The sequence below is a fragment of the Phalacrocorax carbo genome, chromosome Z, assembly GCF_963921805.1.
Source record: "Phalacrocorax carbo chromosome Z, bPhaCar2.1, whole genome shotgun sequence".
Taxonomy (NCBI): domain Eukaryota; kingdom Metazoa; phylum Chordata; class Aves; order Suliformes; family Phalacrocoracidae; genus Phalacrocorax; species Phalacrocorax carbo.
Genome location: NC_087548.1, coordinates 46,885,107 through 47,461,822, shown reverse-complemented (window position 1 = coordinate 47,461,822; position 576,716 = coordinate 46,885,107). Strand labels below are relative to the sequence as shown.

Below are 576,716 nucleotides of genomic sequence, written 5' to 3'. Positions count from 1 at the left end.
TCGGGCTGAAGGCCTCCCACGGGAGCCCTGGGCACCCCTTCTGCAGCCCATGGTTGGGGTGCTCCAGAGTGGTGGAGGTCGTGGGCGGCTGCGGCTGGGTGGCTGGGATCTCCTCCCGCCTGGGGGACGACGGCTGTGGCTGTCACGGGCAGCGTGATGGTATGCTCCTGGTAGTCATCGTCCGCCCGCACCGAGTGCAAGATGGAGAGGATCCCCCTCTTGCAGAGGGGGCACTCGGGCTTTCTATCAGCCCACCGCAGGATGCACGGATAGCAAAACCGGTGGAGGCATGGCATGACAAAGCTGGCTTCCTCCCAGCTGTCCAGGCAGATGGGACAGCGGTCCTCCAGCTCTGTGGCCATGCCCTCTACGTGCTGCGATGGGCTGACGGGAGCTGGGGATGTTGAGCCGCTCCCTCCCACCAGTGCTGCAGCAGCAGGTGTTGTGCTAGCAAAGGAAGAGAAGGCACGGTCACTGACTGGCCTGGGGAGGGGTGGAAGGAATGGCCAGGTCCCTCAGGCAGGAAGCCCTCCCAGCTCCCCAGGGCAAGGGGTCCCCTCCCAGCTCACCTCTGCTGCTGCGAGCGTGCCTCCCGGCTGCCCTGGCTGCCTGAACCTAGCAGGGCTGGGGCAAATCCTTCAGTGGCTCCGGGGTTGGGCACCGAGAGCTGAAATGAACAACTCCCTGAGCACAACCACAGCACCAAGGTCTTGCTCTAGGCTCCAACCTCGCAAACTGCTCAGCCAGAGTCTGGGCGCGACCCCTCTGGGTGAGCCTTGGTGCCCGAATATAAGCAGTGAGGGACAACTCGTCACAACCCGTCGCTTGGTGATGTCACTGTCCGTTGCTGGGGGACATCGGAACAGGCCACCCTTGCCTGCGTCGCTCACCCCGGCAGTGCTGTGGCCCCAGCACACGTGTCCGGGTTTACCACAGAGCCACAGCCCACGCCATCCCCCCATCTCTTGGCTTGTGCTCAGCATCGGTGTTTCATGCTAGCCACCGAGGCCTCGGCTGTGCCTTCCCAGGGCCCCGTCGGGTCACTCTGGCTGTGGCAGACACCTCTAGGTACATACAGCAAGAGGGTACGTTTGGGAACACCTCATGCCTCCATGGGAGGTTGCAGGACAAAGTGCCACAGGCCCTCCCCACACTCCAGCTCCGCTGGCCAGCCCTCTGGGCTCCCCTGCTTCCTCCCACGGCAGGGTCATAGCTCTCTCCCTCCCCTAGCCGGATCCCCTATCAAGGGGGATCCCCTCTGCTCAGCACCTGTCAGGCCCCGCCCGGGGAATACATCCTCTTTGGGGTCCCCAACAGGAGAGAGGTCAATGAAGCAGAGGGGGTCAGCGGAGGCAAGGAGGATCTGGGGGGCTGGAGCTGCTTCAGCGTGGAGCAGAGGAAGGCGTCGGGGCACCTCACAGCACACCCCAGTGCCTACGGGGAAGGCATCAAGGGGGTGGGGACAGGCTCTTCCCAGCACTGCCTGGTGGGAGGGTGAGAGGCAGTGGCTCCTCCTGAAACTACAGAGGTTCGGGCTGGAGAGAAGCAAGGAAAACCAAAATCCTTGTGAGGAACGTTGGGCGCTGGAGTGGGTTGCCCAGGGAGGCTGTGAGATCCCTGAGCATGGAAGTTTTCAGGAACTGAGTGGCCACGACCCAGAGCACAACTGTCACAAGCCAGTGAAGGGATGTCCTCTGGAGTGCCGGAAGAGCAAGCATCACCAGTGGGAAACGTAGCAAAGGTTTCCAAACCTTCCAGAAGCTGCAGCGTCAGGAAACCACTGTCGGGTTGCATTCGGTTCAGCAGCTTTCACAAACATACGTTTAGGATGGAATAAAATAGACTTACAATGATCATCTAGTCCAACTGCCTGACCACTCCAGGGGTGGCCAGAAGGTAAAGCATGGCATTAAGGGCATTGTCTAAATGCCTCTTTTTAAGGCACTGACAGGCGTGGGGCATCAATCACCTCTCTAGGAAGCCTGTTCCGGTGTTTGACCACCCTCTTGGTAAAGAAACGCCTCTGAACCTCCCCTCGTGCAGCTTTGAACCATTGCCACGCTGTTTTCCTGGGAAGACCCAGGAAACTACAGACCTGGTGGTTCTTCAGAACTGACCAGCCCTCATGGAACGCCTAAACCCCTAAAAGCGGATTCCAAGGGAGCATTGCTAAAGATTCTTGGACAGCCCTGCCCTGCTGCATGGGAGTGGGAGGCTGGGAGAGCATGAGGGACATGTTGCCCATTGCGGCACTCAGGTAAAATGAAACCATCCTGCCCAGCAAGAAATTCTTCTCCCCTTTGGTTTTCCTGAAATGCCGAGACAGCATTGGAAAGCATGCCCTGCAGTGGCTTGCTCTCTGGCCATGAAAGACACGTGCCCTGGAAAGCACCAGGGTGTTTACTGGAGGCAGCAGAGGTGGATGCTGAGGGGTCGCAGCTCCACCATTTCATTGCTCAGGTCCAGAGCTGCAGCTGGGCCGGCCAGGTGCTTCCTGCGCTCGGTGGTGTTGGCTCCTGAGAAGCCCTGGGAGCAGGAGCGTGCAGGGAGGTGTTGTTGGAGGGCCCCGGAGCTGCGCCCTGCCTCTGTGTGTGGGGTCAGTGCCAGCTGGCCCCCTTATTGCAGCTGAGAGGTGGTTGTTGGCGGGCCTCCTGCACGGGCTGTAGTACCTCTGAGAGGCCCTCTCCATCACCGTCCTCCTGTCAGGTGGGCGGGCAAGCCGACCACATCCTCCTCGTAGTCGTGCCTTTGCACGGAGTGCAGTAGTGGCTCCAGAGTGCTCCTGCAGACGGGGCAGGCATCTCTCCCCCTGGCCCACTGCCAGATGCAGGCAAAGGAGAACTGGTGCTGGCGGAAGGCCTATAGGCTGCCTTTTGACGTCTCCCAGGCAGATGGGGCACTGGGAGTCTGCTGCTGCCTCCAGTGGTACTGCCTGTGGCGGCTAGCCTGTGGTGCCAGCCCTTGCAGCAGAGCCGCTCTCCCCCATGGCTTCCTCAGTGCCCAACACCACATCCTGGCAAGAGAGACAAGCAAAGTGCTGGTGCTTGTGTGGCACTAGGAGTGGAAAAGCCAAGCATGCCCCAGAAGGGGCTGTGAAAGAAATCTATGAAGAGGGCAGGCAAGGGCCTCCTGAAGGCTCTCCTGGTGGGCTAGAAAGCAGCAGCAGCAGCAGCCACCCTGTGGGCCAGCCAGCCCCAAGGGCTGCCCTGCAGGCCTGCCTTCCCCGGGCAGGCTGCCCGCGCTGGACGGGGAGGTGCCGGGGACACCTCCTGCCCAGGTGCCAGGGGCAAGGCAGGCTTGGGCAAGGGGCCCTGGGCAGGGGGAGCGCGTGTGTCTGTGGGTAGGAGAGGCTCCAGCTGGGGCTTAGCGGGAGCTGGGGCAGGGCAGAGAGATGTGGGTCTGGGCCGGGATGCACCCCTGTCTCAGGGCACAGTTGTGTGAGGAGGAGGTCCTTGACCATCCATGCTGGTCTTCTGACATTTTTGCCCAATTTCCTACTCACGGGGGTGGCCTACTCTTGGTCTTAGAGGGGGCGATTCCTGAATATCAACCAACTTCCTTTGCGCCCACTTTCTTTGAGGGCTTTAGCCCATGGGATGCTTTCAAGCATATAACTTCTCAGTCCAAGCTGTAATCTAGCTTTTTGCCCTTCTCCCTTCCCTCAGGATCCTGAACTCCACCACGTCGTGGTCACCTCGGCCCAAGGCTGCCTTCGATCTTAACGTCCCCAACAAGCCCCTCCATGTTGGTGAACATGAGGTCCCTTAGAGCACCTCTCCTCTTTGTCTCCTCTGCCTCTTTTGTCACCAACATGCTCTCAATGCTCTTCAGAAACCTTCTTGCTTGCTTGTGCCCTGTTCTGGTGCTTCTTCAGCACTTACTGGATTACCCCAACAGCACGGGGACCTGCAAACACGAGCTTACTTCAGGCTGTATGTAGAAGGCCTCATCCACCTGTTCTTCCTGTCTGCGTGGCCTACAGTAGACACCCACTACAATGTCACCCATACTAGCCTGCTCTGTCAGGACTCCCAGCTGCCAGGCCTGCCTGCGTGTAAAGTAATCCTACTTAGTCAGCATGGCTGTCAGCATGGACTGCGCCTGTGGCAAGTGGACACCGCACAAGTCTTCAGGAGCTGCAGCCTGGCAGGTGGTCAAAGGGCTTGGGAAGACCTGCTCTGGTGCTCAGAAGTGGGAGTGTGGGAGAGCACGAGGAACGTGTTGCCTGTGGCAGCACTTCTGGTGATCCAAAATCATCGTACTTTGCCCTTCCCCTTGTTGAACATGCTGGGGGTCCTGCCTTGGCAGGGTATGAGCCTAGGGCGAAACAGAGCGCGGCACCACGTCGTGACTCAGTGGAGGAGGAGGGATTTGGGCGCTGCCGTAGCAAGGCTGCAGCCATCAGTGCAGGCTGGTAGGAGAGCAGAGCCCCGGGAGGTGGGGGCAGAGGGTGCGGTGAGGAGGAGGCCAGGCCTGGGGTGATGGGCTGGCCCTGGAGACCCCACGGCTGGAAACAGCTGCCGCAGGACCAGCTGCAGAGATGCAGGCCTGGAGCTGGGCAGCACTTGCCTTTAGGGGAAACAATGTGGAAAATATGTGGAGGACCCGTCAGCATTAATATTCCACCTCTCCTGGCAAAAAACGGGCAGGGACAGCAACACCACCTGCACTGTTAGTAACACTGAGATGTTTCCTGTAGTTTTCATGTTTTTATTATTTTTTTATTCTTTGATTTTCATTGTTTGGTCATGGGATTTGGTGGTTCTGGGAGCCCTTGAGGGCTGGTGTCTGCCGCAGCTGATGACCCAGTCCTGATCTGGCCATCCCCCAAGGCACCCTTGAGGATCACCAACGGGGTGCTGGCCTCTTGTTGGCCGGAGAGGCCTCGGGGCTGCCGCTCGTCCTCTTTGGGGGCCACCGCGGCCCCCCAGGGGGGCGTTCACTGCCCCGGCTGGAAGTGGAGGGCCCGGGCACAGCCTCCCCCAGCTCCTCCTGGGGCTCTTCTTGCTCCACAGGGATGGCAACGGGAGCAGAGAGGTGGCTGCTGGGACCCCCACCAACAGCAGCGGATGAGGTGCTGAGGAGATCATCCGCGCTGGATCTCGCAGGGCTGCTGGAGGGGGCTGGGCTCTCCTGCTGGTCCAGCAGATGGCGGGCCTCCCTGCCGCACCGTCGCACGGCGGCACGGAGAAGCTCTTGCACGAATGCCACCGTGCGGTTTTGGAGGCGGCCTTCCAGCGCCCGGGCCAGCAGCTCTTCATCCATCCCGTGGTTGGTCAGGATGGCCGTGATGGTGCCCTCTACTGCGGCTGCCTCCAGCTGCCTGTTCCTGAAGATGTGCCTCAACCTTTGTTGGAGCCAGGGCAGCAGGGCCTCGAGGAGGGTTGGGTGTTCCCGGAAAAGGAGCACCCATTCCTCGGGCTGAAGGCCTCCCACGGGAGCCCTGGGCACCCCTTCTGCAGCCCATGGTTGGGGTGCTCCAGAGTGGTGGAGGTCGTGGGCGGCTGCGGCTGGGTGGCTGGGATCTCCTCCCGCCTGGGGGACGACGGCTGTGGCTGTCACGGGCAGCGTGATGGTATGCTCCTGGTAGTCATCGTCCGCCCGCACCGAGTGCAAGATGGAGAGGATCCCCCTCTTGCAGAGGGGGCACTCGGGCTTTCTATCAGCCCACCGCAGGATGCACGGATAGCAAAACCGGTGGAGGCATGGCATGACAAAGCTGGCTTCCTCCCAGCTGTCCAGGCAGATGGGACAGCGGTCCTCCAGCTCTGTGGCCATGCCCTCTACGTGCTGCGATGGGCTGACGGGAGCTGGGGATGTTGAGCCGCTCCCTCCCACCAGTGCTGCAGCAGCAGGTGTTGTGCTAGCAAAGGAAGAGAAGGCACGGTCACTGACTGGCCTGGGGAGGGGTGGAAGGAATGGCCAGGTCCCTCAGGCAGGAAGCCCTCCCAGCTCCCCAGGGCAAGGGGTCCCCTCCCAGCTCACCTCTGCTGCTGCGAGCGTGCCTCCCGGCTGCCCTGGCTGCCTGAACCTAGCAGGGCTGGGGCAAATCCTTCAGTGGCTCCGGGGTTGGGCACCGAGAGCTGAAATGAACAACTCCCTGAGCACAACCACAGCACCAAGGTCTTGCTCTAGGCTCCAACCTCGCAAACTGCTCAGCCAGAGTCTGGGCGCGACCCCTCTGGGTGAGCCTTGGTGCCCAAATATAAGCAGTGAGGGACAACTCGTCACAACCCGTCGCTTGGTGATGTCACTGTCCGTTGCTGGGGGACATCGGAACAGGCCACCCTTGCCTGCGTCGCTCACCCCGGCAGTGCTGTGGCCCCAGCACACGTGTCCGGGTTTACCACAGAGCCACAGCCCACGCCATCCCCCCATCTCTTGGCTTGTGCTCAGCATCGGTGTTTCATGCTAGCCACCGAGGCCTCGGCTGTGCCTTCCCAGGGCCCCGTCGGGTCACTCTGGCTGTGGCAGACACCTCTAGGTACATACAGCAAGAGGGTACGTTTGGGAACACCTCATGCCTCCATGGGAGGTTGCAGGACAAAGTGCCACAGGCCCTCCCCACACTCCAGCTCCGCTGGCCAGCCCTCTGGGCTCCCCTGCTTCCTCCCACGGCAGGGTCATAGCTCTCTCCCTCCCCTAGCCGGATCCCCTATCAAGGGGGATCCCCTCTGCTCAGCACCTGTCAGGCCCCGCCCGGGGAATACATCCTCTTTGGGGTCCCCAACAGGAGAGAGGTCAATGAAGCAGAGGGGGTCAGCGGAGGCAAGGAGGATCTGGGGGGCTGGAGCTGCTTCAGCGTGGAGCAGAGGAAGGCGTCGGGGCACCTCACAGCACACCCCAGTGCCTACGGGGAAGGCATCAAGGGGGTGGGGACAGGCTCTTCCCAGCACTGCCTGGTGGGAGGGTGAGAGGCAGTGGCTCCTCCTGAAACTACAGAGGTTCGGGCTGGAGAGAAGCAAGGAAAACCAAAATCCTTGTGAGGAACGTTGGGCGCTGGAGTGGGTTGCCCAGGGAGGCTGTGAGATCCCTGAGCATGGAAGTTTTCAGGAACTGAGTGGCCACGACCCAGAGCACAACTGTCACAAGCCAGTGAAGGGATGTCCTCTGGAGTGCCGGAAGAGCAAGCATCACCAGTGGGAAACGTAGCAAAGGTTTCCAAACCTTCCAGAAGCTGCAGCGTCAGGAAACCACTGTCGGGTTGCATTCGGTTCAGCAGCTTTCACAAACATACGTTTAGGATGGAATAAAATAGACTTACAATGATCATCTAGTCCAACTGCCTGACCACTCCAGGGGTGGCCAGAAGGTAAAGCATGGCATTAAGGGCATTGTCTAAATGCCTCTTTTTAAGGCACTGACAGGCGTGGGGCATCAATCACCTCTCTAGGAAGCCTGTTCCGGTGTTTGACCACCCTCTTGGTAAAGAAACGCCTCTGAACCTCCCCTCGTGCAGCTTTGAACCATTGCCACGCTGTTTTCCTGGGAAGACCCAGGAAACTACAGACCTGGTGGTTCTTCAGAACTGACCAGCCCTCATGGAACGCCTAAACCCCTAAAAGCGGATTCCAAGGGAGCATTGCTAAAGATTCTTGGACAGCCCTGCCCTGCTGCATGGGAGTGGGAGGCTGGGAGAGCATGAGGGACATGTTGCCCATTGCGGCACTCAGGTAAAATGAAACCATCCTGCCCAGCAAGAAATTCTTCTCCCCTTTGGTTTTCCTGAAATGCCGAGACAGCATTGGAAAGCATGCCCTGCAGTGGCTTGCTCTCTGGCCATGAAAGACACATGCCCTGGAAAGCACCAGGGTGTTTACTGGAGGCAGCAGAGGTGGATGCTGAGGGGTCGCAGCTCCACCATTTCATTGCTCAGGTCCAGAGCTGCAGCTGGGCCGGCCAGGTGCTTCCTGCGCTCGGTGGTGTTGGCTCCTGAGAAGCCCTGGGAGCAGGAGCGTGCAGGGAGGTGTTGTTGGAGGGCCCCGGAGCTGCGCCCTGCCTCTGTGTGTGGGGTCAGTGCCAGCTGGCCCCCTTATTGCAGCTGAGAGGTGGTTGTTGGCGGGCCTCCTGCACGGGCTGTAGTACCTCTGAGAGGCCCTCTCCATCACCGTCCTCCTGTCAGGTGGGCGGGCAAGCCGACCACATCCTCCTCGTAGTCGTGCCCTTGCACGGAGTGCAGTAGTGGCTCCAGAGTGCTCCTGCAGACGGGGCAGGCATCTCTCCCCCTGGCCCACTGCCAGATGCAGGCAAAGGAGAACTGGTGCTGGCGGAAGGCCTATAGGCTGCCTTTTGACGTCTCCCAGGCAGATGGGGCACTGGGAGTCTGCTGCTGCCTCCAGTGGTACTGCCTGTGGCGGCTAGCCTGTGGTGCCAGCCCTTGCAGCAGAGCCGCTCTCCCCCATGGCTTCCTCAGTGCCCAACACCACATCCTGGCAAGAGAGACAAGCAAAGTGCTGGTGCTTGTGTGGCACTAGGAGTGGAAAAGCCAAGCATGCCCCAGAAGGGGCTGTGAAAGAAATCTATGAAGAGGGCAGGCAAGGGCCTCCTGAAGGCTCTCCTGGTGGGCTAGAAAGCAGCAGCAGCAGCAGCCACCCTGTGGGCCAGCCAGCCCCAAGGGCTGCCCTGCAGGCCTGCCTTCCCCGGGCAGGCTGCCCGCGCTGGACGGGGAGGTGCCGGGGACACCTCCTGCCCAGGTGCCAGGGGCAAGGCAGGCTTGGGCAAGGGGCCCTGGGCAGGGGGAGCGCGTGTGTCTGTGGGTAGGAGAGGCTCCAGCTGGGGCTTAGCGGGAGCTGGGGCAGGGCAGAGAGATGTGGGTCTGGGCCGGGATGCACCCCTGTCTCAGGGCACAGTTGTGTGAGGAGGAGGTCCTTGACCATCCATGCTGGTCTTCTGACATTTTTGCCCAATTTCCTACTCACGGGGGTGGCCTACTCTTGGTCTTAGAGGGGGCGATTCCTGAATATCAACCAACTTCCTTTGCGCCCACTTTCTTTGAGGGCTTTAGCCCATGGGATGCTTTCAAGCATATAACTTCTCAGTCCAAGCTGTAATCTAGCTTTTTGCCCTTCTCCCTTCCCTCAGGATCCTGAACTCCACCACGTCGTGGTCACCTCGGCCCAAGGCTGCCTTCGATCTTAACGTCCCCAACAAGCCCCTCCATGTTGGTGAACATGAGGTCCCTTAGAGCACCTCTCCTCTTTGTCTCCTCTGCCTCTTTTGTCACCAACATGCTCTCAATGCTCTTCAGAAACCTTCTTGCTTGCTTGTGCCCTGTTCTGGTGCTTCTTCAGCACTTACTGGGTTACCCCAACAGCACGAGGACCTGCAAACACGAGCTTACTTCAGGCTGTATGTAGAAGGCCTCATCCACCTGTTCTTCCTGTCTGCGTGGCCTACAGTAGACACCCACTACAATGTCACCCATACTAGCCTGCTCTGTCAGGACTCCCAGCTGCCAGGCCTGCCTGCGTGTAAAGTAATCCTACTTAGTCAGCATGGCTGTCAGCATGGACTGCGCCTGTGGCAAGTGGACACCGCACAAGTCTTCAGGAGCTGCAGCCTGGCAGGTGGTCAAAGGGCTTGGGAAGACCTGCTCTGGTGCTCAGAAGTGGGAGTGTGGGAGAGCACGAGGAACGTGTTGCCTGTGGCAGCACTTCTGGTGATCCAAAATCATCGTACTTTGCCCTTCCCCTTGTTGAACATGCTGGGGGTCCTGCCTTGGCAGGGTATGAGCCTAGGGCGAAACAGAGCGCGGCACCACGTCGTGACTCAGTGGAGGAGGAGGGATTTGGGCGCTGCCGTAGCAAGGCTGCAGCCATCAGTGCAGGCTGGTAGGAGAGCAGAGCCCCGGGAGGTGGGGGCAGAGGGTGCGGTGAGGAGGAGGCCAGGCCTGGGGTGATGGGCTGGCCCTGGAGACCCCACGGCTGGAAACAGCTGCCGCAGGACCAGCTGCAGAGATGCAGGCCTGGAGCTGGGCAGCACTTGCCTTTAGGGGAAACAATGTGGAAAATATGTGGAGGACCCGTCAGCATTAATATTCCACCTCTCCTGGCAAAAAACGGGCAGGGACAGCAACACCACCTGCACTGTTAGTAACACTGAGATGTTTCCTGTAGTTTTCATGTTTTTATTATTTTTTTATTCTTTGATTTTCATTGTTTGGTCATGGGATTTGGTGGTTCTGGGAGCCCTTGAGGGCTGGTGTCTGCCGCAGCTGATGACCCAGTCCTGATCTGGCCATCCCCCAAGGCACCCTTGAGGATCACCAACGGGGTGCTGGCCTCTTGTTGGCCGGAGAGGCCTCGGGGCTGCCGCTCGTCCTCTTTGGGGGCCGCCGCGGCCCCCCAGGGGGGCGTTCACTGCCCCGGCTGGAAGTGGAGGGCCCGGGCACAGCCTCCCCCAGCTCCTCCTGGGGCTCTTCTTGCTCCACAGGGATGGCAACGGGAGCAGAGAGGTGGCTGCTGGGACCCCCACCAACAGCAGCGGATGAGGTGCTGAGGAGATCATCCGCGCTGGATCTCGCAGGGCTGCTGGAGGGGGCTGGGCTCTCCTGCTGGTCCAGCAGATGGCGGGCCTCCCTGCCGCACCGTCGCACGGCGGCACGGAGAAGCTCTTGCACGAATGCCGCCGTGCGGTTTTGGAGGCGGCCTTCCAGCGCCCGGGCCAGCAGCTCTTCATCCATCCCGTGGTTGGTCAGGATGGCCGTGATGGTGCCCTCTACTGCGGCTGCCTCCAGCTGCCTGTTCCTGAAGATGTGCCTCAACCTTTGTTGGAGCCAGGGCAGCAGGGCCTCGAGGAGGGTTGGGTGTTCCCGGAAAAGGAGCACCCATTCCTCGGGCTGAAGGCCTCCCACGGGAGCCCTGGGCACCCCTTCTGCAGCCCATGGTTGGGGTGCTCCAGAGTGGTGGAGGTCGTGGGTGGCTGCGGCTGGGTGGCTGGGATCTCCTCCCGCCTGGGGGACGACGGCTGTGGCTGTCACGGGCAGCGTGATGGTATGCTCCTGGTAGTCATCGTCCGCCCGCACCGAGTGCAAGATGGAGAGGATCCCCCTCTTGCAGAGGGGGCACTCGGGCTTTCTATCAGCCCACCGCAGGATGCACGGATAGCAAAACCGGTGGAGGCATGGCATGACAAAGCTGGCTTCCTCCCAGCTGTCCAGGCAGATGGGACAGCGGTCCTCCAGCTCTGTGGCCATGCCCTCTACGTGCTGCGATGGGCTGACGGGAGCTGGGGATGTTGAGCCGCTCCCTCCCACCAGTGCTGCAGCAGCAGGTGTTGTGCTAGCAAAGGAAGAGAAGGCACGGTCACTGACTGGCCTGGGGAGGGGTGGAAGGAATGGCCAGGTCCCTCAGGCAGGAAGCCCTCCCAGCTCCCCAGGGCAAGGGGTCCCCTCCCAGCTCACCTCTGCTGCTGCGAGCGTGCCTCCCGGCTGCCCTGGCTGCCTGAACCTAGCAGGGCTGGGGCAAATCCTTCAGTGGCTCCGGGGTTGGGCACCGAGAGCTGAAATGAACAACTCCCTGAGCACAACCACAGCACCAAGGTCTTGCTCTAGGCTCCAACCTCGCAAACTGCTCAGCCAGAGTCTGGGCGCGACCCCTCTGGGTGAGCCTTGGTGCCCGAATATAAGCAGTGAGGGACAACTCGTCACAACCCGTCGCTTGGTGATGTCACTGTCCGTTGCTGGGGGACATCGGAACAGGCCACCCTTGCCTGCGTCGCTCACCCCGGCAGTGCTGTGGCCCCAGCACACGTGTCCGGGTTTACCACAGAGCCACAGCCCACGCCATCCCCCCATCTCTTGGCTTGTGCTCAGCATCGGTGTTTCATGCTAGCCACCGAGGCCTCGGCTGTGCCTTCCCAGGGCCCCGTCGGGTCACTCTGGCTGTGGCAGACACCTCTAGGTACATACAGCAAGAGGGTACGTTTGGGAACACCTCATGCCTCCATGGGAGGTTGCAGGACAAAGTGCCACAGGCCCTCCCCACACTCCAGCTCCGCTGGCCAGCCCTCTGGGCTCCCCTGCTTCCTCCCACGGCAGGGTCATAGCTCTCTCCCTCCCCTAGCCGGATCCCCTATCAAGGGGGATCCCCTCTGCTCAGCACCTGTCAGGCCCCGCCCGGGGAATACATCCTCTTTGGGGTCCCCAACAGGAGAGAGGTCAATGAAGCAGAGGGGGTCAGCGGAGGCAAGGAGGATCTGGGGGGCTGGAGCTGCTTCAGCGTGGAGCAGAGGAAGGCGTCGGGGCACCTCACAGCACACCCCAGTGCCTACGGGGAAGGCATCAAGGGGGTGGGGACAGGCTCTTCCCAGCACTGCCTGGTGGGAGGGTGAGAGGCAGTGGCTCCTCCTGAAACTACAGAGGTTCGGGCTGGAGAGAAGCAAGGAAAACCAAAATCCTTGTGAGGAACGTTGGGCGCTGGAGTGGGTTGCCCAGGGAGGCTGTGAGATCCCTGAGCATGGAAGTTTTCAGGAACTGAGTGGCCACGACCCAGAGCACAACTGTCACAAGCCAGTGAAGGGATGTCCTCTGGAGTGCCGGAAGAGCAAGCATCACCAGTGGGAAACGTAGCAAAGGTTTCCAAACCTTCCAGAAGCTGCAGCGTCAGGAAACCACTGTCGGGTTGCATTCGGTTCAGCAGCTTTCACAAACATACGTTTAGGATGGAATAAAATAGACTTACAATGATCATCTAGTCCAACTGCCTGACCACTCCAGGGGTGGCCAGAAGGTAAAGCATGGCATTAAGGGCATTGTCTAAATGCCTCTTTTTAAGGCACTGACAGGCGTGGGGCATCAATCACCTCTCTAGGAAGCCTGTTCCGGTGTTTGACCACCCTCTTGGTAAAGAAACGCCTCTGAACCTCCCCTCGTGCAGCTTTGAACCATTGCCACGCTGTTTTCCTGGGAAGACCCAGGAAACTACAGACCTGGTGGTTCTTCAGAACTGACCAGCCCTCATGGAACGCCTAAACCCCTAAAAGCGGATTCCAAGGGAGCATTGCTAAAGATTCTTGGACAGCCCTGCCCTGCTGCATGGGAGTGGGAGGCTGGGAGAGCATGAGGGACATGTTGCCCATTGCGGCACTCAGGTAAAATGAAACCATCCTGCCCAGCAAGAAATTCTTCTCCCCTTTGGTTTTCCTGAAATGCCGAGACAGCATTGGAAAGCATGCCCTGCAGTGGCTTGCTCTCTGGCCATGAAAGACACATGCCCTGGAAAGCACCAGGGTGTTTACTGGAGGCAGCAGAGGTGGATGCTGAGGGGTCGCAGCTCCACCATTTCATTGCTCAGGTCCAGAGCTGCAGCTGGGCCGGCCAGGTGCTTCCTGCGCTCGGTGGTGTTGGCTCCTGAGAAGCCCTGGGAGCAGGAGCGTGCAGGGAGGTGTTGTTGGAGGGCCCCGGAGCTGCGCCCTGCCTCTGTGTGTGGGGTCAGTGCCAGCTGGCCCCCTTATTGCAGCTGAGAGGTGGTTGTTGGCGGGCCTCCTGCACGGGCTGTAGTACCTCTGAGAGGCCCTCTCCATCACCGTCCTCCTGTCAGGTGGGCGGGCAAGCCGACCACATCCTCCTCGTAGTCGTGCCCTTGCACGGAGTGCAGTAGTGGCTCCAGAGTGCTCCTGCAGACGGGGCAGGCATCTCTCCCCCTGGCCCACTGCCAGATGCAGGCAAAGGAGAACTGGTGCTGGCGGAAGGCCTATAGGCTGCCTTTTGACGTCTCCCAGGCAGATGGGGCACTGGGAGTCTGCTGCTGCCTCCAGTGGTACTGCCTGTGGCGGCTAGCCTGTGGTGCCAGCCCTTGCAGCAGAGCCGCTCTCCCCCATGGCTTCCTCAGTGCCCAACACCACATCCTGGCAAGAGAGACAAGCAAAGTGCTGGTGCTTGTGTGGCACTAGGAGTGGAAAAGCCAAGCATGCCCCAGAAGGGGCTGTGAAAGAAATCTATGAAGAGGGCAGGCAAGGGCCTCCTGAAGGCTCTCCTGGTGGGCTAGAAAGCAGCAGCAGCAGCAGCCACCCTGTGGGCCAGCCAGCCCCAAGGGCTGCCCTGCAGGCCTGCCTTCCCCGGGCAGGCTGCCCGCGCTGGACGGGGAGGTGCCGGGGACACCTCCTGCCCAGGTGCCAGGGGCAAGGCAGGCTTGGGCAAGGGGCCCTGGGCAGGGGGAGCGCGTGTGTCTGTGGGTAGGAGAGGCTCCAGCTGGGGCTTAGCGGGAGCTGGGGCAGGGCAGAGAGATGTGGGTCTGGGCCGGGATGCACCCCTGTCTCAGGGCACAGTTGTGTGAGGAGGAGGTCCTTGACCATCCATGCTGGTCTTCTGACATTTTTGCCCAATTTCCTACTCACGGGGGTGGCCTACTCTTGGTCTTAGAGGGGGCGATTCCTGAATATCAACCAACTTCCTTTGCGCCCACTTTCTTTGAGGGCTTTAGCCCATGGGATGCTTTCAAGCATATAACTTCTCAGTCCAAGCTGTAATCTAGCTTTTTGCCCTTCTCCCTTCCCTCAGGATCCTGAACTCCACCACGTCGTGGTCACCTCGGCCCAAGGCTGCCTTCGATCTTAACGTCCCCAACAAGCCCCTCCATGTTGGTGAACATGAGGTCCCTTAGAGCACCTCTCCTCTTTGTCTCCTCTGCCTCTTTTGTCACCAACATGCTCTCAATGCTCTTCAGAAACCTTCTTGCTTGCTTGTGCCCTGTTCTGGTGCTTCTTCAGCACTTACTGGATTACCCCAACAGCACGGGGACCTGCAAACACGAGCTTACTTCAGGCTGTATGTAGAAGGCCTCATCCACCTGTTCTTCCTGTCTGCGTGGCCTACAGTAGACACCCACTACAATGTCACCCATACTAGCCTGCTCTGTCAGGACTCCCAGCTGCCAGGCCTGCCTGCGTGTAAAGTAATCCTACTTAGTCAGCATGGCTGTCAGCATGGACTGCGCCTGTGGCAAGTGGACACCGCACAAGTCTTCAGGAGCTGCAGCCTGGCAGGTGGTCAAAGGGCTTGGGAAGACCTGCTCTGGTGCTCAGAAGTGGGAGTGTGGGAGAGCACGAGGAACGTGTTGCCTGTGGCAGCACTTCTGGTGATCCAAAATCATCGTACTTTGCCCTTCCCCTTGTTGAACATGCTGGGGGTCCTGCCTTGGCAGGGTATGAGCCTAGGGCGAAACAGAGCGCGGCACCACGTCGTGACTCAGTGGAGGAGGAGGGATTTGGGCGCTGCCGTAGCAAGGCTGCAGCCATCAGTGCAGGCTGGTAGGAGAGCAGAGCCCCGGGAGGTGGGGGCAGAGGGTGCGGTGAGGAGGAGGCCAGGCCTGGGGTGATGGGCTGGCCCTGGAGACCCCACGGCTGGAAACAGCTGCCGCAGGACCAGCTGCAGAGATGCAGGCCTGGAGCTGGGCAGCACTTGCCTTTAGGGGAAACAATGTGGAAAATATGTGGAGGACCCGTCAGCATTAATATTCCACCTCTCCTGGCAAAAAACGGGCAGGGACAGCAACACCACCTGCACTGTTAGTAACACTGAGATGTTTCCTGTAGTTTTCATGTTTTTATTATTTTTTTATTCTTTGATTTTCATTGTTTGGTCATGGGATTTGGTGGTTCTGGGAGCCCTTGAGGGCTGGTGTCTGCCGCAGCTGATGACCCAGTCCTGATCTGGCCATCCCCCAAGGCACCCTTGAGGATCACCAACGGGGTGCTGGCCTCTTGTTGGCCGGAGAGGCCTCGGGGCTGCCGCTCGTCCTCTTTGGGGGCCGCCGCGGCCCCCCAGGGGGGCGTTCACTGCCCCGGCTGGAAGTGGAGGGCCCGGGCACAGCCTCCCCCAGCTCCTCCTGGGGCTCTTCTTGCTCCACAGGGATGGCAACGGGAGCAGAGAGGTGGCTGCTGGGACCCCCACCAACAGCAGCGGATGAGGTGCTGAGGAGATCATCCGCGCTGGATCTCGCAGGGCTGCTGGAGGGGGCTGGGCTCTCCTGCTGGTCCAGCAGATGGCGGGCCTCCCTGCCGCACCGTCGCACGGCGGCACGGAGAAGCTCTTGCACGAATGCCGCCGTGCGGTTTTGGAGGCGGCCTTCCAGCGCCCGGGCCAGCAGCTCTTCATCCATCCCGTGGTTGGTCAGGATGGCCGTGATGGTGCCCTCTACTGCGGCTGCCTCCAGCTGCCTGTTCCTGAAGATGTGCCTCAACCTTTGTTGGAGCCAGGGCAGCAGGGCCTCGAGGAGGGTTGGGTGTTCCCGGAAAAGGAGCACCCATTCCTCGGGCTGAAGGCCTCCCACGGGAGCCCTGGGCACCCCTTCTGCAGCCCATGGTTGGGGTGCTCCAGAGTGGTGGAGGTCGTGGGCGGCTGCGGCTGGGTGGCTGGGATCTCCTCCCGCCTGGGGGACGACGGCTGTGGCTGTCACGGGCAGCGTGATGGTATGCTCCTGGTAGTCATCGTCCGCCCGCACCGAGTGCAAGATGGAGAGGATCCCCCTCTTGCAGAGGGGGCACTCGGGCTTTCTATCAGCCCACCGCAGGATGCACGGATAGCAAAACCGGTGGAGGCATGGCATGACAAAGCTGGCTTCCTCCCAGCTGTCCAGGCAGATGGGACAGCGGTCCTCCAGCTCTGTGGCCATGCCCTCTGCGTGCTGCGATGGGCTGACGGGAGCTGGGGATGTTGAGCCGCTCCCTCCCACCAGTGCTGCAGCAGCAGGTGTTGTGCTAGCAAAGGAAGAGAAGGCACGGTCACTGACTGGCCTGGGGAGGGGTGGAAGGAATGGCCAGGTCCCTCAGGCAGGAAGCCCTCCCAGCTCCCCAGGGCAAGGGGTCCCCTCCCAGCTCACCTCTGCTGCTGCGAGCGTGCCTCCCGGCTGCCCTGGCTGCCTGAACCTAGCAGGGCTGGGGCAAATCCTTCAGTGGCTCCGGGGTTGGGCACCGAGAGCTGAAATGAACAACTCCCTGAGCACAACCACAGCACCAAGGTCTTGCTCTAGGCTCCAACCTCGCAAACTGCTCAGCCAGAGTCTGGGCGCGACCTCTCTGGGTGAGCCTTGGTGCCCGAATATAAGCAGTGAGGGACAACTCGTCACAACCCGTCGCTTGGTGATGTCACTGTCCGTTGCTGGGGGACATCGGAACAGGCCACCCTTGCCTGCGTCGCTCACCCCGGCAGTGCTGTGGCCCCAGCACACGTGTCCGGGTTTACCACAGAGCCACAGCCCACGCCATCCCCCCATCTCTTGGCTTGTGCTCAGCATCGGTGTTTCATGCTAGCCACCGAGGCCTCGGCTGTGCCTTCCCAGGGCCCCGTCGGGTCACTCTGGCTGTGGCAGACACCTCTAGGTACATACAGCAAGAGGGTACGTTTGGGAACACCTCATGCCTCCATGGGAGGTTGCAGGACAAAGTGCCACAGGCCCTCCCCACACTCCAGCTCCGCTGGCCAGCCCTCTGGGCTCCCCTGCTTCCTCCCACGGCAGGGTCATAGCTCTCTCCCTCCCCTAGCCGGATCCCCTATCAAGGGGGATCCCCTCTGCTCAGCACCTGTCAGGCCCCGCCCGGGGAATACATCCTCTTTGGGGTCCCCAACAGGAGAGAGGTCAATGAAGCAGAGGGGGTCAGCGGAGGCAAGGAGGATCTGGGGGGCTGGAGCTGCTTCAGCGTGGAGCAGAGGAAGGCGTCGGGGCACCTCACAGCACACCCCAGTGCCTACGGGGAAGGCATCAAGGGGGTGGGGACAGGCTCTTCCCAGCACTGCCTGGTGGGAGGGTGAGAGGCAGTGGTTCCTCCTGAAACTACAGAGGTTCGGGCTGGAGAGAAGCAAGGAAAACCAAAATCCTTGTGAGGAACGTTGGGCGCTGGAGTGGTTTGCCCAGGGAGGCTGTGAGATCCCTGAGCATGGAAGTTTTCAGGAACTGAGTGGCCACGACCCAGAGCACAACTGTCACAAGCCAGTGAAGGGATGTCCTCTGGAGTGCCGGAAGAGCAAGCATCACCAGTGGGAAACGTAGCAAAGGTTTCCAAACCTTCCAGAAGCTGCAGCGTCAGGAAACCACTGTCGGGTTGCATTCGGTTCAGCAGCTTTCACAAACATACGTTTAGGATGGAATAAAATAGACTTACAATGATCATCTAGTCCAACTGCCTGACCACTCCAGGGGTGGCCAGAAGGTAAAGCATGGCATTAAGGGCATTGTCTAAATGCCTCTTTTTAAGGCACTGACAGGCGTGGGGCATCAATCACCTCTCTAGGAAGCCTGTTCCGGTGTTTGACCACCCTCTTGGTAAAGAAACGCCTCTGAACCTCCCCTCGTGCAGCTTTGAACCATTGCCACGCTGTTTTCCTGGGAAGACCCAGGAAACTACAGACCTGGTGGTTCTTCAGAACTGACCAGCCCTCATGGAACGCCTAAACCCCTAAAAGCGGATTCCAAGGGAGCATTGCTAAAGATTCTTGGACAGCCCTGCCCTGCTGCATGGGAGTGGGAGGCTGGGAGAGCATGAGGGACATGTTGCCCATTGCGGCACTCAGGTAAAATGAAACCATCCTGCCCAGCAAGAAATTCTTCTCCCCTTTGGTTTTCCTGAAATGCCAAGACAGCATTGGAAAGCATGCCCTGCAGTGGCTTGCTCTCTGGCCATGAAAGACACGTGCCCTGGAAAGCACCAGGGTGTTTACTGGAGGCAGCAGAGGTGGATGCTGAGGGGTCGCAGCTCCACCATTTCATTGCTCAGGTCCAGAGCTGCAGCTGGGCCGGCCAGGTGCTTCCTGCGCTCGGTGGTGTTGGCTCCTGAGAAGCCCTGGGAGCAGGAGCGTGCAGGGAGGTGTTGTTGGAGGGCCCCGGAGCTGCGCCCTGCCTCTGTGTGTGGGGTCAGTGCCAGCTGGCCCCCTTATTGCAGCTGAGAGGTGGTTGTTGGCGGGCCTCCTGCACGGGCTGTAGTACCTCTGAGAGGCCCTCTCCATCACCGTCCTCCTGTCAGGTGGGCGGGCAAGCCGACCACATCCTCCTCGTAGTCGTGCCCTTGCACGGAGTGCAGTAGTGGCTCCAGAGTGCTCCTGCAGACGGGGCAGGCATCTCTCCCCCTGGCCCACTGCCAGATGCAGGCAAAGGAGAACTGGTGCTGGCGGAAGGCCTATAGGCTGCCTTTTGACGTCTCCCAGGCAGATGGGGCACTGGGAGTCTGCTGCTGCCTCCAGTGGTACTGCCTGTGGCGGCTAGCCTGTGGTGCCAGCCCTTGCAGCAGAGCCGCTCTCCCCCATGGCTTCCTCAGTGCCCAACACCACATCCTGGCAAGAGAGACAAGCAAAGTGCTGGTGCTTGTGTGGCACTAGGAGTGGAAAAGCCAAGCATGCCCCAGAAGGGGCTGTGAAAGAAATCTATGAAGAGGGCAGGCAAGGGCCTCCTGAAGGCTCTCCTGGTGGGCTAGAAAGCAGCAGCAGCAGCAGCCACCCTGTGGGCCAGCCAGCCCCAAGGGCTGCCCTGCAGGCCTGCCTTCCCCGGGCAGGCTGCCCGCGCTGGACGGGGAGGTGCCGGGGACACCTCCTGCCCAGGTGCCAGGGGCAAGGCAGGCTTGGGCAAGGGGCCCTGGGCAGGGGGAGCGCGTGTGTCTGTGGGTAGGAGAGGCTCCAGCTGGGGCTTAGCGGGAGCTGGGGCAGGGCAGAGAGATGTGGGTCTGGGCCGGGATGCACCCCTGTCTCAGGGCACAGTTGTGTGAGGAGGAGGTCCTTGACCATCCATGCTGGTCTTCTGACATTTTTGCCCAATTTCCTACTCACGGGGGTGGCCTACTCTTGGTCTTAGAGGGGGCGATTCCTGAATATCAACCAACTTCCTTTGCGCCCACTTTCTTTGAGGGCTTTAGCCCATGGGATGCTTTCAAGCATATAACTTCTCAGTCCAAGCTGTAATCTAGCTTTTTGCCCTTCTCCCTTCCCTCAGGATCCTGAACTCCACCACGTCGTGGTCACCTCGGCCCAAGGCTGCCTTCGATCTTAACGTCCCCAACAAGCCCCTCCATGTTGGTGAACATGAGGTCCCTTAGAGCACCTCTCCTCTTTGTCTCCTCTGCCTCTTTTGTCACCAACATGCTCTCAATGCTCTTCAGAAACCTTCTTGCTTGCTTGTGCCCTGTTCTGGTGCTTCTTCAGCACTTACTGGATTACCCCAACAGCACGAGGACCTGCAAACACGAGCTTACTTCAGGCTGTATGTAGAAGGCCTCATCCACCTGTTCTTCCTGTCTGCGTGGCCTACAGTAGACACCCACTGCAATGTCACCCATACTAGCCTGCTCTGTCAGGACTCCCAGCTGCCAGGCCTGCCTGCGTGTAAAGTAATCCTACTTAGTCAGCATGGCTGTCAGCATGGACTGCGCCTGTGGCAAGTGGACACCGCACAAGTCTTCAGGAGCTGCAGCCTGGCAGGTGGTCAAAGGGCTTGGGAAGACCTGCTCTGGTGCTCAGAAGTGGGAGTGTGGGAGAGCACGAGGAACGTGTTGCCTGTGGCAGCACTTCTGGTGATCCAAAATCATCGTACTTTGCCCTTCCCCTTGTTGAACTTGCTGGGGGTCCTGCCTTGGCAGGGTATGAGCCTAGGGCGAAACAGAGCGCGGCACCACGTCGTGACTCAGTGGAGGAGGAGGGATTTGGGCGCTGCCGTAGCAAGGCTGCAGCCATCAGTGCAGGCTGGTAGGAGAGCAGAGCCCCGGGAGGTGGGGGCAGAGGGTGCGGTGAGGAGGAGGCCAGGCCTGGGGTGATGGGCTGGCCCTGGAGACCCCACGGCTGGAAACAGCTGCCGCAGGACCAGCTGCAGAGATGCAGGCCTGGAGCTGGGCAGCACTTGCCTTTAGGGGAAACAATGTGGAAAATATGTGGAGGACCCGTCAGCATTAATATTCCACCTCTCCTGGCAAAAAACGGGCAGGGACAGCAACACCACCTGCACTGTTAGTAACACTGAGATGTTTCCTGTAGTTTTCATGTTTTTATTATTTTTTTATTCTTTGATTTTCATTGTTTGGTCATGGGATTTGGTGGTTCTGGGAGCCCTTGAGGGCTGGTGTCTGCCGCAGCTGATGACCCAGTCCTGATCTGGCCATCCCCCAAGGCACCCTTGAGGATCACCAACGGGGTGCTGGCCTCTTGTTGGCCGGAGAGGCCTCGGGGCTGCCGCTCGTCCTCTTTGGGGGCCGCCGCGGCCCCCCAGGGGGGCGTTCACTGCCCCGGCTGGAAGTGGAGGGCCCGGGCACAGCCTCCCCCAGCTCCTCCTGGGGCTCTTCTTGCTCCACAGGGATGGCAACGGGAGCAGAGAGGTGGCTGCTGGGACCCCCACCAACAGCAGCGGATGAGGTGCTGAGGAGATCATCCGCGCTGGATCTCGCAGGGCTGCTGGAGGGGGCTGGGCTCTCCTGCTGGTCCAGCAGATGGCGGGCCTCCCTGCCGCACCGTCGCACGGCGGCACGGAGAAGCTCTTGCACGAATGCCGCCGTGCGGTTTTGGAGGCGGCCTTCCAGCGCCCGGGCCAGCAGCTCTTCATCCATCCCGTGGTTGGTCAGGATGGCCGTGATGGTGCCCTCTACTGCGGCTGCCTCCAGCTGCCTGTTCCTGAAGATGTGCCTCAACCTTTGTTGGAGCCAGGGCAGCAGGGCCTCGAGGAGGGTTGGGTGTTCCCGGAAAAGGAGCACCCATTCCTCGGGCTGAAGGCCTCCCACGGGAGCCCTGGGCACCCCTTCTGCAGCCCATGGTTGGGGTGCTCCAGAGTGGTGGAGGTCGTGGGTGGCTGCGGCTGGGTGGCTGGGATCTCCTCCCGCCTGGGGGACGACGGCTGTGGCTGTCACGGGCAGCGTGATGGTATGCTCCTGGTAGTCATCGTCCGCCCGCACCGAGTGCAAGATGGAGAGGATCCCCCTCTTGCAGAGGGGGCACTCGGGCTTTCTATCAGCCCACCGCAGGATGCACGGATAGCAAAACCGGTGGAGGCATGGCATGACAAAGCTGGCTTCCTCCCAGCTGTCCAGGCAGATGGGACAGCGGTCCTCCAGCTCTGTGGCCATGCCCTCTACGTGCTGCGATGGGCTGACGGGAGCTGGGGATGTTGAGCCGCTCCCTCCCACCAGTGCTGCAGCAGCAGGTGTTGTGCTAGCAAAGGAAGAGAAGGCACGGTCACTGACTGGCCTGGGGAGGGGTGGAAGGAATGGCCAGGTCCCTCAGGCAGGAAGCCCTCCCAGCTCCCCAGGGCAAGGGGTCCCCTCCCAGCTCACCTCTGCTGCTGCGAGCGTGCCTCCCGGCTGCCCTGGCTGCCTGAACCTAGCAGGGCTGGGGCAAATCCTTCAGTGGCTCCGGGGTTGGGCACCGAGAGCTGAAATGAACAACTCCCTGAGCACAACCACAGCACCAAGGTCTTGCTCTAGGCTCCAACCTCGCAAACTGCTCAGCCAGAGTCTGGGCGCGACCCCTCTGGGTGAGCCTTGGTGCCCGAATATAAGCAGTGAGGGACAACTCGTCACAACCCGTCGCTTGGTGATGTCACTGTCCGTTGCTGGGGGACATCGGAACAGGCCACCCTTGCCTGCGTCGCTCACCCCGGCAGTGCTGTGGCCCCAGCACACGTGTCCGGGTTTACCACAGAGCCACAGCCCACGCCATCCCCCCATCTCTTGGCTTGTGCTCAGCATCGGTGTTTCATGCTAGCCACCGAGGCCTCGGCTGTGCCTTCCCAGGGCCCCGTCGGGTCACTCTGGCTGTGGCAGACACCTCTAGGTACATACAGCAAGAGGGTACGTTTGGGAACACCTCATGCCTCCATGGGAGGTTGCAGGACAAAGTGCCACAGGCCCTCCCCACACTCCAGCTCCGCTGGCCAGCCCTCTGGGCTCCCCTGCTTCCTCCCACGGCAGGGTCATAGCTCTCTCCCTCCCCTAGCCGGATCCCCTATCAAGGGGGATCCCCTCTGCTCAGCACCTGTCAGGCCCCGCCCGGGGAATACATCCTCTTTGGGGTCCCCAACAGGAGAGAGGTCAATGAAGCAGAGGGGGTCAGCAGAGGCAAGGAGGATCTGGGGGGCTGGAGCTGCTTCAGCGTGGAGCAGAGGAAGGCGTCGGGGCACCTCACAGCACACCCCAGTGCCTACGGGGAAGGCATCAAGGGGGTGGGGACAGGCTCTTCCCAGCACTGCCTGGTGGGAGGGTGAGAGGCAGTGGTTCCTCCTGAAACTACAGAGGTTCGGGCTGGAGAGAAGCAAGGAAAACCAAAATCCTTGTGAGGAACGTTGGGCGCTGGAGTGGTTTGCCCAGGGAGGCTGTGAGATCCCTGAGCATGGAAGTTTTCAGGAACTGAGTGGCCACGACCCAGAGCACAACTGTCACAAGCCAGTGAAGGGATGTCCTCTGGAGTGCCGGAAGAGCAAGCATCACCAGTGGGAAACGTAGCAAAGGTTTCCAAACCTTCCAGAAGCTGCAGCGTCAGGAAACCACTGTCGGGTTGCATTCGGTTCAGCAGCTTTCACAAACATACGTTTAGGATGGAATAAAATAGACTTACAATGATCATCTAGTCCAACTGCCTGACCACTCCAGGGGTGGCCAGAAGGTAAAGCATGGCATTAAGGGCATTGTCTAAATGCCTCTTTTTAAGGCACTGACAGGCGTGGGGCATCAATCACCTCTCTAGGAAGCCTGTTCCGGTGTTTGACCACCCTCTTGGTAAAGAAACGCCTCTGAACCTCCCCTCGTGCAGCTTTGAACCATTGCCACGCTGTTTTCCTGGGAAGACCCAGGAAACTACAGACCTGGTGGTTCTTCAGAACTGACCAGCCCTCATGGAACGCCTAAACCCCTAAAAGCGGATTCCAAGGGAGCATTGCTAAAGATTCTTGGACAGCCCTGCCCTGCTGCATGGGAGTGGGAGGCTGGGAGAGCATGAGGGACATGTTGCCCATTGCGGCACTCAGGTAAAATGAAACCATCCTGCCCAGCAAGAAATTCTTCTCCCCTTTGGTTTTCCTGAAATGCCGAGACAGCATTGGAAAGCATGCCCTGCAGTGGCTTGCTCTCTGGCCATGAAAGACACATGCCCTGGAAAGCACCAGGGTGTTTACTGGAGGCAGCAGAGGTGGATGCTGAGGGGTCGCAGCTCCACCATTTCATTGCTCAGGTCCAGAGCTGCAGCTGGGCCGGCCAGGTGCTTCCTGCGCTCGGTGGTGTTGGCTCCTGAGAAGCCCTGGGAGCAGGAGCGTGCAGGGAGGTGTTGTTGGAGGGCCCCGGAGCTGCGCCCTGCCTCTGTGTGTGGGGTCAGTGCCAGCTGGCCCCCTTATTGCAGCTGAGAGGTGGTTGTTGGCGGGCCTCCTGCACGGGCTGTAGTACCTCTGAGAGGCCCTCTCCATCACCGTCCTCCTGTCAGGTGGGCGGGCAAGCCGACCACATCCTCCTCGTAGTCGTGCCCTTGCACGGAGTGCAGTAGTGGCTCCAGAGTGCTCCTGCAGACGGGGCAGGCATCTCTCCCCCTGGCCCACTGCCAGATGCAGGCAAAGGAGAACTGGTGCTGGCGGAAGGCCTATAGGCTGCCTTTTGACGTCTCCCAGGCAGATGGGGCACTGGGAGTCTGCTGCTGCCTCCAGTGGTACTGCCTGTGGCGGCTAGCCTGTGGTGCCAGCCCTTGCAGCAGAGCCGCTCTCCCCCATGGCTTCCTCAGTGCCCAACACCACATCCTGGCAAGAGAGACAAGCAAAGTGCTGGTGCTTGTGTGGCACTAGGAGTGGAAAAGCCAAGCATGCCCCAGAAGGGGCTGTGAAAGAAATCTATGAAGAGGGCAGGCAAGGGCCTCCTGAAGGCTCTCCTGGTGGGCTAGAAAGCAGCAGCAGCAGCAGCCACCCTGTGGGCCAGCCAGCCCCAAGGGCTGCCCTGCAGGCCTGCCTTCCCCGGGCAGGCTGCCCGCGCTGGACGGGGAGGTGCCGGGGACACCTCCTGCCCAGGTGCCAGGGGCAAGGCAGGCTTGGGCAAGGGGCCCTGGGCAGGGGGAGCGCGTGTGTCTGTGGGTAGGAGAGGCTCCAGCTGGGGCTTAGCGGGAGCTGGGGCAGGGCAGAGAGATGTGGGTCTGGGCCGGGATGCACCCCTGTCTCAGGGCACAGTTGTGTGAGGAGGAGGTCCTTGACCATCCATGCTGGTCTTCTGACATTTTTGCCCAATTTCCTACTCACGGGGGTGGCCTACTCTTGGTCTTAGAGGGGGCGATTCCTGAATATCAACCAACTTCCTTTGCGCCCACTTTCTTTGAGGGCTTTAGCCCATGGGATGCTTTCAAGCATATAACTTCTCAGTCCAAGCTGTAATCTAGCTTTTTGCCCTTCTCCCTTCCCTCAGGATCCTGAACTCCACCACGTCGTGGTCACCTCGGCCCAAGGCTGCCTTCGATCTTAACGTCCCCAACAAGCCCCTCCATGTTGGTGAACATGAGGTCCCTTAGAGCACCTCTCCTCTTTGTCTCCTCTGCCTCTTTTGTCACCAACATGCTCTCAATGCTCTTCAGAAACCTTCTTGCTTGCTTGTGCCCTGTTCTGGTGCTTCTTCAGCACTTACTGGATTACCCCAACAGCACGGGGACCTGCAAACACGAGCTTACTTCAGGCTGTATGTAGAAGGCCTCATCCACCTGTTCTTCCTGTCTGCGTGGCCTACAGTAGACACCCACTACAATGTCACCCATACTAGCCTGCTCTGTCAGGACTCCCAGCTGCCAGGCCTGCCTGCGTGTAAAGTAATCCTACTTAGTCAGCATGGCTGTCAGCATGGACTGCGCCTGTGGCAAGTGGACACCGCACAAGTCTTCAGGAGCTGCAGCCTGGCAGGTGGTCAAAGGGCTTGGGAAGACCTGCTCTGGTGCTCAGAAGTGGGAGTGTGGGAGAGCACGAGGAACGTGTTGCCTGTGGCAGCACTTCTGGTGATCCAAAATCATCGTACTTTGCCCTTCCCCTTGTTGAACATGCTGGGGGTCCTGCCTTGGCAGGGTATGAGCCTAGGGCGAAACAGAGCGCGGCACCACGTCGTGACTCAGTGGAGGAGGAGGGATTTGGGCGCTGCCGTAGCAAGGCTGCAGCCATCAGTGCAGGCTGGTAGGAGAGCAGAGCCCCGGGAGGTGGGGGCAGAGGGTGCGGTGAGGAGGAGGCCAGGCCTGGGGTGATGGGCTGGCCCTGGAGACCCCACGGCTGGAAACAGCTGCCGCAGGACCAGCTGCAGAGATGCAGGCCTGGAGCTGGGCAGCACTTGCCTTTAGGGGAAACAATGTGGAAAATATGTGGAGGACCCGTCAGCATTAATATTCCACCTCTCCTGGCAAAAAACGGGCAGGGACAGCAACACCACCTGCACTGTTAGTAACACTGAGATGTTTCCTGTAGTTTTCATGTTTTTATTATTTTTTTATTCTTTGATTTTCATTGTTTGGTCATGGGATTTGGTGGTTCTGGGAGCCCTTGAGGGCTGGTGTCTGCCGCAGCTGATGACCCAGTCCTGATCTGGCCATCCCCCAAGGCACCCTTGAGGATCACCAACGGGGTGCTGGCCTCTTGTTGGCCGGAGAGGCCTCGGGGCTGCCGCTCGTCCTCTTTGGGGGCCGCCGCGGCCCCCCAGGGGGGCGTTCACTGCCCCGGCTGGAAGTGGAGGGCCCGGGCACAGCCTCCCCCAGCTCCTCCTGGGGCTCTTCTTGCTCCACAGGGATGGCAACGGGAGCAGAGAGGTGGCTGCTGGGACCCCCACCAACAGCAGCGGATGAGGTGCTGAGGAGATCATCCGCGCTGGATCTCGCAGGGCTGCTGGAGGGGGCTGGGCTCTCCTGCTGGTCCAGCAGATGGCGGGCCTCCCTGCCGCACCGTCGCACGGCGGCACGGAGAAGCTCTTGCACGAATGCCGCCGTGCGGTTTTGGAGGCGGCCTTCCAGCGCCCGGGCCAGCAGCTCTTCATCCATCCCGTGGTTGGTCAGGATGGCCGTGATGGTGCCCTCTACTGCGGCTGCCTCCAGCTGCCTGTTCCTGAAGATGTGCCTCAACCTTTGTTGGAGCCAGGGCAGCAGGGCCTCGAGGAGGGTTGGGTGTTCCCGGAAAAGGAGCACCCATTCCTCGGGCTGAAGGCCTCCCACGGGAGCCCTGGGCACCCCTTCTGCAGCCCATGGTTGGGGTGCTCCAGAGTGGTGGAGGTCGTGGGCGGCTGCGGCTGGGTGGCTGGGATCTCCTCCCGCCTGGGGGACGACGGCTGTGGCTGTCACGGGCAGCGTGATGGTATGCTCCTGGTAGTCATCGTCCGCCCGCACCGAGTGCAAGATGGAGAGGATCCCCCTCTTGCAGAGGGGGCACTCGGGCTTTCTATCAGCCCACCGCAGGATGCACGGATAGCAAAACCGGTGGAGGCATGGCATGACAAAGCTGGCTTCCTCCCAGCTGTCCAGGCAGATGGGACAGCGGTCCTCCAGCTCTGTGGCCATGCCCTCTACGTGCTGCGATGGGCTGACGGGAGCTGGGGATGTTGAGCCGCTCCCTCCCACCAGTGCTGCAGCAGCAGGTGTTGTGCTAGCAAAGGAAGAGAAGGCACGGTCACTGACTGGCCTGGGGAGGGGTGGAAGGAATGGCCAGGTCCCTCAGGCAGGAAGCCCTCCCAGCTCCCCAGGGCAAGGGGTCCCCTCCCAGCTCACCTCTGCTGCTGCGAGCGTGCCTCCCGGCTGCCCTGGCTGCCTGAACCTAGCAGGGCTGGGGCAAATCCTTCAGTGGCTCCGGGGTTGGGCACCGAGAGCTGAAATGAACAACTCCCTGAGCACAACCACAGCACCAAGGTCTTGCTCTAGGCTCCAACCTCGCAAACTGCTCAGCCAGAGTCTGGGCGCGACCCCTCTGGGTGAGCCTTGGTGCCCGAATATAAGCAGTGAGGGACAACTCGTCACAACCCGTCGCTTGGTGATGTCACTGTCCGTTGCTGGGGGACATCGGAACAGGCCACCCTTGCCTGCGTCGCTCACCCCGGCAGTGCTGTGGCCCCAGCACACGTGTCCGGGTTTACCACAGAGCCACAGCCCACGCCATCCCCCCATCTCTTGGCTTGTGCTCAGCATCGGTGTTTCATGCTAGCCACCGAGGCCTCGGCTGTGCCTTCCCAGGGCCCCGTCGGGTCACTCTGGCTGTGGCAGACACCTCTAGGTACATACAGCAAGAGGGTACGTTTGGGAACACCTCATGCCTCCATGGGAGGTTGCAGGACAAAGTGCCACAGGCCCTCCCCACACTCCAGCTCCGCTGGCCAGCCCTCTGGGCTCCCCTGCTTCCTCCCACGGCAGGGTCATAGCTCTCTCCCTCCCCTAGCCGGATCCCCTATCAAGGGGGATCCCCTCTGCTCAGCACCTGTCAGGCCCCGCCCGGGGAATACATCCTCTTTGGGGTCCCCAACAGGAGAGAGGTCAATGAAGCAGAGGGGGTCAGCAGAGGCAAGGAGGATCTGGGGGGCTGGAGCTGCTTCAGCGTGGAGCAGAGGAAGGCGTCGGGGCACCTCACAGCACACCCCAGTGCCTACGGGGAAGGCATCAAGGGGGTGGGGACAGGCTCTTCCCAGCACTGCCTGGTGGGAGGGTGAGAGGCAGTGGTTCCTCCTGAAACTACAGAGGTTCGGGCTGGAGAGAAGCAAGGAAAACCAAAATCCTTGTGAGGAACGTTGGGCGCTGGAGTGGTTTGCCCAGGGAGGCTGTGAGATCCCTGAGCATGGAAGTTTTCAGGAACTGAGTGGCCACGACCCAGAGCACAACTGTCACAAGCCAGTGAAGGGATGTCCTCTGGAGTGCCGGAAGAGCAAGCATCACCAGTGGGAAACGTAGCAAAGGTTTCCAAACCTTCCAGAAGCTGCAGCGTCAGGAAACCACTGTCGGGTTGCATTCGGTTCAGCAGCTTTCACAAACATACGTTTAGGATGGAATAAAATAGACTTACAATGATCATCTAGTCCAACTGCCTGACCACTCCAGGGGTGGCCAGAAGGTAAAGCATGGCATTAAGGGCATTGTCTAAATGCCTCTTTTTAAGGCACTGACAGGCGTGGGGCATCAATCACCTCTCTAGGAAGCCTGTTCCGGTGTTTGACCACCCTCTTGGTAAAGAAACGCCTCTGAACCTCCCCTCGTGCAGCTTTGAACCATTGCCACGCTGTTTTCCTGGGAAGACCCAGGAAACTACAGACCTGGTGGTTCTTCAGAACTGACCAGCCCTCATGGAACGCCTAAACCCCTAAAAGCGGATTCCAAGGGAGCATTGCTAAAGATTCTTGGACAGCCCTGCCCTGCTGCATGGGAGTGGGAGGCTGGGAGAGCATGAGGGACATGTTGCCCATTGCGGCACTCAGGTAAAATGAAACCATCCTGCCCAGCAAGAAATTCTTCTCCCCTTTGGTTTTCCTGAAATGCCGAGACAGCATTGGAAAGCATGCCCTGCAGTGGCTTGCTCTCTGGCCATGAAAGACACATGCCCTGGAAAGCACCAGGGTGTTTACTGGAGGCAGCAGAGGTGGATGCTGAGGGGTCGCAGCTCCACCATTTCATTGCTCAGGTCCAGAGCTGCAGCTGGGCCGGCCAGGTGCTTCCTGCGCTCGGTGGTGTTGGCTCCTGAGAAGCCCTGGGAGCAGGAGCGTGCAGGGAGGTGTTGTTGGAGGGCCCCGGAGCTGCGCCCTGCCTCTGTGTGTGGGGTCAGTGCCAGCTGGCCCCCTTATTGCAGCTGAGAGGTGGTTGTTGGCGGGCCTCCTGCACGGGCTGTAGTACCTCTGAGAGGCCCTCTCCATCACCGTCCTCCTGTCAGGTGGGCGGGCAAGCCGACCACATCCTCCTCGTAGTCGTGCCCTTGCACGGAGTGCAGTAGTGGCTCCAGAGTGCTCCTGCAGACGGGGCAGGCATCTCTCCCCCTGGCCCACTGCCAGATGCAGGCAAAGGAGAACTGGTGCTGGCGGAAGGCCTATAGGCTGCCTTTTGACGTCTCCCAGGCAGATGGGGCACTGGGAGTCTGCTGCTGCCTCCAGTGGTACTGCCTGTGGCGGCTAGCCTGTGGTGCCAGCCCTTGCAGCAGAGCCGCTCTCCCCCATGGCTTCCTCAGTGCCCAACACCACATCCTGGCAAGAGAGACAAGCAAAGTGCTGGTGCTTGTGTGGCACTAGGAGTGGAAAAGCCAAGCATGCCCCAGAAGGGGCTGTGAAAGAAATCTATGAAGAGGGCAGGCAAGGGCCTCCTGAAGGCTCTCCTGGTGGGCTAGAAAGCAGCAGCAGCAGCAGCCACCCTGTGGGCCAGCCAGCCCCAAGGGCTGCCCTGCAGGCCTGCCTTCCCCGGGCAGGCTGCCCGCGCTGGACGGGGAGGTGCCGGGGACACCTCCTGCCCAGGTGCCAGGGGCAAGGCAGGCTTGGGCAAGGGGCCCTGGGCAGGGGGAGCGCGTGTGTCTGTGGGTAGGAGAGGCTCCAGCTGGGGCTTAGCGGGAGCTGGGGCAGGGCAGAGAGATGTGGGTCTGGGCCGGGATGCACCCCTGTCTCAGGGCACAGTTGTGTGAGGAGGAGGTCCTTGACCATCCATGCTGGTCTTCTGACATTTTTGCCCAATTTCCTACTCACGGGGGTGGCCTACTCTTGGTCTTAGAGGGGGCGATTCCTGAATATCAACCAACTTCCTTTGCGCCCACTTTCTTTGAGGGCTTTAGCCCATGGGATGCTTTCAAGCATATAACTTCTCAGTCCAAGCTGTAATCTAGCTTTTTGCCCTTCTCCCTTCCCTCAGGATCCTGAACTCCACCACGTCGTGGTCACCTCGGCCCAAGGCTGCCTTCGATCTTAACGTCCCCAACAAGCCCCTCCATGTTGGTGAACATGAGGTCCCTTAGAGCACCTCTCCTCTTTGTCTCCTCTGCCTCTTTTGTCACCAACATGCTCTCAATGCTCTTCAGAAACCTTCTTGCTTGCTTGTGCCCTGTTCTGGTGCTTCTTCAGCACTTACTGGATTACCCCAACAGCACGGGGACCTGCAAACACGAGCTTACTTCAGGCTGTATGTAGAAGGCCTCATCCACCTGTTCTTCCTGTCTGCGTGGCCTACAGTAGACACCCACTACAATGTCACCCATACTAGCCTGCTCTGTCAGGACTCCCAGCTGCCAGGCCTGCCTGCGTGTAAAGTAATCCTACTTAGTCAGCATGGCTGTCAGCATGGACTGCGCCTGTGGCAAGTGGACACCGCACAAGTCTTCAGGAGCTGCAGCCTGGCAGGTGGTCAAAGGGCTTGGGAAGACCTGCTCTGGTGCTCAGAAGTGGGAGTGTGGGAGAGCACGAGGAACGTGTTGCCTGTGGCAGCACTTCTGGTGATCCAAAATCATCGTACTTTGCCCTTCCCCTTGTTGAACATGCTGGGGGTCCTGCCTTGGCAGGGTATGAGCCTAGGGCGAAACAGAGCGCGGCACCACGTCGTGACTCAGTGGAGGAGGAGGGATTTGGGCGCTGCCGTAGCAAGGCTGCAGCCATCAGTGCAGGCTGGTAGGAGAGCAGAGCCCCGGGAGGTGGGGGCAGAGGGTGCGGTGAGGAGGAGGCCAGGCCTGGGGTGATGGGCTGGCCCTGGAGACCCCACGGCTGGAAACAGCTGCCGCAGGACCAGCTGCAGAGATGCAGGCCTGGAGCTGGGCAGCACTTGCCTTTAGGGGAAACAATGTGGAAAATATGTGGAGGACCCGTCAGCATTAATATTCCACCTCTCCTGGCAAAAAACGGGCAGGGACAGCAACACCACCTGCACTGTTAGTAACACTGAGATGTTTCCTGTAGTTTTCATGTTTTTATTATTTTTTTATTCTTTGATTTTCATTGTTTGGTCATGGGATTTGGTGGTTCTGGGAGCCCTTGAGGGCTGGTGTCTGCCGCAGCTGATGACCCAGTCCTGATCTGGCCATCCCCCAAGGCACCCTTGAGGATCACCAACGGGGTGCTGGCCTCTTGTTGGCCGGAGAGGCCTCGGGGCTGCCGCTCGTCCTCTTTGGGGGCCGCCGCGGCCCCCCAGGGGGGCGTTCACTGCCCCGGCTGGAAGTGGAGGGCCCGGGCACAGCCTCCCCCAGCTCCTCCTGGGGCTCTTCTTGCTCCACAGGGATGGCAACGGGAGCAGAGAGGTGGCTGCTGGGACCCCCACCAACAGCAGCGGATGAGGTGCTGAGGAGATCATCCGCGCTGGATCTCGCAGGGCTGCTGGAGGGGGCTGGGCTCTCCTGCTGGTCCAGCAGATGGCGGGCCTCCCTGCCGCACCGTCGCACGGCGGCACGGAGAAGCTCTTGCACGAATGCCGCCGTGCGGTTTTGGAGGCGGCCTTCCAGCGCCCGGGCCAGCAGCTCTTCATCCATCCCGTGGTTGGTCAGGATGGCCGTGATGGTGCCCTCTACTGCGGCTGCCTCCAGCTGCCTGTTCCTGAAGATGTGCCTCAACCTTTGTTGGAGCCAGGGCAGCAGGGCCTCGAGGAGGGTTGGGTGTTCCCGGAAAAGGAGCACCCATTCCTCGGGCTGAAGGCCTCCCACGGGAGCCCTGGGCACCCCTTCTGCAGCCCATGGTTGGGGTGCTCCAGAGTGGTGGAGGTCGTGGGCGGCTGCGGCTGGGTGGCTGGGATCTCCTCCCGCCTGGGGGACGACGGCTGTGGCTGTCACGGGCAGCGTGATGGTATGCTCCTGGTAGTCATCGTCCGCCCGCACCGAGTGCAAGATGGAGAGGATCCCCCTCTTGCAGAGGGGGCACTCGGGCTTTCTATCAGCCCACCGCAGGATGCACGGATAGCAAAACCGGTGGAGGCATGGCATGACAAAGCTGGCTTCCTCCCAGCTGTCCAGGCAGATGGGACAGCGGTCCTCCAGCTCTGTGGCCATGCCCTCTGCGTGCTGCGATGGGCTGACGGGAGCTGGGGATGTTGAGCCGCTCCCTCCCACCAGTGCTGCAGCAGCAGGTGTTGTGCTAGCAAAGGAAGAGAAGGCACGGTCACTGACTGGCCTGGGGAGGGGTGGAAGGAATGGCCAGGTCCCTCAGGCAGGAAGCCCTCCCAGCTCCCCAGGGCAAGGGGTCCCCTCCCAGCTCACCTCTGCTGCTGCGAGCGTGCCTCCCGGCTGCCCTGGCTGCCTGAACCTAGCAGGGCTGGGGCAAATCCTTCAGTGGCTCCGGGGTTGGGCACCGAGAGCTGAAATGAACAACTCCCTGAGCACAACCACAGCACCAAGGTCTTGCTCTAGGCTCCAACCTCGCAAACTGCTCAGCCAGAGTCTGGGCGCGACCTCTCTGGGTGAGCCTTGGTGCCCGAATATAAGCAGTGAGGGACAACTCGTCACAACCCGTCGCTTGGTGATGTCACTGTCCGTTGCTGGGGGACATCGGAACAGGCCACCCTTGCCTGCGTCGCTCACCCCGGCAGTGCTGTGGCCCCAGCACACGTGTCCGGGTTTACCACAGAGCCACAGCCCACGCCATCCCCCCATCTCTTGGCTTGTGCTCAGCATCGGTGTTTCATGCTAGCCACCGAGGCCTCGGCTGTGCCTTCCCAGGGCCCCGTCGGGTCACTCTGGCTGTGGCAGACACCTCTAGGTACATACAGCAAGAGGGTACGTTTGGGAACACCTCATGCCTCCATGGGAGGTTGCAGGACAAAGTGCCACAGGCCCTCCCCACACTCCAGCTCCGCTGGCCAGCCCTCTGGGCTCCCCTGCTTCCTCCCACGGCAGGGTCATAGCTCTCTCCCTCCCCTAGCCGGATCCCCTATCAAGGGGGATCCCCTCTGCTCAGCACCTGTCAGGCCCCGCCCGGGGAATACATCCTCTTTGGGGTCCCCAACAGGAGAGAGGTCAATGAAGCAGAGGGGGTCAGCGGAGGCAAGGAGGATCTGGGGGGCTGGAGCTGCTTCAGCGTGGAGCAGAGGAAGGCGTCGGGGCACCTCACAGCACACCCCAGTGCCTACGGGGAAGGCATCAAGGGGGTGGGGACAGGCTCTTCCCAGCACTGCCTGGTGGGAGGGTGAGAGGCAGTGGTTCCTCCTGAAACTACAGAGGTTCGGGCTGGAGAGAAGCAAGGAAAACCAAAATCCTTGTGAGGAACGTTGGGCGCTGGAGTGGTTTGCCCAGGGAGGCTGTGAGATCCCTGAGCATGGAAGTTTTCAGGAACTGAGTGGCCACGACCCAGAGCACAACTGTCACAAGCCAGTGAAGGGATGTCCTCTGGAGTGCCGGAAGAGCAAGCATCACCAGTGGGAAACGTAGCAAAGGTTTCCAAACCTTCCAGAAGCTGCAGCGTCAGGAAACCACTGTCGGGTTGCATTCGGTTCAGCAGCTTTCACAAACATACGTTTAGGATGGAATAAAATAGACTTACAATGATCATCTAGTCCAACTGCCTGACCACTCCAGGGGTGGCCAGAAGGTAAAGCATGGCATTAAGGGCATTGTCTAAATGCCTCTTTTTAAGGCACTGACAGGCGTGGGGCATCAATCACCTCTCTAGGAAGCCTGTTCCGGTGTTTGACCACCCTCTTGGTAAAGAAACGCCTCTGAACCTCCCCTCGTGCAGCTTTGAACCATTGCCACGCTGTTTTCCTGGGAAGACCCAGGAAACTACAGACCTGGTGGTTCTTCAGAACTGACCAGCCCTCATGGAACGCCTAAACCCCTAAAAGCGGATTCCAAGGGAGCATTGCTAAAGATTCTTGGACAGCCCTGCCCTGCTGCATGGGAGTGGGAGGCTGGGAGAGCATGAGGGACATGTTGCCCATTGCGGCACTCAGGTAAAATGAAACCATCCTGCCCAGCAAGAAATTCTTCTCCCCTTTGGTTTTCCTGAAATGCCGAGACAGCATTGGAAAGCATGCCCTGCAGTGGCTTGCTCTCTGGCCATGAAAGACACATGCCCTGGAAAGCACCAGGGTGTTTACTGGAGGCAGCAGAGGTGGATGCTGAGGGGTCGCAGCTCCACCATTTCATTGCTCAGGTCCAGAGCTGCAGCTGGGCCGGCCAGGTGCTTCCTGCGCTCGGTGGTGTTGGCTCCTGAGAAGCCCTGGGAGCAGGAGCGTGCAGGGAGGTGTTGTTGGAGGGCCCCGGAGCTGCGCCCTGCCTCTGTGTGTGGGGTCAGTGCCAGCTGGCCCCCTTATTGCAGCTGAGAGGTGGTTGTTGGCGGGCCTCCTGCACGGGCTGTAGTACCTCTGAGAGGCCCTCTCCATCACCGTCCTCCTGTCAGGTGGGCGGGCAAGCCGACCACATCCTCCTCGTAGTCGTGCCCTTGCACGGAGTGCAGTAGTGGCTCCAGAGTGCTCCTGCAGACGGGGCAGGCATCTCTCCCCCTGGCCCACTGCCAGATGCAGGCAAAGGAGAACTGGTGCTGGCGGAAGGCCTATAGGCTGCCTTTTGACGTCTCCCAGGCAGATGGGGCACTGGGAGTCTGCTGCTGCCTCCAGTGGTACTGCCTGTGGCGGCTAGCCTGTGGTGCCAGCCCTTGCAGCAGAGCCGCTCTCCCCCATGGCTTCCTCAGTGCCCAACACCACATCCTGGCAAGAGAGACAAGCAAAGTGCTGGTGCTTGTGTGGCACTAGGAGTGGAAAAGCCAAGCATGCCCCAGAAGGGGCTGTGAAAGAAATCTATGAAGAGGGCAGGCAAGGGCCTCCTGAAGGCTCTCCTGGTGGGCTAGAAAGCAGCAGCAGCAGCAGCCACCCTGTGGGCCAGCCAGCCCCAAGGGCTGCCCTGCAGGCCTGCCTTCCCCGGGCAGGCTGCCCGCGCTGGACGGGGAGGTGCCGGGGACACCTCCTGCCCAGGTGCCAGGGGCAAGGCAGGCTTGGGCAAGGGGCCCTGGGCAGGGGGAGCGCGTGTGTCTGTGGGTAGGAGAGGCTCCAGCTGGGGCTTAGCGGGAGCTGGGGCAGGGCAGAGAGATGTGGGTCTGGGCCGGGATGCACCCCTGTCTCAGGGCACAGTTGTGTGAGGAGGAGGTCCTTGACCATCCATGCTGGTCTTCTGACATTTTTGCCCAATTTCCTACTCACGGGGGTGGCCTACTCTTGGTCTTAGAGGGGGCGATTCCTGAATATCAACCAACTTCCTTTGCGCCCACTTTCTTTGAGGGCTTTAGCCCATGGGATGCTTTCAAGCATATAACTTCTCAGTCCAAGCTGTAATCTAGCTTTTTGCCCTTCTCCCTTCCCTCAGGATCCTGAACTCCACCACGTCGTGGTCACCTCGGCCCAAGGCTGCCTTCGATCTTAACGTCCCCAACAAGCCCCTCCATGTTGGTGAACATGAGGTCCCTTAGAGCACCTCTCCTCTTTGTCTCCTCTGCCTCTTTTGTCACCAACATGCTCTCAATGCTCTTCAGAAACCTTCTTGCTTGCTTGTGCCCTGTTCTGGTGCTTCTTCAGCACTTACTGGATTACCCCAACAGCACGGGGACCTGCAAACACGAGCTTACTTCAGGCTGTATGTAGAAGGCCTCATCCACCTGTTCTTCCTGTCTGCGTGGCCTACAGTAGACACCCACTACAATGTCACCCATACTAGCCTGCTCTGTCAGGACTCCCAGCTGCCAGGCCTGCCTGCGTGTAAAGTAATCCTACTTAGTCAGCATGGCTGTCAGCATGGACTGCGCCTGTGGCAAGTGGACACCGCACAAGTCTTCAGGAGCTGCAGCCTGGCAGGTGGTCAAAGGGCTTGGGAAGACCTGCTCTGGTGCTCAGAAGTGGGAGTGTGGGAGAGCACGAGGAACGTGTTGCCTGTGGCAGCACTTCTGGTGATCCAAAATCATCGTACTTTGCCCTTCCCCTTGTTGAACATGCTGGGGGTCCTGCCTTGGCAGGGTATGAGCCTAGGGCGAAACAGAGCGCGGCACCACGTCGTGACTCAGTGGAGGAGGAGGGATTTGGGCGCTGCCGTAGCAAGGCTGCAGCCATCAGTGCAGGCTGGTAGGAGAGCAGAGCCCCGGGAGGTGGGGGCAGAGGGTGCGGTGAGGAGGAGGCCAGGCCTGGGGTGATGGGCTGGCCCTGGAGACCCCACGGCTGGAAAGAGCTGCCGCAGGACCAGCTGCAGAGATGCAGGCCTGGAGCTGGGCAGCACTTGCCTTTAGGGGAAACAATGTGGAAAATATGTGGAGGACCCGTCAGCATTAATATTCCACCTCTCCTGGCAAAAAACGGGCAGGGACAGCAACACCACCTGCACTGTTAGTAACACTGAGATGTTTCCTGTAGTTTTCATGTTTTTATTATTTTTTTATTCTTTGATTTTCATTGTTTGGTCATGGGATTTGGTGGTTCTGGGAGCCCTTGAGGGCTGGTGTCTGCCGCAGCTGATGACCCAGTCCTGATCTGGCCATCCCCCAAGGCACCCTTGAGGATCACCAACGGGGTGCTGGCCTCTTGTTGGCCGGAGAGGCCTCGGGGCTGCCGCTCGTCCTCTTTGGGGGCCGCCGCGGCCCCCCAGGGGGGCGTTCACTGCCCCGGCTGGAAGTGGAGGGCCCGGGCACAGCCTCCCCCAGCTCCTCCTGGGGCTCTTCTTGCTCCACAGGGATGGCAACGGGAGCAGAGAGGTGGCTGCTGGGACCCCCACCAACAGCAGCGGATGAGGTGCTGAGGAGATCATCCGCGCTGGATCTCGCAGGGCTGCTGGAGGGGGCTGGGCTCTCCTGCTGGTCCAGCAGATGGCGGGCCTCCCTGCCGCACCGTCGCACGGCGGCACGGAGAAGCTCTTGCACGAATGCCGCCGTGCGGTTTTGGAGGCGGCCTTCCAGCGCCCGGGCCAGCAGCTCTTCATCCATCCCGTGGTTGGTCAGGATGGCCGTGATGGTGCCCTCTACTGCGGCTGCCTCCAGCTGCCTGTTCCTGAAGATGTGCCTCAACCTTTGTTGGAGCCAGGGCAGCAGGGCCTCGAGGAGGGTTGGGTGTTCCCGGAAAAGGAGCACCCATTCCTCGGGCTGAAGGCCTCCCACGGGAGCCCTGGGCACCCCTTCTGCAGCCCATGGTTGGGGTGCTCCAGAGTGGTGGAGGTCGTGGGCGGCTGCGGCTGGGTGGCTGGGATCTCCTCCCGCCTGGGGGACGACGGCTGTGGCTGTCACGGGCAGCGTGATGGTATGCTCCTGGTAGTCATCGTCCGCCCGCACCGAGTGCAAGATGGAGAGGATCCCCCTCTTGCAGAGGGGGCACTCGGGCTTTCTATCAGCCCACCGCAGGATGCACGGATAGCAAAACCGGTGGAGGCATGGCATGACAAAGCTGGCTTCCTCCCAGCTGTCCAGGCAGATGGGACAGCGGTCCTCCAGCTCTGTGGCCATGCCCTCTACGTGCTGCGATGGGCTGACGGGAGCTGGGGATGTTGAGCCGCTCCCTCCCACCAGTGCTGCAGCAGCAGGTGTTGTGCTAGCAAAGGAAGAGAAGGCACGGTCACTGACTGGCCTGGGGAGGGGTGGAAGGAATGGCCAGGTCCCTCAGGCAGGAAGCCCTCCCAGCTCCCCAGGGCAAGGGGTCCCCTCCCAGCTCACCTCTGCTGCTGCGAGCGTGCCTCCCGGCTGCCCTGGCTGCCTGAACCTAGCAGGGCTGGGGCAAATCCTTCAGTGGCTCCGGGGTTGGGCACCGAGAGCTGAAATGAACAACTCCCTGAGCACAACCACAGCACCAAGGTCTTGCTCTAGGCTCCAACCTCGCAAACTGCTCAGCCAGAGTCTGGGCGCGACCCCTCTGGGTGAGCCTTGGTGCCCAAATATAAGCAGTGAGGGACAACTCGTCACAACCCGTCGCTTGGTGATGTCACTGTCCGTTGCTGGGGGACATCGGAACAGGCCACCCTTGCCTGCGTCGCTCACCCCGGCAGTGCTGTGGCCCCAGCACACGTGTCCGGGTTTACCACAGAGCCACAGCCCACGCCATCCCCCCATCTCTTGGCTTGTGCTCAGCATCGGTGTTTCATGCTAGCCACCGAGGCCTCGGCTGTGCCTTCCCAGGGCCCCGTCGGGTCACTCTGGCTGTGGCAGACACCTCTAGGTACATACAGCAAGAGGGTACGTTTGGGAACACCTCATGCCTCCATGGGAGGTTGCAGGACAAAGTGCCACAGGCCCTCCCCACACTCCAGCTCCGCTGGCCAGCCCTCTGGGCTCCCCTGCTTCCTCCCACGGCAGGGTCATAGCTCTCTCCCTCCCCTAGCCGGATCCCCTATCAAGGGGGATCCCCTCTGCTCAGCACCTGTCAGGCCCCGCCCGGGGAATACATCCTCTTTGGGGTCCCCAACAGGAGAGAGGTCAATGAAGCAGAGGGGGTCAGCGGAGGCAAGGAGGATCTGGGGGGCTGGAGCTGCTTCAGCGTGGAGCAGAGGAAGGCGTCGGGGCACCTCACAGCACACCCCAGTGCCTACGGGGAAGGCATCAAGGGGGTGGGGACAGGCTCTTCCCAGCACTGCCTGGTGGGAGGGTGAGAGGCAGTGGTTCCTCCTGAAACTACAGAGGTTCGGGCTGGAGAGAAGCAAGGAAAACCAAAATCCTTGTGAGGAACGTTGGGCGCTGGAGTGGGTTGCCCAGGGAGGCTGTGAGATCCCTGAGCATGGAAGTTTTCAGGAACTGAGTGGCCACGACCCAGAGCACAACTGTCACAAGCCAGTGAAGGGATGTCCTCTGGAGTGCCGGAAGAGCAAGCATCACCAGTGGGAAACGTAGCAAAGGTTTCCAAACCTTCCAGAAGCTGCAGCGTCAGGAAACCACTGTCGGGTTGCATTCGGTTCAGCAGCTTTCACAAACATACGTTTAGGATGGAATAAAATAGACTTACAATGATCATCTAGTCCAACTGCCTGACCACTCCAGGGGTGGCCAGAAGGTAAAGCATGGCATTAAGGGCATTGTCTAAATGCCTCTTTTTAAGGCACTGACAGGCGTGGGGCATCAATCACCTCTCTAGGAAGCCTGTTCCGGTGTTTGACCACCCTCTTGGTAAAGAAACGCCTCTGAACCTCCCCTCGTGCAGCTTTGAACCATTGCCACGCTGTTTTCCTGGGAAGACCCAGGAAACTACAGACCTGGTGGTTCTTCAGAACTGACCAGCCCTCATGGAACGCCTAAACCCCTAAAAGCGGATTCCAAGGGAGCATTGCTAAAGATTCTTGGACAGCCCTGCCCTGCTGCATGGGAGTGGGAGGCTGGGAGAGCATGAGGGACATGTTGCCCATTGCGGCACTCAGGTAAAATGAAACCATCCTGCCCAGCAAGAAATTCTTCTCCCCTTTGGTTTTCCTGAAATGCCGAGACAGCATTGGAAAGCATGCCCTGCAGTGGCTTGCTCTCTGGCCATGAAAGACACATGCCCTGGAAAGCACCAGGGTGTTTACTGGAGGCAGCAGAGGTGGATGCTGAGGGGTCGCAGCTCCACCATTTCATTGCTCAGGTCCAGAGCTGCAGCTGGGCCGGCCAGGTGCTTCCTGCGCTCGGTGGTGTTGGCTCCTGAGAAGCCCTGGGAGCAGGAGCGTGCAGGGAGGTGTTGTTGGAGGGCCCCGGAGCTGCGCCCTGCCTCTGTGTGTGGGGTCAGTGCCAGCTGGCCCCCTTATTGCAGCTGAGAGGTGGTTGTTGGCGGGCCTCCTGCACGGGCTGTAGTACCTCTGAGAGGCCCTCTCCATCACCGTCCTCCTGTCAGGTGGGCGGGCAAGCCGACCACATCCTCCTCGTAGTCGTGCCCTTGCACGGAGTGCAGTAGTGGCTCCAGAGTGCTCCTGCAGACGGGGCAGGCATCTCTCCCCCTGGCCCACTGCCAGATGCAGGCAAAGGAGAACTGGTGCTGGCGGAAGGCCTATAGGCTGCCTTTTGACGTCTCCCAGGCAGATGGGGCACTGGGAGTCTGCTGCTGCCTCCAGTGGTACTGCCTGTGGCGGCTAGCCTGTGGTGCCAGCCCTTGCAGCAGAGCCGCTCTCCCCCATGGCTTCCTCAGTGCCCAACACCACATCCTGGCAAGAGAGACAAGCAAAGTGCTGGTGCTTGTGTGGCACTAGGAGTGGAAAAGCCAAGCATGCCCCAGAAGGGGCTGTGAAAGAAATCTATGAAGAGGGCAGGCAAGGGCCTCCTGAAGGCTCTCCTGGTGGGCTAGAAAGCAGCAGCAGCAGCAGCCACCCTGTGGGCCAGCCAGCCCCAAGGGCTGCCCTGCAGGCCTGCCTTCCCCGGGCAGGCTGCCCGCGCTGGACGGGGAGGTGCCGGGGACACCTCCTGCCCAGGTGCCAGGGGCAAGGCAGGCTTGGGCAAGGGGCCCTGGGCAGGGGGAGCGCGTGTGTCTGTGGGTAGGAGAGGCTCCAGCTGGGGCTTAGCGGGAGCTGGGGCAGGGCAGAGAGATGTGGGTCTGGGCCGGGATGCACCCCTGTCTCAGGGCACAGTTGTGTGAGGAGGAGGTCCTTGACCATCCATGCTGGTCTTCTGACATTTTTGCCCAATTTCCTACTCACGGGGGTGGCCTACTCTTGGTCTTAGAGGGGGCGATTCCTGAATATCAACCAACTTCCTTTGCGCCCACTTTCTTTGAGGGCTTTAGCCCATGGGATGCTTTCAAGCATATAACTTCTCAGTCCAAGCTGTAATCTAGCTTTTTGCCCTTCTCCCTTCCCTCAGGATCCTGAACTCCACCACGTCGTGGTCACCTCGGCCCAAGGCTGCCTTCGATCTTAACGTCCCCAACAAGCCCCTCCATGTTGGTGAACATGAGGTCCCTTAGAGCACCTCTCCTCTTTGTCTCCTCTGCCTCTTTTGTCACCAACATGCTCTCAATGCTCTTCAGAAACCTTCTTGCTTGCTTGTGCCCTGTTCTGGTGCTTCTTCAGCACTTACTGGATTACCCCAACAGCACGGGGACCTGCAAACACGAGCTTACTTCAGGCTGTATGTAGAAGGCCTCATCCACCTGTTCTTCCTGTCTGCGTGGCCTACAGTAGACACCCACTGCAATGTCACCCATACTAGCCTGCTCTGTCAGGACTCCCAGCTGCCAGGCCTGCCTGCGTGTAAAGTAATCCTACTTAGTCAGCATGGCTGTCAGCATGGACTGCGCCTGTGGCAAGTGGACACCGCACAAGTCTTCAGGAGCTGCAGCCTGGCAGGTGGTCAAAGGGCTTGGGAAGACCTGCTCTGGTGCTCAGAAGTGGGAGTGTGGGAGAGCACGAGGAACGTGTTGCCTGTGGCAGCACTTCTGGTGATCCAAAATCATCGTACTTTGCCCTTCCCCTTGTTGAACATGCTGGGGGTCCTGCCTTGGCAGGGTATGAGCCTAGGGCGAAACAGAGCGCGGCACCACGTCGTGACTCAGTGGAGGAGGAGGGATTTGGGCGCTGCCGTAGCAAGGCTGCAGCCATCAGTGCAGGCTGGTAGGAGAGCAGAGCCCCGGGAGGTGGGGGCAGAGGGTGCGGTGAGGAGGAGGCCAGGCCTGGGGTGATGGGCTGGCCCTGGAGACCCCACGGCTGGAAACAGCTGCCGCAGGACCAGCTGCAGAGATGCAGGCCTGGAGCTGGGCAGCACTTGCCTTTAGGGGAAACAATGTGGAAAATATGTGGAGGACCCGTCAGCATTAATATTCCACCTCTCCTGGCAAAAAACGGGCAGGGACAGCAACACCACCTGCACTGTTAGTAACACTGAGATGTTTCCTGTAGTTTTCATGTTTTTATTATTTTTTTATTCTTTGATTTTCATTGTTTGGTCATGGGATTTGGTGGTTCTGGGAGCCCTTGAGGGCTGGTGTCTGCCGCAGCTGATGACCCAGTCCTGATCTGGCCATCCCCCAAGGCACCCTTGAGGATCACCAACGGGGTGCTGGCCTCTTGTTGGCCGGAGAGGCCTCGGGGCTGCCGCTCGTCCTCTTTGGGGGCCGCCGCGGCCCCCCAGGGGGGCGTTCACTGCCCCGGCTGGAAGTGGAGGGCCCGGGCACAGCCTCCCCCAGCTCCTCCTGGGGCTCTTCTTGCTCCACAGGGATGGCAACGGGAGCAGAGAGGTGGCTGCTGGGACCCCCACCAACAGCAGCGGATGAGGTGCTGAGGAGATCATCCGCGCTGGATCTCGCAGGGCTGCTGGAGGGGGCTGGGCTCTCCTGCTGGTCCAGCAGATGGCGGGCCTCCCTGCCGCACCGTCGCACGGCGGCACGGAGAAGCTCTTGCACGAATGCCGCCGTGCGGTTTTGGAGGCGGCCTTCCAGCGCCCGGGCCAGCAGCTCTTCATCCATCCCGTGGTTGGTCAGGATGGCCGTGATGGTGCCCTCTACTGCGGCTGCCTCCAGCTGCCTGTTCCTGAAGATGTGCCTCAACCTTTGTTGGAGCCAGGGCAGCAGGGCCTCGAGGAGGGTTGGGTGTTCCCGGAAAAGGAGCACCCATTCCTCGGGCTGAAGGCCTCCCACGGGAGCCCTGGGCACCCCTTCTGCAGCCCATGGTTGGGGTGCTCCAGAGTGGTGGAGGTCGTGGGCGGCTGCGGCTGGGTGGCTGGGATCTCCTCCCGCCTGGGGGACGACGGCTGTGGCTGTCACGGGCAGCGTGATGGTATGCTCCTGGTAGTCATCGTCCGCCCGCACCGAGTGCAAGATGGAGAGGATCCCCCTCTTGCAGAGGGGGCACTCGGGCTTTCTATCAGCCCACCGCAGGATGCACGGATAGCAAAACCGGTGGAGGCATGGCATGACAAAGCTGGCTTCCTCCCAGCTGTCCAGGCAGATGGGACAGCGGTCCTCCAGCTCTGTGGCCATGCCCTCTACGTGCTGCGATGGGCTGACGGGAGCTGGGGATGTTGAGCCGCTCCCTCCCACCAGTGCTGCAGCAGCAGGTGTTGTGCTAGCAAAGGAAGAGAAGGCACGGTCACTGACTGGCCTGGGGAGGGGTGGAAGGAATGGCCAGGTCCCTCAGGCAGGAAGCCCTCCCAGCTCCCCAGGGCAAGGGGTCCCCTCCCAGCTCACCTCTGCTGCTGCGAGCGTGCCTCCCGGCTGCCCTGGCTGCCTGAACCTAGCAGGGCTGGGGCAAATCCTTCAGTGGCTCCGGGGTTGGGCACCGAGAGCTGAAATGAACAACTCCCTGAGCACAACCACAGCACCAAGGTCTTGCTCTAGGCTCCAACCTCGCAAACTGCTCAGCCAGAGTCTGGGCGCGACCCCTCTGGGTGAGCCTTGGTGCCCGAATATAAGCAGTGAGGGACAACTCGTCACAACCCGTCGCTTGGTGATGTCACTGTCCGTTGCTGGGGGACATCGGAACAGGCCACCCTTGCCTGCGTCGCTCACCCCGGCAGTGCTGTGGCCCCAGCACACGTGTCCGGGTTTACCACAGAGCCACAGCCCACGCCATCCCCCCATCTCTTGGCTTGTGCTCAGCATCGGTGTTTCATGCTAGCCACCGAGGCCTCGGCTGTGCCTTCCCAGGGCCCCGTCGGGTCACTCTGGCTGTGGCAGACACCTCTAGGTACATACAGCAAGAGGGTACGTTTGGGAACACCTCATGCCTCCATGGGAGGTTGCAGGACAAAGTGCCACAGGCCCTCCCCACACTCCAGCTCCGCTGGCCAGCCCTCTGGGCTCCCCTGCTTCCTCCCACGGCAGGGTCATAGCTCTCTCCCTCCCCTAGCCGGATCCCCTATCAAGGGGGATCCCCTCTGCTCAGCACCTGTCAGGCCCCGCCCGGGGAATACATCCTCTTTGGGGTCCCCAACAGGAGAGAGGTCAATGAAGCAGAGGGGGTCAGCGGAGGCAAGGAGGATCTGGGGGGCTGGAGCTGCTTCAGCGTGGAGCAGAGGAAGGCGTCGGGGCACCTCACAGCACACCCCAGTGCCTACGGGGAAGGCATCAAGGGGGTGGGGACAGGCTCTTCCCAGCACTGCCTGGTGGGAGGGTGAGAGGCAGTGGCTCCTCCTGAAACTACAGAGGTTCGGGCTGGAGAGAAGCAAGGAAAACCAAAATCCTTGTGAGGAACGTTGGGCGCTGGAGTGGTTTGCCCAGGGAGGCTGTGAGATCCCTGAGCATGGAAGTTTTCAGGAACTGAGTGGCCACGACCCAGAGCACAACTGTCACAAGCCAGTGAAGGGATGTCCTCTGGAGTGCCGGAAGAGCAAGCATCACCAGTGGGAAACGTAGCAAAGGTTTCCAAACCTTCCAGAAGCTGCAGCGTCAGGAAACCACTGTCGGGTTGCATTCGGTTCAGCAGCTTTCACAAACATACGTTTAGGATGGAATAAAATAGACTTACAATGATCATCTAGTCCAACTGCCTGACCACTCCAGGGGTGGCCAGAAGGTAAAGCATGGCATTAAGGGCATTGTCTAAATGCCTCTTTTTAAGGCACTGACAGGCGTGGGGCATCAATCACCTCTCTAGGAAGCCTGTTCCGGTGTTTGACCACCCTCTCGGTAAAGAAACGCCTCTGAACCTCCCCTCGTGCAGCTTTGAACCATTGCCACGCTGTTTTCCTGGGAAGACCCAGGAAACTACAGACCTGGTGGTTCTTCAGAACTGACCAGCCCTCATGGAACGCCTAAACCCCTAAAAGCGGATTCCAAGGGAGCATTGCTAAAGATTCTTGGACAGCCCTGCCCTGCTGCATGGGAGTGGGAGGCTGGGAGAGCATGAGGGACATGTTGCCCATTGCGGCACTCAGGTAAAATGAAACCATCCTGCCCAGCAAGAAATTCTTCTCCCCTTTGGTTTTCCTGAAATGCCGAGACAGCATTGGAAAGCATGCCCTGCAGTGGCTTGCTCTCTGGCCATGAAAGACACATGCCCTGGAAAGCACCAGGGTGTTTACTGGAGGCAGCAGAGGTGGATGCTGAGGGGTCGCAGCTCCACCATTTCATTGCTCAGGTCCAGAGCTGCAGCTGGGCCGGCCAGGTGCTTCCTGCGCTCGGTGGTGTTGGCTCCTGAGAAGCCCTGGGAGCAGGAGCGTGCAGGGAGGTGTTGTTGGAGGGCCCCGGAGCTGCGCCCTGCCTCTGTGTGTGGGGTCAGTGCCAGCTGGCCCCCTTATTGCAGCTGAGAGGTGGTTGTTGGCGGGCCTCCTGCACGGGCTGTAGTACCTCTGAGAGGCCCTCTCCATCACCGTCCTCCTGTCAGGTGGGCGGGCAAGCCGACCACATCCTCCTCGTAGTCGTGCCCTTGCACGGAGTGCAGTAGTGGCTCCAGAGTGCTCCTGCAGACGGGGCAGGCATCTCTCCCCCTGGCCCACTGCCAGATGCAGGCAAAGGAGAACTGGTGCTGGCGGAAGGCCTATAGGCTGCCTTTTGACGTCTCCCAGGCAGATGGGGCACTGGGAGTCTGCTGCTGCCTCCAGTGGTACTGCCTGTGGCGGCTAGCCTGTGGTGCCAGCCCTTGCAGCAGAGCCGCTCTCCCCCATGGCTTCCTCAGTGCCCAACACCACATCCTGGCAAGAGAGACAAGCAAAGTGCTGGTGCTTGTGTGGCACTAGGAGTGGAAAAGCCAAGCATGCCCCAGAAGGGGCTGTGAAAGAAATCTATGAAGAGGGCAGGCAAGGGCCTCCTGAAGGCTCTCCTGGTGGGCTAGAAAGCAGCAGCAGCAGCAGCCACCCTGTGGGCCAGCCAGCCCCAAGGGCTGCCCTGCAGGCCTGCCTTCCCCGGGCAGGCTGCCCGCGCTGGACGGGGAGGTGCCGGGGACACCTCCTGCCCAGGTGCCAGGGGCAAGGCAGGCTTGGGCAAGGGGCCCTGGGCAGGGGGAGCGCGTGTGTCTGTGGGTAGGAGAGGCTCCAGCTGGGGCTTAGCGGGAGCTGGGGCAGGGCAGAGAGATGTGGGTCTGGGCCGGGATGCACCCCTGTCTCAGGGCACAGTTGTGTGAGGAGGAGGTCCTTGACCATCCATGCTGGTCTTCTGACATTTTTGCCCAATTTCCTACTCACGGGGGTGGCCTACTCTTGGTCTTAGAGGGGGCGATTCCTGAATATCAACCAACTTCCTTTGCGCCCACTTTCTTTGAGGGCTTTAGCCCATGGGATGCTTTCAAGCATATAACTTCTCAGTCCAAGCTGTAATCTAGCTTTTTGCCCTTCTCCCTTCCCTCAGGATCCTGAACTCCACCACGTCGTGGTCACCTCGGCCCAAGGCTGCCTTCGATCTTAACGTCCCCAACAAGCCCCTCCATGTTGGTGAACATGAGGTCCCTTAGAGCACCTCTCCTCTTTGTCTCCTCTGCCTCTTTTGTCACCAACATGCTCTCAATGCTCTTCAGAAACCTTCTTGCTTGCTTGTGCCCTGTTCTGGTGCTTCTTCAGCACTTACTGGATTACCCCAACAGCACGAGGACCTGCAAACACGAGCTTACTTCAGGCTGTATGTAGAAGGCCTCATCCACCTGTTCTTCCTGTCTGCGTGGCCTACAGTAGACACCCACTACAATGTCACCCATACTAGCCTGCTCTGTCAGGACTCCCAGCTGCCAGGCCTGCCTGCGTGTAAAGTAATCCTACTTAGTCAGCATGGCTGTCAGCATGGACTGCGCCTGTGGCAAGTGGACACCGCACAAGTCTTCAGGAGCTGCAGCCTGGCAGGTGGTCAAAGGGCTTGGGAAGACCTGCTCTGGTGCTCAGAAGTGGGAGTGTGGGAGAGCACGAGGAACGTGTTGCCTGTGGCAGCACTTCTGGTGATCCAAAATCATCGTACTTTGCCCTTCCCCTTGTTGAACATGCTGGGGGTCCTGCCTTGGCAGGGTATGAGCCTAGGGCGAAACAGAGCGCGGCACCACGTCGTGACTCAGTGGAGGAGGAGGGATTTGGGCGCTGCCGTAGCAAGGCTGCAGCCATCAGTGCAGGCTGGTAGGAGAGCAGAGCCCCGGGAGGTGGGGGCAGAGGGTGCGGTGAGGAGGAGGCCAGGCCTGGGGTGATGGGCTGGCCCTGGAGACCCCACGGCTGGAAACAGCTGCCGCAGGACCAGCTGCAGAGATGCAGGCCTGGAGCTGGGCAGCACTTGCCTTTAGGGGAAACAATGTGGAAAATATGTGGAGGACCCGTCAGCATTAATATTCCACCTCTCCTGGCAAAAAACGGGCAGGGACAGCAACACCACCTGCACTGTTAGTAACACTGAGATGTTTCCTGTAGTTTTCATGTTTTTATTATTTTTTTATTCTTTGATTTTCATTGTTTGGTCATGGGATTTGGTGGTTCTGGGAGCCCTTGAGGGCTGGTGTCTGCCGCAGCTGATGACCCAGTCCTGATCTGGCCATCCCCCAAGGCACCCTTGAGGATCACCAACGGGGTGCTGGCCTCTTGTTGGCCGGAGAGGCCTCGGGGCTGCCGCTCGTCCTCTTTGGGGGCCGCCGCGGCCCCCCAGGGGGGCGTTCACTGCCCCGGCTGGAAGTGGAGGGCCCGGGCACAGCCTCCCCCAGCTCCTCCTGGGGCTCTTCTTGCTCCACAGGGATGGCAACGGGAGCAGAGAGGTGGCTGCTGGGACCCCCACCAACAGCAGCGGATGAGGTGCTGAGGAGATCATCCGCGCTGGATCTCGCAGGGCTGCTGGAGGGGGCTGGGCTCTCCTGCTGGTCCAGCAGATGGCGGGCCTCCCTGCCGCACCGTCGCACGGCGGCACGGAGAAGCTCTTGCACGAATGCCGCCGTGCGGTTTTGGAGGCGGCCTTCCAGCGCCCGGGCCAGCAGCTCTTCATCCATCCCGTGGTTGGTCAGGATGGCCGTGATGGTGCCCTCTACTGCGGCTGCCTCCAGCTGCCTGTTCCTGAAGATGTGCCTCAACCTTTGTTGGAGCCAGGGCAGCAGGGCCTCGAGGAGGGTTGGGTGTTCCCGGAAAAGGAGCACCCATTCCTCGGGCTGAAGGCCTCCCACGGGAGCCCTGGGCACCCCTTCTGCAGCCCATGGTTGGGGTGCTCCAGAGTGGTGGAGGTCGTGGGCGGCTGCGGCTGGGTGGCTGGGATCTCCTCCCGCCTGGGGGACGACGGCTGTGGCTGTCACGGGCAGCGTGATGGTATGCTCCTGGTAGTCATCGTCCGCCCGCACCGAGTGCAAGATGGAGAGGATCCCCCTCTTGCAGAGGGGGCACTCGGGCTTTCTATCAGCCCACCGCAGGATGCACGGATAGCAAAACCGGTGGAGGCATGGCATGACAAAGCTGGCTTCCTCCCAGCTGTCCAGGCAGATGGGACAGCGGTCCTCCAGCTCTGTGGCCATGCCCTCTGCGTGCTGCGATGGGCTGACGGGAGCTGGGGATGTTGAGCCGCTCCCTCCCACCAGTGCTGCAGCAGCAGGTGTTGTGCTAGCAAAGGAAGAGAAGGCACGGTCACTGACTGGCCTGGGGAGGGGTGGAAGGAATGGCCAGGTCCCTCAGGCAGGAAGCCCTCCCAGCTCCCCAGGGCAAGGGGTCCCCTCCCAGCTCACCTCTGCTGCTGCGAGCGTGCCTCCCGGCTGCCCTGGCTGCCTGAACCTAGCAGGGCTGGGGCAAATCCTTCAGTGGCTCCGGGGTTGGGCACCGAGAGCTGAAATGAACAACTCCCTGAGCACAACCACAGCACCAAGGTCTTGCTCTAGGCTCCAACCTCGCAAACTGCTCAGCCAGAGTCTGGGCGCGACCTCTCTGGGTGAGCCTTGGTGCCCGAATATAAGCAGTGAGGGACAACTCGTCACAACCCGTCGCTTGGTGATGTCACTGTCCGTTGCTGGGGGACATCGGAACAGGCCACCCTTGCCTGCGTCGCTCACCCCGGCAGTGCTGTGGCCCCAGCACACGTGTCCGGGTTTACCACAGAGCCACAGCCCACGCCATCCCCCCATCTCTTGGCTTGTGCTCAGCATCGGTGTTTCATGCTAGCCACCGAGGCCTCGGCTGTGCCTTCCCAGGGCCCCGTCGGGTCACTCTGGCTGTGGCAGACACCTCTAGGTACATACAGCAAGAGGGTACGTTTGGGAACACCTCATGCCTCCATGGGAGGTTGCAGGACAAAGTGCCACAGGCCCTCCCCACACTCCAGCTCCGCTGGCCAGCCCTCTGGGCTCCCCTGCTTCCTCCCACGGCAGGGTCATAGCTCTCTCCCTCCCCTAGCCGGATCCCCTATCAAGGGGGATCCCCTCTGCTCAGCACCTGTCAGGCCCCGCCCGGGGAATACATCCTCTTTGGGGTCCCCAACAGGAGAGAGGTCAATGAAGCAGAGGGGGTCAGCGGAGGCAAGGAGGATCTGGGGGGCTGGAGCTGCTTCAGCGTGGAGCAGAGGAAGGCGTCGGGGCACCTCACAGCACACCCCAGTGCCTACGGGGAAGGCATCAAGGGGGTGGGGACAGGCTCTTCCCAGCACTGCCTGGTGGGAGGGTGAGAGGCAGTGGCTCCTCCTGAAACTACAGAGGTTCGGGCTGGAGAGAAGCAAGGAAAACCAAAATCCTTGTGAGGAACGTTGGGCGCTGGAGTGGTTTGCCCAGGGAGGCTGTGAGATCCCTGAGCATGGAAGTTTTCAGGAACTGAGTGGCCACGACCCAGAGCACAACTGTCACAAGCCAGTGAAGGGATGTCCTCTGGAGTGCCGGAAGAGCAAGCATCACCAGTGGGAAACGTAGCAAAGGTTTCCAAACCTTCCAGAAGCTGCAGCGTCAGGAAACCACTGTCGGGTTGCATTCGGTTCAGCAGCTTTCACAAACATACGTTTAGGATGGAATAAAATAGACTTACAATGATCATCTAGTCCAACTGCCTGACCACTCCAGGGGTGGCCAGAAGGTAAAGCATGGCATTAAGGGCATTGTCTAAATGCCTCTTTTTAAGGCACTGACAGGCGTGGGGCATCAATCACCTCTCTAGGAAGCCTGTTCCGGTGTTTGACCACCCTCTTGGTAAAGAAACGCCTCTGAACCTCCCCTCGTGCAGCTTTGAACCATTGCCACGCTGTTTTCCTGGGAAGACCCAGGAAACTACAGACCTGGTGGTTCTTCAGAACTGACCAGCCCTCATGGAACGCCTAAACCCCTAAACTGGTGCCCAAATATAAGCCGTTATGTTCTGTTGCTTTTTTTATGCCACTAGTCCCTTGCTGGGGGATATCCTCTAGTTTCAGCTTTTACAGAATGTAGCTTTTGGGCACACTTTTTTCTTTTAATTAAATAATATCTGTCACTGGGATGTGTAATGTATTAATGGATGAGTAACTAAATAATATAGGATGCATAAAATACAGCCTGCTACTCAGGAACTGTTGACGCAGCCTCCTCCACTTGCCAGTTAAAAAGTAAAGTTGCAGAAGAGGTGAAAGTGCTCTAACGCTAACCTAAATTGCATTTTCTAGTCTTGGCTTGGCCTGGAAGGATAAAAGCAGGAAGTTTCATTTCTTTTGGTTGGCAGATTTATTCCTACTCCCATTGACTTTCTGGAAACAGCAGTGATATCTTCTCTGAGTTCACTCTAAGGAATCTGTGCTGTACAGACATTAAAATTGTTACTTTCTTCTGTGCATGAATAGAAAAGAATCTCCAACTGTTTGTGAGCGCTGGTGAAAATACACTACAGTTTATAGCTAATAACTGGAAATTTATTCCCTCACTGCTGGTTACAGCACCCATCTGAATACCCTGGACAAAGATACTTAGTGCCAGCGATCTTACATAATGAAAACTACAAGATCTTTATCTCCTCTGGCATATGATGTCCATACATGGATAACATTGCATGGTAATGTTATTGCTGTGCTAGGTACATCATAGTTTAGGGCTCTGGTCAGTGTTTATGGTTCTCTGGTCACCGTGAGCTATAGATGTTAGCCTCCTAATGCCTAGGGTGAGAAGGGCTTCAGCTGCTGATCTTCTTGTGTATGGCTTTGCCATCAGCAGTGGCCAAGTGGCTCTGAAAGAACAACTGTAGCTGTGCATGACAGAGGAAAAATGATATTGCATCCCTCCACAAGTGGCCAAGGCAATATGATCCCAAATTCCTGCTTTTCAAAAAAGATTTGAAAATTCAAGTGGCTTTCTCTAATGAAAAGCAGTAAGTTTTTCCTAATCTTTCAATTTAATGTGCCTCATTATATCATTATTACATTCTGGTGCATTGTGTTTTTCTGCTTCTTGTGTATTACTCAAGGTCAATGTTTAAACTATAGATGTTTTGTACTCTGTGTCCTTAAAGGTGCTGAACTGCTGCATCAAATTAGTCATGTTAATTAATTTGTAATGGTAGGGATAGAAAATAAACCAGTAGCCTATTTAACTTTATAATTTGGAGATTAAGGGCATAATCTGATATTCTTCCCAAACCGAAAAGAATATTTTATTACTATGTCAAAGAAAGATGGAAACTTTTGCCTTCAGTGAGAAATATAAGCCTTAATAAAAGACAAAAGCCTTCTACATTGTAACAGTTTTCAAAGAGTGAATAATGCCAGATCTACTTTTGATGTAAGATTCTTCTTCACTGCAAAACATTAAGCTCGATCCCCTATCAAGGGTGATCCCCTCTGCTGAGAACCTGGCAGGCCCTGCTGGGTCTTGGCAGGAACTGGGGCAGGGCAGAGAGATGTGGGTCCAGGCCGGGATGTGCCCATGTGTCTGCGGTCCCTTAGAAGTGGGCTGCATGGAGCGATGGATGTAGGGATTGAGAGCAGTAGGGGAAGTGTGATTTCCTCCACCTCTCTAATTGCAAAACTGTGTCAGGCATGGTGCCTGAGGTGGGCTCTGGCAAGCTGTCACTGCACCCTGGGGAAAGCATTGGCACACCCAAGTCACCTGAGTCCCTGTTTGACCCCAGACACCATGAGCTTACCTCATGGTACCTGCAGGAAATGATCTGGGAAAGCAGAGGAACTTGCCAGGAATTTTACCACTCCCAACTCCAGCATCCTCCTTGAACCCATTGGCCTTGGACAGATGCTGACAGGAGCCACAGCACCACACAGCCGGGCAGAGGAGAACTTGAGGATGCGGTCTGTGGACTTCACCCAGACCTCTGCTCTCCTTCACACCAAAGCTGGTACAGCAAGCTGAATATCCTGCTGTAGCCTCCTGACCTCATGGGTACACCTGCAGGAGCCCTGGACAAAATGTGGGTTAACAGAGGCTGCAGTTGCTGAAAAGCAGTGAGGTCAGTGGCTGTCACAGCCTCTCCCCACTGCCATCATGGGGGTGTTGAGGGCTGCTCCCTGATGGACTACCCAGGAAAGCAGATGCCCCCACTGCCTTCATCATCTATGCGGCCTTTGCTAGAGTCAGCAGGCTGGAAATGTACCTAGCATTAGTATCCATGATTAGAGATTTGAGCACCCTCTCAGGGATCCAGGAGATGCTGACCAGCCTGCATTTCCCCAGATGCTCCTTCTTTCCATTTTGGGAAAGGTGGGTGGGTAGTTAGCTTTCCTCAAGTCTTTGGGCACCTTGCCCGCCTGCCATGACTGTTTAAAGATGATCTGGATGGCCTTGCAATGACATTAACCAGCTCCCTCAGCACTTGCGGGTGCATTCCCTTTGGGCCTGTGGGTTTATGTATGCCTGGTTTGCTCAAGTATTCTCTGAGGTAATCCTCTTCCACCAAGGTTGAAGACAGCTGTCGGTTGTAAGCATAAGAGATGTGGTGAGTGAGCAGTCAGGAGGAGAAGGGTATGTCCAACCTGCTCTTTGGGAAAGGTCAGCAGCTTTCATGTCAAATCCATTATGCTTCACCAGACATTGAGGTTTAAGCAGCCATGATAGCATAATTGTACAGAGGGTGGAAAATGTGCTGAAATGGTGTCATGATCCACCACTCCTATGTTTTAAATAATAAATGGCTAATTACTGTGTGCTACCAAGTTTGTCATCTTTGCTACCACTAAGCTTTCTAATGACTTTGACTTCCTGAACTGCTGTTCTTCCTATCTGTCTTTAGAGAATTTCTCACATGCCTTGGCCTATGTATCCTCAGTATTAATAATCTAATAAAAGTTTATGCTTGCTTCCAATTACATTTTTTTTATTCAACAAAAAGAGAAGAAATATATAGCTTAAGAAAACATTCTGTTGTAATTTTACTCAAATAAGGAATTTACAGAAGCATTTATTTGGGTAGAAGTTGATAGCCACGACTTTATTTAACTTGTTGAGGAAAAGGATTTTCACGAAAGTTTTCTTTTTATTAAAGCTGATATATTTGGTTGAGATGCCTCAATAGTATAGAAACTTTCACTGAGATTTATGACAAAGAGACTGAAAATACTGCCTTCTCAAATTATTAGCTAGTAGATAAGTCCATATCCTGAATTACTTGATTGACCAGGCAGTCTGAATACTGGACTGGAATTTGGTATTGTGCTCAATAAATGTAAAAAATTCTTCCTTGTCTTAATATCCTTAAGCTGTCTGCAGCTCTTGAAATATCCTAACAGGAATGAAAAATCTGAGAAGACAGTTTTTTCCTGATATTTCATAGAATCTTGTTACTGTACTTCATGTTAACCCAGGCTACAAATGGAAACAAAACCACTTATCGAGGTACTTCAAGGCCTAATAAGTTTCAGCAGACCCCTTCAGTTGGTCACTGTTTTAAAAGACATGAAAGACTTCCAGAGAGAGGGAAGTAACGTTTTTGTAGAGATTGATACACCACAATTACAAAATGTTAGCTAAATGCAATTGATAATCTCAACATTTCTGATTAGATCATGTATGATACAGAATGATACCTAGGTAACCTGCAGTCTACACCAGTGTGTTAAATGACAAAATTCATGGGTGAATATGTTGTTAATCAATGGCCATTAGTAACAAAACAAACCAATAAACAAACAATCAATGCACCGTCTGCTACTTTAGGAAAATAACTGTTAATATTTTATTTTGCTATAGGGAAACATGAAACTAATTTTTAAAAATTAAATGTTTGCTGTCCAGTGGACAGTTCTGTTCATATGGTTTAGTTAACCATATGTTTAGTTAACCAGTTTTATCTTAAAAGGCCTGATGTTTGCTTCAGGGAAAATATTTCTGTGATTTTTTCCCCCTTCTTATATTGAGCCTTACTTCTGAGGAAAAAAGAAGAAAAGGAACAAAATGGGAGTCTTGTTTTCAAATTTTTAATATATTCAGTTACAGTCATATAAAGTATATTCATTTTGTCATTGAGCTTGAGGAGTTTCATGGAAATCTCTTAAAACGTGGAGCATTGTGCATCTGCTAGAGAAATATGTTGTCTCAGGTTTCCAGTCTGTTGAGTTTCTGCTGTTTAGGTATTCCCTCCTTGTCAATCTGGACTTCCGCTGCTGCTTATTGTATAATCAGGCACAATTTTATTAGTGTGTCTGCAAATTCCAAGGTGACATAATTTCCAATTGGATACACAACAGTCTCTGCTTAGAGTCAAAAAGACATCTGAAAAGCTGTTTAATGGATGCAGTCTGTGACTATTTATACTGGTATGAAATAACCTTAGTTCTGAAATTCTCATTCTCCTTCTTATGGTTCTGAATATTGTACTTTGATTTGAGGAGGCTGGCAGTAGGAAGTAGTGATATCAGAAACAAGAGATCACTTATTTGTTAAATCAAACTACCATCTAATCTAAGCAAGGTGCTCTTGCCCATTTTTGAAGCTACTTTAGTCACCTTCAAACTACATATTGCATGAAGTCCATAAAAGATATCAGTCTCTATCTACTGGCTCAGCTGTTTCTTATTAAATCCATCTAGGAGCATACTAAACAAGGCCTCCATAGAAGTTATTAAAGGATATGCAAAGGTCCTTCGTGTACAAAGAGATGTCCTTCATGCACTGAAAAATACATTGCCAATACTGCAGTCTTCTAAAAAAAAAACACACCCCCAAAAAAAAAAAAAACAACCGAGGATACTTACTGCTTTTCCTTCTTTCTTAACTAGTCATGGAACTGTGTCAAGGCAGGAGAACTGTTGTGGCTAAGTAGCACTCAAAGTAAAGTATCCGTACTTGTCATGTAAGTAAAACAATAACTGCAAAAAGAGAGGGAAGAAAGACTGCTGATGTGCCCTTTTTAAGATAGCTAATACTGTATTACGAAATATCTTGCTGGAGTTAACTCATCTGTTCTTATTATTAAACTGATTTTCCTCAGCAGAAATTATGTTCCTCAGTTCTACCATTACAAAGCCCATGCATTCCTTCCCCCTGCCCCTAGTTCTTGGTTGATGATACGTCATTTTCTAATTCTTAATTTTTTTATTTTTTCTGTTGTACATGGCAAAGCTAAGCACAGTATGCCTATGAGTTGAAAAGCAAGTGTTATTTTGTCACTTTCTTATGTTTGTGCTTTGGAGAAATCCAAGTAATGTGACCGTTAGTTAATACATTTAAAACTCTCAAAATAAAAAAGAAAAACAAATAAAACAAATGAAATCTATCTCAAAAAATTCTTTACAACTCTCAACCTAATTCCTTAGTGATAAACAGACCTTTTTCTTTAGTATCTTGAGATATATTTTTAAAACTGATATGTTTTCCTTCTGTGTATTTTTCTGTGGTGTCTTTTTAACATATACAGATGTAGCAAAACATCAATATACTGTGCATTAGAAAACATAGTTGCATCAGCTCATATAAACTACATAAAAGTAATAACAATTTCTTTTATAGAGGGAATGGTAATCCTGCTTATGCCAAAACCATTTCTGAAATAGAAGAGCAGCGACACCAGTAGCATAAACAGAAGATGCTGTGTAGCTCCCATCCCCTTAGGAATGGCACGTAAAACACTGCAAGTCTAATTGGATCTCAGGAGACTAGGAAACCCAATTTGACTGTCAATTTAAAGACAGCAGTTCCAGAGCACTTTTATTTCCAAAGACTTAGAATTATGAGTTATCTTTGCAGGAGGTGTGTGAATTCAGTATATGATATTTCCTGAAAGTCAGTATCAATACATTTCACAGTGTAATGAAAAACATGCTCTTCTCTTTTTAGTATTCATGTTAGCAGACTGAAAGACAAGAAGACAACATGCAAGTCTAGAAAGGAAATATATGGTTACCCACTATTAAAAGAAATACATTAGCAACCTTAATTGCACAAGCTTGTGTTTAAAGTGTAGCCCATATACATTCTCCACACTAATGTTCAAGAAACCTCTTTACTCTGCAATATATATATATCTATATTTAAAGAATTTTAACACTTAACTAATTTTAAAACCTTTTTATTATTTTTAAAGTTGAGATTTCTGACTAGCATAGAATGAATCCTTTACATTATTATTAAATCAAATATACATTTATCTTAAGTTTCAGGTTTGATTTACCACCAATTAGTAAAATACAGTGCATGGAGTCAGATACTGTTCACAGAGATGTAGATGCTTCATGACACAAAACTAGGAAAATTTTAAATATGTGGCTGTAACGTATACCTTTTGGTATTTCATCTTTTGACTTGATCCAGCTGCAAGGAACAATGAGACTGGAGGAAGGAGAGAAGGACCATAAGATCATAGGATAATTTGCGTTGAGAATGCTCTCAACCTGAGGGGGGAAGGGGCATTTGGTGTCAAGTGCAAACTTTATTAACAGCTACTCCATTACATTCTTCAGATCATTGATAAGGATGTTAAAAACATAGCTGGATCTGATCCAGCTGCTGGGAACAATGAATATGGAGAAGACAAAGGAAATAAACATATACTGCCTAGAAGCTGGAGGAGTCTCCCTTCTCAGTGCTGATGACTAGTAGGAAAGCTTGTTCCCTCCCTTGTATTATTTCCTACGATTGTTTTGTTGATTACAGATCTAAGCAAATTGAAGTTTATGGACTCATTTATGTGTTGTATTAAAACATCTCTAAGGTGAAAGGAACTTTGGATGGAGAAAAATTAAGCTTGCAACTTTTCAGAGATAGTTCAATCCACAGTGGCCTGTTAGGTTTAGCATTTAGATAGCTGAGTGTTCTCCGAGGTGGTGATGCTCTAGGTTTAGGAACTTGTTAAATATATAGTGCTGAACGTTTCATCACTGCAATGGTCCATCTGACTGTTTCTAATAGTGAACAATAACATTGCCTAACAGAGCATAGGGCAACAGGGGGCACATATATGATACTTTTCCTCAGTACTCTCATAGTGTCCAATCATTCTGGTTACATATATAGATCCTACTGGCTTCCTTTTTTTTATCAGATTGCCCAGTCTCCCCCTGTGCTGTTGTAGCTTTTAGCATCTGCATCTTCCTACTGCAAGGATTTCCTTAGCTTTACCAAACATTTTGAGGAGAACCTTCTGCTCTGTTTTGCCCTAGTCTGCCTCCTCCTTTCCTATGCAACTCCCTATTACTTGTATTGGAAGAAATGGAGGATAATCTATCTCTCCTTGTCCTGCTGATTATTTTAAATAACATCAGTCTTGGCCCTCATATCTACACATGATACTGATGCTGTTTTAATCTTTCCTGCCTTTGGATCTGCAAGTGGTTCATGTCAGAGAACATTTGATTTTGAGACATTCTGTAAAACATTTATCTAACTAAAAATGAAGCTTTGCAGACAAGAAAAATTACCATGGAATTTGTGTTAGATTTGGTATATTGCTTAGTCAAGAAAAAGGGAAATAATGAATAGTCTGATTTCTGCTACTTCTAAAATGTACACACATTTGGAAGCTAACTATAGGCTACATTCTCAGACTTGGAGGTGGGGAGGGGAATGTGTTGCATTCTTTTGATATGCCATAGGTCACTGGTTAAGCACCAAAGAGATGGTATGCCTGCTTGCCTTCTATATGGTAGGATAGGTTAATGTGAATGATGATAAAAAACCAGCTTCACTCTGTGACCACATTCCTCTGGCCCTGAGATCATCTTCTTGCAGAACTTCCTGCCTGAAGATCTTGATTTCAGACTCTTCTTCAGGTTGGAACAAAGACCTCCCAACTATTGAGCTCATTTACATATCAATACCAGTAAAACTGTCTTCTTCCTCATACTAGGCTTTGTAAATTATGGTTATATTTTTGTATAAACATATGCTTCTCCTCTTCCTCTATCTAAAGAAATGACTGAAGTTTGAAGACAAAATTACTGCTTTAATTTTAATCTAAAATGGTTTCATTTTGAATTTGAGATTTTTCATTTTTGAGTTGAACTGAAATTTCTCTTCTGGACTTGTAGACCCCAGGCAAGAGCTAGGAATTAAGTGAGTTCAAGGATCCAGATGCAGAGAGAAAAGGTTTTCAAAATATTATTTGAATTATAATTTCATTGCAATTAACCATAATACAGTGAATAAAAAAGAATTTTGAAGTCAATAAAATACAGTAAATGAATAAATGGATGTCAGTAATTGCTACAAATTGGTTGATAAAAATAATAAAGTAAAAGTTTGTCTAACGCTGATAATTCCTGGGAACTTTTTGGTGAAATTCTTAGGAAATCTTCCAGGTGGGAATATGTACATGAAAATAAATTTAGAGCCAGGACTGGAGTTCCTCTTTTGTTCCCCTTTCATGAACAAAAACCTATTATATCTTAAGACAAATAAGCACATATCATTTGGTTTTTGTATTCAGACTGGTTTGATCAGTACTGGGTCATTTCTTGTTTCCGTTATGTCCCATTACAAATGTTTGCTATTTTATTTCTTGTTCACATGACCCAGCCTAATTTGTGTCAAGATGTGACCTATATGATTTGTAGACTATTTTTTAAAAATAAAGGTTTTAGGATGTGTTATATATAGTTTAATACTGTAAAGCCAATAAGTTAAAAGGCACAGGCTTTACAGTTACTGAAAGCCAACTTATGAGAAGCAAAAAAGGTCATTGCACCTGAAGAAGGTGGATGGACTTCTAAAGTTCTGAACTAAACTTGTTAGCAACATATAGCAATGTCTTGAAGCATCTTCAGTCATCAATGTATTTAATTTTAATAACACCAGGCGACGTTATATAAGCCTAAATTCATATGTACCTTTGTGCCTTTGCAGAAACACAGCAGCAGGACAAAAAAAAATCTGTTGTAACATTATTGGCTGTAATAATAATTACACAGTTTCTAGTATAAACTTCCATTTTCTCCAACTTCTTTTAGCAAACACACTCAGAACTTCAAGTTGTAATAACTAAAAATGTAGGTTTATTTCTTCTAGGTTAATGACTAGTGTCTGTGTTATACCATAAACCCCACATTTGGCCTTTTGTCTCTCAGGATTTACATGCTTGTATATGCACATAGAGTTTGCCATTAGATCTATCTGAAGTTATATTCAAGCTTATTCTCATCCCTTAATATCTAAAAGGGACAGAAAAAAGACCATGTTGTGAACAGTACAAAGGATGCGAAGGAAGGGAGGAGCAGGCAGAGAAGGGGGGCGAAGATAAGACCTCAGTGTGGCATTGGATGATTTTAGGTTATTGATTTAATAAAATATTGAAAAAATGTAACAGTTCACAGAGAACTACTCTGAAAATTGACCATTAAGGAGGCAAAATCCCAAACAAGCACACAAACCCCAAAACAGGCCTTTCAGTGTCCATGTTTGCACTTATGAGTTAACTGTCACTAGGGAAGTTCTTCATAAATCTATCATAACTGTAAGAAAAATTAGCTTCTTCAAAAATTGGCACTTCAACTCTACTGATTATCTAAGTAAAACAAAATAGCTCGTAACAACAATAGATGATTTTTTGTTCTGTGATCCATCTTCTGTTCAAAGAAAGCCAAGTCTAATCAAGAAGATTGTCTTTGCAAAGTGAAAAGATGTATTACGTTTTTACTTTTAAGAGACTAAAAGCTAATCTGAAAGGTTATAAAACATTACTTACTTATAATAGTGACAAAACACTCAAAGAGAAGCTATTATGATAACAGGAAAAGCTGAGTTCTAACTTGCTTGGCTCTTTCACCTCCACCCTCCTGAGTATCCGACATTTTAATGAAACCACATTATGTTTCTAACAAAAAAAAAAATTAAGAAAAGCAATTCTTTAAAGCATAGGAACATACATTGTTGAAATTTTAAATTATTTGGCCAGAATCTGGTAATAACTAGAAGCTGAGCTATGGGACTACTTTCTTAACTTAGAGTAATGCAAGTGCAGTTAAGGAATAAATGCTAATTTTTGGTAGCAGGAGAGTAGTTAGTGAACATTGTATTGTTAATTATTTTGTGCAGACTCTCTTCATCCTGGAATTAAGATAAATGAAAGGATGGCATCCTGTGCTACAGTAATTTTCCATTTGATCATACTGAATGAAAACTGAGATTGGGTTTTCTCAGTGTTTTTCTCTGAGATGCACCAGTGTGAAAAAAAAAAAAATTGCTCTTATCACTAACTAAAGGTAACAAACACTTGATATAAAATATGACTGAAATAAAATTGGTTAACATGAAGTAATTCCCACATTTTTTCCTGGTTGTTTTCTTAGCAATGCTATAGGTAATGGCATGTCTACTAATCCAGTTACTGTCCCTGTGCATAAACTCTATTGAAAGGAAAGAGTGTGAGTCTGTTCTGAACTTCTGGGTTGTTGCCTCTGTAGCGTCTTTGCTTGAAGTAAGCGTACCTCCTTGCTTCCTTCCTTGCCCCCCTAACACTACCAGCAAAGGAACCCTTTGCGATATCCTGGATCTGCTGACAAGGTATGAACGAGGAACATACAAATCTTATCTGCCTCCTCCATAAATCGGTCTTGTTTTTACTTACAGTCACAAAGCAACAGTTTGGGACAATATAGGAAAGGAAATAAACATATATGTGTGTATATGCTTATATTTGCTTGTACATACTGATGGATCACGTATTACAGGTTCCTTATCTTCTCTAAGGGAGTCTTACTACATCACTTCAGCTGACTGATAAGAAACATATTAGCAACAATTCCTTCTCTTTTCTCTACTTCTTTTATTTTTCCGGTAAATATTTTAGAAAAAAAATATTAAATATACTGGAATACTAGTTAGGACTTGACACATTGCTATTTTACTCTAGTTTTACACTGACATTTTTTCAAATGACAGTAAAGTTACTGTATCATGAAACCAAAGCAATAAAATAGAGGTTTGACACTGATTCTAGGTAGCCCTTCCCGGTACTGAATTGTCAGTTAATTTGGCAAATAATTTGACAAAATAAAGTGCCAGCTGATTGCTGTGTTGCTAATGTTCATGATAATCTCCCTTGTCTTTCTATGCATAGCTCAGTTCCTCTAAACAATTACTTCAGTGTAACATGAAGAACAGCTCCTTCAGAACATAGGATTTTTGTTTTAATACATATTCAGTACTGTCAATAGATTGTAAATTAAGAGTTGCCCCATAATTGCAAATACAAACAAAATCAACTAGCTCTCAGTGAAACAGTAGTCCTTCCCTTCTATCTGTATCTATCAAGAAGTGCTTTTCAGAGACTTCAGTTTTAATAAACATGCTTTTGAGTTCCCTTTATGCACTTGAATTCTAACATTTCAGATGGAAGTTCATGAACATCTTGGTCATGTGCATTACTTTAATGCGAACTGATAAGACAACTAAGTGAAAATTTAACTAACTTGAAATTTAACTCTGTTGGAATATTTGCTTAACCAGAAGACCACAAAAATTTTGGGAACTTATGTTGTACAAATCGGTTTTGGTGTTTATACACAGAGGGCAGTTCCATAGGTTGTGGTTATCCCCTGAAGTAGTTTGAAAACACTGTAGAAAGGACTACACGGGATAATAAAAGGAGATCAAGGAAGGAAAAAGAACTGAATGCTTCTGAAATCCATTCATTCTTAGTACGAACTTAAAATCACCCAAATGACCTTTTAAGCCAGCATTCAAGTGGCAAGTAGAAGATAAGGTGCAAGACAGATGCTGGAAGGAATTAGCAGTTAATATACAAGCTTCATAACAGTACAGAAATTATAGTTTTCTGCTCAGATAACGACAAAAGACTATATGCAGGAGAAGTTATGGATTTTTCTCCCTTTCTTCAGTGACTCTAAGAAAGAAAGAAAAATAATTTAACCATTTAAAGATGTGTCTCCTATATTAAAAAAAAATTAATAGGGAAAACTTTAGGTATACTTTAGACTTTCAATTAGTCATTCTTATAGTCCAAGAACTGCAGTTTAAAAATATTAGAGCATCTCCAGCTGATACAGGTGTTGTTATATGGTGTCATTGTAACCAGGTAGAAACAGAATGGCTTGCTGCTCACAGACACTCAGTGCAGTGCTGTCAATAAATACCGGTTGATTTGATAAGTAGTATTAATAATAGTGGTACTGACCATTAACTTTCTGTGTATTTATTTAGGGAGATAGCGATATTACAGATTGATAGAGACTGAGAAACAGCCTAATTCCTGGGGTTCTTTAAAGAAATATCTTAGGGAGTGTGCAATAAAAATGTACCACAAAGGATTACAGAGCTCCCTCACAGTGAGGATCCTCTGCATGTAGTGAAATGTGAAATTTTTTGCAAACGTTAAAAAAATGTTGTGATAGAGAGCTTGCATTGTGTCACCCTTCAGTCAGTAGTTTTCTTAAAACAGCATAAACTTGGTAACAGATTTGTTAAATTATGCAGGAAATGTTTTACAATCACTCTGCAAATGACTCTGCTAACTGATGAATAAAATCAATGCAGACAAAAAGTTGGTTTGTATTCTTGCTAGATCACCACTACCTCACAGCAAATATATTCTGTCTTTCATGAGGTGTAATGCATTTGTCCATGCATAATAGTATTTTGCATCACAGTAACAAACTTTTAGATTGTACTACCATTTGTATAGACACTTACCTATAGTTCAACTTAGTTGTTTCCCATTTTGTGTTCTTATCATATAATGAAGAGATTTAGCCCAGTTCACACAAAATTATCATTATTATTAATGTAATTTTAAAATTTTAATTAAGTAGTTTATTCATTACCCCTGTTGTTACTATCTAATATAAATTAAATTTTCATATTTCTCCCATAATACTTTCATAATACTTTCAAAAAATTAGCTAAGAAGCAGGTGCAATTTTCTACTGAAAGGGCAGAATATTAAACGTTATAATGAGACCTTTCCTTTAGAGGGCTGCAAATGTCTTATACAGAAATTGTTTCTGAGTTTCACTTATGTTTTACAAAGAAAATGTGATTCTTTTATTAATTCTTCATATTGCTCATATTATTTAAAAACATCTATTTTGTTCCTTGGTATTAACCAAGCTTATTGCTTTAAATTTATGCATAAATATATATTTATTGATATGTATTTTACTTAAATATAAATTTTTCATATTCTGTTCCAAACCAAGGAAATAAAAACTTTTTATCTGCGATCTGTTCTGGAGACAATGACCTCATCTCTAAAACTGTGATGATACACCACAGACCATATGCTACAAACTTCCCTGTTAGGGATGTGTGTCATTCTGTGTTAATTTATTCAAATCAGAGCAAATGATTTGAATTTTATCTTAGCAATGCACATATATGTGGGAAGAGAAAAATGGAAGAGAGAAAATGGTTTGAAGGCATTATTATGCTTGTTCTGCAGTGACTAATAACATGGCAGTTAGTTAGTTACAGCCTTAGTGTAAGGCATGTTAGCTCAATACCTTTTTTTTTTAATAAATTTCATGGTTTCTGTATTCATGGTTTTTATTAGGAAAGGATGTTGCTTATGTATGTTAATAAACTATCAGGATTATGTTACAATTACATTGTGGATAACGAAGTTAATACTAGGTGTCGTTTTTCAAGAAAAAATAATTCATTTCCAATAACAAATTAGTACAGACACTTACTGATCCTTTCTCGAATACAGTTTATGCAGGTACTATTTACAAATAATTTGTACTTTACTTAGCAGAGCTGTGACTAAAGTATGGTTCTAGATTTGACTGACAAAATGTCACCCTGGTTTAGTGGTATTAGCATACAGCTGAGATTAGCTTTCTGTAGCTAGAGACATTCAGATCTTCAAAAATGGAGTCAACCCTGTGACATCTTTCTCACTGCTGACCTCCTGATGTCAGATCCCAGGATGAAGTGTGATGTTTATGGAAATCACTAGGAAAGCAACTCCAGGTTTAATGCTTATACAGCTAATGTAATCTCGGTACATGAGTTTACCAGGTACAGGAATATCTCTTGATATAACCTTGAACAGATTTTCTTTTGATACTTTACATCATTCTTGCATATTTTTACAGAAGAAGAGACAAAAACAACAAACAACCTCTTCTATAAATCTTCCTAGCAGACCAACATTTCTTTAGAGATTAATAAGGAAAACGATCCAAGAAATCTTCAGAAGTAAATAACTCACCGTTGAGTAACGACACAGGAATCTTAGAGTTCAATCATTGAGAACAGAATATGTCATGAATTCCTGAGTCATTAAGTCTTTGAGAAACAACATTAGAAGTAGTCTCAATCACCACCTGAAATCTTTGGACACCTAAATTGAATCAGTGGTTCCATTCTTTATTCTGGGAATAAATATTTGGTAAGGAAAGTGAGGGGGAAAAAAAGTAACCTTTTTCTCAGTGATGTTTATGCAGTGATACTTATGACACTCTTTCTGCTTTTTCTATTAACATTACTAAAACAAAGATTGCATACTCTTGGGAATTCTTCATCCAAGGCAAGCTCCTTACCACAGAGAATTGTGACATTGTTCATTTTCCATCTGCACCTGTGAGTCTTGTAGTTGTGTCTGCCCAGTGGTTAAAAGTGTCTAGTTTAGCCTAGTGTTTAAGATGCTCTCTTGAGAAGATCAAATCTGTCCAGGGTGAACTGACATCCTTGTCAGTTCTCAAAACCAGTAAGCTATTGTGAAACAAGGTGGGTGGGCAGGGGGAAAGTCTTTTTTTCTCTTCGTCATTCATATCTAGAACAAGATAGCATGTTCTGACTCAGATATGCCTAATGGGAATCTCAGGATCAGGAATTCAACCACACTGTGCTGCTTCTTTTAACATGGGTTTAGCGACATTCTGACCAGCCTTTGAAACACTTAATTGCTTCACAGAAGAACTGTTTGTAGCTGCCATGGAGAAGTGCAGGTGTCTCACTTTGATTCTTTGCAATGTTCTGTTGGGGTAACAAGCTTTTTTGAGTTTTTCACTTGGGGTTTTATGGTGAGGAAGCTGCAAGGACAGAACCATGCTGCTCTGTGACATAAAACATAGAGGTTTTTTTCTAACCTGGATTAGTGCAGAAGGTAGATAATCACCTCTGTTCTGTCACACAGACTCAGGCACTCACTTTAAAGATATGCTGACAGAGGCCAAGGTCCCCAGTCCCCCAGTCCCATTATAACTGGCACCAGAGACTTGGGGCAATGGAGCATTCAGTCAGTCACCACATCCAAGTCCCTGCTAGTGTATAGTTTCCCTCTGTAGGGACTCCACTTCAGGGTCAACCTTCTGCACAGCACTGAATGGCTGTTGGATAGTCATAGATATTGTTCCAGGAAGGGGCTATTGTTTTTTGCTTTCTAATTTAGGGCTGTTGTCCGCCAGTGGCCTTGCAAATTTCTGACTGCCCATATGTAAAACTGAGTAATTGTTTTTACCTGTTATCACCCTCTGGTTTCCCATCCTGAGCATGTTACAAGGCTGTAAAGTGTGTGTTAGTGGTTCTCCTGTGCTTTTTTAAATCTTCCCCACGTGTATTTGAACAATTATAGTAGTCTAGGTGTAGTGCTTTCAGGTGGTTCTCCCCCATGACACCTATTTGTGCTTCCTTGCTTTTCCAGTGCGTACCAGAATCAGCTAATCAGAGTTGGGCAGATACAGTCCAGGCCTCATTTTGTCTCCACAACGCTTCCAACCCATGACACTATTTCACCTCACCCTGGGGAATTTGGGAACAATGTTCTGTTGGCTGCTCTGGCATTTTCTGACCTCACAGAATGACAAAATACATGCATTTACCTCTCCCCTTTTTGCCACCCATAATTATTTCCTTTGGAAGAAACCTCAGAAAAAAAAGACAAAGGGGAGAATGCTAAAGCATTCTCCAGTCAAGTTGCTGGTGTTACCAGTGTGAAGGCAAGGAAATTAAGGTGGTTTTTTGACCCCTACATATAGCATGTTTTCTATATGTTTGCAAAATATATTTTTCTTCCTTTGTAAGGATAAATGGAATAAGCAAGGTGCATTTGCAGACATCTAGGATATATTGCTGTTTTTAGAAAATTTCATCAATATGCAAATTGTGTCTAAGGTAGTTCTGCCAAAAATGAAAAGATTTAAGAAATTATCATATTGTGCATTAAATGGTTTCAGTTTATAAAATAACGTAATAAAATTAATTTGGGTATTATAAAGCATGTAAAATAAATATTATGGTATTATGATTAATAGTAAAGTAAAAAATTATTGCAGTTATGGTCTACTGAATGGTACACCCTATGGTTAAAAATTTGGACTTATGGGGAACATATTTGGTTTTGATTTACAGTATTAACAATCCCCTCCTTACACTGTCAGATTCATGCAGCTGTTCAGCCATATGATAAGGAACTGGTGCATGTGACCATTCAACACCTGCTCGGGTTTTGGCTAACACACAGCCCATGCTAAGGCACAATGTATGCTGGGAACAGCACGATGAAGTCCATAAAACGGCAACATGTAGGCAGGACATAACGGCCAGGAAGGGCTAAAGGTCATTATGCAGCCACTGTCACCTTGCTGTCTCCTCCAGCCATCATCCTGAATAGTGATTGTCTGGCAGTTTCTTTAGAATCTACCAATTTATGGAAATGGTATAGATCCAGCTTCCAAGCTGTGAGGTATGAATGTGTCAGCTTACGGAAAAAGTATTTGAAAAGGATCCAGCAGGACTGCTTAGGCTTTTGTGGTTCCCCATGTGATACAAGGGACACCCGCACCATGATGGAAGAGGAAGGTTGAGCACTCTCACCCTCAGCTAGGTTACGATTTTGATCGTAGGCATGCGGGTTAATTACAAGTTGCAAGTTACAAGCTGCAAGTTAGGAGTTATGAAATAGAGAACCTGTGAGCTAGAAACCTCATTAATGAAGTGATGAATTAGTGAGTTAATGAGTTAGACTAGTGTGTATGAAGGGGATTGAACCCTTTTTAGTCATGTTTGTTTTCTTTCCTAAGGAGCTCATAAAGTTTAATTGACAGAGTATGTTGTCCTGTAAATTTGAGAACTCCAAACAGACCATGACAGTGCAGACAATGAAACAGTGTGGGAAAAAAAAAACATTTAAGTACAGAATATAAATCACTGGCTTGTTTCAACGTTTATTTAAAATAAGAATACGTTTAGTGTTGGCTTTAGCATTGAATTTTAGTTCTAATATCTGATAAGAAATGAAATAGATTATACTCTCATTCATTAAAATAATAATGTTAGAAAAACATTCTCACAGGGAAGTGCCTAGGATCCTTCTTTTCATGTTTTTATCATCTTTGACCCTTATTATGAAATAGGAAATGACTATGGATAGCATCTGAATACTCCAAAGACTTGAATGCATTATCCTTTAAAAGCTGGGTTCTCATAAGATAACAAAGACATTAGTGCTATAACTTGTTTATAGCATTATATTTATTAGAATGTTAATTAAGTATTTGAAAGTTATGTAATCCCCTAGTTTATTATTAACTTCTCAGTCATTCTTATTAACCCTGTTACACAGATGTATGTTCTTCATGTTCTTTTGAGATTCTCAATATTGTTACAGATCTCCCAAGAAGGAATCTTGCTATAGATGTCCTAAAATAGCCTTGTTTCTAGCAATTTTGCCAGTGACAGATGATTTCAACCTTGGGACTGTTAGCCAGTGTACACCTTTAGTTAATCTTTCTCTGCTGCAGCAGTCTCATAATCTCTTTGAACAGTATGCTCATTTACTTGTCTGGGTATGAATGCTTTACGCTGGATAAGGTATTTTATGTTTGGACCCTTATGGTGTTATGAAGACAGTATCCTCAAGGGCAATACAGAATAGGGTCCACTGTTATATATAAATCTGGTTCAGCATTTTATCCTGAAGTGAGTTGTCATGGTTTTAGCTGGGATAGAGCTGAACCACGACAGTTGTCATTTTAAAATGTTGCTTGCCAAAGCCTAGAGATTTCATTAAAAAAAAAAATGTTTTGACTAAAGTTTAATAAAATCCTGATGAAATTTCACAGAGAATCACAGAATCACATGTCAGAAGGGACCTCAGGGATCATCTAGTCCAACCTTTCTAGGAGGAGCACAGTCTAGACAAGATGGTCCAGCACCCTGTCCGGACGAATCTTAAAAGTGTCCAACGTGACCGAGTCAACCACTTCCCTGGGGAGATTATTCCAATGGTTGACTGTCCTCACTGTGAAAAATTTCCCTTTCATGTCCAATTGGAATCTCCCCAAGAGCAACTTGTGTCCATTCCCCCTTGTCCTCTCCATGTGACTCCACATAAAAAGCGAGTCTCCATCTTCTTTGTAGCTACCCCTTAAGTACTGGTACATGGTGATGAGATCCCCTCTAAACCTCCTTTTCTCAAGGCTGAACAAACCCAGTTCTCCCAGCCTACCCTCATATGGCAGGCTTCCCAGTCCTTTGATCATCTTGGTGGCCCTTCTCTGGACCCCTTCCAGCCTGTCCACATCTTTTTTGTATAGCGGGGACCAGAACTGTACACAGTACTCGGAAGAGATCTTGCTTATATTTGATGAACTACTAGGAACCTTCAGTTTTACTTGGTTCAGGCCCTCTTCTCCCTGTGCTGCTCCTGAACTATGCTGGCACACTCAGGGCTTCCACCTTGCAGAGTCGAGACTTCCCAATGGCAGTAGTTGCCACTGAGTGTGAGGTTGTGGAACGACTCCTTTGTAAGACTTGACTGTTAATTTTGAAAGTCAATGAAGCCATGTTAAATTATGATATTTGAAGCTCTGGGTTTAATTATTTATTTTCAGTCTTACATCATATGGGAATAATGGCATGTAAGACACTTGTTTGTAAGAGATGTTGTATAACAGGAAAACTTTATGTGAAAATCCTGCTCTCACAAATTTTTGTCAGCTTTGGTTACTAAAAAAAGGAAGAAAACCTGAAAACCAAAAACCAGAACATGGGTACAGATTTTACAGAACTTTGTGCATAGATTTGAAAAAAAATATTCTCAGGATAAAATACAGGAAAGAAAAAAGTGATATAAATTACATTACACACAGAGTCACAAGTCTTCTGACTGTTCATAATTTAGAAGCTAAATGAACAAAAGTAATGGGAATTCTTCATCCTGATTGTTGATCAAAATCCTATGCTATGAATCTGATGTTACCTTTAACAGTCGATTTTGTGGGGGAGTGAATTTGGCCACATATGTTTTTTTAACAAATCTTTATTAGAAATGCAACAATAAAAGCAGAATATTGAAGGTTTTGTATGTATAGGAGGATGTAGCTTATCATGGCTTGTGTAGTAGAGGGTTTGTGAATCCACATCGAAGTAAATTGCAAGGGTACCTAGTGTATCTCACACGTGAAGGAGGTAGGGGAGGTGCCAAGGTGTTGTGGTTTAGCCAGCGACTCAGCCCCACACAGCCGCTCACTCACTCCCCCACCGGTGGGATGGGGGAGAGAATCAGAAGGGTAACGCTCGTGGATTGAGATAAGAACAGTTTAATAATTAAAATGAAACAACAACAAAACATATGCAGTGGAAACGAAAGTAATGAGAGGTGCGAAACCCAGGCTGGGGGGGAGGGGGAATGAACCACCAAAACAAACTGCACATGACGCAGCCACTCACTACATGCCAACCCGACGCCGCCAGTCCCCGAGCCACAACCGCCCCCCCACGCGCCAACTGCCGCCATTATTGTACTGGTCATGGTGTCACATGGTGTGGGATGAACACGCCATTGGCCAGTCGGGGTCAGCCGCCCCGGCTGTGGCCCTGCCCCTCCCGGCCTCCTGCCCACGTAGCAGAGTGCGGGAAGCTGGAAAGGTCCCCGACCCCCACAGCCACCGCAGTGAAGAGAATTAACCCCTTCTCAGCCAAAACCAGCACACAAGGAAACACATTGAAGTGAGGAGTCTGGTTCAGTGCACTCTTTAATACCTTCTTATCTTGGTTTTCACAATATTTTTTCCATCTTTCAGATTCTGAGCATATGTTTTCTAAATTTTTCTACTTTAGCCTAGTAAAATCTTGGCCTCGAGGGAAAAAATCTCACTGTCACCAAGGGGCAGGAGGATGGGAGGAGAACAGATGGAAAGATGGAGGATTTGAATGTAATTCTGCCAATTCAGTTATTATGTGTAAGTAGGGACATGAAACTTTCATATTAGTTTACTCTGCATCTCAGATGGTAGAAATAAACTGTGGGAAGACTGTGAGGCTAATCCACTTTGTACTTTTCTTGATTTTTTAAAAAAATAATTTCTAAAATAACTTCTCAAAATCCTGATGACTTCCCATTTTTTTCTAACTACTTAGAACAAGGGAGAAAGGGGCATGACTGCCATATGACCAGTGATTTTAAACAAGATTGATTGACAGCTGAGACCTTGGAGGATAGAAGAGACATTGAGGTAGGGGTTGAGGAGTAGATTGTGACGCTTTGGACAGACTCTTTTGGAATATGTACATGACAAATAAATCAAAGATGTGGGAAACTTTAGCAAGAACATGACAGCAGCCTGGATTATTTTCAAGGATCATACCTGAATATTGTTTCTTGTTCTTCACTTGTGTGACAACTGAAATTTAAAAAATTAAGGAATTTGATATAGAAGTTGATTTACTAACTAGCAACTGTTGGGTTTTCTAATGAAAAATACATGAGGGATTTTGCAGGTGATAATTTTTACAAATCCCTTAACACCATGTTAAGGTATTAAGCAAATTTAGAAGTTGTGAGAAAACGTATTCTGTCTGATTTTCTGCTTTCTGCATGCTACATTAAATTACTTTTTTCTGCATGTCTAGTATGTTGAGCAGGATCAAGATATATACTCTTCTGGTGTGACCTTTCTTGAGATATTAGGCACATCAGTTACTAGTGGCAGAATAAAACCAAACCATGACTGGGTAAAAAAGTATTCTCCAAACATCATAAATAAATCTGTGACTTCAAGGACAGTCATGCCATGTTTGATTTATACATTAGCCTGTGAGATAACACTGGCCAAACCAGTGATGGAGGATGTGAGGGAGGAGTTATTTGCTACTGGTTCCTGTTTATCTTGTAATCCCACAAAACTACTAGACATTTTCATTCTCTGCATTCTTAAATTCTATGGTCTTAGAAAGTCTAAAAGAGACTTGCAACTGAACAATAAAATTATAATTAATAAGAAGATAACTGCAAAAATAAAAAGAACATAACACTTGATTTTGAGTTGATTTCCATATCTTGATTACTATAATACTCTACAAAGATGAAATGTTTTAAAGGGCTTCAAAGTGAGAAAAGACAGGTTCTTCTCCTTTTCTTAGCTATCTGGGATCACATTCTTGTCTCTCTAAGCTACAATAAGTATACTATCAAAACGGAATATTCAGGAGAGAAAAAGATAAAGAGGTAGTGAAAGGAAGAGAAGCAATAGAGGCAAAATCAACATCAGTAAGCCATTCTACATTTCTCTGGTACCTTTTATAAAATATATACAAAAACTTATAAAGTTACAGAGTTCCTGTCGCTGCGTGACATAAAATATCATTTGGTTTAGTTTCTCCTTCTAAATTGACCAATCATTTATAAAGGATGTTAGCCTTGCATAATTCAAGACTGGGGTTATCTATTTCTCTGTGAATCAGAAATAACAGTATTTTCTACAGCATGTGTCAAACTTGGAAAGACCATCTCTAACACCAAAACTAAAAAGAATGCAGATACTCAGTCTGGCCTTTCAGGGTACATGGCAAGTCAGTGACATCATGACTGCAGTCTTTGTATTTCAGATATATTTGTACTGGGATCATCCTCAAACCAAACCCACTTATTTTGCACCAGCAAGGTGATAAGTATGAGTAGATGCTATGTCAGTGTTTCCAAACACTGATTTATTAGATCTGAACTGAAAATTAATGTGAAGTAAATTTCTTCCTTCTGTATCTTAGAACCCTATTTTCTGTGAAAAAATCATGTACTCTCAAATCCATAAACAGATATTGTAGACAGACAGTCTCCTGCAGAGTCTTAAATAACTCAGAGAGTTATTTAAGAAGTTTCTGTTTGTTTCTTTTAGGCACTGCTTGTCCAACTGGAGGTACTGCCTGCTCAGTCGTCTAAGGGGAACTAACTGTGTGGGTTTTCTTCAGTCCTGTACAATAAAAAGTAAACAAGTTTAGTTTAAATTGGTAACTGAATTATTTTATTTTGCACAATGGTGAATAATAAACACTTGCCAGTGAATGTGATTGAAACTAATCCAATTTAATTTGACCACATGTGTTACTTTGTCGATGAACATTCCTTCACTTTTAGTCACTAAAGTTAAAGCTAAGCAAGTAAGGTAAATCACATTCTATTGCTATTTTTAATGAAGATATAAAATAGTTGCCTGAGTCATTTCAAGCATAATACCTGTCATTCTCCCCACATGGCTGAAAGGATAGTGTTTTTTCCTACCAGGCGATTGTGGGATTGCAACAAGCACATAGCTTTAAGATTCCCCTTGCATTTTGAAAGAAATGTTGGATAATTTATTATTCTAATTAGACAGCAGCAGCCTCTCTCCTAATAGTTTAATGTGTTCTTTTATCACTTTTGATGAGAAGATATATGGTAATGATACATGTGGAAGAAAAAAAATTGCTGTACCTAAAATATTTGCCTTCATTATTTTCCTCCCCTTAAACATTCCTAAGATGTTGATTCTGCATGGTAATAAACAAGCCCTGTTCATTCCTGTGATGATACTGAATAAGCAATATATTTTTTCTGTTTCAGCAGAAATGCTAGGTTTTTATATAAATAGAAGAATTTCGTGGCTGATACTGTCTTTATTGTGGTGGTAGAACCTTTCCTGAAGAACTCTGGTTTGGCAACACTGACAGTTTCTCACATCTTGTATAACATGGCTACCTTCTCTCAAAGTTTTCCTTTACACTTATCATTTTGGGATTTTCAGGAATCTCGTTATGTTTTACCACACAAAAGGCAGAACACAGTGGTCAAGTACAGAACATAGCTTATTTTACAGGTTGGAAGTCAGGCATAATGAAAGTAAAAGCCTAATACAGTAGTATTCTGTCATTGAGTGTCTTAAAGGAGGACAGAAGCAAGTTTCCTCCAAATAATCAAGCTCTTTCTTACGTGCAGTTTATATTTAATATACTGTACATCACTACTATAAAATGGCCTGATAGAAAGAAATGCAATGAAATATAAAAGATATCATGCAGATACAGAATCTTTTCTAAAGGAAGAGTCACTGAGTCTCTGTAAAACTTCCCATAAAAATGATCTTATTACTCATTTTAGTAACAGTTTCCAAGACCCTTCCCTTGAAAAAAATCACTTGAAGTCTACCAGTAACAAATGTCATATTCAATGTGGAATTTTTAAGAACAGAATTTTATATTAAATAAGTACAAATACTGACAACCTGGAAAAAAAATTAAAATATGCATGCAGTGCCTTTAAAGACAGATTTTCTGAGTTCTCAGTCAGTGTGCCTCACAATATGTAAGCAGATTATTAACTTGCTTTTAAAAAATGTATGTGTTTTGCTGTTTTACCCAGGATTAGGGAAAGGTAGAATTCAAGGGCATTACCAGTATAAGTACAGACATTTGGTATATTTATTCTTTAAAAAATTCTGCCCACCATCTCTCTCAACTGAAGATTGAAATACATGTTAGGTCAAATTTTTTGACTTGCAAGACACATCAGGATTCTCAATGAACATTTGCTTGTTGCCCAGTTTTTTGACAGGTAGCAGGAGATTTTTCTGTCCACTGCTTCATAGCTTGTTCTTTAGAAGCAGTGGGTGGGATATAAGTTACAGTAAGTTAGATTATGTGTTTGCTGGAAAAAAACTGCTGCATTTATAAAGTATGCCTGCATTTATCATCACTGATCTTTTTATGCAACTGTTACTCATAATGGATAATAAATTAGTCATATATAGTCCCACCAATGCAAACTAAGGCAGATCTTCACAAAGACTTTTTTTTACAGTGCTTTGGGGTTTTCTATGTTTAACATTTCTTTTCTGCTGGTACAGTTTTTGCAAAGATGCAACAGTTGAATAGTTCCTCTATATCATTTAGTGATATATTTCAATAATTTTCAATAAGAACAAGTCTAAAAAACAGCACCGAAGAAGTCTGCCAGTTCCGGTGCCTTAAATGTGACTAGTAGGTATGATTCCCTTATTACTAGTAGTGCAAGACACAAGTAATATCATGGGAGACTGCCCTTGTTCTCAGTACAGAAGTGTATTATTAGTTCAGTTCATGCATTCAAGGAAATCTGCAGCAAAATCTCATTGAAGTAAGTCATCCTTAGGACATTCCGTGTTTCTGTCTGTATTCAGATATCATGATGTAAGGTATATATATTCCTAAAAGCCTAGCATTGAAAAGATATTTAAAATGATTGGTGGCTGTTAAGCTTGCTAAGGTAATTAATCCAGTCAGTGTGGAAATCACAATTAAAGGAAAGAGTTGAGTTTAGTGACAGCTCAGGAGCTGAGCCAAACAGGGAGCAAGATGGAGAGGGAAGAAGGGTGCTAGTGAAAAGGCTTCATTTAAACGTGTTGATTCAATGAAGATTGAATGAAGAACTGAGACTACTGCTATAGGTGAGAGTCTGATAACCTTCAGATTTGAGTTACAGATTAATATTCCTACATATTCACATCTCACAGGAGATTTTAGTAACAATAGCGTAAGATCTGACTGTATATGAGATGAGGGTCTATTTAGAGGCAATTGGAAATGGTGTTTGTTCCAGCTAAATGGTGGCAAGGTTACTGCATCCTTCTGTAGCTACTAGAAGTTTGCAAATTTGCCGACAATACTAAATTAAGGGGAGCAGGTACCTGCTTAACAACAAAGTTTCAATTTAAACAGACCTTGAGAAAACTGTATATTGGGTCCAACAGAACTTTTACAATATTGAAGACAGAGATGTGTTAATCTGAGAAGCAGTAACTCCTAATATCAATATAACCTGCGTACTGTCTGCTAGACCTGCTAAACTGGTTCTGGACATTTCGGTACTGAATATGTGCCAGCAGTGTGCTCTCAGCACAAAAAACAAAACCAGATAGCAGGCTATGTTAGAATGAGCATGGCCAGAAGTCTGAGGAAAGTTGTTTCTCTTACTCAGTGCTTGCAAGGCTGCGGGAAAAATACTATGTCCAGTTTAGGACCTTCCAGTTCAAGAGTGATGTTAAAAACAATAAAGCAACCAAAACAGCTGGGCACCTAAAATACTGGTCTCCCAACCTTTTTGATTCTGCACCCGTATCATTAAAAATTTTTGAGCATACATCCCCAATATATGTATATTTTGTATTCATAAGTTCTGTGTATGTACTACTGTACTGATATATTATGTATGTTACAAAACATACACAAAAATGGAAATAAAAAAGGACACAAGGGGGAGTTTGGCTTTACTCCAGTGAAAAGGAGTCCAAGGGAAGCATTCTAACAACAGCCTTTCCACACTTGAAGAAGGATTACACAACTAAGGAAACAAACTCTTCTCCACATGGGCAGATGGTACAATGAATGGCAGTTCCACAGCTTGTAGCCTGGGAGAGCCAGCCCAGATGTTAAAAAGCAATTCTTCACCATGGACTCTGTGCAGGACTGACATGGGTCACCAGAGAGAGAGGTTATTTAAACTCCACACCTCTAACCTGTCAAGATTTAGCCAGGAAAAAGCATAGCTGACCTGACCTAGTATTTGGGATAGCTCTGCCTAAGGTTGGGCTAGATGATCCCAGAAGTCCCTTTAAAATAATAGTTCTATGATTCAATTCTGAAGAAAGAAAAAAGTGAGATAAATCTTAATGAATATGAAGAGCTATGTCCGGTTTGGTTGACCAGTGTGTGTGGGTGTATTATACAAGAATGATTTTGCTGGCTTAGACCAGAAGTCCATGTCTAGGTCTTTCCAGCAATGTCCAGTAGCAGGTATCTCAGATACCTAGAGAAGAATTAGGAACAGGGAAAGAATGTAGTGGTAGTTTTCTTAATGAACTCTTCTTCATAGACCTGCAACTTGGAGACTCTCTGAACTAAAAGGGTTATCTGTGTGCTTTATAATCCCTGTCCAGTAATATGGGCCCATCTCGAAATCTATGGAAATTTGTTATGATTTTTCATAGTTTAGAATTTGTGAGGCCTTTTTTTAGCAACCCCTCCTGAAAAATAAAAGTAAAGATACATTCTTTTACGCAAACAAAATCCCATTAGCTGTTAAGATTCTTTTTTCTTTATTTTTTTCTACTGGAAAAGGAGCCAGAATTGGGTATTAAGATACGGGTTTTTAATCCTATGCAACTTTAATCTTTTTTGAATAATGATATATACTATATTATAAGGATAGAGTATCATCTAGGGCTTACTGTAAATATCTGCTGGAATACCAGTTGCCAAATATGCAAAACTGTTCTTTTATAACCTGGAACAATTTTCTTAGTAAGGGAATAGGAAGGTATAGTAACATACTTTTTGCTTATACAGGTATGGCTGTATTAACATTTCCTGCAAAGAGGAAGAAAGGAATATACACTTTCATTGACAGGATATCAGAAAGTTATGTACTGCTGAGCTTTGGAAAGAAATAATTAAAGAAAAAGAGGATGAAAATGTAATTTCCATTTTTGTGATTCCACTTTGTCTGCTTTAAAACTCATAGAGAGCAATATATATTTATATTTTCCATGAAATAGATTTCTGTTCACAAATTTTGGTTTTAAAGATGTTTTGTTAGCATTTCATTTAGAGTATTATCCTGTCGGTTTATAATCGACATTTTGTACTAGCGGCTTTTTTTGGCAGTAGTTACTATGATATATATCTGATAATATTTCCTTTCTGCTTTTGTTTGTCTGTAGCTAATTGTAGTTATTGCTGTGTTTGATATCTTTCTACATACTGAAGTTCTCAGAGACCTTAAGTCCTCATTCCATAGCCTTTTATAGACTGAAATATAACTACTGATAAGGATTATAAATAGAGATCCTGTTTCCTTCACCCAAAGGACTGTGAAATACTTAGGTTTAAATACATGTGCAGTATACGACTGAACTTCAAAATTAAGTAAAATGCAAAGATCAGTGTAGTATTTCTAAGCTCTGAGTTTGCATTGCTCAGAGGAGGGATTATATTTTCCCTAATACATTTTAAGGAGCCTAAGAATAAAGTTATTTCCCTTTTCTTCATCATAAAAGAAAATTTTTCGTCAGTAGCTTTGCCATACTTTTTTAATACAGCTTTTGTTAACTTACATGATATAGTTGCTGCCCTGCTTTATAAATATTAGTCTAAAAATTAGAAATACTTATATCTGCTATTGTGACTTAACTTTTGAAACTTAATTGTGAAAGTAGAAATGCTGAATTTTGAGAATGAGAAATTTACAAGGATATTGGACACTGGAAAACCTGTCACATGTATCTTTAATAAAAAGTTAGCTCAGTTTGAACATTAACAAAGAGATTAATTTATTTCGTCAGTTATAGATCTGTAGACAGATCTATCAGGCACCTCTGAGAGTTTATTACAAATATGTGTGTATGCTTGTATCTATAACAATTGGCCATAGTACTCTGACAGCATGCAAAGAAATTAATGAAAATACCAGATGAAACAAAGTCAGGATATGCAAGGAGAGTACAAAGCCTAAACGGAATAAACAGACAAACCTTTCCTGCTGAAAAGATTGTTATAAGTATACTCCTACCTTTTATTTTATTTTATTCTTTTTTCCCCCTCTATTTGAAGACAGAAGTCATTTGAGTCAGTTCCCAAGCAGGTGATATCTTTCCATTAAGAAAATGGTGACCTTAAAACAAGGCTTTAGGGAAGAAGTGACCCAGCTAACGATGGAAAATTAGGGGAGAAAGCCCCATACATTTTTACAGAAAAATATGGAACAAGTAATCACTATTTAAATCAGATTTTCTGTGCTCACTCAGTCAGCCCATGGGCCAGTACATTTGAAGTTTATACAAAGAGGCTCCACCTGCGTTGCATTCTTTAAAAAAGTACCAATCAGCTAAGATTGTATGTTTACTATATTAATTGATCTGCATTCTACTTTCCAGCAGTAATTTCTTTTGTCAGTTGTGTAATGTGACATATGCATCGTAAGATGAATGGTATAGGTAGATATTGTTTAGTCTGTCTATTCATGGCAATCTACTGAACATTAGTGTAACTCTATGGGACCTTCAGCTACCAAAAGGTAGCTAGACTGTCCTGTTAGCTATTGGGAGAGAAAGAAAAGAGACAGCAATGCAGCAAACCAGGTGTGTGCTCTTCTGTTTATCATAACAATCCTCCAGACAGGCAACAGAAAGTAAAGCAAGATGTGATTTTATGGACAGGGTCTGTTGAAGTTAAACTCTTCCTTCCTCTTCCCCAGAAAGGGGAAGAGACATCTGGAGACATTTTTATCACCTGCAAAGATTCTTGTTAATTGATTTCCAAACTATTTTTCTGCTGTTGCAAAAGAAGAGGGAAATATGAAGTGAGAAATGTCTCCTTTTCACATGGTAAACACAGATGTGGAAGTGAAAAGCATAGTGATAGACTGATGTTTGTAGTAAATTTATTTAAAGACACAGGAGTATGAAAGTGCTCAGATTGTTAACAAAAACTTTACATGCATGAATCAAGCAGAGAAAATGCTAGGAACTAATATTTGAAGTGCGTTTTTTTTGTCCTCAGTCAGCTTTCCCTGTTGACTGAAAGCTGGCTATAGAAGGGAAATAGGAAAACACTGATCCAGGAAATATAAGTAGATAAGGGAATGTGGTTGTTGAAACCTTATTTTTCCAGGATATATGGAGATTTTTTCTTTTTCCAGAATATTTTCACAGCAGTTTAATGGACAAAGCAGTATTAACTGATAGATTGTTACAGACGCTTGAAGCTACAAGCAAGAGAAATTAGAACATCTCAAGGTTTTAAGGTTTATTGTACTCTCTTCCTTCCTCTCCCATGGTTGGCTTTGTTTTTTCTCCTTATCTGAGTCAGATGTCTCCAAAATCCAGCTTTCTTAGATTAGGATGTAACAGCAAACTTTTACGGATTTTGTGGGGGGGGTTTTGCGGTGGTTTTTTTTTTTTTTTGTAGGTATTATTTTTCCTTTTTTCTGTTGAGTATTAGTTGGCCTGACTGACTTACACTTTGTTTATATGTACTCATATGTATATGAAGGGAAATATAAAGACTGTTGTTTTTATGATATAACACCTCAGGACATACAAACTCTTACATGAATAAAAGTATGAAATGCAGTCCTGTTACCTGCATTATACATAGACACTTCATTTTTATTTTGATATTAATAGTGAAAGACTCAACCTATGCCAAACCTCCTTCATTTTTACCCAGCTCTATACAAGAATCTACAAGAACTCAATCCTTGGGTCTCTTCTCTTCGACTCTCATGTAAGAAAAAATGAAGCCCTAACTATGACATTTTAGGCATTTCAGTCAACCCAGTCAACTGAACCATGTAGCATGCCAAGTGGGGATGGCATTATCTGTACTGCCTACTGCAGATATTCCCTGTCTGGGTTACTCCTCAGTCCTTTGTGTGCATTGGGTGGGAGAGTGCTATTAGGTGGGAACAGACTAAAACTGTACTAAGAACCCTGCTGACAGTCACTATGGGCAGGACTTGAGCATCAGTACCCAGGTCCACATTTTGGCATTGTTTAATTTACTAATGTATACTTAGCTGATGGGAAACAACTTCTCAGTAAGGACAATTTGAAAATTTCTATTTAAAAATCATCAACCTGGAACTTTTTCTCCAGAAATAACTGCTTGGCATTCTCTCTAATTATAGTCTGCTTTGCTTTTGTTGAACCATCTCACTGATGAACTGTGGTAATATCTGGCTTTCAGTTGCATTTGATCTGAGATTTATATGGGCACCGAGTATAGTTTGAAAAATAGACTGCTGTTAATGATGGGAAAAGTGTAATAAAATACTTTGCTCCTATCAGTTGCTTATAGTAGCATTGATCCCAAAATGACACTGGGATACGTTTAGAGCAAATAAGGCATAAACACAGTTTTGAGTCTTCCACTCTGAAAGCTTCAAGAAGTCGGAGGAGTGCTCTCTTGTCTAACTATTTGTCTAATGAAATGTTCATCTTCTATCTTTTATTCATTTGCTTTTATTCATTTGATGAGGAGAATTTGAGAGACATTTGTGTATAAGTGCTATTCATTTCAGTTTTAAACATGTCTCCTCAAGCAAACACCAGAAAGTGTCCACTGGGTAACATGTAGATTGTGATTACTATGGGAGCTCTTAGTCTTTACAAAATTTTTTGAAAGACAAAACTGCTATTTGCCTGACATGAATTAAATTATACAAATTTAATGAAACAGCATACACTAAAGTGTGTGCTGAATTAAAGTAGTCTGTCCTGCTTATTAGTGCACTGCATTATTATGTAATTTTATATATAAGAAGGTAAAGACTTGCTAGGCTGAGTTCCTCTTTCTAACCTCTCCTACCTACTCTAGAACAACTGTAGGATACAGACTTCAACAGTTTAATATAAGTAAGGCTCATCTGAGTCAAAGGAAAACAGAAGCATGGAGAACAAAGAGTAATAAGGTGTCTCATATATAAATGGCAATAAAAAACCTATCTGCATTAAATACATGACAGCCTGTTAACATGAGATCTGAAGTGTGTCCTATAAAACATTCCAAGCATGTTACAAGGTAGGAGTCCATTTTGTGAGTGTGGTTTTACTTAAATATTGCTATGAGGTAGTGTCTGTTGCCAGTAGGTTTCTCCAATCCTGTTTCTAGGAAGTTTAATTATAATCCCTCACTGGAATTTGTCACAGCTGTCCTGCATCTTCATCCACAAATCATCATAGTTCTTTGCTCTTAAGCTATAAGGAAAGTGTTCTTTTGGTGTGACCTCTTCTTGGTTTTTATCCCTTTTTGATCTCTTAAATCTAGGAACAATAAATTTGACTGTGTGCATCAAAATATTTTGTAGTGAACCAAGAGAAAGAAATTGGAAAAACATAGCACTTTGGAGGCTAATATACTTTTGGAACATTTGCCTAGGATGAAATTGCTCCTTCCCAGATCAGATAACTCTAGCCAAGGTGGACATGCTTTTTGCAAGTTAGCTATGTGCACAGATAGACCCTGACCATCCCTTTTTTATGTAGGATAGTATGGTGGAAAAAATTCTACTCCTTTGGAAGTTATGCTACTGTAAATGAAAGGAGAAAAAAGCCCTTTGCCCTCTTCTAGTGCTGTCAAAATATATACAGTATGGCCAAGACTGATTGTTAAAAAACCTTTGCTAATGAAGTGTTGTGTGGGAAAAGCTCTGATGGTTCCCTGAGCTCCTTCCAAGGAACATTCAGGTTTTCACCAGCTTTTATAATCTTAAACTAATGGAATTGTAACTAGTATATGTAGTCTGGGGAAAAATATTGACATGAAAACGGAAGTAATAGAACCTACAAACAAGCTTTAAATACATGTGTATATTTAAGTTCAGAACAATTACATGGTACGTGTATATCTATAAATAAAAGGAATTTTCAAAGCAAGCACACAAGGAATTAAGCATCAGATTTCCATTCATTTTTGAGTCTTCACTGGGTGTTCAATATCTATCTTCTTTTGTGCAATTAACTCCAGTTCTCTATTGTTCTCCAAGAAATTTGCACCATGTGGTATTTCACCAGAGATGCTGCAGGATCAGCACATTAATGCTGAGGAAAAGCTTGACAGGGCTGGGGGATGAATGAGTGGTCCAGAGAACATCATTCTGAAGTTCTGCTTCATCAGTCACAAAACCAATTATTGCTCTCAGAAGCTGAAGACAGTCCAAGTGGTTTTGTTCCCATTTCATATTGCTCAGAACTTTTTTCCTTTTTTTTTTTTTTTTTTTTTAATATTTTTCCTTCTACAAAAAGGGGGAAAAGCCAGTCTAGGCATTTCACAAGAGCTGGCTTTTACAAGAGTGCTTCACTTTTCCATTCATAGAAGCAGGAGCAGCCTACATGCTGGAGCAGCACAGGCCAGGGTCAAGAATTTCAGGCATGAACAGTCATAATTTTTAAGTCAGTCAGAAAGTTTGTGTACATTTCAGGCAAGGTTTGAAAATTCAGCTTAAGTGCATTGTTTTCAAATAAAGATGATAGCTACTTAATGTTTCTATTTTTTGGAGGTTGTTTTTTAAAAGCTATTTTATATTGACAGCCTATGTTTCCCCTTAACAACAGTAAATACATAACTTAAGAAAGTAAGTATTGTTTGTTACTACTTTTTTAAATTCTTTGGAGCAAGAGATCTCAAAATCATTTGAGTTGACTTTTGAATTTTAAGTGTAACCATAAATATCTATTTGATTTCCATCTATGATAATCCTAACTGTAGGAAAATGTTCCATTTCAGAGACACAAAAACCCACAAGCATTTAACTTACTCATGAATAATTTTTATTTGTTGTCTCTTGATAATGAGTTAAAGAAAAGCAAAGAGTCATCTTCTGAACTAAATATAACAACATCTGCTTGGGTTTTGTTTTGTTTTGTTTTGTTTTTCAATTTACTCCGTTAGTTAGACAGCAGGAAAGTATTTGTTTAGCCTGTTGAGATGCTTGCATCACATATTGTTCTAATCTACAAAAGGATACTGAGTACAAGATCTTGTGAAAGATAAAATACATTGAAGAATGCTAAGTAGTTATGAAAGGGAAAAGAGGGAGGTTTACATCTCCCTGAAAAAAGGGGTTTCTTTTTAGAGGGTGAAATGCAGGCGAGGGCTCCTAATATAACAAATGTATAAGTAACTATGGCAGATAAACAATTGAATTAAAAAGAGAAAAAACATACTCTACCTCAGGGGGGAAAAGAAAATTTAAAAAAGGACTTTTGTAGTGAACAATGAGCAGTGTAAACTCTCTGAAAGATCTGTAGTGGAGATTAGTTCTAACTTCCACAAAGCACAGATACCTACACAGAGGCAGAAACTATGATTGCCACCTTTGCAGGAAGAGAAAAGGCATCTGTGTTGTCACTTCAGTTAAGCTCTGGGGTTGTTTCGTTTCTTTGCATAAGGCTTTGATAAATATTTTGAACTATGCTGTATGGTTTGGAGATTACAGATAAGGGTTTGTTATGTGTCATTTGTCTTAACCTGGAATTAAGTGTAATTTAAAGTAACTGGATTACTGATGGGCTGTTATTGTTCAAGGTTTAGATGATTTTAAGAAGTTGGACCTGCAGCAATAGAGAGCATTTCCACTTGAATACAAGCCAGATATATATCATCACAAAGGCCAGAAAAATCAAGTAACCTCCAGGCAATTGTTGGTGTCCTTGGAGGCTTCTGATATACAGTAATAGCATCAGGCAAACATTTGAACCCCCAGATTTCAAGAAGAGAGTCCCACAAGTGTCCTCCCAAGTACCAGTTTTAAAGAATTAGTTCTAAGATTTTTTGAAAAATAGAGTAATACAAGAACTCTACAGTTCCTGGAAATTTCTATTCTGAAAAGTTCAAAAGACCTTATGGTTTTATGGTAATTTTTATTGCCATGGACTTTAATAGCACACTTTAAAAAAATCACAATTCGTGAAGATCTGAAGATAGCAGCTAAATACACGCCGAATATTTTGCTGAAGTAGTGTTCTATGCCTGATTTAAAGGAAATCCATGAATGTTTCTAACCTCTCCTTCCTCCTTTGAATTTTGGCAAGACACAAACATATTTTTCAAGGCAATATTAGCTATTGTCATTGCAGTCCTTCAATATTATCAGAAATGCCATCTAATGGGAGAGGCATGTCAGAAGCTGTTGTTGGGTACATAAACTGGTAATGAATCAGAGCACTGTAAAGCACAGATGGCACAGAAGAGAGCAGAGTAAGCAAAGCTTCTTGCAAAATTGCTGTGAGATCCACTACTCATTCTCTGCTTGTGTCCCAGTTGTCCTTCCTGTTTGTAATCACATTGATGGTCTCTAAGGTCCAGTTCTCAAAGTAACAATTTGTTTCCAAGCCTATAAAGCAAGGACAAATAAATAAATAATTAAAAAAGCATAACAAATCAAACCTAAGAAGGTAGAGTGACCATAGAATCCATCAGACTCTTAGAGGTTAATCAGCTATAGCATTTAAAGCTTAGCTTGAGTAATATGAAAGAGGATCTTTCTTCTTTATAGTGCTAACTCATCTACCATTCTGTACTCATGAAAGTTCATAGCCTGTTTAAATGCTTCTGTAAGCAACTATCTGGAAAGAGCAATTTGCAGATGCAGTCTGCAAATATGTAAAAAGGCTGAACTGTGTGGCTGTGATTCAATCACACTCCTTCTGGTATATTCCAGAATACTTTGGCTGATGTAAGACAAGAGTAACCTTCTACAAACCAGCCTTAAATTGAAAGGAAATGGTTTTTTGCCAAACACAGAATGTAATTTTCTCAGTTATGTTCTTTAAGTGGCATCTTTGGATGTTGTTTACATTTTTAATTATTTTAAACATTCTTTTTCACAATACTAATACGACACCAAGGTGACTCAGACTTCATTTGAGCTACACCTTTACCCATTCCTGGTTCTGTTGTCTAGCTTCGTTTTATTACTGGATGACAAGGACACAGAGGTAATATACTTACTGAAAAAGTGGAAAAGTTTCCTTTCTTTTTTATTACTTACTGAATTTTACATTGCTTGGATACAAGTATGCAAAGCCAAAATAAAACTAGCATCATATAACCTTCACTATTTTTATTTTCTGTGCACGAAATCCATGAAGTCTCATATTTCCTTTTATTAAAGATGCATATCTTTCTAACCTTGAACAAGAAATTGCTGAAACAAGGAGATCAACTTTTAGTGAAGTATAGATACTGGGCTTAGAGTACACCTGCATTGCTTGCACAGTACTAGTATTAATAAATGCATAAACAGGGATAACAGGAAGCAGTGTGGGTAGTTATTGAAGTTGAGCAAAACTTTCAGTCATTTAAGTGACGAGTTTAAAACTTTGAGTTTGATTTGCAGTTGAAAGTCAAAGCCTTCAAAGAATTGCTATCCATTCACAAGGTGTTTCTTATGGAAATCTTGTGAGAAGAAACAGTGTTTTGCAAACTTGCAGTCATGTGAGTTCAGTGACTGCAATGTCCCTAATCCTCTGTGGGGTATATATGACAATTGGGAATCTTACCCCTACTTCTGGTTCTTAAATACCTTGATGTTTAACAGAGCGTGAGGCACAATATGACATGTTAGGATAAGAAAATGCCAAAATTCCTTCCATTTGGTCAGTACCATGGTTTCAGATTGTCAAAATCCTTATTAAAAAAACAACAACCCACAACCTGAGTATTAGCAACCACATACTTTTATTCTAATTGAATTTTGCTTGCCAACAATCTAGTGTGAAGGAATCCGAAAATAGGGTTCTAGTGTTGTTCCCAATACACAACTACTTTTGAGATCCTGCTAACCCTTTCTCCCTTTATCAATTAAATAAATTCCATAGTTCCCAGAGAAATGTGTTCATGATTCTACATGACCATAGAAAGAAAATCTTGGCTGCTTTTGTCACAACAGTAATTCTCATTAGGGGTTTTAGTAAGCATTTAAACCATTTTAATTAGAGCCGTTAAAGATGCCCTTCTGAATATTCAGCAGTTAATAGGAAGAGACTTGTTAACCCAGAGCATAATAGAAAGTAATATGAGGATGCTAGTGACATAAGTTAATTGCTTTATCACTATGATATAATATGCATTATTTATCAGTAACAACACAATATCTCCATTAGAAACAACTATAATTATTTAGTAACATGTTAATGCTGCTGTGTTATCTCTTGAAAACTCTGCAGTAAACCGGTGAATTCATATCATTATATTAAAGTATCTCAGTACATAGATGTTTTCCAACATTTTCAATGTTCTTTGTGAGAATATTTTTATAGACAGCTTCTTGGAGTACCAATAAATCTGTTGACTAACATATATCAGCCATACCTGCATTTGAGAACTGCTTTATATTCAGTACTGTAGGTGTTCTGAATTCTTTTTGATTATTTTAAAATATTAATGCAGTACTACACTAACTGTAATGTGCAATATTAAAAGCTATACTGAGTTCTAGAGAGATTTTTACACCAGGGTAACAAGATTCTGTCTTTACTGGGAGCTTTTATATGCATTTCATATTTAAATGGGGAAAGCTGCTATTCCATGGTATTAACAACAGCATCCCAAACGAGCAATATAGATTTTGATTCTGCAAGGTCTTACTCATTAGAAGGAACCAATTTATTGTATTTCTACATGATAGAATGATAAGCTACAAATAAGCCATGAGATCTCATGAAAGCTAATACTGAGTGTTTAAACGCACACACCTGTACTATCTCTACTTTCAACAAAGTTTGCTTTTGGTAAAATTACTAGAACCTGTATGAAACTTACCCTGCAGTTCACTGTACTATAAGGCAATGCTTTTACATGGAATAACCAAATATTTTATAAATCATGTTTCTATTATTCATCTTCATTTATATTACCAAATGCAGCATATAGGAATTGCCCAGAATTATAGATTAGTCAGCCATATAGCTGACATCATTAGACATATTACAGTATAATGTAAAGAAGAGCAACCTCAGCTCTCAACACCAATTTCTCTACATAACAGCTTTAATAAATCGGCTCTACTTACGGCACATTTTGTATTAATGTAAAATAATTAATGTAGGAAAAAGCTCCGTGATGAACAAAAACACAGATGGTGCTGTGTACAATAGGGCTTTATTTAGTAAAATAAAGTATGTCACTGTGCAATTTCAAGGTAAACTGTGTAACTTACTGAATGTCCTTACACAGAGTGAGTAGCAAGACTTTATTTCACTACTGAGCAAAACAGGTAAAAAATCTCAATTTTGTAGATCAGCAAAAAATAAAATATGACTACATCTGAGGTGACATTTACATGTACTGCTGAGCATGTGCAATGTTTCTGTTAAAAGTTATATGTAAGTTCTGGCCATTAGTTAATGTCCAGTAACAATGGATTTTGAAAATATAATCCTACTTCCCCTTATACGAAAAACTGAATTGAGTAATTATTGATTTTCCTGAAACCATGAAGCATGGAGGCTATTGCATTTTTACCTGTATAGCAATCAGTGAGAATCCTTGTAGATGTGATTAATACCATAGAGGAGAAACTACCCATGTTGTTAGATTAGACAGTATTTTGGCACTTCAAATGTGACAGGAGTTCTGTAAGAGTGACCAACGAGTTTTGTAATCTTAGTATCGTTTCAGTGTTATGAACAAGTCTTCTATTCCTAGCATACACAAAATATGTTGAATATGTAATTTAAAATGTAGAAGTCATTATAAGTTAATCTATGTAGCATTTGTTAGTGAAAATTAATGGATACCACAGTGACTAAATAGGCTATTTCCAGATAAAAGGAAATAAATATCAAATTCAAAAGAATTCTGCTTGAAAGTCATAATGATATCCATTGCACAGTGGCACTTTTAGTGATCCAAAATCATCGTACTTTGCCCTTCCCCTTGTTGAACTTGCTGGGGGTCCTGCCTTGGCAGGGTATGAGCCTAGGGCGAAACAGAGCGCGGCACCACGTCGTGACTCAGTGGAGGAGGAGGGATTTGGGCGCTGCCGTAGCAAGGCTGCAGCCATCAGTGCAGGCTGGTAGGAGAGCAGAGCCCCGGGAGGTGGGGGCAGAGGGTGCGGTGAGGAGGAGGCCAGGCCTGGGGTGATGGGCTGGCCCTGGAGACCCCACGGCTGGAAAGAGCTGCCGCAGGACCAGCTGCAGAGATGCAGGCCTGGAGCTGGGCAGCACTTGCCTTTAGGGGAAACAATGTGGAAAATATGTGGAGGACCCGTCAGCATTAATATTCCACCTCTCCTGGCAAAAAACGGGCAGGGACAGCAACACCACCTGCACTGTTAGTAACACTGAGATGTTTCCTGTAGTTTTCATGTTTTTATTATTTTTTTATTCTTTGATTTTCATTGTTTGGTCATGGGATTTGGTGGTTCTGGGAGCCCTTGAGGGCTGGTGTCTGCCGCAGCTGATGACCCAGTCCTGATCTGGCCATCCCCCAAGGCACCCTTGAGGATCACCAACGGGGTGCTGGCCTCTTGTTGGCCGGAGAGGCCTCGGGGCTGCCGCTCGTCCTCTTTGGGGGCCGCCGCGGCCCCCCAGGGGAGCGTTCACTGCCCCGGCTGGAAGTGGAGGGCCCGGGCACAGCCTCCCCCAGCTCCTCCTGGGGCTCTTCTTGCTCCACAGGGATGGCAACGGGAGCAGAGAGGTGGCTGCTGGGACCCCCACCAACAGCAGCGGATGAGGTGCTGAGGAGATCATCCGCGCTGGATCTCGCAGGGCTGCTGGAGGGGGCTGGGCTCTCCTGCTGGTCCAGCAGATGGCGGGCCTCCCTGCCGCACCATCGCACGGCGGCACGGAGAAGCTCTTGCACGAATGCTGCCGTGCGGTTTTGGAGGCGGCCTTCCAGCGCCCGGGCCAGCAGCTCTTCATCCATCCCGTGGTTGGTCAGGATGGCCGTGATGGTGCCCTCTACTGCGGCTGCCTCCAGCTGCCTGTTCCTGAAGATGTGCCTCAACCTTTGTTGGAGCCAGGGCAGCAGGGCCTCGAGGAGGGTTGGGTGTTCCCGGAAAAGGAGCACCCATTCCTCGGGCTGAAGGCCTCCCACGGGAGCCCTGGGCACCCCTTCTGCAGCCCATGGTTGGGGTGCTCCAGAGTGGTGGAGGTCGTGGGTGGCTGCGGCTGGGTGGCTGGGATCTCCTCCCGCCTGGGGGACGACGGCTGTGGCTGTCACGGGCAGCGTGATGGTATGCTCCTGGTAGTCATCGTCCGCCCGCACCGAGTGCAAGATGGAGAGGATCCCCCTCTTGCAGAGGGGGCACTCGGGCTTTCTATCGGCCCACCGCAGGATGCACGGATAGCAAAACCGGTGGAGGCATGGCATGACAAAGCTGGCTTCCTCCCAGCTGTCCAGGCAGATGGGACAGCGGTCCTCCAGCTCTGTGGCCATGCCCTCTACGTGCTGCGATGGGCTGACGGGAGCTGGGGATGTTGAGCCGCTCCCTCCCACCAGTGCTGCAGCAGCAGGTGTTGTGCTAGCAAAGGAAGAGAAGGCACGGTCACTGACTGGCCTGGGGAGGGGTGGAAGGAATGGCCAGGTCCCTCAGGCAGGAAGCCCTCCCAGCTCCCCAGGGCAAGGGGTCCCCTCCCAGCTCACCTCTGCTGCTGCGAGCGTGCCTCCCGGCTGCCCTGGCTGCCTGAACCTAGCAGGGCTGGGGCAAATCCTTCAGTGGCTCCGGGGTTGGGCACCGAGAGCTGAAATGAACAACTCCCTGAGCACAACCACAGCACCAAGGTCTTGCTCTAGGCTCCAACCTCGCAAACTGCTCAGCCAGAGTCTGGGCGCGACCCCTCTGGGTGAGCCTTGGTGCCCGAATATAAGCAGTGAGGGACAACTCGTCACAACCCGTCGCTTGGTGATGTCACTGTCCGTTGCTGGGGGACATCGGAACAGGCCACCCTTGCCTGCGTCGCTCACCCCGGCAGTGCTGTGGCCCCAGCACACGTGTCCGGGTTTACCACAGAGCCACAGCCCACGCCATCCCCCCATCTCTTGGCTTGTGCTCAGCATCGGTGTTTCATGCTAGCCACCGAGGCCTCGGCTGTGCCTTCCCAGGGCCCCGTCGGGTCACTCTGGCTGTGGCAGACACCTCTAGGTACATACAGCAAGAGGGTACGTTTGGGAACACCTCATGCCTCCATGGGAGGTTGCAGGACAAAGTGCCACAGGCCCTCCCCACACTCCAGCTCCGCTGGCCAGCCCTCTGGGCTCCCCTGCTTCCTCCCACGGCAGGGTCATAGCTCTCTCCCTCCCCTAGCCGGATCCCCTATCAAGGGGGATCCCCTCTGCTCAGCACCTGTCAGGCCCCGCCCGGGGAATACATCCTCTTTGGGGTCCCCAACAGGAGAGAGGTCAATGAAGCAGAGGGGGTCAGCGGAGGCAAGGAGGATCTGGGGGGCTGGAGCTGCTTCAGCGTGGAGCAGAGGAAGGCGTCGGGGCACCTCACAGCACACCCCAGTGCCTACGGGGAAGGCATCAAGGGGATGGGGACAGGCTCTTCCCAGCACTGCCTGGTGGGAGGGTGAGAGGCAGTGGCTCCTCCTGAAACTACAGAGGTTCGGGCTGGAGAGAAGCAAGGAAAACCAAAATCCTTGTGAGGAACGTTGGGCGCTGGAGTGGGTTGCCCAGGGAGGCTGTGAGATCCCTGAGCATGGAAGTTTTCAGGAACTGAGTGGCCACGACCCAGAGCACAACTGTCACAAGCCAGTGAAGGGATGTCCTCTGGAGTGCCGGAAGAGCAAGCATCACCAGTGGGAAACGTAGCAAAGGTTTCCAAACCTTCCAGAAGCTGCAGCGTCAGGAAACCACTGTCGGGTTGCATTCGGTTCAGCAGCTTTCACAAACATACGTTTAGGATGGAATAAAATAGACTTACAATGATCATCTAGTCCAACTGCCTGACCACTCCAGGGGTGGCCAGAAGGTAAAGCATGGCATTAAGGGCATTGTCTAAATGCCTCTTTTTAAGGCACTGACAGGCGTGGGGCATCAATCACCTCTCTAGGAAGCCTGTTCCGGTGTTTGACCACCCTCTTGGTAAAGAAACGCCTCTGAACCTCCCCTCGTGCAGCTTTGAACCATTGCCACGCTGTTTTCCTGGGAAGACCCAGGAAACTACAGACCTGGTGGTTCTTCAGAACTGACCAGCCCTCATGGAACGCCTAAACCCCTAAACTGGTGCCCAAATATAAGCCGTTATGTTCTGTTGCTTTTTTTATGCCACTAGTCCCTTGCTGGGGGATATCCTCTAGTTTCAGCTTTTACAGAATGTAGCTTTTGGGCACACTTTTTTCTTTTAATTAAATAATATCTGTCACTGGGATGTGTAATGTATTAATGGATGAGTAACTAAATAATATAGGATGCATAGAATACAGCCTGCTACTCAGGAACTGTTGACGCAGCCTCCTCCACTTGCCAGTTAAAAAGTAAAGTTGCAGAAGAGGTGAAAGTGCTCTAACGCTAACCTAAATTGCATTTTCTAGTCTTGGCTTGGCCTGGAAGGATAAAAGCAGGAAGTTTCACTTCTTTTGGTTGGCAGATTTATTCCTACTCCCATTGACTTTCTGGAAACAGCAGTGATATCTTCTCTGAGTTCACTCTAAGGAATCTGTGCTGTACAGACATTAAAATTGTTACTTTCTTCTGTGCATGAATAGAAAAGAATCTCCAACTGTTTGTGAGCGCTGGTGAAAATACACTACAGTTTATAGCTAATAACTGGAAATTTATTCCCTCACTGCTGGTTACAGCACCCATCTGAATATCCTGGACAAAGATACTTAGTGCCAGCGATCTTACATAATGAAAACTACAAGATCTTTATCTCCTCTGGCATATGATGTCCATACATGGATAACATTGCATGGTAATGTTATTGCTGTGCTAGGTACATCATAGTTTAGGGCTCTGGTCAGTGTTTATGGTTCTCTGGTCACCGTGAGCTATAGATGTTAGTCTCCTAATGCCTAGGGTGGGAAGGGCTTCAGCTGCTGATCTTCTTGTGTATGGCCTTGCCATCAGCAGTGGCCAAGTGGCTCTGAAAGAACAACGGTAGCTGTGCATGACAGAGGAAAAATGATATTGCATCCCTCCACAAGTGGCCAAGGCAATATGATCCCAAATTCCTGCTTTTCAAAAAAGATTTGAAAATTCAAGTGGCTTTCTCTAATGAAAAGCAGTAAGTTTTTCCTAATCTTTCAATTTAATGTGCCTCATTATATCATTATTACATTCTGGTGCATTGTGTTTTTCTGCTTCTTGTGTATTACTCAAGGTCAATGTTTAAACTATAGATGTTTTGTACTCTGTGTCCTTAAAGGTGCTGAACTGCTGCATCAAATTAGTCATGTTAATTAATTTGTAATGGTAGGGATAGAAAATAAACCAGTAGCCTATTTAACTTTATAATTTGGAGATTAAGGGCATAATCTGATATTCTTCCCAAACCGAAAAGAATATTTTAATACTATGTCAAAGAAAGATGGAAACTTTTGCCTTCAGTGAGAAATATAAGCCTTAATAAAAGACAAAAGCCTTCTACATTGTAACAGTTTTCAAAGAGTGAATAATGCCAGATCTACTTTTGTTGTAAGATTCTTCTTCACGGAAAAACATTAAGCCTGAAGTGAAACCAAACCCTCAAAAGTCAATGAAATATTTTTCCAAGCAAAAAAGAGTGCAAATGTAGAACTTTATGAATGTGTCATATCTTTGCTGAAATAAAATATTATTATATTTAGATGGCAGAAATTTTGTACTAGTTTTACTAAAGCATGGAACTGACTTCCTGTTGTTATTACAAGTCAATTCTAAACACATGCAAGGAATACTTTTATATTTTGACCAGTCATAAAGGAACTTTATGTAGATTTTTATGTTGATCAACACCGTTTGGACATCTGTAGAAAAGGACATAACAGTTTCTTTTCCATAAATAGCACTTAAACTCACAAATACTGATATGAGTTCTTTTCCTGGAGAACAAAATGTTGGAAAAAAATCTATGCTTTTTCAGCCTTTCAAAAACAAAGTTTAGACAGTTTTTAGTCCATTTGGCAAAGAATGATTTAGGTTTTACTTTATTTTCAATATCTGACTTTTCCCTACTCCCAGTCATTATGTGTTCATATGTATTGAGGGTGAGAGCTGTCCTGAGAGGTTGTGGAGTCTCCTTCTTTGGTGACATTCAAAACCCACCTGGACATGTTCCTGTGCCCCCTGCTTTAGGTGTGCCTGCTTAAGCAGGGGGGTTGGACAAGATCATCTCCAGAGGTCCCTTTCAAACCCTACCATCTGTGATTCTGTATCATTATGTATATCAACCATGTATCATTGCATCTTCTTGTGGCTTAACAATAAGAGTATGGCCATAGTCCTACAAAAGCAAGTAATTTATGAAAAATGTAGGTATTATGCTCTAAAGTGTGTATGTCAATGACCAGAAGTTTATTAGTTAGTGATTAAATATTGACAAATATGACCCTGAGCACTTACAAGTTTGATGCCATCAAAGGATTGTTGCTGTTTCTCTCTCACAGGACTATCAGGTATTTAGAGTGCTTCAGCATGACCACTAAGCTAACTGATGCTGATCAAAACATTGCTTCAACTATTAATGTGGCTAGTGGTAGGGTTTCTTACCTACTTGTGCCTACCAATGCATTGTGTTGAAAGAAGCCTTGCTGAAGCCTTCCTCACTCAGTCCTCCTTGTTAAACATCTCTGTAAGGAAGATGTGAGACAGTACCACTTGAAAGGTCAATGATGTGCTAGTGATGCATTGCACCATTTCTAAATGGATAATCAGGGCTTCTACAGTGTCTGGATAGACAAATCCATAGATGGATTATGACTAGGTTAAGTTCAATGAAGAAGGATGAGGTTAACCACTGTGGGGAGGGAGATTTTAAAATACAAAACATCCAAGAGAAGAGTAATCATAAATAGTTCCTCTTTCTGGCTGGCAAGAGAATTGGAGAAACCTTCTTAGCCATCTTTTCAAGCTGGAGTCCCCTATAGTATTTTCATCTTTTCCATTCCCATGATGAAATACTCGAAGTATTCAGTCTCATACAGTATGAAAAAAAGGCCACAGAATATGGTACAGAGATGCCACAGGCATTACAAAATCTGTGGTTAAATGTAGGTACTTGTATTGGGTTTACATGGCAAGGTTTTGGTAGCAAAGGGCTACAGGGTTGGCTTCTATAAGAATAGACCCAATGCCAGCCAGCTCGAAGACAGACCTGCTGCTGGCCAAGGCTGAGCCCATCAGCAACAGTGGTAGTGCTTCTGTGATAACATATTTAAGAATGGAAAAACCCCAAACCTGCTGGGGAACAGTAGCCAGAGGGGAGGAGTGAGAATATGTGGGATAAACAACCCTGATGACACCAAAGCCAGTGAAAAAGTAGGGGGAGGACGTGCTCCAAGTTGAGCAGAGATTCTCCTGCAGCCCATGGAGAAGACCACCATGAGGCAGGCTGTCCCCCTGCAGCCTATGGAGGTTACCGGTGGAGCAGATATTCACCTGCAGCCCATGGAGGACCCCCCCACCACAACAGGTGGATGCCAAAATGAGGCCATGACCCTGTGCGAAGCCTGTGCTGGAACAGTCTGTTCCTGAAAGACTGCACCCTGTGGAAAAGACACACACTGGAGAAGCTGATGAAGAACTGCAGTTTGTGGGAAGGACTCACTTTAGAGAAGTTCATGGACAACTGTCTCCCGTGGGAGGGACCCCATGCTGGAGCAGGGAAAGAGTGTGAGGAATTCCCCCCTGAGAAGGAAGGAGCGCCAGAAACAACGTACGATGAACTGTTTGCAACCCCCATTCACTGTCCTTCTGTGCCACTAGCAGGGAGGAGATAGAGAAATTGGGAGTAAAGTTGATCCCAGGAGAAGGAAGGGGAGGAGGAAGGATTTTTAAGATTTGCTTTTATTCCTCATTACCCTCCTCTGACTTGATTGGTAATAAATTAAACTAATTTCCCCAAGACAAGTCTGTTTTACCTGTGATGATAATTGCTGAATCATCTCTCCCTGTCCTTATGTCAACCCATGAACCTTTCATTATAATTTCTCTCCCCTGCCTAGCTGAGGATGGGGAGTGATAGGGCAACTTTGGTGGTGTGCTGGTTTTGGCTGAGAAGAGGTTAATTCTCCTCCCTGTGGGGGGGTTGGCTACCTTTCCAGCTTCCCGCGCTCTGAGTGGAGGCTGAGAGGGGCGGGACCACGGCCAGGGCAGCTGACCCCGACTGGCCAATGTCTTGTTCACTCCATACCATGTGTCACCATGACCAGGATATAAAGGGGGGGCAGTTGTGGCTTGGGGGAGGTGTGGTGTCGGGTTGGCGGGCAGTGAGCGGCTGCGTCGTGTGTGGTTTGTTTCAGTGGTTCATTCCCTTCCTGCCCCCTCCCCGGGTTGTGAGCCTCTCATTATTCTCCTTTACATTGCATTTTTGTTGTTGTTTCTTTTAATTTTAATTATTAAACTGTTCTTATCCCAACCCCTGAGCGTTACCCTTCTGATTCCCTCCCCCATCTACTGGTGAGGGAGTGAGCGAGTGACTGTGTGGGGCTGAGCTGCCGCTAAACCACGACAGGTGGGCACCTGGCATCCAGCCAAGGTCAATGCACCACCGTACCAAATATCTGAGTCACAGGGGGTTCATTTACCCTTACCCCCCCCCAGATCTTAGTGAAAACTAAATATGGGAAGCAGAACTCCAGAATAAGTACGTTGCAAAGTCTTTGATTTTGTTCCAAATAGATAGAAATCTTCTGAAGATCAGACTTACTTGGAATAATCTAGAAGGATGAAGGGCATAAGCTTTCATTACCAGGGGACACTCTTCAAAATATGTCTTGCTGTGGTGCAAGAAATTAGACTAATCTGTAAAGAAAAGTTAGTCTAAAAGCAGTCATAAATTTTAAAAGGGAGCAAGAAGTCCTAAGCAAAAATCTTTGTATGTTTTTATTCCTGCAACCGCTTTATCTCAATTGGCACAATTGAGCAGTGAGGTGTGGCTGAAAATATATGATGGAATGTCCTTGTACATTAATTTTTGTGGAGAACTTGAGCATGTGTACTAATGGGTACACTCTTTGCCAGCAAATGCAGCTGCATTTACTAAAAATTTTATCTAGAACCCAATTCACCAATTACTGGTCACAGTGTCCAGAAATACACAAAATTAATAATGAAAGCAAATATTAGATATCATTCTAAAAGTTTATTCTGAATAAAAACCCCAGATGATAGCTGCAGTTAAAGTTTATTATCTGAGCTTGATTTCTGAACTCGTGAAATTTGTCCCTCTACATTTTAAAAGGTCACTATGCTTTTTTTCTGCTTAATAGAAGATAGCTGTGAATGCATTAATTTTTTTGGAAGTAATTGCTCCAGAGTGCAGTAAATCTTTGTTTACTTCATAATATGAGTTTTGAGAGAAATGGTAAGACTTTGCTATGTGCTCCAGAGGTTATGTTTTCTGGGGTCATTTCCTTCCCAAAATGCAGAAAAGCAATATTGCGAAGATTTATTTCAGAGTTATTCTGGGCAGCTGTGTAAAAAAAGAAATTCTTCCGCATTCCCTCTGAAAGCATCTAGTTTTGTTTATCTTCAGTAGCATCTAAGAAAATAAATTACCAAATCATTTAAACAAGCTACAATGTATTGTGAAAATGTGGACATTTCTTCCTTTTTTTTTATATGCAAGAAAGCATACTGTTAAAAAAACCACAACTACATGTTAATAACATTGAAATGGTTGCTGATTTGTGGTGAACAACACCAAGCTGGTAAATGCTAATAATAATTTGGGTGAGATTTTTGCTACTTAAAATTATAGTAAGAAACAGATAGGATGAAATATTGTGTGCAAATCAATATTATACCTATACCCCACATATTAAGGGACAACTGTATGTGTTATGATCTAATTTAGCAGAATTGTCATTTACATGAAACACACAGATAACAGGAATTTTTCTCTGAAAGGCCTTATGTAGTGTATTGATTTTGGCCTGCTCCCAGTCTCCCACCCAGCCACTCTTTCAGTCCCTCTCCTCAGCAAGACAGGGGTAGAAAATAAGACAAAAAAGTTGACAGGTAAAGGTAAAGACAGGGAGATTGCTTACCAGTTACTGTCAAGAGGAAAACAAACTCAACTTGGGGAAAATTATCTTAATTTTAATTTATTATAATCTAAAATGAAGTTGGGTGGTGAGGAATTAAGACAAAAACTAAAATACCTTCCCTTCACCTCCCACTTGTTCCCAGGCTCAACTCCTTTCCTTCATCCCCCGCTGCTTGACCAAGCAGCATAGGGGGATGAGGACTGGGAGTTGTGGTCAGTTCATACAATTACATTTCTGCCACTTCTTCACACCCTTCTCCTGCTCTAGCAGGGGCTCTCCACAGGCAGCAGTTCCTTAGGGAATATCCACCTGGTCTGGCACGGGGTGCTCCAGTGTCAGGAGCACTTCCTTACTCTCCTTCTTTGGCTTTGGTGTCTGCGGGGTTGTTTCTCACACATTTTTCTTCTTCATTTCTCAAACTGCTGGGCAGCAGTTTGTTCTTTCTCAAAGATGCTTTCACACAAACATGCTGGCTTGGCTGAGGGGCTCAGCTGCACCCTGCAGTGGGGCCTGCTGGAGCCGGCTAGAATCGTCTGGGTCCAGCATGGAGCAGTCCTGGCCTCTTCTTGCAGTGGTCACCCCTGCACCCCTCCCAACTCCACTGCCAACACCTTGACACTTAAAACCAATACAACTTCTCTTGTATTGTCCTATCACCTTCAAGCAGGTCTTCAAACTTCGTGTTTTATGTTTAATGAATGAAAGAGAGCTCATGTTGAATTATGGAAGAGATGCACTCTGCACAAAGCAAAGTGAGTTTGTCTCCTCTCAAGTCACACAGAAGACTGCATACAATTTTGACTTAGTATCAAAAATAGCTAGGCTTGAACAGCATATGGGCCTGCTCCTATTTGATTCTCAGTCTAGCATCAGTCATGGGTGATTTTTACATTTTGGATAGATAAACAATTGCTTTTTCATCTTCTTTTTTTTTTTTTAATGTTTCAAATTATGTTGATTTACAATGTAAGTTAGAACCAGTAGGGGGAAAATACTGGTGGAGGTGGGAAAATTTTGTTGAGAGAAGAAACACTGAAGACATATGAGCTGTGTTTCACTGCTCAAAGTTTTTCTTTACATCAGAAGAAATATTATATAAATGTTCTCAAGACCAAAATTTTATGCCTGAAACTTGGAGAACACCAAATTTAAGCACAGCTCAATGCAGTCTTCAACACTGTTTTAAAAATGAACAGACTTCAACTATAGCAACGCACTAGAACTACTTCATATACAGAATGACGATGGGGGAAAGGAGCTCCCCTCCTTTTCACTTTGGCCATTGAATTAAAAAACATCAGAATTAACCAGAGAACCTTTTAAATTGAGCTGCAGAAGTCCTGCTGTAAGAATGACAGATAAAATAGACAGGAGGACAGCAAAGATGAGAGAATTTTACCTTTTCATAGTCTAAAAAGAAGAACCAAAAATAAATACATTAAGATAACATTTAAACATGAGTACAGAGAATATTATTAATTTACAAGCCTTATCCTATTCTTTTTTAAGGTACCTTTTACAATTGTGATATTCCGATAATCCTAAATATTGCAGTGTTCAGTTTTTAACCAGCATAAGATTATTATGTTTGCAATTTTAAATTATAAGCCAAAAGTACTCTGTTTAAATTTTACAGGCTCCCCCAGATCTGTTCATTTTTTTGGTCCACAACACTTTCTATAATACTATCAGTTTTATTTTATACTTTTACAACTTTGATATCTTAAAATGCCATTTCTAAACAACGGTGCTTTACAGTGGAAAAAAAATGAGGGTAGAAAACACAATTACTCAATTTTTCTAAGAAATCAAGAAATAAAGAATAACTATGGAATTGAGTTTTGTTTTAAAATACATCTAAATTACTAAGTGTATTTAATATATATAATACATATGAGGTATGCCCACAGATTGCAGAATTCACCACCATGGATTTGAATAATTCCATAATGAAAATCTGGACATCTAAATTGTAAAGTTTCATCATGTTTCTATTGCTTTCAAAAATAATCTTGCATTTAATTTCTGTTTCTGAAGCAGTTATTTCACCTCTGACATTTCAAGAAATGACACGAAATCAACATGCTAAAATGGCTTCTTTTGTTCTTGAAGGTCAATACTTTCTGTAAACAGTGGAAGCGGGATGGAAAACAATCGTTATAGCCTTGGCTGTGTCTAAAGGATTCTTTGTTTTTGTTCATTTGCCATTTTCCAGGCACCCACATTACACTCTACAGGAGCAAGAGCACCTAAGAATCTGCAATTCCAGACTGTTTCTCTGCATTAACAATAGGTAATGTTATAGCTGCCACAAATAAGATTGTCGATTTAGTCTATGTAGTGAAGGTGTTAATGGCTTGCTACCTATACATTTGATTATTTGCATGCTTAGTTTCACAAAAGCCATCCTTTAATCAGACATGGATATATATTTATTCTGGAAGTATATGTACAAGACTCTATCTGAGCTTTTCTCTGAGCTCTGATTCACAGCACTGTGCTCTGGTTACTCATTCATAAACAGTTTATCTGGTAGGTTGTCCTCTTTAGATCTCCAATTTTGCTAAATCTGAAGATTTGGGAGTCTGTTGTGATCATTCATGAGATGCAAAATCTAAGCTGCTTTCTTTCCCTTCTTGCAGATGCATAAATCTCTACCCATTCAACTGCCTTCAGAATTACAATGTTGCAGGCTTGGCCTTGATTATACTAAAAATTGCTTAATCACTATACTTTACAGAAGCTGAATCTCTTGAACTAAGTCTGACATTATAAAATCATACAGTACCGAATAGTCATGGTTAAATTGTGATGAACATATTATTTTATATTTGATGCATATTAAAATAATTCAGATAAATAGGAATCCAGACAACAAGGTGGCAGTAAAATAATTCATACTAAGATGTTATAATATAATTTCCATATGTGAAACTGAGTTAAAGAAACAAAACAAGACATCTCTTAGAGCTCAGAGTAGCATAGCTTTTCCACTAAAACTTGAGACCTATGGGCATTGTTTGTCCTTTTTAAAATATTTCTTTCCAAATTACTTTTCTACTTAATTTCTAGTTCACAAGTTTGTGTTAGCAATATGGAATGAATGACTATAGAAAATAGTGTATAGATTTAAGTCAGTCAATGCTATGTTTAAATCATCATTGTTATGTTAACATAAAGAGGGAAATCTGAAGGACTTCAACGTGCAGAGTATTACAGTAAAGTTAGAAAAGATATGGAACAAAGTGAAGCATTTTCATTACTGAAAACAGATTAATAGTCCTGACTGTAAAAGACACTCATTGAATACAGATATGAGGACTTAAAATAGTGGGCATATATTTTTTTGTACACAGCTAGCAATCAATACCTGTCTATTTATAGCCATCCATATAGTTTTCCAATTTGACCTAAAAATATAACTCAATCTAAAACTGTATTGTGCATTTAGATTTGTTAGCCTATACAGATTTTGTTGCTATATATACCTAAATTCATAAGCTGGGAGAGAGAAAAGAGAAAATAATATCTTATGATCCAACATGTGTATTTATACTGTAAAACTACAAAATTTCTTACAGACCAGTCTAGAGGACAGCAAGGGTGTTTTGTTTTTTTTTCACTTTCATCACTTAAAGATTACAGTTTATTCTTTTTTTCTTCTATTTCTACCACAGACCTCAAGAAGTAATCATATTGGGTTTTAGTTTATGTGGTTTGGCTGAGATTTATTCCAAGGTTTTTTTCATCAAATTTTTCAAAGTAAATTTGGAATTACAAAGTCTGAGAATACCACAAAGATTGTTGAAATGTTGGATGATGAGGAAGATAAGACTGATTTACAGATGGTGTTTTGTTCTAGAAACAGCAACTGAAATAAGTGAGGGATCTTAATTTTTTTCCTAATGGATCTGAAGATGTACACTGCAGGTGACATGTCAATAAACAAATAGACTACTGGTCTAACCAGTGTAGCAATTCTTAAATTACCAGAAAGTAATTCGGTTGTTTAAATTGTAAATTGCATTGTCTAGAATGCTTATAAACTTTGTACATTTATTAAATAAGTTGAGTTGATGTCAGCTTTCATTAGGGAAAGGGAACTCAATAAGGGAACTAAAGATTGAATATGTCCTCATTCAAGATGAGTAATTAGCTAATTCCATTCATGATAGAGCAAAGAAAAATTCACATTGAATCTAAAATCTAATGAGTCAAATGCTACAAGAACCTGTTAAATTAATCTTGCAATTGGACTACCCATCAGTATATGGAAGAGCATACTACCTTAAAATTGATTAGGGATGGTGTTATTGATCAGAGAAATAGCAGCAGGTAAGATAAAATTTTTCACACTACCATCTCTAAGGTTAATATCCTATGAATGATATTGCAATTGAAGACTACCCCAGATGCACTGAAAAATAAATTATTGTAGACAAGGCAAAACACTGCAGAATACCTAGTTTTAAAACCATAAATTACACCAAACATAGAGATCCAATACAAATAATTTATACCTGGAAACTGCTTAAGTGTAACAGTGTGTATTGGAATCCTGTATTAATTTATACATTAATTTCAGACTGATTTTGAGGTGAATTCAGAATGGTGGTTATACATAAGGTTCTCCAAAATAATCTGTTGGTTGCTCAGTGTAAATAATATTTGAGACTCTTGACACTGTTGTGAATAAAGTCTATGCGAATAACAAAACCTACTGCAATTTGTAGTAAAATTTATCTAGCTACAATGGCAATGAAAAGCTAGTGTAGTTATGAATAAAAATTAGATACATTTTGCATCTTCAATCTATTAGATTGCAATAGTTTAATTACTTGTACAATAAATGACATGATTATTTAATAAGAACTGGGAGTAATTATGTTAATTGTTGCTTGCCATTGTATATCAAAAGGAGATAGTGTTTTCTTGACAAAACCACTTTGTACAAGTATTATTTTACATGGAGGTGCCAGAGAAGATCCATAATTAAAGTAGTGTCAAGATTTATATTTAAAAAGGTTTTATTCAGCTACCACTGAATTAAAGATGTCTTTCTATTGTTTTAGATGGTTGTTGGAGTGGATCTCAAATAAGATTAGAACTTACTAAACCTCTTATGAATTAATTAGACAGTTCCCTCCTCTCTCCTCCTTTGTGTTCTTTCTCTTTAAAAATGCAGATCCATCAAATCATCAACAACAGGTTTAGCAAATGGGTAACCATCTTACAGTCTGGTAGCAGAAACAAGGCCACATTAAGGAGGGATGGGAAGTTCTAGTTAGAAGTTCCTTATTATTGTATAATACCTTAGCTTCCAAACAGAAAATGTCTTCTCTTCATTAAGTCACTTTTGTGTTTTTGTTTTTCCACATGATTCTACGTTTTAGGGGAATAGCTGCAAACTCCAAGTGCCATGTGCCCAATATTGAGGCTTTTTTAAACTCGTATTTTGGTTATCATTGGCTTTACCTCCAGGAAACAGAAAGATTCTGTTCTGAACTTTTTTCATGCATGCAGTGTCCTTTTTGGGCCTTCTACAACCTCTCTGGTTGGAGGCACAATAGAAGTTAGGACAAACTTATATTTTAAACACTTCCTGGAAAAGACTTATGAACTTGTCTCAGGTGGAGAAATGCCTAACCATGGAACTGAACAGAACCCAGATGTGAAATAGAATAAGTTTATTTTGGATGTGGTAGTTAGGGGAAGTTCGTGCACACAAGCCTACCTGTCACATCAAGTCACAAGTTCAGGATGAGTTGTATGCAGAAATCTTGTGTCTGATCAGAAGTAGTAGAATAAGAAAAGTCCAGGACATAGTAAGAGAAGTCTTGACTGATTTTCTTCTGACAAAAAAGACACATACAATTTTACTGATGTGTTTGCTATTACCTAGCTACTGGAGAAGAACCCCTATAAGATTCATAGCTGTTGATCTAAACCACCAGTACAAAATATAGTGTTAACTGCAAATTTCTCTTATTCTCTAAGAGTTTTTGGTGCCTTCATTGAAACATGGGAAAGACTTATTTTCTTTCTTTTTTTTTTTCTTTCCTTAAACAAGTTTCCTAATTTATATGCCTTGAAACTGAATTTTATATGTTAACCATGTTACAGAAATTTTGTGAAGATTTATCTCTGTAGTGGTCCATTGCTAGTAATGGTAAAAATCTTAATGTCCTGTGATGTCATCAGAAAAAAGGGGCAGTACCTGCCTGCAAGGTGTTTTGGTTCTAGGTTTAATATGTTCACCTAAGTGGTTGCCTGCTTCAAATCCACTGAAAAAATTTCAGTAGATGAAGTAATTCTATATACAAGTAAATGTGTGAGCTCATAGAAACTCGTTGCCCAGTGGGTTTAGTAATGTATATTCCAAAGGCATTGTACTTGAAATCCTCATAAAGCACATATGTAAGGGGGAAGTCAAAGATTCTAAAGACTGGAGAAAGAGAGATAAGGGAATTACTGATAATTCATGTTCACCAGAGGCAAAAATACTTTCTATGGGGTCTGAGGGAAGATCAGTAACTAACTTCAGCAGGGAAAGTTTTAGTCCAGAATAATGGTGTTTATAGGAGGACTTTTTTGTTTTCCTGTTTTTTTTTAACAGAGATTTGCAGAAGCAAATGGTAAGTATCCTTGGGTAATACATATTCTTGACATACATGCACGCCAGGTCCAAACACATGCAATGTTCCTTAATGCAGTTTATCTTCCTTAATGAAAATACATCATTACAGCAGCCAGAATGAGCTGTAGTCCTTAATGAAACCTAGCTCGTTTAAGCAAGATTATTTGGTGCTGGTTTTTTTAAAAGGGTGGATGTAAAATAATAGTCTAATTTTAATTGGAAGGAGAATACTACAGCTGACAAGATGGGAGCTCTGAAAGTATTAAAAGCTGTAAAAGTAAAAACTATTTCATCAATCCCCACTGCAACAGGAAAACTAACATATTTTTGATCTGTCTGTTAAGATAATATTAGGTGTGAGTCTGTATAGCTATTCTGAAATTTACAGAAAAAAGTCAGAATATGAGATGAAGAAAAAGAAAGTGAGACAATGTTTTTCTGGTAAACTGTTCTTTGTTAAATATTTGTTGTAACAATCATTTTAGCTTGAACAGATCCCTAAAAGTGTCCTGGTTATCCAGTAAGATTTAAAGAATCTCTGTTGGGGAGAGAGATCAAATTGGAATATTCTTCATAACAAAATTAAAAACAAGTATGAAAACTCTGTAATAGTTAAGAATTCTCTCTTAAGTTGTGTAGTACAGCTTCCTATAACTCTAATGTACAATTCTCAGTCTTTTAGTCCTGTTTTTTATTTTATGTGTTCATGAAAGTTTGTTAATTTCTGCAGAAATGTCCTGTAAGATATTGCTTATATTATTCATGATCATGTTATTGTTATCTATTTTTTTACTATATCAATTCAGTAATAAGGAGATATGTGGCCTCCTTGGCAGTCATAAAATACCTTATGCATGTAATCAGAAGTTAAGCATTTTAACTGAAAACGAAATTGCCCTGGTAGGTATTTGCTGTGTTTTGAAATATTTCCCTATCCTGCAGAACTAGATACTATCAGGCATAGCTCTCTTATTGTCTTCTCCAATTCTTCTATAGCCCATTTCACTGTAAAGGTCCAGGATGGATCAGATGGTAAAGGTGAATCTTACATCTCTGAACGTCTATCAGGGGTGGGATTCTTCAGACAGAATAAAAAATGGTGTGGGACTGCATTCAGTTAGAACCATATCTATTAGTTGGCTCCTGATAGAGGATAGTTTGCTTTGGGGGATATTATCTGCAGGACAGATTACTGCAGCATGGGTACCTGATATACCTGTACCACCTAATTCTTTTGTGATTTTGGCTTTCCTTTGGGAAAGGAATGAATGAAGGAGTAAGTAATAAATATGGTAGTAAGAACCTGTTGAGAAAAAAAAAAATCTAATGAATCTAATTAATTAAATCCTGGAACTATTGAGGTTATTAGCAAAAATACCATGCTCTGAAAAATGCCTGATGTTTATTCAATGGTAGGAACAGTATTATTAATAATATCAGCGACAGTGTCTCAGTGTTTAAGGTCAGGTTGGATGGAATTTTGAGAACATAATCGAGTGGAAGATGTCCCTGCCTATGGCAGGGCAAATGGACTAGATGATCTTTGATAGTCCTTTCCAACCCAAACCATTCTATGATTCTGTCTTCAGTTTTTTTTTTTTTCAAATGCAGATATGATATTAAACAAAGAATTAAATAGCTTTTTTTTAAGTTCAGTGTCACTAAAAAAAAAAGTAACTCTCATTGTACATTTCCATTTATTTTTTTAATGAGTTTACCAAAGCATTACAGAATGAACCATAATATCAGATCTACAGCGAAGAAATACAATGCTTTATTCTGACTTCCTCATTTGAAAAAGTGTCAGAAAATCAATTATTTTAAATCAAACACCTCACATCAAATATATTACAGGAAATTACTACCTTTAAAATAAAATAAAACCAAAGCAAATATAATCTATTTCTAATACTATTTTGGAATAACCGATGGCTTCATCTGGTTCTTGAAGTCTACTAGGGAGGTAATTTCTGAAACCTTTTCCTTGACTGCTACATGTTTTGAAGGTATGCAGTTGTGAAGAATCTTTTTGTTGAACATGCTGATCACTATTACACCATTCACCTCACAGATACTTCTATAGCAGCAAAGCAGTAAAACCTTCTGAGAAAGAGAGGGAAGAAAAAATAAGAAACCTGCTCAATGAAAATATGAAATCACAAAATAATCAACATATCAAATTTTCTGCACAGAGTTCTCTGTATCATACAGCTTTTGCAAGATTCTTTTCATTTGTACAGCACAGCAGGAGCAGACAACAGTTTACAAAATAATGCCAGACTTTTCTACAAAAGATTTACTATCTAAATTAGGACATCTGAAAAATATATGCATAAGCACCACAAAAAACAAATGTCTCTGTGCTGGGTTGACAAAGTTATGGAATTATGCCTTGCTAGGTACAAAGCAACCATCTATAATTTTGTCCTCATCTAGGGGGACAGGTCAGTATGAAAGAGAACAGATGAGAGAAAGTGATAAGGATTAGTGTGGCAGGGGAAGGTATTTCTACAGCTATGAATGAAGTGTGGCAAGAAACTAGGATGGGGGCAAAGAGGTAATTAGATAAATCTTCACCTGGAAATGAGAAACAGATCATATTTGGTGCAGAACAACCTTGGGAGCAAGGGAATGGGTAATATGCTGAGTATACAGAATAAGTTTTAATAATGTATTTTTTTGCATTGTAAATAAGGCCTGGAGGCCGCTGAATGTAAAACTCAAGGTCTCTTCAAAGTGCTAGTTGTGCATTATTTCCCCCTTAAATAATGTTATGTGTGTCAGATCCCTGGTCCTTCAGTGCATCCCACTTGTTGGAAGATGAACACTGAGGAATGCACTGCAAACCAGGCATTGCACAAGCAATGGTCTCTATTTTATTTCATCTTGCAGGAAATGTTAGTGTTGTGAGTAAGTTTGGTCAAAGATCACCAACCAGATTCACTCTTGAGTTCTTAGGTAAATTGGAAATAAAAAAACTCATTTGCAAAGTATATAAATCTGTAAGAAGCAAGATCCAGTATGGCTTCTGAAACCCTTCCAAGTAATCCTGTAAACTGCAAGTGTGGAGGGAGGGAAAGAGGGCCTTGCAGGTGGTATATTTGGCCTTTTCTTTCTTATCAAATATGGTTTGCAGTTGATTTTTCAGCTGTCATATCCTCCTTCTTTCTAATTTATTATTTATGAGTCTTCAGTCTTCATTATTGGTCTTCCATGAGTATGCTTCTCGGTGGTTCTGCAGAATCCTGCAGAGATTGAATACATTTCATTATTTCTCAAAATATTTTTTTATTTTAAAATGCATGGATCCACACAGGACACTGGTTTATTAACATTTAGACATAAACTCCTATTTTCCTTGAAATTTGGTGTATTTATGTTATATATTAAATGCAAGTTTTTAACAGTTGCTGATTCAGTGCAGTACCATAGAAAATTTTTATATATAATCTATTTTATAACTTTATTAGTAACTTACTACACCTTGTTGAATTATGGTTTGCTCCGATGGAGATGAATTGAACAAGTCTAGAATTTCAGAGTTGGATGTTTCTTTCAGTGTTTTGATCAATTCAACATTTGCAGTATTATTAAGTGTTTCAGACTACCAATCCATGTCATATTCTGTGATGACACGACTATCAAAATTCTTTCTTATGCAGACTGTTCCACAGATTCCTCTAATAAAAATGGCATAAAGCCAAAGTACTCTGCACCTGAGGTTACAAGAAACCAGGACGTGTACATTTTGAATTTTGGCCAGTTAGAGGATTGTTGCGTTAATGGTAAGTCTGAGGAGTGGCTGGGGGAGACCCTACCATTGAGTCACGAGGTTCAACACAGACAGGACCCCCTTGCTTTCTAAACTCCTTCTCCAAGAGCTGTCTAGGTGCGGCTAAGTCCAGTCTTAGTCTCAGACTTGGTCGACAGTATATTTTCTAAGGATTGTAGAAGTAACCACCCACCAGAGTATTTGTTGTTAGTAACTAATTTGCCAGATGACCCAACCAGTAGCGTTCCGTGAGAACAATCACAGCTAGATTAATGATAAGTGCAATTCATTAAAGCAACAGATACACAGGTTCTTTGGATTACTGGTGATAAGGTTGCTGGGTACAAGACACACAGAAATACTAAGAAAATGAGTAACACTGCTAGGTTACAAATGCGTTAAGCAAATATGAAACATTGGAGATTTAAAGTATAGCTATAGAGAGGTTTCTAAGTTTTCCTGGGGAAACAGATGGTATACCCAGATGTTTTGATCTTACCTACCCAAAGGCATCCCAGTGGTGGTGGGGGAACCTCAGCCTGTCCACTGGTCCCAGAAGTCAGAGTGGTACGCGATCGTATCTTCCCCAACACCCGCTTTCTCTTCACATATTTTAAACTACTTTTTACCTTTCAGGTGGAGCTTGAGTGACTCTAGTCATACATACCTTAATTTGATTGGTGTAGAATTTCCTCACTTTGCTTCTAAAAGCATAGATTAGAAGAAATTCAAAGCACATGTCCAGTGAGGGGTGGTTGCACCTTAGAGGCAGGTAACTTTTAGGATGGAGGTGTGTTTTGGTATTATAATGATATTATAATGAGCAAAGTTCACCAGAATGACAGCATTTTGTCAAAAGTATGATGGATTCTTGGCCCAAGGTGGAAATTATGCAGCGTACCAGCTCCATGGTACCTCAAGTTCCCATTTATCACAGAGCCTGGCTGCAATGCCTCCACACCACTCCACCCTCTGGACAACTGCTCTTAAGAGTCAGTACAGCAAGTTCTCCTGGCATTGCCAACATCTATAGTTACTAGGGAACTTCCACGGAATGGATTGTTCACCTATCAGCTGCACTCCACCCTGACAGCTTCTCCAACGCTGTACCTTTTCTAAAAACATCGGTTTAATCTCTAAGTCACCTCCAGCAGTTATTCCACAAGGATTTTCAATGGAATTAGAACAATTCTCAATATAAGGTTTACTTCAAGGGAAATGTTGCAACTATATTCTTCTTTTCTCTTTTACACAAGATGTATCCCAAAATCCTTCCAATAATCTTGTGTCTAATTTGTATCAAATATCTTGTTATTTGCCTCAATCATTTCTGTCATTCTGAGGAGTTTTAGAAACCATACTTCTCACAAGATGCTGCTTTTTGTCATAATCAGAAGAATAAAGTATGGAAACACTAAACACATTCTGGAAAACATCGTTTTTCCAGAAATTACATGTCAACATTGATTAAGCAGGAGATAATAATACTGTGTCCTTTCTATGTTTTTCCACCTTTCATTCTTTATATTTATGGGCAGCTGGAGAATTATCCATGTACAGAAAAATTACATCAGTATAAGAACTTTGTTTTCAAAACTGGGATTACATTAAAATATTTGTGTACCTGCTGCACGTCAGCCCGAGCTACACAAGGTTCAGCCCAAAGTCTTTATTTTTGATCTCCTGTTGTACTATGGAGCTGTTTGTTGTTGTGAATAGATAACTTTGATCTTCTCTGCCCAATTTCAGTCTAGGTCAAATCTAAGAGATGCTATAATAATAGGTTTTATTATCTTTCCAAAATATGTGAACAGTACCGATGAGTTGATTTCTTCTGCAAATCCACCCTGTACATATAGACTTATCTTTCAAGAATGGTTTTTATGGTCTGAGCAGAGAATGTAGAAGAGATTGGGGTCTTTTATAAGAAGAAAAGTCCCCCTAAATGTGAGGCATTATTACGGACTCACACCTTTGTACTTATTAACAGTATCTGCTCTGCATTTTGCCAGTATATAAGTTAATTGCATAGTAAAAATAAATATGTAAGGTTACTGTGTTGTCAGATATCTGAGAATTAAGTGAATTTCGGGGAGGAATATAAGCAGTGGACAGACTTCAAACTGCATAACTAGTTACTAAGAAGAAGCAATGCAATGTTAGATCATCTTTGGTTAAACTTTTCTGGAAAATTTCTGCCTTCATAGATGAAACTTTAGGCTAATAATTTGATTCTACTTTGTAAAATGTTTCTGGAAAAGATTCTCTGTAAGACATTAATGAAGATAAAGATTTGTTCTCTAAATTATATTCATATTAATTATTTTAAATGCATAAATTATTCATTAGTAATTAGAGTTTCAAATATCAGTTGAGTTAGCTTATAACTAATTGGAAAAAATAGATTAGTGAAATGTAATTAAACAAGAAACACTTCTTATGAAAATTACTATAAAATTGTTATTTGATATTGCATAATACTGTCGATAAACATTTGACTTCAAAAGAGGATTTAGAAGGAATATTTTACACTGAAAACACAAAAGTATTGAAAGCCATGGCAAAATGCTTCACCTACTTTTTAAACTTATTAGTTATATGGTAATTTTAAAAAGTAAGTGAAGCATTTTGCCATGGCTTTCAATGCTTTCCATATACGACATATGTAAGAAATGATGTGTGAGTGTTCATTTTAATAGGAAAATTGGGCAAAATTCTGCATGGCTGTGAAAGGAAAATGTCCCTGATTATCTGTGAGACATTTCTAGACACTGATAAAGATTATATTTTAAGGTGGGTGTTTTAATTTGGTTACAGCTACAACAGCTTTCTAGGTCTGACAGGAAACTGAGGATATTTGACTATCATTCTTCCAGGTCTGGACACTTCAGTAGGCATAAATCCTGACACATCCTATCTATCCCATTTATTTTTCCTTTATTTTTTTAAAGCGACATAGAGGTGCAAGAAGCTAAGAAAACAGACAGATCTCTGCTTGGTTTTCCACTGTAATTCCTGAAGAACTAATGCCAAATGGTAGGTTAAACTAACCAAACTGTCTTGTTCCCATACTGATTTGTTTTAACATTAAAACTTTCTCAACTTCTCTGTAATGAGGAAACCACTTAAAGAACCTACCCTATTTCATTCAAACTCAAGTGAAAATTCACTTGCTGGTTTTGTCAGCTACCACTTAGCTCTAGTTTTAGCCCTCCTGAGAAGGATTCAGTCTTCATTCTTGCCTGTTGAGTGAAGCTCACTGACTCAGAAGGAGGTCGTGGTCTCTGTACCCTATTTTCTGTATATAAAATACATTTATCAGCTATGGTATATAAACCCTTTTCCTTTACTTTCTCCCTCTCACTCACTTTCTGTACATTACAACATGTGAATGTGGTAGGGAAAGGTTGAAGTAAAACTTTTTTGTGGTCCAGTCATGAAGAATTAAAAAAAAAGAAAAGAGAAGTTATTTTTAATGGTTTTAGGTCATGTTTTGTTAAAGTACCTGTATCTTAATTTCATAGATTGTACAAATTATGTTTAGTCTTTAATTAGTTATGACACACTCCTCATTTTATGGCAGTAGACATACATTTGTACACGTGATTGGATACCTAGAAATCCATTATTGACCCATAGAATCGTATTCCCTTGTGCTGCCCATTCATAACCTGGTTTGGTTACGTGCATTACTCCTTGAATTTCCAGACAGTAAAAAAAAGAGACAGACAAACACTATGTTTTAGAACTCTTCTAATATTTAACTGAAAATTCTAGATCCAAAGATTGTATAGCTGTTTGAATGAATGTAGTTTCTCATAACATCAAATACAAAGTAACATTTATAAATCAATTACTTGGCAGTTATGAAAACTATATCTTTCTGTTGTGGCTAGTCAGTCCAGAAACCTTCCTCTTTTACTGTTAAATCATACAATTTATTTATTTTTTTTTACAAAGATGTTTATGCGAAAGCACAAGGTGGTTACTATCTGTGATCTGTTAAACTCATATCTCACCATGTCAAAAGATGAAATCACTGACCTCTTAAAATAACCGCAAGTCATCTGATAGAATAGGTTGGGAGTACCAACAAAAATGTGAATTAAGAAATCAATTTTTTAACTGGTTTTTAAATTACTTGGAAAATCTATTAAAAAAAATCCTTTAATTTTTGGCTAATTTCTCTGTGCTGGAAGGAAAAGCAGTCATTAGTATAGGTTTTGACTCTGTACCTCACAACCAATGACAAAAACATCAGTTTTTTTCTTTTCCTTGTAGAATGGTTAAATATTGATAGTGGATGATATCTTGCTTATTTCTTACATAATTTTTTTTTTTTTTTACATTTTTTACTTACAATAGGAATAGATATTTAAAATTCTAATTTTATTTTTTAATGAAATGAAATGAAATGAAATTAATTCATTGGAGTTTATTAAAAAAATCCCAAAACAACAACAACAAAAAAAGGCTAGGGAAGAAAATGAAGGTGCTATTATTTAGATTTCCATTATACGAAAGCTTGCACATTTTACTGACACATTTCAAGTGCATATAAACCTGAATAGAAGATGTGGCAAGGAAGTACAAGTTCCAAGGAAGTGTGAATTCTTTTACAGTAAAACAACTTCACAATGAATGTTTCATAATTTTAAAAATGCTTTAAGGGAACAAGAATTATCACAGTGTTATGTTAGTCATTGTCAACCAAAAACTGATCATGCTATTCTCTTAACCTTGTTTGGGGGAAAAAATTAGAATCAGCAACAAAATACTAAAGCTATGTGTGTATGTTCATTTTAGTAATGGAATTTGCTTCAGTAATAGGTCACTTAGCTAAATAATGCAACTTCATTTGTAAATGGGTTATATAATTTTGTAAGCACTAGTCACTGACATTCAGTGTTCACAAATGAACACAAATGTGAAGTTCACAAATGAAAAAGACTAATCAAACATCTTGCATCACTCATTAAAAGAAAGTTTAAATTATATTGTTAAGTAATGATTTTAAAGATCTCCTGTGATTAAAGCAACAATTTTTGTTACATTTGACATTGGAAAATTGCACTATTTTGGACCTCAGCAGGAAAAGATTTTGTCTCTCTCTATGTTCCACCCCCCGCCCCCTTCCCCCCCTCTGATGCATCCACCTTGGTCTTCTAGGATTAGATAGGGCTTGACTCAAAGTAATTGGTAGATTTCTACCTTTTCTTTCCAGCATCAAAGTACTGTTGACATAAGTGTAGAAGTAGGCATTCTTCCTTGGATGTGAATGCAGTTGTGTAACAGATCTCTTCTCTGGAGTTCAGACTTTCTCTGTAGCAGCACCAGTCCACAGAGTTGTTTATATATATATATATATGTGTCTGTGTACATATATAGATATATATGCGTATATTTAGTCCTTGTCATGCTATAGTCTTTCTGTAATGTTTCTTATCTCTTTCTCTCTCTTTCTCTCTTTCCTTCAATGAAAAGGACCATTCTATATCCATGACATTTTGTCCAGCAGAAAACATTGTTTTCTCTGAGGGAATCTCAGTGTTTGAAGGAAGAGTATCAATATATTCTAAAAGCAGCTAATAGCCCATATTACATATTAAGCCCCAGTTACAATATTTGGATACAATAGGTAAAAATCTGCAAAGGTGACAATACTTACTAAACGCATAACGTGTACTGGAGAGTTAGACAGTAGTCTTCTGTCATATCAGCATCTTTAACATTGCTGTATGAGTATCAGTGCTTGTGCATTATTTCAATTCATATTATCACTAGCACATAGCCGTTCTTGTTTTATTAATATTTTTTCATATTAGATTATGAAAGAAAATTTTAAAATCATGTTGTGTCTGGGATTATTCATGGATTTTACACTAGTATTTTTATAGTGTAAACAGGAATATTTTAGACAATCAAATTACTTAGTACAGCATTTTGCATTTTGGTACTGTAGATGAGAGGTTTTGTTTAAAGATCCTAAAATAATTTCTGGTATAATTAAGCAATTTGACCAGATGTTCAGCAAACATATTTTTAGATCTGGGAGTTCTTTATTTCACTGATGTGTGGTGCTCATGCGGTTGATTCTATTCCTTCAGATTTCTAATATAGCAAAAATAAGTAAGCAATTAACTCTGTTTTATTATCTTAGAATTTTCCATTTAAAAATAAAAACTTGTTTATAATAAACAGTGATATTATTATATGGATTAGTCTATATTTTCCTCCTACCTTCTCTCAGTTGCTGGTATTTTGAACCCAATATTTCACATTTCACTGAAAAATGTTTAATATTTGCCTAAATCATTGCCTTAAAGTGAAGGTGCAAAGAGATAAAGAATGTACTGTAAATTATATTTTTTCCTTAAAATTTTGTCTTTTAATATCCATGGATTCTTCTGTCAATTCTCCAAAGACTTTACTATCCGGTAGTGCTTCCCAGTTAGCTTGTCTTTACATCTTGTTGAAACACCTCTTTCTGCCTTTTATAAGCTTTTATAAGCTGTGTTCCCAAGCACTGGAACATCTGCATTTTTTAATCTTAAATGCAGCTAAACCTAGCTAGTCTGGTTTTGGTCTCAATTAAGTTGAATATTGCTGCAAAATCAAACCTTTACCTTCACTTCTTGTCCATACGTCTCTGGATCACCTTAATGCTTATTGCTACAGTGTGTGATCAGGAAGTCATGATGCAATCTATCCCTTTTTTGGAAAAACTGACTTTCTTTTACACTATTTTCTTTCTTTGTTTGCTTTGTTGTATGTTATTTGTATTTCTAGCTCCTGAATTTCAAATTTGTATTTGATAGTCTTAAGAGCCTTTTTGTTTCAGTGTAGTGAATTCACTTAGGGTGCAGGATTGCTTTCTGACTGTCCAGTCTATTCCTACAGTATCCTCTAAAAATATTAATTGTGAAAATAATAATTACTTAATGTCTGCCTTAGAACATTACAGATTAGTTTGAAGTTCTTAGGCTTGCTTTGCATGGCTGTCCTTAGTAATGATAACAGTTGTTTGGAAAACACCTCTGAGCTGTGTGCCGACACGGTCACTTCCCACAGTATGTTCTTGTAGCTCTTAGGACCTAATAATGAGACTCCAGCCCCATGCTGTCTATTTCCCTAGAATTTCTACTAAACTCTTGACTTTTAAGCTTAATGTTTTTATCTCCATCTTCTGGCATTATTTCTTCATTCACACTTGTGACATGACTTCTTCATAAATACACAGTCCTGCATAATTCTGCAGCTGAACAGTGTCCTTCTCTTTTGCTGTTTCTTGTCCCCTTCCCTAGGACTAGTTTTTGGTTTAGCCAAGAATTGATTTGACTGGGGTTTATTCATGTTCTTATTTTTTTTTTTTTTTTTTTTTTTAATTCTGATTTGTATCAATCAGGGGCAGTAATCAGGCTCTGATTTTTCTGGTGTCTTGGGTGGTAACCTGAACAAAGATCAGGTTCAATTGCCCTAGTCCAAAAGAGGGGTAGTATTTAAAGCTACATGTGTACAACACAATGCTTTTGTATTGTGAGTTAGTATTTCTCTTTTTTATGAAATCTTGTATTTTTGAGTGTGAAAAAATAGGTAAATGTTGCAGGAGCCCTAATTTACAGTAGTTATTCAAATCAATACATATATTATTTCTAATTTTCCCTATTACCTGTCTGATTAGTCAGAATACTTATTGCTTTAAATATTAGAAAATTGTTTTAATTTATAAGTAGTTCTAAAATACCTGTTTTTTTCCTGTACTGGAGATTTACTCATGTTGTTATACAAATCCCTAAAAGCATGCTGGCTACCTTTCTGATATGAATTAATGAACACAAAGAAACTGTAGTTTTGGATGTCAGGAGATCCTATGGAGACCAAATAATTTTCAAACTACCTATACCTGATCTGAGTAACTCTGATTCACCAAGGTGGATGACTGCGTGACAATTCTGTTGCTGTCAATAATGAAAAGCGAGGCCCAGGACCACAGAGATAAGCCAGTGCTTCTGCATGTCTACATTTCTTCTGTCGTCTCACAGTGATAGCACCTGAGATTAGTGATGCAAGAAATTCAGAAAGATTATCCTTCATTTTTATATCATGTCCCTGACATTAGATTATGATAGTCTCTGTGGTATCTAAACACTTCCACACTGCAACAGATTGCCTCACAGCATGGTTTTCTCATGGTCAAAGTGATAGGAAAGCCCAAACATTCTCTGTCCAGGTAATCTTCTGCCTATTTAAGCTTGAGATTTGACCTTTGAATCTTCTGGCCCACACTGAGACACGCTACTTATAAAGCTACAGCGATTTGGCAAAGAGGCATACTACAGACACAGAAATCCTTATCCATCCTTTGGTACAGTTTCTTTATTGTATACCGTTGTGAAAGTCAGGTTACAACTGGTACTGTTCGTCTGGTTGAGTATCCAGCAATTCTGAATAAAAAACTAAAACTAAAAACAGGTGTGAAAATGTAGGACTAGCAATCTTAGAGTATGGTTAGTATTAAATTTTATTTACAAAATCTTGAAAGAATCTCTATGTACACAGAGAAGTAAAAGTAAAAAATGTTAAATGCTGAGTTATTCAAACTTGATTTTAAAACCCCAAGTAAGGTGCAGTTATTGCTTGCATATAGTTAATTATACTAAATAGGCAGTTCTTGCGGTTTGTATTTTATTTAGCTTTTGACAAAGTAGCTGAATACTGTCTGAGCAGTTACTGAGTTTCTTGAGGGCTACCATTACCTGATATTTTTAGTGTAATACTACAGTAACTTCTGTGAATAGATGTTGACTTAAGTCTAATTTGAGAAAAAGAAGATGCTAAAAACAATAGATTAAAAAAAACAACCAACCAAACAAACAAAAAAAACAACAAACAAACAAACCATAATATAAAGTTTATCCTGAATTCTCATGAAAAGTTTTTCTGAAAATGAGATTAAAAAAAATAAAAACAAACCACAAAACTACTGAAAAACAATCTGTTCAGAAATTTAAAAAACACAGTAAAGCAAACTCAACACATTCATTACAAATCCATTGCAAAGATTATAATCAAAATAAATTTAAAGGAAGAACTAGGAAATTAAATGTAAAATACAGTTCACACAATTTCCCTCCCCCTTTTTTTTTCTACATGGTCAAATATAGTTTGGAGGATAGTTCTTTGTTCTTCCATTAAATAATTGATGATCATGCCAGTGTTATCACCATAAAAATAGAAAAGGGATTTACCTGAGTGCAGTTTTTTATTAAATTTATTGAAGTAATTCATATAAATGAAAAAATTTCTAATGTAATTCTAGTGGATCTGAACTGATAATAACGTGATATGTTCCTTCTTTTGTTCCTTTCTCAGTCTTTGAAAAACACACAAACGCTAACATGAGTAGTCACAGAAAATTTGTTCTGTGTAATAGTTTCTCTCAGTAACCTCCACAGAGGCCACATTTTGGAATTCAAAACTGAATAAAGCAATTTGAAAGAAAAGAGATCTCAGATTAAAAAATTATGCTAATTTAGCACCTCAAAATGTATAAAATTAAAATGTAAAATTATTTTAATCCATATTGATATTTGACAAAGAATAGAATAGAATAGAATAGAATAGAATAGAATAGAATAGAATAGAATAGAATAGAATAGAATAGAATAGAATAGAATAGAATAGAATAGAATAGAATAGAATAGTTCAGTTGCAAAAGTCTCACAATGATGACCTGCCTGACCATTTCAGGGCTGACCAAAAGTTGAAGCATTGTATTAAAGGCATTGTCCAAATGCCTTTTTTAAGACATTGAATGGGCATAGGGCATTGACCACCTCTCTAGGAAGCCTGTTCTGGTGTTTGACCACTCTCTTGGTAGAGAAATCTTTCCTGATATCAAGTTTGAACCTCTTCTGGTGCATCTTAAAGCCATTCCCACACATCCTGTTGCTGGATTCACCAGCTTTGTTGCCCTCCTCTGGATGCATTCAAGTACCTTAACATCCTCCTTAAATTGTGGGGCCCAGGACTGCACACAGTACTCAATGTGAGGCCTCACCAATGCTAAATACAGCTGGATAATCACCTCTTTTGACCATCTGGCTATGCTGCATTTGATGAACCCCAGGATGTGGTTTGCCCTCATGGTTGCCAGGGCACACTGTGGACTCATATTGAGCCTGCTGTCAACCAACACCTCCAGATCCCTTTCCACAGGGCTGCTCTCCAGCCCCTTCTCTCCCAGTTTACACTTGTCTGGCGTTCCTTCTTCCCAGGTGCTGAACTGAGCATTTGTTCTTGTTAATTTTCATGCATATTGTGGATATGCATTACAATTTAATTATTTTTGCATGTTTTATTCATTTTTTTTCAAGAGAAGGCTACACTTGAAGTAGTTGCTCCTGAGTCACAAGATACTATTTGTTTTGTAGTCATTCCTGTGTCTTATAGAAAAAAAAAAGTCTTATAGTGTGTCCTGTCTCTTGTGCTTTTGGAGCTTTGTCTGTTATAGTTTCCTGTTTCTGTAAAGACAATTGTTTTGGGAATTCTGTCTGTGAGAAAAAGAACCTGTCTTTCTCAGCAGAAGACAGCCACAGGGTTTTGAAAATGAGGACAGTGTCTTTAAGACAGATAGTGGAGAAAACTTGTCATTCATAAATGTTCACATATAGGTGTTTGGTGAGTGTTTCTGAGAATCGTGTTAGTTCTTTGCATTGCTATCGAGCCAGTGAGAAGCTTATTATCTGTGGACGAGAAAGATTTCTGAGGTCTGAAAAAGCTGTAGTTACGGCCTAAGTACAAACAGGCAAAAATTTGTCACTGATCACAATCATGGTGTTATGGATAGAGATCTTTAATTATACCACTACCTATTATTTCATAGGATGTTGCCTGATTTGCTAAGATAAATAAATCAATCAATTGTATCTGTAGGGATCAGTAGTGTTACCTAGGAAAAATGGTAATGGGTGTATGCAGAGCATGATATTGGAATAAAAAATATCAAGAAAATATTATGTACTGTTAGTGGTATGTGTGTTAATACTGTGCATGAGACTGTATCTCCATCAGTCATTCACCACTGCCTTCTCTTGCATTTTATGAAACAGGGTGGATCTCTCGTACCTTCTAGGACAGCAATTCTTGTGTACAATATGATCTTCATTTTACTTTTTAACAGCAGCATAAAAGAATATTTGGAAACTTAGTGTTCAGGCGATATGGAACAGGTATGCTGAAATTTCCTTTTCTTTCTTCTCCTTTTGCATTTTGTTCTTCATATCGTTCTGGGGTTTTGTTACATATAATATAAACATATATGTTTGTGTATATGCTACTCACAGGATGCTTAGCTAGCTGATTCATACAATAAAGAGAAAGATCAATTTTCAGCTATAATTTGTTTGAGTCTATCAGATTAGGAAGACAGTGTATGCAGTAACATAAAATACTCATTTCTACCCCAAAACACCTGGTCCAAGACCTCTCTTCTTTTTCTGCTGACAGAATTATTTTCTGGGATATTGCATTTTCCCCTATATTTTTCTGATTTGAAAATACTAAAGAAAGTGTAATTCTGTAGAACATAGAAGACTATTTTTAGCTCTCTGTAGGCTTTGTGGGAAGGTCTAAAAAATGATTTTTGAATTATAAATTGTGGTGAGTTATAAACTGTGGGGGGCAGGCCAGAAAAAAACCCCAGACTTTGGAAAATTCAGTTCTAATCCATAAAGCAAGTGGCAACTAGTGTCAGATCTGTTTGCACAATATAAATTTTCATTGTAATCACGTCGTTGTTTATTAGGAGGATATTTCTGGAGGGTTTTGTTTTTTCCACTCACAATTTTCAATGTATGTTCTATTTGAAGGAAAAATAGCTTTAGAAATTTATATGATGACATCTGTGAACAGCAGTGGAACTGTTATTTTCACAAAGATTCACAGATGACATGTATTTAAAGTACACCACAACTAGGAGGAAATCTGATGGTAACTTGGAGTTCTTGTACTGGTAAGGTTGAGGTACATTTTGTGTTGGGGTTAAAGGTTGGTCTGCAGAGAAGGTGACAAAATTCTATATCTGAATTGAATTTGAGCTATGATTTGCTTGATTTTTTTTTTATGTGATAAGCTCAACGGTTCATGTTAATTACTCATTTACAATGAACAAATGGTGCATTTATTTTTTTTTTAGCTAACTGGTTGTCAATACTCTAGGGTAAAAAATCTTGGTTTGGACTTTATTTTTAAAACGTCTAGATAAAAATAAAGTAGATTAATAAATAAAGGCACTCATATTCCAGGAAATCTAGTTCCAAACCAAGGACTAAAGTCAGTTATTCTGACTGCTAAGCACTGTAGTCTTTTTATGAAATATTTAAGGAACAGCACAATTACATGATTCTAAACAAACCTTTGCAGATTCAGAAGACCTGAAAAGACCGAACAGCTGTTGAAGCATTGCTTCAAAAACTTAGAGATGACTAGATATTCCTACAACAGGTTTGGTTTCTTCAGCTAATGTTTTTCAGAAACACGGTAAAGAAGCAAGTGCACAAATGTTTGCAGAGGAATTTTTTAGCATGGTTCTCCCTCATGGAATTATTGTGACTATATTTGCAAAAGACATTAGAACCTCTTCAGAAAGCTGTTTCTTAAAACGGAGAGTTGTCTGTTAGAAAATTGTTGGCATGTGTGCTAGCCTGTATTTCAAGGTGACTTGTCAACACTGGACAGACCCTACAAAAACCACTCAAATAAGATAACTTTCAGTAGGGTGATTGTTAAAATATGTATCCTTCAGAAGACATCCCCAAGTCATCTGTTATAATCACTGTTGGAGAGAGTTTGGTCCAAAGACCAAATGGTCAGACGTTGCACTGGCATTAAAAGGACATTGTAGAACTTGAGGAATACTAGCACTGCATAAAGGGACAGAATGTCCTCGAGCTGATGTCAAATATTTACCAGGACCTGAGGGACGTGACAGATGATCCAACACAAGCATTCATTTCATGAACATAGCTAGAGGTCATAAAATCTACCAGTGGAGAAAATGTTTATGTTGTATAACCAAGAAGCCAAACTCCATCAAAATCACTGCTGGTGAACAGAAAAAAAATAAAATTATAAAAATAAGTTACATGACAGTGTTCTTGAAACCATTTGTAAATCCTGCTTCTTCAAGGTAGCCCTAAGACCCCTGTGGGGAAATAGAAATTCTCAAATTATTTGATGAAGAACCACATAATTTCCAGCAATGTCTAGAGTTTCCTGGCAATGAGTAGAAAAGTGTCATTATGACTGAAGACACTGGTTTGCCTTCAGCAAAATAATTTTTTCCTTGCAGTTTAGAAAATTGGAACATGGAACCAGTGAAGATTTTAAAACCTTAATGCAGTACCTTCTTTGTTCGGCACATGCAGAAAACTGATAGCAGGCCATTCGAATCCAGGTCCAGCCAAAAGAAACCAATTTGCTTAAAATGAAGTAAAATAATCACACTTCAAAAGACAGGAGGTGTTTTGCCAAACCTTTCAGAATACATTGGTATGTTCCTAAATATTTGATAAACCAAGGTCTAGAAATGTCATTTTTTTACCATCTGTGACAGACGGTATATAATGGACATCATCTAGCTTTCATAAAATAGTGCTTTCTGTTTTGTTGTACTGTTGCAAAATATAAGGAACAAAATTCCAGAAAAATAAATCCTTTAGGTTAGATCTAAAAAATAGTGGTGAGACAGCTGATGCTAGAAGGGATTTTAACATTGAGTGGGGAACCAATTCATTGACATCATCTCAGAAGTTGTGAAATCTCTATTCTTAATAAATCTATACGTGTATGTGCATTATTAACAAACAAACTGCAGAAACATGTTTGCAAGTCAAAAAACTCAGCAGGGAAAAACTTACAATTGAGAAAATGGCAACTAACATAATAAAGCAGTGGGAGAAAAATGAGAATTCTGATATTTGAAATGTGCATCTGATGTTCTATCATGGCTGAAACATTTTCTTGAATATCTTGATTATCTGAAATACTTTCATTACTAGAATGTGTTATGTGTATCTGCCTGTTTATTGCCCATTTAGTTTTTTCTCTTGTCTCTGTTGGGTAGGTCTATTTAACAATTAATATGCAAACTTTGTTGGTATAGTGTAAAAATTATCACTAGTAAGGGCACCGTTATCACTACCGAGCTAGTTCATTACAATTTGCCTCTTCAGTATCAATAGCTGATAATTCTGATCATGGCTATTATTGAAAACTTATTTATTGAAGCTTGGTAGTTAATACTTTATGCAATGAAAAATTCTTGTATCTTTTTATGGGATCATAACTGCCTAGGAGTAAAGAATTCCACTGAAAATACTAGAGGTGGTTGAAATAAAATATTCTCATAAGGTCACTATTTTCAGTAGTTTAAGAAAGAAATAAGCATAAACCAGTGATCTTTACAGCCTCCTGTACTTTGAAATTTGAATCTGGTGATGGGATTTTCACTTTGCAATCATGGTATTAATTGAATGCATAATTTTAAAAAAATGCATCACAGGAGGGCTGATCATGCATATAATTTAGTTTTGAAACATTATTTCAGCTTCTTACACCTTCGTATATAAAAATATTGAATTTTGTAGGTAAGTCTCAATGTATTTGTTTGTAAAATCTGGTAATTTGTAGTGCTTCCTAATATATTTTATGCAGCCATAAATAGTTTAGAGAAGATGGAATGGTATCCTACATTAAGAATTTCCATCCAAATAGACAGTATTGCATTCAGCTTGGCAAACTTTGTAGGTTTTGCTAATTGTGCCATTGATACATATTGCAACATTAACAGTAGGTTGGCTGTTAACTAGGGATGCATACTGAAATGTGGATAGTGGATGGAGGCACAGTATCAGAAACATTGTCTGATAGGAGTTGCTTTTAGCCTTTTCAAACAATACTGACACTGAAGTGAAACAAGAAATAAAAAAAAAAGAAGACATTAGATATTCAAAAAGTCATAAATTTGCAATATGTCTGAAGACCCTTTCAGAAATTACTGGGTTTTTTAAATATTACTAAGCAGTGAAGCACTGAAAACTGAATATTATCTCATATAAGTATATTCATATTGGGTGAAGAGCATAAACTCTGGCTTTGTGTAAACATGACACAAGTACAAAGACAAGTTCAATTTTTATCATGCTGAATCTGAATAGATCTACATAGAAATAGCACCTTTTAATCATGCTCTTGGGAAGAGCAATGCTTCAGACCTGAAAGTTATTTTATAAATTTTGAAAATAAAAAAATTCTTAGGTCACCTCATAAAAAATGACAGAAATATAAAGATTACTGAGGTAGTATATTGTTTTCATGATGAATGATGTGACTGTCTTGAGATACCTTTTTCCTGATGCTAACAGTTTTTTCTAGGTGGAATCTGACATAAATCTACCTGTCTTGCCACGTAGTAGTAACCAATGAAATATTAGCTCTCCTTTTATTTTGAACCTCTGATGTTCACTTTCTAAAAAGTTCCAAATTGTTTCACTAGCTGTTCTGCAGGTCTGCCAATACTTAAGTCCCTGAACAGAAAACCTATTAAATAAAAGAATTTTGAATTAATATACAATTTAAAATGTACACCATCGTGGATTCAGAAATATTTCTATCTTTCCTACCATGTGATATATTTAATTAATCTCTCCTTTACACCTGAGCAGGAATGTATGTGAAAATAGCCAGATTTTAGGCCCTTTAGTCCATGTTAGACTATAGGGTTGAATGAATGGAACTATAAAGCTGGGCTTTCTCTCAAACTATCAAAGTTGGCCCAAACTTTCATGGGCCAACCTGCCTGACAAATAATAAACAGAACTTTTGCTCCAAATGCAGCTTCTGCTTTGGGAGAGTGACTGGGTATTTATTGTTCTATTAATATTAATTTTCCAGATTAGACATGAAGATATAGACTCATAATAGCCATGATGGAGTATGAAATAACTCTTTCTTTAGACAGAGAAAGTGAAGAGAAAAATGAGGTTTTTTAATAAAGCAATAAATTCTTTTGGCAAAAATTGTAAGATAGACAGTAGTTCTTTTTTCAACAAGTGAGCCAGGTCAGAAGGAATATCCCTGAATCTTTATAAACTATCTCTAAATCTAGTTATATCCAGATGTAGAGTTCTCACAAGTGAGCAGTTGTATGAAGATGTAAACCTTATGTGTGAAGTGTTAAAATGATTAGAGAGTACCCCTGCTAAAAAAGACGGCATTGAATGTCTACCCTCCATAAGGCTTTGTGTTAAGTGTCTGTTTGTAACAAATTTCTTTGTGGTTTCCTTTGCACTAAGACACTGCAATAGACTAAAAAAAAAAAAAAATATATATTCTTTTCCTTTCTGAGGAAATTTCAAATTTTAGACATGCATTTAAAAATAACTGGCTTTGCATGCTCTCATTTACTGTGTGGATTGCTGCCAGCTGTCTTTCACTGTTATTTTATTGTCTATGCGCCTGCTCTATCCTTCCCTCCCCCATTCTTTATAGCAGGCTTTCAGTTATAAAATTTAACATGTTTACTATTCTAAGTAAATTTTCAAAATAGGCTTTGATTGATATGCTTGTTGGTAACTGTGGCACAGAATTTCATGCTCACAGTTTATGATAGCTTCAATAGATATTTTGCTTATATATTTCTACTGAATTTTGGCTGCTAACACTTTCTGAGAATCATGATCCTGTAGGATGAGTCCTCACTTAAGCACAAGGGATTTGGTAGAAGATTCCTCTGACTGAAAGCACATCTTGCAATTTATTTTTTACTTTTCTAATTTCTACAAGTGAGTTGCCTGATGGACAGAGTGATATTTATCTCATGGTCCTGTCCTGTTAGTCCTGCCACGTTACAATCCTCGTGTTCTCTGAGACATAGAATTTTGAAGTTAGTTGCTGTGCATTGGTTGCTAAACATGCTTCTGTGCATACCACTACCTCAGCAGCTGTCTCAGATACAGCAGAGTTATGTGGGCGTAATGGGAGAAACTGTTTATCATCCCTTAGTGCTTTCTTGCCCTTAATCCTTTTTTGTAGCAGAGTTATGAAACTTATGAAATCTGAGTTATGAACCTTGAATGAAATCAATCTGTGCTGCATCCAAATGCTCTTACATTTTATCATTGCTTCTGTTACGACAGGCTTCTTGAAATTCCTTAGCTTCGTACACCCCTGGATGTGGAGGATGCAGTAAAAGAATCAGATTTTCCCCTTCAGCTTGTGTACCAAAATAATAGTTTTTTTTCCCCTTGTTACTACTTCATAGTCTTTAGATGAGGTAAAATTCCTGGGGGCAGTAGCTATATTATTAATATCCTGTAGCTGGGAGAAGGAGAGTGGGTAGGACATGCCCAGAAATCACTGACCTTTAGCTTATTTAAAAGAGATCTTTGACATCTTCTTGATTGTCTTTTGTAACTGGAAATGGGTACGTGAATTATCAGGTCAGTTGCCATCTTTTGTTTGTGACTCAATTCTCAGTAACTGTTTGTAGAAAAGCTTCTCTTCAGTGAGGCAATGAGTAATGACAAAAAAAAAACCTTTCTGTGTACTAAACTGCATATTGTACCAACATATAAATTGACAACCATTTAAACAAATGCATGGCTTATGATGGAGAGCAGGCATGCTGGAAAATAACAACTCTGTAGGAAAAATAATTTGGGTTGTCTGATACTCAGCTTTACTTTGAGAAATGTTGTGATGAGTTCCTGCCTCCCATTTGTCTTGAAGTTATGATGGAATTTGACAGTCTGTTTGCAGAGAAGCGAAATTTAATTTGCAGTGTCGTTTTTGAGAATACATCACAGACCTATCTGTGGGTCACTCATTCTCTGCAAATTCTTCTGAAAGACTAAGCTCCTGTTAAAACTGTGGAAGGTCTGAAGTGACCTTTAGGAGGGGATGATCTTTAGTCTATACTAGTACGTGTTGGGCCGAACATAGGCTAGACCCAGCCTAGAAATGAAGAATCTAATTTTAGTTTATGATTTTATTATTTATCATTAAACATAGAAATAAGTGATAAATTTAATTTTCCAACTGCAAACTTGCTAACATTATTATTGTTATTGTTAAATATTCTTGCTTTTTTCTGTACTTAATGATGTGTTGCTGTTACAGTGTTTATCCTGTAGATTTTGCCAGACTATTGATGTAGTGGCACTGACAAAATTAGTAGTTGTTGTGGTTTAGCGCCAGTCAGCAACGCAGCACCACAGCCACTCACTCACTCCCCCATGGTGGGATGAGGGAGAGAATCAGAAGAGTAAAACTGAGAAAACTTGTGGCTTGAGATAAAGACAGTTTAATCGGTAAAGCAAAACCCATGTGCGCAAGCAGAGCAAAACACGGAATTAATTCACTCCTTCCCATGGGCAGGCAGGTGTTCAGCCGTCTTCAGGTAAGCAGGGCTCCGTCGGGCATAACAGCTACTCGGGAAGACAAATGCCATCACTCCAAACGGTCCCCCATTCCTTCTTCTTCCCCCAGCTTTATACACGAAGCATGACATCATATGGTCTGGGATATCCCTTTGATCAGTTGGGGTCAGCTGTCCCAGCTTCTTGTGCACTTGGCAGAGCATGGGAGGCTGGAATCCTTGATTCCCATAAGCACTACTTAGCAACTACTAAAATATCTCCACATTCCAACACTCTTTTTAGCACAAATACAAATCATAGGCCCATACCAGCTACTATGAAGAAAACTAACTCTATCCCAGGCAAAACCAGGACAACAGTCTAGCACAGTTAATACTAGGAACCAAAAAAAATCACTAACACAAATGCCCCAATGTACAGGTGTTTTGTCGGAACATTAAAATGCACAGAAAAGGCAAACTGTGTGTTTCATAAAAGTGAAACTTATTAAATGAGACAGAGAGTGATATTTGTTTAAAAACAGAGAAAATTACAAATGTATAGATTTGACAATATTTGTTTTGAGGTAACAGGCTTGCTATTTTAATGATTGAATTACTGACTATTAACTATCCTATATGAAAACAATTATTTTCTCTAATTAACTAAAAATAATGTCAGATTAATTCTTGACAGAGAAATCTAAGCATGAATATGCATGATTATTTCAATAGGTTGTTCTACCTGTATCAGGTTTATCCTTGCCAGCGACATTGTGTGCTGTAATATCTTAGCCACCGGTGAGCAACTCCACATTGCAGAAAAAGTGTCTCCCATACAGGGTGAAGATATTTCAGCTCCAGTAGGTTTGTTGGTACATTTCAAAGTGACATAGAAGAAGTAGAATTTTTTGAACTGAATTTTTATTCCTGTGTTATGTTTATGACACAAAAATAACAGACTAGATATAAAAACTTTTAACAACCATGTATATTACCATTTTTGGCTATGAGGTGATACACAAGCATTTTGTTCTGTTTTTTATCAAAAAGCCAAATTGTGTAGATGTCAGGAACAAGATTAAAGACTTATTCAACTAGTAACAACACTACTTCTTAACACACAGATGTTTTGTTTACAGGCTAGTTAAAAGCTCATCAGAATATACATAGCTCTACTGTACTGCCAGAGGGTCTGCTTTTCTCATAATCTTTGTGTGACGAAAGCCTTCATAAGAATCTGCTTTTGTGTAAAATCATGCTTATATAAAGCTACATGGTATAAATTTGCAAGAGTTATTCCTTTTGTGAGTCAGTATGACCTAGTTCCTTCACTAATAATATGGTATAATTCCTTTGTCAGCATAGCTTTTCTGTTTGCAGTAAATGAGGATCTGTAACCTAGTGATTACGGAACATTTCAATGCAGTCACTAGATGAGAAAAAAAAAACCAACATGTTTACCCATCTCTGCTATTGTTCAAGTTATGAAGTGAAACCTCTATCTGAATCGGAAGCTTAGGTAGCAATTATAGAGCACTGTACCTGCCACAGTTACAGTCTCAGTTAAACCTCCTTAACTTCTTCCTTAAGAGACCACCCCTTCGGGAATATTCTTTTTTTTTTAAAAATAACTTTCCATTTCAGAGTTCTGTTTTTATAACAATGATGCTTTAAGTTGTGTTTTTCATCAAACACACAATTTATTTTGTTGTGATTTGTAATATCATTGTACTGCCTGAGTATAGGACAGCATTTATACTAGTGAGATAGATGTAGTTAGGAATACAGCACGCTAGCAGAGCAGTCAAAGGATTTTCATGCTTATTATTTGTTTATTTTACATACACAACCATGATGGTATGTATATGTGCATATATATGTAAACATATACTATGTGACATAGTGAAAGAGAGCTTAAAGAACAAGGAAACGTGCAGATATTTCTGGGCTTTCCTTTCATCTGGAGTAATGAACTTGAGCGGGTTCATTACTAAATTTCATGTATCAAAACCAGAGGAGAGGAAGTGAGGCATAAGTTGATGCATATGTGATTTGGCACATATGTAGGATTAACATATGTGGTGGATGATCTGACAGCTGTAGATGGTGAAAAGTCTGTATCTTTTTATACAGTAAGAAACAGCACAACATAAAGACAAAAATTATATAAGTCTAGTGTTAAAGGCAGAGGTGTTTTCCATAAGCTGATGACCACTTACTAGCCACCAACAGAATGGTGATTTGCAAATTGGTCAGAAGTTTGTAACTGTTACAGTAGATCTTTTAAGAAAACAATGCCCATGTTCACATTTTACAGGATGATTTTTACCTTGTTATAGAAAGAAACATGTCTTAGAGCCATAAAGGAAATCTGTCTTAGGATTCTGCCTGCTGCCTTTCAGTTCAGAACTCTTTTCCATTAACTTCAATAGAGTTAGAGTCAAGCTTTTAATGATGTGTCCTGCGGAAAACATGGGAAGAAAGATCAATAATATCATCAAGAAATTTCTGTTCCAAATGCTAGGATCTCTCAGGAGCAACTAAGGTCACAGATTCCTTTTATACGAGAATCTGTGATTGATACAGCTGAGTACAACAGAATGAGGCACATAAATCTTTCCTAGTGATGTTTAATTACAGCAGTAAAATGATGCTACATATTCATGGCATGTAAAAGATAGGATTTTAGCAGGTTGCAATGTTTCTTACTGTATTGCACCTAATAATTATCAGAACATGTATTTCCTACAAAATCACAGTCAACAGAACAAAAGAAGAAAGATGATCTTGACACAAAATTAGTGTCTGTGGTGTATACATATCAGAGACAAGTAATTGTGTAAGTTCTGCTTTCCTTTGGGCTGTATTAAAAAATATCAGACTCAATATTAGCCTAGAAAGCTAAGCCATACACATCATAAGTAGTCATGTCATTGTTACTCGAATGCATTTGATCCATTCTTTTACTCTTCTCAAGTTTCCAAAATGTAGTTATGATGGATACAGCCACCTACATCAAATGCAAAGCTTCCTTCAAGATAGAACATTCTTCAGAATTGCCATGAAGCCTAAAAGGAAGGAGCACTAAGGATCAGGAGGTGATTACATCTAAGAGAAGAGATATAGGACCATGTCCCCTGAAGCCCACACATTGCCTCTCTGCACTATCATCTATGTATTTGGTTATTATTGTGTATTTATCAGATACTCATACATAAATAACTTGCTGGTTTCTACAGAAAATAAACATTTTTCTGAGCACTTCTTGACTGTATTTAAGTGCATTGATCACTGTGTAGAATAGTTGTTTTGATATCTATTGTGCCTCCACATACAGTTCTACACGTCGATGGCATACAAAGTATGTGTGCGTGTTTATTCTCTATTGCTGTCAAAATGTATATAATGTCCTAGAAACAGAAAGAAGTTCTCAGATATATAACGTGTTTGTAAAAATTTAAGACAAATGAAAAGGAAAATGTAGCTCACCTCATACAAAAAAACCCCCAACCCTATCTAAACCAAGCCAATCCAAACAAAAACACTAAGCTGAGGAATAAAGTTTTACGGGAAGATCAAGGAAAGAAATTTGAAAATTTACTAAACAAATGGCCATAGGGAGAAAATAATGACCACTGAGGATCTTCAGATTCTTCATACCTGATGAAACGCTGTAGTGAAATTTATGGGTAACTTTGTAAGATTTTCTTTAAATGACATTAGACCCTCAGCCTTTGACACATAGACCAGGTGTGATCTAGAGCATTCATTGTAACTGGAGGCTAGTCAAACTGATTGCTGTTCTGGAAGTTGGCAGCCATGTTGCCACCTAGCCATTTTGACTGCAGTACTCTGACATGTAGGTCCAAAGCTCACTCAGGCTGAAGAATTCAGACTTTAAAAATATTATATATCTCAAGTCCTCAAAACCTAAAGGTGAGTTTTCAGTTTGGCGTGTGTAATTTAAAGCATAAATATTAAGGCATACACCTTCAACCAGAGTAGTTGTCTGATTTTGTCAGAAAATGTGAGTTAATAGAGCAAATGAAAGCTCCAGACTCACCTTATGGTTTGTGATCTTAGGAATGGATTGGAAAAGAGGGTGTAAAGTATTGTTTTACTCACAGAAACCTCAGAAAAAGCTTCACTTTGAAGTCTAGAAGTAAGCTAATTTCCTTTGCATATTATACTTTTCACAAGGTTTAGCTGACTTCCTTTAAAGAAAATCCCTTAATAGGAGTTTAGAACTAGGTGGGGTACTGTGCCTCAAGATTCCAGGATGTTGGTATTAAGGAACTAATATCAACTATATCAACCTTAAGAGGCTTTGTCCTCTTGGCAACTGAACTACTCAGTGAGTTTGATTCAGTGTACTTGTTATTTGATTGCTTTAGTAACTGGAATTACATTTTGACTTTAATTTAAAAACTGAATCATTCAGTTTGTAGTTTTAGCATAGTTTATAATAGCGAATTTTTTCCTTTAGACTGAGGTCATATGTCAGGATGCTGTATATGTCTACAGACAAGCAACTACCTGTTTACATCTAAGTTAAATTTTACATCTCTCTAAAAGCTCAGAAGAGGAATTCTGATGTTTATTCATCTTTTGTTCTAATCAATGATGTCAAAAAAAGGTGCAGAGATAATTTTCTATTTAATCTACAAATGGATTATCAAAGAAAAGAGGCCTTTTGGCTATTCTAAGATATTGCTTGTATATACCTAGCTGCAAACACTTACTGACTTCTGAAAATGTAGCTGGATGTTGGCTGGTGATATGTAGCACACTGTGTCTTCTGTACCTTCTAAAATCCCTTCCAACTGTGATTATGCCACATATTTTCTTGTGCTTTTTTGAAGTTTCCAATGTACCTACAGTGATTAAATATTATTTGTTGAGATTGTAAGCTGTTCTTATTGTTTGTTTCAGTGGGAGATGTGAGAAACACAAATTGTTCCTTTGAAAAAACAACTCTTTGAAAAACATGAAGGAGTTAGTCTCCTTCTGTGCATTACTTTGTTGTCCCACTTGTAAAGACTATGAAAAGGATGTCTTTGAGCACTAGGTGTCTTTCTCTCAACATTGCCCTTAAGGCTTATGCACTCTGGTGGGGTACTGGTTCCAAAAATAACAGAATTGAATTCACATAAGCTTTTGTTCTGCCACTTAGGTCAGTCATTAATAGGTCCTTTCTTGCTGCATTAGTTCATATCTTGGGTTTCAATCCTTTCCTTCAATTAAATTCTGCTGCTCTGAAAGCTTAACAACTTATTTTGTGCAGCTTTGAGATCACTCAAGAACGCCTTCAAGGCAGCCAGTTTGTGAAGTAAACAGAGAGCAACTGGGCTTTATAAAGGCAATTTTATCTCCTTGTCTCATCCTTCTGGATTGTAACGGAATCTGATGAAATCTAAGCTGATTTTGTCATATACACAGGCATGGTTTATATCCCATACATAGGAAATTTTGCTTAATTGCTCTGCAAGACCACAGATAGTCACTTGAGATGAAACTTTTACGTACTGAGTTGTTTTTTAAGTATCATTTTTTGAAGTAATTTCTAAGCCTTCATAACTGTAGGCTGCTTTCTAAAAAAGACTCTTTTCAAAGCATAAAACATAAATACAACACTTTGAAATATCTGCTGATATAAAGTTTTACAGAACATAGATATGTGCTAAAACTCAAGTTATAGATAAAGAATAACAGCAGAGTTCTTTGTTGACTCTTTTATCACAATGCAGTTCAATTCTAAAATATTACATATAGAGTTGTCAGAATGTTTCAGACCTATTTCTTTGTCTTTCATCAGTTTTCTTCTTAATAAGGCTGGCTGGAAAACAAGGGTTCTGCTTTTTTATGTAAACTTGGAAGCTTTGAAAATTTCTGTTCTGCAGTGAGATGACTGAGAGATTTATTTTCCTTGAAATAGTCTCCTCCAGAGAAAAGAGTGATGATAACAAAAAGTTAAGTTCCTACAAGCATTTACTGGGTTATGGAGCATTCACATTCACATTCACATTGTCTCTTTGGAGCATGGCTTATAACTTGAGTATTTCACAACACCAATTTCTAATTTTTCAGGCCAAGTCTATTCTTTGTCTTTGACCAACCAGTCCACCTTGACCATGACAATTGCCTATAAAAGTTTTTTCAGAAATAAAAAAAAAAATTAAACTTTAGTTAAATAAATAGAAAGAAATCATCACTTGTTCTTAACCACTTGTGTGATATATCACCACTAGGTAGAACACTAGGTAGATGTAGAACAATTTTCCATTGACAGTGTTTTTACACTCAAGGATTTCAAGACCATGTGCATTTAATAAATAAATAAATAAGTCTCACTTCCTACGACTGCTATTTATTTAAAAAACAGAGAGATTACAATCTGAGTTTCATTCATACCTCCAGAACAGTTTCAGTGAGAGTAAAGAAATATACATACATTTTTCAGTTTGTTTTCAGTAGTGTAAATAAAAGTGTGATGGTACAGTTATAATTTTATCTTAATTTTGTCTTAAGTCTTAGAGGAATGTGATTAAAAATGTTTCAAAGTGTTGAACTAGACACTTTAGTTTTGGTTGCAATTTATTAGGCTTTATTGCAACTCAAGCAAAAAATGTTTTGCATTTTTTCAAAGCTTCCTTATCATCTGAACAGCTTAGTCTGTGGTGGTTTGGTCTTATTTTAACTTCCCATTTTATGGAGGCTGAATTTTTTCAATTTAAATAATTTATCTTAAAGATATTTGTTTAGAATCCTGATTTTGCTCTCTTACCAAATTATCCTTTGAGTTTGAATGTAATAAAAAAAATTGGATGCTTCCATATCTGCTTACTAGGGGCTCCTAAATTTCCTTTCAGAATAACTGTATAGTGTTTTTCAATTTTATTTTCCAGTCTTCCTATGCTCAAGGTCACTTCAACATTTTTTTTTGGCAGTTTTTATTGTACAGATACATAGTGAGGTTTTTACCAGAATGGAAATATAAGAATTGGTTACACATTCCTTTATAAATACAGGATAATTTAACTTTAGAATTTGTGCCTAGCCTTAATTCCACTCTAAGAGTTTTGAATCAAAGATTAATTAAAAACTTACAGTCTTGGATGTCTTTGCGATGTTTATATAGTACTGGACTGATAACGTTTTAGTGTAAAGAGATTTATGCCTTCAAAATAAATGGATAAATCCTAGCATTGAGGAGTAGCAGAACTCATAAATTTCCTCATACAAAATGGGTATACACCAGAGTGGTGAAGAAAAGAGTCTAGAGAGTGCACTACTATGTAGGAAATCCCATTTTCTTATCTCTCTCTTTCTTGTCTTATTTCTTCTCAGGTGGAGCGAAAAAAATCTGTTACTATGTAGAATGAGATTAAAGACCTTCTTCCAGCAGCACTGAGTTCTAGGTATGGTCTCTGATGTTGCAGGATTATCCCTTCCTTTGTAACTCTATAAACCTATAGAATGGGCATAGGTGTGCTTGCACATAGTTAGAGGAGTCCTTCATCTGCTTTGATACTGATCCTATTTTAGGGATGGACAAGAAGATCTCATACAAACTGCAGTAAGCACAGTAGTCCAACTCTGGAGATGCTTATCTGGACTTGAGCTCTCCACACAGAGAAGCAGACATTACTACTACAGACCTGCAGTTGTTTTCCAGAAATTGGTCATGTGATACAGCTTAACCTTATTCACAGCAAGACAGTGTTTGGTTACCCATTTTCCAGACTAAGCTTGGAAGTTCACTTTTCTGATATCCAGTTCTGCATGCAACAAGATTAGGTGTGTTAGAAGCATTTTTAAATCATATTGGCAGACTAGGTTTTGAAAAAGCTTATAGTTTAAGAAATGCTGGAGGTTCCTTTTTTTAAAAAAAATCAAATCCACTAGCCAGTGCCTCAGTTCTTTAAACTGTTTTGTCTAATAGTTCCAGAAGCACTGTTTCTGTGCCTTTTCTGCCACCTTTGTAACTTTGTGTCCCTCTTAATAAATATGTCAAAGACTGCTTGGGGGTCCACAGAGAAGTAAGATCTCAGAGGCTAAATCATCAGCAGGGAATCTAGCCCTTGTGGCCATGGCTTTCACTTCTCAAGACTCTGCAGAGTCAGGCTTGTCTTTTGAGATTGCATTTTTTTCTTTTTTTTTTCCCTTGACACATTGTATCATTCTATGTAACGTCTCTGTCGAACTTGAAAACATGCTCTATGTAATGTTCTTTATAAAGGAACGCTCATCATTGTGTGAAATATGTTGTCTCTTAAGTCTTACTTGTCAATGATGTGGTGTTTTGAAAGTGATATGATAAAGTATTTTCCTTAGCGACATTCTTGCTGCTAATAAGCCCTTAAAATGTTATCTTCTCTTAACGGAGATAATAGTACACAAATTCTTCCTGTTACTTTTTATTTCAAACTTCAGAAACTTCCTCCTCTTAAAATTTGTGCAGGCATCCCAGAATAAGATGGCTTCCTTCTTGCTCCTCTATCACACTTTCTGGACTGCTTTGATATTTTTATGTACTGTATTTGTTAAATATATAAAGACCAACTCTACACATTCCTGGAGGGAGACAGGACTCAGAGACTGGAAAATGTTTCTGCAATAACTATAATTATGAATATGAATGTGGTTACATTTTTTCTTAACATTTCTCAGACAGTGTTAAAACTTTACTGGTCTTAGTTCTTTTGTTACTGTTAACATCAGAAGACCTTTTTATGATTAAACTTTGGTGTTAGGAAATCAAGAGGACTCACCCTCTCAAGCATATTCACATACAACTTGAGACTTTATTCTCTAAGCCAGTGTTTTCAAATCACAAAGGTTAGGATATTATTCACATTGGTTTTAAAAGGCTTTGTTAATATTTAAACATAAAGCTTTTCAAATGGGAAATGTAACCAATGTGAAAAATATTCTGAATAAGTATTTTGAATTTATATTTGCATAGACATATTTGCAGAACAAATATAAGGTTCTTATTTTTGAGAGAACAATATAAGGATAGTTCAGCTCATGCTTTTGGAAAATGTCAATTCTATGCATACTACAGTCATCTGCATGTGACATCATCTCTGAAATTTACAAGAGTAAGAAATGAATCCATGTAGTAGAAGCTATAATTTCCCAAGATTTTAGTGTAGACCATTGTCCAGTCACATTGATACTTTCATGGACTACCTCTTCACTATGGAAACTTGTATCCTAACTGCCTTAAACATGAGAGTAAGTAATTACAGTTATTAGTTCCTTAAATTTTCTTCCTTTCTTTTACGTGCATCTATGCTCTTTTGTGTCCTGAATGCCATTTCTTTATTGCTTAAACTGAGTTCTCCTCTTCCAGCTAAGGAAAAAGGTTCGGCCTTCCAGGCTTTTGCAGTTACCTGAACTTTGTTGTTGGCCTTAATTTTTCATCATTCTGCATTGCTGGCTGAAATTTTCCATACATTTTCTGTCTCCCACTTTCTTCAGTGAACAGGAGACTTTCTAGGTTTATGGTTAGAAGAAAAGAAAATGTAGATAAGCTGCTTTGCATGGACAACAGCTAGGGAGCATAAGCTCCCCCACAGGGCTCCTATTTTAAAGCTGATGTACTGGTTTTTTCTATGTTAGTTTTTTGTTTGTTTGTTTTTTATTTCTTCCACTTCCCTTGTTTGTCAGGTACATTGGTACAAATGAAAAGGATGCTTCATTCCCTAGAAAAAGATTTTTTACAAAAATGTCTTATTAAAAACACATTAGTTCCAAGGGAGAGGAGATTCATCCTAGTGCACTATAAATCAAACTTTATTATTTATTGTAGTGTCATAGGTGTTCAGTCATAATAAACGATGTACCAGGTAAGATGCTAGCAAGAATTCTGCATATGTGAATAATTCAATGATTCTGTTTAGTCTGGGAGAACAGATCATGAAGCCTCCTGGGCTTCCAATGAGCTTAACGAATATAAACAATGGATTAATTTTAGGTCAGGGATATAACTTTGAAGTGCCAAAGTAATTAGAGTTTAATTAAAAAAGACGTGCATGAAAGGTAGTTCATATAAATTTTGTTTGGACATAAAAAGGAGCTTTCAATACTTAAACTGAAATTCTTGATATGAACACGGCTGCTCTCAGCTATTTTTCAACCTTGTAACTGTTCTTGAAATTAGATGTCTGAGTGTTCCTTGAAGAGAAGAAGTAACATACAAGGTTTTGTCCAGCTGAAAAAAGGGAATGCAATGTTTTAGTTGGAGATGGTCTTACTTTACCTAGAACTTTTTGTAGTCTTTTAAATTTGTCAGTTTAATTATACCAAATTTAAACTATTAAAGCGAAATTGGTGCAATACCAAATCATAGAGTCTGTTACTGTGAAGTAAGAGTTATTCTTGACTTTTGTTGTTTAAATAATTTCCATAAATTATATTGGGATTAGAGAGTACATACAGTTATGTGGCTCTATATGTAGTGACTCTAATTCACATTTTGTGTTATAGTGCTATAACTTGTGTAGACAAGCATGGAAGCAATCTAGTGCAACCTTGAGTAGCTATAAACCATGTTATTATCCAGAGAAGCTCTTTGACATAGGATTTCCAAAGCTGTTTTAAAGTCGTCTTGACTGTTTGTTTATAGGTCTGTCCCAGTCACGTGTTGAGTGGACCTGAGAATATGGATCCACCATTTATCTGTGAGCAAGAAATCATCTTCAATATTTCAGACTTAAACATAGAGATTGCTTTTTTCTCAGGATCTGATTAACAATCTTAGTGCTATTACTAAATTGCTGCAAATTACAGAGCTACACCAAGGGATAACTAAAATACATTATGAGAATAAACAGTGACTTTTTTCCTCATCATAAGTTACATCTAGTTAAATTGAGAATGCTTGTTTTGACCAGATCATAACACTTTACCATGTGACAGCTAATCTGCAGTAATTATAAACAGTATACTGTGGTTCAAATGTTCCTGTCCGTTTGGCATATTTGCTATACATCTGCAAAAAACAAAGAATTTTGTAAGCTTTCAGTACTGAGTATCTGAAACACTTGACTGCTCTCTGCAGTCTAATTGCTAAATAAGATTCTTTCAGAAGTTGAATGTTTACAAGTGAGCATTTGGCTAATTGTGTTTAAGTGTGAGTGTACGTGTGGAGTACAGAGAAGATACCACTAGGTGATTAGACTCATAGCCACTTTTGAACCACGGTTTGGGTCTGTTCTTGTATTCATTTATCAGTGTTGCCTTTAGCTGCAATAGTGCTTTCTTGAAACTCTTTTTGTATCATTTTTTCTGTCTTATTCCTCCTGACAGCCATTTTCTTACATTGAAAAAAATGTAAAGTTTACTTCTAAGGCATCAAAGTGTCTTAGCATCTGGCTAATTGCTCGTCTTCATTCTGTATTTTTCACTTTGTTTGCTGTCTATCCTGTTTTCATCCCATCTTTTATTATTCCGCTCCAATTTCCTATTCACATTCCTACCTCTACTACACATTCTATTTTCTTTATCCTTTTCTTGCCATGTTGTATGCATTATAGTGTCCTTGCTTCTGTTTTCTTACATAATCATTGACTGTTTATCGATAAATTTGGACAAAACCAAAGAGACTGTGAGGAACATGTGAAGAAGGACACAACTATCTATAAAGATAAATTGAAAAAGGAAGAGTTACATTTTCCTTCCCGTTGTTTTTAATTTAAAAGTATGTGGTTACTAGTGAAAGAGAATAATCTTTGTGTTTTATGACAACTTATATTTAATAGTAAATATATTCCTTACTTTTTAGTATTTTTTTGTTGTTCCTGCCATTTTCTCTATTCAGTGGGTATTTGTGTATAATTAATGTATGTTAACTAATTTATATATGTATTTTTTGTTTTGTTTGTCCTAGAACTTACCCAATCAGAGATTTGAACTTTTGCTGTTTTTCTATAGAAAAATAGAAAAGCCTAACTTTGAAGGTAATTTTGAAGGTCATTTTGTGTCACTACTGTAAGTATACTTTTGAATAATTAGCAACATAGGAAGTAGCAAGACTAGTACTATAATCTTTCAACCTTCTGTTGAAAGCAGGACCTCAGATTAGGTTTTCAAAGAGCCAATTATGTTTGGGAAAGTCCATCAAAATCCAAAACCAATCCTGACATACAGTTATGATCCAAATAAATACTAATGCAACCTTTTTAAAAGGGGGAAAAAAACCCACAACTTCTATCTCTTTTAGTTTCCCTCTATTTGCAGAGCATGGAATAACATCCTCTGAGGCATCCCACAATAATAGTGATAGCAAAAAACAGATAGAAAGCCTAAGGCATTTTTCTAAAAGCTTTTTACAATTCAGCGTAAGAAGGTGGTCCTGTGCAGTTAGCCCTTTAACAAAAGTAAATAACAGGCCTTGTGGTTGGTACTGTTAGTCAATGTTTGTGGTCCAATGGCATTTCAGAACTATTAGCAGAAGATAGTTGACTGTTAGAAAAACCTGGGGCTATAAGAACAATACAGGTAAAGTAAGAAGCAGTTGTACTAATTGTCTGAATAGGTGATTATGAAAGGAAAGAAGTAAATTTAGAAAAATAGCCATTATGGTGATTCTGAACCAGACTAATTTCTTCAGAAATCATGCACCTGTTTTTCAGATATATGAAATCTTTAGATTACCTTTCAGCATTACTACTTTTATGCAGAAGGCTTGGTGGGTTTTTTTGTTTATTTTGTTTTTGTTTTTGTTTTTAAAGAAGCATTAATACACCTTAACATAGAATTAACTATGGACAATTATTGCATGTGTTACTTTGTTATTTCTTTTTTCGTTGCATTATGCACACTCACATACACTTCTTTCAGCGTAAGCCTACAAGTGAAAGAATACATGTGTATCACAAAGATCTAGGAACACAATTTGCAAATACATTCTCTTTCAGGAAATCAGAAGTCATTATCAATGTTTTATTTTTAGCTACTTTTTATCTGAATATACCATTCCATAATTTCTCCTTATTTATTAATTTTTTATGGCTGATGTGAACAGTGTTCTTAATGTAAAATAGATTTAAAATTCACCTTTTCATATTACAATAAACATCCTTCCTGCCCATTTGTACAGGCAGAGGCATCTACAGATGCATAGTGGGAAATAGATTTTTTTCCATAGAGCAAATTACAGAACGTTGTATAAGTTAGTATATTGGTTGTATAAATTGGCTTACTTGATAGCACTGAAATTGTATCAGAATCTCTGATTCTTTGGGCTGTGAAAGCGTAAGAACTAGGGAATCTAGATTTTTTAAATAAAGAAGAGTTTTAATGGCTTAGTGAATAATTCAAATCATGTCTTTCAAAGCACACCTTCATTAGGCTTGATTTTCTGATTTTTAAATAGGAATGTAGGGATGAGGTAGACAACTTCCTCTCTGTTTCCCAATTCTGAACATTTCCAAACGGAATGAAGATCACTTTTTATTCTTTCCTTATTATGGTGAATATTTTACAAACAAGCAATTTTCCTTCTTGGATTTCTTATCTTTCTGAAGATCTGAAGAAAGAAAATGATTCTGCAGAACAAATCATGTGTTGAATATTAAGTTTGTTTGCTTGTGTTATGGTGTATTCACACAGTGTAGTATAAATTCCGAGACTGGTAATGGTGTTGTAGATTTCTTACCGCTTCTAGGAGCAGTAACAAAATAGCTAGAATAGATGTCAACTAAGTACATTTTGAAGTAATGGGAGATTGAAAATTAATCCAGTAAACACTGGGAAAGCTGCAGTTTTCCTTTCCACACAACAGTTTTCTGACATTCTATAGACTTTCACCAGTCTCTATCTGCAAATAATTGATATTTTTTCAAAGAACTCAGATAACTTTGTTTCAGAAAAGAATTATTTAAATTTTTGTCACACTATAATGAAGATTGCAATTATTTTAATTTAAAACTAAAAATAATTTAGAGACAAACTATATTTCACTTTTTAAAAGTTGAAATTGTATATATTGATATTAGAAATTTTCATACTTTTAATTTTAAATATCTGAAATCAAACTCTTATTACAGTGTTTGAGGAAGATCACCATACTGTGAATAGCTAGTATAGCAAAATAGTTAAATGTGTCTAAGTGGCTCTACTGCAAACAATTTTGAGGACTACTGAGATAAGTCATAATAAGCAGAGGTTTATAACCCTTTTTTTCCCACATGATAGTTTCCATTTATATTTTCTTTTGGCAGATCTTACTTGTAAATAACTAGTCAAAACACATAACATTACCTACTCAAATTATTGTATCAGTCATAAAATTACGAGTTGTTAGGAGAAAAGTCAATTAGTGGGTTACTAGGTGGAAAAACAACTGTGAACTAAAATACTCAAATGAAATAACTAGATCTTGATTTGGAATTTTTTTGTATGAAATTTTCTTTACTAACAGTTGATGTCACAATCAAACTGACAGTCTAGGATATATGGAAAACAACTAAAGTAATTCAACGTTCTTGTCCATATAGCATAACACTTTAAAGACAGTATACCCTATGTAAACTTAATAACATTCCTGCGTGATTTACTAGTTATATATGTGCACATGCTTCTTAATTCTGCTCATCACTATTGAATAAATTTTTATTCTAAAGCTTTCCTCAAAGATTTTGTTATTACATTTCACATATCATGAATAATCAAATCATATTATTGATTATGATGATGACGATAAACATATATCAAAGGATGACCATGATCAATATAATCAACTTCAGAGTTTAGTATTTTAAAGCAGACCTTTATGTTTTTACTATAGCTTATTTAATTAGTACCTTAATATGCTCTAATGCTCCTCTATATTTATGCACTGGTAATTCAATACTTGGAAAAATGTCTTGTTTATTCATTTGTGTGAAATCTAGATATCTATAATCTTTATGCCTTAAATGAATTTCACTATAATCTGCTAGGTTTTGGAGTACTTTTGTTTTTAATTTTTGTGTGAGTATGCAGTAAATAAATTAGGAGTAAAAGATTAGGAGTAGCAGAACATCACTGTGGCAAAGTAATCATTAGCGATGATGATGAAAGCATACCCAGGACTTGCTACCAAAGCTTCAATCTCCTGCTACAGTAGTCTTGCTCGTTACTCTTTCTCACAGTATTTTATGCATAGTGACACATTTCAAGAAGGGAAGAATGGATATTGTCATCAGCCAGAGCAGCCTGTAGCCTGGTCCTTGAGCTGCTCTCTAAGCAAAAAGAAGAAAACCTTCTTTCTTAGCTTTTCAGAAACTCGGCTGTGTGAAAAAAAATGCCTTCTTTTTGCCCTTTCAAAAAGGAACTGCATTTAGATATGTGATAAAGTCCATAGACAGAGGTGATCCTCTGTTATGTATATCAACTCACAGAAGGCAGCTCCATGCAGAGAAGTTTAGGTTCACCTTTGTACTCAAAGTTTCCTGTTGATCAGGTTTAATTATATATTGAATGTGTACACCATCCAACAGGCCCATGTGCTCCTCATCCCACAGTTTAAATGATTCAAATCAAAATTTCATTACTTTTTTTTTTCTGTCATAATGCCAGACACTGAAATCTTTTATTGGCACTTTTCTTACAGGTGTATATTATTAGCACAGAAAAAGAAATAATTATGATGATGTTGTTTTTGCTGATGAAGATGATTATGATTATTATGTTGATATTATTATTATTATTATTATTATTATTATTATTATTATTATTATTATTGTTTTGTTGCTGTTAAGAATTATAATGGACTTGACAAAGTCAAATAATTCTGGTGAAATGATGGGGTGAGGGGATTGTCATTTCAGAGTATTTATTTTATGCTAATGGATGAAATAAGAGGAAAAAGAAAGATTTTTAATATTTTAACTCAATGGAAAATGCCTAAAAATTTTAAGCAGATGTTTCTTTGAAAATTTAACATATAGAAGCAAATTTCAGAAAGCTTTATGGCTGCCATACAATAAAATCCATCATAATGTAATATAGATTCTACAAACAATATGGATTTCAATAAATGTTGCTGGTTCCACTAGCGTTGTTAACTCTTCACGTAATATAAATAACATGCCCTGCATAATGTAAATGTAATTAAATGATAATTTTTGCATTTTAGGTATAAGATTATTTTCTAACACTATAGTTTTCTAAACAAATATACACTGGCATTATTAGCTAGTCAGTCACTAATGAAATGTAATGATCCACTCACAAAAAAGGCCTGCAATTGTGTCCTGGTATTTGCATGTGCAGTTACCATGGCTGCAGACAGGGTAGCTACAATCTCAATAATGAGGGGAAAGAAACCCACACCACAAACAATACACAGCAGCAGAATTCAGATTATAGATGCTCATGAACACTGAGGTATCCCAAAATATTTTTTACCTCTTACTGAAATACTATATTCCTGCATCTCATAATAATCTTGAAGCTAGAACATGATACAAGACCTGGTTTTCCAAAGGTTACTTTGATAATTAACTAGCAAGTTGCAGCCATTTCTATTGAACATTCTAATTCCAAAGGTAATTCTAAATGTATGCAACAGAATTGACAAATTAAGCTAGAGCATTTCAAACCATGATGCTTCACTATTATACTTCCCCTTTAATTGTGATGAATGTGTAAATTTCAACATGTCCTTTTAACTTGTTTTTCCTTAGAGAGGTTTCTTGTTGCCCATGCTGTCCTTATTTTCCCTTTTCTTTTTGGGGGGGGGGGGAGGTGGGGGGGGGGGTGGGTGAATGCACACTTCCTCTATACAGACGCTGTTGCATTAAATCATGTAAGGTTGTTCTTTTAAACTTCTAAAAAGTAGCGTATTGCAGTTTTCTGTTACATTTTTAATATTAAGAAGAAAACAGTGATTGCAGGAGCAGTTTTGAAAATGAATACTTAAAAAGAAGGGTACCGAAGAAGATTTAGTGATTAGGCTGAACATTCATCATTGCTTCTGTTGTAAAGAAAGAAGGAAACTTGTGCATGTTTCAAGCTCCTTGACTCCCTTTGAAGGAAGAAACAGTTCAACCATAAAATGGGTGAATGTACCACTGGGGAAACCCCAGAACCTTCCAGATATGTTGTGAACACTAATGAGTGGATCTGGGGAAGGAGCTAGTCAGCCAAGTAACTAAAAGGCCACAAGCCCCGAAAAAGCATTGACTGACAATTCAGAAACAGGCAACAAAATTATTTGTCTTCAGTATGAATAATAAAAGTTTAGGATCCATCAACAGACCTGATTATAGGCTGGAGAGGAGAGGGAGCTAGTATAAATAAAATGCTGTGATGTCTTTGCCAAAACAGAGTAAATCCTGGGAAGAGACCAATTAATTAATGTCACTCTGAATAATGATTTGTGGTGGTGTCTGTAACAGAAGATCCCTCAGACACTGCAAGCTGTTGCCTTAGAAATTGAGCCTCCCTAATTAGCTAGATGACATACAGGGTGGATCCTTCAAGATGGTACACCGTCTGGTCTAACTAACGTGCAAAACAAGCATCAACAGTGATGACGCTGGCAAAGATAGATGGAAATGAGAGCCCCAAGAACAACAGTGCAGGGATTTGATGTAGCAGGTCAGTGCAGAAAAACTAGACATAAATTAGAGTCAGATGATGTATTAAAAACATATGGAAAATGGTGATTGAAACTGAAACATGTTGCAAGGGTGGTCAGTACATGTTTTTGAAGACTGAAGAAACAACTTATCAAAGGAAGATTAAACATCATGAACTCAGATACGAGTAAGGGGATCATCACTTTTTAAGTAATGGTGTAATACATTATTTTGAAAACAAGGACCAGTACTTTACTTTCAGCAAACATTGTTGCTGTGATAAATTAATTACTGAGATGCAGTGCAGATAAACATTTCCTATAATATAACAAACATTATAGGTATTAAGAAACAGGTGAACAGAAATTGTACACTCATAACCTCAGTTATGAAAAAGAAGGAGTGACAAATGAATGGCCTCAGTGACACAGATCATCTGCGTTCTGAAGATATCAGGAAAAGAAGGATGAGGTGCCAAGGACATCATGCGAAGATTAAAAAAGAAAAACAAAAACAAACTTCTCCATAAATTTATTTTAAATCTGAATTTCACCTTACTCAGAAACGTTGACAGAAGTTATACTACAGAGGATATTAACAACTAATCTGATGAACAGCCTGGGATTCTTGGCTGTAATAATATTTGGTTACATTCGTGTATTAGTCCACTATATTCCTGGGTAGAATGAATTGTTGTCAGACTCCTTTCCATTCCTAGCAGACAGGGGAAATATGGAGGTTTGATCTGGAAACAAAGCAAAAGAAAACAAAACACGGCCCCTAAAATACTGTTTGGTATACGTGTCTTTGGCCTCAAAAACAAAGCTCAATATAATTCACTTAATTACATAGCCAAACTATCCCAAAGTTGTGGCAAAGTATGTGTTGGGATATTATAATGTCCCCTTCTTCATTAGAGGAAGAGGCTACATCTGTGTATAATCATGTCTCTGGAATTTTTTTTTTAGTCAATATGTGATGTATTCCTTTGTAGTCCAGAAATCTTTGAGTGTGTTGTTGAAATAAGAATCACCATTCACTGAGACGGTTCTTCCTTCGTTTCCCTTTACCCAACACATACTGGCACTTGCACTCAAAACAGTTGTTCTTCTTCCTAGTTCAAAGCCATTCTTGAAATCTAGCTCTTTGAAAATTTTTCCTCTCTGTCTCCTGTTAGTCATAATCTTTCTGCTTCTGCTTGAAAGTTTCATCTGGTTTTTCTTTTGTTTGTTTTTCCTTTAGCACTTATCCTTTAGCACAAATGTGAACATATCCTTGCCATGCTCCAGCTAAAGGTTCACCATAGTGTTAGGGTGGTCAAAGTGGCCTTAAAGCTGGGACAACTCAGAAAGACAGTGACTAGACAGATGAAAATATCTGTCTTCTTGAAGTTCAGTCTAGCACCCTAAGTTTCCTCCATGCAGCCTATACTCTGTGTTCATGACTAGCCTTACATTCTAAACTGCCTTCATCCTAAATGTCTAAGATCTGAGCTATACAAACAAGATGGCATTCATGCAATTTGTAATTGCTTGTAATTAATGGTGCACATTGATGTACCTTGTTTGTCTTTCTGCATCTGTGATGCCTTCAGTGATGCTGCAAACATCTGGGAGTTGTGATTGTTAATCAGCTTGATGACTACTGACTGCAGCTGGAGGGAAATACTTCCCCTGTGATATGTCATATATTAATTTTCCTAAAACATTTTCCATTTCTTTTTCTAGTAATAGAAAAATTGCAGAAATACACTACAAAAATTCTGGGATGAAAGCACCAATATACCTCCAGGGAAGGAAGGGATGAGGTGCCTAAATCGCATACCAAAAATGATGGTCAAATGCATTAAAAAAAAAAATAATTTTTTTTTTTTCCTTAAAGAAAGTATCGAATTAGTCACTCTAAAATTCCAAGGCAATTTTGTATGTTACTTTCAAAATTTCATTTATAATATATGTGATACATTATCTGATTTAAACCTTGCACTTTTGAAAATTGTTTTACTGAAATATAAGCAGTCTTAGAAGACTAGTTCTTTGATTTATCTAGCAACCGAAACATTAGTTTTCTTGCATAAGTAAAGCTAAATTTCTTTTTGATAAACCTTTGAAATAATAGAAGAAGATATTAATAGTTCTGTTAAAAAGCAACATAACACTTCCAAATCTGAAGTTCATTTGTAGGATAGCATTATTACTGAGTCAGCTAAACTTGTGAATTTTTGCTGAATCACACCCATACACATTTAGATCGGTGCATATAAAGTGTGAGTTAGAGAGGAATTGTTGGTATGTTACACATATTCTCTGCAAAGGTATTGCTAAAGGATTGTCCATTATTATCATGCAACTGGGAGTGCTGATCCGCAACACTTTTGCTGTTTCTTGAATCTTTTGCATATAAAGTAAATTAATTTGTGGTTACTGTGTATTTGCAAAGTTGTGTGTCGTCTCCAAACTGGGACAGAATATGTCTCACCTTGATTTTGTCAGTGCCAATACATTTTTATGCTTTCATAAGCCTATTGTCTATACACCAAGTTATCTTGTTTTCTTGCCTGCTTTTAACAGAATTACAGATTCTCTTTGCTAACAACTTTCTCCTGCTCTTTGTGAGACTATTCATTTTGCCCTCTGTAGTTGATGTCTAAATAATTTCTAGTGATTATATCTCACTTTCCTTCTTACAGTCTTTTTTTCCAAAATTTGCAGTGTTAGTGTTCTATTTGGGGTTTTCTTTTTTAGTAACAAAATATTGAATATTTTCACTCATTGATCACACGGAAGTATTTTCTTTTAATCCATTTTAATTAAAATAAAAACCACAATATCTTAAAATAAAACAATTATTTTTGTTAACTGAAAAAAAGAAAATGTTAATTTAAAAAGCCAGAATGAATAGTTTACATTAAAAAAATGTTATTTTGACAAATCTATTCTGAATTTGTGGTACATCTATACTAAATCTGCTATAAAGAGTTTCAACTTCAGAAATTTCAACTTCAGAATTTTCTCATACAGTTTTATCACTGATTTATCAGCTGTCCTCTCAGTGTTGGGACTTTTTTTTCCCCCTTCTGTATTCTGCATAACTACTTACATGAGCTGTGTTAATGAACTCATCTCCAACTTCAGGAACACAACACAAGTATTAACCCATGTTAATATTTCTATAGGCACATCAAGCAGAAATATCCAAGAAGTGTTCAGAAATTCTTTTCTGTGCAGTTTCTAATTAATATTACTTTTTTCCTTTTTTTATCCCCTCCATATCTGTGATCTAGTGCGTTTTGTTCTTAATATTAGTAACTTAAGCAATTCACTCAAATGTGATCTCCTTTTCTTTTTTTTTTTTTTTTTTTTGAACTTTTCCATGTTAGCTTAGCTGTGTCCCCTGATATCACATGCTTCCAACTTGAAATTAAATCTGAAAATTGGAAAAGTCAATGGTTGGACTGTGTTCTAACACAGGTGAAAAGTTCATACACTTTGCTTTTGCAGTAAAAGATTATGTTGCAGTCAGTTACTCTTTACTATACTATGCACCTATCCTGAAAAGTTACTCTGTCTGTATTTGGGGCACTAAGAGGCTGAGTTTATTTTTATAATACAATTGAAATGTGTGACAGCAGCTCATGTGGGCACTACCTGCGGTGGGTTAGCACTATTTAGCTTGGGCACTGACAATCTGGAGGCTTTAGCAGCAGAGGCCAAACACTTGACATCTTCCTTATGTGATTATATGATGGCAGGGCTGGTCAGAAGCACCAGCGTAGGTTTTAGATGTCTGATATATGTCAAGTGTAGCTATATGTAAAATTGTTTCCAAGGGTCTAACACAGAAGGGGACTCAGGATTAAAGTATTTGGAGGAGGTATGCTCTGCTTTCTTTTGTATAGGATAGCAGTTCAAATGATTTTGAAGTAAACTGAGCCTCATTTCCTCAGCAGCAGTTGAGCATTTTGTGCCTACCAATTCCTTCTACATCTGTTCTTTTTTACTCAGTCATTTACAAAGGAACTTTGTTAGATGCAGTCTATACCCACAATTTCATTTTTCAAAGAAAGATTAGATTTTGGCTGAGTGCATATTTCACTTTTTAGTACATTTATGTTTCTATTGGAATAAAAAGTTACTATAAAGGAGCAGAGGTTCTCGGTAAGAGTGGCATACTAGTTTGGTGTGAGGGCATCTTCAAACCTGAAAGTAGCATTTGTTTCCTTTCTCCTCTTAGTGTTGTAAAAATGCAAAAGCAAGGATACTACAGCAATAATTCTATTTAATTAATCAATCTATTAAATTAAAATGTTATGATTATGTTTATTATCATTACATAAAAGTTATTATATATTATTACTATACGTATTGATATTTTGTATACTAATTATATTATACAATTATCTATTATTATATAATAATAACAACAAATAAAATATTTTTCCATACACTAATATAACATAAGATATATTATATATTAATACTTATTAAACAATAATTATTATTTAATAGAAATTTAGAATTATTATTCCAGCAACTTTTTTAGCCTGAAATTCACTGAATTGGCTCTGGTGATGTAGTTAAAATAATTTTAGCTATATTAAATTATTGTTATTAATTACTGTAAGCATAGATAACCCTATTTTTTACCATATAAACACCAAGTAAGTGAGGTATGAAAGATAAATGTTGTTTTGTATTTTGAGAAGATATGTATTTTTACATGCTCTCTAAGACATATTTGCATTTGCTTATTATAAATCTATAAAGATGGATTTAATTTACATTATAAAATTTTTTGGTAACTATTATTTTAAAGATCCATCTTCAGACTTGGGTGGAAATGAACACATTGGATTAAGAAGCTATCAGGAAAAGTGTACAAAATAACAGTTGGAACTGCCTGTACAGATTTCTAATGCTTTTTAAGAGTTTGCTTTTTAAGGGTTTACTTTTTAATTATTGCAGACAGGAAATTTAATCTCCAGCTGAACATAAATAACAACAAAGACTCCATGACTCAGCATAAATCTGTAAACCTAAAAGGGTCATAAAATACAAAACTCCCTATTTAAAAAAGCTTTTATATGAAAGGATATACAAAACATTTGCATTCTGGCTCCAGTTAGTGTATACTGTTTAACCATCTGAGGAAGCAGAAAAATATATCCTCTTCTATGCAAGCTCTTAAAAAATGTTAAATAATACTGAACATTGTGTTTTTTCTGAATAGACAGGTTGTGTCATTTGATTAGACTTTATTTTTACCTAGTTTGAAATACATATAGATGAGTTTCATATTTTCATACAGAATGGTTTTATTTGTGTAAGTAAGCATGTATGTGTTCTGTTGCTGTCAGAAGTACAGAAAAGAAATGAGCATCATTGCTTTCTGTTTGCAGGCAGTTTTGACAACAACATGAAATGGGCAGAAACAAATTCTCTCTGTTAGTCTTAAAATAAAATATCCACTAAATTAATAATGGGTTTACCTTGAAACTCAGTGTGGCACTTTTATCAGTATTTCTAACTCAGGAATACTCCCACTGGTTACATAAAAATATACATAAATGCCTATACTATCATATACATAATAGACAAACTTCTGGAGAAGTAGACTCTCCAGAAGGGAGAGCTGCTCTGTAGGGAGATCTGGATAGGCTGGAAAAATAATCTAACAAGAACCTTATGAAGTTCAACAAGGACAAGTGTAAGGTCTTGCACCTGGGAAAACATAATCCAGGAGTGCAGCACAGACTGGGATCCACCTGGCTGGAGATCAGCTCTGTGGAAAGGGACCTGGGGGTCCCAGTGGACCAGAAGCTCAACGTGAGCGAACAGTGCGCTGCTGCGGCCAAGAAGGCCAACAGGATGCTGGGCTGCATCAAAAAGGGCATCACCAGCAGAGATAAAGAAGTCATTATCCCTCTTTACTCAGCGCTTGTCAGGCCACACCTGGAGTACTGTGAACAGTTCTGGTCCCCTCTATACAGAAAGGATGTGGACAGGCTGGAAGGGGTCCAGAGAAGGGCCACCAAGATGATCAAAGGACTGGGAAGGCTGCCATATGAGGATAGGCTGGGAGAACTGGGTTTGTTCAGCCTTGAGAAAAGGAGGCTCAGAGGGGATCTCATCACCATGTACCAGTACTTAAGGGGTAGCTACAAAGAAGATGGAGACTCCCTTTTTACGTGGAGTCACATGGAAAGGAGAAGGGGGAACGGACACAAGTTGCTCTTGAGGAGATTCCGACTGGACATGAAAGGGAAGTTTTTCACACTGAGGACAGTCAACCATTGGAATAATCTCCCCAGGGAGGCGGTTGACTCGGCCACATTGGACACTTTTAAGGTTCGTCTGGACAGGGTGCTGGGCCATCTTGCCTAGACTGTGCTCCTCCTAGAAAGGTTGAACTGGATGATCCCTGAGGTCCCTTCCAACCTGTGATTCTAATTAATAATTAATTAAATTTTAAACATCTTTACATATAACATATGGAATTAAATTTTACATCATTTTATTTACATTTATTTACATTACATTTATTTACATTAACATTTATAAAGGGATATATATATGTCTATACTGACACAGTCCAACTGGACACAATTGAAACACGTTGGTTTCACAATGCAATTCAATTCCTGATTCAATCTGTTTCTATAAAACTTACCACAGTAGAAAAAAGGTACTCCTCATAGACAGAGTAATATTTTCTGAAATTTTCTGAAAATTAATTGTCTTGATGTGAAAGCTAAAGAGACCATTTTATATCTATCAAACAAATAAACAAACCAACAAGCAAAAAAGAAACTAATTAAATGGCTTCAGCCAAAACTCCAACAAAATAGACTTTATTTGAAAATCAAAGTTTTCGTTCCACTAAAGAACAGTAGCCTAAGTACTGACATAGCTGATCTCGCATCATTATCTACCTTTTAAGTTTAAAGCCACACCAGGATTTATGTCTGAGATAAGTATCTGAGACTTCCTCATTGATGGGTTAAGGGAAACTAGCCTTAGGGTCATCATAGTGCAGTCTTTTTAAGTCCCTGCAAAGCCAGAGTAAATAGTTTCTGTACTATGTATTCAGAAAGAAATGCAGATTAACAGATGTTCAAGGAGAGTGAACACTATACTCTTAGCTATACCTCTCAGATGACAGCAAACTCATCCTTCTAAGTTACATACCTACTTTGCAGATCCCAGTGTTGCCATGGAATCCAGTAAGATGGACAGTTTTTTCCCATAAAACTGAAGCATGATCCAATTCATGATATATCTATTCTTAGACCATATATGGAGTTTGGAGTACAGTGGCTAGTTAGATTAAAAAAAGAAATTTACTTGATTTCAGCCTAATGACCCATATTTAAAGCTTGATCCTGAGGCGTATCTGTCATATTAATGATACTCCTAGAAATGAATTTTCCACACTATTTAAATTTAGGATTACCATTTTATTTTTGCATCATCCCTGTTGGGCTCAGGCAGAAGTGCTAATTCTCTGACAGACCAAAAATCAGGTATTTGTGTAGTTATCAGAAACAAAGAGGTCAAGTATGAACCATGGCTGGCAAACAGATCAGTTTGGTTTGGCATCAGTATGTAATAAATGTCTCTCATACAATGAAAACTCTCAACAGTCATCCATGCTGATAATTATATTTGCCTGGACTTTTAGTTCATAAAGGTGAAGCATAATAAAACAGGTGGTGTCCGTCCTCACTCAATCCACCTGACATTTCTTGCCATTTGATATTAAAATATCAGTAAAACAAATTTGTAAAGTAACTTTTGTCACCTCAAGTACAATCAAATGGTGTTCTTAATACAAAGAGAGACATGCTCAGAGAATTATAACTATGATGCCAAGTAATGGCACACTCAATAATTCACATTTATCTGGAAGAAGATTTTATTAGCATGAATAATTCCACCAGTAACAAAATACTGAAGTTCTGGCCTCCTAGGGGAGAATGAATAAAATATTTTGCAACAGACATAGAAGTAAGGGCTGTCCAGCTTATGGTTTGTGAGCAAATGACTCACTCAGATGACCCACAGACACACATTTTGGGGATGGTACAGATGCTCAGCCCCTTCCGGTGGCCAAGACCAAGCACATGGGCTATGACCCATGGTCCTGCTCCAACTGCTGATGCTGATCCCCTCACTCACTTCACTCACATCAGTCTCCCAGGCAGCTCTCTGTCCTTTCAGTACTCTCGGATGCAAGATAACATGAGATTATGTAGATACATAGTTAAAAAAGGATTTAATAAGAAGATAGGATGGACTGCAGCGACAAGGTGCAGGTCTCAGAAAAGAATACTGACTTGTTTTGTATTCGACCAGCTCCTTTAATACCCATTTCTTTCTACCTCCCCTTTGTTCCTCCCCAGTTCCTTTCTTCTCCACAGTCCTTCATCAGTTTGCACAGTCCCACTCACCCCCCAACATCCTGGACCCTCAGGTTTACATCCCTGTTAGCTGCAAAGTCCCTCATTCCTGCTGTTCCTTGGTAGCCCATCAGTTAGTGTGACTGACCAGGTTTGTTTCTTGTCTTTGTTTCCGTTATGTTTGCCTGTCAGCTTCGTGTCTCTGTATATTTTGTTCATTTCTTTTCCCTTTTCCTTGTCATCTCCTTTGACACGGTCCTTAATCAGTTAATCCTACTGAAATGAACATTCCTATGTTCCAGGACCCTTATCAATGAGTACGACTGACCAGCTTCATTACTGCATCCCTTATTGTTCTTGGTCAGGTTTGTGCCTCTGTGCCTTCTTGTTTATGACTTCCTCCTTTAATTATTACCCCTTTTTCTTTAAAAAGTCCTTGGATAGAGAGCCTTAAGGCAGCTGACTCTCCCTCCTTCCACATACCCTTCCACAGAGTACATTTTAAAACTCTAGTTGATGACAGGTTGTTTGATTAAAGCAAACTTCTGTTAGAAATGTATCTTGCTTAAAATATTGTTGGTAGTACTTTATGGGATTCTTCAGTGTACACACAGAGACAGGGACATTAAGTTTTAATGTGATGATCAGTTCAGTTTTAAGAACTTTAATCACTGTAGTGAGGAAATTGGGGAGAGCACAAACCCCCTTTTCACTTCTTTCACAGGATACCAAACCTAAAACTTGCGGGTAACATTAAACCTCCTGTTCTGTGTCCTTTTCCTCCAAAACCAGAATATTGTTAAAGAAACTGAAAAGCCTCTATGCAAATGTGATTAGGAGCAAAGGAGTGATAGAGGGAAGAAAGGGAAATCTCTTCAGCTGAGCTAAAGCAAGAGTTCAGAAAAGTACACAAAACATTTATTACTTTGACAAATCTCTAAAAATTTGCAGATATTAGGTCTAATGCTCTGTGTCTGAGGCTGACCGACAGCAAATATACTGCTACCAAAAATAACTCCCTCAGTAAATACTCTGAGCAAAGTGCAAGGGGATCCTAAAGGAGTTAAGGTACCTATAAAAGGTGGAAGGAAAGCTTAGGTTACTTACCGTACACTGCTTGTTTTAAAGATACATTTTCTCCAGTTACTTCTTTTTTTTTTTTTTTTTAATTTCAAGTGCTGGCACACTTACCTTCTGCAATTGAATTTGTTATTTGTCACTTGCAGAGACAGTAGCATATTCTAGCCTATGGAAACGGGAGATGCAGGACTGCTCCCCAGCAAACATCTTTCATGACAGCAGTTCTTTTCTCTTTCATTATGTGCAAGACAGCAAATGCAGTCCCTGAGGAGTTGAGAAGAGCAGAAGCAGGTCTTAAGATAATTGGTATATTTTTCAAAATCCGTTTATAGACTGAGAGAAGAGCACTTTTGGTGAAGAAAAAGGTGAGGTTATTGAATGATTTTAGTTCATTAGGCAAGTTGATTCACTTTAAAAGGGGAAAGGTAAGGGAACAACAAGGCAGAGAAAGAGAGAACTTTTCCTTTCATTCTTCTACCATTCTTTAATGAGGCATTAGAGCTTCATTTGAGGATTTAATTCAATAACAGAATTAATATCAGGATTTATTCTTTCCGTTTATTATAAAAATGGAGTGAACAATACTGGACTATTTTCTTGTCTTTGTTTAAATAATTAATGTTAATTCTAGTGTCTATTTTTGCTCTGGAAGTTAAAAGTAGATACAAACACGTCTGATTTATTGAAAAAACATGTACAGCAATGGCTTACTCCCAGTTGGCATCACTGTGTGTCATGATTCCCTCTCTGGCTTCTGACTGTTTGGTGTAGAATCATAGAACTGTTCAGGTTGGAAAAGACCTTTAAGATCATTAAGTCCAACCGTTAACCTAACACTGCCAAGTCCACCACTAAACCATGTCCCTAAGTGTCATGTTAAAGATCTTTTAAATACCACCACTTCCCTGGGCAGCCTGTTCCAGTGCTTGACAGCAAACTATATTGTGTACTATACAGTAAAAGAAAACACAAGGGTGATTACAGAAAATACATACTGCTGAACTGTTTATAGTATATATATATTATATATACTGTATGCAGCATACACTTCTTCAACAACAGCACAGGACCAAGTCAATGCCAGTTAAATGTATCTGTCTCTCTTAATGTTCAAAGCCACTGGTGGGCTAAAACCAAGAGAGCGTAGTAGCCTTATTTTGAAAACAAAATATCAGGTTCCAGTCTTCACAGAGAACTTGTTCAAGTATGGGATGGATAAGTAGGCAGTAAGGTTGTCTCAAAACTGGCTGAATGGCTGGGCCCACAGTGTTTATCAGTGACATGAAGTCCAGCTGGAGACCAGTAACCAGTGATATACCCCAGGGGTCAATACTTGTTCCAATCCTGTTCAACATCTTCATTAATGGTCTGGATGGTAGGGCAGAGTTTACCCTCAACACGTTTTCTGATGATACAAAACCAGGAGGAGTGGCTGATCACCAGAGGGTTGTACTACCAAGAAGACCTTGAGAAACTGAAAAAATGAAGTGACCAGAACCTCACAGAGTTCAACACAGGGAAATACAAAGTCTTGCACCCAGGGAGGAATAATCCTTTGCACCAGTATACATGAGGCCTGCCTAGATGGAAAGCAGCTTTGCACAAAATTACCTGGACGCCTTGGTAGATACCAAGTTAGCCAACTTGGTGTCCCTTCTGGTAAAGAAGGCTAATGATATCCTGGCCTGCATTAGGAGGCATGTTGCCAGCAAGTCAAGAAAAAGAGCCCTGGAGTATTGTGCCCAGTTCTGGGCTCATGAGTAGAAGAGAGAGAAGGAGCTACTAAAGGGAATTCAGCCAAGGGCCACTGAGACTTTTGAGTCATGCATCTGCCATGGAAGGAAAGGCTGAGAGACCTGGGACTGTTCAGCCTGGAGGAGAGGTCTGAGGAGGGGTGTCATCCATGTGTACAAATGCCTGAAGGGAAGCTATAAAGAACACAGAGCCAGATTGTCTTCAGTCGTGCCTAGTGACAGGACCTGATGCAGTCTGCACAAACTGAAACATGGGACGTTCCTCCCGAACATCAGGAAAAAATACTTTACTGTGAGAGTGACTGAGAACTGGAACAAGTTGACCAGAGAGGTTGTGTAGTCTCCATACCTGAAGATCTCCAAAAGCCCTCTGGACATAGTTCTGGGCAATGCGTTTCAGGTGAGCCTGCTTGAGAAGGTAATTTGGACCAGATGATCTCCAGAGGTCCCTTCCAACCTCAATTATTCTGTGCCTCTGGCTTGAAAAGAAGTGTTTGTTCTATTGCAATAGGAGGATATCAGTGATTGGCTCTGTTTTTGTTATGTGTATCTTCCAACACTTTTTTTTTTTTTATATATGCACACCAGTAAAAAAAAAAGTGATTAAAAAATTTGGGTATTATTTCCATTAAAATAGCTAAGAAATGCAATGAGTTTTATAGAAATTTAAATAAAGAGACAAACTATATCTATCAGGCATCTTCTGTGTGGTTTCCTTCTTCTGAATGATTGGCATGCTGCTATGCAACATTGAAAGATGTAGGATGAAACTTACCCTAGTAGTTAATGAGATCTACGATGAGAAATACCAGTATTAAAGTAAGGTCTGAAAATGAATGAAATATTTTCATTAGAGAAAAGAAGATAAATAAGGGTTTGCTGCTAAAGTAGGTGAATCTGTCATTTAGGCCACATACCTTTTTGGTAAATTTAAAAACAAGTAATCTTCCTAAAAATATTAAAGTGAAATTAGAAAAAAAAAGAAGTCTTCTATTAATAAAATTATATTGGGTTTACATGGCAAAGTTTTGGTAGCAGGGGATAGGAAGAGCTGCAGGGGTTGCATCAGTGAGGAGAAACCAGGTATCATCTTGTGCTCGACAGAGCCAATTCCAGCTGGCTCAGGAAAGGACCCACCACAAGACACAGCTGAGCTCAATTGCAAAGCTGATGGTGCCTCTGGGAAAACATATTTAAGAAAGGATAAAAAAAAAAAAAAAGTTTTGTGAAAGAGTTGTGAGACAGAGGAGTGAGAAAAAGTGAAAGGTAAACAACAGTGGAGACACCAACATAAGAGAAAGAGAGGTAGGAGATGCTTCAGGCACCAGAGCAGAGATTCCACTGCAGCCTGTGGAGAAAAGCAAGGTGAAGCATATGTCCCTCTGCAGCCCATGGAAAGGACCATGGTGAAACAGGTAATCTCTGCAGCCTGTGAAGAGGAGCATGCCCAAGCAGATATTCACACTTCAGCCCATGGAGGGCCCTGTGCTGCAGCAGGTGGACATGCCCTGAGGGAAGCTGCATTTCTTGGAAAGCCCACACAGGAGCAGGTTTTCTGGCAGGAGCTGTGGCCTCTAGGGGTTCCATGCTGGAGCACTGTGTTCCTGAAGACTGTAGCCTGTGCAAGGGACCTCTGCTAGAGCAGTTATCTTTTTTCTCACCATCTAACTCTATTTTTAAATTGGCAATAAATTAAATTAATTTTGACCAAGGCTGTTTTACTTGTGACACTAACTGGTAAGTGACCTCACTGAATTTATCATGACCCATGAGCTTTTCCATCTTATTTTGTCTGACTGTCCTGTTGCTGAAGAGGAGTGAGAAAGCAGATGGATGGGGGTCCAGCAGCCAGCCACGGTCAACCTACTACAAATGTGGTTTTCTTTAGTGACTGCATAAAATAATTCATAAAGTTTTGTCTTTTCAGGAATGATACAGTTATCTATTACATTCTGATGTCTTTTATGATATATACTACTCATTTCCTTTCATTACCAGGGAATGTTCCTGGGATATTTTGTTTTTTATTTTTATATTGAACATGTCAAATATTGCACAAACTGAGTGTGATGAAGTCTGTCAGGAAGAGCTAATAGAACCTGCTGCTGCTAACAATTCTGTGCATTAAATTGAACCACAATTTGATGTTTTTGACAAACTAAAGTGTTTTCTGTGTGGCAGTCTGTAAATCTCATATTTTTATTTAGTAGCCTGTATTTATTAGACAGTTCACTTTGCATTCATCATTATGCATAACTTAGCTAGCCATCTTTCAATAGAAGGGACTTGTTCAATTCTCTGTCCATACATTTCTTTATACATATTGACCAGAATGGAACATTTAGAGGGTGGTTTTGATGGGATAACATGTAAGAAAATTTCCTCACCAGCTAGGTAACATGATTGTTCCTTGACTACTCCAACATGATTCTTTAAGAAGAAAACATTGGTACACCATTAAATAGGAAGAGACATTACTAACACCTCCAGACTGACATGCCATTGGTAAAGACTCTTGCTTTGAAAGCAATCTGTTGCCATCTCATGAGAGTGCTTATAGAAAACTAAGAAATTTGTAACAGGATAATTGGCAAAGCTGTTAATTTTCTAACATGGATCTTGAACAAGATCCTAATCACTGCTTATTTCTATGCAAATGATAAAAGGAGTTATGAATCATCTCAGTAAAAAAACAGACTTAGTCACCCTCTGCTAGTTTTTCATCAGTCACAATGGAGATGAACTCATCCCATAAGTCAATGAATTCTTCTCTCTCATTCTTTTTTTATAATCTATTCTGTTATTCATTAATTCTTCAGAAGTAAACCTTTCTATCAAGTCATCCCGTGATAATTTTTCATCTCTCAAATATTTAGTGGTCTTGTTGCATTTATATAATTGCAAAGGTAACCTGAGTGGCGTCTAGAAACAAATGAAAAAATGTCTTTCCCTTTTGCTGTACTTGAGATTATCTAGAGTAACTCACAGTATAACGGAACAGTTAGAAGTCTAAGCATCTGCACAGAGTAGGGTACTGCACTTCTTGAAATCAGGATTTTAATTTCTAACAATCTTGTCTCTATGCAAAAGAAATAGTTTAGAGACCCTGCAACTCTTGAGCACTAATCCCATCTCTCATTATCTTATTCTGCATTTTCAAACACTCACCTGAACTTCTATCTGTAATATTCCATTCAGTAACATGAGTGATAACATTTGTAAGGTCCTACATGAATATTAAATATAATTACTGTTAAGATACATTGTTTACTTGTGTTTCCAAAGTTTCTTGTGTTGAATGTAATAAGATGTGAAGTTTGGTGTCTTTTTACAAAAAGAAAAACCATCTAACTTATATAATCTCTGAAGTTAATACAACACCCTTTCTCCTGACAGCAACATCCTATCTCTTCTTCCAGATAGTTACAACATTAAACTATAAATTGTGTAATATGTCTCTGTTTGAAGAGATGGCATGACAGTCTTTGCATTGTAAATTAGAATTGTCTAATAGAAAGAGAAGTGAAAAGTGTTAATACTTCAAAGCAATTACATTTGGTATCACCTAATTTTGGAGACTTTGCAGTCTCATTGGATTCATCTGCTTCAGTTGATAACTTACAGAAAGAATTTCCTGGTCTTGTTCTTGATGACACTGAGTAATGGGTTAGATAGTTACATGTGATACAGTAATATTAGTGTGGGGTACAGTTTTCTTAGTTACCTGGAAAAAAGAAAATGAACTCAGGAGTTCACCTAGAGTTTGATTATGGACTTCATTGTAATTATAGACATATGAAAAAATTGGAAAAGATTTTCACTTCTACAGTCTCTTTGAATCTGTAATTTTGGCTCAAACTAGCAAAAATACCAAAGTATACTGTATCTTATGTTTCTCTATTTTTTGTAGCTTACATTATGCAGCAGAGTTATCAGTGTGAATGTAGAAAATAAGTCTAGCCACAGGAGCTGATGAGGAAATATTTTTGTAACAATGCGGTCAGAATTTTAACTCTTCCTACTTGATTTACAGTCATGCATTTCTTTTAAGGCTAATGACACCTCTGTTTTCACTGCCATTCTAATCCACAATTCCATCCTGCACCTAAAAAAATCCATGAGAACAACTATTTCTATAAATTTTAACTTTCTAAGAAAAAAATATTTTTCTTTGATTCTTAATGACCAAACCAAGCCTGCCTGCCTTTATGAGATACAAGTCTACAACCAACTGAAAAAGCTGCCAGATGCCATGGTGATCCTCAGCAGAAGACCACCGTACATGGAGGAGGTGGTGACCCACGCCACAGCTTACTTGCACAGGTGCATGTCTGTGCTGTACTGTCCTGCATCTCCAGCATGGCCTTCAGGATGTGTTGTGCTGCACAGATCTCATGGCTGCAAGGAAAGCTTAGTCAGCTGGTGGTACCAGAGGAGCCTGAATACAGTTCCCACTTCATACTGGCAATTATGCCACCTGTGCAGCCTAGGCTCTATCTAAAAGTTCAGCCAGAAGTTCTGTGTGAAAATACTTGCCATTTTGCAGTGAAAATGATGAATAAAGTTATTTTTTCTTTTTAGTGAATGATCAACCCTATCACAGACAGGAGCTGCACTGAGTCTTTTGTCCTGATCAGAGGCACATTTGATGTTGCGCAGCCTGAGATTCCCAGTATCTCAGGGATGTAAGATTACCTATACTATCCTTTCTTTCTGTGTAGTGTTATGTTTAATAAACGGTATTTGAACTGATACTTTAAAATGTCTGAGTGCCTTTCTTAGTGGGATCATAACTAACCAGCACATCCTCGTGCAAAACAGATGCTAAGATGCTGCACAGAGGTGATAAACTGCAAGCTGCAGTGTCTTTGGAGGAAAGATAGGAAGCAGTTGCAGCTGAGATAAGTTGCATAAGCAAGTCTCCTGTACTGAAAAAATGAATCACTAGCCTAGATGGAAAATTAAACACATAAGAGAAATTCCTACTTTTCCAAATATGGGTGTAAAACATACAATGAGTACAAACAGAAAAAGAAAACTAGAAGAATAAAAATGTAAATAGTTTCTGTATCTATGTAAGCAGCAAGTCAGACTAGAAAGTCCATGTTGCATAGAGATGACTACAATCTCTAATGCTGTGTACTGACTGCTGCCTCCCCTGAATCAGAATGGCTCCTTTGAAGAGAATGAATGGTAATAGGGGACTAAGAGGGAAAGAAATCTGTGACCTAATTAGTACAGCTGAGAACTTGTGAGTCTGTTGGAATTAAATGCAAAGACTGCCAGGTATTTGTGAGAAATATTATAACAATGTCATCCTAAACTGGAAGCAAGAAATTTGTGGTAGTTCTATCATTATGCATTTGAGTAACAAAAGCATACTCCTTGTTTCCAAGATAAGACTTAAAATCAATATTCATATTCTATATTGTTTTGATTTATTTTAAACTTAGTAGCTTCCTTTTCTGTCTACTGCACCCCAGTTATCCCTGCAGGAGGACTATCAACTTACAGACATATCTGGTGTAGGGATGCCAAGAAAATTTTTCCTTTTCTACTTTTTCTCCCCTGGATATTTACACTTCCATGAAGTAAAACGAAACAAAGTAAAGGTGAAAACCTTCTTATTAGAAGTTGTTATTAGAGGTTGTTCTCACTGAGTGGCCTGAAGAGACACTTTAAAATATTTATATTCTGCACTTGTCAAAGAGTGGAATTGTCCTGTACGCAGCGCTATCCATAGAGCTTCAACACTTCTAATGTTAGTGTGAGTCTGGCCATAGTTATTTGTTAAAGTGACACATTACTGCAAAGGAACATCTGCCAGACCAGATATTAATTAATATGCATCGTCCAAAGCATCTGAATCTCAAATAATAACCGAATCTTGTCTATGAAGAGTTTTCACATTGCTTCTGTTGCTAAGGGAACGACTTTTCTGTTACCCATAATGTTCACATGAACTCTAATTTTTAATATTTGTTGAGAAAGCGAAAAGAAGAAGCAGAAAATGCATAACAATCAGCAGTGAAAGATGGAGGAAATATCTGAACTATGTTCCTTCTAGAGAGGGGGAGCTGAGCATTTTCATTTTCTCAGGCAAAGAGCCATAGCTTCCATTTTATATAGTTAAGCTTGAATGTTTCAAAACTGAGTAAGTTTAATGGAAGGTTTCTGTATTACTTTCTTGGACACTTCTATCTTTTTCTTAACCTCATAAGTACTAAAATATTAAGACATGCATATCCTGCTGTTGATTGTTTTATATGAACAATTGTGTCAGTGGTTTGGATTTATTTCTCCCTTAGGTGAGTGGGTATGGGGTATGCAAAGGCTTCAGGAAACAAATACAATTAAACAGTTATCGAACTGGTAAGTAATCATTTTATTATATATTAAATATGTTCACAGATTACAAATTATCTATTTCTTCCTATGAAAATTAAAGACACTAATCAGACTGTGTTTTCTTTCCATCCAGCTAACAGCCAAATTAATAAACAAATATATAGTTAAAATAGAATATTTTCAGGAGTTAGCTCCTGAAAGCTGGAGATATAGATGAAGATAAAGCTATTAAAATTCTCTTGAAAAGACACCAAATTTTCAGCAGAAGTGTTTTCATATAAACTAATTGGCTTTTCATTGCTGTTTTATTTTTCTCCAGATTATTTTATTTCATTTTATTTTACTTCAAACTAAGAATTATAGCAATTAAAATACCTCTTAATTTGTAATTTTGCACCTGCTGAATGATAAATTGGTAGCTTTTTCTTTTGGATATGGTTACCTACAGCTTTGTGATCTCTGTCCAAGATAATTCTCCACACATTAAGGACATTTAAATTTTTAGTTTAGGAGACAGAAGGGAAGCTGCCTGCTTCTTAAATGAAGTTTAACACCATAGCACATTACAGTGTTACTCCAGGAACTCATCCAGTGACTTACTGGTAGGACCGTATGGCTTACAGTTTGACCCTTAAATACTACTACAGTCTGATACATTGACTCTTTACTTAACTACCTAAACTGAACTCAGTAAACAAATTAACTGAAACTGATAATCTTAATTTAGAGTTATGATTAATAATGAGGGTGTCCATGTTGGTTGCCTCCATTTTTAGAAACTGTCTCAGTCTAACAGAGACTGAGACAGAGTTTGCATTTCTGTCCCATCTAGTTAGACTTTTTCAAGTGTTTGGACTGAGTTCAGCATTGCCTGACAAAATAAAGGTCAAACAGGGATGAGACTGTTGACTATAGATATACCAGGATGTAGACAGCAGCAATGGAAGAAATCTATATAAGATCTGTACAAGATGATGGTCAGTTTTGGCACAACTACAAATGGGTACAGCTGCCACAAATAATAATAAACAAAACAAAACAAAAAAAGCTTTACAACAGATTCCAAATAAATATGAAGAAATTAATAAATGTGGAAGTATCTCTTCCCCTCCCAGGTTTTCTGCCACTCTCAGTAACAATATCAAAACCAAGAATAGAAGGCATATTTTATTTCAGATTAATTTCACTCTTTGTACTACAAATAATGAATTCTAACTGCCTATTGTGTCACGTGTAGTTGGTGTAAATATAAGAATGTGATAAAATGCAGAAATATAAGAATTGGTTGAAATGGTTCTTGAATGAAATTGATTAACAAAATACAGAAATATAGCATGGAAACTTACCATGATGTTATGGACAATGAATTTCTAAGGTGCTGCAGTGCAGAGGGCGTGTGTTAGAAATGCATTATTACTGTAAATTGTGGACTATATTATAGAACAAACCTTGGATGGTACCACATGTTTTTCTTACCCTCTGGATGAAGAAATGCCTGAATAATACCTGTACTTTTTCTCCTCATTAAAGAATTGTTTTATATTGTGGGAACAAATGACAGTTTAGTATGCATGTTTGGTAGACAGAAAAGTAGGAATACTTGAGCTTCTAGTTTATGCGGTAGTATAATGTTAGAAGGAACCAATGCATGACCTGCCATTTTCATCATGTTTACAAAATATGATGAACACCGGATAAGCTACTTAACCTAGAGCCCTGATCAGGAGAAAGAATATTTGCTTGCTTATATTCTAAGTAATGGCTTATATTTTGGAAAAGTTGATATCTCTGCCAATCATAAGTTTAAAATTCTGTGAACTGTAAATTGGGGTGAATAAAGATCCAACTCTAGCCTTTAGTAGGTCTTGTATGCCATGGGGATAGTTAGGCTAAATTCAATACAAGACTTGAAACTGCAATGATTTGAGAATGAGGCACCACATGATGCTTGACAGTGGCCAAACTGGAAAACAGTGACACAGAAAAGGGAAAAGTCATTAACAGAAAAACAGATTAAAAGAACAGTGACTGCCTTTTCTGAACCAGGACTAGATGGGATTAAATTTATTTGTATGCAAAATCAGCTTCCTCTACAATTCAGAAACCCTAAGAAAAAGACTTGACTTTGGTGGCAAGGTGGACAGCAGAAGGATTTTTCATTTATCTCAGGAGCAGCATAGACTCTTCTTGAAAAAAATAAATTAGAATTGTATACAATATTATTAATTTTTACAGAAATTGTAGAAAAAGTCTGCAAAATCAGACATATTTTCCCAGGCTGAACTTTTTTCCAACCAAGTTTTTGTTAATGCTTCAAGAGTTTTTTCCTAGCTGAGAAATGTTGCATCTTTTTGTTTGTGTCAGCTCACAGTGCAAATGCATAGAAATAGGTGACCTTTCTTTTCTAAATTATGGAATTTTAAAATACTTTTTCACACAGTATTTCATAAATCATTTTAAAAATTATAAAATGCATACATCACAGTTCTTGGTTAGCTGAAAACTGTTGTACTCCTCTGTATGTCTGCCTTCTGCCAAATGATTTTGATGGGGGAAATTGAAACCATTGTTAAATTACGCAGCACACATAAAAAATACACACTCTTAATTGGTGGTTGGGTAAATGGTGCATTAACAGAAGAATGACCTAGTTCACATTCATGAATTGACTTTTTGTTGTTACTTTGCTTAGATTGTTTTATTGTTTTCCCTTTTTAAAATAACCACATTCTTTTTTTTTGCAGTCCTGCTTGATAACCTCACAGTTGCATTTATGCTTGTTGTTGCACAGTATCCTTTGTGTAGACTGTAAAGTAACAGGAAGCGAAGAAAGAATATTAGTTAATGCCTTTGAGAATGTGATATATTTGTAAATGTCATTTTGGTGCCAGTGAATCACCATTTTTCTAGCATTGAAATGCCATTTCTGAAACTACCACATATGTATGGATTACTTCTAAGTGTGGGGATACAGCAGTGTGAAAGATAAGATAATTCTCCCCTAAGAATGTGATCAGGAGAATGCATTTGTGTTAGCACTTTGAAGAAAATAATTATTACCAAAAAAAAAAAAAAAAGAGTTTAAAATAATGGGGTTTATGTGTCACAGGTGAAATATGTTAAAAGAAATTGGATTTTCAAAAAAGTCCTTCGAACTGCATTTAGTGTGAAGTGAATGTATAACCAGTGGGAACCAGTCTGTGAGTTTGATAGAGTAGACCCCCCAAGAATTAAAATTGTGTAGACTGTCTCCACAGCATCATTCTGTGTTGAAGCTTGTTAAATAGAAAGAATACTTCTTGTAACACTGAAAATAGACAATGAATTGAGTTTAACTACATGAAAAAAGCTTTTGTCCTGACAGAATAATGATATAACAAAATACGTACCTGAATGAAATTCTCATTGGTAGGCATGCCTAGTAAGAAGGTAAAGAATGAAACATTTTATTACCTTCTCTTACACTGCCAACTCCTCCTCCTTCCTCCTCCTAAAAGCAAGTTTAAGTCTTTGTTCAGAAGATAACATTTGTTGAAGTTAGAAAATGTCACCTCTTATACAAGTGAGTCTTGAGTATAAAGCAAGGCTGACCATCGGACAACTGTAAAGCAGTAGCTTAGAAAAGGCTATCTAAATAAACATTTTACCATGTAGTCTGCTGTTTTCACCTAAAAGTAGGTAATTTAAGACAGAGATAATATGTGTAGTAGAGATAAAGACCAAAAAAGGATTACTGCCAGCTTAAATTTTGAAGTTCCTTAACTATTACAAAACCATAATGGGTAGAAACAGCACCAGCTAGGCAAAGCTACGTCACTTTTGTGCAACCTATAGTACTTTAACATTTGTCAACAAAAAATGCTGTATCTGTAGAAATTGTGTTAGGTAAGAAAAAATCAAACCAGCAAACAACAACTAAACAAAAACTATGCGACAGTAATTTTTTCCATATAAATTCTTTTATGCAAAATAAGCCAAATACTCATCCTGCTTCAGTGAGGTCAGAATTGAAATAGTACTGTTCCACTTTTCAAGTTCAAAAGAGCTGCTCCTCATCTCGGTCCACAGACATTCCTAAATTTCTTGCACAGCAGAATTTGAGGTTAAGAAGACAATAAGGAGCAACCTTCTCTACAAAGATAACAGGTCTGTAAAATGTGACAAATAGTTCTCAGGTCTCTACAGCCAAAGTCAGGGGACTTGGAAAGAAAAAAATATACATTGCATGCTTATCATATACTCTGAAATGGCTCTAGGTCTCTTAAAAACAGCTGTATTCCTTGAGTATCTCTTAAATTATCTGTGAACTTTGCCTGTGTATTCAACAATTTGTTTACATATTGTACAGCAGTGTCCCTAAATATTAGTCTCAGGTGCTGTATGTATTTTTTATTTTGAGTATGGCTATTTTGTCAGGAGAAGGTCTCATAAAAACTTTGCAGGTCATTGGATATGTTTCTTAATTTAAATATCTAAGAGTTTACTCCATCAGGCAGCTCTTTAAGTTTTGGAGTTAAAATATTCACTGCTTTCTTCACTGAATTTGATGCAAGTGTGAGAAACAGCAAAGTCATCCGGCAGTTATGAAGATAAATATTTTCCTAGTTTGAATGTTTTATGAACTTTCATTGATTCTATTTATTCTTAAAGAAGTTGATTCAATTTTACAGTCTGATTACACTCAAATTTTTTCTTGTACAAATCCAAGCCTAGTTGACTGTTCATCCACATATGCACCTCATCTATAACACGTAAAATACTTTGTTAGTGTTCAACTAACATGTAAATTCTACTAAAAGTAAAGCAAAGTCTTCCTATTTTGTACTATGTCACATCCATTAATGAAGTCTACTAGTAAATTTAATGTAAGTTACAGGAATTAAGTCCCTGCAGTATATTGTGTTTTAAACTGTGTGTTCAGTCACTGTAAATAATAGAGTAGATAGATATATGGCATCAATACTGAAAATCCTCCTGACTTTGTTACTAATTTCTGTCATAGCAAAGTGTTCAGCCCTCTGTATTTAAATATGTGTCAGTATTTTCAGTAAAACTTTATTTTCAGGATTGAAATTATCTTTTGATCATGAACTACTAGAATTGTTTTGTGTCAGGCAAATGCATAAACCAAAAAATCTATATACTGTATATGGGAAAAATGAGCTGCAGTATGAAGTTCATGTAATTACACAAAATATCCTCTTGATTGTTTTTGTGATTACATGTTTTGGTACAGACAACTATTAGGTTATCTGGCGGTGTGATGTCTCTCATAATCAAACTGCAGTTAAACTCCGCAACTTATTTGCAGTGCTTAACTGTTGTTAACATTAGAAAAGTTTCCTAATGTCAAACATGAATCTCACCTGTTATAATTTAAGCCTATTACTTTGAATAATTCCCAAGATGAAAAAGTGAAATAAATTGCCTCCTTCTACTTTGTAAGAGTCTAGATGATAAATGTTTTCCTTAATTCAGCAACCCTAATTTTTTCAGTCTTTCCTAATAGGTTGCTGATTGCTATTTGTGCTCTCTGCTGACTCCAGCTATCATATATTTCTCTCAAGTATCAAGATGCAAAATTTCACAAAGGCTCTTGAGAGGATGCTGAGCAAAGTTTATACTTATGCATTTTCTAATCTATCTTTCTGTTTATATTGCTTTGTCCATCAGCTATTTGTATCAGCAAGACACTGTTAACTCACGCTCTTCTTATGATCCATTCTAGTTTGTTCTATTTTCTGGACCTTTTTCTCCACATATACTCTCTACACAATCATTCTGACCCTCTATTTCTGTTGCTGATTTTATTCCTGCCTAAATCTCATACTTGAACCTATTGAATGGTGCTGGTTTTTTCCACAGGAAAAAGGAACTATGTTCAATGTTCCTTTGTTATGTTTATTCTGACCTCAAACCATTCTTTCCATTGAACTGACAGATTTCTTCAGCATACTGCCCACAGAAATGTCATGCACCTATTTTATTTTGCATCCTAATAGACACAGAGAAACCATATGGAATCCTTCTCCTCATAGCTTTTCACTTCTACAATAAAACATTCATATGTATTTCCTGATTGCTACTTCCAAACAGCTTTGCAGCCTACCTTGTAGGGATTCATATAGGCTAGACTTACTTAACTTGCTTAGAAAGGTGTTACATAAGACAATTTCAAAAAACTCAGCAATTTTGAATTGCTGGTTTTTCCCCTGTTCGTGAGTCTTCTTATTCTGTCATCACACATTCTGTTATAATACTGAGCTTAATAGAAAATTCAATGAGAAATCTGAAAGTCAGTGTCTTAGAGGCACTGGTTACCATTGTGTTTGGGCCCGGATGATAATCTGTTATAAACTGTATGAATAAATCCTAGTTATATGATTCCATAAGCAGCAAGTTATGTATATAACATACAATATAAACAATTTATATACAAGATGGGGTTTGTATAAGGGATCTGAACATTTGGTCAATGGCAAATAACACTTTACTTTAGAGGTAATGGTTTTAGTTAAGCCAGTAAGGGTATTTTTCCTCTACCTTTAGATATGTATAACATTGCATACACATCTGAGCTAATAATCTGAGTTCTCTTTATAGTTACAATTGAGAAATAAGCAATTCTGCAGAGTGATGCATGTAGCCTACTTTAGTTGTCTATTTCAGGATGAGACGAATTTTAGCCTTTCAGGAGCTCTTTCCCTTTATTGACCATAAAAGTTTAGAGAACGAGCCCAGACATAAATTGGAGTAGAAGACTGCCACCCTACCCTTTGGATGAAGTGCATGACAATTATTTTGCCTCTCTCTGTGTCTTCAAGACCTTCAATCTAAGTTGCCAGGCATGGATTTGGTGAGAGGAAGGACTAAACTTGGATTAATGAACAATAAGTGTATGGGGAAAAGGGAGAACTGAATCCAAATGACTTCCCCAATATCAGGCTTAAAGTCTGTCTGCTGTTAAGGAGGACGAGAGGAACTGAAGCAGAATTAGTCCTTTTTTTTTTTTTTTTCTTTTCTTTTCTTTTTCTCCTGTGCCAACGTGTAATGCTTCATTGCATCTATGGAATATTTTGTACTTTGTTTATAACTATTTACTTTTCTCAAATTTTAACCTAAGCTAATCTATGGTAAAAGTGATTTCAGGGAACTGGCTTACTTCTGCTGTTTCCTTAAAATGGCAGTATTCAGAAATGTAGCCTGAGGACACCTGTAATGTGACCTGTTCCACCTCCATTGCATGTTTTAGAGCACATCCATGGCACAATAAACTCTCTTTCCACTTAATTTGGTGGATTAGCTTGAGAACTTGAGAGCAACCAGCACTAGCCAGGAAAACTGGGACAAGATATGTATCAGCTGTCATAATTGGCAAGTGGAGAAAAATAAATTGTATGCAATTAGATTTATACTTAGGAAAATTAATGTGGTTTGCAGTTGTAGAAGTCATTGTATAACTCTAGCTTATGCTTGGTTTGAGTAATTGCTGATAATATCTGGCTCTTTTGAATGAAATTACTGGCCTGTGTTTTTTATGTAAATAGTGTATTTCAGTATCTTTTTTTTTTAATATCTTATTATTCCTCCTATAAATGTAGAAAATGTAGTTTAATACAAGGTACTGAAATGTAGTAACATGATCATGAAATGAAATGTACTAAATTTTTGTTTCTGTTTTTAAAGTCCCATTGAGATATGAACTTATTTAAGATTAATATTACCTTTCCTGCAGAATTTTTTCAATTTTTCTCATTAAACTGCATGTACCAATTAACCTGCTAGTTAACCTTCCTCTGCTGTCTCGCTTAATGATCACAGAATATGCCTGTATTTTCAAATTTTAGTTGAAGATGTCACTCCTGATATCACTATCTTGTGTCTTGTAACCCACAAGTTTGTTTAAACATAGGGGTTTAAATGAGTTAATTTAATCATTAGTTAAATCAGCAAAAAAGAAACCTGCACTTAATTATTTTATTCTTGTTTTACATTCATACATTTTAGTCAGTATCTAAACCAAAGTTGGAACATAGTAAGAATTTAGGGTAAGATGACTTCTGACTAAAACAGTATTTGTACTGCATTGGGTGCTTTTTCTTTGTTACAGCAGGATATTTACTAAAGAAATATTGAGAAATATTAAAGGCCATTTAATGATTCCAGCCATTTTTAAAGGTACCACATAAAATGGAAATTAATATAATAATAATAAAAAAACACGTCGAAAGCCATCACTTTAGTTGTTTGGCTCTAATTTACTTTTTTGTGAGACTGTTGTTTTAAGAAATGAATGGGCCATCAGTACTTAAAAGGTTGATGGACAATTAAATGAAATCTTATGTAATGAAGTAGATTTTCAAGAAAATGGGAGAAAAAATCAGAATCTGGCTACATTGTCCTCTAAACCATGGATGCATTATCTGCAGATATTGCATTTTGGACTTTTTCTTCAAAGTCTTCAAGATCTTTCTTGTGAAAATGTAAATCTGTTTACATTTTTCATCTAGTTTTCCCCTGCAGTAAGAACATAATTTTAGGACAATTCAGGCTTGGAAGGACCTCAGGAAATCTGTGGTATCACTTTCTGGTCACAGAAGGATCAGGCATGATCTCACACCAGGTTGCTCAAGCCTCAATCCTGTTGGGCTTGAAAACCTTCAGGTACTGGGCCCACATATCCTCTGTGGACAACCTGCTTTTCTGCTTGACTGCCCTTAAGGGGAAAAAAATGCTCATTATATCCAGGCTGAAACTCTTCATTTCTTATAGATACTATAGAAGATACTATAACTTTCAAAATTTGGTTCTACACTTTCATATGCACAATGTAACTGATGACAGAATATATTTTCTGAATTACTTAAAAACTTCAGCAGCAACCTTTGAGTGCCTTAATATTATTTTTCTACCTTAATTTTAGCCATTGTAATTCTAATAAGGATGGATCTATACATAATATATCCTAATTCAAATTTAATACATTCATTTATTACATAAAATATATTTATTCATTAATAGGTTTGCATTCATTTCAGCTGACATACCTTTTGTGAGTGATGTAAATGCAGTTTCATATACACTCTGTTGTCATGATGTAGAGTTGTCTCCATGGGTAGCTTTTAAGATTAAATTAAGAAAGAACTCGCTGAAAATAAGGATAGAATATAGAAACTCAACATATAAATACATTAATTAGACTGGGTTTGTATTCCAAAGGAAGCGGGGAAGACTGATGAGTGAGGATGGGAACGGGAATGAGATTACTAAGTAAGAAAGACCTGAGTGATAGGCTCGACTTCTTTGTGAAGTTGCCCCTTAAAAGATCCATTTTCCAAGTACTGAGAGATACATAAAATTAAAAATTACAAATTGGTCTTATGTATTTCCTGTACAATCAGCTTCAAAAGTAGATAAATAATTAAAAGCCAAGGCCATTTGCTCAAATTAGATTATAAAAAGATTTTGCCATATTTTCCATAGAATCTGCTCAATAATTAAGTATTCTTTGTCTTTAGCAGAATGAAGTAAAATCCAGCTTCTCTAAATTTGGAGTAAAATAAATGTCAATACCTCTCTGTAATAAATGAACAAAAGAAAACAAACAATATGCATTAAAAATGCCATACCTATGCTGACATGAAATAACTGTGACATATTTGAAGAGCAATGCTCACATTCATTTCTATATTAAAATTCTAGAAACTGAATTACTTGATTTTTCTCAATCCCACAGGCGATTTAAGAATCTAATTTTTAAGGTCTGCTTTAGCTCGTATGAGTGTTGGTTCAATGTTGTACTTCCCTCAATGTCAAAAAAGCTAAGGGAAAGTTGAGAGGTCTCTCAGGGTGGAGGTCTCTCAGGGAAACCTCAGAATCTAACATTAATTTTTGACAGATATCCAAATGCTGATAATTCTGTGGCCATCATAGTCATCTTTGGTGTGGAATTAGGCTTGTAACTCTGAAATAAATGGGATTAATGTGCATACTTGAGCACATTATCAAGCTGATCTTACAGTTTCATTTCAAAACAACCTCATATTCCATTTGAAACACCTGAAGCCTTGTCTGAGCAAGCCAGTGTAGGGGTGTTCTGATATTCGCAAACCTGCAAGTGTTAGATTCATAACTCTAATTCTCCTGGATCAGTAATACCAGTAGGCTATCTCAAATTCACAGGCATTCATATTCGTAAATATCCCTGGACAGCCTGATATACCACAGAACAGCATTTCAAACTGCATATTAATTATCTACAAGAACTGCAGTATTTCTCTGAATCCATGGATCTTGAAACAGACTTCTGTACATTCATAAGAAATTTGCATTAAATTTTCTGCTATTCCTTTATAACTGATGGCTTTCTTTTACTTTTATAACCTTCTCTACCTAAAAACATGGGAAGAATGGCTGAAAAAGAACCTGAATAATGGTCTGATAGATTATTTTGTAGCAGTGTTTGAAAAAATAATGCTCTGAGAGATTACATTTCATAATAATGGTTGACTGAGTAAAATTACTTCATGCCTGGACATCTCTGCTACTTTTGGCTTTGAAAACTTCCAAATTTAAATCTGGTGAAGATGTGTTTTGTGGTCGGGTAAGTTTGGTGTCATAGATTTTACTTTGACCTTCACCTTTCCCAGCAATTACACCTAAAAACCAAGTGTTAGCAGCAATAAATAAAAGTTATTTATATTGATATTTATGTTCTTTGTGCGAGGGAGCTTCTAAGATATCTGAATGACAAGAAGTGAATTTTTATATACGCTGTCTGTGTTTCATTGTGGTGTAACTAATGCATAGGATACTGCGATAATTCAGAAGCTACTTACTAGTTTGTGTAAGCCTGTTCACCACCTTTCAGGACAGAGGAATCTGTGAAAGATGGAGATATATTGGATCTCTCTTGCCAGGTTATGCCTTATTGAAGGTTACAGGTCCAACACCAGTTGTCCCAAGTATCTGAACATGAAGCAGAAGCCTCTTCACATATGCCTTCTTACAAGTTTTGAACTATGACTTCTTTAAAGGTAGCTTTGAGAAAATAAATTTTCTTCTTTCAGTAAATTATGTTTTGCATAGGACAATGATCTGTGAAAAAGATGGACACTTGTGGTAGGATTATGATGTTGCATTTTAAGTAGAAGTACAAGTTTTTGTGAAAAATATGTATTTATATACAACTATAAGTAACCTTAACACTGACATTTTAACGTTCTCAATGACTGCCGTCAACGCATGTTGAAAAGAGAAAAGGTATTTATTTTTTGAAGTCTATAATCGTGATAGAAGAATGTCAGTTTTATTAATCACAGCTTATATTTCATTAGCAAGATCGTCTTTTAACAATATTATGAATATTCTAAACTAAGTATTCATCTGACACTGTTCTATTAAAATTAGGAATTTGCTAATGGTATGAATTTATGATTCCAAGTTTATGAAGGTTGATATAATTAAGATAGGCATGCTGAAAGAAAATGTATCTATCAAACATGTTCAAGGTGATCAGTGTCAACATTTTGATATTTAAAACCAGGTTTTGAAAATTGTGCAACACAAGTTAATTAATCAAAAAGCAGAGGAGATGTTTTACCCTCCTGTTCTTTTAGAATGAATGATACTGACAGTCTATTTCTTCTATGGAATAATCTTGAAACTGAAAAAATAAGTACATGTCAAGTTGCTTGAATCTGCTGACTTTAAATCTATTGGATTTTGTTTTTTGAAAGGTAAGGTCATACTAAGATGTTACATCTATAAGCCATGCCTTAACATCAAAGACTTCAACAGGCAACAGAGAGAAGACACTAAATATTTTTCTTATTTGTCTGGATTTCTTGCTAGCGTGGTGAGAATTACATGCTGGATCAACAAATCTCATCTGTTCAGTGATTTCTGTGCTGTAGAAGACCATATTCTAGTCAATGGAACCTGTAAGCATTGAAAACGGGTTAATTTTGTATCAGATAGAAATTAATCATTTTACAATTTCCAAGACTCATTACAATTTTTAGTACATAACTTGATTAATTTCTCCTCTTTTGTTCTTTAGATTTAATTGTCAGGAGAACAAGTTATCATGGAATACTAATAGTACTGATATAGTTTATTGAGGTAGTAGAACTTTGATATTCTTGGAGTTCTGCACCCTGATTGGCCTTTCCAGTATGAGATAAATTACTGTCACTTAGGATCCACAAAGGTCAGTAAAGATTTACTATTTCCAGAGAGCCATCCAACCTTTTATACACATGAAAGAACGTCTTAAAAATGAACAGAGCAGAAACTATAACAATATTGGGTGGCAAAATGAGTAGTTTGTGTTTTGTCTCTTAAAACTAAATTGTGTCTGTTAGGCATAGGCTATCCTAAGGAAGAACATGTAGCTTAAAAGTAGTTCTAGGTGAAGAACAGATTTTTCAGGGTGGTTGTCAAAGTGAAAATTATGATCCCAATTAATAATGGTAATCTTTAACATTATATTCCTCCTATCAGGCAAAGAAGCCATCTGGATTTATTATTTTTTAAGTAGTCCATATTAATTTTCTTTACAAGAAGAATTAAGGAAAAGTCACCTGAGAATACCAGGTAGCCTGACAGCTAAAATAGTCTTTTGGACAGTTTTGGCTCTGCACTTCTTGTAAGACTGAGATAGAGCAGGACCATTTAATAACTGGAGAAGGTATTATGGCACAGGACATAAGGGGTGATAGATTCAGTGTCTAAGAGCTTTGGGGGCAGGAAAATCAAGAGTCTAAACACACACTTTAAATTACACTTTACTGAAGGATGTCCTGTTGCTGTAAGAAAGCACGAGAAAGGAATGAGTGGGTGCCCTCTTTGATTTTGCCCCTTGCTGCCCTGGGACGGTCTCTGCAGTCTGTGTGCTGGCAGCCACTGAAGCAGTGTGATACGTTGTCCAAAGCAGCTGCTTCCGGTTTGGCTTTCAACGCTGGAGGTCTGTGGGGCAAGATTACAGCAAAACATTGCTTGTAGCAGGTGCACCTGATAGTCCTGTATACAAGCACTCTGAAAGACAGAAAGTTTAGGTATCGCTGCAGAACATAAGGAAACCCAGAAGAGTTGCTGCTGTTTGTGTAAGTCTCACACTACCTTCCCATAGCTGTCTGAGTTCTACAGCTGTTTTCTTCAGACCTTTAGAATGGGATAAGTTGTGTTGTATTTATGGCTGAGGGAGAGCGTTCTGTAAACTTGTACCCTGATTTCCATATAGAATAAAATTTTGATGAAATTTTACCCTAAGTGACCTCAGATCCCACCCACCCCATCTATGAAGTTAAATCTATATGAAAAATCCAATAAATACTGTAATTGAACAGGAAAAATATTCTGTGCTTTAAAGCCAAATAACCTGGACCAATTAAAGGCTGTCGTTGGGTTGGATGAAGATTTGACTTTTAGAAAATATCATGCCCAGTTGAATATTATTTTGATATTATAGATGTGGCAAAATCTGCTATTTCCATGTGGAAAAGGATTTGCATCTCCAGCCAATGTGCAGCATATTTCAGTAGAGTGGTCAGTGGCTAAATTCTTCTGTACACAGAATTTACCTGAAAGCAAAAATACTTTGTGGGTGGTAGTATATGTACCTCCACATTCAGAGAAAAGTATTGATATTACCATCTGGTACTTTGGCATTTCTTTTAGAACACCATTTGTCTAATTGTTCCTTTTTAATTAAATACTCCTTATTCTAACAGACTGTGAGGAGAATCTAAATTAATCAAGAGCCTTGTAGTGAAATTAAATCTGCTTATTAAACAATTGTCAAATGTTTAATTATTTTTTTTAAAAAAAACCCAAACCTTTATTAATTCCAATACAGTGCTCCTCAGAAATTAATGAATTTTCTGGTTTTTAATGTTGTAACTTCAGTGAAAGAAAGGATTTGTTTGAGCTAATTATAGTTTAAGTGATTTGCTGTTATAAAGTTTGGGGGTAATTTTTAATAAATGACATATGAAACGTTGAAGAACTGTGGGAATCCTAATAACTCTCTTGTAGGAAAATGTTGAAAGTTCTATTTCATTCCATTTTGTGCAAAGCAAGAACCAGCATTTTCTTATACTTGGAGATGTATACCATTAAAATCTGCAAAAAAATCTACATTGGAAGTGTCTTAAATGTGGTAAGGGGGTCTTATTCTGTCTCCAGTGTGAGAAAGTGTGCATAATACACAGTACACTCAAACACTCGCACACGTTGACTACACAGCTGATTACTATGGAAATCAGGACTACAGCTGGAAAGGAAAGCGATAGTTTGGAGAAAAAAAATAAAATATTTTTATTTGAAGTGTTTGACTAATAAGCATGTAAGTATCTAAGAAAGAAGGAGGTCGGGTTCTGTGCCCTGTTTATGGACAGTTTAGATCCATAATTAACTCTAAGAAGTGTGTATGAAGTTTGACAGAAAACAAAATGCTGTACCCATCAGAATTTTGAAACTATTTCTGAAGCCTCAAGGCTGTCTTAGCTTTCATGGGGACTGCTAATTGTCAAATGGATCCATACATTTGAAGACCCACTCCATCCCTTTCAACTTCCAAGTGGGGTTTAAGGGATAGCATGTTGGAACCTGGCTGTAGGAGAGATTTTACAGCTTAGCAGCAGCAGGTAAATCAAAATTATACTACTTTTAATATAAAGTTTGTTAGAATATTACCTGTGAAGACCAACCGTATTCAGAACCAATTACCCATTAGCCCATTTGTCATTTAAAAATAATGTATGTTTGTTAAGTTTGAGGTAATATTTAGATATCTATGTGGGCATGCCAAATTGACAGACAGAGATTTAATTTTGGAGAAGAACATCTATGGCAAGATGTGGCTCTCCGCTTTTTAGCTTGTCCTTTTTGAAGAGCTTACCACAAGTAGCCAATCTTGATCTTTTAAACAAAAATTGAGTTTGAAGAAAAGATACAAATAAATCAAAAGATGGCACACTCAATAGTGTAGATTGACATGAAGATTTTATTGGCCAAAGTTCACCAAAGTTCAGGATGGACACATAAGCCACGATTGGAATGTGAAGAGTGGCAGGGTAGCCTAAATAAGCTCTGATTAAACTTTTGTAGCACAACATACTGTAGTTTAACATAATCAATACATGCTATGCCTTTTTCACTACAGATTTTATTTTTGTGTTGTTATATTTTTTATAATTTTCCATCATTAAAGTTTTAGAACATTTATTTTTTCTTTTCTTTATGAATTAGTTATTTTAGTAGCAGTTTTTGTTGTATTAACAACAATGATCAAAATCAAATTATTTTATATTTAGCACTCAGAAGTGAAAATTATTTTAAACCAAACTTTTACCTCATGCAAACACCTTAACCATGTTTTCATAACTCTATGAAATGATTGTTTATAGCAAACTCAATAATTTAAAGTCTGTGTTTAAATTAATATTTGAATTATTCCTTTATCTAGATTTGTATTCCATTCATGTGAGACGCATATATGTGCTTAGCATTGGTGTAAAGACAGTAAAGCATGGCATGGTTTGTCCTAGGCTTTAGAAGTCTGATAATCCCTAAAAACATCAACAGTAGGATAACCTAACTATGCTCAAAGGCAGAGAGATGTGTGGAGTTGCTGAAGCATGAGTAAGTTCTGGGGAGTCACAGAAGTCAGGTGTAAGGAAACTTTTCACAGAACTAGCTTCCAAGATCCAAATGTAAAGCTAGGTTAAGGTGTGCTGGCAAAATATGCAGATGGGTTTTGACATAGTCACAGAGATGATCAGTTTTAAGGACAAGAGATGTGGAAAATGTGGGCAGTGCGACAGGTTTTGCAGTAGGCTTGGAAGAGCTATAGCCAGCCTGAAAGATCCATGCCAAGCAGTTTGTAATATGTGCTGGATTCCTGGGTGTAAGTAACTTGCTACATTTCAAAGCACTTTTAATACTTTCAGGACTAAAAATGCAAAAGGTGTAGGGCATTTTCAACAATAATTATTATTACTACTCATTTACTTTTTTACAGTTTATGCTCAAACTTGGCAAATGCAGGGCTGTAAACACTTGCACATCTTTATATTTTATATCTCCTTTCTCAGGCACTTCATAATTGCAGACAAGGGGCAGAGGTCTGAAATAAGCCTGAAGATGATGGAGGACACATTTACATTTTCCAAAATAACCAGAGTAGGAATTTACATTCATGAAACATAGTAACAAAAATATGAGTTGTTTTACACAGCTCTGGCAATTTACCTTGCTATGATCTGTGAACAAATTTTAACTAACTCAATAAATGGCATGCAGAACTCTTAGTCGTCCACCCTATTGCATCTTTAGATGAAATTACCAGTGGATAGTTTAGCACATCTGTAGCTTGAAGCTCCATTTGTCTAATTGTTCCCATTTAAATGAACACTACTTATTTCAGTAGACTGTGAATTGATTTTAAATTAAAATATGGTCTGGTAAAACAGGGCACAGCATAAAAGGATTACATTTTTCCTGTTTTCTTGTAGCAACTAACGTTATTTCATTTTTTCTCTAAGCAAGGTAAATATATTATTTTTGTATTTTACCTTCAAATGACGAGGGAAATTCACAGAAACTTTGCAACCTGACTCCAGGGCCTTGTTCTTCTTGACAAATCCATTAGGCAATTAAAGTTAATGGGAGCTACACAGAGTCATTAAAGTGAAATACACATCAGCTATCTTCACCTTGACAGGGAGTTAGGAGAGTAAACACCCACGCTGAATTCTTATATGTGACAACTACCTCTTCTCAAAAAATCTCCAGGTTGTAAGGAAATGTTCAAATATTTAAGGGTGTGACTTTCTTTCTAGACATCTATTCTCAGTATCCTGAGTATATCTAGTGCTTTTTACTTGCTGTTTCCTAAAACATGTGCACTTCGTTTTTGCGTTATGAATCTTTGTAGTGCAGATAAACCAAGATTTAGTGTGGTGTGAAACAAACCAAAGCTTGAAAACCAGTTCTTCTAAAGTGTTTAATCCTTACAGGAGATTAACATGGCTCCATTTTCATGAGCTGCATAGGGCATCACTAGAAGATGTAATGAAGCGCTTTCAAAGAACGTAATAGTGTTATTTTTCTACAGAGCTCTTCTGTGGTGCTAATTCATATTGCAATCACCAATATCTTTTAAAAAAATTCTTCCTTGACTCAGTCAAGATCAGATCTGGAAAATCAGTTTTGAATTAATAATCAAAAGCTCTACCTAAAATCTTCATTACACACAAATATGTCTTAAAGATTATTCATTTGTCACTGGCTTGTTACTTGTTTAGGTTAGTGTCAGTTCTGCTGTTTCCTTTTTAACAGTGACTAGTGCAAGACAACTGTGTCTATGCTGCTGTCCATCTCATGCCCAGCTATAGCTTATATTGCACATGTATCAACAGTTTCTACCTACACCTCTATCCCTACCAGGAGATATTTTTGCTTGTATTACTGTACATCTTCCAGAAACGCTGTGAATCAGGTATTCTTTTGTGTGTGTGGATATAAAGCATTTTTGAGCATGTGTAGCTTCAAAATAAGTACAGCAGCTGGTGTTTCAGAATTCTTTTGCACTTCACCTTTAGGATGGATCTGGAAGGTATTGAGAATGGTGGAAGAAATCTGTACCTCTGTTATTGTGAGGCCGTACTGCATCTAGGATTCTGACACAAGTGTGCTGCACATAGCTTGTGGCTCTCTAGGCTACCTATGTAGCCAAGATTGGTTAGGTCTTCACACCTTCCAGGGGTTATTTCTGCTTTGGTCTTTATTATCGCACTTACAGAATCTCTACCACTGTTGAGAGGATAATTCAAAAAACTTTTATACATAAAGAAACCTGTCTTAGTTATTGTGCATACTGTACACACAGGTACTATCAAATGGAGAAAATATTTAATTGGGTTTACTTATTCATATAATTACACACTGTATAAAATGCTTTGGGGTTAACTGTAAATCTGTGTCTATACAAGCTATTATCTATACATTTAGATGTTTATTTCCTAATATCAAAAACAAGTTCTGCTATGCTATTTGAATTTTTGGAATGTTATTTACCTTGTTTCATGAAATTAACTATAGAAATAAAACAAAGAGTAGAAATCCACATGCCTTCAAAAATTGATAAAACATATTTTTATGGTATTAGGGTTTAAAATTTAAGTTTTAGAACATTCTGATGAGAAAGAATAGTTCAATATGTGAATTTTTAAAGTAATGTAATGAGGAATATTTTTTTTTTTAGAAATTACATTTTGTATTACTCATTGACAAGCTACTTAACTTGACAATTTTCTGTTATATTCATGCTAGAAGAAATTGCCGCTGAGAAAATCAAGACAAAAAATGAGGTCCTTGTAGATATTTTGCTTATTGAGAAACGAAACATACCACTACAGAATGTTTATATACAATATTAATATCTACTCCAACACCAGTCATCAAAACCTATTTGTTACTGATTTCAGAAAGCATAGCTTCATGAAATAATAGAGTCACTCTGTAGAATCTCCTAGGTTCACAAATACGAAGCATGTGATCAGAGATCAGATTTAGCTGGCTGAATTTATCTTTTCCCTTTTAAAAAGTTGAGATTCTACCAAATAAAGAATTTAACCAGATCTCTGGAGTGTGAAATTAAACTCTGAAATTAAAATCTGTAATATATTTCTATTCCTCTTTCGTTTTTTGAGCAGGAAAACAATAAATAAATAGATCCAGGGATACGGCACTGATAATATGTTACATCACAAATTTCAAGTGATTATGCCTGACTATAGGTTTTGGACTGTCTATGGCTATTTTTTACACAGGTTTGCAGATTGTACATAAGCAGCCATAATAAGATCCTTTTCTTCTGCATTTTGTAAAGGAAAGCTGTGCTTACTTGATTTGTGCATCTATTCTGAGCAGAGGAATTGGAGAATACTAGTACTCAGGCACACACAACAGGACATAAAAAGGACCAAAAGCATCCTCATTCACTCTACCAAATATGTAGGACCATTTTATATGGGACTGTGAAGAACACGTAATCAGTTCCTGAAACGAATACACACAAGATCTGATTTTGCATCCTAGTTCCATGGAATGTACCTTTGGGGTAATCACTTTAAGTGGCATTTCCTTCATGGCCAAACCTTGTCAATAAACTTTTAAATCTCTAAGTAATTTTGATGCATATTGTGTGAAATAATGATGTGTTAATAGATTATGACTTTAATGCACCATCATCTTTATGTTTTTGGTTTGTGGGTTTTTTTTTTTTCTGTCCTGTACTTTATCATGTTATGATTTCACCAAGTCCTTTAAATGCTTGTCAGATTCTTAACAGGGGTTTAAGTATTCAAAAGGGTCTGTAATTATCCTTTGAAGGACCTTCATTAGTTTCATGGTGATGAATGTTCATGTCTGAGACATGTCTTTAAGATTTACCTCAGCAGGGTTTTCCGTTTCTTAAAATCACCTTAGATGTCTGGTTTAGTTTGACTTTAGCACTTCATATGTATATATGCATATATGTATCTTATCACACCCTCCACCCCCGCCCCACCCACCTGGCTGCTTATTCCTGTATTTCATTGTTGGTTAGCTTTATATTCTGTTTCCTATGTTGCACGTAATTCTCAAACAAAGCAGAGTCTTCCTCTTAGAAGGATAAATTCATGACCAAATCCAGCAGTGACAAGATAGAGGATATGGAGCTGGAAAAGACAGACAACAAGCTGGTGGTGAAGTAAGAAGTTAAACAAGAAAGACAAAAGGGAAAGAACATGAATAAGGGACAGACGAAGAGGGATATTCTAAACTAAAATATCTGACTTTTAACCAGTGAATAGTGTTAAGAGGTTTTTATCCTGATAAGTCAGCTTATTCTTTGTGATCAGAGCAAGGCTAACATTGCTGTCTTGCACGTGCTGGGGTTTTTTCAGTGTTTTGCTTTGTTTTGGTTTTTCTCCCCTTGTGCATTCTATTGCTGAACTTTTGTTTGCCAGACCCAGAGCCACAGGCTAGTAGCTTATAACAGACTGCAAAAATTGGAAGAGAAAACAAAGCAAGCTATGGCTCTGCCCCCGCAGGTTTTGATTGCTTTAGAACATCAATCAAAATGCCTGGTTAATGTATTTTGTATTCCCTCCTTTTCTGTTGCTTTTCCTGTTATTAGTAAGGAACACCTCCTGTAAAGAAACCAAGTGTCAGTTTTGACTGCAAATCTAAGAAAATTAAGAATACAAGTAAATGGTCTATAAGCAGTGCCCCTTGTTACTTCAGTCATAAAAGGATACTTGTGGGAGACATGGATACTGCAGGGATATTACCTGTAGCTGTGGATGTCTTCCAACAGGCACCCATTCAGCTGATTATCATTCTGTGGCACAAAGTTTTATGGGAAATGAAGTCAAAGGCTGTGATTCAAGGACTAGGCTCTGGATAATATAAAGTATATAAACCTGCTTGGAGATAGAAGCAAAGAAAATCAATGTATGTGGTGCATACTCTTAAACCAGGAAGTCAAGTTATTTACAGTCAGAGAACCAATTTCTTCTTTCTTTCCTCCAATTAAAAATTCTCATTTCTGTAAGGGTCAAATGGATATATTTATGTACCATTTGGCTGTCCTGTATAGTGCCACTTCCACTAATATATGTTTGCAATTAGAAACAGAGCAGGCTGCTTTCACAGTTGTCTTTTTTTATTTTTTTAATTTTATTGTTAATACTGTATCATTCCAGCCTTTTTTCATTCTGATTTATGCTGCAGTGAGACCTACTTCAACAGCTACAAAAATAGGTAGGGGAAGCAGATTTTCCATTATCTGAATTTTGATGTCAAAGAGCATGAGGTCCCTTCCACCATGATTAAATATGTGTATGCGAACCACAGTGTCACTAGTACAAGAAAAGTAGAAAACATTATAAGCTTAGTTAGAAGTAATTTCTTTGTGTTGAATCATGCTGTATAGTGGAATTTAATATCTAATAATATGAAAACAGAGTTTTGCTCTTGCTGTTAAATGTAATGATGTCAAGTCAGTGCTGTTTGGGTTTTTTTTCTGAAAATTCCAGTTTCAGTGCCAAGCCTAGAATTTTTTTCACAGGACTTGGAAACTAAGTCATGAGACAGGTGTCAACAAAGTGGTGGATTCTGTTCCTCATTTTAAGCACTTGTCTTCCAAAAGGCCACCCAGAATATTAGGTCTAATTTTTAACCTATTAATACCAGACATGGAAAACCTAAAAAGCACAAACTATTATCTAAGAAATGTTAAACATGAAGGTGGTTTTTGTTTGTTTGTTTGCTTATTTTTCTAATGTGAACACCTGTATCTATGTGCTGTAGGGGCACAAATTGGAATGTTCAAGGAAGACAATCCATGTATTGAATCTACATAGATCCTAACATGCCTTTTTAGTCTTTTTCTTCCTCCAGAGAAGAAATTAGGGCCTTTTAAAAAAAGAAAAATCCCACCGCTATTATTTCTTCTAACGTGGTATGATGCCACAGCCACCAATCTTTCGTAGGACTGTTGCCCTAAGGCATGGGAAACTGTAGTCCTCTGTCATTCTTCACCTGACAGGGTTCCAGTTTTTATCATCTAACTACACAGGATTATGTTGTAACTGTAACTTTATCTCAAAGGTAAAGAACAGGCACTGTGCACTCCTTCACTGTAAGTTGGATGACTCCAGCAAAAATTAAGTATTCACGGTGTAAAAAAGAGAATAAGCTGGAACAAACCCAACTACTGCTTCGGACTTTCACAAACAAGGGATCCGATACCCATGGTAGAGCCTGAATTTCACATTAAATCCCCTTCTTGTAATGTCAGGAACAACACTTTCTTGGAAGATGCAGAATAAGTGGGAAGTATTTCCACAGATGAAACAAAGAATTAAACAGAGCTCTCCGGATAGCCATTTGTCACTTTATTGGAGAATCATATAAAAACAGGTATATCACCTTTACAAGCACATCTGTTTTCTGAATCCCCACAGGTCATATTCAGAGGCCAGAGGAGTCCATGCCCAAGCTGGAGTGTAGAGGGCAGGAAAACTGTATAGAATGGACTAGGCACTTTCAGGGGTAGATGTCTCTTGCACAAGGACCTTCATGTTGAAGCATTTGATAAGAGTGACAACAATTACCTTATAAATTTATATTCATGATTTCTCTGTAACGACAGGAAAATGCTTACATTTGTTGCGTATGTTATTCACTGGAAATAATTTGCTGAGCTCTACCTTCTACCTTATTTCTACAGAGGGCTGTCCACATTTGAATTAATGATGAGAGGATGATTCAGAGAACATAAGAAGTCATGCAAATGTTTCCTTATTTCTGGAACCAATATTTAAGAAAATTCTGAATGCTTGATTACACTTTTTCTCAATACCCAAACCTTTATTTTACTTACTTTTTCTGCCCCCTAATTAGTACTGAGGGATAATGTAACTGGGATAGAGTTATTGTAGGTTAAGTCAACTCAGATGGGAAATAATAAAAATGTCATAGACAAAGCATGTTCTTAGGAAAACAAACACCTTTTTTTTAAGAATAAGGAAGTACAGACAGAGGTGTTCAGCGAGGTTGTTCATTTGTTTAATTTATTAGAAGCTTAGTCATTCTAAAGTGCTAAAATGGGAAAACAGTGTATTTTGTCCTTAAAGACTTCTGGCACAATAACATCACTCTTCTGTGGAAGGGGTAATCCCACTTTATGCATTATGCTGCCCTTGTGAGTGAGTTTTTGCTTGAATAGCAAAATAAGTCCTCTGGAATTAGAAATCAAACCAAAGATTTTTTGTGAAATGCTTCTTTGGTTAATTTGGATGTTTTCACACCTTCATGTGATTGTATTAACACAGGCATCTTAATAACAGCTGTTAGGATAACATTATTAATACTGAAACATAATCACTGAATGAACTGCTGAAACCACAGAACTGGGGCTGTCTTTACATCTACTGCAGACTGCTGCACAAATGAATGCGACATCTATTGGCACGAGTAGGTTGATAGCTTCTTTGTAGAGTACTGCTGAAACAAAGAGAAATTTTCAGCTATAAGCTTCACTGACTTCTCTCGGAGTAGAAATGACACATGGGAAACGTGTTCCCAAGCTTAAGGGTTTCTTACTGGGAACAATGTTTTTTGTTTCCATTGAGCACATTCTGCACAATCCACTTCAGGTTCTGCTTGATCCAGGTTTCTTTCCCCTATACCTGTTTTTTTCTTGGTCTTTAGCCTTCTGCAATTCATTGTAGTCTCCTTTCCTTTCCCCACTTCTCATTATATTGAGACTATGTTGGGGGACAGCCTTCGTATCTATTAATCTCAGACCTTGTTAGCTCTCTGAGCACATAGCACAGCACTTGTTGACCCTGTAATGACTGATTTGTAGATCAGTTATCTTACAGCTTCTAGACAATTCAAATTTCTTACAGCTTCTTGTCAGCTAAGACAAGTGAATTGTCTAGAGCTGTAAGGCCAAGGTTGTCTGCGGATGGTAGAAACTGAAGATGCAAATAATTGTTTTTTAAAATGGATATTGCAAAACTCAGGTTTTCAAATTCTACAGTTCTCAAATGAAAAGAGTTATCCTGTAATATTTAAATTTAAGAAAGAGAGAGAAATGGTGCTATATATCCTTTCCAGACATTTTTGTTTAACGCACATTTATAACATGATTCTTCCAGGATTCTGGTAACAGTTGTTTTTACAAAAAGATATGTTGGTTACTTTAGGCATCAAGCTACAAGTATCAATTTGGTTTATATTTCACTTCTGACATTTTATACTAATTTCTTTTCCCCTTCTTTTTCATTCATATCCCACATAATAATTCCCTGTGTGTTTTATTTCAGGATGATAAGAGCCAATTTGTGTGCCATACAGATTGCACATGTAAAAAATGCCAGTAAAGTAAGTTGAATAGACCATGTCATAAAGGAAAAGTTTTTCTTCAAACAAGGCTGGTTCTATAGGATCAGTATTCTCTCAACAAAAATAAATACCTCCATTTCAAAGTGGCAACCTGTCACAAATTGAGTCTGCCAGGGATTGATATTGGGCCCAATACTATCTAATATCTTCATAAGTGATCTGGATGATGACATCATCAAGCGTACCCTGATGAGTTTTGCTGATGATACCAAACTGAGTGGTGGAGACTTTGGAAGGGAGAGCCCCTGTGCAGAAAGACCTGGATAGTCTGGAAGAATAATCTAACAAGAACCTTATGAAGTTCAACAAGGACAAGTGTAAGATCTTGCACCTGGGAAAACATAATCCAGGAGTGCAGCACAAGCTATGATCTACCTGTCTGGAGAGCAGCTCTGTGGAAAGGGACCTGGGGGTCCTGGCTGGCAACAATCTTAGTGGGAGTGAACAGTGTGCTGCTGTGGCAAAGAAAGCTGACATGATGCTGGGTTGCATCAAAAAGGGGCATCACCAGCAGAGATAAAGAAGTCATTATCTCCCTCTGCTCAGCACTTGTCAGGCCACACCTGGAGTACTGTGTGCAGTTCTGATCCCCTCTATACAAAAAAGATGTGGACAGGGTGGAAGGGGTCCAGAGAAGGGCCACCAAGACGATCAGAGGACTGGGAAGCTGCCATACGAGGATAGGCTGGGAGAGCTGGGTTTGTTCAGCCTTGAGAAAAGGAGGTTTAGAGGGGATCTCATCACCATGTGCCCGTACTTAAGGGGTAGCTACAAAGAAGATGGAGACTCCCTTTTTACATGGAGCCACGTGGAAAAGTCGAGGGGTAATGGGTGCATATTACTCCTGTGGAGATTCCAGTTGGACACAAGAGGAAAATTTTTAACACTGAGAACAATCAGCTGTTGGAATAACTTCCCCAGGGAAGTCATGGATTCCAGAACATTGGATACTTTTAGGATTCGTCTGGACAGGGTGCTGGGCCACCTTGCCTACACAATGCTTTTTCCAGGAAAGGTTGAACTGGATGATCCTTGAGGTGTTCTATGATTCTATGATTCAAATGTAGTCTCTCCAGCCTGTTCTTCAATCTCACTTACCCATCAGCATTCCTTCCCCCATAAGCCTGTACTCTGTTTCTATAGTAGACTGCAAAAGTGACATTTTAAATTGTTTAATCTGTGTCATCAGCCAGGCTGTATTTAAAGAATGAAGGGCACCTATGAATCTGAACTATGAGCCCTGAAAGCTCACCTTCACTGGGTGATTTAAAGCTGTTGTGTTTAATCTACTTAAAAATATTCTAGAATGGGACTTAAATTAGAATGAGAGGCCAAGAGTATCCCTTGCTGAATACTGATGCTTTGATTATCTTACTTCCTTTACTTCTCAAAACCATTTTTTTTTTTGCAATTATTTTACCTGAAATCTTACATAAACTTTTCTGTACTTAAATTTTGATTTGAAGAGTGCTTGAACAGATTCAATTATTTGACTTTTAAAATTTGAACATAACTTGTCAGTTCTAACTGCACACTTGTTAAGTTAAATGACCCAGTTGAGGTCTAGGCAAAAAAAAACCACAACCTTGAAACTGGTGTAAGGCTTTCCAGTGATGTCAGCTAAAGTCTGGATCAGGACTGCTTCTGGAAATGAATTTTTTGTGTGTGTATTTACATTTGAAACCAGGTAGGTTTTTCTATAGTATCCTCAAGACTTACCGTTTTATAAATATTTCAGCCTAAAAAGCTGTATCAGAATTAAAAAAACATAATCAGGAAATATATATAGTAAATGTATTACTTTTTTTAAAATAAATGATGAAAAAAAAGTTTAATTTGCTTACATAGATTCTTCTTTAGAGAGTCTTGCTGTGTTTTTTCTTGCTCTTGTGTTGCTTTTCCCTGTGATAGTTCTATTGTATATATTACTATAGTATTTCCTGAGCTTAATTTCTTTGAAGACAATTGTGGCACTCAGGAGAAAACTACAAAATTAATAGAGAATAAGTAGCAACCTCTCTTACTGATTATCATAACAAACCAATATAAAGATCCTGTAAATGAGGGAAGAGAAAAGTGAACTGTTTTAAAAAAACCTAAAATATAACCTGGGCCTTTTTGAAGTGTAAACTTTCAAAGCGGTTGCTTAAAGAGACATTAATTTTTATCACAGGTACTGTGTCCCATAAATATAAGTCAACTTCTTTTCTATATATATTTCTGATTAAGCAATCCTATTAACAGCTTCTTTAATATAATTATGCTTAAAATGTATAAACAAACAAAATATATTTTATCACAAAGACATAAGAAGTATTTTGACTAAAACCTGCATTACTAAATTTATTTATCTTTGGCATTTAAAAGTTTTCATTATTGCATTTTCCATGCACTTCAGCATTAATGATGTTTTCTTTTTAAACAGGTTTGAGACATGAGAATATATCAGTTATCTGTATTTTTAAAAACGGGAGGGAACAAGGACAGGCGTAGGGCCCAATTCCACATATTTCCCTGTGCCTAAAACATAGGTGAAATAATGTTGGAGCTGAGTAACAAACCTGGAGCCTTGCCCTGGTAATTGTTTCTGCACTCTGCATAAAACAGTCACTACCCAGAAGAGACCCAGGGAGCTGTAAGGGGAGTTTGGATGCATTCCTCTGACTTCTGAGCTGTAACATCTTGCTAGCTTCTGCCTTTTTTCTTGTGTCTTCCTGGCCAGGAAATCTTAAACTACTTTTGGGACAATGGAATAGCTTTAGAAAATGGGAAAGACTGCCCTCTACCATTCAAAATTGACCCTTTAAGTAGAGAGATGTAGCTTCAATTTCCCTTGAGGCTGCTTGGTGTTTTCCAGTCATGGGGCAAATGTTCCAACCTTCAGGCTATTGTGAAAGAGGAAAGATAGAATATCACAGCAGATGCAGTTTGCAAAGGATGTTTTTGACGCTAATATATTTAGGAGGTCGTTAAGTCCCTAACATGTGCATTAAACACTGGCTATAACTGCCCTGTGAAAGGTGCATCAGGGAGAATGCTTTGATTCTGGAGCTCATGCAGGTATGAGAATGCCACTCTGCTGTTCAACACTGGAAGACAGGATCGGTTTTGAGAGTAAAGGTGATTTCAGGACTAGTGAGTGGATAAATTTTGTAGTTCTGCAATTTGGAATGCCACACCTAACCCATAAGTCTTTGACAGCTTCCTTCTGATCTTGCCCTAAATGGCTCTGACTTATTCAGGAAAGCTGTGCCAGCAAAGGATACTCAATAGCCTGTATTAGAATAGTGCCAAAATTATTGGCTTATGCTTCCTCTCTTATTAAAGACAACTGAAAATTTCAAGTTAACTAATTTCCAAAGGCTGGGAAATCACATTTTAAGCCAATATCCAAGGGAAGTTAGTTAGTTTTAATTAATCAAAATACCAAGAACCTGTCAATTCCTTGATATCCAAGATTAAGAATTATTTAAATGTCATATGTGGTAACAGAAATTTAATTATAGACACCTGTTCAGAAGATGTCGCTCTATATTTTAAAGGTTATGTTTTTTAGTATTACTATTCTTTTGAAGGCTCAGTTTTCTGGCTTAATAAAACTCCCATTGATAGCTGTGTGACTGAGACTGGAACACTGCTACAATCTGCTTCACGGGTACAAGAAAGACCATTTGGTGTCGCTTTTGTTGTGTGCAAATATTCTGAGGTTCTGGCACATAAATCCTGTGAGGTAAAAATTAAGACATTCTTAAAATATCACTTAATAGGGAATGTTGAAACCAAATCCATATAAAGGTTTCATCAGTTGTCAACTAGTTCTTTTCGATGTACACATTAAAATCAAAGAGTAAGCATTATTCATATGGAGTTACAAACCAGTGAACACTCATTACTCTGTCTCACTATAAAGTCCCAGGTTTTAATTATCCCTATTTCCTGTATAGGTTATATAAGAAATAAAGAGCTTATTATCATTTGCATTCAGAAAGAACATGACGAAGTTGCATTTCAAAACACAGCAAAGGCAGCTGAATACTTAATTTGTTTCTTCCCTATTATTAAAGCATGAAAAAGGGAAGGAAGAGAACAACTATAAAACATATTGAACGTGACATATATAAGATTAATGTCTGATCATGTGCAACATACAAATGAATAAGCAGATCTGTCAGGATACAACACTGGCTATGATTTTATTCAATCTTCTCTAAGCATTTTTTTTTTTTTAACCAGGACTTTATAAAAGTAAAAAATTCCATCCTTTTGTAATCTCTGGATATCAGATACTGGACAAATAGTGACTTGTATTACACTGACTGTCTGTTTAAATTTGTAAAGGGGTTACAGGAGAAAGGAGAGAATTTTCTAGGTGAAGAAAGTGCATATCACCAGTATAGATAGCTTTCACTGTGTTGCCAATCCCTTTGTGGACTCCCACAACAAAAACAGGGCTGGGGATTAAAGAGAGTATAGGACCTCTTTTAGTTTGCTTTAATTAAAGTTGAAGGGTTTCTGCAGAAGAAAACAACCGACATAAAGTTGGAGGGTTCCTGCAGAAGGCAACAACAGACATGCTCTGTTGGACTTCTCTAGTGTTGTGAAGCCAGTGGTAAACCTAAAATCGCTCTCTTCTTTTTCTGTAGGGTTTGGGGTTTTTTAAATAATCTCACGAATTTGTGTCCAGTCTTCTCCATTGTGTGCTTCTGAAATGATAAATAAGACCAAAACTTTGCCTGATTGTTTTGGCTGATTGTAGGATTCCCTTACAGTCCTTTCCGCTTGTCAGTCTGTCTGTCATTTGCTTATATTCTTCCACATCTCCATAAAATCTGCATGTTTCCTAACCCTGCTTAGTTCTTAACTGCACTAGCAGTATTGCTGATATCAGCAGGGGCATGCACAGCTCAATCAAGGTTATATTACAGACAAATCATTCTCTTCTACAGGAAAGGCACCGAGGAAGATCAATATTAAACCTTGATTTGTGGAAAACCCAGAGCATTATCTACTGTTTCAGGAGGGATAAATGACAGAATGGAAGGCCTAAAGAATATAATCTTCCCTGTAATTGCATCAAGTGTGAGTATCTGAAGGGAATCTTGATTCCTAGTGCAAAGATACAGATGCCTAGTCTCTGCAGTACTCCTTTGAGATATCCCTCCCCTTAGCAATGTGGAAGGCTTAGTGGATGCTCTGCTTCTGTCTTCCTGGTTGTGTATTAGCTCTTGCTTCAAAGAACACCAATCTTTGGATTCAAAAGTAAATGCTGCTTAAGGCAAACTGCAGTGGCAGCATCGCATGAGCTATTTGTATATAAAGACAAGTACTTCCTTCATGATGAGGAGAAAGATGAGCGTGCAGAGGCTAAGTATTGAGCACTAGAGCAAACAAGGCAATACTATGTGATACTGTGTATTAAACCAACTGGTACTGCCTTTTTTGTTCTTTTGCTAATCTTGTGGGAAAAGTATTGCTGGCAGTAAGTGGGAAAAGGGTAGAATAATAGCTAGGAAAATCTGCTAGGCACCTCTGATTCATTAGCATCTTGTTTATCATCCCAGAGCTTTGAGATTCTTTGTCTCATGAGATTTCCCTAGAGATCAAACATAGAAATACATAATTCCCATGGATCTCTCATTCTCAGACAAGAGTTGGTCTGGGTTCTTGATGCAGTATTCAGCAAAAAGGACAGCCTAAATAAGTGAGTGAATTTGTCCAGTCATGTCTGTAATAATAAAAAACCACAAGAAGAATTTATTCTTTTTGGTTTTATATAAAAGAGAATCACACAAGACAATTGCTCATTTCACATTCAGAATGAAACAGCCTTTGCAAGTGCTTGATTGTTTCCTGATATGGATGGGGAGAAGTACTCATGTGGATGCTAATCTTTCTGTCACTGCTAGTATCCCAAATGTTTTTCCCTCTCAGTGTCCCTGTTTCACAATGAAATAAAGGCAGACTACCGACCTGCAACATACCTACAGAGAAATTCTACTTCTTGAAGAGTTCATTATCATATTTATCAGCTAGGCACTGGTACACTAAGAGTTGCTCATAGTATCATGTGATGCTTACACTATTAAACCATATATAAGCAAATCTACACATTCAGGCTCGATATTTGCATTTAATCCTCATAGGAATACGACAAAGAACTAAGAACAAAAACAGTAAAGTTATTTTCCCTTTCTGATGCCTGAAAAATAATACCTAGAGGAAAAAAAAAAAACTCAGAACAAAATAATTTCCCTTCAGAGAATTGTGTGTATGTCTTAACGCATTGAACAACGTCAGCAACAGTTAACCTACAGTATGTAGAGTCTGACCCTGGTCTGTAAAACGTAGTCCAGATCAATGAAACATTGGTTATTTGCAGCTTACTCGAAGTGCTGACAATGCAGGTGAGACCTGCCCATTCACTTTAGAGATATTCACATTTTTGAAAAAGCTGAATCCCGTATTTTTGACCCTGTTCAACTTGCACAAGCCTGTTTATTGCCTTTCTTTTTTTCATATTATCTCTGTGTTACACATTGCTTCAGCAAAGCACCAGATTTGTATCCTAATGTAGTCACAAATTCTGTTGGCAAATGAACAATTTCACACAAATTAAGATAGAGAATCCATATTACACAGCTCTTTTTTTTTTGTCCTAATGTTGTAGAAATCAGGCTTGTGTAAGTTACATCTTCTGTTGTATAGCAACTGAATTGGCATATTTTGAACATGAAACAATGACATATAAATAAAGTCTAATATTGTGGCCGTTTTTTCATATGGTCTAAACAAATTTTACATAAATAATTTATTCATTTTTACCTTTCTAATAAATAAAAATAAATTTCAAGGAGGGTTGTCTTTTGCATAGAGGAAAAAAATCCAGGCTCATTACAGAATCATAGTTTCATGACTTTGCTTTCTTGGCAATGAAATCTAGGCTTGATATACAAAGAAACCAGGCAAGATCTTCTTAAACAGGTACAGGCAGACCTGAGCTACATTTCTCATACATTGAGTACACAGACACAAGACAGCTCCAGGCTGGATGCTTTGTAGTCTTATTTGCATCAGTCTGTGTAGCTATATCCTTGAGCATGATGAAAGCAAAGAGCTCCACATCTCACATTCAGGTGCCTGAAATCTCTACATTTGAGCCAGGCAGCTAAGCTCCCTATCTGATGCCCACAGAAAGCTAGTTGTGAGTGAGAATTGCACCAACCTGAACACTCGGTGGGAGAATACCTAAGTCAGTCTGCTTGGAGCACTAAAGTAAGGGAATAATCTTAATATACTACTCTTGTTGAAGCCTTCACAGATTGATTCTGGGCCAGATGGCCATACCTGTATCAAATGGGAGTCACAGCCCAGAGTCTTCTCCAAGATTTAATTGCCCCCTTTGGAAAATGATGAAGCAGTAATTCCATTATTTGAAAAGTTTTCCTGAATGTCTGGTGTTTGGAGTTGCAATCCAGGGCACGGATCTTGGGTTCTCAGATCTTCATCACTGCTGAAGATTTTAAAAATCTGCATTTTTAAACTGGAGTACAACAGTACAAAAACAAGGAGGGTGATTCTTTGGATCCTTTTTTCATTTCTTGTCAGGCCCTTTGGCTCTCACTCCATTCCCAGCTCAGAAGCCTTCCTTCCTTCTGTAATATACTACTACACTGCATTCCCACTACAAATACCTCCCTGGTGCACATTACAGTTGGTCTTTTTTTTTGTGGCTTATTCGCACTAGAAGCTTATATTCAGCTCACAGTTGGCCAGTTCAGCTAGGACCTCTCTGTTGTCATGTTCTTCCAACTAAAGGGCTAACTCACAGCTGATGTCAGCAGCAGCAGCCTTAGAAAATGCACATTCTGCATATTTTACTACTGCATATTGTTTAACTTTATTCTTCAGGAATGTCATCCTGTGCTTTTGTATGATACTGTAGACCTTTCCTACACCGACTTTATTTTCCTAAATGTCTCTCAAACCACCTACCCACAAGCCTGTTCCTTCTATTTGCACTGTAACCATAATTGAATGCATTAAACAAGGCTTATACTTTACTGCTACCTTGATACCTTTCTGACTCTTCCATTACCATCTTCCCCTCTTATTTATTGCACACACTCTTTGCTAAACTCCATCTTTTTTACTTTATCAAAAAACCCCATAGTATTATATAATCTATGCCAAGAATCTATATTTCTTTCCTTTAGGAAGGAACCAGTTATCAAAGAGAGCTATCAGCTTAGTGTACTATAATCTGTCCATGTTATGTTCCCTTCACTGTCCCCTTTTCATCTCCATGTCTTCAAATATTTTGTCCCTCAAGACATGCTCCACTTAGGAGCAATGCCACCAAAGTAGCTTAGTATCAAGTCCTCCAAGACTCTTTTATTGCTTCCTTTTATTATCCCCCTATTTCTTTTATTGCTACAAATTAATTTTTATGTTCTCTTTTACAAATTACCCCCTTCACATGTGAGGCTTTTTAAAAATGTTTATTAAAAGATGCATAAATTCATTCTCCCGTGCCCTGTACTGAGACTGTGACTTCCTATGTTGGGAGTCACAATACATAGGGTGTTTACTGTGGAAGGAATAAAACTCTTGACTAAGAAATGAGAAGACTCACAGGGCTAAAAGGAGATATTTTCACCAAAACTCAGAAAAGATACCTCCAGGATTTCCGTTGCATCCTTTCTGGTGAGAAATCTGAATGATCAGACAGCAGCAGCAGCAGATAAGCTGTCTATGCAGCCACACATCTTATTCCATCCTTCAAACCCTCATTTACAACAATGTTAAGGGAGTGCATTCTTCTCCTGCAGGTGCTCTGTTCTGGGTTCTGTGTCTCACCTGAGAAAGGAATAGGTTTCAAATCCTTCATATTTAGCTGCAATAATTTGTAAAATGTGCCATATACAGATAGAGGTTTTTCTCCTATTAACAAATACAGTCAGAATGGAAACTTGCAGCTTTGCAATCAGAAGACAAACTGTACTGTTCTGCCCCTACTGGAAAAAAAAAATAATGGTAAGACTAGTAGTTATGCTGCCTTTATTTCTGACAAACATTTTTTACTCTATGCGACGCCTCTTAAAGATATCTATGATCAAAAAAATATGCATAGTAGTATTAGGTGGATACGAATTTTCTAATTTGCCTTACAAATGGCTAAAATTATTAAAAATCTCATATTAGTAGTGTACGTGTTTTAACTTGGCTCTGTTCATTTATTTTTGGTTTATATTTGTCTTTATGCATTTCTGCTCTCTGCAGTCTCTGCAGACAATTACAGCAGTGTTTTTCTGCAGGGTTGCTAATAGCATTGGGAAGCAGATTTTATACGATCTTGAAAGAGTTCACTTTGCATTAAAGAGATACATTCTCCAGCTGCATTATGTGACTAGATGCTGTAAAGAAAAACCTGTAATGCCAATAAAACTGCAGCAGGTGGCACTAGAAGGAGGGTTAACCAGGGCCATGAGGCAGATGAGGGGATCAAAAAAAGATAAATGAATAGGATAAAAAGAATAGAAACATTTAAAATTTGCATCTCTTTCTTTCTAGTCTTCTGAAATAAGGAAAAAGTGGCACAGATGGTTGGATATAGAAAATGTTGGCTTGATGGAGCTGGATTAGTGAAAGGTGATATGCAGAAGGTCGTAAGTGAACAGCTAATTCCCAATTGGGTTGATGGTTTCTGAGGACTCCATAGGGAATGAGGATTTTACTTGGGAGGATTAAAGCAAATATTTTCAGCCAGCCAGTATGGATGTTGTTGACTTTGCTTACTTCTATTCTTGTGCTTTGCAAGCAAATATTCATTTATTACATTTGTTGTCATTAAATGATGTGTAGTGAATAAATGTGATACTCTGAAATGGAAATAATTGTTCTCTTGTAAAGCCGACTTTCTGCCAGAGGCAGAGGAAAGTCCATTCCTTGGCCTATAGCTTATAACTGTCCCTTGTCTTCATCACCTTTTAAAATTGTTTTACAATTAATAAGCAGATTGCAGTAGTAGCAGGAGTATGGTTAGCATAAATTTAAAAGTGCTTCCTCTTTAAATACAAAAAGTTACAGTGAGAATAATTTTAAAGAGGAATTATTTTTCTATTAATTCGGGTCTGCTAAGAAAAAGGACTTAATTACAAAGTCCTTCATTTCTAAACAAAGGCTTGCAGTAGCCACATCAAATGATTCACGTTTTCCACAACCAAATTTTGCAGATGTTTCAGCTGTGAGAATGAATCTGTAACAAGTCAGGTGTTGTTCTGGGGACCCGGCAGTCTTTCTAAATAATACTTATATGCAGATCCACTGGGAAAGGTCCTCTATCGAATCAAATGGACAAAATGTTACATTTCAAAGAGAAATAAAATTAATAAGATTCTTGGCATGCAGGAGAAATTTCAAAATCAAGATATGAGAAAGAAAACAAAGCACTGAAAGAGGGAGGGAAATAAAAGAGGAAATAGGAAAAGAGGCTTGTAAAAAAGCTATGGAGCCCAACAGGAATGGGAAAGAATTGTCTGAGTTCCACAAAGAGGAGGACAGGAATTAATGACAAACCCAGACGTTGTATGGAAGAGAAATGAGAAATGAGTTGCTGGAATAGAGAGATACAGTTATGTGAGTGGAAACATTTCGTGGATGTAGGAAAGAGATACGTTATGATGCAAAAGCAGAGAGGAGGTTGCAATGTTCTGGGTGGGTCAAGCTATGCTATTTTATGCACTTTCTAGATACCATCAATTCATCCCTGGATAAAGAAGATAATTATCTTGATATTCCAGACACATACTCTTGAATAGACTTCTGCAATTCTGTCTGTTCACACATAAACTTGGTACATATTTCAGCATATTATTTTATTATAAGAATGGCTTCTCCATAACTATAAAAGTATATTATATCCATCTCTATATTTACTTGTAATTCAGGAAAACAAAAATCCTATGACCTTTCTCTGTTAGATATTCCTTTTTGGTGACTGTAAGATAAATATTTACCCACAATGGCACTGCCCTTTTTACTGAATTTGCATTACATTACCAGAATAATAATTCTTCCTAATTCAAAGCCCTGGGGTTCTTAGAGCTAATCCTAAAGAACAGCACTCCATAGAAAGTCCTTGCCAAGATTTTATGTGATATTTGTCCTATTTTTAAACATGAAATTTTGTCTAGCTGCAGAGTCGAGGATCATCTCATGGGATATGCTTTAGAGATGGGATGCAGCACAAGGAACATTTTTATGCTCATATTAATTTAGTCAGAAGGTCAATATTAACTCTAGGAACTATATGACAAAGAAAACCAGTTTATGGACAAGTTACTCTATGGTTGCACTAAAGGATTGAAATAGAGTTCAGAATTTAAGGGAAGATTTAGGAGAGCTAGAAGGCAGGTTATGATCCACATAATTTTTAAGACAGTTTCCCCATGCCTTTTTCATGCAAATAAAAGTTGATATGGAGGACAGGAAGACCAGATACACAATAGATTATTTTAACTTCCCCTAAATCTTTCTTCCCAGTATGGTCACTTAGAAATAAGCCTTTTTAATGTTAAAATCATGCTGATTTGGTATTTTAAAAAGAGTGTAACCAAAACATTCATTAAGCATCTTTCAAAATATTTTTACTGTTTATCATTTTTGGTTTTAATATTTTGGCTAAACTTTAAATATATTTTCGTAAAACCTAAATTAGTGTGGCTGAGGGAACATGAAACCGAAAGACAGCTTACTCTTCCTTCTCTGGTTGAATCAAAGCATCCTTCAATGGCTGAGGAAGTTGATTAAAATAAGCAACTGAAGTTCAGAAGCTTCTGGGGCTTAATTCACATTTCATCTCTGTCCCACAGTTATTGCTGGCACCAAACAGTTCTACATTGCTTTTGCAACATGCAAGAAGGAAACGCAGCAGTATGCTGTCTAGTGTCTGACCCACAGACACCAGAATCCTTTTGGGTGGAAAAACCTGTTGGTATGTCTGAGCTCTTAAACAGTGCACATGAAGCAGGACGATAATGTTTGGGGCACTGCACTGAATTTGTAATTGCTAAGTCTGCTCTTTATGCACCTCACAGAAACTAGGAATGTCCTTTTGCAGTGCAGTATCATAGTAATTTCTGCCAAAATATAAAGGCCGTCTGTAAAGTGGAAGCCGTCCAGAAGTAGCGCTGATGGAGCCACTGATGTCATCCTTTAATGAAGCCTTTGCCCTCATTAATATCAGGGATTCAATAATAAGTGGGTTATTCCTTGTACTTGGGGACTGTAACTTTCCTATAGTTAAGATACTCAACAATTTAGCCTGATTTGCAAAAACACTTTTTGGATATAGTTTAGATATAATGACCTAAAATTCCTCTGAAGCTGTTTCCCAGATGAAGATTTTTCCCAATGTAACATATGTACAAACATTAGGACTCTTTAAAGACAGCTTCCTCTTGAGAATTCTAGAAATCAAAATGTGCTCTAGGTGGGTATTTGGGGACTAAAGTTTTTTGGGAGAGCTTGGCACAATCATATGTTTATGTTATAATTGTTTATTCTTAGAAGCTGATAAGATAAATCTTCATTGTCAGTATTAATAGCAATAAACCCGAAGAGTGACATTCTTGGTGCATTTTTCTGAGGGACAGCCGATCATTCGGTCTTACACACACTTCATAAGTGCAGGTAGACCACTCTTTCTACTAGTGAGCTTAGGTTCCCTACGACAGGCAAAATATGTCCATTCAAAAATGCAGGATTTGTAATTCTTTCACAGGTGAAAGTGTAAAAAATTACCACGCTGAAAAAAATAGGAGGATCGGCAGCATGCACAGCTAATGCTCTCTCCCTCCCGTCCCCGCCTCCCTCCCCCGCCTAAAAAAAAAAAAAAAAAGAAAAGGAAAAAAACCAAGATAATGACAAAGAACTGGCCAAGCCGCGCACCCAGCAAGCGGCTGTGTCTCAGTGCTCATGTGCTGGCTGCTCTGTCGTATTGTCTGGCTTTCGCCAGAGCCCCACATTTCCTACCTGTCACCACAAGGGGTGTCCAGGACGCGCTGCGAGCGCGAGGCTCCAGTCACCGAGCGGTGCAGGGGAGTCTGGCAGTTCAGCCCTGAGTGATTCTGTGAAATTGAAGGAGAGATTCTCGCTGCTGCTCTTCAGGGATTGCTGCTGTTAGAGGGAAAAGCAGACCTGGAGGTGCGCGTGCATGTGTCAGGAGATGCGGCGTGCATCTGACTGAGGTGCCTGCCCGCTGGGAAGCAGGGCGAGAAGAGGCAGAGAGAGGCGGCGAGAAGAGGCAGGAGCAGGACTGAAGTAGAGAGCAGCTGTTCCCTAATACTCTGGTTCTTTTGGGTGCCTCAGTGAATGTGAACATGGATTCTGTCACTGAAATCTTCCTGAAGCTGCTGTTTCTCCTATCGTGTCATAACTGGCACGCGGCAGTGGAAGGGAATAAATGTAAGTATTGTATATGATTTAAAACTCAAACCGTGGTGTTTTGAAAACTTCTGGGATATTTTATTTGCATTTAGGTTAAAAATTATTTTTTGAGACAAATGCTTACTGCTTTGAAATCATGACAGCAAGTTGCTAGGCTGAAAATGCTCTAAAATCTTTCTACAGATTTTGTCATGAGTCTATGTACAGAATATTGTTTATAAAGCCTACAGACTAAGAGTATCTGAAAGCAGCATTTTACTAACAGATGCATGTTCAGCCCCATTTTAGTTTTTGTTTTCTGTTTGTAAGTGCAGCATATTGCAAGGAATTGTGTCTTACATGGAAATTACTGGCAGATGTATATTTTGTATTATTTCAGCTTGGTTTTTAAGCAATTTATAATTTTGAAAGCTGGTATCTGCACCTCCTGAATTAAGCTGGTACTCAGATAACTCTAATGCACATTACTGTGCAGTTCAAGAGCAGTACAAATATAACAAGGAAAAATGTGGATAGCAAGACTTTATGGCATCTGCATTGATTGATTGGGGAATATTGTTCATGCATGACTAAAGAAGAGAACTCTATCCAATCCAGAAGAAAGTTTTTTAAAAAATGAGTAATTCGTAGTTAACCAGTAGGGTGGTACTGCAAAATAAAGACAGTGATTACAGTTTTAAAGACAATCTGCCCTCTAGGAGGCAAATCTGATATACACCTGAAAATCTCTGTTTTCAGTGTTGATTTAGATTAATTATCTTTAAATTAAAAAGGAAGGAAAAAACTTATCAAGAAACTAATTTTCAAGGGTTTTATCATTCAATAATAGGTCTGAGCTCTTCTTTTTCTGCTTCACTCAGCTTCAGCAAGCTGAAGGATTTCATTTTGTGTACATGTGGTAGAACAGTAGCCTAACTGCCAGATGCTCATAACCTGAACTGAGCATATTTTCTCCCCTTCCTGTTAAGGCACTGGTTGTACATCACAGGAGCAATACCTCTATGGGAAGAAAGTGCATGCCAAAGCAAGGAGGAATGTTCAGGAATAACCTTATGGCCCAGTGGCAGGGGACAGCTCCCTAGAAACCTTTCAGCAATGGCAGAGAAGTTTGAGGTGCTCTGTGGGTCTATAGTTTATGGTTTTGCATACGGATAGTTTGTAAACTAAACATGCTCCCATGAGCCAGACGTTCACACTGCAGCACCAAAATGATCTTGTGCTGTCATTCAGTAATGATATCTCATTTGATACTCAAGTGCATAGTGTAGCCCTAAACATGAATACTAAGTTCCTCTTGTTAAACACCCTGATGCAATCCAGCCACAGCTTTAATTCTCTTCATCATTCTGCACTGTACAGGTTATGAATACATCCGTTTTCTCAAGACCATGATAATTGAATTGCACGTTAATAGCATTTGGCACTATGCACAAAACTAAATCAGTTGCTTACAGGGAGGTATATTAAAACCACTGCAAAAAAGGCTTTCATCACACAGCAAAGCAGTAAAGCACTAGAGGTCACTCTTACAATTTAGGAAACAAGGTTTGAGGAAAAGGCTCCAGCTTCTTCCCAATACAGAATTTTGAAGGATAAAACAAATCAGGTATGAAATACATTTACTACTGATTTTCTCAAATACTTCTCAAAAACAAGCCAAACTCAATTACAGTATCAAATGAGTGACTTGAATGGAGTTTTCAAATATATGCTAATATTTATAAAAGTATAGTATATTTATTTATTAATAAGTCCTAACTCTGATGTCAAAACACCCATCTGAACTGAAAAAGTAAGAACTCTCCTCATGCTACAGGCAAGGAAGCTGACTGTGGGAAGAGTAAAACAAATTATTTAAAATAAGAAGGAGTGAGTGCTAACATGTGAGGAGAACTTGGCCAATGTAATGTATATTATTCCTTTTCAGTATCAAATCTGGAAAAAAAAATCCCTTTAGATATATTTTTTATTTTGGAAGTGAACCTTTCTGAGGGAGATTTAGTTTGTTTTAAAAGTGACAGTTTCCATCTCAGGTATCAAGGTATGAATTTGGTTAGTGTGTTAAGTTTCATAAAAAGACCTCAGGAGAAAAGGTTTTTCATAATTGCTGATTACAGTAAACACATGCAGCAGCCATTGTCTACCCACGTGAACTTAACTTTACTCCTTTCTTCTTGAGTAGTTGACCAGGAATTTAAATCCTTTTCAGGAGGTGGTTCTGCTATTGACATTAATGTATTCAAATACATTTACAAAAACAGGTAAATTTCAGTTTTCTTGCATTAATTTTGATGGCTACATTGTCAAGTAGGCTGCCAATCATCAAAGAATATAGGGTTGTTTTTTTTTTTAATTCTCCCTCTAAATTAATTGGTTTTTCTTTTTTTTTTTTTAATTTTATGGTTTGTTCTTTAGTATCAGATCCTGAATACCAAAGTTTTGCTTTGTCCTTCTTCAGACTAGCTGCTTTTAAGAAAAGACCAAAGACCTTTATACTTCACCTTGAAGTGTCAATACTAATGTTACTAAGTCAGTTGTATAAAGAAAATATCTTGGATCAAAAACTTATGTGTTCACAATTATTTCTGTCCTAAAGGAATCACAGTATTCATCTTTTGAGTAAAATGATTTTGAAGTTCTTAGGTTATCTCAAGGTGACAGACCCTATTATCTAGAATATGAATGTTTATTTCTAGGACTTTTATTTTCGGGGTTTTTTTTGTTCCCTTCATTGGGGATTTTTGCCCTGAAAAAAAAATGCTGACACTTCTAACCAAGAGACGTGAAAATTGGTGCTGGAAACTTAAATCTTTTACAAGTTCTGTAGTAGTGCTGCTTCATGCTTTCCTATGCTTCTTCCTCCCAAAGAATTTCACTTGCAGTGGTTTAAAGAAGTTTGAAGCGCACAGCCCTGAGTAACTGTATAATGTCAAGTGTGAGTTTTAAATGAAAGATTAAAGCAAGTATTCCTGTAAGGTTTTTTTCCACTGGAGCTAGGAAACATTTTATCTTATTTTATTGGCAACTTTCTCTACAGCTGTAAATCAGCAAGTTACTAAATCAGCCATTGAGAACTTGCCAGAAATTGGTACTTTAATAGGTGCAGGGATTTGGGGGTTGTTTTAAGCCTTGAAAACAGAAGTGTTGCAAAAAACATAATTAAATCTTCTACACACATTAACTCAACTGTGACTAAAAATTATTAAGGTTAATTTTGAGAGTGGATGCAAATAAAAAGAACAAATTAGGGACTTTACATATAAATTTTCACCTCTAAATACCTACTTCTCTTTGTTAAACTCTACAGTTTTACAGAAGCATTTGTCGATTCAGATTCTCATATTTGTACTGCAGTGATAAGAATTTCTATAAATGCAAGAATGTTGTTTATTATTATTACTGTTGTTATTACTTTTAAATATCAGGAATTTCTTGCTAACGTTAAAGTAGAAGACTGACTCTAAAGCTGACAGAGAATGACTGTTAATGATTCTGATGTTTTCAAATAGAGGACTAAATGATCACGTACTTTGATTATATTATCAGATTCAAGTCATTGTACAAGTAATATCCCCAGGGAAGGGAGTATTTGCTACAAGGAAAATATTGTATCTTAATTTAGAAAATAATTTCATTCTGATTTTAATCATCAGTACCACACAGCTCCATATGCTATTTGACAATTTTATGGAATTGCATTAAAAATACACTAAAATGTTGTTTATCACAAACAATTTAAATTAAAATGTAATTCTTTTACCATTAGTTTGTGGTGGATGCGAACTGTAAGGGAGGAGAATGTAGAAATTTCTTCAAATTTTTTTTAGCCTTATTAATATTTATTTTCTGTTTATTATTATCTATATCTACTCTGAGATAGCAATGGAGACCCCATCAGAGATCAGACCATCTCTGGGCAATTATTTTCATTAATAAAATATTACAAACATCTCTAGTTTATTTAACATATTTTTAGTACAGTAACATCAAAAGCTTGTGTCAACATCAAATCTAAACCAATACCATTGGTAAAATCTATGAAAATTTATTTCAGACTTTCAAGGTTGAGAATTCACAGTAAGTCCTTGGGTTGATTACACTGAGTATAATCAACAATTTGCATCCCATTGCTCTAGGCATTCAAATTCCCATGAACATATTTGTCCCTGGGCTCAGTCAGCAGGATGGATGGAGCAAATTTGGTCATGATTGATTGATAGTGACAGACAAGTAATGACATTCTCAAAGTAGGATAGAAACAACCATAAAAAGAAAATGCAGTAGGTTATACATAAAGTATGTTGTCAGTGTTGGTAATAACATTTGCATTATGTGTTAGCATCTACTGTGTTTTAGTTAAGAACCAGTTAGGAGTTCCAGAGTAATCACTAACTTCTTCACATCTTGATAATTCTGCGGTCATGGCCATTGTGCTTTCTTTCTTACATAATAAACAGATGTAAGTGTGCATCTCTGTTCATCCACAAGAAAGACAACCTTTAACTAAGGTGTTATATCCAATTAAATATGTCCCACAAAATCATGTACACTTCTATAATTGCATATGAGGTACAATGTTCAAGTTTAGCATTTTTGCTGAAAACTTCTATGCTGCAGTAGAAAACAACAAATTGTTTGTCATATGATAATATATCTCATATATTTCCCAGTATTCTGCCTACTGATTTATCTCCTGTAATAACTTCAATAATCACAATCTCCTAGCTCCTAACAAGTTTATCGGGGAAAAAATAGGTCAAATTTCTCCCCCATCCCTTCTCACCCCTGCTGCCTTCCCAGCCCAAAAACCAAATCAAAGGACCCTTAAATGCCTAAGAAGCATTACATCTTTCAGATATTTATTTTCTTTTCCCCAAATATATGCTTCAGTACTTCTTACAAGTTTGAGAGTTTAGTGTGCGGTGTCACACAGTATTAGAGCTCTATTTTGTGGGAAAGTTAGAACTGTTTCTCAGTACTTCTATATGTTTATTCCTTGTTATCTGCTCTCATCTAACAAGGTGATAACAGGGATGGGGGCACCGAGAACCATCACTAATTCAGAGGGTTCTCCTTCCTAGAACACACCTAGAACACACCAGGCAAATGAATGATAAAGAAATACTAAAGTTAGTCTTTTCTGTCAGTGACTCCAGAAGTACCCATTAACTTTATTTAAGAGGTTTCTGAAGTTAAAAGTTAAAATATGCTCTTCCATCTCAGTTTTCAGTTGTTTTATGAAGAGGGGAGAAAACCAAAACAATAGTGATGACATTATTTTTACAAGTTTCTGTGCAATTGGTTAGGTTTTTTGCATTGTTAAATATGACTAAGGTTAAGTATTTTGGCAGATTAATCTGGTAGTTCTTGAATTCTTGCAACTTACAACGTGTATCTTTGGCAGTCAGGGCCCGTGCATTATGTCTGGATTAAAACTGAAAAAGAGAATGTACATCTCAGTATACTAGCGTGTATTACATAAATGTCATTATGACAAAGGCTGTCTCTCTAATCTTGAAAATAATATAAAATATATAGGAGATACAGTATGTTGTCATGATGAGAATGTGTTTGTTTTATTTGTCTGTAAAAATGATGCAACTTTAACACTAGGGTTTAACCAATTGCGGTTAACTGAAATTTTAACTCTGCAGTGTTTTATAATAATGTATTTAATCATGCTTATTTATCTGTTGGGTGTTTGTGTTTTATATGTGTGCAAGTATAGTATTACAGACTAATGTTTGTAAAAGGAGTACTCTATGGGTTACCTTCCAGTTGAAGCCTATACCAGTAACCTTGAGTTAAATCTGTGAAATGCAGAGGAGCGTTGGTGTCCAACTATTTTGCCTGTCAGAAGACAGTCTTTAGTGTTTATTAGAAATTTCTATGCTATTTTTTAGTAATCAAAATGTAATGTGGACCGGGAGGTAAAAATGATACTGTTTATATTCAGTATTTTCAGTGCGATAAATTGAAAAAATGATTGAAATCCTGAAAACTTCTGACATTTTAAGTAGATTCAAATTAGTAACTACAGAATTATTATTTAAATACCATACTTGCTTAATAGACTAGTGAAGAAAACTACCTCTAGGTGTTTAAATCACAAAGGATAGAAAAAAAATATGGTTAGGAAAACTACCCAGCTGGGTAGTGGGTCTAATTACTTTTTTATTAAGTAGATCTCATTATTTGGTTATGCTCAAGTATAAGCTATTTCTTGTTCCTTGCTGTTAGAGTGCCTCTTTGTTTCTATAACAAACTTTTAGCAATTATTATATTTACATATGTAGTCTTAAGGGAAAAATAGATTAGAAACAGCATATTGGAATATTTAAATTTATTCTTATTACTTAATAGCATTCTTATTCAGCTAATAGCTGAAGAAGATTTTGCTGTTTTTCAGGTGTTTATCTGTATATTTTTAAATCTAAGATGTATTTCAAAACCTAAGCTGTCCTTACAAATATTATTTTATAAAGATTTTTTCCCAATTACTTTTAAAATTTGCCACCAAAAATTCCCATCTGTATCTAGTTGCCCTGTTCAGAATTATTGTGAAAATATACCTTTAAAGAAAATTCTAAAGAACAAGAATAATGAAGTCTTATAAAGTATGTGATTAAATAGCGTACAAAAATTATTATTACTCAGGTGACATATAACCTAATAAACAATCTTACTAGGAGAGCAAACAGAATAATTTTTTATTAGAGAAGGTCTAGGGCAGGAGTTTTGAACAAGACAGCAAAAGTAAGACCTTCAGAGGGTAACACACACTATAAAAATGATTCTGTAGTCAGGCTGAGTTGCATATGGGGAGCCTGAATCACTTTGATTAATTCACCTGCAGCACTGTGTTTTATCCATTAGACTGTATATGTTCAACATGGATATTCTGTAATTATCAGAAAGTTTTGAGGAGATAAGAGGGAAAAGTTTTTCTCTTCAGAATTACAAATTATGGTAGAGTTAATATGGAGTTTACTGCTATGCAGTATTAATAAGAAAATACTAATTTGAAGCTGGAAGATATTTTGAATTAGAAACAACTCCATAGCAGCTGCAGAAGTGAGATTTTTTACTCACTTTTCACTGCTTCATTTATTAGCAACTATGCCTTACTTTTGAGGTATGTGATGAAATCTGATGGCTTCTGCAGAGACAGGAAAATTGGGATTTACCTGTCTAAAATTAAAAATCTGAAACTTGGGTGCTTTCTTCTGAGCTAGCTGAGTCCCTTTTTAGTCATATGAGAGAAAAGAATAGTTCTTATGGGAAGAAGTCATGCAGAAGATGGAAGGAAGAATTCTCGGGCAGAGTTAATTAAGTAGTATAAGATGATTTGCAGTGTAGAAATGCCATTTGTGTCATCACTGATTATGACTCTGAGTCTGGATAAGCAGATCAGCTGTAGGCTTTGTCGACATCAAAACTTACATGAGATGGGTTCCAGTTCCATCAAAACATCCTGTTCTAAATGAATGTTAGAAAAAAGTATAGCAAGCTGTACTGACTGCCTTGTATGGGAATCACTGGCTATACCCAAAACATTCATGTTTGGTGTTGAAGCTTCCAGAGTGTCCCTTGTCTGTGTTTGGGTGAGTGAGTTCAACTTGATTTCCCAAGGGTTAATGTTGCTGCTATTGACAGACCTAGACAGATATAGGGACCAAACAAGGAGCTGGAAATGTCCTACCAGTGACAGTGTCTTTCACTGCTGAAAAAATTAAATATACAGGTATTTTGACCATACACAGTGTTCTGGTAAAGTGAAAATATGCTGGAATATCTGTTCTACCCACCCTATCTTTCCGCCCCTTCAACAAACCGCAATTAAAACTCCATTTTAACCCCAGCCTTGCCAAAACATGTATTTTTCTTTTGTTTCTAAAGAAAGCATAGAGTGAAAAGAAACTGTATTATGAAAAAAATCAGCAGAATACTACAGCATAATTTTTCATAAAACAGTAATAAAATAGGTAAATGTATCTTGTTACTTTTCTGTTTACTTTAAAGCGTTTTTACTATCTAGCATCTAATCAAGGTTCTAGTCTGACTGTCATACAGGGTAGGAAGCCCTTTTTATGCATGAAGCCAGAAAACTGTGGCTCTCACTTTAACTTCTTTTCCTGATCGATGACAGGTTACCTATCTATTATGCAGCAGTCGAGTTTGCAGTAGTTTTGTAATCGTGGTGAGACTTACTTACCTTTATTTTTTTTAATAGGGAAAAAAGCGATCTTTAGTTACTAAGATTTTTTTTTGAAAATCAATGAAAAACAACACTGTGTCTCGATGTTCTTATTCAACTAAAGCTCCTAGGGAAATCAATGGGAGCTTTGCCTAAATAAATATTGAATAAAAGCTTTAGAAAGAATGAGTTGAATATTCATTCAACAGTGATATGCTGCACAGTTTGAGTATAACTGGTCTCTTGACTTCCTTTCCATGTATCAGTCTTTGCATTTTACCTTGTTTGGACGACTCAGATACAAGTGTAACAAACAAGAATTACTCGTTTGTCCCACTTCACAAAAAATAAATATGAGGAGAAAAAGACATTTAGAATTTTAGCTAGCTCTTGTGGTTAGGGAATTTATAAGCCTGCAGTGAAAAACTACTGCTCTGTTTTTCTAGCCAATGGTAGCACTTTGTTTTTTTAAAACATCAAGATGATTGATTTTAATTTTCAAGGGTGAAACAGCCCCTCAAAACTTAGTACTTTCAGGAGTGTCTGAATGCAGTGGAGCGCACTGGAGGTTGCTGTGCTCTGCCCTCCAATTGACAAGGTGAATTGCAGGAACTCCTATTTTTATCAGCCTGAATGTGGAATTTGTAGGGCTGTTTTTCAGTTACACCATGCCAGCATGCTCTGGAGCTCCAGTGTGCCCTGCAGTGATTACATTTCCATCCTCAAGCAAAGTCTGTCTCAGAGTCTGCTTTTCCACAGAGTAGACGTCCTCCAGTAATTAAGACTGAGAACAGATCTTTTGGAGAAAGGAGGGATCATCATAAAAGTTGCCTGCCAATACTAAACCATGATTTTAGCTTGTTTATTCCCACATAAAACATACCTGTAAATGTAAATGTATGTTGCAATATGTTTCCTTCCCTGTATAATAGGAGAAACAGAGCCACAAGGGTTTGTGGTCTCATTTCCTAATGCACTTTTGGAAGGTCTGGATGACAGTGATGAGCCTGGCACAAGGAGAGGACTATGACAGGGTTTTGCATATGGCACAGTGCTGTAAAAATGTTATTCTGACTTCAAAAGTAATTAAGTAAAATGCAGTACAGAAGAAATTCAATAATGAATCAGCTACCAAACCTCTGTTTGGGTTTGATAGTTTCCCTGTTACTGTAAGAGACTATCAAGGTACTTTCTTCAGCTGACTGAAACTTATATTGCATATAGCAATAAATAAGTGTAAAATTCTTAGATGTCCTAGGCATAGGTGGCAGGTTAAAGGTAACTATAGCACTCTCCTGAAGAAGCCTTTAAGATCTGTTAGGAAACGCATAAGTTTCTTTTATAGAAGATCACTTTTTGCCATCTACTTCTTGTCTATTGTTAATGTGTTTTGGGGAACGACAACTTCTTTCTCTTTTTTTCTTTCCTCCCTGAGGGTTCAAAAAGCCTCATCTGTACTCAACTGTAAACTTGTTTTGACTTTTGTGAACTGTGATTATCTCATAGATCATTCTGATGCTATATAAATGTTCTTTACTGTGTCCTGATTCATTCTCCTTGGACAGGAAAACAAAGAGTTTGAGAGATAGAGAGTGGGGAAAAAGATGACTGATGTGCAGGTACCAATGTGCACAATTTTTGTGCCATCTGCAATGAAAGGTTGCTATTTTTGAACCCTTTGCAAAATGTCTATGTCTATTTGCTAACTTGCTGTAGCCCAGATGTGGTAGATATCCAGATATCCAGTCAGACTGCCCCAAATTTTGAACAATGGGTAAGGGATGGATCCACAGTTATGCTGAACATGATTTCTGAGGTAGAAAGTAAGCTTTTTTTTTTTTTTTTCTTTTTACCATCTTCTGTCATCTTTTCAGGGAACAAAAAAGAGAAAAATCTACCATGGAAAAGATTGCTTTCCTTTGTCTTCTGTCCCTGCAGTGATTACTTAGAAATTTGTCAACATTTTGTTTCTTGGCAAAGGATGTAATTCTCTGTAGATATTCTAGGTAAGGACAGGTTGAGAAATTCTAACAGAGAATTCTCTGATCTAACTCTCACCTCTAGTAAAGTGTGTATGTATGATGGAGGTACTGAAGGGGGTAGTTTCTGTTTTGATATTTCTAATATATTTTTGTAATATCTCAGTGGATGTGTTTCTAAGATACTGCCGCAGGTGTTGAAAATGTATGTTGAGTGGAATCAAATTATGTCAAGTTTCAGTGCATGGTTGTGCATACTTGAACATTGGAGATTGAAAGGCATGATTCAAAAATGTACAAATGAACTAGTCTCAGTAAACTGATAGTATGACGGATCACAGTGGCTCACCCGAGAAATGCTGAATATGGTGTTCATATTTACATGTTTGCTTCTATATGTATTTTTAGTTAATTCTATCCATATCTTGTTGAATGCTTTAACCACTTAGCAGATTTTTTTAACGAGAGATTCATCTTTCACACTTATATTGTTGTTTGATAGTAGCAGAGGTGTTATGATTTACTGATTCCTTTTATATTTAATTATATATATTATTTTTGTACCTTTAACTAATGTAGAATTACATTTGGAAAACATCTCAAGATGGATATGTCTCCTCTTCTGTCATTCAAGTTGGATAAATATAACAAAAAATAATCTTAAACCTGGAAGACCCAGGCTCATGTAGATTTTTAAATGTTCCTGTGATCCTTATCTTCCTACCCTGCCACTTACCAATAGAGAGGTATGTGTACAAGAAAATGGTAGTGAGGAAGGGGCTCCTCTGACTTTGGAACCCCACTGCTAAAACCATTCTAAAACCACACTTGCAGCAAAGCACAGTTTCAATCAGAAAATCAGGAACTATTTAGTGCAAAATCCTTTTTCAGAATAGAATACAGTAACATACTGAATGTTCCTTAAACTGTAATCTCTCATAAAACTTGACCAGGTAAATGGGTGGTAAATGACAGTGGGTACTATCTACTCAGAGTGTTACCCACTTGGAATATAAATAGAGGTTTATTTTATAGTATCCTTTAATGTCTACCTAAAAGTATTTGAAAGATAGTATCATGAACCACTTAAATTTCTTCTAATCACATAATTCAGTGTCATTTTTCCTGCAATTAATCTTTGTCATCACTGAGAGAAGAAATTATATGCCAAATCATTGAGTATTATCTGTATTAGAATGTAGACTTTGTCATGAAAAAGGAATTGTGTTATTCCTTCAGACTGAACAGGGATTTTATTTTCAAAGCCTCACTGCAAGACTCAGAAGAAAATCAAACATTCTTTAAAATAGTAAGTGGTGTTCTACTACTGTTGAGGAACTTTTATTGTATTCCTCCAGGCAAATTAAAAACATTTGTGCTTAAATATATAAAAAGAACAATGCAACGATGCATTGAGCAGAATCCTACTGCAACAAGTGATTTTAAAAGGAGTCTGCAAAGATGCCTTACTATCAGGTCCCTCATATACACTTGCCCCAACACTAATCCTGTGAGTGGTTGCGTGGTGCACCTCAGCCTGTCCTTGGATCCATCCCTTGGCCCAGCTCTGCTGCTCAGAGGTGGCCACTGAGGACTTGCTGGTGTTCCCGGATGGCTACAAGACAACAGGGAGTCATTCTGTCTTGGACATCCTTGCTCCTAGCCTGTTCAACCTCTTCTGCAGTTGAGTGTTCATGCCCTCCAGGCCAGATCATTTCTCAGTTACAAATTTACTACTGTTGAGCAGTTACAATTTCAATTTCCCCTTCACTGCTTTTGCACTTGTGGTTTAGTTTGGTTTTTAATTGACTCAGCATTAGGTTTTTTTTTTTAAGGGTGAAGTTTTGTTACATGATTAATCAAAGCAAAGGTTTGCAGATCCAGTGCTGTCAGTGACACAGTATTTTGCACACTCCCTCCATTCCCTTTTGCAGGCATCAGAAATTCACATGCCAGATTGATTCTTTTTACCATGGCCTCATTTTTCCCCTGGCAAGCTCTCCAAGAGCTGGAATTATCTCTATTTCTGACACATGGTTTGGCTTCCAAGACTGGCCTTGGCTACTCTGCTTTTTCCCATTTCTTATTGTTACTGAGAAATGTGGAGTTTTCATAGTGATATGAGTAGATGGGGATAGATCCTTCTTGCATGTACTTGAATATTTGCAGCAACAACTCACATAAAAGGAAAGAGCCTAATCATCATGTAAAATGTGTATTGCTGGAAGCCCACCTGTAACTCATCATCTGTGTTAACAAATGGGTTTACTCACAAAAATTGTTTGTGCATGTCACCACCATTTGCACCTACAGTGTTGTTAGCTCGTGTAGTTTTTATGCTGTCTTTTGGTATTGTATGCCTTCTGTGAAACTCAGTATTCAAACAACAGCACAAAATGAAAGCATTCCAGGGGTTTTTGTAAAGATCTAATATTTGTAATTGTGGAACAGAGAATAAAAACATTTAATGAATTATTAGTCAAATAATAAAAAATTTGCATGCAGCTCTCAGGGATTTTAAGTGTGAGTCCTGTTCTGGGCTTCCAGTAATGACTGTTGAAGGAAGGACTTCAGTAGGGACCTAGCTGACATCAGCACCTGTAAAACAGCAACATCTTTTAAATATATTTCCTGATTTTTCCCTTGAGTTTCAGAGTGATTGTGCATCTTAGTTATTTTTTATTTTCGATTTGAGAATTGCTTGTAGTGTCAGTTAACTTCTCTCTTTATTGCTCAAAATTGGGGGGGGGGGGGGGGGCGGGGGCAGGGAACAAAACCAAAAAACCACAAACCAAAAGCAAAGAAGACTCTTTATCATTTAATTCTCATGAGTTAAAGTTTGTAACATTTTTATGCATAATAACAATGAATTCTTTAGTCTGGCAAGATTGCACTTGTAAATGTGTACTTGCAAATCTAGATGTAAAAAATAACCTTGCATACAGGTGTGTGGGTTTGTGATTTTTTTAATAATAAAACATGATTTTAAAATTTATTTTAATAAAAATGTCTAACATATTTTTGCATCCTTTTAGCGTGCTTCACACTGCAGAGCTCTCTTTGACCTCTATTTCATGCTCAGTTTTTACATGGTTTTCCTGTTGATGTTCATGGGTAATGGCATACATGAATTTAATACAGGACACAAATAGTTTAATTGCAGATATCAGTGCAGAACCTGACTAAGGCTGATAAGAAAAGATTTATTGCTGCTTTTCTAAGTAAGTTTCAGAGTTAATTTTGACACGCATACAGAGAAAAAATACAAATGCAGAATGTCCTGCAAAAACATTTTCTGGGTTTTTTTGGATGCATCATTCACAACTACTGTGTGTTGAGCTCATATCCATAAGAAGTGATGCAATTCAAGATGACAGAAAACTTCTTTTTAATACTTCTTTTTCTCTCATTGGTAGCAGTTTTGATCATTTCTTTGTTCTTTTATATCACTCAGTTGAACAAAGCCTTTTTTTCTTGTGTGTGTGTGTGTGTGTGTGTGAAAACACTGGTTTGTGTCAGAAGAGGAGATAAAAAATCATGACAGTTAGTAAAGGGCTGATTTTTGTTATGACTTCAAGTGGCAATTGGTGTTCTCTTTATTAGATTTGTGGATTCCATTTACAGGGTCCAGCAGGAGTCCAGATGGAGACTGTTCCTGATTGGTCTCTGTGGGATTTTCTGAGCAAGGCAGGTTATAGAGTACGCTGCCACTGCATGCCTTCTGTAGGTGGCAAGATACAGAAGCTAGCAAAGCTGTGCCAACAGCCAAATGTCGAAGTTTTTTATGTGTATTGGTAGGTATGTGCTTCACAACACATGTAATGTTTCTGCTTTTAAGAAGAATATCAACATTCTCTCTATTCCTTCTGGTTTAATTATGCTTTGGCATAATTATAACAGAAACAGATAGCATAGAGTTATGAACTTTGGACTGTGTCTTGTCTTTACTTTTTTTCACATTGATTATGAGCTTTCAAAAAACTGTGGTAACCTTTTTATAAATCCTTTTATAAATTTCATCTTGGGTCTGCCTTCATGCCTTAGAAAAACTGATTGGACATTCCTGACTATGCAAGTGCATATGATACAGGTAGTATAAATTGTTCCCTTACTCTCTCCATTTGCAATGTCTTTGCCTCAGCAGAGAGTTTCTTGTGAAGTCAGGTTATGTACATTACAGTTCTGCTGCACGTACCACAACAGCAAATGAAACTGTACCATTGTCTTGTGACCATGTGGTACACCTTCAAAAGCCCATTGATTCCAAAATTTTATCTTGTTATTTATGTCTTTGATAGTTCTGTATTCAAGTCAAAACTCCCCAAACATAGCTGCTTCCCTCACCACCCCACCTGCCCCCTGCCATGAGTTTATGTTATTGATCTAATAGCAAGAAATATGTGGTCTGATATTAGAATTAGGCGCTGTTGAAGAGAAAGTGGGTAGATAATATATTACTAATCAGGGCAGGAACATTCGTTGGAATGACAAGATGAGCTTTATTTTAATACTTAATATACATTAAGCAATAATGAATGCAGTGATTTCCTAGGCACCGTGCTTGTTAGGAGATCTTTCAATTTGTTTTCTTTAAAAGTGAATCATACTTCTTTAAGCAGACTAACAAGATAAGGCATACAGCAAAGCACAACTACATATGGAAATGTGAGAAGGCTGTGCTAAACAGAAGTGTCCAGCAAGGGATTTCATCTCTATCAGCATGCAAAGACTGCTCTCACTGAAAAGGATGAAGAAAGACTTGAGAAGCTAGGGCCAAGAGAAAAATGAATGAATTCTGTCAGACAATGCATACTTTTCAGAAAAAGGAGCCCATACTTGTACTATCTACTGTACAACGGAGGTTTCGGTGTTTGCCAAAAGATTAAGATTTTATCACCTTCAGCCTAAAATTATCCTTTTATATGTAGCTGAATAAATAAAACAGCAGAAGCTCATACAAAATTTTCATTTTACTAAAAAATCAACATATTGATAAGAGGTTTGATAATTTAGCTAACAAAATCAAAATTTGTAGGTTGGTCTAAGTAAGAAGGCAAATTTCTCTCAAACTCCAATCTTTTTTATTAAAAAAGGTTATCGGACTGAAGATTTACTCTGCAAGTAAATTGAAAATTAAATTATGCCTCAAAGGCCTTATTAATTCTTTTTAAAAAATTTAACAATGTGATATTTATGAAGACTCTTTTGGAATATTACTTTTATACAGTATTTCAGCTCTATTACAACATGAGAGGAGTGTAACAAAGACATTTTTCCTTTCTTACATTTCTGTCTTACTTTGATAGATCTCAACATAATTTTGCAATATCATACTCCAGGAATAAACGGAAAGGGACAATTCTTGTGTCCTACCTGTGTTTTCCATTGTTTCAAATAAGCAGCCTGATTAGCTTTATTTATGTTATACTCACATAAATGTGATGGTGTAAACAATCTAAATAATGCAGGAACTTTTCAGGCTGATTATGCATATGTCTATCCAGTGTACTTCAATGGATGACAATTATAGTGCACTTGCAAAATTTAAATAATTATTAGGTGTAAACTGTTGATTTTCATTAAAAGATCAATTTTTAAATTTTTAAATTCAATTTTTTTCTATGATAAGGCTTTACTTCGTCAATATATTTTATTGCTTTGTACTGTCTTATTAGCTCAACAGAATTCTATTGTTCATCTGAGAACATGCAATCAGTAATGATTAATTTTGTTTTTATCCCACTGCTTTATTATTCCTTGTGAATGTTTAATGTAAAGTGTGAAGATGACCTCTGAAAAAATAATTTTTTTCTTTCTGTAAGCCTTCTGATCCAGAGTGTACAAAATAATGATTGATTTTCTGCTCTGTCTTTTTTTTTTGTTGTCTCTCCAAATGATTGAGGGTTGTGAATGAGATGCCTACAGTACCACTGGCCTACAGTAAATTGTTTATATCCATATCTTTGAAGCTGGGGTGTGGATTTGTAATACTTCATGTTGAGGCATCCGTTGAATGTGATAAATTTTAAGCATCCACTTGCTTTTTCATAGTTGTTCATACTATTAGGTAATTTTATGTCATCTTATGACTGACTAATACACTTCAGTCATGTCTATCTAATGAGCTTCTGACTTGAGCAGAAATTCTTGTTATTTCCTGTCAAGTACATGACCTTGTACTTTCTGGTGCCAGATTTCATTCTATTTCTGTTACTCTGTGATCATCTCACCTGGTTCTTTCTTATGATATCTTGATTCTGCTCTGTATTGATGACACCTCTATTTTTTTGTTTCACGGTCTTAAGGAAATTAAGGAACACCTTGATTCCCAGACTGTTAATTCCAATGCAGTTTCATTCTCCCCTTGTCAGTATTTCCTGTTACATTTTCCTGCCCTTATGCAGTATGTAGCTTCTTTTCTTATCTTATCTCCTCAAAAGACCAGCAGTTTCCTATGCAAAAACACATCAGCCACTGCTTTTCAATCTAAAAATTGCCAGTCATAGAAAACCATAGATTACTTTGGCATGATCTGCATTAGATAACCTTTGTTCCTTTTGATCTAGTTTTCTATTTATCTCCATTTCATTAAATAATCTTTCCTTTCAAAATTGTTCTAAAGTCTGACATATTATTGAAGTCAGATTTACAGATTTTTCCTGCCTGCTTTGCACCTCTTCTACCTTCTTCCCCTCTTCCATTCTGTATTTATACTTCACAAGGTATTGTCCAGTTATTCACTACCAATTCTCCCTGATAAATTAGTTTTTGGTGCTTGTTTCTGGATCTGTGGTATCTTGCATCAAGTTCTCAGAATTCAGGGATACAGACTTCATTCTGAACAGAGCTGGTGTGTTATAATCCACTGCTGTTAATTTTATTTTCATTTGTTCACACTACCCATCCTGTCTCTGTCTCTTTGGTAATCAGTCACACTTCTAAAATATATTGAGAGACATTGTTGTATTACTTAGCAGCTAACATCATATTTGAGGAGAAGCAAGAAAATTCACATTTAATGTTAAATGGTTTTGTACTTCAAGAAGAAATGAGATGTGCATTCCAGAAAGTGGAATGCCTCATCAATAAGCATAGGCACACTGTACTTATTAAATATACTGATTTGCAGAATCATGATATTAAAAGGTGAACGTACTCAGAATTCATTCTTAGATTACATCATCAAATAGGAGTTGTAAATATATTGAAAAATGTGTAAATAATATGAACTTTGTAAATGTTTGTGGGATTATTGCATCTAAAAACACTTCACATATACTTACTTTTATATTTTTATTATATTATGAGGGAAAAGTTTAATTTAATTTTATACTGTTGGTTTTCCCTTTACCTGTTTTCTTAATCTGGTTAAATCAAGTAATGTACCTGAGCTGCTGCAAATCAATAAATGGCTTAGATTTAATAAAAATACCTAGCAAAAATAATAACTCACCACACAAAAACAAATGTAACACAGCAGAGAGTTCTGTCTTATCTCCTAAATGTGCTGTACCCAATAGAAATGTTTTAGTAGTGTATATATTGTTTAAACACCTTTTTTTTTTTTTAAGAAAAAGTAATTTAACATATCTCTCCCTTCCAAGTTCCTGAATGGATTATTTTTTAATATTCTTGATTTTGTTGTAAAAGTTATTGATCTGTTACACTCAGCCAATTAAGTCTCTTTAATACGTTACATGGAATCCCACCAAGTATAAAATTTGATTGTAAGTATTTCTGCTTGTTTATCTTGATATAGCACATACATTAATAACTGTAAATAATTATTATAGTAGTATAGAGACTATGAATATGTAAGTATATGAAAGAGTGGAAAAAACTGTTTGCAGCAATCCAGTTTTGAACCTCTCTTGATACATATAAACTTAAAAGAAAATCATTAAATTGTGCTGCATTATAACAGTAATGGCCCATCATTTTGAATAAATACAAGCAGTTAAATGTAATGATTGTTTTATGGAAATTACTTTGGCTCATTCCCAATTTTTAGGGTACTTTTATTATGTAAATTTAAATAACTTTTAGCTAACAATTACATTAAACAACAATATGAGTAGTATAATAGTACCTCACTGAATTAAAATAAAAAAGAATTGCCAGAGGATTAAATTAAAACGTGTGCCCTATATGACATTTAGACACATAAGGTAACTATTCTGAGATACTCTTTCTTTGCTATTTTTCTTATATTCCTTTGATAATATAGGCAGCATAGCTCTTTCTTTACTTGACTTAGGGTTTTGTTCGTTTGGTTATTCATTTATATATGGGAAAAGATTAATGTTCCATAGTAACCCAGTGCTTTCCCAACCCTGAAAAAAATGAATGAAGGAAGAAAGCAAACTTAACAATACTGTGTAATTGACTTAGGCTTTTACCAACTTTCAGACTGTAAATTTCTGAGACTTTTGTGAGAAGCAAACACGGCACTTTACCTTAAAATTCTAGAACTGCTATAAATAATTTTGGCCTTACGTAAATTAAGTTTCAGTTGAGTGTACTGAGTATTGTGTATTATTAAAAAATACTGGGAAATAAAAGGTTAGTTATTCACCTCTCATGTGTGTCTCTGCTTTTCATGTTTTGCTTTTTTGGAGGTTGTTTTCAGTTTTTGTTTTATTTCCTGGCAGTCTCTCCATGAGCTCTCCTGCTAAAGGCCAAGGTTCTTAGGACTCTGTGAAATGAAGAGTACAAAACTTATTTATAGGCAGTCTGAACTTGAGCTTTTCTGAAAGCTATCAATCTTGATGCAGACTTCTCCAACCTTGGGTTTCCCCATTAATATTTAAGACACCATCAGTACATTCCTTCAGCTGCCACACACGCTGCTTTTGTCGGTCTGTCTGTGTGCATGTGCGTGCATGTTTGATATTCTCTGATATAGTGGAGAAGAATCCTATTTTCTTTCTGTTCTTTTAAACTTTCTCTGTCACATTAAAAAACCAAAACTGATGAGGATAATGAATAACAAAAGAAAAACTAGCAGTAATATCTGACATGATCATAATAAAATTACATTTCTATGAATAAGGTTTTCTGTAAGAAGAAGAGTTTGCGAGCAGCTGACTGAATTCTTTAACTCTTCAAAGACTGAGAATGTATGCTTGCAGATATAATTCATACTGGGGTTTAGTCCTGCCTGCAAATGAATGTATGTATCTGAGATTAATAGATGGATCTGGAATAAGAAACTGTTGGTGGAACTTCCGTTTCACTGCATGTGAAATACGCTGTGTGAAATAACTTTGTTTCTGTCTGAACAAGAAAAAGAAATAGAAAGTGACAACACTAAAGAAACCACCTTCTTTAAAGAAGACTGAATATATATAAACTGATATAAGACAATCTGAGCTACATTGTAAACATTTACCAGGGTTTGCAATTATTTGCAGGTGACTCTGTGGATTGTCTGGTGTCTTATAAAATGAAGGTCCATCTGGCAGCCTTGCCTGCAGGCAGGACAGTAATAAAATTCTTTTATCTTATAATCACAAAAGTTTTTAGGAACTTTGTTATATGTAGAACCTCTTCTGTTCCTGAAATTTTGTTTGAAATTAGGAAACAGAATGAAAAGTTGGACAACAGAATGAAAGGGAGACAAAAATAATCCTATACATTGTATATATAAAGTTGCATAATTTTTATGCCTCATTTCTTCGATACTTGGGAGACAGCCACTAAGCCTTTTCTTTGTTTCATTTACACCATCTGGTATGTCTCAGAATTTTTCTGAAGGTAAGTATCTTGAAGATTTGCCACACTCAGATAACATAGTAAAGGCCATTGTGAACCAAGTAGAATAGATATAAATTTCTTCCAATTTTAGCATTTGTGTTGCACCAGAACAACATGGAAATGATAAGCTGCTAGTGCAAGTCTAAGAGCAGAAAGGAAACACCGTGCGTTTGGCATTTTGAAATCTGTCTATCTGGAGCAAATGCCATAAAAGGCAAACTGAACAAGAAGGCAGGCAGAAATCTTGCTGGCTAGTTCTGCATCAAATAGATAACTAGACATAAGTCTGTGATTTCTCTCTTATTTGCTGCTATTTGTTTTTATTGTAAATATTATGGGATTGCTCTGGAGAAGAATCTTACAAATATTTTAAATAGGCAAGGATGACTTCTAGTTTCCTGAATGCAGTCATGCACCAACTCCACCTAAAATATCAGATTTACTACTGAAACAGTATTAAGCACTGGACTTCTTTTTTTTTACCCAGTAGGTACTACTTTTTCTCCAAGTTTTTTTCCTCTCTGAAGACAACAAGGCAAACATGTTCTCACTAATATATTTAAATCAAATTGAGCTCAATAGAGGGTTGTAGCCACATAATTGAAATCACCATGAAAAAGAACAGATTTTAGCAGGCTCACCTCAGAGGCTGATGGATTGGAATTGAAAAACAGCCCTCCCAGCCGTGATGACAGGTATGGATGAAATTTACAATTGTCCTAACTACTCAGATGGAGTTTGCCAGCTCTGCTTCTATTCCATTTCCCCTGAAAATAGATGCTGAATATGACAAACAAACAAACAAACAAACAACTAAAAATATTTAGAATGGTCACCTGAAATAAATTACAAATACAATTTAGGCTGCCATGCCAGTCCAGGTAGTCTCCTTCCTTCATTATATATATTTACTTCATAGACAGAGAAGCCAATCAGTCTTTCTTCCAGGATCACATTTTTAAACTGATTTATAGGTTTGGGTTTTGTTTTCTTTCTTCCCTGCTCCTTTACTCCACTCATGGCAGTTAATTTATAATCTTTAAGGATAAAACAATAACAGTGAGCTAAATATGACCTCTTTAGATAGATGATTTTTTGATTTGATTGGAAATTTATTTTATTTTTTTTATCTTTCTAAAACTTGAATTTTATTTCATTGAAAAAATCCTTTGGTATTGTTTAAATTAAATATTAGTTTTATATCAGTTCAGCTTCAATCAAACTACTTGTATGACCACATTTTTTCCAATTCCCTGGATGTGTAGTTATTCCAGCATTAAGCAGATAGGGCATGGAGTCACATGCAAGAGAGAGTTCACATGTCCATTACTTCCACATTTCCATGAAAATTTTTGCAGTCAGATGGTTTATTGACAAAGTCCTTAAGAAATATGGGTTAAATAAGTAGATATACACTTAAGATCAATAAAATTATTTTAAATATGTAATTAATAAATATGTATATATTTACATAAAATTATAAATTTAATGTCTATTATAAAAATATGAGCAAAACAAGTATGATGTTAAGTAGGACTTCTTTCTACTTCTGAACATAACCTTCCAAAAATCAGAAATATGGAGATTCTAACCTGATACAGGCCAAAATTATGAAATAACATAAAAATATTTATGCTAACAGTATGTGAGATAATTAAAATTCAGGAAGAAGTCCAGGTACTATAACCAATAGTTACATGCTATCTATACACTTTCATGCCAACTTGGGAGTGCTTCATTGAATCATAGAATGGTCTGGGTTGGAAGGGACCTTTAGAGCTCCTCTAGTCCAACCCCCCTGCAGTGAGCAGGGACATCTTCAACTAGATCAGGTTGCTCAGAGCCCCATGCAACCTGACCTGGAAGGTTTCCAGGGATGGGGCATCTACCACCTCTCTGGGCAACCTGTGCCAGTGTTTCACCACACTTACTGTAAAAAATTTCTTCCTTATATTCAGTCTAAATCTACCCTCCATTAGTTTAAAACCATTAACCCTTTTCCTGTCACAACAGGCTTTGCTAGAAAGACTGTCCCCATCTTTCCTATAGTCCCCCTTTAATTACTGAAAGGCCAGAATAATGACTCCCCTCAGCCTTCTCTTCTCCAGGCTGAACAACCCCAACTGTCTCAGCCTGTCCTCATAGGAGAGCTGTTCCATCCCTCTCACCACTATTATGGCCCTCTTCTGGACTTGCTCCAACAGCACAATTTCTTTCCTGTACTGAGGACTCCAGAGTTGGATAAAATTTTCCAGGTGGGGTCTCATCAGAGCAGAGTGGAGGAATCACCTCCTTCAACCCACTGGACACACTTTTTTGATGCAGCCCAGGATACAGTTGGCTTTCTGGACTTCAAGTGCACGGTGTTGGCTCATGTCCAGCTTTTCATCAGCGGGATGTCATGTCCACCATGTCCAGCTTCAGCAGTGGGACTTGATTATCTACATTATTAGAAATTATCAGGATGGTCATCAGCAAGTTTTTGGTCTCTTCTTACACTGCTCATTCCCAGGTGCCAGAAATTTAGCTATGGCCTCACCGTTTGGGTTGCTGGGAAATTTTAGGAATATGAAGAGAAGAATTTTATTGCTGAATGGCCTCTGCACCAAGCATATCACAGACACATTTCATTTATGATTGAAGTATAACATTTGTAAACTTTTCTACCTTCATTTTATAGTGTAAATCATTCCTTCATAAGCTCATCATCTGGACTTCTGGAGTATCATTTCTCTCAAGGTAAACTGTGTCCAAAACAGAATGCTTCCAAGAATGCTATGAATTTTAGGAGTCACTTGAAGTCAAATTTTCAAGTAAAAACAAACAAACAAACAAACAAAATAAAAACAAAAAGAAAAAAACCCAGACAAACAAAACCAAAACTTCTGTAAGTCTTTTTCCTCAGATTTCCTAGCTAATGGAACAATCATACATATGTTCCTTAGGAGAAGGAAGAATAATATAATGGTCCATTCACTTCCTAAATGCTGAGATCCTGTCATGCCTTATAAAGACAAACCTAGATTTACCAAGTGTCATGGTTTTAGCTGCCATGATAGACACCGGGGTTGGAGTAGCTGCCTTGTCTGTTGTGGGGGTTTGAGTGGCTGCAGTGCTTGTCTCTTTCTTTGTCTTTTTAGATCCAGAGGCCATCTCTTCCCCTTGGGGGTACTGAATAGTGTTAATAGGACTTGATACGCATGGGCCAGGCCCCAGCGCATGGCAGTGATTTGTATCTCTCTGGAGTTGCCTGGGAGACAACATACTTCCCTCAAATATTTTACTAATTTTTCAGGATTCTGCACTTGTTCAGGAGTGAAGTCCCAATACACTGGGGGTGCCCTCCGTCTTGGGCATTTGCCCATACTATGCCACATACCCTGCCAGGCATAGCTATCGAGCCTTGGGGCAGATCTCTGGATTATATTACTAAATTACTTATTAACCTTAGACAAAACTGAAACCACCTGCCAAAGCAATATCAACAGGTATATCTTAACTACCCAAGGACATTCAAGATACTGAACAAGTTGTTGTAATGAAGGAGAAGGCATTATAGAAGATGGTAGCTAAGGTGCTGTTCTGTGTTTCCTCCATAAAAAACCTCTAAGAGGAGGAGGTATAATTGTTAATTGTCTCCATGAGGTGGTACCCGAAGTACTGTAATGGCTTCCATGCAAGACCTTAATAATCGATAATGCTCCAGGTCAGTGTTTTAATAACAAATCTCCTAGTCAAAACATCCCTAATCACTGCAGAGCACAGCAAACTACAAAAACAAACAGCAATTTCTAACATGTACTTCAAAATCAGCATGGTGTAGACTGGACAAAATAATATTGAGAATAGTGTCTTTGCTGTGACCAGCAACTGTTATTATCTCAACCCTTCAAGACGCACGTTGGGCACCAAAAATGACTGTCATGGTTCGGCCCCAGTCGGCAACTAAACACTATGCAGCTGCTCGCTTACTCACCCCACCCCACCTCTGGGATGGGGGAGAGAATCGGAAGAGCAAAAGCAAAAAATAAAAAAACCATTTTAGGTTGAGATAAGCACAATTTAATAATTTAAATAAAATAATGATTATAATAATAATGATTATGATAATAATAACATTAATGACTATGTAATAAAAAGGAAAGGGGAAAAAAGGGAAAAACCAGAAGCACAAACAATACAACCGCTCACCACCCGCTGACAAATGCTGCCAGTCCCTGAGCTGCAATTGCCGCTCCCCCGGCCAGCTTCCCCCAGTTAACATACTGGGCACGATGTTACATGATATAGACTATCCCTCTGACTAGTTTGAATCTGCTGTCTTAGCTGTGCCCCCTCCCCTCCTGACTTCTTGTGCACCTGACAGAGCATGGGAAGCTAGAAAACTCTTTGACTAGTACAAGCACTATCCAGCAACAACTAAAACATCGGTGTGTTATCAACATTGTTTTCATACTAAGTCCAAAGCACAGCACTATGCCAGCTGCAGTGAAGAAAATTACTCTATCCCAGCTAAAGCCGTGACACCAAGAAACAAGATAAATTATAAATGATTTATAAACTACTATTTTTAGTCCTTACAAAACTAAAAATATTTAATGGTATTATTGCCTGGGAATACTTGCTAACTTAACAAAAACTCCTGTAAAATATGTTTAAAGCAGCTCTTATTTCCAAATTGAACTTTAAACGGACTTTCTGCAGAATTAAATTCTTGAAATGTAACTCATAATATCAGCTAAAAACAAATATCCAGTGAATAACTGATGCCATTATATTGTGTATGGTTGAATAAAGTAATCTTTCAGTAAATCTTAGGGAAAAATCAGTAATTATAAAAATCCCCATTAATTTTTAGCAATTAATTGCTACCTATTTATGAAGTGTACAGATCCTATTTAATTATAAGACAAATATTAGAAATGTTTTCATGAAAAAAATTTAACAGGTTTTTATAATAGATCAATTACATCCCCAGCTGCATAAAAACAGATTTTGCTTCAACAAGCAGCTTCAATATTTTGCTGTTAATCTTCTATTGACTTAATATATTCAAAGATATAACTCATGGAATCAAGGGTAGATTTAACCTGTGTATAGCTAAAGGAAAGTAAAACATAATGTAAATTATAAACTTTATTTAAATCTTTCTGCAGCATTTGGATCCATATCTGTGACAATACACATTCTCTAAAGGAAAGTACAGCTTAAACAATATTTTCCTTCTTTTCAGTGCTGGACAGTTTGGAATTTCCATTGTTGTTCATGCTTCTCTGGTAGATTGTATCATTTTGATCTAGTAGCTTAACCAATTCCAAGTTGTTCTGAAAACTCCTCAGCGCATTTGCTTGCATGAAGAGGTTTGTAGGTTTGCTGTCCTTTTTGTGAAAGTAGAAAACTTTGCTATTCTCCTTCATTTACCCCCACCCTCAAAATAATGGGAAAAGAAGGGAAAGGTAACTTTTGTCTGATGCCAGTATTCTCTGAGGTTTTTTCTGCCTTGTCTCAGCCTACTGTGCAAATAAAGTTACTTTCAAATATGCTGAGCTAAATGCAGTTTTTTGAGAATTAAGTAGAACCTATGGGTAGTCACACTCATCTGAAACACACTAAAATCTGATTCCCATGCCAAACGTATATAGAAAACCTGCATCTTGGTTTAACTGTAAAATAGATGTAATTACATAGAACAAAAATGAACTCTGCCTCTTTCCAGACAGTCATTATTCCAGGTTAGTACACAGGTTAAAACTAACTGTAGAAAACATTTTAAAGTGACATCTTAGTTTGCATGTTATTGAAAAACCAAAGGTATGAGTAAAGGAATGAGTTAGGAACTGAGAGGGAGATAATTCTCAGATTTTTCAACATCAATTAAATGTATTCTTTGCATTTACTGGAGACACCAGGTTGGTGACATGACTAGTTTCGTAACAGATACTGCTTTATTTGACAAGCTCATACTCTTCTAGGATTTCTCCACCATCTACTGCACTTAATTTTTACCTTGTGACTTCATTTTTATCTCAGCTTTACCCACATTTTTTATCCAAAATAGATCTGAAATGAAGGTTTCCTACATGCTGTATTAGCAGATATTTTTGTTGTTGGCATTAAATATAGAACTATCTCTTTTCCAGAGTACATTATTGTGGATCTAATTAATTGATATATGAAATAATTTCTTACAGTTCATTTTAAAAAATGTTTGCTTTCATTTTCTTCTTACTACTGCTACACTTAGATTTTTTCTGGTCTTTTTTTTTTGTGTGTTATTTATTCTTACAGTAGTGTTTCAGCTTCGGATAATTTCATGTGAAGATTTATAATCCCTCTTTATTCAAATGTTTTATATCTTACAGTCTATGCAACCTCTTAGAACTGCCAGGACCTTATTTTCTTTTGAAATACAACCTTTTACCACACTAAGAAAACAAAGAGTCCTCAAACCTATATTATAGTGTAATGCAACATAGGAAGTCTGAGTAAGATAAGCCAGCATCATATCTGTTTCCTGTCTGAAAACTGTGAAATTCCTCAAAATCAAGCATAGTTTTCTTCCCTTTGAAGATGATTTTAATAACATAATTCTTGTTTTGAACTCTATGAGAAGGGGAAATTATTTGCAGTGTTCACACAGGAATATTAAAAAAGAAAAAGAAGAATTTTCAGAATAATTTAAACTAAAATCAATAGCTAGAAGGGAAAATGGTTTTTGTAACTAGCTGAGTATCTCCATTATCACTTGGCTTTCTACTAGATATTTTATACAGTTAATATGGGACTTGTATCTACTTACCCTATGGTAAACTGCTGCATGCATAAATTATAAGCAACTGCGATATGCCCATGTTTACTTAAACATACTAAAAGAAGCCAAGCTTACTATGCAGCTAAGAAACAGCTATAATTATATAGAGAAATAATGTTGTCTCCTTCAGAAGAATTTTATCAGCACATATAATGTTTTGATAATTAAATGAAAGTACATGTACGTTTTGCAAGTACTATATTGATCACACCCTGGTTTTGAAATATATTCTCCAGGAAGAAAAATAATTAACCAATAAATAAGGTAAATTTTCCTCCTTATAGTTGTACTTAATGTATGCAAAAATCTTTAGTCTTGTATGTTAATGTAATTACCTGTGAACGCTTGTTAACTTTGAGCACGACAAGGTCTCACCTCAGTTTTTTTAAATCAAAGAACTTTCTAAAGCTTTAGTTTAGTTGTGATGTTAAGTGCTTTAAAAAAACAATAGTCAGGTTGGGAATAAACTACTAGTACATAAAGTGACTTCAGGAGCTTTAATATGGAAAATATATTCAGTTATATGTCTGCAGAAGGCCAAGTAATGACAGAAACAAAGATCTGATTTACTCATAACAAAAGTCAATGGAGCCATAATGACTTTTATTTTTTTTTCTTCTGCTTATCATCTCTGCTGAGGGAAAACAGGATACAGTGTAATACTTTAGACCAGATATCGGCTCTTCTTTTCATAATTTAAAGCAGTCAGGAAGCTGGTGATTTGATGACCTGAAGATTCATCCTGCTTAGGGGGATCTAGATGACTTTGAGCTGTTACACAGAGCCGTAAATCATGTCAATTCTAGACTTGCATTCCTGATATGAATGTTAAAGGGAAGCGTACATGATTTTTGACAGCAGAAGTCTTTGCAAGCCCAGTAAAATAACAAAAATTACCAGTGCTATTGGTTTATTCCTCTGCTCTTTAATCAACATGGATGAAACTATGTAACTTTACTACCTAAGGCTGCTGTTTCCAGTTATATTATTGTTGTAATGAGATAGGGTGAGAATTAGTTTAGTTGAAAATTATAGGTTCCAGGGAATATAAATCTGCCAATGCCATACTATGACCATGAAAAAGAAGTAAATAACATACTTACAGAAAATAAGTGGCTGGGATGTAACCTTTCATTTTAAATCAGATAAAATGTTCAGAATATGAACACACAGAATTTTACTGGTTTCATTTCAATTTTCCTAAATTTAGTAGTGGCTAGACTGGCCTGGAATAGCATGATACCACTGTGCTTCAGCTACAGTTTGAATGCAGTACCAGGCATACCTGTAGCTTCCATTGAACTGAACTCGTGCAAAAAAATTGGAAGCCCTTATTGTAAGGTAATTCTTACCCAAATCACTGTTGAAGTCACAATGCAAAGACACTATAATTTAAAATGGGCTATGGTCCACTGTTTTTCTTCCTTCTGTGGCACTGTGTGGTTTCTATTTGAATTTGAAAAATAAAGCTTCATTGTAGTCAGAATCTTGTGCTCATCCTTTCCTGAGACAGACAGTTTTTTGTATCTAGGTACAATTTCTTCAAGTCATGTCAAAAAATGACCAATAAAATATTTTCAAAACAAAAGCCTGAAATCTGATTCTATTCAACATGACACCTCTGTACTATCCACTCACTACGTAACTTAACAAGATAGTTTAAAAAAAGAAAAAAATGTTTTGTACATTATAGATTTGTTCTTTCAAAGAAAACATTCCATCAGTTGAAACGCTTTAAGTCACTTTAATAAGGTCAGTTGGGAATAAGCTTTCAAAAAAACCTCTGAAAAGTTTACTTTATAATTTAATATTAGAAGTGGTTATTGGGAAAAAAAAAAAAAAAAAACCAAAATAAAAGGAAGATGAAACTATTACCCTGCTTTCTACCTGTCACTTAGAAAAATGTAAAATTAACAGTATATAACATTGATCTTACTTTTTACTTTCATTCTGTGTCCTATTGTATATTATCCTCATCAGCTAACTATTAAATTCAACATATGACTACACACCACAGAATAAATTTGTAGGATATTATTTTGAGATGCTTCACAATTTAAATCTATGGGCGCTGGTGGAAGGAGTAATTCAGTGTTTTGGACATATATTGGGCAACTTCCTTATTCAATGCAACTTAATGTGTTAAAGCAAAGGAAAGAGAGATTTAATGTAAAACAGTGGTTAAAACCCATTCTCTGGGCTAGACTGACTTGGCAAAGCATGGTGCCACTGTTCTCCGTAAGCTACAGTTTGAATGTGGTGCCAGACACACAGGCATGCTCAGATGAACTTGTGCAAAAATAGGAAGTCCTTATTGTAAGGAAATTATTCTCCAAATCACTTTGAAGTCAAAACGTTAAGATATCTCTGGGCTGAGGTCCGCTGTTTTACTTCCCTTGTGGCACAGTTCACTCTGAGATGTTTTATTCAGAGAAATAATGCCACCAGTTTCAAAAGAGATTTTGGAGTTATGCTTGCTATATGAAGATTTATCCAAACATCTTATGATTATTGTCTCTATATTATTATTATTATTATTAGTAGTAGTAGTGGTGGTGGGGGTAGTGGTGATAGTAGTTAGTAGTATCTGGTTATTCAGTTAGTCCTGTGCCAAATTTCACTATAACAGAGAAACTTATTTAGAGGGATTTCCAGAGAAACATCCCAAAGAAATATAGCGTGTAGTAAAACTTTCACTGCTTAGCACTGAGCTGGTTTGGGTGAATTTATAAACCTAGTGGGTTATAGAAAGGAACATAACTTCCTTTGGCCTTCTTCCTGGGACACAGTTGTGCTCTGAACCAGGGGTGGGCATTTGCCAGCTGGTAATTTTCCTATGCCCTCTACTCTTTACTGTTCTTGGATTTTTTCAATGCATATTGGGCTTCACACAAAATAATGATTTGTTTTATTTTACATGTAACTAGTTGTTGAGATTTTGAGAGAAATGTATTTTAATTTAAAATAAAATTCTACTGAATAATGCCTAGAGCAATTAATTCCTATGTAGAGTGCTATAGAACATTTAAGTTTTTTATAGGGACTTAAATGATACATAGATAAACCTGTGCATAAAAGCAGATTTAACCATGCTGGATCTCTGTGCACAGCTGAAATAGCTAAGTTTTTTTCCCTGCAAAGCCTGCATTATGAGGCTTTTTGCTTGTGGAAACCGCCATGGTATTTTACGATTAGTCATATTGTTGTTGATATTTTCTCTTGGAAAACATGGAAAAGACATCACTGACTCGAATGGGGTGCACATATTTAAACTCATCAGGGAACACTCAATCATCTGTACGTACTGGGTAAAACCTGCAGAATATTTTACAGTATCCTTAGGATGTATCATTGTGTAGATCACCTCAGTTTCACTCATAACCCAAACAGATTAAGTGGGTAATGAGAGTTAGGTGTTTTTGTGTTCCCTAGTGAACTGATAAGCACTAAATAACCCATCCAGTGCAAAAGACATTTGTGGTAGCACACTCTAGTATGTTACTAAGAGATTGGAGGTGGTTTTATCTCCCTGGAGCAAGGAGCTGTCTACTAGCTTGTAAAGTAGAGATGGCAGCCAGCCTAGCAAAGAGACATCTGGATATTCAAGGAAGTGGAACAAGGATTATTTTAGTTATGAAGAGTGGTCAGGTCACTCTGAGGGAATAGAAGGCAATGTGGGAGGAAAAATTAAGTCTTTCTAGATCCCTGGGAGACTTTGAAGATTCGTTTTGCCTCTAAGACCTAATGAAGCACTCAGAAAGGGGCACCACAGCCCATTCACTGACAGAGGAGCTGTCTCCAGCTGGTGTTTTCTGTGACAACCAGTTCCACATAGGCAAGCCTTGAAATTATGTACAGAGTCTGAAACAGTAACTACTGTTTATAAGGATTAACAGTGAGGCAGTTCAGTAAAAATGTGAGAGACAAAGAGAAATCTTTCTGATTAGTGTTAGTTGTCTGACTGCGTGGGCTCTCACTTTTCCATAGAAAAAAATTTTACAAACAATATTTTTTTTCCCTTCTGCCTTAATTGAAAGTGAATTTAATGTGGTTTAAAGTACCTGCATAAAAACAAGACATCCCTTATCTATGCATGTAGTTTGGAACACTCTAGCAGATATGTTAGCTTCCAAAATACTTCTTCCAAAGCATGCAAAAGCTAATAGCGTGTGACTCCACTCCAGCTGAAGGGGCAGGTGGAAAAATGGCACCAAAAAGGAAAGAGAAATATGTTCCAACAAAACATAATAATTGAGAAGGCACTGTAGCATGCAGTGACATACAATGATGTATGAAGCCTAAGCTTCAAGATTTGTAAAGAATGTGTAATATTTCTGCTCTAAGTACTTGTATATAAATATTTTTATTATTTTACTTGTACCCATATATAATTTATTATAGACAAATACCAAATGTATATGGAGATATTTTCTCTATTCAAAATTTCTCATGTTCAGAGCACTTTTCATTTTCAGAAGATTAGTAAGCCTGCACAGGCATTCCTTTGAAATAAAAAGAATAATATATTTCTATGTAACAGGCTTTTCTAGGTGATCTTCCTAATTTTTTTTTTTTGTAGGTTTTCTTTGCATACCTTTAATAAGGTCAGATTTCATCATGCATGCCAGTAAAATTGTTGGTCTATTACATTGTTTACTATGCATGACAATAACAGATCTCAGTAGATCCCAATTATTTGAAAGAAAACGCTACCAGTGTTTGCGGTCCATGCATGTCCATGCTTTCTAAAAACTTCATAATATTAGTTTATTTAAGTAATAGTGATAGTTTTTAATAACAGAAACATACCTTCATAAAGATTTGGATATGAAGCATAAAGACAAACTAGAGTAATAGTAAGAGGATTTGAGTCTAGTACAGGACTTCAGGGCACGATTTAGTATTCAGATCAATTGAACTTAAAACTTTCAATAACCTGAAGGAGTAAATGACATACTAATTAGAATATACATATATAGAATATACATAGAATACTATCTACTTGCATAACTCTTAATCGTGTGACGTACTGCTGTGTAACACTTATTAAAAGAATTGCATTCTATGTCATTAATGTAGGATATCTGAAATGGCATTAAAAATTGGCTCAATGCCAGTCTCAAATTATGTGGCTCTAAATAAGGTGGTATCAATAGATTGAGCTTTTATTAGAAGAGTACCTCAGAGACAGGTACTTCTTCCAGTCCTATTTTGTCAATGACATGTACTAGGATAAAAATGACATAATAATTATGGATTATGTAGATAATTACAAAAAAAAAAAAAAAAGAGGTAGCTAGTCATTAGAGGATGGTCTGAATTGTCTATTTGTATATACACAGTACAAAACACCATGTTTCTTATTGAGATAAATGTAGTTTGAGTAGTATGGGTATACGTTTGGGATCTACTAAATCAGATTATGTCCATTAAACAGCAAAGTATCCCAAGAACTATTGACCTAGAAATGCTTAAGAGGTCATCATAGTAAACTTCTTCAAGATGAGACTTGTGTAATGCCATGAACAAAGGTTTGACAAATACAGTATATCAAAGCAATTGAACAAAAGAAATAACAAGTAGAAGTTGGGGATGAGTTTGCTTTCTTCACACAATACTGACCTCTGCTACCATTTTTCTGTGCTGATAGCTTCCTTTCAGGAAAGATACGCAATTGCTGACTGGTCAAAGTAAGCCTGCAAAATGATGCAGGAGCTGGAAAATAAGACTCACAGAATAAAGACTAAAGGAATTTTTCTTACTAAAGAAATTTGAGAGGTGACTTGATCACCATCTGTATGAACTTGCACTTGAAATATTATGACTATAGTGAAGACAGAGATTTTTCCTTCAGGAGGAGACCAGAGAACAAGATCCAAAAGCTTACAACTAAAACTAGACTTAAGTTCTTATGTTTGAAATCTTATCTCTGAAAAAAAAATATTATTTCCTAGCAGTAATGATATTTATATTTATAAAATTATGAAAGAAAAAAAAGTGAATTTACAACATTGCAAAATACAGACTGTGTGTGTACGTATGAATTATTAGATTTCTGTTCTGCTTCTGGGACAAATTTTATACTCTGTAAATTAACTCAATGTGGTATTGATCCTTTTTATCCTGAAATTAATAAGCGTATGCACTTTCTTGATTCCTTTTTTCCTACAGTGCCATAACAAGGATTTTATCTGTACTCCACTCAGCATTCTCAGACTTCTTGAATTTAATTGCTTGTGCCAGATGCTTTCAAGCAGAGCAGTATTAGCACTGAGTCTTTGGAGTTGATGGTCAGGGGCCAGAGTACTAACTAACCAGTTTCCCTCCTGTCTTTGACCAAAGCATCAATGGAAATCTCTAGTGCAGTGCCTAGTATTTCTTCACCTTGGAGCTTCCCCCTCAGTTTCTATCTTTCATCCAAGTAAATTACATCTCTGTGATACCTGCCAGAAGGGTTCTGATGTTATCGTTCCTTCCTCTGAAGCCTCAGCTTAGGGAATGGAAGACAAGGGCTTTGTAGTTGAAAAGATGATCAGAGTTGTTAAAGGCTCATTAAACAACTGCAAGTAATATTGTCAGAGGTGGTTTTAAAATTATACTTTAGCTGAGATGCAATGCCTGACAATGATTGTCTCAAATCCAATGTAATGCAGAATGACCCTGCTGCATTGCTCTCCTAATCAATAACTGTTTCTGGGGCTTGTGTAAAGGAAGTTACCTGTGAACTCTTACACTTGCCTTGCAAGGTATTATTTTGCTATGCCAATATAGTAATAGTAATACAAAAGTAAATACTGATTAAGGTATAAAACCATGAAACCTGTACAGTTTAGGCATACTTACCTATAATAATTTTCCCCTAAACAACATTCCCTCTCCTTCCTTCCACCCTGTTTAACAGCAAGTAGCATTTTGTCCTGCAAGCATGTTATTTCTTAACATATAACCAGATTGATAGATAAGAAAGTGCATCAATAACATGGTTCAAGTGAGTGGTTTGTTACTTATTTTTAATAAACATACAATATGATATATAAATATATAATTATATATAATATTATGCTTGTTGCAGTAAAAAGTTGGCTGGGAATCTATGGCTTAGCATAGCTGTAGGACTGGAGCAGAAAGTGAAGTCAAGGGGATTCAGTGTTGCATCTTTTTGTCTATGAGAGGAATCTTGCAGGCTCAAAAAAATGCTACCCATTTGTAAAAGTCTGCATAGAAAGACTGTGTAAAGTAGTTAACATCCAGGAGAAGACAGTTCATAAAGTTTTGGTTCTAAGCTGAATCTTAGAAGCATAATTTCCTTTGATCTGCAAAAGACTTAGTTAAAAAAATATATTTAAATATCTTTAAAAAATTGTGGGTTTCTTTTTTTTTCTTTATTATTGTTAGAATGGCCTTTCCAAACACGACGAACTTTTTATTTGAGGTTTGCTTAAGATTGCTTTCTGTAACGTGATTATACAAATGGCTGTATTAGTGACAGTTCATGGGATATATTTGAATATAACTTTCCTTCTTTTAATTTAATTGCAAGAGTCCTGATTTTTTTTTTTTTTGCATTAAATTATAATGCTTATTTCTCTATGAAACACTTTGGCATAAATTTTGCCTTGAACAAAAAGGCAATATTCTTTTCTTTTTTAACTTTAAGTACAGGAAGTACACAGGTGAAATGGAAAACCTCTACCTTTAAGCAAAATTTGATTTAATGAAATCAAAATTAAAACTATAATTGGAACAAACAAACAAACTGTCCATTACCCGTTCCATGTGAATTATGTTTGCATCTAATAGTTTAAGAGAAAGAAATATGTTTTCTACATTCTTCTGGTAATAAGGCATTTGAAATACTCTGACTTTTGGTAAAGATATTTTTATTGATTTCAAGACAAATTTTACTAAACTCTGTTTATGCTATCCCAGAAGAAAAGAAAAAAGAAATATTCAAAATTTTTTTAAAAGTATGAGATAGCACAAAGAGAATGAAAGTTTAATAATCAGATTAAAAAGTGTAAGACATATTTTTTGAGAAAAGACATGCTGTTACAAAATTATTTTTTACATATTGCACACTTACATTAGAAAAAATGAATGTTGATAATAAAAGTTATCTGTTCTTGATTAGTATGAAATATTTTAATTTTAAATTGTAAGTAAATTTTTTAGTACACTTGTTATATATATAATTGTGTTTTGTTCTCTCTAAAAATCTGGCCATTTTACTACCACACATACTTAAGTTACTTTCAGCTTGCATTACTAATTCTATTAGTCTTTCACTGCTTTTCACAGAACAAACCCATTATACTTAATTAAATTTTTTACTCATAAGATCATACACGTTAACAATATACCACTACCTTTTAATACCAAAAATTTTTTCAACCTGTATTCTGTGTTGCCAAGTTCCCCACCAAAACTCAATGGTAATAAAAAGCACAATGAAAGGTCTTTTAATAGTGGAAATATTAAGTAATACTAGTTTCAGTTTATACAACTAAGCAAGCGGCCATAAGACCCCACAAATTTCAGATTCTATTGATGTTTTAGAATGTGTTCTACTTAATCTTGCAGGTTTTGTCCTTTGTTTGATAAGAAACATTCTTTTAAGTCAAAAGAGACAAGTTACTTGCCTATCTAGTAGGAATGCCCCTCTACTTTCTTGATTTAGTATAGGGTACACCTTGAACAAGCTGATTTAAAGCATTGCTTCTACATATTTGGTTAATTAATAAATTTTACTATATATCTTTAAAGCTTACAAGAAAAGCCTAACAGAAAGTTATCCATTTCTCCCATCACCTCTCAGTTCTAAATTGTCCTACTCCACCACTGATTTCACACATATAAAATGTAATTGGAATCTATTAAAAATACATATTTTAACCAATAATCATAGAAATTAATATAAGAACTTTTTTGGTTTCAAAGGGCACTAGGAATTAGGAGTTAAGTTTTAATAATGACAGGACTTCACTTGTATTGGATCACAGACTGAAGGTTTCTAGAAAACACCAAGAGAATTGGGAGTAAGTTAACTCAGTTATTATCAATATGTTTAACATCCTTAAGCCAAAAGTTGTTGAATCTTGGCTGATTTCTAAGTACTAAGGACAAGGAAGTCCTTTATTTCACCTTGTTAAAACTAATCAGAAGATTTCCCTGCTATTTTCATGCTCTTTTTTCCTAAACTATGAAACAAAGGTGGTTCATGAAGCCAGATAAAAATTAAAAGTAACAATAAATAAATAAATAAATAAATACCTAAGGAAAGCATAATTCCCAGCTATAAGAACCATGCCAGTTATTGAAGTTTTACTGAAAGGTGTGAATCTTTGAAATTGTCTGGTTTTGGAAACAGAATTTTATATCTCTTCCAGTTCTTTATCATTAAATTCTGATCTATATAACTACAGTCTTACTTCTTCCTTCTGGTCTGGCTTTTAAGTTCTCTATGTTTACTCACAAAAAGGCTTTCGTGCCCCTGGAAAACAGCAAGGTGGTCAGGGAGCACAGAAGAAATCTCACTTTTTGTGCTTACTTTCTGTTCAAGATCCCTCCCTGGCATGAAATAACTGCAACTGTGGAATGGGGATGGCTCCCTGAAGGGAAGGAAATGTAGCATTGCATGGTTTTTGTTAAGGTAAACATCACATGCCTGATGTGAATAGTATATTAGGAACAATTGACTACTAAGTGTCAGAATTCTATGCAGAATTATTGTGAAACACAGTTCGCAAAGGCTAGCAATTTTATCAGAAAACTGGAATATTTTGTTTCAAAATCAAGAAAAGAATCAGCCCTGCCATGAAGGTTATGTCCTTGATAAATCATTCTTTACATTCACAGAGAAACTGTTACAAAAGCCTAAAGACTTTTCTTTTTTCACTTGGGCAATCAGCTCCCCTCCTGCCTCTACCCCCTCCAAGGAATAGGTGAACTCGCTTGATGAAAACTCAAGTTTAAACAAACAAACAAAAAATAGCCTGGGCTAATCACCAATAGAATTTCAGCATGAAGGGTTAACATTTTTAAAGTAGTGAACAGCTGAAAATGTCTAGGAAGCCTCAGCAAATCAAAGTGCTGTGAGCTTCTATGGCTCCTATATGCAGTTCGAATGGAATATGCAGAAGTGGCTAAAAATATTCCACAAAATGAACTGAAGAGTGGAAAAGGGAAACACTAGTGGCTAAGAACTGCTTCAAGGAGCTCATAGAGGCATGCATGAAATAGTGCAACTTCTCTACTTAGTTGTTTTTAAGCTCTTAGCTACAAACAGGCAGAAGTAGACATAAGATGAAGAAGTGCTTAGACTCTCTGAACAAAAATAGCCTATCCCTGGCAAGGAAACAAATGCAAGGGGAAGCATATAGCAGCAGCAACAACAACAGGCCGGTTTCATATTAGGTAAGATTGCATATTCTGTAGTCAGAAGGCCTGAAACTAACCTGATCTAATTGTCTGAGGATCTATCAACTTGTCGTCTCCTCATTATTCTTATTCTCACTGATGGAGAGTTCACCATAATCGGGATCAGCATAATGGTCAATACCTCTCAGCCAAAGAAGAAGAGAGGCACATCTCTTTTTATCTGTCACATGAATCTCATTGAATTCAATGAATCTTTTGAAACTAATTACAAGTCTGCACATGGACTGAAGACTAAATTACCACAATTAACATATTTAAAGGTGCTATTAAGTAACGTGATATATGTGTTCACTCCTAGGGAAAATTAAATATCTTCTGTTGAAAATAGTAGATGGGCTTGAGGATATTTGGTCTTCACAGTAATAAAAAAAGAAATGTTTTGAAGTCCACATGACTGAATCATAGATTTAATACATACCTATTGGATGGTTGTTCCTGTGGCACCTTTTTTTGAGGTTTTAGCAAGTACTGGTCCTGCTGATACAATATGACAAGTCTGTTATTTTTAAGAGCCTCAGTCCTTTTCATGAAGTTTTTGATCACAGATATTCATTTATTCAAATCTGAATGTACTAATGGCAGAAAAGTTAATCCTTCCTAAGCATTGCAACTTCACTTGCATGGGAAAGATGAACATTAATAGAATTATTGGAGACTCCCACAGTTATTATTCCTTCTATTCTGTTTCACTAAGCCTTCTTTTCCAGTTGTGTGTAGCTACTCTGCTTGTCTAATGATTAGATATTTAGTTTTTTCTAATGGAGGAAAGATTATTGATTTTTTGTTGTTTTGTTTTTGTGTAGCTTACTGGAAAATATTTTAGTAACATTAAAATCTTTATTACTCTGCTCATTAGGCACTTAATATTTTCTCTGAGTCCCTGATAAACCTGAAGAACGTATTAGGTTTTTAGGGAAGTCAATCACTATAACTTTTTTCCTTCTTTGCTACTTATGTCCTGCTTTACCAGAAGTTTATGAAGAAATTTGTTGTCCTTGTTCATAAAGGAAAATTTGAGAAAAAAAAAAAATTAAGGAAAAATGTGTGTACAACAATATAATAGCTGGAATGAATTTCATTGAAAAGTTAAACAAGAGAAATTGTAATACATCAATTTGTGTATGCTCTTGTGTTGGGATGTTTTAGTTTGAATTAAGATACAACTTGAATAAAGTGAATGTCTCAATGCAATTTATGTACTTTTTAGACAATTATGAACATTCATGTCAACTTGTAGTACCTAAGTACTGGACTCTGACATTTGCTTCTTCAGAGAAAATTTGCACTGAAATGAAAATACATGAAAATGTATGAGTCTATATTACAGACCAAGTTGAAAACCTAGACAAAAGACAGCAGTCTGTTACATTTAGACTACAATCAGTGCCATATATTCTTGATGTTGCAAAAGAAAAAAATTTGTTTGTTCCTGTAAATGATATTGTGGTTTTTTTAAGTGCATGGAAATGAAAATATACACTTATGCATCCTGAAGAAATAAATCTCAGGTTGTCCCAGTATCCTAGTATTATTATTACTATTTTTATTTTTATTTTAGCAAGCTGCTCCTTTGGTTGAAGACACAAAATATGTTTGATCAACCATAGTATTATAAACATAACTGTGATAACTGCTTTACTACATGATATCCTATTTGAACTCCATCTGTTGTAGATCATATGGCATGATCTATGTAAATTATGGTACCACTATATGAATAAATTCTTGGTTTAATCTGAATTTGCATAATGAGATAGTATTTGAAGCTGGAAGAAAAATTATAAGCATACATTGTACATGCAATATTTATAGTTTTATTCCCTTAAAATTCCTATAAAATTTGATTAAATCTGCACAGGAATTATGGTATATGGAAAGGCACACCTTATATAACTTGAATAACTTTTTTCATTTAGTGGTAAAACAGGTAGCATATTTTTGTTTATGTAACCTTCCCCCATTTGCATATTCTTCCTTCTTTTTTTTCAGTTGCACTTCAGCTTTTCACCTCTTATTCCCAGAGTAATGCCTTTCTGTCCTATTGAATACTACTCATTACAGACATTGCTTTTAAATAGCAACTGTTACAGCTCATGTCAGTAAATTGCATTAGCCAACCCTAGCATCTAACAATTATTCATCACTATTCTCATTATACAGTTGGTATACAATAACTCTGTAAGGCTGAGCTTGATTTTATTCACCAAAATGTCTCTACATCAGTAACACAAAATTAAATATATATTCTTTCCTTCACAAAGTCTTATCTGATATCAGATTTTCGTGCATATTACAGAAACCTATGGCTGGTTTACATTTTTGGTATCCTTAAAAAATGAAAAAAGGTTTATCACAAAAATTTAATAATTTATATTTATAAAACCTAAATAATGCATACATTGTAACTAAAATTCTTGTTTTAAAACTCATACTAGAATAGACTACTTAAGCACTGATTTAGCTTGGAGGACCTACGTGAACTATCCCTAGAAAGCCCTATATTGCCTTCAGCAGTGAGATCTGTTCTGTCTGAGTGTCCAAGAGAAATTAAAAGCTGGCTAGTAACATGGGAAAACACTGAATTCGAATAGTATTTCATTGTGAAGTATGTCTTCCACTGTAGGTGAAAACATATAGAATTCTCATGCTGTACAGATGATGTTTTCATTTGCTTTTATTAAATTTGAGAAACATGTTGATACTGACCATCTGGTTCCTGACAATTTCTCCAAAGTGTTTTGGATTTAATTCTGGAATTTTTACTGAATTTTGAGTTACATTGCACACTGTAAGCTGCAACAAGAATATGTTTTAAGCAACACGTGCTAAGCAATAAAAAATAAGTTGATATTAAGTTATTTTCCTGAAATAAAGCATAGCAGCTGTTGTAAAATAAATGTATAATTATTCAGAGTAGATCTGTCTCTGATACATTGCTCATTTCTCTTTAGTCATTATTGTGTAAAGGCAAAAAACATGCCTTGCACTGTTGGATTTTGGCTAACATCTTGTGTATATTCAAACGTTTGTGTACCTTTCAATTATAAATTGAGATTGACGTACGTTATTACAGGATAAATACTATGTAAGTGCACAATTATTTCTCCTGGGAATATCTCAAAGCAACATAGGAGTTTCTCAGAAATATGTGTATTATACCACCTAGAAAGAATAATTCAGTACCATTGAGTCCTTTCTAATTTGTACTTTAGGAGGGAAAAAGGTGAAAAATGTAGTCAGCAGAAGCAAGTAATACAAAGGCAGCAGTCTGATCAATCCAGTGGAAATGTGGTTTTTTTCCCTTCTGAATTTAAAAGTTGTGAAGACTTAGACAGACCCAGGGATGATGTAAAAATAATGTATCTGCTATTTCCTACCTGCCAGTGCTTCTAAATATTAATCACGTGGTCTTATTCCTGGTGATTAATTTCATAACACATGCAACCCTTCACCAGAAGAGCAAAGCTGAAAATGTGAGCCATATGAAAACGATGAGATGTTTTACTGCATCCAGCTCTGGAGTCCTCAGTACAGGAAAGAAATTGTGCTGTTGGAGCAAGTCCAGAAGAGGGCCATAATAGTGGTGAGAGGGATGGAACAGCTCTCCTATGAGGACAGGCTGAGACAGTTGGGGTTGTTCAGCCTGGAGAAGAGAAGGCTGAGGGGAGTCATTATTCTGGCCTTTCAGTAATTAAAGGGGGACTATAGGAAAGATGGGGACAGTCTTTCTAGCAAAGCCTGTTGTGACAGGAAAAGGGTTAATGGTTTTAAACTAATGGAGGGTAGATTTAGACTGAATATAAGGAAGAAATTTTTTACAGTAAGTGTGGTGAAACACTGGCACAGGTTGCCCAGAGAGGTGGTAGATGCCCCATCCCTGGAAACCTTCCAGGTCAGGTTGCATGGGGCTCTGAGCAACCTGATCTAGTTGAAGATGTCCCTGCTCACTGCAGGGGGGTTGGACTAGAGGAGCTCTAAAGGTCCCTTCCAACCCAGACCATTCTATGATTTTATGATTCTATGATTCTAGATCACATACATAGGTATGGGGGAAAATGGCTTTCTATTCTCTCAGTTGGTATTCTCCCTTGGTATCTACGTTTACAATGTAGGCTTTGACAGTAGAAAAAAGGTTGGTGGCACTTGAAGTGCTCCCTTGCATCAGCAGTGTAAGTAGCTCTCTGTGTGAAACAGAGCAGCACTATACTCTTTCTGGTGTAGTTTATGGTTAATATGTTATTTTTATTTTCTATGCTTTAAAGTAACCTTTCATTAATGAGATCTTTTTCTGAAACTAACCAGTGCAATAGATTTGCTTGTAAGAGGAAAACTTGGTTCCCTCATTTTTTCTATTTTTCTCTGCTTACCAGTTGGACAATTTGTCCAAAGTAGCACAGCCTCTTTCACCATTATAAATCTAATCTGTAGATAATGAAATGAAAAATGATCTTGCAGTTAGACAATGAAGAGTAGTTATAAATTTTTGTAGTTTTTATTCTAGAAGACTAGCGCAGGAAATAAACTTGCATAAGTAAATAATAATTTTCTTTTTTCCTTCCACATTAGTGAGGTACCCTGTATTTGGTAGAAGTATGGTATACGTGAGCTTATCAAGACCAATAAATACATCCTTTTTTTATGTAGTCACTGGATATTATTTATGGGATTTGAAAGATCTTCTAACTGTAGCAGTCATGGTCAGTATCAGGCCTTATCTTTAGGAAGAGTTTTGCTTACAGAACCAAATGAACCAACCTAAAAAAAATAAAAAAGTTTGAGGTGATCAAAAAATGCCCTTGAGACATTCATGTAGAAGTCTGGCTGTTAATAAGAAATTTCCATAATTATTCAGCAGAAACAACTAATTATCACTGAGTCAGGAAAAGATTTTTTATTAAGTAATATTTGTTGTTTTGGTAGTGGAAATTTGGTAGACAAACAGAATGGTTAGAAGAAGAAAGACTCACTTGTGAGTTGTCACTGATCAGTTACATTCAGAGAATGTGTTTGTTCTAAAAAGAACCATTTCATAAAGACTAATAGTTTACATAATTTGCTCTCATTTTCTAAACAACAGATGCCACCAATGTATAGCTAGGGAAAGACTTGCTTACACTATATCTAGTGTTTTAAAGTCAGTCTTCTTTCAGCTAAAACTAGAACAGATATTGATTCTCAATTTATATTTTTCAAATTTAAATGGAGAATGAACACATGCCCGGTATAGTAATTGAGCTGGAGAGGCATTTAACATCCAAAGTATTGATTAGCATTTGCTTGCTTATGCACCATTGATTGTGAGCTGCAGTTAAGTCTTCTTTTTCTGAAACACTCAGGTTTCATTCTGTGTGATGTTAGGAGCTGCATACTAATAACTGAGCGATAATGATTTTGTGCTGTGTCTTTATCAAACATGCATGCCATTGGCAAAAGATTTTCCATTTTGTCATTCTTACAGTACTTAAAAGGGATGAGATTATTTTTTATTTAATTTGGTTTGATTTTATATATATTTTTTTAAATAGCTGCATTTAATGTGATTGCACATTACAGACCTGTGCTGGCATAAGTTCTAAAGAAAATAAAGAGCATGTGCTGAGCACGTAGCTTCATGCTACAACCAGGACTAGAAGGCATCAGTTGCTACCCATGTAAATGATAGTGAATGAGCTGTGAGCCATTTATCAGTATCATCTCAGAAGTTAGGTTAGAAGTGGGCAAATACAGCCAGTTGAAGAACATAATAAATTATACCCTGATAATCTCAGGAAATACTGTGCAAAAAAAAAAAAAAGAAAAGGGAAAAAAAAGAAGTGCTTTTCTACATATAATACAGCAAGAGAAAATATTTAGAGATGTATTGTGCTTGGATACAGGGTTGACTCAGATATTTTTCTAGTCTTCTGGTTACAGTTCCAGTAAGTGTGTTCGCTGTATTAACCTGAATGTTTTATTTTTCACTGGCAGATAATTGTGATGATCAGTTGGTGTCTGCTTTGCCTCAGTCATCATTCAGCAGTTCATCAGAGCTGTCTAGCAGTCACAGTCCTGGATTTGCAAGGCTTAATCGAAGAGAGGGTGAGTGCGTTTTATTGGTTGATTGATTAGGGGTGGGGTGTGCAAGGTTTTTTAAGCACTTCTGTACCTGTGCACAACGTTGAAATGATACATAGTGAACATATTCTCAGTTATTGGAACTGGAGAGAGTTACATTTGTTGTTTTAAGGAGAATGGGAAGTTAAAACAGTGTCAGAGAACTCACTTGCCATGTTGCTTTTGGGGAGATTCCTACTGGACACGAAAGGAAAATTTTTCACATTGAGGACAGTCAACCATTGGAATAATCTCCCCGGGGAGGCTGTTGACTCAGCCATCAGCCATGTTGGACACTTTTAAGACAGGGTGCTGGGCCATCTTGTTTAGACTGTGCTCTTCCTAGAAAGGTTGGACTAGATGATCCCTGAGGTCCCTTCCAAACTGTGATTCTGTGATTCTGTGATGTATACTAAGTTTTTTGTAAAATTATACTTTCAAACACCTGTGAACTTTTTACTAATTTTAGTGTAAAGGATTCATCCTGACTGAATCCCAAATCTTCATGTGATTTTCCAGCATAAAATGTAGACAGATTTGGACATATACTGGTGCCTACTCCTAAAACAAAATTTTAATTTATTTTGTTTCTTAACCAGAAAATAATAACATAATTAATCTCTTCTCTTAGAGGACAAATAGAAGAAGTGCAAACATATCAATGTCATTATACGTCATTCTCTAAGGAAATAAGGGCAAATGCAGATTCCATTTAGAAAGACAGAACCAGATATTCAGGAAATATTTTTGAGAAGATGTTCTCTCTTTTTTCTGGAGATTTAAAATCTTGATTATTTTAATTTTATTTCTTCACTGAGCCTAGTATTTTATTATGCTTATTCAGTGACACTGTGGCAATCTACATCACTGGCATATGGCACAATTATTTACTGAAGTGAAAGGAACTTGCCTGTTAGGTTATTATTTATGTTATACTTCTACACAGATCTTCTAAAAACTCATATAATTTCTAATTTTTCTTTGATATAGTAATCAAACATACATTTTCAGTCTTTTTGGTCAATTGTGGGACACTTTGTTAAATGTAATTAAACTTTGACAGCATTGTTGTCTTCTGACGTAGATAAAAGGTTTAAACACTTGGTTATATGTCAGAAGATCTGGAGATTATTAATTTTTACTGAAGTTTAGCGGTAACGCAAATCATATTTTTTGTCAAGGTTACTGTAGGAATGAGAAATGATTAATTTCTTTTAATTACTGTAAACATGCTTTCTGCTCCTAATGACAGCAGTCATCTTATACTCTCTGCATGAAGGACGCCTATTCTGAAGATTTTTTACAGTATCTGTTACATTATATAAAATCTGAAAGAAAAATTTAAACTGGCAAGACATATCACATTAGACTTTCTGCTGTGTTTGTGGCCTGTTTATAAGTAATTATGTTCAAAAGTCATGTTAAAAAATACATGTAAGTACATTGAACATTAAAAAGATAAAAATTAACTTTGAAATACAGAGAAATCTCACTCATCAGCCTCATTAAGCAAGTATCCAGGAGCTCATTCATTCCTGTCAGTAACATACTTGAGGCAATTTTTTTTCTTCTTTTCCTCCAGCATACCAGCAAGGTATGAACATCAAAGTGCTAATGCTAAGGAGGAATAAATAACTTTAGGAAGGATTTTATTAAAATGTGGCTATATGATATTACTGGTAAACAAAACCCTACTGGTTGACATACGTAAAAAGAATACTCTGTTTTAAAATTACGGTTTTAAAACAGCTGAAGTCTGGGTTGAAATGAAATCAGTATAGATATCCAAAAGCATATCCTACAGTTTTAAGTCATTTTTGTCTGGTGTTTGTAAACCAACTATGATCCCCTGTGTAGTCTAAGTTCAAGGAATTTATGAAGCTCAACTTCCAACCCGTTGATAAGCTGTGTGATGACATGAGCATGCAGTGGCTGGAGCTGCTATATGGGCTTATGGAAGAAGGAGCTTCTGTGGACAGTGACGTCTGTTTAGTAATTACTCATGAGGAGGCAAGAAAGAAACTTTTGCTATGCACTGATAGATAGAAACTCTACAGTGAAGAAGGCGTATCCCAGGCTATTTAATTATCCTAGTGTACAAATTTGATAAACGTGAACTTCTGCTTTGAGTGAAGTCGTGATATTAAACAAAATTATATATTGTGGAAAGAATTCCCTTAATTTGAAGTAATAAATGCTCTTAGAATCCTAAGTAACATATGAGTTCTCATCAAACAGTATATTGCTCTTCTGAAAACATATACTCTTAACAACTATTTTCATTTGGCTCTTTTCATGTGCTATGAAGAGATTTGCACCATGTTATCATGCATTTATTAGATTTATCATTTCCTTTACATTGCAGTGTAGTGTGTGCACACATTAGAAATACTCATAGCTTTACACCTGGTATCTTTCCATCTTATGTAGATACAAAGCAGCAGGTTGCTTAATTAGAAGATGGCTGGCTCTCTGCCTTCACATTCCATGTACCTTAGGTTCACAGCACACAAAAGGGTACAGATTTGAATGTCTTATTCATTTGTCATGTTCAAATATTTTGTTGGTTTAATAACTTCTGACCAGACTGTTTGGTTAGGTAGCTTTTGATCAGTTCAGACATAATTCTATAGAATAGTATAGACGAGGTGAGATGAAAAATTTATTCAGTCTTCAATGAATTAAACTTAAATAAATGAATCTTAACTTTTATATATATATATATATATATATTTGTGAGAGTAGGGAGTCAGTGCTTGCTATGGAACAAGGAATAGCTTTTTGTACTGAATCTGTATTTAACTATTTTCCATGATTTTTCAAGGGAAAGTCTGACTATCTTTGTAGGTGTATATACATGACAATTTTATCTGGGTAGGACAAAGCAAGTCATTATACATATGTGGTTACAAAGAAATGGGTTTAGTCACACAAGAAAGTATTGTTAAACTATATTGACTGGAAAAAAGATCTGTTATTAGGAGAGCATGACTTGGACTACTGCGTTGTCAGTGATCTCATGGAAGCAATGAACACATTACAGTTTCAGAATAAATTGTCTGAAAACTGTAAATGTGTTTGTCTTTAATATAGATAATTCTATACTTTGAATAAAACCAAATAATTCATGCAGCCAAACTTAGTGCTTGGGAGTCATTGTGACCTTCTAATATTCAATTTAGACAGGAAGATTTTGGTCCTCGTCCAATAATATACTTGATTTTTAAAATACCAAAATTAGGGAGAATTGAACACAATTTAGACAGGAAAAAATACAGTGTTTTTACACAGATTACTTAGCATTCAAATTGTTGTCACTCATCAGTAAAGAAATAAAATTGATATGCATATAAACCTACAATTTCAGTTGGTAAAAAAAAGGTAGAAATTATCAGGAAATTTATCAGGAGTGTGGGAAACTGCACTGAAGAGGGGAATAGTTCTTTAACCATATAGCTTTGTGGTTGCTAAATGTAGAAAACTAATAGGAAAAAATTAAGGGATTGAGGAAAGAATGACAGTTAAAAAAAAAAAGTACAGTATGGAGTTTAAATGAAGACATAATAAAAATGGTGACAGCAGAGAAAGATTAGTAAAACAGCTAACTGCGAGATGTTTCAGCTTTCTGTTTGTAAAGGAAAAGGATAATGTGGTTGAAATTCATGATGACACAAAAGTCTTTTCCATCCATTAACAGCTAAGGAAAATGATAACACATAGGAATAACTTGTTAATATTCTTCAAACTTTTAATTATTATTAGTGCATTGGTTTCCTGAAGCTTTGCAAATATTCAATGCACTACTATAGCCAATAAATACTGCTGCTAGCTGCTAAAGTAGTTACTCTGACGTCAGCTCTGCTTGAGATAATGGAAAAGGAGATAGAAGAGTCAAGGAGCAAGAATTAAGTAAAAAATAAACCCAAACACTAATAACAGTCAAATATATTTAATCAATAAATAGATCTTATAATGCCTTCATTTAATTATTTGAGGTTAGTAGACATAAATTCAGAGATTTAATATATGTGGAATTTGACTTTTGGCCTAATGTTGCATGACTTTCTAATTTTAAATAACAGCACAATATCAATACAGTCCAAATTAAATAGATTAAGATCTAGCTGGTTGATGTCAAAAAGCATTTATCATTACTGTATAAAGGTGTTTCCACAGAAGTCCAAAGGAAACTCTAAGGCCAACTCTGTTATGATGAAATGCATAAATGACATCAAGATTGGTGAAATAGTAAGTAATTATGGCAAAGCAATTACACAGAGATGTGGTTATCTATTTACCTATTGAAATAAGCACTTTAACAGGGTGAGTTATTAAGTGTTTAGAATAAAGAAAGAAGGTCATACTTATCAAATAGGAACTGTATTCTACAAAGTTCTGACTCTGAAATTAATATGGGAGTTGAGCTGAAGTAGCAGTTCATCATTAGCATGTTGTCTAGCAAAAAGAGGTAATAAAGGTTTTGTATATACAAACAGAGGAAAAGAGTTCTTACTGTCCATATAGCTATATAATTTACCACCGAACTGTGTTGAAATAATTTAGATCCTGAAAAGCTTGTTGAAAAACTAGGCTGGTTTTCTATGCTGGTTCTGTCACTGTGAATCGGTGATAGAAAAAAATGTTTAGGGAAGGTGGGTGTTATTATGTATCTTTCCACATGAAGCTATAGGAAACAAAAGGGGGGAAAAAAACCCCCAAACCTAAAACAACAAACAAAGGAGGAAACAACAACTTCCTGGTTAAGGTCTCAGATCTGCAAAAGGCTTGAAAAAGCCAGGTGGGGACAGAAGCATATTAAATATTTATGTGTTTTAAAAGTAGACACATGGTTCAAAGGAGAGTCTTTTTTTTATTCTTTTTTTAAATTTTTTTAAACACAAAATAGACAGGTAACACATGCTTCTTTATAGGAAGAAATGAGGCATTCCAAAAGAGGGGAAAAAAGTGGCCAGCATTCAGAGCATGCCTACTAGGACTCGTGATAGGAACCATAAGTATTAATATCTAACCTGGGCAAGGAAGTATGTGCCCATGTCCACTGTTTGGAACAATATTCATGATGTGTAGTCAGCTGAAGTTTGGCACTACAGATGGTTTACGCCATCTGCAAATACAGAAAGCTTCTTAACACGTTATCTCCCAACTACGATCTGTGGAAAAGCCCTCTGCCAGACAGGGAGAAGGTTGCGTCATTGTTCAGGTCAGGGCCTTCTGGTTTCATCTGCAGCGGGATCGGTATTTCACTCTGGTTATACATACACAAGTTCCCCTCATTCACCATTCCAGACCCACTAAGAAAGATTTATTAAAGGGGCTGTGAACCATTATACCCAAGAATGTGGGCCTTTTTTTGAATGAACGAACTTTTGCAACTTTAGAAGTAAAAAAATTCAGAAGGCAGCTGCTTTACAGGAATACACAAACCCATGGAAGAGCCTTGATACTAAATGAGCTAACAGGGATTTGGCTGTGATTGCCTTGCCCCATATTCACATGCAATTACCTGATTAGAATACAACAGAAGAAAATTGAATGTAGATGTTGTTAAGTAGCAAAAAAATGTAGTTTACAGCTTTCTCTTTCCCTCAAGTAGGAAGAAACCCATGTATTTTAATTATGCTGTCAGCTTACATTGCCAGATTTTCAGAAGCAGCTGGGAAACTTGAATGCATTAACAGCTACCTGATCTGTTTTTTCTCTGGAGCTTCTTTGTCTTTTTCATTAATCTTTACCCTACTATTACACTGAATATCAAATACATCCTATTGCACTTTTTTAGTACAAAGAACATTTAAAGGATAGTTTATTCAATATGGTACTCTAAACTCATCTTGTGGGTTTTATTTTTTGGAGTAAAACACTGTAGTTTAGTCACTTTTTGAGAACTGGCACAATGTAGGTCAAAATGGATAAATGAATTGTATCTATCAGTAGTAAAGGAACACTTCAAGGAAACAGTTAAAGGAAAAAGAACGTTTCTCACACAATAAGAAGAAATTCCTATTTTCAGCAAAATTATTTTCTTTTTTAAGAAACAGTTTAACCTGTATAATCTAATGCTAAAAATGTAAACTGAAAAAGCAGACAAAATAAAAAATTTAATAGCACCTAGATTTGTTGGTGACCAAAATGCAGTTAGAAAGATCTTCCTCCCTCCATTTCATTAGTATGCAAATAAAATTCATTAAGGCTTATATTTTGCTTTAGCACAAGGAATAAGGAAAGGAAGCCAGAATGAAAAAGACCCAATCTGATGGAAATCATTGTGTTTTTATAAATTAACAATAAATCTAAGTTGATCCAGCTAGCATCATAGCTTAGATTTTTATGACTTACCTGACATCAATAAGTATGTCAGGTAAAAGGCAAAAGTGACAATTTAAATCTTCTGTTTCTAAAATAAATAAAATAAGCTGTGGCTACAGTAATTTATGCATAAAAGACCAGATAATGTGTACTGCTGTATTATCAGTGAAATTCCTGTACCATTCAGTTTCTTAGGAAGAAATACTAGATATTTTTTTCTTTAACTACTTCAATAATTAGGGATTTAATTGCCATAAATCTCTCAGCATATTATTAAATTGGTTTTCATACCATTGTACAGTTTTTTTTTCTAGAAAATATTTTTAACACCTGTTTTAAACACCCTAAAGAAAATACGTGGGCACATACGAAAGCTGTATATGGTATTGTAGGTGCACTACAAGTTTTAAGAAATTATAGAGTTTACACCAGATTCAGTGAAGCAGGATTTGAAGCAGTAGAATTTCATTAGGGTCTAAAATCAAGTTTATGCTGGTTTTGTTTTACTTTACTTTGTTTTGGGTTTGTGTGTGTGTATGGTGAGATTCTGATATTGCTAAAAGGTGCACAGGAGAAAGAATGAAAAAAAGGAGGAAAGAAGAAGGAAGGAAAAAAGGAAATGAAAGAAGGAAGGGAAGGAAGGAAGGGAAGGAGGAAGGAAAGGGAAGGGAAGGAAGGAAGGGAAGGAAGGGAAGGAAGGGAAGGAAGGGAAGGAAGGGAAGGAAGGGAAGGAAGGGAAGGAAGGGAAGGAAGGGAAGGAAGGGAAGGAAGGGAAGGAAGGGAAGGGAGGGAGGGAGGGAGGGAGGGAGGAAGGAAGGAAGGAAGGAAGGAAGGAAGGAAGGAAGGAAGGAAGGAAGGAAGGAAGGAAGGAAGGAAGGAAGGAAGGAAGGAAGGAAGGAAGGAAGGAAGGAAGGAAGGAAGGAAGGAAGGAAGGAAGGAAGGAAGGAAGGAAGGAAGGAAGGAAGGAAGGAAGGAAGGAAGGAAGGAAGGAAGGAAGGAAGGAAGGAAGGAAGGAAGGAAGGAAGGAAGGAAGGAAGGAAGGAAGGAAGGAAGGAAGGAAGGAAGGAAGGAAGGAAGGGAGGGAGGGAGGGAGGGAGGGAGGGAGGGAGGGAGGGAAGGGGAGGGGGGGAGGAAGGGAAGGGGAAGGAAGGGAAGGGGAGGGGAGGGGAGGGGAGGAGTAAATTACTCCTAAGTCAAGTAAGTAAAGTAAGTAAATATGATAAAATATTTACAAATATTTAAAATATTTACAGAGCACTGTGATTTCATGAACATTTATGAGGAGTTGCAAATATTCATACAGTTATTTCCAGAAACCAAATTCCATCTTTGTCATCAAAATTCACTCAAGTGTAAAAAGCATTACAAAAGATTTCATCCAGAGCTAATTCATGTGTGAGAACATCTGTGGAAAAGCAAATTTAAATTATGTTGAAATGCACAGGAGTACCAAGGAAACAGGAATTAGGTATTTTATTTTTTAAATTGTTTAGGACTATTTTTCTCCTTGAAATATAACTATGGAAATAGAAAAAGGTAAGAACAATTTTTCCAAAAACTTGCATAGAACTATAATATTCCAATAATCTTAGAAGCAAACAAACTGGCTGAGAGCAAGAAACAATAAAAATTCACTTCAGAAATTAAATTTGCTACAACTCATGTATACTGTCACTTTTGTTATGCTCAATATAATAAAAAATAGAATTTTTGACCTATCCATATTGATGTTTTATTTGGCTAGTTTTAGATAACATATTTTTGAAATCTTAGATAAAGGCTGAACTTTATCCAAACTTTGAATCAACATGATGTCTTTTAGGGACTCATAATAGAATTTTACTTCCAAGTCAGTTTTGTAATAGTAAATGATTTAACATCATACCTCTTTTAATATTTTGAGGACTGGAAAAATAGATTGTAAGTGCTGATGCATCTGATTTTCCTCAGATTTTATCTTGCATAATTGAGGCAGAAGGGAGGGTTGGATTTTTTTGCTAACAAATCCAAAGCACTCAAAAGGATTCATCTATTGCTAGCTGGGCAAAGAACAGAAATTTTGGACAATTTCCTAAATTAAAAAAGGGTAGGAAATTTTCCATATTGTGTAATCTTGACTAATTTCAGTTGTAGTACGAAACAAATTTGAATTTCTCAAAATGCAATTTTTATAGAATTCTTAAATTTTTCAATTCTAAACAAAAATAATATAAAAATATAAAACATTCTTCTTGCCACACCCCTACAAAAAGTTCATAGTCTTTAATTTGACAAAGGATCTGTCTTGTGCCTTCACCTTTAAAATATTTTTCCTTCCCCATTACTGCTTCAGTTTGCTGGCATACAGGACGTACCTTTCTGTATTATGATCCTACTCATACTGCCATTGTACTGGGAAAGTACTTCCATACCATCTTGGATGGATGGAGAGCTCAGAATTCCTAGGCTAAATTAATCTTAAAGCCTTACAAAATGGTGTCATTCTCTTGAATACCTTAGTCACTATTTCCCTCAGTGTCCTGTAGGCAGATAATTCAACTAAACGCTATCATAACCTTTATAATATTATGTTACACTTATTATTTTATGTTCTAATGTACATCTTTAGACACCCCAAGGACACAAAAAGTCCTATACTAAGCCAGTTCAGAAAACAGTATTTAAAAGCTGAAAATAAATTAGACATTCAAGAATCATATGTCTCTGGGAAGTATCAGACTCCTCATTTTAAACCGAGTGGTATCTAAAGTAGAACTGGTGGGAAGTAATTTTGACTTGACCCTGCCTCATCTTTTTTTTTTTTTTATAAATGAATAGAAATGAAGCATCTGTTAATGGGAATTTATTTTTAAAATCTTTAATCAAATCCAGTATTAAAGATACATATAATATTAAATAATGGCTTAAATACACAGTTGTAGTAAATAATGGCTTTATGTATGCAAAATGGATATTTTTATTTTCATTCACTTTTTAAACTTTCCATCACAGTCTGGTCCTGCTCAGGAGTCAAATAACTGAGGAGAAGTTTTGAAATGAGATTGACAATGGATTACTATTACTTAACAGTTTTGAATAAATTTCATTGGTCTCCAGGCAAGCTGAAAAACAGCAGTCTCTGTCTAGCAGTCATATATCCTTTTTGTTTTCTTCCAAAACAAAACTAATTTATTTCCTAGATAAATAATTTTAATTTACAAGCTGCTGTATATAAAGAGTTAGGCAGACAAATTAGTGTTAGATCAGGAAAATTAGTATAAAATAAAACTATTACATTATATTTGCTACTATATTTCCTTCAGATTTCCAGTTGTGATAATTAATTTAGCCTTAAACGGAATTCCAATTAAAGTTTACAATTTATTGAATAGAGACAAGCAAGCAGCGCTGGATGCACGGGGGATCCTTCCGCCTAACGTGCATCCCGTCATACAAAACTACAGGGTTTATATTCTGTTACTTAATTAATAGCAATTAGTAAAAACACGCCTAAGTTTACACTCATTGGTCAGTGATAAGCATCCCACTTGCCGTTGGTCAGCCGTATTTAAATTAGCCACACTTGCAATGTAGATTAGCATGCATGCTCTTTACGGGTGTGTGTGGGGGCAAGTCTTTTTGGTCCTGAATTGGGTCGGTGGTCGCAATCTCCCCCTGCCAGAATTACCTTTCCCCCAGTTTCCATGCTTCAGCGCCTTCTGAGCCAAGAAGTTCCCTGTTATCACTACTGGCTGATTTGTGGCCTTCCCTTATCTTGGCACTCTCCTTTGTAGCAGGATGTTTCCACTGTTAGTCCTTGAAGTTCTACTGAGTTGTATTCTTTTAGGAGGCTTCTTGTCAATGAAGCATTCATTGCTAACGCCCTCTTGTCTGCCCTAAGCATTATTTATTATCTCGTTAAAATTCTCAGGTGTTAGTTTCTACTCCTAACTAAAATTCTGTCTTAACAATTAACTTAACAAATTGCCAATCAACATTCCAACCATTAAGACAGTTAACAAGTCAATTGAACTGCCCTCGGTTACACAAGCACAAACAGAACGGTCGGATGTTAGAGGGTCACACTTCACCGTGTGGCCCTAGCATTGTTCCATATTGACACGAATCAGATGAACACATTTTACACAGTGAACAATGAAATCTATCCATTTCAATCAATCAATCAATTCTGCTGTTGTTCAGGAGCTTGACTGATAACCAGACAAGTTGTAATAAATTATTTTAATGTAGTGAATGGAAAGAGGGTATAACAAAAGTTTCAGCTCTACAGAGCAAAATATAATGGCATATAAATGTCCTTGTCCTTGTTGGAATTATCTCCATTCATTGCTCCTGGTATAAATATCACACAAAACTGCTATGGTCCGGCTTTGACCAGCTAAGCTTGCAATATAACTGTGTAGACATGGCTTTATGATTTTCTTCACCTGCAGGGGGGTTGTTGCCATAACTCCTCCCAATGACTGAAAGCAGCAGAAGAAAGTCAAGTAGCTCCATCAGCAGGATTACTGATGTACAAACAGAAGTGATAATGTACTTTAAGGGTTCTTTTAAGCCAGTTAAATTGGCATGATGCTAGATAGTGAGGTAGCATTAAGTAGAAATGATTTGGATGGAATCAGTAGAGCTTTTTATGAAGATTTTTTTTACTCCTTTATAGAAGTAGCCTTTCTAGAGACCTGTCTGCCTGCTACTTCATTTTTATCTGTTATTACTTAACAAAAATTAAAATTCTGTTTCAACTTTAGTAATACAAAGTTCAGTATTAAATATTTTTATATATTAATGTCATTTAGGAATCAATAGATTATAAAACATCTTAAAATTAATATTAATATCATTTGCAGGAACAAAGGTACTTCCATTAGTTATTTTCTATAGTTAAATAATTTTTGAACATGTGTATACTCTGCAAAGCCTTCCTCTGTGTGTTGCCTTTATTTTTTTTCACTTTTTAAACAAAGGATAAAAAAGAATCCAAAATTTCCCTAAATATATGGCACGTCATCTGCTCTATACAATTTTGTAGTTTTTACAGTTTGTTAATTTTAAACATTAGGAAACTAAACTGCAGTGTCATGAATATTCTAGAATTTAAGTAATTTCTTTAATATGCTTTCTGTTGTTGTGGTCTCTTCCTAGTGTCACATTGGACTAGGCACCAGTTACCATCAAACATAAACTTGGTTTTTGCTTGCTATCTTGTAAATCATAGCTCATGAACTGTGTTAGATGAAAGTAAAAGTCATCAGTAAATTAAGCTGCTCAATCTTCAGTAGCTCAGGGTAAAAAAATTATCTTCCTTTATATATTGTGTGAATTTATGTGGGCTACCAGCTCTACTCCTTTTTTTTCCCTCATAAGAATAATTCACGTTACAGGTTTAAGTTGTTTTGGGGTGGGATTTTTTGTGGTTTGTTTTTTTTGGGGGCGGGGGTTGGGGTATTTTTTTTTTTTTGGGGGGGGGTGAGGGTAAAAAGACCCTCTGTTCCTACCAATAAACCAAAAAAGTTCTTCATTTTATACAGTCATTTATTCAACATATTAAACCATTTTTCATTCTGCTTTTGATGACTGAGATACAGTTTTGTATTAAGCTTATCATGACTGTGTCTAGAAAGAAAATAAAGGGCTCACTATTTACATTTACACACAAGTCTCAGTTCAGACTTTTTTTTACAAAGGCGTGGTTTGGATTTTTTTTAGTTCTAACGTGAGCATTGCAGGAACGGCGTGATAGCCACTCTGAAAGTCAACTCTGAAAATACTCTGAGGTCAGAAGCTGAGTGTTTATAGTAACTGTATCAGACCTTCTGTCTGACGTAGTCTGTAATCCTTCAGTAGAGAATAAACTTGAATAGTAGTGGTGCTCATACCAGACGTACCTGCCTATCACCGCACACTAAGGTTGCTGTCTGCCTGAAGCCTGAGTGGATTGCATAATGTCTCACTCATAGATTAACCCGCGTACCATTTGCATGATAACATAAAGAGATCATTGCTGAACTGTCTGACCTGCAAAGGAACAGGAAAAAAAATACGTTTTGGGATTTGTAGTAATTCTATATTGTTATGAACAAATTTCACACAAACATTGCCAAAAAGGGTAATTTGAAATATTTGGGGGGGGGGGCAGAAGATAAGCACAGAGAAATGTAATTTTAAATAATCCTGTTTGAAGAAGTAAGTGTAAATGACAATCCAAAATAAAAATCCAGAATAAAAATCCAAATTATAAAATTTTTACCTACTTTAACATATCCATCTCAGTATGGGTCATCAATTGTGTTCAAACTTAATTAATCATTTTTCAGAATAACATAATAAACCTGAAAATTCAATAGGAATCTTCAAGACTTTAAAGGTTTGAAATCCAAAACAGAATTTTGAGTCCCTTACTCAAGAATTTTATGAGAACACATTAAAAAAAAAAAACAAACAAAAAAGGTAATTAGAAACAAGTACTAACTAAATCTCTAGGAAAGATGAGAAGGACTTAGTTAAGATCATTTCCAATCTTGCCAGAAAAGTATTTTCACTGCAAGTTTTAATATTTGAAAAAGGACTCTGATGACTGAAAAAATATATTTTACTGAATAGTAGCCAAAAATGCTGTGTATTATAATAAAAGAAGTATCTTTACCCACTTTAGCAACATGTATTTTTGTTGATAAATTGAAATTGTCTTTTATTTCTTCTCAAATTTAACAAAATACTGAACACCCTGCAAGCTTAAACAGTATATGACAAGTATAGCTAATATAATTTTAAAATGTGATGGAATTTTAAGTAGATCATTTGTGTCATTGGTCAGGAATTGATTTAAAAATATCCACACTGAGATTTCCAGTATTGCCAGCTGCACAAGGGTATGAATTTTAACACAGGCACAAAGCAGAACTCTTTGATGTGAATAGAGCTTTAAACATCTTTTCTGATTACGGTTGTTTAATTTTACTAATACTGTGAAATTCCATTGAAAATATCTGAATTTTTGAAAAGGAGTGCTAAATAATAATTGTAATAATTTAATAAAAATATATAAACAGGTGTTTAAAATAGACTTCATCAAAATCTTTTCAGTATTATATTTTATTTGTGTTGTGAGCAATGAGTAAAAGTTGTGTTCATTATTTTTAGAAATAAAGCAGCCAAAGTTTGCCTTTGATATTAAATCTTTGAGCTATAGAAAGATGGATGTCTTTCTAATGGGAAATCAAAAGGTTCTATTGATTCTAAAGTCTAAATTGTCAAAACAGAGTGGCAGGAGTTCACTGATAAATCAGTTTTCAGACAGCTCCTGATATTTCAACTTCTAACATTTTCAGTGGGATTAGGCTGCCTTATGTCAAAGTGTACCTGATTTCTGAATATAGAATGAAGTGGGATCTCCACTTTTGCTGTTGTTGATAGGGATAAACTGATTTATATCTGGCAAACACAACACTTTGTTTGAGATTATTATATGTCTGTACTTCTGAAACAGGATATTTGCAGTTTAAAAGAATTTGTAAAATAATTGAATTTTTAGTTAAGCACAAAAGAAAAGAAAAAGGCAAAAAGTGAACAGTAGTCAAGTATGGTTTCATTCTAAATTCAGGTGCTTAAAAATTTTTAAAGTATCTTAAATCAAACCCAAATCGGGACTGATTAAGGAAGAGAAAGAACTGGAAAATATATCATTATTTAATTGAAATAATTGTATATTTTTTCTTTTTTTTTTTGAGCTCTTTTTCCACAAAAGATATTTCATAAGATATCCAGTGGACCATTTGCCTGTCTTTCAATGTATCTTTACAATAGCTTATATCCAAAAGCTTCAAGACATCTTATAAACATGTTTTGATTAATGAGCCATGAGAGTTTAAATAGACATTTTAGCTACATTAATCATAATAATTTTGGGCAGTGTATGCAGTGTTGTTCTGTTTAGTCATTTGTTAAGCTATTGGTTTATGTCTCTAGGTCTTCAGTGCCTTCTCACAAATAACGACCTTGTTAGGTCCAGAATATAATTTTTTTTTTTTTTGCTGATAAATGTGGAACATATTACATTGCTAAAAAAAGTACTGCATTCTGAAGCAACCAGCAGTTGGCAAAAGAGACGTCTCTTCTTCTTCAGAAAATAATTGCTCCTGAATGAAACTGATACCGGAAAAAATCTTCCATTTCCTTAAAAACTGATGGCTTTACAGTTTTTAAAAGTACAGGGATTGTACTATTTTGAATTACTAAAATGTAAATATTTGGACTTAGGTTTACACATTTCCATTTTGCTAAAACTTAATAGGAAAATGAGTAAAAATACTTTGAGCATTAACTATATGTGTCTCAGATAATCTAAAATACATTAAATCAGAACAGATTTTGGTTTTGCTACTGATTTGCTAATGATGAATTGAGCTTCTTGTATCTTAAAGTAAAATAGTGATGTTTTCTGTGATATTCTGCTTTCTGCACTTATATCTCGTGCTGTAAGCATATTTAACTATGTCTATTTAACTATTATTATTTGATGGTTTAGCTATTTAACTTAACATATTTAAGTCTTTTTCATAAAGTAAAAATTATTTGCTTGACTAGCCTGGACTACTATTCTAAGTTACCTTTTTTATCCTTTTTAATAGTCATAGCAGTAATAGTTTTTAAATATATTTTGTAGGAAAATCATAGTCTCTAATAAGCAGGTTCTGTAGATACTCACAGGACTAACTACTAATTCACTGCATAAGGCCAGCTGCCTACATTTCGACCTTGAAATTGGTAAGCTTAGAAGAGTAGTCATGAAAGAGCAGCTCAGGCAAAAATGAAATGACTCATTAAAATCATAGATTTCACAACTCATTACATTGTTGACTGTGTTTCCTCTAGGGATTGTTTTGCTTTTTGAAGAACTAAGAAGGCTTGATTATTTTTCTAGCCTGTAGAAATATGGAGAAACTTTCATGACTTAATTTTTTATGAGATGGAAGTGTTAGAGATAAGTATAAAAAAAAAGTAATATCTGTTTATTTCTTGATTTTAAAACAAACAAACAAAAAGAAAACCCACATAACCTTCTATTTGGACCTGCAACAAAATCTTTTATTTTTGCTGTTATATAAGTATTTGTCACATAAAATTAATTATGTGATCATAATTCATGCCTTTAAATTTTCTAGCGTGTGTACATGGGAACACAGAGTAATGTAATCAGACTACTATGAGTAGAGATGCTAAAGGGACCATACACTTGCAAAGAATTCTTCCTGCTCAAATGAAAGAGCACAAAAACCACCATGACTCTGTTCTCATTTCTTAAGAGTATGCAAGATATATTTTCTCTCACAAATCCAGAAAAGTTGTGTGTGTCCACCTTTCCCAGGATTCCTAGAAACTTCTTTCCAGATTCATCTACTTGACTGATCTATGTGTTTCACTTTAGTCTCAAAGAGAGTATTTTCACCTAGAGTGAGTCTTTGTGAGCTACTGTTAAGCAGTTCTCCCTCAAGTATTTATCATTTGCTGCTGGGACTGGGAATTGAAAAGAAACGAGGAAGAATTTGGCAAAGTTAGGACTGAACTGGGATTTCTGGTGTATAAGATTATAACACCAGGAATGTCAGTATGAATACTGCTGGAATGTTTGACCTAGTGCCAGGATCTGAAGCAGCTGGAGCCTCCTAATGAGAGGGCATAGATATGACGTACAAGAAGAATTTTCTAAATGCTAAAATTTTGCTTTACAGGAAAAAAGATTCCCAGTGCAGTTTCTGTCTATATTCCATCTTCAGTAGCTCTTAAGTCCTTTCATGTGTCTTTTCCAGTCATTTCTCTAACCTTTAGACAATTTCTAACATCAGAAGAGACAAAGGCACAATTATTTTTATAGTTTCCTACTTGCTGAGGCAGTTTTGGCTTAGATGATTACAAATGTCCTTCTGGCCTTTAATACAGATTCCAGACTGCCTGGACTCAATTTCACAGTTGAACTATCAGATATTCAAACCAATCCTGAAGTCACTGCACCTGGTTGACTTCCACATGTAAGAACTGACCCTGCATGTACAGAATGTCTTACCATGAAAACAGTTTTCAGAAAAAAGACCTCACCCCAAAATCCTTAAAGAAATTGAATGTTACCTGCAACTGATTCAGGTTTTGGTACTGATGAGCCTTTGACTTCTCATTGAATCAAAAGCAGATAGTACTTTAGTATCTTCATTCATGTCATAGAATTTGCCTACTGACAATATCATTTGTCCTCCATTTTTTCAACATCCTTGATATTTTTCCTCACAACATGAATATTTATGAAAAAAATGACCCAACAATTGGAGAACATGCTCTTTCTAAGATCATAATCTATTATTTCTGAAAGTCATTCATTACTATCCCCTATTTTCAGCTCACGTAAAGACTTTTTTCATATATTCTTCACACATGAAGTATTTATGTAGTATTTATGATGAATGTGATGCAGTTGTACTAAGCTTCTTTAACTGAAGTCTAGTCCAATTCTCAGTTCTTTGTCCTGATATATACGTCTGTCACAGAGAGATATACTATATTTGATCAAACTCTTGTCCTTCTGTACTGAATCTTCTGCCTTCCCATCACCTAAATAAAGCAGATGGAAATGAGCTGCAAAATAAATTTCCTCATTTCAGTCCTTGTACTTGGTGTTAGCCCATAAATCTCAGCAGCACCAGTACTTCAGTGGAGGAGCAGTGGAGGAGCAGTGCAGGAAGACCTTTCAGAATTACCTAATAAGAGAACTTGTTCATTTGTTTGCAAAGGTGTAGATGTCAGCCAAATATGGTTGTTGATAAAGAAAGGAAAAAAAAGTATATTCTTGACACATATTCATCATCTAATAACTAGCAAAATCCTGATCTAAAACTTAGAATTGCTAAGTTTATTTGTCAGATAAAAAAGGAAATAGAAGAGAGGAAAAGCCTGAGATAAGTAAATATTTGAGTCTAGTTGTAAGTCTGACAGGATTTGAAATACAGGGAACAGGGAATTTTAATTGGATGTATTGGATAACCTTAACAATAAACCATGCTACCAAGATTTCCTACAAACTAATTGTTCCTGCATTTTTTACACATCAGTGGATTTGAAATCCAGATCTAAATCTTTTCCATTTCATGTAACTTAATAAGGGAGGAAGAACATGTCAGCTCTTGGCAGGCTATGGTTAGGCAATCAACATTCACGGCTGACATCTGGCTGTAAAAGGCTCCATTAATATGCCCAGCTGAGGACAGCTTTGTGATTGATTGGTGGCTCACTACAAGCCCATTTGTATATCATCCTATTTGGTAAAACAAAATCTATTTAGTAGTGCTAAATTACATATGGAAAAGGAGAATTTGGAAAGGTGGAGACCACTTGTCCAAGTGGAAGTAGAATTTTAGCTACCAGATCTCTAATACATGTGGTGGCTCATAGAGGAGACTGTCAGATATTAATTAAGAAAAAAATATAATAAAAGCAGACATAATGCTTGTGTTTTTTCTGAAGGCTATGCTTGGACCTCTGAAGATATCAATAGTCTGTCACCTAAGTGAAGATATTAATTTTTTAGTAGCAGAATCATATATCTATATATTTGGTTTACCATTTATAATGATACAAAGTCATTCTATGCTAGTGTATTTTACAAAAGGATCTAGTTTAACTTCTCCCCTTCACCCCCTGATAAGGCTGTGTTGCCATAGATGTATTTGTATCAGTGTTGGAGAATAGAACAGCCTTGGTTATTTTATTTCTGAATTAGTTACTTGTTAATATCTCTCCAAAAGTCTCTCCAGAATTACTCTCCAGAAGGGAAACGCCTCCGTGATGCTTATATATGAAAAAATTTTTACAGCAGGAAGAACTCTGCAAATCTGGTGTTTTCTGTTGTTTTGTGACTGCCTGCATTAAGCGGGAGCTGAGAGATGTGGGGCAGAATGTCTCCGACAACAAAACCAGAAAATCTTAATATACTGCTTTCTAACACGTTTGGGAAAATTTTAAATTTTGGCCACCCTTTTTTAACATAACATCTGCTGTATTGCTATAGTATTCTGGTCTGACTAGGAGAACAGGTTATTTCTTTTGCAGATTATTTTTTTGCTAAGAACCCTGGTTAAATTTGATTATCAGCAGTTAAGAACATGTTGACCTTCCTATCCAAATTTTATGTGCATTCCAGTTCACTTGTTGGCATATTTGTTGAAGTCTGTCTTATGTTTCGGTGAAGCTTCAGCTTCTATTTTGGTCTTTTCTTAGGATATGAAACTATGGGTTAGCCTTGACAGACAGAATATAACCTCTCAAACAAACTCCATTATTTGACAATTTCCACACTCACGCTACATCATTATTATTGCACAGCTATAAAACTAATGTTCTGGCAAAAGTTTAAATCACAGCAATTGGAAAGAGATCTTCCTGTCGTTTAGCTTGTGATCTTATTGAAGACCAGTAAAAGAACAGACTGGTCACACAGTAAAGGATGTTTCTTTTTACAATTGAAAACTAAAAAAAAAAAGCTAATATTAATGAATAATAAATTATTTTTGCTTTAATTATTAATTAATAGTTTCATGATCGACTACGTATTTCATAGCAAAGACCATATTCTATAAATATTGGTTTTCACTGTGAAGAAATCTTTACTGTACTATATCTTCATTCACTTGCTAAGTAGACAAAAATTCCACATAAGACACAAATCTGCAAAAACAACAAATATAATGTTAACATGTGGACAAATATGTTATCTACATCACATCATATTTAGAAGTTTCAAGCGCTAAATACACCTCTCTTAGAGGCAGAGATTGAGTTTTTATTCTTTGGACAGTTTTTAACCAATTTGGCCTCAGTCCTTGACTAAAGCTCTTCAGACTACCTGGGAGTTTAACAGAAATGAGTTCTTGAGTTCATAAATCCATTTGCAATCCAGTTAGTAATGTATATCTCTTAGCCACCTGACATTCATATATCAAATAAGTAATATGCTGTTAAAATGTAAGGTACTTTAGGGGACACGTGTGTGTGTGTGTGTGTATATATGCTTTTCTGATGGTACTGTCAGCTTCTCTTTTATATATAAATATATAAGGTGTATATATATGATCTGTGTATTTATATATGAAGTTTATCTTAAGAATCTACTTCAAGAAATCTTTAAAATGTAGAGACCCAAAATTTCCACACAAAGCAGCCTAGTGTTCCATAACACATTTGAAATAACAAGACAGTCATGAAACCTCTTAGAAATAACAGCAGAGAAAGCTGTCCTATTTCCTATTAAATATCTGCCTAACAAATCCTGGATACCTTATAATCTAGGATAATGTTTCAGGATATAGAGTTAAGCTGCCATATGAATGTTTGTACATAGCAGAACCACAACAACAGTGCTGTCAGACATGAGTCTGCAGCTGGAAATTAGTAATTGCATAAATATAGATGTAAGCAAAGCATAAATGTTGTCGGGTCACATTCTATTTATGGTTATACCTATTTTTTGCCTTCTATTTTGCCCTAAAAAGAGGGGTTTTTTAAATAATTAACATTTTATTCACTCATGTGTTACAAGAGATTGAAAATAATTTACAAATAAAGTGGGTTTATTCCTAAAAAGTATGATTATTTAATGAATAATTGCTGATAGCAGATTAACTTCTAATTCATCAGAATGATGCTAAAGAAGTGTCAGTTTACAAAATTAATACTTACAAGCAAGAAGAGTCTGTATCAGCATTATAAAGTTGTACTGGATGGGTGTCATTTTGACTGTGTTCCTTTAAAAAATTCTCTGCAATATTTTAAATAATATAATATTTCTAAAATAAAAATAAAGTTGGAATCATGGTATCCCACAGAAGCTGCCCTATTCAATTCATCAAGCCTTTTAACAAGAATATTAATTGTCTAAAATCTATGGAAAGATTTCTACACAACAACTACTATGATTTATTTATTTTTACATACATTATACAGCCTGATTCCAGTAGTTGTGCTCTCCATAATGGCTGTCATTAAAAGTAGGAAGCTGTGATGTTCTGAAAAGATGGTATCTGAATATGCATAAATGCACAATTTTCAGTGTGAGAAAAGCTTTCAAGTTAAACACAGCTTTATACATAATACATCTTAGCTGTGCATTTGTTATACACCAGTTGTCGTAAAACTGATGCAAATACAAAGTCCCTGAATTTCTCATTTGGCTGTTGAGGTTGGCTGATTTGGTTTCATAAACATTATAATGATATTTTTGAAAATCACAAATGAGGACTAATGTCATTATAATACTCTGGAGAAAAAAAAAATCCAGATTGCTGAAAAATGAAGCTCTGCTCCAAGGACAAAATTTAAGTGAATTGAACCGCACTTTTTCTTCATTGTTAGGTACTTCAATTAATAAATATTGTCCTCCAAAGTTGTATGAAACAATAATAAAACTCTTAATATAGTAATGTTTATAGCTATACTACATTATTTAAGCATTTAACCGACAAAGATATTACCTCCTATTTCTGATAATCAAGCCAGATGTGATTATATTTGTTGATGATGAAATTCCATTAGTCCAGCTCAACTGCATTTTCGCTATTCTATTTTTCTAGCCATCATAGTTATATTCTCAGTCTTTATGCCAACAAAACTGAGTCAGGAGTGAACGCTGTTTGTCCCTCTCTAATTTCAAGTGTTCAAACCTCTTCTTACTCATGAGGGCTTATTTACAAATTCTGTGGTGAGGTATTGACATCAGAATTCATGAATTCAGAAAAACACAGATATTACACAAATGCACAAAAAGAGAATTTCCCTTGGGTTTGAAGAGAAATAGAGTAGCTCACTTTTACTTCTTTTTATAAGAATAAGAATATTAAAACATGGAAGTAAATAAGCTAATAGATTGGTTAAAATATGGCTTTCTGAAAGCTCCATATAAAATTGCTGTATCAACTTTTTATCATACTGGTCAATATGGAAATGGTGATTGAAAACTAAATATGGTGACTTAAAGAAAGGTATATTGACTTTCCAGCTGAGGATCTGGCATAGTGTGTCTATAGGTACAAATGAATTAATTGCTACATAACCTTGGAATTACTGAAAAATGTCAATAGATGGAAAATACTTTAATTATTAATGTGCACATTTTTAAAATAAGTATCATATAATTGCATAAGTGAACAGAATGCTGGGAATCATAACTGGAACACCAAATTAGGGAAATACTGTTTATGTAGGGGACATTGCACGTAGTGGTTTGGTCTCATCTTTTTATGTGTTTGTCAGGTCAAGTAGCTCACAAATGTACATGTAGACAAATGGAACTGCACATGTACATGCATATTGCAGCAATTGAAAGACAGTACCTTACACAGAGCCAAAATGGAATCAAATCAGACATTTGAGTTGACAGAGTATTTATCAGTCGACTCCAGAATATTCATATTCTTGTGCAGATAAGCACAAATCGACTTTAAGCACCAGAAGGGTGACACTACACTTGTTCTCCTACTTATAAAATCATGTGCTCATTGTGTATGTCAGATCTCCATGCAGGCCAATGCCAGGTGGAGTTGGCTAGTGTTCTCCTGCTGCTAGCTGTAGTAATTTATACCCACAATAATGGAAATAAGAGCTTTTCTGTTTTAAATATATACACTTAGAGTATTTTTGTTTATAAACTGCAGGTGCCAATATTTTCTCTGTTTTGCTGTACTAAATGCACCATGCTCTATATGCTAAAACAGGTACCAAAGTCAGTGAATCAGCATTTCCAGGGCTGAAATAGTGTTTCCAGAAGTACCACCATCAGAAAGTGAATCATCAAGGATGGAGATTAAAGTAGTGATAAAAACAGCAGGCACAAACGTGTTAGGCTGCTCAAAGTTACTACCCTGCTCATTCTCTAGCAGAGTATACAAACGTATCATTCCTGCTAAGTACAATTAGAGACAATATCTCTAGTTTTACAATAGAACTGGGTGATAAATATCAGGGGGATTTAAAATTAAGTTTGATATTATTTTTAATTTTTTACCATTCTTTTTACAGTTCACTTATATTAATGTTTACCACTCTGTAAAGCAGTGTGCAATTCCTCAAAGAAAATATAGGAATATCTGAAACATTCTTCTACATTTTTTGCAGGAAATTTAAAAAATCTTTTAGTCCATACCTGGGTCAATCTGCTTTTATTGTCAGTATTTCTTATGAAAACGCCAGTGGTGGATTTATGTTTGAGGAAACAGAAACACAAATCATAAATAAATGTCTGGATCAGAGAAACACAATCTGGGTATACATATTTGTATTTTTCTGTGTAATTCACATGACTGAAGACTGTAGCCTGAGTTAAGGAATTTAATTTATTTACCCTGGCAAACATCATTGGAACACTGTCACAGTGACATATATTTAAAATAATCACAATCTTCTTGTGTCACATATACTGAGGCCAACTGGTAGATACAAACTGTTTTGACCTTTCTTTCCTTTTCTTTTAATTCTGTGACCATAGTCAGTAAAATGTTGAGAAGGCATACTAGCTTGAGATGGACAGTAGACAGAGAAAAAAACAACATTTTGATGTGGTTTGATAGTTTGGTTTTACCTGGTTGTTTCACAACTGAAAGAATTAAAGGAAATCAGTCAGAAAGAATGAAAAGGATTAAAATTTTTACAAGTGAATGTATCAAAGAAGTTCAAATGTAACAAAATCTTTGTCAATGTAAAAATGTTTTGGGCCATTAAATGTATAGTTACTTATTAGTCCTAGCTTTACAATTCTTGTTGGGTAAGACCACTGAACAAGGAAAACAAATATAGTTGGTTCACTGAAAGCAGCTACTACATAAAGAACATGAAAAAATTTAATATCCTGAAAGAAGTTGCATAACTTAATCAAACTGTGAACACTGTAGGGAGTAAGTTATTTTATACTTTTGTTTCGTTGTAACAAATATTGTTATAATTAATACATATTAGAATCATAGAACCATTAAGGTTGGAAAAGACCTCTAGGATCATGAAGTCCAATCATTAACACAACACCACCATGCCTCCTAAACCATATCCCAAAGTGCCACATCTATATGACTTCTAAATACCTCCAGGATGGCAACTGCACCACCTCTCTGGACAGCCTGTTCCAATGTCTAACCACTCTTTCAGTAAACAAATTTTTCCTAAGATCCAATCTAAACTTCCCCTGGAGCAGCTTGAAGCTGTTTCCTCTGATCCTATTGCTAGTTACCTGGGAGAGGAGACAAACACCCACCTCACTACACCCTCCTTTCAGGAAGTTGTAGAGAGCAATAAGGCCTCCCCTCAGCCTCCTCTTCACCAGACTAAACAAACCCCACCTCGCTCAACCTCTCCTCATAAGACTTGCTCTCTGGATCCTTCACCGGCCTTGTTGCCCTTCTCTGGACACGCTCCATCACCTCAATGTCCCTCTTGTAGTGAGGGGCCCAAAACTGCACACAGTATTCAAGGTGTGGACTCAGCAGTGCACAATCACTTCCTTACTCCTGCTGGCCACACTATTCCTGATACAAGCCACGATGCTGTTGGCCTTCTTGGCCACCTGGGCACACTGCTGGCTCATGTTCAGGCAGCTGTCGACTAACATCCCCAGGGCCTTTTCCACCAGGCAGCTTTCCAGCCACTCTTCCCCAAGGCTGTAGCACTGCATGGGGTGGTTGTGACCCAAGGGCAGGACCCAACACTTAGCCTTGTTGAATCTCATACAATTGGCCTCAGCCCATTAAGCCAGCCTTTCCAGATCCCTCTGGCATGTCTTCCCTCCCTCCAGCAGATCAACATTCCCACACAACTTGGTGTCGTCTACACTCTTAATGAGGGTGCACTCAATCTCCTCATCCATGTCATTGATAAAGATATTACACAGAACCAGCCCAAACACTCAGCCCTGGGGAACACCACTTGTGACTGGCTGCCAACTGGATTTAACTCCATTCACCACCACTCTTTGGACCTGGCCACCCAGCCAGTGTTTTACCAGCAAAGAGGACACCTGCTCCAGCCATAAGCAGCCAACTTTTCAGGGAGAATGCTGTGGGAGACAGTGTCAAAGGTTTTACTAAAGTCCAGGTGAACAACCTCTGCAGCCTTTCCCTTGTCCACGAAGCAGGTCACCTTGTCGTAGAAAGAGATCAGGTTAGTCAAGTAGGACCTGCCTTTCATAAATCCGTGCTGACTGGGCCTGATCACCTTTGCCCTTTCAGGACTGTCTCCCAGGGGACTCTCCCAACCAGTGCCCTGAACAAGCCAAAGTTGGCCCTCCAGAAGTCCATGGTGGTGGTTTTGCTGACCCCCCTCCTTACTTCACCAAGAATCAAGAACTCTATAATTTCTTTGTTGCTAAGCACAAGATGGCCTATGGACTCCACATCTACCATCAGTCCGTCTCTGTTTGTAGACAACAGTTCCAGCAAGGTACCTCCCCCCGGCAGGCTCACTTACCAGCTATGTCAGGAATGTCCCACACACTCCAGGAGCCTCCTAGACTGTTTCTTCTCTGCTGTGTTGTATTTCCAGCAAATGTCCCGTAAGTTGAAGTCCCCCATGAGAGCAAGGGCTAGCATTTGTGAGACTTCTGCCACCCACTTGTAGAATGCTCCATCTACCTCTTCGTCTTCAATGGTGGTCTATTAGAAACTCCCAGCAGGCTATCTGCCTTGTTGGCCTCATCCCTCCTCCTTACCCATATTTTCCATTTCTACTCCATTTGGTTTATATTTGCTAATAGAATGTTGCATATATGATTAGAAATTACTCAGTACAGAATTCACTGTAATATTTTTTAAAAAACCAATCTATTTAAATGAAAATGTGGTCTACTTTAAAAGAGTAAAATATAGTATTAATCGTATAAAAGTGTTTGACTCGACCTTGGTCTTTCCAACACACACAAAACATTTTGCCTAGTGTAGACTGCTGTTTCATAGTACTTTTTGGTATGATAGTGGTGAAAAATCTGAATAAAAAATACTGGCTTTGATAAGTCTTTGAATCATTGCCAATAAGTTGTCATTTTGATAAACTATGGAAATCACCTTTATAAAATATCTCCCTGGCTATATTTTCATAATAAGTAATTGATGAGAAATATCTTCAAAGAATTCTGAAGGTAGAAGGTAAAATGGGGTTCACTCTCTCACTCATGCACTTACCTAAATTACTGTCAACACAGAAGAAAAGGGACAAAATAAAGTTAGCTACATTCTTCTAACTGGTTCCCTGAAGCTAGAGCAAACTTTGTCATCATTAATACCATTTCCCAGTGCCTTTCTGTCACACCATATCAGATCTAAAATGCCTCTGAAACTTCTCTTGACATAGTAGCTGCTACTTGTCACAAATTATTACTAAAATCTAGCATTCATTTTGTAATACCTGCCACAATTTTGAAATTTAAGATCCTTACATATTAAATATTCTGTCAGCTGAAAAAATAAATGCAATTGCTCCTTATCTTTTAAGATCGTACCTGTTTTCTTCATTGATACGCTCAGGTTCAGAACACTTTAAAATATGGTAGACCTTCCTACAAAATTAAAATTGTTCTGCCTTTGAGGTCACTGAAGTAGCTGCTTCACCCACCTCCCTTAGAAGACAGTCTGTCTGACTGAAACATTCATATAGCTCTTTTCGTGTTCTGCCTACCTCAAAAGTCCCTGAAATTTTTCAGTAGTTCTGACTTCCGTTGCGAAAGCTCTGCATGCCATCTATGAAATACTAAGGGGAAAATATAGCTTCCTTACATGGATAAGCTAACAAATAGATGTTATTTCTATACTTATTCCAGGAAATTACTCAGATGAATTCCCCTCATTCTTCAGCTTTTAAGAAGCAAGACTTCTTCACTCATTTCTCAACAGCCCAAGTCACTTATTACAGCTTTCAGACTCAGATGCCATTCAAGTGGGACTTTTCAGTCTTTATTCAAACAGCTCATCTCATGAAATATTCTTGTGAGTTCTGTTTTTTTTCTTTCCTCCTATTGTGCAGGGTTTTCCCAAATACCAGACCTTCATGAATGCATCTCTTAGTTGTTCTTTTACAATATTTTCTGAAACCTGTCCAAGAGCTTCCCTAAGAATCCAGGAAATGTTGACTCATCTCTTAGGAAAGAATGGCTGGTTCTCAAGACCTTCAGGGTTTATATAGCCTAAAAAACCCTGATTTTGTTGTAATATAGAGGGATAAGCATTGTTTTCCTAGAAGAGGGTACCATTCATAAGACTTCTTTAAAGGGGAAATTTTGTTTTGATTTCTTGAAATCTATCCAAGATTTCTGTTATTGAGACCTTAGTACTTATATTGAGCTTAACCTAACTCTGTCAGTTTGTAACATATGAAGACAAGACCAGAATACAACTAAGGATCTATGCATAAAAATAGGAGTATTTCTTAGTTTTACCAGTTCTTCTTAATGATTAGGAGCACTTCAGCTACTACTTGGTTTCCTAGATTCAACTTACATTATTTAAACACTACTAAAGTTAGTTGGAAGTGATGAATACATCACATGGTTTCCTATGGAATCCAGTTATGCAGAGATACTGAACCATTACACTGTCCCAAAAGACAGCCATGGAGTCTTGTTACACACTGTTAAAGTGGTGGTCACAACTGCTTTTAGTCTCCCCAAAATGAGTAATATGTCTCTCTCATGAAGAAAGTAATTGCTTCCTAGAGGTCTTCGATCCCCCGACTATTCAAAGCCTACTGGTTTAGTAATCTTTAAATAACAAGGTATTTCTTTGTTCTTACAATTTAACTGAACACAATATATTTGCTAAATTCATCATCTTAAGATACGAAGGAGAGGAGAAGAGACTGCAGAGATGAAAACAGCAAGGTTTTTCTGTCTGGGACCAGTTAGACATAGGTCTTTCTTCAGGCAATAATGACTCTTTTTGAAGAGCTGAGCTTTACTGCATTGAATGCCCTTTTGTCTTTTTAGGTTTTAGGATGGCTGTTTTGTATGATAGTTTTAAATGTAAGTAATATGTGAGTAAGAGAAAGACTTGTTAGTCCTGAAAATAATATTGAAGGAAGCAATAGGATTTTGCTTTGATCAAAGGCAAAAGGTGAGGCAGCTATCAAACATATGGTTGAAAAATACTATGCAGAATTTTACATAGAGAGCACTGACTGCAGAGCTGGCTTCTGATCTAGCAGTCCCTCTCTGCCTCCTTCTATCTATGTTCAAAGATGATTTTGTGTCCAGTATTTCTTATTAATAGCTCAAGGTCCCTCATCCTCTTCTCAGTTTTACTTTCCACAGTTTATCCATTGTTTCAAGTTCTGGTGCTTACATTCTTATCTTTTATTGCTGAGATATGACTCAGAACTGCATTGTTGTGATAGCTTTTGCATAGCATTTCTGACAAACTGGCCAAGTTGAGATTTACACTGTTTGACATCTTTGGCTATTTAGGGTCCTCCTGATAATCATATTTCTTGCATTTTGCTCATGTATAAATGGGAGTTTCTAATTGCATAAACTCTATTTCTTGGATTGCCTTATTCAAGCACAGGAGAACTAAAATCTAGAAGACAAAGATTTGATCCCACATTCATCCTCTTCCCCAGTTCTGTTACTCAAGAGACTTCTAAGGGGCCAATAGGCTTCTTGCCTGGAAGCAATACATCAACACTGTTTATCAGCTATTCCACCCTAACCCCTGTCCCTGTCACCAGTCAATAAACTTTTAGAGAACAAAACCCTTGCATTGTTTACCTAAGTGTAAACCCACAGTTTTGCAGTTCTCCATTTGTGAAAGAGGTTGGCTTGCTTTTCAGCTTAAGAAAGGAAATAATGTCATATTTTGGTATTTTTAGGTTTTTTGGGTGCTGTAAAATATTTCATTTGACTTTTAGAAGCCTAGGAAACCTCAGTTATCAATTACTTGCATGTAGAAAATCTGCTTTGTAATATGTGCAGCCAAATTTATCCCTGGTGCAACTTTATTGACTTCAAATTAAAATCAGCTTCTGTTAAATGATCCATATGGGAAATACACAGCTTGGTTAATCAAAGGAAAGCATCCTTTACGATGTGTGTTAGTTTAAATCTGGATTTTTACTTATATTCATTGCTTGCAGTTATTATGATTAAATATGCAAAAAAATAGACCGAATTTGAGGGTGGTATAAATGGTGATACAGGCTAAATAGTATAATGAACTGCATGCAAATAAGCTGGTGTGAATACATGTGAGTTGTGTTGTGTAAACCACTGTGTTGTGGTTTGCATAACAGCATAGGCAATTGTAGTAACAGAGCAGGATAAACAAGTAGTGGGGGGCTGTTCATACAAAGCAGGAATCTTTATATCTGTTTCTACTTTTGGTGGTTTAGTGTTTTTAAAATAAGCAAAAGGAGCCTGGCGGCCTGACAGCTACAAAGAGACAGTTTGGAGAGCTTAAGAATCACCTAATAAATTGTCTGCCATCAAGGCTAAGTTTTAAACCTGATATAACCCTCCCAATCCACTGTAAGAATACTCAGGCATTTTGAATTTTCTGTCATGGAATTGAGGTTTTGGGCTTTTCTCTCAGTCATTTCTAGTTTTGTTCTTTTGTACCTGTTTGCTAACTTTGTTATTTTTTTCTATTTTTGATGTCTTAATGATAATGGTATCTTCACCCTTGTGAAGGTGAGGAATTATGAAAATACATGCCCTTAAAACATATCCTATCATACAGGATCCAGGATGAGGAAACAATACCCATTGAGCATTGTGATGTATTTATATTGGTGGCCATGGGGGAAGGCAGAGAATATTTAACCTCCAGAAACAAGGAAAAAAATCTCATATAATTTAAACCATATGTGAAGTACATAAGAATGAAAATCTTCTAGAAATGTAGGCAACCGTAAGGAAAGCAAGTCTTCTGTAAATTTAGTGTCTAAATCCAGGACAGATTAAAGGACTATAATCTTGTTGACTAAACTGTAAACTGATTGCTTTAATGAATAACACCTGTCACGGTTTTAGCTGGGATATAGTTAATTTTCTTCACTGCAGCGGGCATGGTGCTGTGCTTTGGACGTATTATGAAAACAATATTGAGATAACACACCGATGTTTGAATTGTTGCTGGGTGGTGCTTGTACTAGTCAAGGAGTTTTCTAGCTTCCCATGCTCTGCCGGGTGCACAAGAATCCAGGAGGGGAGGGGGCACAGCCAAGAGAGCGGATCCAAACTGGTCAAAGGCATATTCCATATCACATACCGTCATGCCCAGTATGTTAACTGGGGGGAGCTTGCTGGGGGAGGGAGGAAGCAATCATGGCCCAGGGACGGCCTGCATTGGTCGGCAGGTGGTGAGCAGTTGTATCATTTTGTTTCTGTTTTCTTCTTTTCTTCTTTTTTTTTCCCTTTTCCATTTTATTATATTATCATTATTATTATTATTATCATAATCATTATTATTATAATTATTATTTTACTGTAATTATTAAACTGTGCTTATCTCAACCCACAAGTTCTTTTGTTCTTCCAATTCTCTCCACCATCCCACAGGGGTGGGGGGAGTGAGTGAGTGGCTGCGTGGTGTTTAGTTGCCAACTGAAGGTGAACCATGACACACCTCATTGTATAACTTCTGCAGAAAAGAATTGTATATTACTCCGGGGAAAAGTGTGACAAAATACCAATATATTGTCATTTAACTGACTTGAAAATGAATGTTATAACATCATAGAAACAGAAGTCAAGAATAATGAATGTTCACAAGGCAAAATTTTGTTCAATAATATATGAAAGCTGCATGATTACTTAGATTATTGATCTAGCACAAATCAATCAATTTTAGTGCATTAAAAATATCAAAGCTTAGGAAATTTTCCCATCATTTAATACTCAGTTTATTTATGAATATTACATAAAATGAAGAAGTCTATTTATCAATTAGTATGTACAAGTGACTGATGGGAACTTTAAACTTTGATTTAATTGCTGCTAGGCTGGATGAGACTAGCCTGCTAGTAACCACAGACACTCCATTAATTTGTCAGCCATCAAGGCAAAATGCCAAGTTACTATACAAATGGGGCTGAAAAACAGAGATTCATGAGTTACGAAAAAGAGTTAGTACTTCAGAAAAAGTATGTGGTTGCTAGATATATTCAGTAAATTAATGTACTTTAAAGAGAATTACACAGTATGTGCACAAATATTTTTTAAAAAAATTTATATTAAAAAAATAAAATAGGAAGAACTAACAATAAATAAAATCAAAAAGTTTTATTTATTGTGTGAACTTCAAGTCAGCATGTTTGTAATAAAATGGAACTCTGTGATGCTTTTTTTTTTAACACAAATCAAGCATGAAGTATTGGCAAGAGACAGCTGAAAATAAAGAGGGTTAAACACCTCCTGAGACAACGTTAAAAAAAAAAATTATTACTAGATATAGATTGTCTCCCTTGTGAAAATGATTTTTCTGATTTGTTGTTAGTCCACAAGGAAATATGTTTCATCAGCGACGTTAGAAAATGCAGTGAGACCTAATTGAACAAAATGTATGCTTTATATAAATGACACTGGCAAATAGAAAATTAGAGAATTAAGATGAAGACTGCAAAGTCAGTCATTCAGAAAGTTTAGGGATGACAAACTTAAGTTCTTCCTGTAAATCTTAATTTAGCCTGTGTGTTTGTACATTTTGGCACAGTCTTGATTAATGTACGCAGTATCTGCATCCCCACAGATACTCTTGAGGACCTCCCCAGATCTCCCCAGAAACATCCACACCACACAGCATGAACATCTGACAAGCCCTTCTGTTTTTCAACAAGATTCTTTTGATGTCCATTATGCCCTGGCTTCTATACATTACCATGCCTAGATATATGCTACAACAAAAAAGATTCTGCCAAATATTACGATTTGGTATGCACATTAATCTTGCTGCAAAGATAGGACACACTGTAAAAAAGACTATAAAGTGCTGGGTGAGAAGCTAACATGCTCTAGTAGTGTTTCGTGCAGGACTGCGCAAATGTTTCACCTCTGCAGGTAGCTGTCAGGTGCTGGGAGGGCAGATGGTTGCTGGACAGTCAGACAGGAGACCTCCTCAAGAGCCTTTGAGAGATGAAAGGATCGCATGAACCAGAGTAGAGCAGTGGTGCAGGAAACATGTTGCAGCTGCTGAATGGTGATCCAGACCAGGCTATGGCTTCACACGGGCCGTTGGTGACATCTTGCTGTGTCTGCTCCATGCCTATTCTATATGGGTTTTATGTGGTGTTGGTCAGTAGAGGGCTGACAGAGGGCTTCTGGGATTGGATCTCTGTTGTCATCCCCCAAATCTACTATCCCTGGCATTAGAAGCCTGTGTATCTGTGCTTCTTTCTCTTCTTTCCACCAGACATAGTGCAGTATGATGAGGGGGAATAGGCTACCTGGTGGCTTGCCTTGCAAAAACTGCTGGAAAATGTGGTACTAAAGGCAGAACTACCACCCTCAGCTGGCAACAGGTAGTACTGCCATGAAAAAGCCTTGGCTTTTCAGGTATTTTTTGCTCATGCCTTTCTAAATTCTTCTATCACTTCATTCTGAACAAAGCTCTGCAGTTGCCAAATGATTTTTTTTTTTTTGCAGATGGGCTTCAAAAATTATGTTTTCAGCAGTCTGCTTGACTACTTCTGTCGACTACAATACTCACTTTCAATTGAAAAGTTCAAAATTGTCACCAAGCTTACCACAGTGACACAGTATTCTGAGAAAGCTTTGGATACCACAGCACTGCAGGATGATGCTGTGCCTGGAAGTGCTAGTGGATGAACTGAGGATTTGGTAGTAAAAGTTAAGTTGTCTGGTCTTGTGTGGTGTGTGCCACAAATACAGTGTATGCTATGGATGTGGGCTGCCCATCTTGTGGGTGTGAAGTCCCTTGTTTAACCTGCTGGGCAGGGTGTTTACAAAGGTTTTTTTGCTTGCCTGATGCTACCAGACTGCTCTGCACAGCCACTAAAAGATGAAACAGTATGGACATAAAGATAAGGCTGTGGTGGCTACAATAGAGCAGCTGAGGTGCAGCCACTGAAACCGCAGAGGAGATAGTATCACGTCCTGAAAAACTAATTTTAAGGTAAATCTTGTTTGACCTCCTATGTTTTAAGGTAGAGCATATGAAATATTAGTAAGGCTTCACAAAAAGTAATTGTGAACAAGTGAGATTTATCAGTGATTAAATTTTAACTTAGAGAAGTTAGGAAAGTGTCAAAGGATTAATGTCCTGATAAATATTCAGGACCCTGCTTCAACTGAGGAGCAGCAGATTTTTTCATGAAGTGACTGATTTGATCAGTAGTTGTAGATCTTGTGGCAGACCTGAAAAATAAACAAAACAACACAATAGTATATTTGCTTTATTGGATGGAAATTAAAGTTTTTTGAAGACAAAATGTCATGTAGATTTTTAATGGAAAACTGAGGCCAAATAAATTTATTGGAGCTTTTTCTGTATTCTCACTGATTTAAAATTTTGTATAGTTTTCATAGTCCCACTAATCTGACTGGTTTACCAGTTCTGAAGGAATATGACTTTTCGCAGTTTAGCAAAACCTCACTACAGCCCAGTTTCAGCCCCAAGAGGCTTCTTGGCCTCTCATTTTAGTGCAGGAACTGCATCATTCATGGAGAGCTGCAGGAATGGTGAGTTATTTTTTAGTTGCTGACTTCTACAATGCAAGATGGTATGGCCACAGCTGTCAAGACTGGTGGGTTGGAATGAGTATCATGGTGCCCTGTCCAACAAAGAGAACCAGCAGCCCTGCCTCAAACACTGCCCTGTTGCCTTCCTTGCAGGGAGAAACCCTTCCTGTTGGGTTGTATGCCACATTCTCCTTAACTTCTGTTGACACTGAGTAAGTGCTACCAGCATATGTGGGAGGAGATGGGACATGGCACGGGAAGCTGTGTGAAGATGAGTGTAGTGCAAAAGGAGGATGCTACGTGGGATTTCCAAGAGGAAAACTTCTCAATAGGAAAGAGGAAACTTTCAATAAGAACTGAATTTACCTAAAAGGAGGATGATGGATTTTTCCAAGTAGTCTAGAGATTGTCTTAAATTCAGTATCATCTTTACCTTGCATTAATAATTTTTTAGAACTTGCATTTTACCTGGAAATATGCTTGTTGTGCATGTACCTACTTTCAGGGCAGAGGCTGAATGGGCCACTTTTTTCTGAGTGTGCTTCTTGGGAAAACTTGGAGACCTCAGTGACACCTTCCCATAGAGCAAACTTGTTATAGGCTCTGTTTTGCAGTAACAAATACTTTATTAGAAATATGTTAGTGACATAAGGTTTAATGTTGTATAAAGCATTTGGTGAGGAATTCTATAATGAGGCTCTTTCAGAAACTAAGTGAAAATATTGAAGGTGTAAGTCAGGGAGCAGGATGGGCTAGCTGAGCTCAAATGGGGTCCTGAGCCCACGGGTAGGGCATAGGGGAAGGCTCCATGGGAGACTGGGCAAGGTTGTTAAATCCTTTTAGTGCCCTCAGGACACTGACACTGTTTTAGAAAAATCAGTGAAAACAAGATCATGGAAAAGGTATAGAGGGAAAAAGAGCTACTGGGTGGGAGACACATGACCAGTCTGGAAATGAGACTCACATGGTCTCACTGAGGACTACAGAAATATTTCTGTATTTTATCCAGAGCTGTTTTTTATGGCTAGTTATATCACTGTTTTTGAGAGATGAAAATTAAGAAAATGTAAGTAAATATGAATGACCTTTCCACTGGGTATATTAGAAAGTGGGTGTGGTTTCACTGGTATGCTGAGTTATTTTGTGTTCTGAATGTAATAAATAATCATTTCGCTAATTCAGGCAATAAGAGTTAACAACAGACTTTTATAAATAGGTTTTTACATTATTTAACTTAACCTGTGGATTTGGGAAGTAAAATATGCCAAGTAGGAAATTCAATTTAAATTACTAGCCACCACCTCCACACACTCATTCTCAATGAAACCAGCCTGCCATCACAAACTCTATGTAGTTACATTTGCCTCCTTTAAGTGCAGAATACCACTATTACATTATACTTATTTTCACTGAACACCTCTCTGAGGGAAACACTCTTCTTTTTGCATCTTGTTCTCTACCTTCATTTTCAGAGATGTGGCTGTATTTCATCTGTTAGATGTTAGTTAAGTGCTCACTTAAGGAAGAATGTATTCTGTGTCAGAACTCACATTTATTAGAGATAGTTCAACTTTTGAAGGAATCTGTTTTCAGAAACTGCTAATTCTTGCCCGTTTTGTCAACTTGCATGTGCAAACATTGAGGTTTTTTGAGTTATGTGGTGTGAATTGTTTTCTTGCCATCTTTTTTGAAAAATATTCTAAGTTTATTGGGAATGGACATGGGTGGGATACAATGGTTGCCTTTAAGTCACTGCTGAGACTAACTGTAGCTGTTTTTAAATTAGTTTGCTAAACAATTATATCACTAATTATGACTAAGTGAAAATTCAAATAGCCACTCAGCTACAGTTTCCATGACAAAAAGGTTAATAAAAAACCCACAGAAAATTAATGTTTAAAAAATATTATAGATATATCCTGGATATGATGCCTCCTTTTATGAAGAAATTAATAAAAAGAGAAACTCAGTGTACATTTAAAAAATAAAGTATTTACATGAAGATATAAATCCTGATTTAGATAAAGAGCTAAAATAAAATCTACACACCCTTTAACTCCACCCATATATTTACATATGTCACATTATAATTAGTTCATAAATGTGTGGACAAGGAGTTGTTACATACATGGGGCTTTGTGTATTTCATTCAGCTCTTTCCACTTACCTTGCTCTGTAGAATGAACCTCACTTTTTCTGCCTTACAAACACTCATATGATTTTCTACCATTTCATTTTAAAATCACAGTTTTATATCCCTAAATAACAATTATTTTTTTCTTTTTTTTTTTTTTTTGCAAAGGAGGTAATGTTAAGAACTTGACACGTGACCCTGTACAGAATTAAACCAGAAGTGATATTTTATTTACTAAATATTATGCATCTTGAAGTCTGTACAAGCATAAGACTGGATTGCAGTTGCCTGTTTCCACAAAATACAGTGTTTATTGATTGTTGTGGGAATTACTATTCTTGGTCTGTGTCCATATGCTTTAAGAACTTTTCAAGGTACCTCTTATGTTGTGTGGGTTTGTCTGAATTAGATCTAAATCTGTGCTCGCAAAATGGATCTTTCATCATTTGCTGTCACCCCATTCTCTAATAAAAACTACCAGATGCCAACTGTGACTGAAGACTTGCAAATTTTGCAAAATATTTTCATCAACCAACATTTTCTCATATGTTATTGTTTGCAACCTACCATCGGGCTTTTCCATATAATTTTACAGACAAGACAGTAGCCTGACCTGAGTAAATAAAGGCATACTAAGAAAGGCAAGGGAGAACTGAATTGATATGACGTCTTCATTTCAACATGTCTTTCTGATCAGTTAAAAGGCTGTAGGTTTTTTATATAAAGCTATGTGTTTTGCGTTAAACTTTATCTTCGTGAACTGGTCTGTCTACTGATCAAAATTGCACTTGTATGCCTCATACTGTCCTACAGTTTTGCCTACACATAGTTTGGTGGCTTTAAGAAGCACGTGTAAACTGATCATATAACTGTGCTTCATTTCTTCATATACAAATATGTATATCCAGGCCTCATAGAACAGTGTCATGCAGAATCATATAGGTTAGAAGGAACCTCAGGAGATCTTCTAGTCTATATAAAATGAAATTGAGTTTTATAAAACAAATTTTAAAACTCTGAGTTTTTTACTTGAAAAGTTTTGTCTAACTGAATAAGAATTACTCTGTAAAATTAACTAAAAAAAATAAAGAAAAAAGGGAATGAATACATTCACAATGCCTTTTAATAGTTATGATTGGTTACATATCTCATTTAATCCATACCAATTTTCATAATATTTGCCAAATAATATCAAGACAGTTTTAGTGCAACTATGTCTTGCGTTAGAATCATAGAATGATTTGGGTTGGAAAGGACCTTTAAAGATCATCTAGTTTCAAACCCCTGCCTTGGACAGGGACATCTTTCACTGGATCAGGTTGCTAAAATGATTTAATTTGTCTTCGCATATACAGTTTTGTGTTAACTTGCTTCTTTTAGGAATACATTTCAATTTATTTCATTCTTTTTAAGGTGCTGGTGGCTGGTCTCCACTTGTGTCCAATAAGTATCAATGGCTTCAGATTGATCTTGGTGAAAGAACTGAGATTACTGCTGTTGCTACTCAAGGTGGTTACGGGAGCTCCGATTGGGTAACAAGCTACCTTCTGATGTTTAGTGATAGTGGACGAAACTGGAAGCAGTATCGTCAAGAAGAAAGCATTTGGGTATGTTCTTTTGATAATGAGAATTAAGTTTCTGAGTAAGACTTTAAGTGCTTGTGCTATACACTTTTGAAAATATAAGTAAAGCAATGGAATATAAAGAAATATACTGACAGTGTTTAGATAATTAAATATACAAAGTAGTTTAGCTTTTGACAAGATAAAAGGCTGTAAAAAGGAAACAAACATCAAAAAATGTACTGAAAAGTCTCTTTTGTCTTGCTGTGTATGACTAAAATTGTTTTTCCAAAGTATTGACACAGTGTGTTAAACTTTGCTTTCTAATTAGGAAAAAAAATAATACCAATGCTTGCTTTATCTTTTCTGGAACATTTAATCTGATTGTAAAAACAAGAAGAGGCAACACAAAGAAATCAAATTTATAACCAAACAAATCCCAGTTTATTTAAAAACAAATAAATATCAAGCAATATTTATTTTTTGGTCATCTCATTCAAAGTCTAATTTCTGATGTTCCAACCAATTATCTCCTATTAGCTTTACAGTTCATAATAGTAATTAATAAGCCTTGCTACGCTCATCACCTTCTATTCACATGAATTTTACTGAGAGTGAAAGATACACAATACCAGACAGATGATGTCCAAAATCCACATGGTTCTAAACTAGAGTTGCATCTCTCCTTGATCTCCAATGATTAGCAGCTTGGAATAATGGAAGAATACTGGTACTTGTGGCCTATGATTTTATCTTGTCAAGTTACTTCTACCTTTCTGTCCATACAAAGAGATGATTAATTTTTAAACTTCACTAAGCTTTGGGCTTCAGTTGTTTCTTGCTGCAGTTAAACATTATGTTAAAATATATTTTACTTTATGCATTTTAATTTTGTTGACTTTTAATTCAAAATGTTCTTGTCATTCATATTGTCAAACCCCATCTATGGTGTAATGAGATTAACCAGTGCCTTATTTGTTGCATAATTACCCTTCTTTTTGAATTTGCTACATACTTCCACTTCAGACTCTGCATTTATAACAAAGAGAAATAAATGAGTTTCTAATCCATATGGCTGTGGGGAGTGAGAAAAGAAAAACACCCTTCCAAATGTTAAATGAGCATAAGCTGCTACACTATTGTCTCTACCCATCTTCAGACAAACTGATAAAACAAATCTGAGAGGTAGAGCTGCTTGATCTCTTCAGTGAGGGATCTTTTGAAATCCCATATTGATATTCCTGAATATTACCGCCAGTAAAATATCAAACAAAAGTTCCAAAAAAATTGTTAAATGCTGATGCAGGCATTGGGGTAAGGAAGTTGTTAGATCTGTAGAGGGGGAAAGGTAAGGCTTCAGCTCCATTTTCTCGAACGTAATAAAAAATTATTATTTTAATGATTGCAATGCAGATTGGAGGTATTGCTTGAGGGCAGTGATGCATAATTCAAGGATGTAAACTATTAAATTCAGGGATAGTCTATTGATCTTTTTTATGTATCTTTATTTAGGAATTCTGCTTCTAGGGGAATGTATTTTCTCTTCTCTAAACCAGAGCATAGATGTAGTCTTGGAATGAAACTCTTAAATCTCTATTTATTTTATAGATTCTTTCTGACTGTTATCTGTTTATGCTAAGTCTTCTTAAATGAAGTGCCCAACTTCATTTCAGGCAAGAACATGCCACATTTTATTATCCCTCTGTGTTATTTGTATCCTCTTTTTAACTGAGTCATTGCCGCATTATATGATTGCTTACTAGAGGTAACTTTTTCCTTTTATCTTTTTTTTTTTTTTTTTCACTACTACTGTGCATTAGAAAGATGGAAGATGCCCAATTTTGAGGGCTTTATGTTGCTATGAGTACCTCAGAATTCTTCACTCTGTGTAAGAACTTGCACTTTGTAACCACTCTTCCTAAAATTAAGTAGAAAAGGTACTTCTGTAAAATTTCACAGCTCCCTACTTATTTTCCTTTTCAGAAGTTAGTTTTGAAATGTCTTTGTCACCTTATGGTTTATCTTAACTTAAGGTTCTAAAGCTCGTGTCATCAGTGGAGCTGATCAGAGTTTTTTCACTCACAGTAAAATTTTTGTAACAACTGAGATGCAAAGAGGACTATCTAGGCATCTGCAAATGACCTGGTCATAAAATCTCTCTATATATATATTCTGTGGAAAGGGTAGTCTTTTCTAAGGCTAGTTCCTCTAACCTTAGATGCCTTTGTTAGATTGAAATTAATCATGCACAACTATCTAACTTACCCCTTTCCCATCTATAAAATGCTTCATTGCCTATTGGTGCTGAATTTGGATGTGGATATTTTAAAAATAGTTGAGATGAACCTCTCTCCCCTCTTGTGGCTGCTAAATATGATTTGCTTTCACTTCTTTGTATATTAGGAATTGGTTTAGAAGGAATCATGGTGACTGTAGTCTTTATCCATGCAATATTCCATGATCTCAGTCTTCCTATTGACAGTTTACTGATGACCTAAATACATGCCTTAGTTGCTATCTTATACCTGGTTTATCTTTCATGTAGGTTTTATTTATTGTTTAAAATCTTTTAATTACTAAAGATACTTTTGAAATACTAACTCCATTATAGTTACTAGGACTGCTCTCATTGTAGATTAAGTATTGTTAAGTACAGTTAGGTATAGGGATTTTTAGTAGTTTTTTCTTAGTTTGACAAGAAAATCTGTTTGCACACTCATTTTGATTTCTTTTCTCACTGACATGACTGTCACTGTCTTTTTTAAAGTTATCTCTAAGTATTTTCTGCACTGTTCTTGATACTTACTTTACGATTTTTCAAGCACAAATTCCTAGGATCATTTTTAACATCCTTTAACAGTTGGTACTGTTCTGGCCAAGATATAATTCTCAAGTGAAATAGTTGTTATTAATAGTAAAATACTTATTTTTGGACAGAAATCTTTCTCTTTGAGGATTAGCTTAATCTTGGAAAGAGAGTAATTAAAATCAATTTGAGATTTTCTTTAATGTTACTGTAAATGTAAATGTGTTTGAACAAGGAATTTTGTGTGTCTTTATATGAATGTTCTTCAATATTTTTCTATTTTTTCCATTCCTTAATTTATAATTTCAGATGCAGTAAAGCCCAACCTCCTGAGGCTAACCTTTTGCATAAGCTTTTGTTTTATCTCTGAAATGAGCAGTGGTTACAAATCTGGATGTACATTAAGTTACTAGATTTTTACTCTAAAAAAGGGCAATACTTTTCACTTGCTGTCTTTCAAACTTCAGGAGGTATATGGTAAAACATCACAGAAAATGTATAATGAATTTAAGATTTGGCTCAAAAAGTGTTAAGAAAATTTTCATGTCTTTAAATGCTACTTTTAATAGCGGTAGTGCTATTACTTCTTCCTACCAATTTCTATTATAGATATTGTCACCTGCATTTTATCTATTAAGAATCTCATATTGTAATTGGTAGTTTAACTTTTTAGGACTACGTATATTAATCATTTTAACTAATGTATTTTCTAGTTTTAACTAATTCCATAGCTTTATTTCACAAATATTTGTATGCTCTGTATCTTCTCCTTAACATTACTGATTAAATGTGTCTTTTAAAAGGAGACTAATAAGGCAACAGAGATTATATTCTCTAGCATTTTCAAAGGGAGGAGCTAAAATTGGGATGAAGGAGAGCAATTTACAGTTTGATTGACAAGTTTCCCATGGCTGATAGTTTCAGTGAAAGCATGAGTGACACAGCTCATGGGGAAATGCATCACAATGCCATTCATTAGCCAGAGTTTTGAAGAAGAAAAGAAATAGAATTGCTCTTCAATTAAAAGTTGACCATTTCTCCTCTGTTACAACTAATGGAATACACAGAAATTCAGCCTTCGGTTTTCTTGTTTTGCTGGGTTTTCATTTCCTGGGAGAAATATGATTTATCCTTTCTACAACTATGACCCAATTTTCAGGGGTGTTTTTTTTTGTTTTGAGCCTTTCTTCTAAAAATTATATCCAAAGCAGAGAAATTAAAACTAATATTTTTTCAATGTTAGCTAAAATTTGGGGAAATTCTCACCATTTTTATAGCATCTGTTTTAAAAGGCAAATCTTTGCAATGTAGAAGCATGTTTATCTCTGTGTATGTTTGTATGTATAGCTGAGTTTTGAGGTCTACTTTCCATTTTATTTACCTTAGCTGAAGTTAAGGATGGAAGTTTGTTTTATCATAATTATCTCAATTTTGTGAGTTTGCATATAAGTAGTTTCACTTTAACAGTTACTATTCTGGAGGTATGTGATAAAATGGTATGTATGTTGAACGATTCTTTGCACATGCGTGGCTACAAATATTCCCAAATTTCACTTTAAAGTATTTGGGGTGTTAGAACTTATTAGAAACTTCCCATGTTGTAAAATGACTCACCATTATGGAAAGTCTCAGATTAAGGGATACCAAATCACAAGTATTCTGTAATAGTCACATTATATGATTCAAAAGTACGGAGATGCTTCACTGTTTTCTTGAAACTGGTCGTTGTTCCTCAGTCTCAGTGATTCATGTTTGCTAAAAGCTATGATGCTTTTCCTTGGAGAAAAATCAGAGTCAGCGTTCTTGATCATAATCTGCTTCACTGTAAAAGCAAAAGGCTGTACCTATAGGTTACTTTGCTGGACTTGTGTTAATTAATTCTGTAAATCAAAACAATTTCTTATGGGTGTCTTCTGCAGCCCAAGGCATAGATAATTTAAATGGGTAGTTCATCACTACATTTTCCTTAGGTACAGATTGCAAAGGTTGTAACTTCAATACTTAGACTGGTGTGTCACTTTTACTGTTGCTACTCATAGAAAATAAAGACCCTTCTACTGATTAGTGAAAGCAGGGCAGATGCATATGACTTCAACACAGTTGGTTCTGAAGTGCCTATATTTGTGGTAGCTTGCTCGTCATTCATTTGTCATGTGTCCTTAGCCAAAACCTCCCAACAGAACAGGTATAACTACTTGACTCAACTGTTTAACTCAAGGAAATATAATAACCTAGCAGCAATTTATCTCTGTTTTTCTATAACATCCTCAAAGAGAAAATCATCACAGAGTTTGTCAGATTGCATAATTTATATGTAAAAACTCCAAAGTGTTTCAGTATGTTTAAAGTGGTTAAAAAATATTTACAGCTTTAGATATTTAAATTCTTCCTTGTTAAGGTTAACACCATAAAACACAAACTGTGTTTTACTTTATCATGTAGAATAAAAATCCTCTGCATCCTATGAAAAGTGTGTAGTTTAAATAAAAAAAGAAATTAATTAATTAAAGAAGAAACAGAATGTGTATCCCAGAATTGTAAAATGTATCATTGACATAAAAATGTCTTGTCTTTGACATGTTCTGATTCAGGAAGTTTTGTAAAATAATGATAGGAGCAGTCATGGCATCCCTATCATCCAGAACATCAGCTACACAAGTCTAATACACAAAACCAAAACCCACTGAGCAGAAGGATGGGAATCAGGAAGAGTGTTGTGAAAAATGGTGATTATCAAAATCCCAGCAAACCAGAAGTAAATTTTCTGGTGATATTGAATTATATTAAATTTTTTCAGGATCTGAAAGTAAGAGATGGTACTTCAAAGTTTAATGGCAAATAAACAAATTAGCTGTGTCATGCTAGCTTATGATAATACAAAGACTTTCTCCTTTAAAAGTTTGTCTGCTATTCAGTTAAATATCAGTTGTAATTTTTATAGAGTATGCAGAATGATATTACATAAGCTTTGGTAGTTTTTTTATATTTCCTTCCTATTTAACCATTATCATAATTATGGTGAACCAGGCATAAATAGTTTTTTATATATATATATATACTTACATGTGTGTATATATATATAAATACAAACAATTTTTTCAAGAGCCCTTTAGATGGTATATATAATGGTGCATAACCACATGGTGATCTATCTATTGTAATAATGTTTTTCTGTCACTGAATATAGCTATAACAATGAAATAATTTTTTTATTCTGTGTAACAGAGTTGGCTTATTTCACAGCTTAATGTAACATAAGGGGTTTTTTTTTGTTTTGTTTTGTATGTTTTGGGGGTGGCATGTTTCTGAGTAAGAGATGAGTACTGGAAGTGGGCATTACTATCTTCTATTGAATTCAGCCAAGATGTGTCCAAACAAGAATCTAAAATCCCATCTGAGATAATAAAGATGAGTTTCAGTGAAAAAGGGTTGAATAATGAAGCATTATTTAAGTCAGGTATTTGAAATTTTTGCCTAGTCTGTGATTTCACTTGATGTGAGGAGGAGAACACAGATAGGTGAATAATTCATAACTAATAATTTATTCAATTAATGTTTGCATTTTATGCCTGAGAATTGTCTGTTAGAGTGTGATTTACATAAATGAATTTGCTATTTTCAAATTATTTGTACAATAGTGCTTTTAAAAATAGTGTGTAAAATTTATGCAACTTGCTACAGTATTCAGGAACATATCCCAGGCTGTTTTCAATAAGTACACAGATCACAATGATAGGTTTAAATTCCCCAACTAAGTAACCATAAGCATTAAGATCAGGGCTTCCTGTGTAAAAGTTCAGTTTAATGAAATTGAAATTAATTTTCCAGAAGAGTTCTGTACTAATTTCATGACACCATGGTGAATATATTTACATTACCTCATGAACTAGAAAATTGTAGGTAGGGAAAACAAATGAGATAGGAAAATGGTTAAATAAAAATTAATTTAAAAAAGATTATGAGTTTTAAGGTCTGCACCATTCTAGGGAAAATTAAATCTAAGCATCTTGGAGCAGTTAATCTTGTGGATATTTCTAGTAACATCTGATTCCTTGTCCTTCCTTTTTGGTTCCACAGCAGTTATTTTGCAATTCTCAGAAATAGTACATTGAATAACATTTTCAAAGCTCTTTGGTCACCTGGTGAAATGTTATAAAGTGACACAAAACCTGACCTCTTTGTCTTCCTTGCAACTGTAACAATATTTTGGTGCATGTACGTGCATACATATACATCCACAAATGCAGAGATATATTCCACTGTAGAAAACAGACTGATACATATTCTAATCAAGAGAATCTGCATAAAGATAAACCTTCTACAGCCCTATAATTGAGGGAAATATGGTAGACTGATGTCAGGCAACATAACATAACATTTTGCCCACAGTTTGCAGAGGGAAGAAACTTACAAATGTGTAGCTGGAATTCAAAAAGAGTAGACTGAAAAAAAATGCTGGGAGATGAAGGAAGAGGCAGAAGAAACCAAGAGAGAAGAATACTCTAACTTGGGGTAAAAGGTGCTTGAAAAGAAAACTGAAAAATTCAGCATGAAGAAAATCAGAGTTACAAGGAAGCTTGGAAGGAATAATAAATGAATGGGTCTATTGTGCAAAAGCTTTTGTGAAACTAGATGCATGCATAAGCTTCAATTTATGATGAGGACATTATGATATTTCCCTAAAACATTAAAATTATTGAACTTAATTTTAAGCTTTTGGATTTCCTTATCCACTTCTGTTTAAAATGCACTCTAAGCACTCTGCTATTTTTAGACACTTAAATGGCAATCTAATAAGGCTAATTTAACAGTTACAATGATTAATGCTCTATATAAAATAACTTAGAGTAGGTGAAGAGATTAATGCATATGTCAAGGTTAACCTGTCCCAGACTATTTAATATAAGCTAAAATGAAGAAAACAAAAAAACTGAAAAATCAACAAATAAAACAGTGTTCTAAATAAAATCAAGACAAATTTTGTGGATAAACAAAGAAATAAGTAATGCCATAACAGGTAAAATCTATACTATAACTGCATATATTAGTGCAGTCCATCTGCAGAGAAAAAAATGTTATATGCACACAGTTAAAGAAACCATATTTAACTAAGCACAGCAAGATTCCTTGAAAATATGCAAATCCAGCAACATATAGAAGTAAACGTTTTACCAGACTTCGACATTCACAAGTTAGTTTTAATGTATGTGTTAATATTGTGGTCACTAAATTGCCTAGATGAACAGGAGCTTTGGGAACCAACGTAATTTGTTAGGAACACACATTGTTATTTTAAAGACTGCTGGCAATATAAACCATTAAGTCAGCACTAGAGGTGGATTCTGGGACTGGTCTTGATCAGAACTGTATTGCCGACAGTTACCTGTCATAGCACAGTCACCTGTCATAGCACAGTCACCTTAAGAGAAAGCAATGAAAAGCAACTACAAAGTGTTGTATTCATGATGAGTTGTTCATCTTGAGTGCCATCAGATGGCACATACAGGACAAGTAGGTGATCAGGCCCAGTCAGCACGGATTTATGAAAGGCAGGTCCTACTTGACTAACCTGATCTCTTTCTACGACAAGGTGACCTGCTTCGTGGACAAGGGAAAGGCTGCAGAGGTTGTTCACCTGGACTTTAGTAAAACCTTTGACACTGTCTCCCACAGCATTCTCCCTGAAAAGCTGGCTGCTTATGGCTGGAGCAGGTGTCCTCTTTGCTGGTAAAACACTGGCTGGGTGGCCAGGTCCAAAGAGTGGTGGTGAATGGAGTTAAATCCAGTTGGCAGCCAGTCACAAGTGGTGTTCCCCAGGGCTGAGTGTTTGGGCTGGTTCTGTGTAACATCTTTATCAATGACGTGGATGAGGAGATTGAGTGCACCCTCATTAAGAGTGTAGATGACACCAAGTTGTGTGGGAACGTTGATCTGCTGGAGGGAGGGAAGGCATGCCAGAGGGATCTGGAAAGGCTGGCTTAATGGGCTGAGGCCAATTGTATGAGATTCAACAAGGCTAAGTGTTGGGTCCTGCCCTTGGGTCACAACCACCCCATGCAGTGCTACAGCCTTGGGGAAGAGTGGCTGGAAAGCTGCCTGGTGGAAAAGGCCCTGGGGATGTTAGTCGACAGCTGCCTGAACATGAGCCAGCAGTGTGCCCAGGTGGCCAAGAAGGCCAACAGCATCGTGGCTTGTATCAGGAATAGTGTGGCCAGCAGGAGTAAGGAAGTGATTGTGCACTGCTGAGTCCACACCTTGAATACTGTGTGCAGTTTTGGGCCCCTCACTACAAGAGGGACATTGAGGTGATGGAGCGTGTCCAGAGAAGGGCAACAAGGCCGGTGAAGGATCCAGAGAGCAAGTCTTATGAGGAGAGGTTGAGCGAGGTGGGGTTTGTTTAGTCTGGTGAAGAGGAGGCTGAGGGGAGGCCTTATTGCTCTCTACAACTTCCTGAAAGGAGGGTGTAGTGAGGTGGGTGTTTGTCTCCTCTCCCAGGTAACTAGCAATAGGATGAGAGGAAATGGCCTTAAGTTGTGCCAGGGGAAGTTTAGATTGGATCTTAGGAAAAATTTGTTTACTGAAAGAGTGGTTAGACATTGGAACAGGCTGTCCAGAGAGGTGGTGTAGTCGCCATCCTGGAGGTATTTAAAAGTCATGTAGATGTGGCACTTTGGAACATGGTTTAGGAGACATGGTAGTGTTGGGTTGACAGTTGGACTTGATGATCGTAGAGGTCTTTTCCAGCCTTAATGATTCTATGATTCTATGATTCTATTTCTTGCATTGTATGATCTAATATGGAATAGGCGATTACCACCCTGCTGAATGATTGCTCATGAGCTGTTCAGTTTGAAATAGCACACTGCACTCTGACCCATGCCTAAACATTTGCCAGAAACTGAATCACCATCCCTGGAGGTATTTAAAAGACATGTAGATGTGACACACTGGGACATGGTTTAGTGGTGTACCTGCCAGTATGAGGTTTAAGATTGGACCCTTAAATGGTTGGATGATCTTAAAGATCTTCTCTGACCTAAATGATTCTATGATTTTATTGCCTCAATAAATGTTGCAAAGGATTTTGGGGTAAAGTTTTGAACTGTTTCCTAAAAAACACTCATTTCCTATCTATATGAGACTAAGGGGTTTTTCTCACCTGGGAGCCAGAACCCACATCAAATTTTACTAATTTCCAGATTTACTTTTCCCTAATGTATAAACATTATTTGAAGAGACATAGCTGGCCCAAAAGATACTTCTCCAACAACTATTTACTATTAAGGTCTAATAATATCATGGTCAATGCCAGAACAGAGATAAGACATGTACACAGATCCGTAGTACCAATGTACAATAAGATCATGGAGAAACTGAGTTATAGATGTCAATTTTTTGTCTGGTAAACATGAAGAATAAACCTGCTTTTCTGGACCTGATATTTTTGCTTTCAACTCCCACCACCCACTCCCTGTCCCAGAACATGATGGGGATTGATGGACAGCCAGGAAGAGAAACCAGAATGCTTGTAAATCTCAACAATATAAAGAATAAATGGGAAGTTTTTGCTGTTAATATCATCACAAATCCCTTTCTACAACTCTTCCTGCCCAGAGTAGAACATTGCATCTCTTCACATTCAGAAGAAAATTTTTGTAATGCCATAAGCTAAAAGGGAGGACAGAATTATTCAGTGGAGAAAAAAACAAGCTGAAAATTTAGATCTGACTTTAACAGCAAAAATAAATAAATAAAAAGCATTGGCCATTTCCCTTGCTCATTTTTCAGTACACTAACAACTTTCTGTAAGAGAGTGTAAGAAGTGAAGAGATCATAAAGCTGACATAATCACAAGTTCTAGTCTTAAATTACACAGTTTTACAGATTAATTTAAACTTTAGTTTTGCCATATATTCAACTCTTCACCTCTTATCTGGGATTTACTTCAGTCTGCTTTTACAAAAACCAACACAGAATTAAGATATGAAGAAAAGTTAAGGGAGGAATTTTCAAGTGGAAGATCACAAATTTTCTCATAGTCAACTTTCACAATAGTGATAGCCCTCTCAAACCTACCCTCAACCTTAAAAAATTAAACCCAGAAGTAGTTGTGTGTCCAGTGCTAATTAAATACTCTGTAGGCCAATTAAACTGGAATCAAGGTGTAACTTCTGAAACCTGAAGAGTCTGCCCACAATTCATCTTTGCTAGGTGAAAAAGCATGGAAAATCCTCCCTTTAAGTGAAGTCTACCTTTGGGTGTCTCACCTTAAAATCCAATTTCAGAGTCTTACCTGGCCCTAATATTGGACGGAAGAGGAAGTAGATTCCTTTATAAAGTCACCACTTTATCAGCCCACAAAATCTTGGAAAAAAATTGCGCTGGAGAAATTTCCTTGAGAAGACACTGGTGTATGGACTTAGTGGCTAAGAACACAGCCTTTTAGTAGCATTCTTCTACTGTAACTTTATACAGTGGGAGAATAAAGAAAATGTAACTAAATGGCTTCTGCATGCTCTTGGGGATTCACTCACCTAAGTAAAAAAAATTAAAAAAAAAAAAACAAAAAAAAACCCACCAAAAAAACCCCATAAAACTCAAAAACCCCAACCCTTTTCTTTCCACAAATAAGCAAACACTTTAAAGCATGGGAAGTTTTCACCTTGTCTCTCTTCTCAGAATAAGCTTCCATACTATTTCCTAGGGACTGGAGGTGAAGCCTAACTATAATTCCCATTGCATTTAATCGGTGTAGGAGTTAACTATGCCTTCATATGTGTAAGAGTTGACTACACCTTCATATGTGTAAGAACACATTCCTCCTCCATCTATTTTTATCTCCACCAAATACATTAGCAATAAGCACTAAGACCAAATAGGTATTAAAACATAATCAGCAATATCTGTGGGTATGTTCAATGCTAATACTCTTGGGGGCATATATGGCTACTTTTGTTTTCCACTGACTTCAAGGTTTCAAAGTTCTTTGTTACTGTAGACTGGAAGATATGCCCAAATATTTCTGACTGGAGTTGAATAATACATTCTAATTTTTCAAAGATACAGCTCTTTGAAAGAGCAATGTAGCATATATTTGAATATACTGAACTGATCCATAAAAGTAACTGATACCACTGTTAGAACTTGCAATCCCAAGGCTAGAATAGATATCTATTTGTGGCAAGACAATCAGCTAAATCAGGAAATTCATGCACAAAAGCTAAGAAATAGGTTTCCATTATTTTTTCTAATTTCCAATAACTAAAAATTGGAATATTATTTATACTATTTGAACTCAGTGAAGTTGTGTTAATTTACACTACTTTCACCTGTAATTGTGTCAGTGAGCTTAAATTTCTAGCTGGTCTGAAAAGCATTAGATTTTAATATTTATTATCACAGTACTCCTGGACATGCAAGAGATTTTTTTTTTTAAATTAATACATTTGTAAACTTTCTATAAAAGCTTTCCGATATAGAACAAAAATTATATTTTTTGGTTTTACATTAACAAAATTTTATCTTACAAAGTTACTTAACTTTCCCTGGGGACTCAGAGATGATTGGCTAAAATTGCATAGTGCTTCAAAAATGTGTGAAAGAATAACCAGGTAACTGCTTTGAATATTTCCTAATACAGAGAAAAGGTTTTTGCTTTAGTAAAATAATGCTTCCTCTCTCCGTATGATAACCTTCAAGGCAGACCTTTTGCTTTGAATATGCTTGTCTGAAAGTTTATTTGAAAATGGACAGTTTTTTCGTGATCAATGGAGCAGAGTCTGGATGGAGACCTGTCACTAGTGGTGTTCCCCAGGGGTCTGTGCTGGGCCCAGTCCTGTTTAATATGTTCATCAGTGATCTGGATGATGGGATAGAGTGTAACCTCAGCAAGTTTGCTGATGATACCAAGCTGGGAAGAGTGGCTGAACACCAGAAGGCTGTGCTGCCATCCGGCGAGACCCGGACAGGCTGGAGAGCTGGGCTGAGGGGAAGCTCATGTAATTCAACAAGAGCAAGTGCAAGGTCCTGCACGTGGTGAGGAACAACCCCATGCACCAGTACAGGCTGGGGGCTGAACTGCTGGAAAGTGTCTCTGTTGAGAAGGACCTGGGAGTGCTGGTGGACAACAAGCTGACCATGAACTAACAATGTGCCCTTGTGGTCAAGAAGGCATGAAAAGGAGTGTGGACAGAAGGTCGAAGGAGGTTATCCTCCCCCTCTACTCTACCCTAGTGAGACCACATTTGGAGTACTGCATCCAGTTTTGGGCCCCCAGTTTAAGAGGGACAGGGAACTGCTCAAGCAAGTCCAGTGGAGAGCTACAAAGATGATCAGGGGGCTGGAGCATCTCCCATAAGAGGAAAGGCTGAGAGACTTGCATTTGTTCAGCCTGGAGAAGACTGAGGGGAGATTTCATAAATACCTATAAATATCTAAAGGTTGGTGTCAGGATGATGGGACTAGGCTTTTTTCATTAGTGCCCAATGACAGACCAAGGGGCAATGGGCACAAGTTGGAACATAGGATATTCCACCTCAATATGAGAAAAAACTTCTTTCCTGTGAGGGTGACAGAGCAGTGGAACAGGCTGTCCAAGGGAGGTTGTAGAGTCTCCTTCCCTGGAGACATTCAAAACTCACCTGGAAGCATTCCTGTGCCCCTTGTTCTAGGTGTGCCTGCTCAAGCAGCGGGGTTGGACAAGGTGATCTCCAGAGGTCCCTTCCAACCCCTACCATTCTGTGATTCTGCAATTCTGTGATTTCTCAGTAATTTGAAGCATCTGACAGTACACAGAACTTAGGTTTTCCTAATGTGACATGGTTAGTTAAACTGGATAAACTTTTTCTCAAAGGGCCAAGATACACTTACCAAAGGGGAGGAGGAAGAAGAAAAAGATTGTTTTGTTTATAGTAGACCTTTCTTGTTTTTTGCAGACAGCATCCTGCTAGGGAAATAATGTGACCTCTTCAGAAATAAGCATTTCACACAACAGTTTTCCTTGAAAGTGTTTGAGACATTAAGCCACATACAAACCAGCCAAGACTCAAGGCTAAGCAGAGTACGTAGTACTTTCGATGTGATCAAGTCACAAAAGGAAACTTCAGTTCTCCCTTGTGTACAACAGCAAACAAGATATAGAATAGATATTAATGCAGTCGTCTCCTTTTCTCAGAATTATTATTTTCTTTAAAATAATTTATCTGACACCAACAAATATAGCCATACGATATACCTCTAACAAGAGAGGAAATTTAAAATATAGTCTGTGAATACCTCATTAATAAAGGTAGCTAGTATCACCAGGTCTCTGTCTCACAATATGACACACCTATCTTGGAAGGACTCCAGAATTTCTCGCCCTCAGTAGCCAAATAGCTTTTCACTGTTCAGCTCTTTAATTGGGTATCATGACACCTCCAGCATGTGTAAAACAGTACAACTACCTTCATTTAAGTTTTGTTATATACTAGCATCAGGAACATTATTTTTTTACTGACTCAATGCTTTAACATTTTCTTAGACATTTGCTGCGAATCCTGGCACGAAATATTTGAGAGGTCTGCATCAAGAACTAGTTTCCAGTTATATGGTGTTGTACAGGGACTGCAGTGTATCTACAGCCAATACAGAAGGCCAAAGTTTTCTTGGAACAGGCTAGCAGGGGAATCACTGAATGAATATATACTACAAAGAAGAAAGACATAGTTCTAAGCTTTTCCCATGTTTGCCTCCTAGCCTTATCATCAAGTGTAGATCAGCTTCCACAACATATAATTAGTGCTTGAAATCTCTGTTTAGTAGTGAATAAACATGTATTTCTCACTCAACATTACAAAAATTCTTTCGTAAATATGAAGCAACACTATAATCTGGCCTGGAGAACCAGATTGAGAAGGCAAATTTTTACCCAAGCCACTGACAAACTGTACCTTTACTTGACATCTTCAGGAGTGGAATGCTATTTTCATGTCCATAGCTTTGGTTAGAAAACCTCTATCAGAGACCTTTTGATTTCTCAAGACCATTACATATGTGTGTGCACTTCAATGAAAAGCAAAAAATACATAGCTCATAGTTTAGCTGCATACAATTAGGTTTCATCCAGCTCTTGAGGGATTTTATTTTTTTCAGGCAGACTTTATGAAATTTCATGGTACAACTCCAGCATTCTTAAACATAGTTTTACAAAAATAGAATAGAAAAATATATTGAAGGAGAAAATACGTGCATCTAAAACAGCTGAGCATTTTTAGATGCTCACTGAACAAACATTCTCTTTGCTTTGCTGAACCGAAAATACTCCAGAAGAGCTTTGGTGTTGCCCTGTTTAGGAAGATATAGCTTCATATAGCATTTTATCCAGAAAGCTCCTTTGCACTCAAATAATTTAAAAGATCTGCTCTAAACTGAAGAAAAAATTATTGTTATCATTATTCAAGAAAGTTTTCTAATACAAGTGTCTGAAGATGCATGCACAATGTGCAGACTGATAAACAAGTATATTAATTCTTCCACCTTTCAGGAAGTGGATATTTTACTAACAGGCATTATTTTTATGATATAAAATCATTTGAAAGCCAATAGTTTAGCTCTTTGACTTAGTTACTGAAAGTCACAGGCCATTTTGTCTAGCTCTAAGTATTTTTTTTTCAGTTTTTCCAGTGAGAGAGAATTTTTTCTTAGGGAAGACATATTTTATATTGTGCTTTATTTTCTTTGTTAGGGAAGTTGACTGACTGATCCCAGTGTCCCTATAACATTACATTCCAGTCTTCGTATACTGAGAATGAGAGGAGGAGAGATGGAAACATTCAGCAGTGGAATATAAAAATCCTGGATCTGACTTCAAATATACTGAAGATCTTTGGCTTCCAGTAAAGTGCAAGGTGCAATGCACCTATGAAAAATCTATTTTAAGTCACCTATTGACAGTTCAAGGATAAAATGGATAATCTGTTTGGTGAAAAAAAAAGCCCTAACTGCAGCAGTCTTATGAAAAAATATCATGTAACTCTGAAGCTTCAGATCATCAACTATCACATTTCACTATCTCATCATTGACGCTAAATGATTTTTTTACTAGCTAGAAGTATCATTTTCCAAACACAGAATGTTCTTCTTCCTTTATTCCACATTTGAAAATCAGTTTCTTTCCTATTTCCCTTGCTGTATGGCTGTATGTGCTGCATTTAATGTATTCAGATTTCTTAAAGTAAATAATCTGAACATCCTAGATATCTGCACTTTGTATTCCTTGGTGTTGACCACATTTCTTTCAGCTTCATGTTACATTTCCTTAGCCCTTTTCTAGAAAAACTTTAATGCTGAAGTTGTCTAGGGTACCTCGTGATGTTTACACTCCACCTCTTTCTAATGAAAATGTCAAAACAGTTAGTATTTGCTCTTGGTATTTTAATTATATTAAATCAATGACAACTGCAGGCTGATCTTTGCTGTTCCACACATGTACTAATGGAGTGGAGCTCTTTGGACAAAAATAATGGAGAGACCAAGTCAATGACAGATAACTTTGGTTTTCTTTTTCCAGTACATGACAGCATGTTTAAATTATTGAATTTACTCTGACACTCATAATGTCTAACTTCCTTTTTGATGTTGAAGTATCATCTGTGAAATATATTTTTAATGTTCCCCTGTGACACAGTGAGAAGCAATATACCTATGTCTTTCATTTCTCACTACTGCTCCTGTCATCATACTTGTTTCTCCCTAGGCATTCCTCCTTTACTAACTCTTCCTCTTGTCCATTTTAGTCTAACTTCTTTTTTCTTTTCCTTGCCACTTTTTTCTCCTCTATTTGTTACCTCATCTGTCATCTTCAGTACAGTAAATCCTGATTTCGTGACAGGTTTTCCTTTGCTACCTCCTCTTTTTTCTTTCAGGTTCCCATACAGAGTCTTTCCCCACATTCTTTTGTTCATCAAGTGTCTCTCAATTGTGCATTTTGTTCTTGCAGCCTTTTTCTTCTTGTATGCTTTACCCTCCACTCAAATCCTATGTGAACTCCACCACTGCCTTCTACTGTATTTCCAGTCCTAAGATCTTTCCTGTGAAGTCATACCATAAAAATGTATTTCAATATAACTATCCAAAGACATTGTACATCTTCCCATGCCAGCACCTCTATTGTTCAGACACCTCTGTTGTCAACATTTAGCAAAAAGAAAAAAAAAAAAGATTAAAAAAAAACCACAAAACCCTCCCAATTTCACAAATAAACTCTCTCTTTTCTTTTTGTTTTCTCATTTCTCTACTCTTTGTTTACTTATGTTTTAAGACCTTATTATTCTTCCCCTCTTTTCACTTTTAATCAGAAGGGACCAAAAGTCTTTGGAAGAATGTATTGTTCACTCTTACCACACAGTTCTTTATAGGCTTTGCAAAACTAAATTTAAAACCAAACTATAAAGTCCCTAATATAAACAAGTTGGTTATCTTAAATGTCTTTTCCAACATAAATTATCCTACGACTCTATAAGTAACCAAACAGGTAAACAACAACTCTACCTTTCTTCTGCAAGAAAAAAGACCTTGTTGCCTCCTTGTCAAGGTCCATGCTCTTTCCAAGGACAAGCCCAACTTGTACTGTTCTATTTTCTGTTCTTTATTCAGGTTAGTAATAATAAAAAATGGATGTGTTTTGGGAAACAGAAATTCCTGGAATACATAACAAGCCTTACACCATAAGTGTAATACTGATGGCACTTACCTAATAAATTATAGATACCAATACGTTTCCATAACTGAATGGAAAGGTCAGCAAGAATAAGAACACTGAGGTTTTAATATAATACATATAGACCTACATTTCAGTGATAAATCTGATATGTGGAAAGCTTATCACCTCAAATAGAACAATATGGATAAATCAATTCGGTTTTCTTAAGAGGTCAGAAGTGGGGTGATAAGCAAAAAAAACCCCACAAAACAACAGCATTTCAGTAGAGTGCTTAATTTTGAGAATTGTATTCAACACCATTAATCTCTTCTCAGCATGCTTTGCATAATTTAGCTATTTTTAAAAAAATTAAACCTTTAAGTCCATAGAACTAGAATCTCCTTTACTCTCTTTACATTTATATTATTTCATTTGTCTCATTTTGCTAGATGTTGTTTGCCATGTCATTCAGTTACACATGTATATTTTGGAAATCAATTAATAAAAAATTATAAAAGATGGGTCCTATGATGTGTATACACCAGCAGTTTTCTGATGACATGGTAATGCCTCTGAAAAGGTCTTCAACATCATTCCCACGGTGTCAGCCAAAGTATTATTACAAATTCCCATATTTATGCAAATAATATAAAACTCAACGGAAAAGACTTTATGATTCATATACTTTAAAAAAAAACAACCCTGAATTATTCAATTTCTGTACACTACTGCAAATGTACATACTAGCTCTCTGCAATTTAACAAGCAAGGATCCATAACAGCATCATAATCTTTCTTTAACTTTTACCTCAGTAATATGAGTGCAGGTAAATTCATTGTTTACATCAAGATTTTTAAAAAGAAATTAAATAGAATTTTTTGCTCATCATATTTTAGTTTAAAATATGTTCTTTCAATTAAAATATTATGTATAGCAAACATCACTGAAAGATATCAATGTCCAAAGAGAAGATATTAGACAATCAATATGTTGTGTACTACACTGGAAGACAGTGAGAGAAGAGTGTGTAATGACAAGTGAAACAGCATTATCATTTTCATTTCTATCCACAGAGATAGGGTCTTGGACTTCTGATGTGGTCTTATTTGAAAAATCAGACAGTGAATAAAAGGACAAAGAGTTCATTATTCTGTATTATTCACAAAACTGAAGACTATCCCCTCCAGTAACAGTAATGCTTTTTTCCTTTCTCTTTCAGTTTTGTTTCTTAATTCACCTCCCTCTATCCCAGACATGATCTAGTAAAATATCTTCCTTAAAATAGTTTTAAACTTTTCACCTTTGGTATTGTCTGTATTTAAATATTCCTTTTTGGAGTGCTGCTCCCATCTCATGGTTGCAAGTTGTTAAAGAATGTAACATTATACATTTGCACAATATTTAATTATATCAGCACCTAGAAAAGAAGTGACTTGTTCAACCTTAGCACATAAACCATGAAGAGAAAACAGAACTTTTCATTAGTAGTTACATACCTCTCACAGTAGAACACAGCTCCACTCACCAAATTTTTCAGATTTCATTTTTCTGTATATCACATAACTATTGCAATTCCTTAATAAGAGGCAGAAAACAGGAAAGGGGAGTGGCAATGAATTTATAAAAGAAGTTATTTTTAATGTAATCCATTAGAAATTCCCCAAAATAAAAAGGATAGTTCATACAAGATTCCTCTGTAATGTGAGCCTTAAAAAGATGTGTTTTTAGAAGTGTATCATTCTGTAACAGATGTAAAATTAGTTCACAAATGTGAAGAAAAATCCATGCTACTACTATTCCACAAAGAATATACAATCTCTTAACTAAGTACTTAGCACGAAAATCTACAACAACCTGATTCAGATGCAGGACATTATGCAGTTAATTTATTATCACTTTTCCTTAAAATATTCCTGTCAGTAGCACTAATAAATGATAATAAATGCTGGGATGGTAGCAAAAATCTGCACAGACAGCTAGTTAAAAAGGATGATTATTGCAAATACCATGGAGCCGCATAAAGAATTCTCTGATGTCTTGCACAGTTTAAGCTGACAGAAAGGTGGATGCGATAGTAAGACAGACAAAAATGTAACATCCATGACCTGTCCACTAAACTTATCTGTTTTTTATGGAAAATTCTGGGATTTACTAAAATCTACACGAAAAATGTATGCTCAATTCCTTTTCTTTCCCCATAGCTAAATTAAGCCAAAATTGATAAATAGAATTTCAATATGTTTATGGGATATAAATAAAATAATTTTGACTGCCATACAAGGAATTTTGCTGAAAACTTTGCAGGTAAACTAACAGGTATAGGAAAGAAATAATCTGATAAACTTGATACATATTGTTAAAATAAGTTAAATGCTATACATTAGAAAGCTTCATGGAACTTTGCTGATACTTTGACTCCATTCTGGAGATCAAAACCCCATGCAATTCCAGCTGATTTCCATATAGCTGACTATTATATAGAGAAGTAGGAGAAAGGGCACCTTCAGGAACATTAAAGATGTTCTTGTCAGTGGTACTTTAATTAGGGCTAGTGACCTTCAAAAAACTAGGAAATTTAAGAAGTGGGAAAGAAAAAGATGTTCACTGAATTTTCAAAGTATAGAACTGATCTCACAGAAATCTTTACTAGATATAAAAAGAGTAGTACTGCTATAATTGCTGAATGATTTATTTAAAGCACGCTGAAATATCCTTTTCACAGTTTAAATCTAGTGTGTTTGATACAAGGGATGAAATATGCAATAAAGTTCAATTTAAACCTACTTACTTATGACCTTTAAAAAAAGTGGTAGAAAATATCATTGTCTGACAGTATAAATGTAGATTTAAATGGGTTAAACGTCAACCTACCAGAGAAAAACTATTTCTTTATTCAGCAAGAAAATGCATGCTGCTAAAGAGTAAATACATGTCCAGTGGAGGAATACCTTTCATTTCTGGTAATGAAGGTGTCCTAAAATGTGACAACAAGAAACTACACAATACTGATTATTACTGATTATTAATCTTGTTTGTTTTTACATGAGTCATTTTGCCAAAAATGAATCAAAAATATATTAAACACAGTTTGTAAAATTTTAGCAAATTCTGTGACATTACCATGGTATAATGCCCCCAATCTGTGCAGATATGATAACCACATGGAATCTTAGTCAACTAAGAAATATGCACAGTGGAGATTTTCTCAAGACACTGGTCAAGTCAATATTAATTGAAAGTGATAAAATTAGTAAAATAAGACATTCATACCAAGAGGTACATGATCACTTCACTTCAAAAATCACCAGAAATTCCATACATACTCTCAAAACTGTTCTTTACCTTGTATAGTTAACCATTATAAACTCTGCCTTAGACACTAAGATTCACCCTATATTTAAGCTATATTTAGCAGGTAAGAAATGTACTTTAAGAACAGGTGTTTTTTTTTCCCCAAAACTGTCTGTATTCTAACAGTATTTAGAAGTCAATGCCTAGCCATTATTTACAATCTTAACTACATAAGTGAATGACAAGGTTGAGGATATCCAGGTTTCTGGCAAATGTTTAGGCATGGGTCAGAGTGCAGTGTGCTATTTCAAACTGAACAGCTCATGAGCAATCATTCAGCAGGGTGGTAATCGCCTATTCCATATTAGATCATACAATGCAAGAAATAGAATCATAGAATCATAGAATCATTAAGGCTGGAAAAGACCTCTACGATCATCAAGTCCAACTGTCAACCCAACACTACCATGTCTCCTAAACCATGTTCCAAAGTGCCACATCTACATGACTTTTAAATACCTCCAGGATGGCGACTACACCACCTCTCTGGACAGCCTGTTCCAATGTCTAACCACTCTTTCAGTAAACAAATTTTTCCTAAGATCCAATCTAAACTTCCCCTGGCACAACTTAAGGCCATTTCCTCTCATCCTATTGCTAGTTACCTGGGAGAGGAGACAAACACCCACCTCACTACACCCTCCTTTCAGGAAGTTGTAGAGAGCAATAAGGCCTCCCCTCAGCCTCCTCTTCACCAGACTAAACAAACCCCACCTCGCTCAACCTCTCCTCATAAGACTTGCTCTCTGGATCCTTCACCGGCCTTGTTGCCCTTCTCTGGACACGCTCCATCACCTCAATGTCCCTCTTGTAGTGAGGGGCCCAAAACTGCACACAGTATTCAAGGTGTGGACTCAGCAGTGCACAATCACTTCCTTACTCCTGCTGGCCACACTATTCCTGATACAAGCCACGATGCTGTTGGCCTTCTTGGCCACCTGGGCACACTGCTGGCTCATGTTCAGGCAGCTGTCGACTAACATCCCCAGGGCCTTTTCCACCAGGCAGCTTTCCAGCCACTCTTCCCCAAGGCTGTAGCACTGCATGGGGTGGTTGTGACCCAAGGGCAGGACCCAACACTTAGCCTTGTTGAATCTCATACAATTGGCCTCAGCCCATTAAGCCAGCCTTTCCAGATCCCTCTGGCATGCCTTCCCTCCCTCCAGCAGATCAACGTTCCCACACAACTTGGTGTCGTCTACACTCTTAATGAGGGTGCACTCAATCTCCTCATCCACGTCATTGATAAAGATGTTACACAGAACCAGCCCAAACACTCAGCCCTGGGGAACACCACTTGTGACTGGCTGCCAACTAGAATTATGATGCCAGATATTTCATGTGGAAGAAATTTTATGTTCTAATTTGGTAACTGAAACTACAGTTCTTTAAAACAGAATACTGGGGAAAAAAATAGCTCCTGGGCAGCTGATAATAGTATGGAAATCTGTCCAGTCTTCAGTAGTTTGGTGCTTGTTTTGATGGAAGTTTCCCATGGACAATAATATCTTTTCATGGTGAGAAGGAAGAAGGAACAAACATATGTATTAAAAGATGAGATTTTGCATAGGAAAAACGGCTTTATCATCTGTCTAGTGTTCAGCCAAATAAATAGGTCTTTTGCCACTCATTTAGTCTGTAAGTTGAGTTAGCATGTTATTTTCAACAGTGTTGAACATTGCCTTTTATGAACCCACTACATTGGTCTGAAATCCTTAGCTATCAGAAAGAAATAATGAAAAGACTCTACTATGTTAACTAGGAAAAATGTGCAATCACATAAAGAATTCCAGACTTATCTTTTGTGACTAAAAGGCTCTTCCTTCTGTAAAAATTTAACTGGTTTTACTCCTTTTCCTTGAATCTGTATGTGGATCGGTCCTACTTGTTAGTGGATCTTGACTAAAGTGGGCAAAACCTCAAATACATTTGATGAAATGCATGGGAAGTTCACGTGAGCATTTTTTTTCCCAAGAACAGTGACCGTCACATGAAGCTGATGGTATGTAGCTGTGGGAGAACCATATTAACAGTAAGACAGATGTTTAAGACATCTTAAGACTCACTAGAAGAGCTGTCATTTGTTCATCAATTTTCTTTCAGTTCACTCATGGTAACAAGAACTTTACTATTTTATTAGTAGTAATATTTCTTCAATATTGTTTTTAAAAATATGATGAACTGAAAAGCTGGCTCAAAACAGTGTCAAAAAAAAGAGCAAAGTTTCTTATCAGTTGTGATGTACAAGCAAGATTAAAATTCCGGTAAATAAATGCATGCTTTGAAAGGTTTACTTTTTACTTTTCATGTTTGTGAGCAGTATCAGACTTGAATGGAAACACACAATTCTGAAGTACACGATTAAAAAAAGCAAAATTATGCTTTTTGGTGTATTTTGAATGTGTTTTACATTCAAGCCGTTTGAGTCATCAGATTTATTAACACTTTATGAAATGCAGAACAATGAGCTGTTGTGATTAACAGGAGATGAATAGGACTCAAGTTTATTATTTTGTAATTTTGCTGAAGATGAGGCGCTCAATTTTGTCTTCTTTATCCAAGGTTAAGATATATAGCCATTTTATGATACATAAATCTTCAAATCCAGTAAGGAATCAAAATTCTTTATATCATATTCCTGACATTTAACTGTAAGACTTTGCACTAAACTTGCTTTTTCATTAGTGTTGTAGTACTATTATTTTTTTAAATGAAATAAAGAAACAACTTTAGTTAATTTAGGTTTCTTATAAGGGACTGAACCCAAACTGAAAAATAAATATTAAAAAAAAATATAAAAAGACAATAATTCTTGAAACCCTGGAATATGAGAACATCACAGTGAAATCATACTAAAATGGCATGGAGAAATGTGTTAAGTGATATAGGAGTATAAGACCCCTTGAAATCTGTTGGAATTATGCTCCTGTGAAGATTAATTTTTTAAAACACTCAATCATAATGAGTAAGGATGTTTCCACAGGCTAGAAACAAACTGGTATTACAATTCCCTTTCTGGAACTCCAAAAACTTTAGACCTAGTAGGCTCAGACCACTAATCCACACATTTTCTTTGTTTCTCAGGGGTGTTTCACCAACAACATTTATGTGTGCCATTTAGTAATTACTTTCCATATGTGGATTTGAACTTTTTCTTCCCTTAACTTCAACATAATTCTATTCTGTTGTTTTGAGACTACAAATAACTTCCAGTATTTCCATGAATAACAATGTTGTCTTGAGCATGTTTATAGATTTTTATTGCATCCCCCTGAGACTTTTCCTATAAATGTAAATGTTTTCTTCTGTTCCTCATACATCTTCTTTTAGTTCTTGAATCTTAGTAATATGAGATTCATAGAGACTATATTTTTCCTTTTCTTTTTTTAAAGCATTTTGAATTAAAAGTACACTAATTATTCTCTGGTACTGTTAATCTGTATTTCTTGCATTGTAGAATTGAACCTAGAGATAATTTAACAATTAATATGATGTGAAAAAAATAACAAGAGCACTACTAGACTTATGCAAGTCCATATATAAAGCAAAGTCCTTCTTTGCTACAAATATCTGGCACAGAAAATCTGTAGACAGTTGACAGATCTGATGGCTTAAGCTGACAGAATGCATTGAACTCCTGGGACATAGAGAAACAATATAGCTATTCTTCACTCTTGTTCTCTTGTTCAACAAAATAAAACTTGGAGTAAAATAAGCATAGCTGCTGCTAGCTGCTACTCCTGAAGTGCCAGTTTTTTAGAGTTGTCCAGATATGGCAAGTGGTAAACAAGTGGTTCAATGGAGAACACCATCAAGGTAGTAGAATGGATAGGTCAGAGGCGTCATTTAAGTCAGGGAATAAAAATTTGCTTTCAGTGGCAAGAAAAATATCTTTGGTGGTTACGTTTCTTGTTTTACCAATTTCCAGTCCAAAATCCAAAGCTATTCTTGTGTTACGAGGCACAATAAAAAATACTTGGCCAGAGCTATTCACTGGTTCATTGGCCTAACATGGTTGTTTCAGCAAAATGTTAAAATTTCAATGCCTGTGATAAAGCATTGATACATAGCTTTGTCCATAGACTGATATAAAATTTTCATGGTTTATGATTCCCCATTGACGGAATAGTAATATCTGCTCCTTGCCTCCATCCATTCCTCTTCTCTGGGTCCATCAATCCATCAATAAATCTGTCCCCTGTCAATGACCATATCTCTTCCTACTCTGCTAGACTTTTTCTTTTTTAATTGCAGAACTGCAAGTCATGTACCATTTTCCTGACCTCATTAGCTCATTACAATGTAGACAGCTTATATGCTTACTTTAGCAAATGCAACCTTTACATGAGCTAATCAATGCTCAGAAAGGACTTCATGTAATACAGTGTTGTATTTCTTGCTCATAGTCAGGATTCAAAGAAATCCTTGAAATCCTTAGTCATTGGAGGTAATTTCTTTCTCATATTTTTGGGGGTTATTGGAAGTAGTACACTTCTTTCAGAACACACTTTTTCTTTTAAACATTATAAAGAATAATATTTCTTTGTTCCAACAAATGCTAAGGAAGGGTTTATGTTTTGTGCATTTCATGTGAATAAAAGTATGGTATTTTTCTCCATAAGAAGAAAACTACAGATATAATCTCATTATATCAGATAAATATCATCATCAGATGAAATGAACAGGAGATTGACTGGAGATCCATATTCTCATTTTCAAACTCTTCATCATACATAGTTAAGCACACTGTATTTGTCTATCCTGTCACCAGAATTGATTCGTTTCATTACATATATATTTCTGTTCTATATTGCAGAACAAATTTCAGCTCTAACAAAGCAGTGATAAATAAAAATGCTTTCTTTTAATCTTCCTTATGTTTTCACAACTCATTAGTCAGCATAAGATCTGAATTAATTAGAATTAATTTAAGAAACTGACTAAAGAGATTTCTTTCTCTGATTTGTGGAAGAAGAAAATAAAGAGGAAGATACAGGTTAGATCAACCCTTCTTTGAGGGTTGGTCTTGTTATTTAATAGTTTGTAATTGCCATTGGGGAAAATCTAGAAGTATGTTAATTAAATTTGATGTTATTTAACTTCTGTTGTACACACACAAAGACCACAGTAGCTCATAGACAAAACTGGGTAACACTGAGTATTGGGGCAGTAAGAATGAAGCACCAATCAGTAGCAACAGAGAGCTCATCATTTGGAAGAACCTCAAGGCTTGCGCTTCTTACCTGGAAGATGCCTATGAGCTACTAACATGGTTCAGAAGAAGGAAATAGAGCTTATATGTGTTTGAGGCAAAGTTTTTGAATGAAAAAGAAGTGCTTGGGTAGGAGTCATCAATAAAATTCCATTTGGCATGTTTAATGCTTAGTTCCTCATGTTACAGAATAGTACAAACTGAAATGGGTAAAGAAGGGCTGTGAATATCATCAAATAAATGGAGAGCCTGTAATTTGAGAAAAGGCAAAATTATCCTGGCTTGTTTAGTCTAGCAAGAAAAGCTGAGAAGAACTTCTGTTCACTGTCTATAAATATGTCAAAGTGTACAAACTAAAAGGAGATAACTTCTATTTAAGATAAAATGGCAGGGGAGGGAACAAAACCCCTCAAAATTGGCTCATAACAAGCTAATAAAAACTCATATGTATATTTTTTTTTAATAAAAACTAGAAAAAAACCCATCTGAATGAGTTTTGATCAGGCTCAAGCAATAGGTTTTCAGCTAATATCTCCATGTATATCTGGCATTTCTATTAGTCTTACATTGATTTCACAATGGTCCTAAAAAAAAAATATAGCAGTGGCTTTTATGATACATTTTTCTCTCTTACTTTATTTCCTATGTTTGTTTTTTTTCTTCATTTTTACTGATAGGTAAGGTCTAATGTAAAGGCCATCCAATACAGTACAATCTTTCTCATTCTATCAGTTGGCTTTGCGACTTAAGAGCTGATACAACTTCTTTTACTAATTTTTGTAGCATCAGAAAAAGTATTTTGATCTACGATATATACATCACATTAGGAGATTGGTTAGGTTTACTGGGATATGGGGATATTTACACCCTACTGTTCCATAGGCCATTCAAGACCATTAGTAATTAGGGAGACACCTTCATATTTACATACATGACATTACATTTAGGTACACAGCTGGAAGTTCACCATAGTAATAAAACCTTCACTTGTGCTTATTTGTATCTAGTATGTGCAGTTAAGCATTTTATTTGGACACCTGCTAATCTATTCTTTCTCAATGCAGGAAATCAGTTATTAAATAGTCTTCCATTTAGTTGTTTGGGTTTGGGGTTTTTTTATTTCCAGGAATTTATGATCTCTTCTTTTAATCTTTACATTTCTGTTGGTTTTTTTAAGATCTTGTTCAGATCTTTGTCAAGTTGCACTTTTTGCGAAGTTTCTGTGGGTTCCTCTGTTGAGTGTGATTTAATTTCTTGAGTTAAATTTGCCTCCACTAATCACCTGCCTACTTCCCTTTAAGAGTAGTTTCTCTTCCTTTTTATAGCACTGTAAACTGAGATGAAGGCCTTTCTTTTCAAAGAGAGATTTAAACACATTAGGGATTATTTCATGAGGATTATTGAGGTAGAAATGACATTATTTGGTTGCCTGTGACTTGCCTGTCTGATGCAGGAAGTCCTGATGTTAGTAATATTGTTCACATGAAATTGATATATATAAACTCAAATCATCAGAGTGTGCATGATTGCCTCAGTGTCTGCAAGCTGGGACTACATACTCAGTCAACACTAGAAGAGTTAAATAGTTGTATTAATAAGTACTTCAACCACACCAGCCTAGTACCTAGGTAATTTTTATTTGATCATGTGCTAACCCATGAATGTTCTGTAGCAACAGAGGTTTTTATTTCTGTATTTCTCCTGGAAATCATTATGAACAAGAAAGAAAGTTTGAAAAAACTAAGTAACATAGGCCTTGGCAAATAATAGATCCTACAAAATTGTAATTATTTCTCCTGCCCATCCCTTTCTGGGGTTAGAATAAAAGCATTGCATGGCAGTATTTTATTTCGATATCTACAAAAGAAATCAGATTGCTTTGGGAGAGGAAGTATTTAAAGTGTTATTCTGTGTAAGTTATATTACAGAGAGGAATTTAGATAAAAAAATCTCATCTGCCTGTAGAGGCTAAATACAAGCAGAAATTGAACACCTCAAGAATACAACTTGGCAAGAAGAAAAAGCTAAAGATAACAAATATGGAAGAGTTAATTCCAGATTTCACAAGCTGCTATATTTTATTCTTTGCAAAGGTAGCGATACAATTACTTTTCCTGGGTCAGGAACCTAATGGCTTTCAGAAACAGTTTATAATGAAAAGTTCCCTGAAACACCTCATAGGTCACTGGTTCAGTTTAGCTTTATAGTCTTGCTAAACTTTCTGGTAGGTGAAAGTACTTAGCTGTGAAAAAATACATGTTACATATATTTTGATAAGGCTAAATTGTTTTTAATCTATATGTAAATGTATTGTTGTGGTTGTTCTCCTTTATTATGTTACTGATGCAACAGATAACATACTCAATGTTATAATAACTGAAACCCAAAAACTATTACTGGAGAAAATTGGCATTCATTACATTTAAAATGAAAAATAATGAAATTATTTTTAAAAGAAAAAAATTCAGAAGGAATGTTTTCTTCTTTGTGACAGCAAACATGCTGAATACCTTGATCAGATATAATAAATTACTTACGCTGTATAAAACCAGTGCACTCAATCGTTGAGCCAATGTCTAAAAAAATCCTCAAAAAGAGGATTTTACACTGTGTAAGCAAAGACTTTTACTGTTGTAAAACTAAATTGGCCATGTTAAATATTATAATCAAACTATGTTTCCTTCATTTTCTTTAAAAAACTAAAGCTTAATTTGGTTTAAAGATACAGAACAGACAAATAAGAAACAACATCACATTAACATAGCTCAAAATAATATTTTTGTTCATAGCTTTTAACAGAAATGTTTACACCTTTTTGAGATAGTTCAAAATATTTGTTCTTGATATGTTTTTTTATAGAAATATTTTGGGCTTTTTTACTTCTGCTTTTTCTGGAATATTTACATTACTTGACAAATCCCACTGACCGTCTGTATCTCAAAGAGCAAATGTGCTGCTTAGAACCAAGAACAACTCACTTCTGTGTTGACACTCTTCAAACTATTCAGGCACTTGTAGGGATTGCATACAGGCCCTGAGGTCAAAATAGAAAGTCATAAATAGTCACTTACGCAAAATGATTGAGTGATGGGGTTCATTCACAGGGTGCAAGTGGGCAGGAAGATACATGGCTATTATAATAATTAATACAACTTTGAGAAGTTTTTTTTTTCTCTTTCATTATGCCTTATGTCATCATTTTTCCCATTGCAGGTGCAATTTTTTTCCCTCAGGAGGATGAAAAATATAATTCTTATTATCTCTTTTTGTTCTTCAAAATTCAGTCAGTAATTGGAAGATGCCATTGTCTTCAGTTTACATGCACAGATGATGGGTAACTAGTAAGTTTTAAGACACTTGGCCAGCTCAGCTGGATGCTCAAGACTGAAAACCTTTATGTACTTATAGAAAATGTAAAGATACAAAATAGTAAAGAAGGATATAGCAGTATTCGTGTTTCTAAAGTCAAAACTCATTTTCTGAACTATTCCTCAAGCTTGGGTTTTTCAAGGAATAAATTATCTCTCCCTCATCTTCTCCATGCCTCCCTCCCTTTCTCCCTCTCTTGCTCTCATTCTCCCAGTGGTCTAGAAAAACCTGACAATGCATTCTCAGGAAGCTGATGAGATTTTGTTACCCTTCTTTAATTTATGTATTTGTGAATTTTGTACTTGTTGACAGTCTTGACAGGGTAACACAAAAATGTGATACAACATGTGTTTCCTTCCATGAACATTAACGTATTCAGATACTTCTGATCTTAAATATAAAGGTAATTTTGAATCTGGGTACATTTTGCTAGATCTTTCTTCCTCTGTTTTGCTTTCTTCTATACAGACAATAGTAATACTTTGGAGTTCATGAAAATACACTACAAAAAAGAAGCTGTGAGACACCACTTACAAGAATTATCATCCAACATTGTGCTTGTCTTCAATTACATAAATATCCCATTTAAAGCCAATACTTCTCTTTGTAGTTAATTGTCCATTTACATTTAGGAAGGTTGAATAATGCTAGAAAAGACCAAAGAGTTTTTGAACTGAACGAGTAATTATTTAGAGAAGGAACTCACTGGAAACCCGAAACCATAAACTGGGTGCGGCTGGGACTGCAAAAATCCCACAGAAATGATAGTATGGCATTAACCTTCTGTTAAGATGGTATTTATTATAGATAAGCTTCATTGTAAAACAGTTTTCTTTTTTGATTTTCTTTCTGTTCCATACCGCAAACAAATAGAAACATTGTGTATTGTAAGTGCTACTCAGAGCCAGACTGTGTGGCCTCGCATGGTTTTTTTTGGGTGTCAAGGCAGTTGACTTACTGCTATTGAATTAAAAATAATTGCATAAACCTGTGTCATGGGACTTAGCCCCATGTATTCAATTAGAATCAAAGGATTTCTTCTTTCATGTCAGTGACAGATTAAGAACTTAGTCTGGTAAAAATCTGTGGAAGAAACTCATGTGTGAGAAAAATACAGATTTCAACATGATTTTGTGTCAGTATAAATAAACAAATACTTTTGACTGGAAATGAATGTATTTAAAAATTAGAAATTTTCAAACTCTCAACAAAATAAATGGAATGGTGTGATTTTTCTGAGAGGCATGATGTTATCAATCGAGTGTAACTATCAATAAACAATAAACAGTGGCATGATATTATGTGAATCTAAATACCTTGGTAGAGGTTGAGTTTCTTTGTAGGACATCTTTCTGCTCATAATGTTGTAAGTAATCCCATAATATTTCCAGTTTGTTCCTGCTGTGTATGAGTTATATAACATGGACATTAGACTCTGCACCATGAGCAGCAAGGGATCACTAATATTGCTAACAAAAAAAATAAATTTATATATACTACAAAATTTTTGATTTGTTAGTTTAAATCAAGCCACTGAGGACACTGGAGCTAAATGTAAAAGTATATTGCCTGACTTGCATGAGGTCACATACATTATTAACTGTTTCCTGCTTTACAGAAGAAATTATAGTCTCTCACCAAGACTGGTGTCCCATTATGCTGGAGAAGCTGTAGTCCTTGCCTTGGAAAGACTGCTTACTTCCAGGTCCTGTCATTGCTTCTATGCATTCATTAGCAGATATTGAAAAATATTGTTTGACATGATAAAAATTTTTTATTGTTCTAACATTAGGAAGTTATAGCAGTGCATATCTGCAGAATATTATACTCTTCTCCAGGAATAAAATTTTGTGATAGTATATAATTTTTCTATCTTGTTGCTTCTGAAAATATTACATTCTGTAACATCCTTTTTTTCTAATAATGTATACCTCCTCTGGAGACAATTCCATATTTAATGAAAAGTGGAATTATCACTGCTAGCCTTCCATCTGTCATTTTTTGGAACTTTTCTTTCTATCCGCTCACTATAAGTAATTGATTTCATCATAAACAGAAATTGTATTAGTGGAGTTAGGATTTGGTGAACGCCCAGTCAACATTTTACTAGTTACTACATTTGCTAGTTTAATCACGAAAAGGGAGTTTTATTCATAGATGAATATACAGAACATACACTGCATTGTTTTTTCTGACAAAAAAAAAAATTAGTTTCATTAGTGGTAAGAGTGAAACAAAGCATGCTAAATTAGAGTTAGAATTTTGCCTACATAAAATTGCATATTAGACACTTGAATGGAAAAGTGGTTGATATATGTCAATGAAGCAAAAAGAAAATAGAGAAATAGTGCAATATAATTGCAGACAAAATGAATACAATTTTATGGTGTTAGATTTCTGTACTGAATGTCCATTGTAATAAAGCTGTCGTAGATGTTCAGAATAAAACTAATATTTGTAAATTCCACTGAATCCTTCCAGGATAAATTGGTGGTCCAGGGTATCATAGTTAAAGCAAAGATACAGACAAGATTAGATTTATCTAAATTAGGCTTAAGATTCATTGATGATCAAAGGAAAAAGGAAAAGTCAGCAGTGGTACTGGGTATGCATTGTACTTGTACCTACGGTGGTTCTTAAGATTCCAGACCTCAGCTGGCTCCGGCAGCACCAGCCTGGATCACCCAACATCAACAGCACTGTTCACCTGTAGTTAACTTGGATAATCCAAAAACAGAAAATCAAGAGGTGTTGTGTCAAATAGATAATACAAATATGGAACAATATATAATTCCACTAGTGGGAAATTCCAATGAGTCATGGAATATTTGTAGGAAAATTGTATTTATTTACATAATCTTATCTTAATCCAAGTGAATTCAGTAACAAAAAATCCTTCACAACAGCAGAATCTAGTCTATGTTTTATTACTTATTTAGTCACAGTCAGGCTCAAATTTGATTTCCAAACATGTTTTTGACTTCACAGTAAATAATACAACAAGCTGCGAGAGCTTAAAATGCATTCAGATAAACCAGAGATAATGTCTTTGGTTTATGAATTTCCTCGGCAACTATGAGTTTTCTCTATCAATAATTTTGGATTTACTGTTGAGCAGAGCAGAGCTATCAGTCATGCCCAACTAATCCTTAGCCTCTTCAGATAAAATCACTTCAGCAATTCTCTTCAAAACTGAAATAACCCAAAAGTCTTTTACCCTCTCACAGTATCCAACCTGCTGTCAGTTATGTCATATTTGTTTTCAAAGTTGTTTTGAAACACAAATGTAGCTTAATGTTCCGTTCCACCCTGAACATCAACATCAGTTTGATACAAAAGACTATTGCTGTCAAACTTAGAACCTTACTCTTCTTCCACAGTCTTTCCTCTTGTCTTCAGTGGAATTACATTTGTTAATTTCATAGTGAGAATTCTTATACCCTTTTTTCTCATTCGGGTTTCTAGTGGAACTACATGTGGGAGATAGTAACAGATTTCTGTATTAGGAAAAGTAAAAATTAATGGATGCATTGGAAACATTTAGACTATTCCTTGTTTGTTACATACTTCTGTAACCTTCTGTCACAGGGCTTCTTTGGCTTAGGGTATAAATTTATTTCTCAACTGGGAAAGGAGTCTAGAATATCCGAGAATCTTAAGTTACTCCTGAGACACCTGTAAGCTTATCTTAGAACACTTTCAATAGATGGCTCGTTTTTTCTGTTAGTGACAATTTCTTTGTTCTGATCACAACTATAGAAGAAATCATGGTTTGAAGTTTAGAGAAAATAGAGTAAGACAGGTGGAAGTTGTACTTACTATTATGAAATAATCTTTAAAAAACCCACATCATTGGTAGCCATATGCTATTTCAGATTGCAGAGCTTGTTTATCAGTGCTGTGGGATAGAATTTAGCTTTGGTTAATCTCTTTTGTTTCCTAAAGGTAGCTTGAAGATCCTACAGTTATAAGTCCTTTGTAGAGCATGGATTTATTTACAATGCCTGTTTTGTAAAGGCTTTATCAGGATAATTTCTTTTCCCCTGAAGTTTTTTGAAATTTTGGGGTTTGTTACTGTAAAACTTGCTTTGGGCTTTAATTTGACATGAAGCATCTCCAATGAATTGTGGTTAATGATTAAAAAACTCGTTTTGTTTTTTTTTTTTTTTTAGTTCTTGCACTAATGGCCGTTATTATATATCAGTATATAAAGGACTAAAACACATATTCTATTACTATATCTCAGTGTATATACCATTTATATACATCACAAGATTCAATGCAATTACAAATGGTGATTTTGTGGATGTATGGATGTATCTTCATGGTGTAGAAACATCTATTGTGCTTAATTCATAGTCTTTGAAATGCTCTCACCTTGAAATGAGAATGTGGTAGTAATTTTGTTGATGTCAAAATCCTTTTAAGAAGATGAAAATTAATATATTGCATCAGTCAAGGTATAATGTAAATAATCAGGGTAGTAGCATTTCATCAGGACGTTGGAAGGGGAAAAAAGGAAGAACATTTTTTGCTATGTATAATTCTAGTAAAAATAAAAACTGAAACTTGAAATATATTTTCACCCATTTATTGTCTTCCTATGCTTTCCAAGGAGAACAGAGACAAAAGAGAAAAAATATTCCAACCCTATTTGTTTTAGTAGGGATTCTCTGTTTGCATGTTTATTGGGAGTTGTGGCTCAAGCACATTTACTCAAGTCATAGAAAACTCCAGGGATTTCTCTAGTATCTTCTTTAGTAGATTTGCCTATTAGTCCTATACAGTCTAAGATATAAAATCTTGAATTGTAGAACATAATAGGCATGAGTATTTCCAGAAATTACTTTTTGGAAACAATTAAACAAAGCCTAAAATTTGTTTAGGTCCCAGATAGTATTTGTGTATGTGTACCATGTCTTTTATATGTTAAATACATAAAAAAGTTCCAGAAGAAGTAGTATTTTGTCTAATAAAGTGCATGCCATGCTTGGGGCACACCTAGAATTTTATTTACTCCTATGCTATTAATTTGTTCATTTACTTGCACTAAAGGTCTCCAAGAAAGCAAATGATTAATTTCTGTGAAGAGCTCAAAAACCTCTTTAGTATGAAACTATTTCTCCATAAGAGTAGTGCTGACACTAATGCATTTCAGGCTAGATAAATACATAGAAACTATTGATCTCTAATACATTCAAACTGAGTAAATTTAAAAAAAAATTTAGATCAACTTCAGTAAAGAAATTGTGAATATTAATAATATTATAATTAATATTATCTGGTTTATAAACAGCTATACAGTTCTAAGTATTTTGGAATCTTGAATTCAAGTATTTTCATTGAGCTACTTGAAAAAATTAATTACTGAGGTAACTATCAGTTTCAGCATTTTGCCAGTTATGAGTTTGGATCATTAGGTATTGGTTTCCATTGTGTCTTTGCAATTCATATACTGAAAAAGAAAAGTCAGAGCAGCGTTGCTCGAGCAGGATGGGCAGGACTGCACCTAGTTCTGTTTTGCCTTCCCTTGCAGTGGGCTCAGCTGCTTGGCTGTCAGGTATCATGGATTTCTGAGGCATCTTTCATGCACAGAAATTCATGCTGGGAGCAAACTAGTAACCTTCTGAATTACCTGCACCCATTTTTCATTTCTGTGAACAATGTCACAAAGTAAAAAACAGTGGACAGGGAGGCTGGTCTGTTGAAATGAAACTAAGGGTTTACTGTGGGTATTACCATAATTTCAACACCATTTAAGTTTATTACAGTTTGACATAATCACTGTCAGCCCTGATCAGCTCCAGTGTGACCTCTGATTCTCAGATGAAAATGTACACTTTCACCTCTTGAATTCTTCTCTTTCAAACAGACTAAATTAATGAACATTCAGAAGTTGTGTGTATAATGTTACGTGATTCCATCAAAAACAACTGTTTCTATTCCATCTAGTGGTATTTTAGATTTGACAGTGAAATGAAAAGGCTTTGCCTTGTCCCATTAAGAGAGAGAGAAATATAGAAGTCTCCCATTAGAAAATATTTCCATCCCAGATACATTCACACACTTGAAGACATAATCCTTCTCTTTGAACGTTTTCTACAAATCAGTCCACTGTCTCCTTAGCAGATTTAATGCCTAGTAATGTACATTTCAAGAGGGGGAGGGAAGAAATTAACATTATATTGCTGTTATGCTCTTAGAAGGTGATGTAAATTATTTGACTTAATTCCTGATAATAAATTATCAGGAGTACCAAATTACTGCATAAATACACCATCCTACAGAGTGCTATTTAAAAAGGAACTGCAGTAAAACTCTTTTAGTAAAACCATTTTAATTCTCAAAAGACATTCATGGAAAGAAAAAGGTATTATATATGAGAAGGGCATATGGAAAGTTTTGCTATAAACAACATTCCACTGCTCAAGAGCTTTATGAGCCACCTAAATTTCTTTTCATCAGGTTAGCATTTAAGCTGTATTTATTACTTTTTATAACAGTACTGGATCAGTGATACTGTGGGGTGTCATATATTTCCAATTCTACTGTCTTATAAACCAAGATCAATTTTTCCAAATCCTGAAACTCACTTAGGAGGGAAAAGATTAAAAAGCAGAATGAAGACATTTAGTGTCTGTGGGATGATAAAGGTGTTTAGTTCAGGCAGTCTGACATGAGGGGAATTGAAATTAAATTTGAGCTGATCACAATATAGCCAAAGTCCCTTCCACAGGATCATAATATCAAAGATATTCTTGATATTATCTAAAGAGATCTTTCAATCTTTCTCTTGATAATAGACTTAACACTATGCATCTGGTGTATACTGACATGAAGAATGAGATACACAAATATTCTAAAACAAAATGAGCAAAAACTGAGTCCAAAGCTGTAATTGAAGTAGTTCTGAGGAAGCAACTTCCATCAACATAGTAAGGTGTCAGTGAGGAGACTGTGATAGTCTTCTCAAGAGAATAAATATGATGAATAAAGAAAGGAGTTTTTTTTCAATTAGATAGTGAAGCAGAACATACTTTCAACCTGAAAACCTGCTTGTGTTGGATGGAACAATACCAAAGTTCATGCCTGAATTTAACTTATCTTAGTGATGTTTAGATTTTAAAAAAATATATGACGACATTTTATTTCAAGGTTTCTACAGTTTTCTTAATTTTATTTAAAGAACGGCAGAGAATTATCCTCACTGAGATACTTTTTGTGTAAAATTTGTAAGTGTAGTTAATTGAATGTCCCTAACTTATGAGGAAATAAAAGGTAATTCTACTGTTAATGGTGGTTTTTTGTTGTTGTTTAAAAAAAAATTATTACTGCATTTAAGACAGGGTTTCTTACCTGTATATTTCATATTTACATAAAGCAAAGAAAATTAATCTGAAAAAAAAATTACATTATTCCCATTGTACCTAGGTTGAATAAAAACAGAAATAGAAATCTACAACATATCTTCTGTGTCTTACTCTAGATTTTTAAATTAATCTTTTTCTTTGATAACTTTAACAGTGTTATCATCAAGACCTTGTAAGTAGTGTAAGAGCATACAGCTGTAATGTACTCTGTTCAGGAAAAAGAACAATTCATTTTTTACTAACTTTGTTGCAACAGCACACACACTAAGCAGAGAATCTGCTTTCATTCTAGCAGAGTTCATCATTCCTAACCTAGAATGTCCACTTCCATCAGAGGATATTGCATCGCAGTTTCCAATCTGAGATGAAAGCTGCTGAGATTCAAAACACAAGTGATATTGCCAGTTGTTATGTGGTGTACAGAATAGTGGACCTTTCCACCAGGAACTGGAATAAGATCAACAAAGCCTTTCACATAGGTCATCAGGCAGCCTTTAGATAGTGATATTCAGTCACTGTTGAGTTGGAATGAATTTAAACTTATCACCTAGAAATGAAAACCTCCTTTTCCCATTTCTTGCTCTATTGAGAATTTCAATTCATACACAGGTTTCACATCTCTACCCTGGGTCAAGCGTACCAAAGAATGATGATTTCAGTATATGGATTAATTGGGCTCCTGACAGATACAATTGTAATGACAGCAATGACTTAAATGTTATGGAAATAATTGTAAATCTGTAAAAGGCACTTTTATCGAGTTATGGTTCATTTTTGTTGATTTACTTGAGTACTTGTTCAAGATATTCCTCAGAGATGTGCTAGAAGCTGAGAGAGTTCTACAATAAAAGTGATATACTGTGAAACAACAGCTATTCTTCAGCTGCAGTCAAGATAGAAACTGTTTTGCACTGTATTTTATATTATGTTTTCTCTTTGTGGCCTGCCTTTGATTTTGTTTGCACCTTATATCATAGGATTAGTTTGTCCCTAGAATTCTACTGGGAAACCTCTGATACCTCTTGTTTATTTTCTCAGATCATATGCTGCAGTATACTGTGTATCCCAGGCAAAATTACTCATAGTTTTGGTTGGGTTTTTTGTTGTTTGCTTTTTTTTTTGTTGTTTTTTTTTTTTTTTTTTTTGTAAAACACAAATCATGTTTGCAGTAAGAGCTGTAAATAAGGTTCCATTAGAAAACTCATGTCTATGCTAAGGGTACGTCGGCCAAACTTGAGTTATTTTGTCTAAAATTTTCTGTGCCACACAACTGTCTCACTCTGAGACTGGGAGTGGACGTAAAGTTTCAAATAATTCTATCTGTTCATTTCTGATTAAAAAAAAAAAAAAAAAAAGATAAAAAAGTGCAACTTTGTTACCTAAAAGTGTGCTTTTCACTTTTTGGAGAAGTTATAGTATCTGCATTCTCTGGGGCACCAATTCTAGAAACAGATATGACTTTCTTCTGTCCCTGGCTAGGGTACATTCCACCTAATTAGAGCTACTTTACTGGAGCCTATAAGTTAGGTTCCTCATTTTAGTAGGTTTTTTCAGTGATGGTCAAAAGACCAGTCCATCCCTCCTAAAAGACAGTTTTCTACCGGTACACAATTATGTCTGTTCAAGCCATTGTACCTAGTACCCAAAATATAAGTAATTGTTCTGGCATTCCGGATTCATATGAAGTCACAGAATTATTTCCCGGAAGTGTTGCCAGAATTAAGAAGTGTTGTGAGGATTATTCTTCTTGGACACAAAACTTCACAGGACAAAACAAGTCACACATCTGAACTGCTGTTTCTGGATTTGCAGGGTTCAGTATCAGAACAGATGTCACACCCTTGTAAAGACTTACCTGTGAATAGAAACTTTCTTTTTCTGAAATTGCCAATTACGAAAAGCTAAGGTATTTGTAAGCACTTCAGTTTCGTTCCTTCTGCAGTGACAACAATTCTGAGAGACTGATTAATCAGAGACAGTGTACATCCAGTAGAAAAGGATTGTTCCTGATTCAACAAGCACTGAAATCAAGTTTTCTAGTCTATATATAAGCTTATGTCTTTAATGTAAAATATCACCCACCAATTCCCCACTAACAAAATTTTTCCTTTCCAATAGAAATATCTATGAAATATATGGAGTTGCAAATACAGAATAGCAATTAATAAGATGCAATTACTATCTACATGCTTGGATTTATCTTAATATTGTACCTTTGGATTACTGAAAGGATTTAGCACTGCGGTCCTTTAGAACTAATGTTAGCTGTGAATAGCCACAAAACTGTTCTGGAATATTGCAAATATATGTTAGATGAGGAACTCTTTTATTTAAACAGTCAGTAGGAATAGGTTTTTTTAACTTAAAAAATAATTTATTTATTTAAATAAAGGTAGAATAACACTAATGTTTTATTTAGGTTTTTTTCTATTTGACCTCGTTGCAGATTAGCTTCACGTATTAAAAGGCTTTAACATTTCAAGAGTATTTCCTCATTATTAAGAGTACAGTGGAGTTCATATATCTTACATTTAGTCTTCATTATTCATTATTGAGCAGTTGTCCTCATTCTTCACTGTAGGCCTGTACTGATATCCTAACTAACTTCACTGCTCTTGAGAGAGACAATTTATCTCTGATTTTGGTAACAGCAAGTTTTACTTCAGAGGATGAAACAAATAAGAATTCCATGATTTCTGTAGGAATGCTGAGAATCTTCCTTTCTAACCAGACCCTGACAATATGGTCAACAATATTTTGAAATAATGCTCATCCTACAGTGCATTTAACACAGTATAATTAAAATAATTACATATAAGGCACTAGTGCTGCTTAGTGTGTACACTAAAGGTTTTGAATGCTCAGTTGTGTTCATATTTATCGTTTAGGTTGCTTTAATCCACTTTATGGAATGTAGTTCTCATGAAAAGTTTGGATATCAAAGTTATCAGAAGACCTAGCTACAGTAGGTGCACTACTATTTTCAATGTGGTAATTTATTTATCACTTTGGACCATAGCATTGTAAACACATCAACATCTAGACAAATTAGAGAGCTGTACAGTCACCAACTATATGAACTTTAACGAGGGCAAATGACGGATTTTGCACCTAGGGCATGACAAACTTTCACGTACATAAAGACTGGTGAATGAGAGGCTGGAGAGCAGCTCTGCAGAGGAGGGACCTGGGGATTCTGGTGGATGGCAAGTTGAGCATGAGCCAACAGTGTGCCTGGGCAGCCAAGAGGGACAACCATGTCCTGGGGTGCATCAGGCACTGCATTGCAGAGGGTCAAGGGAGGTGATAGTCCCACTCTACTCTGCGCTGGTGGGGCCTCACCTTGAGTACTTTGTGCAGTTTTGGGCACCACAGTACATTAAGGATACAAAACTCTAGAGAGTGTCCAGAGGAGGCTACAAAGTTGGTGAAAGGTTTAGAGGGGAAGCCGTATGAGGAGCAGCTAAAGTGACTTGGTTTGTTCAGCCTGGAGAAGAGGAGACTGAGGGGAGACCTCAATGTGTTCTAAAGCTTCCTCACAAAGGGAAGAGGAGGGGCAGGCACTGATGTCTTCTCTCTGGTGATCAATGATAGGACCCAAGAAAATGTCAGGAAGATGTGCCGGGGAGGTTGAGGTTGGGTATTCGGAAAAGATTCTTCACCCAGAGGGTGGTGAAGCACTAGAGCAGGCTCCCCAGGTAGGCAGTCATGGCACCAAGCCTGACGCTGTTCAAGAAACACTTGGACAACGCCCTCAGACACCTGGTGTGATTTTTGGGGTTGTCCTGTGCAGGGACAGGAGTTGGACTCGATGATCCTTGCAGGTCCCTTCCAACTCAGGACATTCTATGATTCTATGATTCTTTGACTTACAAAACTTGTTTCTACAGAAAAAAAATAGGCAGTTTTGTCAACCCAGCCAGACACAAGTACATAGATATTTAAAAGCTACCATAGTACGAAAAATTTACAGTTCCTTCCTCATCAACATTAGATCTATTTTTCACTAGATTCTGAAATTTTTATTTTATAAAAGATCAATTATTATTTCTTTTTAAATAAAATATATTTTTCATTAGATTTGCGTTTCCTGATAATTCTTAAAGAGATCTACTACTTTGTCTGAATTCCATTACATAAGACATTCATTTCTGACTGAAATTAATTACAATAGCTTACACTAATGCTTCTGCCAATACATTCCAGTCCTTCAGAAAGTCTTTTTTTTTTTTACCTTCAGTCGTTCAGTCATCTTTCCTTGGTGAATATTGTTGAACACTAGAACAATTATGAGATATACTAGAACTGTAGCTGCCATTGTGTGAAAACATTTAGATCCATAATGAAATACATAAATGTTGGAAATGGAACTGTTAACATTAACATACTGCTCAAAGTATAACTAAGAGCTGTGTCTTTAATAAAAGAAGTACTGTCATGTATATTTTCATGTTTTTGTAAAGAATAAATTTGAATGTTAGAACATGTTATTAAAGACTTTCATTACCAGTGACTGTAATTTTTCTTTACTTCTTAGATTTAAAATAGCTTTAAAAAATCCTCTTATACCTTCCTACTTTTACCATTCCTGTGGTATCATGTTTGCAGTTCAGATGTGGTTCTCTTCTTACCTGCCTCTTCTCCATAAATATCTTCCTCCTGCCTCTCCCAGAAATTTGCCACAAATACTGAAAAATCCAGCAATACAATTGAGAGATTAATACTCTTCAGATTACCTGTACAATTGTTTGTATTTCATTATGCAAAAATATTTTGACATAAAGTGTCCTCAGAAATTTCCCAAAAGAACACAGTAGGCTCACCTTTTCATTTTGCTCATGTAGTACTGTATCCGAACTTACCCCCAGAGACCTTCCTCCAATTTGCAGCAGCACCTGGTGAAAAAACAGATTATTCCCCTGATTCTCCACTGAAGGATTCCTCCCTCAGCTAAAGAAATGACGATTTTTCACCAAGTTATGCAATAAATAAATTAACCACATGTCAAGTTTATGAAAGCAAAATTCTAGAAATTTGCCTCGAAGATGTTTTTGAGCATAGTGATGTTTGGTATTCCTTAATAGCCTGCTTAAGTCTGTATTTTACTTGAACACAACCAAGAGGACAACCCAAACCAATCCAAACAAAAAACCCCAAACCAGCTAACCAAACCAACAATAATAGTAACACAAAAAACCAAAAAATACCCAAACCAGTCTTCCATTTGATGGCAATGAAACTGTTCTACCCGTTCTTTAATGGAAGGTTGGATGAGATTTAACCACCTTTTTCTAGGTCTAGAAGTTGGCAAAAGGGATGGAAAATAAACTTTTATGTTACACAGAAATTGAATATTCAGAAAATAAATATCATTGAACAACTTTAATTTTAATATCAATATCATTTCCTGATTTATGATCATGACTAAAGAGATTTTCAGGGATTCTGAAAAATTAAAATCATATTTTAAACATTTTTTTAGAAAAAATATTGCTAGAGTTACTTGCAATTCTTAAAGATGTGACAAAAATAAGTTAAAAGAATGCTTGAAATAATTTTGTTGCAGTTATTTTTCATTGCCTTAATGAATCTCAGCAGTTAGAATACATAGATTGGTGAGAAAACCAATCATTATTTTTCTTACAAAGTCTTTTGAAAAGTTACTGTGTAAAATTATGAGATGGTAAGGCTCTTGAATTAGGTGATGGCTGTCAAAAGGAGCTATAAGTAAAATAACATTATAGATAGATACAGATAGATATATATACATACAAACACATAGTACATATTATAGTATATTTTATATACTATCTAACTATATTATAATTGTGTATTATAATTACAATATGTAATAGATATATTTTATATATAAGACAGTAGTCTTACATAGATATATATTAGTTATGCAATTAAAAAAAAAAAGTGCCAATAACGTCTCAAAAAGCATTATCCAGGTCTAGATGTAAAGTTTCCATTCATTTATTTCAGTTGATTAAGTTGCCAGTTCATTTATGTAATTTAAAAATGTGATCTGACATTGTTAGTATGAAATTATGCTTACTTGTGAGCTCTCAGTTCCGAAGGGTAAACCCAAACAATTACGCAAAATTTATAATAGTGTTGGATGTCACCTATTGTATTCTGTGTGTCTTCAGCTCAACCACCACAAATTTAGAAAAACTGCAGAAGAAATGTAATGATTCTTTTTTTGGTGTTGATGCTTAAAAACTTGACTAATGTAATGAAAAATATATGCATTATCATAAATCATTTTTCTTTCCTCAAGAAAGTGATCATTTTCAGCTCCTGCTTGTTGGTTTGGCATTAAGCAGTGCACCAGTTTATCAATGAGATGAATCCAGTCAAAAAAAAAAAAAAGTATTTAAAGAATTTAGTCCTGTTACATTTCACTGTGATGCATTGTGATACAATTCATTACAAAATTCTTCTGTGATTTGATCAAGTCTTAAGCACTACAGCTGGTAGCAGACTGCAGATGAAAGTCTGTATGTTTATATATAGGATTTATTACTTTTGGATAAACCCAAGTAGTGAAAACAAACAGCTTTTCTTTCATTAAAAATGGTTCTACTGGCATTTTTTTCACCCTGTTTTTTGGATACCTGAAGTAATGTCAAATCTGTCCCCATTCTCCAAAGATGCAAAACACTTTGGATGCAGTGAAGCTGATAGAGGTTTACAAGATGCTTACTCTGCTGTAAATTATGTGAGCTGGTTCTGTCATTTGTATTTTGTCAGCATACAGTGACACAATGTGTCTTCAGAACCTGAGCACTTGAACTGTGGATATTAAGGTAGTAAAACCTAAAAAACAGGCAGAAAATGGTGAGTAGTTATTATAACTTATGAATTTTTAATTATTATTATATAATTATATTTTAAAATATTAAAATTATAAAGATGATATGATTTATTATTGTTATATAATATTTATATGTTAGTACACATTAATTAAATGTATTTAAACTACCTCATTTTTTTTCCTGTTTTTAAATGGTATTTGGGAACTAAAGGTCATAAATTCCAAGTGAAATTAGGTTACTAACTCATTTTTATTTCACAAAATGTGATCCTCAAAGTACTGCCCAGGCTGTCTAGCTTGTAACAGATAAATACTCAGTATGATAACAACTTAAAAACAAAATAAAACAAAACAAAAACCTGTATATGATTATTCAGATCATGTGATATCTACACTTCATCTATCTTCAGAGCTTTTCAGAATTACAAAATGAAATTGCTCTGTTAACCTCTGATCTGCTTCATGTGGTATCTGGAGCATTATCACCAAAGGTAATATCTCATATAAGTGATTTCCTCAAGAGATGATATACTTTGCATCTTGGAAGAATCAAACCCCTAATAAGCTGACATAAACTGAAAGAGTGTCTAATTATGCACTCTGTCTCATTTCTCTTCTAACCTGCTGTACAAGACAGAAAAGGGAAGAAAAGAGATCTTTCCTCGAAATCTGTGACTGTTAATATGACAGACGTTAAGCAGGCACAGTAAAATAGGTATCTTTGAAAAGCAGTTGTGAATCTCTTCTGTAGCTGCTTAGTATAAAATTATAAGTGTATTTCAAGATATTCCTTCAAGATACTCAAGGTATGCACGTAGGAATGGCTTAGTGCATTCAGATAGCTTTAAAATTCCTCAACATATACTTAAAATTCTAACCAAATATAAAGCCAAGGTACTGGGAAAGCCCTGAGTAACCTTTTCTGACCTAATACCTGACCTTGTTTTAAGCAAGAAGTTGGACTGAATGACCTTTCCAACTGGAATTACCCTATGATCCAATTGAAATGGTATTCTTTTGAAGGATTCTTGAAGTTTACTTTACCAATTCACCTTCTCTTACTTTTCTTTTACATGTCTCCATACTCCCAGCATTTTGCAAAAAGGAAAAGGAAAAATATTGACATGATATGGAAACAAATAAAAAGATGCTAATGTTTCATTTAGTTTCAGTGGAAATAGGATGACTGTAATATTGCACAAACTGTTGAGTTCTCATAAAATTCCTATTAGTTGTTTAAACCCCCAATGCTTAACTATCACAGGTTCATATTTAGCTGTCATATAAATCGATAAAGATTGCATTTTTCTTTAGATTATACCCATGTCTGAAAAGATTCCAAAAAACAGAAATGATGAAATGTACAGGCATTCTTATATGTTCATCATTTTCTGTATGTCTCTCACATAGTCATAGAAACTTCAGCTCAAAATACTCACTTTGAAAAAGGTATGTGTGACTTGAAAGTGTGTTCCTGAAAAACATGACTTTTAACTTTTTTTAATTAAACTATAGTATAACTTTTTGTATGAAAGATCACATCCTTGTGCAAAGCAAGCATACGAAACTAAAACTTGACTGAAGTAATCTCTTTATCACAGGTAGAAAAAATGAGTTGCAATACCAAATGCATAATTAGAAAAATATGAAATAGTTAATAAATTGGTCTGTTCAGTTTCCAGGTCTTCTAAATTTGTCCATAGTTGGACATTTCCTATGGAACTTGCCATTTTAAATTTTCTCTGATGTCATAAAAAGTGTATTCGTTTCTTCTTGCCTTTTTTTTTTTTTGTACCATAATCATTAAATAAATTAGAATAAAATCACTCCTAGGTTGAGCCTAGATTTTGGTCTGGAGCATTTATAAGCTGATATATACCTAATAAATACTATAATGAAATGGAAAAAAAATCTGGCTTCATTACTAACATAATGTACATGGCAAAAATTACCAAAAACTAAAGTATCTCTCCCAAAATCCCTCAATCATTCCTTGTTAAATGACTGCTTTTGGGTTACTCCAGGACAAGAGCTTGAAGTTACAAACTGTTTATAAATACCAGTTCAATCCTCAGGAACAAAGGTGCAAATGGAGTGTTAGAATTATTAAGAAGCAGTAGAGAATGAGACAGAAAACATCATTACCCTACTGTGTAAATATGTGTTTTGTTCACATCTTCATTGTAGACATGAACACCCATTTCAAAAATTATATAATAGAACTGGAAAAGGTTCAGAGAATGATGATTTAAAAGACTAAAAAGGGGACAGCTAATATGAAGGAAAGAACTGAATATACTGGGATTCTTTGTCCTGGAAATGAGAATACTGAGTATGGATGCAACAGAAATCTGTAAGCACAGTGGCATGAAGAGAAAGAAGGACAGCTGTTTGTTGCTTCTACCAGTACAGCAGAGTGGGAATCATGTGCCCTGCTCGTGACTCTATAAAACTTATCTTTTTGGGGTTGTTTGCTCTGATTAGACCATTAAAACTTGTCCTTTGAAGACTAAATGAGGAATGCATCCTACACTGTCGCAATCCTGACTATTCCTTGTATATGATGCAATCAGAAAAAACTCTGATTATTATAGAAGTAACTTTGTAATGATGAAGGTAATGGTCAGAATTGTCACTCAAATAACAATATTTTATACAAAAGGTCATATATATATTCCATCAAAGAAAAAAACACCTTCCTAGTTCAAATAATGAGGGATGCAAGCCAAAACAAAATAAACATTCTATGTTTGATAGTATTTCCAAACACAGAAAATTTAGCTTTTTCTTTCTTTCAATCAATTGTACCAAAGCTTTGTATCATATGGTAAACACATTCTTGATACTGAGTTCTGGATGTTTGAATAATGGATAATCACACTGTGGTATTTTCCATGGCTCTTATCTATTTAGACAATATTTATCATTATATTATTATAATTTGTTTGAAGACAGATTTAGTTGTTCGTATGGAGGCTGCATTACAGTTTGGTTAATAAATGTTGTGTGGAGTTGAAATTATGTTTGTATTCCACTATGTCATACTCAGAAGACAAATATTATTCTAGCTGAAAAGTCTTGCATAGAAAATATCTAACACAGAAAAGAAATTATTTTGAAACAGTAGAGAATTTGTAGCAGCTTGTGTTTAGAAAGGCCAAAGATCAGTCTTTAGAAAAAAGAGCTAGATCCTGATATTGAGCACAGTTATTATCTTCCTTATAACAAAGAGCTAAGATTAAAAAAAAAAAGAGAGAGAGAGAAAAAAATAAACAAATCCACTGTCTGACTTATTTTAGTGCAGGATCTAATCTTTTGAGCAACAGTAACCCTTCCAATTCTATTTTAGATGGTGAGCCCTAGGAACATGAAGTACATTGCCTGTGGTGATGTAGACAAGAGAAGCTGAAAGCTTTAAAGATACTTCTATGAATGCCATAAGGAAAAATCAGAGATCATAGTGGTAGCTTCTGCAAGATTGGAAAATCTGTAAAGTCACAGGTGACTCATAATTGCAAGACAATTATGAAAAATATATATAAATATATTAAAAATATATGTAGAAATACAGCACATAATATAAATAAACTGCAAGGCAATATTAATAATAATAATAATAATAATAATAATTTGGTTTTTATTGTTGAAGGTAGGAGAATCTCAATAGAGCACAACACATCTGGCCTTTGGGTTAACTCAAAATGTTCTTAATTCTAAGAAGTTGAGTCCATTAATGTGTTTAAATCTGTTGTTAAGCATGAGTCAACTGAATCAAGTCAGTTAACCTCAAATTCATATACAAACAGCTTTGATGTAGAAAAATAGATGTCATCTGGCCACTGTAAAAGAAATTATATGCATACACTTTTTTACTGAAGTTTGATCTAAATCATATATTTTAATATATTTAAAATTAGCAGGAACAATATGAAACATGAACATTTGCATGTGTGACTTTAGCTTAGTTTCCATTCTTTCACATTCATGTTTTCAAAAAGCTTTCCAAAGGCATCCTATTTGAAATAATTTCTTAAAAATTAAACCAAAAGACAAAAGACAAATGCATTTGCTGTGCAGCACTTGCTTGGCAATCATAAATTAAGATTTTTTTAGTTTGAACATAGTATTTTTTTTTTCTCCCTTTCAAAAAATAATGGAAAAGTATGCAGTTAGGAAACAGTCTTTAAAGGTAAGAAATATAAACTAAACAGACAAAAACCCAATAGAGGAGATCAAAAGGAAAAAAGAAAACAAACCCCAAACCTCCAAATCACTAACTTTCTGAAAATATAAATATGAGAAATAATTAAGGCTGCTGAATTCTAGTTTGCTGGAGTGAAACAATAAGAAACAATTATGTTCTTAGCTGGATTAGGTATCCATAGCTAATTTCCTCACAAACAGATTTTATTTAAGGAGGGCTTGAATGGTTGATTAATCTTGTATGTTTTCCTCAGTCTGGATAAAGCTCGCTCTAGTTGTTCTAACTTGCTTTATTAGTAGAGTTTACATGTGTAGGACAAATTTTGTCTGTATATTTGTGTAGCTTGTAGGCCGTATACTCCAGCGTACTCTCCTGGCTGAAGATGAACAGCATGGGAACAAAGGTCACATAATACTGTAGAGCAAAGCTGTCAGCACAAGGGTGGAAGTATGGTAAGGGCTGCAAAGAGAAGCATCAAAAAAGCACCCTGAAGCTGTCTACAAAAGCACATCTGGTGATTACAGTTGCAGTGTTCTCCCATGCTGAGACACTGACTGCTATCCAAGCTGAAGATATATTCATATGACTTGGGGCAACTGCAAGGATCTCTCCATGAGCAGCTCAAAGCTTTGAGATTTGTTTTCCTGCTTGCACAGCTCTGATGAGTTTTCCGTTAATTTAGCTTTGTTGAGCTGGAGCTGGATTTCAGTTTCTTGAGCCATAGTTTGAGAAAACTACAGAAATATCTAGAATCAAGTTAATCTTTAGATTTATAATACTCCTTGCAGGTTTGGTTAAGTGATTAGAAAAGTTATCACTGGATCAAAACAGAAACTGGTGGTTTTGTTTTTATTATGGTCAATGACTTCTGTCAGAGATCTCAGAACAAGCTGAATGACGTAATTTACTCCTTTCTGAAGATCACAGAAACTGTAGTGTAAAACCCTGGAATAGTCCTAAACAGAGCAGAATTTGAAGAGAGGTGCAATTTCTCAATGATCCTTAACCCAGTAAGGTCTAGAAAGTGACTTACTAAGAATATCAGCTGCCAGGAGGTCCTGGTCAGAGAAAGAGCCTCAAAAAAAGTCATGTCGTGAAAGTTAGGTAGCAGCCTAGCACTCTGTGGCTACAACCTCAGGTTGGAGCAGCATTTTGTTTGGGGATCTGTCCCTAGACAGATCCTAGAAGTCTGTCCCTAGAAGAAACCTTGCTAAAACCTTTCTTTATTCTTATATCTTTAAAGCAATATGGAGTAGACCCATAACGCAACAGCAGCTTACCTCTGTTGTGCAAGGGAACTATCTACAGACTCCGTAGATTATTACAATATCTAGTAAGATTCTATGGATTTTTTTTTTTTTAATTAGCACTTAAAGATTTTCCCAGCATTTTACACAGTAGGTCTAAGTGGGGATTTCATGGGGTATCCCCAAATTTACATCCAAGCATTCAGCAATTTGCACTCAGTAGAAAAGGGGTCCCACACCAGAGTCAGTTATCAGATCTTTCACAAGGCAATGGATATTTTCTCTTACTTCCAGTGATTAAAAACTGTACACTTTCATTTGTTAAAACTGTTTTGATAATAAACTATACTATTGTCCTTTTCTATTTTACCCTTCTCTTAAGCCTCTGTTCTGTTACGTAGATGTACATACACAGATACACGCAGATGGGGACAGACTTCTGCTGCAGAAATTTCTCACTAGATATTTAGCAGCTAAAAGCTGTTAGAGTCACCTCACACCTTAGGAACAAGTGTCAGATAGAAAGACTTGATTTATCCATCTAATATGATGATGGTAAGTAATTATTTTGGGGCACTAGCTATCAAGGTTACAGGAGGGAAATCAAGGCATATAAGTGGGGATCATGTTGAATTACTTCTGTTAGATTTTTTTATCTTTCTCTACTATTATACATGTAAATTTGTAAATTCAGTCTGAAATAAAAGTTCTTTTATTATTCATCACTGCCAACAACATAAATGATACAGCGCACAATCACACATAGTCCATGTTCAAAAAGCAACTTTCATAACTTACCTGTAACTAACAAACTGCAGAATAATGTAGACTGTATGTTTGTGCATCATGTTCATTTATCAGCTTAAGCCATCCCAGCTCCTAATTATGGTACTAGAATTTTTTTATTGCCTGTGTAGAACCATTTTCACCTCAATTTCCTTTCCATGTCTTCTACCTTTCTGGCAAGATGAGTAAGACTCTTGGTTTACAGTCATCTGTATGCTAAAAACTAATCAATACAGAGACTTCCAGCTTCTAGAATGGCCTTCCTTCTATCAGGTATGCTAATTTGAATTTCTTTCTTTACTAACTAATAAGAAAATACCAGGCATACTGGCAGGCAGCAAAATCATGTAAACCTTTTTAGATATGGCAGAGGTCTGAAGAAGTCTTGTGCATTCCTAGTGATTATTGCTTTGGTAAGATTCCCCTTAGGATAAGACTTCACACACACCTAATGACAGATAAAACGTCACAGCCACTTAATAACAAACTGAGTAAGTATAAGTACTGAAAACAGAACCTGAAACATTCAAAGTTAATTTTTAAAAAATTTTCAGTTCTGAGTTTCAGTTAATTTCTTAGAATAAATAAATAAATATAGAAATACATATATCTTAAGAAAATGCATGCTTTAATCTATCCTATGTAGTTCTAAATAAAAAAAGTATTACAAAAATAGTAACTTCAGTGTTACATGAAGAAATTACATAATGCCTACTAAATTAATGTTTGTGATGAAGGCCATCCATTATTGTGTTGTGTACTTCTTGCCTGTTACTTTTTAAAATGTGCATTTATTCCAAACTTTTATGGGGAACCTACTTTAAAGACATTTACCAAATAATGTAAAATTATTTATAAATCTATTTTTTCAGTGTCTTCTTACCTTACGGTATGAAAAAATGAATTTACAAATTTTGACATTTATTAATATTTTAATACAACATGGATGACATTTTTAGTTAAAAATATTATAAATATTTTAGTCATCTGTTAAATGAGGATAATTTGAAATGTAGTTTGATAGCTGAAGAATTATTTCCATATTCTGACACATCTAAAAATATATACGATTGATACCCTATTAAATTGTCGTGTCCTTTCCTGTACTTATTTTGACAACACTTCTGATTGCCAAGATGTTAATTTGCTAAGTAGAATGAGTCTCCTTTTATAATTAGCTTGATATTTGATTTATTCAATGATGGCAAAGGTTTGCGAGAGCAAATGATTCATTGTTTCGAAGAGAAGTTGCCTATTATAAAAAACCAGATTATGTTACAGAATGAAATCAGTATTAGTTTAATCCCAAACCTGACAATCATAAGTAAAAAACAAAAAAACCCAGTACATAATGTAGCTGTCATGGAGTAGGGATTGATCAATTTTTAAAATAAATTACATATTGAGAGTTGTAAACTTAGGTCTTGAGAATGACCGAGTTGACTTCTGTGGGTACTTGTAACTGCTTTGAATGAATCACTATCAGAAGGACTACCTGTATAAAGTGATGAAGTGTTTTCACCTCTTTCCTTCCCCAGACTGTTCTTCCACCCACCCTTAGTATTTTTAAAACACACTGGTGAATTAGTCTTTAATTGTTGAGTTAATTATATTGTATTACTATCTAGACGTTTGTTTTTAACCTTTGCACTCTTGGTAGTCAAAGGCAATTGTTCCTATTTGCATTGCTGATTTGTGGTCAGGCAACTTACTGCTTGATCGTTGTCTTGATTTATTTGTTTCTATATTTGCACCTTCCTTTGGAAATAAAATGGAGCTTCTACTGTTCCACAAACTTACTGAAATTCACTTACCAAAGGCAAGGAATAAGATGTCCTCCACTGTGGCGATAAAATGGTTTTCAAAACTGGGTTCACTGGAGCACTGGTCACGTGGCAGTAATGCTTTCTTTTTCCTCAGATGAAATAAAAATACCAAATAAGCTTAAGTGCTTGCTGTCTTTAACAGTAAATTGTGAATTAAACTGTATGTGCTTAGTTTCAGTGGTAAATGAAAAAGAAAACGGTCCTCAGTAGAACTACTTTTGCCTGAAGCAACCCGTATTTATGAAATAGATTAAGAATACTTTTACTAATATGCATCTCTACAAATTTAAGTTTCCTTCATTCAAGTGAAGAATAACTTTTAGATAGATTTTGGTGTACGTTACATGAATCACATGACAGTTTGGTTATTTTTGGTGGTTTTTCTGTTTGTTTGGTTTTTTTTTCAAGAACCCCTACAGGAGATAGAAAGAAAATGTGAAGAGGACCCTGCTACTAGAATTCAAATTTAGTTTTGAATCTGAATTCCTTCAAGTTCTCAAAGAGATCTTAGTTTAAATGCATTCAAAAACATTTCCAAATCAGTTTATCTGTTTAGATGCATTGTTTTCTCTAGGTATACTAGGCTAATTCTCCTATCCCTCCTGCTTTGCACTTAGTTTATTCTAGACACTTAAAGTGGGTAGGGATGACTAGCAAACTAGAATTATCCACTTGAGAGAGATTAATTTATATCCACTCTACAGCATCAGTGTGCACTAAAGCCAGTTTAAAGATGTTACAATATAAGCAAGAACCATTAGGTTTAAAAATCATCTAAAAATACGATTAAAATTAGTTTGAAATTAAATCTGTTGTGTCACAAAAACTTAGTCAAAGAGCTAACATTGTTATTGCCGAGATTCTTGTAAAAGGCAAGAGAAGCTGTAAGTTCCACAAGGAATGTCTACACTGAAAAAAAAAATAACAAAAAATAGTAGAAAAAAATTTATTTTTCTCAATATTTAGTTATTATTTTCTTTTCTTACCCTACAAAAAATCTATGAAATGCCATCCATCACCAGTTTTGGTTTAAAGAATGGGTTTAGGAGAGTTTCATTGCACTGTGGAATGGTTCTTGTAGAAAAGCTATTACCACAAGGTCTGTTTAGAATATCTAAATTAATGAACTAAAAATCAGTATCAACACTACACTTGAGCAAAGAAAAATTTAGCTGGAGTGATGTGACCACCCATGTACCTGTAACCCATTTGACCACAATTTCCAGTTTTGCAACTCACAGATGACTGTCACTGCCTCTCATCCTTCAAGTTTTGCCATAAATGTTAGACATAAAAGATATTAAATATTCTGGACATAATGATAATAGAAGCTGGTGACACTTGCACTTCAGCAGAGCTCTGTGGCTTTGATTTTGTCCTACAAACATGTTGCTGGTACGACTGCCTTCATATAGGGGCCCCATGCTGAGCAAGTGAAAAGAGAAATTGTTGGTTCTTTCATTTAAGGAGGATCACTTTTAATATAAAGAACTGTACTTCATGTTGATCATTCCTCTTCAATGACACTTTATCCAGTAGGAAGTTAATTATTGAAAGAAAATGGTTGAATGTCTAGGAGTAAATCTCTTGTAGTGTGGACTTTGAAATCTATACAAGCCCACACCCATTACAAACATTTTCTCTCTGGTCCTTATTTTAGCTCTAACCCTTACTGACAGATGTACACATAGAGGTGCAGTTAAATGTTTGTTATGGTTACATAAACTAAAGAGATTAACATGACATGTTGCCAGCACAATTCCCATATATTCAGTCACCTCCACTGTAGAAGCAGAGTTATGGTTACTCATGTCATGTGCACAAAAACTAATTTATTCCCATCTACTTCATGTAAGGTCTGATTCCTGTTTATTAGAATTGAAAACCCTTGAAAGACCATTGAAATCTCAAATTGAGTGCAATAGCCATCCTGTTGTAACAACAAGATGTTCATATACTTGTGTGTTCTTACTCTGGGCATCAAAGAAATGAAGGCATACCTCACACAATAGGTTTTATCTGCACATATGCCACAGGGTGGATAACTGAGCAGTAGCTACAAAGACTGAAATATTCTTGTCCCATCTCTATTTGGAGATCTAGTTTCATTATGTTTCTGAAGAGACCACCTTCTTTACTGTCTCTGTACCCACTGTGTGGGCAGCCAACTCACTCTCTACCTGCTCTTCCCATAGCTAATGGGCACAGTCATCTCAGTCATTTCTCTTTTCCCTTCCACAATCCTACAATTTGCTGAGGTTTGCAGGTGTGTCCTTTCTGTTCCCAGTCCTTCATGTGTTCTTGATTGCTTTCATTGCATGCCATATTTGCTAATCACTTGTAATTGCTAGTCATTCATTTGTATTTTAATACACAGGTAAGGCTGAACTACTGTTATTTTGATGCTTAGGGTACCCAAAATGTTGGTGAGACTAATACTGGATTCTGTGCCACACACAAAATTGCCATGTGACAAATACCTAGGAACTTGATATTATTCCATTCACTACTTAAAAAAGTCCTACTGTGGCTTTTAGGACACATTTCCTGGGCACAAGAGAGCACTCTAGTAAAAGTTCTGAAGTGATCTAGCATGCTTACTGTGCAGGCTTTGCAAATATCCTAGTTATGGGATCTCTGTATTACATTTCTGAGGCATCAGATGCCTGCTAGAGCAGTAATATACCTGTAAGTACATTAGCTATTAAACATAGTTAAGTCTCATGCTGCAGATTTTCTCTGCTTCTTTTTTTAAAAAGAGCAGAAGTTACAAATTACTCTTCTGTTTTACATAAGCAAATACTTGTGTTTGTGTTTTGTTCTGTGTTTTATCCTATGTGCATCATGTAGGATAAAGATATTAAAAGTACCAGTGGTAAATTTAGAAATAATATAGTTGCAGCTGATGGCATTAAACCTTCCAGTTTCCACTGAATGTCTCTTTGTCATGGTTTGACCCAGCCAACAGCTAAGCACAACACACCCAAATGCTCATTGCCCCCGTATGGGTGGGATGGGGGAGAATCAGAAGAGTAAAAGTGAGAAAACTTGTGGGTTGAGATAAAGACTGTTAGGTAAAGCAAAAGCTGCACACACAAGCAAAGCAAAACAAGAAATTCATTCACTACTTCCCATCGGCAGGCAGGTGTTCAGACATCTCCAAGAAAGCAGGGCTCCATCAAGTGTAACAGTTACATGGGAAGACAAACACTATAACACCAAACATCCCCCTCTTCCTTCTTCTTCCCCCAGCTTTATATACTGAGCATGATGTTACATGGTCTGGGATATCCCTTTGGCCAGTTGGGGTCTGCTGTCCCAGCTGTGTCCCTTGCAAACTTCTTATGTACCCCCAGCCTACTTGCTGGTGGGGCAGTGTGGGAAACAGAAAAGGCTTTGACACTGTGTAAGTACTGCTTGGCAGTAACTAAAACATCCCTGTGTTATCAACACTGTTTTCAGAACAAATCCAAAACATAATCCCATATAAGCTACTATGAAGAAAATTGACTCTATCAGAGCCAAAACTAACACACCTTCCAGCTACTTTCAGATCTTTTCCCAAATTTAGAGAATTTTTCCTTCTCCCTCCCTGCCCCCCCCCCCCCAATAAATGGGTAATATTTTTGAATTTATTCTTCTAAAATATGCTACAGGAAAAGGATTCCTGCGATGCCAAGTTACCTTTTGCTGAAGTTTATACCATTTTATTCCACAGGTGCAGACTGCTTTCTTTCAGAAACCTTTTCTTACTTTGTTTAATTCAACTTTCTACACTTCTTTTTTGTTGCACTTCATTTCCATCTGGGCTCCAGAGAGAATCACTACAAAACTCTCTCATGGTGTTACCACCTTCAGTGCTGACAGAGGATTTCTTATTAGTGCTAACAGCTCAACACTTCAGGTTACTTTAACTGCTTGTCCCTGATTCTGAAGACAGAACTTTATTTTTATTTCATATTCTCATAAATGGCTAAGTTCTGCATTTCTGAGTGGAACATGATTTTGTTCCATGATGTCTCTATTTGTTGTGCTTACATAGCAGGTGTTTTTAAGCATCATGTTCACCAAGTTGAACACCACTGACAATGTGTGTTCCCTAGTTAGTTTTTTTAAGTTGTATTCAAGAGTCATAAGAAGCTACAACATACATGTCTAAGTTATCAACCAAATCAACAATGAAATATGAACCTATTGAAATGCTTGCATTTGTTTCTCGTGAATACAAAAAAAAATTATTTTATTAGATCAAATATAAAGATGAAACATGACAGGAAGTAAATCACGGAGTCATAAAATATGAAATGTTTTATTTCACACAGTAATTTTTGTTCATAATCAGAAGGAAGTTATAGTCTCCTGATACTTCACTTGAATTGTTTGCTGGGTTTTTGGTTTGTGGTTTGTTTTTTGTTTGTTTGTTTGTTTTATGGTAGGGGAGTTTCTTAATCCTCCCCCCCTACCAAAAAAAATTTTTTTAAACCTGATAATTCCAGACCTTCCAATTCAAACTATGATGATAATGAAGGCAGCTCAAAACATGTTTTAGGTTTTTTTCTGAAAGCATGAAGACCAGAAGTGTATTTTATTTTGGCTAATGAATATGCATGGACAACAAAAATTCTTACATAACCAATTTAAGTCAGGACCCAGGTTTTTATTCTGAACACCAAATGCTTCATTTATCCATCTAGCCATCTTTTTCATCCCAAAGTGATGTAGTCTTGCTGCCTACAACACAGAAGAAAGAGGGCTTGATCAAAATGAAAGCCTTGCGTAGACATAATAATCCTGTTGAAATAGAAAATCTGTTGTGAAAAATTACATATTGAAGTTACATGGTGGAGAATATGTTGGTGTTCATCTGCTTAATCCTTTATATTTGATCACATTAGGCAAGTGATAAGTTTTAACTTTTTATCTGAATGACTATTTCAATAAATATATTGGTTAGGTATAGCTCTGAGTCATTTTGCCTTTGGTTTCTATAAAAGTCTAAGTAGTCTTAGTCTATTTCAATGCAGAATAAAAGTGGTCAACCAGAAGTTTGATTAACTAAATGAGGGATAAAGAATGTCATCAGGAAACCGAATTAGAGGGATTACCTTGTTGTCCCATGTATTTTCACTGTGGGTACTTTGAATGCTGACATTCCTGGAAATCTGAACCTCTGCTTTTGTACTCCAAATGTTCTTAACTGGAAATATCTAACACATTGGTTTTAACTTTTCATACTCATTGATAACTGCTTCTGAATGCAAACTTAACATACACTTGCTGAACATTTATGCTAAAATGTAATACAGAATTGTATTAATGTACAGAAAGGTCTTTGAACCTTATTATTTACAGTTTATCTGAAAAGCTTAATCTCTAAAGTGAGTTTCTCTGGGGTTTCATCTCATAGTATATTTCAACAGAGTAAAGAAAATAGCATGCAAGCAGCTTGCTTTTAAAAGATTTTCTTATAACCAGAATGGCAAACATTATGTAAAAGAAAAGTTATATATTGCTGCTGAAGTTTTTGGTGAGATGGGTGAAATATTTGACTTATTTGGAAGTTGTAGTAACATAAGAAAGTGATTAACATTAGGTTTTCTTTGTGTGTTATACACTATTGTAAGTCCATGATGATGAGTTACAGAATTCATATACAGGCATTTCTCTAAGGTTAGAAATGGTGAGACTTCACAGATGAAAAACCATGGAAATAAATTTAGTAGGAAGCCTTTTCATTGAACTATTTTATTGTCTATGACCCTCAGGACATAAGAGCTACAAAGCATTTGCTCTGCCATTTTTACATTGCATAGTTAAAGACTTTTCCTCCCTTTCTTTCTGGTCATTTAATTTCATTTCATTTCAAAGTGTGAAATTGTATGCAAAGGAATGTTATGCTGTAATATTAAGACAGGTTGTTTTATATTGCTTTGAGCAAACAGTATTCCCACGTACTGTTTTGACATTTCGGTAGATACACTGCTTTTGCATCATAGCTATTCTAGTTATAAAGTACCTAAATTATCTTTATTTATTATTTCTTTCTTAGTGTCTGTGCTATGATATGTGCTGTGGAAGTATAACCATGAATCCTGGTTTGACCTAAATTTTATATAACGAGAAATATACCATCCCCCCAAATTTCACAACTTTTAACAAGTAGACATGGAATAAACAGGTTAAATGGTTTACTGCTCTTTGAAAACATTTCATAATATTTATGGGGCTTATTATTTCTAAGTAGGTAAAAGTATTTCATTTGACATTTAACATTAAATACTAGTAGTAAAAACATTTATTTACCCAGCACAGTAGTGGTTAAAGTTCAAACAGATTTTAAAGTAGAAAGGACAGTTGCACCATAGCTCAGATTAAAAATTTAATATGTTCATATTTTACAGATTCTTTCAAATAGATTTATTAAAAATAAAGAAAAATAGTGAAAATAAATTGTCATAACACTTCCATTGAAAACTTCTTTGCTTGTTATCCTCAGAAATCATCACAGTTACTTTTAGAATATCAGAATCCAAATTCATGGACTACAGTTCCATATTTTAAATAGTATATCTATATTCATTTCAGATGAAGAATTAGTTAATCTTTGAAAGTCATTGAAGATAAAGATTGTTTAGAACTCCAGTAATATTACGAAATACATTCACATTTTCAGTTTTCAGGGAATATCTGTGAGGTACATGCGCTTAGGTAATAATAAATAAAGTATAGTAGTTTCATTATTGTATATTAGGAATTAATAAAGAATAGTTGATATGATAATTTTTAAGGGAGGATTAACAAACCTTATAGTTGTATCCAGTTGTGCTAATACAAGATCTCCCTCCAATGGTGACAAGTTACTTCACATAAAATTTATTGCTACATATGGATGAATGAAACAGGAAATAACATAGGTGGAAGAATTAAAAAAAAGTAGTTGGCTCTGGTGGTTTACATTAAGATATTTTTAATGCATACATTAATCACTACACCATGACATCTAGACAATGAAGTGCCTTTCCAGATCTGCTGAACATGAAAAAAAATAAAGAAGGAAAAAAGACACTGCTTTTATTAGGCACATTTCTGAAGGAACATGGCTAACTAGTGATAGACTCCTGCTGGCTAGCAGTAGCCATTCAAGGGCCCTAGATTCATACCCTGTTTACACACCCCTGCAGTGTTGTTGATTTAATGGGCTATCCAACTGCTACTGCTGCAAAAATAAACAAAACCCACAAACTTTTGTTGTTACCTTATTTCTTAGACATCAAAATCTTCCTCTTCTATATTTATATGAAAGGAAACTGTTTCAAATATTTTTTCTCTAAAAGAAAAACAAAACAAAACAAGATTAAACCAAACCCCAAACAACAACAAAAAATAAAAGACAGAAAGAATTTCTAGTATTGGTTCCATTCACAATGTCAGCTGTTGCCTCTGATAAATTACGTGGTAAATGTGGTCTCATCCTCTATTCATCTGCTACTTCTGGAGTTGTTCTTTTATGTAAACTTATACTGACATTCCACTCACACAGTGAAACACAAAAATACGAAAGAAACATTGCATAATATCCCAGTGAATAAAATACTGGCCCAATGTGGAGAAATACTAGAAAGAGATATTCTGAAAGAATGTTGGTACAGTTTACCTCAGTATCCTGTTTTTGACTGACATTGATGCAAAGCTGTAAGAACTATGTGAGGATTTAGAGAATGCTCACCAGGTATGGTGTCCAGAAGAGCTGTGATTCATGGCTTACTACTTCCCAGGAAGAGAAATCGGTAGAAATGACAGAAGTAGTACAAAACTGCACCACCATCACCAGAAAATCCAAATCATTTAGCTTTAAGATCAGGACTGAATTAAAAGTCTGAAGAGGAGGTATAGGCCCAGAAATTTTACAGAAGAAAAAATAATTTGGGCAAAAGAAAAGAGAACAGAGGACTGAAAAGTGAATATTTTCCATGGTCAAACAACAATATTCAGAGAGTATTGAAAGGAATTTATGCCCCTGAGGGGTGTTTTGTGTGTCAGGTTTTTGGTGCACTCCTTTGTGTTGCATTCAGATGTTCCCATTGTTAGTCCCCACAGCACAGAGGAGGTGAGCCTGGAGACCTGAGCCTCACAGAGGTTCCGCTGGGATTTCAGTTTCATGATGCATTAGAAATTCTGGGGTTTTTTTTGTCTCCCATCACCTGGCTCAAAAAAAGTCCACACAAAAACTCCATTTTATAAAGTGAAACCAGATATGACAGAATCACAAAAATGGTTGAGGTTGGAAGGACCTCTGGAAGTCATCTGGTCTAACACCCCTGATTAAGCATGGTCACCTAGAGCTGGCTGGCCAGGAGCAGGTCCAGAAGGCTTTTTAAGATCTCCAGGGATGCAGAATCCACAAACTCTTAGGGCAGCCTGTTCCAGGTCTCTGGAAAAAATTATTTCTTTACAGTAAAAAGTTTTCCCTATGTTTAGGCAGGACTTTCTGTGTTTGAGTTTGTGTCCAGAGCCTCCCATCCTACCATGGGACACCACTGGAAAGAGCCTGGCTCCATGTTCTTTATGTCCTCCTTCAAGTATTTATATACACTGATAACAGCCCCCCTGAGCCTCCTCTTCTCTATGCTGATCAGCTGTCTGCCTTTCATGGGTGAAGCTCCAGTCTCATCATCCTCATGGTCCTTTCCTGAATTCTCTCCAGTATGTTCATTTCTCTGGCCACAGTATTCCAGGTGTGGCCTCACCAGTGTTGAATAAATGGGACGGAAAATCTCCCACCACCTTCTGGCAATACTTTGTCTAATTCAGCTGAGGATGCCATTAGATTTCTTTGCAATAATGACACATTGCTGGCTTATGTTTAATTTTGTGACTTTGCACTTCCCTGTGCTGAACGTGATGAGGTCCCTGTTGTTCCATTTCTCCAGCTTGTTGACAATGGCTGCACAATACTATTACATGGCACTTGTAGGCACTCACACAAGTTTTGATGTCACCAGGAAACTTGCAGTGGGTACACTCTGTCCCATCACCCAGATCGTTAATGATAATGTTATGATAATGATAATGATAATGTTAAACAGGATTGAATCCAGTATTGAACCCTGGTGTACACTGCTCATTAATGGGCTCCACACAGATTTTGTGCCACTGGTCACCACTCTCTAGGACCAACTGTTCAGCCAGTTTTCAGACTTGGCAGGATTAAAGTCACCAGTGGAGTCTACGCTTTTACAACACTTGTCTAAAATAGCCAAGTGCGTCTTTTGCATCTGGCCAGAGAAACTAGTAACTGTTATAGCCACAGATATTAGAAAGCTCTGCCTAACAACCCCATAGTTCTTCTTTCATACATTTTATTTGGGCATTCAGTTCTGTTTTGGGGTTTGATGCATCACTGTCAGGAAAAGTGATGGAGTGAAAAAAGTCTGTCAAGAAGTCACAGATGAGAAATTTTTTATAAGAAGGATGGCACTAACAGCAGCATGCAGCTTGTTCTCCTGACTGGTGGGTCATTTTACTAGAGTGGAATAACATGTTCAAAATTTTTTGGATAATATTATGATATAATATTATATGAATATTAGTATGTTTCTTAAATAACCATCATCTGTTGTAGGCGATCTCAAGTGCGGCTCAGTATAAACAGCGTATGTCTCATACACACCTTTACCTATGGTACTTTCTGGGGAAGTTTTGGACATGACGCTGGTGTTACCCTTAGTCTAAAACCACATTTGCTTTCAAAATAGAGGATGGAAGGGAAAACAACTTCCTTTTAACCTTATCTTGATGTAAGCTTACCTTTACAATCGTTCTGAGCTTGGTGATGCCCTTCTACACACAGGCTTTAACTTTACTAATACAGTCCAGAACACATGTGTGATTTCTCATGCCATAATGAACTGAATAATTCTGTCTTCAAAGCAGAATTAAAACAGCTAGAGGTAAAGAAACTACAGGGCTAGAAATTGAGTAGGAGGGTTAAAACAAGTTTCAGAGTAGGTCCTTATTTCGGGCTTGAGTATAGCCGAGGGTACTTTTCCTTTGTGGAATCAAATAGGCCGTGAAGAGCTACCTAGTTAGACATCTATGCTGATGAGTGCCCCTGGTACCGTTTAAGGCTAAACTGCAATATAGTGTTTCTGTGTTTCAAAAACTGCATTCTTTAAGAAAGATGGTATGTCTTCGTGCTATTAAAAAGCAGTATAATATAGTATCTGTAAAAGCACCAACTAAGATTCAGTAGGCAGTTATATTGGAGGGGTTAACTTTACAACCCTATTCATATTTATACAAACCATACTTATTATGTCATATTAACTGAGGTCACATTGTGACTTTTTAACTATCCAATGTTTGCCTAGGTTGTAACAACTCTGAATAATCTAAAATATTGGCACTTTCCCTTCGAGTGATTTGGCACAAGAACCAAGTGATCTGAACAGTCTGAAGAAGGCAGGGGATGGAGTAATGAAGTTCATTATATGGTTATAATTGTGTGTTTTAATGACTGCTAGATTGGACTGTGAAACAGTAATCACATTCTACTATAAAGACAGGACTGTGTCTGTCATGTTGAATATGCTTCTCCTCTAAAAAGCCTACAAGCTACTTTCATAGGCTTCAGCTATGCCTTTCATAGTTGTAGTCTGGAGGAAAAGCTGCCTGATTGCCTCCTCTTCCTCCTTCTTGTGAAAAGGATTAAAACTAAAAAAAGACCCAAACTATGTATTTTATCCTTTAGAGTGTTTAAAAATCATCAATAAAGACCCACCTAATACTCATTTGATACACTTGAAAATATGTTCTTCCAAGATAAAATGTAAAATGACAGCTAAAAATATTAATTTCTAAACTGACCATTCTGAATGGTTTAAGGAGAGTTTGATTTACTTTTAGGCTGTTACTGAAGTCAAAACCCTGATTTTAAATTAAGAACACATCCCTTAAGTATACCCTGCAGTAAAAAATCAAGCAATACACATTCTGTACTCTGAACTTAACAAGAAATTTTCAAAAGGTGGCCGCAATCAGAAAATTATTTTGGAAAAAATTTAAATCTTAATCGAACACTTCATTTGTTCACCGTACTTAAACTTTTGGGGCCTGGGTTCTTGTTCAATCAACAAACTAATTGGCACTTTCATTGGTGGCTATATTTGTTACATGCTGCAAATAGGATTTGAAGGGACAAGAGGTCTGGAAGGGTCTCACTCTTGAAAGAGCACCTCTTCTGTGGTGTTCATTTTAACATGCTTCCACCTTCACCTGCTGTGATAGTGAAATTATAAAGCATGAAGCTGAAAGTGGTGTGGACGTTCAGAGTTACTAACTCTCATTGTGTATTACCAGCTTAATAGGTTAGCTGTAATGAGCCCATTCACTAGCTGTTATCTTTTTTTTCTTTCATTTTCTTTTTTATTCTACTGAATGTTCAGAGATAAGAATTTATTAAAATTTTACTAGTACAGGGGAGGGAAAGTGCAAAGATTTACATATAGGAGGGTAAATAATGAATGCAATTAAGCTCACCTCTGCTTCAAAAACTTATGGAAAGAGAAGCTGCATACCTAAAGATGTTGGTTTATATATACTTCTGCAGTTGCAACATCTATGGCTTACAGCTATAGCAACGGTACTGTCCATATATCCAGAAATGTGTAATCTTTTTAATTTTGCTCATCAAAATATTTCAGAGATGTATTTCTGTCTAATTTATTAGATATTTAAATCCATAGTGTTTGAACAAATCCTTTCTGCTTCACATATCACAGACAATGAGAAGAAAAACCGCCCACCATACCTGAACATGTAACCAACAAAATCAGAAATCTTCTCCTGTCTTTAGAATTCATGATTGCAGCTCTTTAGTTTTCTTATGTTTTTCTTTACATTTCTTTATGTTTTCTTTATATAACAAAAAAGGAAAGTAGTCTTATCAGTTAAATACTGCCAAAAATATTTCTATGATAATACTTCAATTTTTTATCTCTCACTTTGGAAAAAAAGTTGAAATTTAGATTTTTCTTTTCAACAGAACACTGAACTGAAATCCCTTTATAATACTCTGGATTCTTTAGCTGGAAACCAGAGACATTCAACACCATGGCCTGTCAGTCTAAGCACTTTTTGCATTCAGCATAGTATGCATCTAAAACACAGGTTTACAATGAATTTTATCTACCCTTTTGGTAAGAGGAAATCATAGTGCTCACTTTGTTGTCTTATGAAAAATTATTCAATGGTACAATACACAGAAATGCCAGGATGTTTTACACAGTTTGTGAATCAAGTGTTTGAATGTTGAATGTTTGAAATGTTTCATCACTTAACTTTTAGAAGGTGTGAGATTTTTTCTGTGACTGTGGTGTCAGTACTAAATACACAGATGCCTTAATCCAGAAGAATATTCAAGGTTGATTCAGTGGTTGCTCCTATGGAATTCACTGACAATTACATTTTATTCCTGTGTTTGACTTTTTGCCAGATGAGGGTATAAAATGAAAAAATCAGCAACACTTTTATATATTTCTGTATTCAATTTGGATGTGACTGATCTCTTCATTTTCTTCCAGGCCTTTTCTGGAAACACAAATGCGGACAGTGTTGTATACTATAAGCTTCAGCATTCCATTAAAGCAAGATTTCTCCGTTTTGTGCCTTTGGACTGGAATCAGAATGGCAGAATTGGAATGCGCATTGAAGTATATGGATGCACATACAGTAAGTGTTTTGCTGAATCAGCTAAATTAGACCACTATTCATTATTGTCTTTTGCTACCTAAATTACACTTGAAAGTAGATTTCTAAGCTTAAATTTAATCTTGAATAAAACTGATTTAGTAAGTTTATGTGCAGACTTCACTATTTCTGCATCATCTAACAATTTGTGATGCTTATTTCCCAGTTCTTTCTGTGTTGGAATGAATGGTGTGGACATAATCCAATAACTGATTTACTGCAAGCTCTTTTTTTGATAGACTTAAAACTGATTTTTAACATAGTATACTTTTCACCTGAAGGGTAAAATATGGAAAAATGTTTACAATTTTAAATATATATGGTTTTCGTTCCGAACCAATAACAGTACAAGTACATAGACCCACAAATACACAATTGAAGGACATTGCAAAGTTGTTATATATTTAAGGAGTACATTTAGAATAATTTTGATGTCATTAATAAAATATTAATAACTGATATAAGCATTTGGAAGACAAACGTTTAAGTCTTATGGTTGTATTGATCTGCTGGACAATGTAAATCTTCCTGTTGTCCTCCCGTTATAGTTCTTCATCCTTGGACTTTTTAAAAAATATTCCTCTTAGTAAGTTGTTTTATTGCTTTTTATTCTCCACATCTTTTGTCTATGAGGGAAACAAATTTTATTTTAAGCAACCTCTTTAACTGCTTGTGTTAAGTACTTTCATGTGTTGGGGTTTTTTTCTGAAGGATTTTTTTTTTCAACTTCTATGCTTAAGTCATGCTTTACATGGCTGATCCTTTCTGAATGGTCTTCATATAGATCTCTTCTATTTCCACTCATCAGTATCTGACTTTAAACTGAACATCAGTAAAACACATCTCTGGGCTTTCTGCCTTAAACTTGGCTTTGTAAAATGAGTAAAAGACAATTAATTAAGGATATTGAAAATTTCAACCTCACTGCAGGAGATTAGGTCACCTCAGAAATGAGCTAACTGCCCCATCCCAAAGAACAGACAGCTCATGCCAGAAGAAGGGTGTGAGAAGCTAAAAACACACAGAATTCCTCAGTGACATCTGCCTGGACAAAGGGAACATGACTTATTATTCCTAGAACAATCTAATGATAATGCTGTAGCTGAGAAATGTGGTCAAAATTCAACTTACCCTCCAGTGTTTTAAATGCCAGGACTACTAAAAATTAAAAATGGAGGCTGAACAGATGACTTTATCATTCTCACCTGAAAGCTCATCTGAGTGTCGCATTTGAAATCTGTTCTCTGTGATACTTGATGAGAGTGCATTCTTTCCTGACTCTAAGCTTCACTGAAAGTAAATCAGCTTTGCTTCTTCCCAGTCCTTTCCCTGTGCATTAAATAGTGTTTAAATCCTTACTCAAAGTCTCGTTCTCAAATATTTCCAAACTGAAAAGTCCTCTTTTGCACACGCCTAAAATCTAGATTTCAATTATCTGTACTCACTACTGTAGTTTTCTATATCACACTTTGCAAGGTATCTTATGGGTCTCTTCTGTGACATCCCTATTGTCATGCCGCCAATGGAAAATTTACAAGTCTAAAGGACAAAAAGGAGATATTGTCCATGTTACTAAAAATAACAAAATGTACAGAATAAGCAGTTACATCATTAAAACATTTTGTGTGTGGTCAATAACTACTTTTGAGGAAGATTATGTGTTTTCCTGTATTTTATTTAGTTGGTACAGGATCAATCCTATAGATAGCTTATGGAAACAAATCAACAATAACTACCTTCTAATATTAGGCTGAATTTAAAAGGAATATCTACTTCATCTATTATCCATTGTAATGCAGTAAGTAAAGGATGTGGTAGTGTTAAAAATACGGAAACTTTTTTTTAACTTGGTTAAGATTTTCTCTGTATTAATTATGTTGTGAGTTCTTGAACTGCTTATTTTTTCTATGTATATATGCTTCCATTCCAAATGAATTACAGACTGTTTATCATCTCTTTTTTTCATTTTGAACATCTAGAATTACCATGTGCTTTTAGTAGTTCAATACAGTGGTTTCTGTTGAAGACAAACCAGGTCATTAAAGTCTTATAGTTCTAAAATATATTTAGTAATTTGAAAGATTAATTCTTTCTCTCCAGTCTCTTCCTCCATTTATCAGACAGGAAATCACAGAATCACAGAATCACAGGTTGGAAGGGACCTCGGGGATCATCTAGTTCAACCTTTCTAGGAGGAGCACAGCCTAGACAAGATGGCCCAGCAGCCTGTCCAGATGACCCTTTTAGGTGTCCAATGTGGCCAAGTCAACCAGTTCCCTGGGGAGATTATTCCAATGGTTGACTGTCCTCAATGTGAAAAATTTTCCAATTGGAAAACTGCCAATTGGAATCTCCCCAAGAGCAACTTGTGTCCATTCCCCCTCGTCCTCTCCATGTGACTCTGTAAAAAGGGAGTCTCCATCTTCTTTGTAGCTACCCCTTAAGTACTGGTACATGTTGATGAGATCCCTTCTAAGCCTCCTTCTCTCATGGCTGAACAAACCCAGTTCTCCCAGCCTAACAGCCTAACCTCATATGGCAGCTTCCCAGTCCTTTGATCGTCTTGGTGGCTCTTCTCTGGACCCCTTCCAGCTTGTCCACATCCTTTCTGTATAGAGGGGACCAGAACTGTACACAGTACTCCACATGTGGCCTGACAAACTCTTTACCTCTGCTGGTGATGCCCTTTTTGATGCAACCCAGCATCCTGTTGGCCTTCTTGGCTGCAGCAGCACACTGTTCGCTCATGGTGAACTTCCAGTCCACCAGGACCCCCAGGTCCCTTTCCACAGAGCTGCTCTCCAGCCAGGTGGATCCCAGTCTGTGCTGCACTCCTGTATTCTGTTTTCCCAGGTGCATGACCTTACAATTCTCCTTGTTGAACTTCATAAAGTTCTTGCTGGCCCACTCTTCCAGCTTATCCAGATCTCCCTACAGAGCAGCTCTCCCTTCTGGAGTCTCTACTTCCGCACTCAACTTGGTGTCATCAGCAAACTTCATCAGGCTACGCTTGATGCCATTATCCAGATCACTTATAAAGATGTTGAATAACATTGGGCCCAATATTGATCCCTGGGGCACCCCACCTGTGACAGGGTGCCACTTGGAAAAGGAGCTATTTATCACCACCCTTTGAGTGGGGCCTGTCAGCCAGTTCCCCACCCACTGCACAGACCACTTGTCTAGGCCATAACGCATTAATTTCTCCAGGAAGAGACCGTGGGGAACCGTATCAAAGGCCTTGGCGAAGTCCAGGTAGACAATGTCCACTACCCGCCCCATGTCAACCAGGCAAGTCACTTTGTCATAGAAGACCACCAGGTTTGTCAAGCGCGATCTGTCTTTAGTGAAGCCATGTTGGCTTTTCCCAATCATGTGTTTCATTTGAATTGTGATGGCCCCCAGGATGATTCATTCAGTAACTTTCCCAGGGATTGAAGTAAGGCTGATGGGCCTATAGTTACCTGGATCCTCCCTTGAGCCTTTCTTGTAGATAGGCTTAACATTTGCCTTCCTCCAGTCCTCTGGGACATCCCCCGTTCTCCATGAATTCTCAAAGGTTATGGAGAGTGGCCTTGCAACGATGTCAGCCAGCTCTCTCAACACCCTTGGGTGGATGGCATCAGGGCCCATTGATTTGTAGGGGTCAAGCTCCTGTAGTCATTCATGTACTAACTCTTCCTTCACTGATGGTGGGTCAGTGTTTGGATCAATCAGCAATTTCGTTTCCAAAGCCTGGGACCAAACAGTGTTGGTAAAGACAGAGGTGAAGAAGGTGTTGAGGACCTCTGCCTTTTCAGTATCATTGGTGATTGACTCTCCTTTCTGTTTAACAGTGGACCTATGTTTTCCTTCTTTTTCTGCTTATGGTTGACGTGTAGGTATCCTTTCAGTAACTATGCCTGGCTCTTTCTGAATTGCCAGGTACTTTTCCTGGTGGGACCAGAAAATAAAGAAAAGCAGAAATGCCAGTGATACTTACTTTAATTTTGATTCACGCTTTCCAGATTTTCCATTTTTCATTCTTCCCTTCAGAGAGATCTCACTGGGTCTTATATTGTAAGAATAACAACTCTCTTTCCATTTACCGCCTAATCTGTGCACTGTGTTCTGCATTCAAATGCAAATGTAGTAATTTCTTTCTTCAGTCTTATTTGTTCCAAATTACACAACTAAAACTAAAACTTCAAGAACATATAAAATTGAGCTTACGTTTCCATAGAGCAGTGCTGAAAAATGTATGTCTGTTACATCCGAAAGAAGTCATTACTCTCTTAGTGAAGTAATACTTACAGGACAACTGTTAGCAGTACTTTCAAGTTCCTGCTCTGTGCAACGCTGAATAACTTAGCCTCATATCCTCAGAACTAACATTTTTTCTTTAATTATAGTCTCAATGAGGTTTGGTGATGTCCATGATAGTAGTCCATAAGATAAACCAGGTTATTATGAGTTTTGTTTCCTTTATTTTACACAGAATTTCTATTTTACAGTAAAATTTTTAGGCCAAGGACTGTCCCACTTTATATGTTTGTAAAGCACCCATCCAGAACATATCCTTCAATTTTTGCCTTTTAGAACTTACAAAATAGAAACGTTAAATAAGGGTAGTATGTTATGGAGTTATATGAAACATTAAAAGAGTTCCCCTGTATTCTTTGTGTTTAGTTCTTCTCCTTCCTCACTCTGCTACCTCTGCCATGTTCCTCATTTGTCTTACTCCTGTTTTACAGTCTTTTTCATGTAAGAAAGAAAGGAAGTTGTTTTCTACCTCCAGGTGAACTACCTGGCTTCATGTGGATTAATGAAATCTGCTTGTGCCATGACTACACAACAAACACTCCGTGCTGCCAAAAAAGCCCCACCCCAAAGTCTCTCTCAGCCTCTGCCGGGTAGTTCTTTCCATTTAGTGTGTGCCAAAGAGACTGGTGAATTGCTACAGATATTTCCTGTGTCAGATTGTCAGACTGTGACTATTAAGCCATGTTAAACAGAGTTTAGGCTAAGCTATCCCCTGGCACTAAAAAAGGGAGATAGAAGTCTTTTTGACTTATTCTTTCTCTCTTCGTTACAGCACTCTCTTTCTCCTTTCATCCTCTGAAAACCAGTAAGCTAAAACTAGAAAAAAATTTTCATATGACAGACAGAAAGACAGGTTTAAGTGTGAAAATGGCAATTGTATAAAAATGTTGTAGGAGGAACATAACTAGGAACTAAATGCACGCTGTACATTAAAACATTGTTGGATGCAGTGCCTAACAACAAGCACTGAAGATATGGTGATATGCAAACCCTCTTCCAGAGTCCTCTAACACTATTAAATGTGTTGACGCTTTTTGAACATTCCCTTCCTGGCTGGAATGCATAAAATTGATGGCACATCAGTCAAAGAAAGGTCTTTCCATTCTCTTCATAACTGGGATAATGTGCTTTTAAGGACTTGATGTGAATGTGATTTAAAAAAAATAATTTTAAGTGTGGTTGACTATGAAAAATTTTAACATGCTACTTCTTTATTCCCCCCAAAAGGCTTTGTTTAAAACAATACCTAAGTCCTGATTTACCTAATTTTTCTGAACGCTATGAACATTTTCAGTCTGCTTTCCCCAAAACTAGAAAGGGACAGAGAGCATTCTCCTTTTAATACAATTGATCAGGACTAAGGATATCTAAAAACAATAACAAATACTGAAGAGTTTGCATTGTTTAAGCTTTTTCTTTATAAAGCATTACCGTTAATTTAACTTAGTACAAAGACCAACAAAAATAAAATTGTTTTTCAAACAAAGACATTGCAACTAAGACTTTTGCTCAGGATGACTAGAACGCTTGATCTTACGGTGTGTGAGGAGGCTTCCAGAATATCCAGTTTCTCAGACGCATTTAATCACTTTCAAAGGTATTTTCACAGTATATTAAAGATTTAGATTACATTAATTTAAGAAAGATACACTGTAAATTGTGAAAACAAAAGTTGAGTGTTCACAAAACAAATCAACCTTTTTTATTTACCTTATTTATAATAGTAGTGTAGAGAAATCCATGGATTCTTATGTTCAAGTCAGGGACTTTTAGAAGCTGAGAGTAGCTGGTAAATATAGAAGAGGAAAATGATGTGGAACTCTGGGTATTTGGGCTCATTCTTTCTATCCTGATAACCCGGTAGGAGAGCAAAGCTTTGTGTCTCACAACTCTTTCAATTAATTTCTAGTGGTAATGCACAGATGGTGAAGACAAAACATATGTGAGAAATGTTATAAGAATTTTGATTAACATCTGCAGCCCCTTCACAATCTTCATTCATGCATGGTGGGGGGAGAAGGTTTGATTTTGTTTATTTTCCAAATTTAGACAGAATAGATTTTGCTTCTTAGGAGCTAGCGCTGCAGAACAGAGAAGGATATTGGAGAGCAGTGCTGAATGTTTATGCTCTTGTCTCAATAACTAATAACAGGAGTATACTCCCAATTAAAAACACCTGCTATTATCAGTACCTACTAAGAATATATCTAATTAACTGGTTTGATAGATACATAAAAACATACAGGTTCTATTATTGAAGTTTTTATGAAAGCTATTAAACTTCACATTCATTACTTAAATTTAACACTGATTAATGCTTTTACTCTCCACATTCATTCAATGATATAATGAAATAAAAAAATCAACATAGGATTCATTTTTAGGTAGAATGTCATGTTTGTCATTGTATATTTGGTAAAAGAATTCTTCATAAGTAAGAAGTACATTATCAAGATGTATCAAGAAACTATATTTAAAAAGATAGCTACATTCACCTGAAAAGAGTTTTTGAAAATAGAACAAATCAAAGACTTTAAGTGTTATAGTTTTCTTGAATTGGGTTCATTTTCATGCCAGCAATGTAGAGATATATTTTTAGTGAAATTAAATAAAGTTAGTAAATATATAATGGGTGTCTTGTGACTTGCAAGAAGTCAGTCACTTGAAAAATATCTTCATATTTTATTGAGTGTCCTTTACATCATTTGTTTTATAAACACATCTTTCAAGCATAATTACGTTTTTCTTCTTTACTTATGAACTGTGAATACTCTATGAGGTTTTTTTACTATTATCAGTTGCTTTGTGCATCTCTTGTTCAATCTGTGCTGATTTTGACAGATATTCTTTTATATTATTGGGATAAAATTGGTTGATTTCCCTTCCCTTTTCCCTTTCCCTTTCCCTTTTCCCTTTTCCTTTTCCATTTCCCTTTCCCTTGTAAAGTGAAAGTAAGTGACCTTGAATGAAATTAGGTAAACCACTGTCTTAAATAGTAGACTTCATTGGAGTACTGTCATGGAGCTGTAACACTGTAACCTTTTAGCATAGTCATGAGAAGTATGAATGTAAGTGAGTAAGTCAGCATACATTCATAATGTAATAATGAAAATTCCTCAATATTACCCTTTTCTTCATCTGTAAAACTCAGGAGTTTATTATTTTGTCTATTACAGTACAGAATCGAGCAGGTCAAGGGATCTGTACTTCTCCCCTGTACTTCACTCTCATGAGACCCCACCTGTAGTACTGCATCCAGCTATGTGGTCACCAGCACAAGAAAGGCAGAGTGCCAGAGTGGGTCAAGAGGAGGGCCACAAAAGTGACGAGAGGGGTGGAACACCTACCCTGTGAAGAAAGGCTGAGAGAGATGTGGTTGTTCAGCTCTGGGGACACTTTATTTTGGCCTTTCAATACTTAAAGGGGTTTTCTAATAAATTTTTTTAACAGGACCTGTAGTGACAGGGTACTGTACAGAAAGAGGTAGATTTAGATTGGATGCAAGGAATAATATTTTATTATTATTTTATTTTTTAATGATGAGGGTGGTGAGACACTGGAACAGGTTGCCCTGTTTGCCTGTCTGACCTACTTTCTAAGGAGGTTTGCTGCTCGCTAGGGACTTAGATCCAGGATATTGTGGAGAGACTGTTGAGGCTTGTCCAGCTTTCAGACTATCCCCATCTATTGTTATGCCATGTGGGAACCAACAGTACTGCCAGGGGAGGCCTGGTGTGTATCAAACATGACTGCATGTCTCTAGGGGCAAAGGGGCAAAATCATAGGGTCTTACATGGAGTTTTCCTGGTTCCTGCAGACAAGAGAGAAGTGCTTGAGGAGGACTGGTTGGATCCAGTTACACAGCTGGCATTAGCAGAAATTAATCAGATTTAACAACCTGAGGACACTCTGAGTTGCTAGGAAGAGACAGAATCCATCTGACCATGTAGAACAAAAACATCTTTTCAAACAGGCTGGCCAACGTGATAAGGAGAGCTCTAAACTAGGAATCATGGGGGAGGGAGATGATGGCCCAAAATCAAGTGAGGAAGTGGTGGACTGTTTTGAGAAACAAAGGCGTCAGGGCAGTGTGGTCAAGAGACAACATGGAAACAACAAAACAGGGCTGAAGTTCAAGCACTTGGCCATCTCAAGTGCAAACACAGAAATAGGGAAGTGCTGCTGTGAGGACAACATGCCAGGGGAAACTCTCACACTTTTTCTGAGAAATCAACACAAGCAGATGCCTTTCTGAAGTGCCTGTGTGCTAATGCACACAATGTGGGGAATACACAGCAGAAGTTGAGTAGGGTGGTGCCGTAGGTTGACACACACTGTTTAGAAAGGATTAGCCAGGACAATGAGGAAAGGCAGTTAACATTTATGTGAGCAAGAAGCAGCAGTGCATGGAGCTCTGCCTGGGGACAGATGATGAGACAACTCAGAGTTTACAGATTAGGACTAGAGGACAGACCAAAGGTGGTGGCATTGTGGTGGATGTCCACTACAGGCTGCCTGATAAGGAAGAAATGGATGTGGCCTTCTTCAGACAGCTGGAAGAAGCCTTAGGCTCACAGGTCTTCGTCTGTATTGTGGATTTTAATCACTCTGATATCTGCTGGTGGGACAACATAGCAGGGCACAAGCAATCCAGGAGTTTTCTGGAATTCTCTGATAATGACTACCTAACACAGGTGATCAAGGAGGTGACAAGATTACACACTTTACTGGCCATCATAGTTACAAACAGGGAAGAACAGGTGGTAGACATGAAAGTTGGGGCAGCCTTGGCTGCAACAATGATGAGCTGCGAAGTTCAAGATCCTGAGAGAAGGGAACAAAGCAAATAGCAGGATCACAACCTTGGCCTTCAGAAGAACAGGATTTTTCATGCTCAGGGACCTGATTGGAAGAGTGACATGGGAGGTCATTCTGAAGACAAGAGGGATCCAGGACAGCTGGTTGATTTTGAAGGATTGTTTCTTCCAAGCTCAAGAAAAGTTTATCCTTATAAGCTGGTGTTGTGGTTTAGCTGGCAACTCAGCCCCACACAGCCACTTGCTCACTCCCCCATTTGTAGGACAGGGGAGAGAATCAGAAGGGTAAAGCTCATGGGTTGAGATAAGAACAGTTTAATAATTACAATAAAAGTACAACAACAAAAATGCAATGGAATGGAAAACAATGAGAGGCACGAAACCCGGGGCGGGGGCGGGGGGGAAGGAGGAATGAACCACCAAAACAACCTGCACATGATGCAGCCGCTTACCACCCACCAACCCAACACCACCAGTCCCCAAGCCACAACCACCCCCGCGCACCAACTGTCCCCATTAATATACTGGTCATGGCATCACATGGTATGGAATGAATATCCTATTGGCCAGTCGGGGTCAGCTGTCTTGGCTGTGGCCCAGCCCCACCCAGTCTCTTGCCCACGTGACAGAGCATGGAAAGCTGGAAAGGTCCCTGACTACTATAGGCACTGCAGTGAAGACAATTAACTGTTTCTCAGCCAAAACCAGCACAGCTGAAAATCAAACAAAACTACCAGGAGGTCTGCATGGATGAGCAAAGAGCTCCTAACTGAGCTCAGGAATAAAAAGGAAATGTACAAGAGATGGAAACAAGGTCAAATGACCCAGGAGGAACAAAGAAATATGCAGGGATGTAGTTAGGAAAGCCAAACCACCTGGATTTGAAACTGATAAAGGTCATGGAAGACAACAAGAATGGCTTCCACAGGTATATCAGAAGCAAAAGGAGGACTAGGAAAAATACAGGGTCACTGCTGAGTGGAGCAGGGGATCTGGGGGCAAAAGGCATGGGTAAGGCCAAGGTCCTCAATGCCCTCCTAACCTTGGTCTTTGCTGGTAAGACTTACCTTCAGGAATCTCAGGTCTCTGAGGCCCACAGTAAAGACTAGAGGAAGGGTGAACCTTAGTTCAGGATGGTCAGGCTATGTAACGTTTGAAAAGGTTGGACATATCTAAGTCCATGGACCTATTGGGATGCACTCAAGAGTGCTGAGAAAACTGGCCATGGTCATTCTGAGGCCACTTTTGTTTATCTTCAAAAGGTAGAGGTAACTGGGAGAGGTTCCCAAAGACTTGAAGAGTGCAAATATCACCTCTATCTTCAACAAATGCAAGAAGGAATACCCGGGAAACTGCAAACTGGTTAGCTTAATTTCAAGCCCTAGGAAGGTGAAGGAGCAAATAATCCTAGAAAACATTTCCAAACATATGAAGGATGAGGAGATTATTGGAAATAGTCAGCACTGATTTATGAAGAGGAAATCAGGCCTAACTAAACTAATAGCCTTCTAATGGCTTGGTGAGTTAAAGGAGTGTTTGGTGTTGGTTATCTTGAGCTTAGCAAGAGTTCTGGTGCTGTCTCCCATAATGTCCTGATAGACAACTGGTAAGTAGAACCTGTTTAGGTGGACAATGAAGTGGACTGAAAACATACTGAACTGCCTGGCTGATTGAGTTGTAATCAGTGGCCCAAAGTCAATATATACACTAGTGGTATATCCCATAGGTTGATACTGGGGTTTTAATGCTGTTTAACATCTTCACTAATGACCTGGATGATGAGGCAGGGTGTATGTTCAGCAAGTTTTCAGCCAATAAAAATTTGGAGGACAGATTGACATAGTAGAGGGGTTTGATGCTATTTAGAGGGACCCAGACAGGCTGGAGAAATGGGCTAACAGGAATCTCCTGCTGTTCAACAAAGGGAATCACAAGGTCTTGCTGCTGTGGAGGAATAATCCCAGCAATGGTTTACCAGTACACACTAGGGGCTGACTGTGGCTTTGAAGAAAAAGATGCGAGGGTTCTGGTAGACATCAAGTTGACCATGAGTTGGCAATATGCCCTTGCAACACAGAAGGCCAGCAGTATCTTGGGCTTTTTCGGGAAGCGTGTTTTAGCCAGCATGTTGATGAAGATGAATCCTTCCCCTCCACTCGGCTGTGGTAATGAGACATGTCTGAATTGCTGTGTCTGGTTCTGGGATCCCTGCTACAAGAAAGACACAGAATACAGAAAAGGTCACAAATATGATTAAGGGACTGGAGCATCTTATATGAGTAGAGGTTGAGAGAGCTGGGTCTGGAGAGTAGAAGGCTCAGGGGGAATTTTATCCATATGTATTAATACCTGATGGGAGGGAGCAAAGAAGATGAAGCAAGGATCTTTTCAATGGTGTCCAGTGACAGGACAAGAAGTAATGAGCACAAAATGAAATACATTTTTTTTACTGTGATGATGGTTGAACACTGGCATGGGTTACCCAGAGAGGTGTAGTCTCTATCCCTACAAATACTCAAAATCTGACACACAGGACATGGCCATATGAAACCTGTTGGAGCTGACCATGTTGTAGGTGGGGAAGTTGGACAGGATGATCTACAGAGGTGATGGCAACCTCAACCATTCCATGACTCTGTGATGCTTATACTGGAAAACTGATGATATAGAGTTCTATATTCCAGTACTAAAACAGTAATTCATCTTAATCAAAGACATGATTTGTTTATGATGCCAGTACAAAAACATTTAATGAAGAGAGCTAAGCTTTACTCGCAGTTGATGGGTTTGTATTTTAAAATATTTTTGTTTCTTTCCTAGAATAGTATGCCATGATATTATTTTTAACTGCCTGTACAGATATCCAGATTGATTTTAATAGTGGCTTAAATCTACAGCCTGCATGAAGGCTTTGAAAATCAGTTAAATATAATTGGAATAATTCATCTTTATTTTGTTAATTGGAATTAATTGCAGATAAATTAATAGACATTTGCACCCTAAGAATACAGTAAGAACAGAAATTGTCAGAGAAATTAATGTTTTCAAGGCAAGGAAGATCTTTCAGTATGTGAGATTTAGTACTAGATTGGTATAGAAGCCAGATCTCTCCTGCTCACCTTGCTTTATTATCTAGTAATAGCATCACGTTAAAAATAGGACAGTCTTAACATGTGGGAAGAACAGCAATAGCAGAAATAAGCTACACTTTACTAGGCACAGGTGAATCTAAGGATGTTAGTGGTGGGACTTCATATCATAATGAAGTAATATGCAACTGTTTCCTTTAGAATTAGCATTATACATTATCTTTCATTTTTTTACTTTTAGGGTCCGAGGTGGTTGGCTTTGATGGGAAAAGTTGTCTAATTTACACATTTAATCAAAAACTCATGAGTGCACTGAAAGATGTCATTTCTCTGAAGTTTAAGACAATGCAAAGTGACGGAATTCTCCTCCACAGAGAAGGACAAAATGGAGACCGCATCACCCTGGAATTAATTAAAGGGAAGCTGTCCCTACTCATTAATTTAGGTAATAGCTACAGTATCATAAAGCCTAATATAGTTATTAGGCATTATTTGACTAAAACTTCTTTTAATTTGTTAAGTGGATTTTAATGTATAGAGTATGATTAACTAGCAGTATGTATTTGAATAATTATATTTTTATATGGAATTAATAGTTTTTATTTTTCTTCTTTTAAGGTGATACTAAAACTCATCCTTCTAATGCCCAAATTAATATTACACTGGGCAGCCTTTTGGATGATCAACACTGGCATTCTGTTCTCATTGAGCACTTTAACAATCAAGTAAACTTTACAGTGGATAAACACACTCATCATTTTCATACAAAAGGAGAATTCAGTTATTTGGACCTTGATTATGAGGTGTGAAAATTACCTTTCCTTTATTACAGTTATTAACTTTGTTATGTAAATGCAGTGAAACAAGCAAAGGAGACAGATCTTAAGGAATTGCTTAAGAACTTTGTAGTGCTTAAGACTTCAGGGATTTTCTGTCTCCTGAAGGAATGAATCAAAGAAAAAGAAATGTTCTTAGATGACTAATGCTCCACTAGACTTGCAACTCAAAATTTTCGAAAGAACATCTTTTTCATCTCAGAATTCATTATTTTAAGATCTTTGTTTCAGTAGTGCTTCAAATGTGGTAAACAGTATGCAAATGTAAGGAATGAGCACAAACTCAAAGTTTTTATGACTTGATGAAAATTACAATAAATCAGTATAAAAGCATTTTAGAAATGTATGGATTAAGGTTTAAATTCCTGTTAAATCTGGAAAAGGTACTGTGAAAAAATCTTGCTTACACAAATGGAAGATTCTTGAAAAGGAGTAGATGTCATTTGCTGTGACAATTTCCCACCTATAGTTAAAAATACCAGTATTTCACAGCTATAACGTGATGACCGGTTGCTTTATGTTTGCCCCTGTCCTGTTTGTTGGATGAGACAATGAGTGATAGAGTAGAGTATCTGGAACCTGCAGATCTAAATTACTTTATTCTATTCATTTGAGTTTTTAAGCAGTTTAGGGTAAGATTTCATGCTGTTCCATGTCTGCATCATCCCATTTCAAAAATATCATTCACAAGGCTAAAGTCATGATTCTGTTTAAAATCTGGACCTAAGCCACAATGTCAAGGCTTGGAGGATCATACCAGTTTAAAAAAAAAAATTGGAACAACAAATGTTAGTTTGAATTGATTGGCAAACAGATTTATTTTACTAAATCAACCAGTATTGCAAATTAATTTTTCCTCTCTTCCACATAGTGTAGTTTGAAGTGTTACCAATACAAGGTAGAAAGGAAAGCAAAAGCTGGAAAAAAGCCTAAAAACTTCTAAAAACATAGAGACTACTGTATTTAGAATTACATTTCTGACTACAAAAATCTCTTAATTTAATAACTTAATGAAATATGATATATTTAATTCTGATTTTTTAGATAAAATTATTTTAAATATTATGTTTTTAATTAATTTAAAAATGAAAAGATAAATAAACTGACCCTTTCTACAATGTCAACCAGAATAGCTTTGAAATGGTTGAGTTCAAAAGTTCACTTAAACTGGCATCTTGTCTCTGATGGTGCCCAAGAGTGGAAACATAGAGCAGAGTATAACTCAGGTCATCCTTGTAGCAATGCTTTTCTAAAATAATCTACTTCCTTCTAACAGTTTCTGCCTCAGGGACTTATTAAGACAGAATAGTATTCTTGAATTTAATAGCTGTCATCAGATTTTTATTTTTATTAAATCTTCCAATCTCTTTCCGAACCTAAGTAAACCTACAGCATCACAGCAAAGCACTGCACAGCCTAAGCATTTTGAGAGGGAAACAGTTCCTCTGTTCATTTGTTTTGGATCTGCCCTAGAATAACTTAATTTTATGCACTCTTGTGCTCTATTAAGGTAGTTATGGTTTGCACACAGTGGAGAAGTCAGGCTAAAATTTCCTAAAGAAGTTGTTAGCAAATTCTCCTCTCCCTTTTACCACCATCCAGAATGGTCTGCCTGTACTGGGCCTTATCTTTTTTTTCCTTGGTTTTGCAGCTGTAATGGGCCCCGAAAACTGACAAGGTTCTATACCAAGCAACTGTTAAGAGACACCCACAAATGAAAAATCCCCAGCATTTCAGAATATTTTATTATGTAGATGTTATACAAGGAAATATCTAAGAAATAACAGATTTGTTATTGGCCAGTCTTTGACTTCTGCTCTTACATATTGGCAACTATTTTCCTCAGAAAATTACTTAATAGTATCATTGATTTCTTTTCTCTTTCTAAGCTCAGCTTTGGAGGGATCCCAGTGCCTGGAAAATCAGGGACATTGTCACGCAGGAATTTTCATGGGTGTTTTGAAAATATTTATTATAATGGAGTGAACATTATTGACCTGGCCAGGAGGCATAAATCTCAGATCTACTTTGTGGTAAGAGATTCATAGTTAAGAAAGAATAAATAAGTAAAATAGAGAAAAGAAAAAGACCACAGCCACTTTCACATGCAACTTGTTACCACACAGTTCCAATAAATTCTATGTTTTTTAATGAAAGCAAAATCGGGGAATTGCCTAATTGGGTTATTTTATATTTGCTGCTGTACAGACTCATCCAGTAAACAATGCAGGATGCATTTTATTCTTCAGCTCTTTAGCTCATATTTAAATGTGTGTGATATCTCACTGCTTTGTGGTATCTCATTGTTGTGTATGTACAAAAGCCATGAGTAAAATAAGATATATTTGAAATCATCAAAGCTCTGGCTTTGACTTCAGTACCTGACTAGTAAGAACACCAGGAGTATATTTTAAAACCTTCTATCGCTGAGGACACTGATTCACTCTGTTTTCTGCAGAGCATTATAATTTTGATAGATAAGTTCTGTTTGTCAATTTATTCTGCCCTTTTTCTGAAGAGCTGTAGTTTAAGTTGGTGGGTTTAATGCATTTATTGTGACATGGCCAACAGTTGTGTTAGAGAAACAGTTACAATATTGAACCAACTTTCTTCTGTGTTACAGGTTTTCTATAAATTTTACTAAGTCCTTTAGTTTTTTTTCTAATAGTACAAGAGCTGTCTCTATTTGCAGTATTTCTATTTTTTTAGCAGGATGAACTGTAGAGATATGATGGAAAAAATTTGTTAATAATATGAAATGTTCTTATGTTTTCATTTGGATTTCAGTTCAGAATATGAACAATCAAATTTGGTTCTCTATCCCAGAAAAAATAGATGACAGGCATCTCTTCTCATGTGAAGCCCGTCTGTAATATTCCAGAATTAACTAAACTGATACCTCCATATAATATTCTGTCCATGATGCTGATAGATGTTGGGGAAAGAGCAGTTATAAAAGGCTCTGTGGTGACCAGTGAAAAGGAAGCTATGAAATCATTGACATCATCTTAATCTCAAATGATTTAAACTGTTGTGCCACTTTTAAACCTATTAGGAGTTGTTTTATAATGTAAATGTGTGAGAAAGCATCTATGTTGTCACAGAATCTTTATAGACACTTTGCTGGTCTGATATAGTATTAGGCAGCTCTCCAGATAAAGTGGAAGGGGAATCTGCAGCTGGTAAGATTTTAGCATTTTAAAAAGTTTATTAATCTTATCACTGCCTTTTCACTATGGGTCAGTTCAGTTGACTATTCATTTCTTTACAGATGAGTTCATAAGACAGAGCTTTTATTTGTTTAAATATTTACCTTGAAGAAAATTAAAACAGGTAGATTTTCTTGACATGCCAGGACTTAGTGAGTATTTTTCTTAAATTGATTTTTTAGCTTTTTACCATAAGGTCAAAGTTTTAAAAGTTTAAAAGATCTTTGTGTTGAACAGAAGTCAAATGTACTTTAAATTCTAAACATAATAAACTTTTAGTAATCATCTATATGGAAAAAATTTGTTATAGTTCAAATGGTGCCAGCAAGTTATTAGATCAAAGTGTGTATTGTATCACTATCCAGAGTCATAAAGTATTAACTAATTGACACTAAGTGCAAAAAATATGTTATTCCCATTCTAGTCTTTGTATCTATATAACTCAGTAAAACCACAGAGGCATGTTAAGCTCAGAGTTTGTCAATGAACTCATCTGCAAGTTTATTTATGCACCTAAGAACCAGTGATTTCAGAAACAGTCAAGCAAAAAATAAAGGCTAGGTACCTAAATACAACTCATGATCTGGTCCATGTGGGCTCGCTAGAAAACAGGTTTCCTTCTGGTTTATGAAGTAAATCAGCAAGATTTACTTCACATTTGTAAGCAGCAGGGGTTTATATGTGGAATTTGCGTATTTCTGGAAACAAATATTGGGGTCAGTGTACTTCTCTAGTTACATTGATTTGGAATGACTGCTCTTTGGTCTGGCAAAATGGTTTTTTTTTCTCAAATTTAACACTGTCTTAAACAATATGTAGCCAAGCTCAACATTTTTCTCTGCATACAAACATTTAGACCTGTGTAAATATTTGTACCAAATTTTGCATTCGGTGGCAGATAAAATATCTGACATTCAGAAATTTGTCAAGTCTTTAATGCTTCCTGAGGTTAAGCCAAAATAGAAACAAAGCAGGTCTGTCTAACTGATGAAGTACCATTAAATCAGTCATATAACTTAGGATCTTACCTCATTCACTCAAAGGTCCTTGCCACTCTTTGCTTAGGTAGATATGTCTGTTCTGGTTAAATAACTAGGTAAACATTTCTCAAACTGAAGGTGTTCGTATGTATTCATACTTGATTTCTAGACTAACATATCCAAGTTTAACAAACATTAGGTTTTATGCACAATGTTTTGAAACTGTAGTTTCCATACAAAAGTTCTCATTACTGTTTTTCCCCAGATGTTCCTAATGTCATATTTGTTTTATTTCTTTCTAGGGCAACATGACCTTCTCATGCTTAGAGCCACAGGTTGTTCCTGTTACATTTCTGAGCTCCAGTAGCTACCTGGCACTGCCAGATACATCAGGACAAGAAGAAATATTCATCAGTTTCCAGTTTCGCACCTGGAACGAGGAGGGACTTCTATTATCTACTAAACTACACCAGGCTTCAGGTGGTTTCCTCTTATATCTGAGTGATGGGAAAGTTAAAATCAGTCTTCATAAACCAGGAAAAGGTCTGAGTGACATCACTGCAGGTAACAGAAATGAAGAAGGAAAATCCAAGTCTCCTACACATTAAAAAAATAGGTTAATGTAAAATCATTTACATTAGTACCTGCATTCTTGACTTAGCTTTATGACAATATGTGTGTAACCATTTCACTTGTGTGAATTTTAATCCTAAACATTTCTAAATACTTTATGTCACAAATATGTGTCTATGCTTTTTTTTCCCCTTGACTGAGTAGAAATTACTTGCAATAATATAGTCTGCAAAGTTGAGTCCATCACTTTACATACTATATGTATGTAAAGCTCATGTGTATTACCTAGGAAATTTGAGACATCTAAACAACTTTTTCTGTTGTGAAGTGTAAACTTCACAATTTCTTGTAAGTAATTTCTTATTCCATCAAGCTAAGTCACTAAGATGTTTTTCCTAATTTGTCAGTGTCTTCACAGGGCAACTAGTAACTCATTTCTCTGTAAAATTATACTTCATGTGAAATATTGTATTTGATATTTTCTAGATGTCTCAGTTACAGAGCTGTCCATTACATTTGGGCAGTGGATTCCCAACACCAGGTTGTGTTCCAGAATCTGCAGCAAACTTGAGTCTACATTAAAAAAAAAAAAAAAAGAAGAAGAAGAAAGTTTTCTAGTAAAGACAAAAAGAAATGAGGAGCTAAAGGGTCACTTTTGTGGTTAATCACTGAATTGAGGCTAAATCATCTATCTTTTGTAGTGTGCACTGCTAGGCAGCCCTGAGAGTGGAGCTGAGATTTCCAGAAAGCATAACCTCTAGACTCCTTCTGAGCCATTTCTGTGTTGGTAAACAAATATATAAGGATGGTAGGATAAGGCAAATATAGTAAGGTAGAGTCATATTAAAGAGTATCTAACTGAGATTCTGAGAGTCAGCTCCCAGCTTCACTTCCACTTCCACTCAGTTTAGGAGCAATGGGACTCTCTTTCACAAAGAGGCTCCTCGGTTTTTCTGAGTGCTGCTAGCACTTGATGTGATAACAGCAAGGCTGCTGGCCCATCCAGAAATTTCCTTCTTTCATGAAATGTGACAGCAGGACAGAGCTCACAACAACTCCATCTTCCGCAACTTTTTAAAAAATTATGAGAAGCATGTGTTAGTATCAATACCTTCACCTCACAGCACTTAATCAGCAGTATACTATGCTGTGACACTCCACGTATCACAGCGACCTCAGTTTCTCATCCTTTATGTAAACAAATTGAATTTTGCTCCTTTCTTGTAGAAGGACAAAATGGTCATTCCAGAATGAGTTCTCAGACAGGAAAAACAATGCTAGAGACATTAGGTGGCTAAATGGGATTCCAAAGAATATAGGAAGATAAGGAAATGAGGCTGCAATTAGAGCAGTCTCTGTGTGGACCAAGCAGATGACCAGAGACCACCAGCTGGCAGAATATGTTATAGAAGCAATTGGTAATTTGGCTGCAGAAAACATATTGTTGTTATCCAAAACATCAGTTGATCCTAGAGTTAGTTTGAACTGTACACAATCATATATTTCATATTTTATATTCATAAAACAGGAATATTACCAGTGAAAAAGAAGATAAGTTATTTCTGGTCATGTAATGTGTAAACTTAATTAACAGGTAAATAACAAGTAGGAAAACGGCATTTTGCATTGCACTTAGAAAACATATTAAGGATTTGAATGTGTGACGAATTTACTCTTGTATAGAGTATATTAACTGCAGTGAGTATATTCATTGGGGTGATAAGAACCAAACAAAAGGCATCTTTCAGGGGAGTTTTCAAGCCAGAATACAGAGAGCTTAATGACGCTCTTTAGTGCTAGTTTGTCTTGAGCAACAACAAATGCAGTAAGTAAACTAAGCAGTTACTGAAATAAAAATAAAAAATAGATAATAATTATCATAAAAATCAAAGCTCCCAGATCTCTTTTGGAACTAAAAATGTTATTTAAAAGAGAAAATTTCACAAAAATATTATAATTGATCCAAACACAAAGTACAAATCACTTATCTAAAAAGTTCACAAATCAGACAAAGAAAGCAAAGCAGAGCCAAGAGAGCAAAGAAACAGCCACAAAATCTGAAGATGAGGCCTCTTTAATCTTAGTTCTGTGCCCCTGATTCTTTTAGATTGATTCCCTGAATTCCTCATGCAAAATGAAAATTCCTGGGGGTGGGGGGCAGGAAGAAAAAAATAAAAAGAAAAATTTAAACATGACACTGAAGCTCATTATGTTTCTACAGATGTGTATTGATTAAAAGTAAAATTTTAAACAGTTGATTATTTCAATTCAGGAAAAGACAGTAAGCCAGAAATCACCACAGATACTGCTGAAATTTATATAAATACTTTGATTCTATTTCTGTAGGTGATAATAGGGGCAGGCCTGGTATTTGTTATAATCGAAAATAACTGATGCACAAAGCGTACCATTTTAATGACAAGAGGCTTCCCTAGGCTCAGTATTTGAAAATGTTAATTCCTTAGTAAGAATGTCAATGGTATGTAGTTAACAGTGATGAATTTGGCTTTTTAGGAGGTATTTAAATTGGAGTTCAATTAGGTGATGTGTGTTAAATAAACTATTGCCATGCAGCATCATTTAAACAGACCAGCTGAAGGTGGCAGCACTTTTAAGAGCTGTAGACTTGCATACGGGGCAATTTATTAAATTCTAAAGTTGCAACGTAATACATAATATATTAGCTGAAGCACCCCAAGATAAACCTTGACACTCTATGCTGAAACAGAACTTAATGTTTTCATGCTGTGTTAAGCTTACTTTTCATAAGGCTTCACAGGGGGAATTGTTTTTGTCTTTGTGAAGACAGAAACTACTGCAAAAACATCTTACTGTCTTCCGAGAAAGAAGTTATCTAACAAAACCATATGAAAAACTTTTTCTTGAGTTTTTGAAATGTCTATTTTTACCCTCACTGAAGCAACTCATGTCTGTGTTAGGAGAGTAAGTAATTAAATTATGGATGGCTGGACAGGTTTTCTCCCCTACAGGCAAGGACTTATGACCTGACTTTCACACATACACAATATTTGGTAATTAAATCAGAGCAAATTTCTTTGTGCACAGTTCTTAAATTTATTATGCTGTGTTTTTTAAAGATTTCTTCAACCATATAAAAACAAGGAGAATGGCATGTTAATTAATGAGTGATCAAATCGAAATAAGCTGTGTCCTTCTTTTACAGGATGGTTGCTTGATATCTTTCTTTTGTAGCCTCTTTTGCAAGCTGGTCATCAAATATTCACAAAGAAATAGCATAGATTAAAAAAAAGAAATTAACACAAAGTTAATTTGTGTTGAATGAAAAGACCAAATTGAATTACAACATGTATAAACGCTTAAGATCTTATTAGTCAGTTTCTCCATATGACCCTGTCTTTCTATGCAGCTTTTAATTTCTTTGAAGCTTTTAATTAAGTGATGCTAACACTCATTGCATTTGGTGGTTACACTTCAGACTAATCTATAAATTACTTTCTCTAAACTGCCTTTTTTTTGTTTCTCACTGATATAATAAGCTAATAAGATTAAATACATAATAAGCTATATACATTTTCTTTTAATGTGTTCTTAAGGTTGGCTGTCATTGTTTTGCAAGACCTCACACAGACCTTTTTTTGATACTTAGATATTAATATTATGGAGGTACTACTAATGAGAATAAATGGATATCTTCTTTACTAGATGCCTTATTATGCACTAAAAGTTTAATTGCTATTTTTTCCTCACTTGTTTCTGGTAAAACATTTTATAATTTTCAGATGGAATGGAACGTTAGCAGTCTGCTGGCCTCCTCCATTTCTATGTCATATTACTCTGTGGCTTCGCACAAGCAAAAGTGAATTTAATCAAGGTTCTCTATTCAAGGGCTACAATGAGCTGTTTTCTCAAGATTGTCTTGTGCTCCCACCATGGTATTCCTCAGACCCCAGACTTAATTAAAGGGACTTTTGGGAAATCTTAACTTAAGCTAAATGGTCATCATTTAGCATCTCTAATCATGCCAGCCTCTATGAAGAGGGGATAAAATACACATTCCAAAATAATTTATTAGGTCAGTTTGATGAACTACAGTAAAAAACCAAACAAATAAACAAACTAACCAACCAACAAACAAACAAAACCAAAGACAAACAAAGAATTTACAAAGTTCATACAACTGATTTTCCAATAACCAAAAAATTTTTCTACTTCAGTAATCCATTCTACCTCTTTTGCATTAGGGCATTCTCTTAACTACCTTGACAGTCAAATACTGCAATCCTTGTAATATGGTTTTCTCACCAGAACAAGAAGTTACTGAAGCCAGACGCAAAACTAAGACTTAAAAGCAATTATCCTTGCAAGAACTGAAATTAAATTACAGAATTTATTGTTAGATTTAATATCTTCAGTAATATCATAGGTAGTGGGATCGAGTGCAGCCTCAGGAAGTTTGCTGATGACACCAAGCTGAGTGGTGCAGTTGATTCACTAGAGGAAATAGGTACCATCCAGAGGGTCCTTGGTAGGCTTGAGGAGTCGGCCAGTGCGAAGATCATGAAGTTCAACAAGGCCAAGTGCAAGGTCCTGCACCTGGGTCAGGTCAACCCCTGATATCAATACAGGCTGGGGGGTGACTGAACTGAGAGCAGCCCTACAGAGAAGGACTTTGGGGATACTGGTGGATGACAAACTAGATATGGGCTGGCAATGTGTTTATTGTACCTTGGGCTGCACAAAAAGAAACATGGCCAGCAGGTCGATGGAGGTGAATCTGCCCCTCCAGTCCACTCTAGTGAGACCCCACCTGGCGTACTGCACCCAGCTCTGGGGTTCCCAGCAAAAGACAGGCATGAACCTGTTAGAGTAGGCCTAGAGGATGTCCACAAACATGGTCAGAGGCTCAAACACCTCTCCTATGAAGAAAGGCTAGAAGAGTTGGGGTTGTCTAGCCTGTAGAAGAGAGAGCATTAGTGAGACCTTATTGGGGCCTTTCAGTACTTAAAAGGGGGCTTGTAATAAGGATGGAGATATATTTTTTTTCCCAGTACCTGTAATGACAGGACAAGGAGTAGCAGTTATAAACTGAAGGAGGTTAGATTTAGTCCTACTCCTGGAGGTTTTCAAGGTCAGGTTGTATGGGACTTTAAGTAACCTGATCTAGTAAAAGAAATCCATGCCCATGGTGGGAGATTGGACTAGACAATCTTTAAAGTTCCTTGCAGCCCAAACTATTTTCTGAGTCTCTGATTCTGTGATTCTATGATTGCTAGAGGAAAAGATAGCACGTTGCAGAGTTGTGTTGAGGAAAACATCATTTACTTGGAGTACCTTTACAAATAAAAACTTGCTTAACTTTGAAAATCTGGAGCTTTTGGTAGCTGAGGTTGGAGGCTAGAAAGAGGAAAATAAGTAAGTAGATAAATAATTCCCTTTTTAAAAATTATTTTCTGTAATGGCTAATCTTAAAAACAGTGTGACAAGTGGCATTATAGACTATATATATTTTACAGTTTAGTTCTCTAGTGGAGGATAATTCTACAATAATTTATAGAATAAAACTAATTATATTATTGTGAATTGTGAAAAAATGTTTCTCAGACTTAATTTTCTGTGCTTTAAAGAATATATAATCCATATTCTTTATTTTAGCATCCTTATTATCTCTTTGGTGAAAAAGTATCGTTTACTGAGGTTGAGAGTGGTATAAAAGACCGAAGGATGCTTTCTCTGTTTGCAATTCTTTGTTCACTTTTGTTTGAAGTTATTAAAACCTTTCAATATATTTGATGAGTTCTTGCTGTAAAACAGTACTCAAAAAATAGGAGACGTAAATAATGGCTCTTGCTAAGTCTGGAAACTTAATTGTACACTGTGACTCACCTGTGCCCATGATACTGCAGGGCAGCAATAATATTTTTCTAATGCTTTATTTACTCTTTTTTAAAAATATCTGTTGCAGGTCATATTATCAAGCCAAAATATAACTAGAGATAAAATGGCTAGGCTTTAAGGCATTTTTTTCATCCTCAGCTCAATAATATGCCAGCTCTAACATAAAAAACACCAGCCTGAAGGCTGCTGTAAGTTACATTAACTGCCACCAATACAAAGGGACTTCTTCAGCAGTTGGACATCTTGAAAACATAGGGAAACTCTAGTCAATCCCTGCACATTGCCTGTAGGGCTTTGTATATAGTTGTTGTTTTTTTTTCAAAAAAATTACCACTCTACAACTGACCTTTTGGTAGAGATATGTAATAGCATTAATACTATTTTATATCATATGGAATAGGGTTTCAAATTTTTAGTTTAGTAAAACATTCTTCTCTATCATGAATATGGCATTCTACAGAAGTAGAAAATACACGTATTTACCCAGAACATTAGTGATACCTTTAATGCTGATTATTTACTCTGACTCTTTCTGTATTGATCCTGTTAGCAAACTCAAATGCCACTTCTCATAGAAGATTGCAACCACAATAAGTAATGGCCAGAGTGGTATCAGAAAACCCATTACTGCAGCTCTGTGCTTTCTGACATTACATTAGAAAGGTGAATTGTTCCTGAAAATGCAACACAAAGATAAGAAGATCTGTTAGCTATACCTTTTATACAATTCCACTGAGGCTGGGCATAAAGTAAAATGTTTAAGGTTTCTTGTTATGCAGTCCCTAATAAATACATTGGTTGAAGTAAGGAAACAAATATTAGAAAAGGTGCATAAGATTAATATTATATTAAAGAAATCAGAGATATTTTCTAGGTTATAATTTATCTGAATTTATATTGTGATTCTAAGATTTATCTCTTGATTTTATGCTGATCTTCTGTTTAGACTATCATGTTTAATAATATATGGATCCTAGTCATGATGTAATTTAGCTATTTGAACCTTCTCATCTTTCTATTTTATCTCTTTCCCTTGTGTTTGAACTAATCGGTTAAGCAGTAGACGATTTCTCTAGAATATAGAACACATTCTAGGGAGGAGTGTATAAATACATGGAATTTCAAGAAGGAAATAATTGATCGCAAAGCATAGGCACTCTGCAGTCAAGAAAAGACTTGACATAATTCAAGGGTTGTATTCTTTGTTCTTCACTGAAAGAAGTACCTCTGTTCTAAATAACTCAAGAACATGAATGACTTAAAGCACTACTTAAAGATAACAATGTGCTCACATACTGTCCTTCATAAAATTTATTTAGGTATATATATCACAGAATCACAGAATCACAGAATGGTAGGGGTTGGAAGGGACCTCTGGAGATCATCTTGTCCAACCCCCCTGCTTGAGCAGGGACACCCAGAGCAGGGGGCACAGGAATGCATCCAGGCGGGTTTTGAATGTCTCCAGGGAAGGAGACTCCACAGCCTCCCTGGGCAGCCTGTGCCACTGCTCTGGCACCCTCACAGGAAATAAGTTTTTTCTCATATTGAGATGGAAGTGTTTTCCAGAATGAGCGCTTGAGGTTCATTCCTTGTGTCACCTTACACCTACACAGCCAGAGGTAATGTAAATTGATGTTAGAGGCTAAACTCTCAGAAAACATTCCCATACATTTCCAAGAAAAGAGACAACTGAAAGAAAAATAATCTTGTGACATTGACATGATGGTTGCTGAATCTTTTAAGATCTACAGGATTTTGCTATTTTTCTGGGTTGTAATATAATGACTACCTTCGATTTTAAAAGATTAAGAAATCCTTTACAGCACAGTAGTGCTGTAAAAATGTGTATTATGTATAAAGTACTGTATCAGCAATCACAATGGTGGTGCTATTCTTAATGAAGACCTCCATAGATTGGGAAGATACTTTTCATAGTCGTTACATTAAATGGATATATTAGTGATAACTAAGAGTATTACAACAGTAAGGCTTATTCACAGAAGTATTTTTATTTTCTCTTTATCAGATGTGAAGCAAGAGAATGGACAAAGGTTCTGTCTTCACAAAAGACATTTGTATTCTTTATTCATTCTTTTTTTCCTTTCATTATCACTTGGAGTTTTATGTGGGCTATGATTGCTCTACTGGTCTCTCCTCCTTTCAAGTCTATAACATTCAGGTAGTATAGCAAATAATGGATGTTTATACTTCATTTTGCTTTCTATTTTCCTTCCAGGTGCTGGATTAAATAATGGCCAGTGGCATTTTGTATCCTTCTCTGCCAAAAGGAATCGTATCAGTGTAATAGTGGACAACGATGTGACCTCATCTGCTCATGCCTCCATACCTCTGCAAATTTATTCAGGAGATGCTTTCTACTTTGGAGGTGAAATATGTTGTTTATTTATGCTGGAAATATCCCACAGTTATACATCAGTTTTTCCTGACATGTCTAGTCAAAAGGCTAGAATTATTTGGCCTGCCTCAAGTCTTCTTTGCCTAGTTTGGTTATCTCTCAAAAGATCTGTTTTCAGGCACTGGTATGACGTTTCTGAGTTGTGTTTCCCTAGAATTTTATAATGTTCCATGGAATAAGTTACCACTCTAAATCCTTGGCCACTTTTTAAAACATAATTTCTCCAGTATCGTGCTCTGGTAATTGAATATAGTCTAGGTGACAATCAGACAGACACACAAAGGTCTCTCTTGTTGCACACTTACTGTGTTGCTAAATCAATTCTTTTTTTTTTTTTTTTTGTGAGAATCTTCCATGGGGATGGCTTCAAGTTTTACCCTTAAGTGAGCTCTTGCTTACCTGTGAAAGTGTCCTCTTTACATGATGCATGGTCTTTTTTTTTTTTTTTTTACTACAGTGGCACAACTTTCTTATGTTTGAAGAATACAACTTGTGCCTAAAAATTGCATTTAGATATCTTCATTTCGCAAGGAATATCAACAATTATCTGTCATCAAATGATTCTCTCATTAATCACATGTATTTTTACTGATAAAGTTGAGCAGGTTGTTATGTCTAAATCTGTCAGGAATGGACTACATAATAGCAATGTTAAACAGCATTTGAATGCATTATTCAACACTAGTCTAATCCTTCATCTCTCAATAGCTTAAGAATTAATGACTGAATTATTTCTTAACAATTCTCAAATTTCTGAGAAAATTGAAAAATGGATACAAAACCACAGATGAGTATGGACCAAGTCATTGTCCACAGATCAGTTCCCTTGAAACATGTAGATAAATTTCATGTTCACAAGCAGACTGTAAATATAGGAACTGTTACATGAGTATCCAGATGCCATTTTCACATCTGGCATGTAGCCCTTTCTACTAAATATACCCCTTGACCTGGCCAATAATCAGAGAAAGATGCAGAATATTGGCTTTGCATCTCCAGAAAACTTTTTTTTTTCCTTCTATGTTGCATTAGGTTCCTACATCTCTGATTACGTGATTTGCACCATTGTCGGCTTGATGGCACAGGTGAACAGATGAGGAGAGATGTGGGCAGTTGCAAAAAGCAGCATATTCAATTAAGTCGTACAAGGACATTTCTATTTATCTTTTGGGGGGTGAAGGGGTCAAACTCTTTCCAAGAACATTGAAAGTACTAACTGCATACCCACCGCCCAGATTCTGAAACTCATGAAAACTAGTAGAAGGTTTCTGAGTTTAGAAAATCGTTTATTAAAATTCTATGTCATACACCGCTGTCAAAATGCAGACAATGTGTTTCAACTTTCTTTCTAGGTTTATATGAATATTTACCCTGTTTATCCATGCTGGTTGTTAAAACATGAATATTAACCTTCCAGGAGAGGTGTCCTGGGGACATGGTTGTTAGTTTGCTTGTTTTAATGAATACAAAGTATGGAAGAAATACATATTCTTAGCTGGGAAAATGTGTTATAAACATGAAAATATTTTAACATTATGTCAGCACAATTTCTAGTCATGCTAGCATCAAGGATACACTACCTCTCTCAGTTCTTGGAATAATAACTCGCTGCAACCCTAAAGATAGAAAGAGACTATTTAGTATTGCAATAAGCACATAGGGTAAAATTCATTATTAAAGGATTTCTCCTTACCTTTAATATCTGGCCCACAATTATAGGGAATCCCAATTTCATTAATATTAATGATGTTGCCTTTTCTCTAACAGAACTAGACGACAACTTTTAAATGACAGGCACTAAGAAAAAATCTGAGACACATTTTTGAAGAATAGCTAAATGTAAAAGATATAAACTTTTTCTGCCTTCTCTGGATTTTTATGTATATATAGCTATATATGAACTCCACTGAAAGCACCTCATTCTCAAATAAGTATCAGATTTTTCACCAGAAATAACAAAATTTATTTATCTCTTTATTGTAGAATGTTGCAAAGAATGTGGTTAGACCTGTAATTGAGTGGTCTTTTTGTGGTGTTGAAAAGTTACTGTGCTCTTATTTGGACTTTTGCAAGTCCACAGATTTGTTGTTCTTAAAACAATAGACCGAATATAATAAACGTTTTCCTTTAGGAAGGTAGTAACAGTTTTGAATAGTTTGGTTCCCCACCAGAGTAAAACACACTGAGAATATATTTACTTATGTCATTTCAGTTTTAGCTCATTTTCTGTTATATACTTCTTAAAAACATATCTATACTATTTACTTTGATGTACATGCATTTAGATAGATTTACTTGTTTCCACTCTCATATTGCTTTCCTGTGTAGTAAACATCTGCACTGTCTTTACAGGACTTCAGAAAGTACTCATTATCTCTGTGGAATAGAGAAGTGTCTTAAAAGTCACTGCTTCCTAATATCATGAAACAAGAAGGTCTTTGAATGCTGTGAACCAGAATGCAGTATTTAACTAAGACCGAAGAATGGCCCTTGTGCATCATTCCAGAAGCAATGGTACCCTTTGGAAGAAAGCCAAAGAAAAGAACATTTAGCCATATTTTGTCATGTAGTGTTCAGCTGCCACTGAGAAAAACCTGCTCAATGAACACAGTTTAAATCAAATCAGGATCAAACCAATTTATTTATTTACAATGTTTCATTAATAGGCAATCAGTGAACAAGGCATTTCAGGATCAGTAACACAACAGACAAACCACCATATTAGATACTTACAGAATGTTATTCATAAGTTGGGTAGGACATCCAGACATTGTCTAGTCCAACCCCTCTTCTAAACAAGTCTGATTAGATCAGGATATACAGAGCTGTGACTACTGAAACCTCGAACAACTCCAAGGATAGAAATCTCATAACTCCTTTGAGCAAACTCTCCTCATATTGACAACCCTCATGGTAGAAACACTTATTGCTAACATCTGATCAGAATTTGACATGTTTTCACCTTTGTCCTTTGCTTCTTTTCCCATCACTGTGTGCTTCTGGAAAAAATCTGGCTCCATCTTCTCTGTATAGTTAGATACAGATCAGATCAGAGTCAGTCAGATCAGATAGCTTTATCTTCTCTTCCTAAGACTGAACATGCCCAGCTCTCTCAGCATCTCCTCATACACACTGTGCATGCAGCTCCCTAACTATCTTGGACGCTTCTGCTGGACTCACTCCGGGATGTCAATGGCTTTCCTGTACTGGGGAGTCCAGAACTACAGCACTCCTGATGTGGTCTCACAAGTGCCACACAGAAAGAAGGACCACTTCCCCCATTCTGCTAGCTGTGCTTTTGATAATACAGCCCAGAATGTCATTGGCTTTCTGTGCTGCAAGGGCACATTCCTGTCTCGTTGGCCACCGGGACCCCAAGCCTTTCTCTGTGAATCTAGGCAGTTATCTCCCAGCTTGGATAGTTGCATGTACTTGTTCCATCTCAGCTTAAAGACCTTTAACTTTTTCTTACTGAACCTCATTGCGTTACTGTCAGCTTATTTCTCCAGCCTGACCAGGACCCTCTGAGTTGCAGGCCTGCCCTCCAACATTTGATCCCATCTCCCAGTTTTGTATCAATCTGAAAGTGCATTATGTCCCGTCCTCCAGGTCATTAATGAAGACATTAAATGGCATAACTCTCAGTATTAATCTCTGAAGGACCCTTTGTTCACTGACCATCAGCTGGACTATGCATCATGAATTGTCCACTTATTTCACCCATATCTCATCAATGTGGTGATTGGGAGACAATAGAGAACTGTTAGGGGCTTTGCTAAAGCTAAGGTATGCAATGCTCACTGTTCTTCTTTTGTCCACAGTGGCCATCACCTCAGCAAAGAAAACAAAGAGCTTGTTCAGGCATGATTTAGCCTTTAAGCTAAAGTCACCCAGTTACCTTCTTGACCTTCACATCTTTAGTCATTCAAAGAGGATTTGCTCCATGAACTTGCCAGGGACTGCAGTAAGGTTGCCTGGCCTCTAGTTTCCTGTGTCCTCCTTCTCGCCTTTCTTGAAGATGTGCGTAACATCTGCTTTTTCCAGTCATCAAGAAGCTCACCAAATTGCTAAGACCTTTTGATGATTAAAATGGCAATGGCAATTGTTGCAATGACATTGGCCAACTTCTGCAACACCCTCAGGTGCCCCCTGCACTCTTTCTTCTTTATTGTGTGTACTGCTTTCTTTCTTCATACTCTGCTAGGACATGGGAAGCCTTAGTTTTACCAGTGAAGACTGAAGCAAAAAGGCCTTGTGCAAATCAGTTTGTCCCAAGACCATTGTCATCAGGTTGCCTGCCCCATGCAGTAGTGCACCCTTAATCTCCTTAGCCTTCCTTTTGCTAGTGCTGTACATATAGAAACCTTTTTGTTGGACTTCACCTTCCTCAAGAGTTTTAACTCCACCTCAGGTCTGGATTTCCTAACTGCTTTCCTAGACATGCAATCAATGTCTTTGTGTTCCCTTCCAAACTGCATGTCCCTGCTTCGACCCTTTCTGTACTTTTTTATTGTGTTTGCATTCATTCAGGAGCTCCATGTTTATGTTTGCAGTCCTGCCACACTTGCTTAATTATTTTGATATTGCTATGGACTTTTCTTATGCTCCAAAGAGGTTTTTGCTGAAAAATACCCTACCCTTCTATCCTGCAAGACACCTTCCAAAGGGATCCTCAAAACAGGTCATGAGCAGACCAAAATTGGTGCATGTGAAGTTCAGGGTTGTAATTCTGTGTTTTTCTTGCTCTCTTCTGTATGGATCGTAAACTCCACAGCCTCATGTTTGCGGTAACCAGGGCTGTCCCTGACCTTCACATTTTCAACCATTTCTTCCTTGTCTACAAGTAGCAGGTCCAACTGAGCATCTCTCCTAGTTGAATCATTGACGACCTGCATCATGAAATTGTCTTCAGTACTTTCTGGAATCTTCTGGACAGCTTGATAATTTAAAATCTCTGTACTTAGTAACCAATTTTTGTCTTATTTGACTTCAGTTGAGGCTTAAAACTTGTCCAAATCATGTGCACATTATATTGTAACCTAACATTTCATGACTAAGGTCAGTCAGTCAACCTGTTCACATCTTGATTCCATTCATTGCTTTGGAACTGCTGCTTGGGTTATCCCTTTACCTAAAATTTTAGTGATGCTTTTTGCATATGCTTTAAAACCAGTAAGACTGCACAGAAGTATTTCTTTACTGTTGCACCACCATGCCTAATCAGAAAAGCTTCTGGCTAAAATCTTCCTCCCACAAAGTTTGCAACACCTGGAGACTATCAAAGTTGTCTACTTTTGGAATATATAAGTTTTTCAATAAAATTTTTTTTCAGCTCCAGGTTTTATGCTTCTTTCAGGCTGCCCTAGCAGTGGAAACCTTTCTGAATGTAATACTTCATTTGGTGGCTTTCAAGGATGCATGCGACTCATTTCCATTGGTAACAAAGCAGTGGATATGATCTCAGTTCAGCAAAATGTTTTTGGCAATTTCAGTGACCTTCAGATAGATTTATGTGACATTATAGACAGGTAAGAAAATAATACTTACTAATTTATGTATGTATGTATTTATTTATTTATTTATTTGAATGTTTTCTTTCAATACTGACTCAATGACAAAGAACAGAATGCTTATAAAATGGCATGCTGCTTCTTTTGTAAGAATTTAAAAGTCTAGAATAAATGCAGTATATATAGCAGAGCAATTTTATTTTCTTGCACTGCAAATACAATTACAGTAAGTGGTGTTAAAATTATTTGATGTTTCCAACAAATTTAAAAGTTCTTACTTTCTTTTCAAGTAAAGCTAGACACAAACCCCTGCCTGTGACATGTGGTCCAATTCACCCTTTGAAATGCTATGTTTTTTGTAAGTTATTGCTGCTTCCTATATTCTACCCATCCAGAAACACAGTAAATAGACAGTATTCATCACAGTGTGAGCAATCTTTTTTAGGCTATGATCAGAAATAATCTCATAACTTGCAATAGATGATATTAGCATCTATCTTAAAGAGAGCGACTAGTTGAAGTGGTTCCCTCTGCAGGGAGGAAAGATTATATACCTTCTCTGAAATAGGTGGAAATGCTTGACAGAAGGATGCTGCTGCAGTTCGATATGGAAAAGGCAGAAGATGAGTGAAAGGGGTGGTGCAGAACAGCAGAGGCTGCTGAAAAGAGAGGGAGCAGACACACAAATGGGCAATAGAAGGAGAAGTTGTCCGCTGTAGACTCAGGAGAATGAAGTCACAGGCATCTGTGCAAATTCTGCTTTATTCCAGAAATGGTTGTCATGGACCAAGCTGTAAGAGTGTACTGAAATGACCGAACAGGGAGGGGAAAGATGTGCTTGTAAACACTTCTGTCCCAGCCCCTAAATTTCTAGTCCTCAAAAATTGCTCTCTTTGGGGAATACAGTGTAGGTAGAGATCTGCTTCAAGACCATAGCCAGTTTCAGGTTCAGTCACACAGACTTATTTCTGTGACCTGCTTTCCATTCATAGAGATAACACAGTGTACGACTATCCAGGTTATTATTTTGAAGAAAGTCATAAAGCCTTGTAGGTCCAAGACAAAAATAATATTAGTTCTTCACCTAATTGTTCATAAGAGTTTATGGAGGGAAACCTCCAAAAGGAGGCCAAAATATCTGCCTACAATGTCATAGTTTCAATCAGGTTTTAATGGCTATTCTCACTAATCTTCCTACATCTCTCATGTTTTAAGAACCTATGCAGTTGCTTATATATGATTCTTTGTCCCAAATATGATAATTTGTCCCTTACTGAGTTAATCCTGACTGCAGTAGGCAGTAAGTGTGATAAACATATGACAAAACAGAGTTTGGCCTCAGTCAAAACTTTACATATATCTTGTTAGGGATTTGTATTTGTTGTGCAGCATATATTTACGTTTCTTTTTAGCTGTATCGCACCCTACTCCCTTTCCTAGTTTTCTCACTTTTCAAGCTTCTTTTACCATCTCCTTTGCCTCCTCTCTGATAGACCGCATGACACTTCCTTCCAGCTTCTAAAGCACTGTATCACTGTTGGTTTTTCAACTCTGGAATTGAGTTTACTCCACTATCGTTACACTGCTTTCTTTTTCATTTGTAGTAGAGAATCAGGATCAGAGTCAAGTTAAAAGAATGCAATGTAGAGATCTGCATATTCTTTAGTGAAACATATTGAAGGACATCTAAGCAAGATTATGAGTGGAAAACATCACCAGATTGGTTCGTAACATAATTGAAGCCAATTGCTGTCTCATGGAAACATGGTGGGATGACTCACACAACTGGAGCGCTGCAATGAGTGGCTACAAGTGCTTTCGAAGGGACAGGCAAGGAAGGAGCAGTGGAACCTTGCATGTTAGAGAGTGTTTTGACTGTCTAGAACTCAACGACTGTAATGATAAGGCTGAGTGCTTATGGGTAAGGATCAGGTGGAAGGCCAATAAGGCAGACATCCTGGTAGGAGTCTGTTATAGACTGCCCAACCAGGATGAGGAGACAGGTGAAGTACTCTACAAGCAGGTGGCTGAAGTCTCACAGTCTCTAGCCCTTGTTCTCGTGGGAGACTTTAACTTACCGGATATCTGCTGGAAATACAACACAGCAGAGAGAAAGCAGTCTCGGAGGTTCCTGGAGTGTGTGGGAGATAACGTCCTGACGCAGCTGGTAAGCGAGCCAACCAGGGGAGGTGCCCCGCTGGACCTGCTCTTTACGAACAGAGTAGGCCTGGTGAGTGATGTGGTGTTCAGAGGCTGTCTTGGGCTCAGCGACCATGACATGAAAGAGTTCTCGATTCTCGGAGAAGTAAGGAAGAGGGTCAGCAAAACCACTACCCTGGACTTCAGAAGGGCAGACTTTGGATTGTTAAGGAGCCTGGTTAACAGAGTCCCTTGGGAGGCAGTCCTGAAGGGCAAAGGAGTCCAGGAAGGCTGGATGTTATTAAAGAAGGAAGTCTCAAAGGCACAGGAGCAGGCCGTCCCTATGTGCCATAAGTTGAAAAGGTGGGGGAGAAGATCGGCTTGGCGGAATAGTGAGCTTTGGCTGGAACTCAAGGGAAAAAGGAGAGCTTACCACCTTTGGAAGAAGGGGCAGGTGACTCAGGAGGACTACAAGGATGTTGTGAGGGTATGCAGGGAAAAGATTAGGAAGGCGAAGGCCCAGCTGGAACTTAAACTGGCCACCACCATTAAAGATAACAAAAAATGTGTTTATAAATACATCAGTGACAAAAGGAGGGCCAGGGAGAATCTCCCTCCTTTGTTGGATGTGGAAGGTAACCTTGCCACGAAAGATGAGGAGAAGGCTGAGGTACTTAATGCTTTCTTTGCCTCAGCCTTTAATAGTCAGACTCATCATCCTTGGGGTTGTCAGGCCCCTGTGCTGAGAGATGGAGACAGTATGCAGAATGAAGTTCCAGTTGTTGAAGAGGTGGCAGTCACCGACCTGCTCCTTCACCTGGATGTTCACAAGTCCATGGGGCTGGATGGGATCCACCCAAGGATACTGAAGGAGCTGTCAGAGGAGCTCGCCAAGCCACTCTCCATCATTTATCAGCAGTCCCGGTTATCCAGGGAGGTCCCAGATGACTAGAAACTAGCGAATGTGATACCCCTCTACAAGAAAGGTCAGAAGGAGGACCCAGGAAAATACAGGCCTGTCAGCCTGACCTTGGTGCCAGGAAAGGTCATGGAGCAGATCATCTTGAACGCCATTATGCAGCGTATGCGGGACGCCCAGGGGATTGGGCTCAGCCAGTATGGGTTTAAGAAAGGGAGGTCCTGCCTCACTAACCTGGTCTCCTTCTATGATAAGGCGACCCACTTAGTGGATGAGGGGAAGGCTGTGGACGTTGTCTACTTGGACTTTAGTAAGGCCTTTGACACTGTATCCCACAGCATTCTCTTGGAGAATCTGGCTGCTCACGGCTTGGACAAGTGCACTCTGCACTGGGTTAAAAACCGGCTGGACGGCTGAGCCCAGAGAGTGGTGGTGAATGGAGTCAAATCCAGTTGGCAGCCAGTCACGAGTGGTGTTCCCCAGGACTCAGTGTTGGGGCCGGTCCTGTTCAATATCTTCACTAATGATCTGGATGAGGGGATTGAGTGCACCCTCAGTAAATTTGCAGATGTCACCAAGCTGGGTGGAAGTGTCAATCTGCTGGAGGACAGGAAGGCCCTACAGAGGGACCTGGACAGGCTGGATCATTGGGCTGGAGCCAAAGGTATGAGATTCAACAAGGCTCAGTGCCAGGTCCTGCACTTGGGTCACAACAACCCCAGGCAATGCTACAGGCTCGGGGAGGAGTGGCTGGAGAGCTGCCTGGAGGAAAAGGACCTGGGGGTGTTCATTGACAGCTGTCTGAACATGAACCAGCAGTGTGCTCAGGTGACCAAGAAGGCTGATGGCATCCTGGCTTGTATCAGGAATAGTGTGGCCAGCAGGAGCAGGGAGGTGATCGTGCCCCTGTACTCGGCACTGGTGAGGCTGCACCTTGAGTACTGTCTGCAGTTTTGGGCCCCTCACTACAATAAGGACATCGAGGTACTGGAGTGTGTCCAGAGAAGGGCGACAAAGTTGGTGAAGGGTCTAGGGAACAAGTCTTATGAGGATCAGCTGGGGGAGCTGGGGTTGTTTAGTCTGGAGAAGAGGAGGCTGAGGGGAGACCTTATCGCTCTCTACAACTACCTGAAAGGAGGTTGTAGTGAGGCAGGGGTGTGTCTTTTCTCCCTAGTAACAAGTGATAGGACGAGAGGAAATGGCCTTTAAGTTGTGCCACGAGAGTTTTAGATTGGATATTAGGAAAAATTTCTTCACCAAAATGGTTGTCAAGTATTAGAACAGGCTGCCCAGGGAGGTGGTTGAGTCACCATGCCTGGAGGTATTTAAAAGAAAGGTAGACGTAGTGCTTGAGGATATGGTTTAGTGGTGGACTTGGCAGTGATAGTTTAGCAGTTGGACTCAATGATCTTAAGGGTCTTTTCCAACCTTAACAATTCTATGATCCTATAATTCACCATGGATTTTTCAATGTACAGTGTAATGGGGACCTCTTAAAATGCTCATCTCAGAGCTGTGGTTTAAGAACCATCTCTTCCTCCATGAATGCAGAGACATTTCACCTCATTTTTTAAAGGAAGATGATACATTTTGAAATCTAGTGAATCCAGTTCCTTTCGGCTTTTGAATGGCCATTGTATGTAAGTGTGTGCATGTAGATTTTAAAAAGAAGTTTGTGTGTATAAATATGTATAAAGTCATCCTGTGAATCTCAGTATACAGAATTCCAGCATTATTTACAGTATTCCAGATATCATAACATTTGTCTTTTATTCAGTAGAAGTTCAATTTATTCAGAACTGCACCCTTTTTGATTGCTTTTTTGTTGCTTGTAGGCACTGCATCAAAGGGATTAGATAAATATGTAGCCCTTCCCCATATTTTTATTTTGCTGCATTTTTATAGCATATGAAGATAGTTTTTTTATATCAATTTTTTTATTTTATATCGATGCCACTGCCATCCATTTTTTTCAGTATGGACTTGTGTAAGCCACTTAAGCTTCCCAGCCACAGTCTTTTTCAAAGTCCTTTTATTACTTTATGTCACTGTATTAACTCTTTCTTTTTGAGCTTATATTACTCTCATAGTTCATCAAAATTATGTGTGGTTTCCCATGATCAATGACATGAAATGAAAAAAATAGTCTTTATGGCAGTCTTTTGTTGGATTGGTTATATTTTCTCTAAAATTTGCTAATGTTAACTCATGACTCCTTATATCTTGACAATTGCACCTTTCTTTCACTAGCTCTGCCAGGTTTAGTTTTCAGCTTTCAGCATTCTTACAATATGTCTTCCTAACTTATCAAAACTGAAATTTAATCCACCCATTTTCATCGATCTCATTATACTTATTATATTTTATTTCAAAACAATTTTTTTAAAAAAGTCTTCCTGGTCTTGTGCTAGCTTGTTCCAGGGACTGTTTATTTCCAGTTTTCTCACAGAACCTCATTCCATTTCATGTCTGCAGCTCATCATCTGGAACAAACATCATGCTTCTCTTTATCAAACTAATTCTACATCTTACCTTAAATCCCAGTTGATAAGATGCTTTCTTCTTTGACAACATTAAAATTGCTTACATGTATTAAAAATTTCTAATAGATAGCTTGTATCATCTTGTGCACCATATCATTTGACAGAAAATATTTTCTTCCTACAATGATTTCTACATGTCTTTTGTTGTCCTAAACTAAAGTAATCAGCATTTCTGCCACTGTGCTCCTCATGGTAGATATCCACCCTACAGCTAAGAGCAGACAAACCACTTCTTTGACTTGAAGTCTTTATTGGAGTATTTGCATCTCCAATTCCAAATAATGAAGCAATTCTCCAGTTCTGGAGTTTTTTATGGCTTTTGTAGTAGAAACAATGGATCACTAAATGTAATAGTTTTACACATTTAAAGTGCATGAACACAAATAAGAATTAGTTTGTAGAGTGATCTGAATTTATATACAATAGAAAATAAACTGAAAATAGTTCTACTGAGTCCATTCTTATATCATAGATATATATATTTAAGATATATAGACTATTCTTTAGGTAATTTACAATCCTTATTGACAGATAGCTGATTACCCATTCATGTATTCATTGGGATATAATTTATTAGGTTATTCTTCTTTTTAAACAAAAAAGAAAAACAAAAGCAAACAAAAAAATCCCTACCCTTTTCCTATTTTGTATTATCTCAGTTCCATAAAATTTCCAATTCTTCCTCCTATGCCAAAATTATTATGATTCTTTCCAGTCATTGCTTGTCCCATGTTCTTTCATTTATCTTTTTCATTGTATAATATTTTGTCCATTGCTCCTATACCTCTTGGGCATGCAAACAATTCTTTTCATATATTTTTCCTTAATATCTTTTCTCTCAGCTCCTTTATCAATATATGTTGGTTTAATAACTACTAAGTATACATAAACCATTGACAAAATAACTTTAAATGACACAATGTTGTTCTAAAAGCCTTACAAAGTTAGCACATTTAGTCTCTGAGGAGAGAGTACCAGATGAATCTGTCATAATTACATCAAGCCCTACAGAGAAACATACAATTGCCTACCAGGAGTTATTGCCTTTGATGTCTTAGCAGTAGTGTGTTGTACAAAACCCAGAATAAATGTTTTTGTATGTAGAAAAAAAAAAGGACACTAGCACTGAGATAGTTTTCAAATATTATTTTGTTTTTAAATTGAAGACTGAAGAAAGAAAAATAATGAAAATTGCAGCAATTACTTAATCTTTTCAAAATATCTTTTAGCCATAGTTGGGAACGATGATAAGCAGATAATGTACAAAAAAATGTATTTAACAGATAATTGGAATATGAAGTTCTTATTTTTTCCTTCTTTCAAAAGTATATTCATGTTCAGCTTGAGTATTAGCTAATTATTATTAGCCTGCTGCCTTGCTTTTAAATCATGTATAATTTTCAGATGTCATATGCTTAAAAGCATACTACAGAGTAATATGTGTTAAATGCTTAGTCAGCTGGGTTTCTTCTGATTTAAGCAGACATGGTGATGCATCCAAAAATTACTTTTTACAAATTAAGTATTAGAAATATTTTTTCTAATATTAGAAATATTTTTCTAAAAAGATTAGTTTCCTCTGAGAAAGCACTGTTCTAAATCTTGCTTTGGGTAAGGTTGCAGCATATAATGTAATTATAGCTTCACTTTGATGTAGCTAGTGGCTACTTTCTATTATACATTATGAAACAGAGAGAAGGTGTAAAATTTGATGTTAAAAGATTTAAATTATACTGTAAATTATTTTCACTTCTATTAAAGTTGGTTCAAGCATCATCAATTTCATCTAAGCTTTTCATCTTGTGAACACTATTAGGAAGATTAATTCATATGGACAGGGAATCAATACAAGTAATCACCATGTAAATCATTTGCAATTTTGGGATAATGATGCCTTTATTAAAAAGGAATAAGACAAAAAAAAGCCCTATGATTGAAATACATGCAAGCAGAGCACCTGTCAGAGGAGGCACTGAAAGTCCTGAATGGTGGTTAAGTTGGAGGAGAAGTATATTTATAAACTGTAGAAAGCAACATGAAACCTTAATCCTAAGAATTATTAGGATAAATTAAGAATTTATCCAATTCCTTCAAGCAAAGTGTATAATATCAAAGTAATTGTAAACATAAAGGTAATTTTTATGTTCCAAACCAGAGGTCTTTGAGACATATAACATCTACAGACTTGTCTTAGAAATACATTCAATGAGTGAGAAATAGATACAAGATCAGCTCTTTCACTGGCAAAAATGTCACTTATCTCCTTGAAAACAGGTGAACTACATCACTTTACTTACTTTACCTACTCTTTATCTGCTAATTTTTTTTCTTCCCTTCTCTGAAAATCTCTGCTTATCCTTGTTTATAAACATGAAAGGAAGAGAAAATTCTTTGAGAGTCAGGAGGAGTGAATGTTCAAAGGCCCTGAATTATTCATAGGGCAGATGTGTGAATTGCTGGACTTTATACAATCCTAATTTAATACCCTCCTAAGATTTCTTGAATGAATTAAAAGGTACTTTAAGATCCTATGAATATTAGTGAGCCTGTTTCTTTTTTCTTTGCTTAATGCCAACATAAAGGCCTTATATCTATTCTAAACTATATCACATACGCCCACATATACACATACACTCACTGCAATTAGGATGTTAACTAATTTCTAAGGTGCAAGCTAGTAAATAATTGGTTAATGTGTGCCACTCTGTTTCACTATATCTTCAGTTGTGTTTATAAAAAAGATAATTTTTCTTTTTTTTTAATCTCACACAATATTTTATACTTAGGTATAGTGCTGCAGTCTTAGGTATTAAACAGTTACAGGCAAATATTCTTTGCAGTCAACCACTGTAAATCCAGAAGAAAGCTACCAAAATTCTTCAGGTTTATGCTCATGTCACCAGAATGAAAACAGCTTTACTGGCAGTTACCCTTTGTGATGGAACTGACATACTGGATATCCGAATATTTTACTCTGTAGGAAGTAACCATGATTTTAGAATAAGAAATAGCTGTCGGGTACTATGGTCAGTTTTATATGTTATGTGATCTTAAAAAAATCTATTACTTGTATAATAATAGGAAGATATCTGTTGTGATATTGCCTTGTGACACATCTTGTTGAAGAAATCCTATCAGTTGCAGAACTTGTCAGTGAATTATCAGCAAGTAAATTTTTCATTGGTTTGTCAGTCTGCATTGAGTTGCAGAGAGTTGAATGGTAATAAGTAACAATTATGCATCTTACACTTCAATTCTGTTCTCACAGGCTTATTGTAAAATTAATATATTTATTATAGACAATAGGCATAGTGGGAAAGAAAAAAGAAACTCTCTTAATTTTCTAGTAATCATATTGACATCTTCCCCAATGAGCCTGAGGACTTCCTTCATGGTATTACACTTCTTTTCCATTATTTTCCAACCCTTGATAAGTACAAGTGATATGTAAAGAAAAGAGAGTGAAAATGCCCTTTGTTTTTCACTTTAGATGTTTGCCTAATTACTGTGAACATGGTGGTGAATGCTCACAGTCCTGGAATAGCTTCTACTGCAACTGTGCCAATACTGGTTACAAAGGAGCTACTTGCCATGATTGTAAGTCTAAGATGTTTTCTGACTGTGCTTTTATTTCTGATTTAAATTTTTTACAACAAAAATATATATTTCTATTGATCACTCATATTAGAAAATTTTTGAGTGATGTAAATATTCATAAGTTGGTTCAAAAAAAGGCCTTGAGAATTCAAAATATGTAGCAGCAAAAACTTCTTGAAATTTTTAATGTTTATCTGTTTCATATTTTTCATAATTAACACGAGATGGTCAGTAATAGCCTCTTCCATCCATATAATTCCATCTTCTGAATCAACAACTTATTTAGATTAGTAAACATATTTATGTTAAAATAATCTTTATTCATTCACAACCATCAATAATATTTATTTCTGAGATAATGGGACTACATTAATGTATAAAGGTAATCACATGTTTAGCCCTAAACAAATGTTTATGTAGTTTGCTGAATCAGGGAGTAGATTAGGAGAAATTAAAAAAAAAGCTAACAGAAAGCAGCTGAAGAAATGGAAACTAATTTCACAGTATGCTCTACATTTGTATTGCTTTAAGTGTGTTCTGGGAAGCGGAATAAATCATTAATCTGACCTTCACTATATGTTTCCAATAACCTTATGAAACTTTACAGATAATTTTTAAAAATTCCTAAGACTTCCCTAATGATCAGATAAATAATTCTGTCCTCATAGAATGTCCTTATAAAGTCTCTACAATCCTGTTGGCAGTTTTTATGAAAAAAAGCATATGTCTACACACATAGGATTTTTCCAGAAATCATTGATTTTAGAAATCAACCTATTAAATCTGACTTGCATAGAGTCAACGACAGTGACGACTTTTCCTGTAATGTCTTAATTGTGAAGAAAGTAGTGACATAAGCAACAATTTTATGAAAATTTCTGTAGCAAAGAAAGGATGTCGATAGTACAGATGCTTTTGAATACCACAGTGTATAATATGTAATAAAGTTGTAAGAGTTATTGAACTTTTATTCATGGTCAAAAATACATATGAAAGCCTTCCAGGATGGTTGTTTATGATTAACAAAATGTTGTATCTACAGATAAAAAATGGAAGGCTCTTAGTACTTGATTTTAGTGATTTAAATAATTATTTCAAATCAAGAACCTAGGATAATTCTTGGCCATCTTATCACACTTCTGTGCAATTTTAAAGAAAAAATGCCCCTTGAATTGTCAAAGAAACATTCTTTTTATTATAAGCCTAGAAATAGGTTACTGATCTTGAAATATTAATATACACACTACCATGTTCATAAAACATTTAATGAATAATTGAATATCTTTGTCATGTTTAACTTTAACTAAGACTATTTACTATAAGGAATCATAAAATTCCATTTGAAAATTACGTAAATGGTGCATTCTGAATATTTTATAGAGTAAGCAATCTAAATGAATTGTTTACCTGGGTGTGTTGCAAAGTCAGTAACCACCAAAAAAAAGAAAAAAAACCCACAGAGATCACACTCTTCCAAAAATTAGTTTCTTTTTAAAAAATAACACCTCTTTTTATTACCCTACTAGTACTTTAAAGCTTTTTTTTTTAAAAAAAATATTTAAATAAACTGAATATATAGAGATCAAAATCTTCTAGACTTAATCGTAATGGAGTTACGTTTTTATATGTATGACACTCACTATTTTTTCTGAATCTATCAGCTCCTTCTTTTTGGCAGAGTATTTTCAAGTTTTTATAATAACTGATAAAACATACAGTGTAAATGTGGAAAGAAAGACCAGACAGTATGACTGCTCGATGTCAATATAATGGTTAAGGAGAAGTTAGGCTAATGTTGTCTAGCTGTGGCATTGTCTTCAGTGGTTCCTGTCTAAGAGGTGGACTCGAAAGTCCTTTCTCTCAGGTTTTTGATCATAAAGATGTCATCACAGACTTTTCTTTAGGCTTTTACTGCTATAAAGCATACACGACATGGGACTGAGAAGCTGTCATCTTGTCTTTGCTCATTTAGTTCTTTTATTGCAGTCTCCAAAAAGACATTTGCCCTTCCATTTAAAAAGGGAAGAAAGTAAGAAGCGTGAACGCCAAAAATGCCAGGAGGCAATCAAAACGCCTAGAAACACTGGCTGTCTTCTGTTGTATGTAATAACAACAATACCAAAAATATGATTTGGTTAAGGTAGTTAGTGTTTTTTTCCTCCAAATCTGATTGCCATGGTCTATGTAATACTCTTGGCATTTACATTACTGGGTAGCTTTTACAACCATTTACTCACCCACATTTCATGGTTTCCTTCCTGAAGTTTCCAGCTTGATATATGGAAGAAAATGCTTGAAAATACCACTTGTGACCTCCCTGATAAAAAAAACCCAAATGCGCTTTACGAATTTAAATAAAGTATAGTTTTGATTATGTGATTTCTTCTTTATTCTTTAGCAATGAACACTCACAACTTCTCTTCCCCCTTGAGAGGCTCTGCACACATTTTTTTTTTTTTAATTTCCTGAATAAAATGTAAAATTATGCCATTACATTTGTGATGGAATGTGTTCTTTTACAGCCATCTATGAGCAATCATGTGAAGCCTATAAGCACAGAGGGAACACTTCAGGCTTTTACAATATTGATTCAGATGGAAGTGGCCCCTTGAGACCGTTTCTTGTATACTGTAATATGACAGGTGAGGTGATAAATTTCCTTAACTCACAGCTGGGTCTGTATGCATGTTCGTTATATTCAAACATGAGTTATTGAGTAAGAAGCCTCTGTAGTTCCTAAGTTTAATGCACAACAAAATGAAGGTGACTCCTTAGCTGAGAATACTGGGAAAGATTTAGGCAGAGAAATTAGAATAAAAAGAGGATTCAGGCTGTGAAGCTAACGCTGTGTTCCTGTTGTGTTTTGCATAAATGGGGCATGTTCCATATGGAGACAATGTCATACTAGTTCATTTTTGGGGAGCAGCTTTGTTTTCATTGAAGCTACAGCCTCTTGAGGACTTTTAAGGAACTGAGAAATAAGTTATGGTTTTTAGAATATTAATGACTTTTCCTGGTAGCCTTCTGAAAAATTGTAAAACAGAACTGTTCTTTGTTATGAAGAATATAGACATGAAGCTTAATTTTTCAAGCTGCGCGTAGATCTTTTTGGAGAACACAAATGCAAACAGTGGGACTCTCACAGCCTTACTTTCAGGCACCCTGCCTTCTCTTCTGCACCCAGTTCTTTGAATCTGACCATTTATATCACTAGGAGTTTAGATAGAGTATTTTGTCTGTCTGCTTTTTAACAAGCCCATTGATGTTGTCTATGTATGCCTTTGGTATATGTCCTTTCAATGAAGGTTATATTTACATGTCTTTTTGCAATTTATTATTGTCTTATTTGTGGCTGTTTCCTTTTATTTTTACTTAGAGTTAATTGAATTTAATTGCTTCCCAGCCAAAACGATGGCAACACTTTGCTGTTTTATGTGAGAAAGATTTATTTTTACACAGTTACAACTGTTTAGATTACATGAATAAGCTATATTTGAATTTAGTGTAGGTGTGTCCTAAGAGTTGAGAACTTTACTTAAAAACCTTATCATAAGCTTTTGATGTTGATTTGTAAACAATTTGTGGTCACATCTATTTCTTGAGAAACTGGGAGGATGCTCTGCCAGTGGCATTGGTTGATTTTTATAGCAATCTGAAGAATACACTACTATACGTATTGAAATAATAGAATTCTTACAATTTCAGTTAGTCTGTGCAATTTAACTAGTCTCACCATGTCAGCTCCTGACTTTGATTCCTACAGTGAACTGTGTTAGCTCATGGTGGGCACACTTCACATTGGCACGGACCATTAAAAAGAAATATCTTAGTACCCGATGAGACTAAAAGACACCAAAGAATCATGGCAGAAAGACGACATTTTTTTTAAATGGGTATAACCCTCCAAGGTGCAGAGTAGTGTCTGATTTATCCTTGTGTGTCCATGAACAGCTGTTACTGTTTTCCTCAGTCACTCTTTATTCACCACATTAAGCAAACCTCATTGATCAGTTCTTCATCTCAAGATGCAGCCTGACAGGATGAATCTTCTGTATTTGTTTTGTTCTCAGTTTCTTCATGACTGGTATTCCCTTTTCCCACCAGAGGCAGGGAAGGCAGATGCCCACATTTCTTACAGCACTGCCTGTCTTTGACATTCATGGGGCTCTATTTTCAGGCAGCTGAGAGGAAGGTGCCTTTTCCTGGTTTTACTCTTGGAGGTCAGTTTCAGAAAGAAAAGCCTACAGTCCACGTTTAGCTGCCCATTAAGATGACCAAACTTTGCAGTGACCTGCTTTTCTTTTTCTTTGTAAATTTGGGAGTGTGATGACAAGTCTGATAGCTGATCCATTTGCCTTAAGTTTTTATGTTCAGCATAGCTGTTAGATATATTTGTTACTGTGTGTATGTGCATGTACAAAAAGAAATCTAAGTTTGCTATATTTCCAGCCATCAGCTTTTTGAAACCATTAGCATGTACTCAATAAAATTTTGTAATTTGACAAAAAAACAGGTAGGCATTTATAAAATGTTTCATAAAAAACTCCTTTTAATATAATATTTTTTGAATAGGTATCTCACCTTGATGTTTCCTTTAGGATTTCTGATGAATACTTGTCCTTTAAGTCACCATGAGTTCTTTCTCCTCTATAAATATCTTATAATGTCAGCCATGTGTGGCCTGTAGGCAGCTACTGAAATAGAATACAAGACTTAAATAGTGAGATATACTACTACTAGAATGTCAGAAATATTATCATCAATACTACAAGTTAGAAAGAATAGTATTTCTCATATCTACTCAAATTATATTGACCATTAAAATACAATAATGAAGCCAACATGAATCTCGACTTGACTGACCCAGACCAGTTTTAACTGGGAGTGTGCTCACCCTTACCTAGAAGTGGGTTTTAGTCATGGGGCTCAGATGGTTACAGGCTTTGCAAGTGGAGGCTGAAACAGAATAAGCTCAGTGCTTCCGTATTCATAGATAAGGGGGCTTGGCAAAAGTACAAAAAAGCAGAATCAAACGAGCCTTTATCAGCCCACAATATTTCAGGCAGTTCATATTTTGGAGAACATGGAGGAAGTAATCTCTGTAATCCCAAGCAGGCTGTCTGATGTTACATTTCCTTTTATGCAAACTATGGGACAGAGTGACCAATGCATTCCTGTGCTATGGTGACAGCCAGTTTCATTCTTCCTGTGTCTCAATGTACAGGAAAATTATTTTTCTAGTCTCAAAGTAAATACAAAGCCTATGGCCTCTGGTAGTTTTTAAAGTAATGCCTTCATGGAAGTATTGTAACATCAGTTTTAGTAGTTGATCCGTGTGGTTTTGCATTGTAGTAAGTTCTTGCAGTTAAAAATGTTTTCCGTAATTGCTGTAGGAAGTTAAAAGAAGACTTTTAATGAAAGAATATTTGTGAAGTATTAATGTATCTGGAAAGCTATTGAACTGCTTTGTTGCTTAGTGTAAACAACACGGCACCAAGTTGGAGTAAGTCTGTTTCACAGCATATACTTTCTATAAATATAAAACATATTGTTTATTATTCTACCATTTGAATTATATGTATATTTATATGCAAGCCTTTTCTGCTCTTTTATTACAAGAGCATTACTTCAGAACATATTTTCCAGAAATCCTGTTTGGAGTACTGAATATTTACTAGTGACTCATGCAAAAAAATCTTGTAGATACAGTTCAATTGCTTCTGGAATAAATATTTCGGTAATATTTTGCACACCCCCAGTTTACATTAATAATAAGACCTGCCTACACAATGGAAAGAAGTACATAGCTGCCTTACCCAGCAGTATCTGAGCTAAAAGTTGACTTAACAGCATGTGTGTTTTAAGGAAATGCAGCTCACAGTTCTGAACTAGTACCAAGTCAAGTGGGCAAACCATGGTGGGTGCTATAAATTAGTATTACTTCAGGTGTTTGGAACCAACTTTCTATTGAACTTTGGAAGCTGTGATTCTTAGTCCTTGACTAAATACAGGTTTTGAATAGTACTTCAAGTAATGACTCCTATTTGAATTTAGATAGCTAGAATAACTCACCTTCACATAATCTGAGTTTTATAGTAAATACAGTATTTGCAAGCTACTTTTGCATCTTTGTATAATAGAAAAGATTGTAGGTTATTTTCTCACACAAAATAAATTAATACAAATTATAGTAATATATGTAATGTAGCTAGAATCTAGGATAGAATTTAGTGTTATTTTATAAACAATTTAAGCCTGGGAAAAGTAACAATAGTGAGTATTATTTCTTTCTATTTTTTTATTGCATTTTACCAAGTAAACTATATCTTTTTTCAGAGACAATTATTTGGGTGTTTTAACTTACTGTTTCCTTATTCAATAATCATAACAATCTGAATACCTGTTACAGTCATGGTACGATAATCTACTTATAAATAGAAATAATGATTAATTGTTTTCATTTATGCCTAGTGATTTATGTCTGTTTCATGTGCCCAAAAGCACTTTTTGTGATCAAAGAAGTCATCTTAAAGTTTGGTTGATTTCATCATCCATTCCCTTTCCATTACCAACTTATGCAGCTATTTGTCATTCTTTATTACTTTTCACATGCGTTTTGAAAGATACAACGTGGACAATTATACAGCATAACAACACCAACCTAACCAGAGTCAAAAACGCTAATCGAGAGAACCCCCACACTGTGTTTTTCAAGTACTCTGCCAGCCTAGACCAGCTTCAGGCTACAATTAACCATGCAGAGCACTGTGAACAGGAGCTTGCTTACCACTGCAAAAAATCAAGGCTTTTAGATAAGCAAGGTAAGTAAAGTAGACAAATCTTATTATCTTGCATAGTGCATTTTATTTTACTGACTACTGAAGGTATTTATTTCTATCAAGGTTATGGAATTTTGTTACCACAGAGTTTGAACTACTTTGGATATCTAGTACTCAGGTTATCTTAAGTTGTCAAGAGTTATTTGAACCAGAAAAACAAAGATGTCAATTTATAATGATATTCATTCACAGAATTAAGTGCTCTCAAAGTTAACTTATCTCATGTCTTTAACAGAAATTATTATTATCAGAGCTAATGTTTTTCTGCCATCCAGGGATTTTTAAATTTTAATGAAGGAATTACTGAGGAAATGTCTCCTTAAAAGAACACAGATTAGTGCACAGATATCAGCAGAAGTTTATCACTGAATATTTTTGAACACTTAATGTGCATATTGTGAGTGCTTGACAAAAAGCATCAATAACATTAAATTTCCACTGTCCAACATAACAATGCATAAAAGAAAAGCATTAGTTAAAATGTGGATTATTGAAAAAGTATAATTGTTTTATGAGAAAAATGAATGGAGATCCTCTGGCGTACTCAAAGAAAAATGAAGTTATGTAGTCTACTTAAATATTAACTTTCTCTGACAGAGAGCTGCAGTTAACAGACTTTACCATAAAAATCCATTGTAAGTATTGTAAATAATATAAAAGTAAAAATCTCATTGTTTACTGTATTTTGAAAACCTAAGTGATATTTTTTGACTTGACTGCTAGAAACAATGAAACTGCTCAAATTGATTTTTTGGCATTCTTTCCTACTAAGCAGGCCTCTGAGTGTAAAAGTCACTATCTCTGTCTCTAAACTCTTTCCTTACATATTATTTCTTATTAATTATGTCACTGGACTCCTTAGACTTGAATTCACTCTCAACAGAATATCTGCTTGAAAACATCTCCACAGCATAAAACATTAAGCTACTGCTTAACATCTCCCATTGAGCTTCCCTTTTAACTATGGACTCCAAATTAAAGTTATGGCTAGCTATCCAAAAGCCTTGTTTGTACCATGCAGAGGGTTTCAAGATTGTGCTCTCTAGGTATTTAATATCTTTTGGCTATTTAACTGTCACATAGATTGAGTGAAAACCAAAAAAAGAACTCCCACCTTCTCAACTCACCAATTTCAGCAGAGTGATCAGGCTGGAAACCATGAAAAAAAATTAGGTCAAAGAAGAGACAGAAAGACCCAGGCAAGCAGGACTTTCTACTTCTTTTTTTTTCTTGTGTGTGTGTGATTCAACATTGCAGAGAAATGCAGGTTTCTCAAGAGAGCTAAAAGAGTGCAATCAGTCAATTGTGGTAAGCCATCTAAAATTTAGAGTTCTGAACACTAGGAGTAAACAGGCATGGGAAAGTTATTTGTGAGTTCTACAGTTTTTCTAAAATTGTTCTTTGTTTAAACGCTGCCAAAGACTGCACTAAATGCAACTTGCCATTCCACTGAAGAGTGGGCTTTAGTTTGTTCTGAAAGAGAAAGCTTTGATGTAAGAGAAAGCTACGATCTAGTGATGGTCGGTTTTGGCTTCTGCAGTGAGGCTGCTTTAAAAAAGGCAACACTGGGTCTTGTGACATAGGGATGAAAAACACTATTTACTAAAGAGAGTTAGGGTTTATGTTTCCCTCTGAAAGCAACAAATGCCACAATATATAACTGTTTAGAGGATCTATTAATTTTGCCTTATCTTTTCTAACATTCTTAATTCAAATCACTTCCTTAAAATAAAATTTAGATTTTTACATTCCAGGATTTAGATCTGCCCTTTTTTAGTTCAAGGATAGTGGCCATGGTTGATGTTTTAATAAAGACAGATCCTTTTTGACCCATTCAGTCACAGTAAGAGTAAAAACAGATAAAGTTCCTGGGAGGAAAAGCAGATGCACCTTTGTAGATATAGACTGCTCTTTGCTTTTGAAGGGCTAAGCCTCACCTGCAAGAAGAAGGAAAAAAGTGTTTTTCTTCTGGAACGTATGTGCTGGTACTTTTGTCAGGGAACTCAGTCATCAGTGCACCTAGACTATCCACAGAAATAGGCATTGTTTTCAGTATCTGAACCTCATCAGCATCAATAATATGAGTTTGCACAGTCTTAGAATCACAGAATCACAAATCACTGAGTGTCTGAGACTGGAACGGAGCTCTAGAGGTCATGTGGTCTAACAACCCAGCTCAAGCAGGGCCACCTAGAGTTGGTTGCCCAGGACTAAGTCCATCTGGCTTTTGAATGTCTCCTAGGATGGAGACTCCATAGTCTCTCTGGGCAACCTGTGCCAGTGCTCAGTCCCCCTTAAAGTGAAAAAAAATTTTCCCAGTAGTCATACAGAATGTCCCATGTGTCACTTTGTGTCCTTTGCCTCTTGTACTGTCTCTGGGCACTGTTGGAAAGAGCCTGTCTCCGTTGTCTTTACACCCTCCCTTCAGGTATTTATATACATTGATAAGATCCCCCTGAACCTTCTATTTTCCAGGCTAAACAGTTCCTGCTCTCCCAGCCTTTCCTCACAGGAGAGATGCTTCTGTCCCACAGTCATCTCTGTGGCCCTTCCTTGGGGTCTCTCCAGTATTTCCATCTTTGTTTTATAATGGACAGCGCAGAAGTTGATACAATTATCCAGGTGCTGCCTCACCTGTGCTGAATGGAGGGGAAGGATCACCTCCCTCAACCTGCTGGCAAAACCTCAACCCCCTAATGCAGCCCAGGAAGTGCACATTGCTGGCTCGCATTCAACCTTCTGTCCACTAGCACCCCCAGGCCCTCTTCTAACAAACTACTGTCCATTTCGGTGGGCCCCAGCATTGCTGCCTGTGGCTGTTTCTCCCCACGTGCAGGTCTTTGCAATTCCCCTTCTCGAACTCCATGACATTCCTGTCAGTCCATTATTTTCAGCCTGTCAAAGTCCCTCTGGATAGCAGCTTAACCTTCTGGAGTATCAACCACTTCTTCCAAAATCTTGGTGCATGTAGACATCCAACATGTTTGATAAATTGTGGAAGATTAGGATTATAGTTACACAGTGATCACTGTAGTGGCTGTAGCTAAAGAAAACCTGACTGATTCACCTTTAGGTTGTATAGACCAGATATCTAGCGCAGCACAACACTGTAGTGCAGATCTATTTACAGAATTAGCTTTTTTCAGTACTGATTTCTCAAAGACACCTGTACAGTTTCAGAAGCAGTCAAGCAATCTACTGTTAAGCAAAACTGGCAATTCCTAGATAAGGCCTAGTTAAAACTGGGATGCATCTAAACTGACAGTCTATTGTAAATATATGCTAAAATGTTTTTAGTCTGGTAAAGATTTTTAGTCTTTGAACAAAATAAAATGTAAACCCTGGGCTTTTGTCTCTGAAGCTGTGAGAGTAAGTTTTCAAATATCCTCCAATTTATCATCTTTTTGTTTCTACAAATAAGAATTTAGATCTTGGCGATATCACGGAAAGGGAGAATTCCAGTATATTTTGAAAATTTTAAGGTCATATCACCCCATGAAATACTTTTTCCTTTTATCACCAGATATCAGAGAGCTGGGGGGAAAAAAAGAGGAATTAGGGATCCTTTGTTGTTTTCATGTCTTTTTTCTTCAAGATATATCTTTCTACTGAAAGGTATGGAGAGAAGACAGAACATATTACTTGTCTTTGAAGAGTAATATTTTCATATTTAAAACTGTTGCCAAAAAATATAGTTCTGTATTTTTGAGAGCTTTGGAAATATCTTTCTCACCTAATTTTATGTGAAGCATGTAATATTGAGGTTGCTTCAGCAGGTATGCATCCTAACATTTAGTATCTCTGTGTGACATAGTAACATAAATTTTAGAAGTTTCATTAGAAATTTTTGTAAGGACATTGCAATTGTAAGTGTAAATTATAGTTAAATATTATAGGATGCTCAGCCTATGTAGGAGAGCTCAGAGAGCTAAATAAGAATTCTGTTTGGAATACAAATGCTTTAAAAGTGTGAGGGAAGTTTAGGAAGATAAAGTGATCTAATTTGAAACTTTGGACTTCCTGACTTAGTTATTTCATCTATTCAGCATATGAACATAGTCTTCACCAAGTTTTCCTGTTTAAGATCACCTTTATGTGTTTGCTTCTGATTTTTATGCATGTTTATTTGAATGTTTTGTAGTCAGAATTACAAAACAAACAAAAAACAATCAGTCACACATAGCTAATAACTGAAGCATATCTGACGTTGAAAGAAAATTCAAATAACATTTTACTGAAATAAGTTTGTTCTGTTTCATTTATTAGGAGCACAGCGCGAAGAGGTACATTACCAAATTCCCTGCTCAATTCAATCCCTCCCACTTCTGCTGTCTATAATCTCCACTAGCTATGCCTGACAAGTACAGAATTTGATGATGGTCACATGAAATATTTTTTGGAACATGAAGTCCACATAGTGATTCTTAAGTGACTATGTTTTAAGAACACAATAAATTCAATCGGCCTGGATAGCCTTTGCAAATGATGCCACTAAAGAAGTCACCTGTTAATACTTTTATGTGATCACGATGAAGAAATTTCTAGACATTTTAATGAATAGCTTTATTTTCTTTAGGCAATATTTCTGCCAAAGCAGGGAGAACAATCTGGGCTAATCAGTATGAACTTGCAGCATTTTGGTAACTACTCTCTCCTCACCCTGCTGTATGAACAAATAACTGAGACCAGCTTTTAAACACGGCACAGTGTCCCCAGTGAAAACTGAGAATACTAATTCATGACTAAAATATAAAGCTAAGGCATGCTGTTGAAACAGCAGAAATACTCTGCTTTTTACAGTCTTAGTTGTTGGAAGCTTTTTAAAGTGTTGACTGATAAATTATTTATAAACTGTCTCTAGGTTTTCTTCCTCCTGTGATGGCTTGCAAACACAAACACTAATATTGGACATTGATGCCATTATGCAAGTTTGACTTTTCCAGAAACTGCTCACACTGTTTTTTGGCCTGCTGGGCCGACAGTTGTGTGGTAATGAATGCAGTCAATATGTTCACGATCTGAGAGACTGTCAGCGTAACAGAGGTCTTCTCTAACAGTGAGGTTTAATAAGCAGTGGCAGTTGTAAGTAAAGTTGAGACTAGGATAAATTCCAGCTTCTTTGTAGGGGCTTGCTGCTGAAAACTTGGAGATCCAACAGCAGCAAAAAGAAGTGCATCTATAGGAAACTCTATAATTCAACAGTACTTTATTTCTTCTCATGCCTTGACTTTCATGCATTGCATCTGTCACCCTTCTTCCTTCTCATTTGAGATGGTTTATCTTCATGCTTCATATCTTTTAGCTATTCTGTATATATTTTCTGCTGCTGTGCTTGCCTGTCAGCATCTTTAAGCTTAATCTGCAGTACTGCAACATTAAGGAAACATCCAGTTTTATTATTTTGCCACAAACAATGCTGACTGGATGCACCACACAGAGATGTAGTAGTCCTGGGAAACCTCACTTCTGTTCACCAGATCCATCAACTTGCTTATGGGGGCACCATTAACATGATTTCTGCTGTCTCTGAGTATATAGATCCTGAATCTGCTGCCTGTGACCTAACAGCTGTCCTTGGCCATTTCTGATTAACACCACTATTAGGCTGCTTAATGTTTATCACAGACACAGGTACTCTGTAGTACTCTTGCTAGCAGGATAAGACCTTTTCTGCGTAGCTTTTTCTGTAACTCTTCTCATTCTCTTGCTGGTAGATCCATGATCTGAAATTGATCTTTGCTTGGGAATATAAACTACCTTGATTTTCAGGGTGATGGTATCTCCTTTTTCATGGACCATTTTAAAATGAATTATAAAAATGGACTGCTTAAGATAAATGATTCTAATATCATGGCTGGCTGAGCTAGGGACTGTGAGTTCCCTTTTCCACTAATGCAAGCAAAAACCTGTGACAATCATTTAATACCTGGTAACGAAGTATTAAAATGAGTAATTACTTATCAAGTAAAGGTAGTAATTTTTTTCCAATTGTTGTTTAAGGTTTTTAGATTTGAGGGTGATTTTTCTTTGTTTAAACTTTTGGAAAAATTTTTGGATGAGAAAAACTAGGAGAAGTAGGAGACAAGACTGAGCACTGATTTTCTCTAACCTACCTTTTAGATGGGATGCCACTGAGCTGGTGGATTGGAAGAACCAATGAAACGCAGACTTACTGGGGAGGTTCCTTGCCTGCTGTACAAAAATGTGCTTGTGGATTAGAGGGGAGCTGCATTGATTCCCAGTATTACTGCAACTGTGATGCGGACAGAGATGAATGGTGACTTTTTACTGTTGCTTATTCACAACACTTTTTCCTGGAAAGTAAATAAAGAAAATATTCAGGTCTTACTACATTTAAAACACCATTCTGTCACCTGCTTCTTTGATATAGAACTTATTTTCTCACAAAATTATAACTATATATATTAAGTATTATTGCTAATTCTTTCACTCTGAATTTTGGGGAGAGTTTAATTTTACAAAGATACTTTCTAGTTACTTAGTATATTGCATGTTATATATTAAGATGTTAGCTCTGGTCCTCAGTAAAACTTCAGTTAGTTTTAGAATAGTGAAAGTAATTAAAGCTAAAATAAAATGTTCTTGGAAAAAGTAAGTTAATTTTTAGCATAATCTTAAACACTTTTAAGTTTAGATTTCTTACTTCCTTTTTTGTCATCTACAACTTAGATAATTAAAATTGGCCATCAAGAAAGCAAAACCCTTGCCATCAGGAAAGCAAAGCACTCACATGGAATCCAAGTCTAAGGGAACAGAATGATTTCTAAAATGTAGAACTTCCACTTGTACTTGAAATTCTCTGATGTTATTTGTGGTCCCATTCAAATAAATAACATAAGAGATGCATTCCTGTTACAATGTCCAATGTGAACCTGACTTTTCACTTAAGAGGATCAGACAGTTCTCTCAACAATAGCTCCGGTGCAATATAGGACTTTATAAAGCAAACAGGGACTTTTCAAATGAAGACACTTTTAAGCTTTTAAACTTGTAAAGCATATTTAACTTATATAAATCCAATTCAGTAAGTAGATTAATACATGCATGTTAATAAATGTATCAACATCTGGTTTTCGAAAATGTAAAAATATAAGGAAGGTACTTAGGAACATCCTCATGTGTACAAAAAAGAAGCAATACATTATTTTCTCCCCAAGCTAGATATCCACCCTTCCTTTAAAGAAAAAACTAGTGAATTTGGTTGGAAAATATTTATTCTCTCATCATGAGCTGGGAACTTAGTAGACACAGAAGTGAAAATACAACAAGAGTTAGTCAAAGAATAATTCTTCACAAGCTTCAGAAGTTTCTGTAGGAAAAGAACTTATATCTGCAGTAAAGCTTCCAGAGTGGTATATGCATATGTTGTGTTCATTCCAATAAAGAGATTAAACAATTACAGAGAACACTAGGAATTTTCCTATTATTGTGCTGTACAAAACCACAAACAATTTTTGATTCCAAACAGCAAAGTAAGAGTTAAAGTATGCATACACTTTGGGACAGGATTTTGAGTAGTTGCTAGTATATGTAATACACTCTTTCTCAGTTTTATCATTCATTTAATCCATGCTCACATACATAGGTTAATTTATAATGGTAGCATACTTGTAAATAAAGTAGAGGATGACATGCATTTCTTTACTATAACCAGTTTGAGTAATTTGCATATGTTGATGAGCATATTAGATTGAAAATATAGAACTCTTACATTGTGTGTTACATTGAAGAAAACCCCTCTCGTTTTATATTTATGTATATGTCCACTTTTGACATTTTATTTTCATTTTATGTGAAGACTTATCCCAGTAACTCAAATGTTATGGAGGCTATGTTTACACTTATTTTGGTACTTGTGCTTAATGTAACGTTTGGTTCCCTGGAGACTACGAGTTTGAATCAGTTGACTCAATACTGCTCATAGGATGGAAAAAATAGGTAGAAGCTGTGCTTTTTTGAGCTGTGCTTTTTCCTCAGCACAAAAAACCAGAGTTACACACAGTGTGGTTTTGTAAATATAGGTTTTTACATTCTAGTTTCATAGCGAAAGCTATCTTATTTCATAGGTTGGACATAGATTTAGCTATAAAAATCCTTTTTTGACTAATCAAAAATTTCAAGTCTCAAAGTCTAAAATAAAAAGGATATTTTCTTAAAAAATCTGTTCTTAAAGATCCACAGAAATGCAAATTCACTCTGCAGAAGAGGTAAGCTAGTTTCTATTCAGTTTCCCTTTATTTGCAACACAGCTTTATTGAAGCAAACACTTTCAGTGTTTTGACTTTTTTTTCAGTTCTGAATTGGAAATCTGCAATATCTCACCTCATCAAAAATTCACGTGTGGGTTTTTTTAAAAATGTTTTATATTCCTCACTTAGGAAAAAGGGTTTCTGGAAAAAAATTTAAAAGTACATTTGTGTGCACTGTGCTCAAGACAGATAATCAGATATTGTATATGGGAGAAAGATGGTGATGTTAGTAAAGCGAGGGGGGAGAGGAGAAAAATCACTAATGTCAGTCAGCACAAGTATGGAGTCTCTTCCTGTTGTCTCAGTCCCAGTGCATGTTGTACTGAGGGGATTGCTAATCCTAACCACATTCCCAGAGAAACATGTCTTGCTTGCTAAGGTGTGTGTCTCACATTTCATGTCTGAACAGTGTGAGTTCCAGATTGCCTCCCATCTCTGAATTTGTACTGTTGTTTCTGAGCTATTTGCATTGCCCATTAAAGGGAAGGTTCAACTATAAATAGATTGAATGGACAGATTGAATTTTCCGGCATGGCTCTGAGTGACTGAATATTTCCATGGATTCAGGGAAAGCAATTTTAGGGCCAAAACTTGTGCTTATGAAATTTAGAAATTCAGTTCTGACACTAAGTTAACAAAGATTTTATACAAAGAGTTTGGTCTAAGGTTACAAGTACTGGGTGTGTGCTCTGAATGTTAGATTACGTATTTCCTCTTCTGTGGGTTACAGAGTTGTAGCATATGCTGCTTATCCTGTACACTCAGCATGACTTTGTATTTTCCTGTTTTTCTATTTGATTTTTTTAACTTCTGTCAAGGAGAAAAAAAACCCAATTAGACTTAATTGAAAGTTATACAAAGCAATTTAATATTCCATAATGAAAAGACAGGCCATTATAAATACAGTATGTCCTCTGCAACACACAATTACTGGCATGGGCAAACACTTATCTTAGGCAGCTAGATAGGTACCCAATTACGTCAAAAAAGTTTTCTTATGCTTATGCAGAGAAGAACAACCATAAAACTGTCCACTTCCCATGAAATTGTTTCAGTCCTGTCAAATAATCACAATATTAATACCAAAGCGTATGTTTGTATTCACAGTTGCTTCTATTACCCATAGAGTTATGCAGTGTGTCTTTTCATAACTTAATTCTTTCATTTTCCCCAGCAATGTGTGCATGATAACAAAATGTTTGTCAGAAATATTTAGGAGAGCTGTGGCCTTTGTTTTACCTTTCCAGGACTAATGATACTGGATTCCTCTCCTACAAAGAGCATCTACCAGTAACTGAAATTGTGATCACAGATACTGACAGACCAAATTCTGAGGCGGCTTACAAAGTGGGGCCTTTGCTTTGCCATGGTGACAGTAAGTAAAGACTGCAGAGTTTTGCTAAGCAGCAATGGGTTTTGACTGCAATGTTGTTTACTAAATGTTGTTTGCCAAACAGTCTAAGATACACTTTTGTAAAAATTTCACCAAGTTCTTTCAGTAATTAGAGAGGAAGAAGACAAAATGCCGTGGTCCAGTGTAAACCAGGGTGGAATTGTAAAGATGTATTTTTGATGATACACAATAGCGAAGACTGAAATAGCATAGTTTTCAAACAGATATTTTGAGTACAAAATCTAGTGTGTTTTGTGCAATTTGAATTAAGTTATGAATAAAGCATTACATAAAGGGGAATTCATAACTGCTTACCATACCCTGGGAAAAACATACGCTTCACTAGATAAGCATGTCTCCATCACCAAACCTTATGCATATTAAATCCTCTGAGTATTTGTGCAGCTCGGAAAGCTATACTGCAGGACATTAATCCAGTAGATGCAATATCTATGAGCAAAATTTCAACTCCACATAAGAATTTAAAATCTAGAAGGTTATACAGTAATTCAAAACATAAAGCTTGTACATCCTGAATATGTGTGTAGTAAGCAGAAAAAAGTCATGTATGAAGAAATCATTTAAAGGTAATGAGACAACTTGAGCAAAACTGATATCTTTTTGAAGATCTGTGATTTCATTAATTCCCATCTTCACTGGCAGAGAAAACTGACTTGGTTTATGTTCAATAGTAAACTATTGCACAAAATTTTATGACCGCTGTGGTTTATAATCAAAAGTTAGGAGAAGCAATGCTATAGATCATCCTAAAGATCTTAACTGAAGAGTTTAATGGGCAAGATTTTGTCTACAGTTGAGTAAGGAATGAAAATATTTAATAAGATTAATTTCTTTACATGAAATGCCACCCTATGAGTTTTCACGAACTTCACTATTGTTTAAAATAATTACAAATTACTATTTTTATTCATTATATGATTTTCCTCCTTCATCATACGATGCTGTATTTGTTTTTTAAATTTCTTCAGCCTTTATGAATAAGAGGAAATGAATACCAGTAAAGAAGTACTGATCTGTACTTTTAGGCTCACTCAGGAGACTGCATAGATAAATAAATACAAATTAGCATTTATTTTTATGTCATTTCTGCTTTCATTCCTGTGACTTGTCAGGGTAATTATGCCTGGAAGATTTGTTAACAGATGTGTGTTACAGCAGTGCATTCTAATTTTCTTATGAAAATTTATAAGAGAAAAAATACCCAACTGCTGAGTGCTTCCTTTTCACTCATCTGACATCCAGTTGTGAGCTGATCATTCATCCTACCTAACAAAGAACTGTTAAACCATGGGGTTATGATACAGGATTATGGTATAATTTAGAGTGGAAAGGACCTAACGACGTCTCCTCCTTAAGGCAGGATGAGCCGCGAGCCCAGACTAGCTCTCACAGGTCTTTGTCAAACTGTGGCTTGAAGCCGCTGAGGATGGAGCCCGCACTACTTTTTTCTGGGTAGCCTACTCTGCTGCTTGGCTGTCCTCATTGAGACATTGTCCTCATCAAGCCTGAAACTCTGTTGTTTCTGTTTATACCTATTATCTTTGATACTCACACCTTACATCAATGCAAGGAGCCTGACTCCATCTTGGTAATTTTCCTGTAGCTTTCAGGGGCTGCTGTCAGGTCCCCCACAAAGCTGTCCCTCCCCAGACTGAACTAGTTATTTCCTCAGCCTGAAGGGCAGGAAAAGTGTTCCAGACCTGAACATTCTGGTGTTTTCCCCCATACTCACTCCTGCTTATTCCTGCACTGGAAGGCCAAAAATTGGAAGCAGTATGTAGATGTTGTTTGAAAAGTCTGGGGTAGAGGTGGATAACCACCTCCCTCAATTGACTGGTCATGCTTATACAGCCTACGGTGCGGCAGACCTCTGTTGTGGTCAGGGACAAAGAAACCAGGTACAATAACAGTGATGAAACAGAAGTATTTACAGCTTATGTAGTACTAATAAGTGGGGATAATTTCAATTTCACTACTCACCAAGTTCCCAACTACTATTAATTACATAAATTGACCCCAATTATGACAAACCTTAAAACGTGGAAGCCAACTATCTTCCCTGGGTGAATCATTAAAACATACAGACGTTTCTGACACCCATTGACCTCCCTGCCTTTCTTTGATGTTTGCTTAGTCTGAGTTATTGAATTGCTGCAAAATTTCACACTGATGCTAAATGGTCACAATATTTCTAGACAAGCTGCAATAGAGAACTCTAAAATTTCATGAGGACAAGCACAAAAATCAGAGTCTGAATGTCAGAGAAATATTTTTATAATGTCAGACAACAGTATAGAATTTGAATTCAGAAAGAAGCAATTTGGGACTGAAATATTCTCAGTGAAAAGACATTCAGTATATAACTGCTAATGGCAATAATACAGCAAAAAACTTGAAAAAGAACATTCACTTTGACTTTTTAAAAACAGCAGTAATAATGTAATTTTTCTTAGCCGTTTACATCATAAAGGCAAGGCTAGTAAGAGATGGCATGCTTTTAGAAAGGTAGGGACTAAAATTTGGGAAGACAATATAGAACTTTTGAAAGAAAAATTAATGTAAAATCATAGAATTTTGGCATAAATACAAAATGCAAGGGGTTGAGTAAAAACATAGATGTATGATAATACATAATGAAATATAAAAATATGAACTATCACACAATATGTTATATATTTTTGTCATATATCTTATATCATATATCATATATTACTTATTTTGTATCATTATTATGCTATATAATTATATATTTTTATAGTATAATAATTTATATCATATGTAATAGATGGGATATATAATATATTGTATTATATTAATATATTTTCTCATATACAACATAATTATGTTCTATATTTTACAATAAATATTCTATTTTATTATTTTAAATATTTCACTGGAAATGACTGTGTGTATGACTTATTAAAATTTTTTGCAATGGTCTTCATGTATCAGCAGTGGTGTTTATAATAAAAATTTTCTTTAAAGTTCAGTTTTTCAAAAAATTTAAAAAGCCATGGGTTGTAGTAGTTTCTGAGTTCTACAAGTTAAATTTCACACTCAAAAAAACTGATGAAGTAAGTCTAAACTCTCTTGTAACATCAGAAATAGCATGTTAGTAGCACTTTGAAGCTGCAGGAAGGAAGCAGACTGTTATAAAGATTTTATACTGTGGTTGCAGACACTCATGAGGGTCTAATTAAATACAGTTTTGATGTCATTTATTTTCGTCTGTACCTTTGGATAGGTGGAGAACACAAAAACAATCTAGTAGCAAATACCCATTTCTCAGAAGTGCTGTCAAACAAGGAAAAATAGATATTCTTGGCTTCACAAGTGTGATCTGAGTACTCTCCAGAGGGATTATTGCTTTTTTCTGCTTCTGTCACTTTCTAAAACAAAATTATACAATTCTCTTTCATAAGGGATATCCCTTTATTAAACATGTTTTTTGTTCTTTCTGACAGACATAAATTCTTCAGAATAACCCACTGGCATACCATATTAAAATATTTATAGGAGATATATAATAAACATAGTATATATATGTTTATAGATATAAAAATAATTAAAATATAAGAGAATGTTTACTTGTATTTGTGATACACTTAGTACTTTGCTGAATGTTTCAGAACCAAAAGATCATAAATTCTCATTACATCAATAATCTGTTCCTTGTAGGACATCTACTTAGAGATAAAAATAATTGTTTACACCCAGAGTGAGGTAAAGTAGATCCATAAATAGCGTGTTGAATTGAATTGTCATAAACTATGACAATTAGTTTAGAGTTACAGTTACTTCATTAGGCAGTTCTAAGATGTCACGTATCATAACTCAAATGTAGTCCAGCAGAAGTTGTCTATTTGTCATTGTACATTTTTTAATTTTCACTTTTTTATTTAACATTTCATTACTGACTTGGTTTCCTTATGTCAGGTTTTATGGATTGACTCTCTTCAATGAAATGTATAACTTATAGAAAATAAAACTATATTTGCTAGAACAAAGCAGGAAAGGGTAACCTAATGTAAGAAATAAAATAACAAATGAAATAACAGTATAGTTCTTCTTATGTGTAAAGTTCCATTTAGATATTAGTGATTTTTCTCAGCATTTGTGATAGATGCCAAAAATTTGTTTCTAAGATGCTAAAGTGCAATGAAAGCAGTAATGATATTCTAGAGGAATATGTCCATGTAGAGAAATTAGGCCATAGGATATGGTGACACATAGTCCTATAAGTATGAGTGGCACTCACCGTTTCTGTCACCTGTAAAATATATTACTGATTCATTTCTATATTCCCTTTCTGCTGTAAAATACAATATGTCTAATAAATTGCATGCCAGCACCGCTGGTATCAGAGTGACAAATATATTTATATACAATGAAAGTTAAGATTCAAATTAACCTATATCAACTGAGTCATAACAGGAAGGATTTTTAAACATATGAGGACAAAAGAAACCTTTAGACCATTAATAGATATAAATATTATGATTTTCATAAAAAAGAAAGAGGCATCTCCATTTTCTTTGTCATTATTCAAGAAAAAGCCACATGTTGATTGAATTTAGGTAAAGAGAATCAGTTAGTATTTTAAAAAACCACAACATTCAAGGGTTTTTTTTTTTTTTTGCTGTTTACCATTCAGCCACTGACTGGACATATTCTGATTTGTTACTATGAAGTTCCAATAAGTATTAGAACATACAAATACATCCAGAATGCTGAAAGAAAGCTAATGTGCCAAAATTATGTGTAATAAATGTGTAATTATAATCTGTCAGCATCAGACTGATTGTTGGCCCAAAAATATAACCGGTGCTATAGATCTTAATTAAATAAAACACAATATAAGGACAGTGCAATACAATATAAAGATAATACATCATTCAGCATGAGTTTATATAAAGTACATTTAGCAAAAATTTTGAGGGACTTCAGTACAGGTAAAGGCAATACTGGTGAGGTGAGATACTTGGAGTCTAGAAAGATATTTGATAGTGTCATATACTTGGTTGAATAAAAATAAAAAAAGGAAATGTGCAAATTCAACTGCAAAATGGTAGTACAGAAAAGTAAATGTGAACAGATATTCCATTCAATGTGAGTTCCTAGTTTGAAATTTAAACCAAATAAACATGGTGTGAGTTTTGGATATAATAATTTTAGAGACTAACTGGATTAACTAATCATAAGACATACCTTCATTAAAGCAGCACAGTAAATTTCTAGGTTTAGCAAAAAAAATCTATTTCAGTAGCCTGAGAAATTAGGTCATGTCTTTGACTGTTAATAGCAGAAGTACCTGTATACTGAATGTTCACTTCTTCCTCTTATTTAGCTTTACAATATTAATTTATTTTTGTCCTAACCTTAGTCTAATCAACATTATTTTGATCCTCTTTACTGCTTCCTGCATAATCAAAGAGTTCAACACAAATCTGTGGTTACAGATTTACATTATATAAAAAGGATGTGAGATTAAAGGGTTGTATTAAAGTTGAGAGATGCATTTTTAGTGAAAGTCTCCTCAGCTTAATCTCTTTAACTCAGGGAAAATTTGAAGTGACATGCTCAGCTTAAATGGAGTTTCATAGAGTAAGAACTTTCAAATAAAATTCTTGAAAGCAAGAGAGAAAATGAGAAAAAGTTCCAGTGGTTGGTATTTGAAGCTTGGCTAACGGTCTGGGGGTGTGTGCATACATCAATATATATATATATAAATTGACAATAGGAGCATGTGTGAATTTTCCGTAAACAGAATATTTTTAATTTAATTGATTGACTAGTTTTCCTAGAATAAATGCTCTTTTTCAAACAAGAATTGGTTAAGGGAGTTTATACAGTCCGAGGCATAGCAGAGGTCGAACTAGATGATCACAGTTTTCCCTTCTGATCTGTTAATCTATGAATCTTGTAATTAGCTGCAATGTAGTAGAGCTGGAAGTAGTGATACAGATGGAGCAGCTGAACTCCAGAAATTCTCAGAGGCAAACACTTGCCAGCTGGTCAGACTTCATAACATTAGGAGGATAGTTTTAAAAGAAGCAATTTGCACATTTCTGAGTAATTTTGGCCCCTCTGCTGTGCTGGATGAAGGGAAATTTTTATATCTAGCAAAACTGACAGAAATATTGGGCAAATATGGAAAGAAATAGATGTAACTAAAAAATGTAATAGGTAGTGACGGTTTTCGTGCTTGTTTTTGCACAGGAATAAAGTGAAGCAAACCACACACAAACATGCAAAACAAAACAAATAAAACAAACCAATACCAAACCCAAACAAAATAAACGAAAAACCCCCAAACCATTAGGATACAAATAATAGATGATCACATAATTTAAAGATCAGCTCAAGAGGCCAGATAGGGAGGAGCAGACCAAAGACAACATGCAAAATCCTGATCATCTACTGGTAGTTTAACTAAGATCAGATAACTCAGTAGTGTAGATCTGACAGGCTAGTAGGATCTACAATTTACAATGAGCAAGCTGTCTACAGTATTTACGTTCTACATTACTACTACTGTGCATCTATAATCTGATCACAGTGACATTCCAGTGAAATTCAAAAATCCTGTTGACCTACCACAGACCAGAAGCTGCCTCTTAGAGAGAAGAGCAGCCTTTGCTGAAAGCCTTTTAAGTGTTTCACAAAACCCCTCTAAGAGTGAGAATATAGGAAAGACGGAGGGCACATTCAATGTCATCTTCATAAAGACTACAGCTGCTTTGAGAACACAGCTAGCACCTCCAGATTAACAGCAGCGTGCCTTAGCTATGTCAATCCATAAGAGATGGGTAGTATTTTATGTGTCATGTCAATTAGACGTCTGTTTTATTTGGGGGAGAAGGAAAATTAGTCAAAAAAATATGTATAGAAAATATTGTTCAGCAACATAAGACCTTTGTTTTCTCTGCCTCCGCACTCATTATCCCTCCTGGAGTTTCACACTGAAAGAATGAATGATGCAACACTTAGAACTATTAAGAAGAATTGATACATATAAAGGGATTTCAGATTTGATTAAAAACTTGAAAAATATTGCAATGAAAAATGTGCTAAGATTTGCAATTGTGCAATTGATTTGAGTCACTTTTATTATCTTTGCAACACTAAAATGGCTAATTTATCTGTCTTGCTCTTATTTGTCCCTTTTTCACCTTACAATTTCAAGTTGGTAAGACTAGTGGATACAAGCCAAAAACTAAAGTAAATTTTGCAATATAAATATGCTCCTGTTTTATTTTTAACAAGCAGGATCTTCTTTTTTCACTTATAGTAAGACTGCAGTCTCACTACTCAGATAAAATGCTAAACACATGGCAGTGTTTGGCAGTTCCAGAAAACTAAATAGAAGACTATTAGCCAGATACTGTAAAGTGAAGAAATTATTTTCCCACCCTGATTTACAACAGCATAAGATATTTTGTAATATACTTTTTCTAGATCTATATTTAACTGGGTTTTTTGATACCGTAGCTTAACATTCATATATCACAAAATTTTCTGAGCTGAGAAGAACAGCTAGATAAGAGAAAATAGAAAATTAAGAGAGGAAGAAGAATAAAATTTTCTATCCCTGCCCCAAGGACTGCATTCTGATTTACAAAGATCATTCAAATGCTTCACTGAAGCTAATTGTATCATTACTCTACCCGACTGTTACTACCGCTATTGTCTCTCTTCTAATTACTAGCAATGTTTTACCAATTTTGTATAAATTACTAGTATTAAACTTCCTATTGTGTTTGAATTACGGGTAACAGCCAGCCCATTGTTTTTTAAATAGCTGTTATATACTTCAGTCATCGCTGGTGAAGTTTGCTCTGTGGGAGCCATGACCTGAAACAGTAGAGGAACAAAGGCTTAAAATTTATCCCAATATGTAAAGCCACTGCCTTCAGCTGACAGCACTTTGCACAGGGTGATAACTCTGAGGAGCCCATCAGGCAGCGCAGGAGAGTGAGGTGCAAAGCTGTGCTTTCCTCTCCCAGCCTAAGCCATCTGTTCACAGCTCTGCCCTACTATGTAAAAGTTGTCCTGATGGCTGCTCTAACTTGTGATGGCTGCCAATATTCCCAAGTGGCGAGTGTCACAGCAAGCAATTGCCAGAATACGTATGAATATCCTGCCATGTTGCTTTTCTAGGTGTGGAATCTGAACCCTGATTAAAACTGTGCTAAAAAGTCAGGAGGAGTAAGTGAATCAACTTTGAATTTACTTCACTGGGCTACGGACCAGGACTCTGTGCAGACTGTACCTTAGAGTCTGATTTTGCAGATAAGAGAGAAATCTGCAATTTATTTTTTTTTCTCCCACCCCAAACCAGAGAGTGCCTGGAGCAAAAATCATAGTTCTGCATATTATTCAAACCCAAATCACAGTGCTGTCAGGAGAACATGCAGTGGTCTTGTTCAATTAGGTAGGAAGGTATTGAATGCCTTATTTGAATTAGGAAGCAATATTTCTTATTAAATACGGATATATCTGTAAGAATTCAGCAATAATAACAAACTATTTCTGGTTGAACACCATAAATGCAGATTATGTTCTTATTAGAAGAGGGTATTAATAGTGATTTTACATAAGCTTTTAATAATCAAGAACAAAATCTAAGAAATTATTATTAAATGTTAGCTGGAAGAAAAATCAAACCAGCAAAATATCTGTTTGATCATGTAACCTTTTTTTGAGTAAAACAGACTTATATTGGATTTATCATGTAAGTAAGAATGCATATGAATATCTATACTGCAGTCAACTAAATTACAGGATACCTTCATAATTATTTCTTTAATTCCTTCCACAGTAATTACTAGAAGCTGTATCCTACCTTCTTTGTGATATATGGTAAAACTTCACTGGACTACAACAATAAAAAGATTCTTTTCTTGTTACATGAGAAATATACATAATCACTGTCATAGTTATAGTTTACACTAGCTGATGTAGCTATAGTACTTCATTCAAAGCTGCAATGTTTGTTTACTTCATAAAAGGATACCTCAGGCCTTAACTGGATTTTATCCCCTAGCAGGCATTTTATTTCCCTTTAACTGGTTTTTTATTGTCCGAACTGAGGACCTTAACTGCTCTTGCTGAATCATCTTTCTGTGTCTCTAAGAACTACCACTTTTTGTTTTATAGCCTAAGCATGAGGCTTCTGTGGAAGTTAGACTCTTTGAACATTGCAGCCCCTTCCTAGACCTTGGCACTTTTCTTTGTTTAATTGGCTAGAAAACTTATACTGGCAATATAACATGAAACTATTTCTATCACTTAATCTTTCATTTTGACAACCAGGAACATTTTGGAATTCAGCATCCTTCAACACAGAGATGTCCTACCTGCATTTCCCCACTTTCCATGGAGAGCTCAGTGCAGATGTCTCATTTTTCTTTAAAACTATGGCTTCCTCAGGAGTTTTTTTAGAAAACCTGGGAATTCAGGACTTCATAAGGATAGAGTTATACTGTAAGTAACATGACTGATGGTTGTTATTATTGTTACTACTACTACTATTATAGCTTTCAGTTGGACTAAATTAGAATTAACGTAAAGGGGGACTATTTTAAAACTGTTTCTCTAGCTTTATTACTGTTACTACTGCTATTAGAGCTTTATAATTTCCCCAAAAATTCCAGCACTGAGACTATACAAATATCCATTCAAAGATCATTTCTACCCTACACAGTTCTTAATTTAAGAGCAGAGCAATCGGCCCCGACTGTTCCTCCTTTCCTTGTTCACTGCATCCCTGCCACCAAATTTTCTCCCTCCAAATTCTAAGGCCAGGCATTACGTGTGTCTGCCAGGAGATTGGCTCGGTCACAACATAAGACTCAGACCTTCTGTGGAACAGTATCTTAGCTTAGTCACACTTTCTTGTCAATTTTTCTTTTTTTTTTTTAATTTTAATTCTACATATTCAAATCTTTAGAATTTTACACACAAATAGATTTTTACTGCACAAGAGTAAACCAAAGGTCTCTATAAATTCAGTAAGATGACTAATAGAGAAAGCAAGCTTTATCTTTATCTTAGATGACTCGGTGTTTTATATTTTTCATTATTAAAATGGAAAATATTTTAAAGGATGAATAATTCTTTAAAAAACCTCTAGATTTATTTGAAATGACACATGGGTTAAAAAGTCTTATACTTGACAGGTGCTCTGAGAGTTCTTTAGAACTCTTTTTACCTTGGAATTAGACAGTTCCTCATGTTTTTACAATCCACTGTGTTATCACACTCAAGTACTTTCCAGTGAAAAGTACAAATAAATATATATATAAAATATATATATTTCAGATATTACTATAGAAACATTAATGTACCTTTATGAAAAAGTAAAATATTCTGCTTGCTTGGGGTTTTTTTTGCCAATGTTAATATCTTAGGTTATTGAAACAAACAGGAAAACACCTACTGTTTTCTTTTGTAGACAATTTGATTATAAAATATTGTGTAATGTTTAATCAACTTGGTTTGGGTTATCTCAAACTGCAGCACTGTATTTGAAAGATAACCTCTTTTCAACAGTGTTTTTGCCATGTTTATCAAGAATATGAACTGCTTTCTGTTAATGTTCTGTGAACACTTGAAAACACAGGAGCATTATAACTTGACTCATACAATACATAAAATGTACTGGGTCAGCACTTCAGTGGAGAGTCTCTGAAGCAATGGCAATATTCTTGTGTGATAAATGATTTTCCATTTTCAAAATAAACAGTTAAATCATAGAAACATTAAAGGAATTCTTTTGATAACTAAATTTATTCAGACAGTTGGCAGAAGACCATAACTCTTTCTTTAGAATAATGATATCCAGACAAACTCATGTCACTTGTCCCATTCATTCATAAGCACCCAAGCTACCCAATACTTATGGTTTTTATATGACTTCTGACTAGTGAGGCATAAGAGAAAGTGAAAGGCTGAATTGGGCTGTATTTTCAGCATATAAAAACCCAAAGTTTATCTCATTAGTGTGCAGCTTGTAGAGATATTTCTTCACTTTCAGAAATATCCTAATTTGTTGAATAGTTAGACCTATTCTTTTTTGTACATCAGAGGTAGGATTGTATCTAGTGGAGCCAGAATTGTATGTTTGCACTGAGGGTAATATTAGTCAGAAATGAACAATATATGTTTCCATCACTTTCTCTCTCTTAAAAAAACCCCCAAACTAATAACCTGAAACATTCCATATTTTATAAGATCATTTAGATTTCATCATCATATACTCTTTTATAATAGACATGAATCAAAATCACCAACCTGCACCTGATATTCTATTAATAGTTCCACATAAATCAATGTCTTGGTTTGATTTGTGTAATAACAAATAACAATAACGAAAATGTCAGCTGTCAGTGTTTAAGATGTCACAGTGTTAGAAGTGATTTAAAACTCATTATGTCATTAACATTTGGCATTCTGTATTTGTAAACACAATAATTTTTCTTAGCATTTTATTGATTGTTCTCAAGCTTTATATCTAACTCTTTTATTTATGACATAACGAACTTTAGATCTATAAGTCTAACTTTGTCAAAGTAAAAGTGTCAGATCAAGAATCTTAACAGTAAACGTGAAATTTAATGCTGTTTGTTTGGGTTTATGAAGTCATAAACACTGCAGTGCATCTGTGTATGATGTTCTAGAAAGCTATTGCAAAAATGGAGGTGTGCACCCTAACTGTATTTTAAAACAGAGGAAGTGAATCATCTTGAAAAAGGTACTTAATGCATTTTTATTTTTTTAGAGAACCATAAAAAACTTAAGTCTTTGAATTTTTATCTTGGTTTCTGTAACCTTCTGCAGAAGTAGTAGCTGAAAGGAACAATGGTGATTCAACTCTGAATAGTACAGTCTATTAAATACTTATATGACCACGGGTGACATCCCCTAGCTAAAAGCCTGACTAACTATTTTTTACTACCTGAGTGGACACTGAATTATTTCCTATTTAAAAGCAATTACTTAAAAAGAAATTTAAAGTAGGGTTCGGAACACTGTGATGTATTCATTTGGAAGGTCTTCTGTAGTTGCTTTGGAAATAGTTCTGGAGACTCCAATATGCAGCTACTGTCAGCATTCATCTGCCTCAGTGTGCAACTTATTGTCCAGGATGAGTGGACTTCAATTGTTTCCTGTATGGAAAGTGCTCGGGTTTTGTATTCTGTAGCATATTACTTGTTAATCGCTTTCTGCTCCTGCATCTGATGCTCAGCCTCAGTACTCTGAATGGTTCTTGATGACTTGCTTTATGTTAGTCATTTTAGCCACAGCTAGCCACTGACCACTCTCCATGATTACCATCAACTGCCTCTTCCACTCCACTTTGCCAAACTATAGCTGTGCTCTGCCTGTGTTTGCATGCATTAGGGCCACAAAAGCCCCTGGAATGTTTGGAAAATTTTTGAGTAACAACAAGGAAGGTAGGTCCCACAAAGTACCTTTGCACCAGAAGAGAACTCCTGGATGAACCCTCCTCTGCTGCCCAGGAAATGACCAAAGTACTCTTTGCCTCGGTCCTTTGTCACAAGAGGGAAAATTTTATGACCCAGACAGCATCTCTCCACATCCTGTGTCATACTGTACACAGGTGGTTTGACCACTGTGCTTCTAATTATAAATTTCTTTCAAATTTGCAGCGTAGTTTTAGCAAAATTATTTACAATATTATAGAACCTTAACTAATATGTTTTTTTCACTTTTTCTGATAAATTCTGATCAGTATTTGGACACTCCAGTGGATGACTACACAGTCATCTTTGCTATCTGGGCCTTCTTCTCTGGAACTTCTGGGACTGGTTCCCTTTTTTCAATATTATATTACTTTTTAGTGGTACTAACATAATTCATTATTTCAGTGGTTATTTCAAAATCTTTATTATGTGTTTTCTTGCCTTTAAAATCTAAACAGTAACATTATTTATCAGATCTGTCATTCTGATATGTTATTTAATAGGCACATTCAGAGAGTTCAAAGCAGAATTTGTGTTTTCAGGCTTCACTTCACTTCAGGCTTTCAGTATCCAGAGGATTGCAAAGACCTCCCTACAGAAGGTAACATTCAACAGAAATTCTCTTTACCCAATCACATGGAGTTTCTGTTACTTTTGCTCTCCTGCTGTGTGGTTGGGGTTTTTTTTACCCCTCAGTAAGAGGAGAATGACCTCTCAACTTTGCCCAAATGAAACAAATTCATTTTACTGAGGAACTGTTTTTAGACATCAGTTATTTCTTATTATTGTATAAAACACTGTTGATTTTTAAGCAGAAGAAAATTTATTACAAAAGGCATTCTGTTTAAAAATTGACTGCATGTTATGCGCTATTTTATTTGGAAAGTCAAATGCTTTCTGTATTTGCCATTTTATTTTTCTCTCCCAGGTTCAACTGTTACAGAAAGATACTTAATAACAACAAGATTCAGGGCTTAAAGGTCGTAAGGGATTGCAAGCATGTGGCATTACTCAGTCTAAAGGTTGGCTAAAGTGGATCTAAATGTTATTAAAAGTCTAACGTATCTTTAAAAAGTGACACAAAAGAAATAATTGATTTTTTTTTCTTTTAGTTCAGTAAATTCATCTCTGAAAATGTTGTTTGAAGCTGATTTATTTCCTTTGACTGTTTCTGTCAAGTCCAATGACATAAATGGGAACCTTTCTTTTGGATTCATGGAATTTTCTCAGATCTCTAGTCTTTTAATCAAATCCTCAATAATTCAAAATGTTGGTAATCTCTTTTTTAGGGATTACATATTTTCATACGTTATTGTCTTTAGATATGTGAAAGAAAGAGTTTCAGAAAAAATATTAATAATTTTCAGATCTTCAATTTCTGGAATATACCTCCTCTTATTATTTTGACCTCTAAAAATTCAGTTATGACTTTCTAAGCAAACTATAAAATCATGTAATGTGAAAGTTGTTTAGGGAATGACTAAATTTAATTCACTGTATACATAGACTTATAAAATACCTCAAAATTTGCCCTCTGATATTTGTAGAGAGTGTGTGAATAAATAACAAAAGCAAATAGTGGAAGATGCAGACTGGATTATAGTGGTGATAATTTGAATATAGTTAACAATGATAATCAATTAGCTTGTCTGCAAAAGATGCTTTTTATCCAAACTGAAAAATAATGAAGCTAGCACATTTCACTGTTTCTTGACTACTGTGCTCTCTAGGGGTCCACAAACAGTTTGATTTTCATGCTGTTGACAAATTATTGTTCTCACTGTCAGTGAGATTAAAGAATGGACTTTGGGGATTTGACTGTATAAGCCTCCTGAAGTAAACTTTTCCCCTAAAACAATCAGCCTTATCCCATGAAGGTCAGACCTTAAAGTAACTTGTTCTGCCATGTAATGATTTTGTGACCCAACAAACTATGAAATAATTTAAATGTCCTTTCTTACTGTCCCCTTTCTAGCTCCATTTGAAGTAGTTTTTTCATTCGATGTTGGAAATGGACCTAATGAAGTTACAGTGCAATCACTCGCTCCCCTAAACGACAACCAGTGGCATTATGTGAAGGCTGAACGAAACATCAAAGAAGCATCCTTACAAGTAGATCAGCTTCCTCAAAGGTCTCATGGTGCTCCACCTGATGGGCATATTCGGTTGCAGCTCAACAGCCAGCTTTTTGTAGGTAGGCACTGATTTAACAGAATCTTTCCTAGTTATCACCATGAAAATTAAAAAAACAGAAAGAAAGAAAAAAAAAGAAAAAGGGAGAAAAAGAATGGCAGCCGGGTCTTTTGAAAACAGTTTGTATGAAAAGATGTGAGTCTTTGTTAAAAATCCATGAAGATGTAACTCTGTTTGGGGATTACAGATTTAGTGTCTTAGCCTGTAGTTACTGCAGGACAGCATTTAAACCAAAATATTCTTCTTTGGAGGTTTCTTTGAAGAACAACTAAAGGATCTCCATTTGCACCTTTTTTTTTTGAGAGAATGTAATCTGCTGTGTTACTTCTGTTAACTTCAAGGAAACTTTGTTGTCTCTCTTCATGCACAACTTCTCAGGTTGCCCAGAAAAGTTGTAATGTTCCATCATTGGAAATGTTTGACATAAAGCTGGGCAGGGCTTTGAGCAACCTCATCTAATGAAAGATGTCCCTGCCCGTGGCAGGGGGTTGGATTAGATGATCTTCAAAGGCCCCTTCAAACCCAAACCATTCTGTGCTTCTATGAATCTGTGATCTACTACCTTGACTTTGCCAACAAATTTAATGAAATAAACTGTATTTACTTAGTATTGGAAACAAGAGAAAAGGGCCATTCTTTGTTTTCACGCAAGCAGGAAAAATCTAGATCTAAGGTTTGTTCTGTCTGAACTCTGAAAGCTTCAAAGGAAGAAGTTTACCTGAAAATTTCTACCTTTGCACTTTAGCATATGATATCAATGTATTTAGATAAAACACTGGAAAAGCAGACATGGAATATCAAGAACTTAATTCAAGTTTATTTAGCTATTATACAGAGCTATGTAGAGCTATGTGCTATGTGCATGGTAGCATTCTTACTGTAATATTGACATGTTTTAAATATAAAAGTCCAGGTGTATATGTAAGGTATACAGTATAAAAACATGTAAAGTCTGCCTTACTTTTAAACAAATCTTTATCTAGAACTGCTATGAAACATATAATACTATACAAATATACGTTTTATTTGCTATGTTTTGGGGCGAGTGCAGTCAAGGGGGACAGTTTTCTGAAACTGTAGCTACAGACACAATGAATCCTTATGAAAAAATTAAATGGACATGAAGCCCTTGTATGTTGGGATCAAAATTCTGACCTGTACCTCAAAAGGCATTAAGGGTAGAAGATGGAGACTAGACCAAGCATTGAAGATTTTTACATTTTGATTAAAAGCATGGAGGAGTTTTCTATAACAAAGAAGTTATCCAAGATATTAACCAGAGCAGAGTTAGGAGAATTCTTAAAATTAATTTATGTTCACAGTAATAGACTAGAACTATTAATGGAAGGACTAGGACATTTCTGTTTACTATACTGCAATGAATTATATTGCTGTCTTCTGACTTGACTTACTATATAACTGCTATTATATGAGCAGTTGAAATTACATCAGTTTGAATTTGCAAGGTCTGATCTCTGAAGCAAGAGTAAATAATGGTCTAATTCTACAGATGTTTATTGTAATATCAACTCTAAACACTTTTCTAATAATTTTGAGAATTAATTGATCTCTAGTTCTTCTAACATTTCTCCCAAATAATCTAATACTGTACTAACAGTTGACAGTTGCATTTTCTTGTAATTTTTTATGAAGTAATTGGCCATTGAATAACATGATTTTTTTTTTTTTAACAATTTGAAAAAATCTGCTAAGTATATATACAACCATCTCCTGTATGGAGCTGACAATTTAAAAACTGTTTTGATTTGTCTACAAGCAAGCTGTCTAGCTTGTTTTCTTCAGATAACGTTTGGGTGAATAACTACATTAGAAGAGTTGGTTTGTTCTGTTTTTGTGATTCTGGTGGTGTGGGTTTTTTTCCTGTCTCAGAATTCTTGAAGATCCTGGGAGTAAAATGAAATAACAATCACTATAGTACTGTCTACCTTGAAATCCCTTATGAGTCTGTACAATTATTTTAAAATAATTTGGAATAGAACTGATAAAAATGGCATTTGTTTAATTTTATACATTGAAAACAGTGTTTTTGAAATATTGTGAACTATTTGAATAATTTTTGTCATGTATTCCCTGAATATGATTTGTGAAGGTTTGTTATGACTGCAGCAAGTTTTCTGAGGTAATCTGTTTCTGCAACTACAATACTATCACGTGAATCAATACAATACCTAGTTTATTTTGTGTTTGAGTTAAATGAGTCTTTTGGATTTTCATAACTTCCAACTATTTCTAAGATATGTTCACCTATTCAATTAAATATAATTTTCTTCACTGGAGGGAGAGATGATACTTACTACTTGACTACCTCCACTGACAGTCCACTGGTACAGACTCAGGTCTCTATGCTCAAGCCAGTGAAAGAATTTAGAGAAACATGAAACATACCATGTCCTAGGAATGGCATCAGCAGAGGCATTTTACTTATATGCCAACTTATATACCTAGTTACCTGCCATAGTCACCCATCAGTCAGTTACTAACATACTAGGACTCTGATTTCTTCAGGATAAAACACTCCTCCTTTACTTCTTAGATGTACATACCCTAGTATGTACAGAAGGAGAATGTATGTACATACAGAAGTATGTACAGAAGAAGCCAGAAGGAGAACTGAGGCCTAAAGCTGCCATCAGAATGCTCATTTTAGCAGAGATAACATAAAATCTTCACATTTTTAACTGGTTTTGTGCCATTATATCTGTAAGTAACAACATCTATGACAAGATTTTCCATGTAACACCAAGAATTTTAGTGTCTTTGAAATAGAAAAGGATGAAAATCAATCATCACATGGAAACATTTAACCAAAAGTTAATTGGATATGCATGAGAATTATAGTCAGTAATCTTACATGTTGTGGTGTATTTTCTGGGTTTATTTTTTAAAAGAGAACAAATGACAGGAATATCAGAGTAAGTTGTACAGAAAAGGGCAAGAGAGGTAAACTGCACACCTTACTAAGAAATCAAGATGAATAAAATGCTAGCTGTCAGGATGTGTGCTAAAGATAAAAAACAGTGAAAACGAAGCAACATTGTTGTTAGCCTTATGATTGCCCTGTATTTTTATCACATATGCTTGGTAGTCAGTTTTATCCTGATTGGTATTCCTCTGTAGTGAGGGGGATAAACCTTCCTGTTACTCAACAATGGACACAGCCTCCAGTATGGGACAAAGTATGTCGGGCCAGACACCAGCTGTTGGGTATCGTGATCCATACCAGAAGACTGACAGATGGACAGACACACATATCAGTTGATCAGTCATTAATATCTGGAAAGAGTAAAACTGTACCAGTCATCACTCTCCCACCCCCTTTTTACTTTTTTCCTTTTTTGTCTTTTCCTGTTTTATTTTTTGTTGGTTTTGGTTTTTCCTCTCCTCTCCTCTCCTCTCCTCTCCTCTCCTCTCCTCTCCTCTCCTCTCCTCTCCTCTCCTCTCCTCTCCTCTCCTCTCCTCTCCTCTCCTCTCCTCTCCTCTCCTCTCTCTCCTCTCCTCTCCTCTCCTCTCCTCTCCTCTCCTCTCCTCTCCTCTCCTCTCCTCTCCTCTCCTCTCCTCTCCTCTCCTCTCCTCTCCTCTCCTCTCCTCTCCTCTCCTCCCCTCTCCTCCCCTCCTCTCCCCTCCCCTCCCCTCCCCTCCCCTCCTCTCTTCCTCTCCCACTCCCTCTTGCTTTATAAAAGACAAAGAAAAACCAAATAAACACCTAATTTCTTAATGTTACTCCTTTGTGAATTAATCAAAGTATGCATCTTTGCTTGGTACCTTACTGTGCAAAATCCTCATTTTCCATTAAAAGGTTCAAGGGTTTGCTGTGATTACTTGACAAAAAAAGAAATCAGATATGATTTTAAAGCTATTTATAAATATTTTCACATGCATGGGCTTGTATCTTGTAAATTTATAACAGACTGTTTAGGGCTTGTAAAATATAAAGAGGTTTTTACACATAAATTCTTTTAATTTTTTAAAAGCTTATATGAATTTATTTCAGGTGGGACAGCATCTAGGCAAAAAGGATTTTTGGGATGCATTCGTTCATTACACTTGAATGGAATGGCCCTTGACCTAGAAGAGAGAGCGAAGATAACACCAGGAGTTGAACCAGGCTGTCCTGGACATTGTAGCAGCTATGGTAACCTCTGTCGAAATGGCGGAAAATGTAGAGAAAAATACAGTGGATTCTCCTGTGACTGCACTTTCTCTGCCTATGCTGGGCCATTCTGTAAGAAAGGCAAGCATGTCTTTTAGCTTTATGAAGTATTGAAAACAGGACTACACAGTCCAGAACGAGGTCTTTACAGATCTTTAAAGTTATGTTTAAATGTTTGCAAAATATTTAGGTTTTACTTAACATAGAGAAACATTCAGCTGAATTTGTTTGGTAAGTGTAAGTTTTGTTAAACACTGTCTTCCAGAGATATATTCAACATATACTATTTAAAGCAGGAACAACATTATCTGAGAGTATCAACACCTTTTCTTAAATGTTAAGAAACTCCTTTGATTCTTTTATATATACTAAAGCTAGGAACTATATCTTTATGAATAAACTTTTAGATTTTTGTCTTTCAAGTCTTAATCTCAAAACTAAGACTAGGTTTGGAAAACAAACCAAAAAGCAGAAGAACCTTAAACTTTGCTGTTTAAGATCACCAGAAACAGGACTGTCCAGCCAGCTCTGTCCCCAGGAGAATAAAGGACTCATGTGAAGGCCTTCCATATCTATCACTGTGGAGTTAATGCCACTGAGTGAGGAATGATACTTTCCTCCCACCTCACAAACAACAGAAAAGACTAGTGGTCACACTCTATGTTTATTTTTCTGCAGTGGCAGTGGCCCCTGTTGCTGAAAGCATGGGATGACCTATAGCAACAACTCTCAGTCACCTTCTGTCAAAGATACTGAGCCATATTACAGAAATTTCCAAAAATTTTTGTAAAGTTTGGAGGTTGTATGTGAAAACAGGATAGTTTAAAAGTCACTTTTAGCAGAAAATGGCTGTGACATATCACAAAGACACAGAAGCCCTCCATGAGTGACTAATCCACAAAAAGACCATAACCCACTTTGTATTCTCCGTTTTCTCCCACCTGACCAGTTTCTTTTCCCAGATATGTGTTTCAGGTGTGGCCAAGTTTAATCAATGTTAGGATTCAAACTGCTGCATCCATATCTCTGTAGGAGCAGCGAAATGGATATACGTAGAATACAGGAGATATTGAGCTTGAGGATATGGATAAATGGGGGAAAAACAGAAAGCATGTCTAAAACTAAACAAAAAGAAGCAATTCTTCATGCAACAGATACTTGACACATGTCTAAATGGGTTTTTGCTCTAGCCCAGGTTGAGACTCTTTTTTCTCTATAGTTCTAAATACTAGTTCCATTCATAGTTCTTTTTCAGTTTTATGAGCTTTATCACAATAGGTAAGAAAACTGTTCTATGATAGAAAGAAAAAGGAAAGAGCTTAAGTCTTGTTTTTCATTATATTTAAAAACTTAATTACTTTTTGTTTCAGAGATCTCTGCTTATTTTGGGACAGGCACTTCTGTGACATACAATTTTCAAGAATACTACACCTTAGCTAAAAATTCCAGTTCTCATGCTTCTTCTTTCTATGCTGACATGACACTGAACAGGGAAGAAATTACATTTGCCTTCCGAACAACACGGACACCAAGCTTACTGCTTTATATCAGCTCCTTCTACAAGGAATACCTCTCAGTCATTCTCTCCAGAAATGGTGAGTGTTCAGATAGGCCATCTGGGAACACTAATGAATGTCATAGCTGCCAACTCAGATTCACTCCAATTCACAGACCTGAATCACAAACTAAGTGTTGTCCTGCTGTTACTTTAAATTATATATTTATTTTTCAGTTGCACCAAGCAATGCGTTCCACATGAAAAACATTCCCTCTACTGTAAATTCAACTTTTTCTATTTTTTTTTATCATGTTGGCAAATATACTTACTTCTGGAAATCCTTCAGAAATGCAGTAAAATATTTCCGTATTTATTTTTTTAAAAGTTTAGAAATTAAATTAAAAATCTGTCTGACCTGTCTGTTACTCACATAATGTATTGATTGACATCTTCATGATAAATAATGAAATAAAGTACTTTTTAAAAGTGTGTTGTCCATTTTCCAAATTAATCAGACATCATCTCATTCAACTAATTTCATAAGCTACTTATATACCTATGAAAATACTCATATATACCTGTGAAAATACACATAACCTTAGTGATGTTTCTGTTTAAGCTGAACATTAAATGTCAGTTGGATCTTTCTTTTTCATTCTTTCTTCTATGTCTAGATTTTTTTTTTTAATTAAAAAACCCCACGGACTGAATTGAATCTTTGGGTTCAACTCATTGAAGACAAGTGGTTCTGAGCTCAAAGAAGGTTCTATGCTTTCCTGTATACAGATTTGGATGTCAAAAAAATGTAGCGTCCTCCCCATCATGTGAGGTGGAACACATTCTATTCATGACCAGCCTGGGTCTGGCCTGGGCCTTGCTTTCCAAAGGATGAGTAGAAAGTTGTGGTCCATCTGCAGGAGGGAGGGAATCTCTGACAAGGAAACCACATTGCCTCTGTGTTTTGCTGTGAAAGAATCTCTGTGTGATTATATGCATACAGACAGTATGCTGGGAGTTAACAACAAAAAGTGGAAAGTGAGTTAGAAATTACTAAATGTACCCTACTGAATTGGCAACTAGTAAAAGATTTACAGGTCCAGAGAGTGTAAACATTATTCAAGAACAGTACTTGTAAGGTACCGAGCTTTATTTGATAAGTCATTTGATATGAACTACCAGACCAAGTCTTTCTCAGCTGAATTATAAAAGTACATACTAAAATTTCTGCACAAACTTTAACTCATTATTCAGATTTGTGACAGGCTATCTTTGCTGCTATGTCCTAGTTCCATCATTGCTATTACTTTTTCTATTGTCTTCTTTCATTGCTCACTTGTCAATTTCTAATAGTTAATTCCTTAAATAAATAAAAAATTTGTTTTGCTCTTCAGATGTACCTGTTAAGCAGGACACATTGGATACAATCTACGCTGCCTGTTGTGTATATAGTGTACTACACCATTGCTCTATTTATCCTTCCAGGAAGTTTACAGATCAGGTACAAGCTAGATAGCCATCAAGATCCTGATGTCTTCAGCATCAATATCAAAAGCATGGCTGATGGTCAATTGCAACATGTGAAGATTAACAGAGAGGAGGAAATGCTCTTTGTAGAGGTAATTCAGTTAGAAACGAAAGAGTTGATTATCTAAAAAAAGTAGAAGATTCAAAGCAAAATTAAGTAAATAGTTACAAAAAGGCAATTACCTCCAAATAAACAGTGTTTTAATATCTGAAGTAAATAAAGCAAAGGTTAGAAGACTCATGAGACCCTTGAAAGTCTAAGTTAGAGAATCTTTTCAGTTTTCATCTTGTCTATTTCAAAAAGTCAATACGCCCTCAACATTTTATGTGAAAATACAATTAATTGTTCAATGGTTAGGTTTTCACAGTTTGTGAAATATATGACTGCTGCCATTTCTTTTGGGTCCTGCATATTGTTTTTTGTTTCAAACTATGTATATCAAAGTACAGTACAAATATATTACCATCTAGATAATAATTTAAGCTTATTTGTCTAACTTCCTTCAGTCCATTTTACTTCAAAGGAATGTGACTATTAGGGAAAATATTTTTGTTATTTTTTTGTGGAAATTGGATGATAAAAGAGAAGTATTTGATTTGCTAATAGTAGATACTAACATGTAAAGAAGTCTTAATTTTTTAAAAATAAAATTTAAAAACCCTGGATATTACAAGTTAGTATTTTGAGGTTAGAGCTGAGTTTGCTTTATTATGCATCAGTACAAGGCTTGAAGGCAAGTAGTTCTAGAGGTACCCTGGGAGGCAAAACATTTACAGTATAATATTCGATCTTTATGAACTAATTGTTGAGTCCCTTTCTTAATGAAAAGAGCCTTTTTTATGTTTTTGAAGGTTTACCATTTTTATTCATCTTACAGATGAAAAAGGAGGGATCAGCCAAATCAATAAGATAAATAACGGCTTATTAAGTGGGATGCTTAAGAAGTATCACAGCTACAATCAGTGATCTGAGGAAGTTGATCATCTATTAGTTTTTATGCTATAACTAACAAATGCTTCCTTCAGCTCCTTTTATTTTTAACCTTGATCTTATCTCCTTTTTTTTGCAAACTTTGACTAATATTTCTTTTATTATTCTACTTTGTTCTTCACCACACCATTCTGCAGGTTAACCAAAATGAAAGAATGAAGTTTATTCTATCTTCAGGCACGGAATTCAATGCAATCAAGTCTCTCACACTTGGCAAAATTTTGGGTAAGTGGAACAACACAGGGTTTTCTGAAATATAGATCAAAATGTCATCATGGCACATAAAAAATAATAACCCTAATCTCATTGAAAGTCATTTGTTTTCTTGGATTTAATTAGACACTGAGTCACATTCAAGGTAAAAACTTAAGTCTTGTTGAAATACAAATATAATAATGGAAAATGTTTCCTGAAAAATGATCAAGTGGGTTCCATTAAAAATAATTTCACACTTCTCTCTCTCATTTTGCAATCAGCACCACTTTTTCTTTTACTCTCAGGAAAAAATAAATCACTGTGGAATCATACACAAAGACCATAGAATGCTATTAATCATGTACCGTATTTGAAAAATTTTCTTTGATTACATTTTGATGTAAATAGTTAGGGATAAGGTAATGTAAGCAAAAACTTTGTTGGAGTTACTTTTTAAAAAGAAAACAAATTAAAAAATTATTTTAAAAACAAGTTAAGCTATGACAAAATGTTTTGTCTAGCCATGATTCATCAAAAGCTATTTCTCCATAGTAATGATCAAAATGGAATTTACCTATCTACAATTACTATTTTGTCAATTTTTTAAAAGGAAAATAACCTGAACTAAAATTCTCAAGATATTATTACTTTCATAGCTGTCAAATTGGAGAACTCAGCGATAGAGAAAGATGTGGTGCTGGTGAAAAATTAAAGGCTATTTCTCTTTCCTCTAAAGTAATTTAAAGTCTGTGGTGCTACATTCCCATAGCAGCTAAAGGTCCATTTGTGTATTCCTCCGCTAATAACACTTTTTGTCACAACAATATGAAAACAGAGCTGGTATATGTTGAGATATATGGTAACTAATGCCACACTGACCTTTCCACCATTTTGTAGTTAGACCGGTTATTTTCACCCTTCCATAAGTGGTCTTGGGCTAAGAGTAGAATAAATAGATTTACCAAAATATGGATTATTGGAATAGATCATATCTATGTTTATGGATCTTAAATGTTTATAATTTCATTTGGCACACAGGTTATCACCATTACTGAAAGCAAATATGTTTATTTTTAATAAAAATATTTTTTTAACAGAAATTATGAACCATGTTCCAAAACAAAATCCAGCAAATTAACTGCTTCCCTTTCTAACTCTTTAATGCTTGAACATTGAGCCAGTAACCTGCCTGCAAAGGAGTGGTGGTTTCCCATATATTAAAAATCTCTTCAAGTAAGCTAAAATGTTAAAAAGGTTTTTTGTAGAAATTAATTCAGAAAACTGTGATATGTGACACAGAAGAAATTGAGTTTTCATCTCAACTTAGCATAGACGATATATTACTTTATCTTGCTCCCCCAGGCTTATAGGAAATATTTACATATTTATATAATGCCTACCCTAAACCAGAAGATTGAAGAAGTGTTTTCTTCACATTCGGTTGTATGTAGTTTAGTTTAGAGGAATTTGATTACTAGGTACCTACGGTACCCCTCCAGGATCTATATATCCACCACTTTTTATATAGTACCTTTGGGTATATCGTAACAGCTTTGGTAAATCAATGTTTCTCCCATTGTAACAGACCCAGAAATACTTTTCTGGCTATGACAGTAGAAAACACTGTTATGTTTTCCCGAAGAATCTCCTATTGACAAACAAAACATTATCTGAAATAGGCCGTCATGCCACTGAGTGAGAGGCACTGAGTCTCCACTAGTTACTGTCTGACCTCTATCTACATTCAAATCATGTAAATCCAAAACAAAATGTATATTACATTAGATTTCTACTCTATTCTGAGTAAAATTAGAGTTTAACTCTGTCACTAATATATATGCATACATGCACACATACACAAAAACCACTTTCAAATATACCCTCTTCTATATGTAATCTTGGCTAGGAAAAAGGACTTAATGAAATCTTCAGTTCAATTTCACAACAGAGAAGCATAATTAAGATGATTTCTGACCTATCATTGTTTAGAAAAATAGATACGCAAGCGGATTAATTGAGAAAGATTTGAATGTAATATTTCAAGTGTAGTTAATTTAATATGTTGTTGTATAAGATCATAGAATCACAGAATGGTTTGAGTTGGAAGGGACCTTGAAGTCTTGTTTTAACCCCCCTGCCATGGGCAGTGATGTCCTTCATTAGATCAGATTGCTCAAAACCTCATACAATCTGGTCTTGAATACTTCCAATCATGGGGCATCCACAAATTCTTGGAGCAACCTGTTCCAGTGTCTTACCCAAAAAAACCAACCCAAACCCCCAAACAAACAAACAAAAAAATATTTTCCTTATGTCTAATCTACATCTACCCTCTTTGAATTTGAAACTCTTACCCTTCGTCCTGTCATAAAACCCCATCTTTCCTATAGGCTGCCTTTATGGATTGAAAGCCTGCCTTAAGGTCTCCCTAAAGCCTTCTCTTCTACAGACTGGACAACCCCAACTCTCTCAGTCATTTTCATAGGAGAGGTGTTCCAGCCTCTGACCATGTTTGTGGACCTCCTCTAGACCTGTTCTAATGGGTTCATGCCCGTCTTTTGCTGGGAACCCCAGACCTGGGTGCAGTACTCCAGGTTGGGTCTCACTAGAGTGGAGTGGAGGGGCAGAATCATTTCCAACAACCTGCTGGCCGTGCTTCTTTCAATGAGCACAAGATACAATTTCCTTCCTGGGCTGCAAGCGCACATTGCCATATCATATCCAGTTTGTCATCCACCAGTATCCCTGAAGTCCTTCTCTGCAGGGCTGCTCTCAATCCCTTCATCCCCCAGCCTGTATTGATATCAGGGGTTGACCTGACCCAGGTGCAGGACCTTGCACTTGGCATTGTTGAATTTCATGAGCTTCACATTGGCCCACCCCCCAAAGCTGCCAAGGACCCTTTGGATGGCATCAAATGTATCACTCAGCTTAGCATCTCCCACAGACTTGCTGAGGATGCACTCAATCCTACTATGTCATTAATAAAGATATTGAACAGTACCAGTCCCAGCATGGACTGCTGAGGGCCACCATTTGTTACTGATCACTGTTTAGACATTGAGCAGATGCATGCAACTATTTGGATAAGGCCATCCAGCTAATTCCTTATCCATCAAATAGATGGTTGTGATTTTAAATTCTGAGAGTGTTATTTAGAATAGATAGAAGAATAATTTTGAATAGATAATAAAATGCATACAGTGATAATTGTTTCATAATTATGGTAACCAAATGCTAAGCAGCTTAAAATATATTAAATAATGAAATTTAAAGATCGTATTTCTAGACTTTAAAAGCAAATCCCAGTTATTGTTCAGTTGTGATTGTTTGGAAGAGTCTCAGTGTAGCTGATCTGTTTTCTTACTTGAAAAATAACTGAAGACCTCTAACATAAACAGAAATGAATATTACCTTTGAAATGTAAATTTTCTTTGTAGAACTCACAGTACAGAAAAGAACTGGTATGTAGATATGCACAAACAATGGAAAGGAGAATGATCATTCAAGCGTAACTTTAAACCAATATTAGCTGAAATATAAACTACTAAAAGAAAATGCTTTAAAATATTTCAAAACCCCACAAATTGATGATAAAACTGAATCAGGAATTTATAATGTTTTGAAATGTAGTAGTCTATTGCATTCACACACACATATGCGTAATACTACAATAACCAGTAGAGAATTAAAGGTTTTGTTATCTGTGTTATGAACTTCTATATCAAAGCTTGCATCAATTTACTGAAAAATGTATCCGATGCAATGTAATGAAGTGTACATTTTAAAGCAAACAGCAGTCTCTTTTGATCAGGAACAACATTGTCTCTTCCAAAGAAATCACACTGTTACAAAAGTTCAGAGGTGGGTATTTCTTCAGTTATAGAATGGCTTTGCATCATCATAATGTGAAGCATCGAGTTGCAATCACCAGTAGGGGCACTCATCCCAGTTTCGCTCTGTTTACAGAATCTGTCCTGAAGAAAACATATTTCTGTCCCTTTCAAAGGAGAGATGCTATTGAAAAGCTGCTGTTTCTTTTATAAATTTGACTGGTTTGGGTCCTGATTCCTGTGAAGTCATGTCTTGAGATGGAAGGAGACTTTGTGAAGGCAGTGGAAAATATTCATGAGTGTTAGCTGCAGTGAAGAGGTCTAAACTGAAGAAGGAGTAACAAAACATGAAATGTATTTCTTGTACTTTGAAATGTTGTTCAGGAAAAACCCACAAGTTTTGAAGTAGGCCAGAAAGCTATGGATTTTTAAAGAAATATCTTCAGCTGGAGAAGTACTTGTCTGAGCTCTTCTGCAGTTGTGCAAAGCTCAGTTTCTTGCTGAAAGCAAATCTGAGAGTTAGCTGCTGAACTAGTTTTGAATTCCCAGGGAAAAAAAAAAGTTCTATGTTCTTCCTAACTTCCAAGAACCTAAGCCTTCCAATTTAAAGACTGCTGAATTTATTTCATGCAATGTTGTGACGAAATAGTCAGGGAGCTAGGTTGTTTTGGGACTCATCAAAATATGTGAAGGTTAAATTGTGAGGGAAAAGAGAAGCAGCACACTCATCCGCAGTGTTCATAGGAAACAAACCAAAGGGCTCCATATGTTTTTGTTTTCCTTCTGAGAAAATACTTTATCTCAAAGCACCCCACACTGAAAGAAGGCTGTAGAAACCTCTTTTTTTGCAGCAACTCACTGAGGAAGTAATTTACTTCCACTGAGTAAAGCCACATTTGCCCAGGACTGTTTCCTAGCCTTCCCCAGGGTGATTTTTTTCTTCACTGAGAGTTGTTAACCTTTCCATGCCAACTGTGTTAAAGTTAGGTTTTCAGCAAGATTTACTTAGGTCTGATTTATACTCAGAGTTTCTCCAGCTTAACAGAATGTGTGATTTTTAAGCTAATTCACTTAAACAAAGCTATCACACTGAATATAGACATTTCCAACAATGTTAAAATTGGTTACTTCAGTAATAAATAAAAAGAAATTTTAACAGGACTCTTAATAAGAAGGACTAAGTTAAACCAGTAAAATATTTTGTACCCACATATGAAATGGAATATTTGTGTATTCAAACAATTCTATTCTATTTGTCCTTTCTTATATTGGTTTATTTTTCTCTGAAATCATAAGATTGCATAATAGTTCTGTATTTATGGGAATATCTTTAACAATAATTAATAATTGCACAGCTTGCTTAAGGGCTTTATTTATTATAGTTTTATTGATAAAGGAATGACGGAAATGCAAAACTCTCATTGTGCTCCACTGATATGTAAAAATATAATGATAATTCAAATTGCTAATTTGAAAATCAACCTTTTAAAACAATAATGTCTAGGTACTCCCAAAAAAGTACAGCAGTGAAGCATATTCTAGATAATAGTTGCTTTAAAAATGTCCATTTATTTCTATGCAGCTTTTTCCACTATATGAATTTGGGAATTCATATAGTAATAAAATATTTAAATTCAAACTTTAAAAAATGGTTTAGAGAAGCCTTTAATATAAGTTTGCTGGTATAAAAAAATGCATTTTTATGCAGCTTGCACCATTTACAGTACATACAATTGTACTGTAGAATATTTACATGAAACCATTTTTTTTTTTTAAATCAGAATTTTAATTTAGTCACTCAAGCTTGTCAAGGTTTAATTCCAATGCAGAAGCTTTTCAGGATAATTATTTGGGAAGGATAAATTTTCCATAGTCTTACAATCTTGGACAAAATGCTAGTATTTAAAAAATCAATATTCAGGGAGTTAATGGAAATACTTTAGTTTGATGAAATAATTCCATTGACAAAATATTTGCCTTCTAATGTTTTATTTTAAAATATTTTTTCTACTCAATCTCAACAGTGTGACAAATGACAGTTCCACAAATAACACCCACTTGTGATTCCTGTTTGATGGACCTTTACTGTTGAAAAAGCAGTAAAAAGTCTCAATGACAGAACTATCTATTACTTCCTGTTAATTAAATTGCTTTCTCTACTGGCAATTTTTTTCAGCAATAAACTGCTGAAACAAGTAACAAATTAAGGAAAAGGAGACTAGGCCATTTTGGAGTGTTTTTAAAGGATATGGGTTCATACATAAAAATCAGAAAAATAATTGTTTAATTACATTTTTTCAGTAATTTATCTCCTCCTGGTCACTTCAATCTGAATCATAAGTAAATTTCAGTAAAATAGCATTGTATGTCTTCATATAAAAAAAAAAAATCCTGACAGCGTATCAGTATTTATGAGGTCACATATTAACCACAGGGGGAAAATATACCCAAACAACAAACCATATATGATTCCGCTAAAATCAATGGGTGTATAGATGTAATTGGGTTTAATTGTAATATGCACTTTTAATGCAAAAAGCCTGGCCACCATAAAATTTTCACACCAAAATGGGCCTGTTGCACAAATGTGAGGTTTTGTGGCAGTCCACTGCAGGCACAATGTTAGTACCTCCAGCCGGTAGTTTGACTGTGAAAGTCAAATGTGCATTAATTTTTGCTAGTGAGCAAATTCATGGAATAATAGAGTCATATAATATTTCAAGTAGGAAGGGACCCATAAGGATCACCAAGTCCAACTGCACCTCTCTCTCCACTGCCCCCCTTGAGGAAGTTGTAGGCTGCCATGACGTCACCCTTGAGCCTTCTCTTCTCCAACCTGAACAAAACAAGTGACCTCAGCCACTCCTGATGAATCTTGCCTTCAAGAACTTTCAATATCTTGGTCACCCTCCTCTGGACACACTCTAATAACTTGATGGCCTTCTCATATCAAGGTGCCCAAAACTGCACAGAGTACTCAAAGTGGGGCTGCACCAGTGTAGTGTAGAGTGGGACAATCACTTCCATTGACCAGCTAGCTATGGTCTGCTTGATGTACCCCAGAACACAGTTGGCCTTTTTGGCTGCCAGGGTACACTGTTGACTCATATTCAATTTAGCATCAGCCCAAACCCCCAGATCTCTTTCCATGGGGTGCTCTCCTGCCTCCCATCCCCCAGTTCATATATATGACCAGGATTATCCCATCCCAGGTGTGGAATCCAGCACTCACTCTTGTTAAGTTTCATACAGCTGGTGATTGCCCAGCTCACTACTCTATCCAGATCTCTCTTTACCCTCGAGGGAGTCCACAACTCCTCTTCATTTAGTATCATCAGTAAACTTAGTTTATGTACATCAAATTTCTGCATCCAGATCATTTATTAAAAACACTGAAGAGCACCAGCCCTACAGCTGATAACCCTGGATAACCCCACTGGTGACTGGCTATCAGCCTGATGCAACCACATTTATTATAACTCTTTAAGCCCCACCCATTAGCCAATAATTCACCCAACATATTATGGACTAATTTTAAAACAAGGTAATATTATACAGGAAAATTGGACATGAAAAATTTTGAAATCTTCAACATCATAAAAGCAGAAAGGTCAAGCTAGTCTTTTGATTGCACAGTTCTTATCTAAAAATATTCTACTAGGATCTGTGTGTTTGCTGACTTTCAGTATTACTTCACAGAGCAAAAATTGTTTAAGCAGAATTCAAAAAAGAGGGTTATTGAGTTTATGTTTTGCTTTTGCTTTTTGAAGAAGGCAATGTAGGAGGAGTAATTTTAAATTTACTTGCTGAACAGATTTGAGTACATTTAACAAATGAATTGCTATAAAGATGTTTAAGGATGCATAACTGCTGTTTATTATAAAATACAGTCTCTGATAAACAACTTGTGTGTGTGTGATTTTCAGTCAGTTAAATTTGACTTAAGCACTAAAGCAGAGAAGGGTTTCTTCCCTAAACCTTATCACTTCTACCAGCGATATATCTTGATCTAATAAGAAGTTTTACTCTCTCCCAGCAGTATTTTCTAATTAATGTGTCAAGTGAACTCTAAGGATTTTGAATAACTAATTTCCTTTCAAATTATACACATACTATATCTACAAAGTGTTTTGAATAGGAAACTAGAATATAATAGAAAATGCTTCACTTCTGAAGTTTTTGATCCTACTGATAGTTAGACATATATTTTTTTTTTACAAGGGGGTTTGGACATTTTTTTCTTGCCAGGTCAAGTTAGTCTTTTTCTTAAGACATCTAGATATAGCAGATCCTGCAGTGCAGTGAGGGTATCATCAGAAGCAGTGTACGCTACAGACAGAAAAGAGGCAGTTAAACAGTCAATATTTTACATAATCCATCAGTGTAGGTCATCAGATTCTTGGCTGACATCCACCTATCTAATCATACATCATCATTGCAATAAGCAATGAGAGTAGTTGAGGAAAATGCTGGTGTGCTATTTTGCAACATCCTACCAAAACACATTAGCCCAATTTGCACTATTAACCTAACTGTAGTGAGGAACTCATTGTATGTTGATATTTAATATTGTTATGGTAGCCATTGTAGAGTTCGCAAGGTCGTTCATGGGCTCTAGGATAAGTTGAAGGTAGAAATGAATGAGATTAAGTTCCCATTTTATTTGCACAAAACTTGAAAACTTACTTCCCTTAAGACTTGTCTTTGAATAATTAGTACTTCCAGAGTTTTTGCTTGAATTAAAACTGTCAGAGTAAATAAACTGTTTTCCATTTCCGAAGTAGTGCATTAGTGAGCATTAGCTGGTGAATAAATAGAGTTCTGATAGAGTACATACATTCAGAAAGACAGCTCAAGAGAGTAAGAGGGAGGGTTTTATCTTCTTTTATTTTTTCCCTCCTGTTAGTGGGAAAGATAATGGTATCATGTTTAAAATGTATATTAAATTGGAACAACATTCATTTTTTAGAATTTCACAGAAAATGTCTTGATGGATATCCAGGATCTGCGGTCTTGAGACGGTTTTTGTTTTGACAGAGTTGATGGTGATGGGATGGAGTAGATATATGAATCTGTGGAAGGAATATGATCCACTAATATAGATATTTATGAAAAGAAATCTAACAAAATATGTATTTTTCATTAATGCATGTTTCACCTTATCTTTCTGCAGAATGAAAAAGTGTTCCATTTTAACTTAAATATTTTAGTTACATTTGAATCTTTTTGCTTTGGAACTTCCTATAGTTAAGTTAAAAGCATTTCCCTCAGCAGACTAGCAACTGCCATCTGTTAAAAAAAAAGGTTGAATGTATCTGACTCTCTTTTCATTAAAGACAGACAAGAAAGGGATTCAGTGAATCTACATATGTTGCTGTAACTCAAATATACTCAGAGGAACACAGGTTAATTATTCATTTATTCTTCTGTCACTTTATTTTGTACATTTGCACTATGATTAATTGTGTTCTGTTCCTTTTGATTAACAGAAAACAGTGATGTAGATGAGGAGACTATGAAGGCAAACTCTCAGGGGTTTATTGGATGTCTCTCTTCAGTGCAGTTCAACCACATTGCTCCTTTGAAGGCTGCACTGCACCACAGCAGCTCAGCCCCCGTCATTGTAAAGGGGCGCTTCACTGAATCCAACTGTGGTACTTTAACTGGAGCTGACTCAACATCAAGTGAAACAACACATTCATTTGCAGGTAGCATATGGTTATCACTTTTTCTGATCTCTGAAGCAAAATCTAAATAGAGTACTCATGACCTGAATCACAACTGTCTTTTTTTTTTCCCATGTGGGTTAATACCTCAGGAGTAGTTTGAAAATAATTCTCTTTTATATGTACTTACTTCCTTTCCTCTAGCCTTTCTCTTTTCCTCTGAGTGTTTACATTTTTCTCTTTATTTCTGCAAAGTATCATCTACATCACTATTATTCTTTGCATGTTTACAGACTCATACTACTGACACTGTATCATACTATACATGAGTTGTAACCACATGAGATTTCCTTGAAAACCCTTCTATTTGTCTGTCACTTTCCCTTTTTTCTGCTGCAGATCACTCTGGACCAATAGATGAGGGAGAGCCCTTAGCCAATGCAATCAGAAGTGACTCTGCAATTATTGGAGGTAATAGGGACTATAACAACTCCATGGGAACCTTTTTTTTCCTAATAACTGTGAGTTTTTCAATGCTGAAGTAAGGTCAGTTTAGTTTCGTGTGCATAAGGAAACTAGTAAAAAGTCTTCATTTTATTATAAGTGGTAGACAGAATAAAATCAAGCATTGTTTTAAACTGCAATAAATAACTCTCATATTTTCTTATTACATAAATTTATGCCATCAATGTTTCTATACATTGGAACATTCTGCTGAAACATAAGATACTAAACAGTTTCCAACTTGCCTAATGTTAGTGCCTATGGCTTAAAAAAGTACTTGGATATGTTGAGACAAATACCATATGTTTTAGAAAGAACAATTTTTCCTCCTTGACTTTGCCAAAAAATTACATTTTGCTACACAGTCAAGTTCAAAATCTTCTTTAATAGAGCTGAGCAACACAGATTTTTCTTGAGAAAATGGGGTCTAACACTTCCTGAATCAATCCTTTGACAGACTGAGGCAAGTTTCATCCTGGTTCCGCATTTGGAAAGCAATGTATTCTTGGACAGGCTATCACTTGCATTGATTTAACAGCCTAAAAATAAAATGCATGCTACAATAATAAGAAGAATAACTGTTGGTTTGAATTACCTTTTATCCTCCATTTTATCACTCGTTCTTTTGGCCACTTTTATCAGCTCAAATAGAACTACAAATAATCCTCCACAAACTTTTTCAAAACCCTTATTTTTAACAGAGGAATAGAGGAAGAACCATGTACAGTTCAATTGCTCCTAAAGTGAACATGTTGACAGTCCTTTTACTTTTTATGCCTATCAGAACAAATATGGTATAAAGCTTAGGACAGACATCTTGTGCTTAAAGTACAGGACTGATAATCAGGATATACAGGTTCCATTACTGTGTCTTTCTGACTGACTGTCCTTAAATAAGGGTCCATCTCTGTTGTAGTGGGGAAGCCTACTAGTTCTGTATCTTTAGCAGGAACTAAGAGTACTCAAGTGGCCCTTAACAGGGAGAGTTTGGGATTGGGGGCCCTCAGGAGAATTTCAGTTCCTGTCATGGATATTGGAGCAAGTGTTGGTTCAGTTTTTTTCATTCAAGGCATAGTATTGCCTCTTGTGACAATCTTCCCCTGTGAGAATTTCTGGTGGTATTTCTTCTCTTGGGAGGAGGTGAGGGAAGGAAACTTCTCTTCATTCATGAAGATGGTATATTTGCAGTATAATTCACTGTTTCAATTCCTATTAGTTACTTTAACAGAAAGAGGGTGGGGGACGGGAAAAGTCATTCCCTTCGTCTTTTACATTCTGAATAGGTGTCCTTTCTAAGGGTTTTAAAAGCCTCAGCAGACAAATGTCATAGTGGGATTTAGCAGAATAAAGCTGCCAGGGCTTCTCACTGATGATAGAAGCATTTAGGTCTGTGGAAGGTGGAGTTAAGATAAGAACCTGCAGTCACCTGGGTGTCTGCCATTTAAATAATGCTACCCGCTATGGTCAGTGCCTGCCAGCAGCACACTGCATGGTCAGTAATTTTTAACATGGTAGTGCTAAAGGTACTAAAATAAGAAGTAATAAAACCTAGAAACTTGCTTACTTGTAAAGTGATACTTATGTCTGTATACTTTTATACGCACAAACTTTGATAATTTGCATTCAGTAAGATCAGAATTTTAAAATATGTTTTCTGAGCTCTTCTACATGTCTAACTATGTCAAAAATTACTTTTCTGTTTCAAAAGATAAGTATTATTTTACATAAGTATCTGTACATAACAATCACTCTAAGTAATAGGGCATGTAGTGTTGGGGATTTTTAAGTGTGCTAACAACAAAGTCAGTTTTGAACTTCGAGCTACAACAGTTACAGTCTTTTTAAAATAATAATAACCTCACAATTTTATTGTTATTAAACACATTTGGCAATATGCACTTATAATTTTTTTACTGCTTAACTAGGTTTGTTTAAAAGTCAAAGTAAAGCAAGCTGTACAACATTCAGTAAAAGCTTAATGTTAAATGCTCTTAAATGAGTATAACTGATATTTGTACCAATTCAGCTACCTCAGACAAGGCAAGTTTATAGACAAGCCCTTACAGGGGACGTGACTGTGAAACAAAGGAAAACTGTTCTATTTAATCTAAACAAGACCAAGGTTTACTAAGATTATAGAGTCTATTCCAGTGAAGAAGATACCACACAGAAAAAGTTTAGTTTCCTACCATTAAGGATGGCTGCTTATATTACAGAACGAAAAAAATGACAAGTGCTGAATTTTGGATGGTGTGGTTTTACTTATAGTGCTGAGGGACTATGTATTTTTATTTCTCTTGCAGTAGTGTCCAAGTTATGCAGCAGATTGTTCCTTCATCTAGTACAGCTGAGCCACTGCATTACAACTGTTTCACAGACTGTTTAGTGATTTTTTCCTCTCTGCAGCCTAGTCTTGCTTTCTGCCTCTTTGACAAGCACTTTCTACTTCCCTTCTGTTTCATTTCTCCTCAAATTCAATGTGTCACATTTCAGCGTGCAAAATTTCAAAACAATCACCTTGAAGCTTATACTACATTGCTGTTTCTGGTTTGAAAGCAGCTATGGCTTCTTATTTCTCAGGATTCTCCAAAACCTACTTCATTATATGATGGAGTCATTCCTTCTTCATCCCACCCTCTGGTCCATGAGTTATGATTTGTCTATCCCCTCTCTTGACTTTTTTCTCTTTTCTTCTCCTAGGTGTGATAGCAGTTGTGATATTCATCCTACTTTGCATCACTGCCATAGCCATACGCATTTATAAAAAAAAAGGCATATACTCAAAAAATGAGGCAAAAGGATCTGAAAATGAAGACAGTGCTGAATCTGCACTGAAAAGTGAGCTCAGCATGCAAAACACAGCCAATGAAAATCAAAAGGAGTACTTCTTCTGATTGGCGTTCATGATTTAATTTGATATAATGATGTGACAGTCTGACTTTCTCACTAAATCAGGGGCTCTCAATGGACAGAAAAAGCTCTTGCACTTGATAGTAAATGCAATGGATTTGAGACTTATTATACTGCATATGTCCAGTCTCAGTGATTGCTATAGGGGCCTCTTTAAATTACATGTATTCCTTAGCTATTATACTGTAAATGCATTTTATGTAACAGTGAATTAGATATTGTAACCAATTTCATTGTTGGTAGTTTCCGACTGTTCTGATGTGACCTTCTACAACTGAATTTTAACGTACATACTGAATATGATTTTTGAATGGGAAAGTTGTTATGAAGTTATTCCTATCCTTTTCTTTAAAATTTGATTCTGGAATTTTGTTCAAGATGAAAGGTGGATTCTAATACCTTGTGTTACTAAAGAAATTCTTCTGTGTTGCATTACAGTGATCCCTCTTACTTCTTCAAACTGAAAATGCCTTTTGAAATGTTGTTGGCTGGTGTCAGCATCTGCATGTGAGCCATGTGTCCAAAACAAACTCTACTTCTTTCCTCTGGGATGTGACCAATGTCATCACTATCCCTAGTCAAGTGTAGCAGGACTTAAAACTAAAGATTTCAATGTGTTGAAATGCTATAAAATCTCTTGCTATAGGTTTTCACTTATGTACAAGTAATGGCACCAAAAGACTCACACACATTCTAGGCATTTTAAACAAAATTGGGATCATGAAAGCAAGACATTTGCTTGGAAAGATCAAGCAATATATTAATAATAGTTAAATTATCATTAGTGAAAACACCAAAAGATGATCAAGGTTATTGTCCCTGGAGACTAGGAATGCTTCTTCTCTCAAGAAGTAATGATATGTGCACTATCTGGGATGTAGTCTCTGAATAACATCATATCTACGATCTGCTCCAGACCTCGAGATTAACTTGTTCTAAATTATAGATATTATTTATGATTATTATGACAATAGAAGTAGGACATTTAGAGTCTAGTACAGTGGTTGCTGCTTGAATACATTTGTTCTTCACCCTTAATATTATCTACTATACCTCTGCGAGATAAGGTCTGATTATATCACTCAAAATTAAATAGGTGCTTACTGTCCTGACAAAGTAAATGAGAGCTGTCTATGATGTTATATAAGCAAATTATCAGATATGAAGGGTAAGTTTAAGTTGTCTAAACAGGAGATTGTAGGGTGGTTTTAGACACCATAGAGTATCTGAAATACCCATGTGGCCTGATAACAAGTCCTAGAGAAGGTATGTGTCTTTTGGAAGAGATGTCTGGGAATTCAGTAGAATACCCCAAAGCATCAAAAATGGCACTAGATACCAATATTTAGATAACTGACCCCCACACAAAGGATTTTTTGTTTTTCCCCAGACAGAAGACTATGTGTGTAAACCTTGGGTCTGGGAAAAGAGTCAGGAATTCTGTGCCCTGAAGGCTTGAGTTTAAAATTTAAACATCTTTCAGAATTGGTTTATATCTGCTCCCATTGAAAGCAGTGATAACAGTCATTGCTTTTCTCCTCTTTCAGTGAGAAGAATCAAAGCTAGACCCTAGGCTGTGAAGTTTAGAAAATGTTTATCATAGATGCCCAAGAACATTATAAAGACATGAAAACCTGACATGGTGTGCCAAAAATTTTAATATGTAAATATCTTTACATAAATGGTAGTTGTAAATATAAATGCCCACCAGAGTCTTTTAAAGCTTATTTTCTTCCACCAGTCTTTACTTTCTATTTTCAGAATTGTACAGTTCCGTTTCTGCTTCATCCTGTACAGTTTTACTTCATTTCTAGGAACAATATTTTTCTCTTTTTTTTGGTACCTGGAGGCTCTTCCATCAGAAACTGTTATGATTAAGATGCACTTCTTTCTTCTTCGTCTCATTTTTGCAATTCTGCATGCATCTCTGGTAGATTAATCATACTGAGAAACCAGGATCAAGAACTGGGTATCCATGTTGTGTATATGTTAGTGTGTTCACTGATACAGTTTGGTCCATGACAATAAGTCACTTTAGAAAGGACAGAACAAGGTGAAGGAAAGATACTGGACTGTTCCCTATAAATGATATGGATGAAAATACCCTGTTTTGTGGATGGGGAGTGGAGGAGATGTAAGCCTCACCTGGGTCATGAGAAGACGACCTTGAATTGTTACATTTGCTGCTTTGGACCCTCTGAGTTTGCTAGTTACTTTAAATTGAAAATTATTACTCCTTTTCAGGGGTCTGACCTAAGTTACACTGAATTCAAGAGGAGTCCTTCCATGGACTTCTCTGTAACTCAAACCCTCCGCATCGCAATAGGCTTTCCAATCCTGTAATAGATATTTCAGTGTCCACCCTTTTGTGTGACATATCCACAAATCTATCAGCAGTGATAAGTCCCGGTCAACTCCATTTTTATCACTGTGAGATGTAGTAACTATGTGGGACAAAACTTGTATGGTGGTGTTGATTATAATACATTAGATCACCAAAATGGACATTTTGATTGAATGATAAAAGGCAGACTATTTATATGAGAGTTATCCATACACTAACCTAATAAAATCTAAACAGTACCTACACCAGAACAAGTTGGAAGTAGCAAACTTAACTTTTCAATCACTTGCTTTTACTTCTATTTGCTTGTTAATTATTATTGTGTGTCTTGATGGAGAGAAAGGTCTCTTCCTTTTGTTTTCTTGCAAATGAATAATTATTTTATTTCCCTATTCCTTAGAATTTTTAAAAGAAGCAGGAAGGAAAAAGCTGAGTAAACACCCTATTTTACAGACTAACTAAATAAGAGGGGGGAGGGTATGAAAGTATGTGTGAATGGCACATTATTTCATTCAAAGATCTTTTAAAGGCATATTATTATGTGAAAGGTTCTAAGGGGAAGAGCAGAAACTGGTTTTGTTGAATGCACATCTACCTGCAGGTTTGTAGCATAAAATAATTACATCTTTCTGAAAATGCAAATGCCCATTTTCATTTGTAGGAAGTTTGATCATATATTTGTTACCCAAATTCAAAATATACAAGTTCATAGTCAATAAAGCAGCATTTTCCATTACTTGCTGCAATTCCATGGGTACAAAAATGGTGGCACTGAAGCGTGCTGAGACATCATACAACATTGTGCTGTCCCTTTTTTGATTCTCTGTTCCACTGTATGACCTTTCACCACTCTGTTAATAAACACTTTTTAAAATAAAGTGAGGAAAATATTTTTTAAAAAAAATTTGTATTAAAAAGTTTAAAACTGACAACAATATACTGATTTTTTTTTAAACAGTAAAAATATGTAGAAGTGCACATAAAATATTGGTGAGTGTGGTTATTTATAGATATTAATAAGTGTTAATGTACCAAATTTAATATGCATCGACATATTGTCCATGGCAAATATATTTTTTCTTAAGTACATTAGAAAATAAATAGCAGCATGTATGCTGGTACATTTTTAAAAGTGTTTGTAGGCACTAGCTACAAAGGGCTTATAATTATTTATGTACTCAACATTTAGCATACGAACATGATTTAATTAGGTTTTGGGAAAATATTTTCCAACATATCCACTGTTGTGTAGATGAATATGTAATAAGCTAAAGGCACAACTTAACATGAAATGTACTAACAGTCAAAAGAAATTTACCGTACCATTATTCATGGAAGTGGCTTACAAGGAAAAAAACATGTAAATGACAAAACAGACAGAATTCCTGGGAGGAATCCGCTGCATAGATTAAAGTACACACATTTAGATTTAAATGCCAGAAAACCTGCAGCTCCAGTGTTAGATAAAATCAGAAGATGCAACTATTGCAGGTCAGTAGAGGACTGATAGGAAAATATCTCATTGAAATAAAATTAATTACCCTGAGAAGTAATTGTAACAGTTTACTCTCAAGGAAGAGTTGTAGCTGTATAAGCCATGTGATGTCACAGAGAAAAGTGTTCTTTGTAACACAAAAACATTTCCTAAATTGGAAAACTTAATGCTGAAAAACCACACGCCCTAGTCATTGGGGTGCAATGGTCGTTCTGTGGAGTAAGCATGCAGAAATGCTCCATAATTTTATCAAATTGAGCTCCTAACTCTGCAGCCAAAACTGGAAATGAATCCATAATGTTTCTGATAATTTAATGAGATTGTGCATCATCAATAAGGAATAAAAATTAAAAATCCTACTGAAACTAGAGCTGAATTAAAAAGGTACATGTAAGAAGGTGCTGAAGAAATTTCAGTGTTTTCTTGAAGTCTACACAAGAACATGCTTAAAATAGTATGGAAAAGAAAGGAAATTCCCTTTAAATTTACTCTTTTCAGAATCTTTTTTCAGGCTTTTTGGTGGTGGTGGGAAGGAAGGGTTTAATGGGTTTGTATACAGGAAGTGTTAAACATGCTATTATGAGAAACAGAAACAAAAACCCAAAGGTGTTTATAGTCTGTGTTTTGCTAAGAAGCCATGCTTATCCTCATTTTTGAAGGGCTGTCTGAAAAGTAATTTTTGACAAGAATAGGCACTGTTCTTTGGATATGTTGTCCAAACCTCTTAATCTTTGATCTTACCATTGTTAAGAAAGGAATCAAATGTCACAACTGCAATGTGGGGAGTTGCATGCCTTTCCTTCAAGCACTGATATAAAATCTCATTTAATTTTATATGAATTTTAACTTCCATCTATGATGACATTCTGAAGTTTCTAACATATCATATAAATAACACTGAATAAATCATGCCTAAAGTCCTTATTAAATAGCATGGTAAATCCACAGTAAAAATCTCCATAAGTATGTGAGTAAACATGCATGCACTCACATACACATGTAAATGAACTATGTAGTCAGAGCTAAGGTTCTTTGGGCTTTATCATTTTCTTTTTATTACATCAAATACTGAAAAACAGTCCAGATTCAGAAACGCCACCACCCCTAATGTTGGGAAAATATCCAACTCATTTCACAAAACATTTTAAAATTTCACAGGGTTTTTTCAATTAAAAAAATTAAAGATTAAAGCTTGCAGTTTCTTCCAGACTGCTCATGGGAAGAGAAGAGGTTATAGTATCACTCACATAGAGAAAGTGTTGTAGTAGATGCCTTCTTTTTTTTCCTGTTTTTTTTTTTTTTTTCTTTTTTCTTTTCCCTGGTTACATTCAGGGCTTGAGAAATCATTTGACTGATAGAAAAATAAAGTGTTGTTTCACACACGTACACAAATCACTACATTGAACAGGATATTTTAGCTACTGTCTAATACGTGTCTTGGAAAAACACTAAACAATTAATCTTTCAACCAGCTAATATGTCCTTTACCAATTACCTTGAAGTGTACTTCTCCTAGTCAGGCTTTTAGGAAGCATCAGGACTCATGGCTTCAGATTAAGCGAGGAAGTGAGCATCAGTTAAACACTCCTAAATCTGCAGAAAAGAAAGAGCTACCCAAAATCTTTCTGAAGTCCAAGAAAATTAAAGAGGAATTGTCAATGGGTTACATCAGGTTTCACAAGTGTGCATTTGTTACCAAGTACCTAGTGATAACAGCATGAGAAGAACTATTAAAATAATACATATTTTATCATATTTTATTTTATTCAGCAAACCAACAGGTGCCAGATAGGACATGGTAACCTTTGTATATTATACTTTTTGATATAACATAGTTCTTGGGTCTTCTAGCTTATTCTGATATATGCAAGACCTTACTATTTCAAATACAATGCAATCTTTTTGGAGCCTATGAACTGATGATTTTTTGTTTTGAAAAGCAGAAGTGCCTTGCAAGCCATTTATGAGGCCAATGTTAATTTAACTGAAAGCAGCCATCATAAAATCTAGATTAAAAAAGTGAAGGTAGCAAAACCATCCCTCACTACAAAATATAAATTCAGCAATGGGCACCTGTTTGTAAATTCTTTAAGTAATTAACAGATTTTTAGCATGCTTCTCCAATAACAGAAGTGTGCGGATTGAGAAGCCCAATAATATCTATCACACCCCTAAGTCTATGGCCATGGAAAAAGCCATTAACCTCCATTTGCACAATAGGGAGAATATACTGAAGTTTTGACTAGCTTGCTTTATTAACAATTGTGAAGCCCTTTGAAGATGAAAGCCTTTTAAAAATGGACAGCATCAGAATAGAAATGAGATTCTATCTTTTATTTAGCAAATAATATTATGAAAAGTAACATTAATTATCTGTATTTATTTTAATACAGTTATTTCAGGAGATTGTCCTTTTTCTTTCAGTCAGAGATAATAACATTTTCATGTTCTTTCATGCATAAAGATAGAATGATACATGAATAAAGAGGGGAAAACCAGACCTCTGACTATTTGGTGTAGTATAGATTTGATTGCACGTCTTCTTTTATCAGGATATTAGAGCCCAGAACATTTTCATCTAACTAGATAGGTAATAGTTGAAGTAAACAAGATAGCTGTCATATAGATAAACACAAAACATGGATTATAACACCACATCAACTTTCTTAGAAAATGTCTCCTGCTAATTGATTAACTTAAAGAGAACATCATGTATATGTTTAAGTGTAATTGCTGGTTCCTTCTTAGTAGCTTTGGCTCTTTCATTAATTCTATTTGCTGCTATTTTTAGTTACCACAGAGTTATTCTTCTAACCACCAGTAACTGCTAGGCTTACTATATTTTATTTTTTAGATGACAGGATAAAAAATTTACTCTCTTCTAATACTTTTATATGTATTTCACATATAAATATTCCTTATCTGGATAAAATAATACAGTGTATTTATTGACATGCATGTTCTATATGAAGTAGCAAATCTGAAAGTTTGGGGTTTGAGTTAGGTTTTTGTGGGGTTTGTTTTTTTGGAGGGTGTGTGTGCATTTTTTTATTGTTGGTTTTATTTTTGTTTGTTTGTGCTTTTTGTATGCCTCCCCCCAAGTAAACAATGAGGGAGATATTACTTCTATCTTAATCACATACTGGTTGTGAAGGAATTATTTTAGAAAGGTGCTCGAGGATGTTAATATTTTATTTTAAAAACTATAGACACTCTTAGTAGGAAAACATTCAGAATTTTTCAGTAGTTGCAGATACTCTCTTTTCTAATTGAAAAATTTAGTAAACACTACTTATATATGCCTCTCTTTTCTAATTGAAAATACTAGTAAACACTCCTTATATGGGATAACATTTTTATTCCACCACATTCAATGGCACTAGAAATAGAGGTTCACACCATCTCAGAAAGAGTAACTACTTAGTCATGGTCCTCTCACCACAGAAAATAAAAAATTTTACCTGCAAAATAATTTGATATTAACAGATAGGGTCAGGAAGTCCTTTAGCAGTTACTGCAAAACCTACAGGGCCTTATCCTTGCACAGAAAAAACTCGTCATGAAATTAATATTTAAATGGATTGTTTAGTGTTGTGATCTGTAAGCCAGAAACTCATACTTGAATTGTTGGTGTGTTGCTATGATTTTGTCTCTGTGATGTTCAGGTTCATATTATGTGCATCTCTGATTAAAAGTAATTTTTCATTAATTCATGTCATAAACATAAAAGTGTTATGTTTCAGGTGTCTTACAGATAAATTCTTCTAGAAAGTAGCAGTTAAGTATATAATAGTATTTTAAAAAAATGTCATATATTTCTTTACATTACACTTTGATGAAGTTCATTTATTTCTACAGAAAATACTGTGGTGGGTTTATGATTTATCCCCAGAACACATAATGGGAATAAAAGGGCAAAATTCATAGGAAAGGCAAAGAATATACAACAGGATTTTTTCTTTGTCGATAAAGTTGTGTCTATAAAGTCCTGAAATTTTGTTTTTTGATACTCTTGTACAGCTATTTTTCAATTCATATAAAGTGTTTATTTGGGATCACGTTATCAAGCACATCTCCTTTAAATTATTTCTTTTTAAAAAACAAGCTAACAGCAATTTAAGTTTCAAGCTAATATCTAGCTCTTTGCCTCAATAAAGTATTTCAATCTGGAAATTAAGCACAGCATGAAATATCTAGTGTGCACCTTCTCTCTGCAAAATAATAGTAATAATTAACAGTCCCCTGAAATAGTAAGATCTTTGAGTGTCTAGAGTTGCCTTGACAGTCTTATTTTATGATTACAAGTAAACCTATTTAGTTAGAATCTAATTAGGAAAGCATTAGTAAATGCTTGTTATCCAGTGCTCTAAAATGGTTAAGTGCTACATTTAAGAAATGAAATGTTTTTTAAATGAGTCAAATAATGCATATTATGGTAGTAATGCTGCCCTTGTGCTGTACCTGCGTGCCCGCTGTGGCACTTACTAGTGATTAACAATCATTTCTCCATTACCAGATTCACTTTAGAGTTCTGTAGTATACTGTAACATCCTTAAAAACTAAATCTGTTTGCAGTAAATATGTCTTATTGCTTCACACTAGCCTTTTTTACATCATCTAGGAATTTCCCTAAGTATTGCACCAGTGTTATTCTGATAGTCATGTAACTAATGGACAATTCATGACTGTCATTATATATATGGTTCATGCAATAGAGGTTGCTTTTCCATTAGGTGGCTCTTGTACCACCAGTTAGCTCACAATAGGTCAGGTCTGTGAGTATTCCCCTGCACTGTCAGGCAGCACGGCTGTCCTATTTCTGTCTTGCTGAACTGGGTCCTGACAAACTGTGTGCATTTCAGTGCCCCTGGGCTGAATTCCTGGGAAAAAAAAACCTTGCACCATCTTTGGTGCACGGGTCTCCCAGTCACCACATGATCCATTCTAGCTGACCAGACATCACTAGGCCATAGCAATTCTCTGCAGTTTTAACCCCAGCTGGAAGCTGGGAGGAAGTGTGCATACTGCTGTTTCTAGAGGACATAGTGCTGCAAGGCCACCTCCAGCAGCCACATAGGGATATACCTAGCCTGGACACTTTTTCTTACTACATGCTAAGTAAAAAGAATAAGAAAGTCAAGGCTGGCAACTTCTGCTCAGGCCCCAGAAAGGAGGCACATGACCTGACAAGCTGTCAGCAGGGGGGCTGCAGTGAAGGCTGTGACCGACAATGACCTGGTCTGCCCAGGGAGTTGAAGGGGGAAGGTGCAAAGAAGGAGCAGGAGTTGATGGTTTGTCCTCCTGTTGGTGGGGAAAAAAGGAGCAACATGACCTTTGGTACACTGTTTGAAGGCATTTCTAGGAGAAAAAAAAAAAAAAAAGAACTACATACCTCAGCTGAGAACAGCTCTCTCCCTATAATTCACAACCAGTAGAGGCAGAGCAATGATGCAATACAGCCTCTTCTGAGCATGTGACACAGTAAGTACAGTACATTTGGTGGGAAAATTATAGTTCTCTTACCACCTTGAACTTCCAGACTGGGACTGTATCTTCTAAGAAAACTGTGTATGATGTTCGCTATTCATTGGATTAGGTCAACAGCCTTACAGCTACTTACCTCCTGCTGAGCACTGAGACATCTCACTCAAAACTGTTGACTTTTGATCCAGGAGACAAATGTCAGGCAGCACCTGGCTCTACTCCAGAGACAGAAACATGAGGCAAGAAAATGATACCTCATAATGCCTTAAGAATGTTCTCCCAGAAGTCAGTTATCCTCCCTTAGACAGGGTAAACAAGATTTTCAAAAACATTTATGTTGATTGAGGGAGCAGGTACCTGTTTGGCATTCTCACAAAATCCCTAAACAATCAGTTCGCAGAATGGTTGAGATTGGAAGGGACCTCTAGAGGTCTTTCGGTCCAAGATTTGGTCTTTGGTCAAGCAGGGCCACCTAAAATCGACTGTCCAGGACCATGTCCGGATGGCTTTTGAATGTCTCCAAGGATGGAGACTACACTACCTCTTTGGACAACCTCTGTCAGTGCTGAGTCATCCTCACAGTAAAAAAAAAAAAGTGTTTCCTGATGTTCAGGAATAAATTCCCATGTATCAGTTTGTGCCCAATGGCTCTTATCCTGTCACTGGGCAGCACTGGAAAGAGCCTTCTTTACACCTTCGCTTCAGGCATTTGAATACATGGATGACATCCTCCCTGAGTCTTCTTTTCTCCAGGCTGAACCGTCCCAGTTCTCTCAGTCTTTTCTCTTGGGAGGGATCTCCAGTGCCTTAATGATCTTCATGGTCCTTGTCTGGACGCTCTGATTCTGAGGAGACTGGGAAGGATAATCTCCCTCAACCTGCTGGCAATAGTGGCTTTCCCTGCAGCATGGGCATATTGCTGGCTCATGTTCAACCTGGAGTCCACCAAGACCCTCAGGTCATTTTCTGCAAAGCCACTTTCCAGCTGGATGACTCCCAGTTTATACTGGTGCATGGGTTTATTCCTTCCCAAGAATGGAGTTTGTATCCATAAACTGGTCGTGAAAATTTATTAGATATTTTTAAAATAACACCGTTAACATTATAAACACCATTAATCTGCCAAATTTCTTCAGAAGGCATAAAATGTATCTGCCAGTACTTCTCTTTATTGTTGTTCAAGGCAATGCCTAGTGCAGATTGTTTTACTTTACTCAAAAAGGCAAATTCAGTTTACTGTAACCAGAGCCTATATAAATATCTAACTAGGCTATATAAAAAACAGTATTTCAGCAAAAGCAATCAAAAGAGATGCAGTAATCATTAGATTTCACAGACATCTTTGGTTTGTTCTGTTTTTTGACTGTGATCAGATCTCTAACCTTTTATTTTCTTTAAAATGGGAGCTTCTCATTAGTAGTGATGTGCCTGCAAAAGATGTAGGGAACAGCATTTGTCAAATGGCCATTACCTTTTTTCTTTATGTAGGTTCTAGATGTCAGGCTTTCTGTCACCAGTAGCTATTAAAATAGATCTATGACAATGACAAACTAAAGCATATCACGTACTATTGCTTTTTTTCAGTACAATTTGTAAAAATGTTTGTCTTGCTGTAAAGTCTTGATTGAGTTAGTTTGTGAATACTTTGCATATATCAAATTTTATGGCATTGTTTCAATATAATATAAAATTATATAGGCCACAATGAAAGGAAAAGTGGATTAAAAGCTAAGAGAAAGCCCTTTTGAAAATAATCAGAGCAATATGTAATAATAGACTGTCAAATATCTAAATATCTCTAGCATAGTCTCGGTACCATAAGGTCAAAGAACAAAAGACTTTGAAATAGATAATCAACACTCTAACAAGTTTCAAGATTCTATTCTTTTTAAAAAATAATATCTATTTTAAACAGTCAATCATATCATTTTTCTAAAAACCTGCCATAACAGAAACATAAACTGTCCAGCGCAATGTAAGTAGTTGGCGGTACAGTTGATATATGTACAGAGTTAAGGAGATTAGTATATCTGATGGCTTAACAATTTTAACAGTGCACTTCCCTAGACTATGTATTCCTTATTTAATACATCATTCTTTCTGAATTTTTACTTTGTTTGTTTGTTTTATTGCCTATAGTCTGATAAAAAATTCAATCTGTCTACATTACTATTTTTTACTTAGTGGTTCCAAGAGATTCCAACATAAACAATGAAACCATTGCAGTACTTGAAAGATATACACATGCAGACATACTGTATGAGATGGATACTGTCTAAAAGACCCTAGCTACTAAATGGCAGGCACAGTCAGAGTAAATGAATTGACGAAAACACAGCAAAAACTAGAAGGGCTGGAAGTTGATCCCATTACTTCATTTCTTCTGTTTAACCACCAGCTCAATTTACCTTCACACAGAACCTTTTTTATTTAATTTCTCTCATGCAAGCATCATTTCCTCTAATCCAATAGATCAGAGGTGCAATCCAATTCCATCTCCTCCAGTGAAATATTTTCAAATATAAAGTGAAAATAAAAACCCCTTACCTTTACTTTTTATCTGGTTCTAATGAAACTACTGCAAAAAGTTTTCAGATTATAAAACTAAAAGACTGTCCTTAGCCACAGTCCTTTAACAGTAGAAGAAAGAAAATTAAAAAATATTATTTTATGCTGTCCATGTGTATTTGTCTCTACTTCTTGCTTTGTCAGTGTCATGGTTTTAGCTGAGATAGAGTTAATTTTCTTCACTGTAGCTGGTATAGGGCTGTGTTTTGGACTTAGTATGAAAATAATGTTGATAACACAGAGCGAGCAAGTGGCTGTGTAGTGCTTAGTTGTTGACTGGGGCTAAACCACAACACTCAGAATGTTGGGAGTGGCTTTTCAGTGAATGGGATCCTTTATTAACAGTGTAGACCCAAGAAGCATTGAAAGAGATTTATGAAAACTGAAGGTAATAATAAGAAAACTTTATATGGGATAATTACAAGCTGGTGCCTACTCTAATCGGATTATGCCATTCAATATCCGGGGGGACCAAGGCTAATTCATGTTTGTACTTTGGGAACTCACACTAAGGTTTCCCTTCTAATTCAGGATTTGTTCCCTTGAAATTCACTGAAATGATTATTCTGGTATATGAAGTTTTTATGCCTGGCCTTCTATGTGAATGAGGAATTAAAACCTTTAAGAAATTGTCAGTGGTAGAGCTGCTTTTGCTAGCACAATAATATCAGTTGTTCCTGATTTTTTAATGAAGACGTTAGATGTTTTGCACTGTGGATGTATTTTTAGATATATATTTCTAAAAGCGATTCTTTAAAACAAAAATGTTAAAATAATCATCCCTAAAGTACATATTACATAAAAGAGCATCTGTTTACATTTTCAAATATGGCACCGCTGGGTTACCTCTCCTACATTCTGTAATAATAGTTTTCTTTTCCTAACATAGTTCACAAGGAGATGTCACCCTGGGGAGCTGACCTTGCCTGTGGGCATGTTCTGAAACCTGCTAGTGATGCTCTTCGGAAGTGTTCCCTGACGAAAAGCACTGGTGAAGGCTAACTAAAGTCTTAATCAGTGTCACCCTAAGCAAAGCAAAACAGGGCAGGCAGCTGAAGATGCCAGTGCTCAAGCACCTGGCCTTTTTATTTGAAAAGTTATTCTGGCCATCTGCATATTCAGGGCAAGAGAAGGAAGGCTAAAACAGATTCAGATGGATACTTTCCTTGCAGGGTGGTGAATATATCAACAACAGTGAAAATACTAGAGATCTTTATACTAGTACAAGACTGATGGAAATAACACATATTTAATCAATTGACAAGTATTTCTATTTAAGATCTAACACGTTTTTATTGTCTCATGTATTTGTCTTACATTTTTAATGGTTACTCCTTTAAACTATTTCAAATTGTTATTTTTAATTTGCATTATTATTCTTAGACTGGTTTCAGAATTCTTTGCTCATGTGGAACTGTTAAACACTAGTATAAACCTGGTTCTTAGAGAATTACGTAGGGCATCTCTACACATTCAACTTTTATGGTCACACAAATATCTTTTTGACTTTGGGAGAGACTTACACATGCCCACCAGATTAATAATCCTTTCATCAAAAAAATGCAAGATAGTAATTACAAAATAAAATATGTTCCTCCATGTTACATTCCAATAGGTATGGAAAATTAATAAACATCATCATGTTTCTTTTCTGTAGGTAAAAGAGGTAAGGTTTCCATTAACCCAGATTTCAATAAATATTAGATGGCATCCTTTTAATACTCTGGTAAAAAAATTAAAGTTCAACTTATGAGTCAGGTATATGTGACTACAATAAGTTGACTACATTCTGTGACACTGTCATTTATTACTGTCTCTTTATAGCTTCCTGTCTATACATTCTGCTTCAAATGGACTATAAAGTCTGTGTCCTATAAACTAAGCATATTTTAAAGGAAATACACAGCCTGAAATGAGGAAAATTAGGGAAAAAAAAAGGTTAAAAAATTTTTTAGTTTATTGTCCTTGTTTCTCTTAGGAGATCTCATATTTTTTTCCTCACATCTAACTATTTATTATGTTCTGTTCAATGTTATTCAATTCTAAACCAACAAAAATAAAAGAAGTTAAACTGATGACATTCAAAGGGTTATCATATGTAAAAGCTAGCAATGAAAAAAGCTCAAATAAACACTGCCTTTTTCATAATTGTTTGTGAAACATGTAAACATTTTATAATCTTAAGTGAAATCACTTGACAGCAAACAAGCCCATGTATATTGAATTAACATGGTGCCTTCAACTTCAGAAAAAGGGAAAGCACATTTTCATGTAAAAAGTTTCCTTTAGACCACCTACAAATATTTTCTGGGTGTATTTATACTTGTAAATTTCATAAAATAGACATCAGTAGTTTAAAAAGGTAAGTTCTTTGCTGAATAAACTACTTAAGATATTATAATGACACAGAGAATAGGAAATGCAACAAAGGAAGAATGAAATGTATATCCTAATGCCTACACTTGTTATATTTTAATATCACTTTATATACATACTTTAATGCCTAAACCTGTTATACTTTAATGGTCTGACCAATAAGCAAGGAGATTCTTAATAAATTGGTGCTTTGCTATTTTAAAAATGTGTATATGTATATCTGTTCTTGCCTATTTGTGTCAAGGTTAAGCATTTCTTTTAGTTTAATTTTCTATGTCCATGTATAATGCTTCATTCATGGGTATAAATGAAGAAGTAACTGCAGTCAGAAAGTAGTCTTTAGAATATGAACATAAAAAAACTCCTATACTTCTACGAAAAACTAACTCACACCATTGGTTTGACTAAAATTTACAGATAATTTATCAGCCTCTAAGAAGCACAGGTATAAAAGGTTTTAGACTAATATTTTTGTAAAGTAAGAATCTTCTTGATGTATGAAAAGGAAGTTATCAGGAGTTTGTGCATCCACCAGCTAAAATAATTCCTTGGAATCAAATTACCAAAGCAGTTTCAGTGACATTTATCACAGCTATAGCACTGTAGGAAGTAGGAAGATAAAGGCTGGAAGGGCCTCTTTTCTGGAATACGAGTCTTTCTCAGTACCTGTACTCACTTATTTGGAGAAAATGGACTGCTGCAGTAGTAGGTGACAGATACAATGGGTAGGAAAGAGGAAAAGGTGGTCAGGTGCCTGCTGCTATTCTTCATTGGACCTATGGGAGCTGGGTATCACCCTTTCCCACATTACGGATGTGGTTTTAAAAAGTGAAACAGCTTTTAGTGGACATGCAGGCACATGCACAGGATAATCCATGGCCTACCAGAAATTATGGATGCAAATTTCTTAGTTCCTGTATCAGAAGTGATTCAGTGCAAAGCAGAGACAGGAAAAGAATTTATCTTGAGGATTTTTAAGGAAAAAGTTGTGTAAGAGATTGTAAGAACCAGCAGTACTAACATCATAGAGAGTGGAATAGAGATTTGACAGCCTTCTATGTCTGTTTAAAGAAGGTTAAAAGTACACAACTTTAAGAAAAACTTGCAGATAACACAAATCATAAAACTATTTCTCTTTAGGACTGAATTGTCAAAGTTTCTACAAGACCTCAGCAATACAGAGTCATACAAATTTTATGTATGCTACAAATATATATTATGTAAAATAGTTTGAATCCTATGGTGTCTTGTTTTCTTGCCCCTGCTGTGCTTTTCTTTTGACTCACTTTCACTACATCAAAGGCAAAATATGTTCTGTTTCCTCACTTAAAAGCATTCTGTGGTTAGAGCAGGCGTGATGATTTTGTAATTTTCTATCAATAAAAAAAAAAAATCCTTGCCTCACACCCTCCAAAAAAGTGGGATTTATTTTGAAAAATACATTCTTTCCCTGCAGCTCTCAGTGTGAGATCTAATGGAATTCCAAGTTTTTTAATACCATTAGGACTCACTGTTTCTTTTACAGAATGAAACTGTGAAAAACACCTTGTGATGTTAGGTTACAAAAAGCCCATATGGAAAAACAGAAAGTGATTGTTTTGTGAAGTAGTACTAACAAATGCCATTGTAATGCATAAACATGTAAACATGTAAATAAATATATTGTAGGAACATAATATTCACTTTTCATTTAGTATTGGCTTACTATAGTAAGAGCTACACAGTAAAATTATTGGCAGCATAGAGATTATAGAGATTCTGTTGTTAGTAGTGCAGCATGTGCTGCTAGTATTCTCCTAAAAATGGCACCAAACCCATGTTTTTCTTGGTACTGTTTCCCATTTTTCAAATATACAAAAGCAGAAGCCAAAGTAGCATGTCATGGTACAAGGCAAGAGGGAGATGATCAAGGTAGCAGTTCAGCTGACTGCTTTGCTTGCTTGCCGTCAGAACCTTTTTCCTGTTATCAGAATTGTTGTTCACTGCCCCAGAGTAGACCTTGGAAGTAAGAACAGAGGTCGCTGGACTGCCTGCAGGTAGGAAAAAAAAATCTAAAAATAAAGCTAGGCTTTTGAACACTGCTGCTTCCTAGTGGAGGTTTGTCTTTTAATCTTACATGCAGCATAGCTGTCTCTAAAAATTTCTTCTACTAATTTTCTCTTGTTCCACCTGCAAAATCTGGGGGACTTTGAAAGCTCATCCTTCATTATGTTGAAAGATAATGTTTAAAAAATAAAGCAGGACTTGAAAACTTCTTTGCTTATTTGAACTTCGGAGAGAAGGGCTGAGATTTTGGTCTAGCCAGGTAAGAATGGATTCATCATGTGATGTAACAAGTAAATAATCCTACACACAGACTAAAGATAATTAGCTTCAGAATAAAACCTGTGACAGAACAGGTAGAGAATGTAAGCACCTGAGAAGATGAGTTTACAAGTCATTAATACATCCCTGTCTCTGGATTTTCTACAGCTATTAGGGGGAAAAATCATTAATAAAGGATGCCAGGGATGGGCTTACTATATGCTAATACTGAGTCAAAGTTGCAAATATGTAAGTATGTTAGTCAAAATTAAACAGAATCTATCTTATTTCCAGTTGTGTTATGTATAGTTTACAAGCTCTCAGGCAGTAGGAAAAAAAAAATACCCTGCTGTGCTGTCATGGGTCAGAAGGAAAAAAGATTATGATACTTTATACCTTAAGGAGAGATACTAATATTGAAAATCTCTTTCTCAGCTAACCTTAATAGTAAACAAATGGCACTTGCCAGCAGCAAGGTCCCTATTCCTCGGCTTTATACTCCAGACATATTACCAGGCTCATGTCAGTCTTTGGTGCAAAAAAAAAAAAAAAAAAAGGAAAGAAATTCAGAATTCATTTTAAACAAAGACTCAAAGCCACCCTAGAAAATACATTTTAAAGTGTTATTTACCTTGCAGCTGAGAATCGGAAGATACATAAAACACATTTGTCTATAGAGCATACATTTCAGTACTTCTACCTAACTTGGAAGAGGAGATACTCTGAAATATTAAGTGAGAACTAGTAGCCAAAGGTCAATCAATTTTTCTTCTTGCCAGTGAGGATTTAGTGACTTAAATGTGAACTGGAAGGAATATATTTTTTTATTGTTATTTGCTGCCCCTTTACAAAACTATCTCTTTGGTGCACTCAAGGAGGAGGGAGATATGAAGAAAAAATGTGCATCTGTGAGGGTAAATAAAACTCAACAGGAATATGAATTGCACCCAATCCCTCCCATTGGCAAATGCTTCCTGTTCTATTCCCAGAGGAAAGATATTTTCTGGGGCAAACTAAGAGACTATCAGTGGCCAAGGTTAGTTCATTCAATTATCTTGTAAATAAATAGAGATACTGGAGTTTGTCATTCCTTCTTCACTAACCTTCCTCATATAGTTGATAGTAGTTTTCAGTATGCAACATAATACAGTGTATTTATTGTAAAATATTGTATGATCTATTATATATTATATAATATATCATATGATTTTATAATACTATATAGTATATTGTAAATATAACCTATTGCAGTGTAATATGTTATGGTATTGTAGTGGCTAGTATTACCCTATTTTGCTTAAAGCACTAAGCAATTATTTCTATTGCCATTATCAAAAGAAAAACTAATATTTCATACTGCAGGAAAATATGCAGAGTCAAATGGATTTCTGCAGCTCTGTATGTAAATGACGTCCAAGCTTTAAGGCCCTATCTCGTGGGATTGACTAGACTATTTGCCTAAATCATGACATATTATTAAGTAGCTGTTACAAAATGCTGCAAAAAATGGAAATCTGTCTGAAGTGTATGATTTCCCTTAAAAAAATGTAGACTATGGTCATAGACTTTTGTGAAAATATTCAGGTTGTTTAAAAGAATACTAGTCTAATGTTTGATAAACTTTTAATTACCTTTATAACAGATGAGAAAGGATTAGACCCAGCTAAGATATCTAATTACTAAAGAGGTTATGTTTCAGGGTAATCTAATCAATTTTGAAAAAGCATTCACTGTTCATCCCTGTGTAGATTCAAATTTCACTCTCAATAAGTTGCAAATGCAATGCTAAATATAAATGTTCTTTGAATTTATAATGCAAAACTTTGTCCCTACCGGTACACAAAAGAAGAACATTTTTGACAAGGTTATACAGTTTCTCCTAATCTACTTTTTTACTAGGTTAATTCCATATTTCATCATTCCTGCATATTTACTGATTGTCAGTTTGTTCCTGTTTTACACCTCTGACATCTAGTTCTAATAATCTACACCCATATCTGTAACACTGACAGCTCTTTTAACAAGTAACTTGTGCAATGTGGTGCAATGTACCATATTCAAATGCTGAACTTTTTCTTGCTAATACCTTCACGTACAATGATATGAAACTATTTCACTGACTGAAATGTCATGTCTATAGTTAAACCTTAAAAAACATAATCCTGTGATTTACTTGGTAGTTATCTAAAATTACAAATAAACATCTGGCAAGCCTTTATTACTATCTATCACCTAAAAAATAAGGGAGAGGCAAAGCTTTAGAGGAGCTCCCTAGCCTTAAGCACAGACCTAAATGCATATATAGTGAGAGCACACTACTTGTAATTTTTTCCAGAGCTGTCTTCATTCTGGGGACCAAAGTTTTGAAAATGACCCTTTTCTTATGGTTCGAACCTAATTCAGCACAAACACAGACATCTTACCTATTCACATCTGCCTTTGGATCTGAGTTATATAATGTGTCTCTAGAAAATTCAAAATACCTCTCTGGAATCTTAAATAACACAGATAATGGAGATTTCTTTCCTCAGTAATATCTCCTTTCAGTGACATTTCAGTCATTCATTAAATTGTTGATTTGCTACTCAGCTCATAAGGATATGATCCTGAGGTAGCAGTAAACTGAAAAGGACCCAGAAAAGGAGAGGGTCCAATGGTGTTGGGCATGGAGTAGCTGTAGCAGTCAGCACTGACACTAGAACCAGGACAGCAGTCTGGTCAGAGAATAGAGAAATGTCATTGATGCTACCTTGCCTGATGTGTCATCACTGCTGACGTGTCTTGTAATGTAGAGATGAGGGCCAAGATTACGGAGAAAGGTAGCATGCACTAGGATCATGCTCCCCTCCATCAGCTGCATTGCAGCCTGGGTCTCCCAAACCTTGTTTTGTTTTCAGTGCTGTCAGAAGTGGAAGCATTCATGAGTCACTAAGTAGAATTCCTAAATTACACTTCCTCTAACTAGCTCGACTTCTCCAAGCATGTATTTTTTTTCCAATTTGACATGATGTCTCAGAGACCCCTCTCACAAGTATAATAGCAGAAAAAGAAAGTCTGCAAAAGGAGAAAAAACCTCTGAAGACTGTTATGAAAAACACTAAGTCACCTTCATGGCAAAACACACTATGTATCTGAAAATATGTCTGTATAAACTGTGCATAAGCAGTCATGCCAATGAGTTCTGCAGGCAATAGGAAATAAATGTAGCTTGGAAGTTTTGAACTCTCATGTGTATTCATCGAAATTGAGATCTGAACTTTGGTAACAGTTTTACTGCAGAAAATTAGTTTTAGAAAAAAAAAAGCTTTTAATAGTTTCCTTAAAAGACAGATCATTGTAGACATCTTTTAAAAAATACAATATTATATTCTTATCTCAGTTACTAGTCCTGCACCATTACTACTCAGTAATGGATTACATAAATTCTCACCGATATTATTGTTGTGTGCCTTTTTATCCTTGCTGTGAAGTAGAAAAACAACCTTATGTTACTTGACCCCAGGAAGTGTGCAATCTTAGGGATCACACTGAGGACACATATATCGGATAAAAGGGCAAACAGTAGAATGACCCTGTGTTCAACCTCTTTTTTTTTCTTTTCCTTCCACATGTGAATATACCCAACTGAGGCTAGTGGAGGCAAAAGAGACAAGGTATGTGCTGCATAGTCTGTTTTATTGGAACAGATAATAAATAGCAAGATAACATAAAGTTACAACTCTGATTCTCAAATGGTCTTAGGATTTGTTAGCTGAAATTGCTGACCTGAGAACATCAACATCCCTTCTTACTTGGCCATTAAAAAATTTATTTGATAAGCTTATGTCATTCTATAGTCTAAAGTCTATTTAACAAAACTGCTCAGTGCCTAGGTCCTGGAAAACCTTATGCCTGTACCAGAATTTAACACTGATGTGTAATTGACTAAAGCCTGCATAACAGAAAAACTGACATATATTTAATTCACAGTTCACTGAATTTTCAAACTTTTGACCATTAAGGAGAAATTACGGTGATGTAAATGGGTTATTTCTCTGCATCCTAACAACTATAGTAATTTCTCTGTGGTTAAAAATCCAGTCTGAATGTGTTCCTCTGGCCCCTGGACAGTTAGTTCTGTTAACAGCTTCCATGCCCAATAATATTGCAGTTTCCTCCATTCTTATTATATCCACAAATCTTCCCAGGACATATCTAAGCAACAGATTCATCACCTCTTGATTTAAATATATCACAGGTTGTTCTTTGAAATCCTCAAAGGCAGAAGAAACCTAGTGGAAGAACAGCTGAAGGAGCTTAGGCCCTGGGATGTTAAAGTACTTCATACCATCTATCATCTCTTTTTATAAGGAAATTCTGGCCATGATATAAAATACAGACAAACCATATCAGCCCTGTTCAACTTGATTGATCACAATGGACAGGATTTGTTTGTGTAACTCTATATTCTTTTTATTTATTTACTAATCCTTGTTTAATGACTTATAAACTATGGAAGCACATGATGGTTGTACAAAAATATGAAAAAGTATCAGAAATTTAAATAGTTAGCCATCAGGAGTTTACCACGGTGACCAGTGGGTAGAATCCAGCTGTTAACCCAGCAAGGTCTGGGACTGTACAATAAAACATACCCCAAGAGAGACACTCATCCTTCTGGAATGTCATCTAAGGACCAGGCTGATTGCACTAGAGCATCTCAAATAACTGAAACACATTAATTAGCGTTTAGGTAACTGAATGCCACTTCTACTTGCATACCAATATGGCTGTCAAATATTAAAGACAACCACTTTCAATTCACATGAAAACTCTGCTGAAGTCTTTAATGCCTAGATAGAACAAGAACTTTTACTCTGTAAGTACCTAAGCACCATCGCTGTATGAAACTTTAACATTATTTACTGACAATGAATTTATTCTTTATTACATTTGAGACAAATATTTTATTATTTCCTTACGTTGTTTCCATTGTTTAACCCAGCTAAAGTTTGGGTTTGTCCCCTTCCATTTAACACTATTTTAAAAATAGATTGATACTGCTGTTTTGCTCCTTGCAGGACCAATAAGAATAGCAGATAAGTTCATAGAAAATAAAGGTTAATAAAACCATTTTGGTAAGAGTTTCATTTGTTACCTAAGTGTCTAATGTAAGAATATTAGTGTCATCTTTTATGAGGATATTTGTAAATTAGTTTAATGCTGTAATTGATTGAAATAGGTGATTGAAATACCATGCTGCCAGATTGCTCTTCTTAGGGTGGAAATATTTAAATATTTATCCAATAAATATTTAACCTATATTATTTTAGAGCAGAGCACTTTCAACTTCATCTACTACTTTTTAAAAGAAAAAAGAACGTTTAAATATTTGTTCATGGACTTTAAGACTCCTAACTGGTACTAAATATGTGACAGACATTAGGAGGAAATATAGCAATAAATGATTTTTCGGGCAAGCTCTTCCAGTGACAAGGGCATTCTGCATGAAGTAGTTTTCAAGGTCTACTTTCGATAGCCAAATAGAAAATAGGGCTATAAAGTCCACACCAGGGTGTAAGATCTAGCAGTAATGTATTTGTTACTGGTTGTCTGGGTGTGTTTTTCCAGAGATGACTGAAGGAACATTTTTGCAGATATCACAAATATTCGGTTTATCAAATGGTTTTTTTGGTACAATTTGAAAACTAAATTATTTAAGATTTTTGCTATATGTGTACACACACATTTTGTGTGTGCCTCTGTGTGTGCATGTGTGCACGTGTATGCACAGTGCACAGCATAACAGAACTCTAATCCCTAACCGAAGATTTTATGTTTTATTGCAATACAAACAGAAAATAATAAAAGTTTATAGACTTTAGTGGCTGGATAATAAGAACTGAACTTCTTCCAAGAGCGATCTCTACAATCCAGTTTAAGCACAGTTTAAACTCAGAAGGGTTAGACAGGAGTGAAAGCCAATCCTCTGCTTTTAGCAGTGTAGTGAGATGGATATCAATTTACAGCAGCTGAGAATGTGGTTCATTACAATTTCTGATGCCTTATTACTTTTGTCATAATCTGATATCATGCTTGCACGTTTACCAAGCCCCATGCTCTTCTCGGACCCAGCGCAAGGTGGCTGTGAGGTGCCTGTTTGGCTGTTCCTGGAGGCAGAGGGGCCAGCTGCCAGGGATTCTGGAGCTGATGCAGTCCCCTCTCGGAGCTGGAAGTGTTGTCACGTAATTTTTGCAAGTCAATGAAGGATTGAAGAGCTAGAGCTTTTGGCTTGTCAGCAATGCTAAAACACTGTCGTGCAGAAAAAAGGGGACAAAGGTTGTGTCTCAACAGAATGTGTAATCAGCCAAGCATCTCTAGGGGCCTAAATATAAATTTGGGTACAAGTAGATTTAGGCAACATTAGAGTGATACTGTAACACAGTTTAATGAACACCTACTTAAATTTAACAAGCGAGTGATTTTACCAAACAGGATCAGAGACCTTATTATATCTAAACAGAGGGAACATCAAAAAGAAGAAATTGCCTCTCTGGATCAGGTCAGTGCCGTGTCTGCAATGGTGGTATGAGCCTGACAGTGACAGATCCCCTGGAAAAAGGCACAGCTAACAGCTGACCTGGCTGTTGGCGGATTTCCTTGCAGAGGCAGTTTCCTCTGACAGAAGTGGCAATGACTGGCTTACGTTCTGAGGTGTGAGGATTTACTTTTTTTTATTTTTTTTATCTAAAGCATTTATTTATGGTCTTGATTTACATGTGAATACCAAATCCTTTTTCAATGCCAATTGTCACAATCCCTATGATCTCTTATAGCAGTAAGTCCCACGGGCTGGTGGCACATGTCCCAGAACCCTCCCTCCTCCTTCCCAGGCTTCTCTGTTTTACATCCAACACATTTGCAGTTTCACACAAGATAAAGAAAGGCAAAGGCATTTATTTAGTCGAATAAAAACATAAAGGCCAAGGTCATGGAAAGGCTAGATTCAAAGCGATGCTAATGTTTTGGCAACGCTGTCACGCAGTGGTGTTCATGTGGCTGGGGAAGAAGCCGGAGCTTGCTGGAGAGACTGACAGGGCTGGGAAGGACTTTCAGATGCCAGAAGGAGCTCTTCCAGCTCACTGTGCTAAGTGAAACTCTTTGGGTTGCCCAAAAAATTAGTGCTGAGTAAAACTATGGGCTTAAATTTTGGTTTGACAGTCACGGCCATGAACCTCACTTCTGGGACTGATGTTCACTTGGATGTGGGAATAGGTAAGCTGTAAGGCCCTCGTGAAGGCAGGCAGTGAATCCCTCTGGTGTGTTGACCTGAGGAAGGCACAAACATCCTTGTGTTCCTAGAGCAGGAAACCTGCCCGTCATGCCCATTAGCACATAGTCAGACACTTAGAGGGTTTTACTACCTAAGACTTAGGATCACTGAGACCTTACAGGGTTAAACAAGTTTTGAGATTTTGGGTACTTGGTGTGCTCTTTGTGACTGGCCCATAGATTTGTGTGCAAAAAATATTATGCACAAACATAGAGGGCTGTAATAGCTTGTTCAATGTACTGAGTTCTAGCTAAGAAATACTTTGTTACTAATAAGGAAGTGGGTCATAGAAAATGAGTCAGGATAGCTGTGTGGTTTTCAATATGATATCTTTCTTACAGAGGAATAAGCTTTGGGTCAGATGATGAACCCTTTAACTTTCAAATACAGTTTCTATCAATGGGTGAGCATGGTTGGAAGGAAATGTGTATTGAATTTCAATTTTCTCATGAAGTTTAATCAAGATTTGCATTGAAGCAAAATAACTATAACATAGGAATCAAGATCCTCTGTCCCACTGAAGCAAAATGAATGTAATATAAAAATCAAGATCCTCTGTACAGGTTTGAAAAGAGGAATATTTTCTTCTGCATGGAACATAATAAAATAACTTGCAAAGAAAATTAACATATAATTTTCTATTTCAATTCTATGAAAGAAAGTTATCACGAAGTTTAACATGTGCTATTTCCTTAATGAATAATTTCACCATATCTGCTTTGGATAATGTACTATATTTGCATACCAACACACTGAGCCACTCCAATTGTAGAAGAGAAAATGTTCTTTCTCCACACTTAAAAAAATCCTGCTTCCAGTAAAAGTTTCAGTAAATATGTACATATTTTTTATGTGTGGAAAGAAACAACCTTTTAGAAAGTATGGTAAAAGGAACAAGGGTTGGATAGGTAATGGAGAGACAGACAGCTCTTTTCATCTAGTATCTCATTGTATTATACCAAATGATGCTTTGAAAACAGTGAAGATAAATGAAGAACCCCTACTGTCTAAAGTAACTAATGTTAATTATTTCTCTAATGGCAGATGTTTTGTGAAATGAAAATTTGAATTAAAGAGAGGTTATTTACTTTCATGGTAATTATGCAAATTGTTATTTATTTCGCACCTGAAAAACAACCACAGACGGCCATAGCTTCCAAAACAATTATGCCCTTTGTTACTGTTCTGGATTCTTTGTACTAGTTTGTCAGTGTTTATTCCTTCAATATCTCCTGGCGACTTCTAATACTTCTGATGAAGTGATTGTGCTGAATGCATATGTTATCTGCTCATTCCCTCCAGATTCTTAACAATATTGGAAATATACACTTCTTCAGTAAAATTCCTCACTTTTAAAGTTTTAAAGTGAGCCAGCTCCAGAACCCTGAAATGCTGTTGGCTTCAGCTCACCAGGAGACAGGTGACAACATGTTAAGTTTTCTGTAAAAATACAAAAGTTGCTGTAAAGCCACCTCAGACCTTGTCAGCAATAGTGGAAAAAAGTCATAATCTCCTGGCAGAGGAACTGGACAAGGTGGTCCATGATTCAGAAATAAAAGCTGAAACAGAAACACTTTGTCAGAAAACCACCCTGAATATCAGAGAGAACTGCATTTTCTGTTCATGTCTCTGGAGTGGCAGGTTTAGAGGTACCAGTCATCTCCAAATGGTCATTCCTATCACATGCACAAGCACGGCCTCTCACAGATGCTGTAACACAGTCGTCAATGGTTATGGTCTGTACATTGGCTTTTAACAAAGCAAAAGAGTCAGAAAGCCTATTATATAAAAGGAGAGGAACACTGCCCTAATGGTCTCAGGACCCTTTTTGATTTAAGATATATAAACTAAGTAGTGAGTTTTCTAGAGGAAAAAAATGGAAAATAATTATTTGCTGGTATGTAGGTTGCCATACAGTCTGCATCTACCTAGGAGAATTATCTTTTCTTTCAACGAGCCATGCCACTATTTGTTGTTTCAGGGTTAAATTTATGTATCTTCATCTCTTTATTTCCAGCTAAGAGTTCTTCAAACTCTCAGGCATGTACGGTCCTAGATATGGAACCTGCACAGGGTGGTATAATAGTCAGTGGTTCTCTTTTAACTCCAAAAAGCCATGTGAAAAATAACTTTAGACTTGTCCTTGTAATTAAACACGAAATTTCAGTTTGTGCCTGGCAAAAGAAAGAGCCATCTTACCAGCAGCAATTAACCAGGTGTTTTTGTTAGCTTATTTTGGTTGGACATTTAAATAAATTCAGATGAAACCCAAATTTTGGATTTATTTTTTGACTAATGTTTTTAATGACTTAAAATAACACTTTAATGTTAAGGTTGGGCTATCAATGAAGGCCATTTGAATACAAATAGGATTTTGTTATTATTAGTTGTTTTGATTTTTTTAAAGTTGTCCTTTTTACCATTTAAGCATTCCTTAATATTTATTAAAGAGACTTATTTATTATAAAGATATTTATTAAATTTATTAAAGAGAGTATATTTGGAAACTTCCATAAAAGGTTTCTGTTTTCCCCTTGTAATGGGGCAATTTTCCATAGCAAGCTTTAGGCACCTGCTGAAAGAACCTGACAATCCCTGTCCTGGCAGAAACTTCCTTCTTAGGGCTCATTTGACCTTACACGTCTTCATATGAGTCTACGCTGATTTACTCCTTCACTGTTTTATACTGCCATTCTAGTCCTCTTCTTCCCAAGAACATCATGGTTTAACAGCTTATTTTTTATAAGGCTTCTTCCCCCTTCTTGTTTATGCAAACACTTATTGGATTGGAAAAGTGGTCTACTTTAATTGACTTAATATTAAGTAACTCCTTACATTTTCGGGTCATTGATATCATTAGAAATTCCATCATTAGTATGGAATTACATTCATGTAGAGCCTCATATTCCTTCATACAATATACATGATACCAACATGTGAAGAGGAGTAAGTGGCTCTATCTCATATCTGGGCTCTTGGCTAAGACTACTCACCATTGTAATCAATTATTTTGGGCTGAATTATTTGGCTTTTGGTTTATTATTTTGAGTTTGGAGAACCAATCTGGGTTTTTTATGTTTTTATAACAAACTGCAGTTCTGAAGCTATAATAAAATATATATGTAAATGGTTGCTCCAGCTTTCAAATAAGACATATTTTCATTATTAGTTCATTGACCTTTACTATTTTGAAAACAAGTTTTGAAACTGAAAACTTCTTATTATAACTGATGAAGAAAAGCCTGACTTTATCGTGTTGATTTGGGAAATCAGATTTTGCCCACTGTAATCCATTATTCATACTTGCCAAGTTATTCTGAAATAAATTTCAGTCCTCTGGAAGATTTTCTACAAAGGAATATGACAGAAGTTTTTCAGCTTGTCAGATAATTTGACTGGCTATACTGTATAAATAGTGAGCATTCTAATAATTGCTGTTCTGCATGTAATGCTTCTTGCAAATATAATTCATCTTTCTTGAATTGTCTGTCAGATGCCTGAGGAAAGTCTGCTTCTATTTGAAATAGTAATTTGGTGCTAATTTGGTTTCAGGTTTTGGTGTTGGTTAGTGTTATTAAGTGTATAAAGAATAATGGACAATCAGTCTACTGAACCATTCCATTTTTTAATATAATTTTGGTGTGTATATATAAGTGTTAGTATATATGAATGTATGTTTTAAAAAAAAGAGAGAGGAAAAAATCCTTATATGTCTTGTGCAGGTGAAAAGCCAGAGAACAAGAGCAGCTGGATGATATTTCACCACAATTTGCAGTTCCCCATTTATCAAAAGGAAAGACAAATGTGTATTTTGCTCCAGCTACCTACAGATGACTGCTGGCTCCTTAGGGACTGTAGTCAGCTGGCATAGATTAGAGCAATCCCAAGGCTACTCTAATCTGTACAGAACATGGGTCAAAGCATCAGGGAATGCCATTTATTTCCTCAAGCAGAAAAGACCTTAAAGTGTGATAAGGCAAAGGATTTACAAACTCAAGCTAATACTTTCTAGTCCTTTAAATAAATTAATTACTACTGCTGTGATGCTTTACAGTATTAATATTTGTTCAGAAACTTTTACAACCTTGCATTATGTTTCTGCTGTTGCCTGTGTTAGCCTTGAAAGAAAATCTCTCATAAGAAAATGTAGACAGTGAGTATACAGCAAAAAGATGTGGCTCTTTCTCCCTAGGTTCCCGCCCCAGTGACAAAGCAGCTCTTAAGAGTGCTGAATGAATGAGAAATATAGAAAGTAAGATACAGTGATAACAAGTGCTCCAAGTATGGGCCACCTTTGCCGCTGGTGGTCATGTCCCTCCCACTGCCACAGCAACCTTGGGCTATAAATTCAGTTCAGAATACAGTTGCCAGCACAGACCCAGTTGGCTCCCCAACCAGTAAAGCCAAGAAATAAAAGTCCACTTTACATATTATTAGGTTTATATTTGTTTTTATCTTTTACCATGCATGTCTTAATTGGTCAATTTACTTTACCTGTTTACTAAACATGCACCCAAAATCTAGTATTTACAGCAACATGTCATCAGTTCACACATTAATTTTTTTAGTCTACATATTGCTGTTATATAATGTATGTGCATATAACATTTTCAGCTTATTTGTGAGTACGGATATCCTCCTCATTAGTCTATTAATCAGCTGCAGATCAGCCTTACTTTCAGGCACTCCTCCAATTTGATTGCACAACTGCAGTATTGAAGATACCTGTTTTCCAGGCAGAGTAGCTTTACTTTCTAATCAACATGACATGTAATTAGAATCCTATCTTGCCCTTGTACTTTCAATCAATTTTTGATTCAAGACTGTAACCAAAAGTTCTTTAGATAAATCCCAAATATATAGCACATCAAAATATAATTTTTAATTTTGCATGTATTTTTAATGTACTACAAATTAATGATTGAATTGTAACAATTTTTGAACATAGTTTGAATACACAGAAGAATTCCTTTGAGTTGCTATTTGTTTTGATTTGAGAACAAATTGTTTGGTTCTCCCCACCCACTTCCAGATGAAAAATGTACCTGTCTTCACAAACAGGAAAGCTATGTGTATTTTTAGAACTGTTATCTTATTTTGCAAAAATCACTTGTCTGAAGTAACTGAAGAACAAAACAGCAAAGAAGGAGAGGCCAGGTAACTCTGTAATTGCTATGAATGGGAACACTTCAGAGGTTATTTGAAGACATCAAAGGCAAAGAAAACACCTGACTGGGAAAAAAAAAACAACAACAAACAAGTAGAGGGACAATTCAGTTGAGAAGGATCAAAATAATCTCAGTTGGTACTTTTATCCTTGAGTGAACTCAAGTGAATGGTAAATAAATATAGTTTTGTGCATTGATGTTTTTTTGGGGGGGGGAGGTGTGGGTGGTTGTGATGTGGGGTTTTTTAGCCAGTGATTATACGCTTAATTATAAGTGGTTGCTATTTCCTCAAATACTAATTTTGTGACAACAAGAAAAATTGCAGAGATATCAGTTAAAAACAAAACAAAACAAAGGCATGCATTCTTGTAATCTATCCTGAGTATGGGAGTTATAGGTCAGGTTCCTGTGAAAAGTATGTGTGTGTATACATAATTATGTATTTGGAGGTGGGTGAACTGAAGGTTTCAGAGCCTGGTAAAAGTTTTTAAAAGTACCTAATTCAACTTTCTGTGTATAATTAAAAAAAAATAATTATTGTAAGAATAAGAAGCAACAAGAAACAACCCTGCAAAAACCATCCAGATGAAACAAGGCAAGAAGTTCTACCTACCCTGCTGCTGATTTTCTTTGAAAATTTTCTTTAGTGCTTTTGATTTACAAAAAATTTCTTTGCATAATTTATCAGAAGTAGTAAAGTAGAAAATCTCAAAGGAAGAAAGGTTGCGAATCTACAGAACACTAACATTTTCAGTAATTTTTTACAGTAGTGTATCAATAGGACACTTCTGCTTTCATCTTCTGTTCAGATAGTGACTTGGAGAACCATAAAATAATTGCTGGTAGGCTACTGTATGCAGAGGAAAGGACAAATAACAGCACTATGATCTTACATCCCTTAAGGGGAAAAAATATTTTGTCTGTGTAAGTTTTATGTATGTGAGTCAGCATCTGATTAAAATACTAACTGGATTTATTTCAGCTTCTGGAAGGAAGTTTGACATCAAATCAAGAGTAAACAAAGCCAAGTAAAGAGTTACACCTTAGCTATATCCAGGACGGTATACTGATCCCATGCTAGTGTAATTACTGTTGGTTAATATAGGTGTTTATTCAGGGTCTGCAGTCACTCACATAGTCTTAGAACTTGAACAAGACTACAAAAAGACTTTCATAAGTTATGAAAGTCAATATTAAATTAAGAAAAAGTCTTTGCTGTTTTCTCTTTTCAGTTAATTTTCTTCCTTGTACTTTGATCCTTGTAACAGAATCCTTGTCTAAATATTTCTCTCTGATTACTTGCAGGACTTACCTAATATGTGCTCTCAGGCGGTCCTGGGCTTTTGCCTTCTTCCATTAGGACTGGAGAACATCTGGATTACCTTCCTGCAGAAACCATGACTTGTAGCTGCCTAGCTGTTTACCATCCCAGTGATGGCTGAGACATGCTAGAACAATGGAAGCTGGGAAGTGGTCCATTAGCATAATCACAAACCACATCCTGAATGGATTTCTGTCTTGTGGCTGACAGATTAGTCTGACTTTCCACACCATAAAGGTGAGATTTTTAAACAGAGCAGGTTCCAAGTAGGATTTTTCCAACCTACGAAGTATTTTGTCCGATGCACTTTTGAAAAGCCAAACAGGTGCTTATTTTTATATTTAGGTGCCATTTTACCTTTGAAAATCTGACCTATCTTTGTGAAAAATAAAAGATCTCTATTTCAACAAGATTTGTCAAAAGTTCAATAATACTATGTCAGATTAAGGGTCCCTCTAGCTGGATAGTGTGTCTCCAGTGTTTTCATTACTGACAGCTTATGTTATAGCCATGTTGCATTTCATTATTTTGAGTGAAAAATCCTTCCTAATTTTTTCTCCAGATATTTTTTGCAAAAAAATACCAAAACCTTGTACTTCCTTTCATTTTCAAAACCAAGTTTTGTATTGCCTTGATTTTTTTACCATCTTACATCTGCTTTGAGCTTTGTTAGTAACTTCATATATCCAGGTCGATGGAGAATAAGCTTAGTAAAGCTTCATTCTTTATATTCCCAAGGTCAAATGGTCTTCCTCAAAGTATAAAACCAAGCACACAACAACAAAAATATTCTTAAGGGAACAGTATAAGAATGTAGAGAACATATTTTTTATGTGAGGGTGATTGAACATTAGCACAGGTTGCCCAGGGAAAGTGTGGTGTCTCCATCCCTGGAGATACTCAAAACTGGATGGGATGCAATCTGGAGTAATCTGATTTGGCCAGCCCTGCTCTGAGCAGGGGGCTGGACTAGGTGGTCTCCAAGGGCGCCTATCAGAACTCAGCCACTCTGCCATCCTGTAGAACAGAAAAACCACCAGGAGCAATGACAAGCAAAAAGTTGCCTGAAATGTGCTGTGAGATCAGTACCTAGGAAGGTATATAAATCTGACTTCTGCGAGCATTGCTGTGGTCCAGTTACTCCTTTGTGTCTATATGCTTGCATCTGTTTATATGTTCTGTTTCTGAATATAAATTAGATGTTCCAAGATATGAAGAAGTGCTTTGTGTCCTAATACACAGAACTTCCTTGTACCCTGAGAAGGGGAAGAGTTCAAGTTCATGCTCTCCTACTTCAGGTCATGGTTACTCACACATCTGACCCCTTGGTACTGTGAGGCCCACACATTTCTTGGACCATAGGACTCTGCTTCTAACCTTGATGGGGGTGGCATCCCCATGGATGAGGCTGGGGTCCCTGTTGTCTTGGTGTCAAGCCACTGTGCCCACCAGCTGGCTCATGACCACCCTGCATTGAGGAAGGGGTTCATGGGCCCAACTTTTGTGATTTGGTGTGAATATTGTGACCTACATGGCTCTTTCATGTGCTTCAAAAGTGTTTTGTCATCTCTTATTATGTATATAAAAATGTTGTAAAGTTAGAAACTCTGTCTCCTGTTCTTGACTAAACAAGAATAAATCGATTTACCTACCTATTTCTTTTGAGGTGGTAAGAGAGGGTTTGGGAGAGGCAAGAAGGGAAGGTGTATCAGTGGGAGAATGATCCCAAGGCACAACAGCCAAGTGTGCAGTACAGTCAGTCTGTGGCAGAGGGCTTGCTAAAGCTTGTGAGCTGAGGCATTTGCCCTTTCCTCTTCATTTTGCACAATTTCTTATTTAATCTCTTCTCTTCAAGGTGTTTTGTAAAATACAGTTATTTAGAATTGTCTATTTTGGATCAGCGCTAGATCGGGGCAGGCAAGGCAGTTCCTCACACCCGAGAAGCCCAAGGGTGAGCAGAGGGACCCATCAAGAGATGGCAGCTCTCACAAGTGAGGCTGACGTGCAGCTGACGCGGCATGGGGCGTTGCCAGAAGCAACAGAGGGAGATTTAAACAGCCCCTAGGGAGCGTGGTGACCAGGACAGGCAAACAGACATGGAGCGGCAGAAGGGTGTGGCGTGGCAGTTTGCACGGCAGTTCGCGCAGGCAGGGCGAGCAGGAGGGACACCGCAGCCCACTTGTAGGTCTACAGGTCAGGCAAGTGCTTTGGTCTCTGGCGAAATGGTGGGCACTTGCCTCAGACCTAAAACCAGTGTTTGTGCAGCAAAAGCCCCTGAGATGTCAGACACATCCACCCAGATGGGCCTGGTAAGAAAAGACACACCAGTACAGGCAATGGGTTGCAGCAAATGCCCACTGGGGCACCCATCTGCTGACCTGACAGGTGTCGCAAGAGGTATGCTGCCTTCCAGGAGCCAAGGTCCGAGACATTGCCGAAAGGGTGCCACAACTCATTGGGAAAACAGACTACTATCCACTATTACTATTTCATGTAGGCATGAATGACACTGAGAGCCGTAACCTGGGTAACATCAAGGAAGACTTTCAAGCCCTGGGGGAGCAAGTGAAAAACATTGGTGCCCAAGTGATCTTCTCTTCCATTTTGCCAGTTCGAGGGAAGGGAGCAGCCAGAAACAGGCTCATAATGTATATCAACTCCTGGCTACATGGCTGGTGCCACCGTGAGGGATTTGGCTTTTATGACAATGGGGTGTTCTTCAATGACGACAACATGCTAGGGAGGGATGGAATCCATCTGCCTAAAAGGGGTAGGGAAATCTTCAGCAGTAGGTTGGCTAATTTGGTGAGGAGGGCTTTAAATTGAAGGACCTGTGGGGTGGGATCTGTTGTGAAAACACTCACACCAGCACATCCAACAGGAGAGTAAATCAGGTCAAGCAGTGTGGTGATAAAGGTTCCTTAGCTGTCTCCCAAAAGGTGAAACAGAAGACTAATCACCTCAAGTGTATGTATACAAATGCACGCAGTCTAGATAACAAAAAGGAGGAACTAGATCTCCGTGCCCACTCAGAAGGTTATGACATCATAGGTGTAACTGAAACATGGTGGAACAACTCAAATGACAGGGGGATCACAATAGATGGTTACAGTCTTTTTCGTAAGGACAGGCAGGGTAGAAGAGGTGGAGGAGTTGCACTCTAAGGAACACCTTGAATGTATTGAAGTCAACTATGGCCATTGCGACTGCTCTATCAAATACCTCTGGGTTAAAGTCAAAGGGGTCATCTCCAAGCAGGACCTCAAAGTAGGCATCTGCTATCAACCTCCTAACCACTATGACAAAGCCAACGAAGTGATATTTGGGGCAATAAAGCAAGCTTCTGGCCAACAGAACCTGGTCTTGATGGGTGACTTCAACTACCCAGACATCTGCTGGAAGAACAATACGGCAGCTCACATGTCACCCACCAAGTTCCTGGAATGTATAGAGGACTGTTTCCTGATACAAATGTGAGATTTGCCAACCAGGAATGAGGCACTGCTGGACTTGCTATTCACAAACAGAGAAAGCCTGCTTTGTAATATCCCGGTTAGTGATAGCTTTGACTGCAGTGACCACAATATTGCTGAGTGTGCTGAAGGTCAGCTCTAAGGCAAGGGTTCTGGATTTTAGAAAAGCAAACTTCAGCTCACTCAGGGCTCAGCTGGGAAGGATTCGATGGGATGCTTCCTTGGAAGACAAAGGAGCTAGTGAGTGCTGGGAGTTCTTCAAGATCTCTCTATTGGAAGCACAAAGCCAATTTATCCGCTATAAAGGAAAGGGAAGTAAGTGGAGCACGAGGCCCCATGGCTCAACCATGGCATCCTGGGTCTACTCAAATCCAAAAGGGAAGCATACCAGAGGTGGAGAAGTGGAGGATTATCCGTTGAGAGCTACAAGGTCATTGACAGAGTGTGCAGAGATGCAGTTAGAAAAGCAAAAGCCCAGCTTGAATTGAAACTGGCAGTAGACATGAAAAATAACAAGAAAGTTTTCTTCAGACATGTCAGCCATAAGCAGAAAAAGAAGGAAAACATAGGTCCACTGTTAAACAGAAAGGAGAGTCAATCACCAATGATACTGAAAAGGCAGAGGTCCTCAACACCTTCTTCACCTCTGTCTTTACCAACACTGTTTAGTCCCAGGCTTTGGAAACGAAATTGCCGATTGATCCAAACACTGACCCACCATCAGTGAAGGAAGAGTTAGTACATGAATGACTACAGGAGCTTGACCCCTACAAATCAATGGGCCCTGATGCCATCCACCCAAGGGTGTTGAGAGAGCTGGCTGACATCGTTGCAAGGCCACTCTCCATAACCTTTGAGAATTCATGGAGAACGGGGGATGTCCCAGAGGACTGGAGGAAGGCAAATGTTAAGCCTATCTACAAGAAAGGCTCAAGGGAGGATCCAGGTAACTATAGGCCCATCAGCCTTACTTCAATCCCTGGGAAAGTTACTGAATGAATCCTCCTGGGGGCCATCACAATTCAAATGAAACACATGATTGGGAAAAGCCAACATGGCTTCACTAAAGACAGATCGCGCTTGACAAACCTGGTGGTCTTCTATGACAAAGTGACTTGCCTGGTTGACATGGGGCGGGTAGTGGACATTGTCTACCTGGACTTCGCCAAGGCCTTTGATACGGTTCCCCACGGTCTCTTCCTGGAGAAATTAATGCGTTATGGCCTAGACAAGTGGTCTGTGCAGTGGGTGGGGAACTGGCTGACAGGCCCCACTCAAAAGGTGGTGGTAAATAGCTTCTTTTCCAAGTGGCACCCTGTCACAGGTGGGGTGCCCCAGGGATCAATATTGGGCCCAATGTTATTCAACATCTTTATAAGTGATCTGGATAATGGCATCAAGCGTAGCCTGATGAAGTTTGCTGATGACACCAGGCTGAGTGCGGAAGTAGAGACTCCAGAAGGAAGAGCTGCTCTGTAGGGAGATCTGGATAAGCTGGAAGAGTGGGCCAGCAAGAACTTTATGAAGTTCAACAAGGAGAATTGTAAGGTCATGCACTGGCGAAAACAGAATCCGGGAGTGCAGCACAGAGTGGGATCCACCTGGCTGGAGATCAGTTCTGTGGAAAGGGACCTGGGGGTCCTGGTGGACAGAAAGCTCACCATGAGTGAACAGTGTGCTGCTGCAGCCAAGAAGGCCAACAGGATGCTGGGTTGCATCAAAAAGAGCATCACCAGCAGAGATAAAGGAGTCATTATCCCCCTCTGCTCAGACCTTGTTCAGGCCTCACGTGGAGTACTGTATACATTTCTGGTCCCCACTATACAAAAAAGATGTGGACAAGCTGGAAGGGGTCCAGAGAAGGGCCACCAAGATGTCCAAAGGACTGGAAGCCTGTCATATGAGGATAGGCTGGGATAGCTGGGTTTGTTCAGCCTTGAGAAGGAGGCTTAGAGGGGATCTCATCACCATGTACCAGTACTTAAGGGGTAGCTACAAAGAGGATGGAGACTCCCTTTTTACAAGAAGTCACATGGAGAGGACAAGGGGGAATGGACACAAGTCGCTCTTGGGGAGATTTCAATTGGACACCAGAGGGAAATTTTTCACAGTGAGGACAGTCAACCATTGGAATAATCTCCCCAGGGAAGTGGTTGACTCAGCCATGTTGGACACCTTTAAGAGTCGTCTGGACAGGGTGCTGGGCCATCTTGTTTAGACTCTGCTCTTCCTAGAAAGGTTGGACCAGATGATCCCTGAGATCCCTTCCAACCTGTGATTCTGTGATTCTTTAAAAATATGGTATACCTGTAAATTACTTTTATTCTTTGAACTTGACAACTGGCATCCAAGATTTAAAACAAAAATAACGAAAATCTAAATTTACAGCTCAAAAATCAAACAGATAACATGTAGCTAACACTCTAAAAACATTACCAAAAGGTAAAACCCAAATCATTGTAGCAGAAAAAACTTAACTTTGTCTTTTAGGACAAGCATTTGACAATTTGCACAAAGCAAAGTCACTCTCTTTGAGATGTCTTTTAAACGTACCTCCTTCTACCTCTACCTGGTCTTCAATACCAATACTGAATAGATTAATCAATGCAAATGAAATGACATGCTGAACTATCAAAACTAAGAAAAATACTTATAGCTCCCTGATTGAAAATTTAGTAATAATAAATGTGTTTTTGTGATATACAATATAGCATATGCTACTTGCCTAATTAAGCTATTGAATATGTAATTTTTGAAGAATAGACAAGACGGAAGTCTGGTGAACACACAAGGATGGTGTTTGTTTTCAGAATAGCAAGTTAAGAGTTTGTAAGATGAAAAATGATAAAAAAATATTTTTTCAAAGACTATAATGCTGACATGCTTTGCTAACACAGCATTATCCTTTTTCTCCCAGTGTTTGTCAGATTATTGTGGGTTTTTTTTCCTAAAAACGGACTATTCTAAAGCTATCAAAGCTATAAAAGCCTCAGTTCTTAATGCACATTTAAAAATATGAAGTGTTTTCAAAAGAGTTATTCACCCAGCAGTACCTCTTGACCTCAATCAGAAATATCTTCATAGTTACATTCACAGATTACTTGAAATAATTAATGTTTTTGAATATTGTAATGGTGGTAAATATCTTGCAAAAAGACTGAGGTGAAATTAATTCATAAACTACATGCAATTTGTTTAGCTATATTTATTGATCTCTGCATTTTTGGCATCCATATATATTATAAAGATTAATGCTTTATACAAGCTAAATTGTCTTAATATTCTCAGACACACTGACCATTTTTATGTATTTAATTTTTCATCCCTTTATTTGGGTTCTGCCTCAAACTTACTGCTTTTTTTAAATCTTTATTTGTGTATTATTGTGATCCACATTATTTTGTGTAGACCATGACTTTTATAGAAGTCAGCACTAGCCAAGATAAAACTTTCAGCTTTGTTTTTTAAGGAAATAAGCCATGTATTGTGACCCTATTTATGTATGTGCTTTCAATACTTACACTTATGTTTTTGAACTTTTTTGACTGATTACAAAAAAATTTGAGAGCAAATAGAAATCTAGGCAGCTAGTTGCATGTAACATTTGAGTATTCACAGTGTTTGTTTTGGCATATTTTTCATTGTATAAACATAAAAGGAAAACAGTTATGTTTCTGTATCAGCAATCATTTATAAGCCGTGTATAGCTCTTCTTAGAAGATAGACTTATCAGTATATCCTTGTTACTTAGTGTAATGTCAAATTGACTGGTATAGCACTAAATCACATATTTTTATTTTAGTTGTTGTTAATTTAGGTTAATTTACGTATGCATATATTTTATTTTAACTCCACAAACTATATGTATATTAGTCTGAGAAAGAAACAGAATTTAAAGTAATGATATTTATGTTCTCCATCCGCATTCTGCCAATCCATTTTAATTACAGATTTCACTACTCTACTAGTAATTGACCTGTGAAATCTGAGGTACAACTCTTTCAGAAATATGCCAAACAAGCTATTTATCTTATAAACAATTATAACTTGAGTTAAAAAAAATATTTTTTTTTTACTGAAGAACTATTTTCTTTAAGTAATGATACTTTTTTTTTCTTTTTTAATGGGTAGTTTACCAATATAATCAGGGACATGCATGATCTTTTCTTTATCCATGGGGATAACTTCAAAGGTATAATGGAAGTTATACACACAACCTGTTTTTAAAAATGAAGTCCCATTTCTGTTTTTCACGTCGGTCCCCAGTATAGGTTGACAATGGATGCTGAATTCTGACACTCACTCCCACCTCCTTCTACCCACCAAAGTAAATGCCCAAGCAGACAGATTATTGTCATTCTATGAGGCACAGATTACTAGGTCATTTGCCTAATCACGGATTTTAAGAATCTAAATCCAGTTACACAATGTGTAGATATGTAAACTCTTTAACTTCATACATTATATTTTGTCAGCCAGAGACCTTGCTTATTTCTGGGTTTGTGTTGTTTTTTGTTTTGGGTTTTTTTTTAAGTGTTAGTGACACTATGTCTTTTATTGATTAAGAACAAAACTAACTAAATATTAGGAGCTTGCTTTTGTGAACAAAGAATAATTTAAAGAAATCAGTTTACTGAGACTGCTTCAAGTTGAGAATTAAATATTCATAAATGGAAAATCCAGAGGTTGAATATATTTAAAAATGTTTAGGTATGTGTCTAAATATCTCCTAGCCAATCAAATTTATATGTAAGAAAACTAACTATAAAAACCAGTAAATTATTAGATATAAACAAAAAAAAAGTGGTCATACAGTATGCATTGATCCTATTATTGCTAAATGTTATGTTCATCTAGGCATGTTATATGACTAAGAAGGAATTATGAAAGAATGGCAACTGAAAAATTAAAGTTTTCTAATAAAATAATTATAATTTAAATATTTTTCTTGATGATAACCAGTTGTGTTTTAGCGGCAACTCAGCCCCACACAGCCACTCACTCACTCCCCCACTATCTGGATGGGTAAAAGGGTAAAAAGGTAAAAAGCTAAAAAGGGTAAAAGTGAGAAAGCTCACGGGTTGAGATAAGAACAGTTTACTAATTAAAATAAAACAATAATAACAATAAAACAGTAACTAAAAGAAAACAATAATAATAACAACAACAAAAATAATAATGCTGTGAAAAACAAAATAATGAGAGGCAAAACCTGGACTGGGGGGAAGTGGGAGTGAACAACTGAAACCAACTGGACATGACAGAGCCACCCACCCAGCACCACCAGCCCCCAGGCTGCAACACCGTCCTTCCCCCCTCCCCAAACTGCCCCAGTCATGGCATCACATGGATCACATGGTATGGAACTAACATGTCATTGGCCAGTCGGGGTCAGCTGTCTGGGATGTGGCCCCCCCCTCCCGGCCTCCTGCCCACGTGGCAGAGCATGGGAGGCTGGAAAGGTCCCTCACTACTACAGGCGCTACTTAGCGACACTGAGCTGCTACTTAACAGCAACTAAAGCGTCACTGTGCCATTGGCACTTTACCATCTACAGTGAAGAGAATTAACTCCATCCCAGCCAAAATCAGCACACCAGTGATATGGTTTAGGAAGTGATGATTAAAGACACTGTGTATATAGCTATATAAGTGAATTTATAGAGATATAACATGGCCGTGACAGAGTTCAGTGGGTGACAACTCTGTGGAAGGCCTGGACATTTTTTGACAGTTTTTGGAATGGTTCTTCGGCATTGCAAACTGCTGTAGGAGGCATAATTGAAATATAGAAAGTGTGAAGAAAAGAATATAATAAGACAGGACTGAAAAACCTGTAAGTTTCCAAATGAATCTGAAGTATGTGAGGAAGCTTGGAGCAACCAAAAGACACCATGCAGCCCTGAATGCTGCTTCTTACCCCCTGTCATCTAAATATTTCATTACAGGGACAGTGAGAAGTGCACCTTTCCTCCCCCCTCCCCCTCCTCTGCATCTCCTTTTCTTCACTGTTTTGACTTACCATGCACACAAATCCTTAACTGGCTTTACCAACCCTGTCAGTAGAGAAGACAAGGATAGCAACGTCCAAAATCCTACTGAAGGTATGTTATAAAGTGCAGTTCTAAATTACATATATGGCCTTGCAGTAGATTTGCCTCAAATTTTGGTTTTATTCATCTCTGTCCATCTACAGTTTATTCTCTCATGTCTCATCTTGGGAAATGTAACCTTCCAGAGGCTATCCTTTCCAGATTTTACAGGGTAATCAAAGGAAATAGAAGACTCTTATCTTACGTTCAGACCATTGTCTGCCACCGACCTTGATCTTGAGACTGACTTTTCCTCTGAATTTTCAGCAAATCTTACAACATTCCTTTCAAATTTTTATCCTTCCCTCCTGATGTTATTGCTCTGTAGTTTGTTTTTTAACTGTAAACTCAGTCATTCCATTTTCTTCTTTGGACTAAGTCATATAAATTATTCTTTCTGGAGAGTTTCGATACCTCTGAAGATCTCACCTGCAATGTCCCTTTCTTTTTTCCCTCTATTTCTCTTCCCCATTGGAAAAAAAAAATAAAATCCTGTCAGTCTTTCATGAACTGTGTCAGTGTTTCAGTGTCTTCATCTGAGAATAGATGCGATTACATACATACACATATGCAAGGAATTTGTTGATCAGTATGGTGTGAAGGCAAGATTCTGTTTTTTGCATGTCATACCTATTAAAATAGCCACTGGATCTCAAAAAAGTGAGTTCCATAGGACACAACAGATAATATGTAAATGCCATTTCAATACTTTTTAAAAAACCAAGGTATATTTTAAAACAAAGATAACATTTCTTTTTTTACATTGATGACAGGGGAAGGTGAAGCAAGGGGAAGTTGCTTAGCTTAAGGTCCTGTGACTCAAAATATTTTATTTTCTCTTTCCCTTCAAATTCTGACATTGAAATAAAGTGCTTGTGTTGTTTACTAAAAGATGGAAATATGCAATAGTATTATAAAGCAGTTGGAGAGAAAAAAAGTTGTTTTGGAATGATAATGCGCAAAAAATAGACTTTAGAAGAAGAAGCTAGCTATAGTCAACTCTGGTGACAGAATTTATCACTTCAATGTTTGAAGATGCCTTCTTTGCTGGAGAAAGGCACTGTTTTTAGTAAAAGCCATGACACTAGGGTATATACTACTAATTAAAGTATCATACAACAGTGTCATCCAATAGTTGTATCACAATCATAGTTACACGCTGGTTTTCACTTGACCAATTACAGACTAATTGATCTGATCAAATGACTTTTGCCATTAAACTTCATGCTATTTCCCAAAGCTTCATAACATGCTCCATTGATCTGGCAGTATGTGAAGACAGAAAGAAATGTGATGGATCATCTGTCCCCAAATACATTCAGCTTATGCCAGAGAGTTTAAAGAGTGGTTGTGTGGGAGAGCTGTCATGGTGATTCTTTATCTCATGAAAAGTAGCAGACTCTTTGTCACTCTGCTGTTTCAAAAGACCATTTGTTATAGAAGGAATTTTATGATCAAATATTAAGGGCTAACTTGACCACACAAGCAAAAAACTTATACGCATAGAAGAAAACAGAGGAGAGCTGCAAAAAACTGTGAATCAAGAGGTGACCCAAAGGCAGCCAAGTAACGGGAAAATCTAAAAAATTGTTGGGGTTGGAGAGCCCTCATGCATGAAGGTGATAAATAACATTTGTGCAATAATGATAATGTACAAGAGGGTAGGGAACATGAGTAATTGGACCTGAAAGCTGTGTGTGCAGTAAGTGGCAAACCAAAGACCTAGACAGGGCTTAAGAGTAAATGTACACTATAAAATATGTGAGCTTGGAGCTTACTCTCCAAGAAAGGGGGAGCTAGTACTGGAGGAAAAGGATTGGCAGCTATATTTTAGTACAGTTTGTATGAGTGGTCTTTCTCCTATCTAAGTAGCATCAGATTTAGGATTCTGAAGGTGGGAGAAGTCAGCTGTTACTGTAGGCCACCCATCTGGCTGTCCAAACGAGACCCCAAAACCAAACAAAAAACAAGCAAAATCTTTCCTACAATAAACAAACTACCCTCTTCCCTAACAGTAAATAAACCACCATTATTCTGCAATTCATTCTTTCTGAACTGCTTAATGTGATTTGTGAAATTATAGCTAACCATACATTAAGTGTACATGGGAAAGGATTCCAGATTCAGCACAATGAAAATTATTTTGGTTGAGGAAGAATGTATTTATTATAATTTTTCTTGGGAGAAAGTAAGTTGATTTATTTTTTAAAATGTCATGTAGAATTTATTACTGCACAGGGAACTGGCTGTCAACATAAGGGCATAAGCAGAATTTTGTGTTAGGGGCTTGGAAGTGGTTATGAGAGTGTAAGGTGACTATCTTCATGTGACTATTGATGAGAATTGATAATGGTTCAAGTAGATGCAATGAACTGATTTTTTTTCACAGGGATAAACTTGATTAACATGGGTTTAAAAGTGGACAGCTGGCTTTGGAGTTAATTAATTTTCAGTGACTGATAAAACAGAAAAGGTAGCTGCTACACTGGAAGCTGAAAGAAGCATCATCCTGAAATAAAGCACAGAATAGTGCCATGGACTGTGTTATCTTTAAAAAGGACAAAAGGAAGTTATGGTACTCTGCCACTGAAGATTAACCTACATTTGGTTGTATTTGAGATGATATCCAGCACATTAGCTGACTCAGAGGCAAAGCGATTACAGCAATGACTCTTACAGAAAGCCCTGACTGAGAGGTAATTCATGGGAGATTCTCAGCACTGAAAAGACATTCACCTTGTGGAAAAGGTCCTTGCTACAAAATGTGCATTTGAATTTGGAATTAAGGACTTTCGAGCAAGAGCAAAAATATGAACTGACTAACTTCTTTCTGACACACATGATTATTTAATGTTCCACAGGCCGTTTTGTGCCCATCTTCTAGCTTGAGACCCTAGTGATATATTTTTGGCAAACACTACTTTAATCCAATGCACACTCGTAAACCACTGCTTATAACACAGAAGCTGTTTCAAAGACTTCAAGGTGTGGGGTGTGGTACTTCTTCAAGGCTTTTCACAAGCTCACTGTATTTAGCCCTGACCCTTGCTGTTCCATGAGCACCAAAACAGCAGGAGGCTCTACTACCACGTCTAAGTATAGCCCTGCTGTGACCTCCCAACAAGATACTTTCAGTGGATTTTATGTCAAAGGATATCTCTCAGCTAGAGAAGCTCAGACAGAATATACAGTTCATACCATCATAACTTCTACAGCAATGTGTCTACACACTAAGACATATATGACATATAGACAGAACCTTACCCATTTTTTGCATATGAGTGCTTTTCTACACAAAACCTGAGATCACTGCAGACAATAGGAATTAAGTTGTCTTATTCAAAGCTCACCAAGTTCACTAGTGCAAGATGAACGCCTCTGCAGGAATCTCACCTTTGGCCCAGAATCTATCCTGTGTCATCATTCTAGCCTAGCTATAGGACTTTTCTAAGAAACTAGAGAAAATAGTGACAAAATAGGTATATGCCTTTTAAAAAATACCCATCTCGGGATTTCTTACACTCCAGCTTTTAATTTTTTGACACATACTTGCAATTGAACTGCAGTCATGTTGAAGTACAGCAATTGTGAGTAAATATTGAAGCACTTGTGCAGTTGTTTATATGTAAAAGGAATTCATTGCTAAATGAAATCTCCACTTATGATCTAAAATGAAAATGGAAGTAAACTTTTTATAATCACAAGTACACAAATTGATGGCATTCTAGATAGCTAATTATTGTTTACAGCTCTTTTGGGAAGAATATAATTTTGGGGAGTTGGCTGGGTAGAAAGACTTATGCTAATTAGTTTCTATTTTCACTTTCATTTGGGATTAAACTGGATTCCTTAGAATAACACTTATTTTGAGGAGATATCTGATACATAATCTGCTCAAAATCAAAGGAAATGCTACCAGTTCCTGTTCTTGTGAAAGCAGGTCTGAACCTTCACTTTATTAAATCCAATTATAGTAGTCACTTTCTAGCTCAAAGGGAATCCAATACACACCAGTACATACCAAGCCTTTAGTGAGGCTTGCTAAAGTCTTAGGATGCAAGCTATGAACTTTCACTGAGATACACTGACCGTATACTAATCTTTTACTCAGCTATGTGAAGGAAGGCCCTGAAACAGGTGCAAACCAGAAAGGTAAGGGAGCCACAGCCATGAGTAGGAGCTGCATCCATTGAGATGAGAAAAGGAAAGGCCCGTCTGGAGACAGAGACAGGATCCAATGAGGAACAAGAAGACCCCAGACCCAAATATTGCTGTTGGACCAAACCGCCAGATGTGGGGAGGGGAACTTAATCTGTATAATTGCCCAGGGATTTTTTTGTTTGGGGTGTCTCTCCAGAGGCACCCAGCTCAAGCTGTGTTTTACTACTGGACCACACAAGTCTGGTATATGTTGTATCAGAGATTCTGCTTTGGGGAAACCTAGGGCTGAGCCTGAGGGGAGAGAAATCACTGAAGACTGAGCGTGTGTGAGCAAGGAGTGAAAAAGGGGCACCGCCATCTCAGTGGAGCTGCCACTGTGAAGGGGCTCTGGTCCTTGCAGTTAAAGTCGCAGGTGGTGTGGGACTAGTGTGAGAATGGTGTGAGAATGCTCAGGCAGCAGCTTCTCCTTTTGCAGTTTGACACCCCACATGGAATTCTGGATTCACACTGCCACATCTACTTGCCTCCAAATAGCCAACCGATGGCAGCAGGTGAATTCACCAGGGACCTTTGGAGTGGGAGGCTCTGGAAGGGTGAGTGTTAAGATTTCCTGTGCAGACTTGAGGCTAGTGACTGGGGAAGTGTGAGGCCTGATCCATGTAATTAGCAGAGAAAGACAAGCATTGGTGTATTGCCTGACCATTGTAAAACACAAGTGGGACCCTGATACTAGGAAGAAGAAATGGGGAATGCATCCACTGTAGAAAAGGGGGCATGCGTGGTCAAGGTCTTAAATATTTGGGGGAAAAATTATGGTACAGCAGAATTATCTAAAAAAGCGCACAATCAAATTATGACAAGATGAAAGGCCAATTATTACAAGAATGGCAGGAAGAAGTCATCTACCATTATGGCCGACCTGGGCAACCTTCAGTCCACACAAATTATTGTACTTGAGACAGTGGCTGAAGGATAGGTACCCAAACTGAATGGATTACTTGTACATATGGCATGAATAGTCTGGGGATAGAAAGCTTCCAGGACAAAAGTCAAAATAGAAAAAGACGGTAACTAGGTGCTACCACAGCAAAAATTCCTGTGAGCAGTTCAATCTCACCTTATCTGTAGTCTCTGCCTTCTTCGATTGTCTTCTTGTTTACCCTCTGTCTGCAAGGCTATTTCCTACTACTATGTCTCTAGTTCCTAATCTTGATGCTATGCAACATGGGTCCACGGACACTGTGACAGTATTAAACTTTTATAGGGACCAGCCTTGGAAAACTAGTGACTTACCAGTGTGGGAAAGTAAGATGCCCTGCCCTTTAAGGGAAGAGGCCAGTGGGTATGCCCAGTTACCCTCGAATATATGTACAGGGTAAAATCCAAATTGAAGTGACACTCAAATACAATTAAGGGAACTCTTGCCCTGATGAAAGACAGAAAATATTAATAAAGATGTAGAATTTATGGGAGGAAACAGAAATCCCTGGTCAGCAAATTATTTAAACTGGTACTATAATCATGCAGAGGATCTAGCTGTTTGTCAGGCAGGGCTGTAGAATTTAGCAGAAAGCATCAAAACGTGGGAACTAGGGGTGGACTTGTAAGGAGCCTCAGGCAAGAATGCACTCAAGGACATAACCAAAAGTGTGACGGGGGACATCCTGGAGGGATGCAAAGAACCTAGCAGCAGACACCAGTTGAAATGAAGACAAAAGGAACTAAGGACATCTCCATCTAGATAAGAGCCAGAACACCAGTTGAAACCAACATCCTTTGCAACACACTGTGACAGGATTAATTGATGGGCTAAGTCGTGACCATGTGTGGAAGAAGGACTCAGAGTCCCTAAGGGACTTTAAATACATGGGTAACTAAGAAGCCAGTATTATAATTAGTTCCAGGAAATCTAATATGTATATATATAACTGAATAATACAAGCTCTATCGCAACTTGCGGTATTCACACTAGGAGTAATTCTCCCCCGTGCATCCGGCACCATAATAAAAAATGCCTGCTTCTTAATACTACATTGGTGTTAAGTAGTTTTATTCCAGATTTCAATGACAAAGTGGACTACAAAACAAGAATTCAGGCAGAGGCCTGACGAGAATTCTAGAGATTTTGGGGGACGCTCTGACAAACTCTGCTGAAATATAGAGAAATGACACCAGAGAATTTTAACGACACGCTTATGATTAGGATCTTTATGGATCAGGCGGCCACCAGTATACAGAATCACTTTAAAGAACGCATGCCCGTTGGCAGGGAGATAATTTGTAGATTTTCAGTTTTGCTGTGTTGTATATGATGGGTGCTATGAAAGACAAAAAGCTGAGCAGATTAAGGAAACAACAAAAGCAAAATACCAGGAAGAAAATTAACTGGCCTCATCTTTAGCAAGAAATTTACAAGTGAGAGAGAGAGGCCTTGGAAGGAGGGGTGGAATGGTGGCGGGTGGGGATGAGGTGGAGGCGGGGGGCGGGGGAGGTGGGACAAGACTGGATATGAGGTCTGAGATAAGACCAGAAAAAAAAGGAATGGGGAAAGGGAAAGAATGCTGGAAGGGAGTGTTATTATTGTAGGAATGTAGGGCATATACAGTAGGAATGCCAACTCCAGCTGTAGGAAAGGACAAAAGAAGGAAATTATAACCAGGAGGAACTGCTGAGGGAGGACTTGCAATCACAATGACTGAAGAAAAGAGACCCTGAGGATTTTGAAGGGGAAGCAGAAAGATTAGAAATTTTTAATATGTGCGTGACACAAGTGGATGAGCAGGGACATATTATAGGTAAAGTCGAAGGCTGTAAAGTTGGATTCTTGGTAGATATGGGAGCAATATTATCCCTTTTGAATTTTACCCTGAGAGGGTCTTGGACCACAGACAGGACTTTAATACATGGAGTCACAGGACAAAGAGAGCAGAATTTGAGTAAATCCCTATTAGTAACCATAGGAAACAAGAGTATATTGGGATGATTTGCACTGGCGGATGACTCCCCAGTGTGCCTGTTAGAGAGAGATCTCTTGCAGGCTCCAGATGTCAAATTACACTTGTCAACTGAAGGAGTAGATTAATAATCATAGGAATGACTGGAACCCCAAATAATGAGCTAAAAATACTGGAAGTGTTTAAATCTGTACCAACAAAGCTGTGAAGTAAAACTAACGTGGATGTAGGATTACTAGTTTCAGCTCAACCTGTAAATGTGCAAAGGGAGGAAACCCTTTTCTGGCTGTGAAACAGTATCCGATGCCCCAAGAAACTGAAAAGACCATTCAAAAGCAGACTGGTATTTAGCCCAAGGAATTTTGAAAGTATGTGTGTCACCAAACTCCTATACTCTCTGTAAAAAAGAATAGATTAGATTTACATTGGGACCCAGAACCCCATTTCGTACAAGATCTACGGGTAGTTAATCAGCATGTAGTGTCTCTTCATCCAGTAGTGCCTGATCCCTTTATGATACTTTTACAAATACCACATTGGGCAAGGTATTTCACTGTTATTGATCTAACCACCACCTTCTTCAGTATCCCTTTAGATGAGGACAGCAAACATTCTTTTGTCTTTATGTGGTAAGGACACCACTTAACCTGGATGCATCTCCCACAAGAGTTTGCAGGGTGTCCCACAATTTCTTCATGAATACTGATTAATGATTTGAGAGATTTTTCAAAAATTTGATAGAATTACCAGGTGAATAAGCACTTGTGCAATATGTAGATGATTTGCTAATCATGAGTAAAGACAAGGACACCTATATAAAAGACACTATACGTCTGTGTACTGCCTTAGCAGAGAAAGGTCATGATGCATCTCCATCCAAACTTCAGCTGTGTCAGAAGGAGTTAAATATTTAGGTTTTATCCTAAGGGAAGGGCATCAAGTAATAGACCCAGAAAGAATACAAGCTACAATAAAGCCTCTGTGTCCAGCCACAAAGAAAAAGTTGCAAGGGTTCCTTGGAGCTGTGGATTTTGTCACCATGGATTCATGGGTTGGGAGAATTAACAAAATCATTGACTGAAGCAACAAGAAATGAGGAGGCAGAACTTACTGCATGGGGCCTGGAACGGGAGCAAGCTTTTAAAGTGATAAAAGGAGCTTTGGCATCAGTTCCCACTCTTGGACTCCCAGACTATACAAAACCCTTTAATTTGCATGTACACGAACAAAAAGGGATAGCTAGTGGAGTAACAATGCAGAAACTGGGTCTGCATCACAGGCCAGTTGCCTATTATTCAACTCAACTTGATTCAGTGGTGACAGGTACACCAGCTTGTATTAAATCAGTAGCGGCAGCAGCGACTATATTAGACAAAAGTCACCCACTTACCTTAGGACATCAACTGACAGTTTATATCCCACACAAAGTAGAAATACTACCGAACCAATATGTGACCCAAGCATTGTCACTACAATAACCACATAGGTATGAACTAACTCTCCTAATGGCAGATTATGTTATTCTGAGAAGATGCAATACCCTGAATCCTGCAACATTTTTATCATTGCCTGATGAAGGGGAGAAACATCGCCAGCGGTAATGTGTCATGCTTACTTCCAGCAAAGCACAAACAGATTTAACTGATTTTCCTTTGCAGAATCCAGATTTAGCTCTATTTGTAGACTGTTCATGCTAATACTTGCATGGACCACAACAGGCTGGGTGGGTACGCCCCGGTCAGCCAAGGACAAGTGGTGGAAGATGAACCACTCCCAGCAAGGCTGAGTACACAAGGAACAGAACTGGTAGCCTTGACATTCACAGCTCATCTAGGAAAGGGAAGACGAATCAATATCTACTCTCAATATGCCTTCAGGGAATGCCATGCAAGAGGAATGTTATAGAAAGACTGCAGATTTTTCACATCATCAGGTAAAAGGGTATTCAATGAAGAAGAAACACGCAATTTGCTGGAATTGGTCCAACTACCCCCCAGAAAATGCTGTGGTACATTGGTCAGCCTGGACAAAGGACACTACAGAAATTAGTAAAGGAAATGCCTTAGTTGACACAGCTACGAAGGCTGAAGCCTGGCAGCCTCTGAGGGAGTGTATGGTTGCAATCTCAATGGAAAATCAGAATAACGAATCAAATCTAACAGACGCCAAAACCATGTATGAAAAGGAGGAAAAGAAACAATGGGAGAAGTGAGAAGCAAGACATGACAACAGCAGAATATGGACAATTGGAGAAAAACCGGTTTTGGCAAAGAAATGTTTAATTACTGTGGCCAGGTGGTTTCACAACAAAGCTCATGGTGGAGCAGAAGAAGTGGCTAACCAGGTAGAAAAATATGGACAGAACCAGGAACATATGCTGCTGCAAAAAGAATCACAAGTAGCTGCCCAACATGCCAAAAGTTTTCAAGGATCAAGCCAAGGTCAGAGCTAGGGGGACAACCATGGGCCTACTTACCTTTTCAGTGACTGCAGATAGGTTATGTCATCTGCCAGTGGATAAAATAATTTAATAGTTATAATGATCGATTGTCAGGTTGCAGAGAAGGTTTCCCCATGAGAAAAGCAGATAGAGGATGAGTAGTAAAAGTAATATTAAAGGAAATTATATCCAGATATGGAGGTCCCAAATCAATTGAATCAGGCTGGGTACCCATTTCACAGCAAATATAATCAGTCATCTATGTAAGTCACTAGGTCTAGAGAGGAATTTGCACAATCCCTATCACCCACAAGCCTCACGACAGGTAGAAAGAATGAGCACACCCTTAAAAGAAAAGATAGCAAAAATATCTACCAACACTGGTTTGAAGTGGCTGGATGCATTGCACTTAGCTGTATGGGATGCACGAAATGCCCCATGACAACCCATAGGACTAACACCAGCAGAAATTCTATTTGGGAGAGATTTGGCCATACCAAGGACTTGTATCCCAGCTAAGACCAGCCTGTTGGATAGAGATGAATGATTAACCCAGTATAAGTATGCAGAAACAGTTTGCAAACCATAGAAAATATGCTCAGTGGTACCATTTGGCACCACCTGACATACAGCTTCATGATATATAACCTGGGGGTAAAGTTCTAGGAAAAATATTTTCTCAAGTCTAAGTTAGAACCAGACTGGAAAGGGCCATATACTGGTTTACTGTGTTCTTACTTTGCTGTTAACAGTTCAGGAAAAGAAAATTGAATACACCATTCACACATCAAATCAGTGAGGGATCACCAACCAGCTGATAAGTAACTGATTTCTGAAGATCAGGGAGTAGCTGGTCCAGTTCCTTAGAAATTAATAAGAGAGGCTCTCATATTCTGCTGTGAGACAGATGCAGCTCAGGATTTAATTCTGGTAGAAATCACTAGTAGAAAAAAAAAATAGTGTTTTGATAGAACCAACTGCTGTTTAATGCTAGACCCCAGGTGTTTTCTGCAGGAAAATCCTACATTAATTGTTAATATGGTATTTGTCGATATAACTTGTAAAACTACTGTGTTAATATTGACAACTGTCTCTTCAACCACTACATTACCAACTTCAGCTCCCTTGAGAATGAAGAACCTGACCCCACAAATATCTGAAATTGTACCATACACTATAAAAAATGTGGGTCAGCAAACAGTATTGTTTAATCCTTCATGGTCATTAAAATGAGTAGAGTTGTCAATGCGGGTAAATTTTTATTTCATTAAACTGACCTGTGCACCATTCCTAAATACATCTTCTGTGGGGTTGCTAGTTTGGCTGCATATTTGAACTCTGTTCCCTGCCAAATGAATAAAAGAAATACTATTAGTGCCCTCTCAGTATTAGGAGCAGGACTTGGGGTACTTAATGGAACAGGTGCAGAAGTACTCACAAACTCAGTGCAATATCTAATGAACTGGACAAACGGCAACACTGCTTAGGATCCTCTCTATCGGTTTTAGGGATTAATCGATGGGTCTTGTCTAAGATAATGCCCCAATGGGAGATAGTTAATGTAAAAGAGCACCAGTTGATTGTAGATGCATCCAGAACAGCCCAAAACAATATCTAATTAACTCTTACCTGTATACAAGCACAATTATGGATACAATATACAGCAGGAGAAATTATAAAGGAAGGTGAAGAAAGCACTTTACCCAACAAGATTAAAAAGTAATATGGCATATGCAATTGATTTTGAAAGAGAATTCCAATCATGGTGGTATTTAGTTAATTTCACTACGACCATGTCAGCCTAAAATCCACTGCTTTGGTTTTAACAGTATATAATGCATAGGTACTTACTATATATCCTATCATAACATTAGGGTTCAATCATGGAGGAGCTGCACTTTATCCAATAGAACATAGAGTATGGGCCCAACAGAAAGGGAACAAATAGCAAACAATTGATATAGATGCATGTATTGTGTGAGAACAACAATGGTTTATCTGTAAGAGTAATAACATTGAAACTAAAGATAAATATTTAGATACTGAGCAAAATATCTGTCAGTCTGAAACACGTCCCGATGAAACCACAGAAACTAAACTTGCATATACCAGGAAATGATACGTCTGTAGAACTCTGTAATTTTATACTTGTAGATGGCAATTTCATGCATACAGACAACTATTCAAATATTTGTATTTTTAACTTTACTATGATCATATGCTATGACTTTAATTATTCAGCTGCAGTTACATCCCATCAATTACTACAATCAGGATATTCTTTATATCAAGACTTGTTACCCATTTACATTGGAATGAATCTGACGGTGGTAAGAAAATCGTTACACCATAGAGAACTGGAGCAGATATTAAAGAGAGTAAAAGAAAATCGACAAAAGACCCTGATCACTATCCACCACGAGGCAGAAGAAATTCACAGTGTCCTTGAATGGGTGAAAAAGGATGGCAACAAGCATCAGTGGAAAACCCTTTCTGGATGATCATCCACAGCCACTGGAAAATATAATCACATGTTATAACCCATGGTAATGTTACTATGCTTAGCTTTAATGTGTTTGTTACTTGTAATAATATTATATATATAAGAAGATCTAGATTAATTGTTCAGCTTGGAAGACTTTGTGACCTTTGTTTGACTTTTGTCTGACATACTGAGAAGGACTGCTTAAGTAAAAACAAAGGGAGGACTGTTGTAGTCGTCACTTTCTAGCTCAAAGGGAATCCAATACACACCAGTACATACCAAGCCTTTAGTGAGGCTTGCTAAAGTCTTAGGATGCAAGCTATGAACTTTCACTGAGATACACTGACCGTATACTAATCTTTTACTCAGCTATGTGAAGGAAGGCCCTGAAACAGGTGCAAACCAGAAAGGTAAGGGAGCCACAGCCATGAGTAGGAGCTGCATCCATTGAGATGAGAAAAGGAAAGGCCCGTCTGGAGACAGAGACAGGATCCAATGAGGAACAAGAAGACCCCAGACCCAAATATTGCTGTTGGACCAAACCGCCAGATGTGGGGAGGGGAACTTAATCTGTGTAATTGCCCAGGGATTTTTTTGTTTGGGGTGTCTCTCCAGAGGCACCCAGCTCAAGCTGTGTTTTACTACTGGACCACACAAGTCTGGTATATGTTGTATCAGAGATTCTGCTTTGGGGAAACCTAGGGCTGAGCCTGAGGGGAGAGAAATCACTGAAGACTGAGCGTGTGTGAGCAAGGAGTGAAAAAGGGGCACCGCCATCTCAGTGGAGCTGCCACTGTGAAGGGGCTCTGGTCCTTGCAGTTAAAGTCGCAGGTGGTGTGGGACTAGTGTGAGAATGGTGTGAGAATGCTCAGGCAGCAGCTTCTCCTTTAACACAGTGTGAGGGAATAGGGTTAGTTTGGTATTATGCTTACCTGAAAATGAGTGGTCAGGTTTCAGGCAATGAAGCATATATATAATTCACAGAATCACACAGTAATTGAGGTAGGAAAGGGCCTCTGGCCACACTATCCACCTTCCCATGCAGAGCAGGGACAACTTATGTAACTTGGGGCTTTGTCTGCCTGACATTTCACTATCTGCAAGGAGTGGGAATCCCAGTCTTACTAGGCAATCCTCTTTGGTGGTTTGAATGTCATTGCTGTGAAATATTTCTAACAGCAAATTGGAATTTCCCATGTTCTAGCATCTCTTACTGTCTCCGTGTACCGCAGGATGAGCCTGGCTCTTAGTTTGCTGAACCTTCCCACAGCAGTAAGCTCTCTCCCTAGCTCTCTTTCATTCTGAATGAGGAAGGCTTTCTCCACTGCCTCAGCTTCTCCTTGTACAACATGAAGTCCCCTTCTGTTTTTGTTACTAAAATAAATGAAAAAATCAGAATTAATATCATCCAAAGCTGAGAGCAAAAAGTAAAAATATAACCGGACGTCTTTAAAGGCTCCTGATCATAACATTTATGTGTTTCTGCAAGACATTGTAAGGGATCTGCCATTTTAAGAAAACAGAAAACTTATTCCAGGTTTAGGTGAATTCTTCTGATAGGTGTTATTATTGTTACTTTTTGAGAATCAATCTTTCCCCTCCCTTAGCTTTCACTCTCGTAATAGTTTTTAACATTTACATAAGAGTAAATTTCTCTACTACACCAAGGAAAAGAGTAATTACAATAAAAGCAAAAAGTTTAAATATAGCTCCAACAACTCCTGCTTCCAGGAAAATGTACTTCTACATGGTCAGCAAACCTCAGTGTATGAGTAAAGATTTTTACGCTTGTGTTGCAATCTTCATTTACCCATGAAAAACAATGGATTCTTTGTAAGTGCAGAGTTGCACGATGCGGGATTCTGTCACCTATCCTAAATTTTGGACTGTCAATTAGTAATTCAGTGCATTTATTCTATGCCACTGGGCTGGCCAATTAAATGTTAGTGAAATAAAAGACTGCTGACTGAGTACAGATTTTTTTAATTACAAAACCTCAGACATACAGATTATATTTCTAAATTGCAAGCTAGAAGGAGAAAATAAAGTTCTGGAAGCCAAGAGACTAATGGGAAATGAATTAAGATCAAGGGAAAATGCTATTACAGGGCAGTGTAGGGAAAATAAATTAAATTTATCAAAAGTTAAAAATGAATTTTATAAATCTCATTCGGAAATAGCCACACGAGAAAAGACTGCACTGATTTGCATACTTTTTGCATTTAATATCACTTTAATTTTTATCCAGGTTTTTTTCTGTGACATCTTTAGGCATTGTAAGCTGGTAGTAATTTTAACAGTCTCTCTAGAAAATATTTTCATGCTTTTGATGGGTAGATTTTATATGAGTACATATGGTTCCTCTCAAACTTTACAGGGAACAATGTGCCATCTTAAGTACAAAAATCCTTTTCAGAAGTGAGTGAAAAACATCGCTCTTTTGGTTTAAGAAACTAAAACTAAAGTGAACTTTCCCATCCTTATTTGGAAATGTAAAGCAAAAGCCTTAGTATGTGTGCACTTGTTCCTATGCAGGCACTGTATTAGAAGTACCAATCTCTACATATTCTAACTGCATCATTGTGTGTAGGTTTCTAAACTATGCTAAATAACTTGCAGCTGACAAAGGCACCTAAAATACTCAGAGGTATGTGACACTGACATTTTTTTACCATGAAAACGCTAACTTACCTGTGTATGTGCATGTATGTATTTTTTATCATATTATTTACTATATATATTTTGGGTAGAATTTCAATGCAGAATATGGTATCTTTATCTTTAGAAATAGATTTTCCTTGTTTCCTGGAACACTGAAACATCACTTAACATATTAGGACTTTCCCAGTTCTTAAAATCTGATAGTGTCTTCTTCCTTACCGTATTTTTCATTTCCTACACTAAAAAAGTAATCTGATAACCAAGCTTCCAAAAAAGTTCATGTTTCAAAACTTCTTTCCACCACACTCTTTCTTATTACAATATTTCAACTGCATTTTTTGCTGTTACTTTTGAAATAATTTTCATCTGCCATTAATAAGAAGTTAGGCAATTGGAAAAGATTCAGGCATATACAACCATAATAACAAAAATGATGAGACATTTTCAAAAAAGCATCACAAATTTAGCAGCTCAATGTTTTTAGGTTTTCTTTGTTTTAGTTTTATTTCAAAGAGAGCTAGCAAAAAATTTTTGGCAGCATCTCACTGCAAAGTGAAAATATTCCTGAAATTATGAAATCATCAGAGGTGAGTTCTAAGATATGCAACTTTTTGATAACATACCACTAATGATGTCATCTGTGATTGCTAGCATTTCATTGTCTTTCTAGAACTGATTGCAAAGGTCAGATGTCAGGATATTTCAAATTTTCAAATGTTACATTGCTACATTAGAAAGAAACTGTCAAAGTTGTGATTAGTAAAGTGAAATGAACTACTATAAAGACTCTTTTCTGTTTTTCAACTTCAACATACCATTAAAACAAAGACAACAAGAACACTTTTGTAATTGCATTATTTTAATTTGTCATTAGTTACTAGTACAGCATACATCTGTAACAACCAAAGACATGGAAACATTTGAACTTCTGCAACATGCACACAGTATCACTGGGCATTACACCCACTCCCTGGAAAAAAGGTGCAAGTCTACTGTGTCATTTTCAGTAGTAGTCTGGAGCCTCTGGTGTCTGACTTTACAGGAGGGCATGCAAGACCAGCTAATTTGCATGAGATTACCTCATATAATTCACTGCTCTATTCTTTTGTTGTTCTGTATTGTATATCACCTATTTGGAAGAAAAATTAAATACTGCAGAATCTTTGTATTAGCTTTAGTTTCATCTTTGCTTATAGATCTCCTTTGTTCCTCCAATGTTGTTTTTCCTTCATGCTGGACAAAATGGAATGAAGACAAGATAAAGTGGTTTAAACAGACGGACTCTAACTTTGGTTGTCAAAACCATCTCTCTTTTTCCAACACTCTGCAAGTCTTCAGTTCGCACCCATATTTTTTCTAATGTCAATCATCAATCTATTGCTGATGCCCCACTATTGTGCCCTCAATGAGGGAAAAGACAGGAGGAAGGGGATCTGCCTCCTTCATCTGTCAGGCATAAAGATTTCTGGGCTTGTCCCTAGCTTTTTTTGGGAAATGCTGTTTCTGAAGTCTGCTTCCAAGACTGTTTACTAGAAAATTAGTTCACCTTTAGCAGAAATAAAATCCCTGCTTTCTGCATCTTATCTCTTTTCCTTAAGAGTTGTTCTCCCCCTATTCTTAGCCAAATAGAGATATATAAATTCCATGAATGACTGAAGTTCCCCATATAATATTTCTAGTGGGTGATTATTGATCTTCCTGTTCCTGATGATTCACTTGCCTTCTGGTCTTATCAACTCATGAAGACACACCAGTTCTCCACTATAGCCTGTAGCATTTTAGGACCCTTCTATATCTTTCACTTCAACTGCTATTATAAAACTCTCTCTGTCTGCAGTAAACAAAATGTAAAGCTTCTTTTCTAAACATAAATGTTGATGGGGGGGAGGGATTTTTGTCTGTCTGAGATTGGTTCACAAGACAAGATCAATGAATTTGGGCAGAAATGGGGGAATTAACACATATTAATACAGAATTAATACGTATGATAGTGTGAGTTATTGTGAGTGATAGTGAGAGGTGCTAAACAAAGTTTAATCTGAATAATGATTGCTCCTCTAACCATTTAGTTTCAAAATCACTTTCCCTATATATATAATATACTATGATATATTATAATATATAATACAAATAATTCTATTTAATTTAAGCACATGATGAGGCTATAGGCTTCTGAAGTAATTTCTTCTTATCTACCAGAAATCATACATCTTAAATGGATTAATTAAATTACTTAAATTTGTGCTCTGGAAAAATTGTTTAAAATACGAACTAATTTTTCTGTTGCTTTCCAAGGTTTTGAATGACACCTTCTCCATCAGATAATATAACTTAGTAAACCTATTTTGACGTACAACAAAGGTATTTTGTATCCACATGCCTGCCAAGTTTACAAAAATGTTTGGAACTTTCATACAGAAAGTCCTCCATTAGCATAAAAAGGTTGGCAGAATGGTGTCCAACACCTACTAGTTTTGTGATGGCACCTGAAATAATCAATAGGACTCATTAGTTTTATTTTCAGGTGTACAGACCTCAATATTTCTAAATGCGCCAACCAATGATTTCCAAAGATATAACAATTTAAATTAAGTTTCCAATTCATTTGTGATGTTCACTGCTTTCTCCATTTTTGAGTGTATGCATAAGTTACTCTATCTTGTAAATATTGCTTTTTAGGAGAAATATTTTGCAATGGAATGACTGCAAAGTATATTAAGTTTCTGAAATTTTAACTGCTCAACAAAGCTGAACATCTGTTTTTTCTTAAATCTTCTCACAGATTAGACAACTTTATTGGTAACATATGAATTTGTGTCTATGGTTTCAGAGTTAACAAAACTTCTCTTTGCCCAGTCTGACATATTGTAGAGTATGAGCAGAGAAATGAAACAAAACCAACTAACCAAACAAACAAACAAACAAAAAAAGCAAAAAAAAACCAGCAAAAATTCATCAAAGATGAGCAAATACTTGCATATGTATATATACTTAACACCATCATATGCACATACATATGTTTACAGTGTCTTGTTATCCAATGTGGGTCTATCCTATACATAAGTTTAAAAATCCCAAACAACATTTTTGCATAAATAACTTTACAGGGAAGGAAAGACTCTTTACAAAATGCATTTTGTAATGCAGAACTCTTAGGAAGTGAGGCTTTAAGAGCTCTTCCACTTCTGTGGAGTCTGCATGTTAATTTAATTTAGGCTAAATGTACAGACACCAATCTTGAAGACTTAATATTCTCTATCTAATTCCAAGAAGATTTGATATTTGTGGACCACAGACTTATATATCAGAATTTACCCATAAATGCAGAAAATGTACAATAAAGAAATGTTAAAGTGTCTGGGGCCTCATCTGACACAATGTAATAATGGTATTTTATAGCCACATTTCCATTTTTAAAAATTATAAAGTAATACATTTCACAGGGAATAGAGCTAGGTTACTGGTAAAATCTCTTTTACAAATATATACAAGATAAATCTCCAGCTTCAAATATTCAAGCATCTGAAGGAATTTTGTGCACAGCAAGAATCTGAGCTGAGATTTATTAAAGAAAGTTTTAATTTTATACCAAAGAGGCTCTTCATATTTTTTTTATTAAGCTTAAAGGTGATCTTAGACCATGTATCAACAATGCGGAATACATGCAGTGTCCTAAAATATTAATTTTAACTATATTGGTTGTACTCCAGAGGGTCAGATCTTCTTCTTCTTGGCATTCAGCATCACATTTCACTTCAAGTAATACAGCGTTCAAGATTAATTTTTATCAGATCTTTATGAATATTAGATATATTAATCCCAGGATATTCAATGACATTAGTCTCCCATTTAACATTCAGCTCTACAAAGTGAGCTATAAAGCAGCCTTCATGAACTTACAGTTGTACAAGTTTATTTTATGGTCCACAGTTTGATTCATTAATAAGATTACAAAACTCAGAGATAGTACAAGTACAAAACTCAGGGTCAGACTCTTTAGAATCATTCTAACTATATTGAATTCTATACTCTTCAACACATAATTTGGCCTCATAAGCAAAATGGAGAACGGTGAGAAATGAAAAAAAAAAAAAAGAAGCGAATAACAACAAAAAAAAGGAACACTTTCTTAGGATCTCATATATACCAAAGACAAATTTTTACAAAGATTTAAACTGTATTGTCTCATGTAGTCTGACGTAGACTGATTTCAAATATATAATTTTGCATACAGGTGTGTGTGTATGTTTCTGTTAATTTGTATATGTCAGTAAGTAATTTGTTGGTGTTTTGAGTTTGTGTTCATAACTTAGTTTTTATTTTGACAAATCAAAATGCTGGCTTTTTCACCCACCTCTCTTGGTTTGTCATTTCAATGTTAACTTCCACCAATAACAGCTGGTGCATTATTTTTCAAATGGGCAAGGATATGTGAAAAAAAATACTAAACAATGTCTAGATTCTATATATTTTAAAAATTTCTATACACTTTTTTCCAGACACATTTGCTTTTGGATTAGTGTATATGCACAACTCACTGGTTTTTAACAGTGTTTGGGATCTTTCTATTTGTGTCATAAAAAAGTAAAGGTAAAGTCCTAATACTCTAATGCATCAGGATGAAAATGTGAATGTATCAGGAAACCACTAGCATTTGCATAAGAGTTCATGCACAAGATGGAGGGAATTTCCACAAACTGCAGGTGGGGAAGCGCTTGGTGGGGAAGGATTGTTGCTGAGCAGCAGGGGCATGGCTGCATAAGGCCCTTCTGTCACATCTATTTCGATTCTGACCAATTTTCTTGCAAGTGAAACATGATACTGGCCTAATAGCAGAAGACCAAAATGACAGGGAGTGAAGGACAAACTGTTAGTTTTCTGTGTGTCATTGTATTTTTGAGGAAATTTGATTATCAAAGTATTCAGAGTATAAATTCTCATGAGCAGCTATGTAAAACAAAATGAGGGAAAAAGTATTCTTGGTACAACTCCACCATCTGCAACTCTAGAATTCCTTTTGCTCTTAAACTTTATCAGGTTTAATGGCCTTACAGTCTGAATTAGTTTGACCCATACTAATGGATACCAAAGGGACATATTTCCTAGGTAACAAAAATCGGTACAGAGTTGCTCCTGGCTTTTGCAAAATGTCAGCCTTTGTGAGGAACTGGAACAAATCCCATGACCTTAAAATGTTTATGGGTAGAAACACTATTTTTATGCAAAGGTCACTAGGCAGCCAGTGTTCACAGCTAGTTTAGCAGCTTAGTGCTTCTTTCCGGATGACAACATAATTTAACATCTTTTGCTGATGCATTAGCCATCCAGCAGGTATTTCAAAGTAGACATCTGTCAACATTCTTGAGGAATCAGCTGTTGAGTGACACCTTTCCAATGAGCTGGCAGATAATGAGGATGATTTTGAAACTTTCAGTGTCTCCATGTGCAGATTGCTTCATTAGCCCAAACTACGGTCCTTGAAGATTTCTGTAGACAATAGGGTTTTGTTGCAGGTTACAAGAGAAAAGAAAAGGTCCAAGACATTATATCTATTTGTATCTATTTGAAAAGGAACTATACTACAGAAATTAGTTTAATTAAATTTCAGAGCATTTACCTACTTTTAAAATGCAAGACTAAATTAATTAATGATGAATTGGTTTGCATCTGAAATAAACACTTATTTTGTAAACAGAATTGTTAGGGCAAAATGTTGTTTACTAATAGTCTATGATTTAAATGCTTTATTTGATTATTATCTTATATTACTCCAATAACTTCTGCTGAAAAATCAATTAAAAATTAAAATTATTTTTATACCATTTTATTTTTTTAATTCTGATAAATAATAGAATATTTAAATATATCTAATTATCATGTAATCCAAAATAAAATATTTTGTGTGAAATGCTGGATTCCACTCAAACTGCTTTGGAACATTTTCTAGAACTAGAAAAAATAAAAAAAAAATCTCTTATCATCACAGGTGTAATGGTTATTATACACGTGGACTGTGAATACAAGGATTTGGGAAATAGTGTTACAGATGTCTCAGGGTAGCCAACAGTGTAACCCAATACACATAGTAGTATAAGTGTCAAAAAGCTTAAGTCGGTTTATAGCAATGAACTTTTTCCCCATTTTGTTGGTTTTATTCTTGATTGGTTATTCACAGAGTATGTTGGTTGGACTTTAGTGGTGGTTTTACGGTTTCCATTATGTTTTTGAATGCCACGTGTATATATTCTTCTGAAGCTATTAGAAGACCCTGCAAATTCAGTGGCCATACCAATTTCCTCTAATATGATTGCATCCTGTTATAAGGCACTGAAATAAATATGAGCTGGATTTGCATTACTTAAAGGCTTAAGTTTATAAAAAAAACTGATGTAAGAAACAGAGGCATATTTATTTTTAAAGTAATTAAAAAATATTTCTAGAAGCTAACACATATATTTTACTGTGGAAAATAGGCCCTGCAACATGAAAGACCAGAGCTGGACAGCAGTGAAAATAGGGACACAGTAATAAAAAATTATTTGAAACCTAAAGAAAATAAAATGCTGTGCTTACAAAACAGTTATTCCCTGAATAAATGTTTGGCATGAGTAGCTGTTTTATTCCACTTTTCTGCAAAAGAAAGTACCTAACATTTGACTGTGAATCCATCTTTCAGTAATAGTTCTAATCCCTCAGTGTGTATCCTTGCAGACTTTGAGCATACACAAAGGTACTACTTGCTTTGTTTTATACAGTTCGCTGTTAAAAAGTCCACTGTCGGAGGCTGGACATTGGAGTGGGGTTTATCCACTGGACAGTGGGGCTTATCTAGTTGAGTCCTTTTTATGGTCTTATATCAGGAAAAAAACTGATCAAGGGCTGATGGAAGGAAAGAGTATAAATTATTGTAGAAAGATCAAAGAACCAACAGAAAAGGAAATGTGAATAAAAGAAGAATGTAAAAGGAGAAAAGAACTAGGTGATTCTAGAACCAGAAGAGTAAATGCTAGCTATTTTAAGTAATAGTCTTCAGTGAAAAATTATTGTTATGGATTTGATATTTTTTTTCAATTTTTCTAAACCATAGAACATGGGCAGGAATTTTCTAGAATACATGTTTCAATAAATGTAATGTATAAAGTTTTTTAGGAATTGTAAACACCTATATACTATTATTAATCTGTCCTGGGTGTATCAGTAAAAACTATGGTAAACATTATATTCTATTTTGCACTGACTGATTCTAATGGTCATCTCAAATCTGGAATATGTAGGGATATTGGCATGTCATCATGGACAATTGAAGTAACAGATGAGATATTTTCCATGTTTTGAATCAATTACATTTCCTTTTTTCCAGCCAAGATGTTTGTACGTAACATGCCCCAAAGGGCAGCTAAAAAAATCTAGCAGTGCTGATTTATAGTTAGAGTAGAGTGAGTAGATAGGTATAATATGCAGACAGGACAGAACTGTTAAGAAATTCCAACAAAGCATGTACTTTCCCATTCAAGGTAAATTCAGAAAAATGCAGCTTTTTAAAAATAATTGGTCGTATTACTATTGTTATTAATATCAATATCTATTAATGATCCCTCTGGGTTCCAGATTCGGTTGGCAAGGTTAATTAGCACATTTATTTTAGCTACTATTAAATGTTGGGTCAAATAACATTACTGCATTAGATTTACAGAAGCTGTACTTCCTTATACTGGAATTTATTTGGTACTTCCAGGTGAGCCTTTCATTTAAAGTCTAGTTTGTACATAATCACAGGGCAGCATACAAAAGATAAAGCATACGATTAGAGTTAGACACATATTTGCCTTAGTACAGAGTACTGATAGCACAGTGTTTATGATGCACTGCAATGCATTTGAAAGACACAGTAAACTATTTTCCCACCTCTAATTTACCATTATACAAATTGCTTCAAACCAGAAGTCTAGTGAAACACTCTGCTAAGTGGATATACTACTCTTCAGAAAATGTCTTAGTTTTAACACTGCTTTGCACTGAGCTAAATTCTAACCACAAAAATCCTTCAAGGGCTAATGAACATTATTTCTATAGTCCTAACAAAGGGACAGCGAATTCATTTATGTTTAATAAGCAAACCAATGTTTTTCCCTCAGACCTCTTGTTTTGACAGATGAACATGTTACATCTAGGTAGCAAATTATCATGGACCAGCTAGTCCTTGGTAACTGCTTACGTGCACATTTTTACCCAGCAGTAAACTGCAATAAAGGAAAATACCTTTTTCCTACTGTGGAGTAAGACTGCACAGTTATTGCAGTTCAGCTAACATGAAATAATGCGTTAAGCAAGGCCCAATAATATTTTTGTTGCAGCTTTGGAGATAATTTCTTTTAGTTCTGTAAACATAAATGTAACTAATTCTTTTCCTGCTTTACATATTCTATGCAGTTATTGTTCTTCCTATATGTAAAAAAGAAGTGTTGATGTGTTCCACGAAGGATCTTAGGTGTCTTGCATTATGTAAACTCTTGTCTTACTTTTCTTTTTCAGTTGTCACTTAAAAGGTTATTGAGGCAAGCTGCTCTAATATTGTATATAAGTTTTATTACTGCCACTCAAATCAATATCCTCTTCTAAGATATGTGCTTTAAAGAGATGTCCAGTCAAAAACTGTTTCAATTTTTGCTGAGGCTGTGATCTGAGTGTACAAAGATGTTCTTTTATATCTTTTACTATATTCTTAACAGGAAAGAAGAATACATGAATGCATGATGGAAAAAAGGACATGGAATACTGTCCTCTATTCTTTCTCTTCAAACTATTTTGACTCATTAAGGTCTTAAGGTTACTCAGTATATCAATACTTTATTCCCAGAACATACACTTATACGGAAAAAAAAAAATAAGGAAAGAAAACAAGAAAAATAATGTATGTATAAAGAGCAGAAATGGTTGAGTCTAGAGTCAGTCTGAGCTGAACGATTAGACCTAAATGGGTCATGCAAATAATTTCCTTACAAACCCTGAATTCAGATCAAAACCAGAAACTAAACACATCTTATTTTCAGTTATTTCATTGCTGTGATTAGGTTTTTTTTTTTCCTTTTTTCCCTTTTTCTTTTTAGTACCAGCCATCTTCCTTTAGGATATTAAGTCTAAATTGAGTAGATATCTAAAATACAAGCATCTATCATACCGCATTAATTTAAAAGAGTATTCAGATTATAGAGCCAACTCAAAAATTAAGAAGTACTAGAATTAAAACTCTGTAGAAGCATTTGCTTTTGAAGAAATTTTCCAACTCTCGATTTGGACAGATTTGTCCTTACACCAAATTCTACTTCTCTAATATTTGTTAGTTCACATAATCTGTGCCATGAGATATAACAGATCACACAGATATGGAGCATTTTCATATGCAGTTTATCCTCAGTTTTCAGCTTTAATCTCAAAAGGCTTATGCATTAATTAATCAACATTTTGCATTAAAACTATTTAAAATACTTTGTAGACAAATAAGCTTATTGTAAAGACTTTTTTTTTTGACACTGTTTGAGTAGTGATGCACACAGCTATATCACCTTACTTAAATCAGGGGACAACCTATGTTACTATTTGCAAAAAAATGAATTATTTTTTAAATTTTTTTATACAAAAATTAATTTAAAAATAAAAAAAATTTAAAGATAAAATTAAACAAATCAGTAAAAAAAAATTTCCAAAGCACTATAAAAAAATCCCTGATTTAGGCCTTAAAATGAAGTACTAATAAATATTTAAAAAATAAATAAATAATAAAGCCCTAGGTAAATGAAGCTACATTGAATTAAAAATACAGAAACCAAATGTACACACAAAAAAACTCAATAGCTATAAATGCTTGCAATGTACATAAAATAAGAAAGAATTCCTAAGGCTATATATATATATTGTACTAGGTCTCCATAAGAAGTATATTTTATATCTTAGTGTACACTGAAAAAAACTACTAAAACGTATAATGTGAGAACTTCTGTGCAACTGGATGCTTAAAAAGTTATATCTTTTACCATTCACAAGGATAACCAGTTACTATTGTGGTGGGACTATCCCTTAGTCATTTAAATGAGAAGAAATTATGCCTTTCCAGAGAAAGGTATATATTCTGATAGTTTAAAAGATCCAATAGGAAAAACTTTAAACTGTCCTGAAAAAATCTAGTTTAATGTCACATTTTCTTGACATTATACTTTTCAACTTTATGACATAGGTTTAACTGACTATAACAGGGCAAGGGGAAAAGTTTGGTATCAGTTACCCATTGTTGTCCCAGAGTGACTATTTACTATTTATTTCTAGTGGTATACAGGTGACCAGTTGTCTTAGGACAGTTGTATACCAAGCAGCAGAGGAACATAACAGCTGCAGGGACAAACTTCTTAACATAAAAGTCTGCTAAAGGAATAAACTGAAAAACAATACTAACACATCAGGGAAAAAACCTAAAAGAGCAATAACTTATGTCAAGAATTAAAGGGACTGCTCTTTTGAGAACTCTGCAAGAGGTTCAGAGGATTTGCTCAAAACAAAAGAAGGTGAAAAAGGCAAGATTTGTTCCACGGTGAAAGAATATACTTCAGATCTTTTACAAATTTTCAATTTATATAGTTATGCGTGTTATTTTTCTTGATGTTCCTATCCCAAGAATCCTAGCTGGTGCCTATATGCATAAGATTTAAGAACTTTAAACTTCCTTTCATTCTGAATTGTCTCTTCTTATAATTTACTTCTTTCTCAGTGGTAACTTCTGCTGTTTTTCTTTTATTTGAATATTGTACTTTTTAGGTTATCAAAGCTTTAACTCATCCTTAATTGTGTTTATCTTACTCCTCTTCCTGTCGTCCCGCTTTGTCCATTATTATTATTATTATTATTATAATATTATATGTCTATATTATTATTTATAGGGAAAATTATGTACAGACACATATTAGAGAGCTCTCTCTGCTCTCAGAAGCTTCCAGACAACACAATTCCCTTAGCTACACTCACATTTTCTCAAAGAATATCCATTGGTAATTGTCTAAGTCAGGAGAAAACAAAAATTGGACCCCAAACAGACTGGATCAGTGGACCTTCAAAAAAAAAAACCAACCAAAAACCCAAAAACCCATTCGAAATTAGTAAACATAAATAATTCTCTGTCTGACAAAGGAGAGTAAATCATCATCACCTATGTTCTAGGTGGTGGCATTTATTTAGTGATATTTAATCATGTACAACTATATCAGGAGACATTTCTGTGTATCACCTCACCTCCAGCAGCCTGCAAAACATTCAGGTGTGGAAAGCACAGAAGCATCAAGACACATGGACATTTTCCCATACTGGAACACTACCCATAGGCACCATCAATAAAATGATGTGTCATCATGCTGAGATATATGCAGCAAATCAGATGTAGAATGCTTCTGAGGTAAGATCAGAGCCCGGGTCTGCACTGCATTCTGCAGTTTCCAGAATATTCTAATACTCCCCAACAAAACCACCATGCCAATACTGATTTTGCAAAATATTCCCTGTTATTATTTTTCCCCTGTATGAAACAACAAAAACTCATATAGTAAAAAAAAAAAATCAGAACAAAACAATGAAAAACCAGACCTGCTAAAATTGTCTCTGTGTTTTATCTATAATTACATATGGGAATTCCAGAATTCAAAATTTCAAAAGGAAAAGAAATCCCTTCTTTCCCTGGAAGAGGAAGCACTGGAATACACATGGAACATCACAAATTTTGTTGGCATAATTAATATACATTTTACATAAAGAATTTCTATTTTTTTATCTAATACATTTTTACCATTTATTGTGGGTTTTCTAATGGCACAAATACCACCTTGAAAAAAAAAACAAACACCACACACACCAAAAAAACAGTGATATAAGACTACAGTAAGCACAGGCTAGTAAAGCAGCTCACTACTAACAAACAAGTAGATATAAACAAGTAGATAACAACAGATATAGATGAGATAAAATATTTGAAATTGCTGAGGAAATATGACAAGTCTTTTCTGAAAGAACACATTCTCTTTTCTGGTACCTTTCTCTCTTGGAGTTCTCCCAATCCAGGAATTCTAAATCATGCTGGGAATAAGTTGTAGGTGTATCGGTCAGTATTATCCTGGAAAAGGGCTGAACTGGAATGAAGGACCATGGCTATCTTTATGAGGAATGAATCAGATGGTCTGTTGATTTACTAGAGTGAGACCAGGTTGCCCCAACTAGGAGCACGGATTTGTGGTGTGGATTTTGCAGGACAAGGCAGAAACAATGGGGAGATTTCAAAATATTGTTGTCAGTGAAGGAGGTTTTAGTTGCATTAAACTTAACTGTTGGGTTAAGTTCCAAGTGTCAGCAAGTTAGGCAATCAATAATTATAAATATGTGATTGAGTAACCCTGTTTTGTGTCATTTGCGTTTCTTACAGACTTTTTGATTAACATGTGTGTTTATTCGTTACTGAATAAGAATTTATGCTTTCACATTTCCAAATGCTTCCAGACATCTTCATATAAATGCAGCTTTCTTAGAGACCAGGTTCTGAATGCAAGCTGTACTTTGTGAGATCCACTGTGATTCTCTGCAAACTGTCAATGAACTTTTTGTAGACCTGATATCAGGAGAGAGAAAAAAGGAGAATTTTTATACTAATCAGGAATATGTATATTAAAAGCAAAGGGAGGAATGCTAGGCTTTTGTAGAACTAATGAAGTTGTAGCACAAAAGTAAATTAAGAGGGATGATAGGGCTTGTCATAACAGGCTAGGCAAGATGAAGCACATTTTCCTATTGTTTATTTTTCAGGCTGTGGAAGCTATGGATCTGTACCTACCAATATCACCTATATGTTCAGAATGAAAATCAAATAGCGATATTTAAGATTAAAAATGATAGGGCTGTATCTGTAAGCTTAAGTACAGGACAGGTTACAACTTATTTTTAGCAAAGAGTCCATTATGGTACCAGTCACAAAATTACCATTGCCCATTTTTCTACCCATGAGGGTCTCCAGCTGATAATACTTCTCTGTGTAATGTAGAAGCAGAAAGAACTAAAAAGAGCTGTATTACAAGTAAATGTATATTGATTAAAAGTAGTCTTCACTTAGTTCTCATTTAAAAGCCAAAAATATTAGATTTTATTTGTGGGTGTAAATTCAGTAAGATCAGCTATTAAATTCAATGCTACTGAGGGCCTCGAACTTCTACCAGAGAGATGAAAGGAAGAATATGTGTTTAATTAAGAACTTATTTTTTTTTAGTGAAAAACTGAAGAAAACAAAAGAAAAAGCCCTACAATATGAAGGAAGGAAATACTAAGGAATGAAGCAGTAGTGAGATAGTTGTGTAGAGCTCTTCTTATGAAATAACTTTTAAAATTTTAGCCTGTCACCTATTCACTTTAACAGAAAAATATTTATCAAATAGACTTTTACAAAGGTCATTCTATCTGGGATTTTGTTTTGCAATGTATAAAATGAAGAAACTACTCCAGTTCAGCTTCAGTGGAAAAGCAATTTGATTCAATACAGCTTAGTTCTGCACAGAACTTGAGCTTTGCTAAATGAATGGATCATCCCTAGGTATGAATTTTCTGAATTTCATGAGCAAAGATTCAGCTCCTAGTAGGCATACTGAGAAAGAAACTGGACTGAAATGTTGCAAATATTTGCTTATGAAACATTCAAAAATAGTGCAGTTAAAATGTGAAACTAATAGTTCCTTACCACCCTCAATACTTTCTCTAAAATCCTTTTTTGAGATGTGTGAAGATCTGTACTTTAAAGGAAAGATGTTCTGTTCAATGAAATAACAATCAAACCAAAGGAAGTAAGGAAGGATGACTATCTCACACCCCACCCCACCCCCTACCCCCACCCTCCCACCCCAGTAATATCTTTTAAACAAACATAAAAACAAACCCCTTATTGTCCAGGAAACTTGTACAGTTAAAGAATAAACAAGAGGATACCATGTCAGATATGTTTGCATGTGATGCACACCTCAATGCATTTACTTCAGCCTAACCAGTCATGCAGTCTTTGTAGTTAGTTTATCTGTAGTCCCATGGTGGATTGACCTTGGCTAGACACCAGGGGTCCACCAAGCTGCTCTATCACTTTCCCTCCTCAGCTGGACAGAGGAGAAAATATATAAAGAAGGGTTCAGGGATCAAGATAAGGACTGGGAGAGATCACTCACCAATTACTGTCATGGGCAAAACAGACTCAACTCAGAAAAATTAATTTAATTTATTACCAATCAAATCAGTGTAGGGTAATAAATAAAAAACAAATCTTAAAACACCTTGACCCCACCCATCCCTTCTTCCCAGGCTGAACTTCACTCCCAATATCTCTACCTTCTCCTGAGTGGTGCAATGGGACAGGAAATGGTGGTTACACTCAGTTCGTAACACTGTCTCTTGTACTCACTCCTCCACACGCTCTTCCCTGTCTCCAACATGAAGTCCCACCCACAGGAGATGGCCCTCCACAAAATTCTCCAACATGGGTCCTTCCCATGGGCTGCAGTTCTTCAGGAACTGCCCCCATGTGGGTGCTTTCGACAGGGTGCAGTCTTCAGGAATGGAGTGCTCCAGCATGGGTGTCCCATGGGGTCACAAGTCTTGCCAGAAATCCAGCTGCAGTGTGGGCTCCTCTCCATGGGGTCATAGGTCCTGCCAGGAGCTTCCTCCAGAGCTGAGTCTGCATGGTGTCACAGCATCCTTTGGGCACAACCACCTGCTTCATCATGGACCTCCATGGGCTGAAGGGGGACAACATTTGTCACCATGGTCTTCACCATGGGCTGCAGGGGACTCTCTGCTCTGGCACCTGGTGCACCTCCTTTCCTTCCTTCCCCACTGACCTTGGTGTCTTCAGGGCTGTTTCTCTCACATGTCCTCATTCTTCTCTTCCAGCTGCTGTGGTACAGCAGTTTTCCCCCTTCTTAATTAAGTTATCACAGAGGTACTGTCACCATCACTGATTGGCTCAGCTTTGAAGAGTGGCAGGTCCATCTTTAAGCCATCTGTCATTGGCTGTACCATATAAGTGGGAAACTTCCAATATCTTCTGACAGAATCCACCCCTGTAGCCCGCCTGCTACCAAAACCTTGCCATGCAAACCAAATATATGCCTGCATGTATTTTCTATTCCTTGACTTGCAGCTTTGAGTGTATAGTCCCATGATATCAGCATTCATTACTGTTTATGTTTCCTTCTCTGTTGACTGGCTGGAACTGAATTCAGATATGGATTTAAATGCTTTCATAAGGACCAGCTCACACTTATAGCCCTTCCTGGTTTGTCACTGGGCATCAAATGTATGGTAATTTTAATTTTATGACTTCCTTTGTGCCAAAGCATACAAACTCTTCCTACCACTGCTGGTATTGTGCTAAGGAGATGTTATTTACACTTCCAGTATATTAACTGATTGTTGTGTTAAAGAGCTAAGGCACATGGAGGACAGGGAGGTGATCTGAGGCAGCCAGCATGGCTTCACAAAGGGCAAGTCCTATCTGACCAGCCTAGTGGCCTTCTATGATGGAGTGACTACATCAGTAGACAAGGGAAGAGCTACAGATGTCATCTATCTGGACTTCTGTAAGGCCTTTGACATGGTCTGCCACAACATCCTTCTCTCTAAACTGGGGATATATGGATTTGATGGTGGACTGTTGGGTGAATAAGGAACTGGTTGGATGGTCACATCCAGAGAGTAGTGGTCAATGACTTGATGTCCAGCTGGAGACTGCTGATGAGTGGTGTCCCTCAAGGTCCGTACTGGGACCGGTACTGTTTAATACCTTCATCAATGACATAGACAGTGGGACTGTCTAATGCACCCTCAGCAAGTTTGCAGACTACACCAAGCTGAGCAGTGTAGTCGGCATGCCAGAAGGATGGGATTTAATCCAGAGAGACCTAGATAAGCTGGAGAGGTGGGCCTGTGAGAACCTCATGAGGTTCAACAAGGCCAAGTGTAAGGTGCTGCACCTGGGTCAGGGCAACCCCAGTATCAATACAGGCTGGGGGATGAACGGATTGAGAGCAGCCCTGCAGAGAAGGACTTGAGGGCACTGGCGGATTAAAGCTGGGCATGAGCCAACAATATGCACTTGCAGTCCAGAAAGCCAACCGTATCCTGGGCTGCATCAAAAGAAGTGCGGCCAGTGGGTTGAGGGAGATGATTCTGCCCCTTTACTCTGCTCTGGTGAGACCTCACCTGGAGTGCTGCATCCAGCTCTGGAACCCTCAGCACAAGAAGGACATGGAACTGTTGGAGTGGGTTCAGAGGAGGGCCATAAAAATGAACCAGGGGCTGGAGCACCTCTCCTTTGAGGACAGGCTGAGAGAGTTGTTGTTGTTCAGCCTGGAGAAGAGAGGGCTGTGAGGACACGTTATTGCAGCCTTCCAGTAACTAAAGTGGGACTATAGGAAAGATCGGGGCAATCTCTTTAGCAAGGCCTATTATGACAGGACAGGGGGTAATGGTTTTGAACTAAAGGAGGGTAGATTTAGACCGGATATAAGGAAGAAATTTTTTATACTAAGGGTGGTGAAACACTGGAACAGGTTACCCAGAGAGGTAGTGGAGACCCCATCCCTAGGAACCTTCCACGTCAGGTTGGATGGGGCTCTGAGCAACCTGATCTAGTTGAAGACATCCCTGCTCATTGCAGGGGGGTTGGACTAGATGACCTCTAAAGGTCCCTTCCAACCCAAACGATTCTATGATTCTACGATTCTATGATTCCATGAGATGATCCCCAAGGTGGGTTTGGAATGCATTTTGCCATGATGAATTAAGAAAAATGCAACAGACTGTTCTAGCACAGGTGAGATGGTTTGGACATGAGGTAATGACATATTTAGTAGAAAATCCAGTACCAGATTATTATTTTTGAGACTAATCATCCTTTATTTTTATTAGTGGTGTTGTTGTCATCATTATTGTTATTACTGTTATTATTGTAAAGATTAAATTCCATTATGTATCTGTAATTAAGAACTAGGTCTTAATTTACTAAAAACATTTTCCCTTAGATTAGATAAATCAGCAAACTTTTGCATTATAACTGTCTGGTGCCTCTATTTGAACATCTTGAAACAGGTCATCCAGGTGGACCCATATGGTCTTTATAGATGCTTTTCAGAAGACCTCAGTCCCATAACCACTGAAATCAGTGTTAACTAGGTATAAAACAACTAGATAAAATATTACCTGAAACAACATCTGAAAAACACAGATACATGAATAATCAATGGTAATGTCCTAATCAGCTGTATATCTGGACTCAGGAGCAGCTTGGAAGAGAGATGCCAGGAGGCACCTGTGTTGTTAAACATTCCCTTTTAAACTTCTACTACTCATAGATAGCAGCTACTGTTACTCTGATATTTTTAGAGAGTGTCATTAAATGCCCATTAAGCTCTTTAAGCTATAAATTTTGAGTAAAAACAATTCAGAAACTGTATATTTTTAAAATGTGAAATGGCTTTATCTAAGCAAATGAGAATCAAATTTTGACACACTAATTTGCCTAGAGGATATAAATCTTTGAGCAGAAGTTGTAGAATATAAAACTACAACCATTTAATTTTTAATCGAAAACAAAATACTTTCTTTTATAATATTGGCCTCAAGTTGTGTTTTACACCTACCACTGTTGATATGTCCAGATAAATAAGTAAACCAATATTTTAGCAAAAAAAAATAATAAGAAATATGGTGATATTTAGCAGTTCAAACAATAAACAGTAATGTTCTAAAATAGCCTATTAATTTTCTTAAATAACTTCCCTGAGGCTCCATCTTTTGTAATGTATGCAGCAATTTATGAAGTACTTTCGTGAAAAAATCAAAACTACATTAGAGTTTTAAAGCAAACTCTTAATAACTCCTTATTAATATCTGATAATCATGGTCATAATATAGTCAGCCAATTTTGTGTGAGGAAGGGCTCAGGCAGTTTCATATGTTTTAATTTTGGAGCTTCACTCTCCACATTCTGCACTGTTTTTCTTGAAAAGATTTGATTGTTTTTGGTTTTTTGTATGCCAACCTTTCATTATTTTCCTATTAGTCAGAGTGAGTAAACCTTCCTATTTTTACTGTTTTAATTCTGTTTCTTTGTTGTTTTTGAGAAAATTGGTTGCATTACCAACTAGAACTGCCTCTTCTTACTGGATATCTATTTCTGTAAGAACTTGCAGTTGTGTCGAAGTTATGGTATGGTCCAGCTACCAAAAAGTTAACATCTATTACAGACAATTTTGTGTGAGTGAGTTGTCTAGGCTCCACAGATAAAAGAAAATGATATTTCTACAATATGATTAATCTTGGCCTAAAGTAGTAGCTTAAAATGAGATCTTTCCTATATCCAAAGTGCCTATTTCTCGCCACTGATTAAAAAGTCAAGATGACTGGCATAGACAGAGTCATCTGTACAACAGACACCTCTATACTTATCTGTAGAGTCTGTATAGAGTCTAACCACTTCAGGTCAGGACTACCATTAAAATCCTTTCACATGTCCATCTTTGAAGAATACTCACTTGCAGATGAACTTTCTATGACCGTGCTGAATGCAAAGTTGTAAGGGTTTTTTAAGAAAAAAAAATTAAAAATCATTGACTCCTTATCCTTCCCTTCTGCAACTTATTCTTTAAGCTTGTGATCCTAGAATCACTGAAGCTGTGGGCACAACTCTGAAATCATGATATAAATGCTTTTAAAATTTAATTTAAAAAAAAAAGAAGCAAAATGAGTACTCTTTCGTATATCTGTTTCCTCTGTATTTAACATGCTACTCTTCACATCCACTGATCAACAGGCATAATTAATATTTGCCTTCTGGTAGCACCAATAGAGTAATTAAATAATCTGGCCTGGTTCTATTTGCAAGTTATTTGTGATGGCTCACTTAGGTTCCTAATACTTTGATGTGCTTGATGTAGTCTTCTGACTTAAAACATGTAACTTATATCAATCAAGTGCAAACTTCTCATTATCTTAAACATCCATTGCCCCATAAGTGAACTTTTTGAAACTTGTCTTTCTGTATGACATTTCAGTGATGCTAATCCTTAAACAATTATTCATTATTTTGAAAAGTAACATTAAAGAAGCCAAGGGCTATTATCAAAATGTAAGCTTTTCCAAGTTTTACCTTTATACTATGTAATTTTACCGGTCTCAAGTTGAAGGACTGTTCAGAGTAGTAACAAAAATATTTTAAAGCTCACATTAGAAAAAAAAAAAAAAAGCTACTTGAGTAAACCAATTATCGAACCATGTGTTAATGGATTGTCAATAAACCATATTTTTTGAATGGTCTTCCTCTCACTTCTTTCTGGAGACAGATTTTAAGACTACAAATCTTTGAAACAAGAACTATGTCTCATTTCTATATCACTCAACTAACCAATTTAACTTTAAGATACCAAACTAAGTACATAGAACTGACAGTGCCAGAGAGGAATTCATGTCTACAAACTCATAAAATGACATTTTGATCTGGGATAGTGAATGTATTGCTGTAAAAACCCACAAGGTCTTCTGCACAAGTTTCTTAATTATTCTATTCCAGATGTAATTTGCCAGTCAGAATTTATTAATCTGAAATAAATGTTTAATGTTCATTTGAGAAAGGAAAGATATTTTAACACCCATATACTTGGTTAATAGTCCTTGTATGTTGGTTTGGTTGTGGTTTTTTTTGTTTGGTTGGTTGATTTTGGGTTTTTTGTTTTGGTAGGGTTTCTACAGTTCTCTGGGATAATTAGAAGAGGTGGTAACTTCCCAACAGCACAAATATTTTGTAATGTTAGTCTTAAGTGAATAAATATTAATAACAAGTCAAATATTTATAGTTAGTGAAATACCGTTGGGAACGTAGATAATCCAGACACTGGGAGAAGAGATAAATTGTCCTCTCATTTGAGACAAGGGATTTTCCCAGATGATGATGTTTAGCACTCGTGAAAGGATCCAGGGTCTCATCCTGTTTTCAGGATCTGATTCTCAGCAAGTTTAATGAACAAGAAATTCCCTGAAAATAGATATTTAAATTATTTTACTCATCTAATATCAGGAAAATTTCAGAAGAAAGCAGAAATAATAAAGGTTTAAGAGTTAAGTCTATGACATAAAGGGATAATGATCCCCACTTTAGATAGGCAGCCAGATAGGGATGGTCAGTTTCTCTTCTTAAATTCAGATTTTACATTTTCCTGTTGTGTCCAAAGGCTGTGGTGAGGTTACAGATTGTATTATGAAGAAATCTATTCCTCCCAAGAAATCAAATCAAAGTTGTTCTTTCAACCCTTAAAAAGTAAAACCAATATACAAAAAAGAACGTCTTCCATATGACATTCCCAAATAACATGTGCAATGTCTACTTGAATGCTTGTACACTTCAGAGACCTGGAAGTAAATATTAAGAGTATACAGCTGAAATTATAGACAAAAGTATTACCTTGTGTGCTGATTAAAATAAATGAAAGTGATTGCACCAATTCAATGTGACAGAATTTCAGCCTTATACTCCTATTTTTTCTCATCTTAAATTCTTAAAAAAATATTTTGGCACAAGTTTTTATTTTTTTATCTATTTATAGATACACATTAAATTGGTAAATATTGTAAAACTCTACCATGTTAAAATTTTGCTTTCATTAATAATGAGAAGTAAAATAATTTTATTTAGAAACTGTAAGTGGTGTTCTAAATTATTCCAGAGGGTGTCCTTGGTGACCTTTTCCCTTTGTCCTTCTCTTTGTAGAGTGGTACAAAGCAGATATAATTTTTCTCCCCTTTCAGGTATCCTTAACACTTTTGCCTGTAAATTTCTTAAAAGTCTGACTTGTTCCTCATTTTAGTTGGTAAGCCAAACAGAAAAAGTTTGACTTTTGGCCAAAGTTTGGGAAATGTACACATTTGCTTCTGAATAGTAAAATGCTCCATGTTATCTAGGGTGCTGTGGATATATTTATGCTTTCCAGTCCCTTAAGTTTTCCAGTGGTAAATGCTCATCAGAGGGATTATTTGGTTTGTCCCTTCCTTCATCTCTTGCCAGCTGATTTACTAGTTCTGTGGGTAGTCTAAACACTAGGGAATTAGTGCTTACAAAATAACCTGTGAACTGGAACTGGATTCAATTTATATGGCAAGAAGCTACAGCTGTGCTATATGAGTAACAGATAGAGGTAAATTAGAATTACTTAACTACACGCTTTTTTTTTCCTTGCCAAGTAATCACTGTATAAAACACCTTTGGACTTCTCGGAAAATGGTCCTGCCCCAGGCTGTCTTGCCTTCTAATCTTCTCAACAACTTCTAATCTTCAACAGTTGCAGTGAAAGTAAAAGAACACATATGAATTAATGGATGGCCACAGAGATAACAGTATTCATATTGGCCAAAATGAAATTAAATTGAGATTTTGCTGACAAAGTAGTTCTAATCATTCAAACAATGTGAAAGCAGAAAATGCTTGCATAGTGCTGATGGATTTCTAATCATCTGTGAAAAAAATAGATATAAAACTACCTCTGGGAATTCCAAATGTGAACATTTCTTTAGAAGGCAAAAGGTTATATAGAATTAATCTATTTACAAAATTCTTCCAGCATTATGTAAGCCAGTGGGAATATCTAAATGGAAATAATATATATGAAGGAGCTCCTTTCTCCAGCATGAAGTCAGTTAATGAACATTAAGATATAAAGGCCAAGACCAGTCTTCTTCTGGAGGTGCTATTATCATCTTAACATATGGGTATAAATCTGGAAACATGCCAAAGCTATAAAAAATTTTCTAAATGACTTGATAATAAATACTGCAGGAAAACATCAAGTAGGAAATTAAGCAGATTTATGACATGTGCCAGTAATAATCAGTAATTTCCTACCTACAAAGTTTTGCTAAAAGAAATTTCTCAAATTGTGTTGAAAATCAATGCAGCGCACCTGCTTTGACAGATGTATTATAGGGCAGCAGCTGCAGGGACATGAGAAGGAATAAAAAAAGAATCTAATTAAGAGGTATTAAGGAAAAGTAACTTGTAATTAGTAGACCAGTGAAAAATGAGGGGGAGGGAAAGCAAACTGACAGTCTTACTCCTAACCTGAAGAAGACTAGTTTCTATGCTGAAAATTCATATTCAAAAGGCAATGTGAACCACATTAATTCACATTAGTAAAATTTTTAAATGAGGAAGCTGAAATCTAGTTTACTGCTAAATGTTCAAAATTGTTCAGCATCTCCCAGGTATCACTGAGCTATAGATATCCAGTAATTCTGAAATCAGTGCATTTACATGATCAAGATTGTTTTTAAAATTTTGAAAAAAAAAAAAGCAAGCCTCAGTTTTTGCAATAAAATAGGATTTTTGTTTCTGTGGGATGGTGTGGGTTTTTTTTGTTTGTTTGCTGGTTTAGGTTTTTTTCCAGTTTTTCCTTAGAAAAGGACAATCTGAATTTGTCATGTAAGTTTTTAATAGCAGGATCTGGCTGAAAGAGAAAATCTTCATCTGAGGTACATATTTGTTCATACCAAATCTCCAGTGAAGAATAAATTGTTTGTAAGGCAGTATGATTCACAAAATCCAAAGGTAATGTCAACAAGCATCCAATTATACTAAATATATGGCTATAAAATTTATAGATAGGTTCTTGAAACTTTCACCTGCTAAGGTATTTGACAAATCAGCCCTCTCTTATAAGGAAGCATACTGAAAATCCATGTGGTAAAAATTTAAGTTTCTCTTCTGTCTCCAATATTTTCTGCTGATACTTTGTGTAAATCTCTAAGAAAAATAGTAGCAATGCATTCCTCTGAGTAACGTAATACTCAGTGACAGCATAGGTCCTACTTTATATAATTTTGTTATATATGAAATAGCATATTTAAACTTTAAGAAATTACTGTTTAAATTTTCTCATCGAATAAGAAAAGATTATTTATCACAGCATTATATATGTGCTTAAATCACAGTCTGTAATTATCCCTGATATGCAGGAAATTGCAGAATATTTTGTAGGAAAAAAATGATTCTGCAGTAAACATTTATTTTTAAACTGTGCATTATTATATTATGTGCACCTGTACTTTTCACTTATAAAATAAAATACTGTAAAAAGATTGTGCTTCTTCACTGCCACTGAATAAAAGCTCTGTTACATTTTTAGTTGTAAATTTCAGATTTTGCTTTTTAAATAGATTTTGACCTCTGATTTTCTGGTGCAAATCCTGATCAATTCAATGACATTACATCCTTTCTTACATCTAATCTAACACTTTACCTTTCAGCTCTCTTGTTCAATGTGTGTTTTGGCAACCTGGAATAGTAGTACTTTATTCCTGTGTTTATAAAGTAATGGTCACTGAACCAGCAGGACTTGCAGTAACGTAGGCTTCAAATATTTATTTTTAATCCTTTTAATTACTTGTCTTATTTTCATGTAATTGTGAGTGTTCTCTTCACCCTCATTATGGATGCAAAAATATCCAGTTTTCCCACATTATGAAATGTAAATGGTGTACTCTGAACTGATACAGGCAGGCTAAGACATCAGAAGCGACTGATGGAACAAGGGAACTGATGGAGCAGGGGATGGTGGTGAAAAGAAATTAGATATCTTCCTTTCCCACCAGTCTTTAAGGGGACCATAGGTTATGTACAATTTTTCTGCAAGTCTCAATAGAGGAAAGGTTTGACTTTTGTTCCTGTTAAAGATTTAGTGTTTAGTTTGGATGATTATTTACAAATGGAAAGACAGATTACTTTAAACTGGGAAAAAAAATCTACAGTTTCTTACTTAGAACAATAATATTAGAACTTTATTTTTAAGTTTGATGCTCATAAAGTCAGTAATCTAACTGTTCTACCACTCCCCACATCCCCCCCATCTCTTCTGCTATGATTTGTTTTCCAGATTTTTCACCATGAAGACCTGTATTTTCCTGGAGTGTTGTTCTTCTGATATATTACTTTACAGTTTCTAAGATTCTAGAATTAGAATCTTAGATTTCTACAGATTCTGAGCTGAACCTTCCTTTCTTGTCAGCCCATGATTTTGCAGTCCTCCTGAAAAATACTCTTGTCCTCAGCACCATCTCTAAATTTAGTATCATTCACAAATTGAAGTCTTGTGGTTTCTTCCCTCTTCCAGACCATTATCAGAGTTGTTGAACTCATCTCCCTTACCTTGACATGTGCTGTTTTATTCAGCTCTGATCAAGGCCATGTTTCGATCCCATCTTCTCACTTGAATGTAAGAATGGTTTAGCACGGTCCACGTGATCCTTAATCTCACCTCAGTCTGCACTGTGTGCAAGCCACAGCTGCTTGCCTGCACATGTTGTGAAGTGCCTAAAGGCGGGACAGCAGAGCAGAGGGGAGTCAGTCAACGTATCTGAGTGTCTGTAACACAACAGGCTGTTTCTGCACTAGCTGCGTGATTAGATAGCTGCAACTACTGACATGGCCACCCAGCCCTCTCTGTACTCCATCAGCTTGATTCTAACCTGGGCTGTATGCCAACAGTGGAGAAGTTTCATTTCCAATCTGTGACCCCTGACTAGTCAGTTTACTAGGGAGAGGAGAGTGGACTTGATATAACAGTTTTACAACTTATATCCAGCCCACAGAATATTACCTGACTATGTCTAAGCGAGAATCATAATTGTAAAGAAAAATACAATCCTAAAAAATAATGAGCTAGGTTCTCATCCAGTAGGTATTGTTGCACAAGCTAGAGTGAAACTCAACAGACTTCCACCAGCTGAGACCATTCTTACCTCATTTATCTTTAAAGATATAAAACTAAAAATGAAGCACATAATTATACCAGAAATTAATCATATTTCTCCAGTGTAATTACAAAAGTAAGAAAGGGGCGTTATCAGTTAAAATTTGAGAAGTTTTAAATAACTTACACTGAAGCTTCCCTAACCTTTTTCTGCTAATAAGTGGTTAATGTGTCTCTGGCTTTCACTCATCTCCTTTTTTTTTTTTTTTTTTACATACTGAAGACATTTAAAAGAATTCCACAAAGGTTTTGGAATGAGAAAAAGCAAAGTTATAGTTGCTGTGGAGAGTTAGGAAATCTGGTTATTTGCATCTTCTCTTTGTAATTATACTGTTAGCCATAAGGTGAGGAAAAAGGCCAACGCCACAGATTAAAATGTCTTTACATTATTAAAGTGATGGTCAATGCTTCACCCTCCCAAGGGGACCTAAATAATGCAGGCATTTTAAATATCTTGTAAATCTTGTGAATTTGAAGAAAGTATAGATTGCTAATGACATAGAACTCTAAGTTAGAGTTTTGAGATTCAAGTCCTTCTTTTCAGATCCAATTTAATAACATAGCATCTGAAAAGGCTATTTTTTTTAAATGCTACTCCTGATGGTTCTAAGCAGGTGCGCAATGGAGGAGAGCTGAGACATTCTCCACCAATCTTTCTCCCACCTCTGTGACTCTGCAATGTGAAATCATTTCTGATCATTTGTACAAGTATTGATTAAATATTGCTAATCATCAGTAATCCTTAAAGCTGCACTTCAGTAAGTTTCCTTCAATGGCTGTCAGAACTCAGCTACCCGACGAAAATAAATCTCCTGCCTTCTAACAGGCAGTTTCCAAACTGAAGTGGGAAATGATTCATGAATAACAGTATGTGATTTAATTGTTTCAAAAACTTTTACCAGTAGTGAAGATAAAGCACCATCTGATGTCACAGTTAGTACAATTATTGAAGGAAGAGCCTTAGTTATAAATGGTTCAGGAAATATTGAGCTGCATTTTAACATCTACCTAACCTAGAAATAAAACTTGTAAAACATTTCTTTTTCCTATGAATAATATAGAGGTGAATTCATAACAGAGATGGAAACATACTGCTTCGTTGCTTGACACTAAGCACTTCGTTCCCTTAAGGAGCAGCAGAATATATGAAAATAAACTGTACTTTTTTTCAATGGCAGTGGCCTGTTACCCAAAGATAAAAATTGACTTAAAACACATTAAAACATCAGGACTCAAACCAATCACAAAATTTTTATTAGTAGTAAAGAAAATCAAGTAATATTCCCACATAAATTTTGAAGTCTTTCTATTAAGCAAACAGTTTGAAAAGTGAGTGAAAAAAAGTCTGAGAAATATTGAAAATGTAAAACATTCTTGCTTTTGACATATTCAGCACACTTTCATAAAAAAGAGGTTCAGATAAAATCAGACATACTTATGGGAACTGGATTAAACTTCTTAAATTTTAGTCATCCGAACAAACCGTAAAACTCAAGGAAATTATAGTTTTCGCTGTCTAACATTTTAATCTACCTGTTATAATCAATTCCCTACCCCATTACTGTCTTGTTTCCCTTTCTCACACTTCAACTCTCTCTCTTTTCTGCTTTTGACACTATCATAATTTTCCTTGATTATTTTACCTGGGATCTGAAATCCAGTAGTCAATTTTGTTGATATTATCATCTGCTTTAATGTTCTTCAAAAGAGAATATGGATTTTGGTTATGGTTTTTGCTATAAATGCTTCTCCCAGGTTCACAGTAACCCTGTTAATCACAAGTAGTTACCGTTGCAAAGTACTTCTTAACATTGTCTGTGGGTCTGTGTAGTTATTTTAATGATGTTTTCTACATTCTAATTACTTTTTTTTTATTGCTTGGTTTGACAACTAATAATCAAGAAAGCTTGAGCACAGTTTGACACTGAACATGTGAACATTCAGGTATCTTTAATGCACCAAATTTTTAAAATAGGATGTAGAAGTAGAGAAGAGATTTAGGCCTGATGAAATAATAAGTGAAAGAGATTCTCAACCTTAATATTCAAAAGTTCTATAAGGCTGGTTTCCTTTAATGAAAATTTTGATCTGCCAAAATTCTTTTACTTGCTTACAGAGGTATTTTTAATTCTTCTTATACAGCTTTGTTCTGTTTGGTTTCAATACTGAAGTTAATCATTATAATTTAAGATATGTAGTAAGAACAACTTTGCAGGTTTTGAAATGAAAGACAAATGGTATAACTAGCACAGCTATGCCACTATAAGCCTACCACAGCTGGAACTTCTGCCACAGCTTAGCTAACTACTGTAATGCCGGATAGAGTTTGAACCCATTTCAAGGCTACAGATGAGTCTACGAGTAGCAGTGGACTGCAAAACAATTCAAGCAAAATTGGCCTGTCCTAAATTCTGTAATGCTGCAGAAAGACTGCTACCAGTCCTGAGTCAGCTGTCTTTGTAGTCATTCTATGATACTCTACCCAGATCCATGTGATGTCTAATTTAGATTCAATACACTTAAGAAGTTGCAAAGTTTACCTCTTGAGTGGATCTGTGTGAGTGCAAACCTAACACACTCTTAGCTGGCCTGTTGTGAGCATGGTAGGCATCTATTGATCTCCTATATTGACTTTTAAAATGTTTACAGTGATCTTTATATGCTTAAGGTTTTAGGTGCCAAAACCTTCACACAGGAAGAGGCTTCAGTTTACATACAACGCCAGGAGCTTTTTCACACTTCTGTCCTCTTATTTCTTACCCAATAACCCCTCCACTTTGATCTCTTCTTATCAGTTCTTGTGCAGGCATACATGCTCACCTATTACCTAAATTCAGTGTTAGATGAAGCAGTAACAGGTTCCTTCCTAAATGTGATGAAAATACAAATTTGTTTCAGATAATGTGAATTTTCAGGTAAGTGATATTTAGATAATGAGAATTATGCTCTAATTATATGCCAATGGCCTCTTTAACGTTTTGTGTGCCCTCAGTCAAGAATCTTTGCTTTTTTGTCCTTTTATGTTACCAGGAGTTGTTTATGGGGCATAAAGTTAGAGCAGAGTAATATAGAAATACTTCCCCCATGTCCTGGTTTCAGTTGGGATGGAGTTAATTTTCTTCCTAGTAGCTGGTATCATGCTGTGTTTTGGATTTAGTATGAGAATAATGTTGATGACAGACCGATGTTTTGGTTCGGCTTCTTATGCCCTGCCAGCAAGAAGCTGGGAGGGGCCACAAGCAGGCCCGCTGACCCAAACTGGCGAAAGGGATATTCCATACCATGTGATGTCATGCTCAGTATATAGACTGGGAGGAGCTGACTGGAGAGATGGTGACCATGGCTGGGGAACTGTCCGGGCACTGGTTGGCAGGTGGTGAAAAATTGCATAGTGCATCACTTGCTTTGTATATTCTTTTACCATTATTTTTATTATTACCTTCTTCTCCTTTTCTGTCCTATTAAGCTGTCTTTACCTCAAACCATGCATTTTACTTTTGTTTTTGCTGATTCTCTCCCCTGTCCTACTGTGGAAGGAAGGAGTGAGAGAACAGCTGTGTGGTGTTTAGCTGCTTGATGGGTTAAACCACAACACCAATTATTTTTTTTTTTCATGCCACTGCAGTTTAAATAATTACTTCTACACTACTGTATATGGGGGTAGATATAGACTCAACATTTTGATCTTTAAAAATACTGGACTAATGAAATCTTAATTAAAGTAAGAACCATTATCTCTCCCTTAAAATAAAAGTTTGAAAATGCACTTTTTAAGATAATATAAACTGCACATTGAAAACACAGTGACAAAGAATCATCATTCTTAAAAAGCATATGTAATAAGGAACTATGGTGTTAACTGAGTAGATGCTGAGTAACACTTCATGCAACTGTGAGAGTGATTCAATTATCTCAGTTCTAACTGCAAGAAAAAGCTACCCTTAAATGAATGACACCTACAAAATTTTTCCTCCTTTTAAATCATAGCTTCCATGTAGCTGACATTTCCACATCTGCAGCCATTTACAAAGCCACAGAAACATCAAAATGAGTCTATTATTCAAGTGATAACCCAGATATGAACTTCTATAGTGTGCTGTTCTCTAGTGTCTATAAGAGCTTCTCCAGGACTAAAACTGTGTTCCTCTGCTGGGTGTTAATACGTTGGACAAGTTGCAGAAATTGCACAAGACATCAATTTGCTGTAACATTACAATTCTCATCTTTAGGCAAACTTCTTACACTCAGAGCTCTCATTTTTTACAGGTCACTTCATTCTTTGGTGGTTATTGTAGTTACTTGAAAATCCTAAAAATGGACACGGAAACTTCCCCTACAGCAGCATAACACCAACACTACCTTCTATTGCAGTTGTTGAAAGAGGCTTTTTTTTACCTTTCTTCCTGTACAAGAGAAAAAGTAAAAGCACTGACTGAGAAATGATAGAAACTTGTGATGCTATCAACATATGGTTTGAGAGTCTAACATTAAACAGATGAGGCCAATTTATCGTGATGAGGTTGTGAACTCTGCCTATAAGTCAAGTACTTCCTGAATACTCTTATAAATGTTATACATTCAAGTATTTGTTCTCATGCCTGTGTGGGTAATGTCAGTTATGGCTCAGAATGATTGAAATACAATGGCAAAAAAGGCTTTTCATGGACTCTGTTCAGTTCTGTTCCTAAAGCTGCAGCCCTGCTGCAACTTTTGGAACTGCAAATATTTGGAGCAGACATTTTGGCAAGGTCACCAAGAGAATGCTCGTCTACTAGTTTTGCACATGACAAGATTCTTTTGTACAGAGGAATATGTTGTAAGTCAACTAACAAACTCTAGCCCAGCCTATTGGCTTGCCAAAAGCAGCAGATGATAAAATATAACATTTAGTATAATTAGCCTCCACTCTAACTTCATTTAATAAAAAATTTAATAAAAAAAAAAAGAAAAGTTGTATTTGAGGTATTTGAGATAAAGTCCAGTGAACATTATTTGGATTGGAATAAAAATTAAATAAAATTGATGCACTAGATGCTTGAAAAAATAAGAATAGTATTGGGTAGGCTGACCACCACATCAGAGAGGATTATTTGACTTGACACCGATAATAGGAAGAAAGGTATGTGAGCTTTCCCATTACTTTATACAGAACATGTCCGGATACATTAGGTCTTAATTTCTGAACTTAAGATATGTTTCAGACCAAACTTGAGAACCTTGAGACAGATAAAATCAGAGGCAAGTTCTCCTGTACTTCTTTTCCTTTCTTTCTTTTTTCTTCTATCTATCTTCTAGAAAAGATAATTATGAGACATTATGAGTAATTTTTTACACTCCCTGAGATCAGTCTTTGTGATCTATTTAAGCAGAATAAAAAAGTAAAATACTTAATTATTTTCTTTTTTTCTGCTAAAGATCAAGAATCTTCAACTTAGACACTAAAATAAAAATATTTGTATGGAAATAACAAAGTAATTTCTTTAGGTCACTTTTTTTGAGACACCATCGTGACATTGCAAAGGCAAATTTATGAAACAATATATATTTTCTGTGCATTTACTTAGGCGTTTTGACACAACTAACCATTAAATGTTCATCATGATTTTCTTTCTTTCTCTATTTATTTTAATTGGGTATTTTTTAAGGCATGTTAGCTTCATCCTATTCAGCTGCATACTGACAAAGAGACACTCTCTTTTAATCTTTAATTAGCTTAATTAATAATATTATGCTTTTCTGTCTGTTTTGCAGGAGAATCTCTGGGAACCTGCTTCTCTTTTAATAAGTAAGAAAGGGAAAAAGGTGGTAAATTAAATACATAAATAAAGGTCCACAGGAAGCTTTACAAAACTCTTGAGTGCTTGCTAAACTATGAAGCTCAGATGAAGGAAGAACTTTATACAAACCTTGTATAATACGAAAATATTAAAAAGGCATCATCAGAAGTCTGGATAACAGGAATCCAGTGCAGCATTTTGATGCTCAATGATGTTTCAAGACTTCTCTTTTAAATCCTTTATGAAGTATTTTGTTGTGATGTCCTGGGATTTATAGATTTAAAAAAAATTAAAAATTCTGCAGCCTACAGCTGGTGATACTACAGAGCTAGTTGCATTCTCTTGCCTAATGTAATGGGCCTTGAAATTAACATATACATACATTCTATAGCATAATAAACAATCCCATTCCCAGATATTAAAAATCACAGTTCACAACTTTTTCATGCAGAAGACAAAACTTCCTTGAAAAATACTTCCTCTATTTAAAGTCTCATTCAGATACTGAATGTACACAAAATATATTAAACCCATTAAATTTTCTGGGTAGCAGTTTAAGGGGCACCAGTTACAGGCTTTCAACTAATGGCTATGCGTTTTTGTACAATAAGTAAATATCTATTATAATATCTATAAGTAACTACTCATTTAGCAGCCATTGAAAACACATTGATATTAAATTTAATCTGGTGGGTTTTAGCACTTCTCTTGGCAATTTTCTATTATGGGATTACTCATTCTGAAGTGCTATACCTACAAAGGTAATAGTGAGATTACCTGATAGTCCTGATAGTCATGTAACATAAAGGGCTTTAGATGCTAGCTGTAGCTAGATGAATTATAGAATATCTGAATTGGTTTGGTAAATGACAGCTGTTAATGCATATGAAGGTTTGGTCTAGTATGGATGGCCATCAATGGAACAGGGTTAATTCATTGGTTTTGGCAGAATTCATCTATGGCCATAATTTCATCTAGATATGTATAATGATGTGAAGAGTGTTTAGGAAAAAAAACTTTAAGCGTCTTGGAAGTGTAGAATAACAAAAAGTGTAGTTTTCACGTGCATTGTTTTGTATCATAAGTAAAATGATCCTCTCCCAGTAAGAAGAAATTAACCTGAATAATGTATAAGCCTTAGTGTGTCACAAGCCATGTTTACAGGTTTGTAGTAGCATTCATTTTCAAAATGAGTATATTTGAATTTAGAGGTAGACCAGCTTCTCTGGGGATCTAGTGTTCTAATTTTTTTTGAGATAGCATAGTTGTTTTTCACAATTTCTGTATTTAAGCCCTTGTGGGTCTCAGCTGGCAGCACTCCAGCCTCCTAGGGAAAATGGTTCAAGATAATGTCAAATTATCCTGATTTCCTTTTCTGTTATTTTTAGACTAATGCATCACTCCATTTATTTTGTAGTTCTGACCCCTTCCCCTTAGTTTTCCAGTAATTCCTCTCTGCTGATGCAAGAATGCAATTCACAGAGAGGTTTCTAGGCAATGCAGTTCAGCACTTTTTTGTTTTGTTTTGTTCTGTTTTTGTTTTTGTATTTTTTATGGAATGACTGATGTACAGCATACAGCTGGTCAAATAAGCTTGTCAAATAACACCAAATACAGCTTTTATCTGGTCGATAAAAGGGATTTATTTTATATCAGATATGCATAGAAAGTTACAGCTTGTAAAGGCCTCCTAGCCACAAAGTAGTACTTTGTTCCCAAATCTTGTGTGATGATTAGTACTGTTGAAAAATTATCAGTCTAGACAGATTCTACAGGGGATGAAAATGCATCATCTGCTGACATAAAGTAATCTTTCTGTTGCTGGAAAAGATGATTTCTTATAATAAATTACCTTGTTTTGAACCTCTCAGAACAGGAATTTGTACTAGATAATAACCATATTTGGTTAATGTTTATTTCAGGATAAGAACTGGAGAGAACAGTATTTATCATGCCTCAGGAAAATTGGTGGAAGGGAGACTTCAACTCCTTTTTTTACCTCCTTGTCCTTTTTTTTTACCACCTGGTCACTTATCCTAGCAGCTTGGACTGGGCCCAGAGCCCGCCTTTCAGTGTATGGAGAGCTCTTCCTCCTTACACGAAGACTGACTCTTGGGCAAACCTGACAATATCAACATAAAAAACAGAAGTAGACCAGAGACATCAGAAGTAACTCAGCCAAGAGTTGCTGAGAAATTGGACTCACTGGGAGCTTGAGGTACACTGCCTCATGTCTCAGCACAGCACCTGCCCACTCCTCCCATGCTTCCCCACTGCATTGCCCAGCCCCATATGTTTTACCATAGTCCCATTTATGGCCTTGCTCCAACTTTTTGCCTTCCGTGGTCCCTGTGGTTTAGTAGGATGATCATCACACACTCACAGCTTTGAAAGTAGACCCTATGCTTTTGTAGCTGTCTTCATCCCCAACTCACATGAAAAATAACCTCCATAATATCCATAAATATGGACTTGTTACTGGGGCAAATATGTCCTGGCTGTGAAAATCTATATGCTATTTTGTATACGGTCTTCCCTTTCCTGAACCCAGGCACAAAATACGTTTTTATTTTCTAAGGGTTAGCGCTCAATAACTAGGTCTGGAAAAGTACCACATTTTCAGCTAGTATGCTTTTTTTCAGCATTTCTGGCTTTGCACCCTAGAAGATTGTCAACCATTTTCTAATGTACACTTCTCTCCCCATGTATCATGTGGCAAACATAAGCATTATCTCAGGCTACTCTAATCCTCAACATAAAGTTGCAACAGCAAAGGTTCTTTTTAAGTCTGTCTACTGAGGATTAGAATTAAGACTGTCTCCCATTTTTACCAAGGGAATTCAAATGTTTCTACATGTTTATTCTGTATGCTATTGTCCATAGTTGTGATACTTTCTGGGTTGAGTGGCTTATAATCAATCCATCAAAGTTGCAAAAGGAAATAAAGCTACAGAAGCATATGAACATACTACTATTTTATGACCTATTAAGGCCAAGCCTAAAATGGAAATATTACATAAAATTTCTCTTCCTACACCATATGATATTACTCTGAAATGTTAATAATCAATCTGCTGCATTCAGCTGGTATGATTGGAGTTTTTTTCCTCTAGTTTTATATTTTGCTTTTGTCTGCAATCACAATTGCCAGATAGTATTGTGAAATGTTCAGCACAGAGGTTTTTCCAGATGATAAATTACACCCCTTTTAATTGTGTCCCTAAGTTCTTCCTGCTGTTGGTGGGATCCCAGATCCCTCATTTAGTACTAAAAGCAGCCCACTGTACGTTGCCCTATGAAATATGATATGTATGCTACTGACGAGTCCTCTGAGATTAGATACTCTCCACAGATGTTTTTACTACAACATATTAGAAAGGAAATAATGTTTATATGTTCTAAAAACTGGTTTAGAAGGATTAAATTGATGTAAGTTAAAAAAATATTTAAATTGAAACAATAAAGGTTGGGCAGTATAACCTCAGAAAATCGAAGGTCTACCCAAGCCTTAGAACAGTTCGGAGACTAACAGATACAAAACCTGTCACTGCAGTCATCAGCCACAAGGGAGTCATGTTGACACAATGGCATCTTCCCAACTTTTTCTTCCTAAGACGAACAATAATCACTTATTTTTAGCAGTGACAATTGCATGTAGCTTTCAGTGCAAGATTGAAACAAAGTTTGACCTTTATTAATATCTGCTGTACTACCACATCCTTACAAATCTGTAGAAGTAGCCGTTGTAAAAATGGCTGTAAGACAGGTTGTTTGATGTCCAGCACCCTTACCCAGAAATCTTAGTGTTCTTCTCATATGTTCTTTGGGACCTGGAAGAAATTTTCTTCTTTTTTCCTTTCCCCAATACAAGAAATATATGTAGGAAAAAGCAAACACATTACCTATGTATTATCATGTCTTAAGAGTTAAGCTGTTTCTTCTTTCTTTTTTCTTTTTTTAATTCCATCTACACCTATCAGCTGACTCATCTTGTTTTCTGCTTCTTAATATTTTTCTAGAATGTTGATATTTTATCTAATATCAATAAAAAAGGAAATAAATACAGAGTTAGGAAAAATATCAGGGTAAAATGCTTGCATTTTGTTGTTGCATTTTGTTATTTAACAATAACAATGCGTATTGTTATTGTTCCATTTTGTTATTGTTAAATGCTTGCATTTAGTTATTGCTTTGTGTTGCAAAGCAAACACAATATCACTACTGCCACTAATAGAGTGACTCAGGATTACACTTTCCTTCCTTTTCGTATGTCCTCAGAAATACTCTTCAGTCGTTATGTTCTGTGTCTTTTATTTCTGCTGGAACTGGGGTTATTGCTATTTGTTATAAAAGACTCTTCTCCCACTCTCAGGCTAAATACCTGGGCAACGGACCAATCACTTCTACTGTGGATCTAGCATTCTATATATGGATGCATACGATTCACCTCCCACTCTGCCAGCTCACAATCTGCAGGATTCTGTGGCATCACTGTGTTGTGAAGAATAATTACAATGCAATTCAAGAATAAATTAATCTGAAAAAGACTCGTTTTTTACCTACCAGCTGTTCTGCTGACTAGAGTAACCAAGCCAGAGCCACTTCATGCAGCTAAGTTGTTTCTGGGTTCTTACCTTCAACTTAATTTCACCTGAAAGAAATTACCTGTTTGCTGCAGATCTGCTGCTTCTTTGAGAATCATCCTTTTTAAAAGGCTATGTTTTTTGCTGTGACACCTTCTTTACATCTTAGGTTTTCTTCCTTGACAAGAATACTGGTCAAGTGGAAGTGGTGGACAATACATTGCCTCTTAAATATAGTAGATGTACAACTCCATGTCTCCACCCTTGTAGTCCAAAGATGCATTTCCAATAATGCACTAATTCATTTCCCAGCCTGTAAACATTTAAATTATATTTTAATTTCAGAATTTTGATTGAAAGGTAGATCACATACCACTCCTAAGGAGTTATAGTGAACTTTAAATGTGTCACAATGATCTTAAGAGAAACTGTTGACTAAGGCAGAGGTTGTGAAAATAGACTAATCAAGTAAAGTAGAACAGGAAGCATATTTCCATTTTGAAAACTCTGACAGGCTAACAGAGTAAGGTTATACTTCTGAAGAGCCTAAAATCAGTTTAGTTTTCATTACATCAGACAAATTCTATGCCACTTGTGACATTTTTAATAATAACAAACCATCACTCTCTTCAGCCTTCATAGAACTATGCAGAATATGAAAAAAAACTTCCTTGGAAAGCAGGCTGACATTATGATTATTTGCAAATAACAGGTTTTTTGATACTAAAAGTATTGTGTTAGGACACACATTAAAAACAGCAACAATAAATTTATTCTACTCTACAAAATAGTAAGTATTTTTAATCATATCCAATCTGATATTCACAGAAATAGATTCAATTGCCTTTTATAGCTTTTTAAGAAATAACATTTTCAGGAGTGTGTCTTGATTTTCTACATTGCATTTTAGTAGCCTGTGATATATTACCAAACTTATGAAAAGCTCTGATGGGACATGAAAAGTCAAAATTCCTGTAACAATTTGATGATATAACAAGCAACATAACATAATGTAACATAACCTAATGTAATATAATATAATGTAATATAACATAATGTAACATAACATAACATTATGTAATATAATACAATATAACAAACTGGATTTTCTAATGAACATTCTATCTTTACCACAGTTTAAGCAATAAACAATGTGAGGTAGTATCAGGTTTTAAACTGAAAGTACTTGATACTCCCACAGCTTCTAACCTAGCAGTGATATTCAGAGATGAAAGAATATGGAGATGTCAACGTGTGGCAATGCACTGGCAGCTGGTGGTCTGTCATTTCAATTCTTCCAGCTGAGAATGAGAATCCTTCATCATGGCTGAAAGTTTGAACCAGGACAATTCATTCTGTGAAAGGTACAGGTTCTGTTAGATTATCACTTTTACAAAGAATTCAACAAGTAGCAGTCCAAAATAAAGTCCTACAGTGATTTGGGTGGCAAGCAAGGATGACAGAAAATAGGAAGTATCAATGGTTAAGGAGAGAAAGGGAAGAAAGGCTGTTTTGCAGTAAAGATAAATTAGCATTATTAAAGTTTACTGAAAAAATTCAGAGCATATAACTATGCAATCAATTAAGTTTCAGTCATAGCTACCTGTCACCAGTTAGGAAATTCATCAACAGTTGCCAGACATCAAGTCTGCCTTGCCTAAGTACAAAGTTAACAAAAAAACTCAATGTCAGGAAGGAACTGCCTGGTCCTGAGCTCAAACCCACCTGTAACCAACTTGATGAGAAGTCTTTATCTAAACTCTTTTCAGTACCTCCCATAGTTAAGCAGTCTACAGTCGGCTTCAACCAAGATCTAAGGACTGATAATGTCAATGTACATATTGCATATTTATAATTTATTTTCAGAAAAATGTTTGTTTCAAGCTACAAAAGAGTGATTTAAACTCACTTGTTTGTCTTTGCCTGAAATAGTCATACAGCTAAGACATGTTGAGGGAGCTAGGGACTGTGTGAACATTCCTGTGTGATACTTGTGATCTTCAGATGGGAACCCAAGCTTGTTCTCATTGTGTACAGATAGCGTGAAATTCTGGTTAAATTCCTCAACTACAATTTTGTTTCCTATACCGAACTCCTCTAGTCACATGTTAATTTATCTTAAATGCATATTAGGCTAAATATGAATGCAAGATTAGAACTCTCAGTGAGACAAGTCATTGTATTTGAAAGATATTCTGCAAATTAATTATTTATATAATCAACTGTTAAATCTTTGATATATCTTTCTATTTGTTACTCTAGTCAAAAATTATAAGGTCGCAGTTGCAGTTAACACAATGCAAAATAAACTTGCATAGTCAACATTTCTTAGGAATACCATAAACTATGCTGTATATTCATCTTTTGTTTGGACATGTAATAGAAAGCAAGCAACAAAAATACAAGGGTATTGCCAAGAGAAAGAAAATACAGAGTGGAAGAAAGAGGTAAGAAACTAAGTAGCAAAAGACCATTCCAGATTCAGGGAAATGGTATGTTGACAAGGTTAAAAATAGTGTTGAGAAAGAAAAGAGGCAGAGAAGGGCAGAATCCTTCACCACTCTTAAAAGACAAAGACATGAAGTAGTGGAACAATCAAAGGCACTGGAGGAAAGTAGACAAGGAGACAAAGAGAAGATCTTAAAAAACAAAAAGTAGGGTGGGATGTCAAGGAAGAATGGAGTGAAATCTGATTGAAGTACAAAGAAGCTCATCATCACATTGCTGGAACAGAAGACAGAATAAAACTGCACTAAGTCTGGGACAGGGTTGGTAAGGAAGGCAAAACTGTAATTTCAGGTTGTCTAATTAGCCAGGACAAGGGGAAACAAAAACATAAAGGATGGATTCAACATCCATTTGAAGGATGGATAGAATCAAAAGGAAGAGCAACTATGGAAGTTGGGAAAGTAAAGAAATAATGAAGGAAGGATGGGAGAGGAAAAGGTGGGGAAGATAATAATATTGACCTGTATTATTTTAACAGTGAACCCTTGGATGAATGATTTATTTTTATCTTCCACTATAAATTACTTTAATTTCTCTCAGCTACACCTTTTCATTTTCTTCAATACCTTTCATCTTCAGGAGTTAATGGAGTCACAAAAGTGAAGGTTAGGTAGTGATAACATGATCAAAATTTCTGGATATTGGAATAGTTTGCCTTTTGGAAGTTTCAAAACTGAAATGTTTGAGCCTCTATTTTCTCTTTACATATGTGGGCAGTATACGAGTCAATATAAAACAGAAATGAGTAAAAGTCTGAAAAAGGAAAAGCATATAAAAAAATGTGGAAGAACAAATATGTAAAATAAAAATAGTCCCAGTTTGAAGGGTCAACATAACGTATTTATATTGATTAGGTACCTATGTTTCTCACGCATCTGATTTAATAAACTTCTAAACAAATCAACCTTCTGTTTATTTATGCATGATGATTTTCACTTAAAGGAACCAAATGTGATGATTCTGCTCTTGTGGCCCTGAGAGGGATTTGAAAAAATGGACAGAATTAAGGTCAGTAACTGTATGCTCCATGAATCAGTCTATGGCTTTCTAGGAGACAAAATACCTTATCTATTCATAAGAAAGCCTGTCAATAAATCCAACACACACTTATTTCTTATCAATCCAAGATACAAGAATTTGTTCTGAAACCCCAGTCAGGCTTTTTTTCTTTCTTATTATTTTCAGTTTCTGAAAATATGAAATTATTATTATTTTCTTTATTCTGTGGGTTTATAATTTCTCTCCCCCATGATTCTTGCTTCTTCATGTATTTGCCTTTTCCGCCATAGCTTGAAGTTCTGTGCTCTTAATGTTTAGCTGAATTATTTAAACTTTTGGGTTTTAGTTATTGTTTTGTTCCCACTGTAAAGATCTGCTGTTCTTCAAAGCAAACCTCAATGTTTCACCATTGCTCTTGGGACTACCAAGGAAGACAAAAACTTGCCAGGAGTTGGAGGGCTTGCACTTTTACCCGCTGGAGAAAAATACACTAGAAATAAGATTCCTTTAGTAAAGGTCTTAGCCTGAATGTTTTGTCCTCTTTTGAAATTATGCAGATAGGGGAAGAAGGGTGCAGTATTTAATCTGATCATAAATAACAGTTCAATAAAGTTCAATCAGTGTTTAAAAAACTCAGACAAGCTTTCTGGTGGGAAGAAAAGTAGATTAAGAATTAATAATGAGGCTCTGACAGGACACCAGGAAGCCAACATATCCATGTCTGTCTGTCTGTCTGTCTATCTATCTATCTATCTATCTATCCATCTATATATTTTCACAACTCTGAAAATCATAGAACTTGTACCACACAGGAATTTAGGTCAGAACAACTAGGATCAAAGCATACAACTAAAAGGAAATGTTAGAACTGGCTTTACAGATTTTCTTGCTTAAACAAGAATAGAATTACCTGTCCAAAAATGTGCCTAAAAATGTCAATACTCCTAAAGAAATTCATCACTGTGGAAAAAGTCCATAAGGGAAGTAAATATTGACAACATCAGCCACTTTACAGTAGTATCATGACTGAGCACGGTGCACTACAGTCTTCTAAAATACTCTGACATGACTTAGAATGAAAATGGCCCCTGAGCAGTTTGCCAAAAAAATGTCACAGTGAAGTACAGTAAAGTAACGTCAAGAATAAACAGAGTATCTTCTTGTTACTTCCTACTATATTTTTGAACTGAGAAAGCAAAAGGAAATGTAAGTGGTTTTTATTGTCCTTTACTGCTAGATATAGTCAACAAGACTTCAGTCATGCTCTGGCTTTGTGATGAAAGTCAAACTTCCATTTATGAATTTACTTTTAAAATTTCTAGTTTATATCATATAGAAAGGAAGTTTTTCCATTTCTGACTTGATTCTCCTTGTGCTCTGCATTAACATTTTATGGGAATATTCACCTTTCTAAGATTCATTGTGGGGCACCAGCTCATTCAGTCCATTGGAACACTCCTGGTCTTCCTGCACAAATTTGTTTTGAAGTTACAAACAGGAGAGGCATTTCATTGTACTGCTGTTGGGTCTCCACACAACTACTAATTTTCCCAGGGGCTTTCTACCATCACAGGTACAGACAACTTTTGTTCTTTTATGAAGAAGAAAACTAGATTCAAAATAAAACAGTAATTAAGACATTGGTTTTAAGTTATAATATAAGGAAACTCAGGCAGAAAACCAGCACACACTGGAAGCGACACATAAGGAGAGTCCAATAGTACTAAAATGTTTTTTGTTGACAAAAAAAACCTATCAAACTACACCACCAGTTTTAAGGAAGTTAAAATACTCTGAGTTGTTGTACCATATTGCAGCTTTTTATAGGACAATGAAAAAGAACAGAATCCCTAACAAATTTCTAATACTGTGGTCTCACTGCTACTGAATACCTGTGATAAAGATGCTGCATCTGAAGTAAATTTTAGTACAGGTTTTTATTTGTTCATGGATAGTGAAGGTTAGAGTGTAAATGTTTACATGAATCCTGAAATAGCAATGTTTTCACAGGAAAAAAAACTTGCATCAAATGTATTTTTAAGATAACAGTTTCAGATTTGTATTTTAGCTAGACCTATAATAAAAACAATGGGTTACTTATTTCATTTTCTTCTTTTAGATATTCAGAAGCAATATTTTTAGGGCTTTCTTTTACTCTATATCCTCAAAAAAGTATGTTTTTTCCAGAAAGATATGATAAGTTCCTTAACACTTTTATGATAAATCACATAATTTTAATTTCAATTTCATGTTTTGTCTGATCTGTGAAGGCAGTGAATAGCAAAGGCAGACCAAAGGCAACCAAATATATCTTCTCATGTACCCCTGCAGCAACAGACAACAAAAGTTCTCAATTAATTTTAAGTGCCATTATAGTGATAAACAGGAGGACGCACTGGGAAACAGACATAAGCAAGAGATAATTATAAATATAATCTTGAAAATATGTATGTATGTACTTTGAGAGAGAAAAAAGACCTAGCAGTAAGCCTTGCATTTAGACTGCTAACAGCTGTTAAAAGTGATAAAGCTAGTATTTTCCATACAAACAAGTATTGTAATTCTCTTCTTTGAGGAAATATTAAGTTTTGTTTACCTGTTCTTCAATCTGTATATTTGGAAGATATTTTCTGGCTAAAACAATGAGTTTCCATCAATTTCAAAAGAAAATAGATTTGCCACATCACTGAAATGGCTTGCATTTTTCAACTTGTTATGCTGAAAATCAAATATATCTCTTTTCCTTCCAGCACCACCGTAAGTGGCAGTTACTGCACTGAGAATGCAAGGAATCTACCCCGCAAGTGTGGTCAGTGGCCACAGCTGATTACCAAAGTGATTATTTCTAGTGGGAGACATAACTGTAAGAAACATAAAATAGGTCAGGTTTCAAGCTAACAACTACATTAGGTGTTGGGACAGAAAGGGCGTATAGCCCTTGACTTTTGGATTGATGCAGGTTGCATACATCTTAACTACCAGTGGTTAAAGTCACAAATGAGATGAAAAAAGGGGGCTAGGAAGCTCCCATCTTTCTGAATATTTCAACTGATGATCAAACTGAACACCACCTGTTGAGGCTGTATACTGTAGTATAAGCTTCTCCCCTGGTATTTTTATGGTTAAGTACAGATTTTATCAATAGTTAAACTGTGTTCTCAAAACCCTACAAAATCATAAAAGAGACATTTGATGGTTGTAAGGTTGAAGTACTTGTTCTAACACATGATCTCACAATTTGAAATCCTCTAAAATGTACAACTCAGGACCCAGAACAAGTGATAAGAGCTTGTGTAATCATAAAATGTGAAAGACAAAAATCCAGATGAGGGGTTGCAAGAGACGTGCACTACAACAGAATGAATAGATTTTCAATAATTGGGCCCAAAAGAAATTAATATGGTAGATAATGTACATCTTTATCTAATATCTACTCTTCTTTTTAGACATATGTTACAAGTATATTGTTTCTAATAAAATATTTGCATGTATTATAGTACCTGTGTAATTATTTCTTGTATTCTTATCTTTCTGTTTGTTGTAGTACAATTAAAATTCTATTTAATTCTTTAAGGTTAGTTATACTGATAATGAACCACAAATTTTGGTAAAACAAAATAAAACCCCTTACACTCATAGTCTCTTGTCAAAAACTGGTGGAGAAGAGTCTGTGAATGCATTCTGAAAACAGAAGTTAAAATGTCAAGTAATATTACAAGGTCACTGAATAAATTAGTGAACTGGGAAGGCTTTACTGGTACATTTTGATCCATTATATTTTTTTAGAAGTAAAGTCTTACATTCTTAGCAGTAAATAATAGAACTATGTACCTTGAAGGACTGGGTTGACTCACCTGGTGGCTGACAGATTTTTAGCGAGTCATCACTGAATGCAAACAAAGAACATACGTTGCTATTAAGTGTGCAGAGACTTTCTTTATTAAGTCATGGATTCCAATGCTGTGTGGCATATCTGGGTTTGACCAAACCTGTCATTGCTTTCTGACGCCAGGGATGATGTTTCTTGACCTTTGTGGAACTAATGAATGAGCTAAGTGTATTTGCAGTGCTGCTAGCCCATATAAGGGAAATTTCTAGGGTAAAGAAACTGACTGTAATTGGCACCCAGATGATGCCTCAGCAAAGGAACCAAGGACTGAATGTACAGGGAAAATTGACTCATCATACAACACTAAAAGGCTTTTTTAACATATTTTTAAAAATATGATACATTAATTTGGTGAGTGAATTTCTGTTGTCTCCACATACATTTTCTCTATAGTGTGGAATGGTAGAAGAAATCCATCTCTGTGAAGGTCAAAGAGGCCAGCACATTTCACCTTCTCTTTAAAGACTGATTCTGATATGGTGAAATATGTTTTATTGCCCTAATTTGCATCTTATATGAAAGAAGGAGATGAACTATTATCATGCTTTGCTTCAGTTATACACCCAACAAGTAATCAATTAGTATGATAATAAGAAGGCAATGGAGTGGAATAAGGTGATGAGGGATATGCATCTATTTAATTTTTTAAGTTTTGAAGAGATCCTATAGAAATTAAAATGTGTAAATGGGCAATGGAGCAGAAAAGGGGACATGTAAAGTCTATTGGCTCAAAGTCAAATAGCAAGAAACACAGCTATTGCTCACCAATGCCACAATATGAGTTTCCCTTGAGACCTTATGACGACATCTGAATGAACTAAACTTACTGGTGTCCCAGAAATTCATAAAGATGAAGATATACAGTAAATTAAAAAACTATATCACTGTGATTATGTCCAATTCTTGGATTAAATTTAATACCTGCATTCTTATCTGTGCTGGCTCCTTCAAGCTATGGGGAACTCTATTTTTCAGGCGGTTGCAGGGACACCACCAAAAAAGGACTGTATTAGTAAAGAAGTAGGCAAAGAAAAAGTCTCTGTCAGTGACATAATAAATAATATTTTTCAAAATAGCCTATTACAAATTGAAGGCCATAGCAATATAAAAAGATGTCATTCAAGTATAGTGCAACAGGCATGATCTACTGACTATATGTGGAAAGAAACCATCATCTGAAGATTTAGCTTATATGAGTGTGATTTCCTTGAGTACTTTTTTCATGTGTCATAGAATCCATTTATTTTGTTTGCTAGGTTTTTTTTTTACTTTGAAGTTTAATTCTTCAAACCCATCTGTCATTAATTTTGTACCTAAGAATAAAAGAGCTATGGTGATAACAGGCAATGATGATCAGATCAGAATAAAAATACAGTGTTGATGAGAATTTGCCATTATTGCTGTGTTTTGGGTTTTTTTCTGTTAGCTGTAACTGTCAGGATTTTGCCCCTGCTCCAAATGTTTTTGTGCTAGGTGATCAGCTCTAAATGAACCATTTGTGGGGGGAAAAAAATCAACTTCTTAAAAAGCTGCAGCCAGAATACAATAGACAGAGTTGTTAAAAACAAAACAAAACAAAACAAAACAAAGCAAAACAAAACAAAACAAAACCGCCAAAAACTCTTCCAACCCATTCTCTGAAGAATATTAATGCTTTTGTGCTTTGGAGCAAGGACTGTCCTTGAGTTAGCTCAATGAAAGTACTTGATGCTTGCAGAATTACATATATCCACTTAGAAAACTATCATTATCTCCCAAGAAAGGTTGAAAAAAAATGCAGGGTTTTTATTTTAGTCATTAAAAATATTTTTACTTTATGTTTTGGCAGAAAAAAAAAAAAGCAAAAAAGAAAGTCCTAAATTGAAAGTCTTAGAAGATTCTGTTCTCAAGTATTTATGAATTTTGGCAAATGATCTCTTCAAAGGATGATAAATGTCCTCATGACTGTGATCCAACATCACAGGATTTATTCTGTGTATTCCTAGTACCCTTCTACAAGTCTGCTTCAGGTTCACATAATTCTAGGTTGCCAGACTTTTGGGCCTTAGGAAACTGAATGTCAACAGTTCTCTTTGGCATGCTGAAAGCAGCATTAAACTCTGCTGGATAACACTTGGATTTCCCATTTGTCAAACTGTGCAAAGCTTTAAGTTCATAGCCTGTACTTGTAAGCAAGGTCTCATAAGAGTTGAGACAATGTTCTGTGGTAAAACAAGCAATGGGAATGTTGAAAAGGTCACTGCTAGCATATCTGAGAAGACAAACAAACACATCTGCATAATGGCAATCTTAACTACCTGCCCTTTCAGATAAATTTGTCATAGCTAGGTGCTTTGTCAGCTTTCTGAAGCTATAGGCTTTGCTGGAAGCATAAGGAAAACAAGTATTTATCTAAACATTAGTGTATTTTATTGTGATGTATAAATAATAGGCTATATTTGTTACTGTACATTTTTCAAGTATTACTAGTACTGCTTCTAAATAGGTATAATAGGCAAGTAAACAAACCCAGTAAATTTGTATTCACATTTACTAAACATTCCCTGGTTTTGAAGAAAGTCCTTAACTTAATTACAAATAAAACCAAGGTCAATAACCTGTGTATAGAAAAGAGTCACTAAAAGAAAAGAATTAGTGTGAACAGAATCTAAAAGAGACTACCAGAATTTCACTATGGATAAATATTGATCTATTTTGCTCTGAACACATTTGAAACGTGGCGTGTGTGAGTAATAAAAATCTAAATTTTCATATCTTCTCCTAAAGAATGGTTTCTCTTTATCATTGTTTCATATCAAGCTTTAAATCTTTATAATATGTCCTGTTAATTCTGTGTCTTCTAAGTAGTTCAATAAAAATGCTTTGTGGCATTATATCAAAAGTATTAGGACAATCCAAATATATGAGACCAACAGAGTTGTTATTTTCAAGCAGGACTATTAAGTAATTTAAAAAATTTTAAAAAGACAATATTTCTGACATGTATCTTGGTCTTCTGTAAAAGCAGTTTAGGTGAAACACATCACAAATAGGAACTTAAATCTGTGTATTGTCTGGATGAGGTGGAGTTAATTTCCTTTATATTAGCCTATACAGTGCTGTGGTGTGGCTTTGTGATTAACCGGTATTGATAACACACCAGTATTTCAGCTATTGCTGAACAGTGTTGGCACAGCACTGAGTCCTTCTCAATTTCTCACACTGCCCTCTAATGAGTAGGCTAGGGGTGGGCAAAAGGTTGTGAGAAGCAGAGTTGGGGCAGCTGAACCAAATGGATATTCCATGCCATAACGTTATGCTCAGGAGTGACAACTGAGGGGACGTTTTCCCAAAGTAACCTTTGCCCACAGACTGCATGGGCATCAGTCTGCTAGTGCAATGTGGTGGGTGACTGCCTTTGTATCACTCGTTTTGGGGGTATTTCCCCCTTTTTTCTTCACTTACTAAACTGTCTTTATCTCAACCTGTGAGTTTTTTCATGTTTGTCTTTCCAACTCTCTCCCTCACTGTGCTGGGACAAGGCAGGAGCGACTGGATGGGTGCTTAGCTGCTGGTCAGAGTCAACCTACCAAAATCAGAATTACCGAAACTGTGGTTTTCAATAGTAGTCAAGGATGACTCTGCTGTAGTGGCAGTGTCCTAAGTTCGGCTTATGTTTATGTAAAATCATTGGCCTATGAACATAAAAGAAGGTCTCACCACCACTTGAAATATTGATGAAGATCAATATCACACCACTTTCCTAATATGCTTCAAACAGGCCTACACTGCTTATCTGTGGCTAACAGTTCAAAGGAGTATATTAACCTCACTTAAAGATGCCTTTGGGGAAGTTTTGGGCACTTTCTAAGGCAACTCTTCTTCCTTCAACTCACCACAGAGCAGCTGCTTGGGAACTGGCAGTGTCCTTTCAATCTGCGTACAAAGCCTGCAGCAGCTGGCCCTTCACTGGCCAGTGAACTGGTTCTCCATTCTCAATGTGCAGAAAGTCAGCAGGCTGCAAGACCTCATTCCTGATCATCTTGCCACATCTACCTGACCTGGAGCAGAACAAGCAAGTTCTTCCAACCAGTGGACGTTTCTTCTGTACCACATCCTGTTCTAACATTCAAATAATAGCACAGTAAGATGACATGTTTACATGTCATTTGTGTGGTGGAGAGCTTAAATCCAGTATACCTGATTAAGTCCTTCCACAAACCTTAATTACCTTCTGGATACAAGAGACCACCTCCCTGTAGATATAATCATGATCATTTCAAGCCCTTACAAAAGAAATAAACTTATGGGTCATCTGAAGTTTCAGTTTCACCAGTATATACATAATGAACATATATCTTTAGAATGGTTCATATGTAATGTTATTTTTTCTGAAACATTCTTTAAAGCAGAGCTGTTTTCAAAACCTGAAAATCAATGTTTCATCAGCTAAAGCTTTTATTTCAATGCAATCATAGTACACAGGTGATTCTGAATAACCTGTCCAGGAATTTCAGAAAGCTGATTTAGACCGGAAAGGTTAAAAGGATCCCTACTATTTGTATGTGAATTATGATATCTGTTTAAAATCATAAAATTTTTTTTACTAAATTTGCTGAGTAAAAGATTTCAAACACTACATGTCGATGACACATCCCTTTTTATACTAATACAATATTCATTATATTAATACATGGATAACTTAAAATATATATGAGAGCTCATCTTAAATGACAATTTATTCCTTCTAGCAAGACACAGTGCAACACATAACACAGCTGAAACCAAGCAATGTTAAAAGTTTTGGGTACATTGCTGACTACTGTCTTAGTAATTTATGTTAAGTCCGTTTCTTCCTTTACTCTTGGCAAGTGTCTTTATTTCCTGCAGTAAGTCATAAACTACCTAAACCTTAACCTGCTGGCATTGAACAGTTATGTACACTGTATTATAGCCAATAAAATAATTGATTTCTATTCCAGAAAAAAAAAAATGTTTAGGCTTGATTGTTGGTTATCATTAGAGAAAAGAAAGATCAGCAGAAGACTGAAAATGTGTATGTTAGAAGAAGTAGTGACACAAGACAGACATTGTCTTACATTTTCTAGAATTTAGACAGTGCAGATGATGGGAGTAGTAGATACATGAGAGATCAAATGTCATTGTTGCCAGTGGGGAAAAAAAAAGTCTTTAGTTGATCTAGAGCACATACTCTGGTTGATAGGTTCTGCTGACGACCCTCATAGACTGACTTTAACAAAAAGAACCAGATAGAACTTGGAACAAAAAGGTCATGCAATTTCAGTTGCTAGGCAAAAATAAATTTATAGGCTTTTTATTCCCCATGCCCTTATGTAGTAACCCTACATAGCAGGTTTCTTGTAATTTTCCACCCTGAACTATCACAAAAGAAAGGGCAAAGAATGACATGCCTTAACTGACACATCAGTAGAAAAACAATAACAATAGAGTAAATATGATCACCACAAAATGAAAATGATAACTGCAGCTAAATCTGAGAGTGCATTTTTAGATATGCATTTATAAGTCTTTTAAACATAGGAGCATTTAAAAAATGAAGTGTGTTGACAAGTAGACATTCTTTGATTGAGTGGGTGGTTTTGCACTGGGAGGAGCTGGTTCATTATAGTCCCAGTAAGAAAGGCACTTAGACTCAGTAAGTTATTATTTAAAATTCTTTTTATAACTGCTAACACTGTGAAAGAATAACACACATAATCTTACATACCTTTAGACACTGGGATGCCTGAGCAACACGACATTGAGCAGACTCCCATCCATGTGCAGTATGCTGTGCAGATCCTGTCCATAGCAAAGAGTTTCCCCTTTCATTGGGGCAAGAATACTGATCCTTCACTGGGGGACTGGGTATTGGTCATTCAAGATCTTAAAAGATTTGCTTTACAAGGGAACAACTCTATTCATCATTTCTACAGTTAAAGAGAAATTATGTTCTTACAAGAACTTGCTGTGCTTTTAGATAAAGGCAAAGCCACACAAGCAGTGTTATCACTGGTACCAAGAGAGAGCTCCTTGCATGCTTTTCTGTTGCTGCAGGGTGGCTGAGGTTATTCTGCAGCCCAAGGGTTTGTGCTGCACAACAGAAGCTGAAGGCCACACCAGATGCAGCATAGCATGGGCCTGGGCATACTTAGGTTAAGTGTACTGTGGATCCCTAACTTATCCATGTACAACAGTGTTCTGCTTAGGGTCACCACTCGAATCATAGTATCTCTTGCTGATATGACTTTTGGATTAAATTTGAGTAGTTAGAAGAGTTTTGGAAAACCATAACTGACATGGAAATTACCCACTTGAACAGGAGAGGAGAAAAATTTTTCAACAATTCCTGAGGGTAGCTTTCAGCCTGACAGTATTTCCTATAGAAAGTAATTTTAGTTATTCAAGTAAATTGTCTCTTTTTCTATTTTGCATATTTTACTCTTTTTAGCTATGGTTTTTTTCAATTCTGGGTTTCTATTTCACTGGAATGCACTTTCCTCAAGAGTAACCTCTTGTCAGCAGCAGAGAAGGTTTATTATATCTCCAACTAATCTACAATGTCATTAAGAACAATACTGTACTGTAGTTGTTTTAGGAAAATGACATTTTCTCTTCTTTTTAGTGCTTGAGGTTAAAGGAAGTGAGATTGACAGCTCTAGAGATTGAACTACTATATCCAGAACATTGATACAACACAGCCAGAGGCTATGCAAGCTTCCTAAAATTGTTGTAGCTGGCATTGGGTCTGAGCAATCACTATCATTAGAGACAAGAAAGAGTTTGCATTCTGGTTCTGGTTTCTCTGTGCTGAGAACACAAGATGTCCCTTGTACGTTTCCTGTTACATATATAGCTGTGCATGGACTAGACTACCAATGCCATGGATTCATTTCTCATATTGAAAGTACTCATTTTAATGTTTACAAATAATTTGGATTTGAAACCTTATCCATAAGTACTTCGAATTTCATGTAATTGGACTGTAACCTACCTCTCTGTACAAGTGAAATTCTTATCAGTGAAGAATTTGCTTGTTAACAGCTACATTAGTTAAATAGCTTGGAAATTTTGTTTTCATTTGAATGTTCATTACTTGTTTAATTTATCTCTGTCTCAATGTAAGTTATAGGCCTATCAATTCTAATTGACATTATGGAACATGTTATGACACATGAAGACAATAGTCTGAAAAGTATGTTCTGCTTTAGCTTGTAATTCTGTAATTTTACTAGCTATTCACTGGGCAGAAAGTATTAAAAATACTAAGGTATGGGACAGATATCAGATATCATTCAAAATTCATTAAGAATATCTTCAGAAATAAGAAAAACATTTATATAAATATAAATTTTGTCACTATGTAGATATTTAAGTTCTATTTTAATCTTCCAGTTAAACTAATTAAGAAAATACAATAATGAAACAAAGTGAAAAAAGGCAAGCATTGCTGTGTTAAATATTTAATGAGAGAGCCCTTTCAAACATTAAACCCTTTAGAGAATTAATTAAATCCTTAGAGGCATCAGAAGTCAATGAGTCATACAATCATAGGGAAAAAGGGTTGAAAAAGATTCCAGTAAAAGATCTTATAAATCATTTGCAAGCTTTATGTTTTTTAAATGGTGGGTATTTCATTTGTTTGTTTTGTGTTTTTTTATGGTGCGATAAGTAAAAAAAAAAGATGTATGGACAAAGCTAGGGCAAACTGTTAAAATTGTCTGTACATATATTTTTGATGAATTCTCTGCCACCTCTATCTGGGAAAGAAGTGGGAGTATGTTTCTGTCTCAACAATGGATAGAATATTAACCCTTAGAGTTTGATAAGCTTGATAAAGGCAATGGCCATTCCCTGCATGAGGGTCCATCTGCCATTCAGGCTAATCCATGCACCTCTAGTTTTTGTCCATCAGTGACAGTCCCCACCATGGTTACACCTTTACCTTGTGTACCTTTATGAGGTTTACCTGGCAAGGTTTTTGGGGGCAGAGGGTCTATAAGGGTGGCTTCCATGGGAAGACGCCAGAAGCTTCCCCCGTGTCCAACAGAGTCAAAGTCAGGCAGCTCAGTGATGGTCCTGCCACTGGCCAAAGCTGGGCCAATCAGTGCTGGTGGTAGCACCTCTGTGATAACATGCTTAAAAAGGGGTAAAACCTGCTGCACAGGAGCAGCTGAGAGAGGAGTGAGAATATGTGAGAGAAGCAACTCTGCAGACACCAAGGTCAGTGAAGAAGGAGGGGGAAGGAGGTACGCCAGGTGCCAGAGCAGAGAGTCCCCTGCAGCCCGTGGTGAAGACCATGGTGAGGCAGGCTGTCCCCCTTCAGCCTGTGGAGGTCCACAGTAGAGCAGATGATATCCACCTGCAGCTCATGGAGGACCCCATGCCAGAGGAGGTGGATGTGTCCAAAGGAGGCTGTAACCCTGTGGAGAACCCACGCTGGAGGAGGCTTCTGGCAGGACCTGTGACCCCATGGCAAGGAGCCCACACTGGAGCAGGTGTTCTGGCAAGACTTTTGTGCCCATGGGGCACCCATGCTGGAACAGTCAGTCCATTCCTGAAGGACTGCACCCCATGGAAAGGACCCATGTTGGCAAATTTTGTGGAGGACCATCTCCCACGGGTGGGACCCCACACTGGAACAGGGGAAGAGCGTGAGGAAGAAGGAGCACCAGAGACAAAGTGTTCTGAACTGACTGCAGCTCCCATTCCCTGTCCTCTTCTGCCACTTTAGGGGAGGAGGTAGAAAAGTCAAGAGTCAAATTGAACCTGGGAAGAAAGGAGGGTGGGAGGGAGGGTTTTTTAGATTTGTTCTAATTTCTCATTATCGTACTCTCTTATTAATTGGCAATAAATTGAATTAATTTCTCCAAGTTGAGTCTGTTTTGTCCGTGGCAGTAACTGGTGACTGATCTCCCTGTCTTTACCTCAACCCATGAGCCTTTTATTTCCTCTTTCCTGTCCACCTGAGGAGGGAGGGTGATAGACTGGCTTGGTGGACACCTGGTGGTCAGGCAAGGTCAAGTCCCTGCAAAAGAAAGGTCATTTAGGCTTGAAATTCCAGTGCTCAAGGTCTTGTAATGAAACTTTTTAGATTGTGGTGCAGTTATATTTCCTCTTTTCTTTTGACAAAGTTTTGAAGACCTAAATGTACGCCAGAATCCTTTATAACTATCAGAGGGACAACCTCAGCTTTAGTAATTGAGATGTGCAATTTTGGAAAGTAGTCCAATAGGCCATGAAAAATTAAAAATAGTGCAGTGTACAGTGCACTAACTTTTAGAAATAGTGGCCTCAATGTATTGCATATAGAATATAAAATTATTTCCAAGAATCTCAAATTACTTACTACCAAAATCTTTCCTCTGAAAACCACCAGAGGAACAGGGCTACATGTCACTTTAGGGGCTGACTGAACAAGGAAGAATATTTTAATCTTAGATGACTCTCTTCTGCCGTGGAGGAATTAATCTTCTTACTTTCTACTTTCTGTATAAGATTCAACAGAGCAAATAAACTCTATTCACAGTAAATCAAACAAATGTAAAATGTCAAATAAATTACATTTTTATTAATCATAAAATACCATTACCTGTCATTTCACTGACCCAGAAGACAAAGAAATTGAAAAGTAATTGTAATAAAGTCAATGAGAATTGTAAGTGTGTGAATGTAGTACTTTGCCTTATTTTCCTGATAGCAAAGCTTATACTTAGTGTTACATAAGCCTGTTGCTTTAATATTTAAAAATCTTTCTAAGTCGGCCAGAAGAAATTGTAGGATTTTTGTTACTCTTGTATGAGAAATTATGTCCAAACCTGTCAACTTCCACAAATCTAATCCAGTTATTTTAAGAAACATTTAAACGAAGCAGTGTGAGTGCAAAACCTTTACTACAGCTGTAGTACAAATGTTTATACTTTTACACCAATATAAAGTAGCACTTAAGAGTATTCTTTGATACCTTATTTGTCTCTGCACACTCACTGTTACGATGCCAGGCATCCCTCAGCAATTGGAAGAAACACATGGATGAAGACCAGCTCAGATCTGCCACACCCTGCAGCTCTTTGAGGTGACTTTTGATCTTTGAATATAAAAATGTTGGGCTCAGTCCATACACCTCCCAGCTGGCCTGTTAATTAATCAGGCATCGCACAGCTACTACTTTTACACTCACAAAGTACTTCCTGTGATAGAAGACTTTCAGCATGATTGACTTGCACACAAGATTAGTTTATCCTACGAACAAAGGAGAGCTCTCCATCTCTGTGAACCTACTGGAATAAATGAGTTTTGTGACTTTTCACACACTGCTGGTGCTAAAGGGAATCACATAACTCCCTCCTTGTGGTCTCAGTGTATGGGAGGTCATGGAGCAGTCTCAAACCCCTGGCCAACCTATTTTTACAAAAGGATATTCATGCTGCAATCTCACCCCTTAAACTAGTCAATGTTATTTCTACCATGGATGTAGAAAGCTAATTTGCTTTTATACATGGCAGAAGCCATCCCATCAGAGATTTCAAGTCACTGGCTTCTTTTTGGCTTGTATAAGGGCAAATGAGCATTTTCACATAAAATCAAACCACAAGAAGCCTTATCCAGTACGTTCTTCAGAAATGGCTCAAGGAAGACTTATATGAGCTGTGAGGGCTGCTTTTTCAATTCCTGTTATGATGGTGGAAAAGAAAGTATGATATTTCTGTACATAACATTTTATGATTGAGGAACAATTTTTTAAATACTTAATTGATTATGAAGGTGAGCTCAGTAGATCCAGAACTGCCAAGCCTGCAAGAATACAATGTCATATCATACAACATAGTAACCCCTGACAGAGAGGAAAAGCTTAGTATGTAAAATGAATATGTTAGAATAGATGAGCTGTTTAGTTGTAATTTTCTGTAAGCATTAAAACATACTGTGAAGTAAGCTCTAACTTAGAACACATAAAACAGTCTTTATTTTGTCAAAAATGTATCTCTCTCCTACTCTGAAATAACAAAGAGGTGATGTTGCATCATAATCAAGTTGCCCATGCTTTATTTCTTCAATGTGGAGTATAGACCATTTGTCTGTCCAGAAAACAGCTTTTTGTTCAGTGGTATAACAAAACATGAAGTAATTTCATGATCAAGTGCACAGAAATATCAGTTTCTTAACTATAGGCAGTAAGAAGCTATTCAGTAATTTCTATTATTTCTTTAAGGACTGTCCTTTTTCTCTTTCCTATTTTCAATTTTTTCCCCTGTAAAACTGAACCTGAAAGTTAAAGACATACACAAGAGTGTGGTTGAACCTGTCCCTTTCTTTCTTAATATTATTTTTTCTGTTTTTGTTACTTCCATAACACATTTTCTGAAGGGACTGTCAGTGAAACATAAGTGTCTGAAAGTGGCACTAGTGCACCTTGAAAATTATAACATGAGCCTGAATGCTGTGAAAGATTCAGAAGACAAAAATCCTATAGTATCTGGGTTAACATTTCCAAGCAGTTGCATTGTATCTAGTCTGTATTTTTAAAACTATAATCTATCATCATCATCATCTCTATTTACTGCTTCTTTCAGCTGTTTTAATGGCTTCTTATCAGGATGAAATAATCTTCTTTTATTATTGAAGTATAGTATTTCTTATTCTCATGTTTTGAAACCATCCTTCTGAAATAACAGATCAGGAGTCATTCAAAGGAATGGTTTAAACATTTTTTAATGAAGAAGTTTTAGCATCTGGTATTTGTCATATTTACTGAAAGATATTTTAACTCCTGGTAACTAAACTTCATATTAAGTATTAAATTATCATGTTCCACAAATTTTATTATTAAACAAATCTTTAATGTTTTCATTTCTTCTTCAATCATTCCATGTCAAATTTGCTTGTATTTTTAGTTACTGGGGTTTTTTACGACTATAAAGACCTTCCATTACTCATGAAAACAATCATTCTCTTAATTAGCTTTTTAAATACTTTTAAACACTGTTATTTCTTATATACTATAGTTTAAGCTCCACACCATGGCAGTTACAAAACAGAATATTCATAAAAGTGCTATGTCTTGTCCTTTTCTGTTCTATGTACAATGCATCATTACGTTTTAGTAGTTTTTACAGTCCCTTTGAATGTGTAGAAGTTAGTTCTACCTCTGCTCAATTCCGTGTGCACAGAAATTTGGGGGAAAACATGGTCTGAGCAAAGACAGCACTCTGCTAATCTCTGATAAGCAAATATGCAATTTGTGAAAGGGCTGCCTTGAGTTGAAGATGAAATGCTCTCCTCCATACTAAAATGCATCTTCTAGTTGTAGCTCGCTTCATGGCAGACTATGAAGCAGAACTGTGGCTATGCGATTATCCACTTAAAAACCATTGAGTCTTGAACAGAGGCATCTCTCACTTGCTGATGTTTAAGGATTCCAGTTCCTCACCTAGCAAACAAACCTTTCATGTCAAGTGAAAGGCTGCATGCCTTACACTTCAGGAGAAATCCCCTTACGTGTGATCCTAAACCAGATAGATAGTATTCTAGCTAGTTGAAGGAATAATCCATGTCATCTAGTAATAACTCTGTGCTAGGGTTCACACAATATGGCAGTGATTTCAGGGGCACATGATGTCATGCCAATGATACACAAATCAAATAAAAAGCCCAGAAAAACTGTAAAGGAAAATTTCTCAGTCCATTTAGTAGAGTTGCTCTTTTCTGCGAAGAAAGAACAGACATCACAGAAAGTTCATCCAGAGAATCTGTAGGACAGGCAGTAAAGACAATCAACAGCTTTCTCTGTGTGTATAGCATTCTTTTTGTATCAGGGCCATGAATATCTCATGACCACAAACAGCCAAACGTAGATGGTGGCCAGTGAAGTATGATAAATATGGTAGCAACCAATCTTCAGAGAATCCTAAGAACATAAAATTAGGAGGCTGGTGACTTGACCTTGCCTGACCACCAGGTGTCCACCAAGCCAGTCTATCACCCTCCCTCCTCAGGTGGACAGGAAAGAGGAAATAAAAGGCTCATGGGTTGAGATAAAGACAGGGAGATCAGTCACCAGTTACTGCCACGGACAAAACAGACTCAACTTGGAGAAATTAATTCAATTTATTGCCAATTAATAAGAGAGTACGATAATGAGAAATTAGAACAAATCTAAAAAACCCTCCCTCCCACCCTCCTTTCTTCCCAGGTTCAATTTGACTCTTGACTTTTCTACCTCCTCCCCTAAAGTGGCAGAAGAGGACAGGGAATGGGAGCTGCAGTCAGTTCAGAACACTTTGTCTCTGGTGCTCCTTCTTCCTCACGCTCTTCCCCTGTTCCAGTGTGGGGTCCCACCCGTGGGAGATGGTCCTCCACAAAATTTGCCAACATGGGTCCTTTCCATGGGGTGCAGTCCTTCAGGAATGGACTGACTGTTCCAGCATGGGTGCCCCATGGGCACAAAAGTCTTGCCAGAACACCTGCTCCAGTGTGGGCTCCTTGCCATGGGGTCACAGGTCCTGCCAGAAGCCTCCTCCAGCGTGGGTTCTCCACAGGGTTACAGCCTCCTTTGGACACATCCACCTCCTCTGGCATGGGGTCCTCCATGAGCTGCAGGTGGATATCATCTGCTCTACTGTGGACCTCCACAGGCTGAAGGGGGACAGCCTGCCTCACCATGGTCTTCACCACGGGCTGCAGGGGACTCTCTGCTCTGGCACCTGGCGTACCTCCTTCCCCCTCCTTCTTCACTGACCTTGGTGTCTGCAGAGTTGCTTCTCTCACATATTCTCACTCCTCTCTCAGCTGCTCCTGTGCAGCAGGTTTTACCCCTTTTTAAGCATGTTATCACAGAGGTGCTACCACCAGCACTGATTGGCCCAGCTTTGGCCAGTGGCAGGACCATCACTGAGCTGCCTGACTTTGACTCTGTTGGACACGGGGGAAGCTTCTGGCGTCTTCCCATGGAAGCCACCCTTATAGACCCTCTGCCCCCAAAAACCTTGCCAGGTAAACCCAATAAAACTTCATTAGTTATTTGTAATTAAATGAATCAGCTGAGAGGCAGGAGTGTCAAGGTTACTAGCCATGGTAATTAAGGTTCTGCTTATCACTTCAGAGACCTCTGAAATAGTACACAAAGCAATAACTTGACACTCTGGAACCCATACCTAAAGCAGAGAGACTTGTGTTTCCTTCCTTGTTGGTATTATATGGATATTTGACAAAAGTTTGTGAGATGCTTGACCAGTATGAAGAACATGTATTAGAGAAAAGCCTACTTACAAAATAAAATAAAATAAAACAAAATGAAATAAAATTAAATTAAATTAAGTACTTGAATACGCACTTTGGTTTCACTCTATATCTCTCCGCTGTAACTGGAGGTTATACACTACATGAACATGGTGTATATCTAGATTAGTAGTTGTAAAAGCTGAGAATTTGCAAAGATTGGAGTCTCATTTAGGGCAGAATATTGCTGTTTTAAGTGGGTTTTAAGCTAGGGACAAAATCTGGCTTTATATACCTTTTCTCTACAAATGTCTTCCATTTTATTAACTGTGAATAATCACCTATAATAACAAGAAAAGCAGTACTATGACATCTGCAACACGCCAGTAATTAAATTGTTCAGCCATTTGCCTGATCAGAATATCAAAATTAGTTTGACAATACAAAACTCAAGATTTATGAGAGGGAGGAATCATAAATAATTAAATTTAATTTTCATTAGAATTAATAAGAGTTAAATTATTGTCCCAAACTAACATATTACTACTTAACATTCCAATGTCAGTTTGATGTGACTTTATTCTTTTTCCTTATCAATCAGTTAACTTTATTGTGGGATACTGTGAAAAGTTAGTGCTAGACCAAACTGCTTTAGAATAGTTCAAGGGGTGTGACAGAAGAGACCTAAGATGCAATTCTTTTACTCAATAGGTTTTGATATGTTATTTCAAATTATGGTCTTCTTATATACATTGCCTGGAGCACCTAATCAGAGAGTGTGTCCAAACATAAAATTTTCACTTTGGCTGCCCGGTGCTTGAGTCTTGTAAAAGAATTGAACTATTCAAAACAAATTACAGGACATAGAATTCTTAATCCTTCTGAACCTAGGGAAGAATGTTACCAGATATGACTCCTCCAAATCCAGCATAATTATGAGGAACTTCCAAAAGGTGTATTAAAACATAAAAACAAAATGTATAAATAATACTGAATATCATGGAGCACAATTCCAATTATATTACAAGGACTGGAAATGAAAACTGAAAATTTAGAAAATGCAAGGATAAAATTTTAACTTGGAGGCCTTCTATACGTCCTATAGTATATAAACTATATATTTCATGATAACCTATGATTTTTTATTTGGCCCTCTGTTTTTTCAGTAATTGGGCTAATAAATACTAATTTAATGAGCACATATTTAGTATCTGATTTTATCTCATTGATTATTGTTTGCCCTCATGCTTTTGAGAATAGTACACGCTCTTCAAACTGTAATATAAGCATTACTTTATCAATTTGACTAAATTTTTTCAGTGGTAATAATCAGTACAAAATTTTCAACATTCATAATATTGGTATATTTTATTTGTTTACTGTCTTCTTAGGGAGCTTATGGGGGTAGGAGAACTGATAAATGGCTGGTACACAGATGAGTAACATAAAAACTTAGATCAAAGAATCCCATAATTCAAATTTCACATTTCAGTGCAGTAAGTTCTGTTTTTCCTTTCCGTCCTTTATAAAGCTGTAACATTATTGTTCAGATCTGACTAGCAAGAAATTAATGTTTCTATTGACATAATCATTTTGTATATCAGTTCAGCAAGAAATACCCATTCCTAGCTGTTTAGGCTGAAGCATTTCAGAATAGTTACCCTTTATATGGTTTACACTGACAACTACTATAACTAAATTTCAGGATTAGGGTTTTTAATAAATTTATGGAGAGAAAGGATGTTTTTCTCTGTTTCAGAGTCATTAACTCAGGGTACCTAAAGAGTGATACAGGTGACATTTGATCAGTTTTTAATTGGTTCAAACCTGGAGAAGACAAAGAGATTAGGAACATTCACTTTTCAATGACAGTATAATGGGGCAAGTGTTTGATGTTTCAGGACCAGGTAAACACTTCTTGAACCATCTTTTGCATCTTGTTTCTCAGCCAGTTTACAGTTGCGGGGGGGACACACACGACAAATTAGCAAACAAACACAAAATGCCCTCTTAAAATCTTCTCATAAACACAGGCATAATAATGAAATTCTAGCCTTGAGGCTTGGTTTTGCATCTGTGCTTTGAGTTATGACTTGTGGAGCTGTTCACCTCAGTTATAACATGCCATGGTTATCAAATGATTTCCCTGTTTTTACTTAAGACTCAACTTGCCTGTTCTTTACTTCTTTCCATTTTCAATACTTGGCTTATTTTACATAGCACCTTTTATCCGGCCTTATTTTTCCCCCAAAGGGAGACAAGCACTGTCTTCTTGTTTGTGTTCCATGGGTTTGGTTTTTTTATTTATAGTCAGAGTAATAAAGTAATTGAACTATTTGAACTGTTTAGAAGAGAAATATCAATGCATTACTACTGATAAGAGTAGACACAACTGAGATGTGTTGATACTTACTGCCTTTTTAAAACAGAAACAGATGTTAGCAATGTCCTCAGAGAAGCAGTAAGGTATCCCTGTCTAGATTATCTGAATGAAGAATAAGTTAATCAAAAATAAATGTCCCTGAGACAAGATCATGTTTGAAGAAAATCACCTCTTTTCTGTACTGAGATACAATAAAATCCAATTTTAGATTAAACTGCCCACAAATTATTATTTTGCACTAGTAACTAAACATTATGTAAACTGAATAATCATTTTGTAATGGGAAGGTAGAAGGAAAGGATATATGAAACCATATACAAGGGAAAATGATTCTACATTCTTTTTTAAAAACTGAGCTGTGAAATACAGTATCAATGATCACCACTGAAAGCAAAACCAAGATGAGATAGAGGGCTTCCATCAAGGCGGCCTTACTGCATTTATACAAAATAATTCTTCAGGATATCAGGCCCTCAAAAAAAAAAAACCAAAAAAACCCCCAAACAAGTTCTTCGGAATTTTCTTGGGGAAAACTTTCTTAAGGAGCCATGACGTCCTCTATGCTCCTGTGTCAGAATTCTCAAACAATTAAAAGATGGGCATGGTCACCTCAAGGGCTGGCCAAAAGAAGGGTTTCCTTTTGTGAAATATTGTTGTAGCTGGTTTCAGCTCGGAAGTAAATTACAAAAATATTTTTTTATTATTGACCCAAACTGGAAATCCTGTAAAAAATAAATAATTTTGAAATTTTAAGAATGTATTAAGAAATAAAATGGTCTTTTGCTCCATGTGGTCTGCTTACTTAAATTAACATACAGGGTTCCTACATTTGTGATTTTATCAGGCTGCCATGACTGCTATTCATTAAGTCAGGGTAGCTTGCCTTTTGATCACAACTAACCAGAGACCTAAGTGTCCAAGAATATCTGTTGTTTCTATAAAATGGCTGAAAATTTTGAAACAGTGCCAGTCCTCACTATTACAGGGCCACAGAGTCAGAAATCTGAGGATTTTCTTCCAACAGAAAAGACAGGGCAATACCAGGGGGGAAAAAAAAAACAAAACCAAAAAACCACCACCAAAACCAAAACAAAAAACAACCAACAAACCAACCAAACCAAAAAATACCCCACCGAAACAGAATAAAGTGTCATAATGCTTCTGAAGACAGAAAGAAACTTTCAAATCCCAGTGAATAGACAGAGTAAATCACAGACTAAAATTTGTTCACTGTAAAATTCCAGTTGTAAAATGAATGAGATCTTATTAAAAATAATTTATTTGAGCAAAACAGAAACAAAGAAAAAAGAGAAATTAAGCCAAATATTATTTTTTGCTGCAGCAATAATTTTCACACTTGTGCTTTCTGCCAATGATTTTCAGTTATCAAGAGATCATAAAACCCACATAGATGCCACATTTATCCTGGCTAGTATCAGGAGTAGTGTGGCCAGCAGGAGCAGGGAAGTGATTGTGCCCCTGTACTCGGCACTGGTGAGGCTGCACCCCCAATACTGTGTTCAGTTTTGGGGCCCTCAGTACAAGAGGACATCGAGTTGCTGGAGTGTGTCCAAAGAAGAGCAATGAAGCTGGTGAAGGGTCTGGAGAACACGTCTTATGCAGAGAGGTTGAGGGAACTGGGGTTGTTTAGTCTGGAGAAAAGAAGTCTGTGAGGAGGCCTTATCGCTCTCTACAATTACCTGAAAGGAGGTTGTAGTGAGGTGGGTGTTGGTCTCATCTTCCAAGTTAATAGCAATAGAACAAGAGGAAAATGCTTCAAGCTGCATCAGGGAGGATTATATTGGATATTAGGAAAAATGTCTTTAGTGAAAGACTGGTCAGGCATTGGAGCAGGCTGCCCAGAGAGGTGGTGGAGTCGCCATCCCTGGAGGTATTTAAAAGACGTGTAGACATGGCACTTCAGGGCATGGTTTAGGAGGCATGGTGGTGCTGCGCTGATAGTTGGACTTGATGGTCCTAGAGTTCTTTGCCAACCTTAATGATTCCATGATTCTATGATTTTGCTCTTCTTTTATAATCTTGGACCTTTTCTGATTATATAAGAAGCAGTAGCACAGAAAACCACAATAGAATGGTAACATAACCCAGTGGCTTCTTTGCCTGCCAGGGCACAATGCCAAATTTATGACAGAAAATATACCATATCACATAAATTAACTGTAATTAACATATACAGTAAATAAAGATATTTCAAATGCCTTTACAAATTACACTCGTTGCCCATACTGAAGGAGTGATACAAATTATACAGGCCGAAAGACACACTAAAATGCCATAAGAAATTAATTTGATTAATATCTTGTACTTTAGTTGCATTCCACCCCTGCTGAGAAAGGAGTAAAATAAATGAGTTCCTCTGCAGCTTTCTAGCAGAGTGGCATATTGTGGGGCAATATTTCAGCTCTGTTTTTTTGCTATGCTGAAGTGGTAGAAATCAAACACTACCTCTGCTAAATCATTACGAAAGCCTATGCATTTTTATAATCTGTGTGTGCTTTTTTAAGATGATCTTGGAACAGCATTTTGTTAGCAAGATTTTATTGTGCGTTATATAACACCACAGAGACAAGGCAAATTACATTGCTCATTTGCTGTGAAAGAACTGAGGCACTGGCACCACCTCTTCAGAAAAACTTCTATTTAGTTTGAAATCATAAATCTAAATACATTTGACAAGCTCAAAACTCATTAGTCATTATTTCCCCCACTCATCTAACCTTTCCAATATTTACTTATTATTTTAACAAAATCACATTCTTCCATTTTGTTTTCTGCAATTTTTAAGGTACCATTAGGTACCATTAGTACCATTAGGTTCACATAAGAGCCTGAAGGCAAGATTTTAAGCCTTGGTGCACTTCCTTTCCCTTCACAATTCCTTCCACCTGCTGTTGCACTGACTCTAGTACCATGAACTTGCAGCTTTTATTCCTTATTGGAAGCACTGCTGGTTTCTCCCTAACACAATCCCTTTAAAGGTACTTTGGGCAAACGTCCATCCCATTTCACATTTGCTAAGCTAATACATAATATGAATTTTTTTATCTTTTCTTTTTTTTTAAACCTTGAGCTTCTGTGAGTTCCGTCAGCTGCACAGGTCTTCCTTTGCCTCATCACAATATAGTAATTTACTTCTGATCCTATCAATTTTATATTACTATCTAATTCCTCAGTGACTCAGAAAAAGCAGTTAAACCAAGTCTTTACAATTTTTTCCATCCTGTTTCATCTACATCCTCCAGGGTAGCCAGCAATCATATAGGCTCCTTTGTCCCTGCGTTTCCAAACTCAGTGCCCACTGTGTCTTCACTACACAGCTAATTCAAGTTACCTTCTATCAGCAGTGAAGGGAGAACTAGAAGACTGTGTAGGAAAGAAACAGAAATCTGGGGAAAAGAAAAAGGTCAAGAGACAGAATGCATGGGAAAAGAGTTCAGAAGGAATAACCTTATCACCTTCACCAAAACCTTAAATGCCAGGGGAGCAATTATACTGCTCCACAAAAGTCTAGCTAGGGTAACCTGATCCACAATGCAGAGTACCTGGTTTACTTAAAAGTGGTCATGTTAGTATGTGTGTAGTAAATTATTCTGTAAGTTCAACCAGTCCAAGCAACCTGATTTAAATTCCAAAGAAAAAATGAGACACAAGACAGAAGCAGTATCTGAGCCCATGAAGGCTGTTAAGTCTACATCCATAGACAGGTTCTTATCTCCAGTTACATCCACAGAGGCACAAAATGTGAACCCCTATCTAATTCTCAATTTAAGAACAAAACTTCCTAAACTCACAGTTAGCCATTTGCTAGTACCTCAATAAAAATAAAGTCTTAAGGATATACCTGGGTTCATTCAATTGATTCCTTTTAACACTTATTCAGGAAGGCTTCATTGTTCTCCCTCAGCATCCATTATTCTTTTTCTGTTACCCCATTGTTCAAGGTTTATCATGTGTAATTACCTTACCCAGTGATTTTCTAGCCACACACCTTTTCCTTTCCTTGACCTTCTAGATGCTTCAAACACAGATTTTCTGCATTTTCTTTAGGTATTCTTTCAGCTTTACTAACTCTCTTGCATGAAACTGTTAGACAACAGCCATATTGTACACATCACAAGTTCAGGGCAATATTTGAAAGATCTTTCAGCTACTTCCAAAGCAAAGATATTTGCTTTCATCTGCAAAGTCTGTTCAAAATTGCCAGTCATTATGATACAGAGTAACCATTTTGAGTAGGGATGGAGAGAAAGCTGTCACAAGATTAAGGCTGTAGTAAAATCACAGCACATCAAAGCTAACCTGCAATGAGCACTACACAAAGAAAAGCCTTTCCTGTAGTGATGGGGTTCTTCCAGGCAGATACCACTGAGATTTTAGAAAACCTTTTCTAGTTCTGTCCTAACAATGTGTTTATAAAATGGAATTAATATTCTGACTTTATGATCACTTTGCATCTGTTTTGCCATACATTTTACAGAAAGATGCGTAATAGGATCATGTGAGTATGAGGCAAATAATATTTAAAAGCCAGAAGACCAATTACAGCTGAACCAATTAAATACATATTGTGTCATTTTTGTAAAATATTTCCAATAGAAAATTAGAATCGTAGGAATGAATAAACCCACAAAGCAAGTCATTTTATGGGCAAAGTCATTCTAATATTCTGCTTTGTGAGGAAAGGTGTTACTTTTCAACTTATGTAAATAATGATGGGTTTAAAACTGTCAGATGTGCACCACCTTATCTATCTATTAGCACTATCTAGGGAATTATATACAATTTAGAAATCAGTTAAGAATATTTTAAATAGCAGGTTTAAATAGCAGGGTTTGGGTTGGGCTCCCTCTCCCCCCCCTCTTAATTATTTTTCTTTTCCTTGTCTTTTGAGGATCCAATTCACATAAGTCCTGGACCCAAATAGATACATTTAACCCAAAATGAGCTCTCAAGTTCCAGTTCAAGTTGTGTTGACAACCTGATCTTTTTGATATATACTTCAAAAATTCAGCTGGTTTACACCATAAAATGTCTGGTGTAAAATATGTCATTTCTTATCCTACTGCTAAATACCCAGTCTTTGTATTAATATAAAATAATTCCCAAGCCTTCAGAACCTATGAGGAAGTACCTACTTTTTAAACTTTCTCTTTATTTAGAGCTAAAACTTATATTAATATTTGATGACCAAATGAGACAAATGGGCCTTCTAAGTATGAAGATATGAGATTTGTTTTTATTGAAATATATGTGTGTATGCACGCACTCTGTGTGCATGTTCTCTGCAGAGATATGTTTACTGAGAACTCCAAAACAGCTGTTTTGAAATAAAAGACTTTTCCTATAAAATAGCTAGTCAAACACTTGGAATTCCACTTTTCTTGATAATTATGAAGACATTTGTAATATATTTCCACTGAGAGGCTAGAAGAGCCAGAACATAAGACACACTAAAGAGCTGGATCTTTTTTTGGAACAAAACTATTCAGAAGACCTAGAAAAATGTATCAGCATTAAACTGGACTTCTGTAAGACACAGAATAAATATGACCAATATACAAAGAGCTGCAGACTCTGTGGTATATCTTTTTGGGCTTCAATTTAAGAAATTACATGCTGATCATTTTCTGAAAATTCATACTAACATAAGTATTTATTTTTCCTGCAATAATTTCTAGTTTATTTGGTCTCCCTTTCCTCTAAAGAAAGACTGGCAGCAGGAAAAGAAAGAATATGTACTTAATATGCAAAATTATTTCCAAATTTGTTCTGATTCAGTAGTTGAAGCAGAGAAGAAATAGAATAACTCTGTGTTAGGGAGAGATGCTCTATCGTAGTTATCCATGCTGAAAGATTCCAATCAAAACAGAGAGTTATTTGCCAATGAGAGTTATGAAATCAAGATTCCTAAACAGAACTTGAGTGAGAACCAAGACAAGAGTTGGTATTTGTGTCTTCCCTGAGCCTCTGTGAAAAGAAGTTGGCTGTGAGAAGTTGCTGAGTTTCTGCAGAGTTTTGTCTTTTCATTTCTTTTCCATAGAGCGAAACAGAACAAAAAAAAAGTTTGGTAAATTTCTCAGCCACCTATTTTTACTTTCTCTTTTCTTCCCACTATTCTTTACAAGTAGACTTCTCAACTTTATACCCTACTCCTTCTTTTTTCTCCACTTTTATTTCCCAGTAGCCTGGCAGCCACAGGAATCTTTTAGACTTAGGACTGAACAGCAGCTCTGTGTGTATTTTAGAGTTTGCAATTAAACTTCACTTTGCTGAATGTCTGCTTGTACCTACCAAATGCTATTTAGGAATCTCATTATCACAGCTTAGACCATTAAATAATAATGTCTCTCCTTCCATGTCCCTAGCACAATTTTATTATTATTTTTTTTTTAGGCTTTCTTCAGGCTTCCTCCCTCGATTTTATGAACAGTAATATTACTTAATTATTACTACTATCATTAGATTTAATTTCACTTTTGAAATAAAGTACATAATTTTCTAAGGGTCATAAAGAAAGGAAAAAAAAAAAAAACAACAGCTAGTGATTAGAGGACAGCACAGACTGTGACCTGTAATCCAAATAATATTTCTTCTTCTTCATAGAGGAGGACAGATACTGAGAAATATTCTGCATCAATTTTTATGAAATTATTGACTTATGATTTCACCATGCTCTATAGAACTGTTGGAATATTTCATAAAACAAACCACACAGGTTAAAATGTCTCTGTCTTGGCAGAAAAAGGGTTCAAGACCTCTGTGTGAACAGTGTGAGGTTTATATTCAGTAGCAGGTGGTAAACTGAAAATGGTCCCAGAGGTATGTAGGGAAAACTTCCATAAAACTTTGTAAGTTTGTCTTCTGTACCCAACCTTTCAACAAGATCTTGAAATAGCAACTATAATAAATATCTGAAGAGTAGTTCTCAACTAAGTAAAAGGAATTTGAGCACTTCATCTCTGGAGAATCTGTTTTTCTGGCATTTCCCAACTTTGCCCATACTGAGTTATTTATACAGAAATAAACAGTAAACATTTTCATTGTATGATTTGATCATTCTTTCAACAAACACACAATAACAGTAGGATAATTCATAAGAGAAGATTGTGTTACATCTGTGAACTACTCTGTACAATTAAGTTCTCTGCTATAATTTAAACAAAAAAAAAGGTATACCAGACAATATCTGAAGCATGTACTAAGTAGAAAACGAAACTAGGTAAGAATATATCTTCCTTCAGAATAGTCAAAAAATTGTAAACAACCCAGGTGCATCTCAGATATTCACATTTTGCAAGGCTGATGAGCTAAACTGCAGCCCCAGTGGACAACCATCCTTTCCTATATGAGGCCTGCATGAGGTCTGCACTCACACTAATAAAGAAAGTAAAATAACTGGAGGTCAAGAAAACAAAAACTTACAAATTTCAGTGTAAAATAAAGAGAAACTGAAACATAGCAGTCTTTATTAAACAACAGCCACAAAAATAAACAAATAAACGGTTCTCCCTTAAAAAAACCAGCAACAACAGAAAAAAACTCACAACCCCAAACAAGCAAACAAAAACCCAAGCATAAAGGAAAGAAATATTGTTCTTTTTTTTCCATACTAGCAAGAGATGATATGTTTGAGTCTAATTAGGAGGAAACAGCCTTGATGTTAGGTAGAACTTTGAGGTACAGTTATTATAAGCTGGGACATCCTCTCTTAAAAAGATAAAACAATACTTAGTATTAAAGGGAACAGGAAACACTCAGATAAATATCTACCATATTTGGTAGGCAGTTCATTGAGCAGGGTGATATTGCAGGAGAACTTTCAACAGCTTTTTAATGAAAGATTTAACAGTGATATTAAATTAATAGTAATAGCTGAGGTGAGGGCCAAGATGTAAAAAAAAGTGGATTTTTTTCTTCCAAGAACTTAAAGATGTTTATTAATAGAAACAAGCAATAGCTATTGTGTCTAATATACAGTGTTCCATTATCCCTTAATGTTAGGCAGCAAAAGCTTGTTATTCATGGTTCATTTTTTCCAATGCTAATAACACCTTATAAAAAACACTGTATTTTCATTAAAAATCTCATTGTTTGGACTCCATTTTATTGGCATTTCATAAGCATTATACATCATAATGCACTGTATATTTGTGGATATAAAGACTATTGATAGCAGTTCAATTACAATGAGTGGTTTAATAATTGCCTACTAATTTGACTTTGAGCAGAAGTTCTTTGTTTTTCAAACTCGATCTGCTTCTAGATCATTAAAGCAATGATAGGCTGCTGCAGAGGGTTTTTTTAGCATCTAATTAAAGATGCTGCTTGAATTATTCATGCATTATGGTCTTCTATGAATAATTTATGCAGACATTTCATTGGCAAAACTTAATTTTGAACTTCAATAAAACCTTAAACCTTATTACACTTTTCAAGGTCTTTCAAAATAATCTCTCCACAACTTTTACAACTAACAGTTACCAACTAATATTGTAAAATTGAAACCAGAAAATAAATCTAAAAGGACCAGATTGGGTTTGTTAAAAAAAAAAAAAAAAAAGAAAGAAAGAAAAAATAATATGAAGATTGAGTAGATTAGTTTTTCCTTAAAGCAAAAACAGAAATTTCAAAGCCAAATCAGAACAACACAGACTCCTAATCCAAACAAGATTTGTCCTGTGGACAGGACAGAGAGCAAGGGAGTAATGAGTGTGATGAAACTGGACACAGAGCATGATAAAATGTTGGCTTTGTTATAAATTTAAAACTCCTGACTAAAATTTCATCCTCAAACCCACACTTGAATTATTTTGTATAGAACAGATTTTAAAGACCTGAAAAAAATATCATTGTCTGTGTTTTCAGGTAAATTCCAGATCACTTGGGTCACTGTGCTTAGAGTGCTCTGCATAAGCTGAGAAATCTAGAGAAAATGTCCACATCATTTTGTGGAAGGAAACATGCTCACTGGTAGTAAGGAAAAGTGCTAAACTCCATGAAATATGACCTTTATGCCATGGACAAAGGAGTTGAATACAATTGCTTGTCTGTTGTATTTACAACAAAGAATAGCCAATAACAGTTAAATAAAGGCATTTCACAGTGAATCTCAGTTTACTTTTGAATTATTCAGGCTGATCATCGAAGCGAAATGAAACGTAGAATTTTTTTCTCCTGGTATCACAGCAACAAGCTGAGCTATTGGCAGACTAAACAGCTGTGTTCCACCTAGCACTTAAAAGTTACAGTGTCTTGGCTGTTGAAAGTAATATTGCATAATATTAGAATGGCTTTGAGGCTAATGCAATAAAGACTGCCTTTCCCATTAAAGCTTGTTAAATGCGATGATACTATTACACATACACTTTATGCATGCTGTAAGCTTTGGAAGAAATAAATAAGAGAAGTAGACACCAGTTTTCCAAGAAGGGCTGTCTATACTGACCAGGACAGAGTCTGAAGAAGAGAATGCTTCTTGAATTCAGTTCTTATCTCAGTTTTATGCAGACAAATCATACAAACCACACAGGAAAAATAAAAAGAACTCCTTATTGTTGTCTACAGGAAACCAGTTTAAGAGTTTTAGCTAAGAAGACATCTTTAAAGCTGATTTTTAAACAGAAAAAGTTACTCTTTTCCTCTGCAAATTGATTGGTAAAAGTTTTACAAAAGTAAAATATGGTATTTCAGCATGAAAAGGTTCTCATGTTTATTTCAAGAAACACTCCACATTTTTTAATTTAGAGTTTGTTGTAATCATAGTGCTTATGCAACATGATCACAACACCATTAGAATTTTACATTTCACATTCATCTTCCTGGAATTTAAAGTGCCAATTGCTTAGAGAAATCGACTTTCCAGGTTTTGTAAGTATACAATATTTATTCCAGGTTTCCTGCTTAATCTGAATCTCTGGGAAACATATTCAGATGGAAACACCACTACACTTTTTGTACAGCTTTGAGATGCAGAATCAAACACACAGCATGCAGCATGAGGAGCTATGTATTACTCAACTAATATTCCCCTTGTGCACAGGTACTGAGCATTTGCACAAATATTCTAGACTCCTGAGGAAGCTTACACTGTAACAAACACAAAGGCACAGAAGCTTTTAAACATCTGACCCAAATTCTCGCTGACTACTTAATTGACAGCATAAAAATTAAGTGACTATTGGGCTTTATCATAGAATAAAAAACATAAAGCAATAAAAAGTAATTAAATAAAAAAAAAAAAAACAGCACCTTGGTATGTATTCCTTAATAATGAAACACCACAAACTTGAAATGCAAGAAAAATACATAGTCAAATTATTTTAAGTGCATTATAAAAAAAAATGACTGCAGAGGAGAAGCAGAGAACCCAATTAACTTAGATTTTCAATGACACACTTGGATGAGATCATTAAAGGAAGTTGACAATAACCACAGTGCCAACACTGATATGAATAAAAAGTGCTTAAGAACTGGGAAGCCAGAAGTAATAATTAACTTCTGTTGACTCAGTAATTCTCTGAGTCAACAGAAGTTAATATTAAGGTACTCCAGCATCAGTTTGGGGACTATTTGAGCTCAGTAAATAAAATATTCTGATGACATTAAACTTGTATAAGTCACTAGGTACCTCCTTTTATTGAAACTTGTTTTTCAGTTTAATCATATAATTTCATGAAAGGTATAGAAAATATAGTTAACGTCTTGAGAAAGGGATGTGTCTGGGAAAGGAAAACACAGATCCAATCTAAAAAAAATCTATTCACTGTAGTATTATTCAATAAGAGTAAGATAAGATGGTCTGTAAGAGCAGATACTCAGTATAAAATAATGCAAGTTCCATGCAAAGCTAGAAAATGTCTTAAAAGTATCTAGAAGTGATAATCAATGAAACTTAAGGACTACTAGCATTCGAATAAAATTAAAAACCTTGTTGAAATAGTATCTAATCAGTTCATGTAATGTAAGCCCAAATGATGTTGTGCAAAGTAGTTAAAAAATAAAATAGTAAGAATTAACAAATAAAAATTAAAACAATATCTACAAATAATAATATTTTTTATTGTTCACTGAGGATATTAGTCACAATCAGAGACAGAATCCAGGACAAAGCTACACTTATTCTAGAACAAAAGACCTCCATACCCACGGATTCCTCCTGAGCAATTTTTAAGTATTTTATGGTAAAGACCTGTGGGACATTAGTTATTTTGCATTTAATTTAAAAACACTACTATGTTACCATCCAGTTTGTCAACCTCTTCTCTTATTCTGCTTGTAAATAAAGTTTGATGAAAGCCACACATTTTGGAACTAAACAGAAACAAATATACTAAGAAAATTAATTTCCAAAGAACACACAAAAAATTATGTGTATTTTTGAAATAACAAAGGTCCACTGCATTCTCACACTTTCAAATAAACTTTGATCAGATTTAGAAATTACTTAGATGAGTTCTGGTGCAGTTTCCTGTTTGGTAATATTTTCAAAATTGCTTCTTAATTCATTTCACTCATGGAGTATGGGGATGAAGGACATAGGCAAAGGACTGTTAATTCTGTCACACACCTGAGATTCAATGAGTATTGATTTAAGAGCAATTAAACAATAGGAACAAAAATGAGAAAGCCCCATTCAGCATTTGAATTAAGATGACTCAGCTGATTCTATTATTTTTCTTTCCACAAATATCAGTCCAGTGAATATACTTACATTCAGAAGGAAGCCTACAATGACAAGAACTATTTCTCTATTCTGATTCCTGTGTATCACAAATGGAATTTGGAGGTCCCTAGAATCTGTATGAAATGTAATTTCCTGAAAAACTAAGAAAAATATATTTTAGTATACACATTTCATATAATCATAGAATAATTTGGGTTGGAAAAGATATTTAAGATCATGAAGCCCAACCATCAACCTAATCCCTAAACCATGTCCCTAAGTGCCACATCTACACGCTTTTTAAATACCTCCAGGGATTGTGACTCAACCACTTCCCTGGGCAGCCTGTTCCAATGCTTGACAATCTTGTCAGTGAAGAAATTTTTCCTAGTATCCAGTCTAAACCTCCCCTGATGCAACTTCAGGCCATTTCCTCTTGTCCTATCACTAGTAACTTGGGAAAAGAGACTGACACCCATCTTGCTACAACCTCCTTTCAGGTATTTATAGAGATTGATAAGGTCTTCCCTCAGCCTCTTTGTCTCCAGGCTAAACAACCCCAGTTCCCTCAGCTACTCCTCATAAGGGTTGCTCTCTAGACTCTTCACCAGCTTTGCTTCTCTTTGGATATGCTCCAACACCTCAATGTCCTTCTTCTAGCGAGGGGCTGAACTGAACTGAGCACAGTACTTGAGGTGCGGCCTCACCAGTGCTGAGTACAGGGGCACGATCACTTCCCTGCTCCTGCTGGCCACACTATTCCTGATACAAGCCAGGGTGCTGTTGGCCTTCTTGGCCACCTGGGCATACTGCTGCCTCAGGTTCAGCCGGCTGTCAGCCAACGCACCCCCACATCCTTTTCTGCTGGTCAGCTTTCCAGCCACTCTTCCCCAAGCCTGTAGCATTGCAAGACACTTGTACTCCAAGCACAAGACCCAGCAGTTATCTGTGTATCCACAAGAGATTTTAATAAAATTCAGAAGTTTGTAAGTCCACTTATAGGAGTGGACACCTGATGGAATGTTTCATAAAAAACAGCACCTGTTTTATTAAAGCTCTGCAATCTTTTTGCAGTGTTTCACAATTACAGCTTTGCCATAAAAGCTCAACAAGGCATAAGCACTAGAGAAATATCTGTCAGTCTTTCAGATATGTTTTGATTTCTGGAGGGAGTGAAATTTGCTATAAACTATGAAAACAATTAAGGTAGAAAATTCATGCTATGTATTGCATTAAAATTCATAGCACTAATTTTTTTAGAAAGTTGTCATGGTTTAGCCCCAGTCAGCAACCAAGCACCATGCAGCCACTCACTCACTCCTCCACCCCTCTGGTGAGATGCAGGAGAGAATCAGAAGAGTAAAAGTGAGGAAACTCCTGGGTTGAGATAAATAGTTTAATAGGTAAAGCAAAAGCCGCGTGTGCAAGCAAGGCAAAACAAGAAAATAATCCATTACTTCCCATAGGCAGGCAGGTGTTCAGCCATCTCCAGGAAAGCAGGGCTCCCTCACGCGTAATGGCTACTTGGGAAGACAAACGCCATCACTCTGAACATCACCCCCTTCCTCCTTCTTCCCCCAGCTTTATTTGCTGAGCATGACATCATATGGTGTGGGATATCCCTCTGGTCAGTTGGGGTCAGCTGTCCTGGCTGTGTCCCCTCTCAGTTTCTTGTGCACCCGGCAGAGCACGGGGAGCTGAAAAAGTCCTTGACCAGTGTAAGTATTTGTTAGCAACAATTAAAACACCTCCACATTATCACCACTGTTTCCAGTACAAATCCAAAACTTAGCCACATACTAGCTACTATGAAGAAAATTAACCCTATCCTAGCTGAAACCAGGACAAAAGTGAACATATGTTACTAATTAAATATGTTGCTGTTAAAAAAAATTAAAACTCCAGAAATAAACAGTCTTAATTTCTAGTTTGTGCTAACTTATCTTTAAGCTAGCTCAGAGGTATAGCTTTGAGTTTCAGTCTATGATCACATAGGACATGGATTATCTCATAGAAAGCTATGTATATAGAATTAAATATAAACCGTACGGATTACCATATGATTATATTCATAACACTGAATTCTGAAATTGCTGGCTGGCTGACTGCTGCTGTTACATGATAAATTTCATCTTCTAGTCCTAAGCTGCTTTTTTTTTTTTAATGGACAACTCTTTTAACACCATTTCTCTTATTATTTATTTATTATCCTAAGATACATCTAATGCATATTCCAGGGAGGTTTACTGACAGGTTGTACAGGTTGTCAGAGAACTCCTGAAAGGGAAAAACTGTTTTCTGTGAATGCTTAGTATGTTTAGAGAAAAGAAGGCAGCAAGGAAAAAATGTAACTAGAATGCAGAAGGGTTAGGAAGCAGGACTACTACATATATTGCAGCCTTTTTTCCCACAAATTTTAAAAGCATCCCTTCAGTGGGAGCAGTCTCCCTGTAGTGGGTACATAACCAATCCACAGCCTGAGTGGGAAAATTTATTTCCACATGTCCTTTGGTCAATATTGAAGAGAGGTCACGACCCATGTTCAACACATTATCAACAAAAAATCTGTCAAGTTACCTTGAAAAGACAGACAGAAAGTACATGAATCCGTTACAAAGATTTTCTTCCCATCAAGAATCAAGATTCTTTTTCTTTTATCTAAAAAGTAATATCAACATAGTTGTATTGTTAATAATAGATAACAAGACAATTTTCCTTACTGTATGATCATTTAGTTTTTAACAGTTTAACATAATTTGCTATATTAGATGAGATTATTTAAATAAGATTTGAAATTATGGATTTAAATAACTTGTGTAGGGTCATTTTCTTTACCGTACACTTCCAAACTCAGCATTACGGAGCTCTTTCTTTGTCATGATCACTTAACATGACAACCCTTCAGGATAGAAAAGACACGTGTCTTTTTTCCTACCCTATACATTATCACCATCGCCTTCTTTCCTGCTGTTCTATGGGAAGACCATGAAGGAAACCTCTTTACAATCCCGTTAAACACTGACTGTGATATTTAGTATTAACAAAATGCATATATTAATATGATACTCTAGAGAGAAAAACTTCCCCAAAGTAAGATTCTTCTTGCTAATAAGAAATAGTACTTCAATGCATGACAAGTTTCTGTCCCCTATAAGTGGACCAGTTATAGAGTAAACTATAATTCAAGGAAACCTGAAATAATAGAAGGTCTCAGTCTTCCAAGTTATTATGGAAAAAAATGTGCTGTTTCAAGTTATAGAAAAAATGGCATTACTATTAGTTACATTGAGTAAGTCAGAGCATTTAGTGAAGATTCTTGGTCTTTCTGCTATGGTAAAATCAAAAAACATTGAACCAATATCAGTGGAAAAGTCAGCAAATTAAATGTTGTTTCAACTGTAGCTTCTCAATTACTTTTAACCCTTCCTTGATGAGTGTGGATACCTTTGTTGGTGACACTATAAACTTGGGTTCCTTTTGCTGTAAATGTGTTATGGAATATTTATAGAGAACATAGTCAATGGCAATCAAATGTTTTTTATTCATTAAATTTAGTCATGTGCTTATCCAAAAATTGAAAGGAACTTTCCAATTTCTTATTAATTTGTCTGTCAACTGGGGTAGATAATATTGGTTTGTCTGGCAACCATTTTATTTTATACTTGGAAATTATGCCTTTCCTACACATGCTGGGTTTCTTACAGTTGCTCAGTTCCAGACAATTCATAATTTCAGACACATTTGTACTGGCAGCCATTTTATGACTTATTGTAAGTTAGAGAGCATTGTAGTTATATTTTATGGAATATTTGTCTTTTATGGATATTGCCTACAGGTTGTGTTCTGTCCTGCAGAGAAACTTACCTTGATCTTTCTCATAACCTCGCTGTTATGTAGATTTATGAAGGAAGGAAAAACTCAAAATATACCCCCCCCTCCTCCCAGTACCCCCTCCCCCCAGTTTGCACATGGGGTATCATTTGCCTTTTAAGAACTGTCTGCCTCAATGCATTCATTCATTCTGAAAGATTTTTTTTAACGTATATGGATTTTTTACTGTGTGATGAATAACCTGGTGGTTTTAGGCATTTTTGCCAAAACAGTAGACTTCTTTGGACCAGTTATAAAAATGTACACAGTTCTTTATCATGTGACTTCTAATTTATCAGTAAACAGTTTAAGATCATAACGTAGAAGCTGAAGGATTTTAATAGTAGAATATCACTGGTTTGGGTTTGAAATGTAAATAATGTTTTCAGCTTTCTGTTTAATACAGCTTTAAGTTTATGGCAACATCATAGCAAGGACAGATAGTCTTATTTTATTCCATAACACACAGCCAGACTTTGTCAATTAATATTGTATTATTTTGCAATTACTCTTCCTCAACTTCACTAATCTTTTTGTATAAGTCTGACGTTTTGTGTAGGCCAAGACTATTTACTGGGAAGTACGTATTGAAGCTAGAAAGATAGCATCATAAGACCCAAATATATATGATGGTTATGATAATGAAAAAAATGTTCTGCACTTTACTACTTATTATGGAAAAATTACTTTGAATAACAAAAGTTCTTTCATAAATCATATATTCTACAGTACATAGATTTGCTTGCACAAAATGTGTGAACTCATAAAAATCTTGTTAGAGAAAGATCTCATTATGTGCAATCCTAATCCATAAAACTTCAGTAAAACCCACTATGTTGAATTTCACCTGAAATAAGTTTTGTGTATTAACCATAGAGAAACAATTTAGGCTAGAACCAAAACCTCTATTAAATCCTCATTAACTCCTGCTTTGAACAATGAAAAATATATTTTTGAGAAGTGAAGGTTAAATGCTTTCTCAGCATCACTCTGTTTACTCTGCCTCTGCTCATTTCTCTACATCCTGGGGTTATGTCAGTTTGACTTAAAAAAAAATATTTTCACTGGGGGCTATTTTGTTCACATTACATTGACAGAGAGGCCAGTTTTCAAATCAAGTGTTTAAAAATAATAATAAGCTCGCATTTATCTCTAATTTAATAATCTATATTTAAGATTACAGCTGTCTGCTTCTGTATGTGTTTGAGTTTCCAAGTTTATTATCTGGATGTCCTGTTAAATATCTTATGTTTTGCAACTTAAGCAAAGAGTAATAGCTACTACTGGGGATGTAAGACAGAATGGAAGGTAATGTCCACACCCAGAATTATGAGTAACATATATGAGCAAGCCAATTTTATTTTCTCTAGGATTTTTTAAGATTTTTAAGAAACATTCTATGAAGATCTAGTCTTCACAATGCTTTTAGAAATTACAACACCACACTATCTTTAAAAAGACCTACACTCACATACAGATTATAAACAAAAGGAATTGACTTAACAATGTTCTGGAAAAGGAAAATAAATTGTTACAACATTTTGGCAAAAAGTTGCTTTTAAGAATATGCCAAAAAAGACTACTCCCCCTTCTACAAAATGCTCCTTAAGCAGACATCATAGTCAAAACATTGTTAACAAATTCTCCTTTCTAAAAGAAAAAAGTCTGGTGACAAATGACCTTATATCTGAAGGAATTATTTCAAATATACTGTCTTTAGTAGTTAACATGACCAAACTATCTTTCCAGTTTCTTACAAAGTCTTTCTTCATAAAACTGTTTATTTCTGTCCTAACACACATGCACTGGCTTCTTACATCCAAAGATCTCTTATTAGTACAATGACCGCTATCAGTTAAAAAAATAATAGCAAATAAAAGAAATTAACTGTGGTTTTCGCTTTGTCATTCCAGTATGTCCTGCATCAGTTTAGAATTTAAATTTTCCTTCAAATGGATTCACGATTTTTTGTGATAAACCTGGAAACAATTTAAAGAGGACAGCAGTATGTCACTGAAGGTTACAGTCAAAGTTACTGCGTAAATCAGCTACCCATTTCTTGCATTCTGTGACAAATCCTGCCATCCATCTGACCTTAGATCTGTTCACTTCAAATAAAGGAGCATCCTTATAGCATCTAGAATTGAAGTGACCATTAGTACTAACAGGCCCCTTATTTTCATTCCAGACCAGAAAGAAGTTATTATTTGTAAATACAGAAAAAAGGTCAGATGTGTCCTTCTCAAGGACATGTAGAAATATGTTCCTGTGAACAACATATTTACAAGGATTGTTAAATCTTGTTTCCTCCGGGAACAAATAGAGAAAGGGATAGACATGATGTAGAGTTATGGCTATGCCCCTATATGCAGCACAGCATAAAGTCTGATCAGTGCATATTGATCATAGAGGCACTCTGCCATTCCTAGGTCAGTTTTGGATTTGATCAGGAAATAGGTAAAGTGATAAAACAGAGTTCTGGGCCAAACTAATGACTTCTGGGAATTGCTGTTGCTGTAACCGAAACCATTTTGAAGCTCCTTCATGAAAGAACTTAACTTGCAAGTTATCTTTTTTTCTCTTCCTAATCTAAGTAGAAGAATCTAATCCAAAGCTGTAGAACAGTTGAGAAGGTACCTCTAAAGGTTTTTTAATTACATATATATTTATCTAGGTTATACATATATTATAAACACACTTTGGGGGGAGCTGAAAGCCATAATATCAACAGTAGCTACTATGTTTTTCAACACAGTCTGGTCCCATTTGCAGCATCAGGAGGTCAGGTCTACATTCTGGATGAGGCTTCTGTCATTGAAAACTGCCTAGGAGATGGGTTGATGCAAAATTTATGTTGTCCTTAATTAACAATATGGGCTTATACCTGGAATTATGACAGAGATGGGTACAGCAATCCATAGCGCTGTACATTGGCAGTTGAACATTTCACAGTGTGGTTAAATAATAGAACTAGCATTTGGGACTTTTATCCTTCAGGTGAGAGAAGTCCACTTTAAACATCAGAAAAGTATTCTATTTCTTCAAGAGTGAGAATTTATAAAGGAAATAGAAGCAAAACAAGCAGAACTCTGAAACCACAACTGAAAAGTGTAAGAGAATGTTTTGACATATGCATAAATTTTATATAATTGATCATTGCATGCATGTGTAGAACTCAAGAGCAGAAGAGTACTTCAGCTTTCCACCTCCTCCTACAGTAAGGCAAGAAAAATTTCATACCTTTCCCTAACCATCCTCCACAGCTCACATTTCTGTAGTGAAAAGATTAAAGTAGTACATATTTTGTGGGGTTTTTGCAAATATTTAACATATTTTACACACTCCTGCAATCAGGTTTAAAATAATCTAATAAACCAGCCTGATGAATTAGTAGTAGCAGCAGTAGTAGTATTGACATCAGGTCCTGGTATAATGCTCTTAAGTGTTATAAAAATGAATTACAACTGCGATACTTTGTAACTGTCACCACCGCACACATGCACACGCACACATACGCGTGTGTGCACATGGACACACACAGACACACACACAGACACACAAAGTAGAACCATGTTCAACATTTCCCACTACAAAGTTACAGTGAAAATTATCTAAACTTTGATTTTAGTATCATTAATTTTAATATTAGCAGACCTTGAGGTAAGATACTCATAAGTGTCTCCCATCAAATTTTTACTAGAAGACAAAATAGTATCTTCTCTGTCTATAAGGAAAAAACAGTGGGGTTCTTTAATGCAGACCATAGTTCTACTATCTTTTAACCTCAAATTATTTTAGATTCAACTTGAAAAAAAGACACAACAAAATAGGAAACCAACTGAGGACACTTACCAGGGATATGTACAGCTTCCCATCAGCTCTGGACTGGCTAAAAAAAATACATTTTGCAGATGTGAGCATATTTACGAATAAAATTGTTGTTCTTAAAGAGCTAAAAGCACTATCTGCTGTCATTAATAAAATTATTTATTAAATTTTTAATTAAAGTTAAATCTTAAAGGGAATAAAAAAAGTTTCCCTCATAAAGGAAGTAAGACAATATTTTCAAGCCTGGTTGTATTTATTCTGAGATGTAATAAAAAGCCAGAAAAATATAAATCTTAATGAAAATTTTTAAATTTTTATTTTGACCAACAATTTTGGGGTTTTTGTAAACCTGTGCCTGTCTCCTAGGTAGGTGGTAGGCAGCCTATATGACAGCTGATAGGGGAAGACAAAGAAAGTCAGACAGGCTTGCCAGGAGCCTTTATAGAATGCTTCAGTAAACTCGAATCAGGTTTTTTCCCCATCACAGAAAAAATTCCGACCAGGTCTGAATAAGGTATAAAATAATTTTTTTCTCTTTTTCTTCTTGTTTATAGCTATTCTTCCATGTCTAAAAGCCTTTTTACTTGCATTCTTTACCTCATTCTTTACCTTTTACCTCATTCTTTTCTGAAATAGAGTTCTATTTGTAAGAGAAATCTTATTTTAGAGATACAAGTAAATCTAGTCATTTAGACCATTAAAAAACCCCAAAACCAAAGCACACCTCTCACTACAAAGATTCACAACCACATTTATATTAAGGAAGACTCAAAAAGATTAGTATAATACCAAAAACTTGGTAACCAGGTAACAATTCACTATAGGTTGGAAATTTGCTTTTACAAATTTTATGCAGAAAAAGTGATCTTAGGTGGTATATATTTCATCTGAACCCAATAACACTGTTTTGTCATACTCATTAGCTGTACATTTTTAAGGCTGCAGCTGTTTTTGCTTACTTGGCAACCTTGTCAGAGTGCCTGCGGTTATGAAGGAGGGAGAAAAGAAGAGAAAAAAAAGAAGCATACTATACAATTTAAATAGGAAGCTATAAATATTAAATGAACCTAATACTAATCAGATGAGATATCTAAAAAAAGATTAGGCACCTCCTTCCTACAAGAAAAAAATCTCCCAGAATCATAACTTGTTTTGATACACCTCCAAGAGGACCACTGCAGTGAAGGAAAGAGCTGACTTTTATTACCTTCAGGAATCACACTGCTTTATGCTGAACACCAGCTATTTCTAACGTATTTGAAAAAAAATTTGATATTTCTAACTTACAGGAACACCCCTATAAGGGTGACCATAAAACACCAAATCTTCTCCCACTATCACCTGAATGTGTAGTAGAGGAAATAAATTACAACTTATATGTTTGCTCTGTCCTACAAAGAGTGGATTTATCAATACCGTTGTCTGACAATGTTCTTAAAATATCAGTAATTTTGTTTTACCCTAATGGCTACGCAGGAAAATATATTAAATACCAAATTGTTTTGTTTGTTTGAACTGATCACAAATATCATAATGCATATCTCTTTTTCCCACCTAGAAAAACACAAACCACAGAAACTGGTTTATGAATGTACTTTGTTTATACTTATAAAGGTCCAAATAAATCAATCTGCCATGATAATTCAATGGTTTATTATTCTATCTCGGCAAAACATTTAATCAGTACAGATTTGCATGAACCTCCCACAGTTACAGCCAATCATTGGGAAGTTAGGTGAATTGAACAACACCAGGCATGAAAAAATATACCTCACAAATTAGGTATAGATAATGCACAAGATATATCCCAATAAAAGGTTACAACTGAAACAGATTTCTTTGGAAAGTTGTAGAAAAGATTTGGGAATACTAACCCGTGTCTACTGAAAAATTTTTACATGTAAGATAATTCACGCATTAAACTCTAACATTCCCTCTTACAACGTTACTAAGTTTTCAGATCCTCTTTTTTTTTTTTTTTTTTTTTTGGTTCAGACATTTTAAAGGGTAGAAGACCAACTGTCCAGGTTATAAGTTAGATGCAAGATTTTCCATAACCTTGAGCTCCACTAGATCTGATTACACTTCTAGCCCTAAATGAGGTTAGTTATATGAGCCTAAGATATTTCTAGATTTTTTTACATAACTTTCTGTGTTATTCATGAAACAAAGCTATACATCCTAAAACTTATTTCTTGTCTCTCTTTAACTGCTAATTACTCTACCATAAAAATATAGCAGCAGATAACCCAGCATGAATCAGTTTTCTTGCCATCAACAGTATACAGAATTTTGTACGTCATGAATGTCAAAATTTCACCAGATAAAAATATTATTTATGCTTTTCAAATTTGCCTACTTTAAAACTGCTCTACACAGTAATCTACAATACTGTTCCACTGTATAGTTCTTTTTTTTACTTAATTTTCACAAAGAATTTTTAGAGTAGTTGTTACCTCTGATGTACTGTAATAATGTGTGTTACAATATAATAGAATTCAAAATACATCTAAAAAAAGATAATCCTTAAGAAAAGACAATTCTTAAGAAATAATAATAAAAATATAGCCATGTACGTCAAGTAGTTAGACATTATTTGAGATGTTTGATACTTCTGTGAGGAGGAAAAACTGATTTTTCAGGCAGTCCTATCTGTTTATTCTTTTCCTCAAAGCAAAATACAACAAAAAGCAACAAGTATTTTTCTGTTCACAATTGTAGGTCTTTTGCCAGTCACTGTTTTTTGTTTTATTTTCAATAAACTTCTCTCCAACTTCTCAGCTGCTAAAGCCTCTTTTGTTCTCACATTGTCTATCTTTGTTCAATTCTGCCTGCTTAGGTTCTCAAATGTTCCCTAAGGTTAATACACTGTTCTCTACATGTATATTCACCTTAAAATGCTGTCAGCCCCTTAACGCAGACAGTTTAACTTCTGACCTGTCTTGTATTTGCTAGTGTTTCACACACTGACTGTTATTGTTTGACCATTTCACTCCAGTAAAGGAGTTCATCTGTTTCTACTGTTTATCCTGAAAGAAGATTGGCATAATTGATTCCTTACCTACAACACCACCACTTGAGTAGGTTATTTCTTTCCATCAGAGACATAACCAATGACTTTTGTCATTGCACCACCTTTATGGTCAAATTGCTTTAATTAAACTAATTGATAGTAAAGCCCACTAGAAATGGTCTAGTGTTTAACATTCTGTGCAAAAAAGGCCAGAGAATTCTACAAATTACTGTTTCTGTGATACTCTTTTTCACAGTATCCTCTAGTTTTTGATAGGATAAACTTCTTTTTCTTCTTTAAAAGAAAAAAAAAAAAAGAAAAAAAACAACCCAAAGAAAACCCACACCATCAGATGATATTTCCAAATTTGCCTGAATATCATGAATCCTGTGTCTTCCAGATTTTTCTTTAGGTTGGTGATCAAGTCACCATTTAACTTTCTGTTCAATAAATTAAACAGATTGAACTCATGGAGTTCAATCCATATTTTCCTATCCTTTCTTTCTTTATTTTTTTTCAGTCATTCCCCTGCTTATGTAGTCATTGCTACTGTTAGCCTAGCCAGAGCTCTGCCCTATATCCACAGAAAATTATTCACCCTACCTAAAACTTCCTTTTAGAGTCTTCCTTTTCAAGTCTGTTCCTTGCATAGCACTACCTGCAATCTAGAAGCATGAGCTTGATCCTTTGCATCATAACACCATATTTTCATTTATTGAAATTCCTATGGTTCTCTTGTATCCACCCTAGCTAGTGGAGTCTTAAGATCTTGTAGGAACACCTTTCTTGACTATGTGTCTCTATATAGGCCACCATGTCCTTATATGTCTATGAAGGAACTAGTTTCAGTTCACAAGTACCCATATCCAGTGTTCGTAAAATAATTTAATTTCTACTCTGCCACATTACTCCAGAGACAGTAGTTTCTTATGTTCTTATGGGAAATTTATTGGTAGTTAACAATCCTCTAAAAAAGTAAAATCTGAAGTTTTCCTCTTGTAAAATTTTTTTGTCTCATTAGATATTATTTTCAGCTGTTTCCATCCTATTCTGACTGCAGGCTGCTTTCAACAAAAAATATTTAAATTTATTAGATGCAGATTAAGGTCTAAGAACAACCCAAGGTAACCACACACGTGTGCAGATGCACACACCCACAATTTTTCAAATGTTCATCCTTATTCATTGTTTTTACAGTCCTCTTGTAATGATGTCCTTAGAGTACTGAGTTTTACTGCGATGGAGTTAATTTTCTTCATAGCAACCTATATAGTGCTCTGTTTTGGATTTGTGACCAAAGCAGTGGTGGTAACACACCAATGTCTTAGCGGTTGCTGAACAGTGCTTGCATAGCATCAAGGCCTTCTCTGTATCTCATGCTGCTCCTCAGCATGTAGGCAGGGAAAGAACAAGAGATTGGGACAGCTGATTCACCAGACCAAAGAGACGTTCCATACCATATAACATTGTGCTCAGAAATAAAACTGGAGGCAGGTTTTCCAAACTAACCATTTCTTGCAGACTGGCCAGGCACCAGTCTGCTGGTGGAAATTGGTGAGTGATTGCCTTTGCATCACTTTTCCTTTTTCCCCCCTTTTCTCTTTCCTTCATTTATTAAATTGTCTTCAACTCAATGTATGCCCTTTCCTCACTTTTACGCTTCCAATTATCTCCCCCCAACCCAATGTGGGGAAGTGAGTGAGTGACTGAGTGGAGGTTTAGCTGCCAGCTGGGGTCAATGCACCACATAGGGTTAATATAGTAAGGTGATGTCACTGAGGTGAAATCCTTTCTTAGTATTTTACATTTTTTATAAAGATCAATACGGAAGAAAAATGCTGACAACAGAAGATCTCCAACAATTTCTTCCCTGCTTCTCTCATAATATACGGTATTTACCTCTGGCTATTTATATATGCAATATTCACCAAGGCTTTCTGTAACAAGGCTTTTTTTTCCCCAGAAACATGGACAACTGATTTAGCAAATTAGTAATGAATTAATGCAGAAAAGAGGAACAGAAAACTCAGCAAACTTACTTGAGTGACACTTTTTTTTAAAAAAATAATGCATTCCCAAAGCAACATCAAAAATTGGGAAGAGGTGATACAGAGGGCCTTATTACTGGTTTCATTCCCTGTAATACTAATTACTAAAATAAGAAGGACTAGAACATTACTAAAACAAGAGTTTAAGCCAAGAACCAAGAAAGTTTGTTTGTGATAGTGACATTGGCTTTCATCAGATATTTATTAAACTACAGTTTTCCAAGTTCCTAGTTGACTGTAGGTTTTATTTTGGTTATCAAGTAAGGATGAACTATTTTTTTTCTTTTTATGTTTGATCTCTTTTCCTGACATATCTTTGGCTAAAAAGGTTAAGTATCTACAGGAGACATCTGTAAAAGTAATGCACAGAATAATCTTTACAAGATAATTTTAATTGATGAGTATTTTTTGTTGTCTGAAAATGAGTAGACTAAGCAAAAAGCTCAGTGTATGATAAAGTGTGAAATTAAGTTTTGACAGCTGCATACCCCATACTTTATCAGCAATCAATGGATGCAGGTCTATATAATCTTCAGAATGCTGCTCTACAGGCTGAAATTAGCTAGTCAAGCATAATTTAGTAAGATATTAAGTGTAAACAGGGCAGCAGAAAGATTTTTGAATTTATTATGTCTAGAGTGTAGGTTGAAAGACAATATATGTATAAATATACCTTCTGGCTACTTCATATTTGAATTCAGATATCAAAGCCTTTCTATGACTTTTTGTAGAGTACAAATTATTTGCATCTAATACTAAATTGTGCAGCAGGTATTTGAGATTACATGATCAGCTTTTTGGAAATGTCACTCAGGTCACTGGTCAAAATCTACTTGAGAAATGGATTTGATGTGCTAAAGGCGCTCTTACCTGCCTATTTACTAACTGGGCAGGAATCAAAAAAAAGGTTCAGGTAAAGCAATTCTTGTGGACTCTCAAACCTGAGTAAAGTGTGAAGTACCATAAGCCCTCTCCCCAAAGCCCTTTCTTTTTTTCCTTTAACACAGAAAATGCAAACATATAATTAATTAAGATTTAGGCTTTCAAAATTAACTTTAAAACATGACCTAAATCAAATTACTCACCCCAAAAGGTTGTACCACCACCTAAACTTTTGAGAATTTTTCAGAGAACTATCTCGGTAACCTCAGCTGCAACATATATTCCATGGAACATGTATCATTGTAAATCCAGTAAAACTGTGACAACTTTATTTTACTGTATATTTTCACATTACATAAAAATTAATAAATTACACTTTGTGTTATTTGTGGGAACTGAATTCTTCTTCAAAGGCAGTAGACTGAACACATCACTGAGACACCACAATTTAATAGGTAAGGGAGGAATTTTATATTTATTTAACAAATTTGGTCAAGTGTTTTGGGACATCATTGCAACGTATGACACTGCACTTTCACTAGCTGAGAAGTTCAGCTGTACAAACTAAAAATCAG

General features: G+C 37.9%; 1 protein-coding gene across 1 annotated transcript; it reads left to right on the top strand.

Moving 5' to 3' along the window:
• The first annotated feature begins 199,127 nt into the window (after positions 1-199,127).
• CNTNAP4 (contactin associated protein family member 4) lies at positions 199,128-440,241 on the top strand. The gene is made up of 24 exons (XM_064438555.1): positions 199,128-199,269; positions 242,399-242,509; positions 279,097-279,290; positions 343,502-343,649; positions 356,117-356,320; positions 356,494-356,678; positions 358,601-358,744; positions 361,203-361,464; positions 369,590-369,739; positions 375,126-375,297; positions 384,371-384,477; positions 387,000-387,119; positions 391,101-391,298; positions 397,437-397,593; positions 400,834-400,961; positions 410,316-410,486; positions 415,464-415,682; positions 419,694-419,933; positions 421,223-421,447; positions 422,833-422,966; positions 424,003-424,090; positions 433,383-433,601; positions 433,959-434,030; positions 436,764-440,241. The coding sequence occupies exons 1-24, from the start codon at positions 199,185-199,187 to the stop codon at positions 436,955-436,957; spliced, it is 3,927 nt and encodes a 1,308-aa protein (XP_064294625.1). The 5' UTR covers positions 199,128-199,184; the 3' UTR covers positions 436,958-440,241.
• The last annotated feature ends 136,475 nt before the right edge of the window (positions 440,242-576,716 follow it).

Bases quoted from the DNA above. Each gene is read 5' to 3' on its own strand.
- CNTNAP4 (XM_064438555.1), top strand. From the start codon at position 199,185: ATGGATTCTGTCACTGAAATCTTCCTGAAGCTGCTGTTTCTCCTATCG. The intron at 242,510-279,096 runs GTGAGTGCGTTT...ATTCTTTTTAAG, and splicing joins AAGGCTTAATCGAAGAGAGG to GTGCTGGTGGCTGGTCTCCA. The intron at 419,934-421,222 runs GCAAGCATGTCT...TTTTTGTTTCAG, and splicing joins TGGGCCATTCTGTAAGAAAG to AGATCTCTGCTTATTTTGGG.